The 483371-nt window shown below is 45.2% G+C and overlaps 4 protein-coding genes and 1 long non-coding RNA gene across 9 annotated transcripts; 2 read left to right on the top strand and 3 right to left on the bottom strand.

The window, feature by feature from the left end:
* Nucleotides 1-15606: 15606 nt before the first annotated feature.
* MAD1L1 (mitotic arrest deficient 1 like 1) lies at nt 15607-443619 on the bottom strand. Of its 2 annotated transcripts, XR_010988348.1 has the most exons (19): nt 443465-443619; nt 440643-440796; nt 439286-439426; nt 437348-437527; nt 435858-435982; nt 435098-435179; nt 433837-433967; nt 432381-432495; nt 431441-431502; nt 398080-398166; nt 306714-306858; nt 258625-258765; nt 229579-229635; nt 209035-209123; nt 199104-199194; nt 158740-158947; nt 119840-120030; nt 16492-16706; nt 15645-15693 (listed from the first exon to the last, which is right to left on the bottom strand). XR_010988348.1 is itself a non-coding variant. In XM_068146670.1 (18 exons), exons 2-18 carry the CDS (start codon nt 440790-440792, stop codon nt 16548-16550), a joined length of 2154 nt encoding a protein of 717 aa, XP_068002771.1. In that variant the 5' UTR covers nt 440793-440796; nt 443465-443619; the 3' UTR covers nt 15607-16547. The 2 variants fall into 2 exon arrangements, 1 of the variants encoding a protein (XP_068002771.1); XM_068146670.1 differs by having other exon boundaries at nt 15607-16706.
* On the top strand, nt 115003-126211 carry LOC137445174 (uncharacterized). Of its 2 annotated transcripts, none has more exons than XR_010988349.1 (3): nt 115003-115064; nt 121188-121287; nt 125879-126211. It is a non-coding gene; the product is annotated as an uncharacterized lncRNA (long non-coding RNA). The 2 variants fall into 2 exon arrangements; XR_010988350.1 differs by lacking the exon at nt 125879-126211 and adding an exon at nt 123948-124262.
* Nucleotides 443620-444588: 969 nt separating the features above from the next.
* MRM2 (mitochondrial rRNA methyltransferase 2) lies at nt 444589-447779 on the bottom strand. Its single transcript, XM_068146668.1, has 3 exons — nt 447711-447779; nt 446776-447047; nt 444589-445345 (listed from the first exon to the last, which is right to left on the bottom strand). Exons 1-3 carry the CDS (start codon nt 447728-447730, stop codon nt 444921-444923), a joined length of 717 nt encoding a protein of 238 aa, XP_068002769.1. The 5' UTR covers nt 447731-447779; the 3' UTR covers nt 444589-444920.
* Nucleotides 447780-447804: 25 nt separating this feature from the next.
* Nucleotides 447805-453083, top strand: NUDT1 (nudix hydrolase 1). The gene is made up of 4 exons (XM_068146669.1): nt 447805-447912; nt 448538-448694; nt 451490-451635; nt 452551-453083. Exons 2-4 carry the CDS (start codon nt 448543-448545, stop codon nt 452721-452723), a joined length of 471 nt encoding a protein of 156 aa, XP_068002770.1. The 5' UTR covers nt 447805-447912; nt 448538-448542; the 3' UTR covers nt 452724-453083.
* Nucleotides 453084-453452: 369 nt separating this feature from the next.
* Nucleotides 453453-479689, bottom strand: SNX8 (sorting nexin 8). 3 transcript variants are annotated; one of them, XM_068146665.1, is made up of 11 exons: nt 479584-479689; nt 471492-471682; nt 468432-468549; nt 464471-464592; nt 464027-464107; nt 462921-463081; nt 462382-462514; nt 461244-461312; nt 460297-460446; nt 459056-459205; nt 453453-458340 (listed from the first exon to the last, which is right to left on the bottom strand). In XM_068146665.1, exons 1-11 carry the CDS (start codon nt 479639-479641, stop codon nt 458227-458229), a joined length of 1347 nt encoding a protein of 448 aa, XP_068002766.1. In that variant the 5' UTR covers nt 479642-479689; the 3' UTR covers nt 453453-458226. The 3 variants fall into 3 exon arrangements, with proteins under 3 accessions (XP_068002766.1, XP_068002768.1, XP_068002767.1); XM_068146667.1 differs by having other exon boundaries at nt 459056-459142; XM_068146666.1 differs by lacking the exon at nt 479584-479689 and adding an exon at nt 479326-479390.
* Nucleotides 479690-483371: the final 3682 nt, after the last annotated feature.

The raw sequence follows: 483371 nt of genomic DNA, 5'->3' as shown, positions 1-483371 counted from the left end.
TTTTAGCACAGCTGGCAGAGCAGGAATTTGGGAGCCCAAGTCAGAAGTTACTTGCATCTGTGAGTGATCCTTAGGGGCAGCACAAACAATGCACTGCCCAGGAGCACATTAGCCTGTCTGGTTTGGGACCCACTCACCCTGGCTTCAGATCCTCTTCAGTGCACACCATGCTCCCCTCCTCAGCAGTGTCCTGTGGGGACAGTGCCATCATCCCAAGGACTGGGGGTGTGAGCACAAAGTGGGGAACAGAAGACAGAGGAGAGAGATGAAGAGGGGGTTATTTGGGAAAACCCCCAATCCTGCCTTAAATGTGCAGGGGTTTTGAACAGGTCTGTCTCTGCAGCAGCATGGTTGCAACATTGCCTAGCTTCATGGAGCAGTGCCAGACAGATGTGGACCTCAGAGTTGCCCCAGTATTCTCCTCCACTTCCTCCCTTTGCATTTACTCACCACAGGGTTTCCATCATGAAGACCTAAGTTGGTTTTCCTGGGTAGGTGTCTGGAGATGACATTGTTCAGAGATGTATAGCACATTTCCACTCCTGCATCTCCAAACCACTGCCTTCAGCCAATGCCCTGAGGTGCTGGAGGCAGTAAAGCTGCTGGAGTGCATGGCTGGTGGTCCTGGAGAAGCCAAGCCAACAGCTACTCCTTGGCTTCACCTGAATTTATCACACTCCAGTTCTTCACATCTCTGTTGTGTCACACCCTCCATTTTAGTCCTCTCAGCCAGCTCACCAGCACCACTAGAAAAGGGGAAGAGATTCTCCAAATGTCACCTTGAGAGTTTTGCTCACTCCCATCTTCCCCCCTTGCCCCACCCAGTACTCAACGAGGAGAAACTCTCTGATCCAGAGAGAAGCTGCTTCTCTGGCCTCAGTTTCCTCTGTGCAAGGGATGAGAAGACACAGGAGTATCAAGGATGTGGATTTTCACCACATGGGGATTAGCAAGGCTGGATGCTCATTGTTACTCTAGTTTTGCTGCCCTTTCCTTGGCCCAAGCTGGATGTGAAAGCACCTGTTTCCCACCTTCTGCAGCTTCTCTGTCCCTGAAAGGTAACCAGAGGCATCTGTTGGGTGTCTGAGTTTGCCTGTGCATGCCACTGCAATAACTCAGTGGGCACATTAAGGACACAGGGTGTGCTGTTGTTCCTCTACCTGCCAACAGCTTCTCACATCCCACCAACATCTGTTTTTTTCACACTCAGCTCAGCTGTCTGGAAATAGCCATTTGCTGCTCACCTTTACTTGCCTTGCTATTAAAGAGCTCATTAATGTGCTCCATCCTTGCTTGCTTTGGGACTAAAAGATTTCCATTTATCAGCTTTCTCATGGTTTATATCATCTCCTCTCTTCACCGTGCTATGCCCTTTTCTAATGAGCTGCTCTCTCCTGGTCCATCTTCTCCATTAAGCCCAGCAAGTGCTGTCCCTGGGTCGCCTTGCTCATCTCCTGGATCTATCACATTCTTTAGTGTTTCCAGCTGTGAAAGGAACTGATTAGCCCCCACACAACATCCATGCTTTCCTGCCCACCCCACTTGCCTTCCTTGCAGTTCCCCAGCCCTCTGGTCTGGCTCATCCCACCACAGTATCCACCCTTGAGAGCCTCTTCTGTCCCTGGCTGGCCTGCCCTGATCTGCAGGGGTGTGATGGGATGCCTCAATGTTTGTGTGTGGTGCCTGAAGCTTGTCTCCACTGGGAGCCTCTTAAATCTTTTCCTTTCTCTCAGCATCGCTTTTACACAGCAGAGCTCTCCTTGGGCATCTCCTGCCCTGCAATCAAGAGCTACCCAGCCCATCTGAGCAGCAGGAAGCCTCTCTAGGTACTGCAAAAGCTCCTCTGTGGTCCCACCAGTAAACACTGGCACTTTTAACACAATGCAGCTAAATTAATTAATCTAATTCCACCACATTTTCAGCCAAGATACAAAGGTTCCATTCCCTGCAGCTGGGGCTTAAGCCTGCTTCTCCCCAGACGTGCCCCACCTGGGAGCTGTGTTGCAGCAAGACTTGAGGGAGCAGGAGCAGAGCAGCTGTTGGGAGTTGTTCCAAGGGGCTGGCAGAACCAGCAAGCCCCTAGCCAGGTGGCCATGCAGCACGTGGGCACAAACTGTCTGCCACTGCCCATCTGAGACATCCCTGATGTGTTCCTCTCCCTGAAGGCTGAGAAGGAGTTTGCATGCACCAAAGCTCTTGTAGTTTGGGGTTGTTTTTTCCCAGCTACCTCAGGTGCTGCAGGAAGAGATAGTACCTCTCCATACTAACCTTACCTCAGTTACATCCTTAGATCATCCTGGCTGTAACAACACTACCACCCACTCCAGAGTTCACACAGACATCTCTGCCTGGGAATCCCAGGCAGAACCATGGCAGCCCTATGCATGAGAAATCCTTCAAGTGCTGACAAATGACAAGCCCCTGAGCTGCTCCACAGCCTCCTCCAGTCTTGCAGGGTGATCACAGCTCCTAAAAGACAGCCAAATGCAGAGACCAAGGCTTGGGGTAAGACATGTTCCAGGAGACTGGTAGCAAAGGCAGGGGGAGAGCGGGTGCCTGCCATGGCCACTCCAAACCTACTGCCTGGTGGAGCTATCAGCTGGCATGAAGATAACCTGAGATGTGGGCTGGTTTCTGGTCTTCCACCCCTCTCACAGTTCAATCCTGGAGACCAAGCACAGCTGTCAGAATGGGGAAGCAGAGATGGAGATGCCAGGGAATAGCTTAGAGCTGTGCATCACCACCAGAGATGGCTGAACCCTTGCTGATACAATCAGGCCAGAGGACTGGCCAAGGGGACAGAGAAGTCCCTACCTAAGGCTGGCTTTGGAGAACAGAACACTCGTAAGGGTCCATCCATCACTGTGAAAGTCTCAGCCACCAATTACTGCTCTGGGGCTGTCAGGGGAAGGGTGGATTCACCCACCAGGTGTGACATTTGAGCCAGGCCCATTCTTCTGCAAAGCCACAGATGTGTGTGGCTGGAGACTTCCAGGGGAGACAAGGTGGTTTGGCTGGCACCAGGGCGCAAAACCCTTCTCTAGATCCTTTGCCTTTTCCTGAAGATGAAGAAACCAAAACAGCACAAGGCACTGTAGGAAGATGCCAGCACGTGGGAGGAGACAGCTTATCCAGGGAGCTAATTTAGCTGGAAGGAAAGGGAAAGGTTGCAAGATGTTCCCCTATTAAGAAAGAAAAATAAATATGCACAAGCAAATAGCCAGAGATCAAAGTGTCTGTGGGGAAGTGATGCAGATGCATTTGATTTCAAGCTGCCAAAGCAGAGTTGGGGCAGCTGCTGGACCCAGCGTGAAGGCCATTTCAACCCAGGATTGAGAGGCAAAGGTTAGGATGAGGCTTGCAAAGACCTGGAAACCACAGAGGTGAGTGAGCTGTAAGTGGCACCACATTTAATCTGAGCAGAATGCATGAAACTGGATAATGCAATTGAAAGGGTTATTTAAACTGAATATTCAGAGGGACAGAATAAAGCATTGCAGGGAAAATAATAATACTTAGCACTTGTAATGTGCTTAGCATCTTCAAAAACTGGTCAGCCATTAACTGATTGCTCCTCTGCTAAGTCCAAAGGCTAATAAAAAGGGATGGTTCATTTAGTTATTTCACAGCTGAGCTTCTCAATAAGGCATGAGTTGGAGATCACTGCTCTCCAACATGCTGGCAAATAAACAGCTGGAAGTAGGAAAATACAACAACATCTCAGCACTTGGTCACAGCTTCTTGCTCTGCTCCTTCCTGCCTCACTGTGGGATTGTCCAGACCCGAGCCATGACAGGGAGCCCATCTGGAGGTCTGGCTGGGGAGCATGCCAGGGATGGGGCCAGGTCTCCAACAGTTCCAAAACTTGGTGTTTCCTGCCTGGGAACTGCCCACTCTCAGTGTCTGCATGAGTGTGGAGGGGGCATCCACAGGGCAGGAGTGGAGGCACTCAGCCGTGGGTGGATGGGGAGGGTGATTTGGGCTCCGAGAGATGCCAGCTGTGCAGCCCTATTGCCTTGGCAAGCGTCGAGGCTGGAGGGAACAAAGCAGCCTGTTGAGCAGCAGTAAAGATGGAGGTATTTTATGTTTGTTTTGCTTAAAAAGTAAACAGTTCTTTTTGTGTTTGATGAGCAAGCGATTTTGTAAACACTGCAGAGAAAACATGACACAGTTGCACCTCGGTGATTTCCAGCTTGTCTTCTTGGCAGCAGCAGCAGAGGAGCGGATAACCACCCGAGCTGCCACCCCACACACACTCCCCAGTTGTCTGGGGACAGCCAAGGGCCTGGGGGCTGCTTCTGGTTAGGCTGAAAGGGAAGCAGCCAGGAAGAGAAAACTCATCAGGACAGAGCTGTTCAAGCCTCAGATGCTCAGCTGCCCCCATAGGGGCGCCCTGCTTGTGGTGCAGAGATGCTCCAGACCCCACTTCACCGGGACACAGGTTTCACCCTGCTCCAGATGTCCCAGCCTCACGCTGTTGGGATGTCTCCACGGGGCTACACAGCTCAGCTGTGGATTTTCCAACATCTCCAGCTCACCCAGGAGCTGCTGGGGCAGCAGCCAGGAAAGAGCAATCGTTCACTCACACCCTGCCCAACCCTAGCAGCCAGGAAAGAGCTCCTCAGAGGTGCTGGGGAGCTATTTCCCCACCTCACTCTTGTGTCATCCTACAGGGGTCCTGCTGATTTATAGAAAAGCTGCACAAGTATTCAACTCTGGAAGCATTTTCTGGGCTAAAATACACTCTCATAGAGCAGACATCAGCTCAGGGCTGAACTCAGCTTCTCTGGGACATGTCCAGAAGCAGCAGTGCCACCATCAAAAGGTTTGGTTGGTGACAGGGATTGAGGGATCTTACATTCCCCTGGCCTTTTGCCCTAGGCAATTGCTCTCTCAGCCATGCTTGTGGGCTTTGTGTTTTCTTCCTCTTTCTTCAGGCTTTCTTCTTCTTAAGTGAAATGTTCCCCATCTCTTCTGCCTGCATGGCCCTATGGACACTGTGCTGGGAGGATGTCAGGTGAGAGCAGAAGGATGTGAGCAGGGCCTCCTTAAACCAGTGCTGCCATTAAGTGCCTCTTCCCTAGGCAGGTTCTGCTTGAGTGAGGCAAATAGGTCAGGACCTTGAAGCCTTAACAGCACAGGATGTGTCCTTCTCATCATCTGGGGGACCTGGGGAAGATGCAGAGCACAGAGACAGCAGCAGCTTTGCTGGGTCACTAATACATAGAATCATAGAACCAACCAGGTTGGAAAAGACCTCAGAGATCATCAAGTCCACTCTATCACCTAACACCTCATGGCTTTACGTGCTACATCCAATCCCTTTTTGAACACCTCCAGTGACAGGGACTCCACCATCTCCCTGGGCAGCATATTCCAATGGGCAATTACTCTTTCTGTGAAGAACTTTCTCCTCATCTCAAGCCTAAACTTCCCCTGGCACAGCTTGAGACTGTGTCCTCTTGTTCTGGTGCTGGTTGCCTGGGAGAAGAGACCAAACGCCACATGGCTACAGCCTCCTTTCAGGTAGTTGCAGAGAGCAATAAGGTCTCCCCTGAGCCTCCTCTTCTCCAGGCTAAACAACCCCAGCTCCCTCAGCCTCTCCTCATGGGGCTGTGCTTGAGACTTCTCCCCAGCCTCGTTGCCCTTCTCTGGGCATGTTCAAGAGTCTCAGTGTCCTTCTTAAATTGAGGAGCCCAGAACTACCACATAACTATACATCAACAAAATCATATTCCACTAAGACAGAGGAATAGGAGAATTCTGCTGACATAAGACAACAAAAACTACAGGCAACCAGCACCAGAACCAGAGGACACAGTCTCAAGCTGCACCAGGGGAGGTTTAGGCTGGATGTTAGGAAGAAATTCTTCATAGAAAGAGAGATTGGCCATTGGAATGTGCTGCCCAGGGAGGTGGTGGAGTCACCATCACTGGAGGTGTTTAGGAAGAGACTGGATGGGGTGGTTGGTGCCATGGTTTAGTTGATTAGATGGTGTTGGGTGATAGGTTGGACTTGATCTCAAAGGTCTCTTCCAACCTGGTTAATTTCTATTTCTATTTCTATTTCTATTTCTATTTCTATTTCTATTTCTATTTCTATTTCTATTTCTATTTCTATTTCTATTTCTATTTCTATTTCTATTTCTATTCTACTCTAGTCCTATTCTGTTCCTATTCTACTCTAGTCCTATTCTGTTCCTATTCTACTCTAGTCCTATTCTGTTCCTATTCTATTCTAGTCCTATTCTGTTCCTATTCTATTCTAGTCCTATTCTGTTCCTATTCTACTCTAGTCCTATTCTATTCCTATTCTACTCTACTCCTATTCTATTCCTATTCTACTCTACCCCTATTCTATTCTACTCCATTCCACTCCATTCCACTCCATTCTATTCTATTCTATTCTATTCTATTCTATTCTATTCTATTCTATTCTATTCTATTCTATTCTATTCTATTCTATTCTATTCTATTCTATTCTATTCTACTCTCCTCTCCTCTCCTCTCCTCTCCTCTCCTCTCCTCTCCTCTGCCTGCTTTCGGCACAGTGAAGCCCAGTGGGTGTGTACAGACCGGGCAGGCATCGCTGGACCTCATGCATCATTCATAGGCAGCTTTTCCGTGGCACAAGGCACATTTGCATATGGCAGCATTAATTCAGAGCGCCACTTCAAAGCCATCCCTGGCTAATGAACCCTGTGCGCGGCGCACTGCAAAGCCCACCCCAAAAATAATTAGCAGCGCACGCCACCACAGCAGCACAAGGGGAAGGCAGCACACCACCTGCTGAAGCAAAAGGAATGCCTGATTTATTTATCCCCCCCCCCCACACACACACTTTTTAGCAAGGTTCAGGCACTGGCTCTGTTCTCTTCTGGGTTTTGTAGGGCCCTGGGAAGTGTTGTGTTCCCACTCAGCTTTCCAGGCTAGGGGTAGGAGTGATGTAGGGGTAGGGTTCTATGATTTTCTTAGATCACAACTGGACACAGCTGTGCAAAATCCTACTGGTTTCTCCATACTGGGGGTGGCAGCTGGGATTTAGGGTGCAGGCAGCTCTATGTCCCTTCCCATGAAGTTGCACAACTGAATTCCAGGCTTTGGGGATGCTGTCACTTCCTAAGCAGAACCTCAGACTGATGGCTGGGGACAAGAGAGGACATACCAAGTCTCACCCTGGTCTGACATCTCACTGAGCCTTTAACCCCTGACTAGCATCAGCCTCACTGACAAAAAAAAGAAGCTGGAGATGAGATCAAGAGATGACAGTTGTGGTGACCCTCCTAGCCACAGGTGCTCTCATCCCATGCTGGCCACAGGCAGCCCTGCTGGGAACTGAGCTGCTTTTACCAAAGCAATTTCTTGAGTCTCTGTCAAAGCTGCAGTGCCCAGCTCATGCTGGGAGGAGCAGCATGTTACATACAGAGAACACATACATAGAATAAACCAGGTTGGAAGAGACCTTCAAGATCATCGTGTCCAACCCATGAACCAATCCAACCCACCTAAACAACTAACCCATGGCACCAAGCACCCCGTCAAGTCTCCTCTAAACACCTCCAATGATGGTGACTCCATCACCTCCCCGGGCAGCCCATTCCAATGGGCAATCACTCTCTCTGTATAGAACTTCTTCCTAACATCCAGCCTAAACCTCCCCTGGTGCAGCCTGAGACTGTGTCCTCTTGTTCTGGTACTGGTTGCCTGGGAGAAGAGACCAATCTGCTCAAGGCCTGACATGGGAGACCTGGGTCACAAACCACCATGGTAGAGGAACAGGCCAAACCTGGAGGTGGCTGTGAGCACGGGGGGGACTGACAATGCCAGGGTGATGGTGGGATCCTGGATTCCCCCAGGTCCTGTCCTCGAGCATGAGGAAGATGCTCCTCAGGGCACTGCTGCACTGCCCACGTGCCTCTCCAGTACCGAGCCACGGCATTCAAACTGTCAGTCTCCCCCTTGCTAGGACACATAAGGGGTTAAAGCGTTCTTCCTATGCAAATTAGGCTTAATTAATCCTTTTCATCAGTTGCAAATATACCTTCTGAACCCTATTAAAAACATGAATATGCAAATTCAGACCTTTTTTAATACTCATTTTCAAGGACTTGGAGTCAGGCTTGATTATTCGATTCCCGTTAACAGCCTGTAAAACCTGCTGCAAAATTTAATTTCCATTTTAAGTTACCAAGGAAAAAAAAAGAAAAAAAAAAAGAATCTGTTGGTAATTAAGCTAATTACAGTGTTACACTAAAGAGGAGACAAACAAGGAGGACAAGATCATTCATTACATTTAGCACCAGTTACAGGACCTGGGGACTGCGCAAGGCTAGAGCGAACTGCGAAGCCAGGACGCAGCAGTGTTGAGAAGTGGGGGTGTGGGGAGCTGTGCCCTCCTCACCTTGGGAACATCTCTGCTTCAGCCCCATAAGCCATCCTCCTCCTCCTCCTCCTAAAGAGAGAAGCAAGGAAGAGGAGGTGCAGAGAAGGGCAACAAGGCTGGTGAGAAGCCTTGAGGACAAGCCCTATGAGGAGAGGCTGAGGGAGCTGGGATTGTTTAGCCTGGAGAAGAGGAGGCTCAGGGGAGACCTTCTTGCTGTCTACAACTATCTGAAAGGTGGTTGTAACCAGGAAGGGGTTGGCCTCTTCTCCCAGGCAACCAGCACCAGAACAAGAGGACACAGTCTCAAGCTGTGCCAGGGGAAGTTTAGGCTGGAGGTGAGGAGAAAGTTCTTCACAGAGAGTCATTCATCATTGGAATGTGCTGCCCAGGGAGGTGGTGGAGTTACCATCCCTGGAGATGTTCAAGAGGAGATTGGACGTGGCACTTGGTGCCATGGTCTAGTCATGAGGTCTGTGGTGACAGGTTGGACTTGATGATCCTCAAGGTCTCTTCCAACCTTAGTGATACTGTGATACTGCAGCCAGTCTGGGTGGATGTTGTAGGTTTCAGGGAGTCTGCAAAGAGCAGAAACATGCTTGGGGTTGGGGGTTTCAGGGCAGCCTGTAGAAACACATAGTCTGCCAGTGAGGCTGGGGCTGAGCATCCCGTGCAGCTGCGATTTCCATCCTCCCTGAGCACTTTCTCTGTATTAAAAACGTATGTGGGCAGCAGAGGGGTGGTCAGCTGACCGGGAGGCACGTGGGATGAGACAGGTCCTGCAGATGTGGGCCACATCCTGCTTGCCAAAGGAGCTGTAACCATGTCCTCCCCAGCAAAGAGCAGTGATCTGTCCAAAGCTGAACTCCCTTTGCAGAAGTAAAGCCATTATGCAAGACCCAAGACAAGACTCTGCAGAAACACCTACAAACCAGCACTCCACACCCATACTGGGGGGCTAACAGAGGTACAGGATGTGACCACCTATAGCTCATGACCATGGCCACCTTACATTGGGAGATGCCAAACAAATCAATTCAGACTACACCACCCAGACCTTCTCTGGGGTCACCCACCAGGACTGGGCAGTAAGTGCAGGTGGTTCCCAATTTGCCCATCAACATTCCCATGCCTCCCAGCTCTGCCTGTGCATAATTAAATCAGAAGTGCTTCTACAGACCACTAATGATGGTTTAGCACAGCAGTGATCCCTTAAAATCAGTCATTAGCATGCCCAGGATCTGTTCTGCACTCTGTGCTTTCTAATGACTTGGAAAAGTTAAGGAGTGATTTGTCAGAGCTGTAATCCTCCCCCTGGGGCCTGCAGCATGCCATGGTGGACTCAAGTCATCTCCACACAGAGCGAGGTGTCCTGCAGCCCAGGTGGAAGCACACAGGTGATGCTCTGCCTGCCTGAGGCCAGGGCTGAGCATCCAGGATAGTGGTGCACTGGGCAAATGAAGTGCTAGTGTTGCCTACAGACTTACCCAATGACATCTTGTCATCTGCAGGATGGATCCACCTAAGAGACTGGTGCAGTCTGGAGTCTTTACTCACTCCTCCTCAGTCCAGCTGCTGGGATGAGCAGCTTGGTTCCCTGTGAGTTTGGTTCATTCCCTGCCACTCCTTCTCTCTCCACTGTTGCTCCTTCCCCTCCCAGGACTCACAGCACGAGGAACTGCCACTTCTCAGCACACCACTTGAGGGTGGCTCTGCCTCCTAACAGCGGGACCAGAGCGGGAGCTGATCACTGTACCTCCCCAAGGGCTGGAGGGTGACTCCCAAAACACGCTGTGGAAAGACACATGCACGTGGAGCAGCCGGGAGAGCTGCAGTGGGAAGGGGGAAAGAGGGACACCACAATCTGCCATTACCTTGCTGCTAAAAGGCTGCTCTCCTTCACACACTCCATGGTCAGTGAGGGAGGGGTGGGCACCCCCTTCAAACCAAAGTACCTAAAAGAGGCTCATGTGTTTAATTTTAATTTAGGGAGACCACTTCTTGGCAGTGGTTGTGGGGACAGCCTGGCAGGTGAGCTGGCCACCATCACCAGAAAAGTGCCTGCAACTGCATGGCACAGAGGTCACCCAGTAAATGCTCATGGAAAGGTTCACCTGCCAAACTTCCGAGCCTGTCACTTGCCTGGAGAACATTTTCCATCATGTTGATACCAGATGTTTGTGATCACCAGACAAAAGCAGTGTGATGACAGAGGTGATAAGGGAACTGCTCTGGACAAGCCTTACACATCCTCCTGCATGGGCATCCTCCTGCCCTTTAACCTGTCTCATGCATCTTGTCAACTGCATTATACTCTGGGGGGAGTCAGGGATGCAGAATTATCTTCTCAGTCCCCAAAGGCAATCAACTTGATCCCTGAACCATAAGGTATCATTGCCCTTATTATTTTAGCTTGCATAGCAGTGAGTCTTGTTAATGGTCATAAAATTATCTAGTCCTTATTTAAATCCAACAGCCATCTGTATTTCAATGACCTCCTGATGGTCTCTGGCTTTGTTCCAGGTTGAAGAGGCATCAGAGGGACCAGGGAGGGGGAAAAAAGGCCATGGGAGGACTAAAGAAAAACAACCAAAAACCACAATGAGCAACATCCAACAAAGAGAATTCAAAGTAAACCAGGGAATATTCAAGAGAACTCAATCAGTCAGCTGGAGAGTTCCAAAAAAGACAACCTGTCATGAAGAGAAGGAAGCATCATCAGGTAAAATTAGCAACACTAATAAACTCATCAGCACTGGAGCCCGAGCCAGGAAACAGCACAAGGAAGATGAAGATGCCAGGAAACACTTGGTCCCACGTTGAGGAAGCAGGAGAAAGAAGTGACACAACCCAGAAGAACATGCTTTGGTGGAGGAATATGGTTTGGGTGGAGACCAAAGACATGGGCTGCTCCTGAGCCTTCTAGCATCAAGGAGCTGCCTTTGTGCTTCCTAACTTACATGGCAGTGTTTACTTTTCCTTCTGGTTTCTCCTTTCTATTTGCTGTAAGGGAAAACAAGCACACAAGTAAGGCTGAAGACACGGCCACAGTGGGTGGATGGAGTGGGAACAGCTGCTGGGATTGGCTAACCAGGGCCAGGGACTTTGTGAAGGCTTAGTGAAGCCTTCACTAAGTGAAGCCTTCACATCATTTAGTGAAGGCTTTGGCCAGTGATTTCTGGGCAGAGTGCTTCTGAAGCAAAAATCTCCTGTTTCCTTTGGATGCCAGACTGCTCCTCTCTCCTCCCAAACAACATCTACGAGCCCCTGGAGCACCGAAAGATTTTACATTAATAATCCTCCCTGCAAAGAGAAACAGGAAACAGAAAAAGCCCAAAGAGCAAAGCACTGAACATAACCGACGCTCCAACGCTGATTCCCATCAACTTTACAGCAAACCTGAGTCATGACATTAAAAGCAGCATCAGCATATTTCCTATCAGCTCAGGTTCCTTTTGACAGAACAGCTCAGACATTCCTTCCCTACTTCTTTTAGGCGCTTGTGTCAATGTGATACCATCGGATGCCGTTCAGCCGCTCCTCTTAGCCTGAGAAACCAACCAACCAACCACCACCACCTTTCCTGGGGGGAAGGATGGGATTTTAATATTTAAGAAAACAAAAGACTGTGTGGAAAGAAACAAAACAAAACAAAAGCTTTGCTGATGATTTATTGATTTATTGATTTACTATCCCTCCCCCGAGCAGAGCGGGAGTGTTTTGTAGCTTTTAAGCATCATGCAACTTTTAGAATCACTGCTACTACATCTGAGATCTCTTGTCACAGCAGGCAACTTGAATGGGATTCACACCAGCATGTAGAGTAGAGTAGAGTAGAGAGAATAGAATAGAATAGAATAGAATAGACCAGACCAGACCAGACCAGACCAGACCAGACCAGGTTGGAAGAGACCTTCAACATCATTGTGTCCAACCTATCATCCAACACCACCCAATCAACTAAACCATGCAACCAAGCACCCTGTCAAGTCTCCTCCAGAACACCTCCAATGATGGTGATTCCACAGCTCCCCGGGCAGCCCATTCCAATGGGCAATCACTCTCTCTGTGTAGAACTTCTTCCTAGCCTCCAGCCTAAGCCTCCCCTGGTGCAGCTTGAGACTGTGTCCTCTTGTCCTGGTGCTGCTTGCCTGGGAGAAGAGACCAACCTCCACCTGGCTACAACTTCCCTTCAGGTAGTTCTAGACAGCAATAAGGTCTCCTCTGAGCCTCCTCCTCTCCAGGCTAAGCAACCCCAGCTCCCTCAGCCTCTCCTCATAGGTTTTGTGTTCCAAACCCCTCACCAACTTTGTTGCCCTTCTCTGGACAGGCTCTAGCAAGAACCTGCTCCATCACCCCCCAGCTACTTCACTGACCTCCTCAAGAATGTGCTGTCATTAGCTATGGTCATCTGGCATTCGACACTGTTGTCGTGTCCCCAGTGTCTTTGAACGGCTAAAAGCTGTAACAGAACCAAACCTGCCCTGGCTGTGTCGTCTCCCACTTCGAGCAGCACTGGCTGCAGGGTCCAGCATTACCTTGGTGATGTCCTGGGAAGGTTTCTGCTTCTATTCCCCGAGGGTTACTTTGACTTGTCCATCTGTCAGCACAGCTCACACCATTCCTGGCTGTGTCTCAGCCTGCTGCTGTGGTCAGGAAATGCACAGGGTGGGTGCTGCTCCGTGTTTCTTTGGTGCTTTGGAGTGGGGAGAGGAGTGGGTCTCCAGCCAGAGCACTGCTGTGGCAGGGACGTGAGGAAAACCCAGCCCTTTTCCAGCCTCTGTGGTAGAGAGCTTGGGCCAGTCTGACACACAGGCTCTGGAGATGACAACAGCTGGCCAGTGGCAGAAGTTGGCTTTTCTTTCAGTTTAGAAACTATGCCTTCCTTCTCTGTCCAGCACCCTATTTCTTCCTCACCACCCACCCCCAGTTCCACTCCCATCCTTTGCTGACTAGGCACCCACCTCCAACACAACTTCATGTTCTTCCCCCTTCTCCTTCTCTTCCTCCTACAGCATTACACAGAGAAGGTCCGTAAGAAATGTCTGTGAATCTCCTCTCCTGAGTCATCCCAAAAGGGTTTCCCTAGTTCCTTCTCAGGCATCACACACCTCCAGGACTACTCATGCAAATAACACCCAGTGATGCCAAAAGAGCCAGGAGACACAAAAGACTCCAGGTTCAGAGATTCAACCTTAAGAGAGACATGAATTTAATAACACCTGCCCTAAGGCATCTTGGCTAACCAAGAGCTCTGCTGCTTTCCAGGACCGTACGGCAGTACTTGACAGCTCTCTGTCCCTGCTGGTGTTTATATATGCACGCAGATGAAAAGGGTTGATCAGCAGAGGAGCAGGGCCCTGCAAGTCATTTGAGTGAAGGGAAGCTTCAGGCATCACTGCAAATGAGACAGTGCTCTGACACACAGTCCCCCAGCTGTGCATTAATAAATCACACTTTACAGCTTAGAGCACATAAACCCAGCGAGCGTGCACGGAGCCCCAGCCAGCGTACGCACACTTGGTAACACTCTCGCCTCTCCCTCCAACCAGCTGCAAATTTATTACTCATCTCCCAAGGTTTTCTAAAAGGATTTTCCACCAGCAGGGCTGGAGCTTTGCAAGTGATGAGCTGAAGCCAGATGGGATTTGTGTCCCCACCACGTAGGTGGGGACAGGTTGGAACAGCAGGTTGGAACCTGCTGTACCATCCGTGGCAGACCAGGGTCCTTGTTTGCACTGCTCTGGGGGGCTGCACCTGTGGAGGGGCAATATGAAGGGGAGTGAACATGGTGGCAGGGCCCCATGTAGCTTAGCATGGAAGGAGCCATTGCTGCAAAATTTAGCATCGAAGTTACACCTCTCAGCTCCATCAGGGCTGTGATGAGCAGTACAACGAGGCTGGCAGAGAGGGAGCTGCTGTAGCAGCAGGGTACAGCCATATGTTTGAGGCTTCATCCTGAATTTGGTGTTGGAGCTAGAAGGTGGTGAATCTCAGCTCCTCTTCCCCACGCCTAACTGCATGCCTGTGCCCCACAGGTGGCTTTGCAAGGGTCACACTTCCACATCAATGCTCTCAGCCCTCCATCAGTGAGCCTGAGCACAGCTAAGCTTCCCAAAAGTCCCAGTTTGACATCAAGCCCAAGCCAGCTCATTGTGAAACAGTGCAATGCCATCAGCAAGTCAGGGCTGCTGCTGGTCAAAGCAGGACATGAACCTCAGCAGCTTCCCAAGCCATGAGCAGGACCAAATGCTGCCCCACATCTAGCCTAGCACCCATCCTGATGACACACCTCTCCCAGCTGTGCTGCTGTATTAAACTTATCTGAACAAGCCAGTCTTGCTGGGAGAATGGGGCACAGAGCAGTAATTCATCTGCCTCCTCCCCACTGAAGGTGCCTCAGAAGACTCCTGTTTTCTACCCCAACTTACTAACCTTGCACTCTCGGGAGGCGACTTTCCAACGAGCTGAAGGTGTTCTCCCTTGTCAATTCTCCAGCCTCATCCCTGTTTTGCTAAGATAGAGGCTTTATTGTAAACTTCCTAATGACTTCATTTCTCCTACAAGGAGCCAGCAGAGGAATTTTGGGAGCAGGCATCGCAGCTGACATCATGGATTCATTTTCCCCATGACTGAGGAAGGCGACTCACAGGGCCGCGCCGCGCATACGAATCAGGCAGCGTTCCCCTGGCGCAGCACTGCCAGGCAATTCATCTTCCACCACAGCTTCTTCAAGCAGAAGAGAAAATGCCAAACCTTGGCTGCTGCACTTCCCTGCAAACCTTCCGTAGAGGAGGGTTGTGGAGATGGGGGCTGCAGCCTTCGTGGAGCACACATTTGTCCTTCTCTTTCTGATCGGCTGGGTCTGTAGTGGCCGTTTCCTGTGCCTGTAGGCACATCAACAGGCGCCAGAGAGACTGCAGAATGCATGGCCAGCCTTGCAGCCAACTGTGAGCCTCTAAGGTAACTTTCCAGCCTGCATACTGCTACCTTCTCTCCATGCTTAGGAATTATGCTCCTGTTGATATCAAGAGCCAACATACAGAAATTCATAACAAACTAGTTTGGTTTACAGCCGGAACAAGACTTGCCTGGCAAAAGTGAGTTAATGGCGTCCTCTCTTCTCAAAGCAGAGCCAGCTCCAGACCACTGATGGATGATTTGTTATCATGCTTTACACGTGGAAGCACAGTGCAGATCCCCCCAAAAAGGGCCATACATCCAGTTTGGGAAGCAACACTTTATTCTAATGATAAAAGAGCTATATCCATTGTAACATAAAATGTCAGACTTCAGGGGGTGTTCCACTCTCCCTGGAAGAGAACAGGAGGGAGATCCCCAACAAGGTGAACAGGTACCCACAGCCTGGTGGCAGGCAGTAGTCTAAAGCCAGCAGCAGTGAACTCCCTCCCCCACTTACTTCCACAGTCCTGAGATAACCAAGAGCCCAATAGTCTCAGTGAGGAACAAAAAGCATGGCAGTGGCATCTGAGCACACCACACGACATGGAGGTGTCAACACAGGTATAGAGTCTTCATATGGCCATTTATGTTTGTGCTTGTCTGCTGAGGGATGGTAACTGGATAACTTGAAAACAATTTCAACCCTGGTGAGTGATGAGCTGTATGCAAGAGCAGGAGGTGTTGACAAAGAACCTGCTGCTCGTGACTGGTCCTTCTCCGGGTCCCTGTCCTCAGGGACCAAGCCCTTAGCTCCCATTAGGAGAGGACAGGAAGAGGAGCAGGAAGCACCAGCCTCCTGCATGTCTTGTCTCTGCTAGGGGCCAGATCTGGGGGATCCTTATGGGAAAAGCTATGACTGGTGATACTGTGGATCCTCAAACCAGCAGTTCCTACCACATTCCCAGAGAGATGCTGGGCCATAATTAACACATTTCTCAGTTCAAAGGCTGGGACTAGGGTTTTGGCACAGGAGAGCCCAGGGATGGAGCTAGACTTGCCCTCCCACAGGAGGAAAACTATGCTTTCCAGAGGAATTGGCATGGTTTGGGAATCAGCATGAATGAGGGGAGAAGAAGGAGTTCCCTGCAAACCAGAAGCAACCCAATATTACAAATTAAGGGCAGGAAGGGAAAATTTGTCCTCACTACCTCAAATGTCCTGCCCAGGAGCGCTCCACCCCTGCCTGGTGGCTGGCAGTGGGATGCTAAGCGATGGTCTGACGGCTGAAGAGGTCGAGGGTGAGGGCGCTGAGGAAGGCTGGGATGCTGTCCTGGCGCAGCAGGTGGAGCTCGATCAGCTCCCGGATGGTTCGCGAGAACTCGTTTTCCAGAAGCTGCATTTTCCCACCGGAGGAGCCAGAGGCCTGAGGAGAGAGAAGCAGAAGCCCATGAGTACAGCAGGTTTGCATTCACCTCCCGTGGGGCAGGGAGAGCTGGCGGCGTCCCCCCAAAGCCTCCTCCCGCACGGCTCTGCTGTATGTCAGCACCACCACGGAACAGGAGTTCGACACAGGGTGACACTGGGCTCTTCCTGAGTTGTGCATTCCCAACATCCCTGGGCAGGACCCCTGCCTGAGCCTGCCCCAGGGACAAATGGGGCAGCGGAGAGATGAGTGATTTGACCACCCTGGAAAGAGGCTGCACCACTGGCACAGAACCAGAGTGCCCACGCAGGGGTCATCATCACTGTCACCGCTCAGGTCTTTCAAGGGTGGTGAGACAAGGTAAAGGCTTTCCCTCCATGAAAACACTTATCCCTGAAGTTATTTAGCTTCTGTAGGAGGAAGCAGACCTGCTCCTAATTAACACAACTCCTTCCCAATAAGCTCTGCTGATTCACTCCACATCCCTGAAGTGCTGCTGGATGTTTAAATCAGCCCAGCAGCACAGAGCTGAGAGCTCCGGAGGAATTATTCCGTTGACACTCTCATGAAAATAAGGAAACTCAACATGTGGGAAGACATTACAAATCTCCTGTAACATATAAAACAAGTGGAAAAAAGCTAAATGCAAGAGAAAGAAGGAATGCTTGAAGCCTCTCCTGCCCCTGGAGCGGCTTGTTTATTAATAAACGGAGAAAACATCACAGCACAGATGCTAATTCTTTTCCCTTGCCATTTTCCTCTTCAAAATGCTCCCACTCCTAATTGCTCTGCAGTTCCACTTCCCCTTGGAGCTGAGTTGGGGGAGTACAGGCAATGCCAGGCAAAGCTGCAACCCCCCTGGAGTGGGCAGGAATGGGGCAGACCCTCGCTCCAAGCAAAGGATGCCATGAACCAGAGTGAATTGCTGCATGCAAGTTAAAACATGGCTTTACCAGCTGGGAGAGAAGAGAAGCAATAACTGCTGAGAGCCCTGGGGAACCTGGTTGTTGCTGATTTCATGTTCTCAGGAGCCTGGACACATTTGATTATGAACCTTCCATGTATGTGTCACTTTGAATTGAGAAGAGCGCAAGGTACTGAGGGTGCCCCTGTCACCCCTGAGCCAGGCAGCGAATCTAAACAAGGCTCCTGCGTGGAAAAGTAAATTAGTTTTTGTTTAAATCTCCTCCACTTTGGCTTGGTTGTTTTTCAGCAACTCCAAATGATGTTCAGTGCTTTAATCTGCTGCTTACTGGAGGTACCTGACTGGCTTCTGCACATCCAACATACCGCTGGGTGAGGCTGAAGAGGCTGAGCAGGGAAGAGGCTGAAGAGGGCAATGAAGGAGCCACTTGGAGGCACAGGGAGGGCTGTACATCAGCAATCCACAGACAGCCAGAGGCACAACGTGAAGCTAGCAGAGGGGCTGGGTGCTGTGCAAGCAGCACAGGTTTTGTTTTGCAAATCCCTTCTGGATCCAGCTGCTGGGAAGGGCTGGTTTCAGAGGAAGGTCCAAGTATTATGAACGCATCGGTTGTGTCTCCAAAGCCAGCGCTGAACTGGATTCATCTCAAATGGGAGTTCAAGCTCTGTGTGAAACACACACTCGCTTCCTTCGCAGATTTAAAACACTCTTTGGGCACAGAATTAATTTTCTAAGAATTTACAAGCAAATCCATTAATTGGTTTACTAGTTTAATTAATTAAAGCAAGTTCCTTAAGAAATTTAGCATCCCGTGCCGGGCCATTGGCTTCTGGTTGATGATCTCAGAAACGGCGCAACATAAACGTCTTAGATTTCCACTCTGCTTTGAGCTCACTGGTGAATGCTACATTTAAATAATTCCCTTCTCCTTTTTTTTTTGGTGAGATTAATGGGAATTTCTCTCTACTGTTCTTCATAACTGAAGCTTCCTCCTTCTGCAGAGGCAGAGGAATAATGTTCAGAGAAAGATGTGCTCCCAAGAAGACCATTAGTTCCCTTTCAGTTTCATGGGGCTGTGATTTCTCTTGGCTGTTGGATGGTTATGGGAAGGCAACATCCTCCCCTCTGTAGCCTCCATCTCCTCAGAAACTCAGAAAAAAATCCAAGGAACCCAAAAAGCTTCCAAACTCCAGACATCTCACCCAGCTTTCTTATGATCCAGTAACAGGAACCAGGCAAGAAGGCAGCCACTTGGAACAAAGGAAATGCTTCCTCTGCCGGGAGATGTTTCCAGGCTAACTCTGAGGCTGGCTGCACTTGCAGTTCACTTCATTCCACCTCACATTGCTTTTAAACAAATACAGATTTCCCCCCCACACCTCCTGTGAGTGTTTTAAAATTGCTATAGTTGTTACCTTTCTTATTATTTATTATTATTGCTCTGTTTTTTTTTCCCCTTCACCCATAACGTTCATCATGTGGTACAGACTGGGATGTAGGGAGAGATTTGTGGCTTTGAGCTCAACAGCAGGACTGCCTTTGCGGTATGTGCTTTACAAATAAAGTGATTGTATGAAGTAATAGCAGTATGTTCCCATCAATTGACAGAGTTTCTTTTCAAATGCCAGCCCGCACCCTGCCTGGTGCACCCAGCGAGGGAGTGCCAGGGTGGGCTGCGTGGGAGCGGGAGCGAGCAGGGGATCACGACAAGGGGTGAGGAGGCAGAAGGTGTGCGGGAGTGAGGTGGAGGAGGACCTGGAGGGGATGCTCTGCTGAATGAATTCTGCAAGCCCTGGGCGCTTCACACCAGTCTGGATCAATGCAGAGCCTGCCTGTGGCACCAGCTCTAAAAAGTGGATTTATGAATGATATAAAGAATGAAATTCCACAGAATCATAGAATCATAGCATCAATAAGGTCAGAAAAGACCTCAAAGATCATCAAGTCCAACCTGTTACCCAAGACCTCATATCTACTAAACCATGGCACTAAGTGCCATGTCCAATCCCCTCTTGAACACCTCCAGGGATGGTGACTCCACCACCTCCCGGAGAAGCACATTCCAATGGCTAAAAACTCTCTCTGTGAAGATCTTTTTCCTCACCTCCAGTCTAAACTTCCCCTGGCACAGCTTGAGACTGTGTCCTCTTGTTCTGGTGCTGATTGCCTGGGAGAAGAGACCAACCCCCACCTGGCTACAACCTCCCTTCAGGTAGTTGTAGACAGCAAGAAGGTCTCCCCTGAGCCTCCTCTTCTCCAGGCTAAGCAACCCCAGCTCCCTCAGCCTCTCCTCACAGGGCTTGTGTTCTCTGTTCACATCACAGAGAAAGGAAAATTGCATGGGATGTTCACTCTGAACTAAAACTGCCAGCAGGCTGTAAGTCAGAACTCGAGAACATAAATCAGAACTTTTCAATGGGACTCAGGACTGCTAAACAGCATCCACCAGCCAAATGTGCTTATAAAAACCAACCATGAAGGACTGTAGATGACAGCAAGGCACAGGCCTCACAGAATATCAACCATTCACAGGACACACTCCATGCAGTGCAATCACCACTCACTCCAGTGATGCATCCCCAGAAATTCCAAGATGAAGGCAAAAGCCACCACAGCACATCTAGGAAGAAAATGCGAAGCTGAAGAACCTGAACAAGTGTCACTGATCCCCAGGGACAGTCCATGAACGGGAATGGGGCAAGACAGATCATAGCATACTGAAATTCAGCTCTAACTGCTCTGTGTCCAACACTACTGACACATCTTACTCAGAGCTACACCACTAAAGTCTGTTGTTGCTTTTAAAGAGAAGCCTGAAAGAAAAAGCATCGAGATTCAGAGTCAAACTAAATACACAGGACCAAAGGAAAATCTGAGCCTGTGACTACCCTCACTGGCCCTGCAGTCATGCACAGAGGAGTCAGTGCAAGAGGGGACCACCACCACACTTCACTCCCCCTTTCTCCACTGGGCTGAATGAGCCAGCCATGTGCAGCACTTCACCAGAGACACAAATATTCCCCTCACACCCTCAGCTTCCCCCAGCACAGAGCAGCCCAGGATGCTGAAGCTGTGTACTACGAGAATACCATCTCACAGGTGCTCTTTAGGTAGACCTATATTGGTTTCTTCTAATTCATGGGGAAAAAAAACCTGCCTGGCTCACTAAGCTACTGAGATTCAGGTCTGTTATGTTTTATTCAGACCTCAAATACTTGCAGAAGGAAAGACTCCAGCTTGCTTGCCAGTTCAGTCTGATTTAAGGCCTGTTGGGACCTTTTCTAGGAAAGCAATGGAAATCAATCACTGCCCCAGCGCTGCACGCTCGGCTCTGCTGCTGGGGGGATGTGGCTCCTGCCATGGATTTGGAGGCTGACACCCCGTTTTTCTCCTTGCAGGCTGTGCTGCCCCACAGAGCAATCAGATCAGCAGTCAGATTTCACTATACTGTAAAACACAGAAAGACAGATCTAGTTACCACATGGCAATGTAAGCTTGCAGCAGCTCCTGGATCTGCTCAGAGAAAGGAGATGTTAGTGCAATTGTTTTTCCACGAGAATCAAGATCAGCTGCTGCCTTGCCAGAAGGAAACATCATAAATCTTCCTCTTAGCCCAGGAAACTGGTAAATTATTCAAGGCTTTATAGTTTAGATATACATATAGAAGTATCTCAAATAACTACTAGAGTGATAGAAAAGTGAGTTCTTCTCTCCAACAGGGACCATCTCAGCAAGGAGCAGGCAACACAGAGGAAGCTGAGGAGCAACAGGCACCCCCAAATGTCCCTGCTTGGGGATGCATCTGCAGCTGGCCAGAATGGGCTGGTAATGCTGCAATGAATGGGCCATAAAGGAGGCTTTCTCAGCTGCTGGTCCTTCAACATAACACATACAGGGATTCTACTGAGTCTGCTGGGATGGGTCTTTACCCACATGCTGCTGTGGCACAAAACCCCTCCCCGAAAGACAAGTCCTAGCATTTTACTCCGCTGCTTGTTCCACTAGCTGAGAGTGTGGCAGTGTCTCCTTTGGTCATGTACAAGCTACCCTATAATTTTGAAGTGCACTCTGAATTAATCTTATCTTTTGGTTGTTGTTTTTTCCATTTCTTGTAGGTCCTTTTCCTCTTCTCTCTGGCATATTTTGGTAGCTAAAACCAATGGATGCCCTCACTCTGGCTACCGAAGTGCCAGCAGCTATAAGCTGTCACGCACTGTGACTGTAATGGAAAGGAGGCTCCTTGAAAAATACAGGTTCAGCTTAAGACACAATGTCCTGTAGGTTTTCAGACTCTGGAGTAAGATTGAAAAAAAGGCTGGCTGTAGACCCAAAGAGAATGTGGACATGGAGATGCAGTACCATGGAAGACATGGGGTAGAAATGCAGAGAAAGGGAGAAGAGGCTTCAGCATTCAGTACAACTTGAGATTCCAGCATCAAGTGGAGATATTCTAACACTGATTTCAACACTGAGAAAGCACAACTGCCTTTGGGGATGTGATCCAGGAGGATCCATGAAGGACACCTGTTCTTGCATCTTCCAACAAACACACACACCAAGTGCTGGAGGTGGCGCTCCTGAATGGATTTCGTCAAGCTGACATCAGCAATGGTGAAGCTCTGTGCTTGGCACAGCGGGCAAGAGAGTTGTGGCTAAGATGTATTAGGGGTCAAAACAAGCAAGTGAAACATTGCCCAGTGACATTTACCCAGTGAATGTATCGTGGAGGCACCATCTCATCTGCAGTGCTCCTTCCATAAATCACTGTCCCTGCTGTGTCCCTGTGCACAACTGCTTTGAATATACACAGCAAACAGCCCTGCATGTGCCACGGGAAGGGGCACCATGGCTTCACAGCCCAGACTCTGCACAGAGCTTCTTCCTCTTCCATTCAGGTCCACATGCTCCTCTGGCATTATGGGCCACGTTGTGGTCATATTCTTCTCTCTCTGCCCCAGCTCTCACTGCCATTTATCTTTGTGGTGTTCCCAACCCACCATGAAGCCTGCTGTGCTGTCTGCTCCAGTGTGGGTTACGCACATCTCCCCACCACATCGATCCCTTTGGCAATTTGCCTCCATCATTTGAATCACTCAGATCTCCTCTTCATAGAGGGCAGTCCCCCTGCCTTCCCAACACCCTCCCTGCATCAGAAGTCCTCAGGATCAGCTGCATCATCTGATCATCTCCTGAAATCCCTGCAGCACTATCATTGTGTGTGCCACAGGGCCTCTGCCAACGCCTTGGGCACACTGGTGGTGCTGACAGCCCCTTGCTTCCCTGACACCTTCCCTGAAGCAGCCATTCCCTACCTCAGCACCCATTAATGCACATAAACCCTGTCACAGCCCAAGAAACCTATGTGAAAATGTCTTTTAAGAAGCTGCTGACTCTGACCTTTAAAGGAGAAAATCCTTTTGTTTCTGCCTCCTGCTTTGGATGCTGAGATTTTTCTAAATGTCAAAGGCCACGTGCAGCCGTTGAGGGGGAAAGCACCAATGCCAAAAGGGCTGGAACCCTTTCCCTGGGTCTGATAAATCCCCACTATGGCTCACTTCAGACTGGCATATGCACACACGGCACCCCACCAAGCTCACAGCCAGCCAAAAAGCTGGAGGGAAAGGTTATGTGTGTGCGTATGTGTGTGGAAACTGCCTCCTGAAGTTCTAACAACCCAAACATGAGGTTTTGAGATTTAATTGCTCAAACTTGGCTCTCTTGGGTGATGATATCATTATCAATATCCCCCAACTGAGTTACGCCTCACCAATCAATCTCTCCTAAGCATCACGCACTGCTCAAATACCAGGTCCCCAGGTAGTCACTAAATCACTTTAATTAGAGGCTGTTCATTTAAAATTAGAGAAGTATTAAAAAACAAACCCAAACCAAACCAGGAAAAAAAAAAAAACCACCACCCAAATTGTACCACATAATGTGCTTACAGCTGGAAATATTTATGAGGTTATTTAGCAAAGTGTTGATTGGTTTCTTCCTTCTGTTTTTTTGTGCTAATGGCGGGTTTCAGCTGGCCCGACAGGATGCCTGCCCAAGGTAGCTCGTGCAGGACGTGCAGCTCTTCATCAGTCAAGTCATCTTAGTTTCATAGTTTCATTCAGGGTTGGAAGGGACCACAAGGATCATCTAGTTCCAACCCCCCTGCCATGGGCAGGGACACCCCACACTAGATCAGGCTGGACAGAGCCTCATCCAGCCTGGGCTTAAACACCCCCAGGGACGGGGCCTCGACCACCTCCCTGGACAACCCATTCCAGGGTTTCACCACTCTCATGGTGAAGAACCTCCTCCTCACATCCAGCCTGAATCTCCCCACCTCCAGCTTCATTCCATTCCCCCTAGTCCTATCACTACCTGAGATCCTGAGAAGTCCTTCCCCAGCCTTCCTGTAGGCCCCCTTCAGATACTGGAAGGCCACAATTAGGTCAACTGGGAGCCTTCTCTTCTGCAGATTGAACAGCCCCAACTCCTTCAGTCTGTCCTCATAGGAGAGGTGCTCCAGCCCTCTGATCATCCTTGTGGCCCTTCTCTGGACACGCTCCAGCACCTCCACATCCCTCTTGTAATAGGGGCTCCAGAACTGGACACAGTACTCCAGGTGGGGTCTCACCAGGGCTGAGTAGAGGGGGAGGATCACCTCCCTCGACCTGCTAGCCACACTTCTCCTGATGCAGCCCAGGATCTGATTGGCTTTGCGGGCTGCAAGTGCACATTGAGAGCTCATATTGAGCTTCTTGTCCACCAGCACCCCCAAGTCTCTCTCCTCAGGGCCACTTTCCAGCCAGTCACTGCCCAGCCTGTATTTGTGCCTGGGATTGCCTCAACCCAGATGCAGGACCCTGCACTTGCTCTTACTGAACTTCGTGAGGTTGGCTTGTGCCCACCTCTCCAGCCTGTCAAGGTCCCTCTGCCTTTCACAAATGAGCATTCCTCGTCTGCAGGCAAAGTTTTCCCCCCTTTTAATATCCTCTTTGTAACCCCAAAGAGGAAGAACACTTCTTTATAATAATTGCTTCTTGCCAAGACCCCTGACCTCGGTGTCGCCAGCTTGCTAAATAAAGTGAATTTATGAGGCAGAGAGGGATGGATGCCTGTAAAGAGCCTTCCAGGAAACGTAATGAAAAAGCTGCTTTTGGCTGCTGAGCGGAGAAAAGCCAGCACCTGGCAGTGCCAAGAAGAAAATTGAAAGCTGGGGTGGGATAAGTGGGAAACAGCTCGGCGTGCACTGAGATTTATAGCAAACATTTCCTTTCTCTTTCTTATTATTCAACGTTGAGATGAACCACGACCCCACAACGTCTTTCACTCAGGAGGTCAGCTCATGCACTTCCATCTTAATCAGAAACACGACCCAGGCACTATGCACGTGAGCGACAGAACTGATGGGGCCCTGGATGCTGCACCAGCTCGGCAGCAGACACGGGAGCAGGGTGCATTGCACAGCAGTGAGTTTCTCCCTACAGCTGCATGTTTTGATCTGTGTGAGTTCTCCTGCACCTGTGAAAAATAAAACATGTGGAAAAAAACCAAAAGAGCAGGGACATGGGGATGTTCAGTCTGGAGAAGAGAAGGCTCCCAGGTGACCTCATTGTGGCCTTCCAGTATCTGAAGGGGGCTACAGGAAGGCTGGGGAAGGACTTCTCAGGATCTCAGGTAGTGATAGGACTAGGGGGAATGGAATGAAGCTGGAGGTGGGGAGATTCAGGCTGGATGTGAGGAAGAAGTTCTTCACCATGAGAGTGGTGAAACCCTGGAATGGGTTGTCCAGGGAGGTGGTCAAGGCCCCGCCCCTGGAGGTGTTTAAGACCAGGCTGGACGAGGCTCTGGCCAGCCTGATCTAGTGTGGGGTGTCCCTGCCCATGGCAGGGGGTTTGGAACTAGATGATCCTTGTGGTCCCTTCCAACCCTGACTGATTCTATGATACCTTGTTCTAAAGTACCTTCACCCCTCTCAATGGGGAAAAATGGTTGGAGTTAATCCTGGAGGACAGTGCTGTGCAGGGCAAGTCAGCATCTTCTCTCAAAAGGCTTCTCCTACAGGTTAATGCCCTTTAGACTGTCAAATGTGATGCCATAAAAATAAGATCAAAGGCCTTAAAATAAAGGAAGCACAGTTTTTGATTCATACTATTACTATTTTATATCTGAATATTCCTATAGAGCTTTTCATCCTGGAAGACAGGTCTTTGAACTGCTGTGATTTCACCTATCAGAGAGGAGCAACCCCTGGGGTAAAATGTGACAGCTGTTATCAGGGTGCATTAATGTTACTCCACAGTTCAGGACAGACAGAGACAAATATATCCAATTGAAACTGTAGGTTTGAAGAACTGCTGCTCAGTGTGGATTAATACCCATGCATTTTCCAAAAGTGCTCTGAGAGTTTTAAAGGGCAGGTACTGAAACTCAAATTCCCTGTCTCATGTGTAGGATGCATTCAGCCTCCCACCATTACTCGGCAAATTCAACATCAGCGTTCTCAAAGGAAGGTGGCAACACAAAAAGATTCACCCACAGCATCTAGTTTGGCATCCACAGATTCTGACAGGGAACTTCAAACCAACTACCAAGGAGAGTCACATGGTTGAGGAGATACCTAGAACTGGTTCAGCTGAATACCAGCCTGGTGAGAGCAAATCACAGCAGCCTGCTAGAATAGAACAGAATAGTCATGAGGTCGGTGGTGACAGGTTGAACTTGATGATCTTTGAGGTCTCTTCCAACCTTAGTGATACTGTGATGGAATGGAATGGACCAGAACAGAACAGAACAGACCAGACCAGGTTGGAAGAGACCTTTGAGATCATCATATCCAACCCATCATCCAACACCATCTAATCAACTAAACCATGACACCAAGCACCCCATCAAATCTCTTCCTAAACACCTCCAGTGATGGTGACTCCACCACCTCCCCGGGCAGCACATTCCAATGGGCAATCACTCTCTCTATGAAGAATTTCTTCCTAACATCCAGTCTAAACCTCCCCTGGCACAGCTTGAGACTGTGTCCACTTGTTCTGGTGCTGCTTGCCTGGGAGAAGAGACCAACCCCCACCTGGCTACAACCTCCCTTCAGGTAGTTGTAGACAGCAATAAGGTCTCTGAGCCTCCTCTTCTCCAGGCTAAGCAACCCCAGCTCCCTCAGCCTCTCCTCATAGGGCTTGTGTTCTCTGTTCACATCACAGAGAAAGGAAAATTGCATGGGGTGTTCACTCTGAACTAAAACTGCCAGCAGGCTGTAAGTCAGAACTCAAGAACATAAATCAGAACTTTTTAATGGGACTCAGGACTGCTAAACAGCATCCACCAGCCAAATGTGCTTATAAAAACCAACCATGAAGGACTGTAGATGACAGCAAGGCACAGGCCTCACAGAATTTTTCCAACCCCATCCTATAGTGTAGTCATGAGGTGTTGGGTGACAGGTTGGATTTGATGATCTTTGAGGTCTTTTCCAACCTTATTGATTCTGTGAGTATGATTCTATAAAAATCCGAACTACAAAACTCAGGTTTTAAAGCCAACACTTCAAGAACAGGCCCAGGATCTTTGCAAATCAGTGTCTTTTATTCTGATCTCCTCAGCCACAGGTATCTCTGACCTACACCAAAGCCCTTCAAAGCAAGCAGCCAGATGCACATTATCCCAACTGCTGTCACAACCACGTGCTGCAGAGCTGCACTGCTCCAGCACCCAGGCTGCAGCTTTCCAACCATCTGCGAGGTGACCATATTGGACTGGTCAAGCTGCAAAGTGAGTAGCTAACAAGCATTAACAACATCTAGCCCATGTGTTCTGTCTAGTAAAATGCCAACCCATCTGTCTGTAACATTAGTGACTCCACAGAAGCCATATGTAGGAGAGACATAAATTAGGGAGAGAGAAATCTCCCGTTACATCCTCTGAAGCGACTCTGCAGTTGCGGTCTGCAGTACTAGGGACTGGGTGTTACTGAAGTTCTGTTTTCCCAGCCAAGTCCCAGCCTCACATAGCTCTCCAGCCCTGCCTTCCAGAGGCAGTTTCTGCTCTGCATTTGGCCCACTGAAAGTGGTGGTTTGGCGCAAAAATAAAAGTAGGTGCAACTCAAACCAGGTCCCAGACCTCTTCGGCAGGAGGGCTGGAAGCAGATAAACAACTTGAGGGAGATACCAGGGACTGTCAAAGAACCCAGTGCACAAGAATCCCTCATTTAGACAGGGCATTCATCTCATTAACCAGCCAACTTGCTTAGCACATCCCTCTACATCTCCCTTGCTGAGAGGAGAGCTGGAAGCAACAGAATAGCAGAGAACCAAGCACATAGAATTTCTGGAACACGAGAAGGAAGCATCTATGGAAGAAATGCAAAAACCCCAAATCATCTGTGTGGGCTTTAATTAAGATGGGCTGGTTCCCAAAGCAGGGAGACACTCCACTTGTGAGCTGCAGTTGTGAGCATGAGGTCTACAAGAGAAGAGGAGCAGCTGAGTTTGCAGGTCCCTGCATTGATGAGAGATGGCGGGAACCAGGGTGATTTTTGAGGGCAACCTTCTGGAAGCTGCCACGTTGCCTGGGAGATAGGCATCTGCTCCCCAGAGCAAACCATCATTCACCAACAGGCAGAGCTTGCTGGAGTCTTCACCACTCAACTGAGTCACACCAGGCATACACCATTCCTCTGCTTCTGTATCACGCTCCTACCAGCCAGAGGCCTCTGATTTCCCTTCTCCAAATTAGAGCAGAAAAGGAGGAAACCCCAGGACTCACCCCAGGTGAAGTGCCTGCACATAGCATAGGGTGCAAATAAGTCACATAGACATTGGGACTCACCAGCTGCCAACTGGAGAACCTCCTCCTCATCTGGGAGTTGGGCATCTCGTTTTGCAAGAGACAGAGGCTGAGAGCAGGAGGCTGGGAGCAGTTACATGAGCAGATGACACACGCCACATCTCACTGGAGCAACTGCTACTCTGTGATACTGCAGGCACCAGCCTGTGATTAATACATTTATCCTCCTCATCTTTATGGTATCCTGCTGCAGGTGGAAGGCTAAAGAGTTGAACAAGAAGCTCCTGTGACCAATTATGGCTCAAGAGACTGTAAGTGATAAACTTAATGACAAGCAGACAATTAGACCTTAGATATGTGGCTGAAGGATGGGGCAGTATATGGAGCATGCCTGCTCCTGGCTCATTGAGTCTGCAAGGCTTGTGGGGGAAGGAGTAACAGATGGACCTGACAGCAGATTACAGCTGAAATTCTCACCATGTTTATTCATTACCTTCTTCTAGCTCTTGTTTGTCATAGTCTGGCACCCCAGACTTACATCAAGGAAATCGGTGGCAAATCTTAGTCACCTCTGTGCAGAGCCAGTGCTCTGCATCACAGCCAGTGCTATGGAGACCAAAGCCACTGCTCGACTAGGAGGAAGAAGAAGAACTGGCCAATAATTACCTCTTCCTGTGTGACTTGCTTAAAGGTCTGAGCTCCCAGAGTGGAATTTCAGTGCTGCCTTTGAAAATAACATCAGCTGCTGTCGCAACATCGCTAACCAAGCTCCACACTCTCAGTCTGAGCTGGGGAAGGCGCTTGCAGTGCTCTTGCATTTTTTTTTCTGCTGGCTCACATGTTCTTCGTTTTTCTTCATTTGAAATCGCTGTCATCAGCATGACTGTCAACAGGACCAAAGTGAGCATGAGCTGTCACCACCCAGAAAGTCAAAGAAGGAAAGTTGATTTCGAAAAGCAAAGCGTTTTTCCTGTGTCCTCACAGACGGGTTTTAACCCTTAAAAGCTCACAACCACCCCTGTGGGCAAGCACATTTCTCAGGCTGTGTCGACAGCCAGCACAGCCATCAAGATAGGAAGGACATGGAGCTGATGGAGCAGGCCCAGAGGATGGCCAGGAAACTGATGAGGGGTTTGGAGCACTTCTGCTACGAGGACAGGCTGAGGGAGCTGGGCTTGTTCAGCCTGGAGAAGAGGAGGCTCGGGGGAGACCTAACAGTACCTGAAGGGGGCCTACAAGAAGGATGGAGAGGGACTGTTTACAAAGGTTTGTAGTGATAGGGTGAGAGGCAATGGCTGCAAACTACAAAAGAGCAGATTTAGAACAGGTTCTTTACCACGAGGGTAGTGGAACACTGGAACAGGTTGCCCAGGGAGGTGGTTGAGGCACCATCCCTGGAGATATTCTCGAAGTGAGGTTTGACAGGGCTATAGGCAACCTTATCTAGTGAAGGATGCCCCTGCTTACTGCAGAGGGGGTTGGAGCAGGTGACCTTTGGAGGTCCCTTCCAACCCAGACCATTCTATGATTCTACAGCCACAAGTCAAGATCTGTACTGGGTGAGAAAGTGTCATGACTAGGGAGAAAAAAGTCACCATTTCTTCCTCAGCTTTAAGACTTCTGAGTGCATGGAGCTGGTGATTACCAGTAGCTGTATTTCTGGAGGTATTCAAACCAGACTGATAGCCCATGGGTAGGAAAACCTGAAGAGTGACAGAGTAAGAAATGAGTCAGCTGCCCTGTGCAGGTTGGGTGTATTCTGCTTTCACGAAATGGGCTTTTAAGGGTAAACTGTGTGTGAAAGAAGGAGTCACAGGACTCCTCTCTTCTTGGGCAGATCTGATCTCACCCTAAGAAGGGAAGCTCACAGCTGAAGAGACAGAGGTTGCAGTTAAGGAGTGAATAAATAGGAAGACTGCAGCATTCAGTGACAAAGGAAAAGAAATTCCTCTGTGTCCCTCGAGGGGACACTCAGACCTTTGGGCTACAACACATTTGCTGAAAGCTTTGGCTGTCGCCGCCTGCGCTGTCATTTGGCACTGACCTCCTGCAGAACGTGGCAAGACAGCACTGCTGGTTCTCATGTCTGGAGGAACATGCTCCTCTTCCCGTAGGGAGGAGGAGAGGTTTTCTGTTTAGTGAATGCACCATGTTGAAGCAACCTTGGAGGAATCTGCCTCGGGCCCTGGCCCTCCCCATCTGACACACATCTGCCTGGTTGTCTCTTCCTGCTGGTGTTCTCCCACTGATGTGTGCCATCCGCCAGTCAGCTCCTTTTGCTGGAGGTGCAGGCAGGGGGGTGGGGGGAAAGATCTGTGCAGACACCATGTATGCAATTATGAAAAGAAAAGACAAGACACCCAGATATCACACAAATTGATGCATTTTTGCTGGCAGGCTTTTTGCATGATCCAGTAACAGCTGTCATGCTCCAGCCTCTCTCATCTGAGCTCTGCCACCACTTCAACATCCTTCCACATCCTTTCAGAGCGCTTTCTTCCCTTCCCTTGTGCAGCTTGCTCCAGATGCCACAGCAAAGCAGGCAGAAGCATGGGTTGCAAAAGAGAGAGCATGATTGGTTTTCATAGCAGTATTAAAATGCAATGTTCACTTCTTTAGGCAAGATGATTCTAATTAGCAATGACCTCGAGGAAACCAAGCTGCTCAACCAGCAATCTCTCCCACTCTAGAGCTCTTCAGAATTTGCCCTTTTCCTGTGCCAAGTCTTTGGGCAATCTTCCCTAAAGCCTAACAGCAATCTACAGACACAGACATAAGCTGTCCATGGCCTTCTGGAGAAGGGTGGTGGTAGGGACTTGCACAGCAAATGCCAACTCAAAGAGCTTGGACTTCACATCTCCAACCACCTCCTCCACTCTGCATAATGTCAAGGAAAGGTAAAGGACAGGTCCCTGAGTTTCCCTGACAGGTCAGTCCTGCAGTGAACTCTCCAGCCTGGGAGCCTGTTACTCCCCACAACCTCCTGGTTTTCATCACTGCCTGCTTATGTTTTGCTTTTGTAAATGGATTTAACCTTTCTAAAATTAACAGCAGAAGAGGACTTCTTTTTTGGCAGAAACCCAGCTTCAGAAAGATGGAGGAATAGAACATTTCCCAAACATTTGAAAACCACAGACTAAAGATATGTGTTAGTCTCTCCAGTGCATGCTGGTTTTGCTCATTATCCTTAATGTTAATACATTAATAGATCCTCTCCTGATGAATGGCTGTATTAGGCTCTCTTTCTAGGAACACATATGGCTCCTTCTCACCACAATATTGGAATAGAGAGATAAAATATGTAAACAGTGGAACTAATAAAAGATTTTATCCCCCCTTCCCGATGTAAATAACTAAGTCTGGAGCCAGGCCTTAGCTCTAAATGCTTCTTGTCTTCCCCAAAAAAGTTCTTAATCAAATCTGAACATACTGGCTGAGGCCCACGTGAAATATCTGGGCTGTCTGCAGCACATGCTGCAGCAATAAAGCCACTGACTAACCCTCACCCCCCCCCCAGGATGCTCTGTGTTCAGCTGAAAGGAGCACACACTAGTTGGACTTTTAAAGGCAGGCATGTGTGTGCACAGGATGTTTGTCCCTGCAGATCCAGGATGCTGCATGCAAGGAGAGGGAACACAGTTTTATTCCTCCACACCCACTGAATTACGATGGTTTGGGGGGCACTCCAAAGCTTCTCTCCCACCTGTCTGCACTCAGCAGCATTCAACCCACCTGCTGAAGGACGTGGGAATTACCCAGCACACAGCCCAGAAGGTACAGTGAAAAATTCTGGTAGAGGATATTGGGCTTGTCTTGAATTGTAGGTCAATTGCCAATACAGACTTGCCTAACAGGTCTGTTCCTCCCTCATTTTTCCCTATGCTATGCCATTACCTTTCCTCTCTGCCACAGGTCCTGCACTAATCCCACCTGTCTAATGCCATCAGCTGCTAAGAGATCAACAGCACTTTCCACTTTGTGATGCTGCCACATAGCTGATCAGCCCTGTTACTGGCTGTGAGTGACACAACCTGATTGCAAGCCAACCTCTCAAATTTAAAAACACCTTTTTACATTTCAAGGAGTGAGACCTGAGGCTCCAGGTTCATAGTCTGGAAAACATTTATCACTACAAAACTGAAACATGGTGTGAAAATAAAAGCTCTTGAAACCTGCTTTCACACATTCCCCAGCGCACCCAGAGGTTTTCCTGCTATGATACACCTCACAACGCTCCTGAGAATTGTTTTCACAACCAAAAAAAGCCAAACAAAACAGCACACACAAAAAAAGCCAAGAAGTATTTCTTCAAGTGCTTCAAATTTAGGCTATTTGTGCTCTAAATATATTGCAGAAGCGGTGTTGATGCATACTCCAGTTAAACACAGCCACAGGAAAAGGCCTCAGGAAACAATGAGTGCTGTAACACAGAGAATGTCCTGACCCAGGGGTCAGGTTTATTTCAGATCACTGACCTCTGCCTTGCCCAAGCAGCCTGCACTTTAAAATTTAACTTGCATTTCTTTGTGCCTCTATAAATGTACATGAGGTGCTTGCAGGCTCTCTTTGTGTAAACCCCACAAAGACAGTGGAAGATGCAGATGAGCAAACAAGCAGATGAGCGTCCTTGGAGGTTTCACAGACAAAAGAGGTTTAAATGAAGTAATTTTAAACCAGAAAGACTCCTACAAACAAAGTGCTTCCAAGTGTCGCATTTCACTTGCTTGTTTTCAACTGCGTTTGAACAAATGAAGTCTCAGAGGGAACCAGACCACTTTAGCTGCTGCTTCCTCACTCTTGATGTCCCCTGGAGAACTTTGCCAACCTCCTTCTCTATCACTTGCACACCAAACTTTCCAGATCAAGTAAATCTACAGCACAGAAAGAATGAAAAACATAATCTAGTCATTGCTCATCAGGCTTCTGAAGCACTAGCAGGACCGGAGATGGAGAGACAAGAACTAATGGGCAAAGGAACCTGCAAAGCAATGCACAGCCACACAATGGACTTGCTGCTTGAGACTCATTTGCCTCCTTTCATAGAATCATAGAATCAACAAGGTTGGAAAAGACCTCAAAGATCATCAAGTCCAACCTGTCACCCAAGACCTCAGGACTACTAAACCATGGCACCAAGTGCCACATCCAATCCCCTCTTGAACACCTCCAGGGATGGTGACTCCACCACCTCCCTGGGCAGCACATTCCAATGGCAAATTACTCCTTCTGGGAAGAACTTTCTCCTCACCTCCAGCCTATACATCCCCTGGTGCAGTTTGAGACTGTGTCCTCTGGTTCTGCAGCTGGTTGCCTGGGAGAAGAGACCAACCCCTACCTGTCTACAACCTCCCTTCAGGTAGTTGTAGAGAGCAATAAGGTCTCCCCTGAGCCTCCTCTTCTCCAGGCTAAACAACCCCAACTCCCTCAGTCTCTCCTCATAGGGCTTGTGCTCGAGCCTTCTCACTAGCCATGTTGCCCTTCTCTGGACATGTGAGGGATCACAAGCAATCACAATCCCCTATTCTTCAACAGTCAGAGTCCAAGGAGGACTCTCTCTGTTCTGCCTTCAGTCCCAACCTGTGTGTTCTTGAATGCAGTTCCAAAATCCAAATCCCGAATCATGTTCCCATCTGCTGCCGAGTCCAGCATCACACAGCATCAGTGGTGATGGTGATGTCCTTGCCATCAGGGAGCTTATTCCAATACTGTCTTAATATACATCTCTATATATTGCATTTTAGCTGGTTTAGTTTTCATTTCCAAACCATCAGCTTCTCTCCCTTATTCCCTTTCTCTTCCCTTTGGAAAGGGGTTAATAGGAAGTGTCTGTCACTTGTCTAGCAGCCAGGCCTGCCCTAAGCATTGACAGCAATAAACCAACCACAAACTCCAGCTAGGGGAGTTTGTAGAAGGGGGCTGCCTCCCAGCAGTGATTCAGAGGCACCTGCAGCCGTCCCACACCGGCTGCAGGCAGTGCCCCAGCGAGGGCTCGGGAAGGGCACTTCAGCTTGCAGAGGCTGCTCCAGCCCAACAACCAACCATTCATCCTAATGACTGCTCCATTCAGGACAGGCTGACGCATCGTTCCCACAACAAGACCCTGCAAATGACTTTATTTACCCAGGAAAACAGATTTGTGTTGTTTCTGAAGGCAAATGAATCGAGCTTTGGCTGCAGAGGGCTGAGCTGTGTTTCTCTCGGTGCCAACAAAAGCACTGAGGCTGTGGAGGAGACTTAAGAGACTGTGTTTGCCTTCAGTCTCCCATGGATCTTCTCTGAAGAGAGAAAAAGGCTCACAAACCACAACAGAGCAGGCTGCAACTGTAACAAAGTTCAACACTTTCTGAGGCTGTTTCTCTCGAGTTCTCAATGAATCATTTTGCATTTAGTTAAAGACTTCCCACGGTTTAGCGGCCTGCGACGAGAGTGGGGCATCTTGGGGAGGGGATGGCAAAGCACAACATTTCTCAGGCTGGTCAAGGAAGATGTTATTCCTTATTATTCTGACACTTTTCTGCACACTATTATTATTTTGTCACTTTCTCAGCTGAGCTCTGCTCAAAGATGCAAATACAAATCTTTCCGTGCTGGAGGTTCCTGCCTGCGTGCTCCAAAGAGACAAAAGGTCGCCAGAGAATCAATGCCAAGTGCCCAGGGTGATACAGCAGGTCAGCAATGGAGTCAGGACCTACGTACAGCTCCTTCAAGCCCTCTAGAATCACCCTGACTGCGGGGCCCCTCCACATCAATACAGCTGGGAAACCTTTATTAGAATAAACCTTTATTAGAATAAACCAAACCAGGTTGGAAGAGACCTTCAAGATCATCACGTCCAACCCATCAACCAATCCAACCCACCCAAACAGCTAACCCATGGCACCAAGCACCCCAGCAAGTCTCCTTCTGAACACCTTCAATGATGGCGACTCCACCACCTCCCCGGGCAGCTCATTCCAATGGGCAATCACTCTCTCTGTATAGAACTTCTTCCTAACATCCAACCTGAACCTCCCCTGGCGCAGCCTGAGAGTGTGTCCTCTTGTTCTGGTACTGGCTGCCTGGGAGAAGAGACCATCATCTGCCTGTCTACAACCTCCCTTCAGGTAGTTGTAGAGAGCGATAAGGTCACCCCTGAGTCTCCTCTTCTCCAGGCTGAGCAAACCCAGCTCCCTCAGCCTCTCCTCATAGGGCTTGTGTTCCAAACCCCTCACCAACTTTGTTGCTCTTCTCTGGACTCATTCCAGCAAGTCAACCTCCTTCCTAAACTGAGGGGCCCAGAACTGGACACAGTACTCAAGGTGTGGCCTAACCAGTGCTGTGTACAGGGGCAGAATGACCTCCCTGCTCCTGCTGGCCACACTCTTCCTGATGCAGGCCAGGATGCCATTGGCCCTCTTGGCTGCCTGGGCACACTGCAGGCTCATGTTCAGCCTACCATTGACCAGTACCCCCAGGTCCCTCTCTGCCTGGCTGCTCTCCAGCCACTCTGACCCCAGCCTGTAGCACTGCCTGGGGTTGTTGTGGCCAATGTGCAGAACCCGGCACTTGGATGTGTCTGCCACCGAGGTGCAAAGGCAGAGGTGGATGTAACGAGAGGGAATTATTCTTAAGGCACTTTGCAGAGATGCACAATTCTTTATATTTTAATGCACAGTTATTTAACCTGAATGCTCCACTGACATTATAATTGGGGTGGTTTTTTTTTGGTATGGGATTCTATATTTGTGTCTGTGGACAAACTTGCAGTACACAAATAGTGCAGATCAGAGGTGACCTTTCCATTGGCACACGCGGAGATCCATCCAGCATGAGAGGCTAGCTGGGAGGCTGAAGTCATTAAGACATCCCCTCATCTAAAAGTTTCTCATGAATTATTTGTAAGCTATTTTCTCACTTATTTTGTTATACTACTCCCACATGCTCACCAGCCAGTAAAAATAGCTCCACAGTGAATACATGTTTCGGAAGTCTGTTTGCCTGTTTTCCTTTTGTGCAGCAGCTGCTGTTGCCATGCTGTCGTTGCTATGTTTTCCTTTTTCTTTCTTTTCCTTAAGAAGGGGGAAAAAAAAGACAAAAGAAAAAATTCTATTCCCTAAACATGCTAGACTCAGTTCATGGACAAAAATACCTGAGGCAGAACCTAGAGAATATATGATAAACCAGCCAGAAGAACATAGCTTATGTGTAAAAGAAAGTCCTGTGTCCAGTTCTGGGCCCCTCAGTTCAGGAAGGATGTTGACTTGCTGCAAGGTGTCCAGGGAAGGGCAACAAAGTTGATGAGGGGTTTGGAGCACAGTCCTGTAAGCAGGGACTGAGGGAGCTGGGGTTGCTTTGCCTGGAGATGAGGAGGCTCAGGGGAGACCTTATTGCTCTCTACAACTACCTGAAGGGAGGCTGTAGACAGGCAGAGGTAGGCCTCTTCTCCCAGGCAATCAGCACCAGAACAAGAGGACACAGTCTCAAGCTGTGCCAGGGGAGGTTTAGGCTGGAGGTTAGGAAGAAATTCTACACAGAGAGAGTGATTGCCCATTGGAATGTGCTGCCCAGGGAGGTGGTGGAGTCACCATCATTGGAGGTGTTTAGGAGGAGATTTGATGGGGTGCTTGGTGCCATGGTTTAGTTGGTTTAAATTGTGTTGGATGATGGGTTGGACATGATGATCTCAAAGGTCTCTTCCAACCTGGTCTGGTCTGGTCTGGTCTGGTCTGGTCTGATCTATTCTATTCTATTCTATTCTATTCTATTCTATTCTATTCTATTCTATTCTATTCTATTCTATTCTATTCTATTCCTATTTCTATTCCTATTCTATTTCTATTTCTATTCTATTTCTATTCTTTCTATTCTATTCGTCTTGACACTCACACACACATTCTTCTCTTGAAGAGTTAATGAAACAACAAATACTATCTAGATAGGCTATCAAAAAGCCTATCTCAGAAAGCAGGCAGTGAAAGCTATAATTCTATGCTAAACTATAGGTTGATAAGGAGGAAGGGGATAAAGAAGGTTTAAAAGAATAGATGCAGCCAAGAGTCATCTGAAAGAAAGGATGATGAAACTGCTCAATAAGCTTGTCAAAAGAGCCCTTAAAGCTTGACAGCTAACATTTGGCTCTGTGGGGTAGCCTGTGAGAAAAGCACATGCTCTTTCCAAAGGCCAAGGTGCAAAATCTGAGTCTGTGTTGTGGGTCCCAGGTTGCCACCTTCTGCCTGTGCTCCCTGTAGGAAGAGCAGTGAGAGTTTGCTGAACTGGGGTTGAGACTCAGTAATCAAGTTCTGGAAGAACTCCTTCTTTGCTTCCAGCTCCAGAGAAGCTTGGATGATCACTCCATCCTCAGTTCCCTGCCAGCCTCCATGGAGGTCTGTGGAGAAGAGTGGCAGCACGATGACAAGAATTGATAGTTTCAGCCCAGCGATTGATAACTCAGGAGACAGAAAAAGCTATGAGATGGCAAAATGACTTAGGTGGGTCAGGAATGTGGAGAACTGTGAAGGACCGGGAGAACCTGTGAAATTTGGGTCATTGGGCAATGCTACAGCAGAAGAAATTCAGTACAGACAAGTGCACTGTAGTGCATGTTGTTCTGCCAATTTAAAGCTCTCTTAACATGCTGATGGGTTAGGAACCGATGTAACTCTCAGAATAAAAAGCGACGTGCCACTGTGGCCGGCTTAAAGACAACTCCTCGGTGTACAGAGTCACTCAAAACACCAAGTGAGGTGTCAAAAGAAGATGTGGCTTTTAAAAGGAAAAGGCTAGAAGTACCATGTCATATTTTTATACGAGTTGAGAACATGTCCTCTTCTCCTGGGCAGTGAGTCAGCCGTGGTGAATTCAGCACAACACGAGGGCAAAAGATAAATTAGGTTTCCCTTGTCTGAAGCATGTGCTCTGTAATCTGCCTCTTTCCTCTGAAGAAGATCTCCATCACTGACTGCAGCCCTGGGTCACCAGCAGAGACATTAAAGGCTGGAACAATTTACTGCAGAATTAAGGAGGGCAACAGTAAAACAGAGATGGGCAACGTGATGAATGCTGAGTAGGATGCTATGGTACAAAAGAGACTTCCAGTATTTCAGACACTTCAGCTATTACCTTCCTTGATTGAGGTGGGGGGGTGGGAGACACAAAGCATAGCTGGATTCAGGATGCCCCTTTTCTCTTTCTGGAGTTTGTCTGCATTAGCTGCCACTTTTGTGCAGGGAAAACTATGTTTCCATAGGTCAAAATCCCCTCAAGCATAGAGCATGGGTGCTACTCCTGACCCCAAGCTTAGAGCACAGAACCATTGAGTTCTGTTCTGCTGTTCCCTGTGCATTATTCCTGCCTTCACCCACATTCTGGCAGCCCCAGACTTTAGGGTCTGCCAAGAACTGTCTTTCTCATCCCAACAACCATGAGGACCACCATGTTCAGCCATGCCCAAGAAATGACACAGAGCTGCATAGTCCCACAATTAAGACCTGGGAGTTGTGAGCTTCCTCACTTTGGGTCTCAGAACGAACTACACAAGCAGCATCATTTCCCTGTATCTCAATATCCTCACCCTCCACCAGCACTAATAGCAACTCCTCCACCAAGCAGGCATGCTGTGAGAATCAATTGGTATTTGTAAAGGCCTTTGAGAAATGTGAGGCACAGTCTGTATGTGAAAATTATTGATATGATTCATTACCAGGCATTCATACTCTATTTATACAACTCCCAGCCTATTACTAAATATTATGTCCATTTGAATATTGAAATCACTGCTGCTAATAATTTCTGCTAACGTTACACTGGTCTTTTGGAGGTGGCTTTTTCGACTTGAATGGGAGAATTGTGGAGGCAGTGAGAAAGGGAACAAATGCCAAAGGGGGAATTAAAAAGAGGACAACAGCTCTGTGCAGGCTTCTTGGAAAACAATGAAAAACAAAATCCATTTAGCAAATAACTTTGTGCTAGCACTTATCTGATTCCTCTTCCCAGGCTCTTTCTTCTCAGCTGAATTTGTGTGAAAATCTGATCTCCATTAATGAAGTATTAGCTCCTGTCTGCGAGATGAAAATGAGCAGACCTGAGCGCATTGTGTCTCTCCAGACAGACCACTTGCTCCTGAGTGATGCCTGAGGTCCTCCTCCGTGACCAGTCTCCTTGCTGGGGAGAGAGGATGCTCCATCCAAACCACCATCCCGCCGAGCCCTCAAGCACCAGCTCTGACTTGCTCTGCACAAGTGCCCTGCCTTTTCCTTTGCTGTGCTCCTGGAAGCAGCACAATCTGGGACTACTCAAACCGCTCCGTTCCCGAGGAGAGCGAGCATATGTCTATACATTATATATTTATTCACACACTGAGGCATGTTCCCACTCCCAAGGCACACACGGTATGTTCCCATCTTCTCACTCCAGCATGTTTTGCAAATCTGCTCTCCACCCCCTCTATTCCCTCACTTCACTTCATCAGTAGCTCGTTTAAGGGAACTGCTTCTTACTGTAAACTGGAAACATTTGCATCAGGTCAACAGACCATTTAAGAAGAAGCAGCTGTGGGAGAGGGAGAGATGGGGCACAGCTCTTTTCCTGGCTCAGCTTCTTTTCCTTCCAGTTGGAATATTTATTTCCTCGCTGTGATCTTTCCACTCGCTCTTTGCTGACAAAACGCTGCCGATATCTGCGGTGTGGGAACTCAAGGACAATCAATATTCTGCTCGAATCAAACACAACGGTTTGGGGTTGTTGCTGTTGTTGTTTTCAAAGCTCACCGTTTTGCAATTAAACCTCTTAAGACACAGGGAAAGTTGAGGTGGAGGTTCTTTTGTGAAAGGCAGGAGGGAGCAGCACAGAAGTAGAAACCAGAGCAAGCCAGCAGTGAAGCCAATAGAAATATGCTGCATCCTTTCTTCTTTTTAATACATTTTTTACGAGAAGTGAGATCTTTGATTACATTTTTGATTAGGAGAGACAGGCATTGCCCTGCCCAATGCACAGTTAGAGGGAAAGGAGCCTTTCATGTTCACAGATATCAGACTTCAAAACAGCCATTCCCAACTCTTAAAAGGATCAGACAAAACTGCAGCTCAAACTGTGCCAGGGACTTTGGTGCAGGCAGGTTCCCAGTGGAAGGCAGTCTCAGAGCTGTAAGAAATCACGTGGATGCTGACACTCCTGTTGAGTGTGGGGAGAAATACAGGGAATTTCTGCCAGAGAAATCCAGGGCCATTGTAACAGCATTGCAGGATGAGAAGACTGAGAGCCATGACAGCCAGGCTGCAAGGGGAGCTGCCAAAAAGGAGCTCCTAGTTGTAAAGAAAGAATAACTGCTCCATCAGAAGGTCCAGGACAGCTCAATGGGGAGAGCAGCCAGCAAAGCATAAATGATCACAGGAGTTTGACTTCTATTACAGAGGTGTCAGAGCTTCCCCTCTCTCTTCTTCCTGAATACTCATGAAATTACTGGACCTCCCAAACAGTGATGCCCAGCCACAGGTCAAGTGCACTGTCAACTGTGTGACACTGTGCAATGCAACAGGTCTCCATCTTTACAGCTGCAGAGTCCCTCATGGTCTTCCTGCTTTAGAGGTCACCTTGATTCCCTGACAACCTGTAGCAGTTGAATCACTCCAACAAGAGATTAGAGTTCTGATCTTGCACGACTCCTGATGAATACTAACAATGGCAGCGTGGTGTCCCTGCTTATCCCTCAGCATCACTGCAACGACCCTTCATTTGGCTGTGGGATCTCCAAATCTCATGGCTGGTACGAGACAGGACAGCAAATCAGCTCATCAATTCACTCCGAGTTTGGGTCAGCCTGCATTCAAGAGCCTTTTCCTGCTGTTTTCCTGGCAAGCCTGCCAGCATGCATTATGGAAGCAAAAACTCAAACCTTTGGTAATAGTTCAAGGTCCAGTGCAGGGACTATCAAGGTTGGTGGCAAACATGATACCATCTCACTAGGGTAACAGCCTTGGCTGCACCTGAAGCTAACTTGGATGCTAACTCAGACACCTTAACCTTCTCTACGTGTCCTCAGTGACAGATACTGACCCTCAACCATAAAATGGACTTGCTGGTACACAAGCAGCCATATCTCATCACACAGTCTGGCCACAAGCCTGTTTCTAATCTTTCTTTACAGAGGAGTATCCTTCCAAGTGTGGCAGCACCATCTCGCCTCTGCCATCATCACCTCACCTCTGCCATCATCACCTCACCTCTGCCATTGCCTCTAAGCCAAAGTATCACATAGAGGTAGTGTTGGGACAGAGCAGTCACCAACACCAGGACACCATCTAGCCCAGCCTGCCTCTGGGGTCTCCCCTCTTGGCTGGCCTGACAACCTGAAAGCAGCCATCCAGCTGACTCCATGCTCAGACCATTAACAACCAAGTTGTGATGGACAATTGCTCCTTTTCCCAAGGCTGTCAGGGCTGCTGAAGACTCTTATTCTTTCCCCTCCTAATACAGCAATGATGTCAGACCAAGAAAGTCTGGGAGATGCCCACAACTCCCTCTCACCACTCCACTGACACCCAGCCCTACATTTACATTAAAGATGAGCACAGCCATCACTCAAATGGCAGAGCATCTGGGCAAGATGTCTGCTTGAATGAAAAACAGCTGGCTCCAGTTCAGTTTGGACATTGCACAGGTGCCACTGGCAGCAAGAGGATCTGCTGGAAAATTCAACCCCACCTTCTTCTGAAGCGCCATATGTATCTGGGAGGTGAGCAGCCCTTGTTGACTTCTGGCCACACTGCTGCTACTGACAGGCACCAGAAGTGGCTGCAAACAGCTCTTGCCCAGTTCAGGTGTACAATTAGGTAGTGGGATCTCAACCTCTCTTCTGGAGGGTGTAATTCACATGCACACCTCTGAGCTGGCTCAGCTCATGGCAGCTTGTCCACTTAACACAGAGGCAGGTGAGAGCAAGTTGTACTCCAGCGCTGCGCCGTATTGGTTTGCCATTAAATAGCTGATACACTGCCATCGATTTCAGTTAGGGGGTTGTTCCAAGCAAGCTCTCTAGAAACACTTAGCCCACAGGCTGAAGTGCTCCTGGACACACACCCTCCTTGTTTTCTATTGTTTATTGATGTGTTCAGTATCTCTTGGTGTAGAAGTCAGACTGGAGGAATGCAGCAACCTGATTTTTCCCACCAGTGCCACCAGCATTGGGAGCATGGCTATTCCACTGCTCTTGAGGCTTTTTCCTCCATGAGGCATGCAGACCTCTGAGAGTGCTAGAAGCTTGGATTTCACTAGCTGCACTGATTTGGTGGCACCACCAATTCTTATTTCTGATATCTCTAACAAACAGTGGTGAGCTGCTGAAGCTGCAAGCACAACTCCAGGCAGTGATGAGCTGCATGGCAGAAGACAAGGGAGGTTGACCCGCAACACAGGCATGACTAACTGTGAAGAAGCCAATTTTTCCAGGAATGCTTTCCTGTACAGCAGCCTTCAGGAAAATGCCAGTAACAGTTCAGGGATATTTGGTCCACTGGATGACAAAGAAGAAACTGCAAATTAGTGCTTTCTGCTGCCTGTAGAAATGTTCCCATATGTGATCTCAGAGGACAAACTCGAGGTACAGAAACAAATACAGTGGGCAACACATGCTGTGGAAGATTTGTGCAAGCCCAGGGAGGTGGTGTTTAAGAAGAGACTGGATGGGGCAGATGGTGCCATGGTTTAGTTGATTTGATGGTGTTGGGTGATAGGTTGGACTTGATGATCTCAAAGGTCTCTTCCAACCTGGTCTATTCTATTCTATTCTATTCTATTCTATTCTATTCTATTCTATTCTATTCTATTCTATTCTATTCTATTCTATTCTACTCCATTCCATTCCATTCCACCCCATTCCATTCCACTCCATTCCACTCCATTCCATTCCATTCCACCCCATTCCATTCCACTCCATTCCATTCCATTCCATTCCATTCCACTCCATTCCATTCCATCTCTTCCTGCATGCCATCAAAACAGACTAAACCCAAGAGCCCAAGCTTCATGCATGGCACACTTGATGAAGCAGGCTGTCCTGCATTCCCGTGCTACAGAGACAGGCAGAGTGGAAACAAGGAGAAAATGCACTACCTAGGGCACACCCACACTGGTGAAGACAAGGAAGAGGCAGGAGCAGCATGTGGCACCAGGGAGTTAACAGGCACCAGAAGGGCATGCTCAGCTCAAGCAAGCATTACCCCAACCAATTTATATGTAACCACCTTAGTTGAAATGCCACTTAATTTAAAACATCCAGGAAACAAAATAATGTCTTCAAGGTCAGGTGGGGCCAGCTTGTTAAGGGCAGGACAATTTTCTTTCCTGCTGACTTGCCACCCATACTAATGGTGCCTCTACAGGAGTGCTGTCAAGGTGAAAAGAGCAGCACACAACTCCAGACTCCAAACAGCCTGTGACATGCAACAAAACCATCTGCAGCTTCCCTCTCATGGCTGCCACAGTTGTAACAGCACAGCTCCCTGTCCCCAATGGCCACCTGCCTGCACATGCTTCTGTCAAGTTGGAAATGAGAACAGAAACTTTTGAGGAACACTGCAAAAGCTGAGCCTTGGTTCCTCTGCTCTTCAGTTGTGCACCAGAACCATGGAGAGCGCCAGGGGAAGAGATTTCCCTCAACAGTGAGTGGGGTGGCACTCTGAATACAGTTACTTGCAAGCTACATCAGATGCAAAAGGCCTAGAAGCACCCCTTGGCCCTGGGGTCCTGATGCTGCTGGCAGAGGAAAAACTCAGCCTGCTGGTGCTGAGGGAAACCCAGGATCTCAGAGCAGGTTGAGCTATCAATGAGGCAGCACACAGCCTCGTGGACACCTTCTGCTGCTCTCCTTTTCCTATTCATAAATGACTCACCGTTTCTGCAAAGGTCAAGGTTGGAAGAGAGCAGGAAGGTCAGAGAGTAGGAAGGTGTGGTATGGAGAACTACACAGAATCAATCAGGACACAGCTTCTGCAGCAGCCTCAGGACTGAATAGAATAGAATTAACCTTATTAGAAAAGACCTTCGAGATCATCAAGTCCAACCTATCACCCAACACCATGTAATCAGCTAAACCATGGCACTAAGTGCCTCATCCAGTCTCTTTTTAAACACCTCCAGTGATGGTGACTTCACCACCTCCCTAGGCAGCACATTCCAATGGGCAATCTCTCTTTCTGTGAAGGACTTCTTCCTAGCATCCAGCCTAAACCTCCCCTGGTGCAGCTTGAGACTGTGTCCTCTTGTTCTGGTGCTGGTTGCCTGGAAGAAGAGACCAATCCCCACCTGGCTACAACCTCCCTTCAGGGAGTTGTAGAGAGCAAGAAGGTCTCCCCTGAGCCTCCTCTTCTCCAGGCTAAGCAACCCCAGCTCCCTCAGCCTCTCCTTATAGGGCTGTGCTCCAGACCCTTCCCCAGCTTTGTTGCCCTTCTCTGGACACATTTGAGCAACTCAACATCTTTCCTAAACTGAGGGGCCCAGAATTGGACACAGTACTCAACTGTGTACCTGGTGAGTAGGCAAAGCCCAGGGGCAATGCTCAGCTTGATTAAACCAAGGACATATCTGTCCACTTGCTCTGCTGCTGTGTACCCAGGCTGTTCCTCAGTTTTTCAGTGGCTAAACCAGAGGAATACTTGCTGTACCTTGCAGCAGTTCTGGAAGGCTCAATTCATGTTTGTGAAGTGCTTTCAGCTCTTACACTGGAAGGCAGGAGGAAGGACGAGTTGCTGTTGTAATTGCATTATTAAGCACTGTTAAAAGAATTATATATATATAAAAAAACCAGCTTACATTTGGTGGAATTCAGGTCCTGCTTCAGACTTGCTTTCTGTCCCTTGACACATGTATTTGACAATAAAGCAAATAGCCTTGATCTTTTATTCCCAGCAGGGTTTTCTTTATACCTTAATGAGGTCTCTTCTTAATCTTTCTTTTTTTCCCCCAAAGAATAAACATCTCATCTCAGCACAAACAAATTCGGGGAGCTGCTGTTTGTGAGCCTGCTTTCCTTCTGCCAGACTGGACCTGCTTCTGGAACACCAGTCCAGCGTGGGCTCCAGACTGGTCAGGAGGAATATGGATGGGATCTCACATGACCCTCACAAGATTCCACAGCACACCTGCTGGTTTGCCTGCAACATCTCTACTTCTGCCAGTTGGGATGGTTCCTGAAGTATTTTACTCCTCCTGAGAGCTGTATCAGGTTATTTGCTTAGCCTGGAGAGCAGGAGACTCAGGGGTGACCTTATTGCTCTCTACAACTACCTGAAGGGAGGCTCTAGACAGGCAGATGTTGGTCTCTTCTCCCAGGCAGCCAGTACCAGAACAAGAGGACATAGTCTCAGGCTGCACCAGGGGAGGTTTAGGCTGGATGTTAGGAAGAAGTTCTATACAGAGAAAATGATTGCCCATTGGAATGTGCTGCCCAGGGAGGTGGTGGAGTCACCATCACTGGAGGTGTTCAGGAGGAGACTTGATGGGGTGCTTGGTGCCATGGGTTAGTTGTTTAGGTGGGTTGGATTGGTTGATGGGTTGGACATGATGATCTTGAAGGTCTCTCCTGGTCTATTCTATTCTATTCTATTCTATTCTATTCTATTCTATTCTATTCTATTCTATTCTATTCTATTCTATTCTATTCTATTCTGTTCTATTCTGTTCTATTCTGTTCTATTCTAGGCAGCATTTTGTCCATAATGCCTTATCTCCAACCTTATCTCTGTTTCATAGCAGAGAGTGCTCCCAGGATTCATTCTTGACTGTATTTCTGTCTCTGGACTCCAGTGTTTCACTTCTCTTACCCTTATCCTTTACCATTACCAAACCACCCAGAGATCTACAGCCTTGTTGATATTGACTTTCCTCTCTCCTCAATCCTTCTCTCAGGTTTCCTTTTTATTCCTCCTATCATCTGCAAATTGCATCGTTTTTATCTTTCACTGTGCTGGAAATCTTATCATGAAAGAGAGACTTTTCTTCTTTTTTTTTTCCCCTTTCCTTTTTTAATTAGTACTTGGTAATATTACCAAGCTGTGAGTTTATGGCTTTGTAGATCTTAGATTTTTGACACTAATTACTCACAAAGGCTTTTAAAGCAGCATTTCAACATAGCAACTGCCATGACTGTAATTAAGTAAGAAGCAGCAGGGTTGGATCTCTTTTTTTTTTTAACATATCAGAACAAGTCTCCAGCATTCCTGCCCTGTATCACAGCTCAGCCCCTGGTATCACTCCGATGAACAAGACCAGACGTCAAAACCATTACTCCCGACGCACGCACAGCTCTCCCCCACCCTCACCCAAGCACTTGGCTGATGTATTAATAGTGCTGTCAGCACTAGAGGATCCACAGGGATTCCCCACTTGCCTATTGCCAATCTGAAGGGCTTGGCTAATTTTAGACTCGTGGCTTCTGCTTCCTGCAGCAGAATGTTTTTCCCCCTAGTTCAAACCTCAAAGTCTCACGCCGTACCGACCACATGAGTGCGCTTGATTTATATCCCCCCTGCTGTCTCCTCACCAGAACCCAGAAGGAGCACTGGAGGGATGTGCAGGTTTCCATACTGATGCTGGATGTGTTGCCTGGAAGGTACCAGGGCAGCAAGTGCTTTCACAGAATCACAGAATCACCAAAGATGGAAGAGACCTCAAAGATCATCAAGCCCAACCTGTCACCACCAACCCCATGACTAAACCATGGCACCAAGTGCCACGTCCAGTCCCCTCTTGAACACCTCCAGGGATGGTGACTCCACCACCTCCCTGGGCAGCACATTCCAATGGCTAATGGCTTTCTCAGTGAAGAACTTTCTTGCTATGTTTGTAAACTGTTATGGGGAGGACTAGTTAAAGGCATCTCAGTGGAGAGTTTAATTCCACTGGCCTGATTTGTTTTCAGATTACTCCGGGATGCTGCCTCTTACTATTACATTATTTGTTCTGGAACTCCAAATTAAGATTTTATTGCACCATTAATTTTTATGCATATATTACCATTAAAATCAATGTTTTCTGACTTAGTGTGAGGTGAGTGACAGTCTAGACTCTTTCTGATTGCTTTACAGCCTTAGAGGTGGATGGCTCTCTTCTGGCGTGTCACTAACTCTGGGCAATGTTTTCACTGCACCTTACCAACACTTGGGTGCATTCACCCTAGGCAGCTGGGACACCCATAAAGAGCACAAGGTATGCCTCCAACATCATAGCTGCTGTTTCCAGCCTCTCTTGAGGAATGTAGATCTTCCTTGCGTTAACAAGCTGAGGATAGTGATGAAACTAGGTCTCCAGTGCAGGTCACAGGGCTGACCTCCCTTCTGCCCTTGGCAGGGAGAGCTCAAGGGAGCAAGCTGGGCTACAGGCATCCCCAGGTATTTCATCTCTTCCCACTGATTAATGTCTATACCTGGGGTTACAAGCTCAGCCAGACTGCTAAGGTCAGTGTCTCATTGTTCCTCCTTTACCTGGGGCTGTTTAGCCTGAAGAAGAGGAGGCTGAAGGGAAACCTCATTGCTCTCTTCAACTCCCTGGAAGGAAGCTGTAGCGAGGTGGGGTTCAGTCTCTTCTCCCAGGTAACAAGCAATAGGACAAAAGGAAATGGCTTCAAGTTGCACCAAGGGGGGATTAAGTTGGACATCAGGAACAATTTCTTCACTGAAAGGGTTGTCAAGATCCTGAACAGGCTGCTCAGGGCAGTGGTGGGGTTCCCATCCCTGGAGGAGTTTAAAGGCCATGTAGATGTGACTGAGTGACTTGCCTGTGCTGACTTAACTGTTGGACTAGATGGTTTTAAAAGTCTTATCCAACCTACTCAATCCTTGAGTGACTCCACCATTCATTCTAGCTGGTGCAAGCGATGCCATTTTACACTACATTAGGAGCACTTCATGCTGATGCTGGCAGAGCAAAGAGCAGTACTGCAGCCAGGAATCACTCACACCTTGCCTTCCCAGGACAGGGCATGTGTGTGACATCCTCCACTGTCAGGCACTGTGCTGTTTGCTGAGCACAAGCTCAGCCGTGGCAGGTGCATACAGGGCACAGGGTCTGCTTTCTTTTCAACTACTAAGAAACCTCATCCAGGCTTTTGTTTTAAGACCATTTCATTTTCTCATTCTGGAGGTGCCTGCAGCAGGTAAGGGGCAGGAGAGACTATGTCTTGAGATAAATAAAAGAATATTTGCCCATCCTGCAGCAGGCAGGGGAAAGCAAGAGGGAAAGAAGTTTGATCCTCTAAATATGAAGCATAATAAGCAAAACTGGATGTGATATGCAGTGAGTATCTGTGACAAGAGCAAACCGATCCTGCTGTTGGAATATGCATGCAAATAGGAGCAATTTCACTATGATTAAAAAGGCAATTAACTGAAAGGAGAAAAAAAAAAGAGAGAAGCCAGCAATTTCTGAAGCAGCCTGTGTGTCAGTGAGGCCTCCACGCAGTGCTGAACTGACATTTTGCTCACTTTCATATTCCATCAACGAGATACTCACTACTACAGCTTGAGAGTACTAATTACCCCAACTGGAGGCAGATGCTCTTAGAAAGCCTCCAACAAAGTCTACATAAGGCACTTCATACGTGGAGCACAGAGAGGGGGTTGAGCCAGCATCCTGCCTTTCCCACCCCCGCTCAGCTCTGCTGCTCGGATGAAAGGCACAGGCATAAAGAGCATCCACACAAAGAACAGGTCCAAACTAAAAATCTGCAGCCTGGAACACAAAGCATTCAGGGAACGAAAGCGCAGCGTCGGAGCTGCTGCCTCCTCCGCTGTCTGCTGATGGAACTGAGAGTATTTCCCCCCCCCCCCACCCCCTGTGGAAAGTAAATCCTGGTGAAAAGTCTTATCTGGGTGATGTATCTGAACGGGATGGATGCAATAGTGAATGATCCCTCACAGACCAGTGGGATGTTAAAAGCAGCCTCCGTTGTTGACATCCAGAAGGAGACGCCTAAACAACTTGCCCCAGCTCCAGAGGGGAGCTGAGACCAATGCTACCTCCCAAGCACCGCTCAGAAGCACTGAACATCCCATTTCCAGAGCTCTTCAAACCTCAGAGCACCAGAGATCTCTGTGTGATCACCACACACCTCAAGCACCAGGTGAGCTAAGTGCAAAGCAGGCTGGCTGTCACCTCCCAAAGCCAAGCCATTCATTTCCATGACTGCAGGCTGCACACGCTAAGAGGCATCAGCAAATTCTTCCCCAGCGGCTGCTGCTCCATCAGCACCCAAACACCCGCACTGGAGCCACTGCAATATGCATGAGGTGGCTTCAGACTTGATCCCTGTGCAAGCTGAGTGTCCTCTGCTTGTCTTTGATGATTAACTGAGCAAAAGGCTTACCCTCTGCTCCGGCTTTCTGTGGCTGAGGTATTTTTGCAGCTAGTCACAAACTCAAATGTATTTCCTGTCCAGCAGATACTGTCTACTCTTGAGAGCAATTTTTATTGGATTTGTAATCCCCTTTTCAGTTCTTTCTCTCCCCTTTTAATATTGCCTTTTAAGCCCTTTAGCAAGAGTTCACTTCCTGAAGGCCAGCAAGGAACATTGGACAGAGCCTTTGAGTTTAAAAAGGAATATGCACAGAATGTTAATGCAAGAGAAACACGCAACACTCTGACCCCTTTCAATTAAGGTGCCATCTCTATCACCTTTAGCTGTCCTGGAAACTCAGATGTGACCTGCAACAAACAGAAGAGACTCAAAAAGATCAATGCTTTGCAGCTGAAGCTGAGACATTTAACCATTCGTCTCCCCAACATGACATGTACCGTGACTGTCTTAAACAACCTCTCTAGACTACATTCAGTGCAAAGTGCTGAGCAAGGGCCAGCAAGAAATGAAACTGGAAGCTGTTAAGCAAAAGAAGAAAGGTAGCTATGGAGGGGTAAGACCCACCACAGAAAACTGCAGCCTCTGGTACGTGGAGAAGCACTGGAACTGACGGCTGAGTGAGGATGGGATACACCTGCCTGGATAGCTGTGAAGGGCAAATCCCAATGATCCAGGGAAGTCTGGCATGTGCCCACACCACCCTTCTCATATCCTATATCCAAGTTGCAGAAAAGATGGGCAGGCAAAGAAGACACTCCTTTTGAGCACTGTAGGCTGAGAGGTCACATAAATACAGGAGGACAAGAGCAAACCCTCATTTTTCTCCAAAGGACAGCAGGCCCTTCTACTCAGCAAAGAGCAAGGAGGAGTGCAAAGGCTTTACATAGGTTCTCCAGCCACATGGGACCCCACTAAGACCAAGGGAGGAAGGCAGTATGCAGCATATGGCTGAGGCAAAAGTCTAAGGAGCAGACCTGGTGTGATGCTGTTGGGAAGCATCCCTGCAGTCACCTACTACACCAAGTGTTCTTCGCCTTCAAGTGAATCTGCAAGACTCAGGGTGCCCCAAAGGCAAAATAAGTGTCATTTTTAGACCACTCTAGGAGGCAGAAGTACAGGATTATGTCTCCTTTGTAGCTCTAGACAGAGCTTGGATGGATCATACTTCTCTCTAATCAAGGGGTTTGTGAACCTCTGGGGCTCACAGCAAAACAATGTCTCCAGCCCTGCAGCTCATCTTAGTGCTGCAGAGCCATCTGCAAATTGAGAGGCACCTAAGGCTCACCTAAGTGCTCCAAACCAAGCTTAATTAACAGCAAGGAAGAAGGAAACAGTATTTCCATGGCTTGCTGATCTCTGGAGAAAAGTAACTGAAGGAAGTGATGTGTGGAAATGCTTCTGTCAAAAAGGAAAACAAGGAAACTCTTCTCTCTTAATTAGCACCGCTGGAGATTGGGCTGGTGAGGTCTTCACAGCCGCATTGCTGACTGCGGCTCTGTGGCCCAGAGCCTGCCCTGGGCACAGCTAAATAACCCAGGATGGACCACACACACACATTTTCTCTCTGCCTTTCCTTTCATGATCATTCCAGATGAAGAAAATCTCCTTAGATTTACTGTCCCCTTCTGTCCTTTTAATTCCTCTTTTTGGCACTGGCCTCTCTGTACAGACCATCGAGCAGGACGCTGTAGCCTCCTTGCATCGTTTTGCTCTTTGTCTGGAAACATCTGTACATGCAATTAGAGAGCCAACTTCTTTTGTGTCCCTAAACGAGTAGTCTTAATCACCACCATAAGAAATCACACCCTGGCTGGGCAGCACAGCTCAACAATGCAATTCTCAGAGCAGGGCTGGTAACTACCTGCCTGCGGGAGCAGCCCTTAGGAGAAATCTCCCACCTAGAAGCAGGTTCTCCAGCCTTGTCTTCTCCACGGAGGCGTTTTCACAAGTGTAATTACAGGGAAGCAGTGAGATGCTTCCCTGCTGTGTTGAATGTGTTTCACCAGCTTTCCATGGAGCTGAGAGACTGAGCTCCAGGCGCTGGCACGGGCTGGTGGTGATGGTAGCTGGGAGCAAACGGCTGCAAGCTGGGGTTTGGCACAGTGGCTTCCTCCAGGGTGGGTGAGGGAGTTAATAAATAAAACTGTGTGGCAGTTTAATACAAAATGGTAAAAGCAATGGGTGCTCCTGCTGGATAGCTCCAGAACCACATCTCTTTTTCCTCTCTTCACCTTCAGCCTCTGAGCCAGCCCTTGATCCCTTGCTCTCTTTTATCCCCAACCTCCTCTGTCATTCCTCCGCCACCACAACTGAAGCTTGGCCCCTCACTTCACGCCCATTTCTCCCCAGAATTACCTGCCCACATCCCACAGCCAGCCACTCCCAACAAAGAAAGAGGCTCACCAGAAGCTTGCTGCCACCTAGCCCCAGCTGAGGAAAGCTGGTCTGCACTGGGTCACCCCATGAGCAACCCAGCTCTGTTGCAGGCCTTTCTGCCTCCTCCTCCTCCTCTGCCCTGAGCCTGCTTCTGCCTTTCTCCCACCTTTCCCAAAGTGATCTCTTGCTTGCACATCCATTTTCCAAACAAGATCTCTCCCTGAGCAACCTGCAAAGTCCAAAAATGCCTGAAAGTTATGGAAATAAATGCAACACACCCAGATGAACAGCAGGAAGCATTTTGTTTCCTGGAAAAACAGTAGAGTCGACATAATTTGTGTCTGTACAAAATACATTAACTCCACTTTCCACTCCATCAGCCCCCTGCGCCTGCACGGAGCCTCTGCCTGCTCTCAGGACTCAGGTCTTGAGGAGCGGTTTTTGTTCCTCTTGCAGCTGGGTTTGACGGCAGGCTTTCCAGGGAGCATTTTGGATTCAAAAGGAGTGCTCAAAATATATGCAGTCCAGAATTTTCTCCTTGAGATTTATGATCTGGTGTGTAGCTTTAAGTCACTTCATTTCGAGTAGGAATATTTTACAAGAGTAATCTGGATGCGCGTGTCAGGGAAAAGAATTAATTATCGCTCTAATTAAAAGGACACTGTTGAAAATAATCTCTTTCTTTTCCTGCTGATTTTGCCCTTTTTCTGTGGTGGTTTTTTTTTCCCATTCCCTGTGAGTAAGCTTTACATTTTTTGCATGTATAGGTTTCTCAAGGAGTTTGAAATTAGCAGGGCTTATTTTATTTATGCAACGGCACCGAGCAGAATTTGTGCATCAGCAAAATGCACATTAGGCGGATGGCAAAGGCAAACATCAATGATTTTGTGCAGGTCCCAGATAAGTAATAATAATAAGTACTAGCATTATTATTATTATTATTACATAAAATCCTGGATTACCTTAAAGGAAAAGGGATTCCCTTCCTCTCTCTCAGGTTTAAGACTGTGAAACGTGTCAATTACGCTTCGCGACAACCTGCTTTAAAGAAGGCTTGGCCCTGGATGAATGCCCTCCCCAGGCAGCCACAGGGGGCTGGTTGGATGGATCCAGCCGTGGTTCAGTTCCCAGCCTGGGGGCCAGGCAGAGGCCAGCGTTGGCTCGGGGTCCATCTGCACAGCCAGCTTTCCTCCCTGCGTCGCCAGCAAGGCAGCTCGCACCCTGCTGCTAGCCCAGAGCCAACTGGCTACCCAAGCAGGGGTGCTCAGACATAAAGGAGCATTGGCTCTGCTGGGGACAGAGACAGCTGGATGAAGCCACCTGGCTCTGCGAGCGGCCGCCAAACTCGAGCAAAGCTATCAGAGATAATGTCAGTGTAGCCTACATGCACTGCTTCGTGTTTTGCCTTGAGGGAGAGAAGGTTTCTTTAACCACAGTTTTATGGTACTGATAGACAGGGGGAGATGGGAACTGCATAGGCCAGGGAAAATGCTAGTTCCAGGGATCTTAAAGAGGAAAAGAAACCTCATTAATTCGAGGGAAAATGTCATTATACAAAAGTATCTGGCTGTCAAAAGGCTAATTAAGGCAGTCAGTTGAAACTAACCAAAAAACCCAGGAACACAAGGCAGGGAACAAGCCAGAGCTGACAGTGGGATGAGCAGAGCGAGCCACAGAGCCCCAGGATTAGATCAACAGTATGGAAAGCTTCAACCCATAGAAGGACTACCCAAGATTTACATTTTAAATCAAGCAGAATCCAAAGTCTACCACCTAACCAAAGAGGCAATCCTGACCTTCTAATTGAACACTGCAACTATTCTTCCAGCAATATTCGAGGGAGAAAGAGCGAGAAGAAAGGGAACACCGGACCACTGCATAATTCAGCGTGTTTTGACAGTCACCTTCAGGGCATATCACTCGACTGCTCATCACTCTCAAAGATGGATATGAAAGGGGCTGGAGAAAGGGACACTAGATGATATAAGGGAGAGGCAATTAAAGGCCATGGCAAACCAAATGGCAAACCAGCTGCATCTCTCTCTAATTTATAGGACAAGGAGCAGGCAGCGTGATTGATTCATACCATTCCCATCCCATCGGGAGGAGAGCGCGTTCCTAGGGTAAGGAATGATGCACAGCATGAGAAGTGCACGGCCCCTGTTGACAAAGCACTTTGTGACACCTCTCCCTCTTGCCAGGGGGATGCTTGTCAAAACCCCATCACGGTTTAGCACCTTCTCCAATCATTAATGTTTTAATGAGACTCCATCACACCTGCTCATAACGTGGACTGCAGCCTTGCACAGAGTTGGCAGTACCAGGGGAATGGCTGCACTAATGGTGGAGGGGATGCAGCATGGTAAGCTCCATATGCAGACTCAAATAAAACTCATGGTTTATTTGGTAAAACAATGTCTGTTGGTAGTTTGCAGCAGATCCTCCTCAGGTAATGCCTTGGAAGAAGAGAGCATTCTCTTATTTTCTCTCCCTAAACGCTCTTCAGGCAACTCTTCCTTACCTTATCCACTATCACCCCCTAGAAGACAAGTAAGTCAAATACATCTGCCTTTCCAGGGTATTAGTAACTGTTTGCTGACTGGCTTGATCTTCTCTAAAAGTGTTTGAAATATCCTGAATGCACTCTCACATTTAATGTGGACACAGAAACTAGAGGAAAACCCAAGGTTCAATATAAACCAGATTATACTCCAAGATCTTTAAGGCATTTTCTGGAAAAATACAGATGAAGGAGAAGGAAACCATGCTGGAGAGGTCTGGGTGGCTGCCCATAAATCCAGGAGAAAATTAGGTCCCCAAAGCTCTGGGAGTTGCTATTGCTCTCCTTGAAAGGAGCAATTGGGTAATCAGCGTTAATATTAAACAGCTTGTTCCAGAAAAGAAAAAAGACAATTCAAGAGATTCTGCCTCCCAGCACCAAGAGACAGTCAGAAAACCTTGGACTAAAAAATGGGGCATTTTGCTTGCTCCTGAATCCACATATGCAGCTATGTTGACCACGTTAACAAAATACCCCAAGAATCAGGGTCGTGTCAGCTCTGCCTCTCCCCCTGCCCTGCACCACCTCACCTCTGGATGGGAGGATTTACCAGGTGGGGAAGTGAAGGGCTTGGTGACCCATGGCAGTGCTGCCTGTTGGGGCAAACTGCTTGCACAGCTGCTCCACCTCGAGCTGGGTTCCTTCCTGTGCTAAGTGTGAAACACGACATCAAGTTAAAAAGAAATAGGGAATTGAGAGTCACGAGAGAGTGGATATTCCAAAGGTGAGCTTACCAAGTGAGCTAAAGATCTGAGGGCTGGCTGTCAAGAGGGAGGGGACAGGCTCTGCTCAGCTGCACCCTGTGACAGGACGAGGGGCAGTGGATAAAAACTACAGCACAGGAGGTTCCACCTCAACATGAGGAGGAAGTTCTTTACTGTGAGGGTCACAGAGCCCTGGAACAGGTTCCCCAGAGAGGTTGTGGAGTCTCCTTCTCTGGACATTTTCCAGACCTATCTGGATGCATTCCTGTGTGACCTGTGCTGGATTCTATGGTCCTGCTCTGGCAGGGGGGTTGGACTCGACCTTTGGAGGTCCTTTCCAATCCTTAATACCCTGCATGATCCTGGGACAATTTTTACTCCATGTATACACATATATGTATATATACAGATAAATACATGTGCCTAACCACATCAAGGTTCCTCTGCTAGCTGAAGTCCAGAGACCTTTAAAAGCAGCAAGAGTGAGAAGCGTTTCTGTAGCTAAACATGCCATTAAACTATTGTGCCTTAAATTTAGGACTTTCCAGGCTAGATGCAAGTCCTGGGGCCACTGGAAAGCAATGCATCTTCCTTTCCCAACGGGATGTCTGTTTTTTCCTGACTGCATGACACTAAAGAGAAGATTTTAAATCACTCTGAACCAGCAAGCTTGTCTATTCTGAGACTCCAGCAGTCAAAATTGTTTTAGGAGGAGGGAGGCTGGAGGGATGGATGAAGCAAAACACGTTAAGCAGAGCAACTTTTCTCTTTAAAGTGGCATCTATGTGCCACAGTTGGAGCAGTCACAATATTAGCAAGAGTCCCTGGAGGCGATTAGTGGGGAGAGTTATCCCTATTGCTCAGCAGACACAACACTTTCAATTCCTGCATCCCCATGGATGTTTAAGCATGTTCCAGCTACCTCTGGCCACACCAGGTACTTCTATGCACTTGCCCTCAGAACAGTGTGACTGCAGCACGTGGGTGAACACAACCACACACAAATAGTTCTCGCCATACTGCACAGAGCTGATGCAACCAGCAACAACAGAAATGGCTCCCAACTGGTTATGAACTGGCACCAGTGGGGTTAATAATGTATTTACACATACCTGGGTTGGCAGGAATGGACCATCAAAATCTGCCAACACAAGAGAATAGCCTCCCTGGAGAGGGTGCAGAAGGCTAACTCCTGGACATTACCTTTTAATGAGTGCTGGCCAGGGAGGTTGGAGTGCGTTACAACAGTGTAAGCACAATCAGCCTGGGAGAGGGGAGGACACTGAAGCAGAGTTTGCAAAAACCAGGGAGGTGGCCAGGATGAAGCCAAGGCTGCTGGTGTGCCCATGTCTTCCCACTCCTGCCCACAGCCCCACTGGGTAACACCAGCTGCCTTGCAGAATGCTGCCAGTGGAGGAGGTTAGGGAGGATCTCCAAAAGGGTCTGAACTCACAGGACCTCACTTGAGCTTTGCTGACATGAGATGGAAATGTGGAGTGAGGGTCCCAGGTTCAGGGCTGCTTCTGGAAAACCAGAGGAACCAGAGACCATCACTGAACTCCCTGAGAGCCTGTGTTAAGGGCAGAGATGTGGGTCCTGTGAAATAGCATTTTGTACCATCTGTATTTACAGGTAACCCAGGCCTTTATCAGCAGATTACAGCTTCAGGGGCTGCAGACACCCAAACTTGAAATGAAAATATACAGACTTCATCCCTCTCCTGCTCCAGTGGCCTTGCAGCAGGTGCACATTTCCAGCTCAGCTCTTTCCCAGGAGGCTATTAATTTTTGCCTCTGCATGTGCATAGCTCTTTTACAGGCCTGTTCATAACCAGCCATCACCAAGCCATGAACTTGGAAACAAAGGACAATTGCACCACCACAATACAGCACCACATTGTCCAGGGGGTAATAGCTCTACTTCACTGGACTTCTGGTCCGTGAGCTGAACAGAGCCCAAGGAGCAAATGCTCCCTCCACTTGCTCCCTCCAGCTCTGGGTCCAGGCATCCCACTTCCTCCTGTGCTCCCAGCACCAGTGAGCAAAGGCAGGGTGGTTCCAGCTCCCTCCTCCCCGTCGCTTCCCTGTCCCCTTGCTCTGGGTTTCACATTCACAGGCGCATGCTCCTGAGGAGCCACAGCTGCAAACGCAGCAGTACCTGCCTGGAATTGAAAAGCTGGACATTACCACCCCGTCCAGCTCTGCTGACTTATCATTTTGCTGTCACCTATGCCTCATTATCATGCAGTTTCTCGCCAGGGCTTGGCTTTCTTATCACCTTCCCCACTTCCCCACCCTTCGTCTCTCTCCCTTTCTTATTAAACATGGGCTAGATGTTATCTCTGGGTCCTGCCTGCTTGGCCCCCACGTTCCCTCTATTGATTATTTCCAGGGAACTCCTGGCAGCTGCTCCCCCAGCACCACACTTGACCTTCCCCAGGATGAAACAAAGCACCAATGTCAGGCAACTCTCAGCAATGCAGCTATCTGAAATGGCCATTTCAGCTCACTCCCATTTCACAGGCAGAGGGTTAAAAAGATGGAAAACTTGGGCAGAAAAGCTATATATAGAGAAATGCAAAATGCAGCATCCTAACTGAAGGGCTCTTCCCTGGCTCAGAGCTGACTCCTGTGCCCTTGCATCACTGAAGCACAGCTTGCTCCAAGTATTTGCCATGCCCCAAACCACTTCCTCCCTATTTTATGGAAATGGTGAAGCTTTTTATCTTGGGCATTGACTGGCAGAGAGAAATCCCGGGAGCTTAATGGTATCTTGCAAATTCATCATCAGTGGAGCTGGCAAGGGCCTTGTAGCAACCATCCCACAGACTCCTGCGAGGATGACGTGTGCACTCCACACTAATGGTCTCAAGAATCTTTCAGTTTCACTTGCATTTGGGTAGGTTTCCTGCTTCTAATGCATTCAAAGCAGAGCACAGGGAAGGGAGGAAAGAAAGAAAGAAAAAAAATAAAAGGAAAAAGAAAGCTTAAGAATCACTTAGGTTTCTGCAAATCAGCCAAGTGGGAAGGTAACATCCCAGACAGTGAGAAGCACACCATCAAAGGAGGGACCAGAAGCACAGCAGGATGGTACAGAGCTGACAGCAGCCCAGCTCACACTGCTGAGGCTGTGCAAAAAGCTCCGGCACAAAAGGAAGAACTTTAAATAAAGATGAAGTGAACACAGTGACATTGTTGCAAGGCCAATCAATTCAATCTGCACCTCAGAGGTGACCAGAAGTGAAACCTTTCCAGTGGCCTTTCCCAGCCCCTCCATTTCTCACCAGCAGGTCTTTTAATACTCCTCTCTGGACTATTAACCCTTAGGGTTTCCCACATCTCTCTCCTCCAGTTCGTTATGCCCGATGCTGACCTCTCTGTTCCTTGCTCCACAAACCCTTCTCATCACATCCATGCTGGCTGCAGTCCTCAACCCCTTGTTTTGTAGCACTGCTTCTTTTGATGGATTTTCCCCCTCCCACACTCAGCCATCATTTCTATGCCAGTAACTTCCAGGTTTAGTTCCAATCTCCTCTGTTGTTGTTTTTTTTCTCTTAGCCTTCTGCTTAGACATCTCAAAAGCATGTCTCAATCATTTCCTTAAATCTAAATACAGTGCTTTTGGGACACTGAATGTGGAAGTGCTCAGCAAATCCCAGCACCTTCATCTTTTTGCCTCCTAAGCCCTCTGTGCTCCTCATACCCATCAGTACTAACAACTTCACTCTTTTTCCTGAATAATGAATAGCCTAAAGGATTAGCCCTAACAGTTACTGTCTGACTCCTCTGAGACTAAACTTCCTGTGCACAGGGTGGACTCAACTCAGTGCAAACAGCTTGGCTGGAGACACACACCACTTGGATTGCTCCCTCCTTGGGCCAGAGGAAAGGACCAGACAACTTCATGTGTGAGCCCTTTCCTCTGTTATTCTGCTCTAAATGCCTACAAAATGTCATGAGGATGGATGTTACCATATGCATGAATAGAATAGAATAGAATAGAATAGAATAGAATAGAATAGAATAGAATAGAATAGAATAGAATAGAATAGAATAGAATAGAATAAGAACAGAATAGAATAGAATAGGTTGGAAAAGACCTTCAAGATCATCAAGTCCAGCCTATCACCCAACACTATCTAATCAACTAAACCATGGCACTAAGTGCCTCATCCAGTCTCTTCCTAAACACCTCCAGTGATGGTGACTCCACCACCTCCCTGGACAGCACATTCCAATGGCTAGCAACTCTCTCTGTGAAGAACTTCCTCCTCACCTTGATTCTAAACTTCCCCTGGCACAGCTTGAGACTGTGTCCCCTTGTTCTGGTGCTGCCTCATGAACATGAGCATAAAATTCCTGTATGGCTACAGGGTGTATGAAACCATCAGCATAAAGTGATTCTGGATGCCAGACAGCCGCTTCATTGACCCAAAATCACGAGGATACCACTGAACACATTTTCAAGTCCTTAAGCCACTAGCCACTTGGTTACAACCTGTTCTCTTTGGAGGAGAGCACGTCTGGTAATGAGGAAATGGTGCAGGATCCTGTAGCCCCCAGAAGGTGATTTTTCTCCAGGGTGGTCACTGAAGAGAGCTGCAGCTATTGCTGTCTCTGGCTTGTACAATTCAGGAAGGTATCCAGGTGACATTATATGATTTAAAAGCTAATTAAAACTGAGTGACATAGCAATGACAGCCCCAGGTGTTTACTTCAAGCTAGCCTGTTTCTACAGCATTTAGAAGGAAAGAATGGGGTGGGGAGGAAATCTAATAAAAAAAAATCCCCTTGTGAGTGTTGCATTAAGAAGTAATCACAGTGCTAAATCATTCTGGTTCTGGAGCACTTCTAATACCTTCAAATCTTGGTAATTCTCTGCAGCTCAAGCTTGTTTCCATTGTTGTGCTGTCCTCCTTCCCAGAGCTGGAAGGTTTTTCCTTTTAAGAATCCCAGGAGAGAGCAGCACAACCCAGCATCCTGTGCAGCAGCCCAGGGGCTTTGTGCATCAGCCTTGTCAACAGCTACACCTTTGCCTGAAGGCGCGTTAGATCCCTTCAGAGTACTAATGGATGGGCTGGATAAGCACCATCCCTTCTGCACTGCTGCTGGGCTGGAAAGGAAACAGCCCTGAGGTGCTGACAAATCCAAAGGGTGTAGGAAATGCAGAGGAGATGCGAGCAGGAAGGAGCAGAAGGATGCAGAGGAACAGATCTTTCATAAAAAGCAAAGTTTGGGAGAGTTTTTTTTCCCCTTTCATTTTCTTATGAGAAGAAATTGCTTAGGCAAGACTGGAGTAGAAAAGTTTCTGTTGTTTCTTGGTAAGACTCCCAGAATGGCAGTGTCTCCTTCAGAGGCTGAGATCTGTCCCCAAGACCACACTGACAAACGGCAACAAAGCTGGGGAGGGGTTTGAAACACAAGCCCTATGAGGAGAGGCTGAGGCAGCTGGGGTTGCTTAGCCTGGAGAAGAGGAGGCTCAGGGGAGACCTCATTGCTGTCTACAACTACCTGACAGGGTTGTAGACAGGTGGGGGCTGGTCTCTTCTCCCAGGCAACCAGCACCAGAACAAGAGGACACAGTCTCAAGCTGCACCAGGGGAGGTTTAGGCTGGATATTAGGAAGAAGTTCTTCACAGAAAGAGAGATTGGCCATTGGAATGTGCTTCCCTGGGAGGCGGTGGAGTCACCATCGATGGAGATGTTTAGGAATAGACTGGATGGGGTGCTTGGTGCCATGGTTTAGTTGATTAGATGGTGTTGGATGATAGGCTGGACTTGATGATCTCAAAGGTCTCTTCCAACCTGGTTAATTTAATTCTATCCTATTCTCCTTAAAACCCCTGTTTTGAAGGACATTTGTCCCAGATGTCTGATACCAACAGCTCACTTTCTTCCTTTTCAGAGGTTCACCACCTTCTCTCCTAAAGGTACAAAAGCCTTCTGCTCTTCAGCTCTCAAGATTTGTGAAGCCCTAGCTAAGCACCATCTCTGTGTAGTATAAATGCAAGTGACAATAGTATTGGAGTAAAAGCAGAGATGGAAGTCACAGTATCACAGTACATTAGAGGTTGGAAGGGACCTCAAGAGATCATTGGGTCCAACCCCCCTGCCAAAGCAGGATCACTTAGGGTAGTTTGCACAGGAATGCATCCAGGTGGGTTTTGAAAGTCTCCAGAGAAGCAGACCCCACAACCTCTCTGGGGAGCCTGTTCCAGTGCTCTGTCACCCTCACTGTAAAGAAGTTTCTCCTCATGTTGAGGTGAAATCTTCTACATTCAAGTTTGAACCTGTTGTTCCTTGCCTTATTACTGTGCAGCACCACAGGAGTCGCAGAAGTCAGAGGTAGCATGACAGGGTAAAAAGAAAGAAAGGAGGCTTCAGTAGCATTGGTGCTCACCAAAGACCCTGAGATACCTCAGACATCACAGAATCACCAAGGTTGGAAGAGACCTCCAAGATCATCACATCCAGAAGAGCTCCTCTGCATTCCGAGGAAAAGTTCATTTACCCATAGTCCGTCAGGTTAATAAATGACTCCCTCTTCTCCCTGCAGCCTCTCCTATTACCAATTCTCATGCAGCATGCTGGAGCCTCCTTTCACTATTAATACCACTCACTGTGAAATGTAATTACCAGCTCTATCACAAAGCGTCAGGCACATTTATCCACTGTACACACTCGCTGACTCCAGATCACATCAGTCACCGGCTGGCTTGTTCTGACAACGTTGTCCAAAGGAAAAAGTGTCTGCACAGGCTGCCAGCTAACTTGAGCCACTTAAGCTGAGCATGAATCTGTTCTGGAGGTCCAAATTGGTTCAATAAGCAAACATAAAACAAGAAGCAAAGAGAGATACTCACTTTAACACAGACTCACAATTTAAATCCAATGGAAAGAATGATGATAGGCAGAGTGAAGTGTTTGGTTGGAGAAGATGGATGAGTAAATGCTCTAGAAAGCAATTCAGAGTGATGGAGTGAAATGAATGGCTCCCTCCTCCAGGCTGACACAAGCAAAATCCCTCCTTTGCTTTATGCTTTAACTCTCATCATTATGTTTTGATTAAAGCCAACACAAAAAGGCTCACTCACTGTCCCTTGCTTGTGGCTTTCTTCTCCTTTCCTCTTTACATCCATCTCTAGCAAGCCCAGAATCCACATTCTTCAAGCTTTTGCCATTTGGTGAGGCTGCAACTCCCACAAAGGGCAGGAAAGGAGCCAGACATATCAGCTTCAGCTTTACTTAAAAATCCTATTAGCTGGAAGAGAAAATAATATACATTCTTCCTGATATCCAACTGACTCTTATATTAAATGTTTCCAATTCCATGGGGCTAGAGGCAGCCTTTCCTGTCCTGTCTGAATATCAAGTATGTGCTTTGAAGGTGGTACCTTCATTACACTTGATATTCTTGCAGCTGCTTAAAAGCAGGCAGCCTGTGCTTATAATGGAGAACAGATAAAAGGTGAATTTTATTTACAGTTGAGTGCTACCACGGGGCTATGAACACTGAAATAAACCCAGGGAATAAGCAGAATACTTGAAAAGAAAAGAAGTGGAACCAAACCAGGATTAGTTATGTTAACTGCTCCTCTGTCACTGTGTCTCCAACTTTTAGGCTCCGCTGTCTAAAGCCAGCTACCAATCTGCATGCCAGTGCTCAGTGCTTTCCTGCACAGAGCCAAGGAGAAGATGTCTTCTGAGAAACAAAAGGGGTTCAGAGTTTTCCTCTTCAGAAAAAAAAAAACAACACATGAAAACAGGAGAGCTTGCAGAAACTTCCAGGTTCCAGACAACCAGAGGATTAAACAGCTGCAGATGAGAAAGGAAACGAGGTAGGCGGCTTCCAATTAAAATAAATCACAGCTGTGTGACCTGCTCTGGCATGTTTGTCCTAGGTACACAGTGCAGCAACACCCTGAGTAAATCCCTGTGCTCCTGAGAGTATCACAGTACTTCTCAGAGCCTGGAAGGATCAGATGTGCCTCTTTCCACCTGACTGTGCTCTTCTATATTGACCTGATGCAACTGGTGGGGGAGAAGAGAAGGAAGCAGCTGAACTTCAAACCTTTCCCACGCTCTCCTGGTTTTGGTGTTGCTTTCAATAATGATTAATTAGTGGATCATCTTCTTCTAATCTCACACAATAATGATATTTCCTGCTTTTTGATTCAAGCCTTTTTAAGCATGATGGTGGCAGATGGCAGGCTATTACAAAGCATGGCCACACAGCAATGGAAGCAGGAAGGATTATGAACAAAAAATAGTAACCTCTTCAAAATCAAAAAAGGTGAGGGCCCGTGGAAAAGGCTTGGGTTTTATTTTTACACCTCAAATTGGTAATTTGACTGCATTATGGATGCTGTAAATACACCCAATGGATATAATGAAAATACATTTTTAATTTTCACTCATTATTAATGAACTTATAAATTCACAAGTGATGGAGCCAGGATGGTGTGAGGGAAAGGTCATGAATAATAACTGGGGATGAATAATATATGCACAGTTAGCTCACAGGATACTATGCTCATATGACTGTAGTGCCTCATGTTTATTTAACTCAGCAGTGCATTGACTTTTTATTCTTTGCTAGGTAAGAGCACAAAGAATTACAGGGATTATAATCTCTGTTAATTCAACATAACAGCTGACGACGGACAGCTGATCCTTCTGTGGGGATGCTCCTGCATCCCAACTAATGTTAAAAGGCCAGGATCCCCCTCTCTTCTCCATCAGGCTCTCCCTCCGTGCTTTGCCTCATTCATTTTCACTGCTGGCACATGGAAAATATCAGATCTAGAAAGAGCTGTGGCAGCCCCAGAGAAACTCACGACCAGCCCACGTGGCATGTGAAGGTGACTAACCTGAGATGAGTAGAGACATGCTGAAATCTCTGGTGATAGCTCTGTGACAAAAAGGGGAAGGCAAAGCCATGTGTTGTGTGCACATACAGACAATTTTGTTTTGGTTCCATCTGTTAGGACTAATTTGTTAATTATTAAATAGATAATTTATCATCAGTGCCTGCTTGATCGGTGTTTATTACCCAGGGTCTGAGGCAAAGAGAGTGCTGTGTGAATAAAGATGGGATTAATTAATCACAGAAAGTTCAGGCAACTGCAAACTTGCAGTGGCTGCTTCCAGTCCCTGTCTATTCCTGCACAAAAAGGAGGCAGGGAGAGGGAAACAGCATCAGGAATTCAAGCCTTTGAGTGTCAGATTTCTGCCTTTCCTCACAAACCAACCGCTGCTGGATAATGGAAAGCAAACTCTAGCTCTTAAGACATTCACCTTAGCACTTTCCAAGCAGTCTCTTCTCAGCCTATCTGTGAATCACAAATTGTGAGCAAATGGTTCTCCAGGTCAGCATGACTGTGTCAACCCCAGCCCTGTGGAGGAGAACAGTGTCACTGTCCCCTGGCTACTGCCATTTAGAAGATCTAGAAACCACTAAGCAAAGCAGCAGCTCATCTGCCTCAGGCTTGGGGACCTCAGCTCTGCCTTGCCTCTATCAGCCATTGATCTCCTGGTGCCAATGCTCCTCTCCAGGTGCTCTCATACTATAGGATTCATATTTTTGTGAGGCTTCTTCAGCAGCTACTCCCCCTTCATTGCTTTAGCTTTAGGAATTTGCACTTGTCATTCCTCAAATGAAGTCTCAACACCAGCAGAATATCCAAGGTTCAGGCAATAGGTGGTAACAAGTAGGAAGCAAGAAGCTGTCAAGAACTGCCTGATACAATGAACCTTGCAACCCTCACCTGATATGGTGAAAGACAAAGATGTGATCCACCTTCTCTCATTACTGAAAGGTCCAAAAGGAATCTTAAGAGAGAAAAAGACTCCAGCTTCCTAAATATGGCCCATGCAACAGGCCACAGGGAAAAGAAATATCAACCTGCCTAAGCATACAGCCAAGACCCTGAAATGCAGGAATGCAGAGAAAATCATTCGGGTGCTATCAGTTGATGCCAAGAGCACACAGGGAAGTGATAACTTCCAAAGGGCCAAGTATCCAACTCACCAGCTATTCAGTCTTCTAAAGGGAGGCATCGAGGGAAATCAGAGCAAAGCCATGCTAAGTTATTTGCTCAAAGAGACTTTTAAGGTTAATGGACAGGCCACAAACAGCAATCATGCCTCCAGTCATGCAGGCTGAAAAAGAAAGATGCATCATGTTTGGTTGTGGTAGGAAAAGACCTTCCCTGCAAAATTTATTCAGCCAGATCTTTAGGGGGCTTTAGGTGGCTTTTTGGTCAACCATTGCTCTGCAACGTCTCCGGGTAGCCGCAGCTCTGCTCCCTCCACCGCTCATGATCAATTTAACAAGTATTTTGTACAACCAGAAGTTTTCTTGCTAAATAAATGAATGATGACAGAGTAAACAAAAACTTTTAAAAAATGCATGCTTGGATGTGATTGCTTCTTTAATTGGTTGGTTTAACATTTGAAATTTGATTTAATTTTCAACTTGATTATCCTCACCGCAGGGTCAGGCTGCCAGAGACACAAACGAGCGCTGAGGCCGCTGGCGCTCCCCATCAGGCCTCCCAAAGGAGCCTCCTTGGTACTTCTGCATTTCTCCAGCCTTTTATCATCCTTATTTAAGAAAGGAAGATCAAATTCAGGCCAAGAGCAGACACAGGTTTGCTAGCTCTCTGTTAGTAATTTCAAAACGAGATGATGCTCTGGAGCCCTGAGTATTAATCCCAGCTCTGACAACTTCTTTCCTTAATTGCCTGAATGAAATCTCCATTCTATCCCAACTGTCCTTACCTATAAAATGAGGGATGATAACAAGAAGCCAGCAAGGTATGCCAATGAGTGGATTAACTATGTTTGGGAATTACCTGGGAGATGACTGCTGCAAGCTGGGCCAAATCAAGCCATTGCATTTTCAGCCCTGTGGTGGGACACCCACGGTGTGATGAGTCTGATGGCAACATCTGCAGCTACCTCTAAAGTAAGAAGCTCAATCCCACTGGAGCACAGGAAAGCCATTCTCTTTTCAGCAGAACTACCAACTTGTTAGTAAAAGCTGTCATAGATTTCTCTTTCTTGCTTCAAAAGAGCCCTCTGCACTACCTCCCAGTAGCAGTATTTGCACTATCAGGTGCTCTGCTCATCAGCAGTATCCCTGATTTCTCATAGGTTCACAAATTGCAGAGCTCAAAAGAACCATAAGAATCAGCCAATCTAAAGTGATGAAAAGCACAAGCTGGTGAATTAAGCAAAGCAGCTCTTGCTCATAATTGCCAGCTGACTTAGAACATTTCTTGTACAAGAATATCCCCATCTTCATTTAGGCACTTCAAAGGGATGGTGAATCCCCCACATACTGAGATAAATAGTTCCAATGGCTAACTACCTCTGTTGCAACAAAAGCATTTCCTTATTTCTAATCTTTCCTGGTTTCTACTTCCAGTATTTAATCTTGTTACACTTTTTGTCCAACAGATTAAAGAGCTCTTCACTAGCCAAAATCTCCTTGCCATACAGGAACTCAGAGTATGATCAAGCTGCTTATTAACCTACTCTTTGTTAAGTTAATTAGAAGGAAATTTCCCAGCTTCCCACTGGTTTTAGATCATGAGGTGAGGCAGGAGAAATACAGACTGGCCAGCAAGAATTTTTTCTCTTTTGAGAGGAAAAGAGGTTCAAATAACAAAGTGCTAAAACAAAGGCAAATGTGCTGCATGCTCTATGCTGTCCATCCCACCTTTACCCTCTCTTGTCCTGGTATAGGTTGATGTAGGAGGTGATCTGGATGTTAGTTTGAAGCTGAATTTGCTTGTCCAAAGGTCACTGATCCTATCACAGAAAAGGAAGGAGATGCTGGGAGGTGCTGCTGGAAGACCCAGAAAGAGGCATACTACCTTTTGTTACGGGGTTACTTTATAAGTTGGCACCTGTCTTCTCTGAAGGCCCCTGGCCAGGTGTTCTCTCCTCATCTCAAGGCTGCTTTACTCTCTCAAATTACCTACAGAGACAAATTACCTTCCCCTAATGCTGATGGGAGCTCTTGGATCACTTCTCCCCTCCTCTCCCACTTCTTTCACACACACGTCTTCTCTTCACTCTCCTCTTTGCCAAACTGCCTCACAGACTGCTTTCTCCCCTCCTTTCCTCTCTTCACAGCCTCTCTGTAGGAGGACTTACAGGGCTGGTGCTCTAATCTGCATGTTGTAAGATACCTCTTCTCAAATCCTGCTCTCAACAAGAGCTGGTTTTCTGCTCTGGCAATGAAGCTTTTTCAGTGCTATAAGTTTACATGAACACATCTCCTATGTCCCAGCCCAGACCTAGCATGTTCTCCTCATTCTAGCCCTTTGCCACACACCTGTCCAACTGCTCAGCCCTGCTGTGCTTCTTGATGATTTAGATGTGAATGGATCTCTCCTCAAAGCATTGCTGCAAGCTTTGCTACCTGTGGGATCTCCAAGCAGTATCATCATCTGTGAGTCACTTGCTGGGAAAGGAAGGTGAGAACAGCTGTGCTGTTGCCTCGAGACTGAGTCCTCCATACCCTCACAGCTTCACAATCACAGAAATAGTTCTTCTCAAGGAGTATCTCATTCTGAATTGTGTTAACCACTGGTTGACTTCATTAATCATTGCCTGTCTCCTCTCTGTGAACTGGCGAGCTGCTTCAGATGCATTCTGATTTGCTTTGAGTGGTAATGGTGGTTTTGTGATGCTTGTGTTGCTGCCAAACAGTGGTGGTAAGATCTGGTGTGAGGCACAGTGAGCATCACAGTAGATATCTGGGGAGAATTGTAGAGCATAGAATTGTTAAGGTTGCAAGGGACCTCAAGGATCATCTAGTTCCAACCACCCTGCCAGGGGCAGGGACACCTCACACTAGATCAGGTTGCTCAGAGCCACATCCAGCCTGGCCTTCAAAACCTCCAGGGGCGAGGCTTCCACCACCTCCCTGGGCAGCCTGTTCCAGAGTCTCACCACCCTCATGGTGAAAAACTTCTTCCTAACATTCAATCTGAATCTACCCATTTCTAGTTTTGTTCCATTCCCCCTAGTCCTCTCCTTACCTGACACCCTAAAAAGTCCCTCCCCAGCTTTCTTGTAGGTCCCCTTATGATACTGGAAGGCCACAATTAGGAGAAACACTGAGAGAAATTCACTACCTGGTAAAGGTAAAAGTGGAACTGCAGACCAAGAGGCACCAGGTCATTTAATTGCATCACACTGCTGATGTGTGAGTTCTAGATGGAGAAGAAGGATCCACCTTGCCCACACTGAAGGAGAAAACAGCCGGAAGGCAGCTGGAAGAGCTCACACTGTTATCCCGATCTGATTTCTGGGAACAAAGCAAACCTGGGAGGAAAGGCTGGGGTCACCTTGGTGTAAGCAAAGCAGGGGGGGGGAAAAACCCTTGCCAACAGACATCAGAGGACAGATTTAGAAAATACAGACCCTGGCACTGGTTTCTTTTCTCTACTGTCTTTTGATAGCTTCTCCCCCAAACAACAACCCAGTGCATCACACACTGCTCTCAGCAGTACTCAGGACAGGGTGGGTTTCAAACACCACTTGGTCCATCTGCAGGGCAGAGTCCAAAGGATGCTCTGCAGCTTTCTCCCCACAGAACTTTCTCTCCCCATTAGCAGCAATGACCCTAATGCTCAGCAGCACACTGCTTCCTACTGGTCTATTTGAGTGCTTTAATTCCAGGTGAATTTACTGCTGAGGAGAAGGAGCTAATGGCAAGCTGCAAGAATGAAATGAGTGATGTCCAGAAGAAGCATGGTGAGTAGGGAAGACTCAACCACGCCATAAGGGGTGACATGCCCCAGTGTTCCATCCATAGGCTGGCTCAAGTCCCATCCTATTCAGACAGCCGAGGTTAGCATGGTGGATCCAGGACCACAGACAGCAGGGCAGAGAGAGTTCCTGGTTTCTCATGTATCTGCTGTTTAATAAGAACTAGATAAAGGGCAAAACCTCTTCCTGGAAAGAAAAACTACTGCTCAGTGTCAATGATTTTCTGTCACTTCTGGCCAGGATCCAGAGCTGGCCTGGGGACCTCTGGGTGAAAAAGTCAGGTCTCTATTGACTTGTGTTCTGGCAGTGCCAACACTGGCAAAAGACAATTGTTCCCATCAGTTGGGGTTATGATATATTGGCACAGCAGGTGAAAGTCAATAAATGAGCTTCTCCATCATCACCTCACAGCAATTGTCTCGATCCTCTGATAATTCCACAAAGACAATCTGGGATAAAGCCCAAAGCCCAGCAGCAGTGAGACCAGAGGCTGTCCATGCAACCACAGTTTGTCACTGCCTGTCGTGCCATGAAGTTGTCACTCACAACTTCTGGCTGCAGAGACAGAGACCATTTGAGGCGCAGAACAAACCTGAAGTCCATGCTGGTGGCACAGCCAAGCCCCTGTGATCCAAGCTGGGAGCCGGAGCAGAGGCTGTTAAGAGTTAGCACATCTCCCACAGAGGCCTTTAGGCAATAGGGAGAAGAAAGAAATCAGCTCCTAAGAGCTGGTTTGGACCAGTTGTGAGAGTACTCTGGACATAAATTTAGTTACATTAATGAGTCACAGGGGTCACATAACATGATGGTCCATCATTTCCTCCTTCCTAACAGCCCCTCTTGGAGATCTAATCTCAGTAAAATGCTGGAGGAGCCTCTCAAATGGCCACATTTTACTGCTGTCAGTCTATCACCAGCTCCTCATGCCAAAAGGCCACGGGGGAATAATCTCTTACTTCAGAGATCAAAGTCCTGTATTAATGACCAGGAGCTGCCACTCACCCTGAGCGCAGCCAGCCTGAGAAGCCTTTTGCCTATGCCCAGCCCAAAGCAGTGTTTGTTTCCAGCAGCAGCACCAATCTGGGCTACAGCTTCCAGGTATGGTCACTATTCATTATTTATTTAGTGCCCAAAGCACAACAGGTATTTGTGGAGAGCTGACAGAGGCAGAGTCCCTGCCTTGAAAAGCCTTCAGGCTGCTAAGAGAAAAAAGGAGATGCAAAGGGCTGAAAGGACATGCAGGATGGACTTGCAGAGATACAGCACTCAGCTGCTCCTTGCAGCTTTCTATAGGCGTGCAGAGAGGTGGGGCCTTTATTGGTATGTAAAATGGGAAACTGAAGGGAAAAAAGGTGGAAGTTCTCCAAAGGGAACAAATAGGTGGAGAGATGGGAAGGATAAGTAACCTGAAGCCTCTTCGAAGCTATACTTGAGGCACTTTGCAATGTTAATAATGTCCATTTTTCCTCTAGATCCAAGGCTCCCCATGAAAAGCCAGAACCTGCCCATCCTGCCTACTGCATTTCACTACACCCACCAGGCCCTCTTTAAGTACTGAAAGGCCACAAGGTCTCCCTTATTAGGATGCATTTGACATGGAAATAGGACACACTGGACTTCAGGAGAATATTCTCAGTGCATCCACACTACAGTCTGAGGACACTGTCTCTGCTCTGGATGTGTGTGCCAGTGGACTGTCTCTCCACAAAGCCCAAATCCTGCACAAAAAGAGGCTGCTGTACACGAGCATGAGCTCATCCAGAGAAGGTTATATTTGCTGGGATGAGGCAATGTGCATGGAAAGCCGGCTGCTGGGAAGAAGCAATGTACCTAGCCTTGCAAGGATGTTCCCTCCTGTTTGCCACTGTTCTCGTCTCTGCTGGACTGGTTTCAGACAACTGCCTTGCATTGGCCACCACTCCACAGCAGCATCAAACCCCCACTGTTTCTAGTTCTCTCTTACATCCTTCCTTCTCATTTTTTTTCATTCAGGTGGCCAAATCTCTATCGATCGTGCTGTCCTCCACCCTGAATACAGCTGCCTCCCACCTTGCTCTCTCCACGGTCACCACGTCCTGACTCGGGGGACAAGCAATGTAAAGAGGCCTGTGATCACACTGTCACACCTACATTGCTCTCTGCCTCTCAGCTCATAGATGGAAAGAGGCAGAGAAGGAAGAACAATGACACAGAAAAGAAAGGCATTACTTGCAGAAATAGTATTGCTTCTGCTCCAAACACTAAAGACAACAGCCCACTCCCCTGGGGACCTATTCCAAATCCATACACACAGACACGGACATTTCCTGGATAAAAGCTTCCCTGCCTGAGTTCATTTCAGCTCTAACAAGACCCCTGCTTAAGAGAGAGACTGAGCTAACAGAAGGCAGCTGCAGGATTTAATGGATTTGGGAAGAGCTGGGGCACTGCTAGTCCCTGCTGGTGTATGCTCTGCAGTCCTCGCACCCAGCACACCCTCCTCTGCTCCCAGAGGACAGCCAGTCTCTGCACTGGAAGGTCCTCTCCAGCACGAGTGAAGGATGGCTGTGCACATACATCTCAACTCTATGGAACAGCGTAGCCAGCACCGATGGCAACACTTCATGTAGGATACCATAAAGCCAGTCAAAGCTGAGTACTTAGCTCTCTTGCTCAAAGAGAGCAGTGTGACCTTTCCTGTGTGCCTGGAGATACTTAGCACTGCAGAGTTTGGATAAAGAGGGTTTGTACAGAGGAAAAGCAGTAGCAAAACACATCCCAGCGGCCTGCACTGACAAAAGAACACACAGTAGGCAGAGGAGGTGCAGATGCATTTCGTGCCTTGATGCAAAGACTGTATTTGAATAACATACAGCACCACATTTCCCTCCTGGCTCCACTACCTTGCTCGTCGAAATAAATCCATCCGGTTAACCTGGCAGGCAGAAGGTGTCCCCGCGATTTCCACTGAGCTAATGGGAGCCAGTAACGTTACCTATGTCTTGGAGGACAACGCTCCCACCCATCCCAATATTTGCCTAATAAAAGGTCAGCCCATTCTCCGGCATCTATTTGCAAAATTAAGAGCCTCTCTCCGGCGGCTAAACGCTTGCTTTAAATTTGGAATTACTGTAATTAAAGTTACATTGTGCTCGGATTGGTGCCAATCACTGCAGAGCTCCAGGCACGACCTGCCGTTCCCAGCGCCATGCGCCTGGGCGTCCCACTCCATTAGCTCCAGGGAATTAGCTGTCATTAACGAAGAGATGCACACTCCTTCGTGTTGTCAAACCGCAATCAAGCGGGTCACAGGTGAAGAATAAATACTTTCAGAACAAGCCCAATTACACCATTTACATTTCATTACAGAACCTGTTTAATCCACTGATGGGCTCCCAAGTTCTTCTGCCTAATAAACAGCATTTCAGAGGAATTAATAGGCTCTGCAAAACATGCTAATTACACTCTTTTGCATCGCATTTGCAATATTGATTTTAAAGTTGCCACTTCTCCCTCCACTCTCCTTTCCCAGCCCCAAAGCCTTAACTTTGAGCAAAGTACGCCCGAACCAAACAAATTACTGGTGAGTTTAGGAGGTAATGCATCTCTCTTGTCAAAGCTCAGTTCCAGCGGCGGCCAACATAGAGGGAGGGGTTTTCACGTCCATAACTTGTTCAAGTTCCTCCAGACGACCACTGGAAACAGCTGCTGAATAGCAATTACAGGCAGAGAGCAGGCATCAGCAGAGACTTTGCCATAGCAACGAGCCTAGCCGGACCTGCTCCCCAAAGACACCGCCTCCTCCCAGAGACCACAGCAGCGGAACGGGTACGATGACAACACAACCACTGCAATCTCATTTTGATTTGAAACCGACGCTATTTGATGCCCTCCTGGGCACTGAACTGTTTAACAAACCCCGCAAACCAAAACAAAAGGAAAGTTTATTTCTAATTGTGGGCCTCGGCTAAACCATTCAGAAGAGAGGACCAGATCAGACACGCTCGTGAAGCAGACTCTCTGCCTGCCGTTTTATCCACCCTGCCTGTTTTGCCACCAGCTCTATGTCCTGTTGCTCCTTTACGTGCTCACTCTGCCCCCCTCTCTGCTTCTCTGAAAGCCATTATCGTTACTCAATGGCTTTCCTTCCCAGCCTCTGACTTTCTGCGCCGGTTTGGTGGCTGTCACTTACCGTTGTGGTTTTAGCCAAAGCTTCTTGACAGCTAAAAACACTTGGAGGAGGAGGTGGGGAGAGGGGCAGCAGTGCTTGTGGTATTCTTCCACAGCACCTGCAGATTGCATAAACAGAGCCAGCAACAAAGGATAACAACCTGCTGAGTTTAATTTCTTTGAAAACGACACAGCAAGGAAGAAAAGCCAAAGGAAGCCAATCCTGGACTATCAGAAGATGGTGAGATAAGGAGCAGCCATGAGCTGAAGTGACAAAGGGGAGAGGCAGCATGGTCATGTCTGGGGGGGACCTGCAGTACAAATGACAGAAAGCAGAAGACAAGGAAACAGAGAACAGAAAACTGAGAGAAAACAGAGGCTGCCCCATATGGCTGTTTTGTGAAATGAGACATAGCCTCAAGAACTAGAAAGGAATAGCAAAGGCCAGTATCTACTCCTGCTTTTACTCCTGCCCCTCAGGATCTTTCCCCAGCAGTGTTCCAGGTTTCTGAGGGAATGGATAGGGAAGCAAACACCACAGAAAGGAACATAAGGAGCAGTCCAAGTCTAATGAAGTCAACACATACTGCTCAGCCGTGTTGTCTCCTCACTAGGAATTCGGGCAGATGAAAGAGACTATGCCTCAGGTGCACCAAAGAACACCACAAGTACAACTCAGGGCCAAGGATTTAATCTCTTATGTATCTAGTTTACATGAATGTCCATCCAGGAGCAAGGTATTGCACCAGTCAGAACTGTTTGTGTTAGGCCAGTCATCCATGCAACTCTCCTTTCTGAAGTCAAGACCAGGTGCTGCTCAGTGCCCCAGGTAACCCCTGAGTTCAGTGATCTTCCACCAGCTGGTCAAAGACATGGCCCAGCCCATGAGCTGCCTCCTGTGCTCTCTGCACAACATGAAAAGCCTCCACCCCTGCATGCCCACATCTCTCTCCTCACCTTTACCAAGAATATCTGGCAGCAAGAGGAAGCTGTGGGAGAAACCCATTAATAGGCATCCCAGACATGTAGGCAGGTTGGCTTGTACCTAGTACCATTTTAATGGCATAATTAGCACAGGTATGAGGTTTATTTTTGCCACTCAGAGGTTCTGGAGGGATTCACAAGCTCAAAATGCTAACAAGTAACATTGAGGGATCTCTCTGCCCTCATAAGCAGCAAAGTGGATTAGTCAGTTATTGTCTGGAAAACACTTTGAGGTATCACTTACATTACTAACCATGCAGCTCCTGTTTAACACCACCTACCAATGCTAGCAAGGGCTGGAAAGGAGATATAAACACCCATCATGTTTTGTTGAACTTGAGGGAGTGGGGAACTTTCAATAAGTACACTGTAATTACATTAATATTTGTCAAGAGTTGCCCTTACTGTCATAAAAATGCCACAAGAAATCAAAACCTACAAGGAGTTCTGTGTCTCTACCCCAGGGCAGACCCTTAGGCAATGCAACATCTCTGACAGCAAGCCATGCCATGGCTGCCTCAGACAAGGGTGCTTTTGTAATGCAAAACCTTCTGACAAACCTTTACTTCAGGTTTTCCAGAGCAGGGTTGACAAAGCCTAGCCTGGCATAATTTGCAAGAGCAGTAAAGATCACAGTAGAAGGAGAGTTTGCCACAGAACAGTTAAGACCATCTCTAATTTAAAGTGATAGAAAAGCAAATTGAGAAAGAGACATAGTCAACTACTTGAAGCTTAGCTCTTCTTAATCATCCCCAGAAAGCAACAGCTCACTCTTGCCATCTCATTGCACAGGTAAGATTAAAGACAGGCAGGAGATTTTTACCCCCTAGTTACAGTGATTAATGTTTCTAAACAGACATACAGTTTGAAAGCACTATTACAGGAAAAAGCAAAGTTGTTGCTTCATATTCTCAACCCACTATTTTCCCTGGGCATTGAGCCAGAGACTGAAGAATGAGGGAAGCTGCTATTTAAAGAGGTATCTTGAATAGCAAGGTTTGGTAATGAACATGACTTGTTACAGTCCTCTCTGCTAAAATCAGGGGCATGGATGAGTGCTCTGCTGAGCACTCTGTCCTCAATCAAACTTGGAGGAGGAAAACTGGTTGATATGCTTCTGACAACTGTCTCTCCATCCCAGTTTCCCTGATGAGAACAAACTTCACTCCTTCATTGCCAGCAAAGGACCAGGAGCTGCTCTGCACAAGTTACCTTTCTCCTCTGTTGCTGTCAAGGAAGATGCAAGAAGATCATTCCACTGAATTCAAAGAGCAAGACACATCAGCTCTCACTTTTTATACAAGCTATGAGGTTATATAAAGCTACCAGTCTTATAATTGTGACATAACAGATATCCTACAGGAGATCATGCTGGGAGAAGAAAAGGCATGAGCTTCCATCAAGCCATTGTTCCTTCCTCATTAATCGCTTCTGAGAAACTCCTGCCAGAGCTGGGGTGCCACATGTGTGCTGGCTTCTTGCTAGGAAATGGGAAATAAGTTGGAGAAAGTTCCTGCAAAACCAATTTGAGGTCTGCCTGGGCATGGTGGATTCTCTCAGTTCCTATCATAGCTCAATCACGTCCCAGTTACCCTGTGGAAAACAAGAGGAGAACAAAGCCCATAGGTTTTGTTTCCCACTTAGTCTCAGAATGCAGATGTTGTGGTTTGCTGCTATAAACCCTTTCAGAAACAAGTCCAGCGTGACCTCCTGCATCCAGGGCTTCCTGCTATTATAAACTGTGCAAACCAGCATGCTGTGTCCTGCCCATAAGGCAGACAGACAACAGACTGTGGTCTAATTAGAACAGACATGCTTCCCACGTTCTCCATGGAGCTGCCTCAGCCTACGACGAAGGACAAATAAATAACGGTCAGGGCTAATAAGCCCAGAATCACAGAGGAGGAAAAAAACAAATCAGAAATTGGATCTCCTCAGATCTCATTGATGTGATCATGAAGGACACGTGGTAACAACTGTGAAGATGAACAAAACCAGCTACGGCTGAGCCAGCGCCTCTTCAGCAGACTCAGGCATTCTCCACCTCAACAGACTGTGCCAACCCCCTGGCATCTTTCTGCGTTTCCAAACTAGTAACAGGCACAAACTGCCACAGGTGATTAATTGGAGCATTTGAGCAGCACAAGAGGCTGCTCTGTTTTAATGTGCCAGAGCACTGCAGGAGAACACTAGGAGACAACCAGTATGGGGAGCTGGAGAGGGCAACCCAGCAGTGGTGAAGATGGCAGGGCCTGCACACAGCAGTGGGGCTGGACATATCAGAGATGTGTTCATGATGTTCCTGGGATAAAAGGTGCTACAGGGATGATGTCCAGAAGTTTTGTGTGCATTACTTGTGTGGATCACAGCCAGTCATTACAAAAGTCCTGAATCTAGAGCCCTTTGATTTTGCATCCCCTCTCCCTATATCCCCACAGGGAGAGATCCACCCACTCCAGGCACTCTTTGGACCTTCACAAAGAGCCAGTTGCGTTGCTGGCAGCCCACACCATCCAATTTTACCAAGCAAGTTTCTCAGCCTGTTGCTCTGGATGAGAAAAAAATTAAGAATCCCAATTATATAGAAGATTAATCCCAAAGAATAGTTTCCAACAGAAAACATGAAAAGCAACCTGGATTTGCTCAGGCTGATTCAGTTTGGTCCCTCCGTTCCTTCCTCAACCACTGACTGATCATTCAGCCATCTGGGCAGAATTAATTCTCATTAATCTATTTTGCCTTTCTGCTCACGGATCTGAGGCAAGGACTGGCACCTAAACATCTGCAAAGTATTGGACCTGTTCGCTCCCTCCAGGAGTCTGTCCTTGCCAAGGGACAAGGGAGCATCCACTGGGACAAAGCAGCGCCAGTTCTCACCTATCAGTAGCAGCAGGTGTCAAGTGTCATTCTTTGGGTGCAACCATGCACTTGACAGAAACACTGGTGTTTACAGTGCTCCCTTTAAAATCTATATTATAACACCCAGAGAGGAGAAAACTGGACTAGAAGGCTGCTCTGAGCTTTCCCCACAAGAACAGTGACAGTAGGAGCTGCCATATGGGATGAGACATGAAGCAACTTTGCTTTTGCCTTGCTGATTGAACAGGACTAATCAGGTTGAACCTGGGGGCCCATCTGCTGACCACTCTGATCACAGGCTACATAACCAAGAAACTTTACCCATGAGCTGGCAGGGCTACAGGCACAGACAGTGGGGAGGGAGCATCATCTACACACTCGCTCCCTCCTAGTTCTTTTAGTGCTGCTCTGTAGGAGACTGCTTCAGCTCTGTCCTGCAGAGATCAGTCTCTGGAAGCAGTGAAGCAATGCCATGTGTTGCCACTGCCTCAAATTACTAATCAGCCTGGAACATGCATCATTTGAATCAGAAATATACTTATTTATTCTCAAAGAAGTATCTCCACATCAGAGAGACTTCAAAAGATTCAGCCCTCAGAAGGTGCTGCTCAACTCTTGGGGACCACTGGACATTTCCTGCTCCTAGCTGCAGTGTTTGAAAGAAGCAGCAACTTCATTGCAAGGCTGTAGAGCCCTGTCTGAGCAGAGGTCAGTGAGAGAGCTCCAGGCAATGGAGCTGGCTTCACACTGCCTATACTGCTTCTGCTTTTGAGAAAGGTGGCCAAGCGAAGCTGGCCCCAGAGCCACTCTGGCGGTGTGCCACTGCATGAAAGGAGACAGCCCTGGGGAGCTATGGGCACATGACCTCAGGAGACACAATCCTCGCTAATACGCACTTCCTTTTGTCCCAAAGGCAGCCTCAGCACCACACCATGGGCTCAAACCTCTTCAGGTCTTGTCCCCTCTAACATCAAAGCACCATTCAGAAGCCTGGGAGCTGAGAAGGTAGAGATCTACCAGGGAGAAAGTGCAAAATACACCAAAGGAGTGGATTACAGGAAAACAGCTGACCTAGACATTGGGTAACTGCAGCTTGGGCTTTGCAGCCTTGCCCTGTGCTGAGACAGCTGGTTGGGGTGCCTGTCCATGCCAGATATGTTGATAGCTTTCTGCAAAGGACTTAACTGCAGAGAACTGGACTAAACCCAAACTCATTTCATGTGGGTCACTGACCAAGAAGACAGGACATAATGACTTCTCATCTTTATCTGCACAGGCTGGATCCAAACCACTGGTCTATAGCACTACTGAAACTCCCCAGTTTCACCCCATCTCCTCACTTAGAGGGCATCTTCCTCCCAGTGACAGCCCCCTAGTGACTCTGTTGGAACCATCAGAGCTTTCTCTTTGCAATGCCTAAAGGAAAATTCCCCTTTCATAGGCTCAGTTATAGTGGAAAATCTCAGCACCTGCCCATGTGAGTCAGCTGTTCCCCTGACTCCCAACCACCTTGTCTGCAGGAGCTGGTTGGGAAAGGCAAAACCAGAAAGACAGAGAGGGTTGTGTCCTATTGTGTCCTAAATAAAAACATCTCTAAACACTTGCCATTAATAAAATAAAAAATAAAGAAGGAAAAGAAAAGAGGAAACCCAACCCACATTTAGTTTTGCAAGGCAATGCAGACAGCAATATGCAGCTTCAAGGCTACACAGCCAGGTCAGAAAACCCTCCAGAGAGAAAGAACTAGGCCACAAAACTCTGGTATCTGCTGCAAAAATCTGCCTGTGTTACCCAAAATTTGTGGGTGAGGCCCCCTGGATGATTGGGCTGGCTGGTTGCTCTCTTTCACCCAGGTATTTACAAGTCCCTGGGCTGTGGGAAGCAGCTCTGAACTCAAGAGAAAGCAGAGACACGAGCAGGACGCTGAGCGCTGCAGGCGATGCCCCTGCCCTCCCCAAGTCGACAAACGGCGCCGGTCTGTGCGAGAGGCACCCACTGATCTGACAGCCAGCATCAGGCTGAGGCCTGCAGAGGATCTCTGTGCTCATCTGTGCAGAATCTGGAAATCTGGAGAACAGCAAACCCTATTCTGCTCTCTCTTAGCTCCACTGACACCCATGGACCAAGTGCTTGCTGCTGGCCTATTTCCCTCTGCCTCAACAACTCCAGCGGAGTGGGAGACAGCTCTGGCACACAGCTTTGTGGAGGAAAAACTCTTTGAGGTTGTTCATCCCTACCCTCCTCGAGGGAAATCATTTCAATATTATGAGCAACAGCATTACTGAAGAGAACATGCAAAAAAACCTGGAAAATGCTTCATTTTATCAACAGAAGCAAGGTCATCCAAACCCGGAAATGACTACATCCAATATTAATATCTCCCTTTCTCCAAGCAGGGTTTGAACCTCTCGGTAATCAGCCGTTCCCCAGAGAGATGTCTTCCAGTAACTTTGATGTGAATTAATTAGGTTTGCAGAGCTAGCAAGTGCCATCTGCCTGCCACAACATTGCCGGAGACTCCACGGAACGGGAGAGGAAGGGCTGTCTCATCTCACACTGCCTGCTCTACCGGCACCTGCTCCTGCATCCTCCACAAGCCCCAGCCTGATCAGGCATCTGGCAAGAGGCACAATTTGCCAGAGCACAACGGGGAAGACAAAGATGCCTCCTTGCTGACAATCACAGCTATCTCTTTCGAGTCCTGGTTCACTCTCATTTCCAGGAACTCCCAATTGCTTCTGCTGTTCCAGTCCTAAGCTTTTGTGTACAGTGTGATACAAAGGGTGTATCAACCACAATGCTTCATTTATTTCTACTTGGAGCATCCAAGATCTGCTTCTCCAAGAGTTTGAGAGGATCTGTTAAGAGTTCAGCCCAGACTGGATGTCCATCTCTGGGCTGGTCCCAGCAATGCTACCAGTGAAGGCATTTAAGGACAGGGTGAACAATACTGGAAAATGGTATTGCTGGGGAAAAAAATCTTTCTTGCTTATTTGCCAGATAATGGCAGAAGAGCTAATGCCAAGCACAGCCAATCTGTCCTAGGGTGCTCAGAGAGACAGCCCTTATGCCAAGGCATCACTTGTTTCCTTTTCATCCACTTAAACACATCTTACCCACCAGTCCCACCCTCACCTGGGGATTGGAACACCTCTAGAGGCTCCTTCTCTAGCAGTGCAGAGGAAGCAGAATTCCCAGTGCTGCATGACTAGGCAAGCTGGTACCTTGCCTTTTTCTCTCATTATGAGATGTCCTGAATTTTGCACTTCTTTCTCACTGGAGGCAAGAATATGTTGTTGTCTTCCCCTTGTAAATAGTTGCTGTTAAAATATTTGCAGTGTAAGGCTTCTCTAAGGAAGGGGAGAGAGGCTGATGCTCTGCTGTATTTGACACTATTTCTTGTGTCATCCATTGCCTTTCCCTACTACTTTCCTAGGGAGTTTTACAAAAGACTGGATATTGTTCTGCAGGCAGAAAGATAAAAAGAAGAAAGGCAAACCAACTCAGCAAGATAAACTCAGAGTTAAGCCTAAGTCTGGGAGCTCTAGGCTCAGTTCCTTGCTGTACCAGACTCCCCACACAGCTGTCCTGCCCTTCTCACATGGCATTACCGATCCTTCCTGACAGTGGTATGGCCACATGCATCCAGTAACAGATACAAAGAAAACCTTGACAAAGTTCCTCACCAGCAAAGTCTGCAGGAGCATTGTGAGAAGCAGCCTTCAGCTGCCCCAGCTGTCTTCCAGAGCATCATCTAATCACACCTCGCACTCTGCCCCATCCCTTCCTCCTGCGAACTTCCATACAGTAACTGAAAAATGTGACTAGCCTAACTTTAATCATGTTCCAACCCGAGCTGGTATCATTAATCTCACAGCCACTGATGGCTAATTTAATTAGGGTGCATTTGTAATGAATTACAATCATCATTTAGCTCTATTGTTCCTAACACGAGCAGAGGGGAGTCAGAAAACTGGCACAGTTGATCTTCTTAATTACACTCGCAGACTATGCAAGCCACCCCCAGCCCCAGTCTGCCACTGCTGGCTCTACAGATAAAGGAACATGAGCACGAGGGACCCCCCACATCGAGCCTCACCAACATCTCTGAGCATGCTCCCCACCAGCAGTCACTGACTACCAGGTCTGCAAAACAGGATCTTTGATGAAGGATGTGCCAAACTCTAATCAAACCGCTCACAGCTGAAGCAGAGAGAGAAATACAAAGTCAGGATAGAAACCGTGCTCCTTAGGTCACTTTCTCATCACCTGTGAACATCTGATACAGAAGATAAGGTACAGCCAGACATTCACCATGACTAAATGGGCATAATTTAAGTCCAAAAGCATCCCAACTAAAGGACTGGATTTATTAAAACATGCTGCCTCGCTGATGGTTGTGTAGTCACAGGCACATGAAAGGCTGCAGTCACTAACAAGGCTCTAGAGGAAAGAGAATGATTTTCCCCAGAGCTTTAAATCCCTCTCTAAAAGATAGTATCAGAAATTTCCAGTCAAAAATGGTTGTCTCTGGTCAGCTCCTTCACTGCTTTGTGCAGGATGTACAACAGCGAATGCATGTATTTGTTTCAGACATGACTTCAGTCTGCAAAACAGGAGCAATCTGTTGATGTGGCTGAGAGCCAACCCATCTCCTCGGTATCTCCTTGCAGACTATACAGACTCCATCATGGATGGGTTGATGTGCATCCCCCTTTTGGTGGCCAGGTCAACCTGCTTTTGAACTAAACTACTCCAGAGATCTGCTCAACTCATTTTACTAGTCTCAGTGAGATACTTTATAGTAAATGCAACAGCTCTTAGGCATAGGACCAAAAGAATGGAATGGAATGGAATGGAATGGAATGGAATGGAATGGAATGGAATGGAATGGAATGGAATGGAATAGAATAGAATAGGTTGGAAAAGACCTTTGAGATCGAGTCCAACCTATCACCCAACACCATTCAATCAACTAAACTATGGCATCAAGTGCCCCATCCAGTCTCTTCTTAAACACCTCCAGCAGCCAGTCCTATATACATCTCCTCCAAGAGGGTGGTCAGGACTCCTCCCAAGGTGTTTTGGGCATTGGTCTTCAATCTGAAGAAAATCTGGGTTTCTAGACTTCATTGCAAGCAGGAAGAATGGCTATCCCCCAAGTGGGACACCAGACTTCTGGCACACTCCTATGGGGAGGCAGAAGCAAGTCAGATCATTAAGAGCAGCAGAAAAACTGGATCAGTGTCCTAAAGGCAACATGACCTTGCCTCTTCCCCTCCTCAAACATATTCACTGCGCAACTCCATCTGAATTGACTCAACGTGCCCCAAAGTGCTTTTTTCCAATTAACTTTGCCAGATATCATGAAGGACACCTTCCCACACAAATGGAATTTGCCTTCAAATCAAAGGATTCCTGAACAAGGCAAACCACTATTTTTTGGCAAACCTCTTCTTTAAATAAAGGCTCAAAAAGGAGCTTATCAATTTGGACTGGCAAGCCACGTCCCTGCGCCAGCAAAACGAGTAAGGAAGAATTATTAAATCTATGTGCAAATCCTCTGTGGCAGTGTGAGGGCAATAATTCAGCGTGCTTCAGGTCAGAGGATAACTGTGCCTCTGTGCCTTGGTAGTGCTCTCTCTAAGAGTTAACAAAAACTGAGGGTAAAATACTGGACAGCAGTGAACAGGAAACAGCGAACAGCCTGCAATATACAGTAATGCAACTTTTTTAATTGGTGGCTTACACTTATCTGAAATATTGTGCTACTTTATTTAAGATAAGCCCAAGAGGGTACTGAAAAGCACCAGAGAGGGGAAAGAAAAAGACTTTCATAAAACACCCCAGAAATTCGGAGGAAACCTGTATGAGGGGACAAAAACAAGAGGCTCATAAAAGAGGTCTATAAAATACTGAGGTTGTAATAAAGGAAGAAAGAGCACTGCTATTTGTTCTGTAAGAGAAGAGCAGGAGAGAACTCAAAAGTGAAAAAAAATATGAAGTGTAAGGACTTTAATTTCCATGCAACATGTGTTAATTAACCTGTGCAACCACTGCTGTAGGGGAGCAGAGGTGCAGAATTGAATGGAAATTAGAGCAGACAACAACATTCCATTTTCTAAATGGATCTCTGCCATTTCCTTTTTGCTTTTTGAGAACAGGATGTGGTAAAAAAAAAACCCACCCTCCTTTTAATCACATTATTAACAATGCAGCAACTGCTCAGCATTTCATTGTGTTTCCCCAAGTCAAGAATAACTTGAATCAGACTGGACGTGAGGAAGAAGTTCTTCACCATTAGGGTGGTGAAGCCCTGGAATGGGTTGTCCAGGGAGGGGGTTGGGGCACCGTCCCTGGAGGTTTTTAAGGCCAGGCTGGATGAGGCTCTGGCCAGCCTGATCTAGTGTGGGGTGTCCCTGCCCATGGCAGGGGGGTTGGAACTAGATGGTCCTTGCGATCCCTTCCAACCCTGACTGATACTAGGATACTAACTTCTGCAGCAGCACTCACAGCTGGTAGCTTGGATGTAGAAACACTGCCAAGTTCTTTCTGGGCAAGGTCTTGCCCGCTCTGCCCCTGCTCTGCTTTTAAGGGCAGCTCAGGACCAGGATGGACCTGTCCCTGCCTTCCCCCCTGCCATGCACAAAGTACTTCTGTAGGAGGGGACAGAGCACACTGGGGAGATGTGCAAACGCATTCAGTGCTTTACTCGATGAACTCCTTCCCTTGTATTGCACCCAGGACTGGGACACTGCCAAGCCAGAGACACGCTTCAACTTAACACGAAGTTTCAGGCAGACTTGTTACCTGCTCCCATCCTCTGCCATTAGAAAAGCTGAAGAATACAAGGGGAAACAAATTCTATTTATTGCTGGGTTGCTCGCCAAATGCAGAGTCAGCACTTTGGATACCCACAATCAGCACTTTGTCAGTCACGTTCCTCCACCTGCTTTCATGCAGCTAGTGAAAAGGACAAAATACTTTTTTATTTTCTCTTTTTTTTTTTTTCCCTAGCAAAAATGACTGTAAAGCCACTTCAAATTAGCAGAGGGATGCAGGTGCAGCTCTCAGCTGCTGCACTTGAAGATGACGGGGTTCCAAGCTGGCAGTGTCATCTTCTGCTGCAGAACCTCTACTGCAGCAGCTCTCAGCCCTACGACTTTCCTCTGCTCTCAACTTTGTGAAGTCCTGATTTCTCAGAGCTGACATCTCTTCTCCCAGGCAATCAGCACCAGAACAAGGGGACACAGTCTCAAACTGCACCAGGGGAAGTTTAGGCTCAAGGTGAGGAGGAAGCTCTTCACAGAGAGAGTTGGTAGCCATTGGAATGTGCTGCCCAGGGAGGTGGTGAAGTCACCATCCTTGGAGGTGTTCAAGAGGGGATTGGACATGGTTCTTGGTGCCATGGTTTAGTAGTCATGAGGTCTGCGGTGACAGGTTGGGCTTGATGATCTTTGAGGTCTTTTCCAACCTTATTGATTCTATGACATCACTCAACCCTCCCCTCGCCTGGAACTGGTTTATTTCAGGGATGCACTGGTAAAAGCACAGAGTGCTCATGACATGTGCTATCCCAAGTGTAATTCTCCCTTTGTAAATAAATTTTGGCCACCACCCAGTCTGGGTGGGATGACTGGGAAGCAGCTGATATTTGAAATCTCAACCACAGCATGAAAATAGTCTTTAATGAACTGTGTGTCTGAGGAGAAAAGATTTGGCTGCAAAATAACAAGTGACAACCACTGGGAAAATAAGCAAAACACATGCAGGAGGAAACTCCATTAGAGCAGTAGCCATGCAATTAAAGATGGATGCAGCAAACTCGTGTGCAAGCAGTTCACAGTGCTGCTGTGACCCACAGCCCCATTAGCTCTGGAGCAAAGGTAAGCTGATTAGCTCTGGAGAAGGATGATGGCAGAACTCATCAGCTAAGCTTGTTAGCTGCCACACAAAGTTGGTGTACCTTGGAAGCTTTGCAAAGTGATTAGCTTGGGTGGGAGGAGGCAGCAGAGCCTGTTACAGTAGATGAATAACCCAAAGCAGTCACTGTGTGGGCACCAGCTCCACGTACAGATCGGCTGCCAGGCAAAGCTGGGGAGGGGATCTGCTCAGTTGGGGTGCCAGGGAGAAGACACCCATTCCAGATCACAGTGTGTGTGCAGCCTGCCCAGCCAGTGTCTTAGTCACAGTCAAGGTCTGCAGCCTTCTTGCACAACAGAACTAAGCCCTCATGGTCTGCATGTCCCTCCCTAAATCCCTGTCTGCCACCACTGAGTGAGCTGGGATGTGCACCATGAAAGGCTGGGGAGGCGGATGCTGCCCCTTTGCCAGCCCAGGACAAGTGCCACCAACTCTCCCTGAAATACCTCTTGGCCAAGTTTATTTTAAATGCAAACCAGAGGAGCAGGCTAATCCAGGCCAATGAAAAATGACAGTTTTCTTCCATCTCTCTCCAGGCTGCACTATGATGCTCTGCAGTCACCAGGAACAACCACCCCTTTCTCATCTGGGAAGCAGCTTCCAAAGAGATACACCTCTAAGCATCTCTCTCCCTTCTGTGGCGAGACCTTGCTTCAGCCATCTGGCTGGGAATACACGAAGCAGTTCACACAGTTCTAAACAGCAGGGTAACCATTTTGTCCCATTTTAAAACGGTTTATATAAACCTGCCTCAGCCCTCTGCATCAATCTACTTGCACTCTGCCTGCCCACAAGCTGAAGCAAAAAAAAAACCCAACCAAACTAGTGAAAAAAAACCCCAACAAACTAGTTTTGGTCTTTCTGCCAATTCACTATCACTGAAGTCTTGTACATATCAGCTTCTGTTTACTGGTTTTAGTTAGTTAGTTAGTTTTCTTTTTCATTTCCCCATAAAAACAAAGACTGGGACAAGAATCTTAAATATCAAACCCCCAAGGGAAGTAAATATTTAAAAAAGCCTTAATCACAACCCCACAGATTAGGTAGGCTACACGTGGCTATGAGAGCACAGCAAATGTCTGTGAGGGTGTAGGAAGTTAATCTCTAGGTGCAACTGAAGAGGGAAAAGACGTGCTTCAGCTTGGCACTTTCTAATTTCCTAGTGCCTACCTGCAAGAGTTCATTGGGAATGCATGGGGATGCCTTATGCATTCATTAAGCTTGTTTGGTTAATCTGCTTTCACATAAAACTGAACCAGACTCATAAACTTCCCCAGACTGCCTCAGAACTGCCAGCATTCCTCCCTTTCATAGAATCAATAAGGTTGGAAAAGACCTCAAGGATCATCAAGTCCAACCTGTCACCCAACATCTCATGACTAAACCATGGCACCAAGTGCCACGTCCAATCCCTTTCTGAACACCTCCAGGGATGGTGACTCCACCACCTCCCTGGGCAGCACATTCCAATGGCTAACAACTCTCTCTGTGAAGAACTTTCTTCTCACCTCCAGCCTAAACTTCCCCTGGTGCAGCTTGAAACTGTGTCCTCTTGTTCTGTCACAGGTTGCCTGGGAGAAGAGATCAACCTCCACCTGGCTACAAGCTCCCTTCAGGTAGTTGTAGAGAGCAATAAGGTCTCCCCTGAGCCTCCTCTTCTCCAGGCTAAACAACCCCAGCTCCCTCAGCCTCTCCTCGTAGGGCTTGTGCCTGAGGCCTCTCCCCAGCCTCATTGCCCTTCTCTGGACACATTCAAGGGTCTCAATGTCCTTCTGACAAGCTTTGCAAGATTTGGTTTGATTAAAAGCTTTTCTCCAATTTCCATATCCTGAACTCAAGGCAGTAGATGGTGAATCTTTGTTTTTGTTTCAAAACAGAGGAACTTCACAGTTGCAGAGAAAACATGATGCAAGTATAACCGACAGCTCAAAAACCAGATGGCAAACAAAATTATCTCAAAGCATATTGTTATTTTTACATTGCATTTACCATTTTCAACACTCTCATTTGGCAGCACTGCTGTCCCTCATTTTATGTAGGTTAAAAGTGAGAAGCAGCTGTCTGCTCACTTCAAAGTCAAGTATTTACCCCCAGGTAGGATCTATTTATGTGCATTTAACCAACTATTTATAGTCATCTGAAAACAGAAGGTTTTTATTAAGAGTGCTGGCAGAGACTTCACTATAACAGTGTGGGTAACACCTTCTCTCTGTTCCCACTGGACCTTCTAATTTGATCACTCCTTTGCTAAGGATGAGCTGGAATGTTGGGACCTGTGATATTAAAATTTCTTCGAGCGACGCCTCTACTTCCCCAGTTGCTTTTTTGCTGCTTGTAGCAATAAATCATGCAGCCAGGCACCAAGGCACTTATTACTTTTATTAGATAGGCTACTAGGGCTTTGGGAAGTATTAATAGTCAATCAGAAGAGACACTGACACCAGTCTCCAGGTACTCAAGACAGAACATCTCCGTGCAATGTGGATGGTGATGAGAACAGAAGGAATGCATAGCCAGATGAGATAGAGTGTCACCCACAGACATAATCTCCCTTCATTGCACAAATATATTCTCCCTACTGTCCTTTCTAAGAAACATGACAGTCACACAGTGAGATTTCTAAAACAAGATATATGCCCCAGTCCCTTGGCAAAGCAGCAGTGGGAGTAGGAAAAACAATTCATTTCTAGAAGCTGATATTCATCACTCCTTGCCCTATTCGCTGCTCCCACCACAGCAAATGGGACTATTCTCATTCCCAAGCTTGACTGCACAAAGATCCATTAGATAAAAAAAAATATATCTAAATGAGAAATGCAGCAAAAAGAAATGAGTTTAGACAGCTCCTCCTCTCTGATCCTGACTGTAATAATTATGCCCATGTCGTGTGAATTCATGGCTGCTTGTCATCAACATAGCTCATTTTACCCATTCACTTCAAAATCCTCTTCTAGCTGTTCCTCTCTCTCTTCACTCACTTTTCCAAGTGTCCACAATTTCACTTGTTTATCATCAAGTCTTTCCACGACATGGCCCTTGCTTAACACAGGTGCTCCTCAGCAGCAAGAGACAAAACTTTCTCTGCTAAGGAAGGTTTGCAGCTTTGAAGCCCTGAAGGCAGTTTCACCCTTGAGCCCTTCTAGCCTGGAAGAGACTTTTGGGAGCAGTCCGTGCAGACATTAAAACATCCTTCTTTCAAATCTTCCCAGACACCCTCCTGCAGAGAGTGCCACAAAACTCTGGCAGTTGATCAAGGGAAGCAGGTGACAAGTCAGCTCTGTCCCTCTTCCTTCAGCTGGCTGCCAGGTTCCTGCTGTGCCCTTCGACCTACCTGTACTGCCAATTAACAAACCAAATGAACCAACAGCCACAAGTGTAAACTCATGATACTGTGCCAACCACCATCTAATCCATTTGCTCATGTGCCATTTCTTTCTTCAATACTCCATCAAGTTTTGCTTTTAGACTGTGAGCTTTCTGGATAAAGCACCTATCTCCACTCATTTTTCATACAAGAGCCAGTACTAATGTGGTTAATAATAGCAGCTGACCTTTGACTGCTAATGTATTAGCAATGCAGGCCATAAAGCTGTGTCATATTTAGTGAGTGGTCAGAGCAACAGCATCATTAGGAAGCCCAAGCACGTAACTAAGGCATGTAGAATGCTGTGAGACCTACCACATGCAGACAATAGGCTGGTTGGTGATTTGTTCCAAAACTGATGGAAACAAAGGACTCAGCAGGGAGAACTTCCAAAACCAAATAAGCAAGGCAGGTTAACACTGTCATACTGTAATGATCCTACCATCTAGTTTGCAACAGCAAGCTCTAGTGAAAGCAATACATAAGTCTTGAAACCCAAATGACCCCCAGGGTCTGTGGTCTTAATAATAATGATGACAACCAGGTTGGAAGAGACCTTCAAGATCATCACGTCCAACCCATCAACCAACCCAACCCACCTAAACAACTAAACCATGGCACCAAGCACCCCATCAAGTCTCCTCCTGAACACCTCCAATGATGGTGACTCCACCACCTCCCATTCCAATGGCCAATCACTCTCTCTGTACAGAACTTCTTCCTAACATCCAACCTAAACCTCCCCTGGCGCAGCCTGAGACTGTGTCCTCTTGTTCTGCTACTGGCTGCCTGGGAGAAGAGACCAACCTCTGCCTGTCTACAACCTCCCTTCAGGTAGTTGTAGAGAGCAAGAAGGTCACCCCTGAGTCTCCTCTTCTCCAGGCTAAGCAACCCCAGCTCCCTCAGCCTCTCCTCATAGGGCTTGCGTTCCAAACCCCTCACCAACTTCGTTGCCCTTCTCTGGACTCATTCCAGCAAGTCAACATCCTTCCTAACTGCTGTCCACTTCATTATCCCATTGCTTGCACCAGGGCTCGCCTCTATCATCTTTAACTCTTCCTTCAGCTTTTTCCTGAGATCAGAGCTTTTATGAGTACCTTCACTCACTCACCCTAATGATTTCTGCCTGGATTTGCAAGCTCTTTTATTCCTTCTCTTCTCATTTCACATCAGAGGAGCGTCAAGACTTTTGCTGCCTAGTGTTAGCTTTGTATCTGTACACGATGTTCTCGGTGCGCTCACTGGGACCCACAGGCTTTATAATTAGGGCCAGGATTCAAGCAGCACCAAGCACACTTGCAAGGATTTTCTTCAAAACCAGAAGTAGACTTCCCTGCTCCTTCCCAGAGCAGACCCTCCCTCCCCCTGCAGAGCTCTGCAGACTAAGATGATGGCTAAAGAAAAAAAGCAATTGCCTTCCCCTGCCCAACACAGTGAACCCAGCTTGCTCTCCACGGGCAGCAACCCACCAGCCAAGGAACGGTTCCAGGCTGGAAGCTTCAGAGCTCTTTCTGGGTGTTGCATTAACCAATCTCTTTGTAGACACCCAGGGACTGCAGCAGCTCCTCTCCCCACAGAGCTGAGCGACCTGCAGTGGTTGTTCTCTGGAACACTGATTCCCTCCTGCGCCGCCACGTCAGCTGCTCTGTGCACGCCAGCTTGACCCAGAGATCCCCAAGCTCATGTCCCCTACCGATTCCCTCCAGCCCTGTTTGCCAGCTCCCACCCAGGAGGGTGACAGGACCTGTTGATTTCTGCAGTTTCACGTAAGTGTAAATTGATGAGCTACTTCAGGAAGCTAATATTAATTCCTGGAATAACGTGTCAGGGCTGCCTGGCTGATTACCCCTCATTCCTATCTGCTTACAAACAATGATTACAGTCTAATCTCAGCACTCTTGGAGAAGCTGCGGAGAGTACCCTTCATCTAGTGTAATTATGTTCCAGCTCCCTCAGAGCTGAGGCTCTTATTCACTCCTAGCATTATCTGCAGACTAATCTAGTCGGCTGGAATGGAGGTAAAAATTGCTCCAAAGTAAGCTCTTGCTCTGGCTCCAAACACGCGTTAAAGAAACCAAACTGTTTTCTGGTGGTCAGATCAAGGCACAGGATGAAGGAGAGATGGATGCAGCATGTGGCAAAAGCAAAAGTTTGCTGGCACTATTGACAAGCTGGGGTTACTTAAATAACACTCAATGAATCTGCAGAGATGCCCAGCCTGCTGGGTTTCCTTCAGCCTCCAGTGTGCTCCCATCCATTCCCAGTGGGGTGGGTACACAGCAGACATCTCTCAAAGCTCTTTAAAAAGAAAGCCTTTTCCCAATGGCACCTGGTCACACTCCCTCCTCAACTTGCTCCTCCACACTTCAGTGAGACCTCACACAGTACTACAAGGCAGTAAGTGTCAAAACATCACCAGCCTTTCAAATATGATAGTAAGGCTTAGCTGTTTCCAGAACTTTTGTTCCAAATATCAAAGTCAAATACAGTATATGCCTGATGTAATACTGCAAAGGCTTCCAGGCAACTTCATTTTGCCTCAAACCCACTTCTGGGTAACTGTGTACGTCAAACACCCTCCAAATCCATTTTCTGATTATGTTGTTTTCTGCAAGACCTTCAAATGATAATGTTGTAACTCTGTTTCCCTTCAACATAACTTCATTCTAAAGGACATCAGCATTTCCTGCCTCTCTTGTTAAAACCACACAGTTTCATACCACCCCCTTGTCAGACATGACTGTGCTTCCCTGCTCAGCCACAGGGCAGACTTCTTCCTCAGAGGCCAAGAACAGGATCCTGTGCTGCATTCCCTTGCTGGTTGATCCTGGTTGTGGTAATGGGACAAGATGATCGTAGAATCAATAAGGTTGGAAAAGACCTCAAGGATCATCAAGTCCAATCTGCCATCCAACACCTCATGACTACTAAACCATGGCACCAAGTGCCACGTCCAATTCCCTCTTGAACACCTCCAGGGATGGTGACTCCACCACCTCCCTGGGCAGCCCATTCCAATGGCTCACAGCTGTCTCTGTGAAGAACTTTCTCCTCACCTCCAGCCTAAACTTCCCCTGGCACAGCCTGAGACTGTGTCCTCTTGTTCTGGTGCTGGTTGCCTGGGAGAAGAGACCAATCCCCTGCTGGCTACAATCTCCCTTCAGGTAGTTGTAGAGAGCAATAAGGTCTCCCCTGAGCCTCCTCTTCTCCAGGCTAAACAACCCCAGCTCCCTCAGCCTCTCCTCGTATGGTAACATACTGGTGACCACAGCACGGGCTCTCCAGCCACTGCAGCATGCGCTATGGTTATCAGCACAAGCTGAAACTCTGACCACTGATCCTTATTCAGTCCTGCTACAGGTACCTGCAAGATTAAGCATATTGCAATCACATTTTGCCATTGCTGGGGGGGATGCCCTGTAAGCAGCAACCCAGCCCTGTGAATGAATCAAGGGCATGCACTCCAGCCATGCCTGCAGCACAGGCACTTTAACTGCAGTTATCTGGGAAGTGAGACATCACTCCCCAAGGCCTCATCTCCCAGAAGACAACCTGATACCTGGGCTGCCAAAGGTCTTATGTTTTAATTAAGTGTTAAATCCAGTTTGGATTTTCCTTCTTTTTCTTTTCAAGAATCTAGTGAGATGTTTCTCCTTCCCACAGTGCTGTCACTCTTTGCTGTTAATTTAGTGAGAACAGTTAATTAAGTTTGAACAACAGTGTCTAATGACTTCTATTTAAAGCTGTTCATAGAAAAATATTATAAGCCCTTAGAAATTACCTAACTGTGGAAGCTAGCATGGTGCTTTAAGAAAAGAAACCAGCACAGTCCTGCACACTCCCAGCTCACAGACATATCTTCCACCCCAAGGCATATCTTCTACCCCAAGCAGAACAGTGGAGCAAGGCATCCACTACTGCCCTACAAATGCTTATTTTAAGTTTAAACCATGATGAGAACACCATAAAATGTCCCTAGATGCAGGGATCAAAATGAGTGCTTGCAGCAGCGCTCCTAAGCACAGTTTCATTTAAAATACTCTTCAGATGCTCATTTAAATTACTCTTCAGGAGTAATACAGCTGCTTCTAACCTGTGTGGAGCTGTGGCCTTGAGAAAAGAGAGATGGAAATGTGAGTAAGGTCCTGAAAAGATGGGAAATACAGAGAAGGCAACCAAATGAGACAGTCTAGAAACCCAGACAGCAGTCCAACCACAGCACAGTCACCCAAATGCTTAACAGGAGAAGGTAATCTCACCACAAGTGCCTTGAAAAAGGAACTGAGCATAAAAGAAGGGGGAATAGAATGTTAGCTCTTCCTTTTGACATCTCTGCAGCTTAATGCTCCAGCATTCAACAGCATGCCCAGAGGTTATGCTGAGACACGTGGTGGCACAGGGCCACTTCCAGCCCCTGCACCACAGAAACTCCAAAAGTAAAACACACAGAGATTTAGATATGTCATTGGTAGATGATAAACACTGGAATTAACAAAGAAATTAATAAGAAGGCTGTTCAAATATTAGCCTAATTTAGCACAAAAGAGGAGAACTAGTGCAGCATTAACCTCAGACAGACCCTTTAAAAACACATCTTGGGAGATGTGTGCTCACTACACCCACTCACCAAACTATCTCTAATGACTTTCCTCCTACCTGGTATCACAGATCTGGAGGGAACCCCATGAGGTAACTTGCTTCCTAGTCTCATCTGCTGCTTCGTGCACAGACTTGGAGCTGTTAGGGTTGCAGAAGGGAAGCCTTATTTTTCTTGTTCTTGTTGGCAGAGAAGTGACAAAGACAACTATCCATCACAAGGAGCGCGCCTTATTTATTTGCTACACAGCCCTAATAAAAAGACCTCTGCTCTGCCTCTACTCAAACTACATCTTGCCAGCAATAACAAATAGAAACATGAAAACCAAGCCTAGTTTCATCCTCCCTTTTGAAGTCAGCAAAGGGACATGCTGCAGGGAGTTCAGCTTTCCCCCCAGAGAAGAGATGGATTCCACTGCTCCCCCGTGATGGGGACACACATTTACCTGCTTGCTGTCCAAGCCATCCTAGGTGGCGTTTCACAATGTAACTCCCTTTATAACTTGGCAACTTCACCCATTTCACAAAATCATCTGCAAGCTCCCATACCACCATCTCTTATCCTCAGAGCATCATAAATCACCAAGGCAGGATAATATTTGAGGACCTAAAAGCACTGAAGTTGTTAAAAAGTAAATCAGCCCTAAAATTGGATGTGTGTAGCAGCAGGCGAGGAAGGAGCAATATTGCAGCCTGACTCCAGAAGGTTTGCAGGAGTGATCCAGAGAATACCAGGCCTGTAAAACTTATTTCTGTACCAAATAAAACTAAACCAGAAATAATAAACCCTCAGGTGAAAACAATACAGAGGCATTAAGGAAAATAAGTACATAAGCATAAAGAAAAAACATTCCTCCCCTATCTACTGCAATTCCCTAAAATTCTCCTGGGGGAAAAACACAAAAGGAATCCTTGAGAATTAGAATGGTGTGGATTGGAAGGGACCTCCAAAGGTCATCCAGTCCATAGATGGAGTAAGAGAATGGTGTTGATTGGAAGGGACCTCCAAAGGTCATCCAGTCCATAGATGGAGTCATAGAATGGTGTGGATTGGAAGGGACCTCCAAAGGTCATCCAGTCCATAGATGGAGTCACAGAATGGTGTGGATTGGGACCTCCAAAGGTCATCTAGTCCATAGTTTGACTCAGAGAATGGTGTGGATTGGAAGGGACCTCCAAAGGTCATCTAGTCCATAGATGGAGTCACAGAATGGTGTGGATTGGAAGGCACCTCCAAAGGTCATCTAGTCCATAGTTTTGACTCAGAGAATGGTCTGGATTGGAAGGGACCTCCAAAGGTCATCTAGTCCACAGATGGACTCCAAAGGTCCTCTAGTCCATAGATGGACTCACAGAATGGTGTGGATTGGAAAGGACCTCCAAAGGTCATCCAGTCCAACCCCCTCTGCAGCAAGCAGGGACATCCTCAACCAGATCAGGTTGCCCAGAGCCCTGTCAAGCTTCACTTTTAATATCTCCAGGGATGGATTTTCAAAGTCTCTGTGACAAACCTTGAAGAAGTCTATCAGAAAACTGTCTGAGCAATGGAGCAGAGGGCTATTATATATCTAGAAGTGAACAGAATGAAATTAAAAAGGAGGTCTAACACACGATCAGTATTCAACATAGCGAAAGATTACACTGGAGCTCCCTGGGGACTGGTTTGGTCTCACATATTCTTCAGCTATTTGCATAGGAGAGTGAGCTGTGATGTGGTGAGACTGCATATGACATTATTGCTTTGGGGGGCATTGAGCTGACCTTGGCTAGTTTGCCACTTAGGAGCACTAAAGCGCTTCGTCTTCGCTGCGGGTTGTCTTGGGAGAGGTTCACTTGCTTTAGTTACAGAAAATATAAAAACACAGCTGTTTAGCAGTTAAGGAGAAACAGAAGAGGAAGCACAGAATAATGAAGGTATTTACTCTTTTCTTGCAAGATGCAAGGGAAATGATACCCAAAGGAACTGAATGGCAATTTGAAACAGATACAAAACCCTCTTTTCTCAAGCCCCGAATTGACCTCTGGAGCTCACTGTCACAGGCTGTCTCTCAGATCAGGAGTTCAGAAAAGTCCAAAGCTGGATTAGAAACAGTCACAGCAAGCTAGAGGTGAAACACATTTACCAAAGCTTATGAAAAAACATCTTTTATCAAGATACCACAGTGCTTTCTTAGGCAAGGTTACACCTTGTGCTGAAAACTGAAAAGAAACCATCTTTCTAGGTTTGGACAAGCTTGGAAATCCTCCCTTTAACTTGCAAGCAATAAAAATTAACAACTTGCACACCAGAATCTGAACACCTTGACAAGCTAGCAGAGTCACTGCTGCTCCCATTCCACAGATGGAGAATGAGGCAGTGTGAAACAGTCAGTGGCATTGCAGTCGGGGGATTCCAGGATTTTTTGGCTGTGGGCTTGCCAACAAGCTACTCCAACTGCTGATTGAGGAGAAACAAGCACAGCAGCAGAGCAATGGTGAAGAGGAGCATTCTCAGCTCTTCTCAGTCCTTTACCCATCCCACACAGGGTCCAAATCTGGGCAGCCTTGCACTGCGGCAGAGGGTCCCCGGGGAGCTGCGCACTCCGGCAGCATTTGCCAGCAGCGTGTGTCTCTTTGGGATGTGAACAGGATAGCTATGAAAACCATGGACAGGACAATAATCCAAAACCAATTCTGTCAGCTCCCTAGATTCCCTGCAGACTGCCACACAAATATTTCCATGCAGCAGAGGGCTGGCAGGCTCAGGAGGAGCCGAAGAGCTACCACCCAGTTTGGCCGAGAGCTCTAGCAACAATCCCTCTCACTTTTTACACCAGGCTGTGCACATAGGTAGATCATTGAGGCTGACCATGTCTACTGTAAGCTACAAAGCAACTGTTCAAAGCAGTATATGGAGAGGTAAGGAAAGAAAGCCTGCCCTTCATGGTATCCTCTTCTGTGTCAAGCCAATCCTGTGGTCAGCCACCAGCTCTCTCCTCAGTTCAAGCCCTTGCTTCCCTCCAGGTGACCATCTTTGCCTTCCAAATGCTCTTCTGTCCAACACACATCCTCCCACTGAGCTGCACAATCCAATGTCTGCACAAACTTGGGTTTTACAACTTAAAAAAAAAAAAAAGAAGGGTAAAAAAAATTCAGAAACAAATTTAACTTTAAAACCTGTAATGGCTTGAGGAGTCTCCAGAGTGAAACAGGAGGAGGGAAGCGGGAACCCAGGTTAATAAAAGCTGTTAATTAGAGTCAAATTTGCTGCTTAATGTGTCAAGAACTAGTGAGTTACGAGTTAATCAACTGTTCTGAGTTCCTTGGGAGAGCAATAAACCTGAAGCTGGAAAATGCAAGGAGAAGGACAAGGTTATGGCCTTCAGAGAAGGTAGCTGTAAAACTGCTTAACCCTAAGATCCAAGCTGGGAGCATCCTCAAAGAGACTGGGACTTCCCCTGTTCTGAACATCCTACTGTATCATCAACACTCTCCCAGTACAGTCAGGGTCACAGCTATTACCTTCATTCCTTTTTGTCTGCACCAGTTTGGACTTCTCTAAAAGGCACAGAAAAGATCAGTAACTCTTCAAACCCTTGGTTTTGTTTCCACCATTCCCTTTCAAAACACGACACAAAAGCCTGAAGTAAAAGGTAGAAAGAAAGATGGAAGAGTCAGAGCATCCATCAAGTATCCATGAGTTCAAGATCCTGCATTCCTTGTGTGAGAGCTCTGAACATCTCCCTACACCATGCAGCAAAAGGAGCTGGCACTGCAGGAACTGCCTTAAAGAGTAAATTAATAAAAACAGCAGAGAAGAGAGAGTGAATAAAGCCTGTCTAGAAATGAAGTGGTTTGGAGATTGAGCATTTCCCACATTTTAATGCATCTGGGAGATAGAAGGCAAATGATGGGTGATTTTCTTTTGCCATTGAGCTATGGAAAGATTTAATCTATTTTCACTCCAATTTGCTCTTTGCAAGTCTAGCCTACACGGAGTACATTCTTCTTCCCTGCAACATGCTAGCCATCATTACTGCTTCTCCCTGATTGTGAAGAGAAGAAAAGCTGCAGTTGCTATGGGATCTCTGCCATCACCCAAGAGCTTTCCCAATGGGGGGGGAAAGAGCCAGTAGATAAATATTTATAGCAGAGGATTCCACCAGACTTTCAAACTTCTGCTCAAACAGGAGGCATTAAAAGCATATTTTTCTTTCTTTCTGATTGAGACACACCAGTTCGGAGCTCCACTGCCAAGCAGACATCTGACTCCAATAAAGTTCCTAAGCCACAAATACTGCTCACTTCTCCATGGCAGTTCAACCAGCCCATCTCAGTGGTGCAGCTAAGGTTTTGCCAACCGGGAGGAGGCAGGCTCTTCCACCTGGAAAACTTCTGCTTGCACTCTTTCCAGTGCTCAGCCTCCTGACAGTGAGCCCCTGCACAGAGGCTGAACTATTTTTCTTTACAATGATCAAAGACAGAGATCTGGCTGTTTACTGTGCTAGATGTCAGTGGCTGCTGCAGTTGTGGCTCCTGGGAACAGCATGGCGCGAGGCTTGCTGCTGGCCCAACAGGGCACAGCAGAACTGGACATCTCAGTGTGGGCACCATGGTGGGCCACACTTCCTCTGCTCTTACCACCACATCATCTCTTCCCTGCATGGATGCCACTGGAAGTTTTTAAAAGAAGGATAGGATAGGATAGGATAGGATAGGATAGGATAGGATAGGATAGGATAGGATAGGATAGGATAGGATAGGATAGGATAGGATAGGATAGGACAGGATAGGATAGGATAGGATAGGATAGGATAGAACAGACCAGACCGGGTTGGAAAAGACCTTTGAGATCATCGAGTCCAACCTATCATCCAACACCATCTAATCAACTAAACCATGGCACCAAGCACCCCATCCAGTCTCCTGCTAAACACCTCCAGTGATGGTGACTCCACCACCTCCCTGGGCAGCACATCCCAACGGCCAATCTCTCTTTCTGGGAAGAACTTCTTCCTAACATCCAGCCTAAAAGTAATTTCCCCGAGATATTTCTTCTCCTGCCTTGCAACCTCTACTTAGTTTAGGGGGCAAATGTGCTATCTGACTGTTGTGGAAACAACATAAGACTCCTGAGGTTGGGACTTGGCACAGACAAGGAAGAGGAACAGATGTTCAAAGGTTTCATTGCAAAATACAATTCCCCACCGTTCTGAGCACTACATACAACATACTCCTGGAAAAGAAAAACAAAGGGAAGTGCCCTCTGTGTCCTTGTGGACATCTTGGGTGTGTACCTCCAGATCTTACCTGCATTTTCCATACTGCAACATTCCAGCTCTGCAAGCAGTAGCCTTCAGGAATGGGGGGGAGGGGGAAGTGTGGAGGATCGCTTCGCATATAGCAAAGTAATCTTTTTAGCGCTAATTTTCTTGTTCCTCTACAACACGCGGGTCCTGAGGGAAAGCAGAGCCCAAAGCTAGCTCTGGATAAAAAGATTAGTTGTTTCTGCATTAAGATGCTTGTAATGATTCAGCAACTTAAAGCCACCTTTCCACCAACAAGGAGTCTTTCTGGTCCCTCTGTAAGCCGATAGTTCAAAGTGACAAATAAACTACAGGAGTTTGACAGAAGTCATTACCGCCCACAAAGCTGTTGTACATTTGTGAGTACAAATGGGTCAATTGTCCCTAAAACTTGCAGTTTTATTCATCTGGGAGGATAATCTCATCCCTTTTTCTGAAAATGAATCTACAATTTTGCCTTCTCTAACAAGCAATTCACCTGAAGCATTAGCAGCTAAGCTCCTAAGAGCAAACGCAGTGTCATGCACAGCTCCTAGGGTCCTCCCAAAAGGCAGATGAAGAGCACTGAGGGCAACCAGACCTCCTCATCGGGAAACTGAACAGCTACCTCCTATCTGACATCCAAAATAGTTCAGACTCTTTTAAAACCAGGCACTTCCAATGAACTCCTGGAGCAATCAGTCCTCCACTTTTGTTGAAAACTCTCGCTGTACAGAGGAAAAATAAACTCCAGAATATCTTGGCAAAGAGTTGAGGGGCAGAGATTTTTCTTTTCTCACTTTCTAACAATTAGCAGAGAGCCTTCACGTACCTCCTTCCAGAGCTGCCAAGCAGCACAGAGGCAAGTGGAGAGGGTCACAACCTTAATTCTGGACACAAATTGGCTGCTGGTTCTCCACTGCTGAAAGGGGTAGAGGAGGTTACGGCCGCGGAGTAATGAGTGAGATTACACTGCAATCAGGGAACAGAGATGTGAGCTGGGGAGATGTGCTGAAGGCAGGGAAAACATTCCTTAAATTAAACCCCTATTGTTCACCTCAGTGGATAAATCCATGAGCCTCCAAGCTCCTGCCAGGAGCCAGTGTGAATAATTCCAGAGCGTTTTGGTATTGAGTGGTTGGACTCCAGGATCCTAAAGGTCTTTTCCAACTGAAGTCAGTCTATGATTTTTCCTACCTGTCGTGCAGGAGTTTTCTACTTCTTTGAGCCAGACATACAGGAAGGTGAATTTTCTGTAATCCCTGGGATATTACAATCTATATTAGGCTAGATTATTAGACTAGATACAAAGAAGAAATTTTTCACACTGAGAGGGGTGAGACACTGGGTACAAGTTGCCCAGAGAGGTGGTAGAACCCCCATGCCTGAGACCATTCCAGATCAGGTTGTTAGGTGCTCTGAGCAACCTGACCTTACTGAAGGGAGTTGGACTAGATGACCTTTAAAAGTCCCTTCCAACCCAAACCCTTCTGTGATTCTGTAATTCTATCCTACCTCTTCCTTTTCTCCCCAGAACACCTCTCCTGTGGATTTTCAGGATGAAGGGGTGCAAGCTGCACAGCTGAGAAATCATGAGTGCAGTACCTGACTCCTCAGCACTTTATGCATCATTAGAGCGAGGTTATTAACAGGACTATGGGGGGGCTGAGGGCAATGAAGCTATCATCTGTCTGGAGGATTATGTGTGACAGCAAGGAAGGAAAAGGCAAATTTGCAGAGGAAACAAGCTCCATTTGTGAAGATTTCCTTCCTCTGAGACAGACTGTAAAGAGCTCCATACCTGAAGATAATCTGGTGGTAGAAAAACCCTTTCCAAAGAAAGCTGCAGGAGAAGAATTCCAGGAAGATGGCAGGACTCTTGGGAACAGTCAGCATGGCTTTGCCAAGGGCAAATCCTGCCTGACCAACCTGGTGGCCTTCTATGAGCAGGTGACAAAATTAATAGATGAGGGGCAAGCAACTGATGTCGTTTACCTGGACCTGAGCAAAGCCTTTGACACTGTCCCACACCACATCCTGGTCTCCAAACTGGTGACACATGGGTTTGATTGGTGGACCACTAGATGGATAAGGAACTGGCTTGATGGCCGCACCCAAAGAGTGGCTGTCAATGGCTCCATGTCCCAGTGGAGGCCAGTGACAAGTGGAGTCCCTCAGGGATCAGTCCTGGGACCTGTCTTATTCAACATCTTTGTGGGGGACAGGGACAGTGGCATTGAGTGCACCCTCAGCAAGTTTGCTGATGACACCAAGCTGTGTGGTGCAGCAGACACGCTGGAGGGAAGGGAGGCCATCCAGAGGGACCTTGACAGGCTGGAGAGGTGGGCACAGGCCAACCTCATGAAGTTCAATAAGAGCAAGTGCAGGGTCCTGCATCTGGGTCGAGGCAATCCCAGGCACAAATACAGGCTGGGCAGTGACTGGCTGGAGGATAGCCCTGAGGAGAGAGACTTGGGGGTGCTGGTGGACAAAAAGCTCAACATGAGCTCTCAGTGTGCACTTGCAGCCCGCAAAGCCAATCAGATCCTGGGCTGCATCAGGAGAAGTGTGGCTAGCAGGTCGAGGGAGGTGATCCTCCCCCTCTACTCAGCCCTGGTGAGACCCCACCTGGAGTACTGTGTCCAGTTCTGGAGCCCCTATTACAAGAGGGATGTGGAGGTGCTGGAACGTGTCCAGAGAAGGGCCACGAGGATGATCAGAGGGCTGGAGCACCTCTCCTATGAGGACAGACTGAAGGAGTTGGGGCTGTTCAGTCTGCAGAAGAGAAGGCTCCGAGGTGACCTAATTGTCGCCTTCCAGTATCTGAAGGGGGCCTACAGGAAGGCTGGGGAAGGACTTCTCAGGATATCAGGTAGTGATAGGACTAGGGGGAATGGAATGAAGCTGGAGGTGGGGAGATTCAGGCTGGATGTGAGGAGGAGGTTCTTCACCATGAGAGTGGTGAAACCCTGGAATGGGTTGTCCAGGGAGGTGGTCGAGGCCCCGTCCCTGGGGGTGTTTAAGAGCAGGCTGGATGAGGCTCTGTCCAGCCTGATCTAGTGTGGGGTGTCCCTGCCCATGGCAGGGGGGTTGGAACTAGATGATCCTTGTGGTCCCTTCCAACCCTGAATGAAACTATGAAACTAAACTATGAAACTAGTCTCCTCAGTGGACATCTGACTCAGCTTCCACATTGCTGTATGAAGATATGAATATAGCAACAACCAGCAACTGCAGCTCTCAGCACTAGAGACTGTGTAAGAGTCTGGGAAATGCTACATTGGAACTAGTGCAATGTGCTTTGAGATCTTCCTTCAAAAGGCTCTGTAAGACTCCAACAGCACACTCCAACAGCACACACTAGGCTGTGATGTTAAATATACCCACACCCACCCAGAACAGCAGCAATTTGATTTCAGTTCTACCTTTTAAACCACTATGGATATCAGCAATTGCTTGCTCCTTCTCATTAACACTGCTGTAAAGTGCCTGGCACAAATCTACATCAAATGGATATAATTGCTGAGGAGAACACACATCACATTAACTAGTCTGTCTGGACTTCCCTCACATCCCTTCCCTTACTGCTGTTCTTTCCCCTTTTCCTCCTTCCTCTTTCCTAGGGCAGTTTTGCTTCTATTTTTCTTCAGAATTCATCTTCTTCATCCTCCTTTCCTTTCAGTCTTTCACCTATTCCTCATTTCAAGTGTAAAGTTGATTGCTTTCCCTGGGTTTTGTTGGGTTTTTTTTTGCCTTCCCCAGGATTGATTGATTTACTCTGCACTTATGCAAATGATTTTATACAAAGCATATAAACTATAGAACTCCCTGCAGAATACCATGAGCACTGCTGCCACCTGCGTAGGTAAAGAGGAGGAAAAAAAGAGAAGTGAAGTTAACGAAGTGCTAAATTAAGTAAGAATCTCTTACATCATACTTTGAAGCTTGCCAAAATCTGCCTCTTTGGATGTACTGCAACAGCAGTTTTCTAAGACACAGGCCCTTTGCAGGCAAAATTCTTTCATGTCAGAGAGGAAAAGAAAGGCAGATTCTCCCAGCTGCTACAGCAGGGACCAGAGGACAAGGCAGTCTTTCAGACAGCCAGATCCCAAGTCATCAGACTGTTGCTACTGCAAGGTACCCAGAACAATGCAATTCTTCTTGCCTGCTATGGAAAAGAAAGGGAAAGAAGATGAGGGCAGGTATTTACTTTTCATTTCTCATTTGCAACACCTGAAGGACTTGAGGCAAGCGATCTCTGCTGAAATTCATCAATCCATCCTTGCTTAATTCATCTCATGAAACTCTTAAATGGTACCCAGGCTATAGGCTGGCACTCTACAGAGATGGGAATTGCATTCCTAATTACAAGATATGGTACTGCCCTAATAATAAGTACTGTGCTCAAGAAGTCCCCACCCAGGGGGATGAGCTTTGACCTCTTTTAACAAAGACTGCAAAATGGTTGATAAGAACATTAAAGCAAGTCACTGCTCCAGAAATGATGTGTTGACTTGCTCTAAGCCCTCTGGTGCTGGTTGCAGAAATTAGCTTTTGAGTCCATCTCACTAGTGGAAGCTGGTGATAGCTGTCTGTCCTCCAGTGCTAACAGAATTGGGGTAACAGCACATGGCGGTGCAGAAGGGGAACTAGAAAGGCACTTTGCCTCCACAGCGTTCACGTTTCACCCCACAATTCCCTAACGGCACCAGGGCAAGCTCAGCTCAACAGCTCCATTCCAGGCATTGCTGGAGAAATCAACCAGAATTTGTCATGCATTTTTCAGGATGAGACTTCACAACCCTTGGAGATGAATGGCTCCTCCTCAACACACACTCCACCCCTGAAAGGTCTGGGCCTTGCTAAGCTGTCATTATTGCTCCTCACATTTCCTCTCAAACAGCACCTCTTGCCCCAAGAGCACTCTCCCTCCTCACACCAGCATCAAAAGCCTGCTGCAGCCTCTAACTGGGGACGTGTTTTCTTCTTCAGCACAGATTCACAGCATTTCACAGCAAACCTTCAATTATCACAGCACATGGCTGTAAAAACTTGCTCAACTGGAAATGTGCAGCTATTTCTAACCTTGCCTTCAGTTGTCTGCCTTCTTTTGCCCCCAAAGCCATCTACAATAGTATTCTCCTGGAACCTCTGTGCAGCCTGCCTAGCACAAAGTTAAACCATAAGTCAAAATGATTAAAATGATATGGAAATATATACATCTCCTGCCCCACTGTACTGGGAACATGGCTCCTAACGGGACACCTCGCCACATTACTCATAAGGCCAAGGCATGTGGCATTTCCCAGAGAACCTGCACAGTCTCCTTCTTATGCCAGATGACTTATAAGCAGCAATCAGGCTTTTCCTTTTGGGGATGTGCCTTCCATACACATAATTTGAGTCCTTAAAATGAACCCTCTGATCTGGATTCCACCTGCTTGGGGTGTGTGTGTGGGGGGAGGAAGAAATAAAATTAAATAAATAACTAAAAAGAAAGAAAGTCTTGGAAATATATAGCAAGAAGAACCTGGCAGGACAAACTCACACTCCCACTGAGCCAAATTGCAAGTTTAGTAATTCTGTTTTCTTCCTGCTGAGTGGAAGGTGTCATTAGCTGCTGTATTTAGAGCCACAGAAAAGGTTCTTGGAGCAATCCCCAGCCTCTCTCGGAACCAGGTGGCTGATGACCATGGGAGCTCTCTGCAGCTGGGGACCTTCACCTTCATCTTCCCACAGTCACCACTTCAGTTTTTAATGGAAAGGAAATAAATGGGGCAAGTGGCACGACGTGGAGAGAAACTCTCCAGCTATGTCGTTCTCCTTCCGGCTGAGATTCACCCCTGAGTCAGGGCCACTATGAAGTCCCTGCGCTGCATAAATCACTCTTGGGTGCTTTTAACTCAAGAATAGCTTTCCTTCTGGGAGAGGATTTCTCTTCTAGGCTGGTCCCTGTGGAGCACCCATTGAACCAAATCCTTATTTCCAAAGATTAATACAACAATTCAATGAATCATCCTCTTACTGTGAGCCTTGGAGGGGAGCGCAAAGGCTTTGGAAATGTCCTGCAGCCATCCACACGTGCACCTGGCCTTGACTCTTTTCTGCTGGTAACAACCCAGTTCTGTGTCCAGTTCTGGGCCCCTCAGTTTAGGAAAGATGTTGGCTTGCTGGAATGTGTCCAGAGAAGGGCAACAAAGCTGGGGAGGAGTTTGGAGCACAAGCCCTATGAAGAGAGGCTGAGGGAGCTGGGGTTGCTTAGCCTGGAGAAGAGGAGGCTCAGGGGAGACCTTATTGCTGTCTACAACTACCTGAAGGGAGGTTGTAGCCAGGTGGGGGGCTGGTCTCAGGCAACCAGCACCAGGACAAGAGGACACAGTCTCAAGCTGCACCAGGGGAGGTTTAGGCTGGGTGTTAGGAAGAAGTTCTTCATAGAACGAGTGATTGCCCATTGGAATGTGCTGCCCAGGGAGGTGGTGGAGCCACCATCACTGGGGGTGTTTAGAAGGAGACTGGATGGGGTGCTTGGTGCCATGGTTTAGTTGATTAGATGGTGTTGGGTGATAGGTTGGACTTGACGATCTCAAAGATCTCTTCCAACCTGGTTAATTCCATTCCATTCCATTCCATTCCATTCCATTCCATTCCATTCCATTCCATCCCATCCCATCCCATCCCATTCCAACCCTACACACTTTTCAGAATGTCAGCCCATCTGACCAGGAGGAGACCTCCTGCTTATGCCAACGTGCCTGTCTGCTGCAAATGCCTGCCCTGGCTTTGCTGGCAGCCCTGTGTGAAGGCCAGGAGGAATGGTTGTGTTTGCTTGGTGGGATTTCAAACAAATGAAGATGCAATTCCAGAACCATAGGTGGTCTTGGTGATGCATGCCATGAGGAGGGGAGGGGGTACATGAGGAATTGCCCTTTCATGTGGTGACCGAGGATGGGAATGCCCTGCTGTTTCCAGATTTGTTTGGGATGGTTGAAATGAAGACCACCTGTGCTGCCTGAGAATTGGGAAAATCTGTGCAAACATTCATTATTTATAAGATAGCTGTCCAGAGGCAAATTGCCTGGAATCCATTAAAGGAAGAAATCCCAGCTCCCTCTGGCAGTTGCCTGGCACAGGCCTTTTCCACTGACACAAAGGGAGGGGAAGGGATAAAAAAAAAGGGGGGAAAAAATCACTTTCATTTCTAATTAATCTTCTGGTATATAATACTTTGAATTAGAATAAAAATAATCTCCATGCTGTTTGAGAGAGGAAGGAAGGAGCCAAAAGCGAGGCAGAAAGCTCTGGCATCTTGGCTACAGTTCAAACCTCATCCTCTTTAAAGCTGAGGGAGCAGGTGAACCTACAGCCCACTGCTCTCCTCCATGCAACCAAAGCCCCTGCAGGGGCTGCTCTGGAGATGAGGAGTGGGATTGTGTGCCTACAAACTTGGCTATTTACCTTGGGAATACAAAAATGCAGGCAATGATAAGTGGTGGGGAAAAGTATTTGGAAGATGCTTTAGAAATGAAGTGGACTCATGGACAAAGCAAGGATGAGACAAGAAGGAAGGCCCAGGGACAAGGAGATCCAGCCCATACATTATCTCTTCAAAATAATACCCACACCCCCAAATACCATTCCCCAACCCCAAATTTCCTATCCCTTCTTTCTCCTTCTAATTTCTCCTCCCTGGATTAATTATTAATGCCACTGGGGGTACAGATTTGCACTTTGGTTTCTGAAAAATTAATTCAATGATTAAAATTTCAGTCCCGGCGTGATGGAAGCAGCTCAGGCAAGCTGGAGATGCCCCTTTGCAGTTTGAAAGCCTTTGGTATGCTGCCTGCTTACCCCCTGCATGAGAAACTTCCCTGTAGACCTAGCTCAAGGGGGAAAACCTGGCAGGAAAACAAGTTTTTAAGTTGAGCAAGTTCTGCTTTTGTGGAGAAGCCATAGCAATTTAATACCTTATCAATACCCAGTTCAGTGCAGAGAGCAATCCCTGGGTTCTGCCAAGGCTCAGGTACTCATGGCTTTCTACATGACCCCCTGGATAAGCAAAAAAAAACTCCAAATGAACATAAATATTAATCAAAACTACACCTATCACTCACTGGCAAGCTGACTGTTGGCTGAGAGTTGACTTTTGGCGTGCCTAATGCAATTGCCTGTGACACTGTGCTTAAAATGAAAGAACAACAGAGAAAGGCCCAGGGAGGAAGACACCCTCTCAAGACACAAAACTGTCTCTCTTCTCACCTGCACCCACTACCAGTGGAAAGAATAACACCCCCAGAACCTGTGAACTGGGGAAAAAAAGTGTGCCAGATCACACAGTACCTGCCCCAGAGGGCAATTCTGCCCCATTCCTGAAGAGACTCTCCACTGCAAATTCAGTATCAGCTTAAGAAGGTCCTTTCCCAGGCTGCAGTGGAGCTACCCTTCCCATCAGCTCCCCATGAAAGGAAAAAGCTGGCAGAAAGGCTGTGCAGTTCTCCACCCTCCATTCTTGGCATTGTTATTTTTAGTTGTTTCAAAACAAATGTGAGGGGGGGGGAGTCAGAGCTCTGAGCAGCACACAGAGCTGAGGAGCTCAGAATCCTCCTCTAGATTTAGATAAGAGAAGGAGGAGGAAAGGCTGGATTTAGACTTATAAATACCAACTTTGTTCCTAAGGTGCTAAGAAACAGCAAAATAGAACAAATACAGAAAAATTAGACTGAGTAGAAATCCAACTAAACACTGAAGCAGAATGAAAATGGCAAACTCATCCATCCTTGGGAAGCAGCAGGCTAAGAACATGGTGGGAACTCAGGGCAGCACTGGCAGGATGTTCCCCATCAGCCAACAGTATGCTGCTTGTGCAGGTGTCGTGGGGATCAGCAAGGGACAAAGGGGAATGGGGAATGTTGTGAGGAACTCTGCTGAAATCCTCTGCAGGCAGGAAAATAGCAAAGCTCTGAAACAGAACCAATTTTCTTCAAAGCAACAGGATTAGTGACAGCCCATGTTGCACTTCATGGAGGTCCTGACTAGAGGAGCACTCAAAGCCAACTCCTGGCTTCAGACACTGTGCATTTGCTCCTCATATCACAGTATCACTAAGGTTGGAAGAGACCTCAAAGATCATTGAGTCCAACCCGTCACAACAGACCTCATGACTAGACCATGGCACCAAGTGCCACATCCAATCCCCTCTTGAACACCTTCAGGGACGGTGACTCCACCACCTCCCCGGGCAGCACATCCCAATGACGAACAACTCTCTCGGTGAAGAACTTTCTCATATTTTATCAAAGTTTCTAGAAACTCTACTAGGTTAAGATTTTTTGGGGAAAACCTCTTTGCTAGCTCCAGGAGAACACATGCTGTGTGTGTCACCAGTACCATGCTACCAGGAACAGAAGAGAAGTGCACAGAAAACCAACTTTCTACCTCATTCGCTGAAACTTTGCAGGGAGAATGTGCAGAACTTGCTACTTGGAAAACTTGCTGCTTTTCTTCCTCAAGATGTGGCTTAGTGGAGGTTGGGGAATATGTGGGCTTTTGTGGGCTGTTCAACTCTTGAAGTTGTTCTGAGCTGAGAGCCTTCAGCACCATGGTCCTGTATCTACAGGACAGATAGAGCATCGCTATGTGCAGTCACATGCTGCCACGTGCCAGCCTTCCCTCCTAGGGACAGGCTCATTCATGCTGCTCTTACAGAGTCCAGGTGGCTTTACTGAACCTGCAGCTATTAAATCTCCCCTTCTGAAAGGCTCAGAGCAGGATACATCCCACCTCACAGCAGCATTGACTCCAGCCTCGTGACTCCAACACACCAGAGATGACGTGCTGGGGTGCACAGTCCTGACGCTCCGTGCAGAGCAAAGAGGAAATGGAAATGCTGGAACAAGCACTTTGGCACAGCTTCTTGGCTGGGCTAAAGGTTTATTCCTGGGATGCTGCTTTCCTGCAGACTAAGGAAAATTAAATTTAGCACTTTGCAAATAAATAGGTTAAGGCTGAAAGGACACTATTTAGGAATTTACTGCTTACAGCAGCCTCAGAGATTATAGATCCATCACCATCTATTACCTTGCTAGTTACTGCTTCCAGTCTGTCTATCTTCCCTACTTGCAGAGTGGTCCTTTCATCAGGTCTTTTTCTATTCTAACTTGAAGCTGTCATCACTCTAATGGAATTACATGAAGAAAAACAACTTTGGGCTACAGTGACTCTGCCAAAAAGCCAAGGACATCTCCTGTGCTTTCCCAGGACAATGTGGTAGGATCCCTGCCTGGCAGAGACATGTGAAGATGTCTGACAACCTCCTAGGAAACAGACTGATGGACAGCTGTTTACACACATCCCAAACTTCTGAACTGCACTTTTAACACCCAGAAGCTCAAGAGCTTTCACAGGGCCTGGCAAACCAACAGCTGACTGGCAATCTCTGCTGCAGATTCATTGTGGCTGCACTGCACGTGGTGTGAGAACCAGTGCACAACTACAGACCCTGCCTCGTGCTGCATGCACCTCTTCCACTATCTGCTGCTTAGAAAACTCAGCTGCACAGAGTCCCCTCTCCAGAGTCAGCTACATCCCAGAAATGCAAAGTGACAGCTAGCACATGAAACACTCTCCAGGGCTTTCCATTAAGACAGACAAACCCTTCAGTTTAAGGTTGAAATTTGTGTCGCCTCCCTGGAACACAGTTGAGAGAGATCCACTGTTATCAGCTGCCTGCTTTAGCTGAAACTGAATACAGATGAGGGACAAATTAAAAGTTTCAAGCCTCAGTTTGATATACTCTTTCCAAGATACAGGCAGACAGGCTTGTCTTCTTCTAGAAGCTAAAGATACCGTCAAAAGATAATCTTGGGACTTACCAAAGCTGGAGGTCATCCTCAGGTCTCTAATTTCCTCCTTGCCCCTCGGAGGAGAACACAGCAGTGTGGTTTAGCTATGAATCCTTAGAAGCTAGATTTGACATAAAATACTTTTCCACACTTCTTCCTCAAAGGATGTTCTCATGCAATTGGCAAAAAAGAAAATGCATTCAAGGCAAAATCCTAAACCAGCACATGGGGCAGAATGAATGGGGTTTGTGTGTGGAGGTAGTTTGATTCATGTACTCATTTGTTTGAAGCCAATGTGAGGACAGGATAGGCCTTTCACCATTTCCAAGTGAAAGAATAAAGGCAGGTGATACAGTATAAAACCCCAGCACTAATCTCCATCCATGTTAAGTATTAATTCCTTAAGTGTACAGAATGTAAAGAGCTGAGTGGCAAAAACTGTTGTTGTGTAACACAGGATAGGATTCTACCAGAATCACAGCAGGCAGTCCCCATAACAAAGCTCTCCAGGAGGATTTTCAGCGTGCTGCTGCATTCTGTCATCGCTCCACAGACACAGCACTGTGGCAAGGACACCACCATTAATAGATTCACATTGCAGTGCTGACATGTTATGATCCGGAGAGCCTGCATGGCACATTGTGCCTAAGACTCCCTGATGCTGTGAAGTGCATCAAAGCTTGATGTGCTTCCAACCTTCTCCATCAATAGCTGCCTCCAAAGAGAGGTGGGATGCCTCAGAGCAAAGCAGGAGGTGCACTCACAGCGGTCATCAGTTTTGCTTTCCTACAAGTGGTTTCTCAAAATGCAAGAGAACTCTGTTAAGGCAAAGGTCTCAGAGAACACCCAGACACGGCAGACACTGAGATGCCACGAAGAAGAGCTGCCTAACAAGCTTTGAAATATGTGCTCTTATCTTAAGCTGGCAAGCCAGTTTGAGAGAAAGCATATTAACTGGCTTATGCTACACTAACTTCATGGTTTAGAGCCCTGTAGTAATTGAGTGCTTAAGACTCTGAAGCACACAAGCAATACAAGGATGACAGTGGAATGTATGGCCCATCTCAACCTGGATGGTGGCCCCTTGGCTGCCAAAGATGACCTGTGACTGACACCTCACTCCCTGCTCCTGGTTATTTCCCTACTACATTCCTCCCCAACCTTGTGGGAAAGGGTCAACCACTTTATTATTCAACCTAAATCTAGGCACCATTGAGCTCTGAACTCTGAGATGAGGGCACCACACGGGCATTTATATTCACAACAAATAAAGCAGAAGACCTTCAGGTGAGCCCAGATCCACTCTTCAGATGGAGAAGACAGATGTCCCTACCCACACCAGCAGGGGAATTTTTTGGTTGTGTTTTCACATCTGTGAACAGTTTTTAATACACACAAACACACACTCTCTTCTTTCCCTGAAGAGAAGAAAATCTCTTGCCCCAGTCCCACATGGCTAGTAGCTGCAACTCCCAAGGCAAGAGATAAGTCCTAATTATATTTGTATTTAAACAACATGATGCTTACTCAAGAAAGAAGGCAGGCAGTGGCTGCTGCTCTCTCTCACTGGTGGCCTTGTGCAGGCTGAGCTGTGCTGCCACTCACACACTGGTGAATACTTTGCTGGATGATATCAGCAGCAACTCACAGGATTGTTTCCTGCTTTTCTTAGAGGTCTTCTCAAAAACCTCCTCCTGGAGCATACAGCAAAAAGGTGAAGGAGTGGTACAAAAGTCACCTTGAAGTCCCCCGTCAATGCTCTGACTGCTTGCCCTCTGCATCATCAAACACTCCTCACAGACAGCTAAGGAGGCTTCAGGGATGTCTGTGAGGGATCACAAGTGGAGGAAAGTACCAGAGGGATTGCTAAAGTCTCTGACACTATTTATCACACAGGGATGGCATGGAAGATGCCATCTTGGTGTGGCTCAACATGATGGAGCAGATGAACACCAGCACAGAGGACCAGAACAGACCCAAGGCTGGAGAGACAGCTTGTCCCCTCCTCCTCATGTCCAAAGACATGAACAAACTGAGCCTGTGGAGCAGCCAGGGAAGATGCCTGAGGCGCAAGGTACCCACAAACTCTTGACTTTTCCCTCGCACAAGGATAAAAACCTCCAGCAGTTTCCACTCCTTTTCATGTACATCTTTGAACATAGCCACACACAAGCAACCAGCAGGGTTGTGGTTTGCTGACAGGGCTCTGCATGCTCTGTCAATTCACAACAGAGCAGCCAGGGAAAGCAACAAGGGAACGCAAGAAGCGTGTATCAAAAGCTGCTCTGCAAAACACCCATTTCATCTGTGCCTTGGTGTTCCCCCACCGCCTGGACACAGTCATTACCTGGTCCTTCCAGAATGCTGATCACACAGGCTTTAAGCAGAACATCTTTTGAAACTGGCAGAGAGTCAAATAAATAACATAAATAACACAAATTAAAGAGATGTAATGCCAGTTGAAGGTGGCTGGTACCTACAGAAAAGGAAAGGAGCAGCCACGCCGCCCCAGGTCCCCCTGGTTGCACCACAGTGGCTGTAAGTGGCTCAATTGGTAGCACATAAGACCCTTAATGGGAAGGTTGTGAGTTCAAGGCTGCAGTGGGCAGTAGTGTCCTCCCTACTCTAGTCATGAGGTCTGTGGTGACAGGTTGGACTCGATGATCTTTGAGGTCTCTTCCAACCTTAGGAATACTGAATACACATCTCAGGGACAATTTACTGCATCCATTTCTGTCCAACAAAACCTATCTGCACCATCACTTCTCTAACTTGTTCACACACAGCTTCCCCTCTGAAGAACATTTTGAAAAGCTTCTCAAACCCCAGTGGAAGTCCATGACTGGTAATATCCTGTACCCAGGTGAGAGGGATAGAGAAAATCAGAAAGTCAAGTAACCCAGAGCAAAGCCACACAACAATTTAGCAGCAGAGATGGAAACGAGAATCCGGGAGGGGTTTTGCTTATGTCCCCCTCCCTGTTATTTAACAGTGTCTTCTTCTCACAGTGTGTAAACACAGCTCTGTCAGCCCACATGGTCCTTTGTAAGCTGTTCAAATACAGCAGCAGGTGGACACAGACATCCTCCTCTCCCCAGACCTCCCACAGCGAGACTGGGCACAGCTAGCGACAAGAACAACTCTTCCTCAGCAAATGGCAATCACGTGGATGCTGGGAGCGTGGCAAGGGGGTGGGAAAGGAAGGAGAGGCTTTTATTGTAGCAGGTAAGTCAGCCAGGATCTGCTCTGCCTCCTGCTAACTCACGCTGGCACAGCAGCAGCTTTTGTGTTGTTAGGGCGCAAGGCTGTGCAGGGCTGCCCAGCTCTGCCATGCAGCACGAGGATGGGGTCAGCAGCTGCCTGCTTTGGGGCACAAGCAGAGCTACAGCACATCCTGCTCCACACGCTGCCCTACACCATCCATCCCTCCAGGGCTGCACATGTTGCTACAGCAGCCTGGCAGCACTGTTTAATTGAATTCTCATCAGTAACCTGTGCTCCACGTTGGTACACAAGACTCTTCCTAGAAAGGATGGGCTGTCTTTTCTGTGTCATTAAATAAGAGATATTTTAATGAAGGGAAAAGGGATTTGGAGAGAGGTGGTTTGCAATCTTGTTTAAAAAGGGTTAGTCCAGGAATTTGGTTACTAACTATTGCATAATCACCAAATAATTTAGACTGGAAAAGATCTGTAACATCATTGAGTCCAACTGTAAGTCTAGCACTGCCACATCCACCAGAGACTGTGGAAACAGATGCTGAGGTCCTTCATGGCTGGGATGGCTCCTATCTGTTGTGTCCTGTTGCCAGGATGAAGCCATCAGCAGTACAGACAATGAAGGTGGTTGAAGTCAGGTGCAGAATTCGTGGGAATAACTTGAAAGCTGACTTTTTTTCCAGTGCCCTATTCCTTTGCAGAGAGAGGAGGAGTGCAGATGGAGAGGTAGAGCTCATGCCACCACAAACAGGGTGCTGCAGAGTGCTGGAGATATAGCGCCAGAACTGCCATACCCTTGGGACAGGAGGAAACTGGGAAAGCAACTTGATGGTCAACAGCTGATGATGACAATGCAAACAGGGAATTACAGAGGGACAGCCTGAATCTCAGATGGCATCTGTGAGCCAGCCTCATGTTTCCTGCCCAGAACCAGGCCTGCTTTTTTGAAGTGACAGGTTCTGTATATGCCTCACAGTGCAGCACAGTGTAGCACATTACTCACTCCAACAGAGAGGACGCACCCATCAGCAAGACAGATCTCTGACCTTTCAGGGAGATCACACATACCATCCTCCTGCTAGTCAGGAAAGACTCAGCCACTGGAATAATTCTCTAATATCATCAGCATTAATTAGCTGCATGGCTGGGTCTACCCTGGCAGACTGGCAGGCATGGCAGGGAAGGGGAGCAAGCGGCGCCAACATGCTGGAAATGGGTATTGTGCCAAACTGACAGGTAACAGGGGAGTGAATTCCCCAGCCCAAAGCTGCTCTATATTCCCTATCAGCACAGACTATTCATCCTCACAACAGTCCACTGACATTGGCAGGAGCATGATCCACCTCATGCAGATGGGAAACAGAGGGAGAGAAAGAGCATTAACTTTGCTCAGTTGGAACAAGGATTCAGCCCAGCCTCTTGAAGTCTTGGAGCAACATCTCTTTGCTCAGAAATTCTGCAGTATAAAGAAATCTTTCTGTTAGATCTCTCTGCTATCCTCGAGGTGACAGGTTTCATTTGGGAAAAAAGAAAAGAAAAGGTAAAAGAACCCTACCCTGCCCTAGGGGATAGGCAATTGTTTAGGGAAGCAGATGCAGCAAGAGAGAAATTGTACTGGGAGGGAAAAAAAAGCGCATGAGCGAGCAGAATAAGATGAAGACCACAGCAAGAATTAAAGTTGGGTCCTAACATGAAACAGGCTGCTACAATATCTGAAAGAAAACCATGTGTAGGAAGCTTAAATACAGGATCTGATGCTGTACCACCATGGATTGCTCAATAGCTCACATTTTACAGCTGCTGATTAGTGCAACCCAAAAGCAATCTTTGCTGACCCTTCCAGGAATCCCAGGGAGGCATCACGCTAACGCCGCGATGACAGGTGCTCCCAGAGCTGAGCAGGAAGCAAGTCTGCAACCCTCACATGGGCAGATTGAAAACAAAAATATAAAAATCAAATGACTTCTAATTAACAAGAATGAGGATCCAACAGAGGCCTACAATCTCTAATCAATCTCTTGCTGCCTGGCCTGCTCCACCGATGAGCCCCATTGTTATTTTTGATTGTGCGTGCAAGAGTGCGCGATGGCTGCTGGAAGAATAGCACTCCATCAAAATGGTGATTTCTTTCTCCCCTCGAGACTCATCAAGGATGAGGAGGAGGAGAGGGGAGAAGAAAGAGATGTAAAAGGAAACAAACAGCTAGAACATGCTTCTCAGAGATACTCTACTGAGTTCAAGGAGGAGGTAACTGAAACGGCGGGTACGCCAGGCATGCAGACTGATTCAGAGCTCCCAACAGTGCTGTCAGCTTCAAGATGAGACAAGAGCACTCAGGCAAGTAGAAGTAATCCCTGTGTTAGCCATCCTGCTTCTTCCAAGCCATACGTCGTTCACGGCTGCACCCCAGACAACTGATGCTAAGGCTGTGCTGGAATCTCTGCAGATTGGACTCTTTCCACACATTTAACCACATGAGTTTTGTCTCCCCCTTTCTGTCTGCAGTTTGTCAGCATCACTCTGTTTAAAACACCCTCTCGGTTCTTCCTTAATTCAATCCAGCCTCATTTCCCTCCTCAAGGAAAGAGGATTAAGCTATTCTTGTGCACATCGCTGCCCTGTTGCATGCTGCACACCTTGTCAGTACAGAGACTACAGGACAGCAGGGTACAGAAGCCATGGGGCAAGCAAAGGAGAGTGGGTAAGTTAAAAGTGGTGTTTGTCCTTCCACCATACCTTTCTTCCATACAAAGCCTTTGTCTTTTTCCCCCCTTTATGTTCTGTGGTGAACCACAACAGAAGCAAGTGCTCACTTTTCAGATTGCCCTGAAGTTTGATAGTGATAGCTCCTCTGATAGATCTGTAAATCAGCTCTGTACAGAGGTGTGCATTGAAGACAGTGTGTGCACACTGGCTGTTAATTTAACAGGTTGCAGAAGAGCTGTTGATTTTATTGCCACATTACCAATCCAACAGGACACCAATAAAGGTTTTACTCTGCAGCAAGAAGTGCCAGCCCTGCAGCTGGCAACATTCTCAAGATGTGTTAAGATGCTTCTGGTTCTGCTTGCTGGCTGGTATCTTGGGTATTCTTTTTCAAGGCAACTTGGGGATGCTCTTCAATGAACAACCGCTGGTGTTTGGGTTTCTGTTTCATTATTTTGACAGAAAATAACAACATGGGCGAGACCTGAGAGAATTCCATACTCTGCAAGGCTGGGCTCTGAAGATACAGAAAATCTCTGTTTAAAGGCAGCCTTTTGGTCAGGACTGTTTATGAGAGCAGACAGCTAACACTGCTGAGATACTGGGAAGACTTTGTTTTAACTTCCTTACTGATCAGCTTAGACTCAAGTAATTAACACGTGAATTATTATGACAACTGAGCACTTCTTTCTGAGAAAGCAGGGGAATATGAAACCAGAAATATTTCAAACACTGCCAGATTTCAGGTAGCTGTTACACAGCATCAGATCAATTGCCTTTTCCATCCAGGATCCTATCAAGAGAGTAATGAGCACCACATTTATGCCTGAACAGTGGAAGCCGTTTACCTGAACCACAGTGAATAATCAAGTACAGATTGCTCTCTCTGAGCACCTTCTTACTCTCTCTTCTTCATTCAAGTCTTCATTGCCAAGGAAAGATGTTGACTTGCTGGAATGTGTCCAGAGAAGGGCAACAAAGTTGGAGAGGGGTTTGGAGCACAGCCCTGTGAGGAGAGGCTGAGGGAGCTGGGGTAGCTTAGCCTGGAGAAGAGGAGGCTCAGGGGAGGCCTTATTGCTCTCTACAACTACCTTAAGGGAGGTTGTAGACAGGCGGATGTTGGTCTCTTCTCTCAGGCAGCCAGCACCAGAACAAGAGGACACAGTCTCAGGCTGCACCAGGGGAGGTTTAGGCTGGATATTAGGAAGAAATTCTTCACAGAAAGAATGATTTGCCATTGGAATGTGCTGCCCAGGGAGGTGGTGGAGTCACCATCACTGGAAGTGTTTAAGAGGGGACTGGATGAGGCACTAGGTGCCATGGTTTAGTTGATTAGATGGTGTTAGGTGATAGGTTGGACTTGATGATCTCAAACGTCTTTTCCAACCTGGTCTGGTCTGGTCTGGTCTATTCTACTCTACTCTACTCTACTCTACTCTGTTTCCAGAGGATGGAGTTCAATGTTGCCAACTACAGAAGTAACAAACCCATCTGTAGACATAACCCAGAAAACAAACAGCATGCATGGGAATTTTCTTCCCAACCTCTGCTCTAAGAGGTTGCCTTCACACCTCACAGCAGAGCGCTCTGGATGTCCCTGCTTAAGGTAAATGTAAATATTTAATGCAAAACTAGGTCTTATTATCTCTCCACAAAGATACCTCACTATTTTACAAAATATACTGAGCTCCTGCTCTCAGCAGTACCTTGAAGCCATAGGATCTTATCTAAGAGGATTTGCACTCCTTCCATTTTAAATTGATTGGCTTCAGATGCTTTGGCTGGGACTGTGTCTTTAGGCACACAAAAAGCAAAAGCCCTAGATTTAATTTCTCTGCACTGTTTGTTCGTTTGTACAAGTGTCTTCAAATCATCTCCTCTTCAAATTTGACCAGTCTTTCTGTTTACCAAAAGACTTTCTTTTTCTGAAACAATTGTCATTGCCTTTCTAAAGGCCTCATTTCCTCCCTCTCTCTCAGGAGCTAGCCAGAGACAAGAGTAAACAGCACGATGTACACATGACCAAGCTATGACATCCTGCTCTGCCACTGCTTAATTCCAGGTTGGCTAAGCTGATTTTGAGGCTCCCTGGCAGCGTTTGTTTGTTTTAATAGATATCTTCAATGGATTGTTAGAGAGGGAGTCAATGCAGTTCTTGGGCATCTCATGAGTGGGCTGGCCTAGACACGCCAGTCGAGTATAACGCAGAACGCAAACTTTGTGCCGTGGCCTGGAACATCCAATGCAGAGCGACAGGAGCGGAATACAAACTGTGAAGTGCTCCAATAACTATAATTGCATTACATCTAAACTAAACTCCTGGTGAGGAATCTGTAACACAGCTTTCCACAGCATTTAATTAAAAGAATAAAAAAGAGCAAACAGGCGAGAGCGAGCTGTGAAGGCTGAGCTGCGCCTCGCTGCCTACGCGCTCGCATGCAGAGGGTCTGAAAATCACTGCAACATCCTTGATGAGCTCATCTGTTGCATCGATAGGGATCACCAATAAACACTGATATGCTTTCATTGGAATTCAGTGCTCATTTACAGATGCAGTCATTTGTATTCGCAGCATGGCACCGTGATTAACCCTTTCACTGAAGCTGTAATTCCAATTAATGCAAATTGGCTGGACACGTACAGCATGTAGATAATAAGCTCTATTACAGTAACAGCCTACCTTGGTGGGGGAAAACCAAGCACATCTTTCATCTTTGTTTAGCTTTTGAAGGGGTTACATTAGAGTAGCTCCTACTGCATCCCTGCTATTGAAGCCTTGCTGAAAATTAAATGCCACCAGCAGTGCTACTGAAAGATGTTCTAAAGTTTACAGGCAAACTACAGAAGCTTGTAAAGTGCCAAGGGACTTCTCTGGTGTAATTATATAGATCCTGTTTCATAAACTGCTTGAATGGAATAAATACAAATAGCATTCCCTGCTTTGTGGCTTCTTTAGGTTAATGAAATGCACACAAACACCCACAGTCTGCTATGGCTCAGAAATTCCACAGCATAAACACACAACCTCGCTGGAAGCCGTAGTCAGGATTCAAGCCTCGGTACGTATATGAGAACCAGCTGCCTGGACTCAGCAAGCAAATAATTTGTTTATATTCTGCTGCTATTCTAAGCTGCAGACTGAACAGGGAGAAACAGCCTAAGATTTTGTATTTCAGGCTCTAATTAGTGATTCTGCTTCTCCTGTCCAAAGAGGTGTGAGGTAAGAGAGGCTGAGGAATTCCACGAATCAGTAAGTAACCCACCCTAGGCTTGGGGAAATGTGAGATCTGCCCCACGTGGTGACACCTCCATCCTCTGGACATACTGGAGAATGAAGACTTCAGTGAAGAAACGTAAGCACAGAAGAGTGTTTAGGGAGTGGAATCTGCACCGTATTATTCACTCTCCTGCATGCAAATTATTTCTTTTGCCACAATACAAAGGACAATTTGATCCTACTGGAGACAAACTACTGAGCTACCAGTCAGTTGCTGTTCACATGGCCAGTATGCAATTTTCTCGTGTTTTCAGAACCTTCTCCATACATGCCATCTCTCCCAACACACAGAAAGAAGTGGTGGTTCTGCTGCCTGGCCAGGGCATGCAACAGATGTCTCCAGGAGTCTGCTATAGTTTTAGTTCCTAAACATTTAACAATACAGGAAGAGGCCTTTGGAGGTGTTAAAACTAACAGCATTGCACCATCTCAACAGAGAACTGTTTTCAGGAGTCAAGGACCAGTACCTCAAAACTTCCTAGTTATACTATGGATCCTAGGTGCTGTCTTACACTTACCCCTCACTTACTTTACTTGTTGTTTGCTTGTTTGTTTATCTGAGGCTGTAAATTTGCAGAAAAGGAAAATGTTTGGCCTGTTATGTAAAGAACCAATACAGCAGCAATCCACATGCTGCACACATCTGCAGGTCAGTCGAAACACAACTTCTCTACTCTGTTCCCCCCCGTACTAAACGCTTCCAAACCACTCATCCTTTGCACAAATGAGCCTCACCCCAGGGGGATCAGTGGGAGGCAGTTCCATTTGCATTTGCCACCAAGAAGAAAGTTCTCCCACTGACCCAGAAACTTGGGCAGTTGACACTTGAACCAACGTAAAGATGGAACTTCACAGCTCGGTGACTCTGAGGTCACACTTCAGCTCGCTAATGCCCCAGCCCAACTGTGCTAGCTGGAAGGCAATGAAGAAGAAAAACAGCACCTATCAAGCCACAACCCAGCCTCAGACCACCTAGCCAGACCAATAAAGGTATCAGGCTGACAGAAGACAGACTGTTATTGCTACTCATCTGGGCTGTTCACATAAATGGCACTTCACACACGCAAGGATGAGTTGCTGCTCCAAAGCAGTTCCAATTTACATAAAGACAAGATGACGCCAGGCAGACAAGCTGGAGGACAGCGAAGACAGTAGCGACGTACATCTCGCAGTGAAGTAAGGATGAAACCTTGATGGTTACATATCTAACTGATAATACAAAAAGGTGAAGTGCAAGGCCACATGCTTCAGGTATTATGCATATATAGCCTCTTCTCATTGCTCCTGACTTTGATGGATAAGTGGAAGACCAGATGTCAAACCTTCAACGGGAATTTGTTCTTAAAAGCAAAAAGCACCTTTATTTCCCCCATAAGGAACACAGAGCAGGGGGGGCAGTGATTTACCAGTCTAATCACTGAGCAAGAGCCAATCCGTTCTGGCATACTGACAAGCATGAGCCCAAAGGTGCAGCGATGGGTGCAGAGACCTACCTTAAAAAGCAGGCAGTCCCCCTGGTGCTCGGCGTAGATGGAGGTGAGCCGATACTGGTTCTCGGTGGTGATGTCGATCTGGTAGCCGGTCAGTGAGTAGCACACCTTGCGAAACTCCTGGATCTTGGTCTGGAAAACTTCTTTCAGACGCTGGTTTTTCAGTTCTGCACTTTCCACTTGCTTCTTCAGCTCTGGGTGGGGGGAAGCAAAGGGCTATTTTGTTACACGTCACGAGCAGGGAGTCCTCGTGCTGTATTTACAGCGCTGGCCGAACTAAGTGGATTGAAAAGGTTTAATTAAGTTTTTCAAAGAAAAAACAAATGAAGCAGGCAGAGTAAAGAAACAGGCAAGCCAGATTCCTCTCTTTCTGGCCCCAGCAGAGCAAAACAAGGATAAACTGAGGAATACCGAAACCAGGCGCGTCTCGGCGGGGTGGATTCTTCGTTTGCTCAGCCAGTCTTTTAACAACGTACCACAAAGTGCAAAGCTGTGGCATCCACTTCCCCATGTGCACACATTTTCTGCAAGGAACCCAAGAGAAGGCTGCTCCGTTACATGGAGCAAGAAAAGTGGGAAAATGATGAGAAATGCCCCTTCTCTATGGCTGCATCAGGAGGAAGCTGCCTCTAAGGGAAATTTCCTCCAACGTACTCTTGATTTGACTGTAAGTGCTTTGATCTCAAACTGACACACTGCTTAGGAATCCCTCAAGATTCAGGAAGGGGCTTTTATTGTGATGAAAAGCCTGAAGAGTACCACTGCCTCGTTGCATTCGCTACCTTAACCGGACTAGTCCCTAGAAGAGAGTTCCTGTGAGACTGCCTGCCACTCACCCTGTGTTTTATTGCTACAAAGGGAGCTGCCAGTACTGTGAATCCTTCAAGAGGATACACAACAATTACCATGAATCTTTCACCCAAGGTGCCTTCTGAGTAATTAAACCTCGATTTATCCCCCCATTAATTATAGAGATTGGCTTAACTTTAATATACACTAGAGATGTCTTCCAAGTCAGCCTATTTTATCAACACTGCAGTCCAGGGTAAGAGGAAAACCCTGACTCTTTCTACGAGCAAACAAACAGCCTTCTTCTTTCAGATACCTCTTTGTCATTCTGAGGTTTAGGGCTTTGTCTGTGCTGTGATCAGAGATACATAATTGCAGCATATGTAGGCCTTTCTTTTATCTGTGTCTTTCTTTTAGCTAGTGCAGGGCTCAGTAGCAGGATGTCAAGGACTTCAGTGCAAGTTGATTGCTTGAGTATGAAAGGAGGTTTTTGGCCCATGCTAAGATATTACTGTTTCCCAACTGAATGGGAAAAGTCTCTGAGTATTTGTGTTTCCATCAGCCTCCCAAGCACAGTGCATGAAGAACGCAGGATGGCAACTGCAAGGACATGGACTTGCCTCTGATTCACCACTGAGAAGCTGCAAGTGCTCCAGGAGAACGTGAGTCTGCTCTTATCTTTTGTACTGCTTTGGTTAGGAGCTCCAGGTGGGACAAAAGGATAATTCAGTGTTAAGTTAAAGTGCCTTAAATGCTACTGAGGATGCCCCTGCTCAGAAGTACTTTGGCCTTAATTCAGTTCAGCTTAATTCCCAGGCAAGGACAGGAACTCTTTAATGGTTAAAGAGGAGGATGTGTCCCTTTATTTCTGAGTGAAAGCATCCACACAGGGAGAGTTAATGCTGACCAACTCTTACCTGTGGTTCATTTGGCTCTCTCTCTGGCTTGTGGCCATGATGTATGTGCCAAGTATTTCCTTTACTATGGGTCTTCTCCCAGTTGTATCTCACTTTGTCAAGGGGAGCAAACCAGTCTTGGGGAACACGACCAGTTTGTTCATCAAAACACAGTTGCTGGGGGAATGTGAGTATCCAAACCGGGCTTACAAGCCCAAATGATCATGGTTTACACTCCATCCCTTCTCATGAGCTTGCAAAGGCTGTGTCTTTCCTGACCATCCCATGTTCCCCTTCATCCCAAACTCATTACTGAGTGATTAACACAACCCCTCTTCGGATTGTTACAACCTTTTCCCCCTCCTCTCAGATGAGTCTGGTCTTAAATTAATCTAGCAATCAGCCTCTGAAATTAGGAGGTATAACAAGCAGCTCTGACCTCAATATTCTCACTGCCTTCACTGTCTCACTATGCAACCTTTAAGGACAAAATCCTCTATTTGAAAGCAAAAATTCAGTGCCCACAGTGCAGTGGTAAATAACATTTTGCCACTGTCAGAGACAGCACTGCCTTTAATGTATTGCACATGTCCAACAGCAATATATTTTTCCCTAATAAATGCAGCCTAGCCTTGGAAAAGTAAATCTGCCTTGTCCTACCACATCTCAGAGGCTGCCTTTCCTGACTTTTATAACCTTGGAGGTGGATGGCACCCTAATTCATGAACTCCTTGAACAGCTTTCATTATTCATGAAGAGTTAGCACCTTTTCCACTGTTCTGTCTCTCAGACTTGGTACTGCTAATGGCCATTGCAAGAATCCTCACACCAGTTGGATTGCAGCTTTCTTCACCCACCCAGCAGCACTGGCCTAGTTAGACTACAACCATGTGAACCCACAATAGCAACTAACCAATGGCAACTGCCTTCCTCCACTACCCTCAGGGTGAAAAAGACTGACTGATTACAGTCAGTCTTTGCTGCAAGAAATCCTGAAGGACTAGCAAGCCTTCACTCTGGACAGCATGCCCCAGCCTCCTCCTGCTGCTCCTCCTGGCCCTCTTTCCATTGCCTGCAGCAGTTCTGGTGTATAACCACATCAGCTATCCTGGCTGAAGGAATTCATCTGCAAGAAAAAAAACTTTATCTCCTTGTTAGAGATGCCTTGTGTCAGCCACTGGCACGAGGTGCTGAACTCGGTAACTGCTAATGCAGATGCAGTTGAAAGTGCCAGCATCAGCCAGGGATGGGATAAAGCCTTGTTTTCCTCTCTATGGCTTCTTTAGCAATTCTCCAGCAGTGTTTTTTTACCTTGAGAATGGGGCAGAAAAAAACCAAGCAGGCACAGGGCCACGATAGGAATGCTTAAGTTTGTAGCTGCCCCCAGTGAAAGGTCCATTGAACTCTGACTGTAAAACAAAGATTGCTCTTCCTTTATGCCCAATTAAACTGCAGTCCTCAATAGTTCAACCTCAGCAGCTGCTGGTGCCTACCTCCTGCAGTATTGATCCTGTGGAAACAATTCAGCTAGGGGCTATTCCCGGATTAACTCAGGACAGCACTCAGGACAGCGACTGCTCCTCTGTTTTCCATTGAGGGCTCTGCTGATGCAGCCAAGAAGAGAATTCACAGAAGAGTAACTTTATAGGAAGGAAACCTGAGACTTAAGAAACATAACACAGGTTCCCAGTGCTGAAACAAAGCCATCTGAGATGCCCTAGGATACTTTTCACAGCTTCCCACCATGCTTCTGCAGGAAAGAGAGCCTGCAGGTTCTGTCTCATACCAGCCAGCCCCAGGCCAATGTTTCAGATGCTTTGGGATGTCTAAAATGGCACAGGATTCTTCTTTGTAGAGACAGTGCAGCCTCTCTGCACTGCATATGGCCCTGGCACTGCAGATTCTCTGCACCCCAAGAACAGCACAGGCACCATATGCACTGATTTGGGGACAGTAATTAATCTTTCTAACAAGCTAAGAGGCAGCTCATTGTTTGCTCTGCATCTGAATTTACAGATGTGACGGTGCTGGTTCTTAGGCCTCACCTATTACTTCTAACTCCCGCCAAATTTCAAGCACAGTCAGGAAAAATGGCTGTAAAAGTCATCATTTGCAGAGTGCAATTCAGCAGAGTGCCATTTCAGAGCAACACTTGAGGCACAACCACAGAGGCCACTGACAGAGGGAAATTCTTTCAGGATGGGTTGAGGTGCATTACCAAAGCAGGTTTCTGATGGCAGCTTTACTGTTTCCACCCATTTTATCTACCACCTACAAAACACTGAATGTCTTGATCCTTTAAGAGCTCTCATAGCAGTTGGAGAATTAGGTTTAATTATATCTTCAAAAGCCAGTGTTTGAAAATGAGAGTCCCTGTATTTATAGTACCTGTTTGAGTTTGACTCTGCTGCACTTGCACAGCACAGGTGAGAGATGCTGCAGGTGTGCTCCGCAGAAGCCATGGATGGGGAAAGCCACACCATAAACATCCTTCATCCCAGAGAAGGGGACGCCACAGCATCCCTCACTGAAGCATCAGTGGAACAAATAAGAGCTGAGAAAATAAGTGTGAGATTTGGCAGGATGCGCCTTGGTCGGGGATAATGACTGGCTGTTTGCTTTGCCTGGGGAAAAAAAACAAATGAAGGAGGGGAACAGGGAGAACAGGAAAATATATGGAAATCACACTGCTCCACCTCCTTTGTATTCAGGCCAAGAATATGTACTGCCTGTCCTGAAGAGTTCAGTGGGGGGGGGGGGGGAGGGAAAAAATCCTCACTCACTGAAAAACAAAACTCATTCATCTGCTACAGAATGAATATTGCCAAATGATGAACTTCCCCCTAATGATGCTGCTTCTTGAACACCTCCTGTTTTTTTTCCACCCACTTGTATCGACTTTAATGAGGAATTCAAACTATTCTGGATAAATAAATAAAATATGAGTTAGGCTTTTTTGGTCTCACATAGTGAAAATGTCACTGCTTTTTTATTCCATTGCTTTTACACTCCTCACATCTGAAAACGTTCACAGCTGCCTAGAAATACCACAGCTTTGGCTGCTTGCTCCGAGTTCAGCTAGGTCAATCAATAGCAATAGCAGTCTCTGCACCAAAGAAAACCAAATCCACACTTAACCTTTTCCCCAGGGAAAGAGGAGGAAACAATAAGGCTCTCAGCATGCCAAAACAGCCATGAAATTAAATGTATCACTAGTCTTTTCCACGAAAACACAGATTTGTTCTGCCCATCCTCAAAGATGCCACAAGCCATGTAGCTGTGTTAATTCAGCTGCGATCCCAGCTAGCATCTCTAAGGCCTGAAGTCCTTTCTAACTGGCTACTAAAGGTTACTTTCCCTCAGTAACATGTCTGGGGGTCACTCACTCCAACACATACAGGACCAAGTATTTACACAGCAATTCCTATCCCTGCTGGCCCTGCCAGAATGCCCAGCCAGATGCCAGCTAACACTGCTGTGAAGGACATTGTATTTTTAACAGCCCTGCTCTATTTAAACAACAGAGTACTTAAGATTTTGTTTCCAGCCTAGAGAAGGGATGTCAGTACCATCTTGTTTGCACCCTAGCCTGTATCAGAGGCAGTGTGGCCAGCAGGAGCAGGGAGGTCATTCTGCCCTTGTACTCGGCACTGGTTAGGCCACACCTTGAGTACTGTGTCCAGTTCTCAGGTTAGGCCCCTCAGGTTAGGGAAAGATGTTGAGTTGCTGGAACATGTCCAGAGAAGGGCAACAAGGTTGGGGAGGGGTTTGAAACACAAGCCCTATGAGGAGAGGCTGAGGGAGCTGGAGTTGCTTAGCCTGGAGAAGAGGAGGCTCAGGGGAGACCTTATTGCTATCCACAACTACCTGAAGGGAGGTTGTAGCCAGGTGGGGGTTGGTCTCTTCTCCCAGGCAACCCACACCAGAACAAGAGGACACAGTCTCAAACTGTGCCAGGGGAGGTTTAGGCTGGATGTTAGGAAGGAGTTCTTCATAGAAAGAGTTATTTGCCATTGGAATGGGCTGCCCAGGGAGGTGGTGGAGTCACCATCACTTGAAGTGTTCAGGAAGAGACTGGATGGGGTGCCATGGTTTAGTTGATTAGATGGTGTTGGATGATAGGTTGGACACAATGATCTGACAGGTCTCTTCCAACCTGGTTAATTCTATTCTATTCTAATGTGAAGAAGAAATGTCATTTTCTCAATTTCAAGAAGCAAGGCCACCATTACCCTTATTTTCTCCCACCTACACAAGCTTTTTCTGTTCCCATAATGCGTGCCTGCCATGCAGTGTCACCCATCAATCACCCCCACTTGCACCCCATGTTTTATTTAATTACATCCTCTCATTGCAGGTCTGTCCTTTCCAGCTGACTCTTTGCAACTCTTAACTCTGCCCTTCTGCACCTAAAATGCTTCCAGCCATTCCCCTGTTCAAAGCCTGAGCTGAAATTTTTCTCTCCCAGTTTCAAGTTTACGAGGAGCGGCGTCTGAAAAGACTTCAGTGATATTCTGTGAAGGACACAATATAAAAGGGAATTGTATCGTATTAAATAAAGGCTAATAGAAGAAGAGCTGAACATTTTCTGATCCAGGCAAGTTTATGACCATTGCTTTTGAGAGATAAAACTCGCTTTGCCAGCTTTTATAGTTGTGTTTTATGCCCCCGGGGAGTGAGCCCGTGCAACGCGACCAGCGCAGCAGCCTCATGCCACCCTCACTCGACCCTCACAACCTGGCAAACTCCGTCTGCTCTTTCCAACACTTGCAATTTGTGCTCTTACAATCATGAATTATAACTTTTCTTGAAGGTAAAAACAGTTTTATATTCAACAGACTGCACTGGCTGCTCAATTTCAAACCTAAGTGGTATTTATTTGATCAGTCAACGCTGGTTTATTTTTAAACCGTGTATGTACCATATGGTTCAGTGCACCTCCCACCCCCTTCCTCCAGCCACCAGTTTGCCCTTCCAGCAGCTCAGGGAAGAGTTTTCAAAGGCAGCACACGATGAGCAAAACTCTCCATCACCATGGCCAGCCACAGCTCTTGCACTGGCCAAGAACTCTCCGCTAAGAAAGTCTCCCATATGTTTCTTGTCACTGCAGATGGTTATCTCAAGCCCCCTTTCAGACAAGCTATGTATCTTTACAAGGGTACCACTTCTTGGAAAGAAGTCCAGAATTAACCTTTATACTCAGACAATGTCCACAAAGTGGCAGAGGAGAGCACAAGGCTAGGGAGAAAGCAGCAGGACTTTGAAAATCAGAGAGAGGAAGCTGTGGGAGAGAATGAACTTTCTCTTGTAGCAGCTCCACACATACAATACACATTAGAGTAAGTAAAGGTCTTGTTTCTGCTTCTGGTAATGCTGACAATTGCAGACTCACAAGCACACTTGAAGCTGGCCTGTGCACAGACATCAGGCAGATGAACCATCATGAAACAAAAGGCTTCTTCAAGGGACCCCAGCACACACACACACTGCTTGGAACTTTTTCTGCCCTTCCTCTCGTTGGGAAAGTTGTTTCAGAGTAGAGGAAGGCAGGAAAAAATGGGCTTTTGGAAGTCCAGCTCAGGTTCTCAGCCAGCCCCTCTACATTGTTCCCAGTGAAGGCAGTGCAGTGTTGTGTGAAGAGACCCCAGGTAGCTTTAAAATCACTGGCTTAAATGATATGAAGAGCCTGGCTGCAGCAATACAAAACTCAGTGGAGACGGGGACATCCACCCCGATGCAGTTTAAGCAACCCAAAGAGGACTTCACCAACTAGTATGATATGGCACAAACCATTTGGAAGTCAGGATTGTCACACTCGTCATAAACTGTCAACCAGCCAGAGAGACACCTCCCTCCATCATCTAAATGATGATTAAAGTCTTCTAGCCTCATTTCCCTTCCGTATGGCAATTATAGACCAACAGCCCTTCCCAGATCAAGGTGATGTCAGCTGGAGTTGGAGCCAGTCATTAAGCTGAGATGCAGAAAACGGCCCCACCTTCAAAATACAAATACATGGTGGTACTTAAGTATACAGCAGAGCAGTTACCCTCTGCTTCCAGAACAAGGCAGCAAATACTGAGCATGTCTTGCAATCTACTTGTTTCCCCAGTAAACTATTTTTGAGTTGTAAAACCAAAAACATCACTGGGACTTTTCAAGGGCTGTAGTTGAGGGAAGTCTGGTAGCAAGCACAGAGGCAGAACTTGTGTTGCTTGTCAGAGGACACTTGACTAGGCTGTTTCCAAGGAAAAGAGTGGTTTTGAAAGCACTCAAGTGTCTAACGTAAGAATTAATCCTAGGCACTGTGTAATTAACACATATAATACACATTGTTAATTACATGGAGTGGTCTGAGGAAGCATCTAATAGACAAATTTATCCTGTCTGATCACCTCCCCTGCACTCTGCCCATTATTTTGTTTCCACTGGCACATTATTACTATTACCACCAGCCCAAAACACTGGAAGCTATTTTAAACCTCTGAAACAGCATCCAACATCTGCTACTAAAACAAACACAGAAAAACTGCTCCAGAAACATTGGTTTGTTCCCTCTAAAAGTGAAGATATTTTGCAGGAGTCATAGTCATTTGTGGCACAGGGTGGACAACATTCAATCATGCATCAGAGAGTGCTTTACAGTCTATTAGTTCACTGAGGTTCCAAACAGAAGCTTTTCACCAAGAGCAAGAGAGGATTTCAAGCCTTCCCAGGAGCAAAACTGTTTTGCTCTTACTTCAGGAACTTTCTGTGCTCACATTCAGATACTGAGACTCATGGAAATGCTATTTTGACTCAGTGATAGTGTCCAAGATTATGTTACTCACAGTGTCTTGTTTCCCTCTCTTCCCTGCACTGCAAATTCTGTGCTCACAACAAACATATCGTAGCTCTGCAGGCAGATGGATCCAAATATAGAATCAATAAACACCCAAAGAATCATAGAACCATTTCAGTTGGAAAAGACCTTGAAAATGATCAAGGCCAGCCATTAACCCAACACCATGATGGCCATTAAACCATGTCCCAAAGTGCCATGTCTACATATTTTTTGAACCCCTCCAAGGACAGTGATTCTGCCAGCTTCCTGCACAGCCTGTTCCAATGCCTGATCACTCTTCCAATAAAGACTTTTCCCCCTACTATCTAATCTAAACCTCCCCTGGCATAATTTGAGGCCATTTCCTCTTGTCCTGTCAGTAGTTAATTGGGAGCAGAGACCAGCCCCCACTCTACTATAACCTCCCATTAGGTGTTTGTAGAGAGCAAGAAGGTTTCCCCTCAAGAGATGCCTCCCTCCTAAAGTAGCTTGCCAAAGAACTATGTGGTGTAAGACAGAGTCTGGGGCAGGGCACCTTAGAGGCAGTTCTTATTTGAGATGCACAGATGGAACTCTAAATGCTGCAGACTCCCTGATCATTTGGAGACTGGCTGTAAATAAGCACAGGCCACTGTGCTAACCTCACCCTTCCCAGGCGCTGCCTCTCTCCTTGACAGACATTACGACATAGGCTGGGCAGCGACCGGCTTGAGAGCAGCGCTGAAGAAAAGGACTTGGGGGTGCTGGCGGATGAGAAGCTCAACATGAGCTGCCAGTGTGCTCTTGCAGACCAGAAATCCAATCAAATCCTGGGCTGCATCAGGAAAAGCAGAGCCAGCAGGTCAAGGGAGGTGATTCTCCCCCTCTGCTTCACCCTGGTGAGACCCTACTTGGAGTACTGCATCCAGTTCTGGAGCCTCTATTACAAGAAGGATCTGGAAGTGCTGGAGCATGTCCAGAGAAGGGCCATGAGGATGAGCAGAGTGCTGGAGCTGCTCTCCTATGAGGACAGACTGAAGGAGTTGAGGCTGTTCAGTCTGGAGAAGAGAAGGCTCTGAGGTGACCTAATTGTGGCCTTCCAGTATCTGAAGGGGGCTACAAGAAAGCTGGGGAGGGACCTTTTAGGGTGTCAGGTAGTGATAGGACTAGGAACAAAACTAGAAGTGGGTAGATTCAGATAGGATGCTAGGAAGAAGTTCTTCCCCATGAGGGTGGTGAGACACTGGAACAGGTTGCCCAGGGAGGAGGTGGAAGCCTCATGCCTGGAGGTTTTTAAGGCCAGGCTGGATGTGGCTCTGGTCAACCTTTATTAGAATAACCTTTATTAGAATAAACCAAACCAGGTTGGAAGAGACCTTCAAGATCATCGTGTCCAGCCCATCAACCAATCCAACCCACCCAAACAGCTAACCCATGGCAACCTAATCTAGTGTGAGGTGTCCCTGCCCATGGCAACGGGGTTGGAACTAGATGATCCTTGAGGTCCCTTCCAACCCTAACAACTCTATGATTACCATGCCCAGAGCTCAGTTTTTGAGCCAAAGCCCAGCATCCCCATGCCCTGGGTAAGGCAGCTTTGCTGAAAGGTCAGCCTGCCATTTGGTGTGCGTGCAGGGTCTGGGCTAATGGAAGAGCTTCCGCTGTGCGCAGCGTGCAGGCAGGCTGCAGGGCCACGCAGGAACACGCAGCCAGCAGGGACCAAAGCACAATGGCACTGCAACAGATAAAGGCAACTCTCTGCAGCACGCCACCTTATTTGTGCTTTTAATGGGAGAAGATTGTGGAGTTTGTTTGGGGGCTTTTGTTGCGCTGGAAATTAAGCTCCAAAAAGCCTCCACTCACTCCTTCCATTCAATCTGCTGTTTTGGTGGGGGTTTTTTTACCTCCATGTTTATCCCTTCAATAGTGTGTTGAAGTGCTGGCAATGCAAATATACTGCTCTTTGCCTGAAAGCACTCTGGATGCCAACTAGTCAAGCCTTCCCCAGACCCTCCTCTTCGCAGCTCATGCTCCTGCAGCAGGCCCCAAAGGCACTTAAGCCGCTCAACACACACCAGGCATTTCCTCTCTACGCTCTTCCAAGTGCCCTGAACCTCCTCTCGCAGGACAGCGGGTTCTGCCCTGTTTTTATTGGCATATTTTTCATCCTCTACTTCATTTTCTGGTGTCCACTTTATGAAAACAATCCTTTAAAGAGGATCATGCTGGAGCTGAATGAAACGCTGGTTAAGCATGGAGCAGTGGAACAGTGAGAGAGGAAAAGGGGCTTTCAAAGAACAAAACTGCAGGAATGTGACAGCGACTTAAAGACAACCAATCTTTTTCCCCTGGAGCATGAAAGATGTTTGGAAACAGAGCCATCTCCTGGATAAGCAGGCTTTCAATCACATTATTCCAGCCTCTGGAGCTCGTATCTCCATCGCAGGAGTCTGAACTGCTATGGGTAGGGAAGGTTATTTCCCTCAACCTTGCACTAACAGTCCTGAGCAAAAGGTAAAGGCTTGAAGTCTCCAAGCAACGTCCACACGCTGTCCCCAAGACTGGAAGGCTACCCAAATCATCTCTGATCAGGGAGATGGGAAAGGTAACATCTGTCCCAACCCAAGCATCAAATCTCCTCTTCTGATTCTGAATTATTCATCACGTGCTAACTTCCATGCCAGTTAGGCTTTAAATTTTTTAATATTTAATAATTGGGTATTAAATATTCATGCAATTTTATTAGAAATTTTGGAAGATGGGCACTAAAGCTCTAATTGTTAGGTTCATCATTGAGACTGGCTATTCAGGGAGACTTGCTAACTTCCTAGAGAGAGAGAAAGAAGGTGGAAAAAAAAGATAAAACAAGAATTCATGGATCTGTTTTTACTATAAATAACAAGACAAGACAGATAGCTGTGCCATCCATCTGCAAACAAAATACTCTTCTTATGAAGAAGCTGAGAAATCTGTGCTGGCAACATGCTAGAAAGCCCTCTGCTGCAGTTCAAGCTTTTAAGGGTTTCATCTTGGTGTCAGAGAGATGCCCACCTAGAACATCTGACAGGTGAAAGGACAGTTGAGCTGCCTCTGCTACAAGAGCAACGTGCAATAGGTCTCAGCTGTGATTCAGGGCAGATGCCTGGGAGGTTCAGCTCAATACACACCCAGAAGGAAACAGATTCTTCCCTTTTTCTGATGCCTACTCAGAGGTGGCAGCAGGAATGGAATGGAATGGAATGGAATGGAATGGAATGGAATGGAATGGAATGGAATGGAATGGAATGGAATGGAATGGAATGGAATGGAATGGAATGGAATGGAATGGAATGGAATGGAATGGAATGGACCACACCAGACCGGAAGAGACCTTCAAGATCATCACGACCAATCCAACCCACCTAATCAACTAAACCATGGCACCAAGCACCCCATCAAGTCTCCTCCTGAACACCTCCAATGATGGTGACTCCACCACCTCCCTGGGCAGCCCATTCCAATGGCCAATCACTCTCTCTGTATAGAACTTCTTCCTAACATCCAGCCTAAACCTCCCCTGGCGCAGCCTGAGACTGTACAGTTTACCCTGGGCTGGTCTGACAACTTGGATTCATTAAGTATCCATGCCTGTTCCTCTCCGTGTAGCTTCTGCAGACCATGTTTTCCTCTTTTCTACCCTCTTTTTAGTAGATGACATCTCTTTAACCCTGATCCATGCTGAGAGCGAGCCCATGTTCCTGTCCCTCCGCATTATGAGCGCACGTTCCCTACCGCGCCAGAAATTGTATGGTTTACACAAAAGATGACACAGAAGCCCTGGAATTATATGCAAATGAATGTCTCCATTCCTCACTTCTTACCATTACAACTCTGACTTTCCAACAACTGCATGGGGTAATTTCTGCACCAGCTTTCAAACAAAGGGCATCTCTGTGTTATTAACATCTCACTGTGGCAAGCAGTTTGTCACCTTTCACAAAAATGATCTGAAAAGACACCAGCAATTATTCCTAAGGAGATTATTGGGTGGCTATGTCCCAGCACAGCAGCTGGAAGCTAAAGTGACATAATATTCACTGTGAAACTCCTTTTTCAAGTCAAGAGCGCATGGAACAGATTAAAAAATGAACCATTTGGAAAGCAACACAAAACCAGAGGAACAGTCAAGCTTGTTTCCTTCAGTTTTGTTCATCTCCATACCAATATTGGGAGCACATCTGCAATAAAAAGAACTAAAAGCTCCTGCTTATGATACAGGACATTAACTTTGGAGACTTACCCTGGGAAAGAGTTTGGTATGTCATAAATAAAAGACCACGAGGAAGAATGACTCAAGCACCTCTTTCAGCTGCAAAACCCCAGCTGATTTCTAGGTCTTCTATGTTTGAGTCTTTCAACAGTTCTTAAGTGCTAAGGACTAAACATCTGCAAGGCAGACAAGTGTTCTGTTCTTGGGACTGCTGTGTAATTCCTGGTTGCATCTTGCAATACAACCCAAGAAACAACATTTCCTTGCCTCTTGCTCATGAGTGAATGGGGACAAAGAGCAGAAGCTGTATCTAATTTCAAGTAAGCAGTTACTCATGGCTCTTGGACAGAAATGAGTAATGCTAGTGTCTGGGCAAGAAGAACCACAGGGTCCAGTCACCCATATTTCCTCTGCAGTGGGGAAAATGGTGCTGGAGAAGATGCTGTTCTACTGGCTCTTCTTGGGAGACAAGACATTGTAGTGGTTTAGATGGTTTAATACACCCACAATAAAGCACAGCTAAACTCAGACAGAGAATCATAGAATCAGTCAGGGTAGGAAAGGACCACAAGGATCATCTAGTTCCAAACCCCCTGCCATGGGCAGGGACACCCCACACTAGATCAGGCTGGACAGAGCCTCATCCAGCCTGGGCTTAAACACCTCCAGGGATGGTGCCCCAACCACATCCCTGGACAACCCATTCCAGGGCTTCACCACTCTCATGGGGAAGAACTTCTTCCTGACATCCAGTCTGAATCTCTCCACCTCCAGCTTCATTCCATTCCCCCTAGTCCTATCACTACCTGATATCCTGAGAAGTCCCTCCTCAGCCTTCTTGAAGCCACAATAAGGTCACCTCAGAGTCTTCTCTTCTCCAGACTGAACAGCCCCAAGTCTTTCAGTCTGTCCTCATAGGAGAGGTGCTCCAGCCCTCTGATCATGCTCGTGGCCCTTCTCTGGACATGTTCCAGCACGTCCATATCCCTCTTGTAATAGGGGCTCCAGAACTGGATGCAGTACTCCAGATGGGGTCTCACCAGAACTGAGTAGAGGGGGAGGATCACCTCCCTTGACCTGCTGGCCACACTTCTCTTGATGCAGCCCAGGATCTGATTGGCTTTCTGGGCTGCAAGTGCATATGAGAAGCGAATGAAAACCTGTATTTTACAAGCAATAATGAAATGCCATGAATATATACACAATATACAGTATTTACAATATCATACAAGAATTTAGAGGAAAGAAGGCAACACAGAAAAACCCTCCTGAGGAGGGCTTCACCTCGGGTTCCCCCCAGCCTCTTCTCCCCTTTCCCTTCTTGTCCAGTTAATTAGACGAAAAAGGAGAGAGAGAAAGAGAGAAAGAGAAAAGGATATTAAGGGAATTTGTTAGCTCAAAGTTTTGTTAAGAAGTGAGTTTTTTCTTATCTTACCCATTTCAGGGCAGGGTGAGCAGCATGCATTCTGGCCAAGAAACGAAAGACAGACTGAGACAGAATGTAGAATTCATAAAACCACATCCCGGAGATTTCGTTTAGAGTTAATCTTTGTTTTCCTTTTTACACCCAAACATTCAGCTAGAGAATTCTGCAGCTACCCTTTTCTTAAAGGCACAGCCCAAACTGTCACAGACATTCCTAGCTACAGGTCAGTATTTTTAAATACCCAACCTGAGAGTCTGCCCTTAGAGATAAAAGCAGAAATTCCCTACAAAGTGAAACCCTTCTGCTAGTGCCGGAGCAGCTTGTTATCGTCACCTCTGTGAAAAGTGCTTTTGATGGAAGCCCCTCTAAATACCACCACCCATGTTAAGAGATCTCCTCTTTGGGAGCCAGAGAAGCGCAGGAAAATGTGGGCAAGTTTCCTGTTTGTGATGATGGGGAAAGAAAGAACGACTGCTGCGCTTCTTAGTCAACAACTCTGAGCTCAGCCTTTTCGTACAGCCTACAAACATATTAAAAAAATTATGAGCTCTGCCTATTTCAAGTCCAAGAAACATCTGCACAGCACATAATGGCCTGAAATGGAGCACTTCAGTGCGTTTGTTTCCTCACCAACATTTTAAACAGTTTCTGTACATCACCCAGGAGATATAGTCCAGAGTCAAACATCATGTTGCAGCCATAGGATTACAGAATTATTAGGGTTGGAAGGGACCTCAATGATCATCTAATTCCAACCAACCTGACATGAGGAGGAACACATTCCACTAGATCAGGTTGCTCAGAGCCACATCCAGCCTGGCCTTAAAAACCTCCAGGGATGAGGCTTCTATCACCTCCCTGGGCAACCTGTTCCAGTGTCTCACCATGCTCATGGTGAAGAATTTCTTCCTACCACCCAAGGTGAATCTATGCATTTCTATTTATTTTCCATTCCCCCTAGTCATATCATTACCTGACACCCTAAAAAGTCTCTCCACAGCTTTCTTGTAGGCCCCCTTCAGATACTGAAAGGCCACAATAAGGAGTCCTCAGAGCCTACTCTTCCCCAGACTGAATAGTCCCAACTCCCTCAGGTAGTACTCATAGGAGAGGAGGCCATTCAAACAATACCTTCCGTAAGAACAGGACAAGAAAGCCAATCTGTAGAAGAAATACATAATTGCACTGCAAATAACAATAAACCAGCACTCTGACAGAGGGAGTTTGGATGGGGAAAATGGTGGGGGAAGCAGAAACATACAGAATAGAATAGAATAGAATAGAATAGAATAGAATAGAATAGAATAGAATAGAATAGAATAGAATAGAACAGAACAGAACAGAACAGAACAGAACAGAACAGGTTGGAAAAGACCTTAAAGATCATCAAGTCCAGTCTATCATCCAACACCATCTAATCAACTAAACCATGCAACCAAGCACCCCATCCAGTTTCCTCCTAAACACCTCCAGTGAGGGTGACTCCACCACCTCCCTGGGCAGCACATTCCAATGGTCAATCTCTCTTTCTATGAAGAACTTCTTCATAACATCCAGCCTAAACCTCCCCTGACACAGCTTGAGATTGTGTCCTCTTGTTCTGGTGCTGGTTGCCTGGGAGAAGAGACCAACCCCCACCTGGCTACAGCCTCCCTTCAGGTAGCTGTAGACTGCAATAAGGTCTCCTCTGAGCCTCCTCATCTCCAGGCTAAGCAACCCCAGTTCCCTCAGCCTCTCCTCACAGGGCTGTGCTCCAAACCCCTCCCCAGCTTTGTTGCCCTTCTCTGGACACCTTCCAGCAAGTCAACATCTTTCCTAAACTGAGGGGCCCAGAACTGGACACAGGACTCAAGGTTCTTAATGAAAATCTCATTTAGCAATTTTTTGTTGTTATTTTGGGGTTGGTTTGGTTTGGGTGTGTTTTTTAGGGTGTTTTTTTTGTTCCATACTTAAAAATTCCACTGTGGTCACCGTCCCGGAAAGATGACAAACTCCTGGGATAAAGGCTGGAAAATCCTGGTAGTCGTGTCACATTTAGCAAGTCAAAGATATGTTTGTATAAGGCTGTAGAGGGCTAAATCCATTTTACATGCTGTATGTATTATTAATTTCTGACAGTGGGCTTAGAAAAACCTAATTCGCTGGAATACGAACTCCCTTTGAGCGGAGGGAAGCCTTTTCAAAACTCATCTTTTATTGACTGAGTCATTTTTGAGTCAATCTGTCTGCTTTCGGCAAGACAAGAGTTTTAAATCTTCTCTCTCTCTCTCTCTCTTTTTTTTCCCCCCCCCTCCTTTTTGAGTCGTGGCAAGTCTATTAAAACCTGCTAATGTATGCAGCAAGGCCTCTGATTTGAAATGTAATGAATTCTTCAGATAGTGGCAGATTAGGGGGAGAAGATGATAGAAAACAGCCAGAGACGCCAAAAAAAGAACTCTCCAGAAAAAGAGGAGGAGAAGGGTGAGAAGGAACGAGAAAGATTAACCCTTTTCATCCAGAGGAAGAAAACCTTTAAGCTCCATTAACAGAATCAGTGAAAAAGAAAAAAGCAGGACTGGAAGAGGCAGAGCATCTTCAGGCTTGCCTGGGGCTGAATGAGACAAAGAATAAATGAATCTTTCCTCCTAGAGTCTCTTGTAAGATTAGGTAATTCCCTACGTGAAAAATGAATAACTTAGAGAAAATTAGCTCCATCCATATAAATAAACCTTCCTATTCCAAAGGCAGAGCTTCCCAGGCGAACGCCCTGAAACATTTTTGCTGTTGTGTAACAGATGGTTTCCTCCTCCCCCTTTCCTTGGTTTGCTTCCAACCGCAGTATCTTTCAGGTGATCTTGTTTTAGCACAAAAATGAGCATTTTGGGTGTAAATCATCAATTCTGTTAGCCAAGAGGATGCTTGGCAGTTTTATTGTATCTGGCACCTCCGAAGTGCCGGACAAAGATCGGAGAGTTACACAAACGTGAGGTTAAGCCCTGTCTCCATTTTACACAGAGAAGAGCTAAGGGAAAGAAAGTCAAGGATGCTACTTAATTCGACAGCAGTGATCTGGTGACAGCAGAATCTGCTGAATCACAGCACAGACCTGGGCTATTTTCCTGTTTCACAGGCAAATTCAGAGCTCAGCCTTGAATTTCATGGCTTTAAAAAAAAAAAAAAGTCATATAAAATTAGCTCTGTAATAAAGTTCTAATGGAACAAAACCTTAGAGGAAACAGCCTGATGGAGCACAGGTGACCCAGTGGATTATAATTAAAATTAAGCTCAGCAGAACTGCTGCAGGTGAGTAAAGATGGGGGACTGAGGAACTGCTCCTGCCAACCTAATGCCCCTTCGCTAATGACAGGCACTGAAATGTTTTAACAATGGAGAAATCTCCAATAACAGAGGCAAAAAGTCTGCAATTTAACATGCAGCAGAGGTAGAGAAGTCCATGCGTGTCTTGAAGGAGAGACTGTCTTTCTCTGCAGATGCCAGGCATTCAGTCCCCCATCACATAGGTCAAACTACAAAAGGCAAGGGGAAAGGGAAAAAAAAAAAGTTCAACAAAGTGCAAAGTTAGCTCAAAAGCTGCTGCAGGCACAGAGGCTGTGCAAAGTAAGCCTGAGCTGGGAAAAACTGCAGCAGGCAAACTTTGCAGTGGGATGCAGGACACAGGTGAAAAGGTTATCTTGGTGCTCTTGGAAGCTATGGAAGTTAGCCTGGCTTTGTAAATTGCTCAGACTGCTCTTGCTGGCAGAAACACGTTTCTTTTCCACCCTGGAGAATAACAGCTGTATGCCTGTGCCCACTATTTCCTCACCTCTGGGTGTTCCTTCCCAGACAACTGGGAAGCAGTCTTTTCCTACCTGCCTCTTTGCTTCGCAACTCTGTGAGAGCTGCAGGATTTACAGACACAAACTTTTACATCCCCACGTATCAGTGCTCTTGGAAAGAAGAGGTTACATTTGCTTTTCTGTATGTAGACACAATCCTGACCTTTAGCTTGGTCCCAACCCTCTGATTCAATAGCTGGCTCTCACTCTCTGAATCAGTAATGAACTAAAGGTTATGGCAGGGAGCACGCTGTGCTGTGGATATACCATTCCTCAGAGAAGATAAGAAAGTAAGACCTGGACCACTAGAGAAGCAGCAAAGCATTTTCCTGGCAGAGGACTTTTCTCTGGAAACAAGGGCATGAACTGGGACTGTGGCATCAGCCCTTGTGTCCTGTGCCAATGCCACTGATGTAATGGCCTCCTGCCTCCTCCACTCTCAAAGAGACACTTCTCACTTTCTGCCACAAGGACAGCTCCTGTGTGGCACTAAGCAGTTACTGTATTTCACGCTAGCTGTAGATGCATTTTAGTGAGGAATGAAGCAATCCCTGTGCTTATTTCCCATTGCTGTGAAAGTTTACAGAGCACTTTGGGAGTCCCGAGAGGCTGACAGGCTCATCGCTGCAAGCCCTGCTGACACCAACTGCTGTAGCAGGCTCAAAGAACAGCCTACTCCAGGATAACAGTGTTGTTATTTTTCAACTATAGTCTGCATTCTCTTGACACAGCCTCTAGATCCCTCCTTCCTGCCCTGTTTGTTTGGAAGATCTTCTTGGCACTGCCTAAACCCTGAGAGCTCTGAACCAAACCCTGTCTTAGTGCAGGACCTAACTTGTTTGAAATAAACTCAGTCAGGAAACCAAGACCCATGGTGCTTAGTCACCAAGGAGAGTATTTTGGTACAGAAAAAGAGCACAGCATACAGGTAACCTTGACTCCTGGTCCATCCACTCCAGTCCCAGGGAGCAAGCACACAGAGAAGTCTGCTCTCTTGCACTGCAGTCTTCCACAAGCAGGATTTGTTTCAGCGTTAGGTTTACAGGAGATTTCAGTCTGCTGCTGTGAACCCTTCCCACTGGGGTCAACAACATCAAGAGCCACAGAGACCATGCTGCTGGCATGAATGGCACTGCTGGGATGGGTCGACCTGATGTTTAGGGAAAATGTATGCTGAGGGACAACTGAAAGGCGAAAACAGCACACACAAAAGGTCTGCATGCATGGGATGTGCAGGCAACGAAAAATAGATTTACCCAGCTAGGCTAAATCAACAAATTAGCTCTGTGCTCAAAGAAAAAGTTACCATTAAAGGCTGTGCTATTCAGTAACTCACTTTACATCTGGGAAAAGTCTGCACAAATCCTCTTGCATTATCTCTAGCCTTATAGTTTTTTTTCTTCTCATCTGAGGCTCAGAGTGGGGATTACCCTTTAAGGTGCAGTGGCCAAATCACATTCATTCTATTATCTGTTGAAACAGGAAAAATCTTTGGTCTTTTCTGTCCTCTTCCATCTCATTCCCTTCCCATGTTCACCCAAAGCATTTACCTTCAGCTTTGAGTAGGGGCACAAGTCCTAAATATGAAGAGGACACACAGGATGATTTCCAGCAATATCCACTTCTCTGTCCTACAGGCTTCATCCTACTTCATCAGCACCAAAGACCAAGAGTGCATATAAAGTCTTCACCTGCTTCTAAACCAGTCACTGACAGAATCAACACTGACCAGTTTGGCCCTGCACAGTTTCCATGATTTCATCCCACTTTTGTGAACAGGGATGTTGCTGGAACAGCAACAGCCACAGAGGCAGGTTGGTAACAGAGCAGCTGGGCTCAACCACACCTCAGTGCTAAAACATCTGCAGTTGTTCACATCTGGCCACCCTGATGTTTGACCCAGCACCACCAGCTTGAACAGATGTGCTCAGTGAGGGATTAAGTGACTACGAGTGCCAGCTCTGAGCTGTGCCAGATCTGTCTCTGCTCCCGGCACCCCAGTGGGACCATAACCAAGGGGAGTGAAATAATGAAGTTAATGAGTATGGCTGGGGTGAGGTAATGAAAGCAAAGGAAGGCTAAAGACATACTTTGAGAGGTAGGTGAAGCATAAAACTCCAGGCAACTAAAATGCTTTTACCACGTTGGGTTTTTATAGAAACATGTTTGCTTTTTCTCAAGCACAGAAGTCAGAGACTGTAAACATCTGCTCCTTCACGCAGTCTCTCTCCCACAATGTTTTGACTTAGGTATTCTCCCTTAATGTTTGCCACTTAAACACACCAGAATTGTGCCAAGCCTTCTGAAACAGTAGAAGACATTTGAGCTATTAGCAAAGGGAGAAATTAACAAACCCAAAGTCTTAAAAACAAACTCACCAGAACCCTGCCACTGCTCTGAAGTACCCCAAAACAGAACACTTGAAATTACCTTGAAAGCATCTTTCCAGTGAAATTGAAATGATCTCCCTTCCAGGATGAGACCTACTGAAGTATTTTGACTCCTGGGACATCCTAATTTCCATTCTGGACAGCCATACGACAGTCGTAACATCAAAGAGTCTTCGCCGATAGATATAAACATCTGCTTCCACAAGTTAGTGAGCTGGAAGCAAAGCATGGCTGTGGGACTCTCAGTGTTACTTATTCTGCTGCTCTATTAATTTTATTTATCTGTATTAAGATTCCAAAACAAAAGCCAGCCCTGGCTTACTGGGAATTATAAAGAACTTGTGCACTTGAGCTGCTGATTTACCTACCAATGCAAATAGACACGCTGCACTAAGTAGTAAAAGATAAAGCCATAAAGCCAGGTCTGCATTGTTTGAAGCTGCTCAGGGTAAAAAAAAACAAACAACATTAGAGACAAGCCAGAGGGATTTTTAGTAATGCTTTAGATGACTTAGAAACCAAAAAAAAAAAGTCACTTAATCATAATGTTGTAAACAAGGAAGTTCCACAGCAGTGTTAAAAAATACCTGAACTCCTTTCAGGAGCCCCATTGATTTGAATTAGGCAGCTGCATAATCAGAGGGGCTGCAATTTTAATGAGCATTTCAACAGGAAATGTAGAGCTGATTATATATCTATCACACAGGAAGGATCCAAGTGCTGCAGCTCCTCTTTCTCGTTGTTGTGGTTTTGTTCCTTACGTCAGCGTGCGCATTCCAGCCAGCTCTAGAACTAACGCAGAACTTACCTGACCGCCTCTCCCTCCTTGGTGGAAGCTCCCAATGCTCCTGGCTGCAGCTCTGATCTTCCTGTCCTGATACATGTCATTAGGCACAGCATTTTGAAAAATAATTAGTGATTCAATCAGATTTTACACTGGATCAAGTGACTGGAAACTTCAATGCTGGGCTGCAGTTTTCCCTTAGCATACTTTAGGGCATGTTATATATACTTAATTAGATAATGTTTATACAGTGCTTTGAAGAAATAAAGAGCTCTGTAAGGGCTAGGTTGTATTTTCAGAAAGGGAAAGAGCAGCCTTGACACAGCACAGGCACAGAGGGAGAACAAAAGCTCTGAGGAACAGGCCACCACCTTGCCTGCAGAAAGGTTTCAGCACCTCTGAGAACAATTACGTCAGCAGCTTCCAAAATCTCAGCAGACAGAATGAAGCAAACATCGTAAAACATGGGGTGCTACCAAGGCACTTCAATGACAATGCTGCCAAAACCAAAGAGAGAGTCCTGTCAGTCAAGTCAGAAAGGCAGCAGCACCTATGCAGAAGGAAAATGTGGTGTATACACAAGCACAAGGCATTCATTGTTGCTCTTCTAAGGTAACGTGTAAGGTAAAGATTCAGTTGGAGTTATAGGCCCTGATGAAACAAACATGAATGTCCTGTGAATGCTCTTACTCATGGGAGTGGGAACTAATCTCTTCTCCAGAACAAGAGGACACAGTCTCAAGCTGTACCAGAGGATGTTTAGGCTGGATGTTAGGAAGAAGCTCTTCCTAGAAAGAGAGATTGGCCATCGGAATGTGCTGCCCAGGGAGGTGGTGGAGTCACCATCACTGGAGGTGTTTAGGAAGAGACTGGATGGGGTGCTTGGTGACATGGTTTAGTTGATTAGATGGTGTTGGATGATAGGTTGGACACAATGATCTCAAAGGTCTTTCCCAACCTGGTCTGGTCTCGTCTGGTCTCGTCTGGTCTCGTCTCTTCTCTATTCTATTCTATTCTATACACATCTTGTTTCCTATTACTTTGTAGTGAGTGAAGCAGGGCTCCCTCTGTCCTTTGTTGGCTGAATGCTAAAATACACTAAAATGTGTTCACCACAAACACCTTCACAGGACAGTGAATCATAGAATGCCAGGCTCATAGTATGGTAAGGGTTGAAAGGGATCATCTAGTCAACCCCAATGGTCTTCACCAAACTAGCAACCCAGAGCAAGCACCAAGAGAGCATAGATCACAAAGAGAGGACAATGCCAGGCTCTCCTGTGGATCAGGATGAGGCCCTACACAAGTCCTCACAAAGGGCACCTGATCCAAACCCCTGTTAAAAGAATGTGGAGAGCAAAAAAGCAAGCTGTGGCTAATTCCACTCAGAATGGCAACAAGCAAGTGATGCTGCATCCAGGCATTTGCCTCCCTGCGGGGCAAGTGGCACAGAGAGTGCTCCAAAGAGTTTCCAGTGAGCAATGAAAGCAAACAATGTATGCAGGGAGCTTTAAAAATGATTGCAAAGAGAGCCCTGAGCTTCTGTTCTATGCAGGTTTTTTTCCTTTTGTGTTTTTTTTTTATTTGCCTATAACTAAATTACATGATTTCTTTGCAAGTCTAATTAAGCAGTTAATTGATGCTGGTGCCCTTTAGCATCTGGCATTTAAGATTAAGTAAATAATGGAGAAAAGTGCATGCAGCACCCAGCAAAAATTAAGCACAGCAAGGGTTTGTTCCCCCCACCCTGCCTCATTTTAACCTGTAATGTACAAATCTCTGAGGATGACTGTCTTTAATAGCCTCAAATACACTTACACACCATATAATGATACTTGACAACAGTGGTTTTTTCCTCTTGGAGATGGTGGGTAGTAGGTGTATCTTTGAGGTTAACTAGAAGGTTCTCCTTCACACCTTGCACTCAGGGGAAGGAAGAACGTCACTGACACAGCTCTACCCAGCTGAAGAGTGTGTTAAATGGATCTGCTTGGGAGCATACTTTTAAATCCAGGAGTGTGAGTGTTTGGATTGTGCATTAAAGATTTGTGGCCAAGTTTCTCCCTTTCTCAAGTGTTTACCTCTTCCCTGGTGGTCCATACAAGGTTTTCATCAATTTCCTACAGAGCATGGAAAAGCTTTCCTGTTAGCATTCTACAAGATTGAGTTTATATAAAATAACATAAAGCAGTAAAAAGAAAAGAAAAAAAAAGTCCTCTGGACAATAAAAGCATCCAGGATTCCAGCCATCACTGCAGAACATGGATTCAAAGCATCCAGGATTCCAGCCATCACTACAGAACATGGATCCAAAGCATCCAGGATTCCAGCCATCACTACAGAACATGGATTCAAAGCATCCAGGATTCCAGCCGTCACTACAGAACATGGATTCAAAGCATCCAGGATTCCAGCCATCACTACAGAACATGGATTCAAAGCATCCAGGATTCCAGCCATCACTACAGAACATGGATTCAAAGCATCCAGGATTCCAGCCGTCACTACAGAACCTGGATCCAAAGCATCCAGGATTCCAGCCATCGCTACAGAACATGGATCCAAAGCATCCAGGATTCCAGCCGTCACTACAGAACACGAATTCAAAGCATCCAGGATTCCACCATCACTACAGAACACGAATTCAAAGCTTCCAGGATTCCAACCATCAGTACAGAACATGGATTCAAAGCATCCAGGATTCCAGGCATCACTACAGAACATGGATCCAAACCATCCAGGATTCCAGGCATCACTACAGAACATGGATCCAAAGCTTCCAGGATTCCAGGCATCACTACAGAACAGGGATCCAAAGCTTCCAGGATTCCAGGCATCACTACAGAACATGGATCCAAAGCTTCCAGGATTCCAGGCATCACTACAGAACATGGATTCAAAGCTTCCAGGATTCCAGCCATCACTACAGAACAGGGATCCAAAGCATCCAGGATTCCAGCCATCACTGCAGAACATGGATCCAAAGCATCCAGGATTCCAGCCATCACTGCAGAACAAGGAGCCCCATCTTTGGGGCTCTCTGCATAAGACTGACACCTGTGCTATGAGAAAGCTGGGGTTGTTCTGCCTGGAGAAAGACCCTTCCAACCCAAACCATGATTCTATGGTTATTTTTTTTACCTGCAGAGCACTGCACTGAGTGTTTGTAATGCAACCTTAAGAGCTCATTTTCCTTTGAAGACCACATATTAAGGACTGGACTCGACCTGTAAGACCTGCTCCAAGACTGTAAGAAACTCTGAAACCGCTACAGCAGACCCGGCTTCCACTGTTCCCCCAACAAGCTCACTTAGGAACACAATGCTCAGTCCCTGCCTTACACTTCAAGTTAACATCAGACTGCCTCTCTAATACAGCTCTGATTTAAACTAACCACAGTATGAGAGTTTTTCAGTTCTTCCTCAGCTGCTGATGGAAGGAACTGCTGCCCAAAGATCAGTGACACAATCTCTTTAGACTCTGCAAGCAAGAAAAGCCAGTGTGGAGACTCATGACCACCTCCCATGGGTGCTGCAAGTTTTAATTAGTATCTCTAGCATACTCAGAGACCTTTGGACAGAGGGTGCTACAGAAGTGGAAAATATTATCATCATTATGCCTGCTACCACAAGCGCTGGCATTGAAGGCAGAGACTTCACAGCAGATGGTGAAGTCGCTAGCGCGGCTGGCTGCAGTTATAATTTCCCTCATCACAGGCTCCCCTTGTTGGAGCAGGCTTTGCCTCTTGATGCCTGAAGAGCTAAACAGAACCTGCACTGACAAGACTGCATCGTGCTGGTCAGTTTTGCTGACACATTCAAACTGGCCGCCGCTCAAATCGCTGCAAAGTAAATCATCCAAGGGACTTTCTAATTTCAAAGGGCTTCACTCTCATGGCAACACTTTCTCTCGCCAGTCACAACCAGCCCTCTCCTGAGTTCTCATCATTAAAGGGGAAACAAAAACAACTAAAGAATTAGTCAGCTTTTGCTAAGTGTCAAACATTCCCACTCTAACCCATGAGCAAAACAAGGAGGCACATTTTATGGCTCTCTCAGAGCACCTTCATACTTTCCTGAGCACTATTTCTGTACCTCTTGCTAATTGCCCATTTGCCCTGGTTTTACGGAACAGCCTGGCTCACTCCACCTTTGACAGAGGAGAACAGCAGCATTTAACATGCTGCAATGTGTGGGATATGTGTGGTTCTAATCTTTACCCTTATTTATTTCTAACTGTTGGGGTTAGCAGCCTAGGACTCAGAGCTTCCTGAAGCGTAACTAAGATGCCATTAGCTTTAAATCTGTTCCCAAACGCTGCAAGCACCCTCTCCATTTGGCTGAGGGCATCACCTTGCAAATGAAGGCTTTGCACACATGGGAACAGTCTGCTAATAATTTTTCATTTCACCAAAATCTTCCTAGAGACTCCAGAGCACAAGCACAGGGGTTGGTCTCTACTCCCAGGCAAGCTGTGACAGAACAAGAGGACACAGTCTCAAGCTGTGCCAGGGGAGGTTTAGGCTGGATATTAGGAAGAAATTCTTCACAGAAAGAGTGATTGGCCATTGGAACGGGCTGCCCAGGGAGGTGGTGGAGTCACCATCACTGGAAGTGTTTGAAAAGAGACTGGATGAGGCACTTGGTGCTATGGTTTAGTTGATTAGGTGGTGTTGGGGGAGAGGTTGGACTTGATCTCGAAGGTCTTTTCCAACCTGGTTAATTCTGTAATGCTCCTCACCTCTTTCTGTGGAAGTTTCAAGTTGCAAGAAGTTTAGTGTTGACCCTTCAGTGCTGGGTCAAGACTTGGACTGGATGGCCTTTGAGGTCTCTTCCGAACAGATGTTTTCTGTGATTCTGTGAAGCTCCTTCAAGTGGAAAGTAATCTCCACTACTACTAGAGGCACCATGGGAGTTCAAATAAATTCTTCAGGGAGCTTGCAAATGCATCAGCATGCTGGCCACGTACCAAGGAAGGGACATTATCATGGAAACAACCTGACCAGGAGTTACTTCCACGGGTTGCCGCTGCTGAAAATGCCTCTAGCCCTCACCTGTCACACAGGCCAAACACCACCAGCTGTAACTTGGGATTTATTTTTACTGCTTTTGTGTAACAGGACTGAAACTTCCCCTCACCTCAATTCTGCCTCATTTGAGGGAAGTCATCACAATATGGCAGTCTGAAAGGGGAACCTCACGCCGTCATCATTATCAGCCTATTCAGAGCCCCTCTGCTGAATCCTTCAGATCCGTGTGCCACCTTTGATGCCACTAGCGGCAAGATTTTTGATGACACATCCACAGTCTCCAGCACAGGTGGATGCTGCTTCTGTCTCTGGCCCTTCCATATGGAAGCCTCTGATCTATTTAATTTAAATACTTCTGCTGCACACCTCTGATGGTATCTGATCATCGCAGAAGGTAACTTTACAAAGTTGGATGCCTACCCAATAGCCCACCATGCTGCAGTCCTCCAGCAGGATGCATCAAGACTCTTCTGTTCAGTACAGACAGAAACACAGTAAGGCAGCCAGAGAGAGAAAAAGCAGTTCATGAATCTGAATTCAACCAGCTTTTCGTCTGTCTGCTTTTCATCCATCGAGCTGGAGCTGGTTGTACATAGGAATTAATGTGCTTTTCCCTAATGGAGGCTGGATTGACTTACTGCTCACTAACTGGAGATTGTGACAGATAACCTGGCACTGAAATGGAGAACACAGGGAAACACTGAAATAGAGAACACAGGGAAACACTGAAATAGTGAGTGAAGACTGCATCAACTGCTATAAGTACATAAAACACACCAGGTAGCTTTGGTTTAGTCTAAATAATGGATTGCTCCCAGATGCTCAGAAATCCCTGGTGGACAGGCAATGACTTTCCCTCGAGTTTTAAGACTTGCTATGATGCAAACCTATGCCTTCACCTCCTTGACACAAAATCACACCAAAAGCATGGGATCATCAAAGCCAGCACCATGCAGAATATTGCCATCTGCATGGATATGACCTGTACTATGCTAGGAGCATAGCACAGCAGTGCTCTGGCTACTGTACTATCCACTGGCACATCCCTGAGGGGATGGGAAGGTGCTGGCTTTTGCCCAAAGGAGCTAGGAGGTCTTATGCTTTTGTGTTTGGGATACTGTGTGACTAGTAACCACTGGACAATCTGCCCAGAACACCTGGACATTAGCAAACCAGGTTGATACGATGTGAAGACACCAACAGAGGCTTCTCTCCCTCCTATTAACATTCTCATGTCAGCACCACACTCTGAAGGCTATCAGTACTTTATCACATCATGGTACTGATGTCAGTGTCATGATTAAGACGGAGAAGTAATTACAAGTGTCTGCTTTTACAGGCTGATTGCTTTCCAAATAAATGTTCTCCATTCCAAATAAATCCACCCTGGATTAAAACATCTCTCCTACTTGCTCACCGCCCTAGGATGCATTTGATTAGAAAGAAAAAGGCCTGATCAAAACTCCGCTCGGCCGTTTTTCAGCACTTCCCCATTTCTCTTTTCCTCATCAGGAAGAAAAGCGTCTCCATTAGTTAACCTTTTCAAACACATCCTTTTTGTAGTCTAATTCAAAGAAGGATTATATATTAAATAAAAAAAAAAAACAAAAAAAAAGAAAGAAACCCTGGTCAGACTTGGCATGTGAATAGCTTTTTGTGAGCACAGGGAACAAGCATTCATATATCAGAACATCAGCGTGGGGAGATAAGGGGAGCTGTATACGTGCACGCTTATCTGAATGCAAGATCAGTCCTGTGAAACCAGCACAAACACCAAGGACAGAATCCATATATCGATGCAGTTCTTAGTGGTACTAGTGCAGTTCTGGGAATTTGCAATTCAATAAAGCTTACTCCTTAAAAAGAAAACAAGAAGTTAAGGATATAATTCACCCTCTATTGAGATCAACGGGAAGGGGCTGTTTTTTTTGCGTTGCATTTGAATATAGCTCCCTCTCCCTCCCTCCCAACGTGTCTCCTAGAATATTAAGAAATTACCTACAGTTAGTTTGTACTATATTTAAACTGACTGAGAACTTCTCAGCTCTCTTAGTCTGCTTTCTAACCCAGCAAATCCTAAACTCTAACCCAGCAAATTCAAAGCTCTGCTTTCTAACCCAGCAAACCGAAAGCTTTCCTTTCCTTTCTAACCCAGTAAATCCAAAGATCTCCTTTCCTTTCTAACCCAGCAAATTCAAAGCTCTGCTTTCTAACCCAGCAAACCCAAAGCTCTCCTTTCCTTTCTAACCCAGCAAATTCAAAGCTCTGCTTTCTTACCCAGCAAACTCAAAGCTCTCCTTTCTAACCTAGCAAATTCAAAGCTCTGCTTTATAACCCAGCAAACCCAAAGCTCTCCTTTCCTTTCTAACCCAGCAAATTCAAAGCTCTGCTTTCTTACCCAGCAAACTCAAAGCTCTCCTTTCTAACCTAGCAAATTCAAAGATCTGCTTTATAACCCAGCAAATCCAAAGCTCTCCTTTCCTTTCTAACCCAGCAAATGTAAAGATCTCCTTTCCTTTCTAACCCAGCAAATCCAAAGCTCTCCTTTCCTTTCTAACCCAGCAAATTCAAAGCTCTGCTTTCTAACCCAGTAAGTCCAAAGCTCTCCTTTCCTTTCTAACCCAGCAAATCCAAAGCTCTCCTTTCTAATCCAGTAAATCCAAAACTCTCCTTTCCTTTCTAACCCAGCAAATTCAAAGCTCTCCTTTCTAACCCAGCAAATTCAAAGCTCTCCTTTCTAACCCAGCAAATCCAAAGCTCTGCTTTCTAACCCAGCAAATCCAAAGCTCTGCTTTCTAACCCAGCAAATCCAAAGCTCTCCTTTCTAACCCAGCAAATTCAAAGCTCTCCTTTCTAACCCAGCAAATCCAAAGTTCTCCTTTCTAACCCAGCAAATCCAAAGCTCTCCTTTCTAACCCAGCAAACCCAAAGCTCTCCTTTCTAACCCAGCAAACCCAAAGCCCTCCTTTAATCCACAGCTAACATTTCATGTACTTTAATCCACCTTCATACCAAATAAAGCCATTGAAAATACTACAAATAGATGTAGGTGACAAATGAACTGATGTGGGAAACATATAACTTTGAATCTCCTGACTTTTATGCAATTAAAATCTCAACTTAATTGTTGGATCTGTGCAAGCTTCTCTCATTTTAATATGTAAATCAGCCTCTATTACTCTATAGCTCAAAGAATGTGTTACTCGGCTTACTTGATTAGGCTGGGAATTGCTGGTCCTGCTGTCACTGTGTTTACACTTTAGTGACAAGTTTGCACATCAAATTCACATAATGCAATGTCATCAACTTACTCATCAAATATAAACTTCTTAAATACAGCCTCTGCTCTAGAATGTTGAAACAGCCTTATTTCACTTCATTTACAGCCTCTAAATAATCAGAGTAAGTTGAAAAGGAAAAAAAATGGGGGGAGGGAACACAACTGGAAAACAGGATTTTCCCAGGAGAAACAGCTTCCCACAGAGACAGAGGAGGAAGCCAAAAAACAAACCCCAGCCTGAGCTCTTCAGCTTCAGAGCTTTAGTTGCATGTTCCTCCTTTAAAATGTGGAAGGTGCAGGCATACTTCATTTCTCAGTCTCTACACATTTCACTCCACCTCATTCGGGATTCAGTGTTAAGGAGTCCCTATTTATTTGGTGAAGGCAGTCAGATTTCAGCTCCTGGCCACGTATACTTACCTGGAAATTGAAATGAGGACTCCAGAGAAAAACAGCAAATTCAGTAATTTTTTTTCCCCATCACGATAGCATTGAGGGGGAAAGTGCAAATGTAAGTAAGTTAAGTGTTTTCCCATTCCCGTTGCCTTTTCTGAATCTAATAAACATCCTCAACCAAGGGGACATTCACCTTGCCAGCACGCAGCTTCTCAAGATGTTCCCAGTAACCTCACCACCCCTTGCAAAGTTCCTTGACGAGATTTTTGCTACTCTCTGCTGCTCACAAAGCTTTAATTTCCAGTAGAAACACTCTACAGTGACAAGATGCAGAGCAGAGATCTGAGGCTCTCCCCTGCCAGAGCTCTCTGCCACGCTGGCAGGTTGGTTTTTCTAATGTCAGGGAAATTGTGTTGGCCTGAATTCGAGCCATCAGCACAAGCCTTTCTTCTCAGTCCTGCTGACGAATGAAAGAGCATTTTCAATTGTGTACATCCAGAGGCCTCATGGCACACCGGCCCTAATCAAAAGCTGCTCTGTGATGCAAACTGCTGTAAGAGGCAGCTCATATCACAACCCCACAGGTTCCAAAGGGCAGCTGCAGATAATACTGCATCTCCTTCCCTTCAGGAAAGATGCTGGACCAGAGAGATCTAGCGGGAACATCCTGACTGCTACAGAGCCACCAAGAAGGCGACAACCAAATAACAAGAGGTTTACTCAAACACCCAAAGAGCAAAACACAGCTGTCAAAGTTTACCAAGACCCACAAAGCTCAACAGCCTGTTGGTTTGTCTCCAGCTAATAAAGAAACCATCAGCACAGAGAGATACAAAAAGAGAGATGTAGAACCATGGCCACAAAGGCTGCTGTCTGCAGTGTGGTGGTGTGTTTTATAGAGGTGTGTCTTACAGAGATTTGGGGAGTAAGAAGGGGTTAAAACATGTGACAGAAAGGTTTCAAGTCCTTCCACTGCTCATTGACTTCTGTCCTTGCAAAGCCTCTCATCTTCCCCTGGTTACAAATGAAGGAGCACAGCTACTTCTGAGTGCTACTTCAGTTAGTGAGAGCAGTTGTTCCTCACTGTAGATGTTCTCATGGTCTGGGCTTTAAATCTGGTCCCTCTCATCACATACACATTTTTTATTTTCTTTTCCATTTCCTTCTCCTTCCCAACTTAATTTGCTCTTTCTTTCTTGGTAAAGTGGCTTTAGTTTCTCTGGAGCAAGGTTTCTGCTTCTGCTACATATTTTTTAATCAACTCCTACACAGTGGCTAGTGAGAGGTTAGGAGATCCTTTTAAAAGAAGAAGAAAGAAAGAAAAAAAGCCCCCTGGAGCAATCACTGGAGGGATCCAGGGTCTCCAAATATGAAATGGGTGAAAAAGAAGGGTCAGGAAGAAATCTTGCATCTCTTTTGCTCTTCATGAAGGCTAAGTACAGTCTGGATAGCAACCTGTGACAGACAGGAGGTTTTGCACATTCAGCAGCTGCACCAGAACTACATTACAGGATATATTGCAAATCTCTGGCTCCCTGGACAGCAGATGGAGTCTGGAAGTCCCAGCAATGTCTCACTGGCACTTCCCATCACAGTTTCACAAGAAGCTGCAGGCTTCAGGGATCCTTGGGGGTTTGTTGGGTCAGTAACCCCTGGCTGGCCGCTCGTGTCCGGGCCCTTGGCAGCACACAGATTAAGTCACGCTCGGGGCAAGTCTCTCTGGTTGTTTAACAGGCTCATGGCATGCTGCCACAGGCAGGGCACACTGCTTTCAGTAGACTCAGTGCTGCATGACTTCACATCTGTGTTATCTCCAGAAGAACTCAAGGATCTATCTGGATGACAAATGCTACAGATGAAGAAAGCAATTCTAATTGTATCTGTTTTTAAACCAAGGAATGTTTCTTTCAGCACTCTTGAGGGGCTGCACTTTGACTTAAGCCAGCAAACCTGGCTCTTCATAGGTGCCTGCGCTGACTCCAGCAGCACAGAGCATTTACCATCAAAGGCCACACTTGTTGCTGAATTAGGACTCATGAAGGCTTTGAGGTGTTTTATCTTGTGGCTGGGCTGCCCAAATCTGTTGATACCATTGTACTGTGAAAGGGGTTTGCAGACTCTGCCCGCCAGCTACTGTAACACTGTCAATACTAAAGTACAGGAGGCCCCAGCCTGGTTATAGCCTTTTGGGGAAACAGTTGTCTTTAGCAGCCCCACCTTGCTCCATATGGTGCTGGGCTGGGACAAAGGGATATGGATGGTAAGGAAAGAAATCAAAATAACCTCTGTTTAATCTACTGGCTTATTCCCAGTTTTAATATACTATTCAGGTCCCAGACTGATCTAAATGTCTTGCAGCAGAGAAACTAGCTCCATAAAAACAATAATGATAATCACCAGCTGAGAGGTGAGGAGATGGCCCCAAGGAGGCCCTGCTCTTCAGCCAGAGTCAGCAGGGGAAGGCAGGCAGGCTCAAAACAGGTCAGGCAAAGCAGCTCTCAAGGACTGCTGCTACCAGCACTCATCCTGTGTGCTACCTTCCATATCGTTTGGGCTTTGCACATTAAAGCTATGCAACGTTTCTGATGCAGGCAGCAGAAGGCAGTCATTTCTTTTCCCATCAAGAATGTAGCCATCTCTGAAGTGAAAGAGGGCAGACCCTCACCAGTACACAGCAAAACACCAGAGGCAAAGAGAAGCTCTTTATAAACTTCAGAAGAAATTGGGATATGCAGAAGCAATTACTTGACAGAAACACAGGCAGGGCACAAAGGCTAACATCTTGCTCTTACCACAAGTGCCTTAATGTTTGAAGACAGCAAATGTCTTGGACCTTCACTTTGCATCTCTTCAGAAAGAAGACAATTCCTTCAGTACAAAGTGGAGGGGAACTTGCACTCTAAACATCACTGAGAGATGTGTTACCTAATGAATCCATCCTCTGCTTCAGGAAGAGGCATTACATGACTGAAGAAGAGTTGCCCTCCATGCACTCACTTGGCCCAACCTTGTTTGACCAGTGAGATGCTGGAAATCATCAGCAGGAGGTGAGACACAAATGCTGTGCTGCATGTGTGCACCCACCAACACCTAAGGTCAGAGAAAAATCCTTCTGCAGGTGGACTCAGGTTTCATTTGCAGGTGCAGCCCTTATCATGTGTGGATTTCCTGCACACAGATGGCAGGAAGCACCAAGGCTTCCAAGCACCAACAGCTCAGCCAACTGTGGATGGAGAATGGCAACTTCTAAATTCCATCTGCTCCTTTTTTGTCACCTTCTGTACTCAGAAACACATTCATCAGAAGCACAAGCATGCTGGGACAGTGACAAATTTTACCATCTCTGGCTTGTCACTTCAAGAAGATTGGATTATTTTAATATTAATTCATTATCCAATTTAATTCCAATTAATTACACTTTTACAAGGCCCTGACATGGCAGTGATGCAGAAGACAGCCTCTGCTGAATACCCGATGTGGCATCTCTGTTAGGGTCAAACACCTGTCCTAGAGGGAGATTCACCAAGGAACCCCTGTCCCTACTTTTCCCTAACAAGGAGAATAGGACACTGAAAGCATTGAGATGGATGAACAGCTCTCCTTTATTTGGTGGGATTATGTTCAGGAAAATAGTGGACTTCCAAGATTCTCCACAGATGGCTGAAATCAAGAAGGAGGATGGGGAAATCAACTCTGGTGGGGGTACCAGCGTGTCTCTCAACAGAGAGAATACTAAAGCTCTTTTCCTCTTTCTCACAGGGAGAGGCTATGTGAAAGAAGGGAATGCTCCACTGTACCCATGGGACAGCAATGAATCCTGAGGGCTCATGGAAAAGTCACACTACTGCATTCTTTAGTCAGGAACCAGCTTCCACAGGTCACCTGCTCCTCCCTTCAAGTGTACTGCTTTTTAGATGAAAATACACATGGAAATAATCAGCACCTGAAGCATTCTCATTTCACCTGAAGCATTCTCATTTCTGCCCATGCTTTGCTATAATACACAAGTCATCACTTCTGCCAGATCTCCATTAGCTACCTATTTGCTTGCAGCTGACATGGAACTCCATCTCCAGCAGCACCAGAAAAGAAAAATCAAGAGGCCCACCAGGACCACCCAAGACTAAAAGGGGAGATCTAAAGGGACATGAGCTGAAGAGAAAATGGAGGAAAAAAGAAAACACAGGAAAATTTACACAGATGAAAGACAAAAGGCAGAAGATGCAGCCTGAGATACAGAAAGGAGGGGGGGAGGTGTGAAGGAGACAAGAAATAGAAATGCAGCACTGGAACAGATTCCAAATCTGGGCAGCGATGCCCCGCGCCACCTTTCCAAAGCTGTTACAATCTGCATCCCTGTTGCAGAGACAGGAGGACTCGGAGCCGCTCCCCAGATGGCTGCTTGACCTTGGTGCACTCTCCTCTTACACAACCAAGACCCGGGCAGCCACTGGGAGAGAAAGCAAACACCCATAACATCAGAGCCCGTCCCCGGCTGCCCGGCTCTGCCCCATTAGCACCGCACGGCCCCGCGTGCAGACCCACGCCCCACGGAAGGCTGTCGCAGCTCGCATCGTCCCCGGCTCTCCTTTGCCACAGCCCTGCAACCCATTTCAGCAGAGGCTATTAGGAGTAAATGAGAGCAAAGGACCACTGAACTGCGTGGCAAGTTGCCAGGCTGTGCTGCAGCCTCCAGCGGTTATGCTCAAAGAGATTTAAAGTCCAGCATAACCTTGATTTTTAATAGAGTCACATTTAATGAGCTTTAACGTCCACAGTCATAATTTCCTTATTACCTATCCAGGAGTCAAAACCATGATCAGAAAAACCACGCTGCATTCCAGTCCAATGGATGAATTTAATAATGGCCAACACATTATTATCAAACCCATCGACATCATTGTCCTTAATGCCTTTATTTTCTTCTTCCCTTTGGTTGGTATAATTATAATTCTTTGAACCTTAAGTGTAATTGTTGCAGATCACATAAGCTTGCTGAACACAGCAAACCTGACTGGCTAGAGGCCACCCAAATCCCTCACCTCTGCCAATAAGCCATTCAGGGTATACAGCAAAATGGGATGATGAAATAGAATTAACCAGGTTGGAAGAGACCTTTGAGATCATATGGAATGGAATGGAATGGAATGGAATGGAATGGAATGGAATGGAATGGAATGGAATGGAATGGAATGGAATGGAATGGAATGGAATGGAATGGAATGGAATGGAATGGAATGGAATGGAATGGAATGGAATGGAATGGAATGGAATGGAATAGAATAGAATAGAATAGAATAGAATAGAATAGAATAGAATAGAATAGAATAGAATAGAATCAACCAGGCTGGAAGAGACCTTCAAGATCATTGAGTCCAACCTATCATCCAACACCACCTAATCAACTAAACCATGGCACCAAGCACCCTGTCAAGTCTCTTCCTAAACACCTCCAGTGATGGTGATTCCACCACCTTCCTGGGCAGCCCATTCCAATGGGCAATCACTCTCTCTGTGAAGAATTTCCTCCTAACATCCAGCCTAAACCTCCCCTGGTGCAGCCTGAGACTGTGTCCTCTTGTTCTGGTGCTGGTTGCCTGGGAGAAGAGACCAACATCCGCCTGGCTACTACCTCCCTTCAGGTAGTTGTAGAGAGCAAGAAGGTCTCCCCTGAGCCTCCTCTTCTCCAGGCTGAGCAACCCCAGCTCCCTCAGCCTCTCCTCACATGGCTGTGCTCCAGATCCCTCACCAACTTCGTTGCCCTTCTCTGGACACATTCCAGCATGCCAACATCCTTCCTGAACTGAGGGGCCCAGAACTGGACACAGGACTCAAGGTGTGGCCTAACCAGTGCAGTGTACAGGGGCAGAATGACCTCCCTGCTCCTGCTGGCCACACTGTTCCTGCTGCAGGCCAGGATGTCATTGGCCCTCTTGGCTGCCTGGGCACACTGCAGGCTCATGTTCAGCCTACCATCGACCAGCACCCCCAGGTTACCTCTGTCTGTCAAAAGGCAAAATGCAAACGTACATTCTGACCTTTGTTTTCTTCTCAGCTTTTATCCCCACTCTCCCTACTCTGTCCCTGGTTTCCCTTCATCCTATTCAACTCTGACATGGGGGACTGAATCTGCCTCGTGCATGTGTCATATGACTGAGGTGGATAAACACACATATGGGTGTTGCAGCTGGCAGAAAGGGGTGTAAGAAAAAATCAGATTCTTGTTATTTTGGTACAGAAGCAGCTCCACAAACCTCACTGAAACCTGCTCCCTTATGATGCACAATAAACCTCCCTCCCCAAGGCAGCCAATTGCACAGTGACAAAGAGAGCAGAGGGAGTTTCTGCTACATGCTCCCCATTTCACACCTTGAAAATACACTAAAATGGGAGGCATATGGAATCCATTCCTGTGGGCAGAGCTGTTGAGATCCTTAAGCAAATAGAAGCAGACAGTGTAAGCTTTCTGGCCATGCCAATCTGTGTTGTTAAAGCATTCCTGGACCAGCTGTTGCATCCATGCCATGGATGCTGCACGAGTTGGGCAGGATAGAATCAGTGCAAAAATGGATGCAGTTTGCATGGCACATTTGATGTGTGATCCCCTAACCCACCAGGAGCTCTGCCCTGCCCCAGCAAGAAGGTCAAAGCTGGCATTCACCTGGCTCATCTAAAGCCAGCTCAGATATCCCTGCTAACCTCACAGTCAGTGCTGTAATGTCCTCAGTGTCTCTTGCTCATCCTTATATACAAAGAATGAACTCTGACCATGCTGCTGAATGAGGCTTTAGGACTATTTATGGCAACATTCCCTGTGCATGACAGTGATGCACACAAGTACATAAAATACAAGAAAAAAACCCAAGATCTTTCCATATAACCCGGCTTACCACACACATGCCCTGGTCTTAGAGATAGTCATCCACAGGGCTCCTCCATCTTTCACTCACAGCTCCTTTTCCCATTTTGTTTACATGGACCACTTCTATATGCACTTACAGACACTCTTAATTATGGAAAGGGCCCTCCTGTGACTGTGATAAATGACACTGAAGTATTTCCTCCCTGCTAGGCTCTGCAACTGATGCTCTCTCCCATCTGAGTTGGTGACCAGAAGTCAGAATGATATAGCATGGGACTGGGGCAAAAGCAGGGACAAAAAAAAAAGCATTGCATATATGAGAGGCTGGAAACACCCTGAAACCCAGTGAGCTGTTTGTTTTCCTGTCTGAATCAAAGGCAGAAGATAAAACAGCTTTAAAAATGCATCTCTTATGAGCTAAAGACAAACCTGGTAACAACCCAGCACAGAAGCACTTCACAAACAGCTAAAAGCAACTGCATGAATGGCAGCAGAATGATAATTACGACTAACAAATCACAGAAGGCATACTTGAGGAACTCTTCTCCCAGAAGAAAAGGTCTAATTACTGTAGATGATACCCCAGAGGTTCATTCAGCAGCAGCAGAGACACAGAACTGACCTCACCTCTGCTTCCCCTCCGCCCCTGACTGGTATTCTCCCTCCCTGTGCTCAAGGGGCACCGGCAGGGTGTGGATCTGCAGCATTAGGTGTGCTGGGGAGATGGAGGCACGATGACAGACAAGGGCATTGGGCAGCAGGCTCTACTGTAATTTAAAAGCCAGTGCATTTCAAATCCAAATTGCAATGCAAGAACCGTCCCCAAGAGCTGCTTGAGTCTCACTGGGGTCTTAGACTGGAAGCTCCTGTGGGCAAAGGCAGCTTCTGTGGGCAAAGGCAGCCTTCCTTAAATGTTCTGGAAGTGTTCAATGCTTACTCATTTGTTAGAGCACCCACTCAGAGCAGTGACAAACTGTCATTGTACTTCTTCACATCCGGTCTGCTCCTCACTTTACAAACCACCCCACTGACACTTCTCCATGTCAGAGTTTTAAGGCTGTGCAGTACCATAATCCACTATGAGATGCCAGAACAAGCACATTCTTAGCAGTTATAAAGAAATACTGTTTGAGCAATGGGAAAACAAGCAAGCTACCTTCAGAGTATTCTTGTGTCATAAGAATGAAAGATACCTCCTCCTGGGCATTTGCTTTAAGCCAGGGGCTCTGCCATTTTGAGGCTCTCAAGATTCCAGCACACACAGGCTTCGACGGAAGCTCTGCCCCCTTAGCCCCATCTGAGGGAGGATCCTCACCTCCAGACACTGACCTCAGATGTGCTGCTGGATCACAACAGGTCAGCTCCACATGGACCATCAGCTCCCTTTCATTTTTCTTTTCTCTAGCAAAACCATTTCGAGTGCAAGGCACATGCGAGCAAGTTACACAGCAGCAGGATTTCTCGGGCTCCGCAGAACGCCTCCACTCTGCCTGCTCTCCTTGCAGCGCAGTAGGTGATGGGTCATGTTTTATTGATATCCTTACCTTGATTTACAGAGTCTGAGAGCGAGTCTGGAGGTATTGACTTTGGGGTTACTGTACTAAAAAGTCTCGTTCAGGTACGTGGAGGGAAGACAGACTGTACTGGAGGAGAGCCACGGATTCGGTGAAATGTATTTAGCTCGGTGAAAGATGTACTCTATTTTCATGGAGTATTGAATGTAGCTGTGATTAATGGGGCACACATACACTGATAAACAATATTAATTTGTTTTAAGCCAGGTCTGAAAAGATTTCAACCACTTGCTTCCCTGCAGCTATGAAAGTTATTTCCTGCTGTCTGTACTACCTCAAGGGCTAAACCAGCTCTGAAAGGAAGGAAATATTTCCTTTCACTCCATCGGCAGCAGCAGCCAATGAAGGCTGCTGTATTGGTGTTTCATTCATCATGAACAAATGATATGGATTATTATTATTTATCCTTTCCACCTACCCTCTGTACCAAACTGCCACAGGATTGCCACCACACATTCACTCCCTACTGCATCAACCCAGCTATTTCCATTTTCTTTATAACAGTTCCATCAGGCACACAGTCTGCAATGTCTCCATCTGCTTCTGCAGTCAGTTCCTTTGGCAGTACAGATGAATGAGTGCATTTCTATGACCAGAAGCCAGCAGCCTACCTGCAATTTCTTGTGGTGACTGAAAACTTCCAACTCCTTCCAGACTCCCAGGGATGGAGCCGCCTCCTTCAACCGCCCTCAGCATCTCCCTCAGCCTTTCACACTCCTCCTGGAGGCTCTGCTGTTCCTCCTTGCGCTGCTGCTTGGCCAAGCTCGCTGGGTTCATGCTGAAATGGAGAACTTTGGTTCTGCTGGGGTCATAGTCACCCTGTGTGGCAGAAACAAGGGAAGAAATTGAGCAACTGAGCCAGCCTCCAAGTCCACCCAGTCTGTACCACTCTGTGTGTGAAGAGAAACAACCTTAGAGCAGAAAAAGGGACACAGGCAGTGATAATGTTCTACTCCAACAGTTTAAGTCAGCCCATCTCAGTGTAGCTTCTACTTCTCCTGCTCTTTTTTTTGTTTAAAGAAAAACAAACAAAAGCAACAAACCACACCAAAAAACCTCACTGAACAGACCTTGCTCTTTGTCTGACACTTCCACACATAGAAGTAAAGTTTTGTAGCTGTATTTGTAGCTGCTCTGGGTAGCAGGAGATTATAAAGCATAGACAGATACACCTTTACACTAGAGCAGGTCAACCAGTACCAGCCTGATTCATTACACACACAAACCAGCAATGCCCATATGACTCCATGGAGAAAGACCTTGGAGTGCTGGTGGACAGCAAGCTCTCCATGGGACAACAATGTGCCCTTGTGGCCAAAAAAGCCAATGGTATCCTGGGGTGCATTGAGAAAAGCGTGCCCAGCAGGTCCAGGGAGGTTCTTCTCCCCCTCTGCTCTGCTCTGCCCTGATGAGACCACACCTGGAATACTGTGTCCCGTTTTGGGCTCCCAGTTCAAGAGAGACAGATCTGCTGGAGAGAATCCAACAGAGAGCCATGAGGATGATTAGGGGACTTGAGCATCTCCCTTGTGAAGAGAGACTGAGATCCCTTGGGCTGTATAGTCTTGAGAAGACTGAGAGGGAGATCTCATCAATGTGTATAAATACCTGAGGGGTGGGTGTCAAGTGGAGGGGGCCAAGCTCTTTGCAGTGGTGTGCAGTAATGAGACGAGGAACAACAGGTTCAAGCTTGAACCAAGATTTCACCTCAACATGAGGAGGAGCTGCTTTATAGAGAGGGTGATGGAACACTGTAAGAGGCTGCCCAGAGAGGTAGTGGAGTCTCCTCTGGACACATTCAAACCTATTTGGATGCATTCCTGTGCAGACTACTCTGGGTGATCCTGCTTTGGCAGGGGGGTTGGACCCCTTGATCTCTGGAGGTCCCTTCCAACCTCTAATGCACTGTGACACTGTGACTCCAGTGGTGGAGCCATTAACAAGCTGTATGAGCTCACCCCAAGCAAGCAAACAGGATGTTCATTTCATACTCTTTTTCCTTTTTTTTCCCCCTTCTGTACTCTCAGAGGTGAGTTGCATTTAGAGCAGTTTAAACAGTCAGTCAAGTCCTAAGATAGCAAATCCATATTCTTTCCAAGTGAGAGGAAAACACTGATGTTACATTTGTGATTTCAGAGAGACAATTTTCACATCAACTGCAGGAAGCCTCATGACCATTGAAGTAGTAAAGCATGTGCCAGAGCTGGCTTCCACAGCACTGCCCAGCTGAAACCTTATAGCACAGCCTGCACGAAGAGGCATTGGATATGGTAATATTTTCCCTTCAATCTCAAGACCCAAAGTGATTTTGTAAACATTAATTAACCCTCATGAGCAGCATGAGGTAGGTATTATCCCAACTGTATCATTTCATTTTCATTAAAGATCTGCTGGAACCTCAGGGTGGGGTTTTTTTTCATGCAAACCAGAGCAGAGCCTGAGCTGCTGGGCATTGCTGCTGAGAGACCCCAGGAGATCCCTTCCCAAACATCTTCTATTGAGAATACTCCATCCACACACTGCAAAGCACCTCTGCCCACAGCAGGCAGGGAACTGCCAAAACTTGCTGCCCCACATCCTCCAGCAGCAAACAGGCTTGACAGATTCATGGACCACAGCTCTGCAACTGGACCCTGCCACGGGAGGGCTGGGGCACATCTTCCAGCATCTCTGGCTGCTGGGAGACTGCTGGGGAGCTTGGCTGAAGTTGTGGACTCTTTCAGAAGAGCATCTCCCATCATTGTGATCAGAGATGGTGTTCTGGGCTAGAAGTGGGTGATAGGTTGGACTTGATGATCTCAAAGGTATTTTCCAACTTGGTTCTGTTCTATTCTATTCTATTCTATTCTATTCTATTCTATTCTATTCTATTCTATTCTATTCTATTCTATTCTTATTCTATTCACCATGGGTAAAGGCCAGCTGGGAACTTTTTCAGTTCACATGCAATGCCTGCTACATCTCACAGCTGTTCCAGTGCCCCCCTTGGGGGAGCCACACTGATATTCTCCTTTTAAACCTCCCTCTACTCAGCTGGGCAGAAGGCAGCTGGAAGAGGTGTGCTCACCTGCAGAGGCGCAGCTGCCCATGAGCAGTGCCAAGGTCTGGGTCCAGCAGCGCAGTCAGTGATGCGCAGGCACTGTGATGCTCACAGCTCTCCTGCAGTCCCCAGGGCTGGCTCCCCTTCAGCCAGCTGGCTCCCAGGGCCACACCAGGCAGATGGGCCCCACCACAGAGGAGGAGCAGCCAAAGCTGTGGCTGGCAGGATGCCGACAGCTGGGCAGGCAAAGGGGAAGCACAGTATAGAGCTAGCAGAAGATGTGAACTCTGAAAGTGGTTTTGGCCAAGACCATGGGGCTCACATGCTGGTGAATATGAGCTTTGTGCCTTCTTGACTCTACCACCAAAAATATCACGGTGCTCAGGAGACCTAAGGGAGCTTCTAGCAGGGCAGCACCATCCTGCAGTCCCACAGCCATGGGAATCCATGACTCCATCTCAACAGACAGGTTGAGTTAAAAAGCCTGGAGCTGACAGCCCAATAGGGACAAGAAAAGAAACAATCCCACTGCAAGCATTGGCCAGGAAAACTCAGGAAGGAACTGAAGGACTGGGACCTCACACAGCAGCTCAGAAATGTTGAAGAGAGGGAGCAGGAAGCCAGCTGTAACATCAGCTTATTAGATGTGTTCTCCCCAGCAACACACTGGCATTTACAAACCTGTTTCCCCACTGAGCTATCTAACTTCTTGTGCTATTTGCATTTCAGGACTCTTCCAAACAGGTCAGGGCACTCCCCAGTTTCCAGTTTGCCTTTCAAGGGAGAAGATTCAACTGCAATGTTTGCAGTGGGGGTTACGATGGCTGGCAAAGGGATGCCTTTCAAATCAGAGCTGCAGAGCCCACTTCTCCCTGGTCCCATGGGTTTTCTGACAAGCAACGAAAGGCAGCTCCAGTCCCATCTCCCTGGCTGGCTGCAGCACCGAGGTCAGGCAGAGCTCTCATCTCCTCACCCTGGCTGCCACCACTGTGCTGTCTCTAGCACCCAGTGCAGGGATTACTTGTGCTTTCACACTGCACCATACCTGCAGACACTTCATGGGAAGGATCTCAGCATGGAGGACAGCCATGCAAACCTGGAGACTGCTGCTACCCTGCTGCTGGGACCGCGTTAAGCCATGCTGCACTCCCCTGTTTATTTTGCAGGTTATTTACTCTTTTTAAGACATCTCTCTGGCCTTTCTGCAAAGCCCTGCCATGAAGCTGCAGTCCTTTGCCTCTTATAGATCTTTCAGTCCATTTATCCTCTCCTTTTACAACGTGCCCACTTGAAAAATTATGCTCTAAAATTCAGCACTAAGACTCAGACTTATTTTGGGGGCTCACCACTGCTCCTGAGCACACCACTCTGAAGCTACAGCGAGACAAGCAAATCTCTTCAAAACCCACTGTGATACAAAGGCTGTGGCAGAATCTCCCTCATTTAACATTTCTGGGAGATCACAAACATATTTGCTATGCTACTCACATTTTTGGGCTAGGGGCAGTAGCTTTCTCTTTATTCTACACAGCACACATCAAACCAGTACATTTCTCCCTACAGCTAAAATATTTGTGCTGCTGGTTTATATTAGAGTAATGCCTGAAAGAAACCAAATGAGACAGGGATCCCAGTGTGCTAGGTCCTGTCCAGACCCCAAAAGGAACTACCACCTAAAGCCCAAATACCAGACTCACAGGCTCACAGAATGTTAGGGGTTGGAAGGGACCTCTGGAGATCCTCCAGTCCAATCCCCCTGCCAGAGGAGGACCTTAGAATCCACCACAGGTCACACAGGACAACACACAGACAACAAAGGCTGAAGGTGCAGGATGTGAGGGGAGCAGAGGCATGGAAAGATGCAGTCTCCAGTTTGAGACTCCAGCAGCAGTGTGGCAGAAATGAAAAGAAAACATCTCCAGAGATGACCCTGCTCACCACCAGACCATGCTGCCACATCAAGCAGAGTGTTACTCAAGTCTGTCTATGAATTTTCCATTCTATACTAGTAAGAAGCCAGGGAATGAAGAAAGCAAACAATCTCCTCCTGGAACCCCTCTAGCTGTGGAAAATGCACATTTCTGGGTTTTTTTCCTGTGTGAGCTGTTCTTCCTCCCATGATAAATTTGCCTTACTGATCAGAATTGTGTCCTTTGAGCTCTGCAGCACAAAGCTGGAAAATGATGGTTTGGGCACTGGAAGAGAGAAGACTTAGAACAGATCTGTTGATTTAGAGCATCATTTCTAACCTAAGGCCACTGATGAGAAAGACCAAACAGTGTCATTTGAAAGCTGTGCTACAGGAGAGATGGCCAAACTCTTTGAACAGGAGCTGGAAGACCCTGAGCAGCCTCCCAGGAGCAGCACCAGATGCTGCTGCTGTGCTGAACCAACACAAGCAAGGAGTATCCGGCAACAAAGGGTAATGGACTCCATGATCTCAAAAGTCATTTCCAACCTGGTTAATTCTATGCTATTCTATTCCTAGTTTCTCCTAGAAGCATGGAAAGTGTGCTTCAGGTTTGGAAACTTGGCCTGAATGGAAGAATCGAGCAAATTCACTTAAGCTCATCATGCCTTTATGTAGAAATAGCGGGAATGGAATGGAATGGAATGGAATGGAATGGAATGGAATGGAATGGAATGGAATGGAATGGAATGGAATGGAATGGAATGGAATGGAATGGAATGGAATGGAATGGAATGGAATGGAATGGAATGGAATGGAATAGACCAGGTTGGAAGAGACCTTCAAGATCATCAAGTCCAACCTATCATCCAACTCTACCTAATCAACTAAACCATGGCACCAAGCACCCCATCCAGTCTCTTCCTAAACACCTCCAGTGATGGTGACTCCACTACCTCCTCAGGCAGCCCATTCCAATGGGCAATCTCTCTTTCGATGAAGAATTTCTTCCTACCATCCAACCTAAACTTCCCCTGGCGAAGCTTGAGACTGTGTCTTCTTGTTCTGGTTGCCTGGGAGAAGAGACCAACCCCCACCTGGCTACAACCTCCCTTCAGGTAATTGTAGAGAGCAAAAGAGTCTCCCCTGAGCCTCCTCTTCTCTAGGCTAAGCAACCCCAGCTCCCTCAGCCTCTCTTCACAGGGCTGTGCTCCAAACCCCTCCCCAGCTTTGTTGCCCTTCTCTGGACATGTTCCAGCAAGTCAAAATTTTTCCTAACCTGAGGGGCCCAGAACTGGACACAGTACTCAAGGTGTGGCACAGTACTCAAGGGGGATGCAATCAATGCATGACTTACAGACAGTCCCTTTGCTGGAAAGCCTAGCCCTGGCTCACTCAGTAGATAACTTGGTGGATCGCTCTGCTAATCAGTGGCCGGTGTCTCAGAGAGCAAAGATAACACGTTATTGATAGTTTCTCAGCAGTACCCCTTCCTTACCCCTATTTTTCCCCCCAATACTTTAATAATTGGAAATTGTAGAGATGTAGAAGAGTAAATAGCTTGAGCTCCAGAGAACTGCTGGCATTCATTGATTCTTCTCTCAAGGAATAACACTGAGCCAGTAATTCAGATTTGTCAGAAAAATCTACACAGAGCTTCAATTTAGGAGGAAGCAATAAATACCTTGATTGATTGCAACCATGTCTGGTTGACATTTAATAGCAGAGTGAATTATTCATTCCTGGAAAGCAAGATGCTAACTAGCTGATTGGGTGCTTAAGGCAGCAAAACCATTTCTGCGCTCTCCGAAGGGCATCGGACATTTCACGGCGAGGATTTGTTGACTCCCACACATTAATGTGACCCACAGTTGGTGACATGATGCTGCTTTGATGCATTACCCTCAGCCTTCCAGACACATGCCCCAGGGTATGCACAAGGGAAACTCTCTCACAGACAGCTGAGAAGAACCATCCCATTCCTTCTGTCCCGGTTGCGCAGTCATTATGTCAGACAGCCACCACAGATGCCATGTACAAATATTGTCTCAACACAATATGTTCTAAGCACACACTGGGACGTGGCAGAACTATTTAGCAAGACTCTGGCTATCAATAAACTTCCTGACAAAAGAGAATATGCAACAGGGCCAATTTGCCATGTAGAACAGAGGTACAAGCTCGAGTCAAACACTGCTGCCTGCCTTCCCACTTCCATCTCCCAGCTTGGAAAAAACCACCCCCAGGAGATAATTGTGGCGGTGCCGTGTGTCAGTTTTAAGACTCTGTTATCGGCAAACCGTCAGGAAGTTGGTCTACATGCTGAAATTATAGCTCAAAAACTTCCTAAGTAATCTCCCCATTAGGGAGGAATCAGTCAAGCGACGAAGCAATGAGTGAAGACAGGATCGCTTTCATCTCCCCAAACCAGAAACTTTTCCTTTAGAAGAGAAGTTGTTTAGAAGAACAATGAAAGCTGCCAGTGACAGCACCTTGAAAAGGGCTGAACTTATTTTGGCATCTCTCCTCCTGGTTGTTTGAAAACTGCACAGTCCCAATTCAGGCATGTCTTTCTCCAGGAGCTATAAAAGCTTTGCTCTCGACTCAACTCACTTTTCACAGGCCCACAGGTAAGAATAAAGAAGTTAAACCCAAGTGGACTGCTTTACATCTGATGAAACATTCAGCGCTTAACAGCTTCGTTTAAGATTTATTCATCTCCTGCAGATATCTCTAATCAGAAAGGTAGAACTGGTAGCAAAGGGAATAGTCTCAGCTGTTGTGAATATGTTTATCTAACACTGCTAATGAAATTAAAGGAGTTCATATGTCCCAAGCAGGCAATGACTGTCAGAATGCCAACTGACTTCACATCCTCATAGGCTCCTCCCGTTTCATGCAGTTGAAAGCCAAGTTTGTCAAAAGCCACAGATGAGTCTGACATACACTTAAGTGCTGTATTTTCTCATAGTCTTGTTGTCTGTCAAGCTTAAAAAATTGTGATTTCTGAGCAGCACAATAAATTCTGGTGGAGCATATGGACAGCTGAGTTTAATCGCTACTCGTTTGCAATGCAACAGATTGTGCTTGCCCCTGCTGAGAAAAGGCTGACGGCTGGAAGCTCTTCAAGGGAAGGACCATTTCTTTATTGTGTGACTCTCCACACAGTCAGTGCCACCCAAATACAAGCAATACACATGGCTGCCTTCTTAGTTAAGGAATTTGTTTCCATGCTGACTTCTTAAGAGAAAAAAATCTCCAAGGTTTCCAGACTGGGATGCATTATTCAGTACTGGGGAACTTAGAAACAGTCTAAGGAGCTTAGTAGGTTGCATCAGCTTTAAAGAAGTAATGGGTCAGTAGTTACCTTGGAAGAACATCCAAAATAAAGACCACATCTATCTGTAGGAGATAGATGGGAAAGATTCTTAAATACAGATACAAAACATAAAGCATCAGCTGGAGGGGTGGTGGAAGAGGAGCTTTTGAAAAGCATCCAATTGGCCAGGGAATATCTTGCTTTCATTTGCTACCTCTTGTAGGGAAGAAGTAGCTTAAATTGTCAACACTAACACATGGCAGTTAATTGGGTGGTGAATGCTCAAAATGGATCTTCTGAACTCTTGAGAAGAAGATGCTACTTACTCACTGCCAGCACAGCCTGGTTGCAAAATGTGGTAAGACTCAGACTAAAACAAAAGATGGGAATGTTCAGATGGGGAAATTCAGGGGCTTAGGATCCCAGAAAGAAAAGCGGTGATGAAAAGGGAAGTGGTCCCAGAAAGAAGAGTGCCTGCAAAAAAGGTGACCATCCTGGCTGGAGGAAAGGTGATGAAAGTGGAGGAAGGCCATGGAGATCAGAGAGATGCACAGGATGAAGATCAGGGAATGTCCAGGGTCCTGAGCCAATACCACCTCTGACTGATGACTGGAAGCAGACAGGACTTTCTGCCCAGCCATCCTGCACCAGCAGTGACCTACCTGAGGAGGATGGATGCTGAGAGAAGGCAGCACAGAGACAAGGTAGGGAACAAACAACTGTGTGAAAACACAAAGTGGGGTAAAAAGTCTGGTATCAGTGGTATTAAAGTAAATCCCAGAATCCAGATCTACAGTGGGTTGCTGCTTACTCTGTCCCACCTGTGAATGTCTCTTCTCTTTAGTGACAAAATGCTACCCAAGGCTTCTGGCTGGTCTGTCATTGTGTCAGGCTCCAGCTACTGAATTCTTGCAACATCCAAGTTTTTGATGGCTGCACTGCTAGAAAGGCAGATGCTGATTTTGGGCACCTGCAAGCTTATCCTTGGGATTCAGTGTCTCCTCCTGACCACAGATCCTTCATACAGATCAAGCTGCAAGAAAAGAACCCTTTCCCAAGGATTCAGGTTTCTGGAGTTATTGCTCTGCTTTTCCAAATGTGGTATTTGTGAGCATGAGCAAACACAGCCACACTTGCACAGGGGATAATAAATACCAGCTAATAAATACCCTGTTGCTTCTACTGAATTATGAAAGCAGAGAAGTCACAAATCATTAGAAGACATCTTTGAACGTATTTATGTTCAGCTTACAGTTAATGGTATATTATTTATGCCAAGAATTGTCTGCTGTTAGTCCTGCATCAATACTCATTGGAATTTTTACTCAAAAGTAGAGAGCAGAAAAACAGTGGGAAGGCAAAATTGGGATTTATCACCTGAAGAGCACATGTAAGGCCCCAAACAACTATAGCTCTTGTGGCAACAGCTTATTAACTAGAGTCAGCCTGGCTAGACAGATGAGCAGCTTCTCCTGGTCTAACTTCATTTTATTTTTGCTTTAGCAGGTTTGCTTCTAAAAAAAAAACCCACCTAAAATACATTTGTTGCTCAACTGTCTCCTACAAAAGGATATAGGAGGTATTTCTGCAGCCAGTACACAGCAGCCTCAGAATGTTTAATCCTACCTCAGGAAATGCCATTTTAATGGAAATTCTGTTGCTTGGTTTTGTTCTTTTTTTGTTTCTTTGCTCAGGCTTGTTAAAGTGATTAGAGCAAAACCCAAAGTAAACTGCATCCCGAAGAATTCCCTCTGTACCCAGTGCACAAAGCACAGCAGGCTCACCAGCCCCGGCTCCGTCACAGAAGATAACTACACCAAGGGATCTTTAAAGCCCTTGGAACAGGAGGTGTATTGACAAAAAATGGATTGCAAAGATGAGACAAAGCAAGCTAACAAATAAGCAACAAGCACCACCTGTTCCTCACAGCTTCGCCAGGATGTGCAGACTTGAAATCTGAAACAGTTGGGAGGGAGAAAAATCCCCAGAAGCTGCTGGATGTTGGGCAAAGGCTCACTTGGTCCCACCAGGTCTCATGCTGGCTCCCTACCTTCTCTCTCACATTTCTCTCTCCATCATTTCTGTACCTACACCTGCAGCACACACAACCCTGAAACCTGGGAGTGTAAATTGACTGGGACAACATTTTCATCCTTCTCTGTCCAGCTTTTAGTCCAACTCCTGCTACTTCTTCCCCAGAATAGGAAGATCTTTCCTTTCCCCAGTGATAACCTCTTGCCCACACACCTTGATTCAGGCAACTCTTCTTTGGCCTCCTGAACACCCATGTTATCTGACTCAAGAAGAGCAAAGGTGAAGTGTTTGTCTGAGTGATGTCCCTTCAACCCCAGTAACTTCTCTAGAGTTCCCACCAGCACAGCAGATTTCAGATCCTCATCCTCACATGCAATGGCATGAGCAAATCCATATCACCTTCCCCACCGCATCTGAATAGAATAGAATAGAGTAGAATAGAATAGACCAGACCAGGTTGGAAGAGATCTTCGAGATCATCATGTCCAACCTATTAACCAACACCATCTGATCAATTAAACCATGTAACCAAGCACCCTTGTTGGATGTGATGATCTTGAAGGTCTCTTCCAACCTGGTCTGGTCTGGTCTATTCTAGTCTAGTCTAGTCTAGTCTAATCAAGTCTCCTCCTAAACACCTCCAGTGATGAGTACTCCACCACCTCCCCGGGCAGCCCATTCCAATGGCAAATCACTCTTTCTGTGAAGAATTTCTTCCTAACATCCAGCCTAAACCTCCCCTGGTGCTGCCTGAGATTGTGTCCTCTTGTTCTGGTGCTGGCTGCCTGGGAGAAGAGACCAACCTCTGCCTGTCTACAACCTCCCTTCAGGTAGTTGTAGAGAGCAATAAGGTCTCCCCTGAGCCTCCTCCTCTCCAGGCTAAGCAACCCCAGCTCCCTCAGCCTCTCCTCACAGGGCTGTGCTCCAAACCCCTCACTGACTTTGTTGCCCTCCTCTGGACATGTTCCAGCAAGTCAACATCCCTCCTGAACTGAGGGGCCCAGAACTGGACACAGTACTCAAGGTGTGGCCTAACCAGTGCAGTGTGCAGGGGCAGACATCTGTAATGCCACCTCCACCACCTGGATCAGCCGCTCCTCCCGCAAAGACTTCTACAGGGCTTTTTCTTTTCCTTCCTGAAGCTGATCTGCCACACTACAAGTATTCATTGATATTCCTCCCCATGGCCCTCTTTTAGTGCAGCATCCACAGCAAATTAGCAAAGAGACAGAGAGGCGGTTGCAGCTAGGATGTATTACAGACTAAAGAGCTCTAATCACTCTAATCACACTGCTCTAACACCAGACCATATCTTTGGGTACAGCATGTAACACATTTTGGGCCCTGCTGCAAAACGACTAATAAAATAAAATGTTTCAGCAGTGGTGCTGGAGCCCTTCAGGTACAGTTTTAAAAGGGAGATCTTTTCTCTATACCCACTTTCAAATGCTTTCTCCCCTGGAGGATGCAAGACTATAATTTGCATTGAGTGAGGCATTCAGATGAGGCCTGGGATGCAAACAAACGTGACCAGAAGGTTAAGAGTCAGGATGGCAAGACATGGAATGGAATGGGGTTGGGATAATCTTGAAGAGAAGGAAAAAAAAACCATGCAGTCAAATGCTCACTGTCCTTTTGAATTGCTGCTCCTCCTTCCACTGAGATGGAAGAAAATCACAGTCTGCTCTAGGATGGTTTGTTACCACCTAGAGATTTGAATTCCAGGGTTTCCACACCAGTGTTTTCAAGTCAAGGATTCCTGTCTTTGCAGAGAACAAAGTCCATAAAAAGTTGCTATTATTTACACTCCAGCAGCATGCAGAGGAGACCTGTGATGCTTCAAAAACCTCTGATAAAGACACTGAAAATAAAAAGCACACAGGTTCTGAAAACAGCCCCAAAGAGCTTAGAGTTGGAGTTATAAGAACTCTATTTTTTTGTTTTCAGATATAAGACTCAACTTCATGGTGGGAAATGCTGGCTTACAGCAATCTGAATTTCAAAAAACACTGTATCAACTTCCCCATACAAATGAAGTTCACTTTGGTTAAGAATACTCTTGAGATGTGTCAGACCAAGCCATGCTTTTCAAGAAAAGTACATAAAGCTTAAAAAACAACCCTCACAAACCCCCCAGCCAGCCAACAAATCTACTGCTTTCCTGTTGCTTCGTTATTCTGCCTGCAACAGCCACAGACAGATGCTGTACAATAAACCTGAAAGACAGAAGATACTCAAAATGAGGGTTTCTGGTAGTATTTACTCCAGTCCAGATATTCAACCACTGAAAGCTTTCCCTCCCAACAGTGCTCTATTAATCTTGTTTTACTGCCCCCATAATTCTGCATTTCCTCGTAAATCTGACTGAATTCAGATGAGATTGCCAGGGGAGACCCCAGAGGAGAAAAGCAGCAGGAATTGGCTGTGCTAGCCTGGGACCCTCAGTATTCAAACAGAAAGGGAAGAGTCAGAGTGCCTGGGACCCTCAGTGTTCAAACAGAAAGGGAAGCGTCAGAGTGCCTGGGACCCTCAGTGTTCAAACAGAAAGGGAAGAGTCAGGGTGCCTGGGACCCTCAGTGTTCAAACAGAAAGGGAAGAGTCAGAGTGCCTGGGACCCTCAGTGTTCAAACAGAAAGGGAAGTGTCAGAGTGCCTGGGACCCTCAGTGTTCAAACAGAAAGGGAAGAGTCAGAGTGCCTGGGACCCTCAGTGTTCAAACAGAAAGGGAAGAGTCAGGGTGCCTGGGACCCTCAGTGTTCAAACAGAAAGGGAAGAGTCAGAGTGCCTGGGACCCTCAGTGTTCAAACAGAAAGGGAAGAGTCAGAGTGCCTGGGACCCTCAGTGTTCAAACAGAAAGGGAAGAGTCAGAGTGTCTGGGACCCTCAGTGTTCAAACAGAAAGGGAAGAGTCAGAGTGTCTGGGACCCTCAGTGTTCAAACAGAAAGGGAAGAGTCAGAGTGCCTGGGACCCTCAGTGTTCAAACAGAAAGGGAAGAGTCAGAGTGCCTGGGATCCTCAGTATTTAAACAGAAAGGGAAGAGTCAGAGTGAAGTATGACAAGAGATATCTCTCTTTCAAGACTCTATAAAGAAGAGCAAATCTGCAGTGCAATAAGATTTTCCATCAACAGACCTCATCAACAAACCCCCAAAGCTCTATGGGTTATTTTTTTCTTTTAGATAGTATCTTATATTTTAAAAAAGATGGATATTTAAGAATTATGTAAAAGTCACTGGCTTCATGAGCTGATGGCAGGAGGCATCAAAGTTCAGACGAGCATGTACAAGCCTGGAAAGTGACAAGAAAAGCTGCCAGTCACCTTGGGTGTTTGTACAGCAAATGTATCGCACGAGCTGGTTGCTGAGGTCAGCCATGACAACGGCAACACTGAGGCTTCCTAAAGGCTTGAAGTACAGCAGGACGTTTTGATCCTGTAATTTAATGCATAGAAAAGTGCTATTATCTGTCCTTGCATGTGTAACTCTGACCTGGCAGGGTACAAAGCAAATCCTGAAGAGCTTTGCTGCCCTTTGGTGAATGAAGGCGCACCCTCGGTCTTGGCCGCGCCGCAGAGATAACCTGCCAGTATTAATAGATGCCCTGGAAGCAGATCTGCTTAGAGAGCAAGGCAAGTTCCCTTTCACATCATACAGAAGCTGTGACAGGTGCTTTGGAGGACTCATTTCTGACAGTCTTCTTGAGTAGTTAGGCAGTGTCTGAGTTTTAAAGCAAAAGTGTTCCAGGTTAAACAAGCCGCACTGCAGCCTCTCACTGCGAGAGGTCATTGCCTCCCCAACTCCTGCTTTGGCCAAACAGAAGATCATAGAATCACAGAATGGTTTGGGCTGGAGGGGACTTTACCCATCATCTAGTTCCAAACACCTGCCAAGTGCAGTGAAACCTCCTACTAGAATGGGCTGCTCAAGGCCTCACCCAATCTGGCTTTGAACACTTCCAAGGTCACAGCCTCCACAACTACTCTGGGCAACCTTTCCAGAGCCTCACCACCCTCTAGGTGAATAAAAGATGAAAATGATGGAAACAAAACATATCCCTGCAACAGAACAAGGGGAAGAAAAGCTAGAGAAGAACTGCCAAGCTGTATTCTCCTTGTCACTGCCACTTCTCTTCTCAGCAATGTGGTGTTTGTCTTGACACAGCTTGCCTCTGGGGAGAGCTCATCTCCCCCAATACTACTTCAACATCCAAAAAGGTACCATGAGGAAATTTCTCTAGCCATGGATAATTTTGTAGAGGGAGAAGCAAGAGAGAAATTGAGGAGCTTCCAACATCTCAGAAAAACATATATGCATGTATATACCTTTCATATTTATCCACATGGCCATCTACATTATTCACCAGAAAGAGTCACTGCAGATTTGCTCAGATATGTTGAATATGCAGAACCCTCTTTTGTTTGCTTTGCTCTTTCTCAAGTAAGAGACCTGAGTATCTAAAACATCCAAATATCGATTCTGAGGGTACATTCTCTTCCAGCTCCACAGGGCAAATAGGCAAATGTTTGATTTTTCCCTCCCTTTTCACTGCTTCATCAGGTTACTTACTTTATTTAAGCAAGTGGTAGGATCCCTGATGAAAAGAGCTCTTCTCCAAGAGCACAGAAAAGGTCTCCTCCATCTCCTTCCTCCTCCATACCTCATGATGATTGCCTATTGGTCCTAAGTTTGCTTGCCCAGCTCCTCAGAGAGCTGGACTCTGCTCCATTGGCCCCTATGCAGAAGAGCATCACTTTTTGTCCTTTTATTCCTTGAACAATAGAAGTTTCTACATGCTTGGGATCAACAAACATTAGAGAGGTCCCAGGCAGCAAGAACAGGGCTGTCAGGCAGCAGCTTGTTGTGCATACAAAGAAACCCTCAACTAGAAGAGTCAGCAATGCAAGGAGAATTAAAAAGCACCCTAAATCCTCATGCATATTTATAAACTACATCACATCAAACCTAAATCAATACCCCTCACTAGTTACATATGGCCTGCAAAAGTCAGAACTGGTGACTTGGTTTTGCTCCACCCATTGTACTGATGAGACCTGGAAAGGCTCAGTATGAGAGTAAACTCTTGGGTTGAGAAGGAACTGCAAGCTGTAACACAGCAGGGTAACCTGGAGTGGAGAGAAGGAGCTGCCATCCACACATTCTGGATGGCACAAGGGATCCACCTGAGAGAAGTTTCAGTTCAAACCCCTGTTACTTCAGTGGCACAGAGAAAAACATTCTTGGCAGGAGGGCAGGTTTTTGAGTTGTGCTGCACCTCTGTTGGCATCATAAGCTACATCCTCCCCATTTCATACCTGATGTGTTGTGAGGCTGTCCACCTCAGTGACTTATATCAACACAGCCATCTGTTTAAGTACACTTTCTTGGCTTCCACTGGGGAAAATAATTTTTGGTTGCCTGCAAAGCTTCATCTACTATTCATCCACTTTTTTCTTCAATGCAATGTCAACCAAAGACATGGGAAAATTTAGGAACATCACATTGGGTTCACTAGCCCATTAGCAAAATGACTCTGTCAACATGCTAAACCTTGTATCAACTCCTGTCCAGCACCACATCTTCTTTACTCACACCTAGGCTGCTACGAAGTTGAGCCAAACTCAATCTGAATCTATCCTGAACTATATTTGGTAGATACAAAGCTGTCTGGACATCAGTGCACAGCTTAATGATCTGAAATACAACTGTCACGTGCTCCTGTTTGATTTTATTTCACCACTTTTACTTCAGTGTGCTAACAGGCTGGAAAGCAAAAGGCACATTTTGCACAGAGATGTGAAGGGGCAATGATTTCAGATTTTACTGCTAAGGTTTCCCAGAACTATGGCTGCAGGTCAACCTCTAAACTGTTAAGACCCTACAAAACCTCAGTCAAAACAGAGTACTTCCTGCTGTATAAAACCCAAGCCTTTATTTTTATCATCACCTTCCTTATTGTCAACATGAATCACAACATTTTTATGAAAGAAAACTGTAGACATTCTAGTTTCCCTGTGTTTCTCAGGGGGAAATCAGCTCTCCAGCCTTCATATAACAAACCACCGAGGAGAGGACAGCTCAGCCTGGCACAACAGCTACCACAACATGCTCTTGCACTCTAGTAGTTACTTCTTCCCCATGAAGATTTAATTAGGTAACACATGCCTCACTCTAAACAGAGAATAGCTGCAGTTGAGAAGGCATCTTTTCAACTTGAGCAAGCCTGAAAGCAAGCCTTTCTGTACTTCACCAAGAAGGCCAATGCCATTCTGGGGTGGATTAGAAGGGCTGTGGTCAGTAGGTCAAGAGAGGCTCTCCTCCCCCTCTACTCTGCCCTGGTGATGTCTCATCTCAAATACTGTGTCCAGTCCTGGGCCCCTCAGTTCAAGAAGGACCTCAGGGAACTGCTTGAAAGGGTCCAGCCCAGAGTCACAAAAATGATTAAGAGAGTGGAACAACTTCCTCACGAGGAGAGACTTGAGGGAGCTGGGGCTCTTTATCTTGGAGAGGAGGAGAGTGAGGGGTAACCACATTCATGTTTATAAAGATGTAAAAGGTGAGTGGCAAGAGGATGGAGTCAGGCTCTGCTGGTGGTGCCCAAGGACAAGGGGCAATGGGTGGAAGTTGAGGCATAGGAAATTCCACAGAAACATGAGAAAAACTTTTTCACTGTGAGGGTGACAGAACACTGGAACAGGCTGCCCATAGCAGGCTGTGGAGTCTTCCTGTCTGGAGGTATTCAAGACCTGCCTGGATGTCTTCCTGTGTGACCTGCTCTAGGTGACCCTGCTCTGGCAGGGGGGGTTGGACTGGATGATCTTTTGAGCTCCCTTCTGGCCCCTAACATTCTGTGATTTTGTGAACTACACATTTCCAGAGAGCAGCTTTAAGCACACAGTCACTGAGTTTCTGTCTTCACATTTGCTCTGAACAAATGCAATTACTTGGCCATTTTTCATATTTCACTTACTGCTTTGTTTTTAACAGAGTCTTAATATCTCAAAATTACTGTTATTCCAGCTGCAATCTTCAGCAGTGTAGAGGTTATCCAAAGGAGCTAAAGGCATTTATTCCAAGTTGCTTGTGCAGGTAGAGCCCCCAAATAGTCTTTGATGCATCTGGGACGTACTGAGAGAAACCAGGGGAGTTTCTGCCTGATGAGTAGATAAGCACTTAAGAATTCATCTGCCTGAACCAGCAAAAACAAAAAGAGGCCTCAAGAATTATGATAAAAATCTCATTGCATAAATTCATACATTTTTATCCTCCTGCAGGTCAACAGCTAAGGAGAGGGAAAAAAAAATAAAAAAAGAAGGAAAAAGAAAAACAGGGGGGAAAAAATAGATCAAGAGAGGTGATAAGGGGAAAGCATTTGATGTTAGTGATTTCAGAAAAAAAATGTTATTTGCTGTAATCACTGCAGAAAGGGCACAAATCTGTGCCATCGTCTTGCTCAACAGAGCTCAACGATGCTTACATTTCACTTGAGAGGAAATATCCGTTCCTGCTATTTCAGCCCACTCAATCACTCCCTCTCTATTTTCTTCTCCAACTTGAAACCTTGCATTGGATGAATTCACTTAGTGAAGTTTGCAAATTACTAATCACCCATTGGCAGTATTGACCTGCACACTGTGCGTTGACTGCAGCCAGAATGAGACAGCACTGGCTGGTGAATAGACTCTGAAGACCCAAAAATGAGATTAGCCAGCTAGCCCCATACAGATCAAGTTATCTGCTGCCTTGTTCACTTTTCATGAAGCTTCCAGAATGCAGCAAACTGAATCCCCTTAACTCACAAGACAGGACTGATTCATAAGTCCATTAGAAGGAAAGATCAGAAAAGAAGCAAGTAACACAATTTCATGGAAAACAGGTCTTGTCAGATAGACTTGAAGAGATTTCAAATCTAGTTAATTAAGATAACTGTGTTGACATAACAGAATAGAAATTCTGTAAAATATTTGCCTTGGTAGCAGAAATCACATTTTCTTTTGAAACCAGCATGATGCAGAATCAGACTATGGCAGTTCTGAAATGGCCTGAAAGCTGATGAACTAGGAGTGATGTTTCCCAGTTACTTCCAACACTAATTCCTCCTCTGGCCGACCGTGTGCAGCATACATTCCCTAAGATACACAGGAAAATAATAAAAACCTTACTAAAATATGCAGATAACACAAAGGCAGAACTGTAGCAAGCAACAAAGCCCACAAAGATAGCTCAGAAATCTCTTTGTGCCGGGCACAACCATTCCACCTGAATTCAAATGCATTAGGAGACATCCTGATGCGCAGAGCACAGGCTCAGGTACACAACACAGCAGGGACTTCCTGGAAGACAGTGTCTGCAATGAGGCCTTTTGGCCATGGCTAACAACTAAGGGTTTCCTCCAACTCAGTGCTGTCTGGAGGCAGCAATAAAAAAAGGAACAGCCAGAGTCTTTATGTACCTGTGAGTAGGACTAGAGAAACAAGGTTGTCTCCGAATGCAGCGCTGATGAGACCGCTACCAGGATAATGCATCCGGGTGAGGAGTGCACGCCTAAGAGGGCTGCTGAAAATTAAGGGAAGTTGTGAGAAGGTTTCCATGAATGATTCATGCTCTGAAAGATAAGCCTTACAATGAGAAATGAATGGGAATCAAACGATTTCATCTACCAGGGAGAGGCTGAAGCAATTTGATCAGGGTCGTCAGTGGAAATGTGACACTAAATGGCTCTTTAATCTAGCAAACAAAAGCATAGTGAGAACCCAATAGCTCATGGTGAAGTCAGCAAACTGGAAATAATATCTATTTTTAATAGGGATGGCTAACCAGGGAAACCAATACATTGTCTGTTCCTCAGGATCTTTAAATCAATATTTGATAGCTTATTAAAAAATATATGTGGAGCAACCCCAAGTCACTGGGTAGAGATTCCTCTCAAGATTGTATTTTTCATGTTATATAGCAGAGGAGGACTAAATGGGTGTTCTTTTTTGGCCATAAACCTCTTAACTCAACTCATTCCACTTCCTCCAATTGAAAAAAAAAGTGTTATCCAATACTTTAATCCATATTCTCTCTCCTATCATTAATTCCCCTTCTTACTTCAGAAGCCTCCAGACAATTCTCTAACTTCAGCATTTCTTCCTCTTAGACATAACAAGAACTGAGATGTTATCACTGACAGTTTAATCTTTTTTTTCAAGGAGAGTTTTAATTTGTAGAGAAATTATATTAGAATCAATTCCTCTAAATATAAAAATACTTTCAAATCTATGTCCATTTTAATACTTCAGTGTGGCAAAGCTGCCAAAATCCTCAGGTGATGGGAAGGCAGAATGACACTTTAAGATACAGCCACTGAGATTGTGCTTTTTTTCCCCTTAAAGGAAATGTCTTTTGCTGTCCTAACAACAACTTGAACACACATGCTGCTCCATACAGATGTAATCCAGCTTGCTGGAAGACTGCATGGGCTACTTGGTGATTAGAGTGCAAAAAGTATCATAGTGTCATAGAATCAGTCAGAGTTGGAAGGGACCACAAGGATCATCTAGTTCCATCCCCCCTGCCACGGGCAGGGACACCTCACACTAGATCAGGCTGGCCAGAGCCTCATCCAGCCTGGCCTTAAACACCTCCAGGGATGGGGCCTCAACCACCTCCCTGGACAACCCATTCCAGGGCTTCACCACTCTCATGGGGAAGAACTTCCTCCTCACATTCAGCCTGAATCTCCCCACCTCCAGCTTCATTCCATCCCCCCTAGTCCTATCACTACCTGAGATCCTGAGAAGTCCCTCTCCAGCCTTCCTGTAGGCCCCCAAAAAGAATCAGAGAATGGCAATAAGTTTGTCACCTGCCATCTTTCTTGGTCACCAGGATTTAAATCAGGGAGTCCCTATCCAAATTTAAAGGGAGTAAAGTCAGTTTAAGGACTTCTGCTTTTCTGGGACATGGTGAAGAGAGAAGCAAGGATGGACTGAGATGTGAAAGCTCAAGAAAAGAAGTCACAAAACACAAACACATCTCTACATACATCCCTCTTGACCATGTGCACATGCTCTTTGTACAGGAACCATTCTGCACATGTGTTCACCTTCATTAAAGCAAGATCGTATAACAGTTTCTCATGTTCCCATCTAGCATCCTGCTGCCAGTCACTCATCCATCTTCCACAGATGCCCTCTGAAGGTAGCCTCTGCCATCTAGTGTGGAGCACCTTTGGACACAAGGATGCACCTACAGGTGCAGAGGGGAAGTGAGGCAGGGAATCTTGAACAAGCAAAATTTACCCCTGTAGTCCCAGACTGTTTCTGTCCTAACATCCACATGGCATGGTAAAGCATCACTGTACTTCTTCATGTCCATGAGGCAGAGGTTCAGACAGATAAATAATTATTGTTGTGCCCTCAGGTAACACCTGGAACATCATGAACTGGCACACTGAGAAAACCAGCTTCAGGAGGCAGTTACAAACTGGTTTTTCACGACAGACAAACCTTGCCCATTAATCTCAGATTCGGTTCCTCCCAAACTACCTCCTTGCCATTCTAATCCCCATTTAAAAAGCCCTACTGGAGACCATAAGATGCTTCTCTACACTAAAAAGAACAAATCCAAAACACCAATCCACGCCTGCTTTCTCTGGATCAGCAAGGAGCTTGTCCATGTTGAGCTTACTATTCAATTTTATAAATTCTGCCTGGATCCTTCCCAACCACAAACTCTAATTTGTGCTCTGAATGCTATCTCAACTGCAGGAACTGATCAGTGCCTTCACTCCAGCTCTCTGCAGCCTGTATATTAAGTTAAACCACACACAAATGTGTTTGCTACTCTCAAAAGCTGTTAAATGAGAGAGTCTCCTCTTCAAAATGAAGCAGTACTAGGCAAAGAACCAGTGAAATCAGGAGTGCTGCTTTGCCAGGTGAGATGGTCAGGAAATAATTCATTACCAGGCAAAGAGGTCCATGCAACTTCCTTGGGAGGAGCACACGGCTCCAGGGGCTCAGCTACTACAAAGATCAATGAGCTGTGCACAAGAAGCTGCTCAGATCCAGACAAACTTAACTGGATCAGAGTCTGACAATGTACCAAATCTGGTGGATTTGGACAGGAGTAATAGATGGTCAAAGGAAATGTGTTACTGCAAAATCATTTTCTTTCCAAAGTGAATTACTTGCCTCCCAGTGCGCTCTCCAAATCACACAGTGTCAACAGGGGCTGCTGTGGCCAACTCCCAGAGCATCCCATCACAGCAAAAGGAGCCAAGTTTCAGGGCAATTATCCAAGAACTCTACAGAAGCCACTTACACTCTGTCATACCCACAGCAGAGCTGGGATCTGTGTCACCTCCTTCCTTATTGCCTGCCAGACCCATGCAGAGTTGATAAAAGTGGCCACATTCCCAAACCTTTCGGTACCAGCTCCTCAGCTCTGCAGTGGCACCACCATCCTCTTGCTGCTGCTGAGCAGCTTCTCCTGCTTCCACACCTCATGAACATTCACATGGGAGGTTTCACTTTCCCAGAAATAACTTTACTTGGCCAAATATTTGTAAGTACACAAACAAGAGAACCTGAGTCCTTGGGGATTTTTGCTGACCTGTGCTTCTGTCAGGGATGGGTTTTCCTAGGGTGCTACCAGAGTGTAGTGAGCATCACAGCAACCAGCCAAACTTTGTTTTCAGGAGATTACCCACTGGTTCTTGTGTTCCTGACAAAGAGTTGAAAGTGGGAAACTACTCTTACTGTGTGTAGGTGGCTGCATTGCCCCAGCAGGGCAGCTGCTGCTAGACCAGATCACGTCCAGAAATAGCCACGTGAAAACAGTGCAAGAGGCACCCTCAAAGACTAAGGTGCTTGGAGGCAGAAGATGGATTAAAATCTGTTTTTTAAATATATTACTCCTTGTAAAAGAGCTCTCAAGAGCTCAGTCTCTAAGCTCTTGGGAAAGAACAGTAGTTGAAAAAACAAAGGGAGAGTGAAGAGCAAGAGGGAAGTGGATTAATGAGAGATTTGGCTGCTAGTGCTGGAATTCTAAAAGCAAATTTTACACGTTTTCAAACAAGCAAAATATTTTCCAGTTCTCTCTAATTCTCTGTCAGGAGATGCAGACTGATGGTAGACATAAGGCTGCTCAAAACCTGATCTACAGTCGGGCTGCTGGGGCATGCTGCAAGGGATTTGCAACCTTCAGCCTTAGCTGGTCTCTCTCTCAGCCACGCACAGCCCTTTGAGCAGCTGTGACGGGCATCCCAAAAATCCCAGCAGGAAGGAGCTAGCATGAGGGAGAGAATAAAACAATGAAGATAGTTCCTGGGCAAAGTGCAAGTGAAGAGACCTGAGCAGCCCCCTCCATGGGACCATGCTGTTGCTAGACGTCAGCAGATCCCTCTGGAGATGAACAAGAACACCAGCAGGAGGCATGGGAAGATATTCTGGGCTCAATTTAAACACCTCCATCCACTGCAGTCACACACACCAGAACCACCTGAAACCTCCATTTATCACCTCCCTATTTTAAAGCTAATCAATACCACTGCAGGACAGCAACTTTCTGTGCAAGTAGAAAACAAGAGGGCCTAGAGCCTTTGGAAATTCTCCCTGCTCCCTACCAGCTCGATAGCAACTCTGCTACTGTGTCTGCATCACACACAGGCCAGCGCTGTAACACGGCCTTAAACAATGCAGCAGTGGCGACTACTTTGCTTCCAGCAGCTCAACAAGCCTCGAGCTGTGAGTAGAGAAAGAGCCCCCTCTGCTTGCTTCTCAACAGCTGTGAAAAGTGTGTGTACACACACTAAGTGTTTAATGAAAGTACTCTGCTACTGAGGGAGTATGTGGGATGTAGGGGCTGGTAGCTATGGTAAAAGCCTCTATGTGTGTGTCTTGGGAGTTCCAAAAGGAAGAACCTGAAAAACAGAAAAGGGTGTAGCCTGCAGACATACATGGAGCACTCCAGCTGCAACTGGCTTCAAGTAACTCGTAGCGGCCAGGCGGCTAAAAGCTGGAGGACAATGGATCCAGAGCACACTACACTGTAAGCATGCACAGCAAAGTGTTATCCTGCTGTCCAGTGTTTGGCAAGAAAAGCTGGGAAGGAAGTTAACTAACTGAGAAGAGTCCCAAGAGAGGGATGGAGGGTGACAAAGGAAGGAAAAGGTGAGAAACCACTTCTGTGATCCCTTGACCCCACGGGTTGTTTTCTCTAGGATGTGTTATTCCTATGGCAGATGACACAGCGGTTCAAGTGTCACAGCCCTTCTGAACCTTGTCACTGTAGCAGCCTATACTGATGCTACTACCAGAGCAGATACCCACACTGGGAATTACATCTCCTGGCACAGAAAGGTTTGAAAACAAATCTGCCCTTCCCCTCATTCAGGACTCTTGGCAGTAACACACATGAAAAACCAGCTGAGGAGCCACATGCACTTCTAAGACAAAGCACAAACCTTTGCATTAAGTTTTACTGACCCCATATGGAAATCAGTCTGTAAAGACTGGCAGTCCATTATAAAGCATTCAATTACTAGAGCAGGCATCCATCCTGTGTCTTTCATAGTGATCTGTAGCCTGTAACAGGTTCATAAACAGCTTGGAAGGACGAGGGCTGTAGATTTCACTTAACTCCTTATCTGTCTGCTTTAAACGGATTAAATGACTGTGTCATTAAAATGCTTGAAGTAAGGCTTTGATCATAAACTTCTCATCATTTTACAGTTATTGAATCTGATCCCTAATGAATCTTATTCTGCCATATTTCTCTGTCTTCCTTTGCCAGCCTTGTTCCCCATTAGTCCTGGCTCCTCAGCTCTAATGTGAGCTGCTTTGTATGCCAGACCACTGCCTCCTTACAGACCTTGATCATATCTGCTGATTGCCCAGCCCGGAGGAACGGATGAAGTGCAGGAATTTCATTTGAGGTGGGGTCAGGAGGAGAGAGAAAATAATCCACAAAATACAAACCACACAAAAGGCTCCTTGCATATTCACTGCACAGCTGCGTGCCTGCAATTCCTTCCCGACAGCCTCTTCTCATAGCCAGCCCAGGGCCCTGCATGCTTCACACCAGAGGGGGAACCTGGGATGTCAGCTCTCCAACTCATTAAGGAAAATATGGGGTTTATTTATGTAGTAAATGGGTGAGAGGAAAAAGCACTACTGAGGTTAGGGGAGTTTCTGCCACAAAGCACCATCAGATTTTATCAGCTAATGAAGCATGTGCCTGATCTCTGCAGCGTGTGGAGGCAGGGGGAAAAGCCAAGCTTGGGCCACCACGAGTGCCCCAACACAGCAGATAACAGCCACCAGCCAACCATTGTCTAAGAACAGGGAGGGGATCCTGAAAAAACATCACAAGTCTAGTCAGAAGCAACCAGTGAAAATGGAGGGAGGCCAAATGTCAAATGACCTGCTCCAACAGCAAGTGGGGCTGCTAGCAGTCATGGAGAGCAAATGTTCACCAGTCTGCAAGGACTTGTAGAGATGGAGGACCACAAGGTTTCCCTGAGGCAATTCCACATTCCAAGTTTGGCTCCAAATTCAACCAGGCTACAAAACCAGTGATGAAACATGCTGCTAAATCTATCTTCTTTCCCCAGTTTAGTCTTGGCAAATCAAAGGGATTTACTAGGGGCCCACACAGGAGGGCTAGCAGGGGGGAATCTCCAGATGTTAGGGTGAAGATAACAAAACATGCAGGAGTTTTTGATGTGTTAGAGACTTCAAAAAGTATTTTTAACAAGTGAGTGTCAGTACTGGGTCTCCTGAATCCTTGCATTTTGTCCTTGAGAGGACAGCAACCATTATCTGAAACACTTTAGAGATTTAATTTTTAGGCAACTCCATTTTCATCAGCTAGGAGAGCATGCTTTAGGACTTTACATCTGTCTAGCATTCAAAACAATGCAGAAGGACTCCCTGGTAAGAACAGGTTTTGTCCTTCAGTAATCAATAGACACAAAAGGGAAAAGAAGAAGGTTCCTCCTTGCCACAGGAGAGGAAAAGTACCATGCAACATTAGAGGAGAACCAAATGCCTGTTTCAGTTGTGAACTCTGCTGAAGTCACAGGAAAGTGTTAAACTGAATGCTGAAAACCCACACATTTGATATGGAAGAGGCCTATTATGTCAACTTGCATAGTCCTTGCCAATGCAGCACACTGACTAATGTTAATCATTCTGCATTCTAATTATCTCACCATTATAGCAATTTCCCTGATGATCATCCTTTTTTTTTTTCCTTTTGCTGCTGTTCAGTGTTTTTCAATGATGCAAGCTGTATGGCTTGGACCACCTCTTTGCCACCCCAGTTTCCAAAGACTATACCAAAGGGTATGTTATTATCTCCCTCCATCATTCCCTTGGCTTACCAGGACATACTTCCCACTCCTCAACAGAAGGATGTGAAAGGGGAGGATGCTGCTTTGCTTCTGTCCCATCCCATGCTATCCACTGAAACAGGCTGTGGAAACCTCCCAGATGCTAACCTCTCCTAGCATTTGGTCTGGTGACACAGCACAGCAGCTCTTGCCCTGCTGGAGTCTGACTGCCTTCATTAAGAGCAGTAGAACAACAATGGGTTTCATTTATTTTCTTCTTTACTCCAGATCTGGAGAGAAAGAGGCCAGATTTACCTACCCCTAGAACATGAGTTACTTGCAGATTTCACAGTGAGTAGACAGAAGCAAAGATACAAACAAATCTGTTGAATCAAGGAAATTATCAGTTCTTTAGAAGAATAGGACAGAACAGAACAGAACAGAATAGAATAGAATAGACCAGACCACGTTGGAAAAGACCTTTGAGATCATCAAGTCCAACCTATCACCCAACACCATCAAATCAACTAAACTATGGCACCAAGTGCCTCATCCAGTCTCTTTTTAAACACCTCCAGTGATGGTGACTCCACCACCTCCCTGGGCAGCTCATTCCAATGGCCAATCTCTCTTTCTGGGAAGAACTTCTTCCTGAGATCCAGCCTAAACCTCCCGTGGTGCAGCTTGAGACTGTGTCCTCTTGTTCTGTTGGTGGTTGCCTGGAAGAAGAGACCAACCTCCACCTGGCTACAACCTCCCTTCTCTCTCATTACCCTCTTGTACATACAGTGACACTTTGTTTAGCTCCCACTCTGTCTGACAGGCATCCTGGATCACTCACAGAAACCACCTTTCACTTCCTACCCTCACAAAATCTGAGAGCTTAAAAACCCCAAACAAACCACCAAACCCCCTGCTCCCCAAACCAACCAAAACCCAGCAGCAACAAAAAAAGGAACCCAGTCCCCTCTTCCTTCCTAGCCAAGCAATTCAGTTACTTGCCAGACAGCACTAAGAATCCATTAGAGAAGAAAATACTCTGCATTTGCTGTGGAAATCTCCTGGTGATCTTATCTGTCTCTCAGTTCAGGCTCAAAGCTCAATGGTTGTTTTTTTCTGCCAGTACAAGGAGACTTCAGGCAGCACTGAAATAGTTTTGGATGGGGAGAGTCATCTCTTCATTTAGAATTTACAAGAACAAGAGAGAGTTATGGATAAATTGAAACAATAAGAGGAATGGCTATGGGGCAACCAACTGGATTCTGAAGGACTTTGCTCCAAGTAGCAAATTCAACATTATCTTGATCTGACTGCCTAAAGAAATAAATACTTCAGAAGCAGCCTTGCCCAGTAGCAAGCTTTCAAGCTATCATTGAGTAAATCTGCAGAAGGGTATCATCTCTAACTTTCACACATATCTAAAGGACTCAGACTATCTTTTTGATCCCCTGGAAGCAAGCCACATCAGTAAAGAGTGTTAAGTTGAACAGAAGAGCCAAAGAGCCGAGAAGGGGAGGGAAGAAAGGGGAGGTTCAGGAGGACTATGCTGGTGAATTGACTGAAAGGTCTCTTTTGCAGGATGTCCAGTACTCTGTTTCTCTAGGATGCTTAAGAGAATGGACCACACAAAAATCTCTGGGTGCAGACACAGATCTGTCTTCCAAGCAATTATTGTCAACAGCAGCATCATGCTCAGGAGAAAGTGGAGATCACAGGAAAGCAGAAAAGCCAAAACACATTGGACATTCAATCCCCCTAAGAGTTTCTACATGCCACAAGAGCACAGCCACCAGGCAGCAGCCAGGGAAACCATTTCATGATGCACAATCACTGCTCCATCTCAGCATCCAGCTGATGGGGACCCTAATGAATGTCAATGATATTACCACCCCCTTCATTTCAACTTCTGCGAGCCTTAAGGGAACAGTATGACAACTGCCACGGCTGCAGTATGTCCAGGCAAGAACCTCCAGCCCACGTCCTCCATCTGTTTTCCCTCCCCAGCAGTAATTTCCCTCTCCTTTCAGCCACCTTTGCCATCCCTCTGAGCACACTCCAGTCAGCTTCTGTCGAAACAATCTGGGTGACATTCCCTGTTTTACACCCGGATACGCCGAGTCACGTCTGCATGCAAATACAGCTGCATGCACTCCTATAATTGTCTGCAAACATACACATATATCTATATGAATTAAATCCCCTGGGGTTGTATTTCAATATTCAGGCTGTTCCACCATGATACCACTAATCACACATATCTAATCCTGCTTTTCTTTACACACTAAACAGATTGACCTATGAGCAAGCTCTGACTCCTAGGGAAATAACCTTAAGGTCAGCAGCTCTAGCTGTGATGGATCTAGAGGGAAAGAGGTTCCACAGCTGAGCTGCCTCACACAAGACAGCCCTGCCAAGAGCTTTGCACATCCCCCTACTCATAAAAATGAGAAAATTTCTGTAATTACTACTGATTGCAACTGTGGTAGTACAGCACGGAGAGAAAGGATGTACCCACTGGAAGACAACCAAAACTACATGAGAGGGTGTCTGTGGAGCTCATCCTTGCTGCACAGCCTTCCTGTGACTGGTTTGTCAAGTCTTTTTTTCATCTTGCTGAGCCAGAAGCACAATGAACCCCCTTTTTCATAAGCAGCATCTTTGTTCTGGAAGGTTCCAATCTCGACTGAACATCTTATGTTGTGTCCAACACACACAATAGTTTTCAGGGACTTTTTATTTCATTTCAAATGTCCTGCCAAAACTGCAAAGAACAGGCACAGCTTCTGCATTATTCAGGCTATGTGGGGTTTAAATGGCGAGCAGGGGAAGCAGGAGTGCTCCTGTTGGAGCTGAGCCCTCTGCTTGGGTAAACACAGATGTGATGGATCACCTGGGAACCCTCCCACCAATATTTCATACAACTGGGCTTCACAGAGACTACTGCTCCTTTGTACACACAGAACTGCCTCATGTGACACCTCTGGTTTTCAGTGAAAGAGAGACAGTTGCTCTTTCCACAGCATATCGCTTCTCCTGCCGTCCTGACTGTCCATGCTCATTTCAAGAACCCTTCTACCTAAATTAGGCATCGTTTTCCATCCCACTCTTAGCTCTTTCAAATCTAGGTAGGAAAGCTCTCAAAAACAATTATTTTTGTTCTGAGTTGCCTGGATCTGTGTCTCTCCTGAGTCACATCAAACAACAGCAAATGGAAGCTGAGGAAAATTTGGAACCCTAGACTGGGAAGAGAGCATATTGTGATCTGGTGCATTTGGGGTGTGCTGGCGGAGATGCCCTGATGTTACCTCTCCCCACTCACACCCCTGGATCTTCCCAGGCACATCACCAGCTCCAATCTCCAGCATGCCTGGACTGCAGATCACATTGCTCAATGCCCCCTTTGAGTGTCAGAGGCATGTCAAGTTTTCCTTCAACTATTTGATACAATTCTTTAGGGGAAACTTATTTTCCTTACATAGAGCTCTGCCTCCAGGCATCAAATAGGTGGTAGTGTCTGTCTGATCAAAGGGAAGCATTCTGGGATGTGTAAGATAATGCATCAACATCTCACACACTTGAATGCCCCGACAAAGGCCACAAAGAAACACATTTCTCTGATGCACATTGCCATCTCCAGCCAGGGCTCAGCTCACAGCATCTCCTCACTTTCTCAGGTATACTTTAACATCATTAAGACTGCTGCCCATTCTTAACTGTGATGTGAAACAGTCACATGAACACAGAAACTGGCTATGCTCTGACTTCATTTCTGTTCCAATCTATTTAGAATAAACCTTTATTTAGAATAAACCAAACCAGGTTGGAAGAGACCTTCAAGATCATCGTGTCCAACCCATCAACCAATCCAACCCACCCAAACAGCTAACCCATGGCACCAAGTACCCCATCAAGTCTCCTCCTGAACACTTCCAATGACAGCAACTCCACCACCTCCCTGGGCAGCCCATTCCAATGGGCAATCACTCTCTCTGTGTAGAACTTCTTCCTAATATCCAATATTTCTTAGAGGTGATGTTGAGTTTTCCACATAGGGAACAGCAGAGTCAAAATCCTGCCCTGAAGCCAGAGCCTTACCATCAGTTTTGTTGCCTTCCTCTGCACTGCCTCCTGCACCTTCATATCTCACTTGTATTAAGGTGTCCTAAACTGGACACAATACTCAAGGTGTGGCCTCACCAGAACTGAGTACAAAGGGAATGGAATAGAATAGAATAGAATAGAATAGAATAGAATAGAACAGAACAGAACAGAACAGAACAGAACAGAACAGCACAGCACAGCACAGCTACAGGCTTGGGGAAGTGTGGCTGGAAAGCTGCTGGCAGAAAGGGACCTGGGGGTTCTAATCAATAAGCAGCTGAATAGGAGCAAGCAGTGTGCTTGGGTGGCCAAGAAAGCCAATGGCATCCTGGCTGGGATTAGAAATGCTTTGCCAGCAGGAGAAGGAAGGTGCCAGGGGAGGTTTAGGCTGGATGTTAGGAAGGAGTTCTTCATAGAAAGAGTGATTGCCCATTGGAATGGGCTGCTCAGGGAGGTGGTGGAGTCACCATCACTGGAGATGTTTAGGAAGAGACTGGATGGGGTGCTTGGTGCCATGGTTTAGTTGATTAGATGGTGTTGGGTGGTAGGTTGGACTTGATGATCTCAAAGGTCTCTTCCAGCCTGCTCTGGTCTGCTCTGGTCTATTCTATTCTATTCCATTCCATTCCATTCCACTCCATTCCACTCCACTGGGAAGGGGTAAAATAGCTTCTGTCTAAGACAAGAAGAAGCGACAAGAACAGCATGGAAACTGTGACCTGTAACTTTGTTTTAGTCAAAAGCCTGAAAATATTTGGGTCATCAAAGGCTGCAATGATAATGAGCCTAAAAGCCTAAAATGGAGAGAACTGCAACATATGGCTGTGGTATTCATAGAAATCTGAGAAACTCTTCAGTAAACAAACCTTGCCAGGCATTTTTTTTCCCCTCCACGGGGCTAAGCGACATTTTTGTTTTGTTTCTGTGACATTGCAGAAGAATTCAAAGCAGCGAAAGAGTAACAGAAAATGAAGAAAGAGCAATTGAACACTAATTTGTGCCATCAAATGACTACAGAGGAAAACCCAGCAGACTATAAAGGGACAGTCGCTCTCATCGTTTCCTGCAACTTTGTTTTTTCTTTGCTGAGTGATAAATAAGATTAGAGGAGCTTAAAAGGGAAGCCTCTTCTCAAAATGGTTGTGTCTGTCTCCTCAGCCTTGGCTTTCACCTGCAGGATGATTTTAGGGAATCAGTGAAACTTGCTTCTTGCACAGGAGCCTTTCTGGAGCTGCTACTTGCTACTCTGCCATTGGCCAGCACTGAAAGTCATTGGGTGTATATGGACCACAGTGTGTATATGAAGCACAGAATCCCAGCCTGGTGGGGAATGGAAGGGACCTCTGGAGATCATCTAAGTCCAACAGGTGTAGTTGTAGCTGAAATTACTGATTTTCTCACATCCTTGCTCTAACACCAACAGTGTGGTGCCTCTCTTACCATACTATCACAAAAGCAGCACACAGACACACATAAAATACTCACAGAGTCAGAGGTTTAGTGCCCCCCCTGCCATACAACCAAGCACAACTTCTAAAACCTCACCACTCATTCTGCAATACCTGTTCAGAAAACCAAGGGCTGGTCCAAGCCAGCTTTCTTCATAGAATCATAGAATCAATAAGGTTGGAAAAGACCTCAAAGATCATCAAGTCCAACCTCTCACCCAAGACCTCAGGACTACTAAACCATGGCACCAAGTGCCATGTCCAATGCCCTCTTGAACATCTCCAGGGATGGGGACTCCACCACCTCCCTGGACAGCCCATTCCAATGGCTAGCAACTCTCTCTGTGAAGAACTTTCTCCTCACCTCGAGCCTAAACTTCCCCTGGTGCAGCTTGCACCACAGCAGGACTTGAACAAAGTCTTGGTCTTTGCCCCTGCAGAAATAGAGGCACTCTGGAAGCAACCTCCTCATCTGCATTTTGTGCTCATCATTGATTTTTCTTCTCTAGCATGGATGCCACATCTTCAAGTTTGTGCTTCATGTGTGCTGGTACAGCAACCTTTTCCAGTGGGACATTTCCCCTGCCCCAGCTCTCTCCCTGCTTGCTTTGAGCTCTCCGTGCTGTTGCTCAGGTACTGACATGGAGTGCATTGACCTTTCCCTGTTCCGGCGCTGTTCAGGAAACCCAGCACTCACCCTTCCTCCCCCTCTGCTCATCTAATGAGCTGTGAGATGCCACACAACTGCTGATATTTCCAGGGATAGTGGCAGAAGTACATTAATGAATTTATTATGGCTTTCTGTGTTAAATGTATTATGCAAATGTTAATCAGTTCCTGCAGAACCCTGAGAAAGGTGCAGCATGAAATAAACAATACGGCGTTAGCTCAGGCAGTCAAATTTATGGAGCTTCAGGTGTTTAATATTCAATGTGCAAATTCCTTTTAAAGGCTTGCCTTTTCTTTTCTTTCTTTTTTTTTCTTTCTTTTAAAGGGCATGTTGGTAAAATTTCCCTGCACAAATGTGAATCTCTGCACTCCTGGTCCCCGATGTTAACAAACACTAGCGAGTCAGTACTGCGCGTGTCCTTGTTTTATTCGACATCCACCTTCACATCACATTTATCAGGGCCACTGAGGCCAAGAAACAGCTTCTCCTTGAACTGCCTAATGACAAAGCTACAACCTGATGACATGTTTCTACTTCTCCTCCCTGCTCCCATGGAATGTTTCTGATTCTTGTCAATCCTAACAGATGTGACGTAGTCAGGATTCACGTACAAATATTTGCACAGCCCCAACCAATTCCACGTTGCATGGTCCTCGAGGCTGGGAGCACTGCAGGTGCTACACCTACACCCACATGAGGTTCAACAAGACCAAATGCAAGGTCCTGCAGCTGAGTCAGGGCAATCCCAAGCACTGATATAGGCTGGGCAGCGACTGGCTTGAGAGCAGCGCTGAAGAAAAGGACTTGAGGGTGCTGGTGGAGGAGAAGCTCAACATGAGCCACCAGTGTGCACTTGCAGCCCAGAAAGCCAATCACATCCTGGGCTGCATCAAGAGAAGCAGAGCCAGCAAGTCGAGGGAGGTGATTCTCCCCCTTTATTCTGCTCTGGTGAGACGAGACCTGGACTACTGAGTCCAGTTCTGGAGCCCCTAGTACAGGAAGGATATGGAACTGCTAGGGCTGGAGCTGCTCTCCTATGAGGACAGACTGAGAGAGTTGAGGCTGTTCAGTCTGGAGAAGAGAAGGCTCCAAGGAGACCTAATTGTGCCCTTCCAGAATCTGAAGGGGGCTACAAGAAAGCTGGGGAGGGACTCTGTAGGGTGTCAGGGAGTGATAGGACTGGGGTAATGGAACAAAACTAGAAATGGGTAGATTCAGATTGGATGTTAGGAAGAAGTTGTTCCCCATGAGGGTGGTGAGACACTGGAACGAGTTGCCCAGGGAGGTGGTGGAAGCCTCATCCCCGCAGGTTTTTAAAGCCAGGCTGGATGTGGTTCTGGTCAGCCTAATCTAGTGTGAGGTGTCCCTGCCCATGGCAGAGGGGGTGGAACTAGATGGTCCTTGAGGTCCCTTCCAACCCTATCAATTCTATGATTTTACACCAGTTCCAGGATTTTCCTCAGTACCTAATGCAGGTGGCACAAGATACAGGATGTTTCCTCTCAAGTAACACATACAATCCATTCAGGACAATTTATAGGCACATAATAGGAAGTTCTTTTCCCTTACATTCATTTGGGCAGCACTTCAGCAGTTCACTGTGAACATCACAGATACCTGCAGAGCAAAGCAGTTTTACTGTAGTTTAAATATCTAGCTCCAGTAACAATCAAAGAAAAGGTCTAACAGCAGAGTTTTTTGGTCATGCTAACCAAGAAAACACATGCCTGGGGACTCCACAGTGCTTCTCTAACCCCAGCACACTACTGCCCATGCCATACCGTCTCCAGTGCTGCTGCCATCCACAGATGGTACCAAATTCACTTGGCCCCTGCTGCTATCACAGCCAACTTGTTGTGTGCATATTCTTCAGCATTCTACAGAAGCATCACACACCTCTCATCCATCATAAATGGATGTCCATCATCTCTAGATATAGACTTAGAGTGAGTGGCAGAGGCATTTAGGTCATGGAGAGACTCCTGAACATGAAAAAGTAGCTGCAAATACCTGAAAATACCTTTGTGATGAGGCCAGGACTTAGCAATGCCAATCCTGAGTGAAATGCCTGTGCTACACTTGAGCTGTTGGGTCTCCTGCCATATGCTCTCAGCTATGCTATCTCCTAATTAAATCCCTCTGAAGCGCACACAAATTTGTTCCAAAAAGCTACACCTGACAGAAGAGATGCCAAGTGGTTTGCCCAAACACATTTATATAAGGTTTGGGGTTTTATAAGAAAAGAGCTGGACTCGACTACCTGAAGCTTTCCACGAGGAACAGCTCTGCCACAGAAACTGATCCAGACCACAGCGTGCACAGAGGAACTTAAAAAGGTCAGGAAGTTTGTAGAAGGGAAAGCACGGAGATAATCCTGGTAGAAGACTCTGAGAGGTCAATTAGGGAACCCTCAAAGGTTGACAGTGTCCCTTTTAGTTCTGTAAGAGTGTAAATGACTCATTCATCATTCTTCACCAGTCACATAATGAACAGTTAGACTGTTAAATGATCTCAGCTTTGCCTTGGGCTCTTAACTCCAAGCTAGTTACCGCCTGGCCGCCTGAAGTACAACTATAAAATGAGTCATTAATGCTTAAAGAGGAGAAACATTCCCTGTCAACCACACAGAGGACTTACAGCTCCCAGATGTTTTGTTACTCCCTCAAAACGGAGCAAGAGTAAAAGGGAGACTAGCCCAATCACAAAGGTTGCAGAGGTAGGGAAAAAAAAGGAGTAGAGTAGAGTAGAGTAGAGTAGAGTAGAGTAGAGTAGAGTAGAGTAGAGTAGAGTAGAGTAGAGTAGAGTAGAGTAGAGTAGAGTAGAGTAGAGTAGAGTAGAGTAGACCAGACCAGACCAGACCAGACCAGACCAGACCAGACCAGACCAGACCAGGTTGGAAAAGACCTTTGAGATCAAGTCCGAGCTATCATCCAACACCACCTACTCAACTAAACCATGACACCAAGCACCCCATCCAGTCTCTTCTTAAACACCTCCAGTGCTGGTGACTCCATCACCTCCCTGGGCAGCACATTCCAATGGCTAATCTCTCTTTCTATGAAGAACCTCTTCCTAACATCCAGCCTAAACCTCCCCTGGCCCCAGCACCTTTATCCTCCATGGACAATGGACTCCTAGAGAAAATACAGCAGACAGCAGCCACCCACTCTCCCTGCAGAGCTTCCCTTCCACAGAGCCTCCTGCTTTGATGAGATCAACCACCACAAGTCCATACCAGCTCAGGCAGGCCAATTAAAATGACCTAAAGCAGACAAACAGCACAAATCTTCAGATTCTATTTGTATCTAACTTACCTAATTATTTCAGCTACTCTTACTAAAAAAAAACAACCTGGTATTATTTCTGCTTGCAGAACTTGATTGTTTCTTCAAATCATTACAGCTACAACACAAGTACCTCTGAAGTGGACTCTCTTACACTTTAATTTGTGCACAAATAATCAATTTAAAGCCTGGGAAAACCTGAAGATTTAATTTAATCAGATTAATATCTTAAAATGTAAAATGGTCAATAACAATAGCAAACTTGGACATTTACAAAAGCAGCTACTGCACAGGCATTAATGGACACCTCAAAGCACACTAATGAAATCATAGAATCAACAAGGTTGGAAATAACCTCAGAGATCATCAAGTCCAACCTATTACCTAATACCTCATGACTAACTAAACCATGGCTTCAAGTGCCACGTCCAATCCTTTTCTGAACACCTCTAGCATGCAAAAAGTACCCCAAATACTTTGTGGAGGATGTTTTTCTCAGGTAGTTCATTGATGGACACTGCAGTAGGGAATTCAGTTCCTCTTATACTGCGTCCAGTTCTGGAGCCCCTGTTTCAAGAGGGATATGGACCTGCTGGAACTTGTCCAGAGAAGGGCCACAAGGATGAGCAGAGGGCTGGAGCACCTCTCCTATGAGGACAGATTGAGGGAGTTGGGGCTGTCCAGTCTGGAGAAGAGAAGGCTCCGAGGTGACCTAACTGTGGCCTTCCAGTATCTGAAGGGGGCCTTCAAGAAGGCTGGGGAAGGACTTCTCAGGATCTCAGGTAGTGATAGGACTAGGGGGAAGGGAATGAAGCTGGAGGTGGGGAGATTCAGGCTGGATGTGAGGAGGAAGTTCTTCACCATGAGAGTGGTGAAGCCCTGGAATGGGTTGTCCAGGGAGGTGGTTGAGGCCCCATCCCTGGGGGTGTTTAAGATCAGACTGGATGAGGCTCTGGCCAGCCTGATCTAGTGTGGGGTGTCCCTGCCCATGGCAGGGGGGTTGGAACTAGATGATCCTTGTGGTCCCTTCCAACCATGACTGATACCACTACTCTGATACTACTACTACACTGACAGCAAAAATTTAGCATCAATAGCAGCTACGGGCAGGGGAAGGTTTACTGGTGCCTGCTCTCATGCTATCTAGCCAGTGTTGCTGTCACACTATTGGCTGTCAGCAAGGCTAAACACAACTAGTTACTACTACAACCATAGTGCTCAAAGTGCCAAACCATGAACCCTTCACATGGCCAAACCATCCCTGAATGGTTTCAACTGGTCCTTGAGATCAGTTGTGTGACCCTGCTCAGATTTCTTTGATTGCCAGCATCCACAGGTGATTCCTTTACTCAGAAACAAGTGAGAGAATAAAGACTCCTTCCATTCAGCCTCATCCATATACATGCACACACTCAAAGAGATGACACTGTATCTTGGCTACAGGACTAGAGGTGATTTTCAAGCCCAAACACATCTCAGTGTAACAAAGAACAACTCCCTGCCTTCCATCTGTACAGATCCACTTATCTGAACTCTAACTGGAGTTCCATTTTCTTCACCAACCAGCTGTGAACTAATTATGAGGACTTCTAACTAGTCCTGCTCCCTCTCCAAGCATATGGATCCAATTAAGTCAAACTGCAGCTGATTCTAATCAATCTTCCTTGAAGCAGCCAAACTTGAAGAATCTCTTCTCCTTCAGCTCGAAGAGTAGAGGAGAGCAGGAAAAGCAGGAGAGTAGTATTTGCATAAGGAACACTTCACATCCGCTTGGTTGCCTGCAAACACAAGGCTCCTAGCAGCAAGAAATGCTAATTGAACACTCCTCACAAGTCTTTCCTCCCACTTTATCCAAAAAGCACTGATTTGATCAGTCTCTTTTCTTCTTGGCATTGAGCTGCACTTTTCCACCAGCAGCCTGATCATGTGAGATAACTAAACAAACCAAACCTTTCACCGAAATCCCTGCAGGTCTTCCCACCACAGGGCAAAGCAGTCACGGTGCATTTGCTTTTCTGGAAGCCTTTTTTGCTTCATGGAAAGAAAGAAGGGTAGGGAAGAGGAGATGAAATAGTCTGGTTAAACCCACTCTTTTCATAGACTATTGAATCCCTCTCCTAAGCCACGGGTCAAATGTCTTTATTAAGATAATGTCCTTGGCTAGAGGGAGGCCCCCTCAGTAGGGTGCAATTTCTCTACAGTTCCAACATTTCTCGTGTTTTTGTAATCTGAGGTTTTTATTAGCAGTAAAGACCTGACCAGTGAGTAATACCCATGCTAAAGTCTTTATACCAGTGAAGGAAAATCAATGCAGCCTGCAACTAGGTGTCAAGAGCCAAGGGTTTTGGAAGAAGGGGTGTGTGGAGGTGGAAAGTGCCTTCAGCCATAATTCAAGCTGTCCCCACACAAGCACAGAATACAAAGACATGTCAGATGTTATATACACTGCTGCAGATGGCTATCAGCATCTCAGTTTCTCTATTTTCTAATACTGAGCTCAGGAGCTTGAATCACACACCTAACAGAAACATACCTTCCCATGTGCTCCTCTGCCCTCTGGCCAGGGTCCTGTAGTTCAGAAAGTGATCAGTTTGGCTACAGCGGCCAAAGCAGAAATATTCACGAGTCAACACCCAGATACAAATGGATGTGAGAGAAGGCAGACAATTTTGAAGCTTTACTGCTTTCCACACATGAACACAGTCAAACAGCAATGGTTTTAATTACCAAATATTAGCCACATCTCCCTCAATTTCATTCAGCCTTGGGAACTCAACAGACTTGACTCCGGTGTAAAGCAGTCAAAGCCTTAACTCTGCATCCTGCCTCTTCCCCTTACAAATCCACGGCTTCAATTCACCCCCTCCCATGCCTCTTTCATTTAGCAGATACAATTCCACAAAGTCAGAGGTTTTGTTTGAAAAAAGAAGGAACTTCAGATAAAAATGTCAGAAATCACCCTCATCCCACCTTGGCTAATGCTACCCCCTTCTTTCTCTCACACTATTTGATCTGGTGCTGTGCTGTTCCCATGTTTGTAGTTTCAATCACCTTTCTGCTCAGTAAAATGTGCCTCTGGTTTCTGTAAATAAAGTTTGTCTCCTGTTTTTTCTCTCCCAGTCTTTGTGAGACATTATTTTAACCCCTCATTCCCAGTGATTTCTTTCAGAGGTGGGAATAAATAACCTCTCAAACCAGCAACATTTCAGTGACCTTATCTGAGTGCATAATAATATTTTCAGTGTGTTTGCTCAGTGCTGAGAGAGGATGTGAATTTCTAAGCCTATCCTTAACTTAGTGGGTTCCCACTGTAAGGAACCCTCTCCAATGTGTTCACAGTAAGAAATTATTCTGAGCTTGGCCTGTCAAGGGATTTGATTCTCAAGGTAAATAAAAAAAAGAGAAGGCAAATGCCTTCCCCTTTGAGTTCTGAAATCTTGACCATTCAGGTGGGCACACACTGATCAATGCTGACATTTTAGCATTCAGCTTACATATTCCTGTATTTATGCTTTCCTCTGAAATCCTCTTTTGGAGCAGCTGCCTTTGACATTCAGACCTGTAAGCCACAGGTAAAGTGAAAAGCTAAGGAGCGGGGAGCTACCTCCTGCTAAATAAAGTGTTAATCCTATGTCAGCATCCTTGGCACAGCAGATGTAAGAGCATGATTACCTCAATTCAGTTCACTAGCCTTTCAGGGGACTAACAGATTTGTCTTTCCTAGACTTGTCAAGCTAGCTTACCCTTCTCTTGCTCCACACCTGCATATTAACTCCCACATAGATTTTACTCTGTTCCACCTGCAGGTCATTGCTGTTCTTCACTGCTCACTCCACAAAGCCCTGACCTCTACAACACTGCACTCCAACAGTGAGCACCATAATGAGGTAGGTTATGGGGATGCTGTGATGAACTTTCAAAGCCTTTCTGTTGAACAGTACAACTGTCACTGTAGAGCAGCTTTGCCACAGTATGAAGGTCCCATCTTGTTGCTATCATCACTCTGCTCTTCTGTACTATGAAAGCTCAGCTATATAAATGGTAGCTACTGGTAATCTTTAGTGAGGACCAGGAGGCAAATACTTAGCAAGATCACACTGAAGAATTTGAACCTCTCCTCTCTGAAGGTGCAATTAAAAAAGCTTGGTATTTTGACATCTCAAGAGCAGTATGAGCAAACAAAGCAGAGCATCCTGAGATACCAGACAGAAAAGAGGGAAGTTCTCTGGTCAGGCCTCATTGGAAAAGCAGCAGCCATTGTGAGGCAACATTGGCAGACTCATTTTGACCTAAGGGAGTTGTAATCTGCTCTGGAACCAGAGCTGAAAAAAACTAGAAATGGGTAGATTCAGATTGGATGTGAGGAAGAAGTTCCTCCCTTTGAGGGTGGTGAGACACTGGAACAGGTTGCCCAGGGAGGTGGTGGAAGCCTCATCCCTGGAGGTCTTTAAGGCCAGGCTGGACGTGGCTCTGATCAACCTGATCTAGTGTGAGGTGTCCCTGCCCATGGCAGGGGGTTTGGAACTAGATGATCCTTGAGGTCCCTTCCAACCCTAACAATTCTCTGAGTCTATGATGTTGTGTTTGTTGGAGACCTAAGCATCCAAACACCATCCCAAAAGCTTTCATCTCCTTCTGATGACTGCAACCCAATTAAAGGGGAGCCGGGTGACAGGTTTCACACTAAACATGGCTCAGCAGAGATGCTCAGCAGCTCTTAGCTCCCTGCTTTATCAAAGCTGTCACTTCCCCTGTCTCTAGGAATTGGTAATAAAAAAAAAAAAAACAGGCAAAAAGAAAAGAAAGATTTGATTTGCCTCTAATAGGTGTCAAGATAAAATCAATGGTTGGTCTGAAATCTGGGTAATTTCAAACCTGTAGGTTTTCTACCATGAAGCAATTTACATGAAAATGGGGAGGAAAAAAAAAAAAGAGAGGAAAAAGAAGAAAATTAAGAGAATGAAGTACTACAATGCTGATTTGTTTGGCATAGCAGAACAGAAAAGAGAGGTAACACTGTTCATAGCAGGATGGGCTTTGATTAAACAACCAGGCTCAGGTTCTTGTTTGCTCCAGCACCTTTCAAATAGGAAACACTGTAAAAGCTTGAAGCAACTCCCCTGTCCCTCCTTTGCACAGAAAAGCTGCTCCCAGAATGAGGGCAAGCTGAACAGACAATCCAATCAAGTGCTGCAGGTGCCCTTGGCCTCCCTTCAGGGACTTCATGGATCTATGCATAGTGAAAAACTGAAGACCTTCTGTCACACAGGACAGCACTACCTCAGGAAAAGGCAAAACACCCAGAGCAGTACAGCAAAAAGAAACACCCTTTTGCCCTTCTGATCCTTCACCCTCTGCTCTCCACACCTGTGGTCTGGAGATGCTGCTGCCCTGTCATCCTTTCAGTGGAGCTGATGCTTCCTGGCTTGGAAAACTACTACCTAATGAGGCCAGAAAGTGGTAGTCTCTGCTGTCTCCATCACTGGTAGCAGCAGTACAAATGGAACTCAAGCCCTGTCTACACTCCTGCTTTGGCATGAATCACTTTGGACAAAGATAACTTACAGTAGTGAAGTCGTTTAAAAAGGAACAGGCTTTAAGGCTCCAAGAAGATGAAGAGAGTGAAGGCAAAGGCACAGAACGCATTTGTGTGATGGTATCTGACATAGAAGCACTCCAGCAACACGGTCAGGGACACAGGTGTGTTGGTGCAGTTTCCATAGGCTTCTGAAGAATGCTTTGCCCAGATGGAGGGAAGTGAAGCTGTGTGCTGTGAGCATTCTGGCACAGCTGTTAAAACAGCTATGGGGACTGGACCGTGTCAGGCTCCCCAGCTGCTCTGAACCTCCACATTTCCTACCTGCAGAGTTAGCTTCTCCAGTTTCATTTCCAGAGATCTGTTCTCCTCTTCCAGCTTACTGCGTTCAGCTTCCAGCTCCTCAATTTTCAGCCTGGAGAAGAAGGGAAACTTAATTAAACACCATGTCCCTGCACAGTCCCACCACAAATAATCAAGTAAAACAGGAAATGACAAGCAGAATCAAATTATTCCTGTATTCAGGAGGACACAGCTACACCTCTGGGACAGTTCAATCATGACTGCAAGATACAAGTTTAGATGAAAATACAGTTTGTAAAAGTCTATTAAAAATACCCAACTTTGAATACAGAACAGGACAGGACAGAACAGAATAGAACAGGATTAACCAGGATGGAAAAGACCTTTGAGATCATCAAGTCCAACCTACCATCCAACACAGTATAACTTAGGTTGGAAAGGACCTCGAGGATCATCGAGTCCAACCTATCAACACCATCTAATCGACTAAACCATAGCACCAAGCACCCCATCCAGTCTCTTCCTAAACACCTCCAGTGATGGTGACTCCACCACCTCCCTGGGCAGCCCATTCCAATGGCCAATCTCTCTTTCTGTGAGGAACTTCTTCCCAGCACCCAGCCTAAACCTCCCCTGGCACAGCTACAGCAAACCCAACCTAGACACTTCCCGATCCACGAACTGAGTCTAGCCCATCACGTTTAATAACTACCAACAGCTAAAATCTCCATGAGTGCATCAAATCTCATTTTGATCTGATTTATGCTTTTGGCCTTCACAATAACTCCTCAGCAGTAAGCTCCCCCATTTAATTATGTGCTGGATGAAAATTCAGCTCATTTTGGTTTATGTTTCACGTGTGGCTACGTCGCTGAGTGCCTGTAAGGTCTGCTATGGAAAGCTGTGAATAACTGCGCCACTTTCCCTATCACTTCACAGGCCTCCTCTGTTCTTTCCTGAAGAATCTCCATTTAGTCTTTCCTCACATTAAGGATTTTCCATATTTCTGCTCACCTTTATTGCTTTCCCTTGTTCTTCAAGTTTTCTGCAGGCTCTTTTTTTTTTCTTTGCTATGAGAAAAGCTGGAACTACAAACAGCACTCAGATGTATTCAGGGGCATAATGGAGCTTTCTGTTTTGTTCTCACCTTCTTTTCCGACACCGCCTGGTAGTCTGTTTGTCTTTTTAACTATGGAGCACTTACCTGATATTTTTAGAAGCCTGCTCACAATAATGCAAGATCTCTTTCTTGAGTGATAATAGCTCATTTAGAGCCCACTATTGTGGGAGTGAAAGTAAAGGCATTTCTTCCTTCTGGGCATGGGGTTTGCAATTATTGATGTACAACTTCATTTCCCACCTCGAGCAGCATCATAAGACTCTTCTGAAACTCTGAACAGTCTGATAAGCTGAATAATTTCATATTATCTCAATTTCTGTCACCTCACTACTCATAAATTCCTCTTTTGTGTCGGACACAAATCATTCTAGGACCTAGTGGAAACCCCTGGTATTGTGAAAACAACATTTATTCTTTGATTTTTCCATCTCTTAACTTCGCATTATGTGAGCACATTAGTGGAAGCAAAATGCATCAAGCTTTACAAAGTGAAAGATATTATCTTATCTCTGGCTCAGGAAATCCTGGAGACAAAGCACTAGAAAGTGGGAGAGCCTCCTGGCAAAGTACCCCTGGAGCTTTGTCCTGCCTGCATGGCCATCCTTGCAGACATTCCCCTGGGGCAGCCAGGCCCTGGTGATTTTTATCTTCTTATTAATCCCGCAAAGAACCTGCGTTCTTATTCCACCAGAGTAAAGTTTCTTTGTGACATTTGGCTCAAAGCTTTGTGAAAAGTCAAATGTATCAACTATATCAGCTTGAGCCAAATGATTGCTGAATCCTTCAGAGAGCTCTATCAAACCTGTTAGGCAGGAGATACTATTATAAAACATTTGATGCAACATTTTTGTTTACATTTAAGTAGAGAGTACAAAAACCTTACTGCTGCTTCAAGAGTCTCACCTCTCACATGCTCACTTCCTGCAATTAGCTGTGTACCTAATGCATTTAACACTGATCTTTGCATTCAGTTTTCTCAGGATCTTTTTCCAGAATGTTGGGGGTTTTATAATTAGTTATTATCTTGGTTGGTAGTAATCACTTTCAAATGACCCGAATCATAGACTGGTCCAGGCCAGAAGGGACCTCCAAAGGTCATCTAGTCCAACCTCCCCACAGTCAGCAGGGACATCCCCAACTACATCAGGTTGCCCAGAGCCCTGTCAAGCCTCACCTTGAATATCTCCAGGGATTGAGCCTCTACCACCTCCCTGGGCAGCCTGTTCTAGCATTCCACCATGCTCACAGTAAAGAACTTGCTCCTAACATCCAATCCAAATCTGCTCTTTAGTTTGAAGCCACTGCACCTTGTCCTGTCACTGCAGGGCTTTGCAAACAGTCTCTCTCCATCCTCCTTGTAGCCCCCTTCAGGTACTGGAAGGCTGCTATTAGGTCTCCCCAGAGTCTCCTCTTCTCCAGGCTGAACAACCCCAGCTCCCTCAGCCTGTCATAGAATCATATAATCAATAAGGTTGGAACCTCATAGCAGGGGTGCTCCAACCCCCTGATCATTTTTGTGGCCCTAAAAGAAGTCCTAAAAGAAGCTGCACATCTCTGCACCAAGACAATAAACAATGCAACCCATCTGCCACCATCCCAAGAGGTACAACGAAGCAGTTGTCTTTCCTTATCCACAGCACAGAAGTTTCCAAACTTTGCCAAGGGAGCTGACTGAGCTACGAGATCTTCAGCACAGAAAAGCCTCCTTTACAAACATGCAGCCTGAATTGCTTAAATTATTTGTAAGCCCGACCCCTGCTGGTAATTTCCAGATGTTTTAAGGTGTCAGCTTTCCCCCCCCCACACACTTTTGGAAGCGTCTGAAATGCCGAGGAGCAGCTTTTAGCATCGTCCAGGCCATTAAAAAAGATCATCAATAATTTCCCAAAGAGACACAAAGCTAGCAGGGATGGAGGATGCTGAAGGAGCAGGAGACTGGAAAGGTCGGGGGGGAGGGGGGGTGGGAAGGGGAAATTCAAAATGGAATTAATGCTTTTAACAGCGTGTTTCTAAATGGATTGCAGAGAAGGCCACAAGAAGAGCAATGTTTTTCTCTGAGGACCAACAGCACAGCAGCTACTGAAAGGTCAGAGAGAGACACAGGACTCTCTCATCAGTACTTTCTCCATATCTGACATGCTGAAGTTTAGTTTCAAACACATTCCTCCCCATCCAGCCTCCCCAGTAAGCTGAGAGGGTGCCACTATCTGCCTGCAGAACTTCTCTCTGTGTGGAAGTTTAAACTCAGGCCTCTTAGATGCCCTTTAAAACCACTCATAGCAGAAAACACTTCAAAGATCCGAGACACAAGCGAGCTGTAACAAGGGTAGGTTTAAGTCATTATATTGTTTGGTGCTATTTCACCTGCAATTTTAAGGTTTAATGGCTTCTTTGTGCCTCACTGAAGCAGATGTACCCACGCCGTGTATTTTGCAAACAGCAGCATGCTCAAGACCACTTGCAAGCACAGCTGAGGTTCACAGCCTCTCCCCATGAGCTGGCCCTAAGGCTCATCCCTCAGATGCCATCTCCTCCCCAGCAGCCCAGCTATGAGGGTATCCTCCTTCCCAGCCACAGTGTGGAGGGCCAGGGGATAGCCAGCACTGCCCTCCATGCCACCCCAGCTCTGCTCTCCCTCAGAGATGCTTCCTCTGTGCTGAGCACTGAGAACATCACTGTAACCTCTTTGTGCCAGAGAGGCTGGTAGGACTGACTGGTGCTTTCACTCCTTACCCCTCTTCTAACCTATTTTTAACACTGTTAAGTGTCCTGGATCTCCAGTGGGAAAGCATTAAGAACCATTAGCAAACAGTTTGTGCTGTTCTAGCTTTGCTTTCCAGCCCTGGGGAGCTCTTCCCAATGGCAAAGAGAGAGGAGCAGGGGAAATCCTATCTATATATAAACACAGCAAAGCATTTGCAGCTGATGGTTAAGATACAGCAGTCAAATACTGAAAAATATTTACTTGTTTTGCTCTTGGATTTTTTCATTGACATGAAACTCGGGGACAGGGCCAACTGAACTGCTTTTGGATGCACCAACATCCACAAAGGCAGCCTCAGTCTGCACGCACCTTGTGCTCGCTCTGCCCAGGGACATCCGCACAAGATAAGTGATGCTCTTTTATCACCAATTTGCATGCCTCAACTCGTGACACATGGGAGTTGCTTTCAGGTAAGGAGAACAATCCAAGATAAATTCATGTGAGAACCTCAGCAAGCAGAGCACAGAAACATCTGGGTACAGCAGAACCATTTATCAACTTAATGTTTGGCCTGGAAAGAATGTCGGTGTCCATTTAAAAAGCAGCCCTGCAGCACAGGGAAGGAAGACACATCAATTACTTTCTGAAATATTGACATCATTCTCAAGTTATGTGATACAGGGGGGAAAAAAATATCATTTGGATTAATTTCTGGAGAGTTTACCAACTTGTTCTCCCTAAAAGGGTTTGAAAACATGAAATGCTTAAACTGTCTGCAAGAAATGCGCTGTTGCCCTCAGAAAGTGCAGTTATTTAGAAGAGACTGAGCTGAAAAGTCAAGTCACTGAGCAGGATTAGTTCTGTTCTAGCTCAAACCAGAGCACCTGACAGAGATCTTGGTATATCTGAAAGACTTTTCCTGCAGTAGATGCAGATGGCTTCAGCCAGGGCCAAAGGCTCCCACAGGCAGGCACAAGGTAAATTGAAGCCACCCCTGCAGCCTTGCACAAGATCAAATTCAGTGCAAGGATACAGATTCACTGGCATTTGCTCAGACTTGTGGGTTTTCCCACTTTCAAGACCTGAGCTTTACATTGCTCCCATTGCATGTTTCACTGTCCCAAATTAGAAGAGGAAGCAAGGATTAAAAAAAAACCAACAACCTACAGCCTCAGGTCTCTCAAAATGACACTTGTGAGAATCAGGAGATACCCCACTGTGTGCATTCAGACTACCTAAAACATGCTTGGATGGTAAGCAACAGCTGCTGGAGAGAAAGGCCAGGCTGCTCCTGCTTTAGAAAGGAATAGGGGAATCTGATTTTGAGCAGCATCTAGGCACTTCCAAAAGCCTCTCTCAGTCCAGAGCTTTTCAGTGGAGCTAACCAGTCACCACTCCCCACCACCACCCTTTTATCTTTCTTTTATTTGTTTTTAATCTTCTCAGATGTGTTATGTGATTGCCTGGAGCACAGTGTGGATATCACCAATGAGGACATGTCTCACAGAGGCCCCATCTGTGAAGAGGACATGGCCATGTGGAAAAGCTATTGCTGAACAGGAAACTATTGAATGGAGCAGAAAATGTATGTGTTGGGAAGACGCTATTAAGGGATCCAGATGGCATTGAGATGGTGTTAGGAGCAGAGCAGACAGAATTCCAGCAAGTGTGACTAATAGGCATTGGCAAGGACATGAATTTCTTTTGAATTACTGTAACTACCCAGTCACTAAATCCACAGAAAACACTTAGGATTTACTGGGGTTGTAGTTTGACAGCAGAAGGAAAAAGTTCAGATTCGTTCTAGCTGAAAAGGTCCTTCAGCTGTTGCCACTTAAGTTTAGTGAAGCTCTTTTAAAACAGATTACTTTTGTTGATAGGTTCTGACAAAGGAGTTTCTGGAGTTACCACCTGCCCTCTAACACTGCTAACGCCTAAACATCCTCAGCATGGACTCCTAGTGCACAGACTCAAAGGTTTGACCACTTCTTCTGCAGCATATAAGCAAATGTTGTTTCAGAGGGAGCAGTGAGAGGTGTGAGAAATGACAGCATTAGCAGTGCCTTTTACTGCCTCTTCAGGAACGATGATGCTGGCAGAGAGCTGCACATTTAAAGCTAAAAAGGGTCTGACGCAAGAGCACTTTGTTCTCAGGAGAAGGAGGAAAAAACTGATCAAGTTTTTCAAGTTTCTCACTAAAAATTTACTTTCCATACTGAAGAAAAATGAGACAAAAGTTACATTGCTCAAAGCTCTCATTCACTCACAAGAGGTGAGTACAGATTCAAAGGATTCATGTGGATTAGTTTTTCTGGGGGTCTCTCTCTCTGTTCCATGTCTCTCCTGCTTTTGTTGTCAGAAGTTAGCTTCTACCCATGGGGTACATATGGAAATGCCTGGAGGCTCACTGCTCATTGCTGCTCTGCAGACTCCCCTCCTTGGCTTCTGCTGGCTTTCCTCCATTTTTCACACACCTTCATGAGAGCAGCTAACTGGGCTGGCTCTACCCAGAAGAGCAGACACACCATACTGCAGGTCAATGGGATTTCAGAGACCACTACAGGAACGTGAGTAACTCCCTCATAAGCTCTGGCATCTCTTCTCCCACTTTCCAATTGTAAAGTTTGCATTCTTCCCCTCTATTTTGCTCCCTAGAGAGGTTGTGTCTCCTTCTCTGGAGACTTTCAAGACCCATCTGGATATGCTCCTGTGTGACCTGTGCTAGATTCTATGGTCCTGCTGTGGCAAGGATGTTGGACTCAGTGCTCTCCAGAGGTATCTTCCAACCCCTAACATCCTGTGATAGAAGGAAGGAGTAACAGTGAAGCTTGCATTGCTTGCTCCATCTTAGCAGCTATGTAAAACTGAGCAAACTGGTCCTGTTGAGGCCCAAAAGGACACAGGAGGATAAGCATAGCAGACCTAATCTCCCATGCTAATCTCTGTTCTCCTCCAAACCCCTTCTGCTCTTTAATTGTAGCCACCCAATTCTCCTCTGCTGTATGGAGAGAACACATCCAGCCAAGCCACAAGGAGTGTTCTGAAATGGACCACATCATATCACTCATGAACCCCAAAAGCCTGAGGAAAGATAGGGATTCATCTTGCATTCCTTTGAGAAGAAGCTTCTTCTGTGAAGAAAGAACTTGAAAAGTCTGACAAGACACCTGAAGTCTGAGAAGGCATCTGGAGAAGACACAGAACAGCCAACAGTAAGGAAAAAGGAGCAGAGACTCATGGGCTGTCTTACCAATTCTCCAGCAAAGAAAGCTGCAGCAGCACTTTGCACCAAGTCATTTATTGCTAGAGCTGAGCAGTGAAAAGGGTGATTAAAACCAAACAAATCCATGCTTTTTGGAACAGCTTTGTAGCTCAGTGACTAGCATCAGAGCCTGGGACAAGTATTTAAATCAGCTGTAACAACAAAAAGCGGTTCAGTAAAAAGAGAGAGAAAAAAATCCAGCCGGGAATTAGACCCTGGGACTGCAGCCTTTGTGCAGCCATAGCCTCAGGAGCATACAGCACTGAAATGGGAAAGAGAAAAGACAAAGCATCACCGTGAAACAACTGCAGAAGCTTAGCCTCTGCTGAAAAAGCTTTCAGAGAACGGCCCATCACTGGAGAGGAGCTCTGCACCATCAGCAGCCTTACTGGGAACAGGCCTTGTGTTTCTGTCATGCTCTGTGTGAAGGGCTTGACAAAATTCCACAAAAAAAGGAAAGATAAGGCTAGAGAAGAAAATTATTTGAAAACAGAGAAAAAGCACTGCCTAGGGGAATTTAGGGCTACCTTTGAGCAGAACCAAACACAACCCTGTAAGAAGCCAGTACTTGGGAGATCCACTTGTCCTTGCCCAGGAAATAGGTCTTAATTCAGGGCAAAGCCAGACATCTCTATCCCCACTGCCAAGAGCCTTCTGCAACATGAAATGGTCCTGGGCTATGTGGCAATCCAGCTGTTTCCCCCTACACACACTGTCCCTGAAGCTGCTCAGTCAACAGACAGCAAATTCTGTTCAGTGAAGATAAAGACCAAATAATGAGCCTTAGAGATGAGAATAAAGAGGCTGAACATTTCCTACATGAAAGGGTGCTGCAGCCCATACCAACCCAGGGAGGGAGAGACTGAGGAGGTACTGTAGAAATAACTCTAAAAATGTTCAGCTCCCAGAAGACAGCAAAGAGGATGCTGGCTTTTCTGATACAGAGGCATGGTATTAATCAGGAGTGATGGGTTTAATGCTGCTGAGAAGGTGCTGAATGCTTCTGCAGCAGTGTAGACATCAAAGGGGCTGGTGTGCCTTGGCAAAGGAAAAACCTGAATGAGCTCAGGACAAACAAACATCCACAGTATGCAAAAGTAGCTGGAGATAGGTTTATTCCTCCTGAAAAATAAAGGGAAGTTATAGCATACTATCCTTTAGCAGAATGCAAACATGGAATGGAATGAAAAAGGGAGATGTATGCCTTGGGTCTCCAGAACTATTAGACCATCCTGAGGGAACCACAGACTATGTGTCTCTAAGATTATGTGTACAGCCCTAAAATGTATTGGAATAGCTTGGATGAAGGTGTGTTATTTGCAAACACCTCCTCTCTGATGTGGAACTGGGCTTTCAAAGCTGTAAAACAAGCTCAGGAGGCAGAGCACAGGAGCAAAGTCATAATGCACCAGCCAGTAATTTCTGCTTTCTGTGAGATTCTGCCTGCTGCAAAATCCTGCTTTTGTTCCTATGAGGCAGTAATGCTTCATAGTTATGGAGTTGAAAATAGAAAAGAATTAAGAAGTGAAACTCCAACCAAAGTCCTACATTGCTGAGCACAAAAACCTCATCCTGTCCTGATCTGATTTGCTCAGCTCAAATGAAAACCAGAACTTTATTCTCAGCGTTCAGGAACAGATGAAACTTTTCTGTGCTCAGTATTTACTGTGGCACCTGCTTTGGAATGGAAGCTGTAAATGCTTTAATAAATACATGGAAAGGTTGTCTAGCTTCACTGTATCTCTTGTAAATGCTCATGCAGCCTCTGCTGAAACGCTGTTTTGTAACTTCTCTTTCACTGAATCACAACAGGTATCCCTCTGCCATCTGCAATGCATGAGGGGAAACATCCCTCTTTTATCTCCAGTGCTGCATGCACGTCGGTATCACAAAAGCTAGATTCTACACCTCTTCACACGTGTGCCAACAGATCCTCTATTTACAGGCGAGATTTGGTCAAAACAAGAAACAAACAGCATACTGTTTCCACAGGAAAGAATGTCAACAGGGGGGAGAGAGACACAGGAGCCAGTCTTCTGAATTAACTGAGAGAAAGGGATCCTAAACATTAACAGGAAAGAGCCTGCAGCCTCCCGAAAGAGAGGAGAGCTTATAAAGCATCTAAGTGCAGGAGAGATCAGGGGCTGAGGCTTTCTGTCAACACTTCATGGGTTTCTCATGTCCATAAAAGCTGGTGGGAAAGTAAAAACCATGTTCAGAAAAAGAATATCCTACTTCAGCAACTGAAGGAAAATGTGCTCTGATCAATGCCACCATGCTGCTCCCTGAGTCACAGGCAGCCTGTGCGCACAGGCAGTCTACATAGAATCACAGAATTGTTAGGGGTGGAAGGGACCTCAAGAATCATCTAGTTCCAACCACCCAGCCATGGCCAGGGACACCTCACACTAGATCAGGTTGCTCAGAGACACATCCAGCCTGGCCTTAAAAACCACCAGGGATGAGGCTTCCACCACCTCCCTGGGCAACCTGTGCCAGTGTCTCACCGCACTCATGGGGAAGAGCTTCTTCCTAACATCCAATCTGAATCTGCCCATTTCTATTTGTATTCCATTCCCCCTAGTCCTATCACTCCCTGACACCCTAAAAAGTCCCTCCCCAGCTTTCTTGTAGGCCCCCTTCAGATACTAGAAGTCCACAATTAGGTCTCCTCAGAGTCTTCTCCAGACTGAATACATGCAGGCACTTTTCCATTTGCTGTAGCATGGTGAGGTCCTATACCTGGGTACTCCACCAGGAGATGGCAATATGCAGATTAGGTAATGAAACTGCCCTGCCATTTCCCTTCTCTTTAGTTACACTGAAAAGAGCTGCATTTTCTCAGCCTTCCCCTTGCTTTGCCCACCTGAGTGTGTCGACCTCCTCCTTGGAGATGATGGTACTTTGCTCGGCTGTGCACTCTTGAGACTTCAGGGCCTTCAACTCCACCTCCAGCTGCAGAAAGGAAAAGGTGTTAGTTGCTCCAGTACTAATAAGGGGTACACACACACAGTGAAAAGAGAAGGAGGAAATCACAATGTTCAGCACAGATCAGACCTTCCTCAGAAGATGGGCACAAAGAACAACTCCTTGAACTTCATAACCTTGGTTAACTCTGCTTCCTTTTTGCCTTCCCCAGCATTTTCTCCCAGGTAGATGAGGCAAAGAAAGTTGATTGCTTCTAAGCATAACTTTGGCTTTTCTTGCAGATATTTCCCCAACCTGACCCCCATGGATAATGGCATGCAGAGAATTAGCTGTGTGGTATTAGGAGCTCACTGGCACCAGCGATTCAGCATTGACAATTCAACCTCATTTAGCTTCCATTCCTCCCCAAAAGAAATGAAGCACAGGATTATCCTGTCTTGCCCAGGACAACTCTGAGATACACACACTGAATCCAAAAGGCTGGGGAATATTTCCAGCACTTTCCAATATGCACTTCTAGCTCAAGCTGCACAGGTAGCTCTGATGGAACAAAGAAACAATTCAGAATGCTTTCTGCCTCTGGCCTTGCTTGGGAAGGAGCTCCCGGGAAAGTGCTTCAAAACTCTACAGGCATGAAAACTTCTGACTTAGACTCCACCATTCCCAGGCTTCCTGATTCATGGGAATCTGTATTCCTAATCCAGCTATCATGATGATGCATAGATTGATAAGCTACTTATGTTACTACCTTTGAAACCCCTCAGAAAATGATTTAGTATGACATGCCAGCAGAAACAAACTACCAGGAGGATGCTCAGACTTCTGTTCCAGCATCATCTCCCAGCTCTGACCTCCTCCTTTACACTCACCCTTCAGATTTTGGATTTCCTTTTGTCATCTGTCTTTTAAGCACCTGGTAACTAACTACCCTAACATATCTCTTGACAGAAATGGTATTTTTCACTCAGGAGTAAAAAAACAATAAGCAATCCAGCTCTAATTATAGATGCAAAACTTATGACCACAGAGAGCTCAGCAACAGGGAAATAATCCATTCATACACCACTCCCTTCAGCAGCAGAATAAAACCCTTATAGAAAAAAACTCTCTTGGAACAGCAAACTTCACTCAAAGACAGCAGGCTGGTAGAAACTCCTCAGTTTTACAAGGAAGAGGAACATGCTGACACGTGCAGTCATACTGCTCAGCCAGAACTGAAATTTTGACACACTGCCTCTTTGCCCTCCCATGCTTACCAGAAAGGACAGACAGAGCATGGCAGCACTGTTAGCAGGAAAGGGCAGAAAAGGGATGCTTGGATTATTTTCCCTCCCCTTTTTGATACCACAGGGACTGAGCAGAAAAGAGTAGGGCAGAAAAGAGGTTTTAGCCAAATTTCCCTCTGGCACCCCCCCAGAGCCCTGCATTTCCCCCCCCCCCCCCCCCCCCGCCAGTCAAAAGGCATCAAGGAAGAAAAAAATAAGCAAAGGCCAACCTGCATCATCAGGCTGTACAAATGTTAATGTATATTAGCTGCCTGATAAGATTATCACAGCCAGCAATGCTTCCCTCAATTTTCTGATTACTGAGCTTATCTCTCCCAGCTCAGCCCATCACAGATGGCTGGGGATAAAGCAAGCACACCAGATAATTCCAGGAATGTGAATAAAAGGTGCTGGGATGAGGAGCAGGCTTCAATTCCAACCTAGCAGCAGGCAAACACTCATTATATCTCCTGTTTCCCCACGTCTGCTGAAGCCTGGATGTGTTTACTATTCAGAGTTTTGTGCTGCTTTCTGGACTGCATGTGGACAGCATTTGAAGATGGAAGGGCTGGTAAATATGTTATTTATCACAGGCTAAGCGGGCTCAGCCTTGAGTCCAACTGCCACCTGCTCACCGACACGAGCAGATAAATCATGGCCACCTTCTCGGGGGAGAAGGGGGAACGGATGGGGTGGGCCAGTAATCTGCTGCTGTGAGCTGGGGGTCTCTTGTGTGGGCTGCACAGAGAGGGGGGAAAAAATGGAGTGTGTAATGGGAAAAGGAGCCGGGAGAGTGAATGCTCTCGAGTCAATGCTGCCGTGGAAAGCCCCAGCGCAGGTCTCGCCTGATACCCAGCGATGACAAATTGGTGCCAGGTACGCTCAGGAGCAGCGTGATGAGATTCTGCTGGGTTTCTAAGAATAAGCTGTTGAAGGAGAAAGAGCAGGGAAAGGCACAGGGACTGTAAGGGCATTTTGTGTAATTTCTGTGTTCAAAACTACCTGGCCTGAAATTCTGATGTGCCTGAGGAGAGAAGGGAGAGAAGGGCACAGTTATAGCTCTAAAGATGAAGCTGGCTCGAGCAGTTCGATGTCGATGCAGACCTGCTTCCCAGAACTAGCATTAAAACTTGTGGGAAGTTTCCACTTCAGGACAAGACATGACTTTGTCCCACAGCAAATTACTGTCATTAAAGCCTTGCTAATAGTCTATGACAAAAATGAAGTAAAACAATTAAGGTATTACATATTTAATTCAAAATGAAGTGCTTGCTTCCTTTAACTGTTAGGCTTTTAGTAAGGAAAACATCCCTGCCTGACAATCTCAACAGGTTGACCATGGGTTAGTTGTTTAGGTGGATTGGTTGATGGGTTGGACGTGATGATCTTGAAGGTCTCTTCCAACCTGGTTTGGTTTATTCTATTCTAAGATTATATTAAAAATGTTATTTAGGCCTTTTCCAGGGCAAAAAGAAAGTTAGTTAAGAGGAAGTGGCTCATTGCTGAGCTCTGATCCTGTTTGTCTGAAGACAGCACCGTGCAAGCAATTGGTCTTCACAAAACAATAACAAAGAAAATAAGGAGGGGAACAACAAAACATAAGGAATCTGTTTACAAAACTTTCCTCTACTTGGAGTTTTGTCTGCTGGACAATACCAGCATAACATGATCTCCCCAGCCTCTGGTCTAGACCCAACACACAGGTACCAGCATAACACTTCACTATCCATTGCCACTGCCTGCTCCTCCAGCTGGATTTTCACTCCAGCTCTGTACCTGATGCACTCAAGACAAAGTGGAGAAAAGAGAAAGAAAAGCAGATCTGAATGAGGAAAACAGGCAACAGGAAGGCAGTAACAGGAGAAATACAAACTCATGTTCTACATTGTTTTCAGTACTATGGGCAAGCCTAAGAGGTGAGGAGGTGACGGGGTTGGAACTAGATCATCCTTGACGTCCCTTCCAACCCTAACAATTCTATGATAGCTCTGAGGAGCAGGTGGTCAGCATGAAATGACTCACTGTGGTGGCAGAGCCTTCCTGTCCACTTGGTACCAGGGGCAAAGAATGGCCTCAAGAAGAAATAAGAAAAAACCCCACTCACCTCTTACTGTTTTCTCTGCCTAACTCCAATCATCTCCCTTTTCCTTGATTACTTTCCAGTCCTTGTCTCTCCTCTTCACCAGATGCTACTTTCAGCAGGTATTATTTTGGGGTTTGGACTAACTCCTAAGTTCTTCCAATTTTCATCAATAATTTTATATAACTAGCCAAGTTAAACTTTTATTACTTTGAATACATTAAACTAGTAGAAGCCATTACTCAGCAGAGAGGGGAAAAGGGCTGCTCAAATTACAGCTCGTTGCTGTATTCCCCCATTCAGTACCAAACGACCTAGGTCAAGCTTAGATCCTTTGGCTCCCTTTTATGTTGATCTGGCTCTTTTAACTAGCATTGAGAGCAGAGAGAGATTTGTCCCAAAATACAGCATTGTGTCTCCTATCCTGAAAACCGTACCTACGACTTCTGCAGGGGCTTCAGGGTGAGCACCGCCCAGAACCAGACCCCCAGCATCATCCCCACTGCACAGAACCCATTAGCAACTTGAAAAGAAACCAAGCCATTACTTTAATGATTCTTTTTGAAGTTATCCAAAGTTTTTATGACACTAGAAAAGCCAGGATAATGAGCAGTGTCAGAGCCCATGCCTTGTGAATAAAACACATAAACAGGTACTTAACATTTTGACTATGCCATGTTCTTCTCTTCTCGCAGTATTTTCTTGCTCTCAGCTTAAAATGATCTCATTTATCCTGAAACTCTTCTGGTCTCTTTCACTTTATAAGCATGAATTTCAGTCCAGCTTTACTGCTTTCAATAGGAAGTGGCCAGGACACATCCAACATACAGAGTAATTTTAGAATGTCCACTTCCACAAATAGGCAAGTACCCCGAAATGCAAAAGGAAAATACTTTTTCCAGCACAAGTCCTGTCATCACAACATTTGAAGTGAGAAAGAGAGGAAGGAAGAGCATGGATGGATTTGTATCTAGTGTTTAATTAAATGCCATATCATTCTTCTTTCAGCCTTACTTTTAAACCTGCCTGGACAGGATCTCAAGATGGTGGTTCTCCTCCAAGTGTTAATGACATAGCAAACACCCACAGCGGTGTAAGAAATATGTTCCTTGCTGGTTCTCCCTTCTGTGGGAATTATTTAAGGATGTATGAGATGACAGGAGAAACATAACGTTATAAATTAATCTCCTTACAGCTAGAAGAAACAAAATTTGACTCCAGAGAGCTGATTTCCTTGGTATTTGTCATTTGTGACCCATATTTGTCCTCCTCCAAAATGAGACCAGCACCAGAACAAGGGGACGCAGTCTCAAGCTGCGCCAGGGTGGGCTGGATTGGTTGATGGGTTGGACGCGATGATCTTGAAGGTCTCTTCCAACCTGGTTTGGTTTATTCTAAATAAAGGTTTATTCTAAAGGTTTAGGCTCGAGGTGAAGAGAAGGTTCCTCACCAAGAGAGTAATTCGTCATTGGAATGGGCTGCCCAGGGAGGTGGTGGAGTCACCATCCCTGGAGGTGTTCGAGAGGGGATTGGACATGGCACTTGGTGCCATGGTCTAGCCATGAGGTCTGTGGTGACAGGTTGGACCCGATGATCTTTGAGGTCTCTTCCAACCTTTGTGATACTGTGAGCACTCCTGAGTCTCTGCAATGCCAGAGACCTGCTGTTCCTCCCACTTGACTCCAGCAGGCTTCAGCAGTCCTGAGGATGAGCCTATCCAAAGCACCCTGCCCACTGTCCACACCCATCTTCAAAGAGACTTAGCACAGGCCTCAAACTTCAGTCCCCACCGAAAAACCGCACTCACGAGCTGCTGAAAACTTTAACGCGCTGCCCGAAGCAACGACCCGAAGCTCTCTTTGGGTGGCCTCACTTTGGGTAGTAAAGGACTCCAAATCTCAAGTAGTTCAACTTGCTGCTGAAGTTAGAATTTGCATGTTGGGGGGGGAAAAAAAAAACCCCACAACAAGAAAACAAAGCAAAAACCGGGGCCGGTTTGTTCGCCCACACCATGTACACGTATTGCACAGAACACATGCTGGAGACACACAGTTATTATTTGAATAATGAGTGCATTTTAGTGAGGGGCTGATACAGCAATCTTGCCCTGATGAAGTGTGTCTGCACGTCATTCAGCATTCTTGGAGCTGTAAAAAAGCAGGAAATGCTGAATCCATTATAAATGTCTAAAGGTTTAGTTAACAATGGGCTGATGCAACATCCTTTGAAAGGCCTTCCTCAGCAAAAGAGCTGATTTTAAAAGGCAGAGATAAATAGGAACTGAATTGCACAGAGCCAGCATGGAAAGGTGAATTGAGAGGTTGTGTTTGACTACAAGTCTCAACACAATTCAAGGAGCTATTTAAATACATAAATATTTAAATGTGCGAGAAGCAAGCAGGCTTGGAAAGGAAGAGTGCATGCCAAAATAGACAAGAACAGAGAAATGGGACCCTGAGTATGACCAATACTCTGAGGCTTGAAAACAGGCAAATTCCTCTTCCCTAGCAGCTAGATATGCCAGTTTGGTTAATGATGCCTTTCTAAAGGGTGTAGCGGTGACTAAGGATCTTATTTGCCTCTCTTCCCACAAAGCAGCACCATAAGACTGGCGACTTCCTGTTGTCTACAGGCTTACAAATCCAGTGAAAGGACAGAAATCAAACATGTATGAACATCAGTGAGTTTAATTTGAGTGTCCAGCAACACTACCAGGTAGTGAGACACCACACTGAGCACTCCCATAGATCATTCTGCTCAGCACAAGCTTTATCACCTCTTCCACGCACCCAGCCCACTGGCAGTCTGAAGGGCTGCTCCCCTAAAACATCAGCAGAGAAGCACACATGGGGAGAACTGAGCCTCACCAGGTTTCTTAGTGAACTTCACTCTTCAGTGGAATAGGACAATACTTGCAAACCAAAGTGTTACTTGCCATTTAAGAGACAGGCTAAGCAGCCCAGGATTAGCTGGTACATTTCCTTGGGAAAATTAATCCTCGATGCTATTGTGAAACAAAAGCAATAAAAGCAAAGAAAATCAGATACTCAATAACAAGTGGTTTAGAACTACCTATTTCCCACTTAGTTGAAACAAAACAAACATTCTGGGTTTGGTGGTGGGTTTTTTTTCCCCCTCTTAAAGGAGAAAGCCTAGCTTGGATCAGAGCTGCCAGCCTCTTGAGTCACCCAATCTGTGACACGCTCGGTCTGCTTTTATCACTGAGAAGACAGGGCTAGAAGCAGCCTTCCAGCAAACAGCTCCCCCCCAAAAAAATATGTACTCATGCATATATTTTCTTCTAGCTCCACACAAGCTGGGAAATGGCCATGTGCTGACTTCTGCTTCTCTTCAATGCAGCCTGGCTTGTGGCTTTTCCCCCCACCCCCCGCCTTCTGTTGCAGTAAAAAGAGAGCAATTTTTCAAGTTTATACCGAATGTCATTCTATTTCATTTCCAAATATAATCTCCCAGAGAGAAGGTTCTCCTGCCCCATTTCCAATCTCCAAAGTTAATACACAAATTTATATTCCTTTCTCCCACTCGCTCTCCTGAATTAAGAGGTGTAATTACCAGGAACGCTTGCCACAAACGAACAAAGTGCCATGGGAGAAGGAGCTGTCACCGCTGGACGGCTGCAGCAGCCACCCTCCTCTCTCCCTCCCATCCCTGGAGGATCCTGCTTATGAGGCAGTTTCTGCCTTTCCCATTAGCAGGGGCAGCTCACACGCAGCAGCAGACACCAACCCCTCTCCCTTTCCAGGCAGGACAATCACAAGGAACGAAATTACAGAATTAACTTCAGGCTGCCAAGGAGTCGCCGGTGCCTGCAAGGATGATTCCTCACAAATTCACCTTCTGCCTCTCCCTGGCGCTGCTGACCTTCTGGGTGACGTCAGGTTTCCTTGATGACAGTGGAGAAACTCAGAGCTGCCATCTAAAAATTCAGTCCCAGCCTCATCCCTCTCCCCCCCCCCCCCCCCCCCATCTCCAGCACCCTTTCAAAAGGAAGATTGATTATTATAATCAGACTTAGCTCTGACACAGCATTTGCATTTTCAAAGCACAGCACAGTCATTAACTAATTCATCTACCCCAAGAGAGCCCTAATGAGCTTTCACCTCTCTCCCCTTTGATTCCCAATCTGCAGGCAGCCCCCAGCTCTTCTTCAAACACCTCCCCTCCACACAGTGCTGCACAAGTGTAACTTGGTGAAACTCCAGACAAGCTCAGTGAGCCAAATTCAGCCCTGCTGCAAAGGAGCAAGCTCTGCTGCTGGCAGCTGAGGAGAACAAAAGCACAGGCACTGCAGGTTTCCATGTCTCAGCACAATGGTATAGGGTATTACAGGAGACAGTTTCTGTTCTCCAAATAAAGCCAAAGGGGTCCCTAAATTACCATGCTCCAGTATGAGCAGCACCACCCATGAGCCTGAACTGTGTGCCCAGCTGCAAGCATGCGAAGAAGGAACTATCACCACACCACACTGCAAATCTCCAGCCTCCTCCAGCACAGCCTATCCAGCAAGCTCTTCCCCAAACACCTAAAGCACACTTTTGCCCCAGCCCTCAGCCTCCTGCTCCTGATTAAGTCTCCCAGATGCCAACCTTCTCCACTCACCCACCTCCCCTGGCTCAGCTCCACACTGTCCCAGCAGAACTGCAGAAGCCCATACACCCATGGGTGCCCATGCAGTAGCCCATTACTGTTGCTGAGCTGGAGGTGCTTAACCCAATGCAGGTTATCCATTTCAAATCCTACTATCTGAAATGCTTAAAGACGAAAAAAAAAAGAAACAAACCAGGAAAATATTTCTTTCCCCTCTTGATTTGTAATCTACAGCAAACAGGGCTGTTACTTGAGCAGGGGATAATGGGACAGCATTGGTACCATTACCCTGCAGCAAGGCACTAAGGACCAAGACTTGGTATGTCACTTGGAGGTGCAGAAGACTGTGCAAAGCCCTGCAGCTCTGAACAGCCTGAATGCTCAGGCTGAATGCTCAGCACAGCACTTGGGGCCCTTTTTACCCACAAGTGACATGTATAAAACCAGACACCAGTGCTGGAAAGAGCCTGTCCTTCTGGCTGAAGGACAGATGCTCTGCTGATGCTACAGCACGTTTGAAGGCAATTGCCCTGGCCACCACCACAGACTCCATGCCAACAGCAAGTAACAGCAACAGCAGTTGTCATCTGAGTACCAACTTAGGATGGTTTTGAGAGCTGTTTTCTTCAGCTTTATTGCCCACTCCCAGAGGAAGGAGCAGACAAGGAATCTTCCTCTCCACCTTGCTGCAGCCCTGTCCTGTCCATGCTCCCAGGCACTGATGAGACCTCACCACTGCACAATGGCAAAAATCCCAGACAGCTCCACATCCAACCCCCTCTCTCTGCCCTAACTGATCACCTAATTTCCATGTTCGTTCAGCTCAGAGCCTCTCTGCTGTTATCAGTCTCGCTCCACTACTTTCAGTCTGTGGATGACTGTTGCCTTTAATCACTACCGAAGGCTCCTCCCATCGGGGAGAGCAGAGCAGCTGGTGTCCACTGAGAGGAGGAAACTCCAGAGTAATTAGCCTTAAATAGCTGACACCTCCTAATCGTTACTCCTGGTTAGAACAGCAAAAGCCTCTTCGGGGAACCTGTCAAGGTGTCAGACCGAATGTGCCACAACCTCATCCAGGGCGGCCGTGGCACTGGTGCAATGGAGTCGTCTGCTCTCCGGAACAGCATCACGCAGGTCGCCTCTTGCATGCAGCTACAGAAACCTTTGCTGGAAGCAAGTCTTCCAGCAGCTGTAATTCACAGGCAAAGCAACCAATAAATCTGCAAAGATGTCATACTTCCTCTGTACAAAGTCTGAATACAGTCTCCTATAAAATATATTCTCAAAGGGTTTCTGGAGCATTCAGTCAACAGTTCTCATTAAGCAGTAGCTGCTAAACCCATCTCTCACTCCTCCCCATCAGTTCTCTTATTGAAAAATCATCACATAATAAGTCAGAGAAGAATCTATGCATTTTGCCTACCACCTAGGAAGATCAAAGAGGAAAGGGAAGAAGAATCTCGCAACCGTTTCTGTTCCTTCATCTCCTAACATAAATACAGTGGAATCAATCTCTGCTTAATATTGTAAGAGAGCAAAGGAGCCTTCACTGAGTGCTGGACTTGAAAACTGAACTTAATCCTCTTGCTCCAGCTCACATGGAACAACCCACAGCCTGTACTTCAACATGCTTTTAAGAAGAGTTCTCGCACTCCCACTGCATCTCCAGCCCAATTTTGCTGTTCACTACAGCTGGGAGCACTGTTTCCTGGCATGTCTCAGCAGAGAGAGGGAGGGTGAGCAGGGGCCAGCAGACCTTAATGCTCAAGGTGCTTTCTGAACTCCCAGAGATGGGAAATATGAGGATGGGGCAAGAATTCCAGCCATGGGAAAGCAGCAGCTCTCTCCACAGAGCCTCCCAGCTGCCTTCAAAAAAGTGTCAGATGCTGGAAAGAGTCTTGTTCTCCAAACCCTTCCCAAAGCACATGATAAGAAGAGCAGATTGAAGGTTTTCTAGCTAAATGACCACTCCTGAGGCTCTCCTGAGACAACAAACAGTGGGCTTTTAATGCATAAGAAATGGGAAATCTCACTCCTCTCGCCAAAAAGGAAAGGTTACAGGGCCCTGCCAAGACTGCTCTGCCCATTTTAGCCTCTCAGGATCATGCCTGCAGTCCCCTTCCCTTGCCAGAACAAAAAGCAAAGAAGCAATTCCCTCTCAAATACCATATGTTCAGTCCTGGTGCCAGAGCAGAAACCTGGCATTTTAACCTTTGGTGAACATGTTCTTGCTGCCACCAACATAAACTCCGAGGTCCAGCTCATAGGGGAAGAAAGGCGTAATAGATGTGTGGTGGATGACATTAGCACTGAACAGAGCATCAACAGGACAGGGCCTGGCAGGAGCTTGGTTTTATACAGCCAGTCTTTAGAGGTTAATGAAATATTCATAAATAAGTTAAAATTCTCCTGACAAGCTAGATCCTGTAGTACAACAAAGAGTTGTCAGCCTCAATTAAGTGATTCCAAAGAGGCAGGGCACTGCCATTCATTATTTACCAAGAGGTCACAGGAAAAATTCTGCTCTATGATCTTTCTTGTCCCTGTGGATAAATTAGGTTTTACAGCTCCTGCTGGAGGACTCCACTGCCCTGATAGAATGGCTGACATAGACCCCAGCCTGCACCACTACTGCCTACCCCCAGCATCCATCAGCCAAAGGCAAAAAGCTCTTCTAAGGGCACTGAGACACAAAAAGATCAAAAGCAAAGCAAATAACGTAGCAAACTGATTAGGCTGTCAGTGCAAGGACTAAGACTGTCTTGAAACTTCATGTTTTTTCAGGCTTTACCTCCCTTTTTGTAGACACAAAGCCAGGCCTGGGCACGAAAACCTTTGATCTGCAGGCACATCCATTGAACCTTCCCTCAGTGCCCCTCTAGGTCCCACAGCTAGAGATCTTCTCATCATCTCTCATGCTCAGGATACACTGTGCCTACAGAATCACATTTCTCAGGTCAGATCTCTCAGGATGGTCCTCTTCTCAAGCAAGAACAACTTCCCAGGACTGTGTAAGCTGGAGAAAATTGGTGTCCATCTTTCTTACAAACCGGAGACGAATTATTACTTTGCCCTATCCTAACACGACTGTTCAACAGACCAAGTCTGCCTTTCCCTCCATGGTCATGCACTGGAAGCACACATTCCCTCTACAGCATCTCCAAGCTGCCTTTTAGGTAAGGCAGGGAAAAGGAGTAGAAATTACTGAACTGCATCCAGGACCTCTCACTCAATTTTCCTCTACTTCTCAAAGTGCTGAACATAGCAGAGAGCCCCTGTACCCTCCTGGAAATATTAGTTCATCTAAATCAAACCACAGGGATCTGAGGTAGTCCATAAACTTCTTACAGACTCTGTGGATGTAGCCTGGAAAATCACAATACCTGTATGCATGTGAATTATACCTTTTGCACCTCAAGGTTGTGGCTGCTATAGTAAGGCTTCTGATAATATCCCTGTCCCACTTCTTTTTTTTTACCAGGTAACTCAGTAAAACTCAGATTTTGGAGTGACAAAAGCAACACTGACAACAGGACCACTCTAGCTGCAGTACAGCAGTGTCCTCCACACAGGAAAACAATCCACTTTCTCCTCTGCTCCACAACTGAAGGGAAAAAAGCACTGCCCCTTTCTGCCTCCCCAGTCTTTCTTCCAGTTATAATGCTACAGTGTGAAGATGGGAGCACACTACCAGCCCTCAGCCTGTTTCCAAGCTGAACAGTGGAGCAGTTGCTCTCATCCTTGCCACCAAGAAGCCACCCGTTGTGTTTGTCAGCAGCACTCAGGTTTCAGGGATACACCTCTAGCATGGAGGCCTCTCCAAATGATGATCTGAGATGATCATTGTTCATGCATCCCATCTCAGAACCTGAATTTATGTCCAAGCTTGGCTCAGACTGTTTTCCTGCAATCCAGCAGTACCTGTCTCACAGAGAGCCCAAAGGAGCAGCAGCAGTAAGGCAGCTCTCCACTTTAGGCAGCAGCGCTTCCTCCTCCTGCATGTCTGTCCTGGTTTGAGGCCAGACAGATCCTCTCTTGCCCCTGAAAGGGGCAAAAGAGTGACACACTCACACAAAGGGATTGCAAAGTGATGGAAAGTTTGAATGGAAAAGCAATTGGTGGTTTACAGAAGCTACAAAACAGAGTGACAAAAGAGTCCCAAAGCATACAGAGTCCCTTCCAGCACACTCAAAGGTCTCCCAGCACTTCCCTTCTCCCCACCTGAGGGTATACCCAAAATCCCCAGGGGTCTTTCTTCCCCTCCCGCTGCTAGGCTACGCTTATGTGGCAGTCCAGGAAGCCCCCAGCCTAAACTGCCACAATGTCCTCCAACTGCATCAGCTGGAATTGCCTTCACTGAGAAAATGAAACAATCCTGTTGAAACCAAACGGTGCTGCCGAGTTCCATAAAACTTTCACGCTAATGGATCCAGCAGCAGGTTCGTTTGTGTAATGGGACTTTTAACCAGAACCTTTATTTCTTTTTAATTTGAAGGGAACGTACTATTTGATCCCAGGTGCCTGGCTAGGTTTTTAAAGCAGAGATAAACCACAAGGACTGACTCACTAAGTCTCTTCTCCTAACCTTATTAAAATAGCATGGAGATATTAACGTGCAGAAGCGTGATGAACTTATCACCTCTCCGGTCTGCAAGCAGTTTGTCAGCAGTCCTCTACCAACAGTCACGTGCAATAGATACTTCTGATGTTGCCATAGTGTTGCAGATGAATTTTCCAGCAGATGCAACACAACCAGCTGAGGCTGTTCATCATTCCCTGTGCTAAGAGAGAGGGGCAAAAAGGAGACACCTGTCTCTCTTCCTCAGAGCTCACTGTATTCTATGCCACGGGGAACAGTAAGGGCAAATTTTAGAGCAGCAGCCACCAAGAAAGAGATCTCAGCTCGGAAAATGAGGAAAGTAACCCTCAGCAGTCCCAACTCTGTCTTCCAAGGTCTACTCTACCTGGAGAGCCAAAGCTCTACAGTAAAAACACAGGAAAAAGGAGAATCCTGCCTCTCTTCCTCAGAGCTCACTGTATTCCATGCCATGGGGAACAGTAAGGGCAAATTTTAGAGCAGCAGCCACCAAGAAAGAGATCTCAGCTAGGAAAATGAGGAAAGTAACTCTCAGCAGTCCCAACTCTGTCTTCCAAGGTCTACTCTACCTGGAGAGCCAAAGCTCTACAGTAAAAACACAGGAAAAAGGAGAATCCTGTCTCTCTTCCTCAGAGCTCACTGTATTCTATGCCACGGGGAACAGTAAGGGCAAATTTTAGAGCAACAGCCACCAAGAAAGAGATCTCAGCTAGGAAAGTGAGGAAAGTAACTCTCATCAGTCCCAACTCTGTCTTCCAAGGTCTACTCTACCTGGAGAGCCAAAGCTCTACAGTAAAAAACACAGGAAAAAGGAGAATCCTGCCTCTCTTCCTCAGAGCTCACTGTATTCTATGCCACGGGGAACAGTAAGGGCAAATTTTAGAGCAGCAGCCACCAAGAAAGAGATCTCAGCTAGGAAAATGAGGAAAGTAACTCTCAGCAGTCCCGACTCTGTCTTCCAAGGTCTATTCTAAATGGAGAGCCAAAGCTCTACAGTAAAAACACAGGGGGAAGAGTTGAAGCAGGGCAGGCGACCCCTGCACACTCACCCCACTCATTCCAGCAAATCACAGTTCTACATTAATAGGACCACACTGACTGAAGAATAATACAAACAACTGTGAAGTACACACAGAACAAACAAGCAACAACAGGCTCTGCTGCAATAAAACTACCCAATAGAGAAACAAAAAGATGTCTCAGGCATTGATCATGAAAACACATTTAAAGCAAACAAAATTCACTGAAGATCTTGGGTGAAAAAAACCCACAAAATGTCCAAACACAATTACTGATAGCACAAAGCAGGGAGGCTTTATCACAGAGGAGCATAAATAGACCAGACAGAAGCAGCAAGCTGGAAACTGAAGGAACAGTAGCAGAATTGCAATGTAACAGTGCAAGTCCCACCATAGCTAGAACCTCTCCTGCAAACCAAGTCTTTGTCAGTCAGGAGCTAGAGAGGAGGACTAAGAGGTGGGTGGTTAACTGACCACAGGATGGACATCAGTGCCATGTGGCAGTGGAAAGAGGTAATGGGAGTCTGAAATGGAAGAGTTGAGCTATATCCAGGATAGAGAGTATGTAGAAGACAATTCTGTAGAAGCCACTACTGGGATGATGTGACTACTCTGGTTGCTCATCTTCAAAGGAGACACAGGGAAATGGGAAGATATTTAAGGAGATATGCAGGATTCACAAGGAGACTGAAGAGCTTGTTTTAAAAGAGGACTGCAAGAGCTTGATTTGTTTAACCTAGACAAATGAAATGCTGGGAGAGAACAATTGTTCTCTATAAATATGTCACAGCATAAATATGAGGGAGAAAGAACAGTCACTGCTCTTTAAGGAGAGCATTAGCACAAGGGGAAAAAAACAACACCACATTAACTGTACATATATTTTCAGTTGGAACTGGGAAGATTTCAGCTGTCAGAGCAGTCCTTCAATGACAGCAATGGCACAAACAACCAAAGCAGTTGCAAGACAAGCTTGGCAAATTTATAAACTGAGGTGTGTATGCTGCAATTGCCTCAGTTACCAAAGGTCTGGATATTACGATCTAAAAGTCCTCCTTTAGTCTTTTGTTACTACATCATTTCATTGCAGATCAGCTTTTGGGTTTGGCTGTTTCTCTATATGCAGATTCATGTTTTTCAATCTGATTTGAGCCCTGGATACTTCCCCTAAAATTGCCTTACTCAAACCATGGCTGTGCTCATGCTGCTGCTTAGCTGAGTGACACGCAGCTCATCTGTCTTGGGTTTGCCAGCCTCACAGAAGGAGCCTGGATAGAACCTGACAAATGGTAAGGAGATTTGCTGTCACCTTGCTAAATCAGTTCCGAAATGATGAAATACACTTTTGATAGATGGAGACTTTCTGCACTGCTTGGTCCTTTCCCTTCCCCTCCCAACCTGTTTCGCTGTTTGTTGCAGCAAAACTTCATTTTTATTTCTAACTACCATGGCTCACTACTCTAATCCCACATTTAATTGTCATCCCATTGCTGATAACAGAGGGAATTTACATTTCCATTAATGAGCACCACTTTCATTCTTATGCTTGGGCTGCTGCATTTCTTGCTTTGTTTAATAACTCTTAAGAAAAATATTAAATGAGCTACACTGGCAAGTTAGCCACAGCAGGTCTTTCTCTACTGAAGTTCACTTCTTTCACATCATCACTTATCACTTGTACAGCAAAAAGGTAACAGAATTTTTATCCCTGCCAGGCATTTGTTAAGTACCCAGAAAGCCTGGAGGTCTGATGCAGCCACTAGAAAGCCCTACAGTAATAATGAAATGTTTTGGGAGCTGTATGGCTCTCCTCTAGTTTATGTGCTGATGCACGCTGCCATTTCCCCAAACTCTTTGCAGTTGTTCCATGTTGCCTTACAGTTCCCAGCTACACCAGGCACAGCATCCTCCAAGTTCCTTTCTTTCTTGTATTCTCCTTTCTCTCTTCATCTCTGCCTCTGGTAACCATCAGTGCAGGTAGTCACTGACATTTAAGTTAGCACTAAATATTATGGTTTCACCAGACTGAATGCAAGATTTGGCTCCTTAACTGTTCATGACTTGCTGCCTTTAAATAAAGGTCTCCTGCTCCTTGCAGACAGTTAACCAACACTTTTTTTTCAAGGCAAGGGGCATTTGTTATTTTCAATTTTAGGTGTCTTTATTTCTTCTGTAAGGACAGTCACTTCATGCCATTCATTTTGTGATGGCTACATCCTTAGAATTCAAATCTTCTTTACCTCCCACTTTGCTAAGCAATTCTTCTGATTCTTACATCCATCCTTTTTTATCTGCTGGAGGGTGAAATATAATTTGTTCCAATGAGCAGTCTAGATTTCAGAGCCCACATGGGCCAAGCTGTCTTTTGAAGACGAAAGCCAAAAGATACCCAGAGCATCTCAGAGTTAGCAAAGTACAGGTGATGCTTTTCAATACCAAGCTGACTTCCCCCAGGGATTAATGAAGAGGGGGGTAGGGGGGGGTGTGAGAAATCTGACATGAATGCCCCCTGCTACAGAACCAGACTGAAAGAAAGTGTAAGATCAGGGATCACAGCAGTTGCTCAGATGGCAAGCTTGAGCCAAACAATTTCTTCCTGTCTATAGAGGGACATGAAAAAGGCAAATGAAAATCAGAAAAACTTAACACATTGCCTGCTTCCCTCCCTCAGGGAGAAGATGGAAAAATAATACAAGAAGCAAGAAAGTATTTTCCACAAATAATATTTTGGTGTGAGTGAAGCTAGCTCTCAGCTGTATGCCAGGAGAGCATTAAACTAACATACCACGAGAAATAAGTTCCTGCGACCACAAAACAGGGAGCCATATGTGTGAGCAATCTCCTGGCACATCTTGGAGATAAAGATATTGAAGCATTAGCCTCAATAAAGAAAGCTTCCAGTGCTGATCAAACTGTTCAGAAGAGTGCACATACATACACAAAAATGGCAGGAAAGAAGTGTGCTTAGGCATTGGAAAAGATATTTCACAACACAAAGTGTTCTTTTAGGGGCTAAAAGAAACACAACAAAGCATGGATCTGTGGGACAGCTAAGTCTCCTAAGTCCTATCAGCCTGGTGACTTCTTGGAAGTCTGGACAAGAACTGTTCCCTTACTATAGATAGGAACACACTCAAACTGTGAATAAAGACAAATAAGTGAGGGAAGGGTGAGAGGGAGAGAACAATTAAAGTTCCATTGTTGTAATTACACAGCACAATGATAAAGGTAATTTTTCTTAAATCAGAAAATAAATTCTGGGTTCAAGTTCCCTGAAGGATATAAAATATGAGAGGATTTTTTTTATGGTTGTAATCACAAACTCATTTCTCCAGCCACTACTGGCCGTGTCTAATTAGGGCAAAGTATGTTAATGATACAGCAGCACAGCCCAGAGACGTCTTCAGTTGCAATATTAATTGCATTTAGGGAAAGAAGCATGAATTGTGCTTATACAAGCTAATTAGTATGGGTTTGCTAATTAATACTGGAAAGTCAGACTGCCTTTGTCTTGTCAACTGCAATTAGCTGAAGATGTTTAAATTTCTTTCTTATTTTTTTTGTTCTTCCAGTAGTAAGCTCACTCCAGCTGACAAGCAATGAAGTCGCTAACTGCATGGCAGTTAGTGCAGCAGGTCCGTCCCACTTTCTCCCAGCAACACCTCATGCCCTGGTCTAGCTCAGCACTGCCTCTAGCACATGCCACCCTTTGTCTCATATTATCCCCACAGACACAATTCCATGGCTTCTCTTCTCCCAGGAGGGAATGGAATGGAATGGAATGGAATGGAATGGAATGGAATGGAATGGAATGGAATGGAATGGAATGGAATGGAATGGAATGGAATGGAATGGAATGGAATGGAATGGAATGGACCAGGTTGGAAGAGACCTTCAAGATCATCACATCTAACCCATCAACCAATCCAACCCACCTAAACAACTAAACCATGGCACCAAGCACCCCATCAAGTCTTCTCCTGAACACCTCCAGTGATGGTGACTCCACCACCTCCCCAGGCAGCCCATTCCAATGGGCAATCACTCTCTCTGTATAGAACCTCTTCCTAACATCCAACCTAAACCTCTCCTGGCGCAGCCTGAGACTGTGTCCTCTTGTTCTGGTGCTGGCTGCCTGGGAGAAGAGACCAACCCCCACCTGTCTACAACCTCCTTTCAGATACTGCCTCACTGAGACCATGATCCCACCAGATTTATCCCACAAGTCTTTTCCTTCTCAGTATCACTGTGTAAAGAATGAAACAGTTACAAGGGCATCTAAGCTGCTCCACATCACATACAAAAGCCCCTACCAAACTCATCAGTGAGATGCAGTCAGCTAGTTCATTAGCCCCAGAGCACATGGCTTCATTTCCAGCAATCTGGGGAAGGTGGCAAAGCCATTAACACTCTTCAGGGTGGCAGTAAAGATGTCACCTCCACAGAGGTTTATCCCAGAAGCAGCCCAAAGACCTATCAGACTGTACGATAGCACCTGTCAGGTGTTTATTCCATCTCACCTAGGACCATAAGCCTGTTTGCAGAGTGGCTGATGAAAAGCAATATCCACATCTGTCAGCACCAGAGCAGGATGAGCCCCTCTGCACCCCCTGAGCCACGAAGGCTTAACATCAAACAAACAAGCAGTGGCTCATGGGGGAACAGGGGGGAGAGGGATGAAAAGGAAGGCGAGATGCCAGGAATCCAAATAAAGCAAACAATTGCTGAAGTGTCAACTTTAAGACAGTCTGAAAAGAAGGCCATCCAGGTGAGACTCTGATCTGGAGAGGGAGGAGGGGAAAAAAAAACATGCAAATTGTTGGATGGCAAGGAGGAAAGTGGGACTGCTGGTACAAGTGTTGGAACTCTTGGGCAGGCAGCTATCGGAAGAGCCCCATCCACATGGGACAGACCTCTGTACCCCTCGTAGAAGACACAAGTGACATCCTTCTCTACCAGGGATGGAGGAGAACCATCTACCTCCAGTGATGAAAAGATGGACTATACTGTCACATCTCTCCTCAGAAGGGAGAAGGGAAAAACAATCTCTCTTCCTCTGTATGAATCAATTTTCTCACAGAGAACACAATTCCAAATGCCGAACAAAACCCACACCTCACAATCTGCAGTCCATCGTCTGAAGCACTACAGAATGCAGCCTATTCATGTGAGATTGATGTAAGCTTTCCTGGAAGATCACAAGACTTGCAGTTTTCCACTGAGCAACCCTTGGGAATAGGCACTGAACACTGACTGCTGCTTTATCCTCTGCTGATGGATGATGCACAACACCAATTAATGCTTAAACACCGCAAGTTCCACTTTCTCCAGCTCTTTGCTAGCCTGTTTAATACACCAAACTTTTGAAGGCAAACAAATAGCTCAAAACCCCAGGCTTAACGAGCCAAAACAGACAAAAAAAAACTTTGAAAGTGTTTAAAAAATCCACACAGCAACATTTAAACCATAACAGCAAACTTATCCTCTGATACGTCCAGTGAGCACAATGCAAAATTGATTGTATAGGATTTCAAGCTGTAACAAGGCAGCCTGTAATGAGATCAGATGGCAAATAGGATTAATTCAGTTTTCTTTGGAAATACCAGCTCTGACCTGCATCACCAGAGAAACTGGCTGAGCATACAAAATTGTTTGCCCTCAATGTAAGACCACCCCAGAATGGGAATCAATTAACACTCTCATTACAGAAAATCTGATGTTGAAACAGCATGGAGCACAAATTAAGGAAGAAAGGAAACCAGCAGACGTGTGGCAGCCTGTTAATAGCACAGCAGAGTTCTGCCCTTCACAGTATCACAGGATCACAGCACGTTAGAGGCTGGAACAGACCTCCAGAGATTATGGGGTCCAACCCCGCTGCCAAAGCAGGGTCACTCAGGGTAGTCTGCACAGGAATGCATCCAGACATGTGTCCAGAGAAGGAGACTCCACAAACTCTCTGGGCAGCCTGTTCCAGGGCTCACTGTAAAGAAGTTTCTCCTCGTGTTGAGGTGAAATCTTCTATGTTCAAGCTGGCACCTGCTGTGTCTTGTCTTATTATTGCACACCACTGAAAAGAGATTGGTCCCCTCAGAGCTTAGCACAAGCCTGAAACCTCTAATGCTGGCACTGCTGTTTGTGATTTGGGTTTTAGAGCAGAAGTTGAGTTAGCACCTCTTTACTAGTCAGTGATACATGCCTGGTTTTTCATTAGTAACAAAATTAACCTAGTGTAAAACATATCTAAAGAGTGAGTCTCTACACTTGGATGCTGCTCTGGTCTGTGGTTTTTTTGGTGACTAGAAAACATTGCAGGAATTCCCCAACTTGCCTATAAGCAAAAAAAAGCAGTTCACAAAACAGCTTAGTGCTGGTATCTCATTTGTTCCCAATTATGAAGAAGCATCGACAATGGTCATGAAACTGCACATAAACCTCCCTGCTGCCTGCTTTTGTGGCCTCTGTTATTTTTGGTCCTTGAGGGAACTGCCAATAAAACAGACAAACCCAGCAGAAAATTAACAGATATTACAGAGAAAGACAGCTTGTGGTAATTCTGTTGCATCTTATCTGCTCGTCCTTTGTGCACTTGAGACAGAATCAAAAGCCTCCAAAGAAAGGAATTAATTCAGTATGAAATTAAATGCTTGCTTCTGATCTGGAACTGCTAACAAAGAGAAAGGGTATTTCCAAAACCAGGAAGAGAGGCCACTAGATCTCACCCAATGCTTGCTCCAGGTGAATACAGAGACAGAGGGTGCCAAGACTAGCAATGACACAAACTTTTACAAGCTTTATATTTGCCATTCCTTTCTGAATATTTGGAGCTGATCCATGATTTAAGTGAACTCAACTCTGCATATGGTGCTGCTCTGTAAAACAATTAAAAGGAAACCAAAAGAGGAACACTTACCATCTCTGCTCGTTGCTTGTGATTCCCCACTTCTTCCAGAACTTGGGACAGCTGAGCCTTCAAGACAAAACAGGTAGAAAATGAAGTCTAGGACATACTTGGGGCTGTTTAGTAAGGCTGCACTCCTCCCTCCCAACCAAAACAAACAAACAAGCCAAAAAGAAAGGACATGATTTTCACATCATTGAAAAGGAATTACAAGCTTTGCTCTACTTATATCCTCCCAGCATCCCATTCTCTGAGCCAATCCTGTCCCAAAGAGCCTGCAGTCTACATACACAAGAAAGCAGAGGTTTATTGCTGAGTGGAAATCCACTGGATTAGCTGTCCCAAATTTCAGTCCCATTGTCCAGAGAACTGTGCCTCCTCTCCACTTCTTTGGGAGGAACACAAAGCATTTTCTGAGAGGAAATTTGAAATGTAAAGAATCTCAACCCAGAGTGGAATCATCTTCTGTTATCCCTGCATAACGTGGGGAGAAATGGGAACCTGACTCAGAGGAGGAGCTTTCAGAGAGGTTTCATGGAAAAGGCTTTAAAACAAAATGGGTATTCTGGAGATGGTTAAGAGAAGCCCCACACATGACTTGAGTGCTAGTACTTCCCACCTTTTATTTCACGACACTTTGCTAGCCTGCTCTCAGCCTTACTCTGGTAAGCAGAAAGCCTAAAAATGAGTCACAACTAATGACAGAGAGGCTAATTGAAACAATGCACACAAAAAAGTCAGGAACTAAGAAAAAAGTAGTTTCCTACAAACTAAATCACATAATCTTAAGCAGACAGTCATTAAAACCCTCTGCAGTCCCTCTAGCAATCTCTCACCAAACATGAAATGGGTCTTTTGAGTCCTACATCTAAACCACAGACAAACAGCAAGCAGTTTGTTACAGGGAAAAGGCAAACATTCAGCTTTGAAGGGTAACTGCACTGAAACACCAGCAAACAAAAGAAAACAAAACAAAACAAAATACAGTCTTAGGATTTGGCACAGCAGAAGTTCAATTCTGCAACCAACCAAACAAACAGTTTGAGACTTCCCTGGCCCCAGACCTCTGGAAACTGCAGAAGTTACAGCCTTAGTTACAGCCTCTTGCTGTGCAGGGCCTGGGCTGATCTGACTTTATTTAAGGAACAGACACCCAAATAAGATGAAAAAGGTTTTTATAGAAGCCTGGGACCTGGCACAGGGAAATGAAACACACTCATTAAACACGGCAGGAGATGCCAGCCCCAACCAAACACCGAGCGCCTGTACATGGCAGCGAGAGGGGAAAAACGAACTCATCACCAAGTCTGATGCTGAAACATCAGGAAGCTACAAATGTGCAGACACCTTGGAAAGACTTTCCTCCCCACTACTACTGAATCAGGTGGAATTACAGCAGCAGGCTGGAACCAAGGAAAAGTCACATGGAGAAGAACCAGAAAATGCCCTCAGAGCTGTTATTTATGAGACGCCAGCATCACCTTGCTTTGCACCCCAAGAACAAAGGAATGTTTTTGATCAAAACCAAGCACAACTTTTCTGTTCATTTATTAGCCTCACCTGTACAAAGATGGCCTGTAGATGGGACCTACTGCTCTATTCTAAACTAGATGTGAAGATCCATTAAGAATTACATATTTGCTTGCAGTAGCTAACATCACTGAATTTGGGGGTCTCTGTTCAGCCCCTGCTAGCACAGACTTCTATGCAATCACAGACTGGAAAAGGCCAGCTCAATCCCCTGCCCAGAGCAGGGTCATGTGTTTGAAGATCCTAAGGGCTCTTGGTCAGTGAGCTTCTGAGTATCTCCAAGGAGATGAACTCCAAAACCTTTCTGAGCAACCTGTGCCAAGTTTTGGTCACCACCACAGTGATAATATTTCTCTTTCTAATATCAAGACAACAGTGTCCTAGAATCCTGTTTAACTAGATGGATATAAAAGCATTTTTAAGTACAAGACCTTGACACAATTCAGGGAGGAAAGAAAAAGATGGAAAAGGCTCTGACACATCTGACTTCAGGAAAAAAACTTCTAGATGGGAAAGGAATAATACAAAGGGATGGGGGAAATTGTAAATACAAGTAGGAAATATTCCATACACATAATATGGCTTGGGGAAAAGAAACAAAGACAAACCACTCAAGCTGCTATCCCATCAGAGACCTAGAGGCAAACCTGGGCAGCAAGTTCAAACAGCAGCATTGTAACAGCAGATCAATATGATTTGGAGAAGCAATTAAATATTAATTCAATCACAGAGAGGATTTTCTTCATTGCACTTATTTCTAGGCAGCTCATCTCGAAGGCAAAGAGTAGCTAACTAGTGGGAATTCAGAGACCAGCAACTAAACTGACTAGATTGCTGGAAGAAATGATTTATGAAGATTAAAAGATTTTAAACCGTCTGGTTTGACTACAGCTCTCACAGAAGAGCAAAAGGGACATATTTAATGCACTGTGAGATGTTACAGTGATACAGCTGGAAAAAAAAAGGAGGCTTTCCCAGCACAGCTGACACTGCCTAATGTGTTCACAGGCTGGAGCAGGGACCCCCTAGACTTCCCCACTTCTCTGCCCATGACCATGCACACCAGCATCTGTGGGAGCACAAGACCAAGCCCAAACTTTTGGTGGGAGCCCCTGTGCCTCCTCTTGCCTGGCTGTGAAACAGATGATGTGAATGCTTTATCACATCCAGTTTGTAAACATTAGCCCTACCCCAGACTTTTTATTAGCTTAAATCAAATATTGAACCTAGCTCAGCTGTTAGAGGACAGCTGCTTGCAAAGTGATTCACTGCCATATTCCTTCTAGGCCACAAGAAAATACAACCTAATCACCAAGCAGCATGACAGATGCACACATTTTTAATTATGAAGAAGAAATTAGGCTTTGAACTTATCCCCACATCTCACTTAATCAGAGTGCTTTGCAGGAGCTGCCAGCCACCACTGCCCTGGACCAGGGCCTGCCAGCATGCTAAGCCCCTGCACCCAGCACCAAGCTGTTACCAGGAAAGAAACAGTGGAGAAACACATGCTTTCTGGGAATTCACCTGTTCAGGACTGAGCTGTTGGATTTCTCAGAACAATCATCTCTGGTCACCTGCAGCTACCAAAAGCATGAGCAATGAATCTGAGGCATTCAGAGTGGTTAGGAAGGAGACAGCACACAGAGTCCTTGACCCTGGCACCAGCAGGCATGTGAGGGCTACCTGCAGTAGCTGTTGGAGCAGTTTGCCAGTCCCATCTCAGACCTTCACACTGGGAAGGGCAATGTCCTGCTTACAGCTAGTTCAGGTCCATTTTAGAATCAAATCAAATCAAATTGAACTGAATAGGATAGGATAGGATAGGATAGGATAGGATAGGATAGGATAGGATAGGATAGGATAGGATAGGATAGGATAGGATAGGATAGGATAGGATAGGATAGGATAGGATAGGATAGGACAGGACAGGACAGGACAGGACAGGACAGGACAGACCAGACCAGACCAGACCAGGTTGGAAAAGACCCTTGAGATCATCAAGTCCAACCCATCATCCAACTCCATCTAATCAACTAAACCATGGCACCAAGCACCCCATGCAGTCTCTTCCTAAACACCTCCAGTGATGGTGACTCCACCACCTCCCTGGGCAGCCCATTCCAACGGTCAATCTCTCTTGCTGGGAAGAACTCCTTCCTAACATCCAGCCTAAACCTCCCCTGGCGCAGCCTGAGACTGTGTCCTCTTGTTAGAGGCTTTTTGACTGATCACATTCCCCCCAGGGGGAATCTCAGGAACCTCTCAGTGGGACTCATTTGTGTGCTGAATTTTCAGCCCATGCATCAGAGTTAACTTAAAGGTCCAGGGAAATTCTCATTACTTAATACACATGTTAAATTCCCATGGATCACTGAGCTCAAGCATTAAGAAATCTGATAAGCAAACAGATATTAAGAATCAGATTTACAAACACACATAAGGTCCAATTTCCCCACTGAAGTAAGCACAACCAGGTAAAGGAAAATCAAACAGCAGAGCATGGGGGAGGGAGGGAAATCCCCTCAAGTATTCAGTCAATTACGTTAAGCCTTCAAAAAACGGGTTTGTCAATTCACAACATTAATCTTACATGACAACACAGTCTAATCTACTGTCAATGCTAGTGTCATTCTCAAAAGAGAGTGGCAGGAAGGGAAAGATAACCTGCGCTCTGGCCTCGCTGGGATACTGCAGCTCAGGGCTGAAAGAGGAGCAGGAATGGTTTCCAAGGAGAGGAACCGATTCGGCTCCCAAAGAGACGTTTCTGAATTGTTTAGCTTGCTTCCCTGCATCAAAAATTCCTCTTCTACACCTTCCAGAAGTCAGCCTTCACTGACAGCGCTGGAGGAGGAAGATTTAATGAATGAAACTAAAGCAATCTGGTGGTTACGAGGCAGGTGTTAACAGCGACTGCATCACCAGCCCCACAACTCTTCTCTGGGGGCTGAACGTGAGCTGACCGCCCTGACTGAGAGGGAGGGAAGTGGCTCAAATGTGAGAATGGCTTCTAGGAAAATATTAGCTACTCAATCTCTAATGAACAGTCTTCCCCTGCACAACAATACCCTCCGCTCTACAAGCAATTAGCAAATCGAAGCGCTCTCTTTGTGGGCCTGCATTAATTTACTCCTCGATGTTGGACATTAAATAGCTCACAGGTACAGCACAGGAGGAGCAGCAGCCAAAGCCATAAAATTAAAGCTTGCTTCAAAGAGTTAGGGAAGCAGAATTATGCATGCTGCACACAGGGAATAAATCAAAACAGCCTTCATTTGGAAACATCATTTCAGTCTTATGCTTTCATCAAAAAACATGATTACCTTAACAGTCACATTAATACAATGGAGGCACTTTACAAGGGAGAGAAACAAGCAGCACATTCTCTACCTCAAATTGAGAAGAGCAATTTTTATTCTTCTTCATTAGGGTGAAATACCTGTGAGCAGACATAGCTGCCTGTTCTGGAGTTGTGCCTTCCCAGCTGTAAATCCTACCTGCGGGGTCCCAGAAGGAAGGCCACTTGTTGGGAGAACAGCACCACCCCACAGGAGGAGAGAATGAGGAGGAGGAGGTGCAGCCTGGCAGAGCTGTACCTCAGCTGCAAGAGGTGGCATTTGTACAGCACAAGGAAGCCCAAGACACTCTCAGCAGTATTTTATATGCAACAATTGTATGCAAATTCAAGTCAAGCGTGATGATTGGCAAATTTAGGTATAATGTTAATTAATAGCTACCTCAAATTAATTAAATTCTGAGATAAATTCTTGCCTCTTCCCTTTGAGAAAGTTAAGAAACAATTTAAATTTACAAGGATGTATCAGCCACCCATCAGAGCAATGTGGAATCTTGTATGTTCTAACATGCCAAATCATTTCAGCTTCCTTGTGCTGGTTCTCCACCATTCCCTGGGTAATTTCACAGCAGATGATGCTTCTTGGCTTAAGGTACATGGCCTTAATGGGTGGTTGAAGTGTGATGTGACCTCTAATGGTCCAAGCCAGCATATCTTATCTGATACCATAAACTAGGGAAGAAGGGGGGGAAAAAAAGGACAACATTGACATTTTCTATCAGGAGACACACAGGAAAACAGGATGCATCAAAGCTGTAGCTTTCAGTTTAGGAAGGATGTTGACTTGCTGAACAAGTCCAGAGAAGGGCAACAAAGTTGTTTAGGGGTTTGGAACACAAGCCTTATGAGGAGAGGCTGAGGGAGCTGGGGTTGCTTAGCCTGGAGAAGAGGAGACTCAGGGGTGACCTTACTGCTCTCTACAACTACCTGAAGGGAGGTTGTAGATAGGTGGGGGTTGGTCTCTTCTCCCAGGCAACCAGCACCAGAACATGATCTCAGGCTGCACCAGGGGAGGTTTAGGCTGGATGTTAGGAAGAAATTCTTCACAGAGAGAGTGACTGCCCATTGGAACGGGCTGCCCAGGGAGGTGGTGGAGTCACCATCATTGGAGGTGTTCAGGAGGAGACTTGATGTGGTGCTTGGTGCCATGGGTTAGTTGTTTGGGTGGGTTGGATTGGTTGATGGGTTGGACGCGATGATCTTGAAGGTCTCTTCCAACCTGGTTTATTCTATTCTACTATGATTTGAAATACAGAAGGAAACCCAAAACCATGGCTGCACTCCCAGGACAGTTCTGGTAATGAAAGCACTGATTGTAACACTTAGAATTCAATCAAATCCAAACCAATACAGCTCTATGCTGCACACTGATGAGTTACACGGAACAACAGAGAAATACCATGAGAACACTTTGAAGGGAAGGTTGCAGTCAGTAATTATCTCACAGACAAAGTTATTTTTATAAGATTCTGGCTTGTAGGGAAAACAGGAGGAAAACTTTTGATTTCACAGAAGCCACAGACAGCTTACTTCTGGGGGTGGCAGAGGCTGAGACAGAGACAGAAGTAACTCATCAGACACTTGCAGTTAGGCTTCAGTTTATTTGCATACTGTGATCCCGCATTTTAAAATATTGTGAGAAGTGAAATGAAATTTTCATTAGTGTTCAATCTGAAATCTCCCCCATGGGATTCAGCTTTCAGCAGTTAATGCATGCATTTGCCTGTTTATACTTCCAATTTATCCACTTCTATCACGCTAGCCACCGCCTTCTGCCTCCAGTCCATTAGCGCGCCACTACTGCAGGCTGGTAGCAGCACAGGATTGTTTCAGGATCTCTGAAGTGCACTACAAAAATTACACTGGGATAAATGGTCATTTCTAATTGCAAATACTTTGAGGCCCCTGCAGATGAAATTGCTGATCTTTCTGAAAATTGGCATCAGTTGAGATCACAATCAGGAGGAAAGTTTAGTACCAGGCGCTGCTAAGTCATTTCCTTGCTGCTTTACAGATTCAATTTTGCTGCTCTCAAGAAAGTTTTCCTCGTTGCAAAAGCAAATGCACATCCAAATAAACTCCGGTGCTGTGGATCAAAAGCCTCACTTTATCTTACAGCAGCTGGACTGGAGGGGGCAGAGGGTTTGGTCTGAAGCAAAGGGGGAAAGGAAAATTTACCCAATGACTTCTGAATGAATTTCAGAAGTGTGCATACAGTGAAGCAACACTCACTCTGACTAGCAGAAAAGCTGCAATGGGCAGAACAGAGACCATTGCTCACTGACATAATTTATATTAGGGGCATATGCATCAGAAGCCTGTGTCCCAGGCCACAGCTGACATGGTTTTCCCTGGGATTTACTCCTTAACTTTGTCCCAAGCAAGCACAGGAAAGACAGGAAACTAGAATGCCTGCAAGCATGATGTCCCACATCTCTAGGGACTCATTCTCCTGGGCAGCTGAGGGCTAGGGCCTCGTGGGACTGAAGGCTACAGCTTTGTGCAGAGTACTGAAGGGTGTTTTTCATCCAAAAAAAAAGCAAGAGCTGCTCCTCCTTCCACAGTCAGTTTTGCACTGGGCTTGATGTGCAGCAGGGAAATGCCGCCCCCAAGTGAGAGACAAAAAGCAGCTGGCTACCAAAACCAGGGATGAAACAAGCAAAGGTTCCTGGGTGCTAAACAACAAAAGGAAAATGATACTGCAAATAGGAAAACTGCTGGAGCCATTGTTATAATGACTGAAGATACAGGGAAAACATCTGCAAGATGTGGGCTCCTGTCAACACACTCTCAAGATTTACTGGACAAAGAGCTAATAACTAAGCCTTCCTCTTGGCTCTTAATCCTCAAGGACAGACCAATCTCTCCTCTTCTAAGAGACACACTTGGTAACATCAAGAATTCTTGACAGTATGCTCATTATCGTGAAATTACCCCAAACCCCCACTGGTTAGGTCATGAAAAAGGGGTGTATATAAAGTCACTGGAAAAACTGATAGGAGGAAGATAAGATTTCAGGCAGACATTGCCTGCATCCTTATTCCTGGCAACTCTCTTGACCTAGCTTAAAACAAGCTGCACAGTTCTGCAGCAGAGACCTGGCTTTTGTTCCCACCCTGCTTCTCAACTGCTGGGAGATCCAGGGCAAAGTACTAAACTCTGAAATTCCCTTTCTCTCTCTCTCTCTCTCTCATGTAAAGATAATACTCACTCTGTAAAACCATTCAAAAGTTTTTGACTGAAGGTAATCTCTGAGCACAAGGTACCACTATTGACACAAAATGCACCTGATGGGCCACACCACTTGGGCAGTAAGCAGATTAAGCATCATATTAAGAACAGAACTTGAGCACCTCCACATTCAGAAGTGGTGGTAACTTTGTCCCCCTGATCTTCTAAGCAAAGGTGACCCTCACAACTGCAATAAAATGTAGAACTTGGAGAAAGACTCTCAACTTCTCAAAATCTATTCCATTTACACTGCCTGCATAATCTCCCAGGCAGATGTTGTGATGTAAGGGACACAGTACCAAAGCAAACTGGGAGATGGGAAAATGCAGAGCATTATATTCAGGAAAGGATGAGTCCCTGGAGATGGGACAGTCCCTGGAGATGGGACAGTCCCCCTATGCCAGACTGAAACACTTACAAAGGAAGCTGGTAGGTGCAGGTAGGTAGGAAAATAAGGGGCTCAGGTACTACCAAATCTTTCAGGTGACAAAAAAGCACCAGATTTGCAAAAACATCTCAGAACAAAAGTAAGCATTTGTTGATTTACTCTGAGCTGCAGCTGTGGTTGAGGCTGAGGCCAGACTGAGAGTGCCTCCCCTCTCCTTGTTTTCCCTGATGTTTTCAATCCACACCTTGCTAAGACAGAGCACAGAGACCAAAAGATTGTCACGGCTCTGCTGGGAATAATACACTTCTGTGGTAGGTCTCCTCCTCTCCATCCTAATCAAATGGTGCTGCAGCCCCTGGGGAGAGACTACTGTGCCAAACAAAAATATGTGAGGTTGCAGCTGCTTCCTCAACAGCAAAGGGCAGCCTGACTGATGAAACTCTGCCAAGCCAACTGCTTCGAGCATTATGCAGCTGGCCAGTCCAGCATCTCCCGGACACACACGAGCGACTGCCGGATGCTGATGGACTCTCCAAAGGAGTCATTCCCCATCACTGCGACACCCATCAGAGCAGCCTCTGCTACTAATATTCTCCTTGTGGGCTCAGAAATATTCCTACCTCAGAAAAGCAGCTGAGTGTGCAGTCACAGCAGGAGTCCCTTCTCTTTTGCTGCTCCCCTAGCACAATTTTAACCCAACAGCAGAAAAAGATAACCTGGCATAAAATCTGTCTGTTGAGGGATGACCACAAATCTCATGCCAGGAGTAAAATAGATTATTAATATATCAGTGCAACTAGAAAATAGTAGAAGAGCATCAGCTCATTCCACAGGGAGACAGCCAAAGGGAAAAGAATACAAATCATTTGGAGGGCACTAAAGAGAATTAATTTTGCTGCGCTGATCAAATCTCTAAAGTTGAAATGAAGGAATACCTGCACCAGATTCTGAAATGAATGTAGTGCCTGGGGGAATCTGGTTATTCCTCACTATTTAGGTGATCTGAAAACCTCTCCTATAAGCAGTTCTGGGGTCCAATAAGCAAAATGTTTGGGTTTTTTTTCAGATTGCATTAACCCTACTTGAACTGGGGAGCAGCAGAAGACACAGTAACTAATGGGAACAGAATCTCTTGCTATTAGATGCAAGCAGAAATTTGGCAAGGGAGAAGCAAATGTTAGTGCATTGGCTTAATTTTGTGGCAAAACCTTAACTTCAGAAAAATGTATTTATACTTTTTTTTTCTCCTTTAGATTATCAGTAGAATGAGTCCAGGCTCCAAAACCCCTGTCTTGATAAAAGCCAACTTGAGCACTCACCAAACCCAGAAAGAGGGAATCTCAAAAACTAAAAGTGGTGGCAATGTGATGCCCTGTGACTCCACCAAATTGTCAAGTTTCCTCCTACTCCTTTCTAGCAGTTTTTGCAGTACCTCCTCCCTGGATAGAGGTTCTCTCCCTGTCAGTTGCCTCCAACTAGGTTTGATAGCTGGAGGGGAAGGAACAACATTTAGTTGATGAAGTCTGTAAATGAGCCAACAAAAATGTTCACTCTTATCCATTCATCAGAAGAAAAAATGGTGGAATTACATCTCTACCTAAAAAAGCCCTTCTAATTTCAGCCCAATGAGTCAGCACTGCTGCATCTCATCACTGAGAATGATTCATTGTCACTGCACTTCTCAAAGTCAAGAATGAGGGTACTCACCCCAGTTCACCATCATCTCCTAACTGCTCTGGATCCAGGCACTGTGCTTGCACACAGTGCTGTTATAATGATTTATGTGAGTGTGTCACTTCTAATTTAAAGGTATAAAAAGCTATAGTCAGCCTACCAACCATAAAGCAACATTTTCTTTACAGTGGACTGACAGTTGACTATCTGGGAAATATTCATGCTTGCCAAAAAGGAGGGGTCTCAACACCCCTGTAGCCTAAGGGTGGTGATGCCTCTGAAGACATGAGTGATGGCCATTATCTTTGGAGAATACATCAGTGCTTGTTTAGGAATTAAGAAAAGCTTTTCAGGGGAGTTAGAATCTGAATAGAAATTCAGACAAAAGCAGTAAGGATAGAAAGCCTTTGCCCCAGATGGAGGCCAGGGTGCGGAAGAGGGTTTTGTGCATGGATCAGACCCCAGCCAGAAGATCTGCAGCTGGATGAAATAAAGAATAATGGAAGCTAAGCAGCAGTAGAGCTGAACTTTTCAAGCATGTGTCTTAATATCACAGACATTTTCTACCCTTTCTAAGGCTACTAACAACTCATACTGACCTGAGCATCCCTGAGTAGTCAGTGGCAGTACTCTAAGCTGCCTAAGGCCATTTGGTAGCTGGTGATGTGTGGTGATAGTTCAGGAAAGATGTCTTTAATGACATGTGTGTCCCTAACTATATCTCACTGTTATCCCCACAAACAGTCCTAACAGGAGCCCTCAAGAATGTCAGCACATTTCCCAGTGCAACTATGGTGAGACTGCCAGCAAATGCCATTGGGAAAGTGAAGATCCATGTTTAATTAAACTCTTTTTTTTTTACCCTTCTGGGTTAATTTTAATCTAGTTTGGTTTCTTGTCCTGGTTCTCTGTGCTACGAAGCAAGGTTGCGCTAGCTCAAATAAAGGTCAAGGAGGTGATTAAGGCAGCACCACCCTTGGCTTGTGAAATTATTGCCAGCATGTTTTTGGCACCCTGCAGAATGGTGGGTGAAGGGCCTAAGCCTCTGAGGGTCTCCAACAAATTTCAGACACTCTTGGAAGTTGCTAGGTAACAACACTCACCCCCACCCCCAGACAAGATTGTGCAACGTTTGCTCTGACAAAGCAACGCTTGGATTGCCCTTGCTTCCACCCTGGAAATGCTTCTGCTGAGGACCAATCTCCTCTGCTGCCAGAGTATTTCCAGTCTGGGTGTGTAGTTGGATTTTGCTCACTAAAGCAAACATTACATTTTAAACATAGCTATTATAATTAGCAGAAGCTCATTGCTCAATTCCCCTTCCAGACAGGGATTTCCAAATGTCACAGTGTGCTTAGCACAGCTGATCTGAGCCGACAGCTGCTCTAAATGTGACTGGTCTAGGAGGGTCCAGAGCAAGGAACCAAGTCCTGTCATAGTGGGTGATATGAAAAAACAAATAGGGTAACTGTCCTCCTTCATCATCACCTTCATTTTCTCATACTAACTGTAAAGCACTGTGAGCAAGGCAAGTTTAACAGACTCTCCTCTTTGATGCAGAAGGTATATTCACAGTCGAGACCAAGCAGGAATTTCTCTTGGAAGTTCATACCTGCTCTGTAGGTCTGCCCTTGTGGATGATTCTGCCTCATCCTGGTTGTCCTGCTAGGGTGTCATGGCATACAGCCCAAAGACCAGTTAGGAGGGGGGAAAAAAGCAGCTACTGGCTGCTACAACCATTTTGCAGAGGTTCTGGCAAATGCAGAGACTCAGTTTAAAACAGCATTTGCCTTCTACATCTGTTTGGGAAAAGCAAAACCAGCCTTCACCCTGTGAGTAACACAGACCACTAAAACAAAATTGCAAAGTCTCTTTTCCCAATGCACAACTACCCACAACACAGAGCTCCTACCCTTGGGGAAGAATGCCAGCACTGACACTTCCAGGTAATGCACAAACCAGTGGTTTCCAGCCTCCTTGCAGACAAGCCTCACTTCGAGAGCCCTGGCAATGCTCCACATCTCAGCATGTCCCATGGAGCTAGCAAAAGTCCAGATGAGTTTATTAATGTAGATCTCATGGAACATCTCACCTGTGATGTACTTCTGCCTTATCCACAACTCCTGCCTCACTGCTTGGAATATGCCAGTATAAACTTCCCCCACCTTCCCTGTGCCACATGATGGACAGCAGATGATTATCACCAACTGCTCAACAAAAGGAGAAACCAAGTGCAAAGGCCATCTGTCCTTTGCAAGGCCACAGAGGCAGTCACAGTGTACAGCAACACTATTGTGCCAGGGGAGGTTTAGGTTGGATACCAGGAAAAATTTCTTCCCTGAAAGGGTTGTCCATCCCTAGAAGAGGCTGCCCAGGGGAAGGGCAGAGTCCCCATCCTTGGAGGGGTTTAACAGCCAGGTAGATGTCATGCTGAGGGAAATGGACAGGACAGAGAATGGAATGGAATGGAATGGAATGGAATGGAATGGAATGGAATGGAATGGAATGGAATGGAATGGAATGGAATGGAATAAGAATAGAATAAGAATGGAATAAGAATAGAATAAGAATAGAATAGAATTAGAATAGACCAGAACAGAATAGAATAGACCAGAACAGACCAGGTTGGAACCCAGTGGTGACCTGGCACTGCTGGGTTAACAGTTGGACTTGATGAACTTAAAGGTCTCTTCCAACCAGAATGATTCTATGACCAGCTTTGTACAAACAGACTAGGATTGGCCTTAAGTTGAAGGGGGGGAAAAATTAACCAAAAATAAAAAGGGGTTAACAGTGCCTCTATCCAAAGATATTCCTTAGGCTGGAAAAGGAACAAAATCCTCCAACAGGACAGCTGGAAGAAAACCATTGTGACAAATACATTTTTACCACCTTGAAATACAACCAAACATCCCTCAGCACCATGGTCACAGTCCTGTAACTTCCTTGAAGAGGAACAGAACTCCTCTACCTTCATTTGAGAATATATTCAGAATAAACAAATCCCCAGGGAATTTAAGCACACCACAGAGGCTCCAGCAAAAATAACATAATAAATAAATAAATAAAGAGAGAGAGAGAGAAGGAAAACTAAAAAGCTCCTCTCTTGGCACACTCTTGAAAGGAGGATTCACCACATTTCTGACTGACTGCCACCGTGGCTTAGATGAATAACCTATAAATAGGCAACAAACACAAAGCAAGCACTTGAAGGAAACAGCAAGAGGATTTTTTGTTTGTTTGTTTGTTGTCTCTTGTTATTGCTCAATGGTTTGTTGGGAAGGAGATGGCTAACAAGGTAGAGGAAACGTGGTAAAAATATAAAGAAACAAAAAAGGATGGGGTGTGGGAAGGAGGGATGACAAGACATGAAGCCATTCAAATGTGTGAAGCACACAAATAGGTTTTTGCCTCTAGTTTTCTGGAGGACTGAAGGATAAGGGATGGGAGAAGGCACACAGACAGAGCAGTCAACAACTGCATTAAGAACAGTGTGGCCAGCAGGAGCAGGGAGGTCATTCTGCCCCTGTACACTGCACTGGTTAGGCCACACCTCAAGTACTGTGTCCAGTTCTGGGCCCCTCAGTTTAGGAAGGATGTTGACTTGCTGGAACGAGTCCAGAGAAGGACAACGAAGTTAGCGAGGGGCTTGGAACACAAGCCCTATGAGGAGAGACTGAGGGAGCTGGGGCTGCTTAGCCTGGAGAGGAGGAGACTCAGGGGTGACCTTATTGCTCTCTACAACTACCTGAAGGGGGGTTGTAAACAGGCAGAGGTTGGCCTCTTCTCCCAGGCAGCCAGCACCAGAACAAGAGGACACAGTCTCAGGCTGCGCCAAGGGAAGTTCAGGCTGGAGGTCAGGAGGAAGTTTTACACAGAGAGAGTGATTGCCCATTGGAATGGACTGCCCGGGGAGGTGGTGGAGTTGCCGTCACTGGAGGTGTTCAGGAGGAGACTTGACAGGGTGCTTGGTGCCATGGGTTAGTTGATTAGGTGGTGTTGGATGATAGGTTGGACGCGATGATCTTGAAGGTCTCTTCCAACCTGGTTTATTCTACTATTCTACTACTGTTTCATGCTTAGAAGAAGCAGGGACAGAGAGGTATGAGAGCCAAAGAGGTAACATAGGCAGCATCTATCACATACCAAAACATGACACCCAGCCATGATGCTGACTTTGGTGCAGTTCATTCAGAAGCAGCACTCAGGAACTGCATTCTGCAGGCAAACAGAAGCTGGTGTTTCAACCTTGAGTACACAGGGAAAGAAACGTGCTTATGACTTAAGTCTGAAGATGCCCTTCAGAGCCCCAGGTACCCACAAGTAGAAGAAGGTTTTTATGTTATCAGTAGAGTCTTATCTCAAAACTCAAGCTTCTGTGGCCCACCTTGGACTAATTTCTAGTCTCTTCTACACTGCAGATTCAGAACATCATGAAGTGCAGCCGCTAGAGCACTAGAAGTGTTCATGCAGTCATCTTGTGGTAAGAGTCATCCAAAACAGGAGTGGACTCAGAACTATTGAAGTTAAGCAGCCATCCACATTATAAGAACAGTGGAAATACTCAAGTCAATGAACAACAGAGCTGGGAGAATCTGAGTCATTCCCTGAGAGGGTCCTAGTTTCTGGAAAGCATCAGCAGAAAAATGTCCAATAAAGTCCATTTTATAATACTGAGTAACAGCTTCTCAAAATAACTGGAATTTTCACCTCACAGCTCTTGTTCCAACCTGTCTGCTCACTCCTCTCCTCCCTCCCTCAGCAGCTCTGACTGCCCACAACACCCCCAGTCTGCAGCTTTCCAGCATTCTTCACAGCAGCCAACTTAATTATCCTTTTTAATTACTCCTCTTAATCCTATGCTCCTTCTTTCAAGGCTGAAGGAGGCTCTCACTGAATCGAAGGAGCAGAAAACCTTCTGGTTTTTCTTTCCATAGAGTTTGACTAGCTTCAAGGTCCTTCATTCCTCCTGTAAAGTCCTTCCTTGTAACTCTGTGGCAGACACAGTTTGCCAGCAAGCAGCCCAATACCTCTTCAGAGCCTTCTCCTCCACAGGGATGGAGGCTTACCCCATGCCATCCCTGCACACATTAACAGCTTTCTCAAATGATTTCCTCCAGCAGGGAGAAGGCTATCAAAATGGCCTCTGATCCAGACTTTTAAACTCCATCAGTTAATATCTTCTTTTACTTAAAGAAAGGTTTGGAAATAGGTATGCAAGGCATAAAAAACCCCAACTGCAGTGATAGGAACAGAAGTAAAGAAGCCACCCTTGCATAGCACAGGTTGAGATATTCAGTCTGTGTCTGTCAACCATCAGTCCAGTTTTCATTGTAAGAACTTGCAGGAGAGTTTCTGTGAGGGCAAAGTCTGGGATTACTCAGCTTGAGGCCAAAGCCCTTTGTTTATCCATAAAATGGAGAGAGCAGAAGGAACAGAAGTGTGTATTTCTTTCCACTGCCCCATCAGTGCTTCTCAATTTTGGGCTGAAAGGATTAACTCCAAAGGGAGCACTGCAATTTTCTTAGCCATGGTCCACTCGTTCTTTGGCCCCTCTGCTGAGACTGCCAACAAAGATGCCAGACAGGATGATATTTTTGAGATGCGAGTGTTTATCTTCTCTGAGTGAACCAAACAGCAAACAACTTGTTTCAGGAAAGCAATCCAACAACTCACAATTGCTTCTGGCTCTAGCAAATGCAGACTGACAAGGCAAAAGGTGAAACAGCTTGATGGTCCCATTAGGAACCTTTGAGGATCCTCGCACCTGAATGCCAGTCTAGCAAAGCTGTGCTATAGAAACATAAAGGATCTCCATTTGGCAAGGATAGGGAAGAAGTCAGAACATATGCCAAGATCATTTCAGTTATTAGCTCCTGCCACAAAGGTACAAGATGTATTGAATTGCTCCTCCACTGCACAGCATGGGATGCTCTGAGGCTGGGAGCTCTATTGCAGAGGCGTGCCCAGGCTCGCTGGTGGATGGGCAGCAAAAGGGCTGCAGAGAGTTACACACAGCTAATGCTGCAGGCAGTTAAATTGAGCAGGAGAGCTGGGGGAAGGCAACATGGAGCAGGACAGATAGCTCCCTTTGGTAAATACCTGCAAGAACTGTGAACACTGGATTTTTAACTGCCTATTCACACGTACGTTTTCTTTCTTCTTAACACAGCAGAGGAACAGCAACGAAGATTCACCTTTGCCTAAAAGTAGCTGAGCTCAGGACACCTTCTCCATCCTAGGCTGATGAATGCCCAAATGGTGACTCACTCTTTGTGGAAGAAGCCATGGAGGAAAGGCACACATAAAATGCACATTAGTTGTAGCTGTGCCACGCAGCAGCTCCCAGAAGTTCATGAAGACTCAAGCCTGGCCCTTTTTCCTCTCTCAATCCCCTTTGCTCTTCAGAAACAAGGTGTGGGATCCAAAGGGCAAGTGGAACGCCACAGAAACTAACATCCACAATAATTACAGTAATGTGTAGTGTTGATGGGCTGTAGAAATCAGATACAATGAATTTGGGTCTTGCCTGGCCTAAATAAAAAGGTGTTCATTATCGTGAGAGGAAGCAGCACTTAGGAATGATAAGGTCAGGCTGAACTGTGATGGTAAATGTCATTTCTCTATACAGCTGTGATAGCCTCACCTACTCTCTTCAGAAATGTACATAAACAGGAAAGCAACAAAAAGCCTGTCAAATTAGCCTGGGACATTATGTTACAAGTGAATACAAGTGAACATGGTTTAGCCACTGTTTCAATGTTCCCACCTAGGGAAATACGGGTTTCTCAACACAGTCGTGCAGACATCACTCCTAGCTGCCCACAACACCTTTCATTATACAAAAGGTCACAGAATGCTTCAGAAGCCAGGTACCTTATTTTGCAGGGTGTAACTAGATCCTCAGAGGCCAAAGGAGCACTCATTCTATCTGAATATGTGAGAAATCAGGTCAGGGAGCTGATCTCTCCTGAGGTTCCTTTTCCCACCAACGAAAAGGCCTCTTAATAAAGGGAATAAACCAGATGATTAAAAAGTGAAGAATGCTGCACCTGCATGATCTGCTAATAAAATTAAGAGCAGAATATAATTGCCAAAGGTAGGCTTGGTAACAACTAACTTAGCAATAATATCTGCCACATAAAGATCCTTGGTTTACTGCCTCCATTAGCCCCGTTCCCAACTGCATTGCACAGCTTTGACCTAAAGAAAAATTCTGAGTTTGTGGGCTCTCAAGAGATCCTCCCATAAATTAATACTGATACAGGCATTCACCACTTCTTTGTGTACATAAATAATGTATGGTGACAGTCTTTACACAAAGAAGCCTCAAATAAGTCTCCCATTACACAAGATATTCTGCTCAAAATAACCTCAACAAAATAATTGCTCCGCTCACATTCACAGCTACTGAATATATCATTGGGGTTTCATACATCAATAATAGTGCAGCACAGAATCCTTCAGGCTTCATGTTGACTTCCTTTAAAAATTAAAAGTGTTTACGTTTAGCAACTCTTCCAAGACTCAACTTTTCAATGAAAAAGGAGCTGTTTCTACAGTTTTCCAGAAGGGAGGAAAGTTGACGTTACAAGGACTCGTGTCTGGGAGTGTGAGGTGTGGAATGCAGGCGAAAGGACACAGAAGAGATAAAAATCAATGCTTTAAACCAAACAAAACCAAAAAAATCAGTTCTATTTTTAATGTGGTCTTGAACAGAACTGAAATTTGAGTGTACATCTGTCAAAGCTGCAGCCATTATAGCCATTTAAACAAATTGAAAGCATAAATCAGTTCAATATGTCAAATCGATGTGCCATGCATTTCATAGCTACGTTGCTGTCACCGCGGTTGGATTCATGGCACATGTGCCGTACAGCACCACTGCCTGCTTTATTAAACAGCATAAATAAAAGCCAAAAAAGAAAACTCTTACAACCTGCATCACAGGGAGACTGAGGCTTTTTCCAAAACTTTGCACTTCCAGTTTGCTTTGCTGGAGAACTTTTAGCGCGATCAAAGCCCATTTGACATTAACACTGATTAAAGCAAATAGATAAAGTCTCTGAGAAAGCAAAAGCTCTGAGAAAACAGAATTGTTCCTTACAATTTACTTGGGCCACCCCTGAACAGAGGAGATCTATATCAACAGCTTAGCTTTTATTCACAGCTAGGTGAAAACCACCATCAGCTGGCTTTTCACTTACTCTGTTCCCAGCCTCTCCCAAATATTAGTAGGCTAGTCACGCTTCAGTCTAAAAGAAAGAGAAAAATAAAGAGAGAATTCCAGCCACTCTCCCTTAAATTCTGTCCAAGGTAAGACTTGCAGTGGTGCCATAGCCTAACTCATTACCTTAATATGAAACCAAACTGGGGAAATGGAGAAGCTGCAGCCTAGCTAGCTAGCTAGCTAGCTCCCAGCAGGAGCAGGGAGGTCATTCTGCCCCTGTACACTGCACTGGTTAGGCCACACCTCGAGTACTGTGTCCACTTCTGGGCCCCTCAGTTTAGGAAGGAGGTTGACTTGCTGGAATGAGTCCAGAGAAGGGCAACGAAGTTGGTGAGGGGTTTGGAACACAAGCCCTATGAGGAAAGACTGAGGGAGCTGGGATTGCTTAGCCTGGAGAAGAGGAGACTCAGGGGTGACCTTATCACTCTCCACAACTACCTGAAGGGAGGTTGTAGACAGGTGGATGTTGGTCTCTTCTCCCAGGCAGCCAGTACCAGAACAAGAGGACACAGTCTCAGGCTGTGCCAGGAGAGGTTCAGGTTGGATGTTAGGAAGAGATTCTATACAGAGAGAGTGATTAGCCATTGGAATGGGCTGCCCAAGGAGGTGGTGGAGTCACCATCATTGGAGGTTTTCAGGAGGAGACTTGATGGGGTGCTTGGTGCCATGGCTTAGTTGTTTAGGTGGGTTGGATTGGTTGATGGGTTGGATGCGATGATCTTGAGGGTCTCTTCCAAGCTGGTTTGGTTTATTCTAAATTCTAAATATTCTATGGATAAACCAGTCCATAGGGGAAGACAGGATGAACATATGGAAGCAAATGCCACCCAGAACTATGGAGGGGCATTAAGGGTGGAAAAATTATTGCATGCTCTGAAATAAAGCAATTGCAACTGGCTCTTGCATTTAGGCACCATTCAACTAACTGTGCTCATGCACTATGCTGAACCAGGCTTTTTAGACTGATTACTTCCCTGAAGAAACACATTTTCTACTACTGGTAATTAAGACCCAAATAAAGAATCAATGGGCTTCAAAGAGAAGAAAGCAAGAAAACAAAGACTGCAACTACTGTTGTTCTAATTGCCACAGTAACCAAAGTGTTAAGCAGATTAAAGTGGATTCTATAATCTTTGAAAACTGCAAGAAGCAGGATCCACAGGAGCATGGCAACAAGCTTGTGATGATGTTTTCTCAAAGCACTTCTTCTGTTCACATATTCTGACTATTTGGTAACAGGGTTTCAATAAAACTCTGTAGCTGGAGCCCACTGAAACACGGTGGGCAGAAATGTGTTGAACCATGTATGAAGGCTGCATGGAGGCCCTGCAGGAAACATTCACAATATGTTTTTTTAACAGAAAATAATCATTAGAATATTAAACCCTCTTTCTTACAGGAGACTGCCATCATGAATTACAAGATGACACAAAAACACTTGCAAACACATACTTGAAATCCTAAATTATGCAGAGACCATGCAATTATTCTGAAATGAAGCACTACAAATCACAGAATTCAAATCCAATCATTACAAAAATCAACAAATCTCAACAAGTTCAGAACATCTCTCAAGACACCCAGGCAAGCTCTATGTCATTAATACACCACAGAGTGAGAGAACAGCTAAAAATCTCCACGGCATTTTCCTTGTCGAACAGCATCCCAATGCACAACCTTAGCTTTAACTCTTTTCATCAGATATTTTCCTCCTTTCTCCCCTGGAATTGCTTGGTTTCCATGGGCTGTTAAAGCTTTCATCAGCATGAAGATGTTCCTAAGTAGTAATTCTAATAATTAAGAGACATCTAACATCAACCTTACCTCTGTGCCAGAACCAAAGCCTGAATCACCAATGCAGTTAAAAAAAAGATGAGCTGCACTGGCCTGAGAGCACCTCTGGGAGATCCAGCGTAAATGAAGCCTGGTTTTTAGTTTGGGGAGAAACTGGCCAGAAATTGGACTGGTACATTTTCCCATCTCTAATGATCCAGGCACCAAAATATTTATCTGCTGGTGAGCCACATGAACACCCACCACACATTTCAGGCAGTTTTAGTCTGGAAGTGTTCTTGGAGGTTGGGATCCCATCACTCTGCTCCAGAAAAAGATATCACAGCCTGGAAGCTGTTGGGAAGCTTTGAGCATTCCCATCCAAGGATCACTCAAGTACCCTCAAAGTGAAATCCTGCTACCAGACATGTGGCACAGCAGTGATGTGGGCTATAGCTGCACGTTGCAAAGGGATGAGACCAATGCTACATAAATTACCATGCTTTCCAGCTTGAAAGAGATTCAAAGAAGTTGAACCTCTGGATTAAGTGCAGTTTGTCCTGTTTGTTGAATGTTTCTCTAACATTACAAAACCCCAAATGATTCTTTAGTTGTGGAAAGCAGTAGAGGAACTGGACCAGCACTGGACTGCCAGCCTCCCTTCCACACTGCCAGGCTTGCAACAGCAAGAGATGGAGACCAATGTAAGGCATAGGAACATATTTCTACACATTCAAAGCCTTCCCCCTTGAAAAGCTGGAAGGTGTCTGCTCCTAATATCATCCCCCAAAGGATGATATATTTCTCCTTCTGTCTTCAGCCTGTGAGGTCAGAGACATTATCACTCGGCTACTTGCCTCCTGATTCCAGCCCCCTGCTCCCACAGCTGCACAGGAGGTGGCATGCCCCATACTGCACAGAAGCAGCTCTTTCATGCAACCTCTTTGCTGCTGTTTGCTGCAAATGTGGCTACTGCTCCCACCCCAAATGTATTCTTGCTGCCTCCTCCACCTAAATACATCTAATTGCAGAGCCTGTATCTCTAGGCACAGGCATGCAGGCTCACCAGTGTAAAGCATTTTAAAGCTCTCAGCACTGTGTGAAATGCTCTCCCCTGTTCCATTGTGGTAAATATGACTCATAACTGCACATCAGTTATCTTCTCTTTCCAAAACATCACTGAGAAAGAACACAATTTTAAATCTTCTGTAGGAATTCAGACCCAGTTCATCTGTTTCTCTTGTCTACTGCAGCCAGGTACATCTGAAGCCAATCCAAATTCCCTAGGTCAAGCCTCGTTCGTGCTTGGTTATTCATAGCCTCACTGGAAAGAGGCTACAGAAAGATTTGTTCATACCAAGAGCACTTTTAGAGGAGCACATGTTGGGTTGGAGGGAGAAATCTTTTTGTTGTTGGCATCTATCAGTCTCTATGGGGCCTAAGTGAGATCCTTCAGAGGCCAAGAACAGAAGCATTCCTATGTCCCCTGAGCAGCATGCCTAGACAGCAGGTTGATGACTTCAGCACAGCCTGACCTAGGCTAGGTATGCCTCCTGCAGACTGAAACACTTCAGAGAGTGGAGACTGCAAGAGTTCATCCTAAACTCCCTGCACTGCTAACATAAGTGATGATTTATATTTATCATTGTTAGAGATTTTATAGTTTAGAGAGAGTCAAGAGATGATCCAATCAGTCAGAGAACCGGGGACAGAATGTCACACACTAGGTCTACATTAGGAAAATGACTTTCAGCAAGAGGTGATGGCAATTACAATGTCTCCCCTTGTTCTTGCTGCTCTCAAAGCACAAGGCAGCAGCAGAGCTGGGAAATGCTTTTCTGTCTCCTGCACTTCAATAGTCTATTTCAACATGCAGCCAAGTACAGCAAAAGGATCCTTATGGCTGCAACTGGTCATTTTTCTGGGGTCTTGTCTACAAAATGACTTATCACAGGCTAAAGGTGAAGGTATTGCCTTAGCTGATTATTTAATTTACTCTATGCAAGTTGGTGTTGAGACATTCTTGCTTCTTAAGAATGATGAAGGCTTGTGCTCCCTTGGAACTGCTGAGTTAAAGCCATTCTTAAACTGTCAGAGCATCCAGATACTAAAAATAGCTGTGAAAATCTACCTGTAGTGAAAATGCTGGTTTGTGCAGAATACCTCCAGTGCAAGGCAGTGCCAAGGAATACTTCTCCTGGTCAATCACTGACTTTCAGCAGAGATCTAAAATGAGGAATCTTCTAAAACAGAATTAATAGTAATTGAGTTTTAAAATCTAATTCAACCAAACAAAAAGTCTCAGATACGCAGAGACAGCCTCTGCTGCAGCATCAGCCAGTTTGAAGAGGCACTCTTCCACAGAGCAGAGACTGTCACCTTTAACAAATCATTAAGGCCCTTCCGTGACTTGAATTCCTCATTTATATGACACTTGTTTGCAAGGTGCTCTCCCAAAACACAGCCACTGGCAAGTGAAAGAGGGGAGGAAACGAATGGCTCCCTGACTTGACAAGGTCACTCAGGTCTAAGGGAGATGAAAAGTGTGAAAGAAGGGAGAACCCAAGATAATCCATTCTGTGGGGCTGCCGGAGGACACGCAGCCTGACCTCCTCTCCTTCACAAGAGGAAAGGCGAAGGACCACAGCGGTTCGCAGGAAGGCTCAAGCCTGCCAAAGGATGCTAAAGCCTCTGAGTTCAAAATGCTCTTTCAACAAGGTGTTTGCTTTGTCAGAAGATGATGTCCAGCTCTGTGACTGCTTCAGCAATCAGTGGTTGCTGATGCATGGAGCACACTCACATCATCTCCAGAGAGAGCCTGTTTTCTCCCCCATGAGTTACACATAAGATGCTACAGTGACAGCAGAAGTCCGGGCAAGTGAAACGTATGCCATGGTGGAGTGGCAGGAAAGCCCTGGTGACTTCGATTTGCTCCTCATGGACACCCAAGCAAGCAGAATAATCTTCTCACTGCTTCTTGTAGTTGTCACCATGAAAAAACAGTGCACAAAGGTTGGATGGCAGCAGAGAGGTGGAGAAAGCATGCAAAAGAAAGCTGAAAATTAAACCACACTGCTCTGTACCTGGCACAGATGGAGGGGAAATCTCTCTGTAAAGTTCCCATTATCACAGAAACCCCTTCTGCTATGTAAAGAAGCAACTTCAGGTAGTGATAGGACTAGGGGGAATGGAATGAAGCTGGAGGTGGGGAGATTCAGGCTAGATGTGAGGAGGAGGTTCTTCACCATGAGAGTGGTGAAACCCTGGAATGTGTTGTCCAGGGAGGTGGTTGAGGCACCGTCCCTGGGGGTGTTTAAGAGCAGGCTGGATGAGGCTCTGTCCAGCCTGATCTAGTGTGGGGTGTCCCTGCCCATGGCAGGGGGGTTGGAACTAGATGATCCTTGTGGTCCCTTCCAACCCTGAATGAAACTATGAAACTTACCTTTGAGGGGGAGTGGAAGTAAAGCAGCTGAGGGTTAAAGCAACATAAACAAAGTGTGGATCAAAGGGAGAAAAACAAGAAGGTAAAAACGTAGCAGCACACTGCTGGAAGAAGCCAGGCGAGATGTAAGAAGGAACTGTTAAGTGCTCAAATAAACATTTTATTGCACCTGCATGTAAAATGTAAGCACTTTAAACACTGAGGTGACTGCTGAGTAACTCCCTTGGCAGGGAGCAGATTTGTGAGCAACACCACAAGAATCAACACCGCCCCGCTTCGACGGCCAGCAGATGCACGGCGGTTATCAGGCGCAGATAAGGTGACAATATTTGGTCAGCGAGTTTCGAGGTCACCAGTAACGTCCGTGGTGGAACCAAAACCACAGAACATATGGCATTTCATGTGCTGAAGCTGTCAGACTCGTAATTAACTGATTAGAGTACATATGGCGCTCACAGACAGCGGAAATCTCTCAATGTATAAAATGCTGGCGACCACTGAAGGTGTCAGCGTGAGGCTGCCTTGCAAATCTCTCTTCATTAAAGTTTCATATGGAGCCAAGTGTGTTGTAATAAAATCGCTATTAATGGAATTATATTGATGATGATTTCTCTTTTGTGCAGCTGGATTTAACTTTTCAAACACTAAACCCCACGTCAGACCTTGTGCACAGTCGCTGCCGCGCGCACGGAAGCCTCTCGTGCTGTCACAGTTACCTTGAAACGAGAAATAATAGGAGCTAAGATGGTAAAAATTAACCAAGATTGGCAAGAAAACCTGGTCCCACTGGTATCAAAACAAAAATTCATGCCATGATAGAAATACAGCTACAATTCAGTGTAAGTACTTACAGCAGGCTGGCCAGGGACAAATTCATTCCCTCTTCAGTTCCAAAAACACACTTCTAAAAAGATGGTGAGTGACACTTCATTAACTACAGGAAATAGGCTGACACAGCCTGCTTGCTTTTCCAGCCACCATTTCAGATGGCATTTTTCTTTGCATCTCCCCCCTGCTTTACATTCATCATTCGACAAAGTGCTTTCTTGAACCTCTCCAGCCAGATCAGTGCTGTCGAGTAGGGAGCTGGGCTGGCAGCAGGCAATTCAAGGCAGGATAAAGCAATCATTTTTGGTCCCAGAAGAGACTACGTTTGCATGGCCATGCATTAGAGATCCAGCTTTTCTCATCTGTCATCACTGAAGGGGATTAGTGAAGTTCACCACCAGCCTTGCTTTGTCTCCCACTCCTCTGCTCCATCAGGCTCTGGTAGGACTAGTTCTTGGGCAGCAACACTGTGTCTCTGAACATGAGATGGAATGATAGCACCTTCTGTATTTCAGTTTCTGAAAGGTGGCCACAGTCCAGGTGATGTCTGCAGTGGGGACAGCACCTGCCTTGCCCAGTGAAGGCTGGGAATGAGGGAGTCAGTCAGAACTCAGTGTATCACCTCACTCCATCCTCCCAGCATCCATTAATAAACTACTCACATGTAACACTCCAGGGCTTACACTCCTCTCTCATTCCCTATGTTCTTTCAAATGGCTTCCCACCACCATTTATACATCAAGCAAAGGACTTACCAGAGACACCTCACCACCCTAATGAGTTAAAAGCTGTTGCCTCAGCCCAAAATCTTCTTACTGGGTTATCACTATTACTCCATCTTCACCAAAGAGCTTCCTGCCTCACACAGAGCTGCTGCTCAAATGGATGGGAAAACCTCCATTTTCAGAGTATGGAAAAAATCCCTGTTAGGAAAATAACTTCTTCCTTCTGTGGCTTGCTCAGAGGTGGGGGATGCTGGTAACAGATTAGAGCAGCCAGAAGAAACAAGTGGAAAAAACTGTTGAAGGGCTCTCTGCTAGGGAGCACAGAAAGAGATTTCAGTAAATTAAGTACTCTGTTGAAAAAAAACAAACCCAAACAAACCTGTGAGAAAAGCAGCCAGGGAAGGAAACCACGGTGCATGGTGTAAATTTATGTTTTCTGGAAAAATCTGAAATGACAACAAAATGTAATGCAAGAAGATGCACTGGCCTTAGAGGCTCTAAGGGCTTTCTTCAACTCAGGATGCTCCTGGACCACAGCGATCCCTGCAGCCTCCCCGGGGTGATGCAGCACATGGGGGCTGTGCAAGGGCTGCTGCTGCCACAACCACACAGCATTCCCAGTGTAAGCTGAGCTGCCAGAGCACTCCCTGGGCATAAGTGTGGTTACTTGCAGTTAAATATCCCCTGTTAACCCGTGGACTTGTTTTCCACATTTTGGCCAACTTAGCCCTGCAAATGGCAGCAGTGTCAGCCAAGCCTCTTTAGCTCAGATCCATCACACTCTCTGCTCACAGCATCCCCAGACCGTACCTGGATCTCATCAGCACAGTCATACACATTGCTGATTTGCTGCCACATGCACGATGCCCACAGACAGGTTGTTCTCATTCTTCTGTGCTGCTCTACAAGCTGGCTGTGTGCCACCCTCCCAAGTCCATCCACTCCAGGGGCTCCTGGGACACCCCAACCCTTCTGCCACCCTTAGACTTCTAGGTGCTGAAGTTCTCTTTTTCCTTGCCTTTCCAGCACATCCCACCAGAGGCTTTCTCCCTCATCTCAGAAACAATCGAGGCTCCAAGGTGCCTCATTCCTGCTGTCTCCTCTGTTTGTGAGATGAGTCATGCAGGTGTTAACATTTCTAAAATGTGTACAGAGGCTCAGCAGAGCTGGGAGAGTGCAAAGCATTATGTTAGAAGTTATTAATAGCTTCTATCGACCACTTCTTTGATCTACAGGCAGTTGATTACAGCTGCTGCTCCTGATGATGAGGCACCAAGAATCCTGCCTACACCTCAATTCCCCTTCCCAGTTTTCACATTTGTACTAGCACAAGAAAATATTCCCCCAAATTTCAAACCAGATGGGATTCAGCATCAACACTGCAGTTGGAAAAGGAAAGACAATCAAGCGAAGCATAACATTTTTCTTTACAAGGGGAATCTCAGGTCTTTGAATCTTGCTTCTAGCAAAGTCTTTGAAAGGCTTAAAGGTTGAGATCACAGAAAACAAACCTCCAGAGAACACAGCTCCTTTCTGAAATTTTCCATGTGGCCCTTAATGTGTAGCTATGAAAGCAAACTTCTGATTTGTTTCCTATAAATAAAAGTGTGCAGCAATTGGGTCCCACCCTCTTCCATGCTTTCTCCTGAAGAAGAAAAGGTAATTTGCTATTGCCCAAAGACACCAGGGACATCTGATCTATTCAGTGAAGCAGTTCAGGAAATCTCCCTGCTTTGAGAGAGTCACTGCTGGAAACAGCTAAGAAGATAGTATAAAAGAGCCACCTATCACTTTATGTTGTCACATCCTGCTCTGTCTGGTGGTAAGCAGTGTGGTGACTGAAGGCAACACAGAGAAACATTCTGAGACAGACGAGTTCAGGCAAATTTCCCTTCTATCTGATGTTACCAGCTAACTTGCTCAAAGCTTTGCAGAATTCCCCTTGAGAGAAACAGGGATGAAGTGAATCTATACCATGATACTGAGCTATACCACACTACGCTGCTCTGCTTTGTGAGGCTTTACTGGTCATTGGAGCGAGCCCTGCCTGATTTAAGTTCCCACCTACCAACACAAGAAAAGAGCATTTATTGAGATGCCACAAGCAGCAAAGAGCTTTGTGCACCGTGGGACAATCCACTCTACAGCTTGAGCATGAACCTGAGGGAGCATCAATTTCTACAGTTTTACTCCATTTGAATTACAGCACCTATAAATCTAGATGATGGTGGAACTAGGCACGAAGAAAGGAAAACTCACATACTTATGACTATTGTAAAGCCTATATAATAAAACTGCCAAGCTTTAAGATCACAGATGTATTCCAAATATTTCAGCTCGTGACCATAAAGCCACTGTGACGAAGTACAAGAGAGAAGAGAGGAGCTCTTTGGCAAATGCACCTTAACATTTGCCTCGTTACAGTTGTATTTCAGACCACAAATTTTCAAAAGGAGAGCTAAAAAACGATGCAAGAATTCCTTCAAGAAATGCCTCTATCTTTGGAAAGGTTGGGTTTTTTTTCTTAGGGAAAGCCTAGTAAAAAGCAGTTAATAGAGTTAGTGGTATTCTGGGGTTTCCAGGCCCAATGCCAAGAAGTGAAGAACAGCAGACACAGACTTTACTCCTCCTGCCCTTAGAGTAAAGCCCTTATAAACACACACTCACTCACTCACTCACACTGTGTGCAGATGAGCCTGGCTACACATGCCACGTCTAGAGAATCACTTTGACTAGACCACAGAGAAGACACCACACCTGCTACACTTCATTACCCCTTCACTTCCCCTTTACACAACCCTCTAACCCACAGCGACTAGGCTGTCACTCCAGCCGTGCAGTACAGCTCTGCTTAACACCAAGCACGCTCATCACGCCCAAGGATGATTATTCTTGGCTTCTGCAGGTGCAGGATAATAACTTGTGGGGTCTTATTGAGCTGGGAATTTTGAAGCCTGAATTTTGCAAACCTGTTTTCTCTGAGAGCAGATCACGTCACCAGGCAATTCGATCTTAAAGGCCTCTGCTGCTTCCCCCCTGCTGTTAGAGCTTGGGGTTAGGCTATGCCATTAAAATTTTTTCACAGATCTTGAACAGAAACCAGCAGAATGCAAATAAATCACTATTGGGTGTAACAAAGGAAAACAAAGATAATGCTGAACAATTCTAGTGGAGAGATATGGAACTTAAATAGGTTGCACCAAAACAATTTTCCTCTTCTCACTATTTCTCTCTGGAGAGATACTGACTTGCTTCTGCTTGACCTTGGCTACATTGTTTTGCTGATGTCTAACAGCAACTTTCTCTGCTCCTTTCTCCTTTCTTTTGTACAGAGGGGTCTGGGTAGGCAGGGAAGGAGAAGCTAGTATAGAATGATGGAATCAATGAGGTTGGAAAAGACCTCAAAGATCATCAAGTCCAACGTGTCACCCAACACCTCAGGACTACTAAACCATGGCTTCAAGTGGCATATCCAATCCCTTTTTGAACACCTCCAGGGACAGTGACTTCACCATCTCCCTGGGCAGCACATTCCAATGGCTAACAACTCTCTCTGGGAAGAACTTTCTCCTCACCTCAAGCCTAAACTTCCCCTGGCACACAGCTTGAGACTGTGTCCTCTTGTTCTGTTGCTGGTTGCAACAGGGAAAAGAGACCAACCCCCACCTGTCTACAACCTCCCTTCAGGTAGTTGCTAGGGTTCTTGTGCTGTTTGTTAGTTGTAAATCCTGCATATTTTGTACGTATTCATTGTATTTCATTGTAGCTTCTAGCTTTGCCTGTAAATACAGCTTTCATTTGCTTCCAACTGGGCTGGGCTGGCAAAGTTAATGTTAGGGGGGAAATTTCAACCCACCACAGAGCAGGATGCTTCCTCATTACCTCCAGCTCAGCGTTATGAGCATGCAGCTTCTGCACCATCTCCTCGGCCTCGCGCATGCGCCGGCTCAGCTGGGGCGAGTGCTCCGCCGGGGTCAGCTCGCTGTCGTACGACTCCAGGATCGCGCGCATCCCATCACGCTCCTGCCAGGAACAACAGCAAAGACACCTTTAGGGATAAAGCCCCTGACCTCACCCAGAGGAGAAACTTCCCACACCCATATTCTACATTTTTGTCCACGCATTTTTTTGCCTGCTGTTCTTTTCACAAGATGTTAGGGGTTGGAAGGAACCTTGAGAGATCATCTAGTCCAAGCTCCCTGCCAGAGCAGCATCACCTAGAGCAATGCATCCAGGCGGGTTTTGAACATCTCCAGAGAAGATGACCCCCCAGCCTCTCTGGGCAGCCTTTTCCTGTGTTTTGTCAAACAGTGAAAAAGTTTTTCCTTATGTTCACGCGGAACCACTGCTCCAGCTTGCACTCCTTGTCCTATCATTGGACATCACTGAGCAGAGCAGAGCCTGGCTCCATCTTCCCAACACTCACCCTTCACATATTTATAAACATTAATGAGGTTCCCCCTCAGGCTCCTCTTCTCCAAGCTAAAGAGACCCAGCTCCCTCAGCCTTTCCTCATAAGGCAGATGTTCCACTCCCTTCAGCATGTTTGTGGCTCTACATAGCAAAGAAACGCTGATGGATATACACCCATCATCATCTTTACATAGGCATCAAGCCACAGATGAACTCACAGCCCTAAGAAAACAAATGTTGCTGCTCTTAAAACTCAAAAAATTAGACTATCTCAGGTACATAAAACCACAAATCCCTTGCAGGAAAGCAACATGCACAGACTCTAACAAGCAGATGGCAAATGAAAACAGAGCCTGCCTTCTTCCTGGAGACACTATGCCGATTCAACATGGCTGAATGGGTTGCTTCAGCAAAATATTTAGTGTAGTGACATTTTTCCTGCCAAAGAGTTCCAGCAATGAAGGAAAGAATTGTCACAACAGAAATGAAGCGCACTTGACAAGGAACAAAGCAGCTGAGAGCAAATATCCTCTAACTGGTATGTCACTTAACTCTTGTTGGAGACTGCAACACTCAATGTTTATAATAAATAGTTTTTTCAGAGGTAAATATCTCACAGGCAATGTGTTTGGCTCACTTTCCTCTTTGCTGGCAATTATAACCAAGCCTTTGCAAAGACAAAAAGAAGGATCCCTCTCCCCTCCCTGAGAGTGTTTGCACTCCCAAGTATAAAGCTTGGGCTGAAAAGATAAAGGCAAAACTTTTCGTGTGGGCTCCTGGTTGAAGTATTTCCTAATGCGTTCCCAGCTTCAGAGAGCACCTAATTACTACCTCCAAGGCATTGATGGAGAAGAAGAAGAGGGACAAAAGGTTGAAAATTTCAAAAAGTCAGGTTTGTTTTAAGGAGATTACTGTTTACAGTGCACTATGCATACAGGGATTAGCCAGCTGATGGAGTGTTTTATCTTTTGACTGCATAGAAGAACCTTGATGTTTGTGAGGCTACAGAACAGGGTCAAAGCAGCACAGGCCCCTGGCATAAACCCAAGAAAATCTTACAGTGCTGCCTCCCTTTATTGCTGAAGTTTCCAGCCTTGCCCTATTACAGGAAAGCTCCAGTGCTCTGGACAACCCAGTTCTCTTGTGTGAGTTTTGCCACCACAGAAATCCAAAAGAATATTAGAAGATTACTCAGCTTTATAGCTGTGCAGTTCACATCCAGACCAGGCCACCGCTGTGGCACTGACCTTGGAGCATTTCACATACCCAGCTTGGCCACACTGAAATACATCCCTGAGATGCTGCTCTCTTGGAGAAACCAGGAATTGCCAGGGTAGATAGAAGGTCTTTTTCCCTTGGTGATGTTAACCACCCAGCCAAGGAAACCTGTGTACAAAGGTTATCTACTCCTTCAAAATCTAAAGGTCAAAAAACTGAACATGGAGAGCAAGGGAAGGAACATTCAAATTCAAGGTGTGAAAAAAAGACTAGGCGCACTGCCGGAGGTACAGGGTGTTCAGAGCATGTCACAGATTGAAAGGTCAGCCAAGATGGCTGGGTTGGTCAGCAGGTAAAAGGACCCCAAGACTACAGGACAGCCTGAGGCTACAGGAATAGAGATATTAAAATAATAAAGAAAATCAGGTTTTAACATAAATGGCACTGGAGGCTTTTATTAGCTCCTTGTTCAGGTCTGAGTGAAGAGAAACATTTTCCCGAGGAAGGAACAGCTTTGCCACGGTTTACCAAGAACTATTCATGTGACAGACACATGGAATAAAACACTTGCTGCAGAAGGAGAAAACCCAAACCCAACCACATCACACCTGCCTTACAATGAACTTCTTTAGCAGAAAGGCAGCAGTACAGATCGCTCCATCCTCCTCCTCCTCCCCCTCCAACATACACACGCATCAGCCAGTCTGCCCAGTGCACTCTCCATTAGGCAAACTGCTTTTGCTCAGGAGATGGTTTTCATTTCCCATTTATTGCAGAATCATTGTCTAGAGCACAGAAGAGAATGTAATGACAGCATTTAGCAAAGGTATTGGTTTGATCCTTGCATGTTGTTGCAATTAGATCTGCAATTACAGCATCCTCTCTATTCCTATCTGCTCCGCTATCCTCATTTTCTACTGAGCATCTTTCATCAACGTTATAATTTAACTCTGCAATGTTCTCTTCATTACAGCAGGGCAGTCCCAAAATTCTTAACATTTTTTCCAACAGCAAACAGGACCCCTGGCAATTCCCATCACACTTGGCTTCCAATTAGCTGCCATTCAAGTCATCCCCAGCAAGATCCTAGCAGTTGCCCTAGCTGTTCAGCTGCAAGGAGGACAAACTTCTGCTTTCATGTCAGGATGGGAAAGCTTCATGGAAGCAGGACATCCTTACAGGCTGTCTTTCCCCTAAAATCAACTACAGAACTTGCCCTTCAAAGCCTTTTCCTTCAGGGAGAGTAACAGTCTCAAGAAGCAAAACAAGTGTGGTAAACACAGCACCAGCTGTATTGGGAAAAAGGTGCAGCAATAAAGGGCAGTACAATTAAGCACTTGATCCTGGAGTTCTCCTCTTTAATTATTTCTAAATATTAATACTGCAATGAAATCAATTCTCAGCGAACAAGTGTTCCCCAGATCCATTTTTTTTATGTTTCTCCCTATCAAGAGCACTTACTGAAAGCTTTTTTCCTCCTAAAGATCTTGTTAGTTTGGCAGGAAACAGAAGTTCTCGCTGAGAAGTCCTCTGTCTAAAGAGATGCTCTAAAATGTAGTCCTAATTTAATAATTGCTGCAATATCTCCTCACCCCACACACAACAGGATGTTCCCCCAGCCCCATCAAAAACCTCATCAGAGACTTCCAGATGCCTTTTCTAGCCTTTTTCTAACACCTCTGCCTTCCTGCTTTCTATTAGGAGAGCATTCATCAGAATCACTAACAAGTGGTTCCTCTGGCAATTTCCAAAGTTTACCCAGCTCAGGGCTTCTCTGCTAACTTGCCATGGGCTTCAGACTGCTATGCTTCCAGGTGCTCTTTACCTTCACCAGTTTCAAATCAACACCAGAACACCAATCCAGCTTTCTCTAAACGTGTCTTAAAAGAAGGATAATTGGGTCTGATGTTCATTATAAACCTAGGAAATTAATGCCCTCCAGCAAACTCTGGTGCTGCAGCTTGCAGCTGTGTTTGAGGAGATGCAAGTTTGACAAAGAGAGAGGATGGTGCTTTTTTTCAAAAGGTTGAACAGTTTCCCTTCCTTCTGCCAGCAACAGCCAATTCACCAACCAAATGTGCCTCCTACTGTTGCATAAGTAACTAAAAAAGAAAAGATGCTTTATAATCTTAACCACAATCTAGAGCAAGTCCCATGAAAATCTGCTGAAGGCAAGTACAGGATGGTGCCTCTGAAAAATGCCATCCATAAAATAAAGCTTCTTTCCAGCCCTCCCATCAGCTTCTCTCTTCTCTCTATGCAAAGCCAAAACTTGACCAGGTTGGTGAGCAGCTTGAAGCCAAGGGAAAGGTCTCTGTCCCCAGCATTCACACATCAGAGGTTTACCAGAGGGGTTCAGGAACAGCAGGAATGACAAACTGCCTTGGGAAAATGAGCATGCTGGAGACAGGAAAAGTGGTCTGGGAGTCAAGATTCCTTGCACAAAGGGTGTGGAGCAGGTAGGTGCTCCCAGATCACAGAGCTCCTTTCCTTCTGAGGCATGTTGAGTCCCCATCCCTGGAGGTGTTTAAAAGCTGTACAGATATGAAAGTTGGGGATACGACCTAGTGGTGGACTGGGTAGAGTAGGGTTGATGATTGGACTTAATGATCTTGAAGGTCTATTTCAACCTAAAGCATACTGTGTTCCAAGGGGAGAACTGAAATAGGCTTCCCCAAGACTTCTGGGTTAACTTTAGGGAAAAACCTGAGAGCTGTTCACATAAGCACTATCATCATCCCTACCAACATCCCCCAGTCACTGAAACAGTGCTGCTGCAGATCTCCAAGGGCAGCACGCAGCTTCAACTAGTCGGACACTGAGGAGTAGGAGAGCAACCAGCAGCTGTACACTGGAAGTAAGTGAAGAGTAAAACATGGACTCAGAAAATTTACAAAGCCATCTGCCCTTATCTACATCCACATCAACACAGGCTCTGCTCCTGTTGGTGCTCATTAGCCCCTCCTCAAGCATACATACACACAATTCACCACAGACCTACTAATTAGTTGAAGGCAAGGGGTGGGGGGGAATCAATAAGAAAGAAATTAAAGTTACAAATCTAGCTGCAGTCAGTCACACACCCAGGGAAAATTTGTTCCTGGGGTAAAGTTTATCTAGTGTCATAATTTTATTGAAATCCTATATCTTGCTATTGACTTTTATCGTTTCAAGCTGGCTGCCAGAGTTATCATTATTAGACTCTCAGTGTTGCTTGCAGGTCTGAGGTTTGGGTTAGCTTCTTTTTATATATATATGGGGTTTTTTTTGGTCTTTTTCCTTTTATAAACAAGCTGTAATTGTCTGGTTTATTGATCAATAAATCTTTCAACTGCCTCTCTTCACTCGGCTCAGTTCTTGTAAAGCCTCCTGCGCCGCTCTCGGAAAGAAAATAAAGGGGTTGTTGTTTTTTAAAGAACAGATTGTTTTGTCATTAGCAATGAAAGAGCAGGAATTGTGCTGGTCGGGTCCGATAATGGCTTTTTAATGACAGATTCTAGTCACAGTGAAATCTGCTTTATTTCCACACCAGTGAACTTCAACTATTAATCCACAACCCAAATGCGCAGCTCGCGCGCTCTCGCGCTTCTGCACGGGTTAGAGCCTGGCAGAGGAGACAGGCTTTGCAGAGAGGAATCATAATGACATTTCTCACTTGCTGGGGTTTGGTGGGGTTGTGGGGTTGGTTTTTTTTCTTGATGGTACAGAAATATTCCTGCTCCCAGTGTTAGATGAGCTTTTTGTTTAATTAATGATAATTTTTGGAGAATGTTAATAGACTCCTTCATTATAGGAAATCAGTGGCGAGATTTCCCTCTCCTCTTCCTCTCCAGACTCCTAACTCCAAATTAGTTGTAATAAGAGAACATTTCAAAACTGAAGAAAGATGTGGAGCTCCAGCATCAAACAGATGCTATTTGCAATCAGATATAATTTAGCTAACTATTCCTTGTAAAAACACAAATAAAAGAGAAAGATGACTGCGTAACAGAGGTCTAGGCTTTCTGCCTTTAAGCTACACACAGGCATAAAAGAAGGGAGATGGGAACTGGGGCTTGACCAGATATTCAGGATGAGTACAACCAGCAGCGTGAGATGTGGGAGCATAAACCAAAGTATGGTCAGAAATGACTGAATGCAGGACCTGTTGACAAAATATATCCTCAGGATACTTCAGACCCAGTCACAGTAATCTCTGGTCCACAATCAGCTATCTTTGGTGCACTCACAAATAGCAGGAGAGATCCTGAATAAAGGACAGACAATCAGACCAAACCTTTCAGAGGAGGAATGGGTGAGAAGATACAGACTCTGCAATTATAAATCAGTATTTTTGTCTCTCATAAAATGCTTGAAGAAAACATTAACAATCAAATTGCAAGCAACTAGAGAAGAATTAGAGACAATGAATAATCAACTGAGCCTTAATATGAATAATACCAAAGCAGTCTAATTTCCTTCTTTGACAGGTAACTTGTCTACTGAATAAAGACAAACAATAAACATCATAAATCTCAACTTCAGTGATGTGTTTATCAAAGAAGAGGATTACAATTCAACAACATCTCTGTAAGTTAAGAGAAACAAACTTTTATCAAGATGATGCAATTCATGGAAGCAAAGCACAGAGCCCTGTGGAGCAACACACAGCCCAGGTGCCATCAGCAGGCTGCAGTGTCAGTTGGCATCTACCAATCATCTGCCAAGTACCTAAGTACCTTCTCAAAGCTATCCATTTGTACCTTCCTCACAGGGCACACCTGCATCCTGCTTTAAGCTCAGCTACAGGCAGCTACATGACAAACTAAGAGGGAACATACTCAGGAGTGCTGAGTGTTAACAGGCTCTGCCTCAACCTGATGGCTGGAGGAATTGATCCATAGTTAAGCCTTACTTTGCAACTCGGCTTCTCTCTTCAAACAAAGCCTGTGTTCACATCCCATTGCCTTACAGAAAATGGGAGGGAAAACACAAAACCAAAGTGACAAGAAGATTCAAAAACTAGGGGCCTGAAGGCAGAGCTGTGTGTAGCTAAAGGCACATTTGGCCAGACTCAGCTATTATGGGAATGCATCTAAGGGAGCTACATCCCCTCAGCTCCAACCCTCTTGGAGCACTGACAAAAAACCCCCAAGAGTTCTATGCCAAACAAAACAAGCAACAATCAAATTACCAAAAACTTTTCAAACCTTCCTTGTCTACAGCAGCATCTACTACCACCAGAAAGCAAATGGCTCCCCTATCTCTTCCCACCCCTAGCCTTCATACTAACCATGCTTAAACCAAAATGCTATATTCCCAAACCTCCAAACAGTTTCCTTCTCAGCTACAGCCACTTCCCAACACTTCTCTCTGTGGCTGACCTATTTTCACATTCCTTTGCAAATCAGAACTGACTGCAGACACATATGTATATACACACACCATTGACTTTCTACTCAAGACTTCAATTAAAACAGCATTTACAAAGCAGCCTGTTAACTCCATGAAAACATCCACCAGATTTCATTAGCCTTGCACTGACAAGAACATTAGGCAATGGGCTTTCCAAAATATCCTTACCTCTTGAAAGTGACTTTCTATATATCAAACTCCTGCTTGCATGTTTTGCCCCTCCAGCCAACATAAGGCTATTGCAGGAGGTGGATTTAACCTCTCAAGAAGCCTTTCAGACGTATTGTGCCCTGCAACCAAGGCTTCTCCAACCAAAATATTCATTCTTTCTAAGTCCAAATACCTCCATCTATGTCTAACATGAATAGGAGGGAAACTGGTCAGAAAAACTGGTATGCTCTGTAACCACAAGCACACAGCAAGCCAGGAATTAAGCATCCCTATCTTTCCCATCATCTCTCTACAACTGATGGTTTTCATCACTTTTTCTGATGCTCTCAGAACAGAACCTTTGTCTTTCTAGGAAAGGTTCCATATCACCAAGCTTGAACACCAGCTTTCCTGGAGGAAGCAGCCAAGCAGAGGAAACTACAGTGAGAAGAGGATAGAACCAGGCAGAGAGCCTCAGAGAAAGACGATCGAATGCTTATTTTAGGCGCCAGAACAAGGTACTCAGGGACACACTCAGCTTTCCAGGCATCACTGGTTTTTATAAGTGAGCAGTCTTCCCTTTTCTATATTCTGCATTTTCTATCATTTCTTACAAATTTTGCAGGGACTCTGCAATCTGACTGCTCTTTTGGCAAGCATTCAGCAGGCAGCTTTAAATGTGCACTGCAAATACCTGTGCATCTTACACGCTCTTATATTCTCTAAGTTTTGTTGTCCAGATTTATAGTTCTTCCTCTCTAGCTCTCATCCCTCACCTCCACCACTTCTCTGCAGAGGGCTCAGCTTGCCTTATATCCTGGCAATGAACCAGAGCAAATAAATCCACTGTAACTCTTTTAATCTGCCTCTGATAAATCCCCTGCTTACTATCTTCTGGAAAATTGTGCATGGTCTCTAAAAGCCTCATTTCGCTTATAGCACATACATATGCCAGCTGACAAGCAATCATACAACTGACACTGTAGCAAACTAAATATTATCTGACTAAAATACCCCTGGGGTCCTCTTGCTTCACAGTGAGTTTAACATGTTTAGTTATGTTTCCTAACCTCCTGCTGCCATGAAAAAATTGTATGATTTTTCTTCATTTAACTCCCTTCTGCTGGAACGCTCAGCACTGCCTGTCTCTAGCACAAGCTTGCTTGTCTCTCTCACTGTATTTCTCATCACTTCACTCAAAAACCCCCAAACCAACCTCTCTTCCTTCTAGCATCTCTCTGAGCCCCACTGCTCACGGGGTGGCAACGCTGCACAAATGTGAAGTTGCCTGATTACAGGATCACAAAAATCACAGAGAATGGAACAAAATGGAAGAGACCAGAACAGAATAGGAACAGACCAGACCAGGCTGGAAGAGACCTTTGAGATCATCAAGTCCAACCTATTATCCAACACTATCTAATCAACTAAACCATGGCACCAAGCACCCCATCCAGTCTCTTCCTAAACACCTCCAGGGATGGTGACTCCACCACCTCCCTGGGCAGCACATTCCAATGGCCAATCTCTCTTTCTGTGAAGAGCTTCTTCCTAACATCCAACCTAAAGGGACCTCTGGAGATCATCGAGTCCAACCCCACTGCCAGAGCATAGAATCTAGTGGAGCTCACACAGGAAAACATCCAGATATGGTTTGAAAGACTCCACAACCTTTCTTGGGACCCTGTTCCAGTGCTCCATGACCCTTACATCGAGGAAGTTCCTCCAAATGTTAAGGTGGAACTTCCTGCACTGCAGCTTACATCCATTGCCCCTTGTCCTATCCCAGGGTGCAAGTGAGCAGAGGCTGTTCCTTCCTTCTTGACACCCAGCTCTCAGGCATTTATATGCATTTAATATATATATTTTTTTCTTAGATCCATTATATTTGTTACATATATATATTAGATCCCCTCTCAGATGTGGTGCTAATTAGCCCATGTAGAAGATGAGACAGTTCAACTTCTTGCTGATCTTCTGATTCAGCAAAAATCAGCCTTCACACAAGAATGTCTTATCACAGAAAGATTCTGAGGCAAGCAAAGCAAACAAGAAGAAAAGAAATAATCATTAAATTAGAGGTGGTTCTAAAGCACAGGTAAATCACCACTACCAAAACTAGGAGGCTAAATATGTGTTTTGACAGCTCATCCCTGCACTGAGGTGGAGCTTGACAAAGTGCTGTGCTACTGGTCTCCAAGCACTGTGCCTCTAGCACAGGGCCACTCCCTGCCTGACACTGTGTGCACAGTTCACATCTGAAAAATGGTCATTTCTTTACAAACCACAATAAATTAATCCCATACCTGCTGCAGCATCACCAGCACTGGCAGAGGGAAGGCATACGACTGACAAAGAAATAAATTCATCCTTACTTACTGACAAGAAAAACTAATATTGTATTCATCTAGTCAAAAAAAAAGAGAGAGAGAAAGAAAAAAGTCTTATTCAACCCTGAAAAGTTTTTGTGAGGGTGCATCAGATTCTCCTATTCTGCCAGTGTCTACAGCACATAAAAATTCAGCCCTATGCTCATTCCTTGCCCTCGGATTTCTTTTTCCTCCTGCCTACTAAGTAACCCAGATATTGGCCTCTAAACCTCTTAACAGGCAGTTTCCTGCAGTTTTAACCACTTACATATCATTAACTTGGGAGAAAAGTCAACAGAACTGTGCTCTAAGCTGCTGCAGTTACCTCTGCAAAAATAGGGGAGGAGGAATTGCACCACTGTGTTAGTCCATTCCTGGGGTACTCAGAACTGAACCAGGAGGACAAAGCTCTCACAAAGCTCTCTCTGACAAAGCTCTCAGATTTTGAGAGGACAGGGGGGAAAAAAAAAGATCAAAGGCCTGAGCTGATGTTATCAGCTTAACACAGCACATTTCACTGAACTTGAAAAGTCATTTCTTGGTCCTTGTAGGATGTGTCAACAGCTGGAGCTTTGTAGCATAGAGAAAAGAAGACTAAGTGGGGATCTTTTCAATGCTTATAAACACTTAAAGGGTGGGTGTCAGGAGGATGGGGCCAGTCTTTTAGCAGTGCTGCCCAGTGACAGGACAGGAGGTAATGGGCACAAACTTGAACAGAGGAAGTTCCACCTAAACATAAGAAGAAAATTCTTTACTTGGAGGGTGATGAAGCACTGGAACAGACTGCCCAGAGAAGTGGTGGAGTCTCCATCTCTGGAGACATTCAAAATCCACCTGGATGCTGTCCTGTGCAACCTGCTCTGGCAGTGAGGGTTGGACTAGATGATCTCCAGAGGTCCCCTTCAACCATTCTGTGATTCTATGCTTTTTTGAAAGAGGCCTTTTAGCTCCAGAATATACATCACCTGTCTGCTTTACTGGCAAGTGTTAATAATTCCCCATGTTTTACTTCATTCATAAAACATTCCCTCTACTACCTCCAGGGTATAAAAGATCAGCAATTTCAGTAAGAGTTTCAGAATTATACATCAAGTGATCTCCCAGGTCACCCACAGCACATCTGCATCACCTTTAAAGGACTGTCTAGGGTGTAGGGAAAACAGCTCCTTGCCCTCACAGCTTAGTGACACTTCCTTAGGAAGAGGACACTATGCAGAGAAGACTGAAAAGCCTGGCTGTGTTACCTGCTGCAATAGGACTGTGCCAGGCTAATGAGTTAAATATAGAATTACCCTGGACCCCTAGGATCATCAATTCCAACCACTGATCCTACTCTACAAAGTTCACCCCTAAACCATATACCCAAGCACCACATCTAAATGACCTTTAAAGACATCCAGGGATGGTGACTCAACCACCTCCCTGGGCAGCCTGCTCCAATGTCTGACCACTCTTTCTGTTAGAAAATGTTCCTAATGTCCAGTCTAAACCTACCCTGGTGCAGTCAGAGGCCATTCCCTCTTGTTCTGTTGCTAATTACCTGCACCCTAACACCCATGAAGCCTGCAGACAGAGAGACACCATCACGCCATGTCTGACAGAATTTGCAAGCCATAGGGTTGAATGTATCAGCACAAGAGGTCTTTCTTTTGGATGGGGCTCTGAGCACTGGAGGTGTTCAAAAAGGGATTGGACGTGGCACTTGAAGCCATGGTTTATTAGTCATGAAGTCTTGAATGACAGGTTGGACTTGATGAACTTTGAGGTCTTTTCCAACCTTATTGATTCTATGATTCTATGTCCCTCCTCACTTCAGGGGCAGTGGATCTTTAAAAGTCCCTTCCATGTAGCATACAGAGGGTAAAAAACCCTGAAGAGCTCCCACACACAACAGCACACTGAGAGCCCACCCAGCCCTCATGCTCAATATGATGATGAAAAACCAGGAAGCATTTTGTTAAGTACAGGAGGCACAGTTTGCAACTTCCATACTACATAAGCCATCTGTAAGGCAAAATGAATCCATAAACATCATCTTCTTGAAATGGTAACAACACAAAGGGTCACTTCTCAGCCAAGCCAAGCTCCCAGGTTAAAAATCAGTTTGTTTAATCACACCCAGTGATTTGCCCAGGGCAAAACAATAACAAACCATCACTTTGAACTAAAATTCTGTGATTTACCTCTATGTGGTCAAAACACTCATTTCACATGACACAACACACATTCCACATTACCCAGATGATGGGGGTTCCATGTTTTAACTTGTCCCCTTTGAAACCATGAATGAAGAGTAGTTTTAATGCTTTGAGTGTATTTAGCCAACTAAAAAGGTTAAAAACAGAAAACTGCACCAAGCAACACTTCCTCAACCTTCTTTTCTTTTTGTTAAGATCAGTTTATTCTCTCAACCCAGAGCACAGTTCAGGCAACACCCACACAATGTCTCATTAGCTTAATCAAGAGTCATCTTCAGGGCTGTCTGACAGCCAGCAAGTAAACACCATGAAGCTTGGCTACTCTTTAACCTTGTGAACTGCACTTCTGAAAGTCTTCTGCATTTAATAAGGGAAATGTGCCACCTCAGTGCTCTGCATTGCAGCTTCTTGAGCAGAGGTTTGTCATATGCTGGCACTGGAATCCCATATAAACATCAGTGTAGGCTGGCAGAGAAGACCAAATGGAATGAAGCTGGAGGTGGGGAGATTCAGGCTGGAGGTGAGGAGGAAGTTCGTCACCATGAGAGTGGTGAAGCCCTGGAATGGGTTGTCCAGGGAGGTGGTTGAGGCCCCATCCCTGGAGGTGTTTAAGGCCAGGCTGGATGAGGCTCTGGCCAGCCTGATCTAGTGTGGGGTGTCCCTGCCCATGGCAGGGGGGTTGGAACTAGATGATCCTTGTGGTCCCTTCCAACCCTGACTGATACTATGATACCATGAACCACTCCTCTGTGCCTGGGACCCTGTTCCTCTTAAGATCCAGATCCAGCAAAGAACAGAATTGGATTTTACTAACCAGGTACAAGGACCATATCAGATTTATGGTGCTTTACTACCATCCCAGTCACACCTCCACCTTGGTCTTCCCAATTCAAAACAAACAAAGCCCAACAAAAACATTTAATAAATACTTTTTTATAAAGAAGCTTTCATTGACAGCTCCCCCAGGCACTTTTACTGATCATATAAATATCATCATTTCCTGATCTTGCCAGTTATTTGATGGAGATTAATCCCATTGCCTGAAAAATATATCTTCTTTTATCAGTCTTTAATTTGCCACCTTTCAGCTTCATTTGAACACCTTTGTTCTTGCACTGCACAGACAGGGAAAACAGCAGCTCCCAAACAACTTCTCTGAACCATTCATCCATTTGACTCTGTGCTTTCAACTTGTCACCCCTTCTTCAACTACTTTTTTAAGGTAAACAATTCCAATCTTCAGGTTTTCCAGCACAACTGCTTTTCTTGTCTTTCACACTCTCATCACTGGTCTCTGACTGCTGCTCTCATCTGCAACAGCCTTAGCTGAAATGGGTTGATGGCAAACAATGAAGGCGCACTGCAAGTCACTGGTACCATCCCTGCCACTCTCTGCAAGTAACTGGCACAAACCTTAACCAGCTCCTGGCTAGCTCCAAAGAAATCATGATCACCCAGCTCCTGGCTAGCTCCAAAGAAATCATGATCACCCAGTTCCTGGCTAGCTCTACAGAAATCATGATCACCCAGTTCCTGGCTAGCTCCAAAGAAATCATGATCACCCAGTTCCTGGCTAGCTCCAAAGAAATCATGATCACCCAGTTCCTGGCTAGCTCTACAGAAATCATGATCACCCAGTTCCTGGCTAGCTCCAAAGAAATCATGATCACCCAGTTCCTGGCTAGCTCCGAAGAAATCATGATCACCCAGTTCCTGGCTAGCTCTAAAGAAATCATGATCACCCAGTTCCTGGCTAGCTCTACAGAAATCATGATCACCCAGTTCCTGGCTAGCTCCAAAGAAATCATGATCACCCAGTTCCTGGCTAGCTCTACAGAAATCATGATCACCCAGTTCCTGGCTAGCTCCAAAGAAATCATGATCACCCAGTTCCTGGCTAGCTCTACAGAAATCATGATCACCCAGTTCCTGGCTAGCTCCAAAGAAATCATGATCACCCAGTTCCTGGCTAGCTCCAAAGAAATCATGATCACCCAGTTCCTGGCTAGCTCCAAAGAAATCATGATCACCCAGTTCCTGGCTAGCTCCGAAGAAATCATGATCACCCAGTTCCTGGCTAGCTCCAAAGAAATCATGATCACCCAGTTCCTGGCTAGCTCCAAAGAAATCATGATCACCCAGTTCCTGGCTAGCTCTAAAGAAATCATGATCACCCAGTTCCTGGCTAGCTCTAAAGATATCATGATCACTCAGTTCCTGGCTAGCTCTAAAGAAATCATGATCTCAACACAGAATCACAGAATTTCGGGGGCTGGAAGGAACTTCAAAAGATCATCCAGACCAACCCCCCTGCCAGAGCAGGATCACCTACACCAGATTACACAGGAACACATCCTGCCCAGCAAACTCTTTAATATACGTTACCCACAGATCCCACTCCACCAGCACATCCCCACATACAAGGATCCCTAAAGTGTATTCACTGCCAACTGCACAGGTTGGTAAACACCTGCTGCTTAACAGCTTCAGAGGGCTCAGCCCATCGTCAGAGGAGCAAGACAAGATGCTCTCCCCACAACCTGCTGAGCCAGGAGATGCCAAAAGCCCCAGGATTCACAGTTGAGGAATATGGCAGGCAACAACCTCCTCAGCCACACCAACAGAGAAGAGAGGGGCAGAGGATGCACGTCTGCACTCAAGAAACAACTTCCAGTTCTTCTGATGACATTACTTCAAAACAGCCTACAAGTGAATAGAAGAAGGATAGGATAGGATAGGATAGGATAGGATAGGATAGGATAGGATAGGATAGGATAGGATAGGATAGGATAGGATAGGATAGGATAGGATAGGATAGGATAGGATAGGATAGGATAGGATAGGATAGGATAGGATAGGATAGGATAGGACAGGATAGGATAGGACAGGATAGGACCGGGTTGGAAAAGACCTTTGAGATCATCAAGTCCAACCTATCACTCAACACCATCTAATCAACTAAACCATGGCACCAACCACCCCATCCAGTCTCTTCCTTAACACCTCTAGTGATGGTGACTCCACCACCTCCCTGGGCAGCACATTCCAAGCAGACCTAATATTAGCTGCCACTGGGTGAACACTTCCCTTTTAGTGTCACCAGAGTGCTGGTGAATTCAGCCAGATGAAGCCACCTTCCTTTCCTTGCTCTCCCTCCACTGCCTCTGCAACATTAAGTCAATGAAAATCTTGCCTCAAAACTGTGCTGACATCAAGAATGTTATGCTCAAACCATTAGACAAAACGTGAAGCACTGAAGTCATGCTTCATTAAAACCAAGTGGGAAAATCACTTCACCAGAAGAAAAGCATTATTTAGGAAATACATTCATTATATACATCTGAAGGAGAATAATGATTGAATGTGTGAGACCAAGCTGAGTCTAGTTGAGAAACGTCATTGCCCACAGCAGGGAGGCTGGAGTAGACAACCTCTATGGTCCCTTTCAAGCTAAGCCAACCTATGATGCTATGAATTAATATTTGATCACAAAATTATGCACACTTCTATCTATATTGTATTTTCAACAACAAAAAAACACAACCAAAACCCACACAGCAATAAAGACTACAGCCACAGGATCAAAAGAAAACAATCTGCTTTGCTGCAAACTAAACTCATTGGTTTGCTGTCGTCCTAATGAACGTATTAGAGAACAAAAGGGACTATCAGCTTTGCTACCTCCAGGCACAACTTCATCAAAGTGAATGGAGGATGGTGTCATTACAGGAATGATAGGCAAAAGAAAAGAGACAATAACAGAGGGAAGAAGTCTCATTCTGCCACAAAACATGATGGAAACAGCTGGGGAGTCACAGACAGTTAATGCGGAAGATGAATTCCTACTTCCATACAGCAACACACCCACAATGTAGAACGTTCTGGATAACTTGGGAGGCTCTCCAGCTGAAATTCAGCCTTCCTCACGTTCCACATCCCAGACAGATAATCCAAAGGATACTCCATGCACCAAAGGCAGAAGAACAGAAGTTTTAGTTTGCAATCAGGTAAATCCTCAAGAAGACAGAAGGTGAGAACAGACCCCTTTGCACACCAATATTGAAATGCACAACAATCATCACCAAATTTCTCCCATCTCTGGGAAAAAAAGTCTATTGTGACATGCCAGGAAATACTGTCAGAGAACTTTTATTATTTTATATTAGATTCAAAGGAAAAAAGGTTTAAAATGCAGTCACATCTATCTCTGTTGCTAAATCAGGTTCTTCTCTTTCCACTTGTGAAATACTGTTTAATAAAATGCCTTTCTCTCTCACTGCCTCACAACAAACCCAGCCAGCACTCTCCTGACTCAGTACAACCCTTCTCAAGCACAGCTTGATCTCATCAAGGAATGCTAGATGAGATGATACCATTTTCATGTAGTCTCTTATCAGACTCGCACAACAGTGGAGGTTAGAAAGCTGTTGTGGGGACTGTCTACCCCAACCCTCCCAGCTCTCCTACAGCCACCTTGTCTCCAGGAGCATATTCCATGGGATTCTTTGAAGCTGGCACATGACACATCAAACCTTGATCTCCCAAAGCCCAGGGCTGAGATCCTGCCTTTTGCCTTGTTCCCTCCTCTCAGGAGTCATCTATAACTAACAGCTTCCTTACCATCCACCTTCAGCTTTCAATCAACATAAAATCACTTGATATCACAAGCACAAAAAGGTTAGTTTGGGGATGAAGGGGAAAAAAAAAGGTAGCAAAAAGAAATCATTCAGCTAGAATTTATGACCACTGCACAACCCTTCTCCTCAACTTCTTCCAGAAAAGCTGTTTCTATTTCACTTGCAAGTGCTATTTTTCAGACTTGTCCCTATTATTTCACCTTCAATAACAACATACATGAGTTCTACCACATTAAAAGAAAGCATGACTACAGTGTTGTCTGTGTCAGTGCAGTCTCAAAGATGTTGTCCATGATTACTAATTCACTAGAACCCTTCAGCTTATCAAGGGTAAGAACAGAAGCACCCAAAAAGCAGCAAATGTTAAGCTTCTGACTGACTCCTGCGCGCATCAGGGATGCTAAACACACGCACAAACAAAATCAACAGTGAAGGCTATGCAAAAGACTCCTTGTGCAAAACACCTGCCTCAAGTCCATGGAAGAAGCAGTGCAAGTTTTACAGCATATGTCAAATCTTTGCAGTTTTTTTCCTCTCAATCAAATTAGTTACTAATGAAACAGTTTATGATTAATACTCACTTAAGTCAAGAAGTAAATTGGGGAACAAGCTATTAGTTGAATATGAGCAAATCAGGCTGGCTCCAGAGATACATAATGAAATGTGTTTATGTGAAGAAAATACTACTGATATATCTTTAGAAGTCTTCAACTTCTGATCACACTCTGTTAGATCATCACATAATATCCCCCAGTGGCATGTCTGAAACACGATGCAGAAGGAACAAGCAGTTGATGTACTTGAGAAGTACTTTCTGATGTCTTTTCTGATGGCGTACTCTCTAACGATCTAAACACATGAAGTCTCACAAGGCAGGTGTCTCACTGACCACACACAGAGAACTCCATTCAGAGAAATACTGATTCCATTCACCTCAGGCTCATTTGCCAAGACCAGGCTGGCTCACAGGCTCTGTCATTTGAATTTCCTTCTTGGTTCAAGGCAGCAGGACACCAAAGAGGTCATGGAAGGAGGATAGCGTAAAGCAGAGTCCATCAGTCCTGCCTGTACTCTGAGCTGCTGGGGCAACAGCATGGAAGACTGAACAGAACAGAAAACAGTTTGCTAGAAATTATTTTCTAAGTCTATAAGCACAATACTAGGCAAAAATGGATTACCTTTTCTCTAGAGCAGCCTTTTACATATTTGAAGGTATGTTTCTCTCCAGTATTCGCTGCTGTAATTCTTCACTCTTTCCCCTTACTTTCCACCACTTCAGAAGATGCTTAATAAATACCCATTTATCTCCAAAACCCAAGAGGAATACAACAGCACCTCTCACACAGTTATCCAGACCTGACTAGCAGGAGAGCCAGGAATGAATGAAATGGGGATTAAGGATGAGAAATAACTTTTTAATTGAAAACTTAGGGCCAGCCACCATGAAGTAAGATGCAGGAGACTGGCAGAGCCACACTAAAAATCAAAGCAGAGAGGAAATGTCTGTGGCCCAGTATTGGCTCAGGCCCCAAATTTTATTAATATTCTGTACTTGCACATCCCACAAGTCATCCCATAGACCTAATTTTAACACCAATCCCTTGAAGCTTTGGATTTAAACCCAAACATGGTACTAATTGAAAACCCCTCCTCATCAAGCCTGTGGTGTAGGTTGTCTAAAGATCTATTTCTCCAGGGGACTCAGAATGGAAACTGTAATTGTATTTAGGTTTGGGGCATGTGGAAAAGGAAGAAAAAATACTGTCAGTTCAGCATGTTCAGCATATATGGAGGAAGAAGACATGAAATGAGTAAATAGCTTGAAAACTAAGGAGGTCTGAAGTTTTCATTTCAAAAGGGGGGAAAAAAAGCAACCAGCCAAACAAAACCAAACCCAGCTCTACACACAGGTTTTAAAAGGCAATTAATCTCCAGCTGAAGTCTGTGTGCTTCTAAAAGAATGTACCTATTCAAACATCTTTCCCTTTATCAACAGTTCAGAAACAACAACAAAAAAAAGCCAGCAGCATAACAAATGAAGTTTTTAGAGAAAGTTTCCCCCTGCCTCCTCCTGTGGCATGAAAAAGGCAAACAGCTGCACACTGTCTGCATCCCAGGCATGGTTCTCACTCTGGCACACTAATGGGTTTTCTGACAAGGCAAACTCTAATATTAGATACCACTCTTATTAGCTCAGAACTAGAGAGTGTGCTGCTAAACCCTGCAGGTACCACACTCTGCAGAGGTTGCTCTCTTTATTTCACAAATCATATGTAATTGCCTCTTTAATATCAGCCACTGAATTGAGTTGAACACCATCATTCCCCTCTAAATTCAACATTTGTGCACCTCAAACATATGCATTTCATACTTAAAGAATACCCTTTGCAATAAAGATATTTCAAAAGCTTAGAATTGAAGTTATTAGGCAATTTAACCCACTGGTAGAACAGCAATGAGAAGGCAAAGCCACTCCTCCCATGCTCCAAACAGCAATTTCTGGTTTCACTAGCCACAGGAAAAACAGAGGGTCTCCAAAGTGGTTTTAAATTCGTATGTTTGAATGAAGGGTTTGTGATTGATATGGCTGTTGCTTGTAACACCACGGGAGCACGTTATAAATAACTTGGGTTTATTTATAAGCACTGTCTTGTTCGGCACACCAGCACAGCCCCAGAGGCATGGCATCCCACAGCCAACACCAGCTGGGAGGGAAGTTCCTCTGTAATGCTTGCACAGACTCAGGCACAGGGGGGGATCTCTGCTAGCAATTGCTGGAGGCTGGCAGAAACCACGGCACCAGGGAGGGCACACGCCTGCGCGGGCCTCAGCAAGTGCAAATAGGTGAGGACCTCACAGATGTGGTGGGAGATGGGAGACAAACAAAATCTGGGCTTGCTTCTGCATTCAGCATGAAGAAACTTCATGTAGTGTCCTCTGTGTCTGTCACCAGAACATTTTAAACAGCCGCAAGGCTGCCGACCAAGAAATGACAGCTTGTCTGTGCTGGGTGGCTAAAGCAATCATTAAGCACTTGCTCAGTGTGGACCTGGAGCTTGCTGAAAGGGGAGGACAGTTACTCATCACTAATGCTTATTTTCATGCTGCTCTCCTACTAAGCCTGCTAATGGTCTGGTATGCTAATGGCTATTCAGGAAATGATTATTTTTTTGCCTTTCTTCTCATCTACATCTTACCTGCTATGCTAGAAACACTTTAATTGCTGCCAAGTCATCTCCCAACAATGTATGCCAAGTCTGGCCTTGACTCTATCCCTTGGTTTCTCCTGCTTTTTCACTCCTTGTGGGAATAGTTAAACTGCACCTCCTCCAATTTGCTTTCTAAATGGCAAAGGTTACTGCCAAGAGGTGCAAGAGTTTCGCACTTCCCTGCCACTTACAGATGACGTAAGTCTCTTCCTCGTTCATGCCTGCTGACATGATGCTGTCTCCTGACACGCTGACTTTAGACAAAGTAAATGCAATTGAGGTTTCCAGCAAGCAGCTCACACAGAAAGAGATCTGCACGTCATAATTGAGTCCTCTTCTGATCTCACCAGTTAAGGACAATAATTGAATTTGGTTGCCTTTTTAACACATTTTCCTATTGCTTTACAGTTCTGAGCTGAATACACTCCCTGCTTTTGTCCTTGGTCTCATTTTCAAAACCCTTTATCTTTAGTTTGCCAATCTAGCACAAGCAAGAGACTCTCCAGTCTGGGGAAAACTGGAGCAGAGACAATTAAGACAGGAGGGAAGCAGAAGGAAAAACGCAGTATAACCTATGCAAAAGCAGATGTTTTATGAGGACACTGGTAAAACTAACTTGGTCATGGCTCTGTCTCATGAGTACAGAAGTTTAGGATTACCTTTAGGGTTTTACACTGCACTTTTTAGCAGTCAGTCATAAAAGCAGACTAGTAGGGAAGTTCAGCAGCACCACCTCCATTTTCCAGAAGGGGAAACATGCCCTGCAAGATGAGGTGGTTGTGGTCATTCAGTAGCTTAGAACACAGAGCTCTTTCAAGTCTCTGTCTGGGAATCTTCCTAGTGATTAGGTCATTCTCATCAGAACCCAAAAAAAACCCTCAAACCATTCATCAACTAGACACCATCTCTCTTTAGGAACAGATTACTGCCACTGTGGAGTCTCTTCTGAGATGATGCCAGGCAAAACCAGAAAGAAAAAGATGTTAACATGGAAGAACATTCTCAAAGTGTTCCTGTTACACCTGCTTCAAATTCCTGACATTTGAAAATCATGAAAGATAAAGAAAGGTCTACTTCCTTTCTATTTTTGCAGAAGAAATGCTCAGTACCTACCATAATCATCCAAAGCATGGGTTTGCATTATAGGAATAAAAGAGAAAATATGAAGGTGCTGCCTTGTGACACTGCAAGGAGATCATCCCTCTGGAGCTCTTGTACCCACTGATACTTTGTCCTATCACTTGTATGAGCAAAGGAACTCTTACACAGAAACCACTCACCAGCAGCAAGCTTTTGCTAGCTAGCTTTCTTCAGAAACTTCATTTTCAATCCAGGTCTGAGCAAAGAAAATGATTGGGGTATTTAGTTTGTGATCAGGGGACGGGAAGATGGACAAACCATTGGATAGGCTGTGCTGTGAAACAGACCACTCCTCAAGCAGAAAAGCACAAGGTCTAAGTCACAAACCCCAAAACCATTTCATCAAGCCAAAGATTCTCCTGTAATCTGCATTTCACACACGAGTGAGGAAAGCAGCCTTGCTTCTGATCTCACAGCCACAAAGAAGGCATCCTTCAGCAAAACTGAGCAGAGCTACATTTGCAGGCTAACTCCTCAAGCTGCTGAATTTATATGCAGCAACAGAACCATGTAAGGATCAAATAAAATTACTTCTGTCTAATAACAAATTAATTGTTCATGCCAACCTCTAATGTCTCCATCATCAAATGAATTTCCCTGTTATTTACCCACCACAACTTCCCACAGGGAAGGAGAAAGACAGCTGCTTAGATTAAAGAACAAAACGAAAGAGCCTCCTAGACAAAGGCCCTTTTCATTTGCTAAATGATTGCTCTACTCCAAAACGTCTTAGGAGAAATAATGTTGGTTTTTTTGCTCATTCTTTCAACAAAACCAAGATGCAAACTGCCTCATTTGATGCTGCTGTTTCATTGTCTCAGGACTGAATGCAACAACTTCTGGTGGTAAGCAGAGACAGGCTTCTGCTGAAATAATGTTCCCATCACAAGAAAAATAAATTGTCAACACAACTAACAAAGTATATTTTTCTCATTCTCTGTTATTTGAGGCCTGGATCACTGTTGCCCTCCCTTTCTCTTTTCCTTGCCCCTTTCCTTTCCCCTTCCTCTTTCATTTCCCTTTCCTTTTCCTTGTCCTTTTCCTTGTCCCTTTCCTTCTCATTGCCCCTTTCCCTTTTGCTTTTTCCTCTCCTCACCCACACATACATCTCTCACCTTCAATAAATTCTACATCTTTTCTGCTGGCAACCACATCACATCCCCACGACCTCACTTAGCAAACAGGGAATGTTTTTAAGAGGCCTATAGAATGACACCATCACCACCACTCCCTTTCTGGTAAAACCACCAATCAATTATTTCAAAAGAGCAGAAAAATGACACTTCTGCCAGATGCCCACTGCTCTCATTTAACAATCTTGTTGTAATGTCTCTACGACATTCAGAGTTGTCCAGTTTCACCACACCAAAGAATTCCTCTCAAAATCACAGCATCATAGAATCAACCAGGTTGGAAAAGACCTCAGAAATCATTAAGTCCAAGCTAATACCTAACACCTTATGACAACTAAACCATGGCTCCAAGTGCCACATCCAATCCTTTTGTGAATACCTCCAGGGACAGTGACTTTACCACCTCCCTGGGCAGCCCATTCCAATGGCCAATTACTCTTTCTATGAAGAACTTTCTCCTCACCTTGAGCCTAAACTTCCCCTGGTGGAGCTTGAGGCTCTGTCCTCTTGTCCTGTTGCTGGCTGCCTGGGAGAAGAGACCGACCCCCACCTGTCTACAACCTCCTTTCAGGTAGTTCATCTAATGGAGAAGTTTTTCTGGGAAATAAAAGAATGCTGTCTCTAACAGCAATGTCAATGCTCCATCCCACCTTAACAGTCTGCTTCTGTGCCTGAGACCCATCCAAGCTTAGGGAACCAGCTCATAACGAAGAGTTGACCCCTTCAATCTTGGAGAAGTCCTGGGAAGAGAATGGCAAAAGGGGAGAAGACAGCCCTCACAGAAGATTTGGAGGAACTTAGGTCTTTGACCTGATGAGTCCAACAATTCACTCTTTTTGATCCAGGAAGCAGTAGCAAAAGATACAAGAGACCTCTTACTAGACATAAATCAAAAAGGCTTTGTCACACAAGACCTAATACTTACTGGAATGGGGTTTTAAAAGGTTATTACTTGCAATTATCAGGGGACAACCACCCAGTAACATCCTCCAATTGCATTGGGATATCTTCAGAGCCAACAGCAGCACTGTACTGGTCTTAAACCTCTCAGACTTACAGTGGTCAAGACTGCTCTAGATTACAGAGTGCTCCTACCAAAATTCTGCCCAGAACCTCCCTGCAGCCACAGAGCAGAGCAAAAACTTGTGCACAAAACAACTACAGGCCGTGACCTGGAAGAATTCTCACCCCCAAAAAAAAATAATAAATGAGTACAATCTATGAAATGGAGATTTAATTTATCCTAGCTGCAACGTTTTTCTACACAGAGAAGATTAGGAGCAACAGATTCACTCTTCCAAAGCAGAAACCAAACAACTTTTAGTTAAGAAGCAAGGCAGATGGCCCATGCAGATTAAAGAGTAGGTACAGCGCGATGCAAGAGCGCACTGCTGAGCACAAATCCCACAGTAATTACAGCAGCAGCGTTCTTTCACTAATGATGCTGTGCCTCTGAACTGGGACAAATTAACACAAAGGCACACGTGCTGGTGACTTGCAGCCCAAGGGAAGGCAAATACGACGGAAAGACAGACATTTGGAGGGATCACAACAGCTTAAACGCTGCGAGCAGTATGCAGCCCAAACAAAAAGGGAATGTGGGAAAGGAGGTATTCCTCACCTGCCCTAGGTTTGCATTACAATTGATGCTTTCCCCAGAGATGGTCCAATGGATCTTTCTCACCTCACTTGTATTTCAGCATCTTTATTGTTAGTCTGGAGAAGAGGAGGCTCAGGGCAGACCTTATTGCTCTCTACAACTACCTGAAGGGAGGTTGTAGCCAGGTGGGGGCTGGTCTCTTCTCCCAGAAGACGACACAGTCTCAAGCTGTGCCAGGGAAGGTTTAGGAAGAAGTTCTTCATAGAAAGAGTGATTTGCCATTGGAATGGGCTGCCCACGGAGGTGGTAGAGTCACCATCACTGGAGATGTTTAGGAAGAGACTGGATGGGGTGCTTGGTGCCATGGTTTAGTTGATTAGATGGTGTTGGATGATAGGTTGGACTCAATGATCTCAAAGGTTTCTTCCAACCTGGTTAATTCTATTCTATTCTATTCTACTCTACTCTAGTCCTATTTCTATTCTAGTCCTATTTCTATTCAGAATCACTGTCACTGGGATGATGCATCCTCAATCAGGCTATGCCAGCATAACCTCATCCATGCGTTACTTTGGTCCAAGTGTGAACTTCCATAAAGCAAATCCATACCAAACTAGATCATCTGCAGAGACATTTCCCTTCCAAACACCATGAACTACCACAACAGTTACTCTGGGACTCTGTGTCTAAGGAACACCGCACGGTTGTCCCCACTGAAGAGCCGAAGAGTGTTGTGATGCACAGGAGAACCTTAGGGGTGTCCAGCACATCACCAGCCGCTAAGCAATCCAGCTCACTGTTCCGCACACACGCATCCACTTAAAGCCAATGTGCAGCCTGGGCTCTCCTTTATATCCTCAGCATTGCCAGAGTGCTCCAGTTCAAGGTATTACTAAACTCAAGCTAGAAAGCAGGGTGTGGGAATGTGAGCCCAGTGTAGGGAAAAACCTAGAAAAAGCCATTTGGACCAAACCCATGAATTCCCACTCAAACCAGTTCCTGATTTATGGAACATGACACAACCTGCATTGCATCTGCAGAGGCAGGGCAGTTAATATCCCCTGCCAAGGATTTCAGGCTGTTTAGCCTGTCGGTAGCAGCTCATTTTCCTGGACCTCTGGGGACAGAGGTGCAGTTTGTAATGTGGCTTATTGGATGTTATTGATGCTGACTATTTCTGGGCTTCAAGATTTGGCAGGCAGTAAAGAGTTTTGAGCTGTCCTGGTCTGGACCAGTGGAGAGCAATTCAATATCATTTTGTACTTCAGATGATTTTAAGCTAATGAAGGTCCTATTCTTTTTTATAACTCCCCATGCAAATGTTAATTTTTAATAAACTTTGCCCAAGTAGGATTTAAAGCTTATCTCACAAGACATATTTAGAGCAGTGCCATGGTGAAGTAATTCTGGGGGAAAAAAAAATATGTACAGCTGAAAATAGGATATTTCTGCACTCTTGCTTCAAAGTCTACCAAGAGTTTTCTGCACAGCCTGCCTTGTCATCAGACTAGTCGTTGCACAGGATTGGAATTATTAATTAACAGTCAAAACCTGTGCCTCCCAGGCATGCTGCAGATGAACTTCTTTGTCACAGTGGGTTCTGCACTTTGCACCAGTGCCACAGGATGGCTGGAGGTAGCAGAGAGGGTGGGAAGAGCAGACAGATTTTGTTTAAACATCAAAAGGCTGGAAAGGTTAATCTGATGCTAACAGACAGCACATTGACTGAGCAAGAAGCTTCAGTATGATCAGTCATTCTCTGCTGATGGGGATGGGAACTGCTCTGATGGAAAACATGCAGAGGCTGCAGCACTTTGTAGGCTAGCACAAACCATGCTGCCAAATAAGCTGGAAAGAGGAAAGCTGTGCTTGGCTTGGGATCCAGCTGAAGAGGGCTTCAAGAGGTTGCTGGTGGTGAGGGACAACATAGGATTTGTTACACATCTGCGCTCAGGGCCTTATAACTAATTCAAAATAGCTAAGTTTAATTACAGAAGTCTTCTACATATCATTCTCAAAACCTGTTGAGCAGTCTCTTCAAAGCTATAACCCCCACGGCCTCGTGCTTTGTTCCATCAGAAGTTAATTATGGGAGAGAAAGAGTTGCAAAATGTCATAAGAGCTATCACATGGCTAGGGGTCATCTGTGCTGAAGACAGAAAAACACATTAGTGGGAAAGGTGCTGTGAGCGTCTGAGCTCTCTCTGCAACATTCACAAATGCAAGGACAGAACTTATGACCTCTCTTACTTTATCATCAAAGCCAAAGAGCAGAAAACAATCTCAGAGGCCCAAGCCTCTTTAGTGCTTTCATTTGCTAATTTTTTTCTATTTGTGTATATATAATACATTTTTATATACATATATAAGACTGTATGTGCTGTGCATCCCACTTCTGCCCACACAATACTATTATTGTCAGTAACTCCATTCAACCAGTACACAGAAGTGCTACTTCTTCCCTCTCCTCTTCCCCCTCCCCTTCTCTTTTCCTTGCCCCTTTCCCTTCCCCTTCCTCTTTCATTTCCCTTTCCTTTTCCTTGTCCCTTTCCTTTTCCCTTTCCTTTTGCTTTTTCCTCTCCTCTCCCACACATAGATCTCTCATCTTCAATAAATTCTACATCTTTTCTGCTGGCAACCACATCACATCCCCACAATCACACTTAGCAAGAAGATTAGAGTAGAATAGAACAAGCACCAGAACAAGAGGACACAGTCTCAGGCTGTGTCAGGGGAGGTTTAGGCTGGATGTTAGGAAGAAATTCTTCACAGAAAGAGTGATTTGCCATTGGAATGGGCTGCCTGGGGAGGTGGTGGAGTCATCATCACTGGAGGTGTTTAGGAGGAGATAGAATAGAATAGAATAGAATAGAATAGAATAGAATAGAATAGAATAGAATAGAATAGAATAGAATAGAATAGAATAGAATAGAATAGAATAGAATAGAATAGAATAGAATAGAATAGAATAGAATAGGTTGGAAAAGACTTTCAAGATCATCAAGTCCAACCTATCACCCAACACCAACTTATCAACTAAACCATGGCACCAAGCACCCCATCCAGTCTCCTCTTTAGTCAGCAGGGATAATGAAATAATATTGGTTTCCTCTGCTATGAGGAAGCAAGTACAACATATTACTCTCTGAATTATTCAGACCTCCACAGGCCTGGGTAACAAGCCTTTAGCCACATCTAGACACCAGGGACAACATTTTCTCTGGTGTAGCTCAGATGACACTGGTAGAACCACAACAGGGAGAAATTCAGCCTTCGGCTTGTTGCACAGCAACATTTCATCTTGGTCAGCCCCATAATCTCACTAAGGAGAGGATGTGGAATATCAAGAATGAGAAAAAGCCTCAAACACCAAAATCCCAGGGCATCTCTCACCTGACATCCCTTTCACAGCATCTGTTTAGAAAGGTGTGCTACAAAGTCGTAAGCATGCAGGGGATCACTCGTGACTTTTCAGTGCTGATGACCTTCTCCCCCTGCTTGCCCCCAGCTAAGTCCCCTAAAGGTATTTCCCTCTCCCTCATCTTCAGCTTGTTCACAAAATGTCATGTTGATATTCAAGGCTAAAGAACAGCCATCTGACATCTTAGAGTAAGCCCATCACGTTTCCCACTAGGAAAACCACAAAAGACTACAGTGAAGAAAAGAAAAGGAAAAAAAAAGAGCTAATGCCAAGTAGATGTTTCAGAAAGGTCAGATGAAACACAGGGACTCTGGCCTCACTGGCAGTCCATGGTAAGAGCAAGTGTTTTGTTGAGCTAGTCCCTTCATATTTCACATGCACATTGGGGAACAGAAAGCTGCAGAAGACAAATCTGTCTTTGACTGCCCTTGGTCCTTTGAAGCTTAATTACTTCCAGTACCCTCCAACTATCTGGACTGCCCTCACCAGCTGAAAAAACTCTTTACCTATGCTCAACGATACAGATGGGTTTGATAAAATGCAAACAGCAAGGCTCCTCATTTTCCCCAAGCATTAAACTCCCTCTTGAAAGGTAACTGGGATCAACTGTGTTGCATCTGTTACGTAGTGGTTTTAATAAAGTGTTAAAGTGGAAGAGACTGAGAAACGACAGAAAATAAGCCTGTGAAATTAGGTGAAAATGGAATGGGCAAATAACAACACAACTGGAGCAGAAAACTATTACATCCACTCTTGGTTTGCTTGCACACTGAGCACCTGCTCTGCTTCATCTTTCCAAGAGAAGGCAACAGCAGACACCAGTCCCCACCATATTCATAGAATCATTCAGGTTGGAAAAGTCCTTCAAGGTCATCGAGTTGAACCTGGACCCTCTGGTCCACATCTTCTCAGTCTGCAGTAAACACAAAATCCTCAAGGCTGAAGAGGAAAGCAATTTCATTGTCAGGAAATGATGAAACAGATCTACAGTAGTACACAGTCCTTCAAATCTTGAACAGCAAAAAGGCTGGCAGAGTATAAAGGAGTAAGCTGAAATCATTCCTCAATGACAGTAGCACACAGTCCTTCAAATCTTGAACAGCACAACCCCACTACCATGACACTAAACTATACCTTGAAGAACCACATCTACAGCTTCTTAAACACCTCCAGGGATGGCGACTCCAACACCTCCCTGGGCAGCCTGTTCCAATGCTTCACTACTCTCTCAGTAAAGAATTTTTTCCTAATGTGCAATCTAACCATAGAATCACAGAATCAACAAGGTTGGAAAAGACTTCAGAGATCATCAAGTCCAACCTATTACCTAACACCTCATGACAACTAAACCATGGCTCCAAGTGCCACATCCAATCCTTTTTTGAACACCTCCAGGGATGATGACTCCACCACCTCCCTGGGCAGCACATTCCAATGGCTAACAACTCTCTCTGTGAAGAACTTTCTCCTCACCTCCAGCCTAAACTTCCCCTGGTGCAGCTTGAGACTGTGTCCTCTTGTTCTGGTGCTGGTTGCCTGGGAGAAGAGACCAACCCCTGTCTCCCAGGTTTTTACTTCTAGCAAAACTACTCATTTCCTCTGCAGAACAGAAGTTTCCTCTTTAGAACAAGGCAGACCAAAACAAAATAAATAATCAACATCCCCCCCCCAAAACTTAAATCTGTCTGTTCATAAAACTGCTTATGTAAAGATACTATAGTGAATGAAATATTAACTTATGCAGTGTGAGATGTAATAGAGTGAATTATATTCAGTAAGATCACACACCACTGAAAATATGCAAAAGGCAGCACTGCTGACTTTCAGCTATCAGGCTACACACACACACACATATATATTGCTCAACTCATTATTTTCTACTGTTTCCATGTGTGATAACATGCCCAATGCTGATACTTCTCCTATTCTCACTGGCAGACCCTACATTAGCATGTAAATAGCTGGCAGATAGGAGGAAATGAAAGCAAGGAAGAGCTCTTTAATTAACTTTAATCCTCTGAAAATCCATACAGCAATCTGTTCTGACAGTTTTCTACACGGGATCTTCTTAGGAGGTCCCTAAGTGCTGCCTGAGGATCACTGCCAGGCTAGAACGAGGAAAAAGAATGAACAAACCCATTTTGGAGACAGTATTTAGACAGTTTTCTGGTGTTGAATGATGACTGGTGGCTGCCATCTGGCATTATCAGAGCTGTCCTTGGTCCCACTCTAGATGGGAAACAAAGAAATGCCATAAGCAAGATGATAGAGCACTTCACACCCATCTTGACAGTCTGGGATGAGCACGCCAGCTAGCTCACTGTCACACACACACACTCAGACACACACACACATTGAGTAACCTCCTCTCTAGTTTCCAATACTACACATGCTAGACCTCTGTGCTCTCTGGTCCACATCTCAGTCTGCAGTAAACACAAAATCGTCAAGGTTGAAGAGGAAAGCAATTTCATTGTTAGGGAACTTGATGAAACAGCTCCACAGTAGTACACAGTCCTTCAAATCTTGAACAGCAAAAAGGCTGGCAGAGTATACAGGAGTAAGCTGAAATCATTCCTCAATGACTTACACTTCCCAAATGAATGTGACAAGTGTTATTCATAAGCTTCTATTAGAGGAACTCTCAAACAAATTTGAGGGGGATGGAGGAGGGGGAAATCAGGATAATTGGAAGGTGATGCAGTGCCACAGTCTTTGGCATCACACGACTGCCAAATAACTCTTACCTAGGTTAGATTAAGCTCTGGAAGTGGTATCCTGCTGGTTGATGGAAGCTGGCACAAACCTCACAGAAAGGTCACTGCTTCCAGCTATGCCATGGAGTGACCACTTTGAGGCCACTTACAGCTCAGAAAGCTGACCTATAAAATTCTCAAGAGTCAAACAAAAACTGAGTTCCCTGCAGGGTGACTGGGAGAAGCTTTAAGAGCATGCACCAGCGAGAAAATGCAAGGAGTCAGCTCTCAGTCCCTGGGTTTCTGCAGAGTTGAAGGAGGAAACAGCAGAAGTCCCAGGCATCCAACAGATAATTTGTGGAAACTTTTGGCTGTAGAACAAATCACCTGCATGAAGAGCCAGGAGAGCAGGGGGCATGTGGGGGAGAATGACATCAGCAGCCTCTTCCCTTGCTCTGACTTCAAAACCAATGCACGATAAAAAGGCAATGATGTAAAGATAAGAACCCTGAAAATCTACCTGATGAGGTGATATAAAAGGCAAGTAAGGGTGGAAAAGGAGGACAAAGCAGAGGGGATGCTTCTTTAAGGCAGGTCTGCAGTCTGTATAATGCAGCAATAGGACTGCTAAGTGCAGGTCAGGGACCAAAGATCTATTAAAAGGGTTGAAGGCACAAATTCCTGTGCACCACTCAGATTCCCCCCATCCTTTTCAGCCTAGATTTCTACAATAGTTACAAGAGCTCTTTTCAGAAATATACATTCAAATAAGGCAAAAGATAAATACAAACCCCTATCTTGGCAAGTCTGCTATTCCCAGAGGATTCAAAGAATGAAGACCTAAGACACACTGTTAAACAAAGAAAATCTCTTTGACACCATCAGCCTGCAACTATCTATAGACTTGCTTCCCCAGGCCCATTAACTAGTTCCATTCCTAGAATTTCATGTTCTTCTCCAAGTTGAACCACACTAAATGTAAAGACTGTATGGCATCACAATCCCCCCCTCCTAAATTTTTAATGCTGTAATATCAAGAGCAGACATTTCACTTTACTCATCATAGCAGATTCCAGTGCTAGAAAGGCACAGAAAACACCCAGCATGGCAACTTCAGAAACTTGGTAACTGATAATGCTCATAAGAATGCCCTCTTTTATGAATATGTAAGCATGAATTTCAATAAAATGACCTTTAACACAACAGATCCCAGCTGAAGGGAGGAGGAAATCTCTACTGACACATAAATTACTAAAGATGAAGGTGTTCTTTCTAAGATTTACCTTACACAGAGTAGTCCTTATACATACTGATCACTAATCCTGTTTAAACTGTGCACCAGCTCCCACAGCTTTTAGAAGTCATGCTCTAATCTGAGCTAAATTTTCCAGCCAAGAGAAACACCACAAAAGCGGACTTAACAGCTCTGAAGACAAATAAAAGATGACATTTGGAGTTAAGTTCATAAAAAAAACATTATAATCATTTCCACGATTAGTTAAAAGATTGCACTTTGGCCATGGGAACAGACACCTGGCACTGACAACATCTGAACTGTGGCTCCTCAGCTTATCTGCCATCTGATTGCTTCATCTTGAATAAGCAGGCAGCCACCAACCAGACAGTTTCTTTACATAAAACAATTATATGGGGGAGGGGGGGGGATAAAGAGGAAGAAGGAACAAAAGAAATCTATTAAGTAATACTCCAGATGAGGTTTGAAATCTCATCAAGAGTACCTAGCACTATACACTGCCCACAGGTGCACATTTCAGCAGGCTGATTCATCTTCAAGATTGAGAGCAGCAACAGCAACTGTGATCCAGTTCAACTCTTCTTTGCCCGAGAACACAGCGATTTGTTTACTCATTGCAGCAGTGTTAAACCTCCTGGGATATTCCAACACTCATACAGAGGGAAGACAATGAACGCCGCAGAAATTGCTAGCTGCAACACATGAACTTGCAAGAGAATTTCCATTCTTTAGCAAAATTTGAAAGCAAATCAGCCTACTGATTCCTCTGGGGATTTTTTTTTTCCCCCCCATTACCAGTTTCATAAAGATGAAAGCAAAGACAAACTGCAAAACATCAAAAGTCCTGAAGCTGGCATGAAGTGAGGGAAGGTCGTGGAGATGTAAAACATAACGGAGAATTTCAAGTCAGAAATAAGCCACAGCAATGGCAATCACTTGTAGAATAGAATAGAATAGAATAGAATAGGAGACCAGGTTGGAAGAGACCTTCAAGATCATTGCATCCAACCCTTCAACCAATCCAACCCACCTAAACAACTAACTCATGGCACCAAGCACCCCATCAAGTCTCCTCCTGAAAACCTCCAATGACAGCGACTCCACCACCTCCCCAGGCAGCCCATTCCAATGGGCAATCACTCTCTCTGTATAGAACTTCTTCCTAACATCCAGCCTAAACCTCCCCTGGTGCAGCCTGAGACTGTGTCCTCTTGTTCTGGTATTGGCTGCCTGGGAGAAGAGACCAACATCAGCCTGTCTACAGCCTCCCTTCAGGTAGTTGTAGAGAGTAATAAGGTCACCCCTGAGTCTCTTCTTCTCCAGGCTAAGCAATCCCAGCTCCCTCAGCCTCTCCTCATAGGGCTTGTGTTCCAAACCCCTCACCAACTTCATTGCCCTTCTCTGGACTCATTCCAGCAAGTCAACCTCCTTCCTAAACTGAGGGGCCCAGCACTGGACACAGTACTCGAGGTGTAGTGTCAAAGTAAGCAAATTTCAACACAATGGAAATGTAAAACCTCCAAACCAACTGAGATGGACAGCTGTGTACACAGGGCAAATCTTCAAGCCCCTCGGAAGCATGCAGGCCTGAAGCTGCACTCTGACTCTGCCCCAGCAAAGATTCAGGCTCTGAAAAGAATTAACACAGGTCCTCCACAAAACCCACGCTATTTTAACCAGAGAAGTGTGACAGAGGTACCTGAGTGCTTCAAGAAATTAAACTGCATTAAGGAGAAGACATAAGAAGACTAATAACAATAATAATCTCAGAGCTAGATATCCACCCACCGCCGAAATAACAAAGGTATTAACAGACAAAAGGAATAAAATGATTTATCATTAAAAATGGCTGTTGTATTGGGAGATGCTAGACAGCAGCCACTCTCCTATCTATTTCAAAAGAGGAGATAAGGCTGTTCTGAGAAATTAAGAGTCATTGGCAATGAAGTTTCACCTGAACAGTAAGAAAATTAGCTGGGAAGGTTCTGAATTACAAAGCATCTTTTTCAGCAGAGCGTAATGAGATAACGCAGAGAAAGATAAGCACAAGCTTTTGTTAAAGCAATTTAAATTGAACTAGTTAACAATTCTCTGAGAGAACTCAGAAGAGAGGGAACTAGTGAATGCAGAGGTTTGAAAGTCTCTAGAAATGACTGAGCACCCCTCAGTTTTAATCATTATGTGAGTCCAATACCTGTTGGTAAAAGCTGGCTAATGGAGGAGCACAGCGCTCTGCCTTGCCACAGAAAGCAATTAGCGACAGGCTGCACTGGGGATTAGAGCCAGAAGTTTCATTCAGTACACTTATTAGTGTAGAAAAACAGGGGCAAATAGCAAGATGTGTGCTGACAACATGAAATATTAATGTTAGCAGAGGCTAGAGACAAGGGAGAGGCATTCTGAAGCACCTCCAAAAAAATTAATAATGAGGGAAGAGCAAAGGCTGATAAGCAGACTGAGCACACACAAATGCAAGTTAATGCAAAATGAAGGGAAAAATATTGGATTTCATGCAGTGTGCACACAAGCAGCTTTTAAACCACAGTCTCCCAGGTATTTGATTTGGACACCCTTTGGAGCTATGATATTCCCATGGACCTGCCAGCAAGACATGGCCTGTGGAGAGGAGAGAAGGGACTCCAGCCTGTGCCTACAAACCAGACCACAACCTCCACAAACAAAACCACTTCAGCAACATGGCTCCAAGAGAAAATCTGATCCTTGGAGCAATGCAGGTTCACTGAAATGATACTAGATGCTTCCAAAACATGACAAGAGCTGGCAGGCATAGAAAATCAGTGAAAAGCTGATGCTAATAATGGGGCAGGTAGTGTCACAGAATACATACAGACATACTTTTGGCCATTGGAATGAGCTGCCCAGGGAGGTGGTGGAGTCACCATCACTGGAGGTGTTTAAGAGGAGACTGGATGAGGCACTTGGTGCCATGGTTTAGTTGATTAGATGGTGTTGGGTGATAGGTTGGACTTGATGATCTTGAAGGTCTTTTTCAACCTGGTTTATTCTATTCTATTCTATACTATTCTATTCTATTCTATTCTATCCTATCCTATTCTATAGCAAAGGACCTGCCCTATCTGAAGGAAGGTCATTGTCACACAGGCAAGGCACAGAAAACTGCATTGTGAGACTGGATAACAACAAATATTCTCAGGGAGAGATGCAATAAATATTGAACAGCTTTTCCACAGAACTCCTGTTTGACTTGGGCTCAGGTCTTCAACCATCTGATCTGACCGTCTGAGTTCCCCATCCTATTCTATAACTGAGATAATGGTGCTTCTCTATCTCACAGGAATGATAGAGGGGAAAATGCAACTCCAAACATCAAGTACCTCTAAAATGAGTGACGGTGTCATTGAGGTTCCCAAAATAGACAGCATTTAACCTTCATTAGTTGTTAACAGCTCTCATAAGTCTACCACGCATTGATATTCAGATATTTATAACACATCTAACTCCAGACCAAGCCCCAAGATAAAAAAAGAGAAAGGACATCCAATGTAACAAGAAGATTCCTCCCCCAAGACTTTCTTAGCACAACTTCTTGGGGGGGGGACATTGGCAAGGATAAAGCACTTATTGGTGTGGATGAATAAACGTTCTAAGTCCCAAAGATCACCCGGGGGAGCATCAGTCTTGCTTGTTGCACCTTAACAATGCAGCAAAGTGAGAAGAAACCATTTTTCTTAAGTTGCATTTGTATGAAGAATGTGAGCTCTCTAATTTACATACAATTTTATTAGTCTTACTTTCAGCATGTTAAAAGCCAATTATGAATAATAACTTTAGCTGCAGGTCACTGGGCAGCCACTCAGTCACATGGAGGCACAACCACCACCCATGCTCAGAACAGCTTGCAGGTTGTCAGCTGAAGACCATCCTAGGTACAGTGAATTCTCCATAAAGCAAGCAAAGTATGGTCCCATGCCTACCAGGCTGGGGTCAGCAGTAAGTCCTTTATCTTCTGGTATTGCTAATTCAGTCTGTGCATTGAGATGTTTTGGCCCCAGTTAAGAGATCAGTTCCTTCAGTGGAGCAGCTTGACATTAAAGCTAAACCTGTGTAACTAGTGGCTGACAAGGGGCAATCATTTCAAATTACTTTCTCCCTCGCCTTTAAGGAAAATTAATTCCATCAAAACGACCTCTACTGAGTCAGAAGTAGTGAATATACAAACCCTGACAAAGAAAACCCCAAACTCACCCTAACAAGCTGAAATATAAAAAGCCCTCTACAGACAGTCAGGGTAGTTGTGGCAGGAGACAGATTCAAGAGTCAATTTCACCTGGTCCCTCAGAGGGATTGAATAATTCCCAATGTTAGGAAGTGAACCCCAGCAGAGATCAGGACTCATGATGCAGAAGATGTACCAACAGCTGCAGCAGAAGGACCTTCAGAACCTCAGAACACACTATTCCATGTCCAGGCAAGGAGGAAAGTGAGGCAGGGGAGGTATGCACATTTACTTGCTTCAGTCTGCATTTCTGGTTTACTTGTGGCATCTGAAGGAAAGCATTGGATTTAGAACCTGTGTTTCACATTTGCAGGTGCCTTGAGAGAGTTAAATATAAAGCTGGCTATTATTTACAACTGTTCAGCATCCTCCTTAGGATATTTCCATGGGATTCAGCAGCTATCTTTTTTCCCCCCTGTCCTTTATGCAAGTAAAAAGCCAATACTGCAACGCAAGATCTGTGAACATAGCCTCAGGTTAACAGCACACATGACAAATTCATGTGCACAGATGTTACATAAGCAACACGTTGGCTCACACAAAAAGGAGGTGGTGGGTTCAAATTGCTTGGGGTTTTTGTCATTTCTCTGGCAGGAAAGAGTTCATTGAAAGCCTTTAAAATGTGATGAATATGCTTCATTACAAACAACTCACTGAGCTACCTGTGAACTCTACCTCTGTGACAGTTACACCTTAGGGAGAAAGCACAGGAACAAGCAGAACCAGCCACTCAACATCTCTTGTTGTAGCTCACATGTTCCAAGAAGAAATGGCCATTAAACTAAGTGGTGCTTTTCTGCTCAGGAGCGGAAAGGATTATTTAGAGGCACATGAAAGGAGGCAGCTCTCTTGCAGAAGGCAATCACCAAGGCTCTTCAGCAACACTGTGCCTGAAAGAGACACTGAGGCAGAGCAAGAGGAATATGTAGGTGCTGCTGCTCCCTGCTGTTTAGGGAGGACAAATAATGGCTCTGGGGAAAATGATTGTTTTGTGGCTTTGAACTGGGAGGGAAAAGGGAAAAACAAACAGATTAGTTGCTTGGTATTTTACTAGAAGCAAACAGAAGAGCTGAGATTTACTTAAAGGCTGGGGGTCTGGGCTAGATGACCTCCAGAGATCCCTTCCATCCCCTACTGTTCTGTGATTCTATGACAGGCAGAGTAAACTGGGGGTGGGAAAGAAACTATTTCCAGGGAGACCCTCCAAGCACCACGGTGTCAGAGGTTAGCCCAACCCCAGCCCTGCACAGGGGCTTTGGTCTGTGCTGGTTGAGGCCACACAGCCTCATGTATAGAACAGGAAAGAGAGAAGAAGGCTGAGAGAAGAAGGCTGATGGTCAGGGTTACAGCAGGTTAAAACAGGGAGTGGGAGAGATGTCACTGGAGTGACTATTGTCACTTGTTCACATTCCCCTCATGCAGAAGGTCAAAAATTCTCTTGCATGGCAGGTTTTGTTTTTAGAACACCTAGAGTGGTTCACAAGCATTTTTTTTCCCCTAGCACCAAACTCTTACCTATCTTATCTTAATAAACATCTTCATGTTGGAGAGGGATAAAAGGCATTTCGTTTTGATTTCATTCCATTCCCTGAAATTGCTTTTTTCTTTGGGCATTTTTCCCTTGCTGTTTGCTTGTGGTGGCCCTCACAGAGGGATAATGCAATAACACTTCTGACAAGGTCAGCTTTCCAATAACTCTGCAAATGGCATTTCCCAATGACAAAACAAGCACAGCTTTTCTTCTTTTGTAATTAATATAACAGAAATGTCAACCTGGAAAGTTGCTCTCCAAAGGTAGCACACTATCAACAGAAAATTAATCTTTTCTTCTTGTTTTGTAAGCCAGAACTGTGTCCTTGCCTGTAAAACTGAAAATATTATTTACATAGTACAACTACTGTTACAAGCACAAAACTAAATTGCTGCAGCTTGTGGACTTCTCTGAACAAAAGCCCCAAACTGAGAAGAGTAGGATTGCTTAAATTCCTACTTCAGACACTAGATCATTTTGAGAGCTGCACAGTCATTTTGCCAATTCATTTTGCAGATACCCTGGAGAAGCACACAGCTCCACGATGTGTGCACATGCTGCAAGAAATGCTACGTCACATCCATGCTTATCTTTAATTTAAGCACATGTTTAACCCACAGAATTCTTCTTCTCAGCTGCTCTCCCATCCAGGTAAGCAATAACAATCAGCTCTCAGTCCCAGGCCTGCTCGTAACCCAGATGTCTCCCATCTGAGGCACAGAAGAAAGGGTGCGGGACCATCTCCCAGTGGGAGGAAGCTTCTGCTGCTCAGAGGGAGAAATGGAGTGAGAATCCACTCTCCCTGAAAGGGGAATGAGTTCTTGGCACTGTCCCACAGAGGGACATGAAGGCATTGTTCACTGAAGGTTGAACCCATGAGGCTTCAGGCACACTGGACATTCACCTCCAAACAGATGTGCTTTGCGGTCAGGTAGCCCAAAGCTCTACCTAGAACCTGCTGCTTGTTGTAATCTGAATCTCTCCTGCAAATGCACACAAGGACAGTGAGCCTTGAGTCCTGTCACCCAAATATTCCTACGTTTAGTTTCCACAGCTCCTTCCATGCACATAGGACAGGAGAACATGAACTTCACAGTGCTATCAGGGTGGTGGAGAAAGTGAACAGAGGAAGCTGTACTCACATCTTGGGTGGAGCAAAGGGTGGAGGGGGGAAGAGTATTCAGCTGCAGCAGAACAACAGATCTTGCAGTTGCAGTGTGAGCTGTCAAAGTGAATTAGCAGAATGCAAACCTGTCTCTGAAATACACTTGCCATTGATGTCAAACCTGCCCCTCCAGGTGTTTGCAGCTCCTTGGTATGAGATCAGCACAAACCTTTTCAAACACTTGCAGCAAAGTGATCAGTTTTAAAATGTTCCCCCTTCCAATCATTTGCACTTCAACCCCTTTGCCTCAATTCCTTACACACATTCTTGTAACATCCAAAAATTATACTGACCAGAAAACCAAGTAGGGTGTAGTGTCCTGCTTCTCAGTGCTGCATATGGGAGCCTATACTTGGGATAGTAGAGCACTGGAATAAAGCACATTGCTCTTCCTACAGACCCAACACAGTGGCAAAGGGACAGCTTTGGAGTCCTCAATCTTTTCTCTTCATTACCCAGTGAACAGAAGGAGATTCAGACACACCTGCAGACAGAAATATTCAACCAAAGCTCTGCTTCCCTACACTTAAAATGCCACCTGGATATCCCATAGGGTTGTAGGTTCTTCCTGCATACAACCTCTACAAATCACAAGCATCTCATGAAAATAGTCCTCCTGACAGGTAGGAAGTTAAGGATTATCTTGATGTAAAAAGCATCTCTTCTTTTCCTCTCTCATGCTCACACTTCATTTACGTATTAATCCTCTTCCAAATTCCTGACTTCAATAAAGGTAGTGATATGTCTGGGGAAATCCCAAGGCTCTGATTCATACAGAGAGAAAATTAAGCCTCAGTTCCCCCACTGTCCCAAATTGCTTCCACACAAACAGGAAAATTTATGGCTAATGCTTCTTCACAGTTCTTGGTTTGGATGTCCCACACAACACTGAAAAACCCCAGCAGGTGGTCCACATAGTGAGAAACTAATATCATGATCTCATGGCATCAATCAGAGCTCACAACAGAAAACAGACCAATTCTTCAAAACTCCTGTACTTTTTATTAACCAGGGTTGTTGTCTCTGAAATGCCACCTAAGCAAACATGCTCATAAAGTAGGGAACAGTTAATTTTTCCTTGAGGCAACAAATCATAGCTCAAAGACCATTCCCACAACACTTAGGAAAAAAAAAAAATTCATTTGACTTCTAATATATTCAGCAATAAATTCAAGCAATGCTTGACCTGAGATGCTGTAAACACACACTGCACAAAATAGTGCTGCAGGATAATGTGCCAGGAGCAATCCAAACCTCCTCAATTCTCCAGACAGTCCTTCAGCTCTATAAAGATTTTTGGGTCTTCATTTGAAAGGACGCTCTGAGTGACTGGTGTCTGAGTAGTGCAGCTGTTCTTACCAGAGGCTCACATCACATGTTGAAATAAGCTACTGTGCAATTACTTAATTATCTCTCTCTCCTATCCTCTTCAACTTGAAGCAAACTCAGTTAATCCAGTTTTATGGCTGAGAATTAAAACAGAGAAGTCAGAGATTCAAAGCTGCAGTTCTAGTGGCAGCACCACCACTCTAGGAGGCGCAGATATTCATGCCTTCAAACCCCAAGTATTTGAGGAACAAAGAAATGAAAAACCCCCTTTTTGTGCAGCCTATTCTAGCTTGTATTTAAAAGCCTCCTGATGAAAGATCCTAAGTCTCTTGCCCTGTCCTTGGATGCTGCCCAAGCCCATGCCCAGCTACCTCACTTGGCTACCTCACACTGTTTGCCCTTCCCTTGCCTGCAATGTGCAGAAGTGAGGCTTGTTCCACCCAGCTGCCCAGAACAGTAATCCCCTCACTCCTCCCATATATCTTCCTGCTTGCTTCCCTGCCATATCCACTCAACCATCCTTCATAATTCAGGGCTGAGGAGCTAAGGAATAAATGTTACAGCACACACATCAAGGGAACTATAACTTTGAATTACCTGACCTGGGTGAGTTTAAATTCTCAGCCATAACATTGGATTAACCTAATTTCTTTTTATTGAATATTTTACCTTTAGAAGTCCTACAACCTTTTCTCTCAGAGAAATATGAGAACTGAAGGTCAAATAAATTCTTTTATGGGCATATTTCTAATTTTCATCATCTCACCTCTTAGGATTGAGTATTAATACCGAGTAAAGGTAGAACAAAAGCAGAATCCAGTCAGTATTCTGGGAGGGGTAAAAAGATCACATTTCTATAGCCCTTCAAAAATACCTCATAAAACAACACATAACTTTGCTGCATATTCTGAATTGTTATAATTTTCTTTTTTAAACCCTCTAAATCTTTGCTTAAATATAAACTGTCAGACATAACATCAATAAGAGCACAGAGGCTGTCCTCACGCCTCCACCTCAAAAGCGTCAGACACAAAGGGAGCAAGGAACTCTGTATTTTTATCATTGCAAGGTTTACTACATACATAAAAAGGCAAGAGAAAGAATTACACAGAACTGATTCCCATAAACTTACTAAGATAATTTTTATGAGCTCTTTCATACTTCTAAGAGGAAAAGGGAAGCAAAGGCCCACGAGTCAATTCATCTCCTGCCTGCAGGCTGGTCATTTGAAGCTAACATTCACCATTTCCATGTCAAAAGCCCTCAAGTGACCAAGCTCTGCTCTAACAAAGCATATCACCTTCATGCCTCTGCGGGACAAATTCCTATAGTTACCCATACAGGTACACAAAGAAGTTGAATACCCAAAGTCAGTGAAAAGGCAAATTTATCCACTAGCCATGAAGAACTAGGGCAACACCAAATCAAGGGCAGAAGATCTCACTGGTGAGGGTCCAGTGGAATACATGAAGGCGCAGGGAGGTCCAAACATCTGCAGTGCCCACAGCCAGTGAATGAGCTCAGACATCTCAGATCCAGAGATCCTTCCAACAAACGCAGACTGACAAGTCATGAAGTCAGGTTTTGAAAAGCTGGTTTGGAGGAGGAGAAGAAAGTGAGAATTCAACAGCTAGGCTACTTTCTTCATTTAGTAAAAGAGTGAGCAGCAAACCTATGGCCAAACCAGGCACAGCAGAGAATCTAGTGTCAAAGGAGGAAAACCAAGTAAAGCCAAGCATCTGCTCATCCGGGAGCTCGCGTCAGAAAACATTCATTTCTCCTGTCTCTCATAAACCTGCAGATCTCACTTGAGGACCTTGAATGTTTTCTGGTTTAAAGCTACTTCCTCCTTCCAAATAGCCTTTGTGCACCGCTTCAGAACTGCTACAGACAGCCTCTCCTCCAAGCCCATCGATTTCAGCTCTCCTTTATTCATTCGTTACAGAGAAATTCTGCAATTGTCTTAGTAAATGATATTAGCAGGCCTCGTGGAACAGCCTGTTTCAGAGGAAAATGGCTTGTACTCACTCTGCTCTGGAAGACAATTTCCATTTGCTTAATATAGTCATGATATTTTACCGAGGTAATTATACTCTTAGCTATCAGTAACAATTAAACTCTTAGACTAAGGTTGCTTAATAAAGGTCTCAAAATAAATAACACATTCCAAACAATATTTTTTTAAATGTCAAGCATGCAAAATAAGATCTTGCAATGAATATAATGGAGCACCACCAGTATAAATCAGCACAAAGTTAGTCATTGCACAAACCTCTGCAAAAACTTGCTGTTAGGGTATTGTGGGACTCTGCTCGGCATGCTGCAGAAAGGGCAGAGCAAGCACCGCAGATGGAACCGTTTCATTAAATGTTGTGACTGGTTTGTGAGGAAGACAGGCTGAAGCACCAGTACTGCCATGTTTCTATAGCTGCTGAGATGAGTGACTTGTGGAAAGCAGCGAGGCTGATAAAAATCTATATTTGTTATTTTCTGTTTTCTGTGGCAACGTCCATGAAAACCAGGGTCAGACCATTCCATTACGAGCTGAATAAAACCCAGAAGCAGACAAATTAGTGGGTGCAGACAAAGGAGGAAAAATCACTCTCAAACTCTGAGACCTAGAGGTATTTGAAATCAGGTCAATAGATCCTAGGAGGCTGTTACATATGAAAGGTCAGAGCAGGGTTTAACAGTCCTTACAATGCAGACTGGAAGATAACTAAGAAAGGTGAAGCAGACCAGTGACAAACACTTTAAAAACCCAACAGACAGGGAAAGTGCTGTCAGAATAAATATCTGCAGAATCTCCTTGCAGAGCATCCACTGGAGGCAAAGAGTGGTGCAGCAAATTACCTCCAACGCTGTTACATTTGGAAGGCAGCTGCCTGAGGTCCAGAAGGTGGTTTGGTGGATCAGGACTAAAACATGGCATAGGAAATACTGGGAGAAGTTACTTGGAAAAAAATCACAACAAATCTGGGTTGTACAGAAGGGAAAAAAAGAAAAAGGTTTAAATCTAGTGTTAAAAAAAGTCCTCCCAGAACTCTTTTTCCCTGAAGCACCTCCACCTCACAAGACACAAGGCTGTTAGAGGCCAACAAGAGCAAACACAAAATGTATTTTCTCAACCCCAACAGAAAATGTCTGCAGCAGAAGTCATCAAACCCCCAAATCCCACTTTCCTCCTCGCAAAGCTTAGCACGCTTTATTCAACAACCCCGACACTCCTGTGTAAACCATGAACATGAAGCTTGCAGAAAAGCTGCTACATGAAAGCATCTCCCTCATCTCTGACCTGTTAGTCCTCATCCTTTTAAACAGGCACCCCACCAGAGGAGTCTGGGAATTAAAATTCATGATGTTACTGGATAGTAGAAATTACAATTCAGCAGAGACCTATTCAAGCCCCCTGTACTCTGCAGGCAGCAATTACTGCTTTCTCTCTGTCCCACAGCAGTTAATGATCTTCTCTCTTCCCTTCCTATCTTCTCCCTCTGCCCATAACTACCACCAATCACCTTTTCTCTGCATTTATTTAACTGATTAATACAATCATGTTGAAATTAAAGGGAACTGTGCTCAATCTAAAAAGCTGTTGAAGCTCTTTCAAACACAGAATGCCTTGTCTCCCCTCTTCCTAAGCATGCTGGATGATCTTGTAGGTACCTCCTCACCTGAGAAAATTTGCCTTGCTGGATCACAGAAAAGGGAGCAGTGGAATCACTTTCTAATGTATTTATATGCAGGTGTGTAAAAAGGAAGATAACTTCTAGGGGGTTATAAAAATGTGAAGGGGAAACACGATGAGCAGAGCAAAAGGATTGGCAAGAGTCAGGCTGACAGCAGATAACAAATGCACGAGGAATGGCAGCACAGCAGGTGATGCACGAATAGTTGTGCTGCTTAAGTGATGCACATAGAGCCATAAAGCATTTTATGCTGTCCACCACAAACCCAGTTCTGCCCTAAAGCCACCACTGCTACCTGGATGCAGAGCCCAGGGTGCAATACTCCAAAGAAGGTCTGTTGTAAGGAATCTGTTTGACAGCGTTTGTTTTATTGCTGATATTTAAAGCTAGGTTTTTACACACATAAGAAAAAGGGTTAATTCCTCTTCTTTGATGAAACCCTCCAACTTTAAGATCCTTCCTCATGCTTTAAAAATCATCTGTCTCCTCAAAAGAACGCACAACAATGCAGACCCGATACGACAGAGCAGCCATCAGCATTATTTCAAATCTTTACTGATTACAAAACAAAGCAGATGGCAAATCAAGTCATGAACTCTGCATCTGCCATGCTTAATGAACAGTTTAATTACCCAGGCCCATTTCTGATGCATTTCTGCCACTCTCGGCTCTGGGAGTCGCTTAGATACTTTCGCACTGACTCCTGCGAAGATACCTCCAGGAACATGTGGTATGAACAGAGTCAGATGGAGCTGGTTAATCAATACTTGTTTAATCTCCAGCTTTTATGGTGATGGCCTAAATTACATCTCAATAGAAACAGATTTCTTATCAGATCATGTGATCTGGTTGAATGCTCAGGAAACAAAATGGAATTTTTCAGCCTCTTCTGCGGGCTGGGGAGTACCCAAAGGCAGACGACTGCACAGACGGGAAATAAACACGGCACAACAACATCCAGTACAATCAGCTCAATTCATTTGCTGTGTTATGCCTTATACAAGAGCAAGGGATGCAATTAGGACAGTCTACATGCACAAAGCCTACCAAGTTGAGAAGCAAATTGGACTCATTTGGGATAAGTTGCAAGAAGCAAATGAAACTGGACTTCGCATTTTGAGTTCTTGCATACGCAAACAGGCAAAAGCTTCGTGTGAAGGATCATGCATCAACTGCAGCCAAGGAGGGGGGTTGGTTTCTGGTCAAGTCCACTGCATGTAGAGTGGGATGGTTCCTTCTCACTTTGTGCAGTCACATCCACCAGCTCTGTGCACAGAAGTAGCAACTGTTTTAAGAAGTCATTGAACTGCATGCATGCAGGAGAATAATCTGGCAGATCTGAACCCTAACAGCAACCAAAAAACAAATACAGCTAAGGGCTGATTCCAACCAGGTCAAATCACACCAGGAGAAGATGAGGTGACCACACTAAAAAGAGCCATGCAATCCAACTTTTGGCCTTCCCCATCAGAGGGCTTTGGGAATTCTTCAGTGTGCCTTTATTGCTTTACTCTAACCTTACTTCTCCCGTGCAAGGTTCATTTGTGCCTTCTGAAAGCTGCCCTCCTGAAACAAACAGACCAGAGCTTGCTTTCCTCTAAATACTGACTCAATCAGCTGCCTGCACTCATATAAGGATTTTCAGAATGGTTTTTCATTTTGGGAGACCTCCATGTAATATAAAAGTTCCTTGGAGATCCAAATTTTAGCCCTTCAGTAGCAGAATTGCCTGGTTTTAATAAGCCTACTTCATAAACGAAGACCAGGAACTGTGTGCAAAGCTCTCAGAAAAAGAAATACAGGCTTAAGGATAACACAAAAGTCAAATACAAACCTGTGTAGCTAAACATGGCATTCAAAGCTAATACACCAGTAAATCAAACAGGAAAAAGGGCAGAGGTGGACTAGGTCTTTCCTCAGCATTTCGGGTATCTCCCACTGCTGCTGTATCAGAAGTACCTCAGGTAACAAAGCAAAGATTAAAAATCTCCCTGAAACTCTGAGCAAAGCTGAGGCAAAAAGACAGCACAACAGACAGCAAATCCAGCCAAGTGGATTTCTAGAAGAGCAACTGAACATATCCCTTCAAACATCAATTTCTTTTTCATCACCTTAAGTGAATAGAGTGACCCTCCAGGAGGCAACTTCAAGCCATCAATGTCTGAAAGCCTCTAGGGTGTCCAAATCTAGTCTTGTGTTTCACAGAAAACATGTAGATCAGAAAACTTAAGTACTGCCCTGATTTACAAGGACATATGGGGGAAATCAATCAACTAACACATTCTAAACAGCAGTTTATCAACAGGAATAACCAGGATGCAGCTCCTATGCCAGCCTACTGTCAGAGGTGGAACTGACTGTGCTGGACCACTGCACCAGTATGGCCAAGACTGGAGAATGCTGCTCTTCAATTCTGCCAGGGAAGAGAGATTTGTAGTGAATTATCAAGCTATCCAAGGCTGGCAATTGTGCCAACTCCAAACAGTAAACCAACTGGAAAGGCCCATGAAAGGTCAAGAAAGCCCAAAAGATGCAAATGAGGTGAAGGAGCAAGCAATGGAGGGAGAAGTTGAATGCACTGAAATGGAAATATGAAAGCAACCAAGAAAAGCCAGAGACTGTGGCAAGCAGAAAATGAACAAGGCTGAAGTAGAGAGACAGGCAACCTGTGACAGCCTGACAGTACTGCTTGAATCTTGAGGAAAAAAATTCAATAGTCCTGCAACTAAACTCATAAGGAATCAGAGCAGCAAAACAAGTTGCTCCTGAAGAGATTACATTTACTACTAAAATAATAGGTACTGGTGTTATTAAATGAAGAACAGCTTATCATTTGGTATTGATCTTTTACACCAAGCATATTGAAGGCATGAGACTTCCAGGTTACAGTCTGAGCCCAGGGAAGGGATAGCTATTAATGCATTAAACTTGGACCATCAAAGACATCTGGTGCCTTTCAATCCTTATTTGCCCAGATTCCCTGCTCTACTAGAGGGTCAAATGTACACAACTGCAGAAATCACACTATCAAAAGCAATAGCAAGTCAATCATATATATAATAGTCTCCCCCAAATTAGATTTTCACAGTCTCTTATTTAACAAGACAAAGATTCAATAGAGAGAGCTCATCTCTTCCTTTCTCAAATTACATAGAAGCACACTGTGCTCCTGATGCCACTAATTAGATGATTAAACACCATTCTAGGTGATATGCTTTCAATGTAAAATAATTATTTTTAACAGGCAATGTATTTGCTCAATCTCATTTTAAATCACAAAATCATACTTTTTTAATTAAATGAAATTCCTCCTCCTGATTTTGCATGAGAAGAGCAACCAGTGAGAGGAACAGTGCCTAGGATAGATTGCCCAAGTACCATAATGCACATTCTTCACAAAGGACACCCTGAGCATTCTCTGGGTGGAATATAAATTTTCAGAGAGCAGCAAAGTCTTTATTCCTTTAAAACAGGTCAGTTGAGGAATGGTTGAGCACATTGAGTTTATTTGCCATGGTCTGATGAAGAATATTTCTAACTTACCTTCTACTCCTCTTCAGGGGGAGGACAGCAAACAAAGCAAAGGCTCTGCCTTTCTATATAAATTAGGGTACAATTCATTACCTGACAAAGTACTGCTGGCTTTTTGTCCAGCACTTAAAGAAAAGTAATGATATTTTGTACTCTACCACCCACAAAACATGTTTCTGCTGAGCACTGGAAATAAGTTAACAAAGGGAATAGTTCAGAAACCATCTGAGAAACTTCCTTCAGGGCTGAGCGGCCCAGTGCAATGCTAGACAGCTGAGAAGGCTGTAAAGGAAGGATTTTTAACAGGTTCAGTATCCACCTGTCTCCTATCCAGCTGTGCCACTGCCAAACTAGAACACTGTGGAGGTCTGTCTGCTGCTGGGAGTATTAGAAATACTGAGGAGATGAGAAGCTTTTCCTGTTTCCATGGAGAGAGTTTGGTCCATCCACCCTGATTGCAGTGCCTACCTCAGCATGAAGCAGAAAGAACTGCTGTCATTTTTCTCTTCACATGTGTGTGACACTCTGTGGCATCAAATTCTGCAGCCAGAAGATCTGATAGAATATCCTCTTGTAAAGTGGCTGCTTCATGCTTCAAGAAGCTCTGCTTATCGTACCATATATCACAGCTTCTTTGGCTTAACAATGACATGGAATAACATAGAATGGGGTGCAGCACAATTAAAATTGATCAAAATGCTTTAGTTGACACCGAAAATTAAAGCCTACAGCACAAGCAACACAACAGCTCTCTTCCCTCTTGCTCAGATGCTCCCATACCAGCATCTTTTCTCCCTGCATGGAGGGATGTGCCTGCCTCCCTCCTGCCCTGAGTGAGTCTGACCTTATGCACACACAGCAGCTTATTTACGTGAGCAGCTTTTTAACATCAGTGAGATTGCTCAGATGAGTGAAGTTTTGTAAGGAGTACTCTTGGAAAGTGAAGTAGCTATCATTCTGACTGCAGAGAGTTATTATTCCCTTTGGGGGAAGAGCAGCCTCAGAATTTAATATAAAGTTTTCAATGCTCTACAGACTTCAAAATTATTGTATAGAATTTCATCACGAGAGCATACCTGATAGAGGATAATGCAGACCTCTTTGATATATCCTATAGAAAGAATCTTAAAAAGCATTTTCAATTTACTGGTCTACTGCCTGCCATTACGTTGGAACAGACTTCCAGTGTAAGAGGAAGGCGAATCTCTTACTCTCTGTAAATTGTTTTTCCACAGGAACAGTTGACAAGGTGCCGTCGTTTTGTTCTCTTTAGGGAAGGAGGCGATGCAGCCAAAGCCATTATAAATTCCCTTCGGTGGCTCAAAACGCTCCAGTGACAACATGATTCAATTCTCTGCCCTTGCACAAATGCCAAGCCTGAGACCAAGTCACGTAGCTCCAACATAGCACGGGCCCCCCAGGGGGGAAACACAAGCAAAACCCTAGGATGTGCTAGCACTTTTATTCTAATGCAGTCCTAAAGTTTCATACCTCTTACAGCACACACCCAGCAAAGACCTCCATAGCACCTCTGTAGCACCAGTTACAGAGGTGAACAAAGAAGAAATAACAAGGAGTGCACCTGGAGGAAAGCAATAAGCTTACAGGCTCTTCAAACACAATCTGGAAACCCACCTTGGTGAGCAGCAGCACACGTTTCTGCAGCCGCCTGACCAGCGCTTCATGCTGCTCACGTTTCTTCTTCTCATCCAAGAGCTGGCCCTGAATCCGTAGCATTTCCTCCTGCAGCTGCTGCCGGGCCTTCTCCAGTATTCGTGCACTAAGAGAGATAAGACAGACCTGTGAGAACTTGACCTCTGCCTCTTAGTCAGATCAGAAAAGCCTGAGAGGAGAAGCAACACCACGATGCCAGGACACCGGGGCTGGTGCCACTTCATCTTATGGCTGCACCACTGGAAGCTGAGGAGCTGCAGACTCACTATTAGCTGTTTCCAGAAAAGAAAGATAAGAGAGAAGCAGCATCTCAGTGACAGCCTCCTTGCTCAGCACCAGTCAATTACAGGAATTTCATGTATACAAAGCATTTAAATAATTGCATATCTATTTCAAAATCAACCAGTTTGCCTTTGAGAAGATGCCTTGTTTTCAACAAACACACGATCTTGGGTTCGACTGCATCTTTTCATGGTTTTTTTTAACAAAGTAGAAGTAAAGCTGAGGTTTAATGTGATCAGCTTTGACAGACAGATAACACTCAGCAAGTAATTATAGCCACCACCTGCACATTGCTCTTGCCAGCAACCTATATTGGAAGAGAAATGTCTTCTGAGGCCAGGTGATTAGCACTCCTTTCGCAATATGGACACGATTCTCAATTAAGCCAGAATAGCTTGGTCCCTTTTCTTCTCAGCTCTCTGTGCAGCATGATGTGGGGATGCACAATTATCCATGCATTCCTAGAGAAGTTCTTCATGCATGCCCTTCAGACACTCAGTCTACTGCTGGGACAAGAATGGACAGCTGTTCCAAGGCACACAACGAGCGTCTCATCACAGATCAAGTGTGCTGGCAAAGTACTTGATCAGTAACAGAAGAGTGAAATAATCCTTGTGACTGTTATGAGTCAGTTCATAATTTAAGTTTGACAAGTTTATCCAGGCCTGCACTAGCTCTGAGTATTGACAGAGTGAGTGGGACATGAAAAAAAACCAACAAAATTATTACACACAAGTCAAAAACCCTCAAGCAAGCGAGAAAGATCAAAATCAAATTCTCTGGCTTACTCAGGAACAGATGATCTTTGCTTCTCTGATGCTGAAACAACATTGGGACATTTCCAAGTGCTACAGAGGAATATTCTTTACCATTCTAATTAAAATAAAAGAACTAAAAATGCTTCCCAAGAAAATAGCACTATTGCCAAGGTACCATTTAGACTGATCTGAAAGGCAGAGCTGTCTTACAAGACACTCTTAGCATGAATCAAGTACATCCTGCAGTGCCAGGTCACCAAATTGTACTTAGGAAATTGCTGAAGGAATTCACTAAAATCCCCAAACAGCTGTCCTTTTACCTCAAAACTCTCCTCCTTGAAGAAAAACATACACTTTAAAACACTGGATGAACTAGAAGCCTGTTTAAAGGTCCAGTTCAATTTGGAACCATTCACAGACCAATTTAATAATCAGGGTCTGTGATACACTCTCTCCATTGCTGTATTCAGATGGGAAAGTTCATCAAGAGGGCTTCAAATCTGCATTTGAAAATGGATAATTTCATTACCAGTGCACCATTACTCCCTTGGTTCTCTTTTAATTAATAGGTTAAACAGGGAACCTGTGCCTGAGAGCAGTATCTGTGGTGATGGAACACAAAAGCAGCACCAGCCTTGAACTGGATACTCCCTTCCCCATCCCTACCTCAGCAAGCATCTCAAATTCATTCTCATGGACACTTAATAGAAATACTGAACAATGCAAAAACTCTACCAGACAGGCAGCCAAGAAGTCATTACTTGCAGTGTACAAACCCTACACCATTCAGAAGCTACAGCTGCCAAACTTTAAAGCTACCCACCACTGCCCTCCAGCCCATCCTTTTGTTAGAGGGTTGCCTCTTGGCACACTCTATCTGTGCACTGTGCTCACACCTCAGCTGCTCACTCTCTAATACAACATCCTACACCTTAAACACCCCTTCAGGGGCCATTCAGGCTGACAGCCATTACCAGTAGATGGACACAACTTGGATGACATCTCAAAATGGGACAGCAAGACTCATCACAGCATGTCTCCCCAAATCCTTGACTTAAAACACTCATCCCCCTTCTCCATGGGGCGTGTGCTACACCAGACTTTATGTCACTGCATACCTGTCAGGCTACCAAGTCTGCTACAGTTCAGCCTCACGTACAGGGTAGAATTAGACCAGGAAACCTCAGCTATTCACTTAAGATGCATCAGAGTTTGTTCAACTATACTCTTTTTAAAGCATCAGGTAAATATGAGTACAAAAACCTCATCAACTGTGTTAGAATCAACTAAATCACATCACAGAAACCTTACTGCAAGTACTGTTTTCTATCAAGGAAACTTATCCTGATTAGTGTCAGAAGAGAAGTAAATAATTGCAGAGATTAAATACTACAAACCAGCCAGAATCTCACAGTTTATTATTGCAAAACTTTTTGATAGGACAGTGGGAGAAATCTTTCTTTTCCATACCTCCCAATATTGTGACCTATTTCCCTAAATGCTGAGTGGACTGATGGATTATGATTGAGCTGACATTCACAAAGGAAAATGAGGTACGTGCTAGGTCTCCTTCTTGAAATAATGAAAAGCATTTGAGTTTCACATCTCCTGGAGAGCACAGACATTCAGCCTCATACACACCTCTTGAACTAGGTTGGCAAATGACTGCTTCAAAGAGAGACAAATAGGCAATTTCCTCAGCCATGCCATGGTGTTTGGAAAGAACAGCACCATCTGTTTAGATTTCAGCCTCAGAGCAAATGTGATGTTAATGCACATAAAATTTAACTACCAGAGATGTCTATGAGAGCAGAAGCAATACTCAAGCTCTCTGGACTGACTCTGTTACCATAGGTTTCCTTACTACAGGAAGCATGAAATCCAACTGCCTTACAACTCTCCACATCACACCAAAGCAAATTATTGAGATCCTTTCATCCTCTCTTAGGACTTATACATAATTCTTCCAGAAACTGCACCAAACACAACATAAACTGTCTCTGTGAGGAAAAAAAACCAACAATCCCAAGAGAAACTTACAGACCTTGTTGACACAAAACAGGATTTGAAAGTAGGCACCCAGCAGCAAATGTTGTTCGAGTCAGATGTAGGCACTCTTCTTCCACGCTGGTGACACCTATGGCTTTGAAAAACCTAACTGCTCCCTCAAAATGAGCACTGAAAAAGTAAAATTGGCCCAAAGTTCTGTGTCCAACACAAGCCTAAAGAAAAACTGGCATTTTTCTTAAACCTTGGCAAGTTCAAAGCAAAGAGAAAAAGTCATTTCTGTTTATCAGCCTATTAATGTCCCCTGTTCCACAGCTCAGTGAATGACATGCCAGCATCTTACTGTTCTGAGCTATTGAGACTCTTCATATTCTGCTCTGCTCTCCTATAATCCACTTTAATGCAATCTTAATGATAAAACTTCATTTTCCAGAATGTTCTTTGAAACACTGAGAACAATGACAGCAGAGAGTGAATACTGAAGCTGTAAGATACATTTTAATAATCTCCTTTAAAAAACATTACAAAAGCAGCTGATAATTTGCCCCCACTCTCAATGATCCATGAAACATTATTTTAAGCATTCCATCCTTTCAGTAACCAAGTTCCCACCTCAGAGGCACTGGGGGAAAAAAACAAACAGAGGAAGCAAACAGCATGCCAGAACCAGTCTGTATCTCAACTGAGAGGAAAACAAGAGGTCCACAGCGGCAGAGAGACAATTAGAAGAGCAACACTGTCTAGGTCATGTTGCAACTCGGGAAGAGATGAGACACTTGCACATACCAGGACCAACTGTCAGAAACTAGGATCGTATCAAAGAGAAAGCACCAAAAACCAGACAGCGTGGATGGGGAGAACACTGAAGATGCACAGAGGGAAAACACAATGACAGTGCTGTTGCACAAATACAACAGCAAAAAAAAAGAGACATGCTGCAGCTATCAACATCTTCATGCCAGAGTCCAAACCAAAAAGGTTAGCACACGAGCTAATGAGGCAAAAAAGAAGCAAGGGAAATTGTTTTGTAGCGAGACATTTGCATGAAGCAAGCAAAGCACACCCATTCCTGAGGCTTTACAAATTGCAGCCTTCTCAACATACCAAGACATTTACAGACTGTATACACAAAGATATAAACCACACTGGAAAGTGAAAAATAGAGAGCAAAAACTGAACAAAAATGTTGTTTTTCATTCCAGTTCTTCTCTCCTGGGTTTTAGAAGCCAGCATGAGGGCATAAGTAGCAACAGGGTAGCTCCAGCATGTCTTCATGTTGTTCAATGGAGAGCAGCAGAACGTTTCTGTCTGTGCCCTTCCCTCAAGGCTCCTTCCAACCTCCAATTTGTGGCCTCTTCCCCCTTCAGCCTCTGCCTAACCTGCCTCAACAAAGCTACCACCATCAGGCATGGGAATTAAAAATGAAAGAGTGAAGGGAGGAGATAATGACAAATAATAGTCTGGGGGACTGGACACAGGAAAGAAAAGGTGAGGCTGTAAATCCAGAAAACTTCCATCTTATGTTAAAAAGGAAAAGAAAAAGATCTATTATAAACTACTGCTGAAAAGACAGATGGGAGCCCTGAGAACACTGCTGGAGACTGGAGCTGCCTAAGCTCATAAATTAAAGGCAGGTAAACTAGAAAAACAAACATCAGGAAGGAGGAGATGGGTTTGGTGCTACAAGTATTTCAGCTCCAAAGTCAAAGGTCTGGGTGCTAACTCTTATTAACATCAGATTGTTTGGCATCTTATTCTGCTTCATTGCTTCTTCACATCCAGGACTGTGAAGGTACCTGAGGCAGTAGGATCCATCCCAGCTCTCAAGCTCTGTGCTGCTACTGTGAGGTGTACAAGGGGGGTCTGTGGAGGACAGCATCTTCCTTTTAGCTCTTATTTGCTTCTACATTCAGTGATGCAAAATATTAACATCTTTAGTGGAAGTTATCACATGGGCTGTATTTTATTCAAGGCTTTAACTATGCTTTGTGGAGAGTCAAACAAAACACTGCTACAGAAAATACTACACAAAACAGTCTACAGAGACTCAGCAGGAAAAGTGAGCAGGAAGCTTTCTTCTTGCTATTTATCTTCCCCAAAGTCCTCTGCAAACATCTGCAAACTTTCTCTCACTTCACACTTTGTATTCTCTCAAAGACCTTTTATATAACTCCCCACCATCAGGCTTCCATAAATCACAAATCATTCAAAGATAAGCAGTTCATACATCATGCTGCTGCTCTACATACAAGGAAGACTGAATCTATAATGAAGGAACAATATAAAGAGAATTATTTGACTAGTGTGGACAGATGAAATGGGCGAGAAGCAGACAGGTGTTTGGAGCTTTGATGGCACAATGAAAATACATTTTATCATCGAGACTATTTAATTTTACTCTCCAGCTAGCAACATAAGCATCAGGCTCAGAAATGCTGTTCCTTCCAAGTGAACAGTTACAGAACAGAAATAACACAAATTTGATGCCCCAGCCCCAGTACAATAGCCATAATTGACTGGCAGGAGATAGGATTTACTCAAAGAAATTCACATCAGGCACCCTCTGCTACCTTTCATTAGGGAGTCAAACACTGGCTGCAACACACGTGGCCTTGCTGACCCCAATAACCCAAAGGAACCAAACCCAGGCACACTGCCAAAACCAGGATCAGAATGCAAGGGCCAGTGAAGGCTCCAGCTGAACAGATATTTAATCAGCCACTTGACGTCAGCTTTACTGTCACGCTAATAAACATGTTTTTCACATCCACCAGCAAGACGAGAACGAATGCAATATCTTAATTAATAAATGAGAGACTTCTGTGGTTTGATTTGGTTTTAAGTTGAAACATGAACAGCTTGTCAAATATATCCCTCACTTAATTCTGGGATGTAAAATATTTCAAGGGTGAGAGAACTTCGGCATAAATATCCTTTTCCTAAGCCTCCAGACTTGAAATGTTCATTAGGGCAAAGCTTCTGCTGAAGGCATTTAGGTGGTAAATAAAACTTTTACTGGTATTTAAAAGCCACTGAACCCACATTGCTTGTTGCATGCTTACTAACTTGGAAATGCTGCTGTCTTCAGTAACACTGGCTAGAGGAGAAATCAGGCTGATAGTTAAATGCACCAAGTGATTTATAAGAGCTTATGTAGGACAATCTATTAAGGGCTTTCAGTACATCCAAATGCTCATGACTCTGTTCCGAATCAACAAGTCAGACACATCCTGAGCAAACCAATTCCCTTTGCAGTGCTTGGTAGAGAAGCAAATACTGAATGTTCTTAATAAAATGCAAGTAATTAAAAAGCAGGAGTTAAACCCAACAGTCCTCTGTGATTACTAACACAGCATATAGCCTGCACAGCATGTATCATCTATCTCTGTGTCATTATTTTGTATGTGGCATTTGGCAATTATGGAGGACTGCCTATTTTTAAAGAGCACTCACTGATAAGGATTTTCCACTCCCACTCTGAGATAAGAATAATCCCCCCACCTCCCTGTACCAGTTTCAAGTGTCATTCCAGCACTGCAGAGAACAGGACTACAGCAATGCCTCCTGACCACAGCTCCATACACCAAACTGAGCCGAGATGTTGACCAAATCGTTCAAAATGCATCAGACTGAGTTGTGAGGAGAGCATCCCCACTCTGATTATTTCAATGAGAGAGTCATGCTCTTCTGGTCCCTTTGCAGGTCCTGTTTTCCGCTCTTCCAACAACCTTGGCTGGTGAGGAAGGTCAGCCTGTAGGAGGTACGTCAGTAAGGAAACACCTGGAGTCTTCGGTGCCTGTAATGGGTTGGGGCAAACCCCCTCCCCACCACGGGCAGAAACAATGACTCAGACAAAGGGATTGCAAAAGTGATGGAAAGTTTAAATAGAAAAACAATTTAAAAACAAACACCAATGAAAGCTTTACAGAGAACCACAAGCACCGTGACAAAGAGAGATCCCAGAACATACCCAAGAACATCCCATCCCCACCTGGGGGTACACCCAAACCCCCCCCAGGGCTCTTTCCTCCTCCCCAACCCAGCCTTGGGCCTGGGCAGGCCCAAGGGAGGTGGCTCACACCATTTTACCTAGGCTGCAGCTGGGGATGAAAGAGGAAGTGGAGACCCCGCATGGGCATTTTATAGGGCAGCAGGGCATTATGGCAAATGGAATACCTGCCTGTGACCACCCCCTGGGCTGGGCCCACCCGTAGAGACCTCCCAGGTGTGTTCTGTGCAGTGGCATCCGGGCCAGCACCCAGCCTAAACCACCACAGTGCCCAAAGATGGCAAATGGGTGCTCCCTTCCCCATCACATCCCACATCGGCTTGGAACATTCATCTTGCTCCTCAGCAAGGAAGCAAAATACTGGAGAAAGGGAACTGTCACAGGAGGGAGGAAAACAAACAAACAAGCTCCCCCCCCAACCACCCCTGCCAATGCAAAAAAAATAAAGCTCCAGGAGGAATTTTGCAAGAAAGCCTTTTCCTCCAGCCAGGATCCAAGCATCCTCTCTGCAGCTGGCTTTATTTACATCATCTCATTCCAATTCTAAATGCTTCAAAGGGTTATTACACTTTTTTTTTTTCCCTTGAAAACAAAAAATGACAACAACTGAAACAAAACTGGGAATGAGAAAACTCAAAAGATTGAAATAATTACTAATCAAAGCAGAGGCCTGTATATGGGATGGTGAAGTCACTGGCCAGCTCTACCCAGTAATTTCTCTTCATGTCAGCTCTGATGAGTTTTATATTTCTAACATTTCATCAATTTGAATCACTAAATTCAATTTGCATTCACAGATAAACAGAGAGGGAATAATAAATACCCTCATCTGACCTTGAAGTGTGAGACAGAAAATTGTCCTCCATGATTTCATTTCAATCTGAACCATAATGAATAATGCAGTTGGCCCCATCAGTAACCAATCCATAATTACACTTGTGGGCTGGGAGAACTCGTGGCCGTGCTGAAACACGGGGAAGAAAGTCAAAGCTTCTCACTCTTTTTTGTACCAGTTGTCTTCTGCTTCTCCCTCACTAGAAAGATGAACCCTCCAACTCTGTCCTTCCTTACTGACTCCACTCACCCCCAAATATACAATTCAAGGATTTCAATGTCTCGCACAGTCAAAAGTGGGAAACGAGATGAGGGCACTGTGGAGTTCACAGTATCACAGTATAACTAAGGTTGGAAGAGACCTCAAGGATCATTGAGTCCAACCTATCAACACAGACCTCAGGACTAGACTATGGCACCAAGTGCCACATCCAATCTCCTCTTGAACACCTCCAGGGACGGTGACTCCACCACCTCCCTGGGCAGCACATTCCAATGACGAACGACTCGCTTGGTGAAGAACTGTCTCCTCACCTCGAGTCTAAACCTCCCCTGGCACAGCTTGAGACTGTGTCCCCTTGTTCTGGTGCTGTTCCTCCACCCAATCCAGCAGCACATGCATTGTAAAAAGACTCCCATCAATACTGTACATTCAGCAAGAATTCTGCCTCCAGGCAGCTGTCCAGTCACAGACCCAACTCTACAGCGACAAAGCAGAGACAATTGGTGACATCAACATCACCAGTGACTAAGAATACTTCCAGTTTCTGTTATACATTCATACCAACACTGATCATAAGAGCAGAAAAGTTGTCTGAAAACAGGAAGTATGAGAGCTGAGAAGCTCTAAAGGATAAAGTAGTGATAAAGAGGAGTGGGAAATAAGGAAAATTTGCTTGAATTAGGGACAGGAGTAGGAGAATAGTTGAGCTGAACCAACAAATAAATCTGCTGCAATTCTAAGCTTTTGACAGTTAGATAATAGCTTATCTTAATAAAATAAAGAGGGTCAAAGTGTGTAGATGAGAAAAACAAAACATTAAACCCTCCACTGCCATATAACAAGTGAGCCCTCACAGACTCGTGACTCATTACAGCTTCGTGAAGGTTCTGCAGATCTGTTTCAAATGACCTTTACCAATGAGACCTCATTCCCAATGAGCATTACCATATTCCAGTGGAATGAGTATTGAAATGAGTATTGTATATTACTGTGCAGTCACTTGCCTTTTTTTCCCTTTACTATCTGAATGTATGACAACCTAAATGAACTTACAGAAACACAACTGTCTAAAAGATCTCTTGCAGAACAATTCAGCAATGGACTCTCGCTAGAATCCATGGCTGCAGCTCTGTATAAAAGCATCAGGATTTTGTCTGTGAAAACCCCTTTAGGTTATGTGATAAAAACCTGTCTAGGCTTTCACCAGGGACTCAGAAAAGAATTCCTAACAGATACTTGTTGACAACAAATAAACCCAAACAATTAAGTACTACCCCCGAGCACTTACCCATGGGACACTGGCACAGATAAAAGTAAAGGAATGGCTGAAAAGTCACTTAGCTACCTATATAACAAGCACTCCAACAGACTGCTGTTCTTGGCTTTTCTTTCTCACAAGCACCAATTTAACTTCATCTCAGATCTGCCTCCCACCTGCTCTGACTCAACTCAAGTCAAAGTAGTGTGCCATGATCCAAGCCGTACTAAGCACAGCATTGTAACACGCCTGTTAATCATTAAATGCAAAATACAGAAGCATATTAAGACTGTAAAGGCCTTAAAAATTCCACAATCAAATAACCTGACCTGTAGCCATGAATCTCTCAAGTGCCACCGTGTCTTTGGGCATAAACAATGTGACATGGTAACATGACCTTTTCTACCATGCTCTAATAACGAATTAGGACTTGCTGCTAACTGCATCTGTTTTCCGCAGGATCTCTGCCTCATTTGCTGCAGAATTTGGAAGATTAATGATGCACAGAAACTGCTTAAAGAGGATGGTCTCACATTAAGGCAACTGAAAGCCTCCCAAAAAAACCTGGTTCCAATTCTTGCCTATGCCAGAGCTCCTAGCTGATACCATGAACTTTTCAAAGGTAGTCTTTGGGGCTTAGTCATTAGGTAGTCTCCATGCTGAGCTCAAGTGCTGAGCGCTGACACCACTGCTGAAATCAACAGCAGCTACTTACAACATCAGAAGCCTTGGGTAACGCCAAATGTTTCAGAAGAAAAAGTTCTAAATATTCCAGAACAGCATCCCCAAAATAAGGCTACACTTTCTCCTTGCTGTGCATCTGGTATAACACAGCTAGCATAAGAAGTAACTAATAATGCATTTTCTTTCTGTAGAATACCATGAACAGCTGCTCGATAAGTCAAGATAATCCACCACCCTCACCAAGGGAAACACAAATCCTGCATGGTACAGGAAGCTAGACTAAGGAGGCATCAGGTGACTTCAATCCTGGTATTTCCTACCCTCCAAGAGCTTCACCATGCAACTCTGCTATCGTCTTCCAGGTACCTCTTTCCCGTGTGAAGCAAATATTACTTTCAAATTGGAAGGAAAAAGAAAAAGAAATGAAAAGCCAACAACAAACTAACACTAAGCCATAAAAGCAAGAACAGAAAAAAAAAAGAGTGAGCTGAAACTGCTCCCAAAACATCAGTTAAATTACTTTTTGTTCTCCTATACATCAATTTTGGGCATGTATATAGGCAAACACAGACCTAGAAGGCAGAGAAGAGCTGGTCTCCAGCCATCTGGTATCAGATAATGAGACTAAAGAGACTTGGATCTTTCCAAGCTGGACTATCACATCATGAATGTCTGCCATTCCTCTTGCAGGGGCTCTGCAGCCCACCCCCCCATCCATAAGCCCAAGACACACTGCACAAATGCACACTGACTGCTCAGCTGGAGTATTTGGGCAGCTGAGCAGAGACAAACTGCTCTCAGACACTCCTTTCCCCAGGGAAAGGATGTGTCCAGATCAGACTTAACTAATGAAATTGTGCTGACCTTACTCCTAAAACGTTCTGTAGATGTTTGTTTTCCCTATTATCACCTGGAAATCCACACCACAATTTGAAGCTTCCACTGGACTGTTGACACGATTAGGACTTACCTGCAGGGCACGGAGACCTACTTTCCTCTAATTTTCCTTCCCCAAATTAGCTTAAAGAATCCTCAAACCAATCTAGAGCAAGCAGATAAAGAAATAAAGGAAAAGAGACTAAGAATAAAGCTGTCACTGTGGAAAGATAACTGCCAGAACAGTGACATTTAATAGCCCTGTTACATCAATTCTTCTGCATCAATATTCTTAAATGTTTAATAAAACAATGCTACATGCTATGCAATCTTTCTGTAATGAATACTTCATACAGAAGCCACTCAGGTGGACTTGTAGATAGCCTTTATGCAGCAGTTCCGGGTTTTAAAGCCACTAGATGAGCGGAGAGATCAGATGCTTTATTCTGAGGTGAAGTTGTGATAGGGAAATTAAAGACACAGCAACAAAGACATTTTGTTTCTGCATCAATCATAGAATCGTTTTGGGCTGGGAAAGACCTCTAAGAAAGCCCAGCTGTCAACCCAACGACTCAACAGCACCATGCCCACTAAACCATACCCTGAAGTGCCATATCTATGCTTTTTTGAACACCTCCAGGGATGTTGGCTCCACCACCTCCTTGGGCAGCCTGTTCCCATGCATGACCACTATTGAAGGAAAGAAGTTTTTCTTAGTACCCAACCTAAACCTCCCCTGATGCAACTTGAAGCCATTTCCTCTTGTCCTATCACTAATTACCTGGGATAATAAGACTGGATGAGGCACTTGGTGCCATGGTTTAGTTGATTAGATGGTGTTTGGTGATAGGTTGGACTTGATGATCTTGAAGGTCTTTTCCAACCTGGTTAATTCTGTATTCTGTAAGAAGCCAAACCCCACCTCACTATAACCTCCTTTCAGGTTCACAGGAGAACAGCACTGTTCAATGCAACTTAGTTTCAGCCAGTTGGTATCACAAATCACATATCAACCAGCTCTACATGCCATCACTGAACTGTTGAAGGGAAGAGGTGGTAGTCCAGGGTGGATTCAACAGGTGTGAAAAGAGTTTCTGCCCTCAGCAATGCAGCACCACAACTCATCACATGAGCATCCAGATTGTTTCCATGGTGCTTTCAACCCAGAAGTTCTAAACTGGATTGAAATGCAGTAGAAGCCCTTACACACTCAGCTGTAGAGTTTGAAACAGCTGGTAGTATCACATCTGCACCTGGAGCACCATGTCTGTATCCAGAGGGATGCAGAACTCAACTCTTCTTTTCCAAGACCAAACATCAGCACCAGCAACGTAATGCAACAGCCACTAATTTATATTGCATGAAAGCTCCCTTTGGACTAATCTGCCTCAATTTTCTGGGCAACTGGTTATGAGATATTTTTGGATACAGTGGTTGACTCATCATTCTTCATCTCTCTCCTTCCTGGGATGTGGAAGCAACACAGCCATTTTCCACCTTTGTGGCAGCTTTTTTTCTGTAGCAAAATCGGTAGCACACCTAGAGAGCTACCTCGTGGGATACCGATGCTGTTTGCACACATTGCTCCCCGCAGTGCAAAGCAATACCAAGCACTGTGTCATTCCCAGGAAGGGATGGCATCTGTCAGACCCTCCAGTCACACTTGGGATCAGTTCTGCTTCCCAGCTCCCAGCCCAGGGGGACTGGGGCATGCATATCTAACACAGCAGTCATTCTTGCTCCCATTCTACCTTCTAATACCCACTTGTCGATACTGGCATCACTTCTCCCCTCTCCATCTAATGGAGAATAATGAAGACCAGTCCTGATAAATCTTTACCACCCAAACTCTCATGCCCTTGTCAGATTCCAGTACTCAGTAACTAGGAAGAACTGATCTGATGCAGAAAATTAGATGTTTAGCTGCACTATATTCTGCTACAGCAGTCTGAGAAGAACAAAAAACCATCGTGAGTCTGCAAAATCATGAGTGGCAGGAGGTGAAGAAGGAGCAATTGTTCACTGCCTCTTTCAATAGAACAACTAAACAAATTAATGGAGGAAAATTCATCACGGGCTATTAAGTACAAAAAGCTATCACCTTCAGCTCAAGAAATCCTTAAGCCTCAAACAGGGCAATGTGAGAATTATCAGAGCATATTTGCTCCTTTATTAGGCTTGCTCAAAGCTTCTGGCATTGATTCATTGGCTTAGATTGATTTTTTTTGATCTGATTTATAATTCCCTTCTCTAGATTTGCAAAGAGGATGTGCATTAAAAATGCACATCAGCAGATCTCACCTGACTTAAATTGTACACATTTTTGTTGCACTCTCTTAGGTGAATATTTTGTTGTTTAAGCTCTCTCCCTCCCTTAGCCATATTCAATTTCTGAACAATAAATTAGTAGCTGGAAAATCATTTTCAGTTCTCACAGGTGCAGTTGGCCAGCTCTTGGCTGTGGCAGCCAGGGGTCCAGCTGATCAGCCTGCTACCATAAGCTTCTCATGAAAAAAAAAGACAACTAACAACCAAAGCTGCCAAGAATCCCCTCATATGTAAGAGTTAAGACCATAACTGTTTTATCTGAAGACAGCTGTGTTCAGGTTTTCTCAGTGCTTAGAACAGGTAGGGCATTTGTTGTGGTTAAAACCAAACAAACATAGAGTTGAGTCCTTCAGAAGGGCCAGAAAGGTCCAGAGAGGGACTGAAAAACTGTAGTTCTGTGATGCCATCCCATAATCCTGCTATCTCTTTTTGCATTGGCAGCAAGACCAACTAGCCCTCTCTCCTCCCTCCTGTCTGCTCTCTGGCCTGACTAATTTGCAGTGCACAATCTTGGCTTAGGCAAGGGAGGAATGGGAGGGGAGAAAGCAAGCAGTAGGGCTTATGGTTTAATCTGGTTGGGGGAAGGTTTTTTGGGGGGGTTCATGCATCCTATATATGCATTAGATGTTAAGGATTCATGCATTCTGTGTTTTCCTGTATATTTCTCAATACAATTTCTGCATCCCTCTCCAATTCAACAAGAGCATCTTTATTTTACTTCCTATGGGAGTAAAATTATTTCTGTCTGCTCTTTAAACCAAGACACCGTTCCACAGAGAACTGCTTCATTCCCTCAGCTCAATGCTGCATGCCAAAGGCCATTGCCCAGCACAGTTCCAACTAGATCATGACTTTGCTAGCCAGAAGATGCAGCCTTTGCTGAGGGCAGCGAAAAAGGAGCGTGCACCAAAGAGTAGAAAAGGTTTGCTGCTGATCACAGGTGTCCCACAGACACATATAAAGATATGGCTGAGGTGCATCATCTGTGCTGTCCAATGGAGATAAAAAAGGGGAACAGCAGCAGCAGATGTTACAGAGCAGAACAATCAGACTGATCTCACCTTGCCCTGCCTCATCAGCCAGGAATCTTCACAGCACCTGTCTTCATGTATTTCTCTTACAGTGTGAATAGGAATTAAAAGGACCCAGAATCAGCTTCCCATGCAAGAAGAGATGTGCTTATGATCTTCTCTCTGATTAACAGACACACAATATTCATTTTCAGCAACTGCAGGTGTCAATAACAACTACAAAGGCCTGAGTTTTCCAAAAGGCTCTTCTTTTACATATGTATCTAGAGAAACCACACATCAACCACATAAATACCTAAAGGGCACCAAAAAAAAGAGAACAACAACAAAAACCACCCTGTGTGATTTCACATCGAGTGGCCACCTGCATATGGAGAAAACCAGAAAATTAGTCCTATTTTCAATTCATTTACTAAATGCAGCCCTGAAAACACCACCACCACCATTTTCCACCATATGATGGGCAGGCAGAGCAGTCCTGCATTCAGAATTCATGGCTGGACTGGGCAAAGCAAGAAGGCTAAGAACATACAACTGGAAACCACAGAGATACTTGGCAAGGCTGATTTACCTACCACTTTACAAACCAGCTCATACCCTGGTGGGGTTTTTGGTTTGTTTCTCTCTTTTTTTTTTTTGGTGGTTTTTGTTGCTTTCTTTTCTAAAGCAAAGCAAGAAAGATAATGCTGCTGCTGTGTCTATTTTTGCAAACTCCTTTATGAAGGGCAGAAGAAATTTTTAGGCTGAAAACCTTCAGTGGGAACATCTATGGGCCAGCAAAACAAATGCAGAAGTGCCAAGAGCGGCACTCCAAACGGAACAGAGTAACTGGGATGCTCGCTCTCTCAATTAGCAGTGCTGGTCCCTCCACAGCCTACATGTCCCACATTCAATACAAGCACTTTGGCAGCCAATAGTTGGTCTATGCTCAGCATGCCCTTCGATTGCCACCTGCCTTCCATTATCATCTCCCCTGCTGCCTCCATTGTACCTGATTAATAAAGCCCATTCTTCCTGTTTATTTCCTTATCGATCCACTGTCTCCTGCATGGGAAAAGGCGTCAATGCAGTTAAGGGCAAGCACCTGCTTGGAGACTTCACCCTTCAGCTGCTTTCTGAAAGTGCATTTTATTCTCACTGGATAATAAGATTCTGTGGTTAAAGGAGCTTTTAGGTATTGGCATTGTCATAAAATGTTCCTTGTGTCCTACTTCACTGGAGCTGACAAACTCTCTGCTTGCTGTCAGTGGACTAATGAGAAAAGAAGCACTTCTAAAGAGCTTTGGATATTTTTGCATTGCAAAGTGAAAAGGAGAAAGTGAGATATTTCAACGACGTTCCGTTTCATTCCAAAGCCCCACAAAGGGGAAAGAAAAGAGGGAATGTTTCTGCACAATCACTGTATCAACCGAGCAGCTCACATTAATCTCTCCTTCCTCCGCATTCTCTGGCTTGGGGGCTTGGAAAGTTGACACTTGACTTGAAAAATGCCAACTCTAAGCAGTTTATTTCCTCTTGAACTTTAAGAGCTGACTGAGACAGAAATGACCTTTAAAAAGGCAGGGTTAGTTCTTGTATGAATTGATAGAAGGATTCTTTGCTTACACAGCACAGCAAGGTACTGAGCAAATCTCCTATGCAAACACCCCTTTCTCACCAGAGGCAAGAAGAACACCATGTTCTATCTGCCACAAGATTCAGAAGACTGAAGAACCTGGGACCTGGTGACCTAGCTTGTCTACATCAAGAGCGGAAGAGTAGCTGTGTTACAACCATAAGCCAATGACCTTATATACACACAGGACAGACACTACACCGATATTCATCACCTCAAGACACCTGATCTACTATTGCAGGGAAGCAGTGCATGCACAATCCAAAGCAACAGCTCCCACTGACTTGTACCAAATTCACACCATCAGCCCAAACTCCAAACCTGCCAAGGAGGCCTGCTGCCAGTGGGACACAGCAGGACACCAGGACTCCTATTCTGGGACATCTAGCTGGTTGGTGCGACTTCACTTCCATTAATCTCTGCTGAAGCTGCTGAAAAAGAAACTAATCACTACATGGCTCATTAATGGCCTTCGATGAAAGGCAGCTTGAAAATGCAAATCAATACACAACAATAACTACTAATAATACTTGCTGCCAGACTAGTAGCCAGAAATGTAACTGAGCTGAATATTCTTGTCTGAGGTCCACCACACAATTAGTACCACCAGATGGCCAAAGAAAGGCAATTGAAGGATTTTGTGGCAGCTGAGGATAACCTAGGAGTTCTGATAAAGGAAATTCACAAAGCAAATATCTGGGATGCTGCTGGGTATGGGAATACACTGGGGACAAATAAGTTTCATTTGCCTGCGTGCTAATAATGGCACTTAGTTGAACATCATTTGAAGAGATAAAGTGCCGCGCTGACAGGAAGGATGCTTGTGCCTAAATCAGGACAGCGGAGCAAAACACCCAAATTACACCTCATTTAACCCAAAGGGTGCAAAAGTATTCACCTGTTTCTCACTCCATAACAAAAGCAGACATAGCAATTGCAATAATGGAAAATTGCTCATGCAGAAGGTGAGCAAACCTTCCACTGCTGGGCAGGAAACATCCTGAAAGGTAGGGTTGGAGTTTTAGCTTTTAAAATTAATAGATAGATAGAGAGGGAGATAGATAGGTAGATAGATAGGTAGGTAGATAGACAGGGAGATAGACAGGGAGATAGATAGGGAGATAGATAGGGAGATAGATAGATAGGTAGATAGATAGGCAGGTAGGTAGGTAGAGAGAGAGAGAGAGATAGGTAGGTAGGTAGGTAGATAGATAGATAGATATAGATAGATAGGTAGGTAGGTAGATAGACAGATAGACAGACAGATAGACAAACAGACAGATAGACAGACAGACAGATAGATATCTAGTCCTGATCTTCATCTACCAAGCTGTGCTGACTCCACACAGTAAAGGACTGATGGGGCTCAGATATCTCCAGTGAAGGGTGAAGTATCACTTTGCCATCAGCAGCAATGAAATGCTTCCAATCTACCATCAGCCCACTTAAGCAGAAGCAGATGTTTTACAACAGGAACCCCACGGCTATTCTCTGTAGAATTTACTTTTGCTCTGGAAAGAAAGTACACATCAAACTCACCAAAGCAGACAGAAGTCGTCAAGCCTCATATAGTAGGGTTAGCTTATTAATAATCAATCATTTTGGACATCATTCCTGAAGTTTAGTATCAGGCATTATGCTTTGAGGAAAATTGGAGGGGGGGAAAAAGTGATGGGGAGCAGTACTTTGCTCTCCAGTGCAATTGAAGGCATGGCAAAGATCCACAGCATCAGTAAGACATCGAGTGGAACCTCTCAAATGACAGTTTAGCATCTTGCTGCTAGTTGAGACTGAGAAAATTCCTACAGCTGGAATACAGGTGTATTTACACAAACACACAGCACCTAGCAATGTTTTATAGAATCACAGAATTGTTTCAGGTGGAAAAGACCACTAAGACTTGAGTCCTGTGTCCAGTTCTGGGCCCCTCAATTTAAGAAGGACATTGAGACTCTTGAACGTGTCCAGAGAAGGGCAACGAGGCTGGAGAGAGGCCTTGAGCACAGCCCTATGAGGAGAGGCTGAGGGAGCGGGGGTTGTTTAGCCTGGAGAAGAGAAGGCTCAGGGGAGACCTTATTGCTGTCTACAACTACCTGAAGGGAGGTTGTAGCCAGGAGGGGGTTGGTCTCTTCTCCCAGGCAACCAGCACCAGAACAAGGGGACACAGTCTCAAGCTGCACCAGGGGAAGTTTAGGCTTGAAGTGAGGAGAAAGTTCTTCACTGACAGAGTCATTCGTCATTGGAATGTGCTGCCCAGGGAGGTGGTGGAGTCACAGTCCCTGGAGGTGTTCAAGAGGGGACTAGACATGGCACTTGGTGCCATGGTTTAGCAGTCATGAGGTCTTGGGTGACAGGTTGGACTCAATGATCTTTGAGGTCTTTTCCAACCTTATTGATTCTATGATAAGACCATTGAGTCCACCCACTGACCTGACACCACCATGGCCATTACATCATGTCCCAGAGTGCCATGCCCACATGTTTCTTGAACACCTCCAGTGATGGTGACCTCACCACCTCCCTGGGACAGCTTATTCCAATGCTCGGTCGTATTGTATTATCCTACAAAATACTGCAGAAGAAGCAAGTATTAGGATTAATTTGTTTGGTTTCTTTTTAAATACTGACTCATCTGTCTGATGGGGCTTTTCCTACCCACATCATCACTGGAGGTGTCAGAGAAACCTGACCACTCCTGTAACGCATGAGAGCATCTCCCACATTCCAAGTTCCTGTACAATCATTTCTTAACAGTCAATTTAACAGTGTTTAGCCTCCAACTGTTGCTTTCATGCAGAGCAAACTACGTTTGGGGATCTGACTCGTGTGCATAAAGAGGCTTCTTAACATCTGTATGGCAACATGACAGCACAAAAATACAGATTTACACTGTAGGTGTAGAGCTACTGCAAACCAGATTTGCTCGACTCTAATACACATCAAACAACATTAAACAGCACTGAGAAACTGCCATCTTATTTACATGAGATGTACTCTGAGACTCCTAACTTTTGCCTGAAGGTTTTAATTAAAGCAATTCATGTCCCAGGGCATCTTTCTTATAGTAAGCTGTCTTCCTCATTCATCTGCTTCAAGGACTCTGCTCTCTGTGCTTTGGCACAATCTAATCACTCCTGTGGGAGCAAATGATAACATGAACATGGATCAGAAAAATATCGTTGAGTGAATCAGGAGAGATGAAGAGCTAGATGTAAAGGAAGAAACAATTTTGCACCCTTTATTCAAAGGTCTAGTAGATCTTTGGAAAGACAACAAAGATAAAGGGGGAAAAAAAGGCATAAAATTTGAGACTCATGAGTTCAGTCATTGCTTGTTGAAATACTCCTACCACGTATGCTCCCAGCTCTGGCTTTCAGCAGGGATCAGACAGGGAAGTTTTCTGTCCTTTTATTGGTTTTGTTTGAAAGTACATAGAGACACAACAAGAAGAAAGAAGTTATCAAGAATCCACATTTGGCAGCTCTTTCCCTTGTCACTTAATTCAGTCAGAGGCAGGGGAATTTATAAGCCTCATCCATCCACTTTGGTTACTCCAGGTACCTTAGCAGAAACATAGCCAGTCACTCAGAATAAAAGGCAGAGTTTTATCCCAGATTTCACACAACAACACAGAAAAAGTTTACTGAAGGGTAAAGAAACGTCAACAGTCCTAGGCAAGGCACAATAAATAATCTTACTAGTGTAAGCAACCTTCTAGCAGCGTAACACGGAGCTGAGTGAGCTTTCACTGCAAATGGGGAAATCCATAAGGGATTTGACTCAAATATTGGGATAGCAACTGTTGGACTTGGAGGAGGGAGGAGAAAAAGACAACAACACAGCAACAAACTTGCTCAAAAAACCCCATACCAAGTAGAATGGTGAGAACAGAATAGAGAGTAGAGTAGAGTAGAGTAGAGTAGAGTAGAGTAGAGTAGAGTAGAGTAGAGTAGAGTAGAGTAGAGTAGAGTAGAGTAGAGTAGAGTAGAGTAGAGTAGAATAGAATAGAATAGAATAGAATAGAATAGAATTAACCAGGTTGGAAAAGACCTTTGAGATCATCAAGTCCAACCTATCACCCAACATCATCTAATCAACTAAACCATAGCAACAAGCGCCCCATCCAGTCTCCTCCTAGACACCTCCAGTGATGGTGACTCCATCACCTCCCTGGGCAGCACATTCCAATGGGCAATCTCTCTTTCTATGAAGAACTTCTTCCTATCATCCAGCCTAAACCTCCCCTGGTGCAGCTTGAGACTGTGTCTTCTTGTTCTGGTGCTGCTTGCCTGAGAGAAGAGACCAACCCCCACCTGGCTACAACCTCCCTTCAGGTAGTTGTAGACAGCAATAAGGTCTCCCCTGAGCCTCCTCCTCTCCAGGCTAAGCAACCCCAGCTCCCTCAGCCTCTAAACTTGGAAGAGGGAGGAGACAAAGACAACAACACAGCAAAAAACTTGCTCAAAAAAAAAATGTACCAAGTAGGACGATGAGAAAGGGTAACCAGTGTGCATGCCGCTCCTCTGATGGCTGGGCAGCGTTAATGCAACTGGACTTCTTCATAGGAAGCAATGCCAAAAAATGGTGATTTTGTAATTTTTGTGAAATTCTTGTGCATTTTGCACAAATACTTCAAGCAAACCCCCCCCAACAAATTCATCAGCACAGTAAAAAAAACCAACCAAACAAAAAGGTAAACACTGTCTTTTCCTGAAGTCTTTAAATAGCAGTATGAGCAGAAGTCTGGATGGTTTGGTGCAAACATACCTGTGAAAAATCACAGGAGCACAGAAAACCACCTAATCCCACAAGCACAACAGTGTCACCCTTGAATGCCAGCAGAGTAGTTGCTTGTGGATTGACTTGCTACTTGGTGGTGCTTTAAAGCAAGCAGAGGTACCAGCTGTTCCAGCTGCAAGTGATGTTCCAAACCAAAGAGTATTTGGAGGTGCTCCACGATACGCAAGTGTCAGCCAGGAACAGTTGGGAAACGCTTCACAGGCTTTCTAAATTGCTACATAAATATGAGGTTTAATAGAAAAGATAACTTGCAGAGCGGCTGCATACGACCAGAACTCTTCTTAAATAGGTTAAAATGAAAAGAATGATATAAACCCAACCAACTACCAAGGAAACAAAACCAAACAAACCCCCAGGGTGGAGTGCTGAAGTCACACATCAGATCATCAGGATTTGAAGGTGGTTTGTTTGTGTATGTGCTCTGCCTGAACCGACAGGCTGCTGGGTAACCTGGGAAAGATTCTGCTTCGCTGTTATGGCTGTCAAAAGCTATTTTCAAATTGAATAAAATTAGTAAGTAAGCAAACAACAAAAACAATCTACACAAGTTTCCAAATACACCATCCTGCACAGTACCACGCTATCATAATGGCCTTAAAGAGCAAGCATTTTCTTCTCTCCAGTTAATTTTACAACATTTTTAATACCTCAGAAATGAGGATACGCACTGAGAAGTCCTCTTGGAATCACTTAAATCAGCCTAACAAGCAGTCAATCAGTTTCAGTTGAATTCATTAATCTATTTAGAGATTATTGATTCCATAACTCCAACTATTAGCTACTGGTGGCACACACACACACACATATATATATATTTATTTTAACAACGTGAAAATGCTTTAAAAAAATCCATAAAGCTGTGATTAATAGTGACAAACTCTATACAGGAGTATTTTACAAGCCTAGCTCATCTCATTAGTGTTTTTCTGATTTTCCTCTATATCCACACAATGATAATCAATTCATTCTGAGGCTGTTCATGCTCTCATTTTTCAGGACCTTGGTGAAACAACTCCTTTCATGGTTTCATAAAAATGTATGGAAACATTTCTGTTGATTGTAAGGTATTAAAGGAGCCCTTCTGGGATAAATAAATAAATAAATAAATAAAACTACCCGAAGGGAGGTTGTAGACAGGCGGGGGTTGGTCTCTTCTCCCAGGCAACCAGCACCAGAACAAGAGGACACAGTCTCAAGCTGCACCAGGAGAGGTTTAGGCTGGAGGTGAGGAAGAAGTTCTACACAAAGAGAGTGATTGCCCATTGGAGTGGGCTTCCTGGGGAGGTGGTGGAGTCCCCATCATTGGAGGTGTTCAGGAGGAGACTTGATAGGGTGCTTGGTGCCATGGTTTAGTTGATTAGGTGGGTTGGATAATAGGTTGGACGTGATGATCTTGAAGGTCTCTTCCAACCTGATCTATTCTATTCTATATATACCCAAATGTAATGTTTGTACTTTACCAGGAGTGTTTACAGAATCAAACCACAGTTTCATAACTTCATCTACAATTTTTAATTGGATTTGTGAATCCAGCAGATGGGATAAAAGCCTTGCAAGGGATTAAAGAGAATTAAGGTACAAATCCAACATTTACATTGCACTCAACTTTCAAACCCCCACTGCCAGCTACAGCGCAGTGAATTCTTGCGAAGAGTATGGCGGCAAATGGATGCTTTTAAAACCAGCCACTATCACTGAGGGAACAAAAGCTGAGCAAAAAAGAGATGTTGTCTGTTGGCTCATCAGAATGTTGGGTTGTTTTTTTGTTTCTTTTTTAAAGGTTGAATTCGAGCAATAAAGAGAAATAAACACGGCACTTGAAACTAAAAATACATTCTTTCCCAAGCTAACCATGACACCCAGAACTCCACTGAAACTGTCACCTAGAAGCAATAACAACCATGACTGAATGCAGGCTGGAACACCTAGTTTTAGCTAACACTGAAAGAATAATGTCTTGGAAAATACCAGTAATTCATGAAGCGTTTGTACTCTGCCAAATGTATGTAATTTTCCTTTGGTTATCAAACATCTCCCTTCTTTGAGCCCGCTTCAGCACACGGAACTACTACTTGCTTATTTTAGTAACCAGCATTTATTTACTTCAAACTGTAATAGAACAATGTAACTGCTTTAACCTGAGGCATGTAGGACAAATAATTTCTCTTTGGCTCCAAACTGAATTAAACCAAGCTCTCAGCATTTACTTTAAATATGGGGCACAAATTTAGTTTGCAGCCTCTACGGTCTCGAGTTGGCACATTCTCAGGTTTTAGGTGGGGTTGGGTTTTGTTTCTTTGCTTGTTTTCTTTTTAGTGATTTTTTTTTTCTCATCCCCAAAGAAAAACGCTGGCAATTTGGTTTGAGCAAACATATATAAGCTTCCTCTGAGGACTTACAACAAGTTGTTAAGTAAAAAAATAGTGGTTTCAGAACCTTGCCTGTTTCTGCACTGCTAAGCGCTGGTGCGGAGCAGGGCAGCGACACGAACAGATGCAAAAGACACCAACCAAAAGGCAGAGCAACAATACTGAATACTCAAGCAATTTCCAGTGCTTATTACACTTTTTCTTCAAGCTTCTATAAAAACATCATAAGCAATTGTGTTAAATAACATCAAATCTATTTATATAAAGCTAATTGCGCTGCCTGTCTCCGCTAACATCCCAAGACAAATCTTTCAGCCAGGAGAGAGCCCTGAAGAGAGACGTAAACTAAGCCACACAGCCGCCTGCACAATCTTTGCTTGCCTTCATGAGACTCCCTGCTGAATCCTGAAAACCAAGATCAATTTGACATCAGCTAATTATGGTTATTCTCACCATCTTTCTAAGCGAGGGCTAGACAGAAATCCTAGGCAGGAGAGGTTAGCAGCACCGCGTGCAGCAGAGGTCTGACCTCGGAAGGCAAAACCTCGCTGGCCGAGAAGATTGCAGGTGCCAGGCTTACAGTTTCATTAGGAAAAATTAGTGTGGTTTTGCACAGGATCCAGTGGGCATTGATCTCAAAATAAAAGCTGAAATATTGAGTGCCATCAGCTGCAAGCTTCTGCTGGTAGCTCTGCATTTTTGAAAAATCAATCTTAAAATCCAATGCCTCCAAACAAAAAAAAACCCAAGAAGTCAGGTAAAAACACCTAATGATTACATTTAACAGCATAGTAGTAGATCTAAATGTAAATGCAAGGGGGAAAAGAGACTACAAACAAATAGGAGGCTGTAATAGCTGCAGATTGTAAGGCAGATTGTAAGTCTCCTGTTTGCTGTCCTCTGGGCCCCATAAACTGTGACTGTGCTAATATAAAGCTTAGTCTGCTCCTAGAGAACAGCTGAGCAGCTTAGTTTCTATTCTAATCTTCAAGCAAAGGTCATATCTCAAGCAGGCTTTTTCCACTCTTTTTTTGTGTTGTATACAGGAGACATGCCAGGGTGGGTTGCTTTTCTTCTGAATGATCCAGATGAAGTTGCAGCCCAAACTGGTTTGCAGGGGACACTGACATTTCTATTGCATTCCATTCCTCTTCAAGAATCTCAAATCCATACATTCAGAGCTCAAATGCTTAGGAGGGTCCCCTGACAAACAAGGGCTCTGTCCTGTTTTGCACAGCCTGCAGATGAAGTTCAAACCCAAGAGTGACAATTTCCTATTCGATTCATGTGTTTGCTCTGGATGGTGGCAATAATTAACCAGAGAGATGTAAATTAATTTCATAATGGGTAATTTCAGTGGAAACATCCAGCTGTCTTGAAACTGGTTTGTGCCTGGAATTGAGACTGAAACTGGGCATTTTTCCACCCTCTGTTCTGAATATTCCCCAAATGTATTCATCCCCTAAGCCCTGCACAGCAGGGAAATGAACTGCTGGAGAAAAATGCCAACACTGTGGCAGCTGACCTGTCCAACTAGGAAGCACATCCATAACCAGGGGGCTGCTGGCTGACAGAGTGGCTTAAGCATTTACTGTTAACTTACCAGCAACTACACATCTTGTTCTCTACTCTGAAGTGTGTATGTTTGTGTGTTTTCAAGTCAGACACTAACAGATAACAGCACAGCTTAGGGAAGAGGAAATTAAAGTTTGAAATCATCCATAAGCCTGCAGTAACACTTAGCTAAACATCACTACGCCACGTACAGAGCCCCACTCACAGCATCCATCCTCAGACGTTTGTGTGCAAACACCAAAGAAAATCACGTCAACATTTTTGCTATGCTTCCATTCAAGACACATTAAGCAGAGAATGGCATCACAGTGTGCTAACTAGGGAAGAGGCTTCCAAAATTGCCTCTGAATCACAGCAATTAAAGGAATTAGACGGTGACCCTCTGAGGTTGATTAGCGTGACATTGTTCGGATATGGAAAAGATTAATATGAAAGGCAAAAAGGCTGCTTGCCCACAATCCTTCTCCTGGGTTGCCCAGTGGTTAGGCTTTTACCATCATGTTCTGAGTATCTCTGGCTGTGTTTAACCCTCTGAGCATGGTCATTTCCCCCGGAAAATGGGCAATGCTCCTCCTGAACAGATAAACCAGCAGACTCCCGATCAGCTGAAGTGCATTTCCTAGCAACATATCTCAAAGCTCTGCAGTTCATGAACAAGGGCTTTACCAGATGTGCCAAGAACACTGCTAATCCCCTCTATTTCTGCACCCATCCAGGAAACTGGAGAGATCCTGGGGAACAAAGGTGCTGTGTGGATAGGATAGGATAGGATAGGATAGGATAGGATAGGATAGGATAGGATAGGATAGGATAGGATAGGATAGGATAGGATAGGATAGGATAGGATAGGATAGGATAGGCCAGGTTGGAAGAGACCTTTGAGATCAAGTCCAACTTATCATCCAACACTACCTAATCAACTAAACCATGGCACCAAGCACCTCATCCAGTCTCTTCCTAAACACCTCCAGTGATGGCAACTCCACCACCTCCCTGGGCAGCTCATTCCAATGGGCAATCACTCTTTCTATGAAGAACTTCTTCCTACATCCAGCCTAAACCTCCCCTGGTGCAGCTTGAGACTGTCCCCTCTTGGCTCACCCATGATCAGCTTGCTGTCAGCTGTCAGATAGCCAAAGCAGTCATCACACAATCTGTAGGGCAAATAATTCTGTTGTGGCATCCAAGTGCCAGGACAGTAAGACCAAGATCTATGATCCCTAACTACTTCCATCCTATTGCTTTATTTGCAGAACTTGGTAAAGTTTGTTTCTTTTTTTTCCCTTAACTTTTTTCCTCAGGGATGTGTGTGTGCTTTTGGGGATTTTCTTGTGGGTTCTTTGTTGTTTGGGTTTTGGGTTTTTTTTCTTTTGGTCTTTCTTCTCTTTTTTTTCTATACATGAAAAATAATGAAGAGATTGAAATTGAAGGTAAAAAACCTCCAAACTTAGGTTAGGTCCCTGCCATAACATATTTGACCCGTAAGAAACTATTCAAACCCGACATTCTTCCTTTCCAAGTGAACAAAGAACCATGTTTAAAGCAAAACTTTTCAATACATAGACTCCAGAATTGCCTTTTTCATGTTTCTCATGGTCAAAGACAGCAAGCAATGCATCCTCACTAAAATGAGCCAAAAAGTCATTCTCTGCTGAAACACTAAAAGCCCTTCCTATTCACAAATTCCTCATCTCATTTTTCAAGGAGAATTTCTTCTTGCTGAAACATTACAAAACCATTTTCTCCCTCTTTCATCTCTGTGAAACAGCACATTATTTCCATGCAGGGAGCTAAGGTACAGGGGCATTAAAATCCAAACAGAGTCATGATAATGACTGACTTGCGAGCGGTCATTTCTACCCAAAACCAGATGAAAATCCCTGTTCCTTCAGACCATGACACCTCTGAAGCTCCTCAGACTGAGAAAAGGCTGAAGAATTTCATCCTCTACCCAAACATAAATAATAAGGTACATAATCCCACTGTAACTGCCTTAAATGGGACTGAACTGGCAGAGTGGGGATACAGAGAGAACAGAAATGCTGGTCCAAGCTAAATTACCTCTGTAGTCTTTTATACTGTATATGGCAGCTACCAGTAACAGACATTAGTATGGGAATAAGACCTTTGATGCTGTATTTCCAGTGACATTTTTGACACACAAGAAGCACTCACAAAAAGAAGCTGATGCAAAGGAAGAATTAAGACATTTAATCTTCCAAGCATCACTCTATTCTAATAATTTCATTCTGAACATTGAAAACTGAGTGCCAAAGCTCCCAACATAACAAAATACAGTGAATACTTCCATAGTTTGTTTTGAAGGCACACAACAGGCCTTTCACATGCACTCTGAGCTAACTAAAAAGTTACCCAGTGGCTGTTACCAGACTAAAGCCTGCAGAGCAGCAAAGTATGTTAAGGAATCTCCCTACAATACTATTCTGGATCGTGGCCATTCTGAAGCATGGACAAAAGCTTGAGGAAATCTGACTAAAAAAGATCATTAATGTATCTACCATTTCTTAGCCAAATGGCTCAAATCGCACACACCAGCACAGGTGACTTCTTTTAAGAAGCATCATTCTCAAAATGCAGTCCTAGATGGCCTCTTTTATGGTCCCAAGCCTTCATTCAGGTGTCTTGGTCTATGTAATAGGATCAAGTTGTTGGACTGCCCATTCCAATGGCTAACGACTCTCTCTGTGAAGAACTTTCTCCTCACCTCAAGCCTAAACTTCCCCTGGCACAGCTTGAGACTGTGTCTCTTGTTCTGGTGCTGGTTGCCTGGGAGAAGAGACCAACCCCCTCCTGACAACAGGTAGTTGTAGAGAGCAATAAATCTCCCCCGAGCCTCCTCCAGGCTAAACAACCCCAGCTCCCTCAGCCTCTCCTCGTAGGGCTTGTGCTCGAGGCCTCTCCCCAGCCTCATTGCCCTTCTCTGGACACATTCCAGTATCTCAGTGTCCTTCTTAAATTGAGGGGCCCAGAACTGGACACAGTACTCAAGGTGTGGCATAACCAGTGCTGAGTACAGGGCAGAATGACTTCCCTGCTCCTGCTGGCCACACTATTTCTGATGCAGGCCAGAATGCCATTGGCCTTCTTGGCCACCTGGGCACACTGCTGGCTCATGTTCAGCCAGCTGCCAATCAGTACTCCCAGGTCCCTTTCTGTCCACCCAGGGAGGTGGTGGAGTCACTGTCCCTGGAAGTGTTCAAGAGGGGACTGGACGTGGCACTTGGTGTCATGGTCTAGTAAGTCATGAGGTCTTGAGTGACAGGTTGGACTTGATGATCTTTGAGGCCTTTTCCAACCTTATTGTTTCTATGATTCTATGACTCACTTGCAAAGCAATTTTATTCCCACAGAGGAAAGAAAGTAAGACTTGTTAAATCCTCACTGCAGGGCTGGGGACAAGCTTTCAGACATCTCAGCCTATTTGCAGTGTCTGAAAGCTTGTCTGGTTTTACTAAGATTACTAAGTGCCCTAGTAGGAGACACTGACACTGCATGCAAACCGCTTCTACATACTGAGACCAACAACATGACAGTAATTTCACTCTTGTGAGAGCAACGTGTCATTATCCTCCTTGACACCTCCCCCAAATTCTGCCTTGATTCTACCACAGCTTCTCTGGCACTGAATGGGCTGCAAGCAGGTCTCAGAGCTGCTGCTGTTGATCTTTGTCCTTCATAAGACTGAAAGTCCAGAAGCTTGAAGAGAAAAGGTAGAGGAGCACAGTATGGGCAAGAGCACACTTCTGTGAGTAGCAGAGCTAGGAAAAAATGGTTTTCCACAGATTCCTGTGTAAAATTAGAGTAAATTTACTATGCCAGTGATGGGAACTGCAATAGAATCTAGGGCATTTCCACAACACAGAGGCTCCTACTGTACGTTCACGGGACTTTTACAAGGTTTGCACTCTCACTGGGGCTGGAGAAGAGAAGGCTCTAAGGACACCTAATTGTGGCCTTCCAGTATCTGAAGGGGGCTACAAGAAAGCTGGGGAGGAACTTTTTAGGGTGTCAGGAAGTGATAGGACTAGGGGGAAGGGAACCAAAATAGAAATGGCTAGATTCAGATTGGATGTTAGGAAGAAGTTCTTCACCATGAGGGTGGTGAGACACTGAACAGGTTGCCCAGGGAGGTGGTGGAAGCCTCATCCTTGGAGGTTTTTAAAGGCCAGGCTGGATGTTGCTCTGGGCAACCTGATCTAGTGTGAGGTGTCTCTGCCCATGGCAAGGGGTTGGAACTAGATGATCCTTGAGGTCCCTTCTAGCCCTAACAATTCTATGAGTGTACGATTCCTCCCCTACAACAGAAAATGCCCAGGTCATCTCCCCTTTATTCAGATGTTAGCTTCCACAAGACCAGGGAGATCTTGCTATCTGTGAAAACAATATGGCAAAGACTTTTTAAGAGTTATTGGAGAGCACATTTATGTGCATATTTCCTTTGATTTTTTTTCCCCATGAGAAGACATTTAACTCTGATACAGACTAAGCTATAGGCTCCTAGAGTCAAGTCTTAGCCAACTACCTGTTGCACTGGCCTTCAGGAGACAAGTAACTGACATCAAAATTATGCTTTGGAAGCAAAGAAATCTGCTCTATTAAAAAATTAAAAGGAAAACCAACCAACAAGAACTAAACAACTGTACTGGCAGTTTAGCCCATCTTAGATAAACTTCTCACCTGTTTTGAGCAAAGAACAATTTCATGCATATAACAGGTGGGGGTTGGTCTCTTCTCCCAGTCAACCAGCAACAGAACAAGAGGACACAGTCTCAGGCTGCACCGGGGGAAGTTTAGGCTCAAGGTGAGGAGAAAGTTCTTCCCAGAAAGAGTAACTGGCCATTGGAATGTGCTGCCCAGCGAGGTGGTGGAGTCACCATCCCTGGAGGTGCTCAAAAAAGGATTGGATGTGGCACTTGAAGCCATGGTTTAGCTGTCAGGAGGTGTTAGGTATTAGGCAATAGGTTGGACTTGATGTTCTCTGAGGTCTTTTCCAACCTGGTTGATTCTGTGATTCTGCAACAACTTTTCACAACAGCCACAACCACCATGGGAGAGAGGTCTCTGCAAAGTGGTCACCTTCAGTCTCCAGCAATCTAAACAGTATATAAAATCTCCCAGGTAACTGCATGTACACAAACAGAGCTATCTGAAGGCAGACTTTAAGACTGAAAAGCAATTTATTTTCCACTTTTCATAATACTTTGAAAACATTACTGATTGTCCAGTTCTTGCAAGTAAATTCTATCTAAAACTGATAAAACAACTCTTTTGTGTTTAGCCACTGAAATATTTTGTATTTGATGATATGGTTATAAATTAATTGCAGCAGCAACAGATGTGAGGGGGAAAAAAATTTCATAGGTTAGGGGTCTTATCTGGGATTCAGCAGATCTCAGTTCAAAGCTTCATTGAGCCTCAGGCTTTCAGCTTAACCTCAGGCAATTCATTTAACCTCCCCTGGACCTCTGTAACTCATCTACACAGTGCTGCATTTGAGAAGAACATCACAACACCTCTTATCAGCAGTGTTTATATGACAAACATGCAAAAACTTCTGGCACTAGGATCTGTGTGAGCATCTATAGACACACAGAAGATTCAAACCCCAAATGTTTCTCAGCAGAACCTTCAGGGCACAAATAACATCTCCTCTCTAAGAGAGGATAAAACCCCTCATCTCCCAAAAGCCCAGAAACAGTCATAAAGGACCTGTCAGAAAGAAGACAGCAAAGTTTTCTCTCAGCATCAGCAGCCCCAATGCAAGAGTACAATAAATGAGAGATACAGGTCTGCGAGGCAGGCAGACAGCTCAGAAGGAAAAATCACCTTCATTTCAAACAACAAAAGGGAAAGGCAAGGACATAAAACTTGCTGGTTCTGCTCCAGTGTTACGGATGAGAAAATGGACTACTCCCTGCTGTTACAGAAGGAGCCAGGCTGGAGGCAACATGGTGTCTGCGATTTCCAAAGGGGAAACCAAGGTGGCAAGCAGGTGCTGCTGGTTGGTGGACAGCATAGCAGTATTGCCAATAAAAGCATCTTTATTTTCCACCTGTCTTGGTGCATTGACTTCTTTGCAAAGGGAACTCTGGACACAGTGCTGGCAGAGGAGTCCAGAACACATGAATCTGGAACCACGACGACAAGGCCAAAAATAAACCCCAACAGCTTTCCCATAACCTCAGTACTGCCAGTAACCTGTGGTCAGGGATGGCAGATAATGAAATATAGTGCATGAGGCTGAGCCATATATTAAATTTCCCAATGTATGGCTGTGGTTTAGCAATCTGCTAGGGATGAGGAGGGAATGCAAAGCAAAGAACTGCACTTCTGCTTCCACACAGAGCTTCAACAAAGCAGCTTCTGTCCAGAGATGAATGGAATGGAATGGAATGGAATGGAATGGAATGGAATGGAATGGAATGGAATGGAATGGAATGGAATGGAATGGAATGGAATGGAATGGAATGGAATGGAATGGAATGGAATGGAATGGAATGGAATGAACCAGGCAGGAAGAGACCTTTGAGATCATTGAGTCCAACCTATCATCCAACACTATCTAATCAACTAAACCATGGCACCAAGCACCCCATCCAGGCTCTTCCTAAACACCTCCAGTGATGGTGACTCCACCACCTCCCTGGGCAGCACGTTCCAATGGCCAATCTCTCTTTCTGTGAACTTCTTCCTAACATTCAGCCTAAGAACAGGTAGCCAAGAAGTGATCAAATGAAGCAAGAGAAGATGTTCAGACATGTCACTGGAAATAAACCACTTTAAAAACACTGCAGCTCAGTTAAGTAAAGAGAAAAAGCTGAACAAATATGACTGTGTTTCAAAAGAGGATGCTCACACCAGACTCTCCATGGGCAGCAGCAAAAGCAAATGGAATTCACATTCGCATTTAGTTAGTGGAAATCTACCAAGCTACCCAAGGGTGATGAACATTAAACAGTGTGAAATTTTATTGCATTTTGCCGCTTCCCTCCCGGGATTTTTATGAGGATAACCATTTTTTGTATCTAAACAGCGAGAGCTCCAAAAGCTTCGGTTTTAATCGAAGATGCTCCATGAAAATTTAACAGGCACAAAGGCTTTTGAGTGCTAAGGTTTCTTTGTGGAGAACGACATAGTCAAACAGTTTGTGAATTAAACCCATGTTCATGTGGTGAATGGTGAGGTGACTTAGAGATTCAGTCCCAGCAGGTTCTAAAGTACAGTGAATTGGCTCTGCCGATAATCTGCAATGCATTTGAATATTCCTGGCGTACAGAAACTGAAGTGTCTGATCCGGCAGAAGATGGATTTCCTGAACACCCACCTACATTATTATTAACATTCATGTCCCACCACACTTTGCACTGAGTGCATGCACATTCCATTTTTAAAGACTGTTGCTATTCCCCACAACCACCCCCAAAGCACCGCTCAGAGCAGTCACACTGGGTCAGACCTAATTTAATCCGGCCCAGCACTCTGTCTTTAACAGCAGCCAAGGCTGCCTTTAAAAAATACAAAAGCAGGACAAAGGTACAAAAAAACTTTTGCTTCATGTCTCCAGCAACTCATAGCTTAAACTCTTTTTGATTCACAGTATCACTAAGGTTGGAAGAGACCTCAAAGATCATTGAATCCAACCTGTCACCACAGAACTCATGACTAGACCATGGCACCAAGTGCCATGTCCAACCCCCTCCTGAACACCTCCAGGGATGGTGACTCCACCACCTCCCTGGGCAGCACATTCCAATGGCTAACAACTCTCTCTGGGAAGAACTTTCTCCTCACCTCAAGCCTAAACTTCCCCTGGCACAGCTTGAGACTGTGTCCCCTTGTTCTCGTGCTGATTGCCTGAGAAGTGATTTGTAATTGTGGTGGGTTGAAGTTTCCCCCCAGCATTAAGTTTTTGCCAGACCAACTCAGTTAGAAGCAAATGAAGATAATGGGGTCTGTGGAGACAGGTTGGACCTGATGATCTTTGAGGTCTCTTCCACCCTTGGTGATTCTGTGAAGCTGTATTTAAAAGCGAAAACTACACTCTCCAATGGAATGCAAGGGATATATACAAAATATACAGAATTTACAATATTATACAGATATTTACAATTAGCAAGCAACACAAAAATCCCCCTGGTCAAAAAACCCACAGAAGCTGTTCCACTGCCCTCCCCCCACCAAACCACCCTGTCCCAGAGAGAGAGAGGAGAGTTGAGAGAGAAAGCAGTGGGTTAGACTTATCCAAGGACAGCCAGAAGCACACTATCTCTCCCCTGAGCAAAGCAAAACAGCCAAGATCAGAAGAGAAAAAGAATGGGAAGTGGGAAGAATTGTTATGGTACAGCTCCTCTTATCCCAGACATTTATCCAATGAATTTGTTTAGAATAATCTTTTGTTTTCCTTTTCACACCCAATAGTGACTTATTTATACTTTTCTACTTCTCTGCTCAAAATCTGCAGCTAAATTTTTACAGCCATAGCCTAAAACCACCACAGTAATAACAAACTCAAAGGTATTTTTCTTCCTTCCATGTTTTCACTGCCTTCTAAAACTTCTACAACATCCTGAAGCATGAGATCCCAAAGCTTAATCACTACTCATTGTGATTCTGCTGGTTGAAGCCTGCAGATTTTATTTGCTGCTCTCTAGTTCCTGTAGAGCAGACACTCAACATTAGAGCAAATTGTGAGTTATCCTGAACACAAGAACACAGTAACAAGAAAGAGTGGAAAGGAAGTTGAGGTGATAAAGATGCACATCCACATTGTGAAGAGACAGACAATTCTTTACTAAGCAAATATTCTGCCTCACTGCAGGAACTACTGCATAGAGATGGACCCAAGAAAATCCCTACAAATTAAATTGTTTCGATGCATTTTTTATTGGCATCAGACAGGTAACAAATCTCTAAAGAAAATCCCAAACCAGATTACAGCTGGTTCTTTATAGCCCCAAGTCCAGGAGAAGTTTTATGAGACAGGAAAGAGCCAGCAGCTGCACAGAACACCTTTCATTTAAAAACCAGGATGCTAAATGAATATACACACAATGGAAGGGACAAGCAAAATAAATACTGTCATCTTGTCCTTAGTCATGCTTACAGCTTAAAAGGTGGGCTGGGGCTTGTTGTTATAATGCACTTGGATTTTAAGCAAGGAAGACAAATGACAAAGAGAAGGGACTACAAGAATAAAATGGTTTGTGTGTAAAAGGATGGGGAAAAAAACAGAAGAGAAGAAGAATCTGAGCAATGTGAGCAGCTCAAGGACTTTAGGGCAAATGAAGAGGTGACAATAACAGGAAACAACCCACTAATGAAATGTGGAGTGAGGAGGATAAGGCAACAAATAGCCAGTGAAATTTGAGCACAAGTGTCCTGGTTTCTGCTGGGGATAGAGCTAGCTTTCCTTCTTAGTAGCTAAGCTAATGCTGTGTTTTGGATTCAGTATGGGAACTGGTATGAGAAGAATGTTGATGGTATATTGATGCTTGTAATTGTTGCTAGGAGGTCAAGGACTTTGACTTCCCACGTTCTGCCACTGTGCACAAGCAGCTGGGAGGGAGCATGGGCAGGACAGCTGACTTGAACTAGTCAGAGGGATATTCCATACCATGGGACATCATGCTTAGCATATAAACTGGGGGGAATTAGCTGGCAAGGGGCACTTGCTGCTCTGGCATCAGTCAGCAGATGGTGATCAATTACATTGTCCATCACTTGTCTTGCCCTGGGTTTTATTTCCATCTCTGTTCATTACATTCCTTTTTATTACCATTATTATCATGGTTTATTATTGATGTTATTGTATTTTATTCTATACCTCTAAGCATGGATTTTGGTTTTGTGTTGTTGGGTTTTTTGGTCTCCAATTCTGCTTCCCATCCCACTTGGAGAAGGGCTGTGTTGCTGGCTGGGCTTACACTGTGACAACCAGGCAAGAAGCAATGGGGCAGGCAAGAAGATACAGTAGTTCCTCTGGGTAGCAAAATCACTCAAAACAACTAGAGGGCAACCAGAAAGGGAGAACAAAGCCTAGCTGGTGATTCCTGCTTCATCAAACATTGCCCCAAAGTAGTGGAATACTGAAGGAAGGGGACAGTTTCTTCTGCAGCATTATGAAAGGTGACTAAGGAACACTGGAAGGGGAATGATGTTGCGTTAACAGAACACCCCAACACCTTCTATTGAATCCCCAGCACAAAGGTCAGCACACTCAGTTGGCAGGACATATGAGAGAAGCATCTTGGGAATCCTTCACCTCAAACCCAACTTTCTCCTTTACTTAAATGAAAATCCAAACAGAAGACACAAAGGAAGATTTCATTCCCAATCAGAATCCTTTATCCCAAGTAATGTCTCCTACTTCCTTCCATCTCTGAATTCACAAAGGAAGAAAAAAAATGTAGACTGTGAGACTACTTCTTTCTACTCTAAGAAAACTTGAATCAAAATGATCAGAAGCCCCTATGAGCAGATGAAACCCAAAAGTTTCTGCACCAAAATACAGTTTTCTCTACCACAAAATCTTTTCCTTTTTCTTTTTTCCCTTTTTCTTTTTTTTTAAGTTTTATTTATTTATTATTATTTTGGAACATTTCAGCCACATCTATTGACTTTCCTCCTCCTCCTTCAGGGAATATTCACAGATGTGCAAAGCCACCTCTAACAGCAACATTAGCTGAAGCAAAAAATGAAATTTACACTTGACTGCCTTCTTCAACAATGTGCAATCACCATTTAATAGGAAAATGGAGCAGAGTGCAAACAGGAAAAGGAAAGGCCTGATTAAAACCCACCAGTCCTGGAGCTGACGATACCCCCAGCATGGAAACAAGGCACACGCTTTGCTCACAGCAGCATGAGCTCTGCAACAGTCCACAGCCCCTCCCCAGCTCTGACAAACACAAAACAGAAGCAGAAGTGCCAAGGGGAAGCATTTTTCAGTGAAAAGTGGGGTGCTGGCTATCACCATACATCAACTTGCTTCCCTTTATGTTGAAGAAAACAAAGCAAGTGCTTAAGATACATGCGTGAGAGTCACAAATCCTTCTCATTAGCTAACAAACCCCAAATCCATCAAGAAATCTGAGAAGATGGTGTTTGACCTCTGAGTCAGTCCAGCAGTGATATAACACAGCCTTTTCTACCCAAAGGCAACAGGATTTGGGCTCAGCTCCACTATCTGGAAAAAGAGACATGCTAGCCAAGAGAAGCTGGCTGCCTTAGGAGCATGACTTCAGTGACCTCTCACACCCTGTGCCTGCATGGAGGGCCCTCGGCAGCAGGGCAGGTTTCAGATGCCCCCATTGAGTTCCAGCACAGTCTGGGGTGCAAGTCACCACTGAGGCTGCTGCCAGGGATAATCCCACCACAGCAGAACTTCTTTCTGTTCCAGAGCAAGCAACTCTGAATCCCCTGCTTTGGCTTCACTTCAAAGCCACGTACACACGTGCTCCACTCAGGAAACCATTAGCTACACCTGAGAGGCTGCACTGAAGGATACACTTCTCACTGCCATCTACACCTTAAGAGCCCCATGGGGTGGTTTCTGAGAAGACAGCAGCTCAAGCTGGGTTGTCTAAGAGTATTCAACTTACATCACTGCCCAGAAATTCACCTTCACACTCAGACCCTGCTTGACAGGTTGATCATTTTTGTTGTTGGTTTTACCTTTATCATTTATGTTACAGGTCTGTTATTAATGGACTCTTCATTTACACATGTCAGAAGATGAGAGCAATCACCTAATTACCTGCTTTCCCCATCAGTGAAGAACAGGGGGCTACCAATTTGCTTTCCACTCCTTTCTCCTCTTTCTTTTTACGTGTGTGAGATTTACCATCCCCTGTCAGCCGTGAACTGGAAGAATCATTTTCTAATTATCAAGATTTCTTGCACACCAATTTCGAATCACAAGGCCTTTTTTTTCTCCCCCTCTCTTAAATTAGGAAAAGATTCCTTTGGAACAATGTTTCATTTGCAACTGGCTCCGAGAAAAGTCTGAATTTCTGCTTAGCTTTTAATTGATATTCACGATCCATTATTAATGACGAAAGCAAAAGAATACAGCTAGAAGAAGCAAGTAAACAGCTCCATCTCTGGAAGTGACTAGCAATTTGAATAAAATGATTAGAAAAAGCCCTTCATTCAAGCTAGGTAGAAACCCCACCTTTTCATTTTGCCAAGTGTGGTTTTATTTGTAATATGAGGGAATTCTGTCTCAGAAGCTTAAATTATACATTTATGATCACGTTGGTGCCGTGATGCTACACAAGCAGAAGACAGGAAGATCAATAGCACTGGGAGATGAATGCCTCCCACAACTATCTGCTGCTCCTACCAGAGTCTGGTAGAAGTTTACACCAACTATTCCAGTCACCAAGGATGAGTCATTTGCCCTGCTGCAGCTATTGAGTACTTGTAGAGCGTCTGATTCTTATAAACCTGCACATTCACACAGCTTCACACCTCACCTCCCTCCTCCAGTTACTCTGCCAAGTTGAAGGCAGCTAACCCACCCTCTGAACTAAACAACTGGGGGACATTTCATGGGTAAAGCCAGCAGTAATTACATGTTCTAGCAGAGCTAATACATACAACAGGCTCCGAGAGCAGTGTCAAGATAGTAAATTATTAGTAAAGGAAATCTGCTGCCAAAATGGGCTCCTAGGCCCCGAGAGTGAAAAAATTCTGCTGTGCCCAAGCAGGCAAGAAGCTAAGAGGCATTTCAGTCTCACTCTGGTTTGCCCTTGCAGACTGAAAACACTGGCAGCATCTCACTCACACACATTGTAAAGCTGTAGTAGTAGCTGCAGCATCACCCAGTGACACCCAAATCGCAGATCCCTTCTAGATCCCTGCACTGATACTATGCAAGACTACAGACAATCTTCAGAGCAGAATCTTCCAAGAGAAGTGTCACAGAGGAAGGAACACACTGCTAACATCTAGAATACTAAAAGATAAAGATAGGAATTTATCTAACCAGCTGCCTGGGGCAAAACATCTAGGCTCAGATAAGTAAGGACCAGAGATGCACTGCCCAGCTGTGTGATAGGCAGCATCTGTTATTACAGCCACTGAAGTCTGATTTCAAGAAAGCTGTATTGAACCAATATGGATCACTCCTCTGCTTAAGTGAATGTGGAAAGAGCAGCGGAAAGGACAACAGTGTCTGGGCACTCAACAGCCCAGCAATGTAACCCAGCCCACCAGTGCCAGGTGCTACCTCTGCGTGCAAACTTTATGTCTGACATACAACAGCAACAAAACAAATGCTGGGAAGATCCCACATGTTAATAAAGTACCAATCATATTCCAACACCCAGTAAAAAACAAGCAAACAAAAAACCAAGGGGAAGAAGAAAACAAACAAACAAAATGGAATAAACTTTAGAATAGAATAAACCAAACCGGGTTGGAAGAGACCTTCAAGATCATCGTGTCCAACCCATCAACCAATCCAACCCACCCAAACAGCTAACCCATGGCACCAAGCACCCCAGCAAGTCTCCTTCTGAACACCTTCAATGACGGCGACTCCACCACCTCCCCGGGCAGCCCATTCCAATGGCCAATCACTCTCTCTGCATAGAACTTCTTCCTAACATCCAACCTGAACCTCCCCTGGCGCAACCTGAGACTGTGTCCTCTTGTTCTGGTACTGGGTGCCTGGGAGAAGAGACCATCATCCACCTGTCTACAACCTCCCTTCAGGTAGTTGTAGAGAGTGATAAGGTCACCCCTGAGTCTCCTCTTCTCCAGGCTGAGCAGCCCCAGCTCCCTCAGCCTTTCCTCATAGGGCTTGTGTTCCAAACCCCTCGTCAACTTTGTTGCTCTCCTCTGGACTCGTTCCAGCAAGCCAACATCCTTCCTAAACTGAGGGGCCCAGAACTGGACACAGTACTCGAGGTGTGGCCTAACCAGTGCAGTGTACAGGGGCAGAATGACCTCCCTGCTCCTGCTGGCCACACTCTTCCTGATGCAGGCCAGGATACCATTGGCCCTCTTGGCTGCCTGGGCACACTGCAGGCTCATGTTCAGCCTACCATCGACCAGTACCCCCAGGTCCCTCTCTGCCTGGCTGCTCTCAGCCACTCTGACCCCAGCCTGTAGCACTGCATGGGGTTGTTGCGGCCAATGTGCAGAACCCGGCACTTGGATGTGTTAAATCTCATGCCGTTGGATTCTGCCCATCTGCCCAGCCTGTCGAGGTCCCTCTGCAGAGCCTCTCTACCCTCCAGCAGATCAACTCCTGCCCCCAGCTTGGTGTCGTCAGCAAATTTACTGATGATGGACTCAATGCCCTCATCCAGATCATCAATAAAGATGTTAAAGAGCACAGGGCCCAGCACTGATCCTTGGGGCACACCACTAGTGAACCACAAAATGAAATGAACCACAAAAACCAGAACAAGATTTCCAGGAGAGCACTGCTGGAAAAAAAGTGAGCAGAAAGTAAGAAGAAGAGTAACACAAAGCTGGGGTGAATAACCAAGGTGTGAACAGCCACACAAACACAGATGTGAAGTTCAGATGCAGTCCTGACCAAGAGAGGTTATTCCAGCGGGCAGGACAATCAAAACAGCTTCTTGAGCTCAGAATTCTGGCCATAATGTCTCCCATGGAAGAGCTTTATTAAAATAATTCATGTCAGGAATAAAACTTCAGTTAATATAGTTTCTAATCAGGCAGTCCTGTGAAGTCAGCTGTCTCAGTAAATTACTTCATACCTAAGGCTTCCAACTTAAAATCCTTATACATCTAATTCCAGTGTTCCAAATGTATTTAATGAACAACTCAAGTTCCAAACCTCAGAAACCAGATGAATCTAATTCTGGCTGGCTCTTTGTGCTCAGCAACACCAGAGAGCAACCAGTAGCATTTTTTCAGGCTTGCTTTTGGATTTTTCTTGTTTGGTTTGCTGTTTGTTTAGGGTTTTTGAACGTGAGATGGATGCTGGAAGATCCCAGTTTCTGAAGCAGTACAGGGAATTAGTATCCCAGAACTTATAGAGTCCTCCCTTATCCCGCTCACAAGCAACAGTCACAGGCTGCAACACCCTGATGCTTTCCTACTCAAATGGAAAAAGATTTAACCTAATCTGTAAGAAACGAAGTCAAAATGCCAGCACCTTGTAAGTAAAGATTAATCCATCTGGGAATTAGATCAAGCACAATGACACAGTAGCTAGCAGGTTCTGCAGTAGCACACAGAGCACTGTGTTACAGGTATGATCTCTCCTCTCTCTCCCATATTCCGCTCGGGTTCTCACGCCTGCACTATCACCATGGCACCAAGCGTGTTCCACTGCAGCAGCAGCATTACAACTTTGACATATGACACAGCTTGTGGGTTTCTTTCCTTCTTTCCAACGCTGAGGAAGCCTGCAGTTTTCATTCATTGCTTGTCTGTTAAACCATTTGGCAAAGCTATTTTAATTATGGAGAGTAATATCAAAATAAGCATTCAGTTGAGAAAGGAGGAGCCATGAGCCAGGCTCCGATGCAGGAGGAGTTTGATTGTCTCTTTTTTTTCCCTAACAACCTGAAGAAAACAGTACCACTTCAAAGTGATCTTTAATCTAAGAAAGTTCTGTTCTACATGAAGAGCTGAGATGTCATTACAAGAAGTCTTTTAGATATCCCAGGCACTGATAATTAGAGCAGTGAACAAAACCACTGAGACCTTAGGTTTCTCTGGGAGGCGAGTACAAAGATTTCACAGTGGGTTTGATCTTTGTGCCACAGACCGTGCAGATGAGCCTGAAAATGCTGCATTTTGTAATCCCAGGGCAGAATAATGCTTCAGTAAATCGCTATATTTTCTAGCCCAGTCAAGAAATTACAGAGGTACCTATAAATGAGGGCAGGCTGCCATTCAGCCGGTCACAATAAAGTCCTTTAGCCTCAGTACAGCGTAAAACACAATGCTTACCAAGGCTGAAAACACAGAATTTTGGCTTAAAAAACAGGCCAGGAAAGCTGCTGTAGATATGTATCAGCCCTGACATTCACAGGAGTCTGTATCACAGCTCCAGACTCTCCCCAAATACTTTAGTCTGCAAGCCAGCATTATCTCCAGCAATATTAATAATTCATTTTAATATTAGCTGTTACCCAAGAGTTGCTTTGAGGCAAATATGGAGACAGACTGAAGACAAATTGTTCTGCCATAAGCTAACAGAAGTAGCAAAAGAAAAACAAGCTTAATGAAGACAACCCATTCTCTAAGAGGTTCAATCCACTACTGAAAGGCAGTGTTATTTTAAATCCAAGCAGGTTTTTTTCTCTCTGTACATAGCTTTTCTGATCTGTAGAGGTCAGCTAACCAGAAGGTGCTAAGACAGGGGCAACAGTTAGCATCCAGCCCTTCCAAAATTCTGTTGAAAAAGCATACAAGCCCCCTCAAATGACAAGAATTATACTGGCTTAAACAACTGGACTCCCTGCCACAGCAATAACCCAGAGCTTAATACATCATAGAAGACAGGAGAAAATAAAAAAGCCTCAAGGGCTTCTACCTGTGAGTAATACAAGATCAAATTAATCTGTATAGGAAGAATAGAAAGGAATTTTCTCCTTCCTTTTCTGACGTGTCTGTGAACCTTCCCATTACAAAACTGCCCTGGGTGACTGGCAATGTGGTAAATTCTCAGCCATGCAGGCAAAAAATGCGTATTTGTATGACAGAGAAAATAAATCTGACACTCAGCTGGATACATCACTGGCAAGCTGAAGACCAGGCAACACCTTTTCAAACAGAGCGTGCACCAAGGACCTCTGCAGCATTTCACACAAGCTCCTCTAGCTTCCTGTGCAGGATCTAAGTCCCTTTGAAGTGCTCTGAATTGAAGGCTCCCTGACTCAGATCCTGGCTAAGAAGCCAGCTTTTTTCCACACACCTCTGGCATATGAGTTCTTGATCTGTCACCAGAAGTCATTGAATAGAACCAATTACAGGCATTGATATGGCATTTCCTAACAAAGAGATTGTTAGATTGTGCTCCTAAAGACCTACTGATCTGCACTAAGATCCATCAAAGATACTCTTTTGCCTTAAAGGATTCCAGTAGATAAACTACTCAGTTTTCCAGGAAATAGAATTTTGACTTCATATCTGAACTGACAGATATCATAGAATCCACCAGGTTGGAAGAGGCCTCCAAGATCATCCAGTCCAATCTATCACCCAGCCCCATCCAATCAACCAGACCATGGCACTAAGTGCCTCATCCAGCCTTTTCTTGAAGATCAGCATCGCTGGAGGTGGTTAGGAAGAGACTGAATGGGATGCTTAGTGCCATGGATTAGCTAATTACATGGTGTTGGGTGATAGGTTAGACTTGATGATCTCAAAGGTCTTTTCCAACCTGGTTAATTCTATTCTATCTCCAGGGACAGCAACTCCATCACCTCCCTGGGCAGCCCATTCCAAGGGCAAATCACTCCCTCTGTGAAGAACTTCTTCCTAATAACCAGCCTGAACCTCCCCTGGCACAACTTAAGACTGTGTCCCCTTGTTCTGTTGCTGGTTGCCTGAGCGAACAGACGGACCCCCACCTGGCTACAACCTCCCTTCAGGTAGTTGTAGACAGCAATAAGGTCTCCCCTGAACCTCCTCTTCTTCAGGCTAAGCAACCCCAGCTCCCTCAGCCTCTCCTCATAGGGCTGTGCTCCAGGCCCCTCCCCAGTTTCATCATCCTTTTCTGGACACATTCCAGTACCTCAACATCTCTCTTGAATTGAGGGGCCCAGAATCAAACCATCAAAGATTACTGAGACCCAGTGTACAGTTTCATTATCCATATCCCCAAGTCAAACAGTTTTGGAGATTTTTCTTGGGTTTTTGGCGTTTTTTTAAACTCCATGCCTGGAAATTTTACTCGAAATGTCATTGTACATTTGAAAACAGAACAAACTTGAGGGATTATATCAAATCAATTCCACTGGGATTTGTGTCTGTTCTAATTCCCTATTCAGTTGTAGGCAGCAATGAGGTCTCCCCCAAGCCTCCTCTTCTTCAGGCTAAACAACCAGGCTCCCTCAGCCTCTCCTCACAGGGCTGTGTTCCAGACCCCTCACAAGAGGACACAGTCTCAGGCTGCACCAGGGGAGGTTTAGGTTGGATGTTAGGAAGAAGTTCTACACAGAGAGAGTGATTGCCCATTGGAATGGGCTGCCCGGGGAGGTGGTGGAGTCACCATCGTTGGAGGTGTTCAGGAGGAGACTTGATGGGGTGCTTGGTGCCAGGGGTTAGTTGTTTAGGTGGGTTGGATTGGTTGATGGGTTGGACACGATGATCTTGAAGGTCTCTTCCAACCTGGTTTATTATCACCATCATCCTCCTCCTCCTCCTTTTCTGGACACATTCCAGTACCTCAACATCTCACTTGAATTGAGGGGCCCAGAATCAAACCATCAAAGATTACTGAGACCCAGTGTACAGTTTCATTATCCACATCCCCAAGTCAAACAGTTTTGGAGATTTTTCTTGTTTTTTTGGCGTTTTTTTAAACTCCATGCCTGGAAATTTTACTCGAAATGTCATTGTACATTTGAAAACAGAACAAACTTGAGGGATTATATCAAATCAATTCCACTGGGATTTGTGTCCGCTCTAATCCCCTATTCAGCCCCAATCTCATTAACATACCAGGCTTAATTGGCATTTCATCCCTGCATTGTGTCTCCAAAACGAACAAGGTGTAATTATGGTAAAAAGAGCACTTCAACGGGTTTGGGTTTAATTCATGTCATTCATCCGCATCAGAATGAACGCAGATGTTCTATTGCGGGATACAGCAAGAGCTTGAGCAGCTTTCAAACCACACTTTTTAGTTTCAAACTTTATGTTAAAAAAAAAAAGGGGGGGGGGGAAGGGTGAAAAAAAAAAAGTTATTTAAGTGCAACATAAACCACAGTATTTTCTCCCTTTTGTTTCAGTTGCTATACAACATTAACTTTCAAAAGCTGGTTCTGCTTAATTTGATTTTTCATTTTCAAATGAACAGCTGTGTTTAAGTCTAAAAAGCCCTTTGTTTAAGCATACAGAGCCCCAGAAAAGGTTTGAACAAAGCATCTTTCTGTAAACACTTGATTACCAGGAAAGGCCTGGCTTTCAAAGTAATCTCGGGGTGGTTTTGCTCTAGGTTCTCTTTTAAAAGAGAGGAGGAAAAAAAAAAAACACCACCAATTGCATCACTTCTCAGATGTCAAACAACAAAAGCAACAAATGGTTTGCTAATTGCATGGACTTCTTGTATTCAAGGTAAATAAGGGAAGACAGAAGAGGGTTTTCCAAAGGACCATTTTCAAACAAGTTTTCTTCCTTCCCCAGTCACAGGCACAAGCCCACATTGATGAAACCCACAACTAATCAGCATCGTATTTTCATTCACAGTATCACCAAGGCTGGAAGAGACCTCAAAGATCATCGAGTCCAACCTGTCATCACAGTCCTCATGACTAAACCATGGCACCAAGTGCCACGTCCAATCCCCCCTTGAACACCTCCAGGGATGGTGACTCCACCACCTCCCTGGGCAGCACATTCCAACGACAAATGACTCTCTTGTCAGCAAATGGACCACTCTTGAATGGTGTGGTCAGATGGGTCCTCTCTAATCCTGAGAGTTCCTGCACAAATGGAGAATTTGTGTAAGAAATGCTGCTATTCTAATGAATATTTAGGTTCAACAAGGCTACAGAAAACAAGGATGTCAGCTAAGACCCATTAGGCGCGAGGTAAGGAGAAAGTTCTTCACTGAGAGAGTCGTTAGCCATTGGAATGGGCTGCCCAGGGAGGTGGTGGAGTCACCATCACTGGAGGTGATGTCTGGTTTATGGTGATTTATGGTTTATGGTGATTTATGAATGAAATAGAGTGTATTTGGACATTATTCTCTGACTGGTTGTAGCCAGGAGGGGATTGGTCTCTTCTTGGAGAAAGTTTTTCACAGAGAGTTGTTGGCCATTGGAATGTGCTGCCCAGGGAGGTGGTGGAGTCACCATCCCTGGAGGTGTTTAAGAGGGGATTGGATGTGGCACTTGGTGCCATGGTTTAGTCATGAGGCCTGTGGTGACAGGTTGGACTTGATGATCTTTGAGGTCTCTTCCAACCCTGGTGATTCTGTGATAAGGATTCTTAACCAAATATTGTTGTGTATTAAGCAGGCAGCTCACTGAAGAGGCCTCAGTATTTGCTCAGACTTGCAGCTTCAACATTATTTTGGTAGTGCTGTACTCCCCACTTCACAGCTCTTGTGAGGAAGTAAATACTGAAGTATAAATCTCATTATTAAAAAAATTAGCTCAGCCTTCTGATGTGATTGCTGGTAAAAATGCCTTGGAAATGTAAATATACTTCTGAAGCCATTTCCTGTTCTTTTTTCCCCAACTAGAAAACATGACAAATACAACAACTATTGTATCAATCCTGTAATTCCCTAATTAAAGGGCATCAGGTAAATATGAGGCAATTTACAGCAGCAGGTAAATGTGTAATTAGGAAATTAAGATGTATTATTCAGAATGCATAATAATGATGACTGATTCAAAGGTGCATCCAATCAAACAAGCAGCCTCTATAAAATCACTAATGCAGTAGGCAATGGTGGCTCTTAATTCATTACAGGTGAACGGAGAATAGTGCCCAAATGCACCCTGAGTATTTCATTCATAAACTGATGTATAAAGATCACATAAAAGGTTCTGGTCAAAGTCAGTGTGACCAAAAAATGTTTAATGGAAGGGCAGACACAGCATTCACCAAAAATGCTGGGGTCTCTCTAATAGAGTAATAACTAGACAGTGAAGCTTTATCAAAGTACGATATGGACCTGAAAACCACAATTTAACTACCTCCTAGCAGGTACACGCACACAACACTGAGCTTTTATCACCTTATACACAAAGGATGTAAGTTGTAAAAAACCAACATATCTATAAGCACCTTTGGATGTAAATCCCAATGTTTATAGTTGTTGGGGGGTTTAAAATCATTATTATTTAACATCAAAGTCAGACAACCATTTTGTGCAACTTTTTCTGCCCCTATATTACCTGCATGAAGTTTCCTCTACACAGAGAATCACAGAATTGTTAGGGTTGGAAGGGACCTCAAGGATCATCTAGTTCCAACCCCCCTGCCATGGGCTGGGACACCCCACACTAGATCAGGTTGCTCACAGCCACATCCATCCTGGCCTTCAAAACCTCCAAGGATGAGGCTTCCACCACTTCCTTGGGCAACCTGTTCCAGTATCTCACATCCCTTATGGTGAAGAACTTCTTCCTAACATCCAATCTGAATCTGCCCATTTCTATTTTTATTCCATTCCCCCTAGTCCTATCACTCCCTGACACCCTAAAAAGTCCCTCCCCAGCTTTCTTGTAGCCCCCTTCAGAAACTCAAAGACCACAATAAGGTCTCCTTGGAGCCTTCTCTCCTCCAGACTGAACCGCCCCAACTCCTCAGTCTGTCCTCATAGGAGAGGAGCTCCAGCCCTCTAATCATCCTCCTGGCCCTTCTCTGGACACACTCCAGCACATCCAGACCCTTCCTCTACTAGGGGCTCCAGAACTGGACGCAGTACTCCAGGTGGGCTCTCACCATAGCAGAGTAGACACTAGACATGACAGACACTGGACATCTCAAAGACAATCCTCTTCCTACAAGCTTTGTCAGAATAAGCAGCTGGTGAGGGGACAATCTAATTCACAAATTGATCCTCAATTCTTTAGCCCTTGATCTAATTGCTGGTGCTGAATACAGCAGCTTGTGTGCTGCCATCCAAAACGCTCTGTAGGAGAACAGCAACAGGGAGCAAAGGACAGTGGTTTTCCAGGCTAATGCAGAACCAACAGAAATATTAAGCAGAACTGAGTTTAAAGAAAGCTAATTAGCCAAGGCAGAAGCTCTCAGAAAATTAAAGCTTTTTCATGGCTCATGGCACTACTTGTTTCTTCTTTCTGATACAAGCTGCTAAAAGGTCTGCTCAATATTTGAAAACACTTAACCTTAAAAAGTACTCTTCCCAGAGGACTGGGAAATCTCAGGCACTGAGTTCCAAGACATTTAAGCATATGCTCCATCATCTTATCCAGTGTAAATCAAAATACACAAGTGGTCCAATTCTTGAGACCCACACTACCTGGGGAGACAGGAATCCTCATCATTTCTCTTTCTAACACACAGGAAAAGCATGGGGGGGGGGGGGGGGGGGGGGAACAAAAGCAGAAGCTGATCCAGAAGAAGCTTATTTCAGCTTTGCCTCTGTGTCCCATTTAATACAAACCAAAACATATGCATTGATTGCCAGTAATAAAAGTCTGTTTATTTCACGGTACTGTAACTTGGGAGCCAGAACTTCTCTCCAGCAATACTGCAATGTTTAGTATTCAAAACTTATAAACAACATCTGACCCCCTAGGCTTGGAAACAAATCCACAATCTGATCCGTGCTTTTGCTTCAGCATTGCATTTCTGACCACACAGTGCAGCTAGAATATAAACACCCAAAGAGCTGCCTGCTTTTGCAGGAGTTATTTTTTCATAATTAAATCATTTCCTATCAAAGTCATCCAGGTTACCTAAAAACAGTTGGTTTTCCTTCATGTGCATAATCAAAACCAGCATATGGTATGAAATAAAAACATAAACATAAGAGGACAAGCAAAATAATGCCACTGAAACTATTACTGCAAATCTTAAACCTCAGAAAGAGCAACTAGCATCACTGCCTTCATTCAAGTAAGAGATGCCATACAACTATGCTAGCCTCAATGCCAGCTGCATATTTTTTTCTCTCCTGTGATTGCTTTTTGACAGGATCTAGCATTTAGCCTGTCCATATCAAGTCTTCCCAGCAAAATCCCAAATACTTCTTTCCAGATCACTGCAGGATGCACTTTACATGGGAACTGAACTGTACAGTTCCTGTCTATGGGCACTGCTTCTGCCAGCAGGTCCTATCTAAGTTTCCTGATCAGCATTTAGCAATGATGTTCACTTTGCACTGCACTAGCTCTTGGTGTGCACAAGCCTCAGCAGCCTGTTACACACCTGATTTGAAAGCAGGAAGTGCCTCTGTCATGTCTCCTCAGGAGATGGGAACTATCTACATCTTCTCACATAGCAGAGAGGTGTCAAAGCACTGAGGAGCATATACCTCATGGCATAGCTATAAGGCATTCATGACTCCGCAGCATCCCCATCACATAGTACACTCACACACACAGCCATCAGGTAGGATAATTTGGGTTGAACATGTGGCAATCACAAAGCTTTGTGAAGCCCAGGAAACAAGCTGCAGAGAGTGGACTACTGACAAAGATTCATATGGCTTGCAGCTCACTCTTGCCCTTGTCTGAAAGTTCATCAAGAAGCAAAAAGCATCAGCTCAAGTCTTCCTAAATGCCACTTAAGTCACAAGTGCCAAGTGAACCTTCTGTTTTATTAAAAGTAGTAGTCTGTGAAAAGCAAAATCCATGCAGTTTAGCTGCTGAAGAATTTGTGAGCTTGTAATAAAAGAGATTTAGGTAGGAGACTACAAAGGTATGCACAGAAGGAAGATAGGAGAAGTGATGCAAATATGGACTTGCAGTTACAATTTTAAGCTTGCTCTTTAAAACTCTTACTCTCAAAAGACAATTTATCTTGGATTCATGGCAAAGTAAATGGAAGTGCATGAAAAGTTTATAACCTACATCTTGGGAGGCTCCAAACCAGTCGTTTTTCCTGTAAAATCAAACATGCTAAAACAGCACAATAAAAATCAATGAGCTGGGGAGGGGGGTAAGGAAGAGTAGAGGAAAGCTTGCTTAACAAAAAGAAATGGAAATGCAAAGGACTGGTAACACCACTGAGTGCAGTCAAAGGGGGGAAAAAAGGTAAGCTCAACAGTTATCTTCAGAAAAGAGAGGTGTTTAGGAGGAGACTTGATAGGGTGCTTGGTTTAGTTGATTAGGTGGTGTTGGATGACAGGTTGAACATGATCTCAAAGGTCTCTTCCAACCTGGTCTGGTCTACTCTATTCTACTCTACTCTATTCTACTCTACTCTACTCTACTCTATTCTACTCTACTCTATTCTAAAACACTGGAAGCATAGAGAGGTTAAAAAATCTAACAGTTAAAACAGTTTTGTGTACAGTGATAATTGTACGAGGGATGAGAAAAATGCTTCTTTACATAAGTTCAGTGTGCTCTACTTTTAGATGAGGAAGATAAACTAGAATACCACCTATGTGAGCAATCAATTCTCCAGCAGCATCAGGGGGTGGAGGTGGGCATTGAATAGGTAACAGAAAAGATTAGGGAAAAGTCAGGTGTCCTGAAAGCAAACAGAGAACACATTTAGGCAATTTATAACTACTGCTATTAAAAGCAATCCCACTGCAGCCTCTTACACAGGACAAGAGCTGTAATGAGTATTTCCTAAGAGCTCCGAAATTCAGCTCAGTTTTAAGTACAGCATCACAGAATGAGATGGTGGAGGGAGAAAAAAAAATTAAAATAGGAAAACCTCATTAAATTACAAAGCAAAATATTTTGGCATCAGATATTTTTAGCTGGGATTGGCAGAAGATGACACTGAAGCAGCTCACATGCAGCATCTCTCAGCAGAAACGAGAGAACATTTCACAACTCCAAAATTATGTTAATGTTGCCTAGGGTAAAGATTGAAGGATCTGACAGAACTACCCCAGAAGTCAGTTCTTGGCTACAGTACTGGGTACAGGACTTGTAAATATTTTACTGTACCTTTCATTACAGATAATCAAATTAAGTCAGCAACAGGCCAACTGCTCTGCTCCAGAATAATATATGTACCTGAAGTCATCAAAAGTCAAATACATCATGGGCTGTGACACAGCCATATTGGTCTTCCCCTCAAGTACAGATCAAAAGATGAAATGCAACATTACAAATCTCACTAAATCAATTAAAAGGATATGAAACTGTCCTTGCAAATTTGAGGTCTGGTCTAGAATCCAAGAGGTTTTTGCCAGCTCCTTCATTTACGTGACACTCATAACCAAGCTGCAAGCTGCTAAGCATTACCTGCCTTTGTGCAGCCACCCAATGTGCTCTGCAAAACTCCAGCCCCAGAAAAGAAGACTGTTATTCCAGTTAATGGAAAGCACAAATGCAAAGGCTGGATGTGCAGAGCAACACTGAGACTGCCTCCCATGTGACAATCCCTTGAGGTGCTTGGTCAGGTTTGCCTCCTAGGATCTTGATCAATCCCTGCTGGGAAGAGCAACAGGCTGGTGATTTAGCAAGCAAGTTCCTTGTTGGTTTAATGCCACATGCATTAGGCCAGGGGGGAAATAAATAAATAAATCAAAAGGAATCTTTTCTGGAAATGCCAGGGAGAGTTGCTTGTAATATTTCTTTAAATTTTAATGAAAGATCAAAATGTTTGGGGCTTCCCCCTCCCTCCTCTTCTGTGGAAATCACATTTCATTGTAGGGAAACGTGCCTTCGTGGTCCTGCTATTATTAAACCATCATGAAAAATGCATCAAAGACAGCTCCACAAAACTACTATTTATTTTCTCAAAAGTGAAAACACAGCACACAACCAAATCCCAACCTATCAGCATAAAAAGCAAGCAAACCCACCATCTAACACAGCATTCACACACACACAACTACTAAAAACTCCAAACTGGAAATACTGTAGAGACAAAAAAGGTGACAAGCTCAGTACACACCTCCTCATAATGTGAAAACTGCACAGCTCCAGCCCAGCTGTTACAGCAGCCACTGCCTCTCTGCCTGCTCCTTTGCCAGGTAGCTCAACAGCTGGAGTGCCACGAAAGAATGCCCTCACTTCTGTGTTGAAGAGTGAAAAGTACTCTGTATTCCTTTCCAAAAGCCATTTTTAGTGTCTAGAGTTGAAGTGCATAGGGAGAGTCAGTTTCCAGGTTGCATCTTCTTCTCCCATGGATTACCTTGGTGTTCTCTAGACTGTCCATGTTAAAGAGGTTTCTCACTTGTACAACCTTGAGCAAAGCCCTGTGTCTACAAGGAAGGATGGAGTAAGCACTGCTGAAGGATATTTTTCACTTGTGATCTTCTTTAGAAACTTTAAGGCCCTCCCCAGTGCCAAAAGGCTTTCCAGTGTCCTCTGTGAGGACTTCTAGAATGCTGACTTTTCATCAAGGAGCAAGGGGTCTCTGATGTTTGCAGGGTGTAGTGTCATGATGCTTCATCACTGACAACGCTAAATTTTTCATGACTTCAGAGCAGAAGGTACTTAAGGGCAGAGTCTGGTTAATCCTTTCAAGGCACAAATCCCACCAGGAAGATCAAACCAGTGAAGAGAGCTGCTTGCATCAGTCTCCACTGACCTACCCCTGAATAAAATCATGTACTTGCATGCTTGTTTGAAATGCACACTTTCAGGTCATACGATCCTAGGAATTGTAACTAGGGTCATTTCAGAAGGTACATGTTAAGTTTGTAGTTCCACATTCCCCATCTTCATGTAAGTAGGCCACTGGGAGATGTTAAATCTGCCCAGACAGACCTAGATCATCCTCTATCTCCCACTATGGTGCTTGAGCTGAAAGAGGTCCCCTGACAGCAGCAGACACCTCTCAGGGAGCGCTGATTTTCTACCTTGGCTGCTACACGTAACAGGATCAAAATACGTATCAGGAACTAACCACAAGCTCCTGATAAAGCAGGCTGAAAAGCAAGATGCCACATCTCCAACAATCCCCCCAGCTGAATGCAGGCACCTGACATTGCCCCTTAGGAAGAAGCAACATACACAGCTAGGCTGCTGTTATCTGGGGTGTATTAGAAGGGGCGTGCTTAGTAGGTCAAAAGAGGTTCTCCTCCCCCTCTACTCTGCCCTGCCAATGACACATCTTGAATATTGTCCAGTTCTGCACCCCTCAGTTCAAGAGGGACCTCAGGGAGCTGCTTGAAAGAGTTCAGCACAGAGCCACGAAGATGTTGATGCATAGAATGTGTCCCTTGTGAGGAAAGGCTGAGTGAGCTGGGGCTCTTTAGCTTGGAGGAGACTGAGGGGTGACCTCATTCACATTTACAGATATGTGAAGGGTGAGTGTTGGGAGGGCAGAGCCAGGCTCTTCTCAGTGATGCCCAAGGATAACACAAGGGGCAACGGGTGCAACCTGGAGCACAGAAGGTTCCACGTAAATATAAGGAAAAACTTTTTCATGGTGAGGGTGGCAGAGCCCTGGAACAGGCTGCCCAGAGAGGTTGTGGAGTCTCCTTCTCTACAGGCATTCAAAACATGCCTGGATGCATTCCTATGTGGCCTGCCCTAGGTGATCCTGCTCTGGCAGGAGGATTGGACCAGATGATCTCTCAAGGTGCCTTCCAACCTCTAACCTTCTGTGATCATCTAGGGCAGGTTGCCCAGGAACGCATCCAGGTGGATTTTGAAAGTCTCCAGGAAGGAGACTCCACAACCTCTCTGGGCAGTCAGTGAGCTAACAACAAGGCATGTGTTGTGTGGCACTCCTAGGTAATTTTGATGCTTGTGAGAGATGTCAGATCCCCAGTGCACGCTGTACCACTGGGTAAAAGAGCACACAGTAAATCAGCATTTGCCACGTCCAGGGGACAGCTATGGGACCACAGCATACAGTTTTTGAGAGCTTCCATACTAGGCTCTGGGGGGCTGCAGTAGCCAGCATTTTTATTTCAGAAAGAGACACCTCCCACATTCTCCCACATATGGTTTATTAATAAGTCAATGAAACTTATTTACAGAATAGCACTGATGACACAGTAATTCCTGGATCTCTGACACCCTCTGATCAGCTGGATCTTTTATACCTTGCATGCTATAAATATGGCCTCTTAAAAAACCAGATAACAAGAAGCCCTTGAAAATTACAATGTGCTAGGAAAAAAATGACCCAAGATTTCTCATTCCCCAGTTACTTTCCTTTAGCACTTCTGTCACCCTCCTTTTGGCCTGGGACAAAGAACCAAACAGGATTTCCCAGCCCAGTGCACACTCACTCCTCAGCTTGGCTGTTCTCTTTAGACATGAACAGACTGTCATCAAAAAAACTAATAATCATCATAATACAAGCAGCTGGGTTCATATTTCCCTCCACAGATTGCAAACCCATCTATTTTCTGTGCAAAAAGGTGAACTCTGCATTTCTCATGGCTAAATGTTGTTTGTATAAAGAAGGATTGCATCATGGAGGTTTTTAAGGCCAGGCTGGATGTGGCTCTGAGCAACCTGACCTAGTGTGAGGTGTCCCTGCACATGACAGGGGGGTTGGAACTAAATGATCCTTGAGGTCCCTTCCAACCCTACCAATTCTGATTCTATGCTGGGCTGATGGTTTCACTTTTGTGGGGGTTTTAGTTTGTAGTAACTCTTCTCTTTCTAAACCACCTCTTTGCCTCCAGATGAGGTGAGGAAGAACAGTAACAAGGCAAAATGTGAAGCATGAATGCTTTTAAGGGTTAAATACAACACTGATTCTTGTGAGATTAGTAAGTGCTGGCCTACTACCATCAGCCTTTCAGTTTATATCAGAGATTCCCAATGTCTGTTAACACACAAATCATGACTTGGCTTCCTGAAATATTCATCAGTCCTGCACTGTAGCCCCAGTTTGTAAATAACATTTGATTTTTAATTCTGCAAATTACATAAGCAGTGACTCCTCACTCCCTTTCCCCCTGTAATGAAGGGGGACTTAAAAACAAGAAGCATCTCAATGTTTGGCAGCCTACAGCCATCAGTTCTCATTTCCTCAATCAGACAGAGCACGGTGAGTCAGGCCAGGCCACTAAATCCCTCCACAAATGCTTTAACCAAACAAAACAAAAAAATAGTAGTAGTTTGCAGCCACTGGAAGTTTAGTTAAACTCTGTATGAATGATTTATTCCTTCTCTGAAAGCAAGTTGTTTCTTGATTTCAGAATGAGGAATGGCACACTAATAGCTTCGCTCTGCAACACAACTCATACCCCAAACAAATTAATTTAATTTATTGTCTGAGTTTTGATATTTTCCCCTTCTTCTCTACACCTTATCCTAATTAGCCTTTTCAGTTGTCAGCTTCATGGGTGGCAAACAGAAAACTCAAGAATATTAATGCCTTACCAAAACCAGCCAAAGCAGTAGTTGGCTGTCTGAACAAACAAGCTGCCCGTAGGAAACGTCAGCGGTCTTCGCAGCCCCGAAAAAAAGACAACAGAGCAGACATGTCCCCGAGCCCTTTGGAGAAAATTGAGCTGGTAACTCAGTGACAAGGAATTAAGAAACTGATTTTAAAGTACAATGAGAAGAGCAGATAAACAAGTGATCGTGCACGCTCCCAGGGTGCTACAAATGGTGTTACTTTACCTTCTTTTATTTTGTTGGGTTTTACACCTCAACGACTACAACAACTACCAACAAAGAAACCCCTGACTTACCGTCCCAACACTTCTCCCTGTTTATTTACAAGCACTGAATTATTCATGCTGTGTAAGAGCATATACAGGAGGAGATCTGTGTGTGTAGAAAAAGAGAAAACAGCAACTCCCAATCATCTGAGCCTTTGCTTAGAAAAGGAGGAGATATAAATCCAGAATGTTTAAGCATCACACAGTTTCTGGAAAACTTCAGTCTTTAAATTACTTTGGCACTTAAAAATTTACCTTATGTTCACAATCTGCTCTAATGCAAATCACATTACTCGAGGCTACAGCTCAATTTTATTTTTCTAGAGAGGAACTTTTATTGGCAGTAAAGCCTAAGAGAATAAAACTTGGCCTAATTAGATTGTTCACAGCGTCTTTCCTGCAGGAGAAGCGTGTGCCGCGCTGACAGCTACTGAACCTTGGGTGCATTCTGTCTCTATCACTCCAAGGGGAATTTTCACTTCCAACAACAGCAGATGATCACCATGTTAGTGTATATGGGGTGTTTTATGGTACACAAGTTCAGCAGTCACAAATGCCAAGAGTGCCAATGGCAAGAGCCAAAGGTCCTTTGCTTTTCTTCAGACAGCTCTTGTAATGCTTTCTAGCACTAACTCTGTGCTATACTCAGGCAGCAACAGTATCACAAACTTGAATTCACAGCATCACAGAGAGTTGGAAGAGACCTCTAAGATCATTCATGTCCAACCCTTGGCCCAGCACTGAAGGGTCAACACTAAACCATGTCCCTAAGCGCCAGGTCCACATGATGCTTAAACACCTCGAGGGATGGTGACTCCACCACTGCCCTGGGCAGACAATTCCAATGTTTGAGAACCCTTTCAGTGAAGAAATATTTCCTAACATCCAGCCTAAACTTCCCCTGGAACAGCTTCAAACCATTTCCTCTAGCCCTGTTACTTTATACCAGGAAGAGGCTGCCCCCTCCTTGCTCTGACCTCCCTTCAGGTATCTGTAGAGAGTGATGAGGTCACTCCTCAGCCTCCTCCCCGCCAGCTCCCTCAGACACTCTTCATAGGCCATATGCTCCAGGTCCTTCACCAGCCTTGTTGCTCTTCTCTGGACACACTCCAGCACCTCATTGTCCTTCTTGTACTGAGGGGCCCAAAACTGAACACAGTAATTGAGGTGTAGCCTCACCAATGCTGAGTACCAAGGGATGATCACCTCTCTGTTCCTCCTGGCCACAGTGTTTCTAATACCAGCCAGGATGCCAGTGGCCTCCTTGGCCACTTGGGCACACTGCTGACTCATATTCAGTCAACTGCCAAACCAATACTCCCAGGTCCCACTCCAAGCCACAGCTTTGGGTCAACAGGTTCCCCTCAGGATAGTTCTGAGAGCAGTTCTGACCCATGCCAAGGATTTTATGTGGATTTTGGGGGGTGACAGACGGGAGGAAATACAGAAGAAGTTGTTTTCTTGGCAGGCGGTCTAAATGATCACCGTAGCTCCTTTCCAACTGAGTTATTCTAGTTCATTCTTTTCACAACTTGCAAGACTCTCTTCTCCTAACGTACCTCCTAACAAACTCTTGTCACTGTTCCAAAACTATCCCACTACAAAGCCTTTTCAATGCATCTCCTCTTCAAATTAGTCACCCCACAGTTTATTAAATTCCCTCTGCTCGGCAGTCAACTGCAACGCAGCTGCGCAGTCAGAATGACAAATACCCCAGGAAAGCACAGAAGAATCCCAGACACACTGCTTCATTTTGTTTGCTCCTTTGCCCGAAGCCACTTTCTCCTCTGACACAATATTTGATATTGGCTCAGAAACCTCCCATTTCTCCAGGCCATTGCGGGAGTCTCATCCGTGCACAGCCCTGACAGGGGGACTATAGAGATCAAGTAAGGACTGTAAACAAACCACATCCTGTTTATGACAGTCGGCACAGAAGAGCCATTTCCCTCCTGCTTGGCACTTCCCAACATGTCACTTGGCATCTCCTCGCTTTGCTGGGAGGAAAGCTCATTAGCAAATTCACTTACTGCTAAGAAATTCTCCTTCTGGATGACTGTTTCTCAAGCAGGAAGCGTCGGGAAGGGATGGCAGCACATCCGGGGCCGGGGGGGGTGAGGATGCTGGTGGAAATTGCCAGTTCTCCAGGTAAAAGAAACAAGATGTTTCCAAACCACTGCACTTCCACATGAAAATAAATGGATGAGGAGCTGCAGCTATTCGCTGGCTTCTACCACAGCCTCTGTGGCAGATGCTGCATGCTCCAAAGGCTATTTCTAACTAATGGATCTTTCTATGATGCACTTTAGTCTTATGACTATTCAATTCTACCTTTCTCTACTAAAATATAGATAGCATAACACAAATTCACCTCCTACAGATTGGACTATTGTTAGAATGTCCTTCTATCAACCTCAGCAGGAGAGCTTTGAGAGAAAGGGGGTAGTTTGGAAAACTACTTTATCCCTAACGCCCAAGGCTGGATTGACTTTGGCAGATAAAAAGCTGGAATTTTATCTAACAAACCACTTCATTCTCTCCATCAATTAGCACCAGCACAAAGGATGCATACAATCAAGAATATGATAATACATCCCTAGGTCACATTGTACCTGAGGGTAGGAGAAAGAAGCAGCAGCCCATAGTCCAAATCAATCACAACAGTCTGCTCTCTACTTGTCTAAAGGCGACATGAAAACAGAAAATACCACCCTGTGAATGCTGCAAAGAGGGGGAAAAAACTTACAGCTGACAAAAGCATTGTTCATAATAGCTGACCATTTGCAAATCCAGATTTTTCTCCTTTTTTTTGGTTGTTTAATACCTTTAAAATAGACCTTTGCTACTGTGAAGGGCTTGAAGACTATCAAGGAGTGAAATGATGATACGAGATGAGAGAATCTGAGGCCGCAGTCATGAAATCATTGCTGACACCCCAGGAGTACTTAAGGACGTCACCATGCCAGAGGCAAAGCAGCAAGGGACCTGCAGCAACTCAGTTAGCTCCACAGGGCATTTAACAAGTAATTAGACAAGGCTGTACAGCAATTCCTCTAAACAGTCATCTGTTAATAACATTTTGTAATTATTAGATGCCTATGTTGACTCGCTACTTCGAGATTATCACAAAGTTTAAACTCCAGATATTGGGTTAATTATTTTGCTCTGGCACAAAGCAGACACACAACACAATGCTCTTCAGTTTGGTAAACATTCAGTACTCCTCTGGCCTTATCATCACTTATCATATCAAAGTTCTTCACTAAGCCCAAACCCCATTCTTTTTAAATGTAGGGTAAATTAGGAGGTGAGGGCTGTTGGTCAAGTAGCAGAAAAGTTCCTCTTGTTTAGACCTCATTTACATGCCTTTCACAAGAGGATGCAGAAAGTCCACAAAGATGTTTATTTAGCACTTGTCCAGATCCTAATCAAGCAAAATGCTAGATCTGGAAAAACTGTGATCAAAGCCTTGAGTACAGTTAGTGCTTCCACAAATTAGATCTCATGATTTTCCATGTGTGGTGCTTTAAATCTCCATAAAGCAAAGAGATGATCCCAAATACCAACAACCCTGCACAAAAAGGAGTCTGCAAATCTAGTAATCTGGTATAAAAAGCTGAATCTGTCGTGGACGTGTGCACACAGGCATGCCACACACACACAAAGGTAAAAAACAAAGAATCAGGACAAAAAGCAACCTCTTCAGAAGGTGTCAGACAAGGAAAAATGGTGAGAGTCAGGCTGGAGAAGCCAGTGTGAAGAAACCAACTGGAATTTTAACACAGGAATGTCAAATGGACTACAGGGACACCAGGCAAAGCATCATAGAATCGTTAGGGTTGGAAGGGACCTCAAAGATCATCCCATTCCAACCCCCCTGCCATGGGCAGGGACACCTCACACTACATCAGGTTGCTCAGTACCTGCTTCATCTCTGAAAAAGTTACAGCTGGCAGTAAGCCTGCTGTAATACATCTTAAACACTGCTGCAAACTCAGAACACTCTGAAGTCAGACAGAGCAAAGTGAAGTCTGTTAAAGAGCAATTAACTACATTAAAAGCTGGGTTCAGCTGGCTGCAGGGAATTGACAGATCCCCTGGTTCTGTCCCTGCATATAATAAAACAAGCAAGCAAATGCCTCCCCCTACTCTCACACAGGAGACAAATCTGTTTACAGTCCTGGAATAAATAAATAAATGAAACTCAGCACTAAGTTTTCCTCAGTGCATGATATGAGGAGCAGAGAACTGAACAGCCAATTGTAGCAGTCGCACTCCATTAGAAGAGAACAAAATGAGAGTGAGCCTAACGTCTTTGTGTAGCAACAATATGCCAGCTATGCACACAAACAAGAAAACATCTGATAGAAACAAACATTACTCCAAGGCACGAGGGACACACAGCAATATTGTGCATCTCAGATCTGAAAGGTTTGACTAAAGCTACTCCATCACTGCAGAAAAGTTAACTGACAGCAATCTGTTCCAAGTGCTGGAAGACTGACAAGCTGGAGACCTGATCCAATAGATTTAAGCACAGTTTCAATCTGGAGGTTCAGGAGAAAAATGCACTTCTAATTGCTATGGAGAAGGAAGCATATTTACACCCAACCCCACCAACTTCACTTCTGAGCTGCATTGATCCAGTCTGTGCTGAACTTGGTGTGCTAAATGCCAACTTCTGATGCAGCTGAGCTATTACAAACATCTAGGGAATACACAAAGCCATTAAGTACAAACCTCCTGTATTGTTGTTTACTCAGAAATAGAAACAGGCTTAATTTTGCACAAGACCTTCATATCTGGCAAGGAAAAGTACAACCTTTGAAGGAAAAAGAAAGGAGAAACACCAAATTGTTCTTTTTGTTGTGAAACACCTTAGACCCATTTGACAAGGAATCAGTTGTGGACTTCCTCAGTCTTGTGAGGGAGATTAAAAGAGAATGAAAATAACCTGAATTCACTACACAGAATTAGTGAAATTCACCAGTCTCCTGGGAGCTGAGTCACCAGCTCTGAAGAGGTGCAAGCAATCAAAGCTCAAAACACCAACATAAGAAACAATCTATTACAAAAGCAAAAGGCAGAAAGCAACAACTCTCCAGAGAAGAATGACTGAATCTGAATTCAGTCATCACTCCTATTACTATCCATCACCCTCTCAACCTAAAGGAACAGAAACCAACACAATAAACATCTCAATGTTTACTGAGCACTTACATTAAGAACTGGAGCATTCTGTAATGGAAAGATGAAAACTGAATCAGTACTTTCTGGTCAGAGCTCTAAACTGGGCTTATTTAATCCTATTTAAACTCTCTCTCAGTTGTCTTATCCATAAAAGAGCTTTTGCTTGATAATGGACTTCAACACTCAAAACAGTTAAATAACTAAACCCCATCTAGATGTACTTACCATATATAGTCTACTCAGCAAGGCTTATCATCCCTTCCCATTTTCCCCTACCACCTCTCTTTATACCCACTTGTTACATCTTGAATTAAATTACATTCCAAACTAATTAAGATAATAACCAGTTTGGGCTTTTGTTAAGCAACTGAAACAATGAGATCCCTCTTGTCTCTGATGGGCTGGGGGTAATAAAGAGCCAAAGAGTAACTTAGCTACCCCAGAGATGAAGTTTAATGTCTTTACACGTGTAACAGGGTATTAAGGACAAGAAGCTGAAGGAGAGAAGAGAGCCAGCACGCAGCCATAGGATCATGAACAGGGTCTTTCCTCATCTTGTGGGACCAACTATTTGTCTAGTGAAAGCAGACAGTAACTACTAAGGAAGATAGAACTCTTCCAATCCACGGGATGCACCCAACATGGTTTCAGCAAGCTCTCTGTCTGCAGGACACCAGGAAAGTTTCCCTTTCATGGGTTTCAGCACCAAGTCCAACTGCAACACTGAGGCACCACCACCTTTTAGGCAAAACGTGCAAGTAGTCAGCTACTCTGGTGAAACAGCTTGAGCAAAACACATTGGTTTCACTCCCACTTTCCTGAAACAAATTAGATCTGAATCCTTTTAGATGAGGGCAATGAAAAATCCAGCTCACTAGTGGGAGCACTGTTTGAATGTCAGTCTTACAGCACGCCTACTGCATTGACTGAAGAGGACAACACTTTCACATAAAAAATGGTTTCATAAGTCTGTTTCCAAGAAAGAAAAAAAAACAAAGTCAAATTAGTTGGAAAAACCTCTCTTATTGGAGCTAAGGAAGAAAAGTCTGCAGGCATGGACCCAGGCATCTTCGAGTAAATAAAGGACACATCTGTGGAGATGACATTTCACTTACTGGTTCCCTAGGATTCTGTGTTTGCCCCAGGCACCACTTGAAGAAATACAACTTATTGTTTTGGGGACTGATCTAATTTAATTGTTTATGATCTTTCATAAATTGCTATTCTGGGGAGAAGTGATTAATAGACATAATTCTATGTATCCTCCTTCAGAAGTTTGGCTGGTTTTTTAACAGAATAATCAGAACAACATTTTCATGGTTTGCTATATTAGTATCTTCCCAGGGCTCAGTGCTGGGCCCCATCCTCTTTAATATCTTCAGTGATGATCTGGATGAGGGGATTGAGTCAGTCATCAGCAAATTTGCAGATGACACCAAGTTGGGAGCAGGTGTTGATCTGTTGGAGGGCAGAAGGGCTCTGCAGAGGGACCTTGACTGACTGGACACATGGGCAGAGTCTAACAGGATGGCATTCAACAAATCCAAGTGCCAGGTGCTGCACTTTGGCCACAACAACCCCATGCAGAGCTACAGGCTGGGGTCGGAGTGGCTGGAGAGCGGCCAGGTAGAGAGGGACCTGGGAGTACTGATTGACAGCAGCTGAACATGAGCCAGCAGTGTGCCCAGGTGGCCAAGAAGGCCAATGGCATCCTGGCCAGCATCAGGAATAGTGTGGCCAGCAGGAGCAGGGAAGTCATTCTGCCCCTGTACTCTGCACTGGTTAGGCCACACCTTGAGTATTGTGTCCAGTTCTGGGCCCCTCAGTTTAAGAAAGACATCAAAACACTTGAACGTGTCCAGAGAAGGGCAACGAGGCTGGGGAGAGGCTTTGAGCACAAGCCCTACAAGGAGAAGCTGAGGGAGCTGGGGTTGTTTAGCCTGGAGAAGAGGAGGCTCAGGGGAGACCTCATTGCTCTCTACAACTACCTGAAGGGTGGCTGTAGCCAGGAGGGGGTTGGTCTCTTCTCTCAAACAACCAGCACCAGAACAAGAGGACACAGTCTCAAGCTGCGCCAGGGGAAGTTTAAGCTGGAGGTGAGGAGAAAATTCTTCACAGAGAGAGTTGTTAGTCATTGGAATGTGCTGCCCAGGGAGATGGTGGAGTCACCATCCCTGGAGGTGGTCAAGAGGGGATTGGACGTGGCACTAGGTGCCATGGTTTAGTCATGAGGTCTGTGGTGACAGGTTGGACTCGATGATCTTTGAGGTCTTTTCCAACCTTGGTGATACTGTAGCTTCAGTAGGCACATTTCAATCTCTAGCAGTAAGCACACATTTTATGAGCTACTGCAAGGGTTCTTAGCCTTTTTCTTTTTTAAACAACAAAACTGCATTTGACATCTAACACCACCATGCATGTTATCTTAAGACTTGGCAGTATTCAGCACTTATGTTTAAGGAAAGAGGCTTGATTTCTAAAAGCCAACAGTTAGAACGGGAGGTTATTTTTGGTTGCTGGCACTTAGCTCAGCTCTAATTTCTAGTCACTTCTCTCTTCCCTTTCTGCCACACGAAAAGCAGGTGGATCCCAATGGCTGAGACAATACTGAGGCCACCAGAAAGTAAAACGGCAACTCTTTAATCGTCCTGGAGAAGCAAGACAAGCACAAGGGGAGGAGGGAAAGATGCCAGGGAGGAGGGAATAGTTACCACAAGTCATAAATATGTGGGGGTTCAAGGAAGAGAGGCAGTGCAAGAATTATTGAACTTAAATCAACCCATTCAATCCCAATCACTGGCATAGCTGCATGATTAACTGATTTCTCTTTTCATCCAATGTCTGAGTTCTCCCTCTCTCAATTCTGTCCATGTATCAGTCCCTCCTTGACATTTCTAACACTCTTGCTTGGAACAGAAAACAAACATCTGAATTCCCTACTGCGACTGCAACCTTGATGCGGGGAAGGAAGCTGCGCAGACATTTTGGTGTGCAGCTGAAGTGGCAGTTTAGAACCAGAGAGAGAGGAACTCCACATTTAAGATATGAGTTAAAGCCAAAGGAATTCAGTTCAAAAATACAGAGCACATTTGTGTCCACCCACTGCAATAGTCCCTCTTCTGCAATTTTCTGCCACAATGTTCTTTATAATTAGCACACCACCAAGCCTGTTAATCCTCAGAAAAATCAATTGACTCAACTTTGGAAAGCACAAAATTAAGTTCTTCACACCAAAATGTCTCTCTCTGGCTGCACAGTCATGAAGAAGAGGAGGGTTTAAGAAAATCAGTTATGGTCTCAACCTGCTCAGTTACAGAATGCATGTCAGAAGAAACAATACAACTCTGTTTAACATCTGTTATTAAGCAAGTCACCTCACAGGTAGCCTCTGCCCATGTGAAATGATCTCATGCACACACACAAACACCAGACACTCCTGTAGTCCACAAAACCACTTGACCAATAGAGCCCAATTTCCTTGGCATTTTTGCTGTATGTCTCCCAATTCTTCCCATAAGGTAATAAATCAAATGTCCTCCCACATCAGCCCTCCATTGCCCATGTTTCCTCTTCTCTCCCCTCCCCACACTTTCTCTCCCAGTTTGCTGCTAAGGAATGCGTGGGCTAAAGAACACACAGACCATTCTCCTTGCCACCAGCAAACTAAATCGAGCAAGCCAGCTGTCTTTGCATTTTGCTTGAGTCAAAGCCACATACATCCTCCCTCCTTTGTTGGTTTGCACAACACATCCTGGCTTTAAAAGACCTGCCTCTCCAGCCTGTCTCCAAGACCTCTCCAGCTTCACCAAGCTAGACAAGACCAAGGGAAGAGATAGTGAAAAGATAAGGGGATGGGAAGAGATGGTGAAAGGCCAACAAACACCCCAAGACACATGGCCTTGTGAAACCAGTCCTAAATGAGTTTTTCTTCTGGCTTTTTAATAACAAAATTGGTCTAGGCTAGGAAAAAACCTTTCAACAATGCAGTCCATCCAGTGAAACACCTCATAGAATCATGAAGGTTGGAAAAGAACTCCAAGATGGAGTCCAATCGTGAAATCGATGGGAGATGCAAACATCTCTGCATCTGTTGGCAAAAGTGGTGTTAAGACTGAAGCCTAGTAAAAAAAACCACCCAACCATCCCTTTCAACAGTCAAAGGTTCAACCCCTTCACCACTTCTGCTAGCCACAGTGCATTAACCTCCAACCAGAACAGCCTCCACCTGCCCATGAAGACCTTCTACAGCTGGATTAACTGTGATGTATCTCACTTGCAACAACAGGCCAGAGTTTTCTACTGCACATCCACTTTTTTAGGGAGAACAGCAGCTGCCACAACTAACAAGACTTGCCCTAACATCCATCTCCAAGAGGTAGTCACTGAGGTTGGGAGTATCATGGATGTTTGAACACGGTGCTGGCTGATGTCTTGATGAGGTTAACTGAGCCAGACAGGTAGCTTAAAAAGAGCAACATTTCCCCCAGGACTTCCAGGCACAAAGAAGTCTCAGACTAAGCACGTGGAACACCTCTGGTGTGATCCTCAGCATAGGCACAGAGAAATCAAGGTTCAGCTTGGGCCAAGGGGAGCAAAACCAATGCCTAATCTTACAAATGCTACCCCAAGTATAAGCCTTGCTTTCATAGAGAACCTGGACAGCAAACAAATGTTGGAACATGCTGTGGCTATGATAAAAGCCTAAAGAATTCTCCTCTTCATTTAGAGCAAATTTCATCCCTTACACTTCTGCCAAGAATACATAGGAGAGAAATATTTTACCTATTGACTGACATTCTTCTGCCCAAACAGCAAGACACAAACCCAGAAATGCAGCCTTTGCAAAGAAATTCAATAAGGTTTGTTTTTTCCAGTGTCTGAAGGTCTTTTACAGACAGAGACACAGATGCCATGTATCTGAGCATCACCAGCTGACAGTCTGGGGGAATACTCAGGCTTTTAAATCAACCACATTTTCAGTATATTTAATATTTTATTTTACATGGTCCTTTCAGTTGCATTTATGTGATCTAGCTGCAGTGTTCTGTCATGGTTCAGTGACTCATTCCAGATGACTCATGAAAATAGTCTTTTCCATAAGGACGGTAAGGATTCACTTGAACCACTACAGCAAAAGCCGTACCACCTCTACATGATGCCACACCACACTGCTCCTGCAAGGTAACCAGCATGCAGAGTGCTGCAGAAGTGCTGACCCTGTGTCTGCTACCAGCACCTCACAGAATGGTCTGGGTAGGAAGGGACCTGTGAAGGACACCCAGTCTATCCCCCTCTGCAGGCAGCAGGGACATTCTCAACTAGATCAGGTTGTCCACAGCCCTGTCAAGTCACACCTTGAGTATCTCTAGGGATGGGGCCCCAACCACTTCCCTGGGCCACCTGTTCAAGTGTCCCACCACCCTCACAGTAAAGACTCTGTTCCTATCATCCAATCTAAACCTTCTCTTCTCTAGTTTGAAGCCATCACCCCTTGTCCTATCACCACAGGCCTTGTAAAGAGTCTCTCTCCATCCTTCTTGTAGCCCCCTTCAGGTACTGGAAGGCCACTATTACATCTCTCTGAGCCTCTTCTCCAGGCTAAACAACCCCAGCTCCCTCAACCTCCTCAAGCTCCTCGGCAGCACTTCAGCACTGTGCAGCCCATCAGTGTTCCATCCTAATGTGGTGGAAGGCAAAACCAAGCAGCAGTCAAAAATTGACACCCAAACTGAGTCTCAGTGCCATAGTGAAGAGCCAGCATCCTGCTGCAAGCCAGGCTGAAATTATTGTGACTCTTTTCCACACAGCATTCTTGCCTTTGTTGACTATAGAGTAACTGAAGTAGCTTAGGCTTCACTTTAACAGCACAGTACACATTCCTGATCATTCATTTATTACTTGGGCACAACTCAGAGCTAAGGATAAAAATGGAAAAGTTTATTTCACTACAGTTATTACACAGATGAAAGAAAATTGTATTTGAGATTACCAGACCACATAAGAACTGTGAAGAACAGGCAATATGAAACGTCCCATAATTAGTATTGCATGTTTTCTAGGGGCACTTAGAACAGCAGTGTATAATATGGTAACAATGATTAATATCTGAACAAAGGGCAAAGGAAAATAGAATAGAATAAACCAGAAGAGACCTTCAAGATCATCATGCCCAACCTATCATCCAACACCACCTAATCAACTAAACCATGGCAACAAGCACCCTATCAAGTCTCCTCCTGAACACCTCCAGTGATGGTGACTCCACCACCTCCCTGGGCAGCACATTCCAATGGGCAATCACTCTGTGTAAAACTTCCTCCTAACCTCCAGCCTAAATCTCCCCTGGTGCAGCCTGAGACTGTGTCCTCTTGTTCTGGTGCTGGTTGCCTGGGAGAAGAGACCAACCTCTGCCTGTCTACAACCCCCCTTAAGGTAGTTGTAGAGAGCAATAAGGTCACTCCTGAGTCTCCTCTTCTCCAGGCTAAGCAACCCCAGCTCCCTCAGTCTCTCCCCATAAGGCTTGTGTTCCAAACCCCTCACCAATTTTGTTGCCCTTCTCTGGACACGCTCCAGCAAGTCAACATCCTTCCTAAACTGAGGAGCCCAGAACTGGACTAGTTAGCATTTGAAGACCAAAGGAATTCTAGAGTAACTTAGGATTCCACAGTGGCTTTCCAAACTGCAGTGATATATCAAAATATCTTAGACAAACAAAAAAACCACATTAACCTTCTTCCAGAGAATATGAAAGAGGATTTGCACACTAAGAAGGGAAAAGCAACCACATGATGGGCTTTAAGAGTTGGGCTATTCTGCTTGCCATCATCTTGTGGCTGGCTTCACTAAAACTTTGGTCTGCAGTTATTCTGCTCAGAGAGCTCTGGAAAAATCACATAAGCAAATGAACACCACGTTCAGCATGTCCTCCATTTACATTTGTTTATCACTTTTATTTCTCAGGTTATAATAAGAGATAGATGACTGACTACAGAAGCATTTGACAGAGAGGAGCGCAGCGCTCTCTGAAGGGGCTTCTGTGCTTTCCTTAAAATATTTAACATCCAGACAAACCCTCCCTGTCTGCAGTTTTTTTTCCTCTACTGCTTTTCTTCTACTGCTGTTTCTCTAGCATCACTAAAAGCTTTCCAAGGACTAGGCAACCAGTAAAGGTCGGTATCTGCCAGGAAAGCCTTTTAGCTCAACTTGCCAGCATCTCATTTGAAATTCAGTGTCAGATGGAGTCTCACCAAGATACTTGCCTGTATAACAATGTCCTTCACCAGTGATTTCACAGTTCCAAAGCAACCAGGCAGGAATGCATGTTTAGGTATGAAGATTTCAACTCAAGGAACACAAATTAGATTTGAAGCCGTAAGAGAAAGCAGCTTTCTTTGTTTCCTATCTCCTGAGAAGATCACAAAGGAAACATTATCTCTAAGGAACTCTACAGCTTACATCCTTATTCCTCTGTAGCAGGGGTATCATATTTTGGCCTGCAGTGCACTAAGCTATGCCTTTTTTCTTCTGCTAGTTCTACCTAAGCCCAGTGCAAAACCAGAAGAGCTTCATGAGTCAAACTAGGCAGGGTCCCTTTAGAAATTAATGCAGACTACCATGTTCAATGAACATTAAAATGCCACCCAAATTAATCAGCTGAAAACTACAGAACATCCTTCCCTTTAAAAAAGTAGCTCACAAAGGAAAAAAAGGCTAACTGAAAACTTGTTCAAGTAAATATGTTTTTCCTTACCCCTTACAGTTTTCCTCCATACCTATAGCACGCACCCATGCATAATCTAAGCTGGTCTAAGGACTCTCATTCATCTCTATCTTCCCAATATTTAACTAAACTACTCATTTTTCAATTGTCAAGCCATCTAAATAACTTTGCCAGCAGCACAACTCATCTCTTTCATAATTATAAGAGATACTAAGAGTCTCCTTTCATCTTCCACCGAACACATATTTAGCTGGTTTCCAAATACCTGCTGCAATTTGTTATCCAGGGCTGCTTCTTGCCCTGGGCAGTCTCCTCTCTCAGATTCAGCAGTGTTCTGAGGACCCAACAAGGCATTGCACATAGGCAGTACATCACTTATTTTAAGGTATTCAAATCGTTCCCTGATACCAATGAGAGTATTTCTTCTGATATGTAGCAGGAGTTTGAAAGGCTGAAGGGGTTTGTGGGGTTTTTTTGAACCACTGAACACAAGAATACCCAAACCAGTTTTTCTTCATCTGAGTATACAGGCAGAGTATCCTTCTGCTGGGCTCTGTACTGAAAGCTGGTTCTCAATTCCCGAACACACATTCCATTTATTAAGCAGCTTAAATGATCTACATCCTTTTGAATCTGGGCAAACTATTATTATCAATCAGAATTTGTTCTGCCTTCCACTTCCAATCACCTTCAAGCTTAAATTTCATTTAACACACTCATTTCCACTGTTGACATGGCCAAATCAGGGCAGCATATGAACCCAGTACAACCATTAAAACCGGTGGCACCCTCCTTTAATGTCAACTCATCAAGCAAAGACTCATAAAGCCAACACTGCAAAACACTACACCAGCATTATAAAAGACAACAACTTGTCTTTCACCATTTTGGCAGCACTGAGAAAAATCCAATGACTACAATCACAGAATACATCACACAGAACAAGAAAATACATTTCCATCAAAAAGGACTTGATGGCTCTGGGTCCTTCTCCACATGGAGTGGTTTGCTCAGCTATTAACCCTCTTGTGCGTCCACCCTTAATGTTGTATTTCTTACCCTACAATCCCCAGTGACAGAAAATCTCTTTCCACTTTGTACTGAGTCTGTCTTCTGCTTCTGCCCTATTAAATCATGTCAATATAGCAAAGGGAGCAAAATAAAGTAGCAAACTTAATACTCGTCCATCACAAGTTTTGTACAGCTGCTGCAGTGAAAAAGAAGAGGTAAGGCATCCCTGATTTTGATCTAGGGAGATGCCCCAACCCTCCAGTCCTGCTGGCATCAGATGTGACCATAGCATCACTTTCCTTTGGCTTGAAACTCAAAACTGGTCCAGCCCCTCTAGCAACAAAAGGAAAGGCTGCAATAGGTCAGAAGTTCATCTACCAAATGAATATGGAGCATCCCGACCATTCAGAGCAAAGACCACATGCTGAAGCAGAGGCTGCTCTGATCTCCACTCTGCTTTTGCAAATAAAAATCACTCACAAGACAAACTGTTCTTGTTTTAGCAAAATCACAGACTGAGGAGGGGGGAGGCATTCACCAGACAGTCCCACCTTCAGTCCTCTGCTTTTTCTGCCCTTCCCACAATTGCATTTTTCTACCTAAATGACAAAGAACGTCTGGGAATAAAGGCAGGCATCATCACTGAACACTCAACTGGACAGGATGATCTCTTTTCTCCTCCAATCCCTGCAACAAAAGGAACACTAGAGATCTGAATTCAGAACAAAAAAGAAAGCATTTATCAGACAGAATAGGAGAGATTAAAGCATTTCTACCTCTGATTGAATGACCATAGTATCACATTACCTCTGCTCCTGCTGCTGCAGAGGAAGTGATTGAGCCTTGGCACAGGGGCCTTGCTGAGTGAGGAAAGGGGCAAATCTTCTCACCAGAATTTTAATCTCCTGCTCCTGGAATCTGGAAATCATTACCCAGTGCAGCAGAGAATTGAATGCTCCATGGCATCCAACAGTCTCCCTTTGGTAATTTCTATGGGAGATACAGCGTGTCTCAAAGAGATTGTATAAGGTATTGCAGACCTTCAAGCTGTGTGGGACTGATGAAGAGCTAAAAGAAACAAAAGTTCAAAAAGTAAATGAAAGAAAAGGAAAAATGGAATTGTGAACACAATTTAAAGACAGATGGAAAGAGCCTCAGTGAAGCCTGGGACTTGCACTGTGGAGCAGTAAAACACATTAACTCCTTTTGCCAAAATACATGCTGCAAAGGCCATAACTTCAGGACCTTTTATACACACCTGAACTAAACTCAAGCCTCATTTCTCCTCTCCAGTGGACAATGCTGGAAGCCCCAAGAGGAGAAAAAGGTAAGAATCCAACTTCTGGATTGATTCCCAGGTGAAGAGAGCTGTGACTCCTCTTCAATTCATGCATAGCAGAGCCAATTGCTGCACACAGAGCCATGCCAGAAGCACAGCTGTGCGAGGTGGAACACACCAGACCTCACATTGCTGGACACGTCACTGCTTAAAACTCAAAACCCATCCAGTACCACTAAAGCATGATTTGGCTTTCCCCATATTTGCAAGGCCAATCCCTCCATAAAGAGGATTTCTCTCAAGTTACAGAACCTCAGAGACAGGTCTATCAAGCCACATACACCAGCCACCCTGTCACAAAAGCACTACAAATTGAAGGTTAGAAACCTTAGCAGCATCTGTACATGTAGGAATGCTTGAGATGGGAGCAAAAAGTTGACTTGTTTTTCCTCTAAGAAACTAGATCATATTTAGCTAAAAGTGACCCAGGGGGAGTACAAGCTGGCAAGTGTTACCACCAGTCTTACAATACTTGACAGATTCCCTAAAATACCACTTCCTAGATGTGGAGTTGCCTAATTTCAGACCCAATTTTCCTAGTTAGTTACTGACCTTCATACTTACAGAGAAGAATGTTAATGAAAAGGCAGTGTTGGCAAAAATGAAAGCAAATAGAAAGAAAGATTTGTTGACTTTAAACGCTGGGGGGGGTGGGGGTTGATTGTTTTCCTTTCCTGAGATGCATCATCAGCTGTTTTGTTGGGCAGAATGTCAATCTTGAAGAGATGTATGACCCCCTTGTAAGAAGGACAGATTTCTTTCCAACCCCATTCAGTTCAGAGCTATTACACTAACACACACTGAAGAATAGATATAATCAAGCAAAAAAAAACCCACAACCCCACACAAATTATTGAGGCTTCATCTATTTGAAAGTTGCATCATACATTTACTGATTTTTCCAGTCAAACAGCATCTTCCATAAAGGGAGCAGGGAACAACTTCAATGTTTAAAAAACAACACCCAAACTTGAAAGTTGCAAGGTTTTAGAACAGAAAAATACTGAGGTTTTAAAGAGCAGCACATTGGGCAGCTCTTCCTTCCCATTATCACAGACTGTTAGAGGTTAGTATCATAGTTATCAGTCAGCGTTGGAAGGGACCACAAGGATCAGCTAGTTCCAACCCCCCTGCCATGGGCAGGGACACCCCTCACTAGATCAGCCTGGCCAGAGCCTCATGCAGCCTGGTCTTAAACACCTCCAGGGATGGGGCCTCAACCACCTCCCTGGACAACCCATTCCAGGGCTTCACCACTCTCATGGTGAAGAACTTCTTCCTCACATCCAGCCTGAATCTCCCCACCTCCAGCTTCATTCCATTCCAGGTTGGAAGGGACCTAGAGAGATCAAGACCAACCCCCTGCCAAAGAGAGGATCACTTAGGGTAGCCCACACAGGTGGGTTTTGGAAGTCTCCAGAGGAGACTCCACAATCTCTTTGGGCAGCCTGTTACAGTGCCTCATCACCCTCACTGTAAAGAAGTTTCTCCTCATGTTGAGGTGAAACCTTCTATGTTCAAGTTTGCATCCATTGCTCCTTGTCTTATTACTGTGCACCACTGGAAAGACACTGGCCCCCTCCACTTGATACCCACCCCTCAGATATTTATAGACATTGATATGATCCCCTCTCACTCCTCCCAAAACTGAACAGCCCCAGGGCTCTCAGTCTCTCGTCACAGGGGAGATGCTCAAGCCCCCTAATCATCCTCATGGCTCTCCATTGGATTCTCTCTAGCAGATTCCCATCTCTCTTGAATTGGAGAACCCAAAACCAGACACAGTACTCCAGGTGTGGTCTCACCAGGGCAGAGCAGAGGGGAAGAAGAACCTCCCTAGACCTGCTGGCCACACTTTTCTCAATGCACCCCAGGACAGCATTGGTCCTCTTGGCCACAAGGACATGTTGCTGTCCCATGGAGAACTTGCTGTCCGCTAGGACTCCAAGGTCTATCTTCAACAATTAAAGGCACATGCAGCATTATGCAGAATTTACACAGGAACACAAGCAGTCGAGGCTTCCTAATCTTATTTCTTTGTTTCTGCCTCAGAAATCAAAGAGCAGTGGGAAAACAATACAGTTTTCAGAGGAAGAAAAGCTTAGCTGTTCAGGTATTTGTACAGATGCAGACCAGGCTGAATGAGTGATGGGATACCTGCTTTGCACTCTGCAAAACAAATCTGTGCTGGCTCCTGGAATGATTGAATGGATGCAATAAAGCAATTATTGAAAGAATTTTATTTAATATGGTTCAATGTCCACATTCTGTGACCATTAAATCATTTGCACAAGCGAAAAAGCAGCGCGATTCATCACAGACATTACTGGCAGAGGTAAAGTCATTAGATCTTTCCATTTAGGCTTCAGGTTAGTGGACAGAGGAGTCCAACATGCTAACTGTGCCTCAGACATGGTGTTTGAAGCTGGTCCCCCCTTTGTGACATTTTAGACAAGTAATACTTTCATAATTGTGATGGATTTAGAGGGGGTTTATTGGTTTGGGTTGGTTGGGGTTTTGGTTTGGTTTGTTTTTAAACAGAAGCAGCAAAACAAACAGTCCCTGTTCTAATATGGCAAAGGTTCCAAGAAAGCTTATTCAGGCTCTGTTTCCTCTGGCTCTCAGTTTGTGCTGAATGTGGCACTTGGTACAAAGCTGCAAAGGGAAACCAGTTTGTGATGCGGGAGCTGAAGCTGTCACTTGCTAGAATCATCATAAATGTTTTACAAGAACATTTACTATCTGTTAAGCTGTGATGAAATCAGAACTAACAGGCAACAGCACAGGCACCAGTTCTCAATGTCAAGAGGTGTTAAATGGAGTTCTGACCCATGTGGAGATCACAGAGACCAGCCTTGCCACTCTCTAAAGGAAATTCCAAAGCCAAATACTCAACAGCTAAGAAATGTCAAATAATGCATGGAACCATCCTCCAGCACCCCACCTATCTTCCCAAGCTATTTAGGCTGTAAACCATAGCAGGAATAACTGGCCCCCCAAAACAGATGGACAAACTCATACTTTTAAAGATTTGCAAGTTTCAGAAAGAGTAACAGCAATCAGTAGAAAAACCAGAACTGCTCCTCCTCTCTGCACTTGTAGATTCTCTGGGCTACAGAGACTCATAGAATGGTTTGGTTTCATCTAGTTCCAAACCCCTTGCCACGGGCAGGGACACATTCCACTACACCAGGCTGCTCAAAGCCTCATCCAGTCTGGCCTTGAACAGCTCCAGGGAGGGAGCATCCACAACCTCCCTTGGCAACCTGTTCCAGTATCTCACCCCCCTCACTACAAGCCCTGATAGAAAGTCCATTCCCAGCTTTCTTGTAGCCATCTTCATGTACTAAAAGGCTGCTATGAGGTCTCCCTCGAGCCTTCTTTCCTCCAGGCTGAACAGCCCCAACTCTGTCACAGTCTGTCCGCATAGGGGAGGTGCTTCAGCCCCATGATCATCTTCGTGGTCCTCCTCTGGACCTGCTCCAACATTTTGATGTCTTCCTTATGCTGGGGACATCAGAACTGGACACGGTGCTCCAGGTAGGGTAGGGCAGAGAAGAGAAGAGGGGCAGAATCACCTCCTGCTGGTCACACTTTTGCTGGTCACACCTCTTTGGATGCAGCCCAGGACACAGTTGCCTTCCGGGCTGCAAGCACACGTTGCTGGCTCATGTCGAGTTTCTCATCAACCGACACCCCCAAGTCCTTCTCGAGACTGCTCTCAAGCCAGTTTGCTTGCTTACTGTTTCCCTAGCACAGTCCTTGTTTAAGCAGCCAGGCAGGAAGGTGTGAACAAGCTTCCAATGGCTTTCAGCATTTGGCTCAATTTGCAAAAGCAAAAAATCCTTACTGATGGCTGAGAGCTTGTGGGAATAGCACCAGCATGTGCACGCGTCTCTCCTAGCCCAGACATTCTAAAGACAGGTCCATTCATATCTCTTGGATAAAAATGAGCAGTCAGCTAGGTCTCAGCTACACCTTATAATAGCTATATATATAATGTACACTGTGCAGCTATATATAACAACTTGCTGAACCTTCTTTGTGAAAAGGAAGGAAACGGAGCCTCACTCCTCTCCTTGAATTTGGATTGATGCCTCAAAGCATAAACCAGCTCCTCAGATGAAAGGAAAAGGAGGAATTTTTTAACAGTGAAATTCATTCTCAGCTGTGACAGGGGTTGGTGGTTTTTTTTCTTACTATTTCTGAGCTGTCTTCACTAAGCAGATGATCCTAGAGGTTCAGTCTAAGCCTTTCGGTGACTTGCAAGCATCCTCCCTGCACTAAAACCATCACCGCAGTGGACACCACCTCTCATTTCTTCAGTTTTTTTATGACCTACTATATTAAAACCAGTTTAAATGTAATAAAGTTTGCAACATTTACAGCCAGAAAATATGGGAGGGCAATAAAATTAGCCAGGCATAAAAAATAAGGGAGTCTTAAACATCCCTGCTCACTTTTCCAGGGACTATATACACAGAGCAGGCACGGGCTGCAAAATCAAAAGGCATTTAAATCAATTTAAAATTCAAACAAACCTTTTCTCCTGCCTGCTGGGGGCTCAAGGGACATTAACACACACAGATTCACTTCTCAGCATTGTTTCCTCAGGTTCTCATTCTAACTTTCCAAAATTTGTTTATAAAAGTGGTGATGTGAAATATTGATGATTTAATCATCTCTCACACACGGCTTCGCTCCGCTGCAGCTGGTTTTGCAGTAATGACATACTTTATCTCTTCACACTCCACCCCTTTTCTGCAGGAGTTGGAATATATGATTAGTATTATTTTTTTAGCTTGCTCTCTTTCTTCCTCTCTTACCTACTCTCTCCTTCTCTTAATAGATACCATTACAACATGTAAGGTAAACCAGCAAATACACACTGAAGCAAAACTTCTGACTGTCACAACAAATTCTTGTTGCAGCACCAAAACAAAGCTGTTCTCACAATTGTTCCTACCCCTCTGTCACTCCAGTAGGAGCATGAACTCTACAGGAGACTATAGTTGGGACTCTGCCTATCAGTCTGTTCCAGAACCACATAATGCTGCTACTTTCTTCCTCACCTTAGGAGGGTTCCCAGCATTTTCTCAGTAGGATGCTATTTAATGAATGTGATACAAAGCTGACTGAAGCAGAACAAAATTCATCTGCTTCATAACGTGTTTATATTAAGTAGAATCTGAAAACTCTATTTGAAGCATAAGCAAAAGCTTTAGGAATGCAAGTGACATGAGCTGCACTTTGGGAAAGCCCTGCCTAAGCAGTGACAAAGATATGCTTTAGCAAATATTATCATAAGCCTTGCTAACTATCACTTCTACAAGCCAGTGGATAGATCCCTGACTTGCTCCACATCACACAAGAGTCCCAAGTCAGAATCAGAGCTGGAAACAAAATTGCTTCCAAAGGCTCACTGAGTTTTGAATATTTCTGCAGTCCAGCCTTAACACAGGTCTCTCCATTTCCATCCAGCCTCATTTTCCTCCTGGTTACCTTAAGCAGCTTTCATGCATTACAGAAGCACTACATTGCCGAATATAAGGAGAAACACATATCCTTGCAGACTGAGAAAGAATACAGATCACTTTTACTATACTTCAGAGAGGATTCGCGCTAGGCTAGGTGTAAATACACAGCAGACAAACATTACTCAGACCATCATCTGCCTCCTAAGAAAAATGGTTCTGCAAGACTTATTTTGCCTCTGTTGTAGGACTTCACAGTAGCCCCAAACTTCCTGCACACCAGCTGACACTCACATAAGCATCCCCTGGCACAGTGATGACTACATAATGGTACAAATCCCAGTATGGGAACATGTCACTGGCTTCTGTATCAGCAGCAATCAGCAAAGTGTAATGGATTTTATGACAGCTCCAATTCTTCTCTCTTTTAAACAGAAACACCACAGTGCAACATCTCTTTTCTGAGATGGTTGGTTAGCAAAGATTTATTTCTGAACAGCAGAAAAGGGATTGCATTGGATACAGCCAGCTTACTTTAGTAATTCCCTCTGCTACAATCAAGTTTTGCATTTGGAGATATGGTTAATAAAAGACCTCCTCTTCTGGGATTCAAATCCTGCAGTCCCAAAGCGCTATTCTAAACAGGGCATGTTTCTAGAACGTGGCTTCGTATCTTGCAGCAGACAACATTGGTGTGCTCTACTTTGAAGTAAGGTAACTAGAGAAGGAACTTAGTCTTTTAAAGTGCTGTGGAGAAAGTGAATCAAAAACTAGCCTAACTGATCAAACATGGTGTCAACTATGCTGACTTCTTGGCTTGGTTCAGTTCTTTAAGGACATGAGGAACTCCTCTGAAGTCTGTACATGTTATCAAAAGGTGCCACTCACTTTCTTTTTGAAACTTCAAACCCAATGAAGTCTGAGGCTGTCTGACCAGGACTGCTGGGTTTACGTGGAGAAGGACACTGTAACTTCTGTCAGCCCCAATGACAGCTGCATCATCCAGGAGAGCTGCAACTACCTCTCTCTCTCTTGCTCAGTTCTCTTTTGAGAATCAGACAATGGCCTCCAGAGGACAGGGAAAAACCCACTAGAACTTCACCAAGCCTCACTCTCCGCTATTCAGTTGAAGACCTTCAGCATTAATTCAGGGGAAAGGTGAAACAACATTTAAAATGAATAAATAAAAATCAAAATTGAAAGCTTGCCAAAAATGGAGGAGTTTCTGCCTCATACTTGGCAGGAGCATGTGAAACAATGTCCATATTTCATCATTCACAAGTTTGCTACTGAGCCATTAATTTCCCAAGGGAGTGAGAATTAATTTCAAGTTTCTTCTGCATTTATGTATCAATGAATAATTCAGCCATAGAATAGACTAGACCAGACGAGACCTTCAAGATCATCGTGCCCAACCTATCATCCAACACCACCCAATCAACTAAACCATGCAACCAAGCACCCTACCAAGTCTCCTCCTGAACACCTCCAGTGATGGTGACTCCACCACCTCCTCGGGCAGCCCATTCCAATGGGCAATCACTCTCTCTGTGTAAAACTTCCTCCTGACCTCCAGCCCAAACCTCCTCCAGTGCAGCCTGAGACTGTGTCCTCTTGTCCTCTGTAAGTTCAGGACTATTGCCCTGTCACTGTTGATACACAGACCCCCTCACCTTCAAGATAACACAGTCTGGGTGTTCATCTTTTCCACTGGGCAAAGCTCTCTCTGCAGTTCAGAGCAAGCATGTTATGAAGTTCTTCTGAGAAGGGGCCCATTCTTCAGGCAGTAGACCTGCATTCTGGGCTGGAGGAAACAACTGGAATTCATTTGCTCTTTGCATAAATGCATCTCTTTGGAGACATCTGCAATCCATGCAAATGAAAGGTTTCCAAAAAGTCACTGGCAATATAAAATGTAATTAGCTTAAAAACATCAAGTATTTTTAGGCACCACTTTGCCCCACGTTATCTTAACTGTTGCTTGTTTTTTATAATCACAGTTCTTATAATCAGCCTTTTTTTCCACCCCCCCTACTTTTGGATGTAATCAGGAAAGGAGGGAAAAAAAAAGTACAAATACACTGTTAAAAGATACAACCTTCCTCTCAACCGGGGGAGTTAAGGAGTTACCACCCATGGCTGTGCACTGCATCACACAGAACGGCTGTGGGTAACAGCAGCAGGGGCACTTTGACTAAATGGTTTTGAAAGTACTAAAAGGCTCTCAAAATAAATAAATAAAAGGCACAAAGCAGATGGAGGAGATTCTGTCTGTTTCTATTCTATTCTGTCCTAGTCTCTCCTCTCAAGTAGAAATGGTTACTCCAAACTGGAAATGTGTTTTGCCATGAATATCATCACCCCACTGGGTATTGGGCTGCCCGGGGAGGTGGTGGGTGGAGTCGTCATTGCTGGAGATGTTGAGGAGACTTGACAGGGTGCTTGGTTGCATGGTTTAGTTGGTTGGGTGGTGTTGGATGATAGGTTGGACGCAATGATCTTGAAGGTCTCTTCCAACCTGGTTTATTCTATTCTATTCTATTGACCTTATCACTCTCTACAACTACCTGAAGGGAGATTGTAGACAGGCGGATGATGGTCTCTTCTCCCAGGCAGCCAGTACCAGAAGAAGAGAACAGTCTCAGGCTGCACCGGGGAGGTTTAGGCTGGATGTTAGGAAGAAGTTGTATACAGAGAGAGTGATTGCCCATTGGAATGGGCTGCCTGGGGAGGTGGTGGAGTCACCATCATTGGAGGTTTTCAGGAGGAGACTTGATGGGGTGCTTGGTGCCATGGGTTAGCTGTTTGGGTGGGTTGGATTGGTTGATGGGTTGGACACGATGATCTTGAAGGTCTCTGCCAACCTGGTTTATTCTATTCTATTCTATTGACCCCTGGTCCTTCCCAGCATCAGCACAGCCCCCAGTGCTGCCAAGTGCAAGAGGCAGGAATGCCACGTCTCAGGAAGCACACTTTGTCCCAGAACACATCTGGACAAAGGAAGCGAAGCTCATTCGATAGTCACTCTAAGGGCAGCCTGAGACTTGCTGCTACAGCTGAGTGCCCAGAGGAGAGTCAAACAGAATGATTAAATGATTTTATTGACAGTTTAGAAAATAGTATTTTTTGTTCCTGTAAAACTGAAGCATTAGCCCCTCAGCTGCAAGTCTGACATACCAGTGCTGAGTCAGTTGTTACTGGCTCCAACAGAAACCTGATGCACTCCACCTGTCTGCTTCCAATCTCCTTCTGCATGGAGAAAGTTCACACTACTAATTGCTTGTCTTATCAAAGCATCCAAACCCTGGCCATGTATCAGAATGATGCAGACTGAGTCTCCCTGCCTCTCACAGATGTTAACAGCCATTCCATCTCTCCTATCTGGTACCTCCCCCACATTCCACATGGGCCCACTACCTTCTCTCAAATTGTCTAATTGATTAATCAAGTTAAACGCAGAGCAATTGTTCTCAACCTGCATTTAGCTTGAAGGCTTTTGCTTCTATATCAGATCTGAGTATTGGCTGTGTGCCCAAATGCATGTCTGTCTTCTAATCCTATCACTTGGTCTAATAAAAGGTATTACTTCTCCTTACAGACCTTGCTTGGCTGATGGTTCTGTGAACCATCAAAATGCACTCTGGCTTTAACAGGCTGCAATTCTCACACCAGTGCAAGATTTGCAGAATGAAAACCAAGGCATGAGACCAAGATGAGCAAGTCCACTCAATAAATTGGGAGCATGACACAGCCAGGCAACCTGTGCTGCAATTATCTCCTTGGTGGCATAGGATTCAGACTCTTTCAAGGAGAGGATGAAAGCAGCACTGCTCCACACTCCAGTTACAATAGAGAGGCCTACAAAGTGAATTTGGCCTTGCTCTGTAAGGAAGATAATGATGCATCAACATAAATAACCAATACATTTGGTTACCAAGGGTCAGTTAATGCATTCATAGTATCAGTCAGTCAGGGTTGGAAGGGACCACAAGGATCATCTAGTTCCAACCCCTCTGCCATGAGCAGGGACACCCCACACTAGATCAGGCTGGCCAGAGCCTCATCCAGCCTGGGCTTAAACACCTCCAGGGACGGGGCCTCAACCACCTCCCTGGACAACCCACTCCAGGGCTTCACCACTCTCACAGTGAAGAGCTTCTTCCTCACCTCCAGGCATTGCCTTGCTGAGAATTTTTCCCTCCAATACAAGGCACAAGAAGGATTCTTTCCACAGGGATAACCCATGGATAGGTGCCACTTTTGTATAGTCTCATTACAAATAAACCCTCACAGTGTTTTCTTCAAGCACACACTCTCCTCCATTAGTTGCAGATACACTGGACTCTGGGGACTGCAAGGGCAATAGGCTAGATCTGATAATCCCTTATTTGCACACCCAGAAAGGGACACATTTGGGTTTATTTCCATAAATATTTCACAAGCTTTTTCTGGCTGAGAAACAGAAAGCCTCTTCAGTAGTTACTCCACTCATAAGAATGTGATTTCTGTTGCCTGAATAAAAGGCAAGCTGAGGGGGTTTGTTGTGGGGCTTTTGTTTGGGGTTTTTTTTGTTCTTCCCTTTTTTTTTTTTTTTTTAAACTGATTTCCATCTCTTAAAAAGTAAGAACCTATTTGAAAGCTTATGAATATGTGAGCATTGCTTTAAATATTGAGAATATGTAAAAAACAGTGCATGCATAAAATATGACAGGAAGGAAATTACATTTTGCTAGAACAATGTTCGGAACTCCGAGTACAATGCCTAAGCCTTCAAGAGTCCAGCCCCAAAGGGCTCTCTGAGTGCTAGATGCCACCACAGGAAAAAAAGGGAAAGGTGAAAAACAAACAAACAGCAAAACAAAGTCATCAGCAGCAAACTGACTGGACCAGTTGCCAGGCACCCCTGCTGAATCCATCTCTAACTGTACCCCAGGATCCTTCCCGAATTATTGTGCAAGACTGGCTGCACCAAGAGATTGGCAGAATTCCTTCTAAGCAACAGAGTGTGGCTGCACCTCTACTGCCAGCAAACACACCGGCTGCTGTCTTAGAGAGAGAAACTGACTACAAACACATTTCTCCCCTGTGATGCCCATGCAGGGACTAAGGAGGCAGCCTGAGAATATAAACAAATCTCCTTCAACAAGAAATCTTGTGGAGAAGGATGGGGAAAGGAGGAAACCCTGTCAAAGCACAAGCACACCCTCAGAGCTTTCCAACATCATCAGCACAATGTCCTAAGAAGGCCTTGCTTTGTCTCCCGGTGCTTGATTCCTCCAAACCAACCTCTCCTTCCTCAACCAGACGCCTCAGAAGTGGCTGATGCTTCACCAAAAGCTGCACCAGAGCTAACTGAAAGGCTCCATCTGAGCTCTCCAGAGGAAGAGTTTCTGAGACAAGCACATTCACACCAAGCCATTCTGCAGCTTTTCCTTTCTTTCCTTTCACTTGCAACATTTTTTAGCTAATTGGCTCCAGAATTTATAATCCTGGTGACAGCACCCTGGCTGTGCAGGACAGAAAAGGTGGAGGAGGAGGGGGAGGGAAGACAGAGCAGCTGCTAAGGCTGCCGGCACCATCTTCTGTTCTGAGCAAGTTACTGCAGAGCACCAGCTCCATCTCAGGATGCCGATCCTCCTCTCCCCTCGCTCACCCGGATTGCTCAGGGTGTCTTAGCTTAGAAATCTCACAGGACAACTTCGGAGGTTTTATGCAGACTCTAGAGAAAGCAGGAATCCAAATATGAAGTGCAACTAAAACTACCGCAATCTGAAAAGGAGAAAATTAAGCAGACGGGAGGGGTGGGGGCGTGGGGGGGGGGGGGGGGGAGGAATGCAATTACAGCAGGGGGGAGGGAAGGAAAAAAAAACCCCAAACCCACAACTCAACTTGTTTCACCATTAGCATCGCACAATAAGAAGGTTTGTCAGGCACCGGTTTAGCCTACACATGTTCACATCCGTCAGCATTTCCATGATAAATCCTAATTTTCGCCATTGTTGATCACATTGAACTAAAACTTGGTATGCAAGTTTTTAGCACAGATGCTCAAATAAATTATGCACATTAGTCATTTAACTTTCAGAGCAGCAAAAGAAAGCTGCTTTTGGGGGGGGGGGGGGGAGAGAGAGAAGCTGACTGCAATTCATGACAAGTTTGGGTTCCTTTTCTGCTTCACACAGCTAAAAAAGACAAGGCAGCTTACTTTTTTATTTCTCATTCAACTTTTCAACTTGTCTCTCTTGGAGAGATGAGGAAACTTTGACATGAGGGAAATATTTATAGCTACCTAAAACTGCCCTCCCTTCACCACCAGCTATACGCTTAGAGCATTTGCTCCATTCATTGCGCTGTACATTCACACGTGCAGGAGAGCAGACTCAGGGTATTACAATGAAAATACATAATGAAAATATCAATAACAGCAGGCTGAGGAAGTCATACAGCAGAGCTGATGTGATCCAGATGACAAATTGTTAAGCGAGTGATTAGCTGTAGAGCTGAACAAAGTTTACGTGCCAATATGATCAAATGACGGAGAGATCCCAGCCAAGACAACCCATTGTTCAGACAGAACCAGATTCTGTGCAGTATTGGAACTGACTCTACTGCACAGCAGTCCCCCAAACCCACAGAATTCACATTTACCTCCACTCTGCCGGGGTGAGGCCACATGTGGAACATTGTGTCCAGTTCTGGGCCACTCAGTTCAAGGAGGACCCCAGGGAACTGCTTGGGAGAGTCCAGCGCAGAGCCACAAAGATGCTGAAGGGAGTGGAACATCTGCTTTATGGGGAAAGGCTGAGGGAGCTAGGGCTCTTTAGCTGGGAGAAGACTGAGGGGTGACCTCAGTCATGTTTATAAAGATGTGAAGAGCAAATGTCAGGAGGGCAGAGCCAGGCTCTTCTCAGCGATACCCAGTGATAGGACAACGGGCAGTGGTGCAAGCTGGAACACAGGGGCGTAGGAAAAACTTTTTGACTGTGGCAGTGACAAAACACTGGAAAAGGCTGCCCAGAAAGGTTGTGGAGCCTCCTTCTCTGCACTCATTCAAAATGTACCTGGACATGTTCCTGTGTGACCTACTCCAGGTGATCCCACTCTGGTAGAGGGATTGGACCAGATGATCTTTTGAGGTCTTTTCAACCCCTAATGTTCTGTGATTCTGTCCCCATTCCCTGTCCCAAGCACTGGGAAACCATCAATCTGTTTAAAACAAACACTATCAGCAGTACCCTGAAACACTTTAGAGAATCCCAGAGTCTTCAACAGCCCTGTTATTAATTACAGCAGCAATGGCATGAGTTTGGTATATGGATGGGAGGAAAAAAAAAAGACAGAAAATTCATTCTGCCACCAAAATTCCTCTTGCTTCCCAGGACTGCTGAGGAAATCTGTAATATAGCCCAAGCATTACAAATTGAGATAAAATGGTTATATACAACCTTGTTTGACTGTTGACAGCTTAACATAAAACACTTCAAAGGAACAGCTCAAGAGCCATGGTCAGCGCTAGAGTTTTTTGATACCATATAAGAAGAAACAAATTTTTACCATGTGCTTTTGGGGGAGAAAGGAGCAAAAAAATTCATAGCAGGTACAGAGAGAAAGGAATTATTGTCATTTATCTGCCTGAAAAATAATTAGGTGCAGACTAGACAGGACATGTGGAGCAGAGATGTTTGTTTTCACTCATGTGGTCTTCTGGGGCTGCATGTGAGAAGAAGAGGAACTCAGGTCACTATTAAGTATTACAGTATCACTAAGGTTGGAAGAGACCTCAAAGGTCATCGAGTCCAACCTGACACCACAGACCTCATGACTAGACCATGGCACCAACAGTATCACTAAGGTTGGAAGAGACCTCAAAGGTCATCGAGTCCAACCTGACACCACAGACCTCATGACTAGACCATGGCACCAACAGTATCACGGTATCACTAAGGTTGGAAGAGACCTCAAAGGTCATCGAGTCCAACTTGTCACCACAGACCTCATAGTGACTCAGCAGAACTCAAGCCAACAAAAAGCTTCTCCCAAAAACTAACCCCACATTCTTCTACCACCTGCTCCATGGGACCATCCTCATGGCATCAAGATTCTAAAGACACTAAACTCAAGTGCCCCCTCCTCTCTTTTCCAGTACACATAACATTTTTCAAGGCTTGCTGCCACACTGCAGAGGCAGTAAGAAAGCAAAAACCCCTAACAACTGGGGATCTTAAAGCACTGCAAGTCCCAGAGTTCTATGCAAAGCTGGGCAACATGCTGAATTCATGACTTCACAGAACACTACTGGTTTCAAAGTAGATGATTTTTGTACTGCTGCCACATTGCACAGCTGAGATTATAATTTCTCTCTTTGTATTGGGATCACAAATCAAGATGGATGTGGGGCACTCTTCCTTTGGCCCACCAGCCTCACAGAAATCACTCATTTGACCATAGCATCTATCTACTAGAAAGGAAAGAATAGGAATAATGAAAAAAAGATTGAAAGATTTGACTTCAAATTACTTCAATAATTCTAAACATTCATTCTCATTTCTGAGAACTCCAGACTACTATTAACCTACATCTATTTCATCTAGGATTTTTAGGAATTCCAGTCTCTCAGGAGTGAAAGATTTATAGTGCAGATGTGAGTCATGCCTTGAAGAAATGCTGGGCAGGCTTCTCCTTCCATAACTTGTACAGTGCAGCTCTCTGTTGAAACACAGTGCCTGCTGCACAGCACACCATCAAGAACAGTCTGTGCTTCCCAGCAAACTGATGGTGTTCACCCATTTTTCTGGTCAATAATGCACACAGCTACCTGGACAGCCAAGGGAATCTCCAGAGGAGCACTAACAACTGAAAGTTACCATTCATTCTAGTGATTAGAAGATGCATACACATCAGAGATGCTAGTGGTAACACCAAGGGTCATCAGTCCCAGTGCAAGGAAAAAAATATGAAGAACAGTGTTAAACAGCTTCTAGCATGTTTTAATCACTAGAAGTGATCAGAGAATTGAACAGAGACATTGCACAGAATACCCTTGAATGTGCTCTCAGAAGTAAACATCAGGTAAGAAACCAAACACTAACATTTCCAATGGTTTTGCACTATACAGTTTCTACAGAGCTCCAGGCTGAAAAGATGGTAAAATTACAGCTGGCTCTGTCCCCTGTGGGCTGTTCTTCAGGAACAAACACAAAAAAAGACTAATTCCATGAGCTCCAGAAGTAAAGCTGCCTGGTTTTGTATGGATTTCTCTCTCCAAAGGTGAATATTGACTCAAGCACAATTCCATTTCTCATACCAACAGCATGAAAATGACACTAACAACATCACCACATTATTATCAAATGCCAGGAGCATCTGCAAAAGATGGCAGAGCAGGAATTATGATACAAGTGTGGCAGCAGAACAGGGCTCATTTGCCACCAACCCCAAGGCTGATGAGGTGGCTGAGGAGGCAAGAGCTCCCATAGGGCCTTACTGTCACTGTGACATTTAAGGGAGTCTTCTGCAGGCAGGGCTCTGACACCTCATGGGACATGACCTCTGGCTGCAGCAACAGGAGGTTTCTCCTGGAGATGGAGGCCTCTTTTCCTTAAACTTGCTGCAATTTATTACTTTTTGAGACCTAAACCATCTGCCAAACTTGACAGAACACAACCAGCAAGTTCAAAAGTGTAGAGTAGGCACAGACAATCTCATCTACATACACACACAAAGCACAGTAATAAGCCTCACTTCCTGAGGAAATCAGACTAAAAATGACACACTCATGAAAAGCAAAGGTCTGGGCAAAATCCCATGTTTGTAGAATTGGAAGCATAAGTCAGTGTCTTGGCTAAATTATTTTTTGCCTTCCTATTTTCTGCTGGGGCCTAGCTATAAGATAGTGAAAAAAAAATTAGACAAGCTTTGTATCTACCCAATTAGAGTCACAAATAACCAGATGTTGCTCTGGAATCTTACTATTTGAATGTGTTCATTTGGAGAGGACAGATTTGTCACTTAATGGGACACCATCAACTACCTTCTGGTACAAAAATGCATGGAAGACCCATTTTGGAGAAAGGAAAAAGCAGTACCTGCTACTCATTCCTTCACAATATTACTCTATAAATGAATGCAGAACCTGCCAGCAGTTAATATTGCCCTGAAGCACTGTGAATTAACATTTGTCTGGCATTAGGCACACACACCCCTCCACATATAAATCAAGGTGCAATGTGCCATATAGATGAACAAGAGAAGGGGGAAAAAAACCCAACCCAGCCCTACCTTGTCCTATATTACACATTAAGTGCTTCTTTTGATCACAAAATAACTCATAAAGCCTATCAAAAAGCTAGCACTTCTCTCTCTGTCAGATAAAAGACATTTCCCTGTAATTAAACTTCTGCCCAACTTGCCAGAAGATTAGGGGGATATGTCTGACAGACTCTATTTATATTTGTGACTGACACTCCTTGGGACATCCAAGGGAAAGAGAAGATGGGCAACAGATTTACAACACAGTTCTGAGCGAACAGCACTTCTGGAGATGGATGGTTCTGAGCTTATCATCACTCATTCATTGCCTTTTATTTGGTTGTTTGTTTTTGAAAATAAATAAATAAATCCCTGCTGACCAACTCAAAAAAAAAAAAAACATTTGCTGTTCAGTCTGCAGTCTACAGTTTCCAGCCTCCAAGGGTTTAGGGTTTTATTTTTAAGCAAGATGCACAGGAGGTTGGTTGTGTAAATCATGCAAAGCTGATTTACCCAAATAAAGGCAGTAAACCACCATGTCTCTTCACACAACTCTGGAAGCACATGGTGAGGGGAAAATTACTTTTTCAAACATTCTGTGTCTCCCTTTTCACATAGGAAACTGTATGTCAAAACACATGGCTGGGTTTCTGACACTAGGTGATGAGAATAAGCCATCAGGCTCCAGGATCCCCACACCAGAACCGAAGATTTACTGCTCTTTGTTTTCCGTTGCATCCTTCATCCTGCTCACCACTAGCTTCACCTTTGCATTTCCTTGTATTTGACTTTCTACCAGACACCTCAATGGTCTAAAGTCAGTATTACATAGAAGCAACGAGAGTGGATGTAAAAAATTAGTAGTCACCTTGGGACAGACTGCAAGTAACCAGAAAAGGATACTTTCATAGCTTGTCTTTCAGAACTGAAATGGTACAAGGGCCATGGTGGTATCAGGTCAGTGGGTGGACTCAATGGTCTTATCATAGACTCAATAAGGTTGGAAAAGACCTCAAAGATCATCAAGTCCAACCTGTTACCCAACACCTCATGTCTACTCAACCATGGCACCAAGTGCCACATCCAATTCCCTCTTGAACACCTCCAGGGATGGTGACTGCACCACCTCCCTGGGCAGCACATTCCAATGGCTAACAACTCTATCTGTGAAGAAGGGAAGATCAAACTATAAGTGGTGTCATTCCTCCATGCTTAGCCATCTCAGAGGTCAACACTTATGAGAGGAGAAGTTTTACCTCTACATTTCACATTGTAGAATGCTTTGCCAGGATTTGTTTAGGCAATCTCTCCAGAGACTCCAAATATGCCAATTAGATGCTGTAAAAATAATACTCAAAAACAGTCGAACCACTACATCATTTTTCCTTAAGACAAAAGCTTGGAAACCATTTGGCCAACTTTCCATATTATAAGCTACAACCATCAACTCTTCCTGAAAAAAAAGTACATTTCCAACATACCACACCTACAGCCTTCACACTCTGGGGGGAAGCATGTTTAAGCCAATGGTGGGAGCATGGTTAAACTGACTGACTAATTAAACACCTTTCTTTCATTACCTTTTGTACAGCAGAGCAGGTACACTTCATGCTATCTAAGTGGCCCTAAGCAATCTTCTTTTGAGCTCTCTGGATTGTTATCTTTGCTCTGCAGTTACAGAGCTCCAAGATACTCCCTGCTGTTACCACTGAAAGTATAATTTACTCTATTTACACAACTTGGAGCAACACACTTCAGAACAGCAGTGAGGTTCCATCATGCGCTATTAATGGCACTTTCAGCTACATTACTCAGCAATCCTGAAGTTGTGAAGTGAGTTGGCTGCTTATGTACAAGGGTGACCCTCTCCTCTTTCCCCATGCTAGCACATAAGGCTTCCCTCCCTAGCAGTAACAGCAAGATCCAAGGGAGTCTACACAACTCAAACACAAACAATCACTGCTAAAATAAAATGGATTTAAACCCACTGTCCAGGAAATCAGTTTGACTTGGCGACCCTGAGGGTCTTTCTGTGAAGTGCAGCCCTGTGGTTCTGTGTTAGAAAGCATCCCATCTGAGTGACAGAGCAAATATGATACACATCATCATCTGATCTCTGTGAGACCTCAAGACACTGGCAATGCATAGGTTACAGAACATACAGATTGTGCTGTAGGTCCCCAAGCCAGAAGCAGGAGGAATGCCAGTACAAAGGCTGATTTGTAATGAATGTAGCCCTTCTGTGATGTAATGACCTCTATTATCATTTTACTATTAGAAACACTGTCTCTAAAAAGAGCAAAAACCCCAAACCACACACAGAGCAATAGTGGAAAGCAGTTCAAGAATGGAAGAATGAGACCAACTGCATTTCGTGTGCTGAGCAAAGCTGCATGGCAGTAAAAAGCAAGGCGGCTGCAGTGTGAAGGCTCAGTGTAAAGACAGAGAGAAAGGCTCATCAGCTTGCAAAAAACCATTCCAGGCACTCTTCTGCCTGTACTGAACTGCTCAGCAAGGACCAAATATAGAAGCACTGCACAAAGACTCAGTATCAGCCACTTAAGAAAGAGGGCCACGGCACCATCTTCAACACCACTCTCTACTCTACTTTAACATCTCCTCCACTAAACTACATAGAACAGAATAGAATCATAATCAACCAGGTTGGAAAAGACCTCAGAAATCATCAGGTCCAGCCTATTACCTAACATCTAGCACCTCATGACAACTAAACCACGGCTTCAAGTGCCATGCTCAATCCATGTTGCAGTGTAGCAACAGGTAAGTCAGGACTACTTTACCTGCAATTCTCCACTTCATTGCCAGCTCCTGCTGGTGTTTTCTTAAGCATCTACACCAAGTCATTAATTTTAATAGAAGAGGTACTGCATCCAGTTCTGGGTCCATCAGTTTAGGAAAGATGTCGACTTGCTGGAACGTGTCCAGAGAAGGGTAACAAAGCTGGTGAGGAGTTTGGAGCACAGCCCTGTGAGGAGAGGCTGAGGGAGCTGGGGTTGCTTAGCCTGGAGAAGAGGAGGCTTAGGGGAGACCTTATTGCTGTCTACAACTACCTGAGGGGAGGTTGTAGCCAGGTGGGGTTGGTCTCTTTTCCCAGGCAACCAGAACAAGAGGACACAGTCTCAAGCTGCACCAGGAGAGGTTTAGGCTGGATGTTAGGAAGAAGTTCTTCCCAGCAAGAGAGACTGCCCATTGGAATATGCTGCCCAGGGAGGTGGTGAAGTCACCATGGCGGGAGGTGTTTAGGAAGAGACTGGATGGGGTGCTTGGTGTCATGGCTTAGTTGATTAAATAGATTGATGGGTAGATAGGGGGATAGGTTGGATTTGATAATCTCAAAGGTCTCTTCCAACCTGGTTAATTCTATTCTATGCAGGTAGGCAAAAATCCTTTGTCTTGGTACCGCACAGGGCACTACTCACACATAACACAGACTGTGTAAATCAAACTATGAGCACTTAACACATGGCAAGGAAGGGCAAAAGAACTTATAGCTGGAAAAAAAAACAATAACCCCAAACCAAAACAACAGAAAGCTGAGGAGTGCTGGGCTCAATCACTAGAGGGAGTCATGATCACACATTATGGTGCTGGAATACACAGCCCACAATTATGAAACAACTCAAAGGGAAGGCCATCAGCTAGATCTGGATTTCATTCAGGGAAAAGAGAGAGAATTAGATTTGCTTCCTCCCTCAACAAGGTTTTATTTCCAAGGACCCAAAGCTTTCTCCTGGGAACTTTAAACTCGTCTCTGTAATGAAAAGTTTTTAAAAATGCATCTCAGTGCCTGACATTTGAAGGCAGGAAACAAAAAGGTATGGGAAGGAAAAGAACAGCCAAAGTGATGAGGTCTGGAAAATGACACGTGGCACTGCCTCAGGAAGGTGTCAGTGTTTTAATTGAAGCAGCTTTGCAGCCCTTTTCTCTTGAAATAGAAAAAAGGTAACCTTAATCATGTTTTTATTTTTAAACTAAATTGGCACAGTTACATCCAGCGTGAACAAGCACCACCAAAAGGCTTCCCTTCCCCCAACAGATGATTCCCCTTGGCTGTTAGTAAATTTAGGGAGTGGGAAATAATTTCTCTGACAGGCTGTGAGAGCAGACAATAAAAATAAAATAAAATATATAGCATCCAGGAGGATGAGCAGAGGGCTGGAGCACCTCTCCTAGGAGGACAGACAGAGAGTTGGGGCTGTTCAGTCTGCAGAAGAGAAGGCTCTAAGGTGACCTTATTGTGGCCTTCCAGTATCTGAAGGGGGCCTACAGGAAGGCTGGGGAGGGACTTCTCAGGATCTCAGGTAGTGATAGGACTACGGGGGATGGAATGAAGCTGGAGGTGGGGAGATTCAGGCTGGAGGTGAGGAGGAAGCTCTTCACTGTGAGAGTGGTGAAGCCCTGGAATGGGTAGTCCAGGGAGGTAGTTGAGGCCACATCCCTGGAGGTGTTTAAGCCCAGGCTGGATGAGGCTCTGGCCAGGCTGATCTAGTGTGGAGTGTCCCTGCCCATGGCAGAGGGGTTAGAACTAGATGATCCTTCCAATCCTGAATGATTCTATGATACTATGATATATCTATATAAAAATCAATAACTCAAATATTACCATCACAGTATCACCAAGGTTGGAAGAGACCTCAAAGATCATCAAGTCCAACCTGTCACCACAGACCTCATGACTAGACCATGGCACCAAGTGCCACGTCCAATCCCTCTTGAACACCTCCAGGGACGGTGACTCCACCACCTCCCTGGGCAGCACATTCCAATGACGAACGACTCACTCAGTGAAGAACTTTCTCCTCACCTCCAGCCTAAACTTCCCCTGGTGCAGCTTGAGACTGTGTCCCCTTGCTCTGGTGCTGGTTGCTAGAGAGAAGAGACCAACCCCTTCCTGGCTACAACCACCTTTCAGGTAGTTGTAGAGAGCAATGAGGTCACCCCTGAGCCTCCTCTCCTCCAGGCTAAACAACCCCAGCTCCCTCAGCCTCTCCTCACAGGGCTTGTGCTCCTTTATTTGATCATTTGTGGGTGTGAGGGTTTGCTTGGCTTATTTTTAACATAGGAAATGTCTTTTTTTATACTGGGGAGATTTATTGGTTTTTTTTTTTTTTCCTTCCCCTTTAAAGTTCACAGCAGAAACCACAAGACAATTTGGCTGGCTGCAGTGGGAATTTACACTTGACTAACAGTTTTACAACTGACTAAACAGTTCCATTAACAGTAGCAGCACACATAAAGCTTTTAACACCCAGCTTGAATCCTGCCCATCATCAGTAAGGCGGAGCCCAGAACGCCATCATGTCTTGAACCAAAGTCTACCTCATACCTCAGGAGACACATTATGCAGCCCAAGACAGACTAAGAGTGCTTGTCCAGTGCTCAATCATGCAAGATTTGAGTCCTTTACATTCAACAGGTTGACACCAAAGGTTGAAATTCTCCACACTTGTGTTGGTTGGACAAGCTAGCTAACACCTTGGCAATGTAAACAGTCCAGGAGCCTTCCTGAGAGACAGAGGTACTGCTTTTAACAAGAACAGACAAGAGGTTCCTCATGTGAGGAAAGAAAACAGTGTGAGAAGCAAGAATGTGTTCATCAAGTATGAAAAGCACCTCCTGGAACTGTGTTAAGAAAAGCTGCATGCAACCAGTGCAGTCTGGAAAGTTAATCTCTGGCAAACAAATTCCTTTCCCCTATTAGATATTCACTCCTACACCAGAGCAGAGGCTTAGACACACTCTCGTTTCAAATACATATCTCACTCTGTAAACAGACTGCTCCTCACCAAGTCTAGCAGTACTTTGCCACCAAAACTGCAACCTGCTTTCCACCATCATCTACATAAACAGGTCCTTTAAGCAGCTAAATCACAGCCCCCAGGGCTCATACTCCCTTTCCCATACCCACCTAACTACTTTGCACATTTTGCTGTGACATTCCCTTTCCAGATGGGTCTGGGAAAGCAGCTCACTTTCCCCTGCAAACACTTTAGCTTATAACATAAAGCTGGATGAAGTCTTCATTGCATCTGCCTGCAGTTCTCCATCTTTTTCTTCCTGAAAGCATTAAAGTAAGCAAAAACCATTTCCATCAACATGAGAAATGACAGAAGGTAGCAAGGAGGGCTCCATGGAACAGCAAGGAAATCTAAAGAACCATTTCCCTAGTTTGCAGTCCTTTTGTTTTTTCCCCTGTGTGCTTTAATACAACAGTGTCTTGCTACTAGCATCTACTATTGGTTCCACTCACCTGTTTGTGATGGTAGAGTTCTGCTCTTTCAGCACAAGCTCCCTTTGCTGCAGGGCCACAATTTGCCTGGAGAGATCATCAGGTGTCCTACACAATTAAAACAAAACCAGAAACTTTTAACAAGTCATTGGCTGAAAAATCTGTGTTCCATACAAAACCATAAAAAAAGGTCTCAGCAAAAGCAGATGAGGTCAAAGTTGTGCAGTCCTTTAGAAGGACACAGAGGTGCACCCTGCCCAGCTTACATATCCATGTCCAGCTTTTATCAAAGCCATTCCTGCATGCTGTAACCACCACCTGAGTCACAGCACCTCATCACTGGGTCACTTCAGCCCATAAACCAACTCTAAAGCCATGAAGTCAGCAAGATCAAATTCTGGAAAGCAAGCAGTCTGCATAAATATTCATGGCAGATGAACAGACATCACTCCAACACACAGACTCTTTTTTAAGGTATATAAGAACAGGTGTTCACAGCCTCCTCCTCCTCCCTCTGCTCAGCACAATCTCACAGGGAGGAGCACACAGCATTACTCTAATTGCTACTCGACTATGGAGCCTCAGTGGTGCATGATCACAAGATTATTAACAAGAAGGTAAGAAAAGGAGGAAGAAAATGGAAATAGATTGTACAATTCAATAACTCTGGCTACTGCTGCATAGCCTCTGAGAGGGTAGAGCTTCAGCTACATCACAGGTGATTCAAAGCCCTGTTCCCACACAATTACCAGTGTGCTGACTTCAGAGTCCTCACACAAGCAATGACTCCAGAGCCAGGGTGGGAAAAGCAAAAAATAATCCATGAGCTCTATCTAACACTTCAGATGCCACTCTGATAGCCTTTTCCTGTCAAAGAGATCAAAGATTTCTACAGATGTTAACAACAGCTCTGCAGCTGTCAGGAATGGGTTTATTTTTCCATCAAGTCCAATGATGATTTCTTAATGCCAGTGGAATGGGATCAAGATAACTCCAGTCTGGCAGTCCCAGAAACCACTATCTCACATCAACAGTCTCTGCAGAAGATAACTGCTCTTTTTGGAGACCTCTCTTTAAATCAGGAGTGTAAGAGATTCAGCTCTAAATGATGGCAGCTTATGAAAAACACAGGATTTTTCTCTTGAGCCACTGGAAAGGGTTTCCTATCCCAGAACAGAAGCATCTGTGTCACACTTCCCAAAGGAAAGCAAGCTGGAAAGGGCATCACAGTATGTACTGGGTACACCCTTCTGCTACAGCAAGATCCATCACCCCAAAGGGGTGCCCAAACCTTGAAAGGGGTTTTTCATGGGGAGTGTGCGCAAAGCTAGTTTTGCAGAAGGGAAACCTGTGGAAACAGACTCTGGTGTGTCTTCCAGGATGTGAGCAAAGGCTTCCCTGTTGCTGGCAGATGAAATTAAGCTTGGTCAGGTTTTACATTATTCAAATACAGCCCTGAAATTAGGCTCCTGCCACTCCAATAAATCAACAGGTAGGAAATGTGCCTCTGGCTCAACCCCTGGGGGTCAGAGTGAATCTAGGACTAAAGAAGCCATTTCTGTGACCGCTTCACAGTCAACTATTCACCTACAGAAAAGGCATCACTTTTTTCTTCAGTCATCTGTCACTTCCAGCCAAGTGAAAATATGTTCAACACTGAACTGATGCAGATAGTCAGAATTCAGTTCTGGCAATGCCCTTTCCAGAATAGCACACTTGTATCATTCTTCAGCAGAAAGTTTTGAAGTCCCTAACACTATTTGTGTTATATGAAAGCCTTAGCAGTTGATACATAGTAAAACTGATGGACAGTGGTCTCGCCTCCTGCTGCAGCAAAGAAACACTTCAGCACAGGATGAAACATATCTTTCAAAGACACCACACTCAATGGCCAAGTAAACTATGAGAAGAAATCATGATATTAACCTGCAAATGGCCTAAAACATGTAAAATTCCATTCTAGTAGCAGAGATAAGTCAATTTTAAGCCAATATGCACCTGGGTTTTAAAACTCCTGTAGCTGAGCCCAAAGGGATTCCTAATTAAAGTAGCTCATCATCTCTCTATTGAAGGCTGTTTAATGGCTGGGCATCAGAGCAAACACTGGAGAACTAATTCAGCCCACTCTGATGCAAGCCACATCTCCACATCACCCAAGAGAAGAGGGAAAACAACACTGGTTTCTTGTCAGCTCAGCAGGACTCAAAAACTAACACTTCTCTAGCTTTGTTTTCCAAGTTGGAGGACTCAGGATCTTTGTGTTGGTATATAAATGGAGAGCTAAATGATAACATGTGCCAGGAAGTGGAAGGCAGTTGGTTCTACATGCTCCACACTGCCTGCAGGGAGAAAAAAAATAGCAAAAAACCACCAGAAGAGAAATAAAGATGCAATCTGATTTCAGCAGGGTTCTACCAGAAGGAAGCTGATCTCTGACTCAGATTTTTGCCATGATTTAAGGAAGCAGATGTTGCCTTTTCACTATAGTTTCTAACTAGAAAAACCTAGAGATAAGGTGAAGATAAAACCAACTTTGTGTCAGTTCTGATGAGGGTGGGGGGGAAGATTACCAATTGTGTTTGGCTTTCCACTGCAATATCTTTCAACTACTAAAGTCACCAGAAGCTAAAAAAAAAAGCAAATAGAATAGACCAGGTTGGAAGAGACCTTCAAGATCATTGCGTCCAACCTATCAACCAATCCAACCCACCTAATCAATTAAACCATAGCGCCAAGCACCCCATCAAGTCTCCACCTGAACACCTCCAATGAGAATAGACCAGACCAGGTTGGAAGAGACCTTCAAGATCGTGTCCAACCTATCACCCAACACCACCTAATTAAATAAACCATGGCACCAAGCACCCTATCAAGTCTCCTCCTAAATACCTCCAGTGATGGTGACTCCACCACCTCCCCAGGCAGCACACTCAAATGGGCAATCACTCTCTCTCTGTAGAATTTCTACCTAACATCCACTCTGAACCTCCCCTGGCACAGCTTGAGACTGTGTCCTCTTGTTCTGGTGCTGGTTGCCTGGGAGAAGAGACCAAGCCCCACCTGGCTACAACCTCCCTTCAGGTAGCTGTAGGGAGCAGTAAAATCAAAGCAAAACAGAAAACATCAGGCAGAAATGGACTGAGTATATTCAGTCAGTTTGGCAGAAAGCAGCTGTAAGCAGACACCCCAATTTCAACATGGACAATCTTGGTAAAATTTCATGTCAAATCAACAAGGCTCTGAAAAATGTCATTCTAAACCACTCATAATTCACCCAAATACAGCAGATTTATCCAAAGAATAGCTCCTATCAGCCATCTCTCTGGCCACGTGGAGTGCCAGCTCCCAACACCAGTGTCTGTTCTCTACATCAATGGAAAAATGGCACAGATTATTTTTTATATACATTGCCTTGATATTTTTTTTTCCCCCCTCATTTTCTCAGAACTCTGTAGCATAATGCAATAGGACTGAGACACAGAAATGAAATTAATCCAATAGTAAAATGAGATGGGTTCATGAAAGCCACAGTTTCCAGTAACGATGGCTACTGACAGCTTTCCAATTGAAAATAAACAATCATCCTCATCTGTTCAGCAATTCAGATCAGCACTTGGCTTCCAGTCTCAGTTGTAGTAATTGGCAGTTTGGGGTCCATACTTAGTTCTTCTAGAGGACATTTTATTGGCATCAGACAGAGAGGTTTGTTGGTTGGGTTTTAAGTGGAACAGCATAGACAGGGAACAAAATTAAGTCAAAGCCCCCTCTAAAGAAGAGTTCTACCTAAATCATGTCAGGTGATCAGAGCCCCTTGCCTGCACTCTGTCACCACATACCTTTACTGAGAGGTTTTAAAGCCCATTTCTGAGGTCTACATCCTATCTTGATCACACAGAATTTGGCAAAAGCCAAATTTACACAGTTCCAAGTAGAGGAACAGCACTACACGCACCATGGAATTAAATCAGATGAATTTTCCATCTGAAGAGAATTGGTCAACTCCCAAAGCAGCAAATTAGAACTGGTCAAGTCCCAAAGCGCTGCAAATACCAAGCAGCTTCACTGCTGCAACCAGCTCTCTCATTTCACAAGTTTCTGAAAGCAGAGGTAAATTTTTCAGCATCCCAACACACACACAGGTAACATGCTCTGGCCTTGAGAGCCTTTGCCTTCTCTCCATTCGCTACAGAACAGCTGATACCAAACCCACTCTTAAAAAGCCAAGAAGTCTGCTCCAAGAGAATCTGTGGAAGTGCAGCTTACCAACACTACTTGAACCACCATGGCTACTTGAGGCAAGTTTGAAATCAACCCCACATAAACATACCCAGAACTGGAAAGCTGCTGCTTTCTGCACTGTCACTATGCTTGCCCAGCTTCCTGCCCCATGTAGCTGCAGAGCTCACAGAACCACAGAAGAAAACACACTTAGCTTGCACCAGCTGTGCAAAGGGCTGTAAAAGAAACACACTTAAGGGTATGATTCAAGAGTTACTAGAACTAAATCCCATGCTAGGGAATGATAAAGATAATACAAAGAAGTCATGGCAAAGTGGTTTGCAAAACAGCAAGTGCAGCTCACCAACTTCAGTTCCTTTCTCCTGGGAAAGGCACAAGGAGCCAAAGGCTAGAATATTCTTCCTTTGTTCCCCATCTCATCCTGAGACCACCTTACCTTGTGCAATAAGCAAAAATCAACCCCCCAAACAAACAGGAGAACTTAAGACTAATTTGTAAAGAAGATATATTTTTTGCTTTCAACTAGTAAATTAGGTCCAGCACAGCTTAGCAGCACAGTGAGGCAGCAGAGGGATAAAATTGCTGTTAACCAAAGCTCTTCAACGTCCTTTGAAGTGCACATAATTTGAAAAGGAGCAATTTAAGAATGATAAAACCCTAAAAACTGTTCAAATGAAGTGAAAAATTAACTTAAGGGGGTGCCCATCCAAGCAATTCAATGACTTTCAAGTGCCCACTGGCACACGTTTTAGCTTCCAACAAGGAAAACGGCTTGGGCAATTCTTTTAATGCCTTTCCCACCCCCCTTCTTTCTCCACTGCACTCTGACACTTCACAGGCATTTGCTAGAACACTCCATTGAACCACCTCAGTTAAGATCCTGTTACCACTGCAGTATATACTATGACAGTTACATGCTGAGAATTAGCAGCTGAAACAACATTAAACGAAGACTCAGCAAGCAGATGAAGATGGTAGAATCAATAAGGTTGGAAAAGACCTCAGAAACCATCAAGTCCGACCTGTCACCCAACACCCCATGAGTAACTGAACCATGGCTTCAAGTGCCACATGCAGTCCCTTTTTGAACACCTCCAGGGACAGGAACTTCACCACCTCCCTGGGCAGCACATTCCAATGGCCAATTACTCTTTCTGGGAGGAACTTTCTCCTCACCTCCAACCTAAACTTCCCCTGGTGCAGCTTGAGACTGTGTCCTCTTGTTCTGTTGGTGGTTGCCTGGGAGGTTGCCTCCACCTGGCTACAACCTCCCTTCCTGTAGTTGTAGACAGCAATAAGGTCTCCCCTGAGCCTCCTCTTCTCCAGGCTAAACAACCCCAGCTCCCTCAGCTTCTCCTCATGGGGCTTGTGCTGAAGACCCCTCCTCAGCCTCGTTGCCCTTCTCCAGACACGTTCAAGTGTCTCAATATCCTTCTTAAATTGAGGGGCCCAGAACTGGACACAGTACTCAAGATGTTAAAGTGGGAATACTTTTGAATTCATAATTTATGAGAATGACAACTTCTGATTGCTTCTGTAAAACATGTCTGAACTGACAGCAAAGGAAGAGATTCCACCATAGCCTGAGATTGGTCATTCCATTTTAACTCTGGAAGTGCAAGACAGAAGTAAAATTACACAGTTTGGAGGTCTAATGTTCCTCACTGCTGCTTGCCCTTTTTTTTAATTCCCTTTTAAATTAAATTTGCTTGAAAGTACCAAACAAAACCCACACTTACAATACCAAATTACTCAGAATCACTCTTTTGCAAGTCTGTTGAATTATCATTGCTCCCTTTAGTTTTAACTCGGTCTGAACAGCTGATGACGCAGATTGGGCTCAATTAAGTGATATTAAATTGAAATGGAATATTCCTAGATTTTTCTTGGCACTATATTTTACATGGATCCATGAACTGATTTACACTTCAGCATAATTCACTGACAAAGACCAGAGACAGAAGTCTTTACTGAACTAAGAGAAGCGCCAGGGAAGGTTCAGGCTGGAGGTTAGGAGGAAGTTTTACACAGAGAGAGTGATTGCCCATTGGAATGGGCTGCCTGGGGAGGTGGTTGAGTCACCATCACTGGAGGTGTTCAGGAGGAGAATTGATAGGGTGCTTGGTTGCATGGTTTAGTTGGTTGGGTGGTGTTGGATGACAGGTTGGATGCAATGATCTTGAAGGTCTCCTCCAACCTGGTTTATTCTATTCTATTCTACTGCTTCCTCATCAATTAAAAACTGTTTCCAAAGTTGTTGAGTTTTTTGTTTTGTTGTTTGTTTGTTCTGCAGTGTGGAGTTTTATTAACTGCAGTCTGCTATAAGCATAGATTCTGCATTTTTTCCTTTCTCTGGTTTTATATGAAGTATAAGAAACAGCAGAAGATTCTGCTATCCACCTCCCCACAAGAAGGACCTTTCCCTACTTTTAAAAACTAATTTAATCTTCTTGCTAGGCAGGAAAACAACAGCATCTGAAGAACAAACACAGAACGATAACATGACAACAACAGAAGGCTTCTGGAAAGGCATTTTAGTTGTTTTAAATATTTCTGTGTGATTAGAAAGGCTGTGAAATGTCTGTAGTAGTTTCTTCCTGTATGTTTGAAGCTAGTCCCCCAAACAGCTTATTTGTTTATTTGAGCTCTATAACTGCTTTAACCCTTCTGTCTCTGGTTTACAGGACTCCTGCTTCTTTATGTGCTGAACTCCAGCAGCAAGTCCAAAAGCAACTCAGTTCCTGCATGACTTGTCCTTCAAGCAAAGTAGAGCAAATTACAACAATCAAAACAGCCTAACCCCAAGATATAGCAACTGAGAGTCCTTAAGTTTAATTTGGTCATACTAACTCAAAGTTTGTCTCAACACTCCTTTCCCCTTGTGATATGCACTGCCTCCCTGGGAGCATACATTAGCACCCCTTCACCACACTAGAAGATGACATTGCCACTAAAATTTGGTGTCCAGGCCTGGAACTTTTGGGAGTTAATCTTCACAACAGTGAAGCTCTTGCACAATGGTCTCTTCAAGCCTCAGTCCAGCCTGTTACACCTATTCGTGAGTGTCTCCATCCCTACATCCTTCCGTTCTATTGCTCACTACGTTAACTAATCCATACAGTAAAGAATTAACTGCACACAGTGTTCACAAAAATAAGTTCTCAACATTTCCTAGGCATTTAGGACACATTTAACGTTTTGTGGCAGCTTGATTAAAATGTTTTGAAGAGCAATCACCTACCCCTTTATTCATTCAAATGAAGGTACTGAGAGCTGCTAACAAAAAGAGCAAAGCTCAGGCACACCTTAATTGCTGTTTCTCCAATAAACTCCATGCTTAATCTTTCATGTACAAAGTGAACAGAGGAAATCTGAAGTGTAAGTGAAGGCAATAAGCAATCTCAGCTCCTAAGGTTCCCTCCATTTAGAAGCCTCAAATTTGTGCACAGATAGACTCAACAAATCCAACTGCTCTTTACCCAAGCAAATGTCTCCATTAACCACTTGAAGCAGAACAACCTATTTGTAAGAAAGCATTTTAAGTGTTTCTAAGTGCCTTGACAATTCTAAAGACAATTGAAATATGTCTTCTGAAGCAACTGTAAAATTAGGAATTACTCCAATCAAGACATCTTAGGTGCAACTCCATAGACTTTCTGGGTGTTATAATGAAAAATGGCTTCTTCCTCCCAAAGTTAACAACATGCCATCATAAGAACTAATCTTGAGAGTTTCATTTCTACTTTAAGGATGTATTTAAGAGCTCAGCAAGATTAATTTCATCTTACTTTTGACAAGAAAAATCCTAATTTGGTGGGCAACTCAACATTCCAAACTTCCTTCTCAACCCTTGCACACAGCAAGCACAGAACAAACCACTGAAACTTGGCTGGTTTCAGATTAGTTGAATGTCAGATTGCAAGTGAGAGGCTTGAACAGGCTTCAAGAGAGGGAATGTAAACATATATACTAGTACCAGACTTGTGGGTTTGAAAGGTAAGAAACAAAAAATAATCAGTAATTTTTTCCCCTTCCAGATCCTTACCCAGAAGTCAGCTCATTGCATACCAAATCAAGCAACATGGAGTTTAGAGCTTTGAGAGGTCATGGTGAAGCAATTTTCTACAGTTTGATTGAAAGAGTGCCAGAGCACATGGCTGAGGATTTTACACAGCAAGGCCAGTGATGCCTTTCCAAGCAGGGTCCAGCTCACACCGCTGTAGACTCTCAGCCTTCTCTGGGTGCAATTTGGTGAGAGCAAATCTAACTGCCCTCTGCCACTGAAGTGGCAGTTGCTGGCTTCCCCCTTGGTTCATTTTCTGCCACTGAAGGTCTGAATCAGCTTGCTAAAATTTCCCATTTCAACAAGCAGCTGCTAACTGGCTCAGCTGTCTTCTCATCAAAACATATCCTCAAGCTCTCATTGAGCTTACACTGCTCCACTCAGAGCCAGGTAACATCAGCCACATGGACAAAGCAGTAAGGGTGCTCTAGGGTGAGACATGAACTGTCAGTCTGGCTCTCAAACACTGGTGAGAAGTCAGGCTGCCTGTATTGTAAGAGATCCACCACCATATCATGCACTGGGTTCTGGGGTGGGTGAATAATTGAACTTATCTCTACCTCTCTTTGCTACTGGCAAGACTTCAGTAAGAGTCAAAACTAACTTAAACAGAAAAACGACACACCATCACCAAAGAAGTATGTAAGCAGCAAGGAAAACAGAGAGTTAACTAGAAAACCAGCCTAAACTATCTTGAGTTTCCTAGCAATGACAAGTATATCCTCACACAAGCTCAATTTGTACCACTGCTAGCCCACAGGGATGGCCTTTAATTGCTCTGCTGTTCCACATTACAGCCCAAGGCTGACCACTTGGGTACAACCAGAGCAAAACAGAGCTGGCTCTCTACTCAGCTGCCACTCTTTGGGGCTTTTGGCACAAAAGCTCATGCTCTGTAGCATAAATAAGTAATAATGAAAAGAGTATTGACTAAAACTCTTACTTATGCTTGACATTCTCAAAACAATCAAAGCATGCTTTGCTTGACTCTCTCCTCAGACAAAACCCAAGAAACAATCATTTTGGTATTATGCTACAGATGAAATCAATTCCTACTGGCAGCACACATTGCTATGCCTGATCCCACAGGACCTAAAACCAAAAAAGGGAGAGAGAGTTCACGTATTTCAATCATGCTGTAGCAAAAAGAGAAACTTCCATCTGGCTTAAATTCAGTTGCATAAAATGACACAGTTAAAAGAAAAATCAACAGTAAACCATTTAATAGACAACTCCAGAAGCATGCAGAGTATCTGCAAAGCTACCAAATGTGCCATATCCTACATCTTCCCAACACACAAAACCCAGTTCTTAAAGTCTTTCTTTTTGCCTGTTTCGGGTTATCAAGGAAGCACAGAAGCCATATTGGAGTCACTAATCCATAAGAACCTTTGAAATGCTTTCAAAGTGTTGTTTGGGTGTGATGTAAGGAAAGCCCTTGGCCTCCAGCAACAGAGGCTTCCTACAACTGCACTCTGCTCTACAGCATTGACTTCTCCACCCCACTCTTCTCTATTTTTTCATTTCATCTCATCCTTCACAGACTCACAGAATGTTAGGGGTTGGAAGGCACCTCCAGAGATCATCCAGTTCAACCCTCCTGCCAAAGCAGGATCACCTAGGGCAGGTCCCCCAGGAAGACAGCCAAGCAGGTTTTGAAAGTCTCCAGAGAAGGAGACAGCCTGCTCTCTGGGCAGCCTGCTCCAGGGCTCCAGCACTCTCACCATAAAGAAGTGTCTCCTTGTGTTGAGTTTCAACCTCCTGTGCTCCAGCTTATACCCACTGATCCTTGTCTTATCCCTGGACACCACCAAAAAGAGCCTGGCACCTTCATCCTGACACTCACCCCTCAGATATTTATAGATGTTAATAAGATCTCTTCTCAGCCTTCTCCTCTCAAGACTAAACAGCTCCAGGGCTCTCAGTCTTTCCACATAGGAGAGATGTGCAAGTCCTGCAACTATCCTCATAGCTCTCTGTTGGACTCTCTCCAGCAGATCCCTGTCTCTCTTGACCTGGGGCACCCACAGAATCTCCAAGGTTGGAAGAGACCTCAAAGATCATCATTGCTCCATCTCTTACTAAAAAAAAACCCCAACAAAACACAATCAACAAATCCTACCTTAAGGAGGATAACTCTTAAAGGTTCACAATCAGTTGGGAATTCTAAACCCATTACAGCCTTGTACTAATCAAGGCTCTAAGATGACATCAGGGGGTGACAACGTTTCGCTCAACTTTCTTCAAGAACAAAACCAAGAAACCCAACCCATCAGGGATCAATTCAAAAGGAAAATAAAACAGGAAAACAAACACAAACTTCTAAAGCATCTTCTGGCTATTTACTAGCAGGAGCACAGAAGCAGCCACGTCGGAAATCATCTCAAAGGACTTTCAGACCCGGCTGTCGTCGCTCACACAAGAGCAGATATCAGGGCAATCTTTACAATTAAAGAAGCAAATGTGAGTTGTTGGTTGGTGGGGTTTTTTTTTCCTTCCCCCCCCCCCCCCCCCCCCCAATCTGCAATTTAATTTAGTGAATGTAATTATACATTAATGATCCTGATGAAAAGAAATCATTGTGGCATACAATCTCATACCTACCGCCCTTAAGATTTCGAGCACGCAATGTAAACAGCCTTAATAATGTAATGTTTCATCTGACTGCAGCAGCAGTGAAAGCTATTTTAAGTCTTCTACCCCATCATGAACTTACTTTGAGAGAACAAAAACACACACACACCTCACAGCTAAAGGGGGGGAAAAAAAGCCAGGAAATTAGTAAAAGAACTTATTTTGGTGGAGTCATAACTTGGGTAGTTTCTCCTGCAGGTTGCATCTGTCAGCAGAGTTAGAACAATCCAGACTTGGACAGAGAGGATAATGTAAAAGTATTTGATGGGGAAAATTAAGGCTTCACAAGGGGGCTGTAGAGCAGGGGGTAAATCAACCTCATCTACATCACAGAATCACAGCAGAACACCAATTATTTACTCGAACCACAGGGGCATCCTAAGGTTTTTTCCAATGCATTTGGATAATTTTAAGTAATCATAAGCAAAAAAAAATTGGTATCTGAAAACCACAGCTTGAAACACAAAGATATGCTTGTTGGAAACAAACTCTGGATAGAGAGATGCAGCTTTCAAAGAAACAACATTTAACAGAGGATCACTAGAAACCCCAAAACCTATTCCAAGCCAGTTACTGGGATTACAAGATGCTGGGAGAGTGGCCCTGACAGGCAAAATAAAGGTAATGAAAGAAAACTCCAGAAGATCAGGCAGCAGCTCTTCTTTCTAAATCTCACTCAGGGGTGACCTTATTGCTCTCCACAACTACCTGAAGGGAGGTTGTAGACTGGCAGAGGTTGGTCTCTTCTCCCAGGCTACCAGTACCAGAACAAGAGGACACAGTCTCAGGCTGTGCCAGGGGAGGTTTAGGCTGGAGGTTAGGAGGAAGTTTTACACAGAGAGAGTGATTGCCCATTGGAATGGGCTGCCTGGGGAGGTGATGGAGTCACCATCACTGGAGGTGTTCAGGAGGAGACTTGATGGGGTGCTTGGTTGCATGGTTTAGTTAATTAGGTGGTGTTGGATAATAGGTTGGAGACGATGATCTTGAAGGTCTCTTCCAACCTGGTTTGTTCTATTCTATTCATGTCAATGAATAAAAGCTAGTTCAGAGGTTTGCTCCTCACTAAGCTGAAGGCCAGCACAGATGGTTGGTTACAACAGAAGGATCTCAAGTCAAAAACTTAACTCCTTAGCTTTCAATCAAGGCAAGAATGCTTATGCAAATAAACAGACCAAGTTAGTAGTCCTGACATGATTGATTGAACCTCTGCCAGTTCCATTCTGCTGGGTCACCCCAAGATATTTGGAGAAACTTGGAATAACCTAGAAATCAGACACCACCAAGGGGAAGGGGAGAAAACCAAAACCAACAAGCAAACCACAGCTGACATGCATCCAGCATACCCTTCTGGCATCACTTCTGCCCACATGGAAATCACTAACATGGAGACATCACTTTTAGTGATACCCAGGGCTTCTGTCTGATAAGGAACTGAGCTAACACTGCAACCAGGTCTAGGCACTGACAATGTAGGTCTATTAGACTGCTTTACAGATTTCACTGAATTGATAGTCTTGTTCTTCTGACACCTGTCTGAGATAATCCTTGCAGAATATTAATTCACTGCAGTTCTTGTATTGTTTTCAACATTCTTATCCAGCACATTGTTTTCCCTGGCTCTTATCAGCTGAAAATATTAGCCAGCAGTAACACAAAATCCCTAATCTTGAACAAGGAGAAAAGCTATTAATGACTGCCTGCAGGCCCTTGTGAGAGCCTAGACCATATTTTCAGCTGCTTTTCTGTAAACTGATTTGACATCCCATATGTTATTCTTATTTACCTTCTGATCACAATCACATACCTCTTCAGTCTCACAGCAGGAATGGACACTTTAAATTGCAGCTTTAAGCTAGAGCAGAAGCTATTTTAGCTGGCATTTTTAATATCACCCAGTGCCATCAGTCACAGGTATACTTCTGAAGACAATTTAAGAGAGAATGAAAAGCATACTGCTTCTAAATTCAATGGAATACTAAGTGATTCTTTCAGACAGAAAATTGAGGTCAAGCCTGTTGCTTCGATTAATTAAAAACTATCCAAACTCAAGCAGAGACTGTTTCAAAGCTTTTCACAGCAGAGAGCTCACCTCTGGCAGAATCAGAATGTAAAACATTCTGATTTCAGTAAATACAGGAGGTTAAAGCCCTTATTGAAGTACAGAAAACACAGAGCTGATAAATGATTATATTTCACAGGAAAAGCAGTAGTGGAGCAAATGATGTAGAAAATGCCTAAAGGAGAATGTTTGTGTTGTCAGCAGCGTCATATTCATAACGGGGGTTGGGTTGGAAGGCACCTAGGCCATCCCCCCTGCAGACAGCAGGGACATGCTCCACTAGAGCAGGTTGCTTAGCAGCTTGTCCAGCTTGATCTTGAGTATCTCCAGGGATGGGGCCTCAATGACCTCCTGGGCAACCTGTTCCGGTGTTCCACCACCCTCATGGTGCAGAGCTTGTTCCTAACATCCAATCTAAATCTTCTCTCTTTTCATACCATTGCCCCTTGTCCTATCACTGCAGGTCTTTGGAAACAGTTCCTCCCCAGCCTTCTTTTAGGCCCCTTCAGATACTGGAAGGATGCTATTAGGTTTCCCAAAGGGTCATCTCTCCTCCAGACTGAACACCAGCTTGCTCAGCCTATCCTTGTAGCAGAAGTGTGCCAACCCCACCCCATTTTTTGTGGTCCATGTCCTTGCTGTGCTGAGGGCTCCAGAACTGGACACAGCACTCCAGGTGTGGTCTTACCAGAGCAAAGCGTCAAAATCACCTCTCTCCATCTACTGGCCATGCTTCTTTTGATGAAACCCAGGAAGCCATTGGCCTTCTGGGCTGGAAGTGCACACTGCTGGCTCACGTTCAGCTTCTCATCCACCAGCACCCTCAAGTTCTTTTCTGCAGGGCTGCTCTCAATTTGATCATCCCCCAGCCTGTATTGACATCTAGATTGCCTACCAGAAAGCTGAAGGAGGACTGTTTCCAAAGACCTGTAGTAATAGGACAAGGGGCAATGGTTTGAAATCAGAGGAGATTTAGACTGGATGTTAGGAACAAGTTCTTTACCATGAGGGTGGTGGAACACTGGAATGGGTTATCCAGGCTCCATCTCCAGAGATATTCAAGGTCAGGCTGGACAATGCTCTGAGCAATCTGATCTATTTGAAGACATCCCTGTTGACTGCAGGGGTTTGGACTAGACAACCTTTGAAGGTCCCTTCCAACCCAAACCATCCTATGATTGAAGCTGCCCACTGTTAAGAGCTGTGCCTTAATTTTTTTGTTTCTTAGCTTGTAAAGCATTCAACTATCAGCCTGCAACGCTAATTTGGAGTGCCACACTAACAAGTTAATCCTAAAACATGAGTTTAAATCCTAGCTTTTTGCTTGGTCTGGCCTCACATTTAGCTATCACATCATTTCCCATTGAGTTCATTTACCATTTAGAGCCTGTTGCTCAGCTACTGGCTCTAACAAATCCATAAGCACATGAGCTCACTATCTATAACCCCCCCACCATCTGTCTCAGGCCTCCCCACTTAATGAAGCATATTTCTCACTCAGCTGTCCAGAAGCTGGCAAGTGAGCTTAACTTCAGGAAAATGAATTACACACATCCCCAGACACATGTAAATAAAACGAAGACATCTCAGATTTACAGTGCTGCCTTCAAACCCGCTCCCCCAGCTCAGGGAGGATTAAAAAGGACTTCAAAGAAGCTTGAGTTCCAATTAAAACACTGTGACCACCCTGGGGACACAAAAACATTCCTCTGATTAGTGAGATGTGCTCTTTGAACTGTTTAGCTAAAAAAAGCTTTCAGAACTTTAAACAAATGCAGTAATTCTCTCTCAGACTTCTTTTTTGGGGGGAAGGGAGGGGAGAAGAAAGTTTCTAACAATGTAATATTCAAAGTGAAGGACAAACAACATTTCAGAGCAGAAGTTTTGTGGCAGCCCATTAGCACATCAGCTCTAGGCATCTACTAACAAACACGAGACACACCAAGAGCCAAATATACTGCAGTCCCAGGACAAAGCAGATGACACAAGTTGTAGAGCCAAATATACTTCAGTCCCAGGACAAAGCAGATGACACAAGTCGTTAGAAGAACCCAAAGAGTTCCATTGCTGCTCCAGTGGTGCTGGGACCCCAGCATTACAAAAGGATGGCACAAAACCCCAGTCCCATCAGCCCTCAGAACCATTCTCCCTCAAGGGCAGAGAACATCAAACCCACCTCATTTTGAATTTCTGCTTTCTTTCCTTAGCATCCCAATCTCCCCAGCAGCACATCCAAGTCCTTTGACATGCCATGACAATGGATCAGTTGCCCTCAGCCGTGGCAATAAGGACAGACTTAAACAGAATGCTCTTCCTCTGCTTCCCACCCAGAAAGAACAAAACAAAACCAAAACTCCCCTCAAGTCTCTCCTTCCCAAAACCAGAGTTGAATTACATACTCCAAAAGTTTTAACATCAAGCAGAATAATGAACATTAAGAACAAATGCTGGGAAAAATAACTTGAGTCTTCGAGCATGCCAAAGCAGTCAGAGCTAAGTGGATGTAATAAACCTGCCTGTGAAAGCCAAACCCCAATCACCATCATCCATAAATAATGAATAATTCATGTTAGAAGAAAATAGCAGCAGACTTTAAGACTTGTTCACAGAAAGTGGAGCTGCTGTAATCGCATTAGAGATGTAAACAGTGGCACTGCAGCAATTACTGCTCTCCTTTTGCCAGCTCTCTCTCCAAAACCAGCGCATCAGCTCAGCTGCCTGCAGCCAGCACGGGCTCCAGAGCAGCCAAAAGCAATTACGACTTCCCTGTGTCTTTGCCACAGGCTCCTGTGACTGGGATTAAGATAAGGACTGGATTGGTGTCACAAGCACTCTGACACCATCTTGGCTTCCTGCTATCAAGTTTTAGTCACTTTCAAAGCTGGAAGCTACTAGGGGGAGGACACAACACATCCAAGAAGTGGGTTCTGCACATCGGCCACAACAACCCCATGCAGTGCTACAGGCTGGGGTCAGAGCGGCTGGAGAGCAGCCAGGTAGAGAGACCTGGGGGTGCTGGTTAATGGTAGGTCGAACATGAGCCAGCAGTATGCCCAGGTGGGCCAAAGGCATCCTGGCCTGGATCAGGAACAGTGTGGCCAGCAGGAGTAGGGAGGTCATTCTGCCCCTGTACACAGCACTGGTTAAGGGCACATCTCAAGTACTGTGTCCAGTTCTGGGCCCCTCAGTTTAGGAAGGAGGTTGACTTGCTGGAACAAGTCCAGAGAAGGGCAACAAAGTTGGTAAGAGGCTTGGAACACAAGCCCTATGAGGAGAGGCTGAGGGAGCTGGGGTTGCTTAGCCTGGAGAGGAGGAGACTCAGGGGTGACCTTATTGCTCTCTACAACTACTTTAAGGAGGGTTGTAGACAGGCAGAGGTTGGTCTCTTCTCCCAGGCAATCAGTACCAGAACAAGAGGACACAGCCTCAAGCTGTGCCAGGGGAGGTTTAGGCTGGAGGTTAGGAAGAAGTTCTCCACAGAAAGAGAAATTTGCCATTGGAATGGGCTGCCCGGGGAGGTGGTGGAGTCACCATCACTGGAGGTGTTTAGGAAGAGACTTGGTAGGGTGCTTGGTTGCATGGGTTAGTTGATTAGGTGGTGTTGGATGATAGGCTGGACAGGATGATCTTGAAGGTCTCTTCCAACCTGGTTAATTCTATTTCTATTCTAATAAAATTAGATGACCAGCAGTGTCTAAAATTTGAAATGTGCTGACAGAAGACCAAGAGGTCCTGATCTCTCCATTAAAAGAAACAAACATCTCTGTTTCACATCACTTGTGCATCTTTCCCGGCTTGCACATTTATCTTCAAGATCTTTTTCTTTCACCCCACTGTACAACACAGCACCCAGGACTATCCACAGTCCATTGTATTTTCTGTGGTGAACAGATGGAACAGAACCAACCAGGCAACAATGAAGAGTTAAAAAATAAAACTTCCTTCTGGAAGTCTTCACAATGTTTGCCCCACCGCAGATCTCCTCCTTGCTCTTCCACCATCAGCAGCTTCCCAGTTCTGCTCATTGCTGGCCTGACTGCAGTTTTGTACACTTCAGAAAAAGGTGCATCTAATACTCTAAGTCCTCAGACTCCACTTGAGCTTGATTGGGAAGATACTGCAAAGTATTTATAACACAAGTGTAAAAGGGAGTCCTAGTCATCATATGCCATAACTCAGATGCTAAAGGTGTCTAGCTTGGACAACAGTTTCCCTGAGCAAGCACAAATGAAATCTGCAGTCATTAAACCACAAAACAGTTCCAAGTCACTGGTGCAGAGCTACCACAGTTAGTTTCTTTCCTCCTCAGCTTCTCTGGATTCTCAGGTTCTACTGTTATGTTACCGAGGAAGAAATTTCCATTTCCTTCAGCCACTGTGGTTGATAACTTGAGCATTTGCCAGCTAAAAGCTTTCTCCCATCGCAGCTCAACCCTCCCTTCCTCTGCTGAACCATGGCTGCCCTCAGAAAATTCTCCACTTCAGAAGCATCTCAAAGAAACACTGCCAGAATGATGCATGCCTTGTAGAACTTGGTATCTCCACTCTGCTTCATGCTTAACCTCTGCAAAGGCAGGATCGAAACAGAAACAAAGGCATACCGAAAACAAGTCCCTCTGCTCAAAAGGAGCTTTGCAAATGCAAATGCTTACAGAACACTTGGGCACATGCTGAGTGTTTACTCTTTGTTGAGTCATGTATCAAGCCCAGGATTTCAGAATTGCTGAAACACCTTTTTTTCCTGCCACATTTACTATAATTTTTTTTTTTGACAGGAACCAAACAAACCAAAAAACTCTGCACACAGCATATGACAGACAGATGACACTCTTAACATCCTGTAATTATGCATGCAGGGAGGTTTTTGTAAGCCTGAGTAATGGGGAACTGACTGGGGGGGTGGAAAAAGAAGGTAAGGAGATGAACTTTGCAATCAGTGCAAGCAAGATACAGTAAAGTCCAACAGTACGAGGCCCTGTGTGAAACTATTCCCTCTCTGCACAGGCATCTTGCTGCCCTCTGCAACTGCTTCGAGAAAGCTGAACTCAAGACAAGCAGATCCATCCTCCACTGGCACTCCTTTTTCCAGAGAGGACCACTTTAAAACTCCTGGGGGAATGGGCACAATTACTGTAGCAAGAGATTCAAATACATCTTACAAATAAACTTTTTTTTTGCTTCCAACCCGGGGAACTACATAAACAATCACAAATCCCATGTGCACAGCCTCCACAGTCTGTAAAACTATCCATTTTTCACCAGGCTTAAAATAAATGCTCAAACACAGCTTCTCAGAAAGGAGAAACGAGAGCTGCCTATTGATTCGGTATCAGGGCTACCTCAGAAAGGAAGGGGAAGAACATAACAGTTGAAACAAATGTTGTGTGTGTCCCCCACACACACCCACCCCCTCCCTGCAGAAAGCACAAGGGCTTTAAAAACACAAAACCAGCTCAGCTGTATAGTTACCCTCTGAAAGGCCATCAATTACTTAAATTGGGCCATGTGGCAGAGAGGAATAAAAATGAGACAGGGTCAAACCAGCTCTTCAATTAATTTGGGGGGGAGGGGAAGAATCCATTTCAAAAGAGGGAGGGCTTTTACTTCTGCCTTCCCTCCTCTTTTCCTCTCCAGCAATCACCACGGCCCAAAGAGACAGCGGCAGCAGATTCCATTAATAAATTTATTTCAACTTTCTTTTCAATGGTGCTAAAAATGTATGCAAATCCATTCATAATTAGGTTTAAAAATTCCATTTCATGGGATAATCAGACTTCAAAAAACTCAATTTTAGTTTTAATCAGATTGTAACAAGGATATTAAGTCCGTTTCGTTCAGAAGAGGGAGAGACAGTGAATTTAGCCACCAAATGTATTCAAGCTTAGCCCTGGGAGATAATTAAATAAAATTAATTTGGCAAGGGCTGTCTGTAAATGGAAACGCTCCAGACAGCAGAACACATTTCTGAAGGAAACAAAAGCAGTTCATTACTGTACAAACAGATACAAAGCTTATTGTTCAGGCAAAAGGGAATTGCAGCTCTTCCACAACAGGAAGACAACCTGAGCCCTCAAGCTGCCTTTGACAAGCACAGGAGTTTGGAGAGGAGGAGAAGGGAGTTATTTCCTTCTCGTCTCAGCTAAGTCCTTTAACCTCCCCTGGCACAGCGAGGAAGATGCAGGGGACAGCATACACAGACCTAATGATACCAAATTATCAAGCACTGAAAAAGATACACAACCTAGTGGGAGACAGCTCCTTAAAACTATGAAAATTGACATGCAGTTTGAAGCTGTCAGTGAGATTCTTGTCAGATACAATTCCATCAAATTCCATGCAGTGATTTTGTCCCCACACCGCAGCCCTGAATCCTATCCTGATAGCAGAAGCATCCTGCTCTCCCTGACAAAAGCCACGGACTGATAAGGCTAAAACTTTGGTACCTGTCCTTCTGATGTTTCAGTTCTGAAGGGTCAGGTTGGTACTTTGCAGCCTTTACAATCTCAGGCACAAAAGCGCAGTTCTTTTAAGCCTGTATTACCAGGTTTGCCTGACGCTGAACCACTAACTGGAGACCATCTGTGAAAATCACTTCTGGAAAATACTTAACCAATGTACATCATGAAAACATAAACCAGAATGGCTGACTCTAAAACACAGGGAAGGGCTTCATTTGTACCCTCCAAACTTTTCCCCAACACTGGACACTTAAGATTTGGCTGGACAGGGTGCTGGGCCACCTCATGCAGGTTGTGCCTTTGCCATGAAAGGTTGAACCAGACAATCATTAAGGTCCCCTCCAACTGAGTATTCTAGGATTCTGTGAAACTCTACTGACCCAGACACACACATTGAAAGTAACAGCAGAGGATTCAAGAAGCAGGCAAGTATTTTAGAGAAAAAGGTTCTTTTCATTACCTAACTGCAGCCAAAAGACATGGAGAAATAGCATGTTTGTCTTTAGCAGCTCTCCTAAGCCATGTAGAGAGAGGCACACACATTTTCCAAGACCTTTGTCTACACAATTGGAAAAAACCCAAAAGCACTTTTTCACTCTACCAGCCTTCTGAACATATCAGTCATCACCAAGTGCCAATTGTATTTCCCCTTGCCAGCCACTGGCAGACAGGCGAGCCGACAGGTGTTCTGTCACCTTGACAAGTGGGCCAGCTCTCCGGGAGGCAGATGATGTCTTTGCCAAAGTCACACTGGAAACCATCAGGCCTAAATGAAAGGCTTGTCACAGAATAGGTTTGATGCCATCAACCTTGGCTGTTAAACTTGCAAAAAAACACCTGAAGCCACAAAGCTTCGACTCTGGGGATACAAAGAACACCCAGTCAGAAATGTTATTTGCAAACATACCAGCAAAGCTGAGTGCAAAGAGAAAATTCATAGCTAGATCAAAGCAGCATCTTCTGAACAGAGCTGTGAAGTATCACCAAAAACTGTCCAAGCTAACTGATGAACAGCTGACTCCTCCAACATTTGCAGACAGACAACCCCATTTCTGCCTTCCTTAAAGAAGTCAATAGGATTTCAAGCCCTCAGTGAGCAGCTCCAAGTGTACCACAGAAAGAGAATGACTGTTTCATCAGAGCAGAAAATAACCTGGTCAGCAAGGTATAACTCAGGAACATCCAGAATAGACCAGACCAGGTTGGAAAAGACCTTTAAGATCATTAAGTCCAAGCTATCACCCAACACCATCTAATCAACTAAACCATGGCACCAAGCACCCCATCCAGTCTCTTCCCAAACACCTCCAGTGATGGTGACTCCACCACCTCCCCAGACAGCCCATACCAATGCCCAATCACTCCTTCTATGAAGAACTTCCTCCTAACCTCCAGCCTAAACCTCCCCTGCCGCAGCTTGAGACTGTGTCCTCTTCTTCTGGTGCTGGTTGCCTGGGAGGAGAGATCAACCCCACCTGGCTACAACCTCCTCATCTCCAGGCTAAGCACCCCCAGCTCCTTCAGCCTCTCCTCACAGGGCTTTCTTCCTGCCCAAAAAGTTCATCTTCTTTCACTAAGCCATTCATATCAGACTGAGTCTGGAAGAGAGTTTAAACTAGCAAAGAGAATTCAAAGGCAATTCCAGCAAGAACAACTTGTGCTCCAAAATGGTTCTTGCAACAGTTACTCATTCCTCCCCACAGAGGCACAGGAGTTATTCTCAAATCTCTTGTCAGTGAAGTTAACAACAGGGAGACAGAGAATAAGGATTGAGTCAAAGGGGTACTAGAAAAGGAGAAAATAGATACTTGAGATGTGAAGAAGCAGCCAAAACTGTACCAGACACTGGAGGGTTAGGCTTCCTGACAGAGCCCATTTCCATTTATAACAAGCAGTAAAAGCTGAGAGCTGCTTCCCTGTGCAGGGGTTTCTAACACACAATTCCAAACTGTGCCAAGCTCTTACAAGAATGCCATTCTGCAACAGGCATGGCTTCAGTAGAAGGAACATTTCACTGCCAGGTGATGATCAAAACACATGCAGAACACACTGCCATGCATCAGCAGCCACCAGGCAAAGAAAGAATGTTTGGAGGGGAAAAAAAACAAAACACCCCCCCAAAAAAAAAGCCTTAAACCCTTTGCCAATGCACCCTCTGCATTTCACACTGCTGTCAGGGAGGGAAAGATGACTGCCCACACCTCCACAACTGCCTTGGCTACACAGAATACTTGGGCTTGTTTTAGCTGAAAGGGCCTGGTTCCATGCTCTGCAAGCTGCTCTAACCCTACAGAAAATTCCATTTGAAAACAGGAGCCCTGGGCTCATATTTCAGCTGTCATTGACTCCACATACTCACTAAAGACAGGGACCCAGTCACTCCCCAAGACTGTGGGCTTTCAAACTGGGAACCTTTCCAATTATCACAGGTCACATTCTCTTGAAGTGTGCTGTGTCTGCTGTCATTCAGGCAGCTCACTCCAGCCTGGTCTTTGAGAGTTCTTCCTCTTCAGTTCAGGAAGAACAGCCACACAGCAAACCAACCTGCCTAACACTTGACAGCACAGTACACAGAGGAAGAAGCAGCCACACAATAAGGTTAAGACAAAAAAAAAGATGCTCTTCAGTTTGTCTCAAACAGACAGAACTGCAAGAGAAAGAGGCATCCTTCATATGCACAGCAGCAATTCAATCAGCTCACTTCTCAATACTTCACAACTACTACATATTGTTTCAAGTAAGAAAGATCATGGCTAGAAGAACAGCAAAGCAAACACTTTTCTATTTATGCCAGGTACATAACCTCCAACCTGCAAAGGTTTTTGCTTTTAAAAGTGTTGGGGGACACCAAATACAATTCTTCATGCTTAAGTAAAATCCATACTGATGAGAGCTAACAAACCTCTTAAAAGTCTGCTTCACCTCTTGCACATTACTCTGGATTTTCCTATCGAGACCAGGATACCTTTGCCTCCAACACAGAGCCTGGAGATGGATTAGTAAATAATCCAACCCAACATGGCAATTCTGTGCTGTAAGTCCCTTTAAAAATAACAAACACCACTTACATAACCACAGCTACTTCAGGAGAACCTCGAGGCCCTCATCACATTAATCTTTTAACTCACTAACATTTCAAGTTCACTGTGCCCTTTAAGAAATGGTGAGGAAAATATTATGCAGTGCTTTTGCTACTACAAGCCACATTAATTTCCACCCCCCCACACAATGCATGCACAAAGATATATTTACAAGCATGTTGCCTTTAATAACAGCTTGTGAGAAAAGAGAACACAGCTCAGGTAAAGACATGCTTCGGTCAAAAACATTCGCTGGCAAAGAGGTCCCCAAGGGAGGAAAGTCTGAAGCTCGAGGACGTGGCTTACATAATGATTTCACAAAGCATTTAAGCTGGCTTGTCACAACTAGGGGCATTTTAAAGATGCCAAAAAGCTGATACTGTTTAATGTTCATACATTTGCATTCTTCCCCAGCCCATCTTGATGTTGCTACCCCAGACACCCTATTAAGCACAATTAAACCTGAAAATTTAGCCCTTTCCTGGCTGATCCTGTACAGGACCCCCTGCACTGATGACAAACCAAAGATAAAGTAGCACTTCTTTAGGCACCATCTGAAGGATGAATTCATGCTCAAGGCATCAATGAGGCTCAGCACTAACCAGGAGTGAATCATTTTCAAAATGCCATCAAGATAACCTGCACCAAATAGGCTCAGAAAAGCTTCTCAGCTGATACAAATCATATTTTGGTCTTATCTAAACTGGCAGATAAGCTCCTCTCAAGAGTTCAGCCTATTTTTGAGCAAACTGCTTGTTTCTCAACATGAGGAAAGGTCAGTTGTTCTCACTTTGTAGGTCCTTGTCCAGAGTTGTCGGTCTCTGAAGGCAGGAAGATGGACATGCTCTACTTCTATTCACCAACCCACCCTGCTCTGTCCCTCCTGCCATTTTCAGAACCTTGGTGTTAAACAATGTCAGCAGCTCCAAACTGAAATACACTGCTCCACTCTTCCTGTTCCTGAGTCCATTCCCTTGCTTACAGATTGGTACATATTGCAATCATATAAAAGTGTGACTGAAAAGGATCTTTTAGTTTACATCCTGTCTAGTCTTTTGCTATTATGAACTCCAGGTATATCTCCCATAAGCTTATGAAGCTTCAGCTCAAAAGCAGTGATTTGTTTACTTTTAACTCCACTGGAAGCTGTATTCAGAACTTAAGTCTTTCTAAAACTGAGACCCTCCTCCTAGCTGCATTCACAGCAGGGTTACAGCGATTTGATTTAAATGCCAATGCTAGCCTTGAGTAGACATGGTTCCTTCTCTCACTGGTATTGATTCCCCTTCCTCCTCCTCCCTTTCACACATGTATTTCTTGGCAACAATTACATCTCCCACCAGCCTTTGCTAGAGAAGGCCAATCCTTCCATTCACCACTAGTTCAGGGGGCTCTCAGACTCTCACCAGCAACCCTTTTCTGCATTTAGCTCCCACCATCTGCCTCCACAGTGGGTGACTGGAACCGAGAAGCATCTCCCAAGCAGTTTACAGAGGCACTGGAACACTTTCAGCCCTGGGAAGTTATTCTCCTGGTGTATCCTATGTGTAAGAATTAACAGCCATCCTGTTGTGCACAGGCATACAGCCCCTTCTAGTCCTTTCAAGAAGTTTGCATCCAGTTCCCAATTCTGTGGAGCCTTGTGCTTTGTTCCACTGAATTTTGTCCCACTTCTTCACTCTAATCCTCAGGGTCACTCAGTTCTGCATATCCAGCTTTTGTGTACTTATGAATTCTCTGAACTTGGCATCATTAGTCAAGTCTTATCAGCACACACCAAATTTTTGCACCAAAACCATTAATAGAAATACTAAATGAAGCAGATCCTAAGGCTAATCTTTAAGGAATTCTACTTATCCTTGCATTTTCAACAACTCTGCATCCATCCTTGCTTAAACAATTTCGCATACACCCCACAATTCTTCTATTAATTTCCATCTTCTCCCTCATGGTTTATTCGTTCTCAAGGGCTCTCTTGATCAGAAGTTTCAGTGAAGTTCAAATAATAAGATCTACTGTGTTTTATTTGATAAGCTAATCAATTTTCTAGACAAGGACAGCTGTTCCATTGGCCTGGTACAATCCATCTTGGTACTACTTGATCCAATGAAGAAGGCAGACTCCTTGCCCTGCAGGTGAAGGCCATGCTCAACAGGACAAGGGAGAAGCACAATACAGGAGCTGGAAAACTTACTGAAGTGCTTTGTTTTGCTTCCATTTAGGAAAGGCTGTGACTTTTGAGAATCACTCTCAATAAGCACGTACAGGATCCATTTTTTACTGTTAAGTTTCCCTACAAAAACAAAACTTTGGGGATAAATGAGCTACAGTACACTGAAGGGAGAAGGCAGAGCATGCCAACAGCCCCAGCAGAAAGTGCAAAAGATACTGAAAGATGCTAACAGCAAGTGGAAAGGTAGAATTAAGAATGAGCTAGAGATTATAGCTGTTATTTGGTTTGGTGGCAATGATGAGCTGGAGATTATAGCTGTTACTGGGTTTGGTGGCAATGACCAAATGAGAGGCTGAATAAAAATCAAGCAGGAGCTCTCTGACAGCAGCAGATTAGTCTCTGCTATTTAAATGATAATTTCACTTTAAGGCAAACAGGACTGTCTTAGGAAAGTGGCTCTTTATAAAGTCTCTGTACTTTTAAAAGCTTCTCCTTCACAGCAGAGTGAGCACTGAAGTTCAAGCCATTTACACATAACATGGGTCGCTACATGATGGAAGAAAGCAAGCTCCTTTTACCCAACTGTTTTTCAACAGCATCTCAAACACCACTTTGCAAGAAATAGGGCAGCAACACAAAACTAAGTGTCTGACCAGGGAGTCCTGGTGGCAAACTGATCACCTGCTACACAGAAGACAACATCAGCACACATGGCTAAAAATATTCCTGTTTCTAGTGGAAAATGAGCCTTAAGTTTATTGGCTTGGGAACTGCACCTTATACTCAAGCTAAGACAATGCTCTAAATTCTGATCAGAAGAGGCAATGGAAAAGGAAGTGATATTAAAGTGATATTTTCCTGTTTAAAAAAAGACTGGCATCTTCACTTGCAAACTAAATTTTTTATTCCCCTCCTATGAATCATCCATTTTTAATTTGCCAACATTATTCTCCACACAGTTCCTGTAAGCAAACTACTGAAGGCCCTCAAACTATTCTTCAACAAAGAAGATGGATGGCATGCTAAGCCGCTGTTCAGTAGTTCTCCCTGTGTCCAGACCACCAGATCTGTGATCCTGGAATGACACTTGCTTTAACTGTTCCCAGAGCTTTGAAATGCAAAGCAAGGACCGACATATTTTTGATGTGAGCTTGCTTACTTTTTACTTTGCTTCTCTTGATTATACATTACAGCCTCCGTCTGCCTAGATGTCAGGTGATCATCCATTATGTTTTACACTCTTCCTATCTTTCTTCAGCCTCAGGACTTATTACTGTGATACACTCAAAAGGAAATAAAAGCATTAGTGGCAAAGGAGAAAGAACACTAATATTTTTGAACATCAAAGATAAGTACATCATTTCTGAAGCAAGTTAATATTGGAGAGGAAAGCACGGCAGGATGCTTTGCCCAGCATTTCAGTGAAGCACTGGCAGAAACAGACCTACAATATTTTAAGAGACGAGGTGCAGATGGCTGCCATGTTAACACTGAGTGGATCACCAACATAAGAATGGGAGAAAACCAAACTCTAACCAAACCACAGATTGGACCACCAAACATCACATTTAAATACCTTACTCCCTTCCAACACCCAACCGTGGCCTGAAGTCTCCCGAAGCTGCGTTCTGACTACTCTGAAAACCGGAGCTTCAGATTTTGTAGATGACAAAGGCACAGTGTCTCCCCCCCATGCACACAAAGCATTCTGTCCAGGAAAGCTAAAACCAAAGATGCTGCAGGAAATGAAGAATAATGTCCATTTTAACAGGATAATGAAGAACAGAACAGCTCACAGCAACACTTCAGCACATGCTGCATGTCACATTTTATAGGCAACAGCTTCCCCCAAGACTTCTCTATGTAAAGAGCAGTGGCTCTAGTAGACATACTGCAAAACCACACAATTACTTTTCTCTTGATTATTCTACTTCAGCCTCTGAGGACAAAGATCCCCTTTGGAACTGTTCATGCACTTCTCCCTCAATGCAGCACATTTTTGTTGTCCATACAAGACAGCAGCAGAAAATGTTTCCATGAGGTAAGCCAAGGCCTCACAACTAGAAACGTTTCTCTAACAAGTATAGCAAATTTTGGTTTGGCTTTTGTTGTTTCTGGGTTGTTTTTTTCAACTAGTGTTTCCCTCTCCCTAGTGTTTATCTCCCTTTTGGTGCCCTGGGAATTCCCACTGTGATGAGACAGCTTGCTTTACACTGGGAATCTCCTGAAGAGCAGTCGTGCAGTTTTCAGTATCTTTGCAGATCAGAAATTACAATTTCCATAAAAGTTGGATGGATAAAATGAAGCTTCATACAATGTTAATTCTAATTTTCCTCCCCAGTTAGCAGCTTAGCTCTAAAGCAGGGGGCCACCATCAGCCAACCCTGACAAACCCACTCCCCCGTTTCGCCAGACGTCAAAACTTAAGTTCAGCTCAGCGGTACAGTTAAGAGTCAGCAGCCAGCACACAACACTTAAATAGATCAGTTTCCTGCTTGGTGACAAAAGACCAGGGGGCCACAATAGGCTACACTCCAATACAAATGTTTGCTTAAGTATGAAGGGATCATGGCATCGCTGGAACTCGCAACAGTAACTCCCAGTCTTGTCTTGATTGGTTGCAGTTAATTAAGTATCCAGAAAAGCATATGAGCAATTCAAATTATTCACCATGCACTGCTCTGTATATCTGTCAACAGATTTTGGGGGTTTTTTAAACCAGTAACCACTTATTCATAAGGGACATTCATAGAAAGGTAAATTACTACCTTGTGAGAAAGGAGAAGATTATGAGCTCCATTCACTGCTGCAAAGATATTCAATGCCTTGCATGGAAGAGAGTGCAGAGTAGCTAAGCATAGTTAATCAAGATTCAAAAAGGAAAGCAGAGAACTCCAATATTCTCCCTTCTCTTCTATTCACTGTAAAAAAAAGAACACTAATCCACCACTAAATGCAGAATCAAGAAATCTGATTCCCTCTTCCCTTCCTCTCTCCTCCCTTCCCCCTAGCTCCCAAAGCAGAATGGGCACAGAAGGACTTCCCGTACCCAGCGTAGCACCTGTGTAATTACAAATTACAACTCTGCTAACCACTGTACTAAACAGAGATGCTTGCCACTTAATTAAACCCTTTCTTAGAGAGGAAATGCATACACATTCACGCTATCTCCTCTCCTTAATTGGTCTCAGACGTTGCAGGAAGCTAGTCCCCAAGATTTGTCAGCCAGCCAGCCCACAGATGTTGCAGAAAGAAAACCAGGTCAGCATTAACAGGTTCACTTCTTTGGCTCTAGGCGACAGGTCAGCAGATCAGTGTCTGCTGTCTGCAGCTGGCAGGCTCCATGAAGGGAAAATTGGTCTTTAAGCACTGGCCTGAATTCCTGTCAAATCTGCACTTCTCTTCACAGACCTGGACAGCAAGCATGCGAAACAGCTACAGCAGCTTAATGTGATCTCATCACTGAAGCCAACTAAATTTACCCTTGCAAACTGAAGGAAAACTATAGGTACTATCCAAACCCATGCTTCATTAAACCTAAGAGTCTCTCTCAGGTCAGCCTTACACCCTAAGCATCAGGGTGCTGAGGACCTGCCTTCCATTGTAACTACAGTTAGATGAACTCAAGAATATCCAAAGACCTTGACAAGAGCTTCTGAGCAACGCAAAAGAGTCCAAGCAGACTATTCTGACACATCAGCTTCACCTTCCAGTCCCATAGGGTATTCCATAGCCATTCACAAAAGGACAGCTGATATCTCCAATGCTTCCCTGTGATGGACATAGGGGAAAAGGCTCTGACAAGCCTTTGGCTTTATCTTCCACACAGAGGCATCAAGCCTGAGCTGACGGTACTATTTGTAACAACAAATGGTGTCTCCAGAAAGGAATGATCTACTTCAATAGGTTGCTATCAATACATTTGATCATCTTCCAAACACCAATTGCTCAAATATCAAAAATTTATCACTGACATAAAATAATTCTGCTGTCTATGAAGACCTTTAAGACCAGTATGTAAAAATGTAAGAATTTCACACAGACAGGCTGGATGAGGCCTTCAGCAACCTGGGCTAGTGGAAGGTGCCCCTGCCCATGGCAGGATGGTTGGAATGAGATGATCTTCAAGGTCCTTTCCAACCCAAAGCATTCCATGAACCTGTGAATCACATATTATTATTTATTCTCTCCAGCAGAAAACCCCTTGTACTAAAAATCCTCTAAAGCTCTTGCTTGTGGTCTGCCTGTCAGCCTCCACAAATCTGCTCAGCTTTTCAGCAAAACTTCAGCCTTTCAAAACTTGCAATCTTCTGCCACTGACGGTTAAATACAAAGACAAATGCAGCATTAACGTTTGTCAGCTGCTATCAACAGCTCTCAGGATCTTCAGTGCCTGACTTACTAAACTGCCTCATCTTTAAAACATACCTGAGGCACACCACTTTGCATCACACTGTACTTCAGGGTGTATCTCTTTCCCGACAGCAAAATGACTTGGCTAATTCATTACAGGACAAAGGCAATGCCAGCCAAACACAGGCAAGCAGCAGCAGAAGCAATAAAAACACACAACAAACCACCACAAAACCCAAGAGAGAAAAAAAATACCACAACAAAGCCTTCTTTAGATTCAAATCTCACAGGACAAGAACACTCCTTTTTTATTTGGGTATCTTCTACATGCTGCAGAAGGGAAAGTCAAAACAATAACAGTGCTGTCTAGAGGATGTGTTTCTAAGGCTTAAGGTGAGGAGAAAAGAACCAAGCCTTGAAGAACTCCTATTAAACAAAACAAAAACACATAATGGGTGGTGTAAACACAAAGTTTACAGATAGAGGTGGGACACACACTCTATTCTCTATGCCATCAGAGAAACATGCACAAATACTTCTATACCAAGTTACTACCCTAAGCACAAGTACTACCCTAAGGACAAGGAGACCACAACTGCATGCAGGAAACACCGAAGAGATTCTAGAAGATTCGATAGTAACAGTGACCGAATGTCCCCAGAGTAGCTGACCCCTCCCCACGGTGGCCAGTTGCTGATACTCCGTCAGGCTGCGGCTGGCAGACGCACAGCACCCCAGCTCTACCCGCAGCAGGAGAAAGGTTGCCATCTGGTGGGGGTTCTGCACGCTGCCATCCCAATCAAGAGCTCGCCTTCCCTAGCACATCGCCCTCCAGCAGTACTTGTCTGTTAAAAGACGTGTTGCTTAATAGCAGTCGAGAAAACTAGCCGGAAAACATCTCTGAGCTACTCGTCTGCCTGTCATGTTTACCCCACTTCTTCAGCGAAGATGGTCAACAACTCAATTGCACAGATGCTGGATCTCGAAGAAACACAAACTGCATCAGCACATCCTGGGGAGACAGAGTACAAGCTGCTGGTTTTCTCAGCATGACTCTTTCCTAGTAACAAAAAAAATCTCACAATAGCCACACGTAAATAACCTTCTCAAAGAGAGGAAACTCCAACATAAAGACACTTTCTACTTGCAAAGACAATACCTTCAAAATTTAGGGGTGTTCTCTCTTACAGCTGAAAGCAAATGCTACAGCAGGAATGTCAAGTCAGAGCAACAGATGACAAATGTATGAACATCCCTGGCAGCATAACAGTAACACACAAAGGAGATCTAAAAGACAAAATTACATCCACAACACAAAAAAGCAGAAAGTAGGCTCTGAGACGATCAAGATCTCCAAGGGTATATAAGAGAACACAAAGAAGATTATCCAGATTCAGCGTGTAAAATGAACCATACATCACTGTGATGGGCATTATGCTATTATCTGAATGCTGTACAGCTTACAAATACATTATACACCACTGCATAAGGCAGGTGTAATTCCAAGGGCAAATTTCTGGGAGGGATCCTGCACTACAGCAGTGCAAACACACCAACATGCCCCTCAGCTAGAGACATCTTTGTTCCCTAGTTTGTGAGAGTAAGGGCAAAAGCCAGGAGCTTACAAGTGAGATCCAGAACTAGCAAACAAAAGATTAGCCTTTGAGTAAACTGTTAATGAACTTGTTTCCCCCCCTAAAAAGGTGAAGCATCATAAACAGCCCTTTTGCTGTTACCGAGAAGGGACCAGCACTAAACCAGCGGGATTACCACTGCACTCCCCAAAGCTGCACCTCCTTTCCAAGTGTTATTACTCAAAATTACATTCAAAGGTCTGACCATAAGCCAATCTGACAAAAAGCCTGCTGGGACCAGGCAATCAGTGAACAGAAACCATTCAGAGCAGACACAGAACAAGCCCTGTGGAAGTGCTGGAGGAAATGAAAAACCATCTTCTCCTGCAACACCGCACGCTGTACACGCTCCCCCTCACTCTCTGTACCAATGAAGAACGTGATAAGAAAAGATGAGAAACCCTAATGCATTCCCTTTTTCTTTGCTTATCTCGTTATTAGCAAACAGCACACTGCTCTGGCTCTTTGGGACAACCATTCAAACTTGTTCTCATTTTCTTCTAACTATGAGATGGGCAATTAACTTCTCTCAAACTTCCACCAACAATATATCCCCGGAACCTAACCAGGACAATGATGTCTCATCATCTTCATGACCCTGCCTGAAAATTATCATCATTCATGCTGTAAGAAGCCTGAGCAACCAAAAAACCCCACCCTACAGGGAGAGAGAGGGGGGAAATCATCCAGCTCCACTTGCTACAATTGCATGCAAAAGATGATTTCTCTCAAGAGCAATTCCCTTTTCTGTATGACAAGATGCCATTAATAGCACTAAACAATATGGCCCAATCAGAAACCTAACACTTTACAGAGAATATTCTGATTTTAAATGAAAGAGTTATTAGACTTCAACAGGCAGAATCACTTGGTTCCATTTCTCTCCTGGTGTGAAATTACATCATTAAACCTTTAACAGCTTGAGGTAAGTGAAAAGCTTTTACTCCACTGCCAGAACAGGCTTTGTGAAAAGGATTCATACTATTTCTGTCCATTCCTTGCCATAGCAGATTTAGTACAGTTCTAACTTCATCTAAATGTATGTATCCTCTGCAGATGCAGGAGAGAATCTCAAGCATGCTACCTACTTTCATGCCTTTAGAAAAGGGTCCATTATCTTCATCAAACAGAAAACACTGAGAAAACAAAGGGGGCTTTCCCAAGCTGAACACGGGTACCTTTGGCATGAAGCAGTAATGTGCCCAAGCCACACACTTATCCAAACACCCCAACCTCCAAACACCAGCAGCCTGCAGATAGCTCTGGAGCTAGCCATATGGAACGAAAGGAATAAAGAAACAACTAATAAAAGAAGGTTCTGTGGTTTGTGAGGCAGCTCCAGAGAAGAGCAACAAAGCTAGTGAGGGGTTTGGAGCACAAGCCCTATGAGGAGAGGCTGAGGGAGCTGGGGTTGCTTAGCTTGGAGAAGAGGAGACTCAGGGGAGACCTTATTGCTCTCTACAACTACCTGAAGGGAGGTTGTAGACAGGCAGAGGTTGGTCTCTTCTCCCAGGCACCCAGTACCAGAACAAGAGGACACAGTCTCAAGCTGTGCCAGGGGAGGTTTAGGATGGATGTTATGAAGAAGTTCTTCCCAGCAAGAGAGATTGGCCATTGGAATGTGCTGCCCAGGGAGGTGGTGGAGTCACCATCACTGGAGATGTTCAGGAAGAGACTGGATGGGGTGCTTGGTGCCATGGTTTAGATTAGATGGTGTTGGATGATGGGTTGGACGTGATGATCTCAAAAGTGTCTTCCAACCTGGTTAATTCTATTCTATTCGGGCCTTGATCCAGTATGGAAGAAGATCCATTCTATAATGCTCCTATCGAGACAGTTCTTTACATAGGAGCATCTCTGCATCTGCTGTAAAACCTAGGTAAATACTTACAGAAAACAAAGCAGTGGCAAAACACAGGCCACACAAAAGCATCATAACTACACAGAAAACCTCCTGCAGTGGAAGGAAACGATCAGGAGATGCACCACTTCCACTCACTCTTTATATCACATACATACCAGAGACCTTTAAAAAACCAAACCTGCTTCAATGCTCCAAGTGTCAGAAGGTGGTTAAGTAACAGTACAGAGAGACTGGCTGGTGTTACAAAACACCACTGGGAGGTGGGTTTTTTTCCCCTTCTTCTATAAGAAATGGAGTTTATTCTATTTCTCTTTAGACAAAATAACTGAATTAACAAACCTTCTTCTGCTACTTTAGGGAAGAAAAGTCACAGCACCAAGATCTGGCAGTTTATTTTGATAGCCAGATTTCAAAGAAATGTTGTTTACATCCACAAGTAGCACACATTCTCTTCTCCAGACATGTCCTAAAACTCTTTAAGGTTCACTCATTAAACTAGCAGAATCTCTAACTAAACAGGAATGGAGATATATCAAAGGCATTCAAAGAACTCAAAATTAAACCCTGGCCTCAGAGACATCAGTCAAGGTGACTTGGTGAAAAACATTTGTTAGTTCCCAATGATACTCTTACGCTGTGAATCTTAGGGTTCTTCTCATATAAAAAGTACTGGAAGAGATTCTACATGAAGAGACAGTGTGACGGTTTCAACCCACCACAGACAGTAAGAGAGCATGACCAATACACTTCAGAGGTCAGGTGATTAAAAGGAAAGAAAAGTTGTTTGGAAGTTTGTCCTCCCTCCAGAGGTGTGAGCACATACCTGATATTCAAGCCAGTGCTCTGGTCCAGTTTCTCCCAGCTTTTTAATCTCCCCAGAAGTTTCTAAAGCAGAGATCAAAGGAAAAGTCAAAAGCACAGATAAATGTTCTAGCAAAGTCAGTCTCTCCTTTTCCTCCTGTGGACTTCATTATCTTTTCATCTAGCACTTTTGGTTTGTCATTCTCCAGGCCTCACAAACATTTTCTTGTCATCACAGCTCTACAACCACAGAGCCCACATTAACACTTCAGCATGGGAGAGTAGCCAGCCCTGTGAGCTACCATCCCTGTGCTAGACCCCTGTAGACTAGACTCTTGGCAATGGAGAGGAAAACAAGCTGTACTCTCAGCACCAGTTCTATAGCAGCTGAAGTGCTCATTTTGCCTCTTCAGTTTCTCCTATAGCTTTGTACTTCCAGTCAATACCAGGCAGCATTATCTGAACCTGATCAAGCACCAGCAGAGTTCTGCAGATCAACAAGTTTACACTATCTCCACAACTCACCGTATAGCTTGACATGGAAATGAGACAATTTTATTCCCCTGAGACCACACTCTGGCCCTGCTGGCATTGACAGCAATCCCAGTGTGTATTGAGGTTCATGGTGTTCAGCAACACTGTGTCTGGACAGAGCTCACCACCAAATAAGCATTTCCAAGCAAGGTAGAAGACAAACAGCAAGGCCACAAAAGACACCTTGTGAGATTGTCCTTCACACAGAATCTCCAGCTGCAGTGTAGATAACCTTTTGCCTTTTTCACCCTCATCACCACAGATCCTCTCATGCTGACATCTGAGCTTGGGAATGCCTGCTTCAAACCCATCACCTAAAACAAGTATTGTATCTCCACCAACACAATACAGCAAAAGCCTACAAGACAGGACAGGCAAGGCAGAAAACCCCTCTTCTGCTCAACCACCACATGTCCCTAGCTCCTCACCTCATTTTCCAGTTCAACAGCCACGAGCTGCGCTTGGACTTTCTCATAGCGTTCCAGCTTTCTTTGGAGACCTTCTACCTCCTCCTTCAGCAGTCCGTTGTTTTCTTTCATTTCCCTGGAGTGGGAAGAGATGATTAAAAAGCCATGCAACCCCATTCACTCTCACAAACTTCCAGATACACATGGAATCACTGGGGAATCAAGGCATTTATGACATTTGACTGACTCACTGCCATAACCTTCATGGCAAACCCACTGCTACAAAATAACCTGGCAGCTTTATTTAGCTGATTTGGTTTTTCCTTCTCCAAGCACCATCCTAATGATATCCAAACAATCTGAAGTTTTGCATCTTTTTTTACTGATTGGTGAACCAGCATGAGGGGGAGTCAAAGACTCCCAGCTCTGATCTTCAGTCAGGCTGAAAGCAGGATTGGAACACAGCAAGAGGGAGACACTTGAGTTTTGGAGTACCCTGTGATGAATAACCAAGCACTGAGACTGGTGGGGTTTTACTTTAATAGAGGAGTGCATGGGTGTGATGAAACTGGATTAAAAAATTACCTTCAACCTGTTGTGCACAAAAAAAGAAGCATGAGAAAAGATTCCAAGATAAACAATTTCAAACTACAATGAAACAGTGACATGAACAAAGCCAAGGGAAATTGATTTTAGAGTAAGAAAAAGATGGCAAAAACATTCAGGTGATTTAAGCTTGTTGTATTTGGGGGTTTTGGGGAGGTTTGGTTGGATAGTTTTGGGGTGGTTGGGGTTTTTTTCTTTAGGGGTTGGTTGGTTGATAAAATGTATTCAAAAACATGGAAGTTAAGCTTACTTGAAAAACAAAAACAAAGACAAACAAACAAACAAAACCAACCCTTTAAGGCAAGTTACTTCACAGGGCACAGGAATTCAATGTTTCACATTAATTGCTACTTCAAAACCCCAGAAATTCTACTCTACCAAGGGCTTTAGCAAAGTGGTTTAGAAATTTAAACAAAAGGCTTCCAGAACACTACTCTGGAACAAAAGGCTTTTAGAACAGGGGTAACACTAACTAAGCAAAAGCAGTTATTAAAGAAACCTTCAGCTGCCTCTTCTCTCCACAGGGATTTCCCTCCTGAAGCTCTGGAGAGTTCACCACTATCTTTAAACATTGAATTTTGTGCTAACAAACAGGTATCACCATCCAGAATGTTCAATGCACATTCTGTGAGGCTCCTGCTGTGCTCAGGAAGATCACCCAGATCTTGGCAAAGCCTCTCATCCAGTAACCGTTGCGTGTCACACCACTGCTCACTTCCTATGCAGTATTTATATGAACCACATTTCCCTCCTCCAGAGGTTTCCCACATGGAAGCCCAGCAGAGGGATTTGAAAGTGCATACAATGCCACTGTAGCAGGTAGAGGAGAACACAAGATGACCCCCTCTCAACAACTGAACCCTTCTTTCACCTGAAGTAGGCATTTTCCTCCCTGAGCTGGCGCAGTTCCCGCTCCATTTTTGGGAAACGGGCCAGCTCGGCTTTCATGTTCTTGACAATTAGAGCATCGTGTTCCTGCTGGGAGAACTTCTGCTCCAGATCCTGGAAAACGTGGGATGACAAGAGAACAGCAATGATTAACGTGGAACTCGCACAAGCTACCCCTCCATTGTATTTTCAAACTCAAATCAATGGCTTGAATGAAGTCGGAAGGGGATGCAGTAGGTCTTCTGCTCCAATTCCTTGCTCGAAGTAGGGATGACTCTTGTTCCCCTTCTAACACCTGGGCTGGCCTCTCCTCTACCCCTGCTCATCCTAAGTTCATAACAAAACTAGATCTCTGCTAACCATTAAAAGGATCTTCTTCTATTGACTAAGCCAAGTATGTGATTTTTCTCCCCATGAATTGCTCCATCAACAGTCAAAGTATAGAGAGAGACACTGGGATAGCCTGCAAGAATTAGAAATGGAAAGAAGCACAATCTTGCATGTTAGCATTATGGCAGATGAAAATTTTTTCACCTCAAAAATAAAATTGAAGTTCAGAGCTGTACTGCAGTCTAACATCCTGTGCCCTGACCTTTCCTGTCAATGGAAGGTTCTTGCAATGGCAGAACTGGCAGTGAGGCTGACTGCCAGGAACCACAGGTGATGCCACTATCAGCAGTGACTCCCCCAGCAACCTGCACATTGATTTGAAAGGCCCTAGAGCGTCTCACATATAATTCAGTGTGGCTTTGAAAGCTTTGCAAGTAATTGTACTTTCTAAAAGAGCCAAACCCAGCTCCAGAGGAAGGATTGTTCTATGAAACAGAAAAGTAACTGCAGCTGCTGGGTTCATCCTCCTCCATATGAAAGAGACTGCTCTAGAGGCAAACTTTTGCTGAGCAATGTTGTGCTCTAGGAGATGATCAAACAGAGCACTGCTCCAGAACGTTGCACAAGGATATAAATCACCTTTCCATAGAGAAAGCATGGGTAGATTTTTTTTCCCAAGCAACTGACACAGCAAAGGTGAAGAGTGTCCTGTTGGAGCCAACTGTAGGCAGCCTGGTCCATCCAACTGAATTTAGCCAACTTCAGCTCTTGCTGGCCACCAAATCAGGTTCTTCAAAGACAATCTAACCTTTTTTTTTCCCCTCCAATAGTCATTATTTTTTAAAAGCACTATTCTGTCCTTTCATGGACAGAAATCAAAACTGAAGCTTTACACAAGCCACAGAGTTTCTTACCTTAATCTTCTGCTCATATTCTGTCAGGAGGGATTGGTTTGCTTGCAATGTCTGGATTTGCTGACTGGCCTCTTGCCATTTTCTGTTAGATGGAGACACAAGAGGTGTTTAAGCAACCAGGAATCACATACCAGAAAGAGCCAAATGCAGAATTAGCTCTGACAACTATTTTCAAACACTACTAAGAAGTTATAGAAGATGTTTTTTTCACACATTTTCACACTCATACCATCTCCCCCTAATTTAGAGACAAAAATACCCATTCTGATAAAAAGGAGCATCTTGAGAAACATGTGGAACTCAAGATACCTTAACCCTGAAACCCACAAACATTCACTCACAGCAAATAAACAGCACCTTTGGACCTGAAGAGTTGAACTTAGTAAGCAAAGACAAATACACTCCTACCTTTCAACTACCCCTCAACTACAACCTAAGGCATGATATTTGTGCTCTGCTCTATCTCTAAGGTTCAGATTAGCCTTTCCCACCCACATGCCTTCTGCTAACTCTCTACCATGAGCATGAGACACCACTGAGATTTCAAGCTCAAGTGTGCTTTTTTTTTTCTCAAGGTAACAATTAACTTGCACCTCAGAGCTAGTTTCAAACAACAGTTATAACCCACACATCCAGATCAAAGAACCCCTTTGAAGAGTGGAAATCAAACACTGTTGAAAGTTTTCTGAGTGAAGACAGCTGCAGCAGACTGAAGTTTTGTTCGCCTTTTTCTCCCTACAGTCATTCATCCCCTGCTTACTTCTGTTGAACATCCAGCTGTTCCATCAGTTCCTGCTTCTGAGAGTCTTGGCTTGTCATTTGCATCTCTTGATTCATTATATTCCACTGCAGCTCAGATATTTTCCCTTTTAATACAGTGATTGTCTGAATTAACAGAAAGAGAGAACAAACACACAAGGCTATGACTCTCCAAGCTGGACATTATGGATGGTGACAGACAAGAAATCCTATCCAAGTAAAAAGTACAAACACTGCATCCAGAAACAATTCCACTCTCTGGCAAACCTTCAGACTGAAATTCACCTCAAAAACAAAGGCAAGAGAAAAATCATTAAGTCATGTATCTGCCACCCAAATTGTCATTTCCATTACCTAGTAAGTGGGTGACCTCAAACTGGCATGAAAAATATCAAGCTTCAAAGCTAAATGATGATAAAACACAAGTATATATACACTAAAGTAGAAGAAACCCTAACAAACTGAAAATATCTGGGTTGGCTTCAACCAATCACAATTAAGTATCAGGCTTTCCTTAAAAGCAGGGGACAGTGGTTTTTAAAATTGTCTTCTAAGTATATGAAGAAGCCTAAATAAAACCTCAGAGGTTTGTCTCAAATAGCCATTACTCAGCTCCCTTCAACAGAGTAATGGAGAAAATCCTCCAAGTATCACGTATGTAGGGTGTGTTCTACACAGAGGCACTCAGGGGTCTCATCTTGGTGTTGAAAGATATGGAAAGAAGAGAGAATTAGAACTGCTGCACTCACTGCATATGTGGGGTTAGTTTCTTTCCTGTGCCACGACCACCCCCCTGGTTTTAATCACTGGCATACTAAATCTGTTCACTTGCTTTATCACATAGATACATTCCCAGTGACACCTAGGCAGGAGGAAGGCTAAGGTACTTAGTGGTTGCTGATCCACAACTGATGGAGGAAAACAAATGAAACAGGTAAGTTGCAAATGAACAAGTTGAAGTTAACTGTAACAGTATCTGAAAAGTCTGAGGGTTGACAGAATGCTCTCTTCATCCAACAGAACTGAAATTATTATCCAAGCATTTGTTCTGCAGTGGAACAAACAGGCATTTAAGACACATTTGGTACATCCACTCTACAGCTCTCCCTGCTTCCCTAAACACCTTCCCATCTTATCCCCTCCATCATTTCCCCTTTCCTTACTCAGTATCATGTAATCTGACTTCTAAACCTAACCTTCTACGTGCCTTCTGCTTTTTTAATCTTTCTTCATATCAACCTACCCAATAAATCTCTTCTCATCGTTAACTAACACAGCAGCATATTCTGACCTGCTCACTTCTGTCTGGACTTGGCTGGGTTCTAACCTTTGACAGCCAAGACTCACAGCACCAGGGCTGTTTGCAGATGATGGATATGGTGAGTCCAATTTATTAAATATTTTTTTAAATGAGAAAGGGCATTTTCAGTTCCCAGGATCTGCAAAGTCAAGTGAAGCTAGGGACAGATGAAAAAATTACTCTCTCCTTACTTCGTTAGCTTCAGCTAATTTGCTCTCCTTCTCTTGCAGCTTCTTACTCATTGTCTCCATGCTCTTCTTGTAGGATTTGTTCATCTCCATTTGTTCTCTCAGTTTATTTTCAGCTTCTGCTTCCCTTTCCTGATACTGCTTTATGCGTGTGAGCAGCTCCTGGTTACGGTCAGCTTCTCGCTTGCAAAGGGAAAAAGAAATGCAAACAGACATAAGAAGAAAGTAGCACAAAGATGAAGCTTTTTTGTTCCTCCTGTTTCCACTCCTCATTACTGTGGTCACCAAGGCATCCCCAAGGAGCACTGTTACCGAGACCACAGCTTTAACCTGTGCATTAGCAAGAGCAAAAGAATCAATCCAATGTCAAGGAAACACCCAGGACCGTGGAGCTAGAAAATGAAGAGCCAGAATCTTCCTAATTTCTTAGGCTGAAACATGACTATGAGAGCACAGACTTGGTTTCACAGACTCCACTGCACACCCTCCAGCAGATAAGATGAAAACATCTGATGCTCCAATTTAAAGCTGACCCATGCATAGCAAATTGACTTTCAGAAACTCAGATACCAGGAGTTGGGTTAATGAGACAAACTTCCCTCTGCAACTTCTGGAAAGTGTATGAGGCTATTTAATGAGGGCTTAGTGCTCAGGATTATTGATGAACACAATCAATATTTTTGCACTCTGATGACCTTCCATAAACCATTTCAGTTTATTCCTACCACAAATTGAATAACACTTATTGAAAAAAACGTGTAGTAAATTGCTTTGCTAATCAAAGCAAATCGAGACATGGATTTACATAGTAAGCAAGGATTATGCAAAGCAATGTGAGGTGCCTTAAAACCTTTATCCACATGACTCAAAAAACTACAGAATCTGAGCTGGGTAATTACCACAGTGCTGGATTAGTGCTGCTCCCTTTTTTTTGTACCAGTATTTTAAGGGTTTCTCTGACTGACTCAGCTACATTCCAGTTTGAACTCTTCCTAGCTTAATCCCACATCACCTGACTTCAGAAGAGCAGGGAATTTAGTCACTGGCTGCCTAGTTCACAGCTCCCCATTCAATCTGTCACCCAGCACCCTTGTAAAATACAACAAAAGGTGTTTATTCCTTTTTAAATAATCAGCAGCATGTAAGACCTTCACAATACAACAAACCCCACAGACCTACTGCTTATTTCAGTAACATAGTTAAGCAAACTTATGTGGGCATAAAACCAGCAAGCAATAAAAGCTGTTAGTCCCTGAGTGAGGCTCACTGCTTTATCAGAGCAAGCTCTCTTGTGTGACAGCACATGGCTGGCACTGCTGCCATTCCAATTAATTACAGGCACACAAACTAAATGCTTGTGATTGTGCCAGCAGAAGTTTACATTCATCTGGGAGAAAAACACTTAAACACTTCTGGGAGAAACAAGCAACAAATCCCTTCTGTTATTGTTACTCATGACAACTTCAGTGCTAAACTGGCAGAGTCTAGTGATCAGACCATCAGTTTGTCAGTCAAACAAGGCTTTGGCGTTCACAGCCTTGTGCACATTAGCAAGGTAGCACAATGCACTGCAAGGGTAGAGTGAAGCAGTTGGGGCTGAGAACTGGACAACCTCATCACCACCACATCTGCAGTAAATGCATTGCAGAAGCATTTATTATGGATTCACAGAAGTTCTGCTCTGAAGACAGCATCCATTAGCAGCTGGAGAACACCAAGTTTGCTTCTGGACTGCATCTTTTAGTTAGTTTCATCCAAAAAAAAACCAAAAAAGCCAACATTGACTAGACACATTTTAAGACACACCACTGCAAATCAAAGCACAGCACAAGAGAAGTCAAGAGCATATTCCTGAACCAAAGTAAAACACCAGTGCAGACACACCACTTATGCTCCAGCTCACCAACACGAGACCAACCCATCCACAGCTGCTGTACTTACCTCATAGTTCCTGGCATTGGTATTAGCTGCCTTCTCTAGCTCAATGCGAGCTCGTTTGTGGATAACCTCCATCTGCATCTTCTCCCGTTCCACTTGCAGCAGCTGGGATTTGGAGTGGATCTGCCCAGCTTGCTCTTCCAGCTGGCCAGTTCATGTGTGGAGAGAGACACCATACACCATTAACAGCACTGCAACAACATCATTATCTCCCACCTTGTACTACTCATTGCATGCCACTTTACATTCAGAAGAAAACCGTTTGTTGCACTTGTCTCCTCACACCAGGTGCAGAGGAGGAAACCCAGAGTTTACCAACACACTCCCAAACCCACACCAAATCAGTGCTGTTTAGACATAAGTCAATTTCAAGTTCTTCATTCAGAATTTCTTAATCTCTGGAGGCACTCTAACAAAATGCACTTCTCTCTGTGGAAAAAAAAAAGGCTAACTATGAACTGCCCAAGGCTCATAAAAGTAACAGCAGCTACCCAAGAGCAGAGATCATGCTCCCCATGACATTTAACTGCTGAGCATGTTTTTCTATTACCTGCTACATCATAATGCTTCCTTTTTCATCATTCCAATTACCTTACAGCACAGATATTAATTAAACACCTGACATCTAAACAATGGCATTCAACACACAGCCTATGAAGACTCTCTAGGGCCAGCCACCTCTCACCAACCACCTTTGTAACCAGAGAGGTGCCACAGAGAGAAAATGCCTAGCTTTTTTGTCAGCATTCCAAATGCAAAGCTTATTTGATACTTAGATACTGAAGTAAAACAACTTACAAGACAGAATCTTTATTCCAGCCTAATAAACTGATCCAGCCTGCTTTATAAGGCAGCTTACAGGAAAAACATCACAACAACCCCTATGGATACACACAGAACTGGCCCAAAAAGCACAACTGGTCAGCATAGCAAAGTCACAACATAAAGCAAGTCTCCTGTGTGTGTCCAGGCAAAGAAATTTTAAGGAAGCTCGTGAAAAAGAGGTAGCAAATGACTTACTAGAAGAGTACCACATATAAAGCTCCTTTGTTCAGCACTATGAAAACAACTTGCAGTTTAATTTCCTGAGCTGATACTCTGATATAACAAGCAAGGAGGCAATTCAAAAGACCTGTCTTAAATCTTTACAAAACAGAAATAAATATGTCTGACACTTAAGAAAATACTACAGTAAAGATTCTAAGGGTGTTGACCAAAAGCCAGCTTCCATTCTTGAGCCTGCGTGAATATTAATCTTAGAAAGAATGGCCAGATCTTAATTAAATCCATCCTGATCCCCGGAAGAACCAAAAGGAGTCTACAGCCACACTGAAGTGACATGAAGCTGAGGACACCTTACCTGCATCCTCTGCTGGTATTGAGCCTGTAAGGAGCTTTGAGATGAACTCGGCGTAGCCACCCCAGACACCCCCTCCATACGCTGTGAAATAAAGTTGTTGAGGGACCTCAGGGTGGAAAAGACGGTGGTGTTGTCTTGCAAGTCCTCCATGGCTCTGGAAATACACAAAGTAATGAGCAGAACATTCAAGAGCAACCTCTGATAGAGTGGCTGCTTTGCTAGAGAGACACACATCCCTGCTCTGAGGAAACCCTAAATGTAAGATACAGGCTACAAAGCCCAGTCTGCTCACCACACCACCCACAGATTACTGGCTGGGGTCAGCTTGAACCAGAAAACACTATCCAACCAGGTGTCAGCAATGAGACACTGATGAAAGCCAGCAGGTGCTTCCCTGAACTTCCCACCTGAAACTGTTTGGTTTTACTTAAGTAATGCTCGCCCCTGCAAACCTCATCCCAAAAGCAAACAAGTAACAGGTGTCATAAATGACACAAATCAAGACAGTGTCTGGGAAACAAACTAACATTGTAGGAGGTGAAGATCTACTGCACCTAACACGAACAAACAGAACTCCTTACTCTGCCTCCAAACATATGAGGCTGGTGGCAGGGGGAGGAAATAATTCCATACTAGCAGCAAACTCTGCTTTCCACACAACCTGATTCTGGTTTCCAGGAGGCACTCTGCAACCTAACTTGCAGGAACAAGACTTCCCAAGTTCACAGATTGCTTCTCCAAGTAAAACTGTCTCCTCACTCACAGAAAAGCTTTTAGGATGCATTTTGCAATTCTTCCTTTGTATCTAACAGGGTAATAACTAAAGGGCCAAACCCCTGAGCCTGGAGCTCAGAAAAGCCAACAAGGTTTCCTGGGAGAGTTCAGGAGCTGAGTCCCTCTAGTGACTGCGTGCTCCACAAGGCTCCAGAAGCACAGAAGAAAGTCTGGGACCAGGAAAGGCAAAGCACAAGATTCACACAGGCTTGTGTGACTTCATCCTCTTCAGGGATCTGCTCAGCAGAGTGTATGGCATAAAGCTCTGCAGGGAAGAGGGGCCCAAGAAAGCTGGTCAATAATCAGGGATCATCTTCTCCAAGCCCAGGTGCAGTGCATTCCAAGAAGGAATAAGGCAGGCAAGAGTGCCAGGAGGCTGGTGTGGATGAACAAAGTGCTCCTGGACTTATTTGGGCAAGAAAGGAGAGTCTGTAAGCAACTGAAACAAGAACAGGCCATGCAGGAAGACTACAAAGAAGTTGTCCAAGCAGCCAGCAATCAGGTTAGGAAAGTAAAAGCCCAGATAGAATTACATCTGGCTAGGGACTTAAAAGGAGATAAGATGAGCTTTGGAGGTCCCTTCCAATCCACACCATTCTGTGATTCTGTGTTAACCAGCATGGCTTCACCAAGGGCAAATCATGCCTGGCAAACTTGCTGGCTTTCTACAATGGAGTTACAGCATCAGTGGAAAAGGGAAGAGCAACTGATGTCATCTTCCTGGACTTTTGATACTGTTCTGTGTGACACCCCAGTCACCAAACTGGAAAAGTATGGACATAAGGGGCAGCCCACTCACTGGATAAGGAATTGGCTGGATGGCCACACCCAGAGAATTGCAATCAACAGCTCAATGTCCAAATGGATACCAGTGAGAACTGGTGTCCCTCAGGGACTGGTACTGGGACCAGCGCTGTTTAACTCCTTTGTCAGAGGTAGGGACAGTGAGATTGAGGCACCCTCAGCAAACATGTGGACAATGCCAAACTGCATGGTCTGGCTGACATGCTGGAGGGAAAGGATGCCATCCAGAGGGACCTGGACAGGCTTGAGAGGTGGGCACAAGGCAATCTCATAAAGTTCAACAAGGCCAGGTGCAAGGTCCTACACCTGGGCCAGGGCAATCACAGGCACAAATACAGGCTGGGCGAGGAGTGGCTTGAGAGCAGTCTCAAGGAGAAGGACTTGAGGGTGTCAGCTGGTGAAAAATTCAGCATGAGCCAGCATGTGCACTAGCAGCCCAGAAGGCAACTGTGTCGTGGGCTGCATTAAAAGAGGTGTGACCAGCAGAAGTGTGTCTAGCAGGAGGCGATTCAGCCCCTCTACTCTGCTCTGGTGAACGCCTCCACTCCACTTCTGGTGGCCCCAGCATAAGGGGGAGATGGAGCTGCTGGAACAGGTCCAGTGGACAGCCACAAAGATGATCAGAGGGCTGGAGCACCCTCCTCTATAGGGACAGGCTGAGTGAGCTGGGGCTGCTCCGCCTGGAGAAAAGAAGGCTCCGGGAAGACCTTACAGCTGCCTTCCAGTACCTGAAGGGGGCTTTTCCACAAGAGCTTGTAGTGATAGAAGGAGAAGAAATGGCTTTAAGTTTGAGGAGGGCAGATTTAAACTGGAAAGGCCAGGCTAGATGGGACCTTGAGCATCCTGGGCTAGTGCAAGATGCCCCTGCCCGTGGTAAGGGGGCGGGACCCAGGTCACTTCCAACCTGAACCATTCAATGAATCTATGAATCAACCTATAAACTCCCAGCAGGCAGGTACGTCCCAACCTCCCCAGCGAAGGAAAGCCTTTGGCAAAGGCTCCCTTGCAGGGCACCAAGGGACGCCCTGCGCTCACACCCGAACGCCGAACCGCCGGCAGCAGTCGCCGCGCACGCAGGGCTGCTCCCTTGCAGCCGGTCCGCCATGGGCACTGCACGGGGTTGGTCCTCGAGGTCGCTGATGGGGAGCGGGGCTCCGGCAGCACCCACAACCCTGCCCCGCCTCGGAGGCGGCGAGCGGCCGCCCCGGGGAGGGAGGAACGGGGACACGGCACAGCCTCCTTACCTCTCTCTCACGTGTCCGGGCTCGGCCGCTCCCGAACGCCGCACCGAGCCGAGGAGAGCCGAGCGGAGCCGAGGGAGCCAGCCGCCCTCCTTCCTTCGCTCACCCGCTGCGGGCGGCGGCGCGCGCCCCGCTTGGATCTCCCTCCTCGTCCCGGCGCCGAGATCTCACGCGAACTCGCGCCCAGCTCTCGCGTGATCAGTGGCCCGGGCCGCCGTAACGACGGGACTAGGCGCGCACTCCGGGACCTCCCGTAATATCCCCCCTCGGTGCGAAACGGCTTCCAGCTCAGCCTCCCCCCGCCGCCCCCTCGCAACGGACTCCCCCATAACCGCTGCGTGCCGGGGACCGAGCTGCAGGGCTCCTGCTGCCGCTGCAACCCGAGGAGCAGCAGGGCGAGCACACACTCAGCCAGCGCACTGCTCGCTGAAGCGCCTGGGGCCAGCCGCTGGTCATGAAATTTCCACGGAGTGAAACTGACATGGGGTTTTTCCCTTCCCAAGCAACCATAAACAACCCCGCTCCCCGGTTTGGACTGTTGGGATAACGCGCTCACGTTCAGGAGACTTGATTGGCAAAGCGCCTCGGGAGGCAGTCCTGAAGGGTAGAGGAGTCCAGGAAAGCTGGACATACTTTAAGAAGGAAGCCTTAAATGCACAGGAGCTGGCTGTCCCCACGTGCCAAAAAACGCTGGTCTAACTAAACAGGGAGCTTTGGCTGGGCCTCAGGAACAAAAGGAGAGTTTATGGCCTTTGGAAGAGGGGGCACGCCTCTCAGGAGGACTCTAAAAACGTAGTGAGGCTATGTAGGGAGAAAGTTAGGAGAGCCAAAGCCCAACTAGGACTCAACCTAGCCATAGCTGTTAAGGACAATAAAAAATACTACTATAAATACATTAACAACATCTCCAGTGACTGCATTACCAGTCATACAGCATCCTGACATGCAGGAGAACATCATCTGGTTTAACATGTGCTAATAAAGCTTTTAAGGAAGGTGAAGAGGTAATAAATTGGCTGAAACTCCACTTACTGTTCCCTCTCATCCTGATAACCACCTTTATGGTTAGTCTCATGTATTCATAGTGCAATGATTTTCAAGCACACATTAAAAATTCATATAATCACCGTTTTATTTCCATTTCCACTACTCCAGCCTCAGAGGTGGCCTTTCAGATTGCTCCTCTCCATTCCCAACTATTTTCTCCACAAGTGAGAATCTAGATTAGATGTCTCTGCTTGTGAAATTAGTGGACAAACTCAGTAGGACACCACCCTGGCTTATTTCTTTTAACTGGGAAAGCACTCAAGAGATGTGGCAGATTTTCCCAGGCTCTTCTCTCCAAGGGAACAGTTCAAGTCAGGGGTCTTATTCCTGGTACTTTTCTTTAAACATATGCCAAGTTCAGCTTTCCAATCAATGCCTGACCACCTGTTTGATAACCTGCAATTCTCAGCTTTCACCTTCCCTTGTACAGTCTTGCCAAATAATAGGATTCAGCAGAGTCCTTCCGGCTGGCCTGAGGCTTTATGGTTCTCACATCTTGGAACTGCTCCTTCAGCCGGTGTTCCAGCAGACGGGACTCGTGTCCATCCCAGAATTTGCAGAGCATTGTTCCTTTCGGCTTTAAAATACTCTGGGACAGATTCAGGAGGCCTAAACATAGACGGATCACCTTCTGATGATCCAGCTCTTTAATGCCTGTGGCATTGGGTGCCATGTCACTCAAGATAACATCCACCTTCTCTGCAGGAAGCAGGCTCTGAATTGCCCTCAGTGTGGCTGGGTCTGCAATGTCAGCCTTTGACAGGAAGACTGCTCCTTCCAGAGGAGAAATCCGCAGGAGGTCCACACCAAGGATGAAGCCAGTGGGGACAGCAGGATCTAGATTAGAACAATGACAAACTCAACACTCAAAGCAAAGCTTGCAATAACCCACACATGCAAGAGCTCTGTGTTAGTCAATAAACAAAACACCTATCACCTGCCACGTCTGGTGGTCTTGTCCCTAGACCACCTGCTGCATTGTTTGCTATAAGCTAATCTGTTCAAGACATGAAAACTCAGTTACTTTGGTTAAGCAAGGGCTATTTTTCTTATCTTTCTTCTGCTCTTTCAAGACTGATAGCCCAGAAATCCTGGACAATAGTACAGATGGTAACATCTTATCTTGTAAATATTAATGGCTTAAAAACCATAACCAGTATGTGGTGGTTACCACCATTTCTCAATGGGAAATAAAGCTACAGAAAAGCCAAGCTACCTGCTGGAGGCTACACCAATTTCAGAATGAAGGGATGTGCTGCCATTCACTAAGACCTGGACAGGTCAGTGAGTTGGGTGGGAAGAAATTGAATGAAATACAAGAAGGACAAGTGTAGAGTCTTGCATATAGGAAAGAACAACCCCATGGACTAGTACAGGCTGGGGGCTGACCTGCTGCAGAGCAGCTGTGGGGAAAAGGACCTGGAGTCCTGATGGACAACAGGATGACCATGAGCCCAGCAATGTGCCTTTGTTGCCTTACTTTGTGCCTTACTTTTATAGTATCATAGTACTATGATACTGTAAGAAGGCTGTACCTGGAATATTGTGTCCAATTCTGGGCCACTCGGTTCAAGGAACTGCTTGAAACAGCACAGAGCCACAAAAATGCTGAAGGGAGAACACCTCCCTCATGAGGAAAGGCTGAGGGAACTGGGTCTCTTTAGCTTGAAGGAGACTGAAGGGTGTCCTCATTCATGTTTATAAATGTGTGAAGATCAAGTGTCAGGAGAATTAAGCCAGGCTCTTCTCACTGATGTCCAGTGATAGGACAAGGGGCAATGAGTACAAGCTGGAGCATAGGAGGTTCCATGTAAACATAAAGGAAAACTTTTTCACTGTGAGGGTGACAGAGCCCTGGAACAAGCTGCCCAGAGGTTGTGGAGTCTCCAGTGAAGGAGACATTCAAAACTCACCTGGATATGTTCCTGTGTGACCTGCTCTAGGTGGTCCTGCTCTAGCATAAGGGTTGGACTAGATGCTCTTTTGAGGTCCCTTCCAAGCCCTAACATTCTGTGATTCTGTGTGCTCTTCTCCAAAACACAGAACACTTCATTCAGCAGCACCTCACAGCAAACCTGTATTTCACAATATGATTTCTCCATCCCATATGAAGATTTATGATTCTTCACTGCCACGCAGGCACTTCATGCTTCTGCCAGTGGCTCTGACACCTGCCAGCACCCATGTCCCTTCCCCACACCTCCACCATCTCACACACTTTAGGATGAGCATCACCCCCACCTAGCTGGCCAAAACCGTGCACTTACCGGTACCCAAGGCGTTGACCCTCTCTACAGCAACCTGGCTCCAAGCGCCGGGCGCAGCTCCGCAGTCAAGAACAGAGAATCCTGGGCGAAGAATATGAAACTTGTCATCGATCTCCAGCAACTTGAAGGCACTCCGGCAACGGTAGTGCTGCTGCTTTCCTGCCTTGACAAAGGGATCCTTCAGGTGCCGCTGCAACCACCAGTGCTCAGTTCCAGTTTTCTTCAGACACCTCACAGTCGTGTGGAGACACTTGCGCACCAAACCATGACAGCTGCCCGGACAGACAGGGAAGGCGATCAGTTAGGGCACGATCCCCGTGCGTGTCAAAAGCCTCTACAGTAATTGGTTGTAACCTCAGCTGCAGCTGCTCTCAGGCTCAAAAAGAAACAAAAAAAAGCCTCCCAATTGGAGATGCTTGGCACCTGTTGTTAGCTGGTCCAACCACAGCAACAGGGCTGGATGTTGGATGGAGGCCGCAGGGGTTACCTCCTGAGCACAGGCAGGAAAGAGGGTCCCACACCTCCCCCTCTCTCCGCTGCTGCTCTGGCCTTCGTGCTCAAGGCCCATAGGGCACATGGCAGACAGGGCCCAGGTTGGGGCTGGCAGCCTCTGGCCAAGGGTGCATCAGTCCCTCCAGGGCTGCCCCAGCCCCTGGAGACCCCGGGCAGAGCACACTGACAGCCACAGGCACTGCTACCACCGCTTCCCCGGTAACCAAGCCCCGCTCCAGCTCTTCCAACAACCACACAACACCCCCCAGACACACACACTCGTGGCGGGAAGGTGCTGGGGCTAACACCGCACCCCAGCAGGGTCACCCCACCGCCCCCCGAGACTAACGCCGCATCTCCTCGGAGCCCCCCCACCGCCCCCCGGCTCGGCTCGGGCAGGACCCGCCGAGTCCGAGCTCTCCCCGACAGCCCCTCACACGCACCTGCCCCCCCACCCCGCCATGACGGCCGCCTCGCTCCGCCCTCCCCTGGCGGCTGCCGCGGGGCGGGGCCGGAGCAGGGCGGGGCCGGGGGCGGGGCCCGAGTGGCGGCGGCGCGGGAAGAAGCGGGCCCGGCCGGAACCGCCGCCGGCCGCGGCGCCTCCGTGGGGGAGAAGGAAGCGGAGGGTGGGAAAGTCTGTTAGAGGTGTGTGGAGGACAGGGACGGGGGAGCCAGAGGATGGGAGTGTCGGAGAGGGGTTAAGGATTTAAGGAGAGGGCTGCTGAAAATCCAGAATTTGGGGAAGGAGTTCAAGGAGTTGGGAAGGGAAATCTGGGAGGTCAGGGATTTGGGGAAGGAGGCGAAGTGTTTGGGGAGGGAGTTCTGGAAGGACAATGATTTGGAGAGGGGGTTCTGGGAGGACAAGGATTTGGGGAGGGAGGCTGAGGCTTTGCGGAGAGGGCTCATGGATGTAGTGCTTAGGGACATGGCTTAGAGGTGGACTCGGCAGTGGGTTAAAAATATTTGATTATTTAAAGGTCTTCTCCAACCTAAATGATCAAATGTTGTTGTGGGGTTTTTTTTTTTGGGGGGGCGGTGTCTGAAGGAGCAGAAGAGCAAGGTGTAGTGGGGAGTGGAAGTAGGCTTTGGGAGAGGAACTAGGGGACCAAGGGTTGGGGCTAGGGATGGTGGGAACCAGGCACTTGGGGAGGGAGTGCTGGGTGTTTGGGGGCATTAGGGACTGTCTGCCCCCCAGCCTGTGCTGGAGGAGCAGCCTGGCCTCCTCTCGGAGCCTTTGGCACAGCATGTTCTCCTCCCATCTCTCACCCAGGAGCCATGTTCACCTCCAGGCTCTTCACCCTCGTCCTGGTGGTGCAGCCTCCCCGCGTCCTCCTGGGCATGAAGAAACGTGGGTTTGGAGCCGGGCTCTGGAATGGCTTTGGGGGGAAGGTGCAGCCAGGGGAGAGCATCGAGGAGGCTGCTCGCAGGTGAGGCCTGGGCTGGTGCCCTGAGGAGGGTGGGCGTGGGGGGCAGGTTGGGCTGTGGAGGTGCTGTGATGGACTGCAGGTGTAAATCTTACGGCTCCCCTGGTAACACACTTGTAGCCAGTGTGCTCCCCATGAGTGCAGCCGTGAGCCATCTCTGAACAAACAAGAACCACCTGCTCCACAGGCAGTGGGGGATCATCCATCTGTACAAAGAAACAGGACTGATTCCTGCTGCCTGTCACCTGCAAATCTTTAACTGTTTTCCAGTCTACAAGTAGCCAGTTACCAAGTGTCCTCCCTCCCATATCTCAGACTGATCTAAACTGAGACCTGGTTTGTTAGTGGTGGGGCAGAGGTTCTTACACTGTTCAGAAAGGTGCACTTTAATTTGGGCTGTACAGCAGAATTGCAGTTTATGCCATTGTCCTGCTTGCTGTTTAAATTTTGAAGCTGTTGAACAGGTGCTACCTTCCAGTAGCATTTTTAGTACTGCATAGAAATGTAGTGACAGAATGCTGGAAACTCTCAGAGATCCCCTATGAAAGGCACTGCAGAAATTTACTATTTGCCTGCATGGCAGCATTTTCAGTTCCTACTGCTGAGTTAGGGAATTGAATTCCATCAGTATGCAGGTACAGTACCATTTTGGAAGCTTTTACCACTTGCTCATTGGAGTTCTTTCTTCTATCTAGTCATTACAATTAAATAGCAGATTGCAACTGAATTGCAAAACTCTTCTACAAATGTGGTATCTTGTTCTTTACATCAATGTTGCTGGCTCAAAGCCTCACTCTTCTTACCAGTTCATTTTCTGAGGTAGGCCCAAAGATTGCCCTTGCACCTGCAGGAAGATCAGTGTTGCTGTGCTCATCAGCTACCTAACAGTTTTTGCCCTGAATCTTCTCCTCAGCTGTACCACTGCAACTGCCTGGGTTTTGTGGTGAGCTGATTCAGGGGACAGAGGGTCCTCTGTGCAGATGTGCACCCAGCAGTGCATGGCCCTACTGTACCTGACACATCATGGCTTTTCATGTAATTCACCATCTCTGCAGGAAGGGAGAGCAGTTTTGGTGCCATTTGCTAGGCTTATGTTGCCACTGACCATGAGGCAAATCTGATTATTTATCATTTGATTTCCTGGGTGCATGTTTATCTGTGCTACCCCACAGCTAGCAGCCAGAGCTCTCAAGTGATAGAAGTTTTGGAGACCTCACTGCACTGTACCGTGGCACATCCAGCACCTGCTGCTGTGGGCTGTGCAACAGTCCAGTCCTCAGCCCTTTGGATTTAAGTGGCACGACTAACTCCTGCCAAGGTCAGCAGAGCAGGAAGCAGTCCCCAGAGCCAGGGCCAGCTGGGCATGCAGCCTACCTTCTTGGCAGGAACACCACCACTGCAGAGCTGCCTCTCCCAGGAGAAAACTTGGGGTGCAGCTCTACAGGAGGTGTCATGCAGTCCAGATCACACGTAGCTCACCACATCCACACCCAGAGTTGAGGCATTAGGCTGTGGTTCTCTGTTGTAATGTCTCAGCTGGGTTTGCAGTGGTGAAAGGTGTGAAGTGTCCTTACAGCACAGGTAGTTAGATATTGGATTAAATATTAAGCTAAAACATGAAGAGAAGTTTCCTGTATCAGGCAGATTTCTGTCCTCTACTGGGTGTGCCAGATTTCTGTGAGGGCCCTGGGCACCACAGCTCCTCAGTGGCACATCTTATAAGGGAAGCAGTCAGTTCCTTTGTTATTTCAGGTTTGCTACCTGTAGTATTATCACTTACTACATACAGAGCTAAGCAGCTGACAGATTGCTTGGAGAACCACAGCAGCTTTGTGCTTTGTTGTTCAATTACCACAGCCTGTAAAATGAGGCTTTTAGCTTTGTTGCTGAAAAACTGCTTCTGGTTTAGAGAGTTTCTCAGGAAGATAAACTAAAATTAGCTAGGACATTAAGCTGCAATGTAATTTTGAAGGATGGGATCCATGAAATTGATGCCAAGGAAAGCTGGAGCCTTAAAGATCCTTTCTATTGCATTTTTAAACTGTTAGGTTCCTGCCAAATATGCAAGTACATTAATTATTAACTGAAGACACACTTGTGGCAAGTGCACCCACCCCAACTGTTTCAAAGTATTCCTCATTTCTGTACACTAGAAAAACCATGACTGGCTTCAAGCCATGCTGATTCTGTTAGAGGTAGATAAAAAAAAAAGCCCCTAAGTGTGTAGCATAAACAGAGCAAGTAATTGACTGGGCTTCAAGGAGCCGTGCATGGTAATGCATGGGCAAGAGCTGTCTGGCAAAGCCTCTCAAAGTGCTCTTAAAAGTCTTGCCTCCCAGTCTCTTGTTATAATAAATGTACTTCCAAGGAGCAGAAATGGGAAGTTTGCACAATTGCTTTGTGTTGTTCATGTGGCATTTGAATGGGGGGTGGCATTCCCAATGTTCTGTGTGCATGTAGTGTTACTTAAATAAGCTTCACTTAGCCTCAGAAGTAGCTGATTGTGTGGCAAGTGTGGATGTTGTACTCTTTGTTACCTGCTTCCCCACAAATCTAAAAGCTTTAGCTTGGAGGTGGCAAAGCTTTTAGCCTGTCTCAATGAAGCATATCTCAAAAGTTCACAGGATACTTTGGGTTGGAAATTACCTTAAAGATTGCCTACTTCCAACCCCCTGCCATGGGCAGGGACACCTTCCACTAGATCAAGTTGCTCAAAGCCTCATCCAACCTGACTCTGAACACTTCCAGTGTTGTCCCACTGCTTGCTTTTATGTAAAGAAGTGTTATTTCTTACACAGGGAGCTCCTGGAGGAGAGTGGACTGACAGTGGACACCCTGCAGAAGATGGGTCAGATCACTTTTGAATTTGTAGGCAACTCTGAGCTCATGGATGTTCACATTTTCCGGGCAGATGATTTTCATGGAGAGCCAACAGAAAGTGATGGTAGGTCACTGGTGGAGGATGGGTGCACAACCACCCCATGCAGTGCTGAAGGCTGGGGTCAGAGTGTCTGGAGAGCAGCCAGGCAGAAAGGGACCTGGGGGTACTGGTTGATAGTAGGCTGAACATGAGCCAGCAGTGTGCCCAGGTGGTCAAGAATGCCAATGGCATCCTGGCCTGGATCAGGAACAGTGTGGCCAGCAGGAGCAGGGAGGTCATTCTGCCCTGTACTCAGCACTGGTTAGGTCACACCTTGAGTCCTGTGTCCAGTTCTGGGCCCCTTAGTTTAGGAAGGAGGTTGACTTGCTGGAACATGTCCAGAGAAGGGCAACTAAGCTGGGGAGGAGTTTGGAGCACAGCCCTGTGAGGAGAGGCTGAGGGAGCTGGGGTTGCTTAGGCTGGAGAAGAGGAGGCTCAGGGCAGACCTTACTGCTTTCTACAACTACCTGAATGGAGGTTGTAGCCAGGTGGGGGCTGGTCTCTTCTCCCAGGCAACCAGCACCAGAACAAGCTGCACCATGGGAGGTTTAGGCTGGATGTTAGGAAGAAGCTCTTCACAGAAAGAGAGATTGGCCATTGGAATGTGCTGCCTGGGGAGGTGGTGGAATCACCATCACTGGAGGTGTTTAGGAAGAGACTGGATGGGGTGCTTGGTGCCATGGTTTAGTTGATTAGATGGTGCTAGGTTGGACTCAATGATCTCAAAGGTCTTTTCTAACATGGCTAATTCTATTCCATTCATACTCCCTTGCTTTTAAGAGGTGCAGAACTATTCATGCCAATATCCCTTTGAGAAGGGAGGCAGCTGGGCTGTAGAGGGAAGCTGCTTGTTGATGGGTATGCAAAGTCTTAGCAGCAAAAAAAAACCCCAAACCAAGAGCAAGTCTCCTGCAAAGTTCTTCTGTTTTCTTCCACCAGAGATGCGCCCACAGTGGTTCCAGCTGGACGAGGTGCCCTTCAATCAGATGTGGGCAGATGATGCCTACTGGTTCCCCCTGGTGCTTCAAAGAAAGTTGTTTCGTGGCTATTTTAAGTTCCAGGGACAAGACACCATCCTGGAGCACACCCTGGAAGAAGTGGAGGAAGTTTAAGAAAACAGAAGCACTCGGCCCACGTGCTGCTGCCCACGCTGGGGTAGGACACCACGAGTGCTACTTGGAAAGGTCTCCTTCCTCAGCTCTCCAGGAATAAAAACAAATAAAAAGTCTTATTAGTCAGGTCACTGGGAAGGAAGGAAAATCAGGGGCTTTCTTCAAGCAGAAGCAAAAGTAATGAGATTTTCCCATGCTGTAAAGCCCCTGGCTGTAGTACACTTTGGTGGTGATGTGATGAGTATGATTAAAAACTTAGTGTTAACCCTTTTCTTTGCAGCTGGTTGGGGTTTGGGGTTTTTTTTTCAAGCCTTTCCTTTCTGTCTGAAAAAGATTAAAAGCATTTTTTTAGTAAAAGCATGTGGTGTTCTGTTGTAAACAGCTAGCTGCCTTCTAGACTGATTAAGAGCCTTTTCAGGGGTTGGCATCCTGTCACAGAAACATTAAGTGGATGCAGCAGAATCAATTTTCTTCTCTGTGCCTGTTTCTAGAGAGGGATTCAGCATTATTCCCTGGTACTAGGTAAGGCTTGACCAGTGCTGTGAAAAGCTCAGGTGAAGATCTCTCCAGGATTCCCCAGCTGAAGGTAGTGTAAGATTATAGGAGTTAAGAAAACAAAGGTGTTTAGGAGGAGACTTGATGGGGGCTTGGTGCCATGGTTTAGTTGATTAGGTGGTGTTGGGTGATGGGTTGGACTCCATCTCAAAGGTCTCTTCCAACCTGGTTTATTCTATAAGTCAGAGATAAATTAATGACACTGAGCCCTGCTTTCACTCTTGCAGCTCCTGCCATGAACATGGAATTGTTTTGAGCATTTCAGGTAAAAATATGCTGAAGAAAATTGACTTTCAGCAAGCCCATGTTGCAGAGTGTCATCACCTCTGGCTGCAGGCTGTGCTACATGTGGAGTAGCAGGGGCAGCAAACAATTAAGCTGTGCTAGAAATAACACACCACATATGTAACTTCTTACACAAGTTTTGTTGGGTTTAGTCTCTTAAACACTTTTACAAAGACATATAACACTTACAGATAGAATCTTGGAATGTAATACAGGATCTGTAAACATTTCCAGTCTACCAGCTGTAGTAATAGTTCTTTACTTCCTGCATTTGGATAAAGTGCTTCATACATAAGGCTATTTGAGCAAAGCAAAGATACAGGATATCCCAGGCAGGCAGAATTCACACCCTCTGAGCAAGATTGCTTCTTCTGTCCCTCCAGCAGTTCTGAATAATTTATACCACTCAAAAATGCCCTACTTGATATGCTCAGTAAGCCACAGCTTCAACTTAGAGATAAGAGTTAACACCTTTTCTTTTTGTGCTGCACACCAAGTTACTTAGTTTCTGATATTTGTCTCTAGTTCTGACAAGCAGTAAGGGTTTCTGGCTGTTCTAACAGAATGGCTCCAGGCACCTAGAGAAAAGAAGCACAAGGGGATAGACACTAGGTGGCTTGAAAGCTACTTTACTTGTGTGGTAGGAAGGGGAGTGGCTGGCAGTCAATATCTGTTGTCTTATTTCCTAGTGGAAACTGTAAATTGCATGGAGAGAGAGAGAGAGCAAAAGAACAAGTGTGGCTCAGGCTTGCACCTCTTATTTGCTATCCCCTCTTCTGCAGTCAGCTCCCTCCTTTGATGAAGATGCTTTCACCAGCACTGACTTTGAGCTCATGTGACATTACTGCTGCAGCAGCTGTGGAGACTGACATGTTTTAATGAAGTTCTGTCCCCAGATGGTGATTTTTGTCTTTTTAGGGAGTGACACAAACTGTCGACTGCAAATTAGCCTGTTACAAATTCCAGAGATATTCCCTCGCACAAAGAGTAAAAGCACTGGAATGCAGCAAGGCACTGCTGAAAACATGTTACAACCTAGGAGGAGCAACTCAGGAGGAAGATGGAAGGAGCAGGGTGGGGAAAGGGTTTGAGATTAAGTTGTATTGTAAATGCAGTTGGGAAAGGGTTTCAATGCATGGTGCTGGTCAACAAGCCTCTCTCTTGCCAGGTCACAGCTCAAAGCAGAGACCTCAGGAGCAACAAAAGCATACAGCCCTTTTGATAAAACAGTTTCTAGGCAGTTGCAGGATCTCAGCTGTCTGCTACCCTGTTACCTCCATGACAGACACTGACATAAAGGCAGGAGGCCTTTTCTGCCAGTACAGTTTTGACCACAGGGAAGTCCCCCTGACCTCAAGCAATGCATTGAAAGCTTCCACTCAAGAAGGCACGTTAACTCTTTGGCGCTACAGCTCAGAGGAGCATCAGTTCTTGGATAGGCAGCAAGCACCCTATTAGTCTTCTGGTTTCTTAGTGTTTATTGCAATCTACCCAGCTACCAGCAATGGAACCAACTTCATTAAGTCTTGTTCTCATTTGCATATAGCAGAAGGCAATAGCATGGAGGTAACTAGAACTGTTTCCCCTACACTGACTAGAGGACGCAGCTGAAGTCAACTTGATTGACTCCCTGCTGCATCCTTCTAGAGGAAGGAAGGTACTTGATGCTGCACTCTAAGTCTGACAGATCCCTAAACTAAACAGAACAAGTACAGCAAAGAAATCCCTCACATGATGAGGTAAACAATGGTGCTATTTGCACACTGACCAGTCTCCCAAAAATAAGGTTTGCACACTAAGGGTTGCATGAAATAGTCTGTGCAGGTATTTAGACAGAAGCTTGGCAGTCCAGTACAAAGTATACTCAAAAGTGCCACTAGCTACATCAGCTTTGAGAATACCAGGCCTCTGGTCCCAAAATGCTCAGTGAACAGAGGAAAAATCAAACCAAGGAAGCTCCAGCCCCAAAACTGCCCTCCTCAAAGAGGCAGGGGCTGGCAGTGGGGCAATGAGTGTTTTCTCAAAGCAAATGAATTCCAGTTTCTTGATAGGCAATGTGCTCTGTGGTTGCCATTATTACAGCCTCTGCATTTGGACAGCAGAATTCTTGCTTTGAAGGAGAACAGGACAAGGAGGAGTTAGTCTAAAGCCCAAATATGGCTTTGATGTTTGTTTGTTTGGGGGAGTATTTTGTTTGGTTTTAAGTCAAGTTCAGCATTGTAACTTTTTCCTAAATGTGAGAAGTGCAAAGTTTCATTCCAGCTAATACTTTGCAGGTGCTCCTCAGAACACAGCCTGGTCATCTACCCCAGCCAGACACATGACATAGAAGATCCATTATGCAGATATCAGATCTTGCCCAAAACCACACAGTATTTCCCCAGTTTGACTGCTCATCATATGAGGCAAACAAGGCTAAATGAGGGAGAACAAAGACTAATCAAATGATTGGCCATGACCAGCCAGCACCTTCTAAAGATGGCAGGGGTGAGGAGTGTTGGAAACTATGGCTATAGGCTTTCTGCACTTGAACCACAAACTGTCTTCTTAGTCAAGACAAGATCAAGCAGTAAAACCTTTGGTGCCATTCTTGAGATGACACTAGCCTTGTTACTGCACTGCAGAAGCACTTCCCTCACCAGCCAGTTTGCTCTGGCCTGTGAGCAAACCTCTTCTGCGTCGCTTTGGAGACCTTCAGGAGAGAAAACCTCATCTGTCACCACCATTCACAGCTACTGTACCTCACTGGACAAGGCCAATAAGCAGGAGGAAAGACTCATTGGAGAGTTAACATTTGAACTGCTATTAAACGCTCTTAATAATGGATTCTGAGCAAGGCTGTTAAACAAGACACCTCACACACTCCTTAAGTCCCAGCACCCAAGAAATCTACCTAACTGCACTTCACCATGTTTTGAGGGCTGTGTGTAATAGTTAAGCCAGCCTCACAAAAGTGGGCAAGTAACTCATTACCTTGCTCCTAGCTAAAGAAACTAATCCTTAATTTCCACCTAGACTAGGAATTGCTTCATGTTGCACTGAATTTTCTAAATTGAAAGGGGGAAAAAAAAAAACCCAAACCCCAAAAATATGAAAAGAGAAAAAGCTTTTGTGATTGGAGGATTTAAATATATTTCCTGCTAATGGGGAAGTTCCCCAACAGGAAAAATACTGTTAACAGTTCCAGTTTGCCAGTGAGCATTCATCCTTGTTTAGTGTGCTTCCTTTTTACCCACTCAAAGAAAATGCTAAGAAGCCAAATCTCAAATTCCCCTTTGGCATTTGTTTGGTCCCAGAGAAGTTAGGATCAGCAGAGTCCTGTTCACGTAGGTTTGCTGTGTCCCTTTGCAGTCTCCTCAGTTACAGTTTCCCTGGAGGATGTGCACAATTTCCCCTACAGTAACAGGACACTTGAGCTCTCCTACCCTTTGCCTCGTGAGGGAAAGTCACTGGAGATAGATGGAGAATGTTTAGTCCCTTTATCACAAGCAGAAATCATTTGGAAAACCCCATTAGCAAGGACTGTGCTATTTTTAGAGAGAGAGAGAGAACTCTCACTTAATTGTCTCCTCTCCTTCACTAACACACTCCAATGCCACTCGCAGCCAGGAAAGAAGAATGACAGTAACATCCTGATAAACACTGATTTTTTGCTCATGAACTTTATCAGCACTGTGTCCCAGCATGCTGGTGGAACAGGATATTCCATCTGCTATTAGACCCAAGAAAACACTGAGCCTTTGGGGCAGCAGCTCTCCAAAAGTCCTCAACAGCTACTTGACAGATGGATGCCACAAACTCCAGAAGAAAATAAACAAGCTACCTGTAGCTGTCGTGCTCATACACTACGAGTGGTTCACCAGTAGGGAGTGTTGGACTCAATTATCTTCTCATTTATGTCAGGCAAACTCCTCTGGGTTCCTGAACCCAGCTGTCTTTGGCCCCAAACGGAAAAAGTCTGAGCAAGTCCCTAGGCTGCCCTGCAACCATGAATTGGAACACGCTGACACTGCAGCCTGCCCAGCCTCACTGAGAAATGACTGTCACACAGCAGCACTAACCCCTTCCCAGCTGGGTCAGGGACTCCAACTACTTCATTCACCTACTTTGTGCTGAAGTCTGGCAGTAAGAAATTAAATCTAGACACCTATCAACAGGATGGGGGGGGAGGGGGAGGAGGCGCTCAGCTTCCGTTACACACAAATGCCCCTAACACAGGCCCTCCCCAAGCTTAAAAGACAATTCATCTCTCTGACAAGCTAATGCTCCACATGTCCTGCTCACCTCAGCACTTCAGAGAGGTGTTGGCATGTGTGCAGAGAAACAAGACTGGAGGACTCTTAGTACAAGGTACAGAGGCTTCAGCAACAATGGACAGCGAATGCACCAGGTCTCACCCTGACCCCATGAAGAGTGTCTGTAAGACAATGAAGATCAGCTCTGCCCCAGAGCATTTCCAAACTAAGAGATTGTCTTTCCATCCATGTCCTACCCCACATCCAGTCTGTCTAAATCAGAGCAGCTCAAAGCAGCGGTATCAAAATAAACAAAACAGAACAACAACAAAAAATAGCTGTTTGGAGGATTCATTCTAACATCTGGAGGTAGAGGTCCCACCCCTTTCTTGATTGCACTTCTTGCTCCATGTTAGGTTCTCAGAGCTTTAATTGGAGAAGAAGTTTCCCTCTGGAGGTGACAATGGTGGAGTTGGCATATTAGTAGATCCCACAAAGAGGCAGCTCAACTTCGGCTTCAGTTCGTTCCAAACTTTACTCATCTGTGAGTGGAAAGAGAGAGCAAACAGACGTGACATCACAGCAGGCAATCATCTCACCACACTGTATTTTAGCAGCAGGCTGAGAGTACTCAAAGGCACAACACATTTGCTGAAGTAGTTTGGGGAAGTCCAGGGGACCCAGATTGTCTCTTTTTGACCGGTGCACTATAATGCAGCTCTACAAAGGTTTTACAGGGCACGCACGGGAGGGAGATTTCCCATCCTTGGTTAAATTCCTTCACTGACGGGAAGGAAGGAGAGACTAAAGGAGGTGAGACTTTTCTAAAATAACAAATGCAAGAAAGCCTGTGAAAGGGAAGTGCTGAAAGCCATATTTCATCTTGGATTCAAGGCAAAAAGAAAGAAGTTGCTCTTTATTGCATGATTTCTGCATAGCGCAACAAACCCCAGATTCATCTAGCAAACACATCACTCATGACAGAGCAGCCAGTTACTTCATGGCTGGGGATTCTCCCACCCTACAGATAGCTGAAGAAGAATTACAAAAGGAAAACAAAGCAACATGCTGCAAGAAGATATGGTCTTTCAGAGGGGTCAGAGGCCAGTCTTCATTCTTACCCCAAAATGGAAAGACCTTAGGTGACTTAAGTTACAAAACTGGACAGATGATTGAGGGAGGAAGGCTCATGGATGAAAACAAATACACATTCTCATTCATGTTTTGGGAGGCAGAATACAATCCAGAAGCACTCACCTCTTTGTGACCCTGGATCTGGGAGTTGACAAAGGCCCCCAAAATGTGAGAGGTGAGAGGCAGATAGATGTGGATGAGCTGCGTCTCCTGATGCAGGCAATAGAGAGAGAAGTAATTCCGCAGCTCCATGGTCAGGATAGCATTTTCTTGCTGAAAGAGGAGCAACTCTGAAATGCATTCCCAGGAACAGGGTGTCGAGGTTCACTTGCAGCAGGAGGAAACAGCATTCCTCACCACAGAATCACAGAATCAACCAGGTTGGAAAAGACCTCAGAGATCATCAAGTCCAACTTATAATTCACAGCAGCCACTCAAACTTGTACCAAAACCCTAAAAAGGTTCCTGGATCAATTTGATACAGAAGCAACTGCACTTTCCACCAGGCAGCAGGAGGAAACAGCATTCCTCACCACACTAGCAATTCAAACTTGCACTAAAACCCTAAAAATGTGGTTCCTGGATCAATTTGATACAGGAGCAACTGCACTTTCTACCATGCAGACTGCTGTGTTCCACAGCTCCTAAAAATATTGTGTTGCCAAAGAGCAAATAGAAATAGAAGAAACCAGGTTGGAAGAGACCTTCAAGATCACTGTGTCCAACCTATCATCCAACACCACCTAATCAACTAAACCATGCAACCAAGCACCCTGTCAAGTCTCCTCCTAAACACCTCCAGTGATGGTGACTCCACCACCTCCTCAGGCAGCCCATTCCAATGGCCAATCTCTCTTTCTATGAAGAACTTCTTCATAAAATCCAGCCTAAACCTCCCCTGGTGCAGCCTGAGACTGTGTCCTCTTGTTCTGGTACTGGTAGCCTGGGAGAAGAGACCAACCTCTGCCTGTCTACAACCCTCCTTAAAGTAGCTGTAGAGAGCAATAAGGTCACCCCTGAGTCTCCTCTTCTCCAGGCTAAGCAACCTCAGCTCCCTCAGGCTCTCCTCATAGGGCTTATGTTCCAAGCCCCTCACCAACTTTGTTGCCCTTCTCTGGACACATTCCAGCAAGTCAACCTCCTTCCTAAACTGAGGAGCCCAGAACTGGACACAGTACTGGAGGTGCAGCCTAACCAGTGCAAGCGGTGAGGAAAGCAAAGGCATTTTCCATGTAGCGCAGCAGGTCGCTCACGTTACCCGAAGCACAGGTTACCCACTCAGCCTGCAAACATGGCTGAGTTTCACAGCAGCAGCATTACAGGAGTCCACTACCACTTTCTGTTCTCCCAGGCACCTGCCCTACCTCCACTATCCGAGACTCCAGTTGCTCCACCGATTCTGGTTCTTTGTTCTGCACGGTGGCGCTCATCATCTGCTTCTTCATCATGCTGTACTTGTGCAACGCTCGCTGGTGCTTGTGCAACACCCCCTTCTCATGTCTTTCACACAGGTCCTTTGTGGGAAAAGCAAAAAAAAAACAACACACAAGTACATCAGGAACACAAACACACAGTCCCCCTTTATGTAATTACTGTGCCACAGATTTTTGTTTCTTTGTTCTCAAGAGGGTAAAAAAAAAACCCCAAACTCAAAAAACAAACATTGGCAGCTAAGAATTCAAGGAACAAAACTTCCTGGACCCAGACCAGTGAGCTCAAGAGGCAATCCAGAGCATCACTTCTGCCAACACTTCGACTCTTATCAGGCCTCTTATCTTTTGTGCCCTTCTCAATAAAGTGCCTGCAATTAACTGTGGTAAGAGCTTGCCAGTGTCCTTCAATTTCAGACCAGGCCTGGGAATTTCAGGCTGCCACACAGAGTTTCAGTAGGTGCTTCTAAAACAAACAAAACCCAACAAACAAGTGCCTGTGACACAAAGATGAGTATAAACAAAACCTCTTTCATTTGTAACTGAACTCATGTCTCCATGAACAAACCAGCAGGGATCTAACTCACTGCTTTGACTCAACAGCAGCCAAAAGTTAGCTGATCCATATAGTTCGAGCAGTCATATTTTTAGCTTCTTTGCAGGGTTTGTCATTTGGCAAGTCCTCATCACAAGATGAGCTGATCAGCATGGCTACAGAGCTAGCTATGGCCAACAGCCACTCCCCTCCCTCTACCCGATGCCCAGCTGGCCTCTGAACTGGCCTCCCAGACAGTTTTCCATCCACTTTGCGTTACACCCTACGAAGGGCACAAGCTTGCTCTAAATAACTTTCTCACTGGCAGAAGAACAGCAGAGCTCACTTTATAGGACTGGAGTAAATCCAGGAAAAGGTTCAACTTCTCCACCACATCATTCTCTTCCTGTTTACCCTAGAAAACAAGGGAAAAAAAACCACATTTTGTGTAAGCCTGGCAAGAACAGACATCACTGTTCTTCACATCCTTACACCATGCCTGCCTGTATTCTCCAGGGCACATCAGCACTTGCACAACCCCATCAAAAGTCTTTCAGATGGCACTGGAGTGTTTAGTCTTCAGTATGCAGGACAAAGATCTGACTGGAGCAGGAACAGCTTTTCCAACTGGCTGCCTATTATGACAAGGGGACTTAGTTTCACAGTCCTGCACATCAGCCCTTTCAGCTCACCCTGCCTGGAGCTTCTTGCTCTTGCAGGTCCTTCCAATCTTTCACCTTCCCTTTTACAAGATAACTAACCCAGTAAGGCTGTAAACACCTCCATGTTCTCCATAACAGTTCATGCATCAGAAGGCAGAGATGAGACAGCCAAGCCAAATTTCACTGCTTCTTTGTTTTTATTTTACTAACTACTGTCTTCTCTTCAGGTACCAATAAAGCTCTCAGGAGCATCAACTCTGGAGAAAAAGACCTGGTCTGACTGATCTACAAAAGCATGCTGAGTATTTTAACACACAGAGAGGAAGAGAAATGAAGACAAACTACTACTCTTCCTCCCCAGACTGTCATGTTCTCACATTATTCTAACAGTCATTATCACACTGCACACTTACACAGGAATATGAGGCTTCTGTCTGAATGACTCTCATGTAATGTTTAAGCACACAAATGTCAGAATTTGGTTCAGCAATAAGTCCTTCTGGATTCTCTGCAGATGAGCAGGATAGAACACAGCACTTTGGGACAGCCCAGGGTAGTGGCACAACTTGTCCAATTACCGTCTGAGATTAAAAAAATAAAGCAAGCTTTTCCTTCCTTTTTGGTTTTTATTTTCCCTTCCATTTAAACACAGCCCAGTTTTGTCAGTGAAGATTGAACAAGCAGGCTGATGGTTGAAGGTGTGAGTTTGGACTGCAATCTCCCTCTTAATTCTAAGTGCCTATGTCCACAGAGCTCATGACTCAAGACGAAAGGGAAGGCAGCAACGCAGCTCCTTCATTTTGCAAAAAGCAGAGAACTCACCTGCTGCACAGCCTTATCTGCCAGAAGTGCAAATTCAACAGACAGACCCTTCAGGGCTTGTTTCAGAGTCCCCCATGTGCTGTTATTCAAAGCAGCCCAGGAAGGAAGCGGTGTAGTGTCGGAGCCCAGAGCACTAGAAGGAGATAAGTAGCGTTCAGATCTAGGAGACAAATTCCACTTCTTTGCAGAGAGCAGTTGAGAGTTTCAAACCCGCCTAAACAGGTGGCAGTGCTGAGCTACTACAGCACAATCACAAACTCGGAGCTGTGTAAATCCTGGGGGAAGAGGCACTACAACCAGCACCTGAATGTCAAGGTATCTGTATTTCAACTTGTTCTAAGGAGTGCAGCCTTAGTGGAAGGTTGGCATCTCCTTGTTTTATAGCAGGAAAAAAATTACGCTGACCATTAGCATGCTCTGAAAATACTGATTCCAACCAGACCACTCACAGATAAACCTTACAACAGTTTTGTGTTCTGAAGAAAAAATCCCCACAGTATGAACACTGACATTAGCAAATCCTCTTGCCCCCAGCCTACCTTAGCTCCTTTCCAAATATGAGAAGATCTGAGGCATTATCAATGGCTCGAGAAGCTATCCTCTCTGCACGGTCCCGGAGCTTATAAAAGCTATTATAAATATTCCTGATGAGCTCCCTGCTGGCAGCAAACTGGGCTTGTATGTCAGCTGGAAGGAAGTCCTGAAGAAGGGCAAAAGAGATTTCTAGTGGATAAATCAGAGGCACGTTCACATGCATTAACTGTGGGCAGAGAGAGAAACTGGCTTCCCTCCTGTGCTCACTCTCCCACGCCATGCTGTAACAACCCAGAAGAGATCAGCTTCACAATTTAGGTGTCCAAGTTAGATATCATACAAAGATCTCTCTTTCCAGAGGAAGAAATAGCTTCAAACACTGGGTTGTAGACAAAATTAGCAAAATCTGCTATTCTACTATGGATTTAAAACAAGGTTTCAAGCTCACAGGTTGTGATCTGGTGCTATGACTAACTGCCAGCCTGGCAAAGTCAAGCATGCACTGAAAGTTCAGCTTTTTCTGACTTCTGTATTGCTGGTAAAAGCCTGAATTAAGCTCTAGTTGCAAAACCTTTTGCTGGCATTGCAGGAACCTGTGCAACAACTTGCTTTAAAATTGCTCAATGAACAGAGTGAATGTGTATTTAAAACTTGCCATAGCGCTAATCACTGGGATAAACAGATATGGAGAACTCGCAACTAGCTTCTTTAGAACAGCCCAAATTACTCTCCCACAGGGAGAAGATGACAGAATGAGGGCATGAACATATGGGGAAGCCATCAATCTACTAGCTTTTAAATTGTGCAGTATGTGCATTTGCTTCTTATGCAAGTACAACAAACTCTGAGACACATGTTCTGAGCAGCACTCTTTGTTTAATCTTTGTCATATTCATGAAGCAGCATTTGGCTAGAAATACCAGGCCCTTAAGAGTCAAAACAGTTAGCTGATCTTTTTGATAAAATCACAAGCTTACAAATCCTTCACACTTCTGGAAACAACTCTCCTACCTGAGATCTCCATCAGTCAGTAAATGCTGTAAACTGATCGACCCGGAGGAAAGAGCCATTTAAACCCCAGTGAAATGTTGCAAGAAATTTGTATACATACCTTGGCCTGGGTAGCTAATCTGCAGGTCATAAATTCATCTCCTACTCCCTGGACCAACTCCCTTAGCTTATTCTGTACATCCTGGAGAAGATCCAGAAACAAACGAGCATGAAAGAACAAAGTAACCCACAGGAAGTTCACACGGGTCTCATAACGCGACGGTAAGGCACAACTTAGAAGCCACAGCATTACCCAGCTTAGGCTTGATTTAAGGAAAAGTATAACATGCATTCCCCCAAGAACAGTCATCACTTTCAAAACACCACACTCCTGACACTGAGTGGAATTACCTTCTGCTTTCCAGCTGTAGAAATACATACTGAGAGAAAATTCTCCTCATCGTGGGAAGCAACAACATGCAGGTGAAAAGCAGCTCTGAACTCTGTGCCCAGCGAAGAAGATAGTGAAGAAGGCAGACTCAAACTATTGCTAACAAGTACTCACTGAGCCACTGAAGGACAGAAAGAGTTTCAAGAGTACATCTTCTGAGAAGGGGGGATGTCGAGCCACCAGGTTTATGAAACGCTTCAGTGCCCTCCTCCTGGATTCTATGAATTCTCGATCAGCTACAGGAAGAAACATTCAATTTCAATTCACACACAAGGGCTGCTGAGAAAGAAGAGCCTTGCCCTTAAAACCTTTGCTTCAGTACTCAAAACCAAAGAATGGTTACCCATAGCATGTCAGCTCCCTAGAACAGATCTTTTGGCTTGACCACCAAAATAAATATCCACTGAAGCGGCTCCTTACATCTCATTGAACTCCAGCACAATTACCTCTGTGTGGTTAATTCCACAGGGTGGGTTAGGTAAGCAGGATAAACAACCAAATCTAAGACCTGAAGCCTCAGCCTGCAAACTGTGGGCACACAAAGATTCTTATTCCTTGGCATCAGTTCTGCAGCTGGAACCCAGAGGGGAATCTCACCGTGTTTGGGGCTTGGAATTGCAGCACAACATTCTGTTGTTTGCCACTGCAAGGATCACTGCCACTTGCAAAGTGACCATCCCACAAATAACTATGGCGTTTTTGCTCACTATTCTGAAGTCGTAGCTTCAGTCTTCTGCACCCTCATCTGTTCCTCCTCCACACTTTTAAGCACTTCAGGGCTAGAGTGACAATAAAAGGGTTTTAGCTGCCTGTTCAAGATAAGTACCCATCTTTCTCATGCAAGATGTCAGGAAGTGATTTGCAGATTGCTGGGCAGGTCCTTGTCAACCTAAGAAAGTTCTGCTCATCTTCCTGAGACAGGAATACTTTCTATCTTACTGCTGTAAGGCAGTAAATCAAAGTCCCTGGAGTTTTTCAGGAAAGATGGCAAATTAAACTAAAGCAAGGCTGAAGGAAAAGAAAGCAACACAGAGGAAAAGCAAAGAAATCTCTTCCCCATGACAACAGCCAGATCATGATAGGGTTTTACTCTGCCAGCCTCAGCTTTAAGTTGGGAGTTTGCTGCCTGCAAGGACTCTTTATCATGATCCTTAGTGCAGTATCCCCCATCAAGTGATATTTCCGTCATGAGGGTTGCAGATCTCGCTTTTGCTTTGTTCACTTTTTAGCCTACATGGAGATTTCTGACATCATCTACACACTTCCTCAGTTTGCTGCTATCCTCCAAAATGAGCAGAGCAGATGATTATTTCCTCACCAGACAAAGTGGGCCATGGTGAAAATAAGAGAGTAACTGAGAAGAGAAGCATAGTGAGTACAAAAAAAGCATGTAGCTTTGTCCATCCACCTCTGGGACTGAAGATACTGCAAGGGTCACACACCTACACTAATCCATCAAATCCTGTGTCCTGCCATTCCATTTGTCAGCCCATTAACCTGCTCAGAAACAAGAACTGCCCATTCCATTTCCTTTTTCCTGTTTGCAGACCACTCAGGCAGCTTTTCTACATGCAGACACTGGACTAAAGGCCAACACCACCCTCTGTCTCAACACATTTTTGGGCTGCATTAGGTCTGTACTCCTGGCACAGTCTGGGAACTCATCCTGTCAGATTTTTTCCTAAACATGATAATATGGGCCTGGAGAATAAATGTTATGAAGAACAACAGAAGGAGCTGGGGCTGTTTAGTTTGAAAAAGAGGAGGCTGAGGGGAGACCTCATTGCTGTCTACAACTACCTGAAAGGAGGTTGTGGAGAGGTTGGTGCTGGTATTTTCTCACAGTGATAGAACAAGAGGGAATGGCCTCAAGCTACCACTGGGTAGGTTTAGACTGACCATGGCAGTGGTCAGGCACTGGAATGGGCGGCCCAGAGAGGTGGTTCACCAGCCCTGGATGTGTTTAAAGGTGGTTGGGATGTGGTGCTTGGGGACACAGTTTCGGGGTGAACCTTGTAGAGTATGTTTGTTGGTTGGACTTGGTGATCCTGAGGGTCTTTTATAACCTGAATGTTTCTGTGATTCTGTGATAACTCTGGGAAGAAATGCCCTGGGGAATGCACAGGAGCATCACCACCCTGGTGATGCAAGGAAGCAACGGTGACTGACAAAGGATATATATTGGTAACTTCTTTCAAGCATCCTCCCTCCACTGAGGTCAGAGAAGGTGACTTTGCTTACAGGTGTTGGATGAATGGGAAATTTTGTCAGTTCTGGCTGAGAACACTTAAATCAGGTCAAATTCAACAAACAGGGTTTCACAACCCCAAAAGGAAGGTGTTCACAGTGTGCATTCCACCCTAAGGACGGGTGACCACTGAAGCTTTTCAGCACTATTATTTTCCTTTGCTCCACTTCACTCTGCACCTTGCTTTGCTCACTGTTTACCAGTCCCTCTTCACTGTAGCAATACATTGACTCCTTGACTGAAATCAATTATTTATTGAAACAAGGCAAGCTCAGCAGCATGGGCAAGGAGACAGGCAGTGAAAAAGCTGCTTCTCTCACAGATGCAGTATAAAACAAGATAGGATTTTACACAGTTATACAACATACCAAATAAAAGTTTAAAACCAGTGCAAATATTTCAAATTAGTGAAAAAATGTACCTGAAGGAGCTTTGCTATGCCTTCAGTCTTGGGACACTGCATTGCTTTCTATGCTAACAACTAAAATACACTTGAACAAACTGACACACTGACTGCAGCCTGTGAGGAGCTATCCTGAGCAGATCAATAAGCTCCTTCTTAGAACAGGAGACCAAAACCAGGGGTGATAGCTACTTTTAAGGCAGTTGGTTTATCTGTCAGAAAAACACCTTTTTGTACATAAACTGAGAGGGTGCAATTACCATTGCCTGCATCATAAGGCTGTTTGTGAAAGCCAATACTGTAACAGGCAGTGCTGAAGCTGTTCACTTCATATCAGTGCTCACTTTTTAGCTGTGTGAAGTCAGGGCCTTGCAGTAACTCAATGGATTCAAGCCTGCTCCCACTGGAGAGGCCATTTTGCTGGTTGCACACAACCAGCTCCTCTGCAGTTTTAAACCTTTTAATACAGATCTTTCTTTTTCTCTCACTATAGAAATTGGGCTCCTCAGTTTAGGAAGGAGGTTGATTTGCTGGAGCATGTCCAGAGAAGGGCAACAAAGTTGGTGAGGGGCTTGGAACACAAGCCCTATGAGGAGAGACTGAGGGAGCTGGGGTTGCTTAGCCTGGAGAAGAGGAGACTCAGGGGTGACCTTACTGCTCTCTACAACTACCTGAAGGGAGGTTGTAGACAGGCAGAGGTTGGGCTCTTCTCCCAGGCAAACAGCACCAGAACAAGAAGACACAGTCTCAGGCTGTGCCAGGGGAGGTTTAGGCTGGAGGTTAGGAGGAAGTTTTACACAGAGAGAGTGATTGCCCATTGGAATGGGCTGCCTGGGGAGGTGGTGGAGTCACCATCACTGGAGGTGTTCAGGAGGAGACTTGATGGGGTGCTTGGTTGCATGGTTTAGTTGATTAGGTGGTGTTGGATGATAGGTTGGAGACGATGATCTTGAAGGTCTCCTCCAACCTGGTTTATTCTATTCCATCCTATTCTATTTTTTCTGTTTATTCTAAAAGCAATGGGATTTCCACAAACCTTTTCAACTCTGGACACTTCACCAGAGTACATCCCACAGCTTTTCAACAGCATGGTACTGACTCCACACCCTTAGCACTGCAGCACTGATCACCAACACAACCTATTTCCCTAAACCCCAACACCTACAATTCTGCCATGCTCTTAACACAAAATCACAAATCCTACCCAAAGAGTCAGCAGACATTGAGCTTCCAAAGGAACCCCAATGAAATTTCACATTGATGTTTTACCTACAGGGAATTTCTGGGCTGGCAACAATTCACACCTCTGAACCTCACAACAGCAAAGCTGTCTCCTGAGCCAAGCAGAAGATTGTTTTCCACAGTGTGCCCTTAATCATGCTTGCACCACAACCCCCTCCAGTCAAAAGGTGACCCAGGTTTACCTCCCAGCATCCTCTTTGGTGGAAGTGCTGGCACCATTCGATATGGGAACTTCTGCAGCAGCATCTCATGGAACACCACAAAATCATTGTAGCGCCTGTAGACCGAGCATCTGAATCGCTGCAGGTAAGGGAAGGGGGAGAAGAAATCAATACACAGGCAGGACAAGCAGCAAACAAAACATAGAAATCCTGCCCAGAGGCTGTCAAAACAATGTATTTCTTCTCTTAAGAGGCATTGTGGTTGGAAGGAGGGAGAAGACTCCAAAGGCAGTCACCTTTCAACTGTGACTAGAGATGGCATTCTTCTAACTACAGTGTCTTGGGTTTGTGTGGAAAGGTTTTGGTACTGCATGGGTGGCAAGGGTGCCTTAGGGGAAGCTTCTAGCAGCTTCTCACATATGTCTGATAAAGCCAATGCCAGTGAGCTCCAAGATGGACCTGCTGCTGGCAGTCTCTCTGGTAACACATTTAAGAAGGGGAAGAAGTTCAGTAAGAGAAGGAAATGAGAATATGTAAGAGAGAGACAGCCCTGCAGACACTCAGGTAAGTAAAGAAGGAAGTGCTCCTGCTGCCACCGCAGAGATTCCCCTGCAGCCAACAGTGAAGACCACAGTGAGGCAGAAAGCTGCCCTGCAGCCCATGGAGGTCCCCAGTGGAGCAGGTATCCCCCTGCAGCCCACACAGGACCCCACACGAGAGCAAGTACAAGCCTGAAGGAGGCTGTGACCTCATGGGAAGCCTGTGACAGCTCCTGGCAGGACCTGTCACTCCAGGAGTCACAGAAGCCCATGCTGGAGCAGGTTTGCTGTCAAGACTTGTAACCCCATGGGGAAACCACCCTGGAGCAGTTTGCTCCTGAAGGAATGCACCTTGTGGAAGGGACGTGTGTTGGAGCAGTTCATGAAGAACTGCAGCCCATGAGAAGGACTCAAGTTTGAGAGGTTTGTGAAGAACTCTCTCCTGTGGGAGAGATGCCATGATGGAACAGGGGAAGAGTGCAAGGAGGGAGTGGCAGAGATAGGTGTAATGAACTGACCACAATCCTCATTCCCTGGGAGCAGATTTGAGGTGGGAAGGGTGTTTAAGGGCTTTATCTCTTGTAACCCTACTCTGAATTAAACTAATTCCCCTAAGTCTGTTTTGCCCATGATGGTAATTGGTGAGTGATCTCTCCCTGACTTTACTTCAACCCACAAGCCTTTCACTATATTTTCCTCTCCCTTGTCCCACTGAGGTGGGGGAGTGACAGAGCATCTTTGGTGGGCACCTGGCATCCAGCCAGGATCAACCCACCACTTGCCATGCTGAGAATAAGATTTTCAGTTAAAAACTGGAATTCACACACAGGATGACAGAGACTACAAAATGAAGAGAGGGTTTCTCATGAAATTACAAATATCCCTAAATGTGCTGTGGTTCCATTCCAATACACCTTCAAACTGTCTTCCAAACTAGACAGAACAATTAGAAATTGTGCTGACACTCATAAAGTGCTCTGGAGAGCTCTTTTCTTGAAAGTAACTACAAGTCCCTCAGCTCTTGCTCTTAGGAACTCTCTCTAAATCACTTTCAAATGCAGAGATGGCAAAATAGTCTTAGATCATGTTAAGTATTAGCCCAAATGACTGATGCTTTAAGTGAACTTCACAAGAGAGAGGCCTCTTACTGATGTTAGATCTATAAACAAAGATTGAAAGTTCCTTTAAAACCTTAATCCTTCAGCCTGCATTTCTCAGATCAATACATAGAAAGGGCCAAAAGAACTGGGTTTTCTTTCCAAAGGAGTTAGGAAGCATCCAGAATGAGACACTTAGGAGGCAGAAAACCTTTTAAAATAATCAATAAGTAAGAAACTCACAACCCTCCTCACACACACACACAATTCCTACAAATTCCACTACTGGAGCAGCAAACAAGCCTGCATAACACTGTACTCACTCTCCCTGCAGCTGCATTGCACATTGCCCACCACTTATTGGGGCAGTATGTTCAAAACTAAAGCAATGAGGCACGTAACTGGAGCACGATGGACACAACCCCTAGGGCTTCCTTCTGTCTGCTTTGCAACCTGATGTCCATTCACATTGCAGTTCTCAAGTGAAGCTCAAGCCAAGCTATGCTGCTTTTTGAGTCTACAGCTACAGCCATAGGAGGTGACAGCCAACTGAAAAGAACTGGTAATGAGTTCCTTAATTCAAAACCTAGAGAGACCACCAAGGTCACTGAGCCCTGTGCCCCACAATCATGGGCAAGAATAACCAAGGAGTCCCAGAAAGCCCACAGAAGCATTCACTGTGGCTGCCCTTCCACCCTCTTGGCAGTCCCTGACAAACTTATGGACATCAATCAAAAACACCTAAAGCCCCAAACATCACTAAGACAAGTGACCCAAATGTGTCTCTGAATGTGTACAACGGTGACTAGGACAGCTGGAGTGCTACTCAGTAACTAAGCTTTGGTGGCCTGGGAGATGCAAATTGCTCAGGTCTGCTTTGAAGGCAGATTTCCTTCTTGAAAGAGCACACAGAAGCTACTGAAAAGCTATTTCCCTGGCTGCTCTAGAAAGAGGAAAGGATACATCATCTTCAGTCTTCTCTTAAACTAAGACAGGAAGCTACAGCTCCAGATTGAGGCAAGTAAACTTGAAGCAGCCTGGACTCTGCAGAAGGATTTGCAGTACCTTCAAAGATTTTAGTTCCATTCTATAATTCAACCCTGCCAACACAATTTCTTCACTGGCTCAAAGTAGCCTGGAACATCCAAGTCACCTACAGCAGTCCATTAGGAGAATATTCAATGTCTAACATCTGCTTTTGTACAGAGCTCAGGTTTCAGCCAAGGAAGCTAGCAAAACACCCACCAAAGCTCAGTTACAAGATGCTTCATAGTGCAGAAGGCCAGGTCAGGGAAGCATAGTGCTACTCTGCTATTAAAAGCCAGCCCTGACCTACCCAAACCCAGCATCCCCCAACACATCAATCGGATTAGTCAAGACCCTGTCGAGAGCAGCTGCACAGATGGTCTTAAGGGGATACAGCCAGAGCAAAGCTTGTTCATTACCTTGCTGGAAACCTCGTATTCCACATGTTTCAGAAAAAGGCCCTTCTTCTCAGGTATAAGCTCCACCTGCACACTATCCTTGCTCAATAGCTCTTGGAGGGTGTGGGAAAGCAGCAGTGGATTTCCCTGGGGTGCCTGCATTAGAAACTGTTCCGGTTCCCTCGGTTCATTTACTGGAGGCTTTGCCAAATCTAAAAGACAAAAAGGAAAAAACAGTCCAGTCGAGCTGATAAGATAAAGTAAAAGATGCAGCTTTAAAATATTCCCTTCCCTCGCTCAGTACTCCCACAGTGATGCAACACTCAAGCCACTCCCCTTGGAGGTTATGCTACTTCACACACGTTCAAGACAAGGGTACCTCCCTCTTCACAACACCCAGGAGCACCACCAATTATCCCGAGTCAGAGAGCCATCTCTACTAAGCAGAAGGAGAATCGTAGGCCAAATTTGTTCTGTGAATCAGCAGAGAGGCCTGCATTTCCTGTCTGTCCAGCTCCCACCACAGCAGGATCTGCCAAAATGCACAAAATCCTAGCTCAGCACTTTTGGATCCTGCCTAGAACAACTCATGGAAGGAAAGAAAAACGTGTCATTTCACTGAGCTGCAGAAATTCAACACAGTCATTTTACATGGCATCACAAAGGAAGGAGACATTCCATCTGACATAATTGTACTGAACTCCATGGCAGTCTGCTGGAGTGGGTGTGAGTTACAGTAATTTGCTATGTCAATATGCTTAAATTCAAGTGCCTAATAAGGGCTACCAACCCAACAGCTCCTCAATCACAACAAAAAAAGCTCTGCTGCAATCTTTCAAAGCAACCTGGTCCACTGCTTCTAGCTAAAAACCAAACACCTTGCAACAGTGAATGCAACCACTGCTGGATAAAGGTGGAGAGAGAGATCCTTGCTGATTCTCAGCCAGCTGAGAATGTGGGCACTACATTAAAGAATGGGCAAAGATTCAGAGTACTCTCTTACCAAAAGACTGGCTGCCGCTCTGCCCTCCTCCTGATAAAGATTTACCACCTGTTCCTTCACATGATCCGAGCCCTGACAAATGGAGAGAACAGGTAATCTCCAAATACCTCAGAGAGGCAGCTTCAGAACAGACACTTCATTCTTTGTTCCTTAAAACTGCTTAAGGAAACCAAACCCAGGACAAATGACCTTATCCCACATGTCTCATCAGGCTTCAGATTCCTGCCAATGTGACTCAGAGAAGCAAGTCTTAACACCTCTGCTTTAACAGACCAATGTATCACCTACTAACCCCACCTACACAGCAGCTTCTAAAAAAGTTCCAGCCACCTGCCAGAAGTTTTATGCAAGCTAATTAGTTCTTGACATGGGATGCTGCTGGATAAAATGATAAGGTATCTGTATAGCCACTTCTCAGATTAATGCTGAACTGAGTGGGAGAGGAAGAAAGAAAATTCACAATGCAGTGCAGAAAACCCCTTGCCCACCTGACCTCTCACGAGGCAGCAAGGCATAGCAAACCACACAATCAAGTGTCAAAAATACACATGAAGAGAACTAGGGAACAAAACAGCCTCTCTCTCCAGAGCAGCGGTTCTCTGGATGCACACCCCTGTAATTCTGGGGGTTAATTGCTCAAGACCCATCAGTGAAATGCAGCATGACACAGGACATTTTGTTGCTCCTCTAAAACACACACAGACACACTCACACAGGCTTATACAGAATTCCAGTGATGCTAAACCAAACGGGCTCAAGTTGCAGAGGCAGTCATTGCAAGCTAGCCTCCCAAAGCGGGGCTAGCCAAAGGGCAACCCACTTGCTTCCCTGAGAGCAGTGCCAATCTCTACTAATACAACGCTCCTCTTGCCTGTTGATTCACTCTGCCTGCTTTCTATCTTTCTGCTGGCCAACCAACAAAGCAGGGCTTTCACAGGACAAGTTCCTTAAACTGGGCATCAGCACTGCCCAGTAAACTACTGACACTCCCAGTGACAAAATATAGGTATTGGGAGAAAATACTTACAGGATGAACCAGGAATGCTTCAGCATTTCATCTGTAAGTCCTGTAATCTGGAGCATGAGCAGCCAAAGTGATGCTGAGAAGGATTCTCAGAATCATTACAGTGATCCGAGCCCACATTGCCCTGTAAGACCACTACAGAGCAAAGCCCTGTGGAGAGATCTAGAGCAGACCCAGCATTTCTTTGACAACTCAGTCACGTCGCTCTTCTCATTTGTAATACTTTGCCATTTTCCATCAAGTTATTCTCTGAATTTGCTTCCTAAAATTCACCTATAAGGAAATACCTTCTCTTTATCAGCAGTTCACACACCTGGTTCTTCCTGACATATTCTGTAGCTTCTTTAGATCTCAGCCTTGTCTAAATATGCGAAATACTACAAATCAGACAACCGTACAAACAAGTTTGACTAATTACTGTTTAATTAATAATCTCAGCATGTTCCATATCAAGAAGACAGCTACCCAGAGTGAATTTACACCCTCAAACCCTGGTCTGAGAACACAGTAAGATGACTTTGGAACAGCTGTTAATCTGCTTGAGAAAACACTTATGGTGGCATTAACTCTAACCCTGCAGAGCAATATATACTGAAGGTATTCCTCAGCCCATTTTTCATTCTACTTACTAAAGAGTCAATTCAGGAACAGCCTCAAGGGCCCTGGCCAGGAATGGTGGATAATAGTGGAACTCATTGGTATGAGCTCCTGTGTTCAACCCATAAAAGGATTTACATGCATTGTAACAAAACACTTAATGCTCCCCATCACGCACCGGCTGCTGGAGAACAGCTAATTTTGAAAACATTCCCTTTGGTTTCGGCAGATCATTATCTAGTGAAGTTTATGTACATAAAGCAGCAAGTGAATACAGAAACGAGCTACGGAATGGTCCCCGGGAACACGGGGAAGCAGCCAAAATAAAAATCAGCTTTTTTTGGCTAGACTCTTGCGACAGCAGCTCCTCAATCTGTTGTCAATAAGATACCAGGAAGGGGCCTGGCAAAACTGAAAACAATTTGATAGAGAAGTTAAAAAGAATGTGTGTGTGTGTATGCATACACATGCAAACAAGAAGCTAACAAGATGACAAGAAAAAGTTGAAAGAAGCATTCAGAGGATGGCCTAATTTTTGTTTTGGTCACAAAAGCAAACAACTCTGAAAACACTGCAAAACATTCGTGGGTTGGTTGCCCTTTTATTTTTGGTAACAAAGTCAGGTAGCCTTTGGACTGAAAGCAGTTGAGAAACTTGCCCCGAGAACAAGTGACATAGAAAGCTTCGCTACTTTACACCACATATTTCATGCTTTAGTTCGTGCCCAGCGTTCATTACCCCCATTTATGCAACCAGACAGAGATCTGCCCTCCACAATTACTAGTTTCCTCAATCAAAATCTCTAAAAATGACACATTTATGAAACCCAAAGAAGAATGTCAAGTGCCTGAGCACGTGAGCAAGCACATCCAGTACAGAAAGGGCACCGCGAGAGCTGGAAGCAGAGGCAGTAAATCACAGTATAGATCTCCCTTCCCTACTTAAGTTCTGACAACCAAATTTGGAGGCCTTATCTCCATTTCACAGATGACTGCTACTAACAACTCCCTTATTACACCAGGGTGCTAATCAGCTACATTTATTAGACATACTTAAGCAGAAGGTGCTGGAGAATTATTTGTTACGTTAGCAGTTAACTTTCTAGGAAGAAAAAGGAGCCTGAAAGGAAGCAAAGCCTTTAGGAGAAATAGCTAAGATTTCTTGCCCACCACCCCAGGTCACCACCATGCAGAGCAGAGGTGACCCTGCCCATGGGAAACTGAAGGAGTACCAGAACTATTTCTGTACACAGATATCTCAGATTTCTCCCTGGCAAAAATGTGGGCTTCACTACAAAGTCCTGGGCCAGGAATACTAAAGCAGCAATGTAAATGTCATTCATCAGCATTTCCCTTTCCTTTCTGTCTTCTCATGAAAAGTCTCAGGAATTATGGAAATGCCTTTCCCCCTTATTGTGTCAAACACATTCCTCCATAATTCCAGACCTCAGTGCCCAAATCAACCTCTCTGGAAGCTGCTGCAGTTTTCAACTACAACTTCAAACGGATTCTTTGCCTCGCTTTTTTTTTTCTCCCCCCTTTCTTACTTCTTACATAACTTGAAATCCCCTAAAAAACAAGAAAACAAAAACAGAAGTCACACACACATTAAAAAAAAAAAAGGCAAAGAAAACTTTGTTCCTATTAAAGGCTTTACTTTTTTTTTATTGAGTCAACTTTGTGACTGGTTTGGGGTTTTTAAGGCATTTAAACTTGTGCAACTCTTATTTCGAATGGAGCTGTGCAAAGGAATCAGTCTGGTTTATTTAACAAAGCTAAGTGATACACAGAGCTACGTTGCATGGAAGAGAAGTCCCCAGTTTTTACTGGGTACAGGAAAAATAACCCTCTTCAGCTTTGCTCTGATTTGGAGATGGGGCAAGTCTCCCTTCCTCCTCACAATTCACTTGTAAATACAAGCTATCCAAACACGACAAAGTACTACACATGCTATCATAAAATTAGGTGCTGAAAAACAGGCTCTAAAACTTTATTTTGCCTCTTAAAAAGGCACCAACCACCAAAACCAAACAAACCATCACTGCTCTCTCAGTGCAGACATCAAATCCGGCTGCTCTGAGGAGTTTGGGGTTGGCTTTTAATTTTGGTTGTTCTGGGGGTGGGTTTCCCTCCCTGCTTTTGTTGTTCAGGTGGTTGGCATCGTTATGGTTTTGGTGGTTGTTTACTTGGGTGTGTTTTTTTCCCCCACCTAAGTTTAAGATAGCTCCTCGACACTCAGTGCTTTCCAAGCTGAAGCAGAGAAGTCATTGCTTGTTACAACTCAGCAACAGGTGAGGTGATCAAAGTTTTATTTAAATATCAATGCATTTCTGCATTCCAAATAGCTGTAGACTTCTAAGAGCTTCTCAAAACACCACAACCACACACTACAGTGAAAAAAACATCCAACACCAAGTTGAATGTCACACAGTAAATCTGTGCAACCAAATGAAGAACTAATTTTAAGACCAATACCCTGTTCTTTTAACTATGCTGTTAAGATCACCAAGTGATTCATTAAGCACTTTCCCAGGTCTGGGAATACAAGGAACATATTCCTTGCACAAGTCAGCCATGAAGACACAAGTCCCAAGCTGTAGCAAACACAATAAGGTGAGATGGAGCTGCACACATTGAAGAAATAACAGGATTAGGGGACAAAAGCCCATCAAAGACCCCTCACAAAGACCACAGCCACAAAAAGTCAAATCCTCACTAAGGCAGTTTCCCAGCTTGCGATGGAGGATGGCTAAACTATCAGTGTTTTTTCACACAGCTCCAACAAAGAAGTTGAAAGTGTAGTAATTCACACCCAAAAATGCAACCCAAAAAGCAGGAACACATGCAACTTCGTCCAGGGAAACTTCCACAAGGGTATTTTAACTTGGCTACAAAACTGCTGAGTTTCCACAGTCATTCTTCCTTTACACAGGTCAGTAGAATCTCATCAGAAGAAATTGTTTATCATTACATTTTACTTCTCATCTTCCTTCCACATTTCTCACCCTCTTAATTATGCTGGGGTAAGCCTTGATCTTAGCATTTAGGCCTTAAAAAAAGGGGGCATGCCATTCCCCACACGTCAGTCTCCCAATGGCCTTTTCACACGTTTTATAGTTAGAACAAACTCATCTATGTCTCAACTGAAAATCAGGAAGAAGTCCTCTCTTTTTGTACCAGGTCCATGTTTGTAACCAGTAGCTTTCTCTCCACCAAACTGCACCAACCCACTGAAACATGAAGATCGCAGGGAAAATCAAGAGTGGCGATGTGCAAATTCTCCTGTCTGCCACTGATAGGGCCCTCCCTACCGAGCCCTCCTACGGGCTGCACAAACTGTTAAATATTGACCATTAGAAGAGAAGGAGACACCCTGCTCCTTTCCCAGCCAACACACCTGGGTTACCTCCCTGCAGTCCTTGCAAAACAGCCTCAAGGGGAGCAAAAGCCAAAAAAACAAAAAACACCCCCAAAAAATCCCCCAAAAAACCCCACCAAACCCCACACCCAAAACACCAGACCACAAACAAACCACAAAAACCCCAAACCAGAAGCCCCACAAAGTCAATACAAGTGACTCTGCAAAACTGACTTGAAGGTACTGGACGCTATTCTTGTCCTTTTCTCTCTTTACTGCATTACTTTTAACCCTGCAAAATACAACAGACAGCATTTTTATGTGCAGTCTGAGGTGGGCATCAACAATCCCTGTCAGGACTCCTGTTACTCAGGAGACTTCAATCCTCCCAGAGTATTTGCTGACAAGCTGCTGATCTCCAAGCAAGTTATATAAGGGTGTGAAACTTCCAAGATCACTGAACTCGCATAGTGATGCTAGGAATAAAAACACTGTTGCTTTCACAGCATTGTTTTTTTCTTATGCTAATATCATTAGACCCCTTCTCTCAAGGGTAAAAGCAATTTTTGTCAAGGAAAGCCAGGTTTTCTAAATCAAGCTAAGCAGAGAGAAGCACCATCACCAACATGGAAGTTAATTGGATCAAGCATAATCAATTTTTTTTTATCTCTATAGGGCTCCTGGAGGAGATGGTGACTCTCTAACAGACATAACTGAACAACCTCTCTCTTTGGTACAGTAGGACATTTTTTGCCTCAATATCCCAATATCTTATCATAGTATCATAGTATCATTCAGGGTTGGAAGGGACCACAAGGATCATCTAGTTCCAACCCCCCTGCCATGGGCAGGGACACCCCACACTAGATCAGGCTGGCCAGAGCCTCGTCCAGCCTGGGCTTACATGAGTCCTGGACAGAAATATTCCAAGACAGTTTATTTACAAGCATTACCTGCACCAGGAGCATCACAGGCCTATCAAAAGCACACTCACACTGGATCCTGAATATAATCCAACCAAATAGTTTTTTTCCCCATAGTTTATGCATTTGTAAGCGCCTTCCTTCCAAACAGGAAAAAAACAAAACCAGTACAAATTGCTATGCACTGAACATTCACTGCCAGCATGAAACTTCAGCCACTTTAAGAGAACTTTAGAGAACTCTGTTATCCAGTTTGCCCTCTAAAAGCTTCACTTAGTGTAACTGTTATGAGCCTGGCATATAATTTTCTCCATTCTCCCAGAAGCTCTCTCAGTTTCTCACTTCACACCAAGTGCTGGCAGCATTTGGCTGCAAGTTTCTCGAGCTCACACTCAGCTCCACGCTCTTAAAACTTCAGCGTTTGGAGCTGCTCCTTCCTTTTCGTGCTGGATCTGCTTTTGGCTTGGGTCAGTAAGGAGGAGACGTGGCTCCGTCCGGGACTCCGTGACAGCGCCTACTGAACCGCTTCGTAATTCTCCCCGCACGCTTAACGTGGCCCCGGGTCCCCTTAGGCGGGGGGGGTGCGAGCACACCAAGTCAGGTCACTTCAGTACCCACAGACGCGCTCAGCCGCACGACTCTCCAGAGGAAAAGTTCTGCTTGGTGTCCGCGCTAAGCCCCGGCAGAGGGTCTAGCCCCAGCAGAGGGTCTAGCCCCAGCAGAGGGTCTAGCCCCAGCAGAGGGTCTAGCCCCAGCAGAGGGTCTAGCCCCAGCAGAGGGGCTCCTCGGGAAGCTGACCTCCGAGCACCAGGGCGCGACCGGCCGCCGAGCGCTGCCCCGGGGCACGGCAAACCCACCGGCCCGGGACGCCCACCAATAGTCTCCTTTAAGGGCCACCAAGCGTCAGCGGCCACCTTCACGAGTGGAAAGGAACTCCCCGCCACCACCTACCGGGGCACCGCTGGGGCCCGGCCGTGGCCTGGCGACAGAGCATCCCCCCTGCGGGCCGGGGCCGGTCCGGTACCCGCTGCCCCGGGGAGAGATCGGGAAAGCGATGGCTGTTTTACCTCAAGTTTTGGCGGGCGTGGCGGCCCCGACCCCACCCGAGAAGCCCCGTCACGCAGCGCCGAGAGACGGGGCAGCGCCGCCGGCGTCGGGGCTACTGCCGCGCCGCCCACACCCTCCCCGCGGGCTCCCGCCGCCCCGTACCTGTGCCGGCGCCCACGGTGCCTGCGGGCGGCTCGCCGTCCATCGCGGCAACAGTCATGTGAGGCCAGAGCCCGGCGGCCGCCCTCCCCTTCCTCCGCAACGCCCGCCTGTCAGCGCGGGCGGAGCGGGCGGGGAGAGGCCGCCTCCCCGGGGGCCGGAGCGCGGGGCGACCCGCAGCCCGCGGCGGCGGGAGCTCGGCTTGTGGGCACGGCGAGGAAGCGCGGGGCAACTTTGGCCGGGCTGTCCTCGTCGGGGGACACATCAAAACACCATCGCTCGTGGCAGCACTTCACCATAAAGAGGCACCACGCTCCAGCGCCGGGGCTCAGTGCTGCCGGGAAGGCGCCGGCTTCCTCACAGCAGCTCAGGCACTCGGGGAGGCAATAAGCTGTCCCTGCTGGTGCCTAGATTGCTCAAAGCGCTTCTGAACCCCTTGCAAGATTAACAATAAATCTGTCAAACACCTTAAAGCATTGTGGGGGGAGTTATCGGCTCATGGGATTAATACAAGCTTTATTCCAACACGATTCCTTTTTTTCCCCCTGAAAAGTGGAAAGGATGGTTGCTGAGAATGGGAAGTTGAGGCAGATTTCGTGGTGCACTGGGGAAAGCAGATAAATCGCTGGCAGCGGTGATATGACAGCCCTTCAGTCACATGGTGATTCAGGGGGAGGCTGTACTTATTTCAAGTCAGATGAGACACTCCAAGACAATTTTAGTCTATTTCCTTTCATTGACATTTCCCACAGCATTTAATTTCTGCTGCCATCTAGTCACCCAACCCAGGTGTCTCCTATATTCAGTATTTCTGTTTTGGATGAGCTTGGATTTTAATGAAATATTCTTGATGCTGATAGTTAATGGGTTTTACCAAAGGAAAACCCTACTGCAGCAGTCTGTACTATGCATCAGAAGGAACACCCTAATAAAGGTAAATGCACATGAGCCTATTCAAGAAAGCACAGGAATAGGAGCATTTGGGATGCAAATACACTTACTAAAACTGCATAAAAATAAGAATGCCAGGTATGAATGCTTCTCATTTTATTGGTGTGGGTTCTTTTCCACTTCCTGTAGACAGGAATGATATGGTTGACACTAGTGAAAAATACACTGTTTTGTACAGTGGCTTTCCTGAAAACACCATTAAACTGCAACATCTGTCTTCCGAGGAAAGGCTGAGAGACCTGAGGCTATTTACTCTGAAGAAGACCAAGAGGGGATCTTATTCATGTTTACAAATATCTGAAGGGTGGCTGTCAAGAAGGGGCAGGCTCTTTCCACTAGTGGCCAGTGATAGGACAAGGGCCAACAGATACAAACTGGAGCACAGGAAGTCCTCAACATGAGGAAAAGGTTTTTTACTATAAGGGTGACACAGCACTGCAGCAGTCTGCCCACAGACTGCAATCTCCCTCTCTGGAGGCTTTCAAGACCCATCTGGATGTGTTTGTGTGTGACCTGTGCTGGATTCTATGCTCCTGCTCTGGCAGGGGGGTTTGACTCAATGACCTTTGGAGTTCCCTTTCAACCCCTAACATCCTGTGATCTCCAGAGGTCCCTTCCAACCCCTACCATTCTATGATCTCTGGAGGTCCCTTCCAACCCCTACCATTCTATGATCTCTGGAGGTCCCTTCCAACCCCTACCATTCTATGATCTCTGGAGGTCCCTTCCAACCCCTACCATTCTATGATCTCTGGAGGTCCCTTCCAACCCCTACCATTCTATGATCTCTGGAGGTCCTTTCCAACCCCTACCATTCTATGATCTCTGGAGGTCCCTTCCAACCCCTACCATTCTATCATTCTATGAAGACACAAAAAAACCCGTATGTATAAACTGTGAACTCCAGATTAAGTGCCGCCAATCCACAATAATGCTTCACACTTTTCACATCCAAAGTATTGGCTGCATTCGCTAATTAATGCCCCTACCACTTCTTAACCTTGGGAAGATAAGTAGTTATCTCCTCTACAAGCACAGAGAACCAAACCAGCAAATTAGAAGTGAGAATTATTTCAGGTGTAAGCAATTACAACCAGACGCTCTCCCCTGAAACTTTTCATGCTGCAACAAAGACGTGAATGACTCAAGTGATTCTCCTTTGCCTCTTGCCTCAGTGCTATTTCAGCTGAGATCCTCGAAGCGTGGGTGCAGGCAAAAGCTGTGTGTAAAATTAAAAAAGCATGGCATTATTTAAGCTGAGAGGCCCTTCAAATCGTGTTTATACAGCAGCTGAGGGGAGAGTTCTGCACGCTCAGCACTTCTGAAAACTAAGAGCCACACAATTTTTCGCCTAGATAGCATTTTTTGGGAGAGAATGAATGGAGGAAGCAACATGTTCTCCTTCAGCTATGGATTTTTGATTGGCCTGTACTTAAGCTAATAGCATAACTATTTATTTGGTATAAATAAGGCATTCTCAGCTGCAGATTGCTTTTGTAATCCATGGGAGGAGTCTTGGAGAAAAATACTGTGAGAACTAATTCAATTGCAGAAATCATTTCTGAACAGGGCCAGAAAGATTGTGCTTGATGGAAGTTATTGAACGCTTCCACGTTTGCTTTAAATGCCCCAAGAGCTTCTGGAAAACCTACAGCATAACAAAACTGTAATCACTAGAGAACAAAAGAAGAAAGGGCTTGCAGGAGGAGGCCCTGGCCTTTCCATGCATCATTCCATGCACCTCCTATCAGTATCAGATAAGGTTTCACAGAGACCACAAGAGCTTGCTTGCTCTTTCAGAGCTGAGTTTAGCAAACAGGACTTTCAGCTGCGCTGTTCTCAGTGACTCAGTGAAAATTCATGGGGTGTTGATGGTTTGACAGTGGTGTTACAGAAAGCTATTCCTGCTAGATTTCTTCCCCCCAAAAATCCCATTAATGAGAAGCTTTGTACATGGAATACTTATTGTAACAGTTGGCTTGCCTGGAGCAACCCAAAATCTCTGGTTTTAAAAGTTATTCCACTCACCCTTAGATTGCTGAGTAAGGACTGGAAGAGAAAGAATAGCAGTGAGATAGCAGCACAGGGACTGAAGGGAAAGTTCAATGGAAAGACAGAAGGGAGGAAGGAAGGATCTTTTGATTTTTGTTGTGAAGTAAGGGAAAGTTCAAACAGCAGACCATGCAAAGAGGAAAGGAGGATCCAACATTTAGATTAATTGTTCAACCAAAGGGATTGTAAAAGCAGCAGTTGGCTTGCAAACAGGAAGAAAGGTAATAGGCAAAAATTAAACATCCCAACATTAAAGGTTACTGTGAGAGGGATGAAACACAAGCAAAAGAGACCATATATACACAGTTCTGGAAGAGCCCTGCCATCCCAAGGACCCAGCTGGGTTTGAACCATAGCATGTCCTTCCTCATGTTTGGAAAAAAATATCGGGTTGTGATGGCAGGAAAGGCAACAGGATTTTCTCTGTGCTTTTAGCGTGTCAGTGCAGCTTGCAAACCAGGAAGTCTAAGGCTGGGCAACTACCAAAAAATCCAAACCTGCAGAAAAGTGCCTGTCATCATTTCCATTCATTACATTGTCCACAGCTCAAACACAGGATCCATCAATGGAATGAGTGGAGTTGGGATGCCACCTTGTGACTAGCTGCTACAATACACAACTGCGGGGTCTCAGCTTTGTTTCTTCCCTCAAGATTTTATCAAAGCGTGGAAAATACTGCACTATAAGATAAAGTCTACATTTAAAATGCTAAGTACAAAACCTGTTCTGGCCTCCTCGTTATTATTATTATTTTTTTTTAATGTCAGCATTTATATTCTGTATGTTGA

This window comes from Melanerpes formicivorus, unplaced genomic scaffold, assembly GCF_026170545.1.
Source record: "Melanerpes formicivorus ecotype bairdi unplaced genomic scaffold, bMelFor1.0.p_v2 SCAF_14, whole genome shotgun sequence".
Classification (NCBI taxonomy): domain Eukaryota; kingdom Metazoa; phylum Chordata; class Aves; order Piciformes; family Picidae; genus Melanerpes; species Melanerpes formicivorus.
This window is presented reverse-complemented; position numbering and strand designations above follow the sequence as displayed.

Bases quoted from the DNA above. Each gene is read 5' to 3' on its own strand.
- MAD1L1 (XM_068146670.1), bottom strand. From the start codon at position 440,792: ATGGAGGACTTGCAAGACAACACCACCGTCTTTTCCACCCTGAGGTCC. The intron at 439,427-440,642 runs GTAAGGTGTCCT...TGAACTGGCCAG, and splicing joins AATACCAGCAGAGGATGCAG to CTGGAAGAGCAAGCTGGGCA. The intron at 435,180-435,857 runs GTAAGCAGGGGA...TCCATCTAACAG, and splicing joins CAGCTGGATGTTCAACAGAA to AAAATGGCAAGAGGCCAGTC.
- MRM2 (XM_068146668.1), bottom strand. From the start codon at position 447,730: ATGGCGGGGTGGGGGGGCAG. The intron at 447,048-447,710 runs GTGCGTGTGAGG...CTGTCCGGGCAG, and splicing joins ATGGCGGGGTGGGGGGGCAG to CTGTCATGGTTTGGTGCGCA. The intron at 445,346-446,775 runs GTAAGTGCACGG...GTTCTAATCTAG, and splicing joins GGTCAACGCCTTGGGTACCG to ATCCTGCTGTCCCCACTGGC.
- NUDT1 (XM_068146669.1), top strand. From the start codon at position 448,543: ATGTTCACCTCCAGGCTCTTCACCCTCGTCCTGGTGGTGCAGCCTCCC. The intron at 448,695-451,489 runs GTGAGGCCTGGG...TTTCTTACACAG, and splicing joins ATCGAGGAGGCTGCTCGCAG to GGAGCTCCTGGAGGAGAGTG. The intron at 451,636-452,550 runs GTAGGTCACTGG...TTCTTCCACCAG, and splicing joins AGAGCCAACAGAAAGTGATG to AGATGCGCCCACAGTGGTTC.
- SNX8 (XM_068146665.1), bottom strand. From the start codon at position 479,641: ATGACTGTTGCCGCGATGGACGGCGAGCCGCCCGCAGGCACCGTGGGC. The intron at 468,550-471,491 runs GTAATGAACAAG...CCTTACCTGCAG, and splicing joins AATACGAGGTTTCCAGCAAG to CGATTCAGATGCTCGGTCTA. The intron at 463,082-464,026 runs GTATGTATACAA...GCCCTTCTTCAG, and splicing joins GATTAGCTACCCAGGCCAAG to GACTTCCTTCCAGCTGACAT.